The sequence below is a fragment of the Hyla sarda genome, chromosome 2 (assembly GCF_029499605.1).
Source record: "Hyla sarda isolate aHylSar1 chromosome 2, aHylSar1.hap1, whole genome shotgun sequence".
Classification (NCBI taxonomy): domain Eukaryota; kingdom Metazoa; phylum Chordata; class Amphibia; order Anura; family Hylidae; genus Hyla; species Hyla sarda.
In genome coordinates, this window is record NC_079190.1 from 95062031 (window position 1) to 95638746 (window position 576716).

The 576716-nt window shown below is 43.8% G+C and overlaps 2 protein-coding genes, 1 long non-coding RNA gene and 2 pseudogenes across 5 annotated transcripts; 4 read left to right on the forward strand and 1 right to left on the reverse strand.

Moving 5' to 3' along the window:
• Nucleotides 1-36844: 36844 nt before the first annotated feature.
• LOC130357384 (glycoprotein-N-acetylgalactosamine 3-beta-galactosyltransferase 1-like) lies at nt 36845-129376 on the forward strand. The gene is made up of 5 exons (XM_056560076.1): nt 36845-37838; nt 48523-48589; nt 126288-126446; nt 126957-127612; nt 129122-129376. Exons 3-5 carry the CDS (start codon nt 126302-126304, stop codon nt 129374-129376), a joined length of 1056 nt encoding a protein of 351 aa, XP_056416051.1. The 5' UTR covers nt 36845-37838; nt 48523-48589; nt 126288-126301.
• Nucleotides 98289-98396, forward strand: LOC130359381 (U5 spliceosomal RNA; annotated as a pseudogene).
• Nucleotides 129377-136722: 7346 nt separating the features above from the next.
• AGAP2 (ArfGAP with GTPase domain, ankyrin repeat and PH domain 2) lies at nt 136723-391168 on the reverse strand. 3 transcript variants are annotated; one of them, XM_056562601.1, is made up of 18 exons: nt 387510-391164; nt 285584-285642; nt 279558-279645; nt 236832-236917; nt 221917-222058; nt 220671-220805; nt 217695-217801; nt 217338-217490; nt 208282-208368; nt 201532-201636; nt 185840-186023; nt 153946-154089; nt 151818-151877; nt 149421-149569; nt 148536-148626; nt 146004-146226; nt 143548-143803; nt 136724-143403 (listed from the first exon to the last, which is right to left on the reverse strand). In XM_056562601.1, the coding sequence occupies exons 1-18, from the start codon at nt 390331-390333 to the stop codon at nt 143197-143199; spliced, it is 5100 nt and encodes a 1699-aa protein (XP_056418576.1). In that variant the 5' UTR covers nt 390334-391164; the 3' UTR covers nt 136724-143196. The 3 variants fall into 3 exon arrangements, with proteins under 3 accessions (XP_056418579.1, XP_056418576.1, XP_056418577.1); XM_056562604.1 differs by lacking the exon at nt 217338-217490 and having other exon boundaries at nt 136723-143403; nt 387510-391168; XM_056562602.1 differs by lacking the exon at nt 151818-151877 and having other exon boundaries at nt 387510-391165.
• LOC130358797 (uncharacterized) lies at nt 254721-259186 on the forward strand. Its single transcript, XR_008889651.1, has 3 exons — nt 254721-254837; nt 257803-257930; nt 259052-259186. It is a non-coding gene; the product is annotated as an uncharacterized LOC130358797 (long non-coding RNA).
• LOC130359977 (U2 spliceosomal RNA) lies at nt 361053-361172 on the forward strand (annotated as a pseudogene).
• Nucleotides 391169-576716: the final 185548 nt, after the last annotated feature.

The window sequence follows — 576716 nt, forward strand, 5'->3', positions numbered from 1 at the left end:
AGTCATGAAGAGTCACAGCGGGCTGTCCTCTTCCCCATGGATGCCCACATGCTGCGATGCCTCATGAGGGACCCCGGGATCATTGCCATTAAGGAGAGGGATGATTTTTGGTTGGCCACCCTTTTAGACCCCCGCTGCAAGGGGAGACTGGAGCAGTTCATGCCAGCTAGCCGGAGGCAGGACCGGAAGCATGAACTGCAGTCCTGTCTCATAAGCCGGTTGGAGCGGGCAACTCCCCGGCCTCCAGTTGTCCCCGCCCATCTCACCCAGCAGGTGGCTGGACCCAGCAGCACCAGCCGAGCAGGTGACCTTTTGGGTGAGATGAGGCTGTTCTACCAGCCTGTGCAACCCAGTAGCAGCAGCAGCAGTAGCAGTCACCACCAGCGGCGGCCCGCATGGTGGTAGACTACATGGGGTCTGTTGGTGCTTCCGACAGCATGATCTCCAACGACCCCATGGAGTACTGGGTTGCTAGGCTGGACATCTGCCGCGAGCTCGCTCAGTATGCGCTGGAGTTACTGTCCTGTCCCCCCTCCAGCGTACTTTCTGAGCGGACATTCAGCGCGGCAGGTGGGGTGGTCACAGACAAGCGGACCCGTCTGTCCACAGACTCTGTGGACAGACTCACATTCCTTAAAATAAATGAGTCCTGGATCGGCGGCGACTTCTTGGCCCCCGCCGTCGGTTCTGTGCGCTGAAGGGTCCCTTGTCAATCCCTCTGCTTAGCTCTCCCTCCAATAATACCGTTGTTTTTTAACTATGCATTTTATTTATTTATTTATCTATTTATTTATGTAGATATATATATTTATTTTTGTATTTATCTATGAATTTATTTATTTTTTGTAATCATGGATGAATTTCTTTATTATTAAATTTGTTGATAAATTTATTTCTGTTTTTAATCATTGATAAAATTATACATATGTTTATTGCTGAATTTATCAGTTTATTGATGAATTTATGTAAATATATCTGTATATATGATTTTATTTATTTATGTACCGTATTTTTCGCCTTATAAGACTGGGGGAAAAAGTCGGTGCGTCTTATACGGCGAATACACCCCTATCGCGGCGGTCCCTGCGGCCATCAACGGCCGGGACCCGCGGCTAATACAGGACATCACCAATCGCGGTAATGCCCTGTATTAACCCTTCAGATGCGGCGATCAAAGCTGACCGTCGCGTCTGAAAGGAAAGTGACACTAACCCGGCTGTTCAGTCGGGCTGTTCGGGACTGCCGCGATTTCACCGCGGCGGTCCCGAACAGCCCGACTGAATAGCCGGGTTAGTGCTTACAGGACACCGGGAGGGACCTTACCTGCCTCCTCGGTGTCTTCTCCGTTCAGGGATCCCCTGTATGGCCGGCGCTCTCCTTCCTCGTCATCACGTCGTCGCGTACTTGCGTCGGCGTGCGTAACGACGTGATGGCGGCGACGGAGAGCAAGGATACCCGGCCGGCAGCAGAGACGTTCCGAAGCGACGGGGACACGGCGACAGCGATGGAGCGACATCCAGGGCAGCGGTAACGGGTCAGGAGCGGCGGGGACACGTGAGTATTACCTCCTATGCAGTGGTCTTCAATCTGCGGACCTCCAGATGTTGCAAAACTACAACTCCCAGCATGCCCGGACAGCCAACGGCTGTTCGGGCATGCTGGGAGTTGTAGTTTTGCAACATCTGGAGGTTCACAGGTTGAAGACCACTATTGGGTTCAAAATCTTTATTTTTTTAGATTTTGCACCTATAAATTGGGTGCGTCTTATACGCCGGTGCGTCCTATAGGATGAAAAATACGGTATCTAGCGATGAATTTATTTAGTTTTTTGTAATCATGGATGAATGTCTTTATTTTAACATTTTTAGATGAATTTCTGTTTTTAATCATTAATTAATTTATTTATGTAATAGTTTATTGATGAATTTATTTAAATATATCTGTATGATGCATATGATTTTATTTATGTATCTATCGATTAATTTAGTTATCTTTTTATCAATAAAAAAAAAGAAACCACACGTTTTAACTTAATAACTTTATAAACAAAGTATAAAACATTAAAAAAAAAAAAAAAAGCCCTAAGGCAACTATTTAATTTTTTTTTTGAAGATCCTTAAGTTTCTTCATGCGAGCTTTTAGGTTCTTCCTCAATTTGAGTATTTCTGCCTCCATCTCCCTCTCCATCTTCTCCATCTCCTTACCCAAAGCTAACATAACTGTTAGGATTTAAAAAAAAGAAGATGAAGATATAATTGTGTAGAATATTTGTAAAGGCACTGCCAATACATAACATTAAAACATACTGAACTAACACTAAGTAACTAAGTAAGTTATTTATAGAGTTGAGCGAATCGAATTGGACAAATCAGAATTTGTTTGTAATTTACAGAGAAAGATCATTACTGCAGTGAATCAAATCACCTGAAGCCCACATCATTGCAGGCAGGCAGATAGACAGGGACAGTAGAGAGAGAGTACACTTTATGTTGTTACTGTACTGGCATATATTCCGTTGAAGCTAATAGTGGCCAGTTAGTTTGAGCACTAAAAGACCTATACACATGCTCTTAACGCCTAATTCAGGTGTAAACATCATGTGGCGTATTTTCCTATCCTAAGTGTAATATACACACAGAAAAAAAGAAAAACTGTGTGCAGCTCACAGCTACAGAGCTCATAGGCTAGATCGTATGTTCACCTATACTCCTAGGTGCTATTATACAGATTAGATAAATAAAACCAAAATTAGAAATGAACTCCAGGATCTCACCAGAAATACTGTTGAATGATTGTGGTATGATAATAAAATATATAACATATCTAAAAATATGAGGAACGGGTTGTGTATTATTACCCTGAAATACGTTTAGGTTGTGGACTTTTGAATACGAACTATTACTGCAAGAAATTTGCCATCTTTTGAAAAGCTATTCATCTGTTGCCCGGACAGAATAGCAACATCCCGTTCATGCACTTTCAATCGAACAGTCGGCCTTTGATGCCAACATCTCACCCCATGTGGACCTTCTCCTGGCGTCAGACGCCACTCCACTAGAGCTCCGGTATTGCTGATCGGAGCAACAAGTGTCTATTCTCTGCTAACCAAAATGGAGTGTGGCAGCGGTGCAGTGTAGACGGTGCATTATAATCCATCGTACGGCCCGTCGCAGAAAGGTGCCAGCCGTCCTGCTGTCAAAGCTGACCTTATAAAGGACGTCCACAATGTATTTGTTGAGATTATCAATAAGTACTTCTATATACCATTATTATTAGTCTCCCACCCTTGATCCAGCATATATATTTTATGCATATAATATACATTAGTATTGCAGTAATAGTGTGTATCTACAGTTTTTAATTTGTTATTCTAAATAAAAGTTATTCAAAATTTGAAACACGGCCTCCTCATATTTTTATATATTTTATATATTTTATTATCATACCACAATCATGCGACAGTAACTCCTTGAGGTCCTTGAGGTTTCTTTTTTTATTTTTATTTATCTAATCTAAGTGTAATATACGCACTTAACACTTTTACTTTTTTTTTCCGGTTAAACTCATAGGGTCCAGTTATTGTTAAAGGCCATAAATACCTCCAGGCTGTGTCATTCAGCCACTATATGATCTCATCATGCCTGCTGGCACATAAAATTAAACTGTTAATGTTCATCTATTTTAAAACTTCAATTTAAATTTTAAAAAATATCTTTAATCTTTTTAATTGTGAGGCCCTATGGTCTCGTCAGTCTAATGCCACCTCAAGCCGGAGTGCTTCTGCCACTATATGTTCTCCTGCTGCTGCTGACAACAGGCTGAGTGATTCTGCCACTATATGGTCTCCTGCTGCTGCCACCATGCTGATTGATTCTGCCACTATATGTTCTCCTGCTGCTGCTGACACCAGGCTGAGTGATTCAGCCAATATATGGTCTACTCGTGCTGCTGCCACCTCAATCCTGTGTCATTCTGCTACTATATGGTCTCCTCATGCTGCTGCCACCTCAATCCTGTGTCATTCTGCCACTATATGGTCTACTCATGATGCTGCCACCTAAAGCCTATGTCATTCAGGCAGTATATGGTCTACTCATTATGTTGCCACTTGAATCCTGTGTCATTCTGCCACTATATGGTCTACTCATGCTGCTGCCACCTGAAGCCTATGTCATTCAGCCAGTATATGGTCTACTCATGCTGCTGCCACCTCAATCCTGTGTCATTCTGCCACTATATGGTCTACTCATGCTGCTGCCACCTGAAGCCTATGTCATTCAACCAATATATGGTCTATTCATTATGCTGTCACCTCAATCCTGTGTCATTCTGCCACTATATGGTCTACTCATGCTTCTGCCACCTGAAGCCTATGTCATTCAGCCAGTATATGGTCTACTCATGCTGCTGCCACCTCAATCCTGTGTCATTCTGCCACTATATGGTCTACTCATGCTGCAGCCACCTGAAGCCGATGTCATTCAACCAATATATGGTCTACTCATTATGCTGCCACCTCAATGCTGTGTCATTCTGCCACTATATGGTCTACTCATGCTGCTGCCACCTGAAGCCTATGTCATTCAGCCAGTATATGGTCTACTCATGCTGCTGCCACCTCAATCCTGTGTCATTCTGCCACTATATGGTTATATGGTCTACTCATGATGCTGCCACCTGAAGCCTATGTCATTCAGCCAGTATATAGTCTACTCATGCTGCTGCCATCTCAATCCTGTGTCATTCTGCCACTATATGGTCTACTCATGCTGCTGCCACCTGAATCCTATGTCATTCAGCCAGTATATGGTCTACTCATTATGCTGCCACCTCAATCCTGTGTCATTCTACCACTATATGGTCTACTCATGCTGCTGCCACCTGAAGCCTATGTCATTCAGCCAGTATATGGTCTACTCATGCTGCTGCCACCTCAATCCTGTGTCATTCTGCCACTATATGGTCTACTCATGCTGCTGCCACCTGAAGCCTATGTCATTCAGCCAGTATATGGTCTACTCATGCTGCTGCCACCTCAATCCTGTGTCATTCAACCAGTATATGGTCTACTCATTATGCTGCCACCTCAATCCTGTGTCATTCTGCCACTATATGGTCTACTCATGCTGCTGCCACCTGAAGCCTATGTCATTCAGCCAGTATATGGTCTACTCATGCTGCTGCCACCTCAATCCTGTGTCATTCTGCCACTATATGGTCTACTCATGCTGCTGCCACCTGAAGCCTACGTCATTCAGCCAGTATATGGTCTACTCATTATGCTGCCACCTCAATCCTGTGTCATTCTGCCACTATATGGTCTACTCATGCTGCTGCCACCTGAAGCCTATGTCATTCAGCCAGTATATGGTCTACTCATGCTGCTGCCACCTGAAACCAATATCATTAAACCAGTATATGGTCTACTCATTATGCTGCCACCTCAATCCTGTGTCATTCTGCCACTATATGGTCTACTCATGCTGCTGCCACCTGAAGCCTATGTCATTCAGCCAGTATATGGTCTACTCATGCTGCTGCCACCTCAATCCTGTGCCATTCTGCCACTATATGGTCTACTCATGCTGCTGCCACCTGAAGCCTATGTCATTCAGCCAGTATATGGTCTATTTATGCTGCTGCCACCTGAAGCCTATGTCATTCAACCAGTATATGGTCTACTCATTATGAAGCCACCTCAATCCTGTATCATTCTGCCACTATATGGTCTACTCATGCTGCTGCCACCTGAAGCCTATGTCATTCTGCCACTATATGGTCTACTCATGCTGCTGCCACCTCAATCCTGTGTCATTCTGCCACTATATGGTCTACTCATGCTACTGCCACCTGAAGCCTATGTCATTCAACCAGTATATGGTCTACTCATGCTGCTGCCACCTCAATCCTGTGTCATTCTGCCACTATATGGTTATATGGTCTACTCATGCTGCTGCCACCTGAAGCCTATGTCATTCAGCCAGTATATAGTCTACTCATGCTGCTGCCACCTCAATCCTGTGTCATTCTGCCACTATATGGTCTACTCATGCTGCTGCCACCTGAAGCCTATGTCATTCAGCCAGTATATGGTCTACTCATATTGCTGCCACCTCAATCCTATGTCATTCTGCCACTATATGGTCTACTCATGCTGCTGCCACCTGAAGCCTATGTCATTCAGCCAGTATATGGTCTACTCATGCTGCTGCCACCTGAAGCCTATGTCAGTCAACCAGTATATGGTCTACTCATTATGCTGCCACCTCAATCCTGTGTCATTCTGCCACTATATGGTCTACTCATGCTGCTGCCACCTGAAGCCTATGTCAATCAGCCAGTATATGGTCTACTCATGCTGCTGCCACCTCAATCCTGTGTCATTCTGCCACTAAATGGTCTACTCATGCTGCTGCCACCTGAAGCCTATGTCAATCAGCCAGTATATGGTCTACTCATTATGCTGCCACCTCAATCCTGTGTCATTCTGCCACTATATGGTCTTCCCATGCTGCTGCCACCTTAAGCCTATGTCATTCAGCCAGTATATGGTCTATTCATGCTGCTGCCACCTGAAGCCTATGTCATTCAACCAGTATATGGTCTACTCATTATGAAGCCACCTCAATCCTGTATCATTCTGCCACTATATGGTCTACTCATGCTGCTGCCACCTCAATCCTTTGTCATTCTGCCACTATATGGTCTACTCATGCTACTGCCACCTGAAGCCTATGTCATTCAACCAGTATATGGTCTACTCATTATGCTGCCACCTCAATCCTGTGTCATTCTGCCACTATATGGTCTACTCATGCTGCTGCCACCTGAAGCCTATGTCATTCAACCATTATATGGTCTACTCATTATGCTGCCACCTCAATCCTGTGTCATTCTGCCACTATATGGTCTACTCATGCTGCTGCCACCTGAAGCCTATGTCATTCAACCATTATATGGTCTACTCATGCTGCTGCCACCTCAATCCTGTGTCATTCTGCCACTATATGGTCTTCTCATGCTGCTGCCACCTCAATCCTCTGTCTTCCTGCCACTATATGGTCTACTCATGATGCTGCCACCTGAAGCCTATGTCATTCAGCCAATATATGGTCTACTCATTATGTTACCACCTCAATCCTGTGTCATTCTGCCACTATATGGTCTACTCATGCTGCTGCCACCTGAAGCCTATGTCATTCAACCAGTATATGGTCTACTCATTATGCTGCCACCTCAATCCAGTATCATTCTGCCACTATATGGTCTACTCATGCTTCTGCCACCTGAAGCCTATGTCATTCAGCCAGTATATGGTCTACTCATTATGCTTCCACCTCAATCCTGTGTCATTCTGCCACTATATGGTCTACTCATGCTGCTGTCACCTGAAGCCTATGTCATTCAGCCAGTATATGGTCTACTCATTATGCTGCCACCTCAATCCTGTGTCATTCTGCCACTATATGGTCTACTCATGCTGTTGCCACTTGAAGCCTATGTCATTCATCCAGTATATGGTCTACTCATGCTGCTGCCACCTCAATCCTGTGTCATTCTGCCACTATATGGTCTACTCATGCTGCTGCCACCTGAAGCCTATGTCATTCAGCCAGTGTATGGTCTACTCATTATGCTGCCACCTCAATCCTGTGTCATTCAGCCACTATATAGTCTACTCATGCTGCTGCCACATCAAGCCTGATTAGGATCGAACTCAATTTTTCTGAATATTTTGCAAATGGGCTGAAATTTTTCTAAACTTTGTTTATCTCTAGACGTATTTACTTAGTTAGTGTTAGTTCTGTATACTGTAAGGTTATTTACTTGGTTAGTTTGTGATAGATATGTAAAGTATAATGTGATTTATTTCTGTTATTGTTGGTTTTTATGTAGATGAATTAGTGTCTATTGTATTATATTACTGTATTGTGTGGTTTTTCCCTTCATTGTTGGCCATTTTTACTTTACATCTTATGTATATAAAAAGTTATAATGTTGTGTACACATATTTACCCTCCTGGTTGGGGCTGTACACAACATCTTCCTCCTCATGAACTGTGTGTGTGGGGGGGGGGGGGGGGGGACGCAGCTCCTCCTCCACTTCAACTTCTTCCCCCACTTCGGTTGGTGGGGTTGCTGGTGGTGGTGACTGATGATGAGATGGACCAGCCACCTCACCATCATCATCATCACCACCCTCCTCTTCCTCCTGCCTGGCCGTCTCTTCCTCCTCCTCTTCCTCCTCCTCTTCATCCTCCTCGACCTCCTCCTCAACCTCCCTCCTCCTCCTCTTGGTGGTGGGAAGTGGAGCTCCTGTAATCAAACAATGTTGAGAATGTAGACAAACAACTCACAACTCATAACCAATGCAATTAGCCCCTTAATGACTCGGCCATATAAAGTTGTACAAATGTGTATAAAGTGTTGGTCATGTGACATACCCAGAGTTCCATGGGCACAGGTAACCCAGGCAACTAGCAAACAATGGGCTTTAGTCCAGCCCCCTAGTATATAAGGGGCTTTAGTGTCTCAGTTAGCTCTCTTGAGACCTGCACCTATAGAAAGCACAGTGTCCTGTACACTGCAAATTAATCTAATCTAGGCCAAAGCATTAAAAACCAGCAGCCACTTCTAAACCGTGAGTTACAAATATCTCTACAAATCAAGTGACTACTACTCAGCTAAAGAATATATTAGTAGCAGAGTGGCCTGCTGCATTTTACCAATAACTACAAGTCCCAGCAAGCCTGCGAGGTATCCTGTGTCCCGGTTGCCTCTGAGGAAACTGCATTATTATAAAGACTGTTTCCTGCATATTGCAAGTAAAAGTTCCAGTTACTTCAAAACCGTTGCTGTGGACATTCATTCATTGCATGCCGTTTTTGGGCTGGTTGTCGGCGGTCCCTATACAGAAAAAAAAAACAGCATAGCGTCACGAACACTAAAGGGTAAACAACATCTTGCCCCCCGTGGTTAATACCACTAGACCCTGCTACATCGACTGCAACACCCCGTGGTCACCACAATAACATTTGTGTAATGTAAGCATTGTACCTGGGTAACGCCGGTCACGGATCTTGCGGATTAATTCCATGTTTCTCCGCTTCATGTCCGACCATTTTTTGATTATGGAGAGCTCACTGTGATTCCCTCCAATTGCGGCCAGCTCCCCTTGGACCAGCCCAACTATCTCTTTCTTCTCTGCCTGCGTGCTGGTCTGATCATATCCTTGTTGGAGGAAACGCAGCAGGATGAAGATGCAAGTATATTAATTATCATACTCTAAAAGTATTTGTTAATCACAGCAATATGTCTGTGTCATGTATGTATGGACAGCATAGAAATATATCTCACATTTACATTGCACATGCATTTTCCTGCCTCACACTATATACCCCACACACGCACACAGACAGTCTATGGATTCGGGGTACTCAACTATTTTTAGTTATGGTCTGCATATTCAGATCTGCCATCCAGTAAAGTTCCAAGGTGAGTGCTAAGGCCTGGTTCACACTTAGTAGCGACCTCAGTGCCATGAAAAAACGAGCAAACGAGCAACTGAAGTGTGGACCTGAATACTGCCACACACTGTACCCCTGAATATAATACTGGCACACACTGTACCCCCGAATATAATACTGGCACACACTGTACCCCCGAATATAATACTACCACACACTGTACCCCTAAATATAATACTGTCAAACACTACACACCCTGAATATAATACTGCCGCACACTGGGCTCCTAATTGTACCTCTGTGCCCCAAGAATTATTGATGCCACTATGCCACCATAATTAATGATACCGCTGTGCCACCAGAATGAACTATGCCGCTGTGCCACCAGAATTAACTATGCCGCTGTGCCACCAGAATTAATATTGCTGCTGTGCCCCCAGAATGAATGATACCGCTGTGCCCCCAGAATTAATGATACCACTGTGCCACCAGAATTAACTATGCCGCTGTGTCCCCAGAATCAATGATACCGCTGTGCCACCAGAATGAACTATGCCACTGTGTCCCCAGAATCCATGATGCTGCTGTGTTCCCAGAATCAATGATGCTTCTGTGCCCCCAGAATTAAGTATGCCGCTGTGCCCCCAGAATTAATGATACCGCTGTGCCCCCAGAATTAATGATGCCACTGTGCTCCCAGAATTAATGATACCACTGTGCCCCCAGAATTAATGATGCCACTGTGCCCCCAGAATTAATGATGCCACTGTGCCACCAGAATTAACTATGCCGCTGTGTCCCCAGAATAAATTATGCTGCTGTGCCCCCAGAATAATGATACCGCTGTGCCCCCAGAATTAATGATACCGCTGTGCCACCAGAATTAACTATGCCACTGTGTCCCCAGAATCCATGATGCTGCTGTGTTCCCAGAATCAATGATGCTGCTGTGCCCCCAGAATTATGTATGCCGCTGTGCCCCCAGAATTAATGATACCGCTGTGCCCCCAGAATTAAGTATGCCGCTGTGCCCCCAGAATTAATTATGCCACTGTGCCCCCAGAATTAATGATGCCGCTGTGTCCCCAGAATCAATGATGCTGCTGTGCCCCCAGAATTAACTACTACTACTACTACTACTACTACTACTACTACTAAGTATTATCTACTACAACTGAAGTTGTATCAATTGCGAAATCATTTTCGCATGCATGTTGATTTTCGCATGGCGATTTTCGCATGCGCGAATACAGTTTAACAGTTGAAGTGAAGGGTAAATATGAATCATATACTTACACCAATGAGGATTTTTGTCTCCCTTCTAGTGTAGTTACTGCCGACCATGGTTACTGATGATAGGCCCTCTTCACTTCAGTATACCGCAGTTAGTAGTAAAATTTGCGGAAGTTCACGTGATATTTCGCATGCGAAAATGTTTGCGCATGTGCATAAACGCGAATATTTTTTTTAAATAGACAGCGAATATTGCGAATATGCGAAATTAGTGAATATATGATGAATATTCGCCCATATATTCGCAAAATTTCGCGAATTCGAATATGGCCTATGCCGCTCAACACTAGAGTTCAATAGAGAAAAATTTGAGGTTGATTTACACAAAGCCCTAAGAAAGATAAATCTCTAAAAATGTTTTGCTACTAAAAACACTAATAAAGATAAAAGCACAGCAGAGAAAAACAGTTTGGAGGGTGAAAATCCATGTACAGTATCACAATTGGGTTTCAGTGTAGCAAGAGAATTCTCTGAGGAAGATAGAGTGATTGCAGAAATGCTTATTGATCTTATGGATGAAAGAGAACATCCTAATAATGTTACTGCTACAATTGAACACCAAAGATGGTGGAAACAAATCCAGCTTCAACCCCAATATTATACCGGGGAGCAATCTGGATCTGTTTCGCAAAGCAGTCATCAAGGATGTCTCAGCACTCATATCCCCCTCCTCAAACTAATCTCACAGATAAGGAAAAAAGGACCCTCACTTGGCTTAGTGAGCAAAATCACCTACATATTACACGTGCTGACAAGGGAGGAGTGGTGGTTGTCTGGAGTAAGATAGCATATGATAAAGAAATTAATAGACATCTGTTTGATAGTTCTACATATATCTTATTAACCTCTTAACGGCGCAGGTCGTATATTTACGTCCTGCGCCGGCTCCCTCGATATGAAGTGAGATCGCGCCGCGATCCCGCATCATATCGCGTCGGTCCCGGCGCTCATCAATGGCCGGGACCTGCGGCTAATACCACACATCGCCGATCGCGGCGATGTGCGGTATTAACCCTTTAAAAGCGGCGGTCAAAGCTGACCGCCGCTTCTAAAGTGAAAGTGAAAGTGACCCGGCTGCTCAGTCGGGCTGTTCGGGACCACCGGGGTGAAATTGCGGCGTCCCGAACAGCTGACCGGACACCGGGAGGGCCTTTACCTGCATCCCCGGTGTCCGATCGGCGAATGACTGCTCCGTGCCTGAGATCCAGGCAGGAGCAGTCAAGCGCCGATAACACTGATCACAGGCGTGTTAATACACGCCTGTGATCTGTGTAAAAGATCAGTGTGTGCAGTGTTATAGGTCCCTATGGGACCTATAACACTGCAAAAAAAAGTTAAAAAAAAGTGTTAATAAAGGTCATTTAACCCCTTCCCTAATAAAAGTTTGAATCACCCCCCTTTTCCCATAAAAAAAACAAAACAGTGAAAAAAAAAGAAAATAAATAAACATATGTGGTATCGCTGCGTGCGTAAATGTCCGAACTATAAAAATATATCATTAATTAAACCGCACGGTCAATGGCGTACGCGCAAAAAAATTCCAAAGTCCAAAAAAGCGTATTTTGGTCACTTTTTATACCATTAAAAAATTAATAAAAAGTGATAAAAAAGTCAGATCAAAACAAAAATCATACCGATAAAAACTTCAGATCACGGCGCAAAAAATGAGTCCTCATACCGCCCTGTACGTGGAAAAATAAAAAAGTTATAGGGGTCAGAAGATGACATTTTTAAACGTATAAATTTTCCTGCATGTAGTTATGATTTTTTCCAGAAGTCCGACAAAATCAAACCTATATAAGTAGGGTATCATTTTAACCGTATGGACCTACAGAATAATGATAAGGTGTAATGTTTACCGAAATATGCACTGCGTAGAAACGGAAGCCCCCAAAAGTTACAAAATGGCGTTTTTTTTCCGATTTTGTCGCACAATGATTTTTTTTCCGTTTTGCCGTGCATTTTTGGGTAAAATGACTAATGTCACTGCAAAGTAGAATTGGCGATGCAAAAAATGAGCCATAATATGGATTTTTAGGTGGAAAATTGAAAGGGTTATGATTTTTAAAAGGTAAGGAGGAAAAAACGAAAGTGCAAAAACGGAAAAACCCTGAGTCCTTAAGGGGTTAAAAGAAAACCCTACTCGTAAAATTATTGACAACCTCCGCTACCTCCTTAGAAGACACGTTGAACTCTCAGTTATTTCTTTGAAAACAGCAGAAAAACTTATACCCATCAATCCTAAACCGGCCAAAATGTATATTTTGCCCAAAGTGCATAAAAGTATACATAATCCTACAGGTAGGCCAATTGTAGCAGGAATAGGAGCGCCCACCGAATACTTGTCTAGCTACCTTGAGTGGCTAATAGCCCCACTCTTGAAGGGCATACCAACTTTATTAAAAGATTCAGGGGAATTACTTACAGCCTTTGATAACTTTGCATGGCAGGATGGATATAAGTTGACAGCGATAGATATTGAAACTCTATATACCCGCATCCCCCACGGTGAGGGTATACAGGCTATGGGTATCTTCCTGTCCAGTGCAGACAAATCCGAAGCTTTTATTAATTTTTTTTGTGAAGCCATTCTTTTTGTTCTACAAAACAATACCTTTACATGCGAGGAAAAATGGTACAGGCAGGTCCATGGCACGGCCATGGGCTCTCCTGTATCATGTTCCTACGCAAATGTTTTTTTGGCAGTTATGGAACAAAGTTTGATTTTTTTCTTCCACTAACTCATTTATTCACAATTTAAAATTCTTTTTGCGTTATGTAGACGACGTTCTCATAGTTTGGGAGGGGACAGAAACCAAATTTTCTTCCTTCATAGAGTATCTTAACACACAGAACACTGTCAACATGCTATTCACCAGTACCTTTGGGGGAGAAAAATTGTAATTTCTCGATGTAAAATTATCCATAGAGAACGACTCCCTCATCACCACTGGCTATAGAAAACCTATAGCAAAAAATTCCATTCTGCATTACAATAGTTCCCATCCGGTCCATATTAAAAATAATATTCCATATAGCCAGCTATTACGCCTAAAGAGAATTAATAGTGATTGTAACAAATACAAAGAACAAACAGTAGAACTATTTGCTAGACTTAAATATAGAGGTTACCCCCAAGCAATTTTAGATAAAGCTCTAGCTAGAGCAGAACTGAAAACACGTAGAGATTTACTTGCTCCTAGAACTAAAAGAGCACTTATGTCACGACCACAGTGCTCTCTGCTGACCTCTGCTGTCCATTTTAGGAACTTTCCAGAGCAGCATATGTTTGCTATGATGATTTTCTGCTGCTCTGGACAGTTCCTAAAATGAACAGCAGAGGTCAGCAGAGAGCACCGTGGACGTGACATAAGAGAAATCCAAAAAGATAAACATTTCCTCTGTAGTATACTGCCCCTAAAAAGTACTGGAAGGATCAACCCCTTAAAGGGGTACTCCTGTGGAAAACTTTTTTTTTTTTTTTTTTAAATCAACTGGTGCCAGAAAGTTAAACAGATTTGTAAATCACTTCTATAAAATAAATCTTAATCCTCCCAGTACTTTTTAGGGGATGTATACTAAAGAGAAATCCCCCCAAAAAATGCATTTCCTCTGATGTCATGACCACAGTGCTCTCTGCTGTCCATTTTAGGAACTGTCCAGAGTAGCATATGTTTGCTATGGAGATTTTCTCCTTCTCTGGACAGTTCCTAAAATGGACAGCAGAGGTCAGCAGAGAGCACTGTGGTCATGACATCAGAGGAAATGCATTTCTTTTTTGGATTTCTCTTTAGTGTACAGCAAGAAAATGGGTCTGCTAATTTTTACGGGTCCAGCAGATGGGCTTAAATCATAATAGTGCTCCCAAGCATAAACAACAACAAAATAAGCCTATTCAGTAGTGCAAAATAAGGTGGGGAGGGCCTAAAATTTAACTTTTATTATATCTATTAAAATATTCTTAAATTAAACACCCAGTGTCAGTGTTATAAAGTTGAATTAAATATATCAACTGCAGTATACTCATAACACATAGACATCAATGTCCGGTGTCCATGCTGTTAATAAGATTTCTAGAGGATGCAGATTTAGTGATACAGAATCACAGACAGAACATCTTTCAATATTGTAACTCCCAGAATCACAGATAGAACATATTTCAATATTGCATAATTTCCAACGCGTTTCTAGCGCAATCATGCGCCGTCCTCAGGGGATTAAAGACAAAAAGCAAACTATCAGGTATCATTGGCAACCTGAGATAGATATGAACAATTGGTTCTCATATATGCATCAATCAGATCAGATAGTCCTCAATAGAGGATCACCTATACTGCAGTCCCTTAAAACGGAGCAGTTAGTCACCCTGCTCACTAAATTCGGGACTCAATTGCCGTGGAGCTCCAGGTACCTATGAAAACAAATAAAAGAGACATATATGGCCATGAGCGTTGATTCCTGCAAGTGAAAGCCTGTGTTCCCTCACTTAGTTGTTCTCACTCACGTATAAAGTGATGTATTCAGATACCTGCAAAAGATATACAGACAATGCCCCAATCACTCTTATGTCCTGTAAAAGAAATAAGGGGGAGCTAGGCTGTAAAAGATCTTTTACTCACGGTCCTGAAGTACGGCAAACGGTTCAGACGGAGCACATACCTGCAGTGGCAGGGAGCCGTCACTATCGTCTGCTGTGCGCTCAGTACATGTGTCTGCGGCGTCTGACGTTATATCCGGTCGCTGTCTGACAGCCTCAGGAGTGCCGCGCCCCCATCAGACGTCATCAGGAGGGGTGCGGTTAGATATCCCGACGCTGTCAGTGTATCAGTGAGTGGTCAATAGAGTCTGATGTTAGTTGCTATGGTTGCAATTACGTCACTGGTGTGTAAGTAATCGGGCAATGAATACTTGTAAGTTTCTAGCGCATCCACAGATACACCAATAGAAGGTAAAAGAAGTGGATGCGCCAGTGGCCACAGGACACCGGGTTCACAACTGGAAGGGGACGAATGCAGCAATATTTGCCAAATATAGCAATAATCAATAACACATAATAGACCAAAGTCTAATCTAGGTAACCCACAACTTAATTATAGCATGGACACATTTCCCAGCCATATAACAACCTGACTGTACACCAAGGTTATATGATAAAGAGCCAGGTTGTCTACCCCTATTACAGGGACATGTTTTTTAGAGTTAATAAATTTATATCAAACCTCAGACATATAGGGTGACCTGAAGAGCCAAGATCCAGGGTCCAACTAGGTGCCTCATGAATTTAAGAGGGGCACTATTTTAGTCAGATATGGTGTCGGGTCCCGGATCAGGCTCAAGGGGCAACCACATAACCGAGTTGTGGAAAAAATTCCTTTTAGAAATATAGAAAATTGTTTTTAAGAAAAAGGTTATAGTTGAATTAATCAATAGAATAAGGAGGGGGACGGGGCTCAAAAGGCATGAAACATCCTTATTTGTTGAACTAATTTGCAATGCGGTCACCAGGGTGGATCGGGGACATACCTATTTATTCCAGGAGAGGGAACAAAGGTGTGGGCCTAATGAACCTGGACCATCCCTATTGTTCTCATAGCCCTAATCCTAGGCAGGATGATCAGCCCTAAAAAGGGCGGTCCCGCTCTCGTGCCTCCTGATACCCTAGAGGCCCTACATTTAGGGATGGTGACTCTACAACCCCCACTAGCTGCCTGTCTGTCACCATTAGTGCGACCGCATTACAGAAAACAAGCACAGCTAAGTTGTTCGTTTAAGCCATTTGGAAAGGTTGTATTTTGTTGGTATATCCAACGACTCTCTTTTTGAAATAGGAAGCGGTCAATATCCCCACCACGCACTGAAGGAACCACTTTATCTGTGTCCATAAATTTGAGGCCAGAGGCATAACCTGCGTGTACTTGGTTGATATGCCTGGATACTGGAGTATCCCGGTTGTTTCGAACATCACCGAGGTGCTCCAGTATCCGTTTTTTGAAAATTCTCATTGTTTTGCCTATATATTTGAGACCACACTCGCATATTGCCATATAGATCACAAATTTAGTATTGCAATTGAAGAAATGGCGGATCTTACTTCCGTTTCCATCAGGGAGATGACATGTTTTCAATAAATGAGGACAGGCCTTGCAATGACCACACGAGTAGTTGCCTTTCATTTTGGATTTTCTGCCCAGCCAGGTTTCTCGAGATTTCATATGGGGTCCCAGATGACTTTGCATGAGCATATCTCCCAGGTTCCTCCCTCTTCTATATGTAATCAGTGGGAGCTCTGGTAAGGATTCACCAATATCTTGATCCATTTTTAGAATATTCCAATATTTTTGTAAGATCTCTCTAACTTGTATTGAGCAGTCATCAAAATTTGCAATTATGTGAGTAGGGTTTTCAGTAGTTACATGAGGTTTTGGGGTTAACAGCCTTTCTCCTGGGGTATCTAGGGCCTGTTTGTAAGCTGTTGTAAGTACGTGGTTAGGATAGCCCCTATCCTTAAATCGTGCCTTCAAAGTCCTCGCCTCCCTCACAAATTCTTCCTGTTTTGAACAGTTCCTCCTGAGGCGTAGGAACTGCCCCCGCGGAATCCCCCTTTTTAGGGGGCCTAGGTGGCAGCTCTCATACCTCAGGAGGCTGTTTGTTGCTGTCGGTTTCCTATGAATGGATGTACTCAAACTACCATCCAGATCCTTTCTGATGATGATATCAAGAAAGGCTAGTTAAGCTACATTCACCTCAAAAGTAAAATGAAGGCCTATCTCATTTTGGTTTAGAGCAGCCAAAAATTCCTCAAAATTTTCTTTCGATCCCTGCCACAAGACAAAAATGTCATTAATGAATCTGGCCCAGATTAGGTCCAGTTCACTGAAGTGTTCCCTCGTGTCACAGAAGACAATGGTGGCCTCCCACCAGCCCAGGAGTAGGTTTGCGTATGTGGGGGCGCAAGGGCTCCCCATGGCCGTACCCCTGAGTTGGTGGAAGATCTTGCCGTCAAAGAGAAAGTAGTTACGTGTTAGTATAAATTCAAGGAGTTGTAATTAGTGTTGCTCGCGAATATTCGCAATTCGAATATTATTCGCGAATATCGCATATTCGCGAATTCGCGAATTTCGCGAATATAGCGCTATATATTCGTAATTACGAATATTCTTTTTTTTTTTTTTTCACAGTACACATCACAGTGATCACCCCTCTCTGCTTCCAGCTTGTGTGGTGTAAAGAAGGCTGTAATACTACTGTGTGAGACTGGCGCGCGAAAATTCGCATATACGAAAATTAGCATATGCTAATTTTCGCATATGTGAATTTTCGCGTATGCTAATTTTGTATATGCTAATATTCACATATGTTAATTTTCGCATACGCGAATTTTCGCATATGCGAAAATAAAACGAGAATATAACGCATATGCGAATATATGACGAATATTCGTCCATATATTCGCGAATATTCGCGAATTCGAATATGGCCTATGCCGCTCAACACTAGTTGTAATATCAGTCTATTGTGACTCTGCATGTGAATTCTTCTAAATGACAGAAAATACTCTACCGCTCTAAGCCCCATCTCGTGGGGAATAGATGAGTAGAGTGCCTCTACGTCTATGCTGGTAAGTAATGTACTTTTATCCACCAGAACCCCCTCGATCTTTTGTAATAGGTCCATTGTGTCCCTCGTATAGGAGGGGAGAGACAGGACGAACTCTCTCAGAACCCTGTCTATATACACCCCAACATTTTGTCCAAGGCTGCCGATGCCTGACACAATGGGGCGGCCCTTGAGAGGTGCCGTCCCCTTGTGAATTTTTGGCAAGGCGTAAAATATTGCCACCACTGGTGCTTTTGGTAGCAAAAATTCACACTCAGCCTCACTCAGTAGTTTGTCCTTTTTAGCTTGCGTGACAAGAAGTAGCAATTCATTTTTATATTTATTAGTGGGGTCGCTTGGTAGGATCTCATAGGTAAATCTGTCATGTAAAAGTTGGTGACACATGTCAATATATTGTATACGATCGAGTAATACTATATTTCCCCCTTTATCAGCCGATTTTATAATTAACTTACTGTTATTTTGCAGTTGTTTTAGAGCCGATCTTTCCCTTCTAGAGAGATTTTGTCTCAAAAAGGGCTCAGGGGAAATGGATAAGGTTTTAATATCCTGTAAGGTTAATTCCAAAAAGACATCCAAACAAGATGTTTCTGAGACCGGTGGGAAAGATTTACTTTTAGGTCAAAGAGTGGTGAAGGGGCCCTCATCTCTAGGGCGTTCATTATCCACAAGAAGGGAAGTAAGATCCCTAACTGCTGGTAGGTCATTTAGCCCCAGACCAAGTTCTAGGCCCTTTCTTCTGTCACGTTGTTTGAAAATGTTTTGCCATTTTAACTTTCTAATGAATAAATGTAGGTCCTTAGTCCAGGTGAAGGCATCAAACATGGTCGTAGGGACATAAGATAAGCCCCAACCTAGGACACTAAGTTGTTCATCACTCAAAGAAAAAGATGACAGGTTCACCACTCTTAGAGACCCTTCCTCAGTGGCACGTACTACTTGTGTCGTGTTTCTTTCGGTCTTAACGGATACGGGTCTCTGTCCCCCAAAAAAGGAGAGGAGGACTGTGAGGTAGATGCACCAGGGGCCCATTCTGAGGTGTTCGGGTTGTTCCTAGTATAATCACCTCTGTTCCGGCCTGCTCCCCTGTTTCTTCTACCTCTATAGTTACCACGTCCTCTTCCACCTCTGTTGGGGGGGTCTTTCACTGTCTCCTACCTCAGTATCTGAGGAAGAGATCTCAGTTTCTGTGTCACGAGAGGGGTTATTGTTTCTTTCTAAGACAGAATATGCTCGATTTTCTCTAAAATCATGTAAATCTCTAATGAATTGGGTGTGCTTCCTTTCTTTCAGTTGATATTGGAAATGCTCAATTATCCCCTGAGTTTGGGTGTCTTTTGTAGTAAAATCTGGATCGTCCTTGAATTTTAATACTATCTCTTTTTGTTCTTTAAGTTTTTTTTCGGCTATTAATAAATTGGCCTTTTCTTCCTCCAATAAAATCTGTAAGAAGCGCAAAGAGGTGTTAGTAGCTTCCGTCTCCCAGTTTTTAAGAACTGTGGGGGTACGGAGTCTTGTTGCTGGTAATGTGGGGATCCTGAGGCCTCTGGGAACTATACTATGTTTGATATAGCTCTCAAAGGCCTGGGCCTTAGTATACAGCACCTTAAAAGTACTGGAAGGATTAAGATTTTTTAATAGAAGTGATTTACAAATCTGAAAAAAGGGGGTGTATGTGCAGCTCACAATTAATAATACACACCGAGGTCAAACTAAGGCATGTAACTATACCTTAATTGCTCAAAAAAAGGAAAAACCAATAGTAAAAAATTTGGCCGGACCTTCTAAGTGAGTAAGTATAATTATAGGTATTTAGATAAATAATTCTCTGGATCGTGCTTCAATAATAATAATATGAACAATTTATTAAAATAAGATAAATAGACTATGATTATTTACTTCTCACAGGGCCCATGTGAGAAGAACATATACAATAAAAACAAACATTCAATAATAATTGTGCATAAAATGAAATATGAATAACAAGGATTATGACAATATCACTGGCATAGGTTTAATTTCTAATGTGCAGCTGGTGTTCGTCCGCTGGTATGCAGGCACCGACTGTACAAAACAAGCAAAATGTAGCTGAAGGTGCCTAAGTAATCGTTTCCCTCTTTAAATGTTCAGAATATAATGTATCCTTATAATAATTAGACAATCTGCAACAGTTTCAAATTTATGTTACCGATCCTTACAGTGGCAACCTGGGTAAGAGGCGTTGTTACCGCAGTGTCTAATTGGTGTCGGTACACTGGGTCCTCTGCGCAACGTTCCAGGTGTTAACGGTGTGATCCAGCAAGGTCCTGGTAGAAGCGGTGGCGATCACCTCCGGCTGATGGCGCTGGTAGGCGCCGATGGTCACAGAACGCCGGGGGGACGCTGGCAGGCGCTGGAGATGGTAAGTCCTCACCGCTGACTGGATGGAGACGGGGACCGTGCGCTGGATACGAGGAGCTCACCTCGTGTTGCCGGCGTGTGACGTCAGCTACTGCTGGAGCCGGGTTCGTTGCACCAGAACTATTTTGCAACGTCTGGACCGGACAAATACCGGACTGGATGCCCTGATGACTACTGAGGAAAGGGTTACATTATATAACCCTGAAACGCATCTAGTCTTTTGTGCATTACCACTGGCATATATGCATTTATGAATTGTGCCTATCAACCACGGCTTGTTTATCTCTTATGAACTGCTAAAACCATCAGGGCATCCAGTCCGGTATTTTTATCTAAATACCCTTTAGCCCCTTAAGGACCCAGCCCAAATATACCTTAAGGACCCGGCCATTTTTTTTACATCTGACCACTGTCACTTCAAGCATTAATAACTCTAGGATGCTTTTACCTTTCATTCTGATTCCGAGATTGTTTTTTCATGACATATTCTACTTTATGTTAGTGGTAAAATTTTGTCGATACTTGTATCATTTCTTGGTGAAAAATTCCAAAATTTGATGAAAAAATTTAAAATTTAGCATTTTTTTTTTTACTTTGAAGCTCTCTGCTTATAAGGAAAATGAATATTCCAAATAAATTATATATTGATTCACATATACAATATGTCTACTTTATGTTTGCATCATAAAGTTGACATGTTTTTACTTTTGAAAGACATCAGAGGGCTTCAAAGTTCAGCAGCAATTTTCAGGGACCAGTTCTGTTGGATTTTGGATTTTTTCAGGGACCAGTTCTGTTTAGAAGTGGATTTGAGGGGCCTTCTTATTAGAAATACCCCATAAATGACACCATTATCAAAACTGCACCCCTCAAAGTATTCAAAATGACATTCAAAAGGTTTGTTAACCCTTTTGGTGTTTCACAGGAATAGCAGCAAGTTGAAGGAGAAAATTCAAAATCTTCATTTTTTACACTGGCATGTTCTTGTAAACCCAGTTTTTGCATTTTTACAAAGGGTAAAAAGAGAGACATTTTCTTAAAATGTGTAACCCAATTTCTCTCGAGTAAGGAAATACCTCATATGTGTATGTCAAGTGTTCGGCGGGCGTAGTAGAGGGCTCATAAGGGAAGGAGCGAGAGTGGGATTTTGGAGAATGAGTTTTTCTGAAATGGTTTTTGGGGGGCATGTCACATTTAGGAAGCCCCTATGGTGCCAGAACAGCAAAAAAAAAAAAACACATGTCATACCATTTTGGAAACTAGACCCCTTGAGGAAAGTAACAAGGAATAAAGTGAGCCTTAATACCCCACAGGGGTTTTACGACTTTTGCATACGTAAAAAAAATATATATATTTTTCACTAAAATGTGTGTTTCCCCTCAAATTTCACATTTTTGCAAGGGTTAATAGCAGAAAATACCCCCCAAAATGTGTAACCCCATCTCTTCTGAGTATGGAGGTACCCCATAAGTTGACCTGAAGTGCACTACGGGCAAACTACAATGCTCATAAGAGAAGGAGTCATATTTGGCTTTTTGAGAGCAAATTTTGCTCGGGGGGGCATGTTGCATTTAGGAAGCCCCTATGGTGTCAGAAAAGCAAAAAAAACCAAATGGCATACCATTTTGGAAACTAAACCCCTTGAGGAACGTAACAAGGAATAAAGTGAGCCTTAATACCCCACAGGGGTTTCACGACTTTTGCATATGTAAAAAAAATATATATTTTTTTTTCACTAAAATGTGTGTTTCCCCCCAAATTTCACATTTTTGCAAGGGTTAATAGCAGAAAATACCCCCCCAAAATTTGTAACCCCATCTCTTCCGAGTATGGAGGTACTCCATAAGTTGACCTGAAGTGCACTACGGGCGAGCTACAATGCTCAGAAGAGAAGGAGTCATAATTGGCTTTTTGAGAGCAAATTTTGCTCGGGGAGCATGTTGCATTTAGGAAGCCCCTATGGTGCCAGAACAGCAAAAAAAAAAAAAAAAAAAAACACGTGGCATACCATTTTGGAAACTAGACCCCTTGAGGAACGTAACAAGGAATAAAGTGAGCCTTAATACCCCACAGGGGTTTCACGACTTTTGCATATGTAAAAAAAATATACATTTTTTTTCACTAAAATGTGTGTTTCCCCCCAAATTTCACATTTTTGCAAGGGTTAATAGCAGAAAATACCCCCCAAAATTTGTAACCCCATCTCTTCTGAGTGTGAAGGTACCCCATAAGTGGACGTCAAATGCACTGCAGGAGCGCTACAATGCTCAGAAGAGAAGGAGTCACATTTGCTATTTTTGCTGAAATGGGGGGGGGGGGGGGCATGTCGCATTTACTGCCAGAAAAGCAAAAAAAAATTTAATTTGTAAATACATTTCTTTGGAGAAAGGACATACCTCGTATCTGGGCGTAAAACGGATCTCCGGGTGCACACTGGTCACGGAGGAAGAGGAGGGCAGTCAGGGGCCTTGAGCTTCTGCCTATGGAGCCAGAACAGTGGGACCCCCCCTCAAGGGGCATTATATGGGGTACACTAATAACTAACAAGGGGTACAGTGGGACATAAAAGGATAAAACAGGTTATGTTCCCGGAATGATGACCCAGAGCATAGCCAAAACTAAAAAATATGCCCATCCCAAACCCTATGCTCTGAATCATCATTCTGGGAATGTGATGTGTGTGGCCGTCCCTAACCTGTTGCCTCAAATGCGCACCCCCGCTCAGGTGGAGAGAGAGCGCTGCGCATTTGAGGCAACATAAAAAGTCCCCGATGATAGTGACTCAGTGACCCATGACCCAGAGAAAAAAATACCCCCAGAGGTCTTATCAGTTTTTTTTTTTTTTATGAGAGTTTTTTGGGCAATTTAGTGATTTTATGGGGTTAAAACTTGGAATCTACTCTGGACTTGGTACATTGGGGTCAAATTATGGAAAATTAAAATGAAAAGGGAAAATGTATTACTGCATGGAAGTGTGATACTCCCTTAAGCAGTTTTTAATGCAGAGGCCAGGATGATCAGGGCAAGTGTCACATTGATAGGTGGTGTCCTTCCGAATCCCCCTCCTGTTACATACTCTGCATTTTTTCTGGGATCGTCCCTTCTTTCCAGTGTGGGGGACCTCACCTGGAAAGTGTTGGCCTGGGACGATCCTGGCGCCTATAACTTCAGTTCCTTGGGAAGTCCGGCCTGCTCTTTCCCGGTCAGCAAAGATCCGGACCTTTAGGACTTCTTGGAACTGAAGGTATGTCCCTGTGTTGCCAGCGTTCTGGTACAATACAAAAGAGTTGTACATGGCAAACTGTACCAAGTAGACCGCAACTTTCTTGTACCATACACGTGTTTTCCGCATGGCGTTATATGGCTTCAGGATTTGATCAGAAAGATCAACTCCCCCCACATACCGATTGTAGTCCAGAATACAATCGGGCTTGAGGACCGTTGTTGTGGTACCTCGCACAGGGACAGGTGAGCTGCCGTTACCATGAATAGTGGTCAGCATAAGGACATCCCTCTTATCCTTATACTTGACCAGCAACAGGTTTTCATGGGTAAGGGCACGGGACTCACCCTTGGGCATAGGTGTCTGAACAGAATTTAGAGGGAGGCCTCTCTGAATCTTCAGCACGGTCCCACAAGTGGACGTCGATCTGGTGGCAAGGGATGTGAAGAGAGGGCTGCTGGTATAAAAGTTGTCTACGTACACGTGGTAACCCTTATCCAGCAATGGGTACATAAGGTCCCAAATGATTTTCCCGCTAACACCCAGAGTGGGGGAACAATCTGGGGGTTCAATACAGGAATCTAATCCCTCATACACCCTAAACTTGAGAGTGTACCCGGAGGTACTCTCACAAAGTTTATATAGCTTCACGCCATATCGCGCCCGCTTCGAGGGACTATACTGGCGGAAGATGAGTCTCCCCTTAAAACTGATGAGAGACTCATCTACAGAGAGCTCCCTAAGCGGTACATAGGCCTCCAAAAATTTGGCCCCAAAGTGATCGATGACCGGCCTCACTTTGTAAAGCCAGTCATAGGTGGGATCACTTCGGGGTGGACATGCCGCATTATCTGCATAATGCAGGCATTTCCAAATGGCCTCGAACCGCTTCCGTGCCATGGCCATACTGTACAGTGGGGTCTGGTATAGGACGTCCCCGCTCCAGTACTGCCTGACACTTGGCTTTTTGACCAGGCCTATGTGCAGCACGAAGCCCCAAAATGTCCTCATTTCGGCTGCACTGACGGCGTACCATTCATTGGACCTGGCCAAAAAAGAATCTGGGTGGTGGGCGATGTACTGCCTGGCGTACAGATTCGTCTGCTCCACCATGTGATTGACCAGGCTGTTACTGAAAAAATAACTGAAAAAGTCAAATTCAGTGAACCCAGCCGTGTCAATCCGGATTCCGGAATCGCCAACAAACTCCGGAATCCATGGCTGATAACCCTCTGGAGGTCTCCAGACAGGTTCGCCGGAAGGGAGCTCCGGTAAAATCGCCTAGGGGGTCGGACTCCTAGTACGAGCGGCATCACCACTCGCACTAGTGCCAGCCACTGGGGCACTTTCATGGGGGGTGCGTGTCCTCGCCTGGCGGCATCTCCGCCGCCGTGCAGGGGGCTCATCATCACTACTAGATGATGAGGAGGACGATGAAGAACACAGGAATGTTGGATCTTCATCGTCCTCACTGACAGATTCGGATTTGGAGGCAAGAAAAGTGTATGCCTCCGCTACCGAAAATGCCCGGCGAGCCATCGCCTCTTTCTACGGTGGCGGGGGGCGGTGGCGGGGGGCGGTGGCAGGGGGAGGGGGTGTGTGTGGGGGGTGGCGGGGATGTATGTAGTGTGTGTGCTTGGTGTATACTATATATAACGGTGTGTGATTAGAAATTACACACCGTTATATGAACAAAAATAAAAAGCTGCGGCCCAAAAAAAATGGGGGCCAAATGCAGCACCCTGAACCCCTAATAGGGCCCGGGTCAAGCTAAAAACTGGCTGAACTCCGCTAACGGGCAGAGCTGCAAGAAGATGCAGTTAACCCCTCCCCCGCCGGCTGCTATTGGCTGGACCATCGTCCAGCCAATAGCAGCGCTCCTGGGGGGGTGACGAAATCGCCACCTCCCCATAGATACAGTGGGTGATAGGGGGTGTATTGTACACCCCCGATCACCTTGTATCTTCGGGTTAGCGGGTCACACGTGACCCGTATGACCCGAATCGCGGCAGATCGTTAGTGTGAATTCACCAACAATCTGCCGCGATCGTCGACATGGGCATTTGCGCGGGATGCCTGCTAAACGCGGCGGGGACTGAAATTCCCACGGGCGTATGGATAAGTACCAGGACGTCAAGGCGTATCCATACGCCCTAGGTCCTTAAGTGGTTAAAGACCCAGCCAATTTTCACTGTAGGACCCGGCCATTTTTTGATCTGACCACTTTCACTTTAAGCATTAATAACTCTGGGATGCTTTTACCTTTCATTCTGATTCCGAGATTGCTTTTTCGTGACATATTCTACTTTATGTTAGTGGTAAAATTTTGTCGATACTATCATCGTTTCTTGGTGAAAAATTCCAAAATGTTATGAAAAAATTGAAAATGTTATATCTTTTTTACTTTGAAGCTCTCTGCTTATAAGGAAAATGAATATTCCAAATAAATTATATATTGATTCACATATACAACATGTCTACTCTATGATTAGATCATGAAGTTGACATTTCTTTTACTTTTGTAAGACATCAGAGGGCTTCAAAGTATAGCAGCAATTTTCCAATTTTTCACAACATTTTTAAAATCGAAATTTTTCAGGGACCAGTTCTGTTTTGAAGTGGATTTGAAGGGCCTTCTTATTAGACATACCCCACAAATGACCCCATTATAAAAACTGCACCCCTCAAAGTATTCAAAATGACATTCAAAAGGTTTGTTAACCCTTTAGGTGTTTCACAGGAATAGCAGCAAATTGATGGAGAAAATTCAAAATCTTCATGTTTTACACTGGCATGTTCTTGTAGATCCAGTTTTTGAATTTTTACAAGGGGTAAAAGGAGAGAAATCTTCCTAAAATGTGTAACCCAATTTCTCTCGAGTAAGGAAATACCTCATATGTGTATGTCAAGTGTTCGGCGGGTTCACTAGAGGGCTCATAAGGGAAGGAGCAACAGTGGGATTTTGGAGAGTGAGTTTTTCTGAAATGGTTTTTGTGGGGCATGTCGCATTTAAGAAGCCCCTATGGTGCCAAAAGAGCAAAAAAAAAAACCCACATGGCATACTATTTTGGAAACTACACCCCTCAAGTCACGTAACAAGGGGTCCAGTGAGCCTTAACACCCCACAGGTGTTTTACGACTTTTTGTTAAAGTTGGATGTGTAAATGATTTTTTTTTTCACTAAAATGCTAGTTTTCCCCCAAATTTTACATTTTTACAAGGGATAATAGGAAAAAATGCCCCCAAAATTTGTAACCCCATCTCTTCTGAGTATAGAAATACTAGACCTCCAGCTGTTGCAAACCTGCAAATACCAGCATGCCCAAACAGCTGTCTCTTCTGCCGCACGACATGCTGCCTGCGCCGATCACCGCAGCAGATCGGGTCCCACAGCCTCCACCGACGGGTAAGTGGATTTTCGGCGCCCGGTCCCCTTTGGTTCCCCGTTCTGCCCCGCCTATTGTGGGTGGGCAGAATGGGGAAAACGAAAGTTAACCCCGCCGCCCCCGATCTGCTATTGGTGGTCGCATCTAGACCACCAATATCAGGGATAGGAGGGGTGGCACCCCTGCCACCTCACTCCTATCCCTTCAAGGGTATCATGGGTGTCTTAGACAACCGCGATCCCCCTTATATTCCGGGTCACCATAGACCTGTATGACCCAGAATCGGCGCAAATTGCAAGTGTGAATTCACTTGGGATTTGCGCCAATCGCCGACATGGGGGGGGGTCTGATGACCTTCTGGGCATTTGCGCGGGGTGCCTACTGATCGATATCAGCAGTCACCCTGGTCCAGTCCCCGCCCGGCGCACGGCAGGGACCGAAATTCCCTCGGCCTCACAGGTATGCCCTGGGTCCTTAAGACCCAGGTACAGAAGGCGTATCCATACGCCCTGGGTCCTGTACAAGTTAAGATGTTTTAGTAGAAGTAAATTACAAATCTGTTTAACTTTTTGGCACCAGTTGATAAAAAAAAAAAAAATTATGTTTTCCATTGTAATACCCCTTTAAAGACATTTCTTTGAAATTTAAATTGAAGATTTTGAATAGATTAACAAATTTAATGTGCTAGCAGCATGAGGAGATCACATGGCGGTACAATGACAGAGCCTGGTAATTGTAATGAACAAACTTTAAATCCTTTTTTTGAGGACCCATTGGAGGGCAAGTCTGGTGTCAGCAGCCGTAGTATTTTCCAGCTCCAACAGCTAGAGGGAGGTTGTGTGTTACCAGAGCTCCAGACTTCCAGGAACTAGGCCAAAGCCAGCAGAGTTTCCAACTAGCATCTTCCCAGGAGTGTGGCAGCCTCTCTGGGAGAGCTTCCTGCATTGAATGCCTGGCCTCCACTCCCCGTTGTAGGCTGGCGGGTGTGGAGAGCAGCCTGCTACAGCCAACATTCCGGCCTGTGGGAGAAGGTCAAGCAGAGTCTGTAGCAATACAGGCTCTGCTTCCCAGGCAACGGCAAAGAAAAAGCAAAGCAAGAATACTGTCGCTGATGTGGAGATGTGGGGGAACAGAGGGCCCAGGGAATCAGCAGACACCTTCTGTTCCCGTATGTCAGTGAGGTTCAAGGAATTCGCACACCGGTCTCACACAGAGGTATTAGAGCCTTCTTTACACCACACAAGCTGGAAGCAGCGAGGGATAATCACTGTGATGGGTACTGTGAAAAAAAATAAAAACAAAAAAAACAAAAAAAAAAAACGAATATTCGTAATTACGAATATATAGTGCTATATTCGCGAATATTCGTGAATTCGCGAATATGCGATATTCGCGAATAACATTCGTATTGCGAGTATTCGCGAGCAACACTAGTAGCCAGGAGGATATCTCCAGAGTGAAATCCTTGCTGATGAAGTGTCAGTATGATAGGTACACATCTTTGGTTTTTGAGAGGGATTTTGGGAGATACCGCTCGCCCTACCCTTACAGAAACTGCAAGATGTCAGTGAGTAGTAAGTTCATTCCGGGACTGGTTGATAGTACAGGATCCTTGAATCGGTCCAGATCAGGGATCTTGGAGGTTGTCAGATCCTTCTACTCACACCTCTTAGGAAGGAAGGATCTAGATCGAGACAGGATGTCGGCTTTCCTGACTGAAACCGTTCCTGAGCCAGGGGTAGACCCCTCTCTTGGTGTTTTGGTTGAGGAAATCAGGGAAGAGGAAGTGTGGTGTCCCAGTACCGCATTTCATACGGTACTTATTTATCTATGGGTCCCCTTAGCCAGAGTCCCTAGGACTTAGTAATCTCTGTTAGTCAGTCCGCCCCTAGTCGCCTCTATTATAGTATATAGATTTCTAATTTGTCCATAGAATAATGTATATAGTATTATTTCTGTATATAAATGGTTAATTACCTGTTTCTATTATCGTTTCAGGACCTGCAGGTCATGTGACAAGGTGAACTCTATGGAACTTCTGCCAGTCGCTAAGCAACCTAAGAACTGTTATATGGGACTATTACTACGCATTGGATATTGCAAGCACTGCAGTAAAGTTATTCAAGTTCAAGTTAAATCTGCTTGTGGACCTTCAGTCATTTCATTGCACCTATCTTTTCTGGGAAGGGCAGCGATAGGCCGGAACATAGATTCAGCATACCAGCCCTCACCCTGGCGTCACGGGTGACAGGGTTAATATTAACCCTCATATATCAACACCATACCATCCCTACCATACACCCCCCAAGGGCTACCACAGAAGTGAGACTGGTGATCGAGGGACTTGCCCCTAAGAAGTTGCCAGGTCCGGATGGCTTAACATCTGAGTGGTACAGGACCTTTAAGGAGTCTTTAGCTCCCCTCTTGACCGAGGTCTTTACTGAGTGTCTTTCCTCGGGTACTCTGCCAAAGTCAATGAGGAGGTCACCCCTGATTCTTCTGTCAAAGGGTAAAGATCCGAGCCGTAGTGAGAACTGGAGGCCCATAGCTCTTCTCAATACGGATAGGAAGCTTCTGGCCAAAATATTGTTTAATCGGTTGGTCAAGTTTGCACCCCGGCTCCTTTCGGGGGCTCAGCACTGCTCCTTTCCAGGCTCCTTCCCTTAAGTGCTGTTCTCGGTGTCCCGGAAGCAGTGGAGCGGGGTATGGCTGGCCTTTGGAAGGGGTACTTGCTGTCCCTTGATCAGGCCAAAGCATATGATCGGGCGAACCATGAGTACCTCTGGTCTGTCCTTTGTGAATTGGCTTGTGACTTTATATGCAGGGGCAGAGAGTTTCCCACTTGTGAACGGGTGGTCTGACCGCTCTTTTGAGGTGGGGTCCGAAGTCCGTCAGGGTTGTCCTTTGAGCCCGCTTTTATACGTGTTCACGATCGATCCCTTCGTCCGGAGGGTAGATCGCGGTCCGTTGGTGGGAGTCAAGATGAGTTTGGCGGAGCCGGGTGTCGCCCAGAGAGTGGTGGCGTACGCTCATGATGTCACCATTTTCGTGTCCTCGAGAGAGGATGTCGATGTGGTGATGTCGGAGGTGGAGCGCAACTCGGGTCTAAGATCAACCGGGATAAGTGTAAAAGTCTCTGGCTGGGAGGAGGGAATCCCGTGGTTGATCTCCCGGACACGCTTCCAGAGCCCCAGGACTCGGCAAAAATTCTGGGCATTACTTTCGGCCAGGATGATTATCCCTCCAAAAACTGGGGTGATTTGATCAGGGAAAGGGTACACCTGATCAAATCATACCTGCTCCCTTTGTTCATCTATCTGGGCAGTGTATGTATTTTGCCAGAGGCTTACTACACTAGGATCTACAGCCTGTTTTTCCAACTGTTATGGGGGAACAGGATGAACCTAGTCAAGAGGGAGGTTACGTACCGCACGAGGAGACTAAGGGGTTTATGTATGATAAACCCTGTGGTGTTCTTAACTAGTGTTGAGCGGCATAGGCCATATTCGAATTCGCGAATATTCACGAATATATGGACGAATATTCGTCATATATTCGCGAATATTCGCATATTCGTTATATTCTCGTTTTATTTTCGCATATGCGAAAATTCGCGTATGCAAAAGTAACATATGTGAAAATTCGCATATGCGAACATTCGCATATGCGAATTTTCGCACGCCAGTCTCACACAGTAGTATTACAGCCTTCTTTACACCACACAAGCTGGAAGCAGAGAGGGGTGATCACTGTGATGTGTACTGTGAAGAAAAAAACAAAAAAAAACCGAATATTCGTAATTACGAATATATAGCGCTATATTCGCGAAATTCGCGAATTCGCGAATATGCGATATTCGCGAATAATATTCGAATTGCGAATATTCGTGAGCAACACTATTCTTAACGAACACCTTTTTGAAAGCTAACATCTCTAACCTCTGGTCAGAGAGGGCTCCTCCGTGGGTACTCTCCTGCAGGGAATGGTTTTGGCCTTTCTTCCAGGAATGGGAGACAGGAGGGCGAAGGACCTCCGTACGCCCCATGGGCATCTTCCGGCTTATTATACCCCGACTCTGAAGGCGTTATGTCGGTGGGGTGTGGGAGATCAGGACTCAGTCAAGGCAATTCCTTGACAAACGAGTTATGTTGACCCACTTCCAGAAGCCTCTGCCGCTCAGGGACTGCCCAGGTCAGGATCTAGAGCTGGGGTTGTATCTTTTAAACATGAAAAGGATCCCCCTGAAGTTTTGGGACTTGGTCTTGCGTTGCTTTCAGGGGAAACTATATGTGAGGGACAACTTGAAGTACAGGAACTCTGATGACCGGGATTGTCCCCGAGAAGAGTGTAGTGACACACTGGAAAGCATGGACCACTTCCTGCTTCATTGTCCCTTTAATATAGGGCAAATCCACATATGAGAGAGATGTATAGAAAAACGCAGCACTCACCGGGTTAGATGCAGATAAAATCAACTTCTTTAGTGAAGAGACAAACAGCGGCTTGCTTGTGCGGGGGAGCAGGTGAACAGGCGTGCAGGGGGGAAGGAGATAGGCGACGGACCGTGTCGTGCAAGTAGCACTTCGTCAGGCCATACGTCATGCCACTGAGGGGAGGGTTCTTATACCTGCAGCCGCAGGTGAGAACCATGGTAACATTCAAACAACCAATATTTGGCATGTTATATGAAAAACAGATAAAAACAATTATCAGTGTAGTTAAAACCAAACCCTTTTCAGCATATGTGAAGCACATATAAGTCAAAGCACAATATTAATGCTATTTTATAGAGATGAGCGAATCGAAGTTGACGAACCCGAATTCGTTATGAATTTCATGAAAAATTCGATTTGTAGCGAATACAAATATCGCCTCGATTCTATCGCACAAATCGCTTCATTAAACTCCATTTTACAGCGTTCCAGGCTATTGGAGACCTAAGATGGAGGATCCAAATGTGAGTACATGGGGCAGGGGATTATGGGAGGGCGGGGAACAGCGGCGGGAATGAAGGTAGGCGGGCTGACCCTGAATCACATGTGAGATGCAGCCTATCAGTGTTCACTGACCCCTGTGATGTCACAGCCCCTATATAATTGAAGATTTTCCTACCCTAGGTGACGGAAAATATAGATTTTATGAAAGACAGGAGGCGAGCATTATGCAAATTCCTTCTTTACTGTAACATATAGCAGTGAAACAGTTAACAGAAAAAACATTCAGGAAACAAAAAACTTTTATGTGCACAGATACATCCAAGGGTGCTGTGCAGGTATAGCCAATCAGGTGACACCCCAGGTAATAAAGGTGCCTTACAACAGATGAACTTCCTCTTTCTTTACAATAAAAGGCATGTAAAACTGAAAACTTGTAGTCTGATCATGCTGAATAAACGAGAAAGGAAGTCCAGGTAAAATCTGTATCTGGAAGTCTGTCGAAGATCTTTGTAGGTTGGCTTCAGTTAGCGATGCATCAGAAGAAAAACTTGATAGAAGAACGAAACGAAGACCCAATAAAGGGGAAAATATATCAGATGGGACCAAATTCCTGGCTGATCAATATGCTGAAAGATAGAATATACAAAATCAGAGGGTTGGGAGACATAGATAAAGAGGGAGGGATAATGCTCACCTCCTGTCATTCATAAAATCTATATTTTCCGTCACCTAGGGTAGGAAAATCTTCAATTTTATCTCAAGACAGAAGGCCTTCGCATTATGCAAGTTTAAAGCTACTAACCAGCATTAATCATCATCATAAGACATCAGATTAAATAATACATAGCGATATATGAGATTCAGGTCTGAAATAAAACGTTTTAAAAGTGGACTCTGAGGACCAATTTGCAGCTTTTAGTAAATCTGAAAGAGAACCTCCTGACTGTATGATTTTTGTTGAAACTGCACCTCTAGATGAATGGGCACCAAAAAGTGAAATATCTATATTCGCTAGGGACATGGATTGTCTAATCCATCTGGCTATGGTAGCTGAGGAAACTGGAAGGTGTGGCTTACAATAAGAAATTAAGAGTTGAGAATAAGATGAATTCCTGAGGGGTTCAGTTTTAGATTCATATGTTTTAAGACATTGAACCACACATAACTTATTGTTGTGAGGAAAGGCCGGATAAAAGACCTGATGAAGGTTAGTCTTAGTATGTCAGAACACAGAAAATAAAACTCCTTGAGGAGAATATTGTCTGCGAGACACGTCGAGAGCCTTCACATCAGAAACTCTTTTTATGGAAACAAGACAAAGCAGAGTGGCTAATTTGAAAGATAGGAATTTAAGGGACAAGGATTAATTGTCTTCCCAGGAATTAAATAAATCGAGAATAAGGTTAACATCCCAAGTAGAAGTATATTTAGGTTGTGGAGGACGTTGAAAAGGAATACCTTTGAGAAGTCTACATACAATAGGATTTTTCCCTATAGGAACAGAGTCTATATGAGAATGGTAACAAGAGATAGCTGAACGATATACGTTCAGAGTGCGATACGCTTTTTCAGAATCAAAGGAGGCTGATAAATAATTTAGTATGTAGGAAATAGGTGCGTGAACGGGATCCAGGTCCCGTTGATTGCACCAATCAGTCCAAAGCTTCCAGGCTGATCTGTAAGCAACTCTGGTGCCTGGAGCCCAAGCCTCTGCGAGGATATTCTTAGTTGACTGCGAAAATTCTGAGGTAAGATGGTCTGCCCCGAAATTAACCAGGCCACTAGATGAAGTTGGTTGGATAAGATTAATGGATGAGGGTTCCCCAGAGGATCCGATAGTAGATAATGCTGGTGTGGAAGGATCCTTGGTATGTCTATGGTCATTTCCAGAACATGAGGGAACCAAGATTGGGAAGTCCACCATGGGGTTATTAAGACTATGGTTGCCTTCTGTAAAGACACTTGAAGGAGAACTCTGGGGATGAGAGAAAAGGGGGGAAAAGCGTATAGAATCCCTGATGGCCATATCTGGAGTAGGGCATCTACTCCCAGGGCTTCCGGGTCTGGACGCCAACTGAAGAACAGTGGTAGTTGGTGATTGAGTCTGGATGCGAATAAGTCTAGATGGAGAGGACCCCAGAGAAGGTTTATCTGTTGGAAAATGTAAGAATCTAATTTCCAATCGCTGGAATCCTTGAGATATCTGGAATTCCAATCCGCTACTGTATTGGATAATCCAGGCAGATATTCTGCTTTCAATATGATGTTTCTGTCTAAGCAGAATTGCCACAAATCTTTTGCAATATTTGCAAGAATCTCTGATTTCGTTCCTCCAAGACGATTTATGTATTGGACAGCTGAAATATTGTTCATACGGAGGAGAATGCAACAATTCGAGGAATCTCCTGCAAAACTCCTGAGCGCAAAGAAACCCGCCAGAAGTTCTAAACAGTTGATGTGTAGAAGGGATTCTGAAGGGGACCATTTGCCCCCTGTGGAACTGGGGCCGCGACGGGCTCCCCAACCAAGAAGACTCGCGTCTGATTCCAGGATAATGTCCAGATTGGAATGAAAGATTGTCTTGCCATTTCATTCTTGAATGTGATGAATCCACCAAAGAAGCTCCTCCCTGGCTTCTAAAGATAGTGGAACTTCGTCTGAATAGTGTAGACCCTCTTTCAAGTGTCTGATTTTCAGAAGTTGTAAGGCTCTGTAATGTAGAGGGGCTGGAAATATGGCTTGAATAGAGGCTGATAGTAGGCCTACTATTCGAGCAATTGATCAAAGAGATATGAGACTCTTGTTGAGTAAGGATCGTATCTCCTTCCTGATAGTCTTCATCTTTTTGGAAGGGAGACTCAAAAGAGTTGTATATGTATTGACCAGGAAACCAAGGAATTCTAGTTCCTTGGTGGGAGAAAGGATGGATTTCTTGTAATTTATCAGGAAACCTAAATCTGTAAGGAGAGAAATGGTCCAATCTCAGTGGATTAAAAGTAGGGATTGAGATTTTGCCATAATGAGGATATTGTCTAGATAAATTATCAGACGGACTCCTCTGGCACGTAGAAGTGCTACCACTGGTTTCATCAATTTGGTGAAGCACCGTGGAGCTGATGATAGGCCGATTGGGAGGCAATTGAATTGCCATTTTGTGTTGTTCCATATGAACTGGAGGAAGGGTTGTGAAAAAGGATGGATAGGGACTGTCAGGTATGCATCTTTCAGGTCTATCTTTATAAGCCAGTCTTCTGGCAATAAGAGGTCCCTCAAAAGATGGATGCCTTCCATCTTGAAATGTTGATACCTGACGAAATTGTTCAATGACCTTAGGTTTATCACTGGTCTGTGGACTTGAGAGATTGCATTTTTGGCCCATAATTCTGCTATTTCTTTGTCTACTAGAACAGAATCCTCTTTTGAGAATTGGATTGGATGAGGCAGATGATCTTGATAAGTGGAGGAAAGAAATTCTATCAAGAAACCGTTCACAGTGTTCAGAATTCAGTGGTCGGACGATACCTTCTCCCAATTTTGGGAAAAATGAAGGAGACGTCTGCCCACTGGAGGCTGGAAAGAAAATGTCGGAAGAGAACTTACCTGCTGGTCTAGAACATGGGAAACCTCTTTGGCCTCTGGCTCTCCAAGGACGGCCTCGGTAAGGGAAGAAGGGGCTGGGTTGAGCCACTGGTGCTGTGAAAGTAGGTCTTTCTTGTATGAAGGATCCTCTAGATTGGGGTCTATAATGGGTGTTTCGGCCGGAGAAACGACCCCTACTTTTCCGGGCCCTAGTGAAAACCTTATTGGCGAACACCTTCTTTATGGAGGATTGCGACTTATCTAGACCCGAAAATAAACCTACATATTTTGAGATTTCTTTTATATTTTGGTCTCCAAAGAGGAGTCCCTCGGTAGGATTAGCGGGTTCAGTGTTGGCCAAATGGGCTAATTGAGGATCTAATTTCATTAAAACAGTCCTCCTTCTTTCCGAACTGAGGGACTGGTTGGCATTACCTAAAAGGCACATAAGTCTTTGTGCCCAACCCCTGACAGTGAGGGTATCCATGGGTTTGCCTGAGACATAAGCTTCTTCTGAGATTTGTAAAATTTTTGCAACAGGACCTAAGAGGTCTAACACTTTGTCCTGACACAGCTTGAAGCTGCGGTCGACACCTTTCTTGGGGTTTTTGCCTGTTTTAAGAAGGTATCTTACTAATATAGGGTCGAGTTCTGGGGTTTGGGCCGCATTTAGAGAAATTGTCGGTCTTGGGCATTCAGCTTTTAGTTTACTTCTGGCCTTGTTGTCTAGGGATTTATTGAGCCAAAAACCAATAAATTGTTCTAATTGGGTATTAGATGACCACTCCCCTGAACGTGGGTGTACTATTTGAGAGGGGTTAAATAAAGGGACACCTAGTTCGTCAAGAATGTCTGATCCCGAAGTAGAAGGGTCATCAATATCTATTTTTTCACCCTCAGTATTTTGTATATTAAAAGAAGGGTCATTATATTCCGAATGATTGGATTTATCATCATCATCATAATAGTCATCACCGTCTCCATTATCATTATCATTGTCATTGTTATCATATTCTGATACCTCATTATATATTTTTTGTTGTTGAGAGGTTTTCTTAACCCGAATATCTATTTGCTCCTCTCGGGTAGAGGGTCTGGGATGCATTGAATAAGCATCATTATCATGGCTGCTATGAGCAAGCAAAATATCATCATATGACTGACCTTCAAAATTAGAAAAGGGTTTTTTACTTTTATCATGAGGAAGGTCGTCCGTATTCAAATGTCTCTTTTTTGAGAGTCTCTTACTGGCAGACTGGTGGGACTTTTGAGCGACCATTTGAGCTACTGTCATAGCCATAGATTTAGACATGGACTCATGCATAGTGACCATAGCGCTATTCATGGCTGACTGGACTGACCTAGCTACTGACTGATCGACAATTTTTTGGATGTGGTCCTCAGACAAGGAGGAATTTTGTGCTTGGTCAGAAGACATTTTACTGTATAACTAAATATATATATATAGCGGAAGGGAAAATATTACTTTATATTTCAATTAAATTAATAATATGTAGATATAAAATATTAAGGGATATTGTAAGTAACTATTAATATGAATTATTAATGTGTAGCAAGGAAAATAAGGAGTCCTAAAAAGGACTTACTGAGTATACTAAGAAAGCAGGGAACGTTGACAGGGCTGAGGTAACGCTGCTGACAGGGCTGTGAGAGACTGCAGACTGTGAGAGTGGGAGGCGGGAACTGCCAGCTGATGACCAACTGGCTTATTCTCCTGATAACATGTAAGGGGGGAAGGGAGACAGGGAGACAGGGGAGCTCCCGTGCTTCCTAAGACTAGATTACAGCAAGCACAGTAGCTGCCCGAGAAAAAACAACAAACAGGGACAGGAATGTGTGAGTGAATGAACGGGAGGCAGCTGACATTCCTCCACAGAGACAGCAGGGACCAGAGGGGATGCTGCGAGCTATGTAGGTAATGTATACCACACGCGTACAATAGGCTGGTCGGAGGAAAGTTCAGGGTATAAGAGCTTATATGTAAGTAACAATTAAGCTAAACCTATATATATATTTATATATACATATATATATACTGCTGACTACACCATAAGAATAAAATACAATGGATGAAATACAGAGTATACTTATCTTTTAGGGAGCAGTAAAGAAAGAGGAAGTTCATCTGTTGTAAGGCACCTTTATTACCTGGGGTGTCACCTGATTGGCTATACCTGCACAGCACCCTTGGATGTATCTGTGAACATACAAGTTTTTTGTTTCCTGAATGTTTTTCTGTTAACTGTTTCACTGCTATATGTTACAGTAAAGAAGGAATTTGCATATTGCGAAGGCCTCCTGTCTTGAGATAAAATCGGCGGCCATCTTGCCTCTCTTCATTTCATCTATGCACTCAGATGGAGAGGACGGGACTGTGTGTGTGTGTGTGTGAATAGCTCATACCACAGCGTTACACTGCAACTGCTAGTCACATCAGCATTAGGGAAAGACAGGAGTGCAGAGTGCTGTACTGTTACACTGAGAAGGATCATTGATTGCTAAACCTCCTATTCACGTTATTGAGCATTGCAGCAGAGAGGGGCAGATAGCTGTCAGCTGCCTCATACAGATCTCCAAGCTGCCTGAACTTTTTGAAGCATCTTATCTCCTCATTTTTCAGCTCTATTGATTTTTTTTTGCTCCACAAATCTTCTGCTGCTCAGAATTGCAGAGTGCAATTTAGGGTTTAATCCCTGGATTTTTTTTTGTGGTGCTGCACTGTTGGGTCCTGCTGCTGTTCACAAATAAATCATATTAGTGTGGACTTTAATGCCTTTTTACCATTTTTCACCTGTTACTCTGTGTCTCTGTGCTAAATTCAGTGTTATACCACACGTTATACACCTGCCGGTGTATGAAAGAAAAAAAAAAGGTTTTCCTGCGTACAAATACGCTTAACAGTGGCCTTATCATTGCAAAGGGCCTACATACAAGCAAATAGCGTACCATATACCACCTTTTTTTCTGTCTCTGCGCTAAATTCAGTGTTATACCACACGTTATACACCTGCCGGTGTATTAAAGAAAAAAAAAGTTTTTCCTGCGTACAAATACGCTTAACAGTGCGCTCATCATTGCAAAGGGCATACATAGAACCAAGTAGTGTACAATTTACTACCTGTTATTCTGTCTCTGTGCTAAATTCAGTGCTATTCCACACATTAGTATAGACCTGCTGGTGAATAAAAAAAAAGAAAAAAGTGTTTTTTCTGCGTAGAAATACGCATACCAGTGCGCTCATCATTGCAAAGGGCATACATACAACAGAGGAGTGTACTATTTAGTAACTGTTATTCTGTCTAGGGCCTATATACTTTGAAAGGACAGCCGTAAGTAATCGCCTGCTGCTGTTCTATACCCTCATAAACGCACTAAGTATGTCAGGGAGGGAAGTGCCAGGACGTGCACAGAGAAGGGGCAGAGGCCTACATACGTCAGGCAGAGTTGGCAGCAGACTTGGGGCGAGTGGCAGCAGGAGTCGCAGCAATAGGCCTGAGCTCCCGTTAACACCCAGCGGTCGTGTGGTCGACCCATCTCTCCTCATCAATTGGTTTGCACACTCATCCCCATCATCACAAGCGACATCTGACAACCCCAGTCAAAAGTCGGTGGGTTCCTCAGACACAACACTCAGTTGGCATGGCCCGGGAGCAGTCCCCGTAATCCCATTGCCTTTGTCCTATGCTGTTCCCTATCCCAAAGGAGTATCTCATGCTTTGGGTTCAGCTCCACTATTTACTGAGGACGATCCAATAGAGGACAGTCAGCAGCTAATGGGCAGCCAAGAATGTGAGGAGACATGCGTCGCTTGCTCCGCTAGGCGGCCAAGTAGTGATGCGGAGAGTGACGTGGGAGGCGGTGTTTCAATTGTTCAGGATCCTGAGGCAGACACTGTTGTGGAACACGAGGAGGACATCAGTGATGTGCACACGTCTTTTGATGATGATGAAGCCGATCGCAATTGTGAGCCGGGTGCAGAAGCCGGGGTTTCATCATCATCATCATCATCAGGAGAAGAGATTTGTTCTTTGTCTATGAGGAAGCAAGGCGGTAACACGGTTGGCAATCAGCGTGGTGGTGGCAGTAATGGAAATTCAGGAGCCAAACGTGCCAGGGGGAGACCACCTGCTTTTCGGCAAGCTACCATTCAGGGAGGTAGTGGAACAGGGGTTCCTGGAGTGAAATAGTGCGGACTGCGGGTGGGAAAATCAGCTACTCTGCGGTGTGGTTGTTCTTCATAAAGAATCCGGAGGACCTTAGCGTAGTCACATGCAAAATCTGTCGGCAGAAAGTTAAGCGTGGCCAGGGTTCTAATCTCGGCACCACGGCCGTGCGTCAACACATGATTCACCACCATAAAGCGGCCTGGGATAACCGTGGCTCCGATGTAGTGGTCCAGCCTGCCGCATCACCCAGTGGCCATCCGCTCCCTCCGTCATCCAGCCAAGGCTCCATCACCTCAGCTGAAGAGAGCATTGTGTCAAACCCTCCTTCTTGCGCTCCTGCTTCTTCCACTCATAGTCAGCCATTCCGCCAACAATCGATCGGCGAAGCCATGTCCAAGAGACAACAGTATGCGCCCACTCATCCAACAGTGCAGAAGTTGAATTTGCTCCTGTCCAAGTTGCTGGTGTTGCAGTCCCTCCCTTTCCAACTGTTGGACTCTGCAGCTTTCAGGGAATTGATGGCTTGTGCCGAGCCGAAGTGGAGAGTCCCAAGCCGTCATTTCTTTGCGAAGAAGGCAGTACCAGCCCTGCATAAGTTTGTACAAGAGAAGGTGGGCCAGTCCTTGAGCCTGTCGGTGTGCTCAAAAGTGCACGGCAGTGCCGACGTGTGGAGTTGTAACTACGGGTAGGGACAATACATCTCTTTTACGGCCCACTGGGTAAATGTTGTTCCTGCACAGCCACAACAGCAACTTGGACAGGTCACACTGCTTCCTCCTCCACGCTCTCGCTCGCAGGCAGTTGATCATTTTACAGTGTGCGCCTCCTCCTCCCCCGTGTCCTCGGCCTCCACTGCACGTCCAAATCTCGGTGGCCCTTCATCGTACCACGTGTGTAGGGCACAGCGGTCAAGCCGTCCTTCACATGGTTTGCCTTGGCGAACGGAGTCACACAGGGGAGGAACTGCTGAAGTTCATTAGGGAAGAAATACGAGTATGGCTTACTCCACGAAATCTGAAAATGGGAACCATGGTGACCGACAATGGGAAGAACATTGTGGCCGCGCTGCGACAAGGAAGTGTGAACAATTCGCCCTGCATGGCACACGTGTTGAATCTGGTTGTCAAGAAGTTCATCAAGTCTTCTCCCCATTTGCAAGACGTCCTGACAATGGCAAGGAAACTGTGCATGCACTTCAGCCACTCGTACACAGCCACGCACACTTTGCTTGAGCTGCAGCGTCAGAACGGTATCCCACAACATAGTCTCATTTGTGACGTTGCCACACGTTGGAATTCCACCCTCCATATTTTGGACAGACTATACGAACAAAGAAAAGCCATCACGGATTTTTTGATGATACAAGCAGATAGGAGTACTCCCCTGTGTAACTTCAATGTGAACGAGTGGCAGCTCATACGTGACACCTGCCATTTGCTGAGGCCCTTTGAGGAAGCCACATTTTTTGTTAGTCGCTCAAATTTCGCCATGAACGACGTAATTCCACTCCTACATTTACTCAAAAAAATTATTGAAAACATGGCTGGTCATGGCAATGGAGACGTTGCGCCTACATCAGAAGGCTACATGAGTCCTGTGGTGGATGAATTGGAGGAGGATGATGAGGGGCAGAGCGGAGCACAGTTTACGGTGGATGAGATGGCCGGTGTTTCTGGTCATTGGATAGGAGAGGAGGAGCAGCCAGAGGAGCTGGAGGGTTATTATTAGGGAGGCAAGACAGAGGACCCAGACACACCGTGGCAGTATGCAGTGGAGATGGAGGCCGGTAGTCCCAGCGAGTCACTGTCACAAATGGCACGATGCATGCTGAGTTGCTTGCATAGTGACCCCCGAATTGTCAAAATTTGTCAGCGCGATCACTTCTGGATCTCCACCTTATTAGACCCTCGCTACCGGCCCAGAATGGGGGCCTTTTTTACACCCACTGAGAGGGAGGACAAACTGGCCTACTTCAGGGAGCTTCCAAGTAGTCGGTTGGCCACATGGTCCATCCACTCCCAGGTCTGACTTGGGGGGCCCTCTGCGCTCACCTTCCATTGCCTCGGCTGGTGGGGAGGAGAGGGGTGGCAGGAGCAGTACTGGCTCAATCAGCAGCAGCCTGAGTCTACAGTCGCTGATGAGTAGCTTCCTTCAGCCACATAGTGAAGCTACTCATCAGCAGCAGGTGGACATGGACCTGAACCAGCAGGTGGTGGCTTACCTCGACATGACCCTGCCAACAACCGTTGAAGATTCGCTGGACTTCTGGGCAGCCAAACTCGATTTATGGCCGCAACTAGCGGAGTTTGCCCAGGAAAAGTTGTCCTGCCCGGCCAGTAGTGTGCCATCAGAGTGGGTGTTTAGTGCAGCCGGGGCCATAGTCACCCCAAAGCGAACTCATCTGTCCACTAAAAATGTGGAGAGACTGACGTTTGTCAAGATGAATCAGGGATGGATCAGCCAGGATTTCCAGCCAACAATGACAGATGGGTCTGAGTAGATTGACATAATTTTCTCTATTGTGGATGGTTATGAAACCCTCTGGGGCAGACCTGGGCATTGTACGGCCCGCTTGCCACATACGGCCCTTTGATTGGCTCTGACCGGCCCGCGCTGAGTGGGGGACAACTATGCTGCCTAATCTGGGGGACAAATATGCTCCTAATCTGGGGGACATGTATGCTGCCTAATCTGGGTAACATCTATGCTGCCTAATCTGGGGGACAACTATGCTCCTAATATGGGGAAAACTGATGCTTCTGGCCTTGGGCCTATCATTTTTTTAAGTTTAGCAGTCGCTAAATACATGCTTAATGCAAATGTCAACAATGATCGTTAAATTCAACAATGATCGTTAAAGGGGTTATGAAACCCTCTTGGGTACTGCGAATGACTGCTCCAGACTCATTCTGTGTCTTTCACAAACTACTTGCCTCCCTGGTGCCTCTGGCCTTGGGCCTTAAATTTTTGGATGTTTAGCAGTAGCTAAATACATGCTTAATGCAAATTTCAACAATGATCGTTAAATTCTCGGCGCTCTGCCAGGGCCTTCTCCTACCCCGCCTGGGCCTATCCGAGGACCTCACTAACCATCTCACTAACTAATCCAATCGCTTATAGCGACGGGCGGTGTGTACAAAGGGCAGGGACTTAATCAACGCCAGCTTATGACCCTCACTTACTGGTAATTCCTCGTTTTAAGGTTAAATAATTGCAATCCCAGATCCCTATCACAAACTGGTTTCAGCGTGCAACACGCACCTGTCCTCGCAAAATAGAGATACACTAATCCGTTCAGTGGAGCGCTAGTGTGGCCCAGGACATCTGAGAGCATAACACACCTGTTATTGCTCGATCTCGCAATTGATCGGGAAAGGTAAGGGGTTATTAAAGCCTCTTGGGTACTGCTGAGGCCTACTACTGACTGCTCCTGGTGCAATGTATGGGGTAATTAAACACTCTTGGGTAGTGTTATTGTTGAATTTACTGATCATTTTATCAGTTATAAAATTGAATTTTGCATAATGCTAACCGTTACACAACGGAACGCTTGTTGCGTGTGATTTTTTTTATGAAAAAAAAAATATATATATATATATGGAGAGGGATTAACTCTGCTTAATCATTTTTGGCAATTAGAATCCTTTTGTGATCTGATCTTTTGGAGACAGATGCGCTTACACACATGTAATCATTTTTTTAACCAAATTTCAAACATTGTGTGGTTTATTATTTTTGAGAAGAATGTCTTTTGGTGGTCCACCGTCCTGCATTATAGAGTCTTCTGAACTGCTGTATATGCGCTTGTTTTTAAAAAACAGGTGTTTTGTCAGACAATTTCAATAACATTTTGCGTTTTTTAGGGGTGGATTGTGAAGCCTGGGTGTGTACTCGTGCATCAGCCAACTCCAGGCTGTGTCTTTCAGGCAATCTATGGGTTCCTGATGCCGCAAAGGTGGGGCCTGGGTCTGGGAATTTAAAATTTTTGGATTGCGGGTGCTACCAAAAAAGATGGACACACCCTAATCCATTCAGTGGAGCGCGCCTGTGGCCCCAGACATCTGAGGGCATAACACACCTGTTATTGCTCGATCTCAGGAGAAGGGGGTTCATCATCGGGAGAAGAGAGTTGCAGGTTGCCCTTGAGTCAGCAAGGCGGTAGCACGGTTGGCAGTCAGCGTGGTGTGGCAGTAGTGGAAATTCTGGAGCCAAACATGCCCGGGGGAGACCACCTGCTTCGTGGCAGCTTACCTTTCCGGGAGTTAGCGGGTTACCAGCATCGGTTGATGAAAAATAGAGACACGCTAATCCGTTCAGTGGAGCGCGCCTGCGGCCCCGGAAATCTGAGGGCATAACACACCTGGTATTGCTCGATCTCGCAATTGATCTTGCAAAGGTAGGGGGTTATTAAAACCTCTTGGGTACTGCTGAGGCCTACTCCTGACTGCTCCTGGTGTAATGTATGGGGTAATTAAACACTCTTGGGTAGTGTTTTTTTTTTATTTACTGATAATTTTATCGGTAATAAAATTGAATTTTCCAGAATGCTAATCGTTACACAACGGAACGCTTGTTGCGTGTGATTTTTTTAATGAAAAAAAAAATTATAATACGGACAGGGATTAACTCTGCTTCATCATTTTGGGTGAAAAAAGTCCTTTGGTGATCTGATCTTTTGGAGACAGATGCGCTTACACACATATTGAATTAGTTTTTGCAAAAAAATGTAAAACATTGTGTGGTTTATTATTTTTGAGAACAATGTCTTTGGGTGATCCACCGTCCTGCATTATACAGTCTTGTGAACTGTTGGATATGCGCTTGTTCTTACACAAAGGTATTTCTTTAAAACATTTCTAAAATGTTGTTGTTTTTTGGAGGGGATTGTGAAGCCCGGGTGTGTACTGGTGCATCAGCCAACTCCAGGCTGTGTCCTTCAGGCAATATATAGGTTCCTGATGCCGCAGAGGTGGGGCCTGGGTCTGGAAATTTCAAATTTTTGGATAGCGGGTGCTACCTATGAGAAATCTTTGTCAAAAATTCCATATATTGTGTTGCTTTTTTGGGGGGATTGTGAAGCTCTGGAGTGTAGTGTACTAGTGCATCAGCCAACTCCACGCTGTGCAATTCAGCCACTAAATGGTCTCCTCTTGCTGCCAACATGTCCACGCTGTGTCATTCAGCCACTATATGGTGTCCTCATGCTGCCAACACCTCCACGCTGTGCCATTCAGCCACTATATGGTGTCCTCATGCAGCCAACACCTCCACGCTGTGCCCATTCAGCCACTATATGGTGTCCTCATGCTGCCAACACCTCCATGCTTTGCCATTCAGCCACTATACGGTGTCCTCATGCTGCCAACACCTCCACGCTGTGCCATTCAGCCACTATATGGTGTCCTCATGCTGCCAACACCTCCACGCTGTGCCATTCAGCCACTATATGGTGTCCTCATGCTGCCAACACCTCCACGCTGTGCCATTCAGCCACTATATGGTGTCCTCATGCTGCCAACACCTCCACGCTGTGCCATTCAGCCACTATATGGTGTCCTCATGCTGCCAACACCTCCACACTGTGCCATTCAGCCACTATATGGTGTCCTCATGCTGCCAAAACCTCCACGCTGTGCCATTCAGCCACTATATGGTGTCCTCATGCTGCCAAAACCTCCACGCTGTGCCATTCAGCCACTATATGGTGTCCTCATGCTGCCAACACCTCCACGCTGTGCCATTCAGTCACTATATGGTGTCCTCATGCTGCCAACATCGCCACGCTGTGCCATTCAGTCACTATATGGTCTCCTGACACTGAATGCACCACCAGGCTCTGTCATTGTGCTGCTGTGCGGCAGTGATTCTAAGAGCGATGCCGGTAATCTGCATGCCATTCTGAATAACAGTATTATTTCACTAACCCAGCACACTCCATATGCGTTTTAGAACACAGCAAAGTGTTCTATACCCCTATAGAGGCTGTATGTAGGCTAGAAATAGCCTTTTTTAATATCGATTCACCGCAAACAAATTCGGATCGAAACAAACTTTTCGGGAAAATTCGGCGAATCGGCCGAATCGCATTTTTGAAAAGTTCGCTCATCTCTACTATTTTACAACAGAGCAGCAGACCCAATCTCGCTCCGTTGATTTAACCTTAGATTACCCAGGGCATCGGTGCAAATAATCCACCTCGCTTCCCTCTTGAGAAGCTCCTGACTTTTATCCCGTATTCCTGTAGTTCCTTCAAACCTCTCTATGCCTGCAAATTTCATAGCCTTTGCATCTCCTCCATGGTAGTCACGCATGTGAGTGATAAATCGTGTGGCACCCACTCCTGTGGTTAACAATCTGACATGTTCGCGTATTCTGTGGAAGAGAGGTCTAATGGTCTTACCAATATAGTATCTTCCACAGTCGCATTTCAGAGCGTAGACCACGTGCGTGGATCTACAAGTAATGCATTGATTAACTTTAACATCATATCCTCCCAATTTGTAAAACCTCTGTTTCAAGTTAAATTTAGAAAAGGAACAAGATTTACCCTGAAAGTTAACTAGGGGTCTGCCCTCCGATAACCAATCCTTCTTCTTATCAAGATGTCTTTTATTTATGTGTTTTAATATACCATATTTATTGGCGTATAACACGCACTTTTAAAACTTACATTTAAGGCAAAAAGTCTGCGTGTTATACGCCGATAAGTCTTCTGGTCACTGATTTAAAGCGGCCGCAGCAGCGTCTGCTTGTTAAGTATTAACAGCACGGCCACGGCCACTTGAAATCAGTGACCAGCGGCGTCTCCTCCCAGCTCTGTCACTTGTTTTCTCCCGCACTATCCACAGGTACTGGTGTGGTGGATAGTGCGGGAGATGCTGATTAAAATGAGCCCTACCTTGTCCGGATCTGCGCTACCTTTTAATCAGCGTCTCTCGCACAATCCACCAGTACCTGTGGATAGTGCGGGAGACAAGTGAGACAAGTGAGTTTTACAGCAGTTGGCTGTCCGGGCATGCTGGGAGTTGTAGTTTTGCAACATCTGGAGGTCCGCAGGTTGAAGACCATTGGATGCCATAGGAGGATGGGGGGGATGATGAGACAGGGGGAAATGATGAGGGGGCAAATGATGGGGGGATGAGACAGGGGGAAATGATGAGGGAGGGGGATGAGACGGGGAAATTATGAGGGGGGATGAGACAGGGGGAAATGATGAGGGGGGGGAATGATGGGGGAATGATGGGGGACATGATGAGACAGGGTGGGGGGATGATGAGGGGGGGAAATGATGGGGGACATGATGAGACAGGGTGGGGGGATGATGAGGGGGGGAATGATGGGGGACGTGATGAGACAGGGTGGGGGAATGATGAGGGGGGAATGATGGGGGACATGATGAGACAGGGTGGGGGGATGATGAGGGGGAATGATGGGGACATGATGAGACAGGGTGGGGGGATGATGAGGGGGAATGATGGGGACATGATGAGACAGGGTGGGGGGATGAGGAGGGGGAATGATGGGGGACATGATGAGACAGGGTGGGGGGGTGATGAGGGGGGATGATGGGGGACATGATGAGACAGAGTGGGGGGATGATGAGGGGGAATGATAGGGGACATGATGAGACAGGGTGGGGGGATGATGAGGGGAGAATGATGGGGGACATGATGAGACAGGGTGGGGGGGATGATGAGGGGGGAATGATGGGGGAGATGATGAGGGGGAATGATGGGGGACATGAGACAGGGTGGGGGGATGATGAGGGGAGAATGATGGGGGACATGATGAGACAGGGTGGGGGGATGATGAGGGGGGAATGATGGGGACATGATGAGACAGGGGGAAATGATGGTGGGGGAGGCACTAAATGCTTAATGTCTGTATGGCTAGTGGTGGTCTATGACAGGGGAAAATGATGAGACATGGGGATGATGAGACATGGGGGGATGATGAGACATGGGGGGGTGGCAATGAGAGGGGTAAATGTGCCACAGGGACTGATAAAAGGGAAGGAATAATGTGGCACTGGAGGGGACGGGACCAAACTGAGGTGCAGAAGAAAACGAAGTTCGGGGGATGATGTGGCATTTAGTCCAAGTCATTTATTTTACATTTTATTTTTTTTACTTAAATTTCCCTGTTAAAATGGGGGTGCATGTTATACGCCAGTGCGTGTTATACACCGATAAATACGGTAATCATGTACTGTCCTATTTTTCTGTATGTAATAATAGGAGGTTTTACCATATTTGCTGTGAGATCACTGTCCTGTTGTAATATATACCAGTGTTTATGAATTACTTTTTTAATTGTTTCATTCATGGGTGTATTGTTGAATGTAAATACAAATCTATTCTCTTTATCTTTCTGTTTTTTTATCCGTAGCGTATCTCTAGGGATCTCATTTATTCTGTCCCTTGCTTTTCTTAGGACCTCTGAGGGTTAACCCCGGGCCAACAACCTCATCTCCAAGTCATCCGCCTGCTGCTCAAAAATGGTAGGATTATTATTTATTCTTTTTAATCTTGTTAATTGGCTAAAGGGTATGGCATTTTTCGTATGTACAGGGTGAGAGGAATTGTAGTGAAGGATGGAATTCTTGGAGGTCGGTTTTCTAAAACCTGACGTGACAATTGTATTGTCTACTATGTCAATTTTGACATCCAAGAATTCCAAAGAGGTGTCACCAAAGATATAGGTAAAGGTCATGTTTTCTGTGTTGATGGTATTCAAATAACAAACAAACTTGGAGAATTTTTCCGTTCCATCCCATACGACAAAAATACGGAGGAAATTTTTTATATATTTTATGAAAGGGTTTCCAGTGGTAAAAATGTATTTTCTCTCGAAGATGGCCAGGAACAGGTTAGCGAACGAGCACGACACGGGTGTCCCCATTGCCGTGCACGTCCGCTGTCTGTACAATTGGCCATCATACTTACTATGTATTATTCTGCAAAATTAGGGATAAAGATTCAGTAATGAATTCCACAAAACTGGTTGACTTTCCTGAACCAGTCAGAAACTCTCGGACAGCCTCCACAACCGCATTCTTCGGGATGCGAGTGTAGAGGCTCTCTACATCGATCGATGCCAGTCGGTAACCATGTTGCCAAGTAAAATTACTAAGAGAGGAAATTAGATCTCCCGTGTCACACACATATTTTGGTGTATGCTTCAACAAAGGTGAAATCAGCCAGTCTATGTAACTGGACAGGTGCTCCATAGGAGCACCTATACCAGCTAATATCGGACGGCCAGGGGGGGGGGGCAAAATGTTTTTGTGGGTTTTGGGTAATATATACCATTTAGGGTCAGTGGGTCGTTCTGACCCGGAATGAGTCGTTCTGCTGTTTTAGTAGAAATAATGTTCTTTTCCGTGAATGTCCTTAAGTGTGTTCGGAGTTTATTCACTATTTTCTGGGTGGGATTGGATGTTAACTTTTCATACACCATGATGTTTCCTAATTGATTTGATACTTCACTGTCATGATCGCTTTTCTTCCATATTACCACCCCTCCCCCTTTATCAGGTTTGGACACCACGATGTCCTCTTTCTCTGCTAGCCAAGCTAGTGCTCCAATTTCTTCAGGGGTTAAATTAGATGGATATGTGGGGTATATAAGGGCTTTAGTGTCTTTACACACCGCTTTACAAAACAAATCAATTGCTCCACCAGGGGTATATTGGGGGTTGAATTTTGATGGATTACCTCCTGAAAAAAAGGTGGGGCTCATCTGTGTTGTCTATATCACTACTACCACCCTCTAACTCCATCAGATCGCGAATGACTTGTTCATCCTTAGTATCACCCTCTTTTGTAACTGAAAAACCCAAGGGTCCAATAATTACAGGTACCTCACCCTCTTTCTTCTGCTGTGTGGACACACTTTTATTAATATGTGTATTAGTGGCAAATCATTTTTTCAAAGGGATTTTTTTCTAATGGCACAGGATAAATCCTCCTCAAACCTGTCATATCGAAATGATTTGTTAATACCAAAGTTTAGACCCTTATTCAGAACTGATAAACAGGCATCCCTTAATGCATAGTCAGTTAAGTTCACAACTATGTTATTTTCCGTTATTTCCGTTTTATTTTTCTACACATCTCTCTCTTATGTGGATTTGCTTTGACTTTACATAGCACTATTGCACTAGGGACGCACCTGTGCGGCTTGTTATATGGTTTCCTTGTGCTTCTTTTCCATCAATGAAACACACGGAATACATCCTAGAGTGGTGCCGGTAGTAATCTCCATAGACTATGTTTTATATATAGTGGTTTACAATTGGTGGGCGCTTCCATGGGCTGGAGTCAACTTGCCGGCCTTGCTTTTTCTGAGTGGGCTTATGGGGCATTCAAAAACCTGGGTGGCCGAGATCAGGGCACTTTGTTTCTAGTCAGCTTAGTGGTTAGGTACTACACGTGGAATGCTCGGTGTGTAGTGTCTACTCAGCAGAAGGTCCTCTCCGAGGGGGAGGTGTGAAGGAATATCACTGGTGACCTTGGGAAGATCAGGTCTTTGGAGTATTGCAGTCTTGGTACCAGTAGGGCATCTCTAGGTTCTAGACCTTTTGGGTAGAGTACCTTTATTTTGGTTAGGGGCAATGTTATAGGGATAGAGATAGGGTGAGAGCAGGGTTAGTTTTAATGGAGGGATAGAATTAGGGACAATTGTAGGGGGAAATTAGGGGAAGAGTTTATATTTTATTTATCAGGTCTGCCATCCTTCTTCCTGGTGGTGGGCTAATTCATGCACACGCCAGCTTTTTGTTTTGTTTTAGGTTTACATGGTATGAAGGGCTTACAGGCAACAAAACATGGGCCTAAAGTGGGTTGTGTTTTTGTGTGTATAAGTTTGTGTTACGCCGAGCGCTCCGGGTCCCCGCTCCTCCCCGGAGCGCTCGCTTCACTCTCCCCGCGGCAGCGCTCCGGTCACGTCCTCTGACCCGGGGCGCTGCGATTCCGCTGCCAGCCGGGATGCGATTCGCGATGCGGGTAGCGCCCGCTCGCGATGCGCACCCCGGCTCCCCTACCTGACTCGCTCTCCGTCTGTTCTGTCCCGGCGCGCGCGGCCCCGCTCCCTAGGGCGCGCGCGCGCCGGGTCTCTGCGATTTAAAGGGCCACTGCGCCGCTGATTGGCGCAGTGGTTCCAATTAGTGTTTACACCTGTGCACTTCCCTATATCACCTCACTTCCCCTTCACTCCCTCGCCGGATCTTGTTGCCTTAGTGCCAGTGAAAGCGTTCCTTGTGTGTTCCTTGCCTGTGTTTCCAGACCTTCTGCCGTTGCCCCTGACTACGATCCTTGCTGCCTGCCCCGACCTTCTGCTACGTCCGACCTTGCTTTTGCCTACTCCCTTGTACCGCGCCTATCTTCAGCAGCCAGAGAGGTGAGCCGTTGCTAGTGGATACGACCTGGTCACTACCGCCGCAGCAAGACCATCCCGCTTTGCGGCGGGCTCTGGTGAAAACCAGTAGTGGCTTAGAACCGGTCCACTAGCACGGTCCACGCCAATCCCTCTCTGGCACAGAGGATCCACTACCTGCCAGCCGGCATCGTGACAGTAGATCCGGCCATGGATCCCGCTGAAGTTCCTCTGCCAGTTGTCGCTGACCTCACCACGGTGGTCGCCCAGCAGTCACAACAGATAGCGCAACAAGGCCAACAGCTGTCTCAACTGACCGTTATGCTACAACAGTTACTACCACAGCTTCAGCAGTCATCTCCTCCGCCAGCTCCTGCACCTCCTCCGCAGCGAGTGGCCGCTCCTGGGATACGCTTATCCTTGCCGGATAAATTTGATGGGGACTCTAAGTTTTGCCGTGGCTTTCTTTCCCAATGTTCCCTGCATCTGGAGATGATGTCGGACCTGTTTCCCACTGAAAGGTCTAAGGTGGCTTTCGTAGTCAGCCTTCTGTCCGGAAAAGCCCTGTCATGGGCCACACCGCTCTGGGACCGCAATGACCCCGTCACTGCCTCTGTACACTCCTTCTTCTCGGAAATCCGAAGTGTCTTTGAGGAACCTGCCCGAGCCTCTTCTGCTGAGACTGCCCTGTTGAACCTGGTCCAGGGTAATTCTTCCGTTGGCGAGTATGCCGTACAATTCCGTACTCTTGCTTCAGAATTGTCCTGGAATAATGAGGCCCTCTGCGCGACCTTCAAAAAAGGCCTATCCAGCAACATTAAAGATGTTCTGGCCGCACGAGAAATTCCTGCTAATCTACATGAACTTATTCACCTAGCCACTCGCATTGACATGCGTTTTTCCGAAAGGCGTCAGGAACTCCGCCAAGATATGGACTCTGTTCGCACGAGGCGTTTCTTCTCCTCGGCTCCTCTCTCCTCTGGTCCCCTGCAATCTGTTCCTGTGCCTCCCGCCGTGGAGGCTATGCAGGTCGACCGGTCTCGCCTGACACCTCAAGAGAGGACACGACGCCGTATGGAGAACCTCTGCCTGTACTGTGCTAGTACCGAACACTTCCTGAGAGATTGTCCTATCCGTCCTCCCCGCCTGGAAAGACGTACGCTGACTCCGCACAAAGGTGAGACAGTCCTTGATGTCTACTCAGCTTCTCCACGTCTTACTGTGCCTGTGCGGATGTCTGCCTCTGCCTTCTCCTTCTCTACAGTGGCCTTCTTGGACTCTGGATCTGCAGGAAATTTTATTTTGGCCTCTCTCGTCAACAGGTTCAACATCCCGGTGACCAGTCTCGCCAGACCCCTCTACATCAATTGTGTAAATAATGAAAGATTGGACTGTACCATACGTTTCCGCACGGAGCCCCTTCTTATGAGCATCGGATCTCATCATGAGAGGATTGAACTTTTGGTCCTCCCCAATTGCACCTCGGAAATTCTCCTTGGACTTCCCTGGCTTCAACTTCATTCCCCTACCCTGGATTGGTCCACTGGGGAGATCAAGAGTTGGGGGTCCTCTTGTTCCAAGAACTGTCTAAAACCGGTTCCCAGTAACCCTTGCCGTAACTCTGTGGTTCCTCCAGTAACCGGTCTCCCTAAGGCCTATATGGACTTCGCGGATGTGTTCTGCAAAAAACAAGCTGAGACTCTACCTCCTCACAGGCCTTATGATTGCCCTATCGACCTCCTCCCGGGCACTACTCCACCCCGGGGCAGAATTTATCCTCTCTCTGCCCCAGAGACTCTTGCCATGTCCGAATACGTCCAGGAGAATCTAAAAAAGGGCTTTATCCGTAAATCCTCCTCTCCTGCCGGAGCCGGATTTTTCTTTGTGTCCAAAAAGGATGGCTCCCTACGTCCTTGCATTGACTACCGCGGTCTTAATAAAATCACGGTTAAGAACCGCTACCCCTTACCCCTCATCTCTGAACTCTTTGATCGCCTCCAAGGTGCCCACATCTTCACTAAATTGGACTTAAGAGGCGCCTATAACCTCATCCGCATCAGAGAGGGGGACGAGTGGAAAACGGCATTTAACACCAGAGATGGACACTTTGAGTATCTGGTCATGCCCTTTGGACTGTGCAACGCCCCTGCCGTCTTCCAAGACTTTGTCAATGAAATTTTTCGTGATCTGTTATACTCCTGTGTTGTTGTATATCTGGACGATATCCTAATTTTTTCTGCCAATCTAGAAGAACACCGCCAGCATGTCCGTATGGTTCTTCAGAGACTTCGTGACAACCAACTCTATGCCAAAATTGAGAAATGTCTGTTTGAATGCCAATCTCTTCCTTTTCTAGGATATTTGGTCTCTGGCCAGGGACTACAGATGGATCCAGACAAACTCTCTGCCGTCTTAGATTGGCCACGCCCCTCCGGACTCCGTGCCATCCAACGCTTTTTGGGGTTCGCCAATTATTACAGGCAATTTATTCCACATTTTTCTACCATTGTGGCTCCTATCGTGGCTTTAACCAAAAAAAATGCTGATCCCAAGTCCTGGCCTCCTCAAGCAGAAGACGCCTTTAAACGACTCAAGTCTGCCTTTTCTTCGGCTCCCGTCCTCTCCAGACCTGACCCTTCCAAACCCTTCCTATTGGAGGTTGATGCCTCCTCAGTGGGAGCTGGAGCTGTTCTTCTACAAAAAAATTCTTCCGGGCATGCTGTCACTTGTGGTTTTTTCTCTAGGACCTTCTCTCCAGCGGAGAGGAACTACTCCATCGGGGATCGAGAGCTTCTAGCCATTAAATTAGCACTTGAGGAATGGAGGCATCTGCTGGAGGGATCAAGTTCTCCTGTTATTATCTACACCGACCACAAGAACCTCTCCTACCTCCAGTCTGCCCAACGGCTGAATCCTCGCCAGGCCCGGTGGTCTCTGTTCTTTGCCCGATTTAATTTTGAGATTCACTTTCGTCCTGCCGATAAGAACATTAGGGCCGATGCTCTCTCTCGTTCCTCGGATGCCTCAGAAGTTGAACTCTCTCCGCAACACATCATTCCACCTGACTGCCTGATCTCCACTTCTCCTGCCTCCATCAGGCAGACTCCTCCAGGAAAGACCTTTGTTTCTCCTCGCCAACGCCTCGGAATCCTCAAATGGGGTCACTCCTCCCATCTCGCAGGTCATGCGGGTATCAAGAAATCTGTGCAACTCATCTCCCGCTTCTATTGGTGGCCGACTCTGGAGACGGATGTTGTGGACTTTGTGCGAGCCTGCACTATCTGTGCCCGGGATAAGACTCCTCGCCAGAAGCCCGCTGGTTTTCTTCATCCTCTGCCTGTCCCCGAACAGCCTTGGTCTCTGATTGGTATGGATTTTATTACTGATTTACCCCCTTCCCGTGGCAACACTGTTATTTGGGTGGTCGTTGATCGATTCTCCAAAATGGCACATTTCATCCCTCTTCCTGGTCTTCCTTCTGCGCCTCAGTTGGCTAAACAATTTTTTGTACACATTTTTCGTCTTCACGGATTGCCTACGCAGATTGTCTCGGATAGAGGCGTCCAATTCGTGTCTAAATTCTGGAGGGCTCTCTGTAAACAACTCAAGATTAAATTAAATTTTTCTTCTGCATATCATCCCCAGTCCAATGGACAAGTAGAAAGGATTAACCAGATCTTGGGTGATTATTTGCGACATTTTGTTTCCTCCCGCCAGGATGACTGGGCAGATCTCCTCCCATGGGCCGAATTCTCGTATAACTTCAGGGTCTCTGAGTCTTCCTCCAAATCCCCATTTTTCGTGGTGTACGGCCGTCACCCTCTTCCCCCCCTCCCTACTCCCTTGCCCTCTGGTCTGCCCGCTGTGGATGAAATTTCTCGTGACCTTTCCATCATATGGAGAGAGACCCAAAATTCTCTCTTACAGGCTTCATCACGCATGAAGAAGTTCGCGGATAAGAAAAGAAGAGCTCCCCCCGTTTTTTCCCCTGGAGACAAGGTATGGCTCTCCGCTAAATATGTCCGCTTCCGTGTCCCTAGCTACAAGTTGGGACCACGCTATCTTGGTCCTTTCAAAATTTTGTGTCAAATTAATCCTGTCTCTTATAAACTTCTTCTTCCTCCCTCTCTTCGTATCCCTAATGCCTTTCACGTCTCTCTTCTCAAACCACTCATCCTCAACCGTTTTTCTCCCAAGTCTGTTCCTCCCACTCCTGTTTCCGGCTCCTCGGACATCTTCTCGGTCAAAGAAATTTTAGCTGCCAAAAAGGTCAGAGGGAAAAATTTTTTTTTAGTGGACTGGGAGGGTTGTGGTCCTGAAGAGAGATCCTGGGAACCTGAGGACAACATCCTAGACAAAAGTCTGCTCCTCAGGTTCTCAGGCTCTAAGAAGAGGGGGAGACCCAAGGGGGGGGGTACTGTTACGCCGAGCGCTCCGGGTCCCCGCTCCTCCCCGGAGCGCTCGCTTCACTCTCCCCGCGGCAGCGCTCCGGTCACGTCCTCTGACCCGGGGCGCTGCGATTCCGCTGCCAGCCGGGATGCGATTCGCGATGCGGGTAGCGCCCGCTCGCGATGCGCACCCCGGCTCCCCTACCTGACTCGCTCTCCGTCTGTTCTGTCCCGGCGCGCGCGGCCCCGCTCCCTAGGGCGCGCGCGCGCCGGGTCTCTGCGATTTAAAGGGCCACTGCGCCGCTGATTGGCGCAGTGGTTCCAATTAGTGTTTACACCTGTGCACTTCCCTATATCACCTCACTTCCCCTTCACTCCCTCGCCGGATCTTGTTGCCTTAGTGCCAGTGAAAGCGTTCCTTGTGTGTTCCTTGCCTGTGTTTCCAGACCTTCTGCCGTTGCCCCTGACTACGATCCTTGCTGCCTGCCCCGACCTTCTGCTACGTCCGACCTTGCTTTTGCCTACTCCCTTGTACCGCGCCTATCTTCAGCAGCCAGAGAGGTGAGCCGTTGCTAGTGGATACGACCTGGTCACTACCGCCGCAGCAAGACCATCCCGCTTTGCGGCGGGCTCTGGTGAAAACCAGTAGTGGCTTAGAACCGGTCCACTAGCACGGTCCACGCCAATCCCTCTCTGGCACAGAGGATCCACTACCTGCCAGCCGGCATCGTGACAGTTTGTGTATAAGTTGGTTGGGAGGAGTGCTAGGTGGGGTGGGTGTATTTGTGTGTGGTTTGGGGGACCTGACATGGATCAGGTATGGACTGGGCTTATGTGAACTGTATGGACACTTTGGACTCTGACCCATGTACAGGAGGTGTGGGGGGAGGGGACAGTTTTTGTGTAGGATTTTTCTATGTTTTTTTATAGTTTTGTAGGTTTCTGCTGTATATATTATTATTCTTTATTTATAATTACATTTATATTATATTTATGTTATATTGTAGAGGAAGGAAAAAAAATCATATGTATATTTTGTTTTGTATGTTAAACATTATAGTAGATAAGGCAGTCGGGCCAGATGTTATGTTAATATGTGTGTGTGTGTGTGCGGTGTCACAAATATTTTTATGATTATCTGTTATACTTTTGTTTCTCCAGGATCTGTTATGTTTTGGTTGGTACTTTCGTTACGTGTGTGTGGTTTCGTATGTTATTATGTTGTTATTTATTTGTTTATCTATTTATTTATTTTTCATCTTCTTTTTCCAAGTATGGATGGTATGAGTTATAGGTGGGTAGTACAAAATTTTATTTTAGTTACATAACAAATATAATTAAAAAAAAAAATAAATAAATAAAAAGAGGATAAATGGAAAAGAAAAAAAATCTAAAAAAAAAAAAAAAAAAAAGGAGAAAAAGTTTGTAGTGGTGTGTTGTGTTTTTGTTAGGTTTCTTTTATGTTTTCTATTTTTTTTGGGAAGTTTTTCAGTTAAAGCCGGTAGAGCTAACTTTTATGTTTATGTGGTAGCCCTTGGGGGGTGTATGGTAGTTGGGGTGTTGTTTCGGTAGATGAGGGGTTAAGGTTAACCCTATAGTTCGTGACGCCAGTCTGAGGGCTAGTATGCTGAGGTAATTCTCCGGCCTATCGCCGCCCTTCCCAGTAATGATAGGTGCATGCATAAAATGACTGAATGTCCACAAAGTAGTTGAACTTGAACTTGGATAACTTTACATAAATGCTTGCGGTACATCCAATGCACAATAACAGTCTCATTCAAACAGTCTCTATATAGTTCAGCGACTGACAGTTGTTGTGGACCTTGAATTGTGTTATAAGTCTCTGAATTTAGGGTAATTTTGAAGATCTGTCCAGATTTAGGGGATAGATAAGGTCCGGTGTTCTTGCAGAGTGCTTAGGGATTGATACACTCACGGTTTAAAAGAGATCAGCCGTCGCCGCAAGGCTAGGGCCTAAATTCACTGATGACAGCAGCGCAGATCCTTCCCTGTCAACAGCCCATGAGGAAAAGAGAGCAAACAATGGCCACTGCTCCCTTATATGGGCAGGGGCGGGGTTGTTCTGATTGGTCCGAATATCTGTCACTCACCATCACAAAGAATGATGCGTGCAATACGTCACAGGGACCTCCAAAGGTCCTCAAGCAAAAACCATAGAGTTCACCTGATCACGTGACCCGCAGGTCCTGCTACCCTCCGTACAGGTAATTAACTATTTATATACATTTATACAATCCTTTATATATTAATCCTAAATAATTATTAGATAACTAATACCTAGATGAGAGGTGACTAGGGGTGGACTAGACAATAAGGACCCGCACGTCCTAGGGACTCTGGCTATGGGGACCTATACACACAGGTACCGGATAGAATGCAGTACCGGGACACCACAAACCCCCTTACTTAAGATAAGTCGACCTCGACGCCTGTGCCCTAAGGCAGAGGGACTAGAACAGGATGATCTATAAATTTGCTATACATTCTAAGTAAACATTAAACACATTTACGTTCTCTGATACTCTTACTAGTATGTGGACTAGACAACAGAAATCTATCTAGAAATTGGTGCTATCTAGACATAAAGCAGCACATAGATTCCCCCATGTTAGGCAGCACATAGTTAGAGCTCCCCTTTAGGAAGCACATAAGATTCCCCCATATTAGGCAGCACATAGTTAGAGCCCCCCCTTGAGGCAGCACATAGTGGGATTTGAACCCAAGGCCCCAGCACTGCAAGGCAGCAGTGCTAACCTCTGAGCCACCATGCTACCCTTAGCATACATCTAATATCCACGGTTGCTAAAATGGACAGAGATGTCAGCAGAGAGTACCAGAAAAATTAGGCATGTACACATGAAAAATTTGGTATTGTTGCAGCCGCTTCTGTAGCAGCAGCCAGATAAATTGCAGCACCAGAAAAAGTGCAGCAGCAGAGGCCAGAAAAATTAGGAATGTACACCTGGCTGGAAAATTTGGTATTGCCGCAGCTGTCGCAGTGGCCATAAAAATTGCAGCACCATAACAAGTGCAGCAGCAGAGGCCAGAAAAATTAGGCATGTACACATGGATGAAAAATTGGGTATTGTCGCAGCTGCAGCTGTAGCAGCGGCCAGAAAAATCGCAGCACCATAACAAATGCAGCAGTAGAGTCCCGAAAAATTAGGCATGTACACCTGGCTGGAAAATGTGGTATTGTCGCAGCCCCTGCTGTAGCAGCGGCCAGAAAAATTTCTGTTTGTTTTGCAAGGCAGAAAGTGCCCTAACACATTGCAGATAAGTCACGCAAGTCATCCGGCATTCAGAGTTCAAATACAGCAGCGTGTGGACCATTTTTAGCCCAAGGCAGCTCATCTGATCAGGCCTTGTTCAGTCAAATGTATCGCCCAGTGTCAGTCCCTTCGGGATCCATCCCTCATTCATCTTAAGAAAGGTGAGGTAATCCAGACTTTTTTGACCAAGGCGACTCCTCTTCTCAGTGACAATACCTCCTGCTGCACTGAAGGTCCTTTCTGACAGGACACTTGAAGCGGGACAGGCCAGAAGTTCGAGCACAAATTGGGATAGCTCAGGCCACAGGTCAAGGGGTTCATCGCTCCTCAGAGTGTCGATATCTGCGGTTAAGGCCAGGTAGTGTGCTACCTGTCGGTCAAGTTGTTCTCTGATGGTGGACCCCGAAGGGCTGCAGCGATGCGTAGGACTTAAAAAGCTCTGCATGTCCTCCATTAACAGCATGTCTGTACAGCATCCTGTCCTTGCCGGCGTGTTCGTGGGAGGAGGATTACTTTCACCTCTTCCCCTGTTAGATCCCTGTTGTGCTGTGACGTGACCCTTATTACGCTGTGTACAGCATACTTCTTAATTTATTTTGGACCTGCTGAATCCTTTCCGCCTTGCTGTAATGCGGTAACATGTCAGGCACTTTGTTTATACCGGGGGTCTAGTAGCGTGGACACCCAGTACAGGTCGTTCTCCTTCATCCTTTTTATACGAGGGTCCCTCAACAGGCATGACAGCATGAAAGACCCCATTTGCACAAGGACAGATGCCGAGCTACTCATGTCCCGTTCCTCGTCCTCAGTGATGTCAGGGAAGGTATAATCTTCTTCCCCCCAGCCACGTACAACACCACGGGAATCAGATAGGTGACAAGGAGCACCCTGGGGTGCCTGCTGTGGTTGGTCTTCCTCTCTTGCTCTTCAAAGCCACATTCCTCCTCTGACTCCTCTTCCTCACAATCCTCTTCCAGTGTTGCCGCAGGTCCAGCAAGTGATGCTGATAAGGCTGTTTCTGGTGGTGATGGTGTCCACAACTCTTCCTCTTCACGCTCATCTACTGCCTGATCCAGCACTCTTCGCAGGGCACGCTCCAGGAAGAAAACAAACGGTATGATGTCGCTGATGGTGCCTTCGGTGCGACTGACCATGTTTGTCACCTCCTCAAAAGGACGCATGAGCCTACAGGCATTGCGCATGAGCCGCCAAAAAATTCCCAGCTCCGCAGATGATGTCCCAGCACCCCGGTCATACAAATATTCGTTGACGGCTTTTTCTTGTTGGAGCAGGTGGTCGAACATTAGGAGTGTTGAATTCCAATGTGTCGGGCTGTCGCAAATCAAGCGCCTCACTGGCATGTTGTTTCGCCGTTGGATATCTGACAAGTGCGCCATGGCCGTGTAGGAACGCCTGAAATGGCCACACACCTTCCTGGACTGCTTCAGGACATCCTGTAAGCAGGGCCGGACTGGCTTACCGGGATAGTGGGAATATTCCCGGTAGGCCGCTGCCCTGTTGGCCGGCAGTGGCCAGAGCGCAAGCTGCCTGAGTCCCAACAAGTCACTATGTCAGTCTGTCAGCAGTGTCAGGACCTGTTTTCTCAGCAGCTGCAGCATCACAAACAGGTCTGAGGCTCCTGACAGCTGATACAGTGAGCGGAGGTCCGGAGGTCTGGGGTACAGAGTCTGTAATGGGAGCTGTACAGACAGGACACTCACCTCTACTCTCTGCCTCCTCACTGCTCCTGGCCCCTCCTCCTGTCGGCACACAGTGAATGCAGCTGCTCGGGGGAAGATCTACTATACTGGGTGAGAGGAAAAGGGAACCTAATGTTATTACTATATAAGGCAAAAGGTGGGAGTCCTGTTCTGTGGTGTGCGTGGGGGTCTGGTAAGAGGGGGACCTTTGATGTGGGGGGGGGGCGCTGAAGAAGGGGACCTGTGATGTGGGGGGGGCTGCAAATGGGGGTGGGGGACCTGTGATGATAGGGGCTGTAAAGGGGGGGACCTGTGATGATAGGGGCTGTAAAGGGGGGGAACTGTGATGTTGGGGGGGCTGCAAAGGGGGACCTGTGATGTGGGGGGCTACAAAGAGGGGACCTGTGATGTGGGGGGCTGCAAATGGGGGACCAGTGATGATAGGGGCTGTAAAGGGGGGACCTGTGATGATAGGGGCTGTAAAGGGGGGGGCCTGTGATGATAGGGGCTGTAAAGGGGGGGAACTGTGATGTTGGGGGGCTGCAAAGGGGGACCTGTGATGTGGGGGGCTACAAAGGGGGGACCTGTGATGTGGGGGGGCTGCAAAGGGGGGGGACCAGTGATGATAGGGGCTGTAAAGGGGGGACCTGTGATGTGATGGGGCTACAAAGGGGGGGGGACCTGTGATAGGGGCTGTAAATGGGGGACCTGTGATGTGAGGGGCTAAAAAGGGGGGGACCTGTGATAGGGGCTGTAAAGGGGGGGACCTGTGATGATAGGGGCTGTAAAGGGGGGGACCTGTGATGATAGGGCTGTAAAGGGGGGGACCTGTGATGTGAGGGGCTGCAAATGGGGGGACCTGTGATAGGGGCTGTAAAGCGGGGGACCTGTGATCATAGGGGCTGTAAAGGGGGGATCTGTGATAGGGGCTGTAAAGGGGGGAACTGTGATGTTGGAGGGCTGCAAAGAGGGGACCTGTGATGTGGGGGGCTGCAAAGGGGGGGACCTGTGATAGGGGCCTTAAAGGGGGGACCTGTGATGATAGGGGCTGTAAAGGGGGGACCTGTGATGTGGGGGGGGCTGCAAAGGGGGGTCCTGTTGTGTGGGGGGCTGCAAAGGGGGGGACCTGTGGTGTGAGGGGGGGCTGCAAAGGGGGGACCTGTGGTGTGGGGGGCTGCAAAGTGGGGGGACCTGTGATGTGAGGGGCTGCAAAAGGGGGACCTGTGATGTGAAGGCTTGCAAGGGGGGAGGACTGATGTTGGGGGTCTGCAAAGGGGGGACCTGTGGTGTGGGGGGCTGCAAAGGGGGGAACTGTGATGTGAGGGGCTGCAAAGGGGGGACCTGTGATGTGGGGGGCTGCAGGGGGGGGCTGTAATGTTGGTGGGTGCTGGTGGAGAGGGGAGACCAGTTATGTGGGACCTGTGATATGGGGAGCTGGAAAGGGGATACCTGTGATGTTGGGGGCTGAAGAGGGGATGCCTTTGATGTAGGGGGCTGGAGACGGGGGGGGGACCTGTGATGTTGGGGGCTGGAGACGGGGGGGGGGCCTGTGATGAGGGGGGGGCCTGTAATGTGGGGTAGGGGGTAGGTTATGGGAAGAGGAGACCTTACTACTTTGTAAGGGAGGGGCACTTTGGTTTGCTCTTTTTTTTTTTTTTTTGCAATTTAAGTTGTTTATTCATTATTTTTAAATAACTATATTTTTTTAATATTTAACTACAGTTAAGGGGAACCTGTTATCAGTTTTATGTTGCCCAAACAGCAGGCAGCATAAAACTGGTGAAGGCACCACGATCCTAGGACACTGTGAATTACACTAACACACTCAGTCATTCACAGTAATCTTAGTTTCTAAATGCCACCAGACCCGGTAATTAGTCCTTAGGGTAGGTGACGCATCTTTCCCTATATCAGTGGTCTCCAAACTGTGGATCACGCTGTTGCTAAACTAAAACTCCCTGTAAAATGTCAACTCCCAGCATGCACAGAGCGTTGTTGGAACAGCTAACAGTCCACACTTTGGAGACCTAGGGGAGATTTATCAAAGCCTGTGCAAAGGAAATGTTGCCCAGTTGATTGGTGAGTGCTTCCAATAATTTTCTACTGTGAGACTGTTATGCTTACTGCTATAAACTATTGGGATTGAGTACCCCATCTGTATGCAGGAACCTGCAAAGTCGGGAAAAGATGTACTGTTGGACTTTGTAGTGCTGAGCACTGTATTTTCCAGTGTCTCCCTATACACTGCTAGAGACAAGAGAGACGTGTCAATCAAGCCGGCTGGGCAGGGAGCAGCCGCCAGGACCTGCTCCTGTGACTATTTACCAGTATTCTTGTAGCATTTTCAAACTATGTCTCTGTGTAATTTGTGTCCCGGAATCGCAATGCCTGCAGCAGTGTTATGCTGCCCGCGGTATTTTAACCCTATGTAATATCTACTACGGGAGGGGGAACAGTAAAAAAACAAAAACCCTTTCTAAAATTCCTTGCTTTCACACTGCCACTGAAATGACGGAATTCTGTTTCTGGTATCTGGCACTTTCGGTTAGGTGACGTGACATGGCCAGCCATCCAATCAGCGCCTGAGGCTGGACATTGCTTCGGCCCGTAATTGAATGAACAGTTGTGTGAGATCACATAACCTGACCTAGTAATGCTGGACACTGGGAACTGAGTTCCGTGATTCTGGCGGTAGCTCAAGTGCAAAAAAGAGAGGGTTGCTTTTATTTAGTTATTTATTTATTTATTTTACTGTTTTTCCCAAGTGGATTTTACATGGAGTTAAAGGGGTACTCCGGCGCTTAGACATGCCTGATCACGGAGGTCCCGCCGCTGGGGACCCCTGTGATATTGCACGCCGCACCCCGTTAAAATCAGTCCCCGGAGCGTGTTCGCTACGGGTCTGATTACTGTTGATCACGGGGCCGGAGTGTTGTGATGTCAAGGCTCCTCCCCACGTGATGTCACGCTCCGCCCCCCTCAATGCAAGCCTATGGGAGGGGGCGTGACAGCTGTCACGCCCCCTCCCATAGGCTTGCATTGAGGGGCGGAGCGTGACATCACATGGGGCGGAGGCGTGACGTCACACGGGGCAGAGGCGTGACGTCACACAGGGGCGGAGGCGTGATGTCACACGCCACCGACCCCGTGGTCGCCGGTAATCAGACCCGGAGCAAACATGCTCCGGGGACTGATTTTAACTGGGGTGCTGCGTGCAAGATCACAGGAGTCCCCAGCGGCGGGACCCCCGCGATGAGGCATCTTATCCCTTATCCTTTGGATAGGGGATAAGATGTCTAAGCGCCGGAGTACCCCTATAATACCACATTACTATCTTGTACATAGTTCTCTTATAGAGGCATGGCAAATCAGGTGCCAGGCTCCCCTGTCCCTTCCCTGCAGCCAGTGACTGCTACAGTGACACAATGCTGTGGGGCTGGTATGACAATTTTTCCAGGGCTGGTTTTTAGCCCCAGTCCGGCCCTGCCTGTAAGCCTGGGAACTTGAGCACAAAGCGTTGTACAATCAGATTACACACATGTGCCATGCACGGCACATGTGTCAACTTGCTCAACCTCAATGCCGCCAACAAATTTGTTCCATTGTCACAAACCACCTTGCCAATCTCCAGTTGGTGCGGAGTCAGCCACTGGTCCACCTGTGCGTTCAGGGCAGACAGGAGCGCTGGTGCGGTGTGACTCTCCGCTTTGAGGCAAGTCAACCCCAAGATGGCGTGACACTGCCATATCCGGGATGTGGAATAGTACCTGGGGAGCTGGGGGGGGTGCAGATGATGTGGAGCAAGACGCAGCAGTGGAAGAGGACTCGGCCGAGGATGTTATGGAAGAGGATGGAGTAGGAGTAAGAGGAGTAGAGGAGGTGGCAGCAGGCCTGCCTGCAAGTCGTTGCGGTGTCACCAACTCCTCTGCAGAGCCACGCATTCCATGCTTGGCAGCCGTCACCAGGTTTACCCAATGCGCAGTGTAGGTGATATACCTGCCCTGACCATGCTTTGCAGTCCAGGTATCAGTGGTCAGATGGACCCTTGCCCCTACACTGTGTGCCAGACATGCCATAATTTCCTTTTGCACAATGGAGTAAAGGTTGGGGATTGCCTTTGGTGCAAAAATTTTTTGTCCGGGTTACCTTCCACTGCGGTGTCCCAATGGCTTCAAATTTTTTAAAGGCCTCAGACTCCACCAGCTTGTATGGTAAAAGCTGGCGGGCTAACAGTTCCGACAAGCCAGCTGTCAGACGCCGAGCTAGGGGGGGACTTTAAGACATTGTCTTCTTGCGCTTAAACCTCTCCTTGACAGACACCTGACAGTGAGCAGATGAGCAGGAACTGCTCAAGGCGAGGGACGGAGAGGCGGATGGTTGAGAGGGGGCAAGGAGGGCAGCAGTGGTTGACCTGGCTAAAGATGCTGGACCAGGAGGAGGATGGCAGCTTTGACTTTGTGTGCTGCTTGTACTGACGTGTTGATCCCATAGGCGTTTGTGATGTGACATCATGTGCCTTCGCAAAGCAGTTGTGCCTAGGTGGGTGTTGGACTTCCTACGACTCAGTTTCTTCTGGCACAGGTTGCAAATGGCCTCGCTGTTGTCAGAGGTAGACACACACAAAAAAAAAAAAGCCACACTGCTGAGCTCTGCGATGACGGCATTCTAGTGGTGGCAACAGCATGCGTTGATTGGCGTCCCGTCTTGCTGACCCCGGGTGCCGATGCATGCTGTCTGACTGTGCCACTAGCTAGACTTGTGCACTAGAAAAATTTTCGTTTAATTTCGTTTCGTTTTTTCGTTTTGGAAAAAAATTTCGGTTCGGCAATATTTTCGGTTTAGATTTTTCGGATACATTCGGTATTCGGGTATTCGTGTTGTTTTTTTCGGATACATTCGGTATTCGGGTACATTCGGTAAATCTTTAGTCTTTTTTTGGACTTTAGCGATCCTAATAAATAATGGAGATACCTTTTTTATTAAAATTTCGCAGGGTATCATAAAAAAATCATAATAAAAAAGATACAGTGGTGATGAAAGAAATTGTATCTAACAAATGTATCTTTTTTATTATGAAATGTTTATTCATTTTTAAACAGGGATCAATTTATGTGAGCGGGTAAAGCACTAAAAATGTAGCCGACAATAATGAAAATGTAGTGTGTGCGTGTTTTTCACTTTTTTTTAAAACATTTTTTAGGTAGTACTACTACTCCCAGCATGGAACACACTCTTCCATGATGGGAGTAGTAGTTACCTGTACTAATTGACAGATTGCAGGGGTCCCTTGCGATCCTCTTGTATAATGTATAGGTGCGCCGGCTGCTCTTCTATGGTCCCCTGCACTCACGTATATGTACACATATTCATATTTCCTGCAGAGCTGTGATTGGCCAGATGGTTCCAGCCAATCACAGCTCTCTGTGAGAAATAGAAATATGTGTATATATACGGCTGTGCAGGGGACCATAGGAGAGCGGCCGCCGCATTTATACATTATACTGGAGGATCGCAGCGGGTGTCAGGAGTGATACCCGCAGTGATCTTTCCTTTACTACAAGTACTACCACTCCCAACATGGAGTACACTCTGCTCCATGCTGGGAGCTGTAGTACCTGCATTAATAGACAGATCGCAGCGGGTGTCAGAAGTTACACTCGCTGCCATATGTCTATTAATGCAGGTACTACAGCTCCCAGCATGGAGCAGAGTGTGCTCCATGTTGGGAGTATTAGTACCTGCAGTAAGGGACAGATCCCAGCGCATGTCACTTCTCCTGACAACCGCTGCGATCCTCCTGATGTGAATGTCGGGATCAGCTGTTCTCAGGGCTACAGAGCCAGGAGAACAGCTGACGCTGAGCTGTAGGTATACATCGTATATCTACTGCCCAGCAAGAACTTACAGTGAGCTTGCAATGTGTATACAGTATACACATTACTGGCTCACTTAACCCCTTGCTGAGCTGTGCGCTATGCGCAAGCCCAGCAAGGGAAGAGTTAACTTACACTGCTGGACAGTGTAGGTTAACCCTTTGGGCGGTATACACTTTATACAGCTATCTATAGATAGCTGTATACAGTGTATACAGAAGACGAAGTCCAGCTTACTTCCCTCGAGTCCCGGGCCGGGTTCGTGTAGCTCCGCCCCCTAGTGATGATGTCATTAGGGGGCGGAGCTACAGAAGGGAACAATGCTAGTTTATCTGAAGCTCTGTTCACATTGTACGTTTTGTATAATGTGAACAGACCATTCTGGCAGTGTCTACCCAGACAGGGAGACTCCAGCTGTTGCTAAACTACAACTCCCAGCATGCCCAGACAGCCAAAGGCTGTCTGGGCATGCTGGGAGTTGTAGTTTTGCACCAATTGGTGGCTCCCTGTTTGGGTAGACATTGCATCATGGGTGCTTTCCCCAGCGGACAGCGCCAAAAATGTCATAACCAATTTTTTGTGTTTTTTTTTCTTCTCGTTTCAGATCCGTGTATGCAGAGGATTACTGCGGATTCGATGGATTACGGCGGATTATTTTTTTTCCCTTTAATAAAATGGTTAACGAGGGCTGTGGGGGAGTGTTTTTTTAAATAAAATAATTTTTCCAATGTGTTGTGTTTTTTTTTTTTTTTTTTATTGAATTTTCAGGGTTAGTAACGGAAGCTGTCTTATTGACGGAATCCATTACTAGGCCAGGGCTTAGTGCTAGCCCCAAAAACAGCTAGCGCTAACCCCCAATTATTACCCCGGTACCCACCGCCACAGGGGTGCCGGGAAGAGCCGGTACCAACAGGCCCGGAGCGTCAAAAATGGCGCTCCTGGACCTAGGCGGTAACAGGCTGGCGTTATTTAGGCTGGGGAGGGCCAGTAACAATGGTCCTCACCCACCCTGGTAACGTCAGGCTGTTGCTGTAGGGTTCCCCGTATTTTCATTCTCAGCCAGATACCAACCAAACAGCAACAGCCTGACGTTACCAGGGTGGGCGAGGACCATTGTTACTGGCCCTCCCCAGCCTAAATAACGCCAGCCTGTTACCGCCTAGGCCCAGGAGCGCCATTTTGACGCTCCGGGCCTGTTGGTACCGGCTCTTCCCGGCACCCCTGTGGCGGTGGGTACCGGGGTAATAATTGGGGGTTAGCGCTAGCTGTTTTTGGGGCTAGCACTAAGCCCTGGCCTAGTAATGGATTCCGTCAATAAGACAGCGTCCACTACTAACCTTGAAAATTCAATAAAAAAAAAAAAACACAACACATTGGAAAAATTATTTTATTTAAAAAAACACTCCCCCACAGCCCTCGTTAACCATTTTATTAAAGGAAAAAATAAATAATCCGCCTTAATCCATCGAATCCGCAGTAATCCTCTGCATACACGGATCTGAAAGAGAAGAAAAATACACAAAAAATTGGTTATGACATTTTTGGCGCTGTCCGCTGGGGAGAGCACCCATGATGCAATGTCTACCCAAACAGGGAGCCACCAATTGGTGCAAAACTATAACTCCCAGCATGCCCAGACAGCCTTTGGCTGTCTGGGCATGCTGGGAGTTGTAGTTTAGCAACAGCTGGAGTCTCCCTGTCTGGGTAGACACTGCCAGAAGGGTCTGTTCACATTATACAAAACGTACAATGTGAACAGAGCTTCAGATTAATTAGCCTTGTTCCCTTCTGTAGCTCCGCCCCTAATGACATCACTAGGGGGCGGAGCTACACAAACCCCGCCCGGGACTCGAGGAAAGTAAGCTGGACTTCGTCTTCTGTATACACTGTATACAGCTATCTATAGATAGCTGTATATAGTGTATACCGCCCAAAGGGTTAACCTACACTGTCCAGCAGTGTAAGTTAACTCTTCCCTTGCTGGGCTTGCGCATAGCGCACAGCTCAGCAAGGGGTTAAGTGAGCCAGCAATGTGTATACTGTATACACATTGCAAGCTCACTGTAAGTTCTTGCTGGGCAGTAGATATACGATGTATACCTACGGCTCAGCGTCAGCTGTTCTCCTGGCTCTGTAGCCCTGAGAACAGTTGATCCCGACATTCACATCAGGAGGATCGCAGCGGTGTCAGGAGAAGTGACATCCGCTGGGATCTGTCCCTTACTGCAGGTACTAATACTCCCAACATGGAGCACACTCTGCTCCATGCTGGGAGCTGTAGTACCTGCATTAATAGACATATGGCAGCGAGTGTAACTTCTGACACCCGCTGCTATCTGTCTATTAATGCAGGTACTACAGCTCCCAGCATGGAGCAGAGTGTACTCCATGTTGGGAGTGGTAGTACTTGTAGTAAAGGAAAGATCACTGCGGGTATCACTCCTGACGCCCGCTGTGATCCTCCAGTATAATGTATGAATGTGGCGGCCGCTCTCCTATGGTCCCCTGCACGGCCGTATATATACACATATTTCTATTTCTCACAGAGAGCTGTGATTGGCTGGAACCATCTGGCCAATCACAGCTCTGCGGGAAATATGAATATGTGTACATATACGTGAGTGCAGGGGACCATAGAAGAGCAGCCGGCGCATCTATACATTATACAAGATGATCGCAAGGGACCCCTGCAATCTGTCAATTGGTACAGGTAACTACTACTCCCATCATGGAAGAGTGTGTTCCATGCTGGGAGTAGTAGTACTACCTAAAAAATGTTTTAAAAAAAAGTGAAAAACAAGCACACACTACATTTTCGTTATTGTCGGCTACATTTTTAGTGCTTTACCCGCTCACATAAATTGATCCCTGTTTAAAAATGAATAAACATTTCATAATAAAAAAGATACATTTCATTAGATACAATTTTTTCCATTACCACTGTATCTTTTTTATTATGATTTTTTTATGATACCCTACGAAATTTTTATAAAAATGGTATCTCCATAATTTTTTAGGATCGCTAAAGTCCAAAAAAAGAATAAAGATTTACCGAATGTGCCCGAATACCGAATGTATCCGAAAAATCAAACTATCTATATCCTTTTTATTATATTTGTTATCAGAATGAATTCTTCACGTTCGTTTACAGATAACGAATGCATTCGTTATTTACAGCATTATCGTCGGGAAATAACGAATGTATTCGTTACTTTGCTATTCGTATTATCGTGGCTATTCGGGAATGTTCAAAATATGTTTTCGTGCATTCGTATCGGTCCGAATGCACGAAAACGGTAAAATTCGTTAATTTAGACATTCGTGCCGAACCGAATTGCACATGTCTACCACTAGCTCCTTGCGACGACCTCCCCCTGCTTCCAACTCGTCTCCTCCTCCTCTCTGTCTCCCCATCTGAACTTTCCCCCTCTTCTTCTCTTCTAGCGGGCACCCATGTGGCATCCACGGACACATCGTCATCATCAACACCTTCACCGCTATCTGACACCTCAAGAAAGGAAGCAGCAGCGGGTACAACATCATCATCACACCGTACGTCCATGTGGGTAATGCTGCCTGACTGAGACATATCCCTGTTAACTACATTCTCTGGCAATAATGGTTGCGCATCACTCATGTCTTCAAACTGATGTGTAAATAACTCCTCTGACGGATCAAATAAAGCTGCTGTGGTGCTAGTGTTGGTGGCGGCAGGCGGGCAAGTGGTAGCATGCGCAAAGGTGCGCAAAGCTAAGCTAGAGGAGGAGAAGGATGGTGCGTCAAGATTCTGAGCGGAAGCTGTAGTAGATTGGGTGTCTTGTGATAGCCAGTCAACTAAGTCCTCAGAACTTCAGGGGTTCGGGGCAATGATAAAGTATAGGGGGCGAATCGAACTTCACATATGTTCGCCCGGCGATGCGAACGCGAATATGCTAAATTCGCCTGCGAACAATTTGCGACATCTCTACTGACATGTAGTTGCTAGCTCCTAAGACATTTCTTTTTGCCAACAATGAGTTACCTGTTAGTACATGAAAGGTTATACTGGCTAGCCGGAAGCTAGGTCACAGTAAGGTTGGCTGCTAGAGTCTATCGGCTACCCGCTACTTACCCCTAGAGTACTTTCAAAATAACCTAACTAGGTTACTTTAAGAAATACGTGTTTAATTCTATGTTCGCAAGAGCACCTACTGGCCAGGCAGAGCATCTCACACACGCAAAGAAGGAGAAGAAGAAGTGTAGCTAACAGTGGCATGAATTGGGTATCAATATGCTACAATTCCTAAGTGTTTTCTTGAGTGAGACATTTTGTTTTTTTGTATGTACTAGAGAAACTTGAGGTAGTACATTTAAGTTAGTAATCTAGGGTACTATGTGTGCAAGTACTATTTTAAGGGGAATCTTCCCTATTATATTTGTTGAGACAGGTGCTAGCGATTGGCGACAGCAATAATACTACCCACGGAGAAGCCGGGGTGTCACCTGTTGAGTTACCTACTAAACACCTTTAGCATTATATACATTTGTATGTACAATAATTATTTACGTTTTTAGTGTTGAGTGTACACGTGCAGCACGCCGACATTTTCTTTGCACAGCTCTGACTCACTTTTTATGTACATAGACATTAGACTATTTTTCTATGCACAACCCTTACCTATTTTTTTTATGTACTAAGACACGAGGATACCTTCCTGTGTAATAGAACCATATACATTTTTACTATACAGACTCACACAATTATCAACACTTCAACATGGTTCAGGCGCATTCACCTGATAAGTGCAACATTTAGCATAAGCGTTCTTATGAAGCTGCTGGTATATACATAAAATGGACGTGTAAGGATCAGCAGTCCACCTACACTAAGAGTTCATGGAAGGGAAAGGTAAACACGGCTTTAACCACAACTCAGCCGGGTACAGTCCTTAATGAATCTCCTACAGGCTAGGAGTCTCTTAACTTAATAATCAGGCACAAGCTTAGTGGTTACGTTGCTGAACTTTGAACTGGAACAATCTTAGCACAGTCCTGCTAGGCACAATTCTTGAACTTGGTTGCTGCAAAATAAAAGTGGTTAAAATAAGAAACAATAGGACATTACTTTAGAGTCTCTTTAGAGAATATTCGTCTTTACTCTTCTAGTGCCTCTCTGGGTTCCTCTGTATCTGCCAACATCAGGGGCAGGATTGGATTTGACATAGCTTTGCCACACCACATTGGTGAGGATGGAGTGGTGAAAAGCAGCAATAGCAGGGGACACAGGCTTTCTAGCCCGAATCAAAGTGGGACAATAGGGCTTGAGTACCATCTCCAAACTAGGATGGACCCATGACTCTTTCGTTGGTACCCTGGAAGCAGGCAAACTCTCCATGTCAGAAGAGGTCCTTGGTACATACGTTGGTACCTGTGCAGGAGGCAAACTCTCATTGCTCCGAGAGGGCCTAGGTACGGTCTTTGGTGCCCGCAATTTGGGCTTACTTTCCTGAACTTGAGCAGGACTTGACTCTCGACGATCTGTAGAAAATGAAGAACTTGGCTCTTTGCTGTACATAGAAGATGATGAACTTGACTCTTTGCTGTACATAGAAGATGATGAACTTGACTGTTGAAGCTCTTCCTCCTTGGGTACGCTGGTGTAGGCTTTAGGAGCAGACCTTTTCAGCCTCAAGTTGAAGGGATCGGACTCCCAATCTGTTGATGGGAAATATTTGAAGGGAAGCTGTGTTGGGGCTGTTGGTCTGGTGACCGCTGCAGCCCACTCTCCACGAAGGCTCCGGACAGGAGTTGTACTCCACAATTTTACCCACCTCCAAGGTGCAGAACCTCTTATGGAGATATGGCCTTTGCACTGCTCGCTGGTTTACGAGGATGGTCTGCCCAGTGTGGCAGTCAAGGAGTGTCCCATAATCTCTGACCTTGTCGAACCTGGCCACAGTCGCTCCTCTTCCCTCCAATGGCTCCTCCCCTTCTCGGGGGTGATCCCACTTACGTATGTACAATGCCTCCATTTCTTTGGTATTTTCTTGATACCGCACTTTTTCTTCATAAGGCAAATGCACGTGTCGGGCCTTTAGCTTTTCCATCAATTTGGCCAGCTCGGCTTCTTGACGGGCCCTTTCCCTTTCTGCAGTTGGGATTGGTGGGAGTGGCTTCCCAGGTAATGGTTGAAGTACTCAGTGCATGTACTCGATCAGCTCCGGGTCGTCTCTGAACACCCATTGCGGCAATTTTGGTGAGCACGGTCGTGCACTTGGCAAGCTTGATCGAGGTATGACCTCAGGGCTGGAGGAGGAAGAATAGGCCGCCTCTGGCGGGGTACTCACATCAGACTCCTCCGACGGGATCTCGGCCCACGAGCCCCAGGTTCTGTGGTGAGGGGACAATCTCACCGGTGATGCACCTCCAGGTGTCCCTGCACTCTCCGCTGGAGGTGTGTCTGGCCAATCGTCGTCATCATCAGGCAGTGGGGGAAGATTGCAGGCCCCCTCTTCGTCTAATGACAACCGCTGCAGACGGTCAGCAAGTTTTTGGAAAAGTCGGGCTGCGACTGCCACAACTTTCCGCTTTTCTGGTGCCATTTTGCTAACTTCACCACGTGGAACGCTGCTCTCCGCCATGTCTGTACTCTCCGCCTCTCCGTGCAGACTGAAGAGGTCACTGTGCGTGGTGTCTTTTATAGTGGGCTTCTCCAAAATTGCGCCCGGCAGGAAGGACGTTATCGGTGCAGCCCTGACTTCCCTCCAGAGACTACTCCTGTATCTCTGAGTTCCCTTTCGGCTGCGACACAGCAACTTGGTGGCCACGCCCGGGGGCAGGCGTGGCGCAGCGCGGGCTTTCTTCGCGCGCTTTTCCGGCAGCAGTTCGGCTCCGCCTGTGCCGACCGGACCAAAGGATCGCAGCATGAACTCATTGCGCAGTTTACACATTTCAGTTGTAGATAAATCTTTATAGCACATGAAAAAAGTTCATTTTCTGGGGGGGAGTACACTTTCACTTGTGGCAACTGGGCAACTGTATTAGGCACACACCCGAAAGGCTTTGTGGTAGCCCTTGGGGGGTGTATGGTAGTTGGGGTGTTGTTTCGGTAGATGAGGGGTTAAGGTTAACCCTATAGTTTGTGATGCCTGTCTGAGGGCTAGTATGCTGAGGTAATTCTCCGGCCTATCGCCGCCCTTCCCAGTAACGATAGGTGCATGCATAAAATGACTGAATGTCCACAAAGTAGTTGAACTTGAATAACTTTACTTAAATGCTTGCGGTACATCCAATGCTCAATAACAGTCTCATTCAAACAGTCTCTATATAGTTCAGCGACTGACAGTTGTTGCGGACTTTGAATTGTATTATAAATCTCTGAATTTAGGGTAATTTTGAAGATCCGTCCGGATTTAGGGGATAGATAAGGTCCGGTGATCTTGCAGAGTGCTTAGGGATTGATACACTCATGGTTTAGAAGAGATCAGCCGTCGCCGCAAGGCTAGGGCCTAAATTCACTGATGACAGCAGCGCAGATCCTTCCCTGTCAACAGCCCACGAGGAAAAGAGAGCTAACAATGGCCGCCGCTCCCTTATTTGGCAGGGGCGGGGTTGTTCTGATTGGTCCGAATATCTGTCACTCACCGTCAAAGAATTATGGGTGCAATACGTCACAGGGACCTCCAAAGGTCCTCAAGCAAAAACCATAGAGTTTACCTGATCACATGATCCGCAGGTCCTGCTACGCTCCGTACAGGTAATTAACTATTTATATACATTTATACAATCCTTTATATATAAATCCTAAATAATTACTAGATAACTAATACCTAGATGAGAGGTGACTAGAGGTGGACTAGACAATAAGGACCCGCATGTCCTAGGGACTCTGGCTATTGGGACCTATACACACAGGTACCGGATAGAATGCGATACCGGGACACCACATTTATATAAGCCAAGTTGGGCTATTTTTAAGTTCTTTTTCGGTATGTTTGTGTGTGTTGATTTGATAAATTGATAGTTTGGTTAGGAAAGTAGGATTAGTTTAGTATTTCAGTAAAGCTGGGCTGGCCGGTTAGGCAGGGTTTTTGTTCTTGTAATTATGCTATAGCTGGTTACGCTTCGTTTCGTTTTGTTTTCTGTATTGTATACGTTTTTGAATTTTTATAATAAAAAGAGTTCCAGCTCCAATAGTGTATAATTGCTGTAGTGTATAAGTTGCTGCAGTGAAAAAGCTTGTACTTGTATCTTAAAATCAAGCTGGCAATCCGCCCCGAGGCGAGCTACCCCCTGTCCCAACACCCAGCCTCTCAGTGCCCCCCCATGCTCATGATTGTGTGTCCCTGGTGCCCACAGCATTTACTTTGCACCTACACCACCAAGTATTGATATGATTCAAAAACCTCTAAAAGGTGGAAGGGAACAACGTATGGTCCTTTGTAACAGGTGGGGGTAAAAACTTCCCCTGTAAGGTCCTACTCTTGCCCTATTAATTCCCTTCTTTGCAAGTGGTACTCGCCCTAAAATGGGTGGCCCCACACAGGAACCTCTCCCTATTTCCACCTAAAAAACTCTGCCATTTCCCAGGATTTTTAGGTGGAAATAGGGAGAGGTTCCTGCGTGGGGCAGCCCTTTATAGAACGAGTAACACTTGCCTCCAAAGGGGGTAAAAACAGACCCGGTAAGGCCCTACTCTCGCCCTATTAATTCCCTTTTTGCTAAGGGTTTTTAGGAGGGAATAGGGAGAGGTTCCTGTGTGGGGCTGCACTTTTAAGGGCAAGTAACACTTCCCAAAAAGGGAATTAATAGGGCGAGAGTGGGGCCTTACAGGGGAAGTTTTACCCCCACCTGTTACAAAGGAACATACGTTGTTCCCTTCCACCTTTTTAGAGGTTTTTGCATCACATCAATACTTGATGGTTGTAGGTGGCACATGGTGTTTTTTGCACACCTTTCTTTTTTATTTAATTTCCAAAAATGTTGGGTCTGTTAGGGCTATGCTCTCTGTTCCTGGAAGTGCCGGGGTTTGCATTGCGGGACGTTCCCGCATGAGAACCCCGGACTGCCGCTTACCTTACGCACCATCCTCTTCTGTCCACGCTGGACCTTCTCCTCACGTGCCCCGCTCTGTTCCTCACCTCCTGCCTGTCCCTGCCGCGTGTCCCCGCCTCCTAGGGCGCATGCGCCTGATTTTATAATGTAAAGGGCCAGTGCACCAATAATTGGTGCTTGTCCCAAACAATCCTATTTAGTTTTGGCACTTCCTCCTGTTCCCTGCCGGATCTTTGTGCCCTAGTTGCCAAGAGAAAGCATATTTTTGTGTCTTGCCTTGCCATGTATCTGATCCCTTGCTACGTATACTGACCTTGCTCCTGTGCCGCCTGTCCTGACTACGTCTGTGCCTTATCCTTCCTGTGTCCCGTTATACCTCAGCTGCCTGTGGGGACGAGTCGTATAAGGGGTAGCGACCTGGGTTCCGCCTGCCACAGCAAGTCCATCCTGTTTTGAGGCGGGCTCTGGTGAAAACCAGTGGCACCTTAGACTCCCCTCCCTGATACGGCCCAAGCCATCTTCCTCAACAGGTCAATGGATCCACCTAACCACAGCTGTTACAGTAAGATCCGGCCATGGATCCACCAAGGTTCCTCGGCCCAGTATCTCTGATCTCTCTGCAATTGTCGCACAGCAGTCTGTGCAGATTGAGCAGCAAGCACAGCAGTTGTCTCATCTTACTGCACTGATGCAGCAGTTTCTCACCTCACAACAGCCACAATCGGCTTCAGCAGAACCTTCAGTGTCATCAGCTCCAGTGGCTTCCTCCAAGATTCGTTTCTTTGCCTTCCATGTATGAAGGAGACCCCAAGTTATGTAGAGGTTTTGTCACTCAGTGCTCTATGCATCTGGGACTCTTGGCTGACCAGTTCCCTACTGAACGTGCTAAAGTGGCGTGCGTCATCAGTCTTCTGTCTAGCAAAGCTCTAGCCTGGGCTACTCCTCTTTGGGATCATAATGATCCAGTGTCTGCTAACTTCCAGTCGTCCCTCGCAGAATTCCGCAATGTCTTTGAAGAACCGGCACTGGCTTCCTTTGCTGAGACAGCTCTGTTGAATCTCTGTCAAGGGAACTACTCTGTAGGGGATAATGCAGTACAATTCCTCATCCTGGCATCCGAATTGGCTTGGAATGATGAGGCCTTGTGCACTACCTTCAAAAAAGGACTTAATAGTAGAATCAAGGAGGCCCTTGCTGCACAAGACCTTCCGACTTCCCTGAGTGACCTAATCAACTTGGCCACTCAAATTGATGTTCGACTTTCTGAGAGACAGGAAGAGTTTAATCGCGAAAGAGAACCTGTCATAACACGTCGGTTCCCTCGCCTGGCACCAGTGTTCCAGTGTCCACTTAATTCTTCTCCAACGCCACCAGAGGAGGAGCCTATGCAGGTGGAACGGACTAGATTGTCTTCACAGGAGAGGTCTCGTCATCGTGAGGAGAATTTGTGTCTATACTGTGCCAGTTCGGAGCACTTCCTTAAAGCGTACCTGTCATAGTGCAAAAAAAAGGAAAAAAAGTGATATGTTACTCAGGACCCAATCCTGATCATGTGCATATCATTTTTATGTGTCTCGGACCTATATATCCAGAGATATAAGCATTTATCTGCTGGTGAGTTACTTTTTTTCATTGTGCTGGCTGGAGGGGGCGTGTCAGTCTGTCTCCCTCACAGGAGCAAGCCTGTGCAGTCAGCCTATCAGTACTCTCTACTCTGTAACCCTTTCCTCTCTGGTTTTATGCTGTGTCATGTGTCAGAGGAAGATACTTGGAGCTTGCCTGCAGTAATCAGAAGACATTATGGTGAATTCATCACAGGATAAAATGTATAAATATAAGAATAGATCTTTATAAAATTAGTGCAAGGATTTTTTAGATAAAAGTACAGCATTTTTATGAATACATGTTCTATCTGCTTTATCCTACTAGTAGAGCTGGATGCTAATCAGCATAGCTGTCACTATGTGCGTCATTCATCTTTCACAGACTCCTGAATGTCTGATCAACTTATTTGTCATTCAGGAGTCCGAGAAAGCTTTGACTATTTCAGCATGCTGGGAGTTGTAGTTTAGTAACAACTGAAGCTGCAATGTTTGTAAAACTGTGTTAGAGCAGTGTTGCCTCCAGCTGTTTTAAAACTACACCTCCCAGCATGTCCACACATCCTTTATCTGTAGTTTTGCATACACAATAGAAATCTCCTATACTCGATACCGGTATGCTTTACGGCCCGTATCCAGTATGCTGTAAAATCTAGACTAGTCTGCCTGGCTAAAAGACAGGCGACCCCTAGTGGTGGCTATTTCGAGCTTGAATTTCAGGTGAAAATTTAATATTTTTTTAACAGGTGTATATTGTGATATGTCATATTATAATGAGTCCTATAATATATGAAAAGTGTTTAATAGAGATGAGCGAACTTTTCAAAAATTCGATTCGGCCGATTCGCCAAATTTTCTGAAAAAGTTTGTTTCGATCCGAATTTATTCACGGTGAATCGATATTAAATAAGGCTATTTCTAGCCTACATACAGCCTCTATAGGGGTATAGAACACTTTGCTGTGTCCTAAAACGCATATGGAGTGTGCTGGGGTAGTGAAATAATGTTGTTATTTGTTAGTAGAATATGGCACTCCTGATCAACGTAGGTGCACAAGTAGGATCCCACTCCTTAAATTCATAGAACAATGAGACTTGGCACTCAAATATTGCAATTAAGATGATTTATTTCATATGCAATCCATAAGGTAAATAGATGACGTTTCGGTCAAACACTGACCTTCATCAGATCCAGGATTGCTGCGGAGAATGGAGACATCGGCCTGTAGCCGTGAGGTTGGATGCGACAGCCGTCGCTGTACGAGTTGACAACTCGTACAGCGACGGCTGTCGCATCCAACCTCATGGCTATAGGCCGATGTCTCCATTCTCCGCAGCAATCCTGGATCTGATGAAGGTCAGTGTTTGACCGAAACGTTATCTATTTACCTTATGGATTGCATATGAAATAAATCATCTTATTTGCAATATTTGAGTGCCAAGTCTCATTGTTCTATGAAATAATATTGTTATTCAGAATAGCATGCAGATTACCGGCATCGCTCTTAGAATCACTGCCGCACAGCAGCACAATGACAGAGCCTGGTAGTGGCATCAGTGTCAGGAGACCATATAGTGACTGAATGACATAGCGTGGAGGTGTTGGCAGCATGAGGACACCATTTAGTGGCAGAATGACACGGCATGGAGGTGTTGGCAGCATGAGGAGACCATATAGTGGCTGAATGGCACAGCGTGGAGGTATTGGCATCATGAGGACACCATATAGTGGCTGAATGGCACAGCGAGGAGGTGTTGGCAGCATGAGGACACCATATAGTGGGTGAATGACACAGCGTGGAGGTGTTGGCAGAATGAGGACACCATATAGTGGCAGAATGACACAGCGTGGAGGTGTTGGCAGCATGAGGACACCATATAATGGCTGAATGGCACAGCGTGGAGGTTTTGGCAGCATGAGGACACCATATAGTGGCTGAATGACACAGCGTGGACATGTTGGCAGCAAGAGGATACCATTTAGTGGCTGAATGGCACAGCATGGAGTTGGCTGATGCACTAGTACACTACACACCAGGGCTTCACAATCCCCCCCAAAAAAACAACACATTATGAGAAGTTTTTGACAAAGATTTCTCATAGGTAGCACCCGCTATCCAAAAATGTGAAATTCCCAGGTCCCACCTCTGCGGCATCAGTAACCCATATGTTGCCTGAAGGACACAGCTTGGAGTTGGCTGATGCACCAGTACACACCAGGGCTTCACAATCCCCCCCCCAAAAACAAGACATTGAGACATTTTTCACAAAGATTTCTCATAGGTAGCACCCGCTATCCAAAATTTTGAAATTCACAGACCCAGGCCCCACCTCTGCGGCATCAGTAACCCATATATTGGCTCAAGGACACAGCCTGGAGTTGGCTGATGCACCAGTACACACCAGTGCTTCACAATCCCCCCCAAAAAACAAGACCTTGAGAAATGTTTCACAAAGATTTCTCATAGGTTGCACCTGCTATCCCAAATTTTGAAATTCACAGACCCAGTCCCCACCTCTGCGGCATCAATAACCCATATATTGCATGAAGGACACAGCCTGGAGTTGGCTGATTCAAGAGTACACACCAAGACTACACAACTCCCCCCCAAGAACAACATAATGATAATTTTTTGAAAAAGATTAAGAATTTTTTTTTGATAAAAACAATCTCAAATGAACGAGTTGATGAGGCCCCAAAATTAAAGACGGTGGACCACCAAAAATCATAATTTTCACCAAAAAGGATGTAGAATTAATCCCTCTTTGTATTTTTTTTAGTAAAATTTTACGTAATAAATCACACGCAACAAGCGTTCCGTTGTGTAATGTTTATCCTTCTGGAAATTTCAAATTTATTACCCTGTTTCCCCAAATGTAGGACATCCTCGGAAGATAAAACTTACTGTACCATACCAGGACAAGCTGGCTTGCAATGGCATCTTGCACATTACCCTTTATTCTGAAACGCGCATCCCTGCAAAAAAGTTTCCAGAGAACGTTTGATGCCCGTCAGAAGATAGGCGTGACAGATGCCCGTCTGAAGCTAGGCATGAAGGATGCCCGCAAGAAAATTGTCGCCAAAGATGCACGTTTCAGAATAAAGGGTAAAGTGCTAGATGCCCGAGAGATGTTGAATTCTAAAAAGCAGCAGGTGGACGCCCGGGAAAATATCAGCCTGAAGAGAAGCGCATTGGCCATCACTATGAACTCCGCCATGGCTCAATGGTCCCCATCCATAAACATTACCAAGACCATCCAGATTTCACAGAAGAAAACCATTACCCCAGGTCTTAGTAACAGCGTTAAGGGAATGCAAATAAATGTTGTCAACCATCAACTGAATGGCACAGCGTGGAGGTGTTGGCAGCATGAGGACACCATATAGTGGCTGAATGGCACAGTGTGGAGGTGTTGGCAGCATGAGGATACCATATAGTGGCTGAATGGCACAGAGTGGAGTTGGCTGATGCACGAGTACACTACACACCAGGGCTTCACAATCCCCCCCAAAAAACAACACAAAATGAGAAATGTTTGACAAAGATTTCTCATAGGTAGCACCCGCTATCCAAAAATGTTAAATTCCCAGACCCAGGCCCCACCTCTGTAGCATTAGGAACCCATATATTGCCTGAAGGACACAGCCTGGAGTTGGCTGATGCACCAGTACACACAGGGCTTCACAATGCAGATTCCATGATTGCAAAAAACTCCGGATTACAGCCTATCATCCTCAAGGAAATGGCTATTGTTAGAGGGTCAAGCAGGTGTTCATTTATATGCTAAGGGAAGCATCTGTCTCCAAACATGAAGAGTGGCCCGACTCTTGCCTGAGCTGCTGGAAATCTACAACAACACTATCCACTGCTCCACAGGGTACACTCCTTTCTTCCTCATGATGGGACGACATGGCCAACTGCCAAAAAATAGGGCCTTTGGATTACAGGCACCTTTTTAATAACTCCCCTCAGGCCTCCCAAGACTGGGTCTCTGAACATCGCCGGAGGATTGAAGAAGCTAAAAAAATAGTTGAGAAGAAAATGAGCGTGGCTCAAGGATGGCAGCAAAGGGATTATAATCGGCATGCTTCAGCCCAACCCTTACAGCTTGGAGATCAAGTGTGGCTTAGGAAATTTCCCAGGACGCATAAACTAGATTCCCTCTGGGAGACAGAGCCCTATACCATCATTGCAGTGCCTTATCCTGACACAGATGTCTATGAGGTGCAGAAGGAGGGGTTTGAACCACAGGTGGTCCACAGAAATAGAATTAAGCTGTGTCTCAAGGAAGATTTACCAGTGCCGCCTCCTCCTACTCCCCCAGCTGCAAGACCGGTGAGAGAATATGTACCGGGAGAAGGGATTCATCCATCAATGGACATTCCAATGTTTCCCCCTCATCAGCCTGCAATGTTTTGTGGTGTACCGTGTCCAGCTCCAGTCCAACCATCTTTGATCTCCTCGTCCAGCGCTAGTCTATCTCCAGTAAAAAGCAACTCAGAACCTTATTCACCCCTTCCAATCGGTTCGCTCAGTCCAAACAGGGATCTAACTCCTGCTTCCAGCCCTCAAGCTGGTCCCTCAGGGACTGAAGTTTTCAGTGAGTTGTCGATCAACGAAGTTCCTGATAGCCAAGAGGTGGTGTTGCGTTGGTCTCAAAGGTCTACTCAGGGTAACCTACCCCTCAGATATAAAGACTGACTTCCAAATACTTTCATGTACACATAGGGGGGGATTCATCAATCTATATACAGTCATTTTAAGTGTATTTTCTTGCGCAAAAACTTGCGCAATAAAATTTTCTGATATTTAATTTTTTTTGGATGCACAAAAAGTCAAATTTTTTGGCGCAAATATACACCACCTCGGAGGACACGTACCAAAGTGTCTATTTTCACACAGTAAGGACTGCAACTCCCATCATGGACAGACCCTGCCTTATAGTCCAGGGGTTGAGGTGCAGATCGCAGCAGGTCATTATCCAGAGACCCGCTGCGATCCGCATTTCTTAACTGTAAAAGCTGGCAGGACAGGCGGCTACACTGCGCTGCCACCGGCTCTTGTATACACTGTCATAATTCATAATCCCCGCCACCAGGAGAGAGGAGTTCTGATTGGTCAATAGCTATTCACCAATCAGAGCTCCCCTCTCCCGGCGGGGATAATGAATTATAAGAACTGTACATAGGAGCATGCAGCGCAGTGTAGCTTCATGTACCGGCGGCTTGTATAGTTAATAAATGCGGACATTGGACATGATGCTGGAACATACACACACACATACATACATACATGCATACACACATTGGGGGATATTTATCAAAGGATTTAGACTGGTTTTTCCTGTCTACATTTGACGCACAGAAAGTCGCAGTCTAAATATGTGCGACTTTTCTGCGACTTCTGCCCTAGAGGATTTTTAGAACATTATATATTCTAGTCTATTTTAGACGGAAATGCATTGGAAAATGCATTGGTGCTGAATTTATCAAAAGCGACTTTTCAGCGACAAGTCACATCGGCTGAAAGTATGTCGAAATGTCAGACCATGTTGGAGCAGGTTTAAATACAGTCTAAAGCATAGAGCTCAAAGTCTTTGCACAGAATTTATCAAGAGCCTTGTGCCTTTTGATACATTAGGCGCACAATAGACTAGCCTAACCCTCTGTAGTTTGGTCTATTTTGATGCGGGACATAGATAGCTTTGATAAATATCCCCCATTGAGTTTTATATATATATATAGATTATATATATTGCATAGTGTAAATGTTGCTGCCAGGACCTTAGGTCACATGATTGATAGTTATGTTGTTCTGCTAAGGTTAAGGACCTTCCAGGTCATGTGCTCATGTCACGTGATGTACCATAATGCTTTGTATTAGGACTGACAGGTCTGGGGGACCAATAAGCTTGAAGCCTGCCCCTTTAGATATAAGGGCGCTGTTACCCAATGATCGCTCTCTTTCCTCTCTTGGGTTCCAGACTAGCAGAGAGAGAGAGAAGCTCTGTTTATACCTTCAAGACAAATCTAGGCCTGAAGCCTTATAACTTCAGCCGAATACCAAACCGTGAGTTCAATCTAACTCAATCCTAATCCTACGTGACTGCTGGTCCTAAACAATACCCCTAAATCCAGTGGAACAGCGTAAAGCAAATCCTTCAAGCTTATTCCCTACAAGGTCCCAACCAAACCTGTGAGGAGCCTAAAGTCCGGTCCTCTGTAAAGACTGTTACTACGTTTAACCTGCATAAAATCTGCAGTAAAGTTATCTTCAGTTTACTAAAACTCTGGTTGTGGACAATCCTTTATTCCTCCCTATCATTCCTGGGACGGGTGGCGGTAGGATATATATACAGAGAGGAATCCGCACCCTGGCATCACGACAGTTAAGGGTTAATCCAACACCCTTTCATCACTGCACAGCTACACCCTTCCTACCCTACACCCCCAAGCTACCACATACATTACTGACACTGAGTGAACCCAGCTTTACTGTGCTATGTTAACCTTTTCTGCCAAAAGTTGCAGTGCTAACTGTATTATATATTGTGCTATAATTCTACAGTGTTATAGTATTAACTGTTGCTGCTGTGCAGTTTAGAAACAGGGTGGGAGGAAACCTTACTTTGGATGCCATGTGGCTATAGGTCGCAGTTTGCAGGGGGAAGCCCACTGTCTGGCTTAATCAACTAATGCATTCCATATTGAGTCTCCATGTTTGCAAATAAACAGTTGTTTTCCTGACAGAGCAGTTTGTTTGCTGTAATTAAGGTGTATTGACACTGTGCTGAGCTGGAGGGGGAAAGGAAAGTGGCAAGTGACAAGACAGCATTCATGGCCTTTGTTACTAGCCACCACTGCCTGGGCCAGCAGAAAGACAGAGAGCCTGAACTGCAGTGGTGGAGCCTATAGTGACGACTGCAAATATATATGTGGTAGCCCTTGGGGGGTGTATGGTAGTGGTGGTATGGTATCGGTATATGAGGGGTTAATGTTAACCCTATAGTTCGTGATGCCAGGCTGAGGGCTGGGATGCTGAGACAATGCTCCGGCCTATCGCCGCCCTTCCCAGTAACGATAGGTGCATGAAATGACTGAAGGTCCACAAGGAGATTGAACTTGAACAACTTTACTTAAGTGCTTGCGATACATCCAAGGCACAGTGACAGTCTCGTACAAACAGTCCTTATATTGCTTAGTGACTGACAGTTGTTGCGGACTTTGAGCTATTTATACAGTCTCTGAATTTAGGGTAGATATTTGCAGATCCGTCCGGATTTAGGGGTATTATTAGGTCCGGTGATGCTGCAGAGTGTCTGGGAATTGATACACTCTATATTTTGAATGATCCGGCCGTTGCCGCAAGGCTCGGGCCTAACTCACTGCGTTAGCTGCGGTACAGGTCCTTCTAGTTTGGCAGCCCAGGAACAAGAGAGCGAAAACATGGCCGCCGCTCCCTTATATGGGCAGGGGGCGGGGCAAATCCGATTGGTCCGAACATCTGTCATTCACCATTACAGAGAGTAATGGGATTGCTTACGTCACAGGGCCTCCAAAGGTCCTTAAGCAGAATACCATAGAGTTTACCTAGTCACGTGACCCGCAGGTCCTGCAATGCTATGGAACAGGTAATTAACCATTTATTTACATATATATTACCCTATTTACCTTAACCTTAAATAAATTACTGGTCTATGAGCTGGAATAGAGGCGACAAGGGGTAAACTACATCACAGGGATCCCTACGTCCTAGGGACTCTGGCTATGGGGACCCACACATACATAGGTACCGTATAAGATGCGGTACCGGGGACACCACATGTACAATGTGTGTCTCATGTCCCTGCCTCAGAGGATGCAAAATGAGTTACTTTGTGCTACTACAGTGACTCCTGGATAGGGAGCCCTGAACAGGAAAGCATTGGATGGGAGGGGCACATGACAAGGGTGTCTGCGCAGCACCTAAGGGGTTAAGGGGCTGAGGGGGGAGGACCAGTCTGCGGAAAAGAAGCCACAAGGGAGCGTTGTACCTGTGGCTTGAAGCAGCTCCCTCATGGTGGCTATTGAAGAGATTCTCTCACGGATGCGGGAGGAGGCATTGCACCCGTGCCTCGGGTGGCTAGCGGACCAATTGCCGGATATCGTGGCTTCCCCGACGGTGGTGCCTGTGGCGGTGGGGCCGTCACCGGGGCAGAAGTCGCGGGTGAATGGGGCCGGTGGTGAGCGGTTGGGGAGGTCTGGGGGGTTGAGGTGCCGACAAGCTGGTGTGGCTGTGCGGGGGCCAGGGCGGGAGGCTTCCCCTGCCCTCCATTCCAGTAGGGAGCTTGTTGCTGATGCGGCCCGTCCCCAGGAGATGACATCAGGCGGAGGCGGGCCCGGCGGATTCAGATTGCGGCCGCAGCTGTTCCCATCTCCCAGAAGGGAGGACGGAGTGTGTCTGGCCCAGAGAGTGTTACCTGAGCTGTGCCTGTAAGCGGAGTTCCTGCTGCCTCTCCAAGGGGGGGGGGGGGGCAGCAGCTGTCTATGAGCCGGGATGATGACTTGCCAATATTGCGCGCGGGGGTGGGGCCTTAGCCCAAACTCCGATTCATGGGGCAGTGATGCGAAAGGGGAAAAGGGGATTTGGTTTCCATGGCAGAGGAAGGCCGTCCACTGTCAGGCATGTCAGTGAGGTCCATGTCGGTGGGGGTTCCGGGCCCTGACGTGCTGTTGTGACAGAGTGTGGGCCGTCCACCCAAATCCCACACACAATAAACTAAAATTTATATATGTAAGAAACACATAGTAAATATATACCACCACACAATAACTGGATAATACCGCCATACTGTACTGAATAAAACCACTAATCACAGATACGTTTACTATACAGGATCTGTATACTATATTAGTGTATACTAATAAGTGATTATATACAGGACCATATAGCGGTATATACCAGCTGTACACAGGATGTGTGTATACCATATAAGTGATTACAGTTACATTTTGGGACCTCTTTCCTTTTCTTCTCCATCCAGATAAGACCGCCAAGTGGATTTCTTAACATCTGCAGGTCAAACATGTCAGACTCTGCATTTTTCCAGTGCCCTCCCCTACTCTACACAGTCTTTCCATCTATAGGCCCACAAACTGTAATAATGCCCTCCTTGGTGTCCTGCACAGTAAAAGGGCAGGTATGTAGGTAGCCAGGTAAATAGGTAACTAGGTAGGTAGATCAGGAAGCCAGATATGTAGGTAGGTGACAAGCCAGGTAGGTAGAGGGCTAGCCAGGTAGTTAGGCAGCCATGTATGAAGGCCAGGTATGTACATAGTTAGGTAGCTGGGTATGTAGGTAGTTAAATATCCTGGTATGTAGGTAAGTAGTTAGGCATCCAGGTATAAAGTTAGGTAGCCCCCCCTTCCCTGTAGATATAGGCAGCAGAGTTAACCCCCCCCCTTCCATGTAGGTATAGGCAGCAGAGTTAACCCCCTTCCCCAAAGGTATAGACAGCAGAGTTAGCCCCCACCCTTCCCCATAGGTATAGGCAACAGAGTTAACCCCCCTTCCCAATAGGTATAGGAACAGAGTTAACCCCCCCTTTCTCCTTAGGTATAGGCAGCAGAGTCCCCCACCTCTTCCCCATAGGTATAGGCAGAGTTAGCCCCTCCCCCCTTTTCCCATAGGTGTAGGCAGAGTTTACCCCCGCCGTTTCCCATAGGTATAGGCAGAGTTACCCCACCTCTTCCCTATATGTATAGGCAGTTACCCCCCCCTTTCCCCATAGGTATAGGCAGTTACCCCCCCCCCTTTCCTCATAAGTATAGGCAGAGTTACCCCCTCCTCTTTCCCATAGGTATAGGCAGAGTAACCCCCCTCTTCCCCATAGGTATAGGCAGAGTTCTCCCCCCTTTCCCCATAGGTATATGCAGAGTTACCCCCTCCCCTTTTCCCCCATAAGCATGGAAGAGTTACCCACCCCCCTCTTCCCCACAGGTATAGGCAGAATTACCCCCCCTCTTCCCCATAGGTATAGGCAGAGTTCTCCCCCCTTTCCCCATAGGTATAGGCAGAGTAACCCCCCCCCCCCGTTCCCCATAGGTATAGGCAGAGTTACCCCCCTCTTTTCCCCCATAAGCATGGAAGAGTTACCCACCCCCCTCTTCCCCACAGGTATAGGCAGAATTACCCTCCCCTCCTCTTCCCCATAGGTATAGGCAGAGTTAGCCCCCCTTTCCCATAGGTATAGGCAGAGTTAGCCCCCCTCTTCCCCATATGTATAGGCAGAGTTACCCCCCTCCTCTTCCCCATAGGTATAGGCAGAGTTAAGAAATAAGTAATGATGCTCACCTGATGTCCCACGTAGCTATCTCCTCAGCAGCAAGGGCCGCGTCTTCTCCCCTCCACAGTAACCGATGAGTGATGTCAATGGCACCTGTGCTGCGTGGGGGCGGAGGTCACATCTCCTCTGTGTAAGCTGCAGATGCGGCTCAGAAAGAGGGTACGCCTTCTCCTGTATGTGCATGTATCGCACATACCGGAGAAGGCAGCACTGTCTGCTGGTGATCTGGGACGAGTGTCCCGGATCCTCAGTAGCGGCGGCAGTGGGCACTTAATCCAGCTGGGCCCTCGGATGACGTCCGATCGGACCGACTGGTCAGTCTACCCCTGCTGCAATGGTGGGGTGTCTCCCACCCTTCTGCTACGGTTTCTCCTGCTGCCGCTGTTGCTACTACAGTCTCGTCTGCTGCTGTTGCTGCTACGGGCAGGGAGGCCCCTGGCTCTGATCGGGATGTCCGGATTCCGGAGGTTCGCTGTGGAGTTTCTGCAAAAGTGACGGCCCCTGGTCGGACAGTGCCAGAGAGGATGGGTTAATCTACCACCTTCTCCTGCTCTTTGGGGGGGGGGGGGGGGATCTGGATAGTCTTTCTGGGTTGCAATTGTTTTTGCAGGGGATGCAGGCCCTCTTAGCAGGTGGGGGGCTGGGGGTTGGGGGGATCCCCGGTTCCAGTGTGGGGTTCACAGAGTGTAGGGGTTGAAGGGGTAGTGCGCAACTTGTCATCTGCTATGGCTCAGCCGAGGCTGGTGTTGGAGAAATTGTTTAAGGAGCTAGCGTTGGAATGGATGACTGGTCATTTTGATTCCCCTCCATTGCCTGATTTCCCCTTTAGGCCTTGTGCCAAATAAAGAGCCGAAAAAATATTGCCTCATTTATCACCTCTCCCATCCTGAGGGGGGGTCGGTGAATGATGGGATTGACCCAGCGTTATGCACCATGTTATATACCTAATTTGATAAGGCTTTGGTTTGGGTGAGGCCAAAGGGGCACCGGTACATCCGTACAGTTTTCCGTGTTGGTGTGAAGGTCAGTTTTTTGTGGATCTTTGTTTTTCCATGGGGTGTTCCATTTCTTGCGCCTATTTTGAACACTTCAGCACGTTCTTGGAATGAGTAGTGCGGCAGGAGGCGCAGACCGACTCGGTGCTGCACTATTTGGACGATTTTTTGTTCCTCGGTCCGGCTGGGTCGAGGCTGTGCGCAAGTAATGGAGCAGGTGGCAGGTTGGTTTGGGGTTTCTTTGGTGCCAGAAAAAACAGAGGGGCCAGTCGCGACAGTACAGTTTTTGGGGATCATCATTGATACAGTGGCCATGGAGTGTTGTCTGCCTGCCAACAAGCTGGAGGCTCTTAACCCCTTAAAGAAGAAGTATCATGGACCAAGTCACAATTTTTTTTTTATATCATGTGAAAGTGCATCAGCTCATCATTCTGACAATCTGCTCCTCATGTATCTCACCCTCTCCCTTCTCCTGCAATCCCCTCTGAAAGATCGGTACTTCCTGGTCCATGGAGGTCCCTGACTTCCTGTCTCCCATAATGCCTTTCAGTTCATCATAGAAGTAGCCCAGCCTAGACCAGTGCTTCCTAACCAGGGTGCCTCCAGCTGTTGTGAAACTACAACTCCCAGCATGCCTGGGAGTTTTAGTTTTGCAACAGCTGGAGGCACCCTGGTTGGGCTACACTGATCTAGACACTGATCACTTTCCTAACAGCAGGCTCAGTGTTTCCCCTCCCCCTGCTTCTATTCTCAGGACATCGTTCTTTCAGACTGACCTGCTGTCAGATTGTGATCAGTGCAGGGGAAAGCAGGGATCTCCCCCTCCCCCTCTGCTTCTTCTCGGGACATTGGGACATCGTTCTTGCTCTTATAAACACTGAGCTGGCTGTCAGATGCTTCCCTGCTGAGGAGATGAAGACACGTGCTCAGCTCACTGGGGCTTCTATGATTGGCTGAAGCTGCACATGGGAGGTTCCCTTGCCGTGCACAGAGCTGGCTAAGCTGCAGAACTATGGGAAATTGTGACATCACGGCCCCCAGCATAATGCAGCTCAATGGGGGGTCGCAAGTCATCAGAACAGGGAGCTGCTGAACTTCCTCTCTGAACAAAGAAGCTAAAAAAACAGGTTTTACTTACAAGATGGGTGAAGTCAGTGATTTACAAAGTGATATAACTTTTGCTTCTGCATTTAAAACACAATACTTTTTCTACATGGGACTTCTCCTTTAAGGACACATGACGTTCTCATACGTCTCCATTTCCGAGTCCTTAAGGACACATGACGTATGAGAACGTCATGTGTTTTACCGGCCCCCCGAAACCATCTGGAGCGGAGCCGGTCCCCGATGCCTGCTGAAATCGTTCAGCAGGCATCGGGGCATATCGCCCAGGGGGGTCATTATGACCCCCCCATGTCGGCGATGGCCGCAGATCGCTGGACAATTCAGTCCAGCGATCTGCGGCGGATTCCGGGTCAATCGGGTCTCCAGTGACCCGGTGACCCGGAATTATTGGCTGATCGGGGCCGTCAGAGACGGCCCCGATCAGCCAGAGCCAGCAGGGGTGAGGTGGCACTGGTGCCACCTCACGATCGCCCTGATTCGTCGGCCGGATTACCGGCCGACCAATCAGGGCGCCTGCTGCGGGTGTCACTCCCGCAACCCGCTCCGCCCCTCTTCCGGAGGACGTGAGCGGGTGCGGGACGTGCACCCCGGGTGCTGGGGACCCCGATCCCCGGCGCCCCTGTTGGGATCGGGGCCCCAGGAGCAGCGGCGGCGGCGGAGACGACGAGGGACTGACCTGTGCGGCGAGGATCGTTGGAGGTGAGTGACAGCCTCCTGCTGTTGCTTAGCAACAGCTCCCAGCATGCAAAAAGGGCATGCTGGGAGCTGTAGTTATGCAACAGCAGGAGGCAGACCACCACAACTCCCAGCATGCCCTTATGGGCATGCTGGGACTTGTAGTTTTGCAACAGCTGGAGGCACATTCTTTCTATGGAAAAGTGTACCTTCAGCTGTTGTGTAACTACAACTCCCAGCTTGCACAATCAGCTAAAGTGCATGCTGGGAGTTGTAGTGGTGCATCTGGTGGTTGCATAACTACAACTCCCAGCATGCCCGTTGGCTGTCGGTGACTGTTGAGAGTTGTAGTTTTGCAACAGCTGAAGGCACACTGAGTTAAGTAGTAAACCAGTGTGTCTCCAGCTGTTGCATAACTACAATCCCCAGCATCCCCAGCCAAAGTAGTATGCCTCCAGCTGTTGCATAACTACAACACCCAGCATGCCCTTCCGCTGTCCGTACATGCTGGGGGTTGTAGCTTTTGCAACAGCTGAAGGCACACTGGTTGCAAAACACTGAGTTTGTTACCAAACTCGGTGTTTCACAACCAGTGTGCCTCCAGCTGTTGCAAAACTACAACTCCCAGCATGCACTGATAGACCGTACATGCTGGGAGTTGTAGTTTTGCAACAGCTGGATGTTCCCCCCCCCCCCCCCCCCAATGTGAACCTACAGGGTACACTCACATGGGCGGAGGATTACAGTTAGTATCCGGCTGCAAGTTTGAGGTACGGCAAAATTTCTGCCGCAGCTCAAACTGCCAGCGAGAAACTACTGTGAACCCCCCGCCCGTGCGACTGTACCCTAAAAACACTACACTACACTAACACAAAATAAAATAAAAAGTAAAAAACACTACATATACACATACCCCTCCACAGCCCCCCTCCCCTCCCCAATAAAAATGAAAAACGTCTGGTACGCCACTGTTTCCAAAACGGAGCCTCCAGCGGTTGCAAAACTACAACTCCCAGCATGCACTGATAGACCGTACATGCTGGGAGTTGTAGTTTTGCAACAGCTGGATGTCCCCCCCCCCCCCCCCAATGTGAACGTACAGGGTACACTCACATGGGCGGAGGATTACAGTAAGTATCCGGCTGCAAGTTTGAGCTGCGTCAAATTTTCTGCCGTAGCTCAAACTGCCAGCGAGAAACTACTGTGAACCCCCCGCCCGTGCGACTGTACCCTAAAAACACTACACTAACACAAAATAAAATAAAAAGTAAAAAACACTACATATACACATACCCCTATACAACCCCCCTCCCCAATAAAAATGAAAAACGTCTGGTACGCCACTGTTTCCAAAACGGAGCCTCCAGCTGTTGCAAAACAACTACTCCCAGTATTGCCAGATAGCCGTTGACTGTCCAGGCATGCTGGGAGTTTTACAACAGCTGGAGGCACCCTGTTTGGGAATCACTGGTGTAGAATACCCCTATGTCCACCCCTATGCAAGTCCCTAATTTAGGCCTCAAATGCGTATGGCGCTCTCACTTTGGAGCCCTGTCGTATTTCAAGGCAACAGTTTAGGGCCACATATGGGGTATCGCCGTACTCAGGAGAAATTGGGCTTCAAATTTTGGGGGGTATTTTCTGCTATTACCCTTTTAAAAAATGTAAAATTTTTGGGAAAACAAGCATTTTAGGTAAAAAAAATATATATTTTTTTACATATGCAAAAGTCGTGAAACACCTGTAGGGTATTAAGGTTCAAATTACCCCTTGTTACGTTTCCCGAGGGGTCTAGTTTCCAAAATAGTATGCCATGTGTTTTTTTTTTGCTGTCCTGGCACCATAGGGGCTTCCTAAATGTGGCATGCCCCCAGAGCAAAATTCGCTTTCAAAAAGCCAAATGTGACTCCTTCTCTTCTGAGACCTGTAGTGCGCCAGCAGAGCACTTTTCACACCCATATGGGGTGTTTTCTGAATCGGGAGAAATTGGGCTTCAAATTTTGGGGGGTATTTTCTGCTATTACCCTTTTTAAAATTGTAAAAATTTTGGGAAACCAAGCATTTTAGGTAAAAAAAATATATATTTTTTTACATATGCAAAAGTCGTGAAACACCTGTAGGGTATTAAGGTTCACATTACCCCTTGTTACGTTCCCCGAGGGGTCTAGTTTCCAAAATGGTATGCCATGTGTTTTTTTTTTTGCTGTCCTGGCACCATAGGGGCTTCCTAAATGCGGCATGCCCCCAGAGCAAAATTCGCTTTCAAAAAGCCAAATGTGACTCCTTCTCTTCTGAGACCTGTAGTGCGCCAGCAGAGCACTTTTCACACCCATATGGGGTGTTTTCTGAATCGGGAGAAATTGGGCTTCAAATTTTGGGGGGTATTTTCTGCTATTACCCTTTTTAAAATTGTAAAAATTTTGGGAAACCAAGCATTTTAGGTAAAAAAAAATATATTTTTTTACATATGCAAAAGTCGTGAAACACCTGTAGGGTATTAAGGTTCACATTACCCCTTGTTACGTTCCCCGAGGGGTCTAGTTTCCAAAATGGTATGCCATGTGTTTTTTTTTTTGCTGTTCTGGCACCATAGGGACTTCCTAAATGCGGCATGCCCCCAGAGCAAAATTTGCTTTCAAAAAGCCAAATGTGACTCCTTCTCTTCTGAGACCTGTAGTGCACCAGCAGAGCACTTTTCACCCCCATGCGAGGTGTTTTCTGTATCGGGAGAATTGGGCTTCAAATTTTGGGGGGTATTTTCTGCTATTACCCTTTTTAAAAATGTAAAATTTTTGGGAAACCAAGCATTTTAGGTAAAAAAATATATATATTTTTTTTACATATGCAAAAGTCGGGAATCACCTGTAGGGTATTAAGGTTCACTTTACCCCTTGTTACGTTCCCTAAGGGGTCTAGTTTCCAAAATGGTATGCCATGTGTTTTTTTTTTGCTGTCCTGGCACCATAGGGGCTTCCTAAATGCGGCATGCCCCCCAAAAACCATTTGTCGCTCCTTCCCTTCTGAGCCCTCTACTGCGCCCGCCGAACAATTAACATAGACATATGAGGTATGTGCTTACTCGAGAGAAATTGGGTTTCAAATACAAGTAAAAATTTTTTCCTTTTTATCCCTTGCAAAAATTCAAAAATTGGGTCTACAAGAACATGCGAGTGTAAAAAATGAAGATTTTGAATTTTCTCCTTCACTTTGCTGCTATTCCTGTGAAACACCTAAAGGGTTAATACACTTACTGAATGTTTTTTTGAATACTTTAGGGGGTGTAGTTTTTATAATGGGGTCTTTTATGGGGTATTTCTAATATGAAGACCCTTCAAATCCACTTCAAAACTGAACTGGTCCCTGAAAAATAGTGAGTTTGAAAATTTTGTGAAAAATTTCAAAATTGCTACTGAACTTTGAAGCCCTATGGTATCTTCCAAAAGTAAAAACTCATAAATTTTATGATGCAAACATAAAGTAGACATATTGTATATGTGAACCCCCAAAAAATATATTTTGAATATCCATTTTCCTTACAAGCAGAGAGCTTCAAAGTTAGAAAAATGCAAAATTTTCATTTTTTTCATCAAATTTTGGGATTTTTCACCAAGAAAGGATGCAAGTTACCATAAAATTTTACCACTAAGTTAAAGTAGAATATGTCACGAAAAAACAATCTCGGAATCAGAATGATAACTAAAAGTATTCCAGAGTTATTAATGTTTAAAGTGACAGTGGTCAGAATTGCAAAAAACGCTCCGGTCCTTGAGGTATAAAATGGCCTGGTCCTTAAGGGGTTAAGAGTGAGGTGGAACGGGTGTGCAAGGTGCGCAAGCTGAGGCTACAGGAGGTCCAGTCGTTATTGGGCCATATTAACTTTGCTTGCCGGCTGCTCCTGGGGGGGGGGGGGGTTCAGCGGCTGCACCATTACGTGCGGTTGTTGGCTGAATTGTGGGAAGATTTTGGGGTTTTGGAAAGAGTTTTTGGTCTGCTACAATGAGTGTTCGGTGGTGTTTGAGCATCCGGTCGCCAGTGCTGATCTGGAGCTTTACACAGATGCAGCAAGAGGATTTGGTGTGTACTTTCGGGGACAGTGGTGTGCGGGGGCTTGGCCGGAGGAGTTGAGGGTGGCTGGTCTAGTCAGGAATTTGGAGTTTGTAGAGTTGTTCCCGATAGGGAAGGTACTCCAAAAAGGGTGCCCTGGGGTCCGGTGACCTATGGCCAGGGATAAAGTAGGAGGCCCCTTACAGGTGGATTGAGGATGTGGAGAGTGTGCGAGGTGCCTTCAGGTCTTTCCCCTTGCTGTTTTCTCAGGATGCTAGGTGATACCTGCTATGTTTATGTATGATGCTCATACGGTTATTTTTATGTTTAACAGCCTCTATTTTGAAATTATAGTGACTCTTTGGGAACAATTGAGGCCTTGTTAAAAATGAAAGAAGGGATCAGATTGGTTGCTATGGGCAACTGGTCAACTTTTCCTCTGCACACTTCTTGATAGATCTCCCACATAGGGGAACAATTATCAAGAACTGTGCAGAGGAAAAGTTGACCAGTTGCCCATAGCAGCCAATCAGTTCCCTTCTTTCATTTTTTAACAAGGCCTCAGAAAAATAAAAGAAGCAATCTGTTATGGACAACTGCTCTAATTTTCTTTGTACAGTTTTTGTTAAATCTCCTACTATCTATCCACTCCAACTGCTCTGAGAAATTCTGGTTGCTGAACAAATGTGACTACAAACTCCAGCAGACCCTACTACTCTGTCCTTTACTCATGGGATAGTCTTGCTGCTGCTGACCATACACTACCCCTCCTTCCCTCAACCCAATGAAACACTGAAACATGTTGGTGTATAATGGCCACAGCAGACCAACTTTTTTATTAACCCGTTAAGACTGCATGGGCCCACCTAACCTGTAAAGGGGGGTAAGAGGAGGAGGAAGCTTCACAGTGGCCGTTGAGGAAGAGGAAGGAAGTGGAATGAACATATAGGTTCGGGGGGCATACTATCCACCCCCACTCCTCCCACACACAAGCCACCCGGAACCGCCTACCAGCTCACACAGGTCGGGTATTAACCCGAAAAACCCCTAGATGCCCTGGCCCTGCAGTCAGCAATACCTGCGCCTATTCGGCCAGGTATTGCACAGATTGCATTAGGTGGGTCCTAACCTGTAAAGGGGGGGGGGGGGTAGGAGGAGGGGTGGGAGCAGGTCGACCCTCCCGTCATGCCCAATTACGACAAGCACAACCAGGTTTCTTTGCTGGACCGTAGGGGTCGGTCACAGCTTTTATTGAAGTATTAACCACAAATATTAACCACAAAAAAACTGTATAACTCTTGCTCGTTGTGATATTGGTATTAGGTTATTAGGTGCAGTATTGCAAGCCGTCATTCTGTCAGGCGGGCATGTCTGTCCTCATATCCTCCGTTTCTCAATCTCCACCACCACAGAAGGGGCTTGCTCCTCCCCATCTTGCAGCCCAATGAGGAAGATGTCCATCCCGATATCGTTGAGATGGGTATCATTCAGCGACATAAGGCGGCGATTGTCACCTTCCAACCACCCAGCCCTTAGAGCGAACAAATCGCGACATGCGCAAGTTGACCATCCTACGAGCATGCTCCACAGCATCCGCATTACGGGCGCTTTGCCAGGACACCCTTGGGACGATCCCCACCACCACTAATTCAGTGAAAAACCCAGCAATACGCTCCAAATTAGCTCGCATTAAGGCGATAAGCTCAACCATGGGAACAAAACAGATGTTGTTGCCGCATGCCTGCAGCAACAACACCACCGGGGAATGGACAGACCTACTGATGGATATAGCCTCAGACAGAACCCCAAGCTAGCGCAAACCTCTTATACTTCTCCAGTGCAGGTCAATGTTGCGAAAGCCAAGGGAATTGCCACCAGGACGACACTCAGCCCTCTGAGCCCCCAGATGGATATAAGAATTGCCCAGCAGGTACACCACAGGAGGACAAGAACCTGGAAAAGAAAGTGTCACAAAACTAACTCAGGACAAATGTATTCAGTATAACAAGCGGACTTCCACCTCCCGATTCTCTGAATCTCAGAAGGTGGAAGGCCCGCCCTAGCCGCCTCCATAGCTGCACCAATCCTGAAAGAATTCATACCGAATTCAGAAGAATGGGCACCAACTTCAACAAGACAAGACTTAAAAACCTGCTGAAACTGGAAACTGGTAAGAAGAGAGTTATCAGAATGAGCCAGAAATTTTTTTTCACCAACACTAACCTCCAAATAACTAGACACAGCCTGAACGGATGGACCAAACCACCCACTTCCTTCAACTGGAGCCAAGCCCACCCACACCCAGGGGATAGTCTTAGACCGACGCACCCAAACCTGAACAACCTCGGTAGCACAAATAACATCCTCCAAAAAAAAACACCCAAAACCCGCCCAGAAACCGGAACCAACTCACCGATTCTTAAAGATCCAAAAAATGCCAGGCAAAATGCAGCATCAAACAAACGGGCCTCAAACACAGAGGAACACAAAGGAACACAGGGAACCAGTAATGGACAAAAAAGAACCAAGAAGGTCACAAGTAATGGGGCGTCTACACTTTTGCCGAACATACCCATGCTGCCAGCCCTTCAGGGCCTGTTGAATACTAAGCCTCTTAGTCACATTAGGCCAGCCCCTAAGCTTAAAATGAAAACTAAGGCCAGCCAAATTCCACCGGGCCACCACAGCAGACAAACCCAGGCCCTGCAACCACAACGGATAAGAGACAGTTACCTCCAGCCATCAGGAGTGCATCATCAACATCAACAGCTCGGTCATCAACAAATCTCAGCCATTTGCCTTACCATGTCCGTTCCACGTCGCAGGTGCGACAGATGACGAGATTAGGGGCAACAGCAGTTGTTTACCACATCCCAGATCAAACAAGGGCACGGACAGCTCACCTCTGCAGCCTCTGGACACAGGGATCATAACTCCTGAATAGGAAAGCGAGAGAGAGCCTCAGCAACAACATTGTCAACACCTGGAACATGGTGGGCCCTAAACCAAGTATTGAACTCCAAACAATGAAGGACCAAATGATGAAGAAGAGCCAACATCAGCAGAGAGGAGGAAGTGAGATTGTTGATACAGTGGACCACACTGACGTTGTCGGTCCAAAAACAAACCTTACCGTTACCCAAACGTGAACCCCATAGCTCAACGGCCACCACAATGGGGAACAGCTCAAGCAACGTAAGGTTCCCACACTAACCTTTTTCCCTCCACTCAGAAACCCAAGCTTACGCACACCAGTCCGGACTCAAAATGGCTCCAAAACTGCAGGACCTGGATGCATCAGTGAACAGGGACAACTCACCATTGTTTGCCTCCCCAAACTGCCATAAAGTGTGCCTGCAAAGGGGATGTAAGGCAAATCCAGTGATCCGGATGCCACACCCCTTTTGTGGCCAGGGAAATCCGCCGGGAGAAGACCCTGCCCATAGGCATGACCCTACAGGCAAACATCAAAAATACAAGTAGAGATTGAAGACGTTTAAAGTAACCTTCTTAACCCCAAAAACCCTCAACCAGGTCCAGGAGCTTGGTAAGCTTGTCTGCCGGAATACGGAAAACCATACAAAAAGAATCAATCTCGATGCCCAAGAAGAAATTACTGTGGCGGGCCCCTCCATCTTCTCAGGAGACAAAGAAACACCAAACTGTTTCATAAAATAACAAATCGTGGAAAGAAGGAAGCCACATTGGTCAGAACCCTGTCCAAGTAATGAATAATGGACTAACAACCCACCTCAAAACAAACAACCCAATATACTCTGGTTTTCGAATAAATCTTTCGCCTTTTACTAAAGATTTCCATGGAGAGGAACAATTATGAGTTACTAATAAGTGAACAATTATGAGTTATCGGTGATAACTGGGCTAAAAAAAACTAAAAACGAACAAACCACTAGGGAAAGTGCTATATAACTCAAAGAAATGACAGGAAATCGAACAACCCATCGGCAAACAAGTGTCATAGTAAAAAAGGCCATTGACACGGCACCCCAGCAAATAATAGCATTCCTGGTGAACCGGGAGGAGGCGGAAGGCCGACTCAACATCAGTCTTAGCCATAAGGGCGCCCCTACTGGCCTGGCAGACCAAGTTAATCGCCCTATTGAATGAAACACAGGACACAGAGGTGTCCTCATTGGAGATGCCATAATTTACCAATGAACCGCGTGGATATGACAAATGGGGAATCAGACGGAACTTGCCAACCTCCCTCTTAGGTACAACACCCAACAGAGAAACATGCAAGTTCCGAAAAGGGGGGAATCAAAAGGACCTTCAAACCTACCCAAATCCGCTTCCTTCCGCACATTCTCCCGTAAAGCCTCTGGAAACTTGGATTTCAAATTAGGAGACAATTGGGGGAAGGAGAGGGCAAAAAGGGAATGAAAAAAACCATAACCAAAACCGTTCAACAACAACTCGGCTCCTCTATATTGATACCTGTCTAGCCACGGGGACATCTCATCCACGTCCACTGACGTCCATCCCCTCAGCCCAACCTGAAGGTCCAGGGGTCTGCTGCGGGACCCTGGAGCATCTAACGGCAGCATTTGTGCTTGTACTTTCACAAGCTGGGGGAGCCAGACTGAGACTGCCCCAGCAGAGCCAAACTGAGAGGAAGTGTCCCTGGACTGAAAAGGGGACGTCTTCTGCGCCATCATAAGGCGCAGCCACACATCAGTGGCCTTAACCCCCCCCAACTCACCTCAGGCTGAAGGGACAAAAGGCAACAAAATTATTTTGTCATGGCGCCACCAAGCACTACCCCTGTGGGACTTATGGGCACTAAAAATAGGGTTCATATAGACAAACAGTTCCAAGCAATGCTCAGGATGCTGCTGGCCCATAATGGAACCCAAAACCGCAAAAACCTGCAGCCAGTTATCCATGGTCTTGGCAAATCTGGGATTTCTGTCCGTAGGCTTGTCGGAAAAAGACCTACGTTCCTTGTCCACAGTATGTTGATCCACGGACAGCAAAGATCAATCTACTGGTTCCCCCAAATTTTGCGCTTGATCTCATCATCTACATGCGCACCCAGGGGGGATACCGCAGAAAAAAGTGTCCTTATATACACCCACCTGGGGAGGGGAAGGAAACCGCTTAACAGGGGGGGGGGGCGCTAACGGTAGAGGTGGAGGGTCCAGGCTCCAAGTAAGCCAACAAGGCCTTAAGGGCGGGTAACAACTCTCCCCACCCCTCGCCCAATCCCAAAGCCCCCACAAAATCAAACTTACCGGGCGCAACCTGCACAGACATGGAAGGCGAAGATACTTTAGCTGAAACACCCTCCTCAACGGCCGTTCCCAGTGAGGCCACCGCCAGAGGGGGCACCTCAACTGTGCCAGACCGACTGCCTGGGCTGGAGGACCGGCCAGCTGACCAAGAAGGCTCCCGCCTCACTCTGCTCCTCCAGGAAAGGCGATCTGAGCGGGAAGTCCAGGAACTGCTGCCCGAGGAAGAAGGGGACCTGGACCACCTGGAACTTCCCCGGTTAAGAACATCCCGATGTCCACGATGCCTCCTGCGTCAATAGTCCGAGTAAATGGATGAGCCACCACACCGACCGCGGCCCGAGCCCAGGAGGAGGACCAGAAACTAAACCAGTGATCACGGCCCCGGGACCTCCGTATGTGATGAACATCAGGGGGACAAGCTGCACCACACCGCTGCTCCACGGGGGGGGGAACAATCTAAGGAATCCATAAAAGGGAGGTCAGCAGCTGCAGCCCCAGGGGACTGCACTGGGACAACAGACCCCCTCAATCAATTCATATCGTCAGTTTGCTGTGATTCCAGGTCACCTGGAAAAAGAGGGGGATAGGTGCCATCCGAATCAGGACTCCTGCTGTAAGGGTGTTCCTAACGGCACCCGCTCCGCCCATACTCTGGAGGGTGAGAGCAGGTGCTGGGAGTATGTACATGAAGTGGGGGCCCCTGATCCCCGACATTGGCAGTGGGATCGGGGCCCCTGGAGCGGAGACAGCGGCGGCAGGCAGGATCAGGTGTGTGCAGCAGCAGCAGGAGGTAAGGCCGTGCTGGGAGTTGTTGTAGTTATGCAACAGCAGAAGGCACAACTACAACTCAAAGCATGCCCTTTCGTATTTTGTGCATGCTGGGGGTTGTAGTTATGCAACAACTGGAGGCACACTTTTTGAAAAAAAAAGTGTGCCTCCAGAAATTGCATAACTACAACCCCCAGCATGCACAAACTACCAAAGGGCATGCTGGGAGTTGCAGTAGTGTGCCTTCAGCTGTTGCATAACTACAAGTCCCAGCATGCCCTTCGGCTGTAAGTGCATGCTGAGAGTTGTAGTTTTGCAACAGCTGAAGGCACACTGGTTGCGAAACACACTTTGTTGCCTAACTCAGTGTATTGCAACCAGTGTGCTTCCACCTGTTGCAAACTACAACTCCCAGCATGCACTGATAGACGTATATGATTTATAAAGGACACTCCTTCAGTCATCATAAACACACCATCATCTGAGCATAAGTGGCTCCAGAGAAAGCACACGGGAGGGCACTGAGGAAGGAAGCTCAGGAGACCAGGCCAACCTGGAGGAGGCGTGGATGAAGACACTAGGACAACTGACCAGATGGAAGGAGGCGGCCATCTTAGACAAGGAAGCAAGATGAATCCATTATTTTGTATGGATTGACTAGACCTGAGATGGTGAGATGTGATTATCTGGACATTAACCTCTATCATTACTAAGAAAACTCCTACACAGTAAATAAACTAATCATTGTAATAAGATATAGTATACCTATGTATGTATAAGTGCCATATTTACTCATTAGTTAATAAATAATCCACTTTTTATGTAAAACCCTGGCATGATCATTTCTCCATCGTAGCTAAGATAAGTTTTATTGATTCTGACATTTCTAACAATGGATTTGTCCATTCTTGGAATCATGTGATTTGTAGTTTGTTAGAAGGGGACGGGGAGTGTATTTTGCATTCCATATTGATATGTCTATGATTAAATATTGCCCATCTTGATATCATGAGGTTCCTCTGGACAGAGCGATGTATAACCGTTTTCTTAAATGATATCCTAACCTAGAACTCATGTTGTTTTGTAACATAGTTGCTCACTACTCACATATATTGTTCTACTGATATGTAATCAATTAAACAGTTTATAAAGTTTACTAACATATCTAATTGATATTCATTTGAATATATCATTGTTTATTACTCCTTTATGTTTATAACCTTATAACCAATAAATCTGTATATTTTGATAATACCTGTGTATTATTGTATATTGCAAAACTGCATCCTTATTGTTAATGTCATCCCGTCATAAAAGAACTTGATATCTGAGGAAATAGTCGGACTCAGATGTGAATTGTATTGATTATTTTATTATAATTCGCCAGGTCATAATTTTGATAAATTTGGATAATTTTCCCAAAAATGTTTTTTTATAATTAATATTTTTATGATCATAATTAATAACTCAGTTATTACTGCACAACAATACATGCCATGAATGTTTACCCACTATACATGCTATGAATGTATACATAATATAAATGCTATGACTGTTTACACACAAAAAAAAAGCTATAACCGTATACACGCTATAAATGCTATGACTGTATACACACACTGTAAGTGCTATGGACGTATACACACTTTAAATGCTATGAATGTATATGTATTCGTGAAACCATGACATAAGCATGGTAAGTGTGTTTTGTAGAGACCGTGTGCATGGTATGTGAATTGAAGTAGCCGTGTGTGGTGTAGTAACGTATGCATGGAAAAAACGTAATGGTGAACATATATAGTGTAGCAAATGTAATTGAAAGGGGTAATGTCCCAGAGATAGAATGTTGCCCTGTAAGTATCAAGCGTGGCTGCCAGACGCCTGATCCGGTACCAGAGCTTTCCCCCCCGGCGGGCATCTGCACCGCAGGAGACTCTTACCAGCCCAATGTGGGACAAGTGACTGCCTCCAGAATGAGGAACAACGGGCCTGCAAGGAGTGGAGAAATATCTCCACACCCTGTTCCGGAGACTGCAAAATCAGCCAACAAGGCTGAGAGACGCTATGCATCTCTTAGACATCAGCCCACCAGTGGTGACTCTGCATCGGAGGTAAGCCACGATCTTACCACAGTGGGTGGCGGGCAGCCAAGCATCTCGTCGAGAGGTAGCCAAAGGGGCTACGGGAGATGTGAACAACGCGCCGCCTGACTTAGCTACAGGAACAGCGAGGCTCAGAGCTGGAAAGCGGGCGTCAGAGGTCCGAACATATATACTCATGCCCCCTCGCATAAAGTCATGTACCCCCCACTTAGAGATGGAGGAGTGTAGTATATTCATGCTCCTCACACAAATACAGCCTTAACAGGCTTAATACTTGTACATTATGATCAGATCACCCCTAACACGTCTTTTCTCCAAATTAAATAACCCCAAGCTTGATAACCTGTCTTGGTCCTGTAATCATCCCAGTTCATCCATGTCCTTCTCATAGAACGGTGCCCAAAATTGGACACAATACTCCATATGTGGTCTCGCTAATGATTTATACAGAGGCAAATACTATGTACATGTACGTGACCCAAGTGCATAACTAGAGATGAGCGAATCGAAGTTGATGAACCCGAATTCGTTACGAATTTCATGAAAAATGAATTGCTTCATTAAACTCCATTTTACAGCGTTCCAGGCTATTGGAGACCTAAGATGGCGGATCCCCATGTGAGTACATGGGGCAGGGGATTATGGGAGAGCGGGAAACAGCGGCGGGAATGAAGGTAGGCGGGCTGACCCTGAATCACATGTGAGATGCAGCCTATCAGTGTTCACTGACCCCTGTGATGTCACAACCCCATCTTGTCTCTCTTCATTTCATCTATGCACTCAGATGGAGAGGACGGGACTGTGTGTGTGTGAATAGCTCATACCACAGCGTTACACTGCAACTGCTAGTCACATCAGCATTAGGGAAAGACAGGAGTGCAGAGTGCTTTGCTGTTACTCTGAGAAGGATCATTGATAGCTAAACCTCCTATTCACGTTATTGAGCATTGCAGCAGAGAGTGGCAGATAGCTGTCAGCTGCCTCATACAGATCTCCAAGCTGCCTGAACTTTCTGAAGCATCTTATCTCCTCATTGTTCAGCCCAATTGAGTTTATTTTTTTTTGCTCCACAAAACTTCTGCTGCTCAGAATTGTGTGACAGAGTGCAGTGGTGTTGCGACCCGGGTGCGGGGGGTGCGGCCCGCACCGGGTGACACCAACCTAATGGGGTGACACCAAGACGCTCCACAGAATCACCCCCATCTGCCCGACCGGCCTCCCGTCCGTCAGCTCCCCCCCCCCCGGCGCTGTGTGTGCGGTGCGCCCGTCCGTCAACACCCCCCCCCCCCCCGCCTTCACCTGCACTGTGCGCCCGTCCGTCAGCACCCCCCCCCCGGCCTTCACCTGCACTGTGCGCCCGTCCGTCATCACCCCCCCCCCCCCTCGCCTTCACCAGCAACATGCCCGGCCTCCGCTCCCAAGTCTGCGCCGGCATGACGTCACACCGCATGGCCGCGCAGGAGGACGTCAGTTACATCACAGGGCGCCCGGTTAGAAGGAGCGCTGCGCTGGACGGATGAGTGTGTGTGTCTGTCTGTCTGTCTGTCTCTCTGTCTGTCTCTATCTCTGTCTGTGTGTGTGTATGTGACTGTGTGTGTTTGTGTGACTCTCTCTGTGTGTGACTGTGTGTGTGTGTGGGGGGGGGGGGGGGTTGAACCAGCGATTTAATGTGGGGAGACTTTGACCCATTGTGGGGAACCTGCGGCCTAATGTGGGGAAACTACTACCAAATGTGCGGAGTCTATGCTACCTAATGTGGGGAGACTGCTACCTAATGTGGGGAATCTGTGTTACCAAATGTGGGGAGTCTATGCTACCTTATGTGGGGAATCTGTGCTACCGAATGTGGGCAATCTATGCTACCTAATGTGGGGAAACTGCTACCTAATGTGGGGAATCTGTGCTACCTAATTTGGGGAAATTGCTACCTAATGTGGGGAATCTGTGCTACCTAATGTGGGGAAATTGCTAACTAATGTGGGGGAACTGCTGCCTACCTTATGCTCCCCCCCTGGCAGTAGCACCCTCATCATCCACCAGCAACCCCCCCCCCCCCCAGCAGTAGCACCTCCATCAGCAGATCCTGATGGTGGATGATGGCGGTGCTCCTGCCAGTAGGATGATCCTGCCGATGGATGATGGGGGTGATACTGCCAGGGGGGATGGCCAGTAGCACCCTAATCATCCTCCAGCAACACCCCCCCAGTAGTAGCACCCCCATCATCCACTAGCAACATCACCAATACCCCCCTCCAGTGGTAATAGCATCAGCTAACGGATGTTGAGGGGTGTTACTGCAGTTATGGTATTATATTCAGAGGGTGCACTGTATGGCAATGTTATATTCAGAGGGCGCAGTTTGTGGTAGTATTATTAGAGATGAGCGAACTTACAGTAAATTTGATTCGTCACAAACTTCTCGGCTCGGCAGTTGATAACTTATCCTGCGTTAATTAGTTAAGCCTTCAGGTGCTCCGGTGGGCTGGAAAAGGTGGATACATTCCTAGGAAAGAGTCTCCTAGGACTGTATCCACCTTTTCCAGCCCACCAGAGCACCTGAAAGCTGAACTAATTTATGCAGGAAAAGTTATCAACTGGCGAGCCGAGAAGTTCGTGACGAATCAAATTTACTGTAAGTTCGCTCATCTCTAAGTATTATATTCAGAGGGCGCAGTGGGTGGTAGTATTATATTCAGAGGGTACAGTGTGTGGCGGTATTATATTCAGGGGTACAATATGTGGAAGATTTATATTCAGAGGGTACAGTGTGTGGCAGATTTATATTCAGAGGGTACAGTATGTGTTGGTATTATATTCAGAATGTACAGATGTGTGGTAGTATTATATTCAGTGGGTACGGTGTATGGAAAGTTTATAATCAAAGAGTGTAGTGTATAGTAGTATTATATTTAGAGGATACAGTGTCTGGCAGGTTTATAATAATACTTGTTTTCATATAGAGGATGAGAATGCGCTGACATAGTGAGGAGACGTCTGGGCGTCACATTCTGCAGAGAGAAGTTTTAGCTGGACCCGGCGGTATGTACCATCTGAATTAGATAAGGGAAGACTATAGAGAAGACGTCACCTGTAATCACTGATATCATTGTGTATTCTCCTCACTATAGAGAAGACGTCACCTGTAGTCACTGATCTCATTGTGTATTCTCCTCACTATAGAGAAGACGTCACCTGTAGTCACTGATATCACTGTGTATTCTCCTCACTAGAGAGAAGATGTAACCTGTAATCACTGATATCATTGTGTATTCTCCTCACTATAGTGAAGACGTCACCTGTAGTCACTGATATTATTGTGTATTCTCCTCACTATAGAGAAGACGTCACCTGTAGTCACTGATATCATTGTGTATTCTCCTCACTATAGAGAATACGTCACCTATAATCACTGATATCATTGTGTATTCTCCTCAATATAGAGAAGACATCACCTGTTGTCACTGATATTATTGTGTATTCTCCTCACTGTAGAAAAGACGTCACCTGTAGTCACTGATATCATTGTGTATTCTCCTCACTATAGGGAAGAGGTCATCTGTAATCACTGATATCATTGTACATTCTCCTCTCTATGTCCTATCAGAGCTGTAGTCACTTGTAAGTTCTACAATTAGGTCAGTGAAACTACAACTCCCAACATAACCTCACCACTGCTCAAAGGGGTACTCTACTGGAAAAAAATTTTTTAATCAACTGGTGCTACAAAGTTAAACAGATTTGTAAATTACTTCTATTTAAAAATCTTAATCCTTCCAGTACTTATTAGCTGCTGTATAAGCGATTCACAGGAAGTTATTTTATTTTTTCATTTCTTTTCTGTCTGACCACAGTGCTCTGTGCTGACACCTCTGTTCATGTCAAGAACTGTCCATAGTAGGAGCAAATCCCCATAGCAAACCTATCCTGCTCTGGACAGTTCCTGACATTGACAGATGTGTCAGCAAATAGCACTGTGGTCAGACTGGAAAGAACTACACAACTTCTTGTGGAGCATACAGCAGCTTATAAGTACTTTAAGGATTAAGATTTTAAATAGAAGTAATTTAAAAATCTGTTTAACTTTCTGGCACCAGTTGATATAAAAGAAAATGTTTTCCAGTGGAATACCCCTTTAAGTAATTCTGGGAGCTGTATATTTAAATGGTGAAAACTTCTTTAACACTTTCCAATTCTGTGGCAACTGGTCTATCTGATTATTATACTGGAATTTCTCACAATGCACCACAACAGTGGTGTCTGTCACAACAGGCTAAAAACTTACTGGTGGGAGGGGGTAGGTATGGGGTGACACCATTTTCTACCGCACCGGGTGGTACCAACCCTAGCAATGCCACTGACAGAGTGCAATTTAGGGTTTAATCCCTGGATTTTTTTTTTTTTTTGGTGCTGCACTGTTGGGTCCTGCTGCTGTTCAGAAATACGTGATTGTTCTGTGGACTGTAGTTCATTTGTACCATTTTGTACCTGTTAATCTGTCAAGGGGCTACATACTGTCCAAGTCCAAACAATAGTATTCACTGGCTGTTTTTCTTTTTAACCCCTTAAGGACACATGACGTTCTCATACGTCTCCATTTCCGAGTCCTTAAGGACACATGACGTATGAGAACGTCATGTGTTTTACCGGCCCCCCGCAACCAAATGGAGCGGAGCCGGTCCCCGATGCCTGCTGAAATCGTTCAGCAGGCATCGGGGCATATTGCCCAGGGGGGTCATTATGACCCCCCATGTCGGCGATGGCCGCAGATCGCTGGACAATTCAGTCCAGCGATCTGCGGCGGATTCCGGGTCAATCGGGTCTCCAGTGACCCGGTGACCCGGAATTATTGGCTGATCGGGGCCGTCAGAGATGGCCCCGATCAGCGAGAGCCAGCAGGGGTGAGGTGGCACTGGTGCCACCTCACGATCGCCCTGATTCGTCGGCCGGATTACCGGCCGACCAATCAGGGCGCCTGCTGCGGGTGTCACTCCCGCAACCCGCTCCGCCCCTCTTCCGGAGGACGTGAGCGGGTGCGGGAAGTGCACCCCGGGTGCTGGGGACCCCGATCCCTGGCGCCCCTGTTGGGATCGGGGCCCCAGGAGCAGCTGCGGCGGCGGAGACGACGAGGGACTGACCTGTGCGGCGAGGATCGTTGGAGGTGAGTGACAGCCTCCTGCTGTTGCTTAGCAACAGCTCCCAGCATGCAAAAAGGGCATGCTGGGAGCTGTAGTTATGCAACAGCAGGAGGCAGACCACCACAACTCCCAGCATGCCCTTATGGGCATGCTGGGACTTGTAGTTTTGCAACAGCTGGAGGCACATTCTTTCTATGGAAAAGTGTACCTTCAGCTGTTGTATAACTACAACTCCCAGCTTGCACAATCAGCTAAAGTGCATGCTGGGAGTTGTAGTGGTGCATCTGGTGGTGCATCTGGTAACTACAACTCCCAGCATGCCCGTTGGCTGTCGGTGACTGCTGAGAGTTGTAGTTTTGCAACAGCTGAAGGCGCACTGAGTTAAGTAGTAAACCAGTGTGTCTCCAGCTGTTGCATAACTACAATCCCCAGCATCCCCAGCCAAAGTAGTATGCCTCCAGCTGTTGCATAACTACAACACCCAGCATGCCCTTCCGCTGTCCGTACATGCTGGGGGTTGTAGCTTTTGCAACAGCTGAAGGCACACTGGTTGCAAAACACTGAGTTTGTTACCAAACTCGGTGTTTCACAACCAGTGTGCCTCCAGCTGTTGCAAAACTACAACTCCCAGCATGCACTGATAGACCGTACATGCTGGGAGTTGTAGTTTTGCAACAGCTGGATGTCCCCCCCCCCCCCCCAATGTGAACGTACAGGGTACACTCACATGGGCGGAGGATTACAGTTAGTATCCGGCTGCAAGTTTGAGGTACGGCAAAATTTCTGCCGCAGCTCAAACTGCCAGCGAGAAACTACTGTGAACCCCCCGCCCGTGTGACTGTACCCTAAAAACACTACACTACACTACCACAAAATAAAATAAAAAGTAAAAAAACACTACATATACACATACCCCTATACAACCCCCCTCCCCAATAAAAATGAAAAACGTCTGGTACGCCACTGTTTCCAAAACGGAGCCTCCAGCTGTTGCAAAACAACTACTCCCAGTATTGCCAGATAGCCGTTGACTGTCCAGGCATGCTGGGAGTTTTACAACAGCTGGAGGCACCCTGTTTGGGAATCACTGGCGTAGAATACCCCTATGTCCACCCCTATGCAAGTCCCTAATTTAGGCCTCAAATGCGCATGGCGCTCTCACTTTGGAGCCCTGTCGTATTTCAAGGCAACAGTTTAGGGCCACATATGGGGTATCGCCGTACTCAGGAGAAATTGGGCTTCAAATTTTGGGGGGTATTTTCTGCTATTACCCTTTTAAAAAATGTAAAATTTTTGGGAAAACAAGCATTTTAGGTAAAAAAAATATATATTTTTTTACATATGCAAAAGTCGTGAAACACCTGTAGGGTATTAAGGTTCAAATTACCCCTTGTTACGTTCCCCGAGGGGTCTAGTTTCCAAAATAGTATGCCATGTGGTTTTTTTTTTGCTGTCCTGGAACCATAGGGGCTTCCTAAATGCGGCATGCCCCCAGAGCAAAATTCACTTTCAAAAAGCCAAATGTGACTCCTTCTCTTCTGAGACCTGTAGTGCACCAGCAGAGCACTTTTCACACCCATATGGGGTGTTTTATGAATCGGGAGAAATTGGGCTTCAAATTTTGGTGGGTATTTTCTGCTATTACCCTTTTTAAAATTGTAAAAATTTTGGGAAACCAAGCATTTTAGGTAAAAAAAATATATTTTTTTACATATGCAAAAGTCGTGAAACACCTGTAGGGTATTAAGGTTCACTTTACCCCTTGTTACGTTCCCTGAGGGGTCTAGTTTCCAAAATGGTATGCCATGTGTTTTTTTTTTGCTGTCCTGGCACCATAGGGGCTTCCTAAATGCGGCATGCCCCCCAAAAACCATTTGTCGCTCCTTCCCTTCTGAGCCCTCTACTGCGCCCGCCGAACAATTAACATAGACATATGAGGTATGTGCTTACTCGAGAGAAATTGGGTTTCAAATACAAGTAAAAAATTTTTCCTTTTTATCCCTTGCAAAAATTCAAAAATTGGGTCTACAAGAACATGCGAGTGTAAAAAATGAAGATTTTGAATTTTCTCCTTCACTTTGCTGCTATTCCTGTGAAACACCTAAAGGGTTAATACACTTACTGAATGTTTTTTTGAATACTTTAGGGGGTGTAGTTTTTATAATGGGGTCTTTTATGGGGTATTTCTAATATGAAGACCCTTCAAATCCACTTCAAAACTGAACTGGTCCCTGAAAAATAGTGAGTTTGAAAATTTTGTGAAAAATTTCAAAATTGCTACTGAACTTTGAAGCCCTATGGTGTCTTCCAAAAGTAAAAACTCATAAATTTTATGATGTAAACATAAAGTAGACATGTTGTATATGTGAACCCCAAAAAAATATATTTTGAATATCCATTTCCCTTACAAGCAGAGAGCTTCAAAGTTAGAAAAATGCAAAATTTTCATTTTTTTCATCAAATTTTGGGATTTTTCACCAAGAAAGGATGCAAGTTACCATAAAATTTTACCACTAAGTTAAAGTAGAATATGTCACGAAAAAACAATCTCGGAATCAGAATGATAACTAAAAGTATTCCAGAGTTATTAATGTTTAAAGTGACAGTGGTCAGAATTGCAAAAAACGCTCCGGTCCTTAAGGTATAAAATGGCCTGGTCCTTAAGGGGTTAGATAGTTTTTTCTGTGTATAGTTACGCATATATAACTGCCCTCATCAGTGCATACCGCATAGGTACATCCAAGTATTGTACCATTTATTACCTGTTAAGTTGTCAAGGTGCTCCATACCGTCAAAGTCCAAACAATAGCATTCACCGGCTGGTGTTTTACAAAAATACAGATTTTTTTCTGCTAATAGTTAGGCATATTACTGCCCTCATCAGTGCATACCGCATAGGTACATCCAAGTATTGTACCATTTAGTACCTGTTAAGCTGTCAAGGTGCTCCAAACCGTCAAAGTCCAAACAATAGTATCCACCGGCTTGTGTTTTACAAAAATACAGATTTTTTTCTGCGTATAGTTAGGCATATTACTGCCCTCATCAGTGCATACCGCATAGGTACATCCAAGTTTTGTACCATTTAGTACCTGTTAAGCTGTCAAGGTGCTCCATACCGTCAAAGTCCAAACAATAGCATTCACCGGCTGGTGTTTTACAAAAATACAGAGTTTTTTCTGCGTATAGTTACGTTTATTACCGCCCTCATCAGTGCAGAACGCACATCTGTCAATGGCCTACATACTGTTCAAGGACAGCCGTAAGTAATCACCTGCTGCTGTTCTAGACAAATACTGTTTAAAGAGTAGTGTAGCGTATTGTAATACCCTCATAAACGCACTAAGTATGTCAGGCAGAGAAGTGCCAGGACGTGCACAGAGGAGTGGCAGAGGCCTAAATACTTCAGGCAGAGTTGGCAGCAGACTTGGGGCGAGTGGCAGCAGGAGTCGTAGCGAGAGGACTGAGCTCCCGTTATTAGCCAGCGGTCGTGTCTCCACCAGCAACGCATCTGCCATCGTCAATTGGTTAACACGCTCATCCACATCATCACAAGTGACATCGGACACTCCCAGTCAGTGGGTTCCTCAGACACAACCCTCAGTTGGCATGGCCCGGGAGCAGTCCCTGTCCTCCCATTGCCTTTGTCCTATGCTGTTCCCTCTCCTAGAGAAGTATCTTATGCTGTGGGTTCAGCTCCACTATTTACTGAGGACGATATAATAGAGGACAGTCAGCAGCTACTGGACAGCCAAGAAGGGGAGGAGACATGCACCGCTTGCTCTGCTAGGCGGCCAAGTAGTGATGCGGAGAGTGACGTGGGAGGCGGTGTTGCAAGTGTTCAGGGTCCTGAAGCAGACACTGTTGGGGAACCCGAGGAGGACATCAGTGACGTGCACACAACTGTTGATGATGATGAAGCCAATCGCAATTGGGAGCCGGGTGCAGAAGGGGCTTCATCATCATCAGGAGAAGAGAGTTGCAGGTTGCACTTGAGGCAGCAAGGCGGTAGCACGGTTGGCAGTTAGCGTGGTGGCAGTAGTGGAAATTCAGGAGCCAAATGTTCCCAGGGGAGACCACCTGCTTTGCCGCAGCCTACCCTTCCGGGAGGTAGTGGAACAGGGGTTCCTGGAGACGGCGCCAGTAGTAGTCAATTAGTGCAGACGGCGGGTGGGAAAATCAGCTACTCGGTGGTGTGGAAATTTTTCATAAGGCATCCGGAGGAGGTTCACGTAGTCACATGCAAGATCTGTCGGCAGAAGGTAAAGCGTGGCCAGGGTCCCAATGTCGGCACCACGGCCCTGCGTCAACACATGCTTCGCATAAAGCGGCCTGGGAGAACCGTGGCTCCGATGTAGTGGTCCAGCCTGCTGCATCACCCAGTGGCCATCGGCTCCCTCCTTCATCCAGCCAAGGCTCCACCACCTCAGCCGAAGGGAGCTGTGTGTCAAACCCTCCTTCTGTCACTCCTGCTTCTCCCGCTTTTAGTCAGCCATTCCGCCAACAATCCATCGGTGAAGCTATGTCCAAGAGACAACAGTATGCGCCCACTCATCCAACGGCGCAGAAGTTGAATGTGCTCCTGTCCAAGTTTCTGGTGTTGCAGTCCCTCCCTTTTCAAGTGGTGGACTCTGCACCTTTCAGAGAATTGATGGCTTATGCCGAGCTGAGGTGGAGAGTCCCAAGCCGTCATTTCTTTGCAAAGAAGGCAGTACCAGCCCTGCATAAGTTTGTACAAGAGAAGGTGGGCCAGTCCTTGAGCCTGTCGGTGTGTTCAAAAGTGCACGGCAGCGCCGACGTGTGGAGCTGTAACTACGGGCAGGGACAATACATGTCTTTTATGGCCCACTGGGTAAATGTGGTTCCTGCACAGCCACAACAGCAACTTGGACAGGTCACACCGCTTCCTCCTCCACGCTCTCGCTCCCAGGCAGTTGGTCCTGTTACAGCGTGCAAAGCCGCCTCCTCATCCTCCACCGTGTCCTCGGCCTCCACTGCACATCCAAATCTCGGTGGCCCTTCATCGTAGCATGTGTGTAGGGCACGGCGGTGTCAAGCTGTTCTTCACATGTTTGCCTTGGCGAATGGAGTCACACAGGGGAGGAACTGCTAAAGTTCATTCGTAAAGAAATCCGAGTATGGCTTACTCCACGAAATCTGGAAATGGGAACCATGGGGACCGACAATGGGAAGAACATCGTGTCCGTGCTGCGACAAGGAAGCAAGGTGTGAAGCATGCGCCCTGCATGGCACATGTGTTGAATCTGGTTGTCAAGCACTTCCTCAAGTCTCCACCCCGTTTCAAAACATCCTGAAAATGGCAAGGAAATTGTGCATGCACTTCAGCCACTCGTACACCGCCAAGCACACCTTCCTTGAGCTGCAGCGTCAGAACGGTATCCCACAACATAGTCTTATTTTTGACGTTGCCACACGTTGGAATTCCACCCTCCATATGTTGGACAGACTATACGAACAAAGAAAAGCCATCTACGAGATTCTGCGTAGTCAGTAGGCTGATGCCTATTGGCCACATGGTCCATCCACTCGCAGGTCTGACTCGGGGGGCCCTCTGCGCTCACCTTCCACTGCCATGGCTGCTGGGGAGTGGAGGGGTGGCAGGAGCAGTACCAGCTCAATCAGCAGCAGCCTGAGTCTACAGTCGCTGATGAGTAGCTTTCTTCACCCGCATAGTGAAGCAACTCATCAGCAGCAGGTAGACATGGAGCAGGACCTGAACCAGCAGGTGGTGGCATACCTTGACATGGCCATGCCAACAACCATTGAAGATCCGCTGGACTTCTGGGCAGCCAAACTTGATTTATGGCCACAATTAGCAGAGTTTGCCCTGGAAAAGCTGTCCTGCCCGGCCAGTAGTGTGACATCAGAGCGGGTGTTTAGTGCGGCCGGGGCCATAGTCACCCCAAGGCGAACTCGTCTGTCCACTAAAAATGTGGAGAGACTGACGTTTGTCAAGATGAATCAGGGATGGATCAGCCAGGATTTCCAGCCACCAATACCAGATGCCTCTGAGTAGATTGACCATGCTGCTACACCAACATTTCCCAATTATGGTTGGTTATGAAACCCTCTTGGGTTATCAATTAGGGTTATGAAACCCTCTTTGGTACTGCGATTGCCTGCTCCTGGCTCATCCTGTGTCTTTCAGGAACTACTTGCCTCACTGATGCTTCTGGCCTTGGGCCTTTAATTTTTGCATGTTTAGCAGTAGCTAAATATATGCTTAATGCAAATGTCAACATTGATCTTTAAATGTAAGGGGTTATGAAACCCTCATGGGTACTGCGAATGCCTGCTCCATACTCATGCTGTGTCTTTCAGGAACTACTTGCCTCCCTGCCATTTGTCGCTCCTTCCCTTCTGAGCCCTCTACTGCGCCCGCCGAACAATTAACATAGACATATGAGGTATGTGCTTACTCGAGAGAAATTGGGTTTCAAATACAAGTAAAAAATTTTTCCTTTTTATCCCTTGCAAAAATTCAAAAATTGGGTCTACAAGAACATGCGAGTGTAAAAAATGAAGATTTTGAATTTTCTCCTTCACTTTGCTGCTATTCCTGTGAAACACCTAAAGGGTTAATACACTTACTGAATGTTTTTTTGAATACTTTAGGGGGTGTAGTTTTTATAATGGGGTCTTTTATGGGGTATTTCTAATATGAAGACCCTTCAAATCCACTTCAAAACTGAACTGGTCCCTGAAAAATAGTGAGTTTGAAAATTTTGTGAAAAATTTCAAAATTGCTACTGAACTTTGAAGCCCTATGGTGTCTTCCAAAAGTAAAAACTCATAAATTTTATGATGCAAACATAAAGTAGACATGTTGTATATGTGAACCCCAAAAAAATATATTTTGAATATCCATTTCCCTTACAAGCAGAGAGCTTCAAAGTTAGAAAAATGCAAAATTTTCATTTTTTTCATCAAATTTTGGGATTTTTCACCAAGAAAGGATGCAAGTTACCATAAAATTTTACCACTAAGTTAAAGTAGAATATGTCACGAAAAAACAATCTCGGAATCAGAATGATAACTAAAAGTATTCCAGAGTTATTAATGTTTAAAGTGACAGTGGTCAGAATTGCAAAAAACGCTCCGGTCCTTAAGGTATAAAATGGCCTGGTCCTTAAGGGGTTAGATAGTTTTTTCTGTGTATAGTTACGCATATATAACTGCCCTCATCAGTGCATACCGCATAGGTACATCCAAGTATTGTACCATTTATTACCTGTTAAGTTGTCAAGGTGCTCCATACCGTCAAAGTCCAAACAATAGCATTCACCGGCTGGTGTTTTACAAAAATACAGATTTTTTTCTGCTAATAGTTAGGCATATTACTGCCCTCATCAGTGCATACCGCATAGGTACATCCAAGTATTGTACCATTTAGTACCTGTTAAGCTGTCAAGGTGCTCCAAACCGTCAAAGTCCAAACAATAGTATCCACCGGCTTGTGTTTTACAAAAATACAGATTTTTTTCTGCGTATAGTTAGGCATATTACTGCCCTCATCAGTGCATACCGCATAGGTACATCCAAGTTTTGTACCATTTAGTACCTGTTAAGCTGTCAAGGTGCTCCATACCGTCAAAGTCCAAACAATAGCATTCACCGGCTGGTGTTTTACAAAAATACAGAGTTTTTTCTGCGTATAGTTACGTTTATTACCGCCCTCATCAGTGCAGAACGCACATCTGTCAATGGCCTACATACTGTTCAAGGACAGCCGTAAGTAATCACCTGCTGCTGTTCTAGACAAATACTGTTTAAAGAGTAGTGTAGCGTATTGTAATACCCTCATAAACGCACTAAGTATGTCTGGCAGAGAAGTGCCAGGACGTGCACAGAGGAGTGGCAGAGGCCTAAATACTTCAGGCAGAGTTGGCAGCAGACTTGGGGCGAGTGGCAGCAGGAGTCGTAGCGAGAGGACTGAGCTCCCGTTATTAGCCAGCGGTCGTGTCTCCACCAGCAACGCATCTGCCATCGTCAATTGGTTAACACGCTCATCCACATCATCACAAGTGACATCGGACACTCCCAGTCAGTGGGTTCCTCAGACACAACCCTCAGTTGGCATGGCCCGGGAGCAGTCCCTGTCCTCCCATTGCCTTTGTCCTATGCTGTTCCCTCTCCTAGAGAAGTATCTTATGCTGTGGGTTCAGCTCCACTATTTACTGAGGACGATATAATAGAGGACAGTCAGCAGCTACTGGACAGCCAAGAAGGGGAGGAGACATGCACCGCTTGCTCTGCTAGGCGGCCAAGTAGTGATGCGGAGAGTGACGTGGGAGGCGGTGTTGCAAGTGTTCAGGGTCCTGAAGCAGACACTGTTGGGGAACCCGAGGAGGACATCAGTGACGTGCACACAACTGTTGATGATGATGAAGCCAATCGCAATTGGGAGCCGGGTGCAGAAGGGGCTTCATCATCATCAGGAGAAGAGAGTTGCAGGTTGCACTTGAGGCAGCAAGGCGGTAGCACGGTTGGCAGTTAGCGTGGTGGCAGTAGTGGAAATTCAGGAGCCAAATGTTCCCAGGGGAGACCACCTGCTTTGCCGCAGCCTACCCTTCCGGGAGGTAGTGGAACAGGGGTTCCTGGAGACGGCGCCAGTAGTAGTCAATTAGTGCAGACGGCGGGTGGGAAAATCAGCTACTCGGTGGTGTGGAAATTTTTCATAAGGCATCCGGAGGAGGTTCACGTAGTCACATGCAAGATCTGTCGGCAGAAGGTAAAGCGTGGCCAGGGTCCCAATGTCGGCACCACGGCCCTGCGTCAACACATGCTTCGCATAAAGCGGCCTGGGAGAACCGTGGCTCCGATGTAGTGGTCCAGCCTGCTGCATCACCCAGTGGCCATCGGCTCCCTCCTTCATCCAGCCAAGGCTCCACCACCTCAGCCGAAGGGAGCTGTGTGTCAAACCCTCCTTCTGTCACTCCTGCTTCTCCCGCTTTTAGTCAGCCATTCCGCCAACAATCCATCGGTGAAGCTATGTCCAAGAGACAACAGTATGCGCCCACTCATCCAACGGCGCAGAAGTTGAATGTGCTCCTGTCCAAGTTTCTGGTGTTGCAGTCCCTCCCTTTTCAAGTGGTGGACTCTGCACCTTTCAGAGAATTGATGGCTTATGCCGAGCTGAGGTGGAGAGTCCCAAGCCGTCATTTCTTTGCAAAGAAGGCAGTACCAGCCCTGCATAAGTTTGTACAAGAGAAGGTGGGCCAGTCCTTGAGCCTGTCGGTGTGTTCAAAAGTGCACGGCAGCGCCGACGTGTGGAGCTGTAACTACGGGCAGGGACAATACATGTCTTTTATGGCCCACTGGGTAAATGTGGTTCCTGCACAGCCACAACAGCAACTTGGACAGGTCACACCGCTTCCTCCTCCACGCTCTCGCTCCCAGGCAGTTGGTCCTGTTACAGCGTGCAAAGCCGCCTCCTCATCCTCCACCGTGTCCTCGGCCTCCACTGCACATCCAAATCTCGGTGGCCCTTCATCGTAGCATGTGTGTAGGGCACGGCGGTGTCAAGCTGTTCTTCACATGTTTGCCTTGGCGAATGGAGTCACACAGGGGAGGAACTGCTAAAGTTCATTCGTAAAGAAATCCGAGTATGGCTTACTCCACGAAATCTGGAAATGGGAACCATGGGGACCGACAATGGGAAGAACATCGTGTCCGTGCTGCGACAAGGAAGCAAGGTGTGAAGCATGCGCCCTGCATGGCACATGTGTTGAATCTGGTTGTCAAGCACTTCCTCAAGTCTCCACCCCGTTTCAAAACATCCTGAAAATGGCAAGGAAATTGTGCATGCACTTCAGCCACTCGTACACCGCCAAGCACACCTTCCTTGAGCTGCAGCGTCAGAACGGTATCCCACAACATAGTCTTATTTTTGACGTTGCCACACGTTGGAATTCCACCCTCCATATGTTGGACAGACTATACGAACAAAGAAAAGCCATCTACGAGATTCTGCGTAGTCAGTAGGCTGATGCCTATTGGCCACATGGTCCATCCACTCGCAGGTCTGACTCGGGGGGCCCTCTGCGCTCACCTTCCACTGCCATGGCTGCTGGGGAGTGGAGGGGTGGCAGGAGCAGTACCAGCTCAATCAGCAGCAGCCTGAGTCTACAGTCGCTGATGAGTAGCTTTCTTCACCCGCATAGTGAAGCAACTCATCAGCAGCAGGTAGACATGGAGCAGGACCTGAACCAGCAGGTGGTGGCATACCTTGACATGGCCATGCCAACAACCATTGAAGATCCGCTGGACTTCTGGGCAGCCAAACTTGATTTATGGCCACAATTAGCAGAGTTTGCCCTGGAAAAGCTGTCCTGCCCGGCCAGTAGTGTGACATCAGAGCGGGTGTTTAGTGCGGCCGGGGCCATAGTCACCCCAAGGCGAACTCGTCTGTCCACTAAAAATGTGGAGAGACTGACGTTTGTCAAGATGAATCAGGGATGGATCAGCCAGGATTTCCAGCCACCAATACCAGATGCCTCTGAGTAGATTGACCATGCTGCTACACCAACATTTCCCAATTATGGTTGGTTATGAAACCCTCTTGGGTTATCAATTAGGGTTATGAAACCCTCTTTGGTACTGCGATTGCCTGCTCCTGGCTCATCCTGTGTCTTTCAGGAACTACTTGCCTCACTGATGCTTCTGGCCTTGGGCCTTTAATTTTTGCATGTTTAGCAGTAGCTAAATATATGCTTAATGCAAATGTCAACATTGATCTTTAAATGTAAGGGGTTATGAAACCCTCATGGGTACTGCGAATGCCTGCTCCATACTCATGCTGTGTCTTTCAGGAACTACTTGCCTCCCTGCCATTTGTCGCTCCTTCCCTTCTGAGCCCTCTACTGCGCCCGCCGAACAATTAACATAGACATATGAGGTATGTGCTTACTCGAGAGAAATTGGGTTTCAAATACAAGTAAAAAATTTTTCCTTTTTATCCCTTGCAAAAATTCAAAAATTGGGTCTACAAGAACATGCGAGTGTAAAAAATGAAGATTTTGAATTTTCTCCTTCACTTTGCTGCTATTCCTGTGAAACACCTAAAGGGTTAATACACTTACTGAATGTTTTTTTGAATACTTTAGGGGGTGTAGTTTTTATAATGGGGTCTTTTATGGGGTATTTCTAATATGAAGACCCTTCAAATCCACTTCAAAACTGAACTGGTCCCTGAAAAATAGTGAGTTTGAAAATTTTGTGAAAAATTTCAAAATTGCTACTGAACTTTGAAGCCCTATGGTGTCTTCCAAAAGTAAAAACTCATAAATTTTATGATGCAAACATAAAGTAGACATGTTGTATATGTGAACCCCAAAAAAATATATTTTGAATATCCATTTCCCTTACAAGCAGAGAGCTTCAAAGTTAGAAAAATGCAAAATTTTCATTTTTTTCATCAAATTTTGGGATTTTTCACCAAGAAAGGATGCAAGTTACCATAAAATTTTACCACTAAGTTAAAGTAGAATATGTCACGAAAAAACAATCTCGGAATCAGAATGATAACTAAAAGTATTCCAGAGTTATTAATGTTTAAAGTGACAGTGGTCAGAATTGCAAAAAACGCTCCGGTCCTTAAGGTATAAAATGGCCTGGTCCTTAAGGGGTTAGATAGTTTTTTCTGTGTATAGTTACGCATATATAACTGCCCTCATCAGTGCATACCGCATAGGTACATCCAAGTATTGTACCATTTATTACCTGTTAAGTTGTCAAGGTGCTCCATACCGTCAAAGTCCAAACAATAGCATTCACCGGCTGGTGTTTTACAAAAATACAGATTTTTTTCTGCTAATAGTTAGGCATATTACTGCCCTCATCAGTGCATACCGCATAGGTACATCCAAGTATTGTACCATTTAGTACCTGTTAAGCTGTCAAGGTGCTCCAAACCGTCAAAGTCCAAACAATAGTATCCACCGGCTTGTGTTTTACAAAAATACAGATTTTTTTCTGCGTATAGTTAGGCATATTACTGCCCTCATCAGTGCATACCGCATAGGTACATCCAAGTTTTGTACCATTTAGTACCTGTTAAGCTGTCAAGGTGCTCCATACCGTCAAAGTCCAAACAATAGCATTCACCGGCTGGTGTTTTACAAAAATACAGAGTTTTTTCTGCGTATAGTTACGTTTATTACCGCCCTCATCAGTGCAGAACGCACATCTGTCAATGGCCTACATACTGTTCAAGGACAGCCGTAAGTAATCACCTGCTGCTGTTCTAGACAAATACTGTTTAAAGAGTAGTGTAGCGTATTGTAATACCCTCATAAACGCACTAAGTATGTCAGGCAGAGAAGTGCCAGGACGTGCACAGAGGAGTGGCAGAGGCCTAAATACTTCAGGCAGAGTTGGCAGCAGACTTGGGGCGAGTGGCAGCAGGAGTCGTAGCGAGAGGACTGAGCTCCCGTTATTAGCCAGCGGTCGTGTCTCCACCAGCAACGCATCTGCCATCGTCAATTGGTTAACACGCTCATCCACATCATCACAAGTGACATCGGACACTCCCAGTCAGTGGGTTCCTCAGACACAACCCTCAGTTGGCATGGCCCGGGAGCAGTCCCTGTCCTCCCATTGCCTTTGTCCTATGCTGTTCCCTCTCCTAGAGAAGTATCTTATGCTGTGGGTTCAGCTCCACTATTTACTGAGGACGATATAATAGAGGACAGTCAGCAGCTACTGGACAGCCAAGAAGGGGAGGAGACATGCACCGCTTGCTCTGCTAGGCGGCCAAGTAGTGATGCGGAGAGTGACGTGGGAGGCGGTGTTGCAAGTGTTCAGGGTCCTGAAGCAGACACTGTTGGGGAACCCGAGGAGGACATCAGTGACGTGCACACAACTGTTGATGATGATGAAGCCAATCGCAATTGGGAGCCGGGTGCAGAAGGGGCTTCATCATCATCAGGAGAAGAGAGTTGCAGGTTGCACTTGAGGCAGCAAGGCGGTAGCACGGTTGGCAGTTAGCGTGGTGGCAGTAGTGGAAATTCAGGAGCCAAATGTTCCCGGGGGAGACCACCTGCTTTGCCGCAGCCTACCCTTCCGGGAGGTAGTGGAACAGGGGTTCCTGGAGACGGCGCCAGTAGTAGTCAATTAGTGCAGACGGCGGGTGGGAAAATCAGCTACTCGGTGGTGTGGAAATTTTTCATAAGGCATCCGAAGGAGGTTCACGTAGTCACATGCAAGATCTGTCGGCAGAAGGTAAAGCGTGGCCAGGGTCCCAATGTCGGCACCACGGCCCTGCGTCAACACATGCTTCGCATAAAGCGGCCTGGGAGAACCGTGGCTCCGATGTAGTGGTCCAGCCTGCTGCATCACCCAGTGGCCATCCGCTCCCTCCTTCATCCAGCCAAGGCTCCACCACCTCAGCCGAAGGGAGCTGTGTGTCAAACCCTCCTTCTGTCACTCCTGCTTCTCCCGCTTTTAGTCAGCCATTCCGCCAACAATCCATCGGTGAAGCTATGTCCAAGAGACAACAGTATGCGCCCACTCATCCAACGGCGCAGAAGTTGAATGTGCTCCTGTCCAAGTTTCTGGTGTTGCAGTCCCTCCCTTTTCAAGTGGTGGACTCTGCACCTTTCAGAGAATTGATGGCTTATGCCGAGCTGAGGTGGAGAGTCCCAAGCCGTCATTTCTTTGCAAAGAAGGCAGTACCAGCCCTGCATAAGTTTGTACAAGAGAAGGTGGGCCAGTCCTTGAGCCTGTCGGTGTGTTCAAAAGTGCACGGCAGCGCCGACGTGTGGAGCTGTAACTACGGGCAGGGACAATACATGTCTTTTATGGCCCACTGGGTAAATGTGGTTCCTGCACAGCCACAACAGCAACTTGGACAGGTCACACCGCTTCCTCCTCCACGCTCTCGCTCCCAGGCAGTTGGTCCTGTTACAGCGTGCAAAGCCGCCTCCTCATCCTCCACCGTGTCCTCGGCCTCCACTGCACATCCAAATCTCGGTGGCCCTTCATCGTAGCATGTGTGTAGGGCACGGCGGTGTCAAGCTGTTCTTCACATGTTTGCCTTGGCGAATGGAGTCACACAGGGGAGGAACTGCTAAAGTTCATTCGTAAAGAAATCCGAGTATGGCTTACTCCACGAAATCTGGAAATGGGAACCATGGGGACCGACAATGGGAAGAACATCGTGTCCGCGCTGCGACAAGGAAGCAAGGTGTGAAGCATGCGCCCTGCATGGCACATGTGTTGAATCTGGTTGTCAAGCACTTCCTCAAGTCTCCACCCCATTTCAAAACATCCTGAAAATGGCAAGGAAATTGTGCATGCACTTCAGCCACTCGTACACCGCCAAGCACACCTTCCTTGAGCTGCAGCGTCAGAACGGTATCCCACAACATAGTCTTATTTTTGACGTTGCCACACGTTGGAATTCCACCCTCCATATATTGGACAGACTATACGAACAAAGAAAAGCCATCTACGAGATTCTGCGTAGTCAGTAGGCTGATGCCTATTGGCCACATGGTCCATCCACTCGCAGGTCTGACTCGGGGGGCCCTCTGCGCTCACCTTCCACTGCCATGGCTGCTGGGGAGTGGAGGGGTGGCAGGAGCAGTACCAGCTCAATCAGCAGCAGCCTGAGTCTACAGTCGCTGATGAGTAGCTTTCTTCACCCGCATAGTGAAGCAACTCATCAGCAGCAGGTAGACATGGAGCAGGACCTGAACCAGCAGGTGGTGGCATACCTTGACATGGCCATGCCAACAACCATTGAAGATCCGCTGGACTTCTGGGCAGCCAAACTTGATTTATGGCCACAATTAGCAGAGTTTGCCCTGGAAAAGCTGTCCTGCCCGGCCAGTAGTGTGACATCAGAGCGGGTGTTTAGTGCGGCCGGGGCCATAGTCACCCCAAGGCGAACTCGTCTGTCCACTAAAAATGTGGAGAGACTGACGTTTGTCAAGATGAATCAGGGATGGATCAGCCAGGATTTCCAGCCACCAATACCAGATGCCTCTGAGTAGATTGACCATGCTGCTACACCAACATTTCCCAATTATGGTTGGTTATGAAACCCTCTTGGGTTATCAATTAGGGTTATGAAACCCTCTTTGGTACTGCGATTGCCTGCTCCTGGCTCATCCTGTGTCTTTCAGGAACTACTTGCCTCACTGATGCTTCTGGCCTTGGGCCTTTAATTTTTGCATGTTTAGCAGTAGCTAAATATATGCTTAATGCAAATGTCAACATTGATCTTTAAATGTAAGGGGTTATGAAACCCTCTTGGGTACTGCGAATGCCTGCTCCATACTCATGCTGTGTCTTTCAGGAACTACTTGCCTCCCTGCCCTCAGGTCTTGGGCCTTCAATTTTTGGATGTTTAGCAGTAGCTAAATACATGCTTAATGCAAATTTCAACATTGATCTTTAAATGTAAGGGGTTGGTTATGAAACCCTCTTGGGTACTGCTCCTGACTGCTCCTGACTCATTCTGTGTCTTTCAGGAAATAATTGTCTCCCTGATGCCTCAGGCCTTGGGCCTTCAATTTTTGGAAGTTTAGCAGTAGCTAATACATGCTTAATGCAAATTTCAACTATGATCTTTAAATTCTCGGTGCTCTGCTAGGGCCTTCTCCTACCCCGCCGGGGCCGATCCGAGGACCTCACTAAACCATCCAATCGGTAGTAGAGACATGCGGTGTGTACAAAGGGCAGGGACTTAATGAACCCGAGCTTATGACCCGCGCTTAGTTATGATTCTTCTTTCCTGGCAAATATTTGCAATCCCTGATTCCTATCGCGAACGGGGTTCAACGGGTTACCCGCACCTGTCGGTGAAAGATAGACACACGCTGGTCCGTTCAGAGTAGCGCGCGTGCAGCCCCAGACATCTGAGGGCATAACACACCTGTTATTGCTCGATCTCGCAAGTGATCGTGCAATGTAAGGGGTTGTTAAAGCCTCTTGGGTACTGCTGATGCCTACTCCTGACTGCTCCTGTGTCTTTCAGGAACTACTTGACTTCATGATGCTTCTGGGCTTGGGCCTTTAAGTTTAGGATTTTTGAAATACATACATACATGCTTAATTTCAATTCCAACATTTATGGTGCAATGTATGGGGTTATTGAACGGGTTCTCCGGTGCTTAAACATCTTATCCTCCATCCAAAGGATAGGGGATAAGATGCCTGATCGCGGGAGTCCCGCAGCTGGGACTATCACGCCCCCTCCCATAGGCGTGCATTGAGGGGTGGAGCGTGATGTCACACGGGGGCGGAGGCGTGACATCACATGCCGCCCGCCCTGCGGTCGACCATAATCAGACCCGGAGGGAACACGCTCAGGGCACTGATTATAAACGGGGTGCTGCGTGCATGATCCCGGGCGTCCCCAGCCGCGGTCAGGCATCTTATCCCCTATCCTTTATATAGGGGATAAGATGTTTAAGCACCGGAGTACCCCTTTAAACACTCTTGGGTAGTGTTTTTTTCAAATTTTCTGATAATTATCACAGTAATAAACTTGAATTTTCCACAATAATAACCATTACACTATTGAACGATTGTTGCGTAGAGGGATGAACTCTGCTTCTTTATTTCATAAAAAATTATTTTATAGAAGAATGTCTTTTGGTGGTCCACCGTCCTGCATTATAGAGTCTTCTGGACTCTTGGATATGCGTTTGTTCTTAAACAAAGGTACAAAAAAACAAAAATGGCTGGTCAGGGCTATGGCGATATTGCGCCTACATCTTGGCGCTGCTGGACTTGGTTCTGGGAATTTCCAATTTTCTCATGGGTAGCACCCGCTATCCAAAATCTTTTTAAAAAATTTCTAAAATTGTGGTGTTTTTTTGGGGGGATTGTGAAGCCCTGGTGTGAACTCATGCATCAGCCAACTCCAGGCTGTGTCATTCAGGCAATATATGGGTTACTGATGCCGCTCTGGGGCCTGGGTCTGGTAATTTCAAATTTCCTCATGGGTAGCACCCGCTATCCAAAATCTTTTTCAAAAATTTCTAAAATTGTGGTGTTTTTTGGGGGGGATTGTGAAGCCCTGGTGTGAACTCGTGCATCAGCCAACTCAAGGCTGTGTCATTCAGGCAATATAAGGGTTACTGATGCCGCTGTGGGGCCTGGGTCTGGTAATTTCAAATTTTCTCATAGGTAGCACCCGCTATCCAAAATCCTTTTCAAAAATTTCTAAAATTGTGATGTCTTTGGAGGGGAATTGTGAAGCCCTGCTGTGTACTCATGAATCAGCCAACTCCAGGCTGTGTCATTCAGGCAATATATGCTTTACTGATGTTGCTGTGGGGGCTTGTTGGATTTGGTCCTTCGTACCCACACGATGGGGTCCGGGACACTCAAAATTTGTTTTAATTTTCAAATAAAAAAATGATGGCGCTGCTGGGCCTGGTAATTTCAAATTTTCTCATGGGTAGCACCCGCTATCCAAAATCTTTTTCAAAAATTTCTAAAATTGTGGTGTTTTTTGGGAGTGATTGTGAAGCCCTGGTGTGTACTCGTGCATTAGCCAACTCCAGGCTGTGTCATTCAGGCAATATATGGGTTACTGATGCCGCTGTGGGGCCTGGGTCTGGGAATTTCAAATTTTCTCATAGGTAGCACCCGCTATCCAAAATCTTCGGTTTAAATTTCTTAATTCATCTTTTAATCTTAGGGATTGTGAAGGCCTAGTGCTTACTCATGCTGCTGGCAACTCCGGGCTGTGCCATTCATCCACTATATGGTCTCCTCATGCTGCCAACATGTACTCATGCTTCAGCCTCATCCAAGCTGTGTCATTCAGCCACTATATGGTGTCCTCATGCTGCCAACACCTCCACGCTGTGCCATTCAGCCACTATGTGGTCTCCTCATGCTGCCAACACCTCCACGCTGTGTCATTCAGCCACTATGTGGTGTCCTCATGCTTCAGCCTCATCCAAGCTGTGTCATTCAGCCACTAACTGGTCTCCTTATGCTGCCAACACCTCCACACTGTGCCATTCAGCCACTATATGGTCTCCTGACACTGATGCCACCACCAGGCTCTGTCATTGTGCTGCTGTGGGGCAGTGATTCTAAAAGCGATGCCGGTAATCTTCATGTTATTCTGAATAACAGTATTATTTCACTAACCCAGAACACTCCATATGCGTTTTAGAACACAGCAAAGTGTTCTATACCCCTATAGAGGCTGTATGTAGGCTAGAAATAGCCTTTTTTAATATAGATTCGCTGCGAAAAAATCCGGAACGAAACAAACTTTATCGGAAAATTTGGCGAATCGGCCGAATCGAATTTTTGAAAATTTTGCTCATCTCTATGCATAACCTTCATTTACCATGTCTGTGCCCAAGCCTCCAGCTTCCCCAGATCCCTCTGTGTTACTAATTGAAAAGTTCATTGTTTGTTAAATTGCTTGAGTGATCTGAAGACAAGTTAGTTATTTACCCTACATCATATTTCACAATTAAATAATTGTTCCTTTTTTTATATGATTTGTTTCAGAATGACGTTTCACCATGGCATTATATTGTACACGGATAAAATGGAAAAAATTTACATTTGGATTCCTTTCTGGATTTCTTGCCACATTCTTCCTTTTCAGAAATATGGGAGAAACCGAAAAGCCACTAAACAGGAAATGGAAGCTAATGCCAAAACCAGGTAAAACCCTTTGATTCAGGAAATGTACAGAAATATGTAGTTATTAACGAATTGTAGGGGACAATATGAAGGACGATACAAAGGGCAATTTATCTATTATTATTATTATTATTATTAATATTTTATTTTTTAAATGCAATTCAGAAGGGTTTTAATACAATTTAGTAACAATGATGATCTCTATTGAATATACAGGCAGCACCTGCTTCTCTGGCTACCGTAGTTAGCTTAATTTCGGAGTGCCCCTTTCCTACTCAATATCTATAGGTACTGTATATGGGCAGAAAGCACTTGCTTTATTTTGTCGAAAGTTCCAAACTAGAATTTTACATATACTTAATAGGATGTGTAAAAGGTGATAAAAAAAAGAAGAGACCCCTTAGCTGTATATAGGATTGCCTATTTTGTTAACATTACCATAGGCTATAGGAGGTAGGGGTGAAGCAGCTAAAATATTTCCACCTTTAAATGCTTCATTGTAATTCATTTTCTACATTTTGAACATTGTAGATGACAGTAGTATAAGCGAGGAACTAGAACACAAAGTCCGAGTGCTCTGCTGGATAATGACAGCCCCTAAGAACTTGAAGGCTAAAGCACTTCATGCAAAGTACACCTGGGCACGTCACTGCAATGTAACTTTGTTCATGAGTTCCATCACTAGTGAAGAGTTTCCGACCATTGGATTGGGTGCCAAGGAAGGCAGAAAACAGCTCTACTGGAAAACCATTCAAGCTTTCCATTATATATATGAGAATTACATGGATCAAGCTGACTGGTTCTTAAAAGCAGATGATGATACCTATGTAGTGATGGAGAACCTGCGTCTCATGCTTTCTAAATATACTTCTGATCAGCCTATTTATTTTGGCAAACGCTTCAAGCCATTTGTCAAGCAAGGATACATGAGTGGTGGAGCTGGGTATGTACTGAGCAAAGAATCACTTCAACGATTTGTGGAAGGATTTAAATCGGGTAACTGCAGTCACAGGTCTGAGGTGGAAGACCTTGAGCTTGGACAATGTATGGAAACAATGGGAGTTACGCCTGGTGACACTCGAGACAATGAAGAAAGGGAGACCTTTCACCCATTTACTCCAGAGTATCATTTGACAAGAAGTTTTTCAGCAATATATTTAGATTATTGCTTCTATCCTGCTGTTGAGGTAAGATGTTATATGTCATAAAAGCATTATGCAAAGTCAATCATTATTGTTTTTTTTTTTTTGTTTGTTTGTTTTTTTAAACTGATAGCACAGTGTACTATGTGCCCTAATAAGGCCATTATGGCTTGAGAAAGATACTAGTTAAAGTGCACCTAGGATTTATGGAAGACAATGTATACTTTTACTGGCTTTACCATGGCTAACACTAGACTACATCCGTTCTCTAACTAGAGGACAAAGCTAGACTGAGATGGAACATGATGTCTTTAGATCCCCCCCTATCCTGTGAATAGGGGTGGAGTAGGACAATACTTTGCATTAATTTGCTAAGGGATTGGATTGGACATTGCACAGATTACCAATGCTTACATAATGCAATAGATTTATGGGCAGAAAATGTTAATCCCTTACACCCCGTATAAGGCTCTATGCATGCATATAATACATAGAAACACAGAAAAGTCTCTAGTCCACCACCTTTTCCCTAGAGGGCCAGACCCAAACCAGTCAGAGTCTGGCTTTTGCCAGAGCAACATCTCCTAGGTCTGCTTCTGCTAGGCAGGCAGACACCTAATCTAGAGTGTCTCTCCTCAATAAAGTTACCTTCAGGTCTATTCTGTCCCATATCCTGTTCACGCTAAAGCCTGCATCAAGCAAAGTCATGTTCAAGTTGCAAGCAACATTTCACCTGGGGCTGATCAGGGTCATGTGTGCAGTTCTCATGGCATGATACAGAGTTTGGAGGCTTAACCCTAAAAAATCATCTCCAGTACCCACTGTGAGGGTACTGTTCAAGTTTTAACTTTAAAAGGAGTGCTGTTAAGGCAGGGAAAAAAGCTAAATAAGGACACCTTTGCAAACATTAATCTCTTCGGTGACCTACAGTTGAAGTTAGTGCTTTGTGGCCTAATACATCACATATGTTTTTAGGCCAGGTTGTTGTGCTGAAAAACCTATGAGTAAATGTACAATTATCTACACCACAGTAAGTCAACCTTTGAAGACCCTTCACAGTATAGAGGATTTAACTGGATTGTTACAGTATTTTATCTGTATTATATCTGCATTTACACTAGTAACCTCCCTTACATGTGCTAAAAGCACACCACAGACTTTCCAGTCAGCATTAAAGCAACTCTTAAAGGGACAGTGACTAAATCTTCACTCATCTGCCTAAAGTGAGTTTATTTTCCGAATGAACAAATGAAAAGATCTTGCCATACAACTGCAGTTTCACTATAAACCTGACAGGCTCTTAAAAAGGGGCATTGCTTCATACACTAAATCTATATTGGAGGCATAAACAAACACAGTTCACCATTTTTAATGCAAATTTAGATGCAGGTTGCACCTACAATGATATGGTGAACGTATCTGGAGTTTTCATTCCTTCACTTCACACCATGGAAAATTACTGGAATTTAAGAGTAACAAATGATAGACAAATAAGTTTTAATAAATAAAGTTTTGATCTAACACCTTGCCATTTTTAATTCTTGTGTTCACCAGGGTCCCCAGTGCTGCTCAGACCTGGCTATATCCTTTCACTATGTTGATGCAGAACTCATGCATACATTGGAGTATTTTACTTATCACCTGAGAGCGTATGGCTACCAGTATAGGTACCAGCCGCAACTGTTAAATCTTACCAACCATCCGCTCTTTCACAGTAACAGGAAAAGCGCACACAAAACATGGAAACCTAACATAAATGTGTCATCTGTCCATGAACTTTTGTCTAAAAAGTCACAGGCTCCAACCTAGTTATTTACTTTGTTGCCTAACTTCCAGCTTAGCATTTTTGTGTAACAATAACTGTATATTCGCAGTCAGGATATGGTCTGAGACTGACCATATAAACCAATATCATTGTCTACAAGTTATACAGATTACATACATCAAATAATCATTTAGTAGAAAAGTACAGCCTCCTCATAGACTATTACTGTAAATTTACATTTTGTATCCTCTACAAAGCATTTATTCCCATGGGGCTTGAAATATTGATGCACAATGTTCTAAAGTGCATTTTTAAATGTTCTACATCTTAAAGGGGTATTCCAGGAAAAAACTGTTTTATATATATCAACTGGCTCCAAAAAGTTCAACAGATTTGTAAATTACTTCTATTAAAAAAAAACTTCATCCTTTCAGTACTTATGAGCTTCTGAAGTTGAGTTGTTCTTTTCTGTCTGAAAAGTGCTCTCTGATGACACGTGTCTCGGGAACCACCCAGTTTAGAAGCAAATCCCCATAGCAAACCTATTCTACTCTGTGCAGTTCCCGAGACAAGCAGAGATGTCAGCAGAGAGCACTGTTGCCAGACAGAAAACAACAAATCCACTTCAGCAGCTGATAATTATTGAAAGGATTAAGATTTTTTAATAGAAGTAATTTACAAATCTGTTTAACTTTCTGGAGCCAGTTGATATATATATATATATATATATATATATATATATATATATATATAAAAAGTTTTTTCCAGGGTGATCCTAAAAATGTCGCCCTCTTTAATTATCATTCCAGTTGGACAGGTTTACTTTGGGCAATTAGATGGCTGGTGTGTGGTGTCCGGTGCAGAACACACCTGTCTGCCTGCTCCGGGCCCACTGCTCAGGGTTATATGTATTATGTTTTATAATTTATTGCACTTGGATATTCACTGTTAAATGTAATTGTATGGATTTTTGTCTTTCAAGAGTTAATCTTGTGTGTGCAGGAGTATGCTTAAGGGATCAAATGACTGCTTTAGCCAATCAGGGCCCCCTGCCCTGCTCCCTCAGGTCTGTCTAGACAGGTAGAAGCTAGTTAGTTCAGAGAGTGTTGTAGAGGAACGGAGCGAAAGTGGAGGTTAACGCCAGACCTCTGCTTTGGACCTGTACCTCATCACATGAGGACAGGCCTAAGGTGCCCAGTTGCTTCATCACCCTTCACCAGATGCTGCTGACCAGGTCGTTCATCAAGCAAGTCTTTCCAGTCAAGTTCAGACCCAAGTCCGTGGTGGGGAGAAGAGCCAGTGAGCCTACGGGCCCCATTTGCAAAAGAAGAGAATAACGAGAGTGAAAGCCTCAGGCATCTCTGGTCAATCTGTTCAGTTCAAGCTCAGACCTAACTACACTCAATTTAAGTTAAACAAGTTAGTCGAGGAGGACTACAAGGCCCATAGTGACTAGAAGCAACTGTGATCCCCAACAACATCCTTCAGCGAACATCGCATTAAAATTGAACTGTTCCTGTTTATCCTGCAAGTTCCTAAAATTAAAGTAAAAGAGGTTTCCCTAACCTGGCATTTGAGTTGATTATTGCCCAGTGCCTGGCACAGGCATCCACTTATCCTTGGTAGTGTGGTGGTTAGCACTCCTGATATCACAAACTCTAATCTAAGTCACAACATCCCATCAGTACATCTTACACGCCACCCTTAGTCACCACAGGTGTCCTGGGGAATGGTTGGATAGCCATCTGCAGTCAGGTTATCAGTGCTCGTAAGCCTGTGGTAGGCAGCTTTGAGAAAAACATAAATTGGCCAGATTGGCAACCAGATGTTTGTAGCTCAGAGGATCACTCCCATAGTTTTTTTTTTATTGTTATTACCGTATATACTCAAGTATAAGCCGACCCCAATGTAAGCCGAGGCCCCTAATTTCACCCCAAAATCCCAGGAAAAATTGACTCGAGTATAAGCCTAGGGTGGGAAATACATCATCCCCCCGTCATCATCCAGACCCCCGTCATTAACACCCTCATCATCATCACCCTGTCATCATCCCCCCTTCATCATCACCGCCTGTCATCATCCCCCCTTCATCATCACCGCCTGTTATCATCCCCCTTCATCATCCCCTTGTCATCATCCCACACCCCCCCTTCATCATCCCCTTGTCATCATCCCACACACCCCCTTCATCATCCCCTTGTCATCATCCCACACCCCCTCTTCATCATCCCCTTGTCATCATCCCACACACTCCTTCATCATCCCCTTGTAATCATCCCCTCCCCCCCTTCATCATCCCCTTGTCATCACCCCACACCCCCTCTTTATCATCCCCTTGTCATCATCCCACCCCCCCTTCATCATCCCCTTGTAATCATCCCCTCCCCCCCTTCATCATCCCCTTGTCATCATCCAACACCCCCCCTTCATCATCCCCTTGTCATCATCCCCACCCCCCTTCATCATCCCCTTGTCATCATCCCACACCCCGCCTTCATCATCCCCTTGTCATCATCCCACACCCCCCCTTCATCATCCCCTTGTCATCATCCCACACCCCCCCCCCCTTCATCATCCCCTTGTCATCATCCCACACACCCCCTTCATCATCCCCTTGTCATCATCCCACACACCCCTTCATCATACCCTTGTCATCATCCCACACCCCCCCTTCATCATCCCCCTTGTAATCATCCCCTCCCCCCTTCATCATCCCCTTGTCATCACCCCACACCCCCCTTCATCATCCCCTTGTCATCATCCCCACCCCCCTTCATCATCCCCTTGTCATCATCCCACAACCCCCCTTCATCATCCCCCTGTCATCATCCCACAACCCCCCTTCATCATCCCCCTGTCATCATCCCACCCCCCCTTCATCATCCCCTTGTCATAATCCCAACCCCTTCATCATCCCCTTGTCATCATCCCACACCCCCCTTCATCATCCCACACCCCCTCTTCATCATCCCCTCCCCCCCTTCATCACCCCTCGTCATCACCCCACACCCCCCCTTCATCATCCCCTTGTCATCATCCCCACCCCCCTTCATCATCCCCTTGTCATCATCCCACAACCCCCTTCATCATCCCCCTGTCATCATCCCACAACCCCCCTTCATCATCCCCCTGTCATCATCCCACCCCCCCTTCATCATCCCCTTGTCATAATCCCACCCCCCCCTTCATCATCCCCTTGTCATCATCCCACCCACCCCCTTCATCACCACATGTCATCAGCCCCCCCCCCCCCCCCCTTCATCATCACCGATTGTCAATGTCTGATACAGTGGTCTTCAACCTGCGGACCTCCAGATGTTTCAAAACTACAACTCCCAGCAAGCCCGGGCAGCCATTGGCTGTCCGGGCTTGCTGGGAGTTGTAGTTTTGAAACCTCTGGAGGTCCGCAGGTTGAAGACCACTGCGGCCTTTGACATCATCCCGCCCCCCCCCCCCCCCCTCACCCCCTTTAGTTTTGTACTCACCTCCGCTCGGCGGGACGTTAGGGTGCGCTGGTCCGGTGCTGCAGGACTGTCCGGTGGGGAGGTCGTCCGGTGGGATAGTGGTTCCGGGCCGCCATCTTCACCGTGGGGCATCTTCTCCGTGCTTCGGGCACGGAATAGAGGTGTTGCCTTGACGACGACGCAGAGGGACGTTGGTAATGAATGTCCCTCTGCGTTGTCGTCAAGGCAACATGACTATTCCGGGGCCGGGCCCGAAGCACGGAGAAGAGGCCCCTTCGGTGAAGATGGCAGCCCGGAACCACTATCCCACCGGACGACCTCCCCACCGGACAGTCCTGCAGCACCGGACCAGCGCACCCTAACGTCCCGCCGAGCGGAGGTGAGTACAAAACTAAAGGGGGTGAGAGGGGGGGGGGGCTGGATGATGTTGAAGGCCGCAGTGGTCTTCAACCTGTGGACCTCCAGAGGTTTCAAAACTAGAACTCCAAGCAAGCCCGGACAGCCGATGCCTGCCCGGGCTTGCTGGGAGTTGTAGTTTTGAAACATCTGGAGGTCCGCAGGTTGAAGACCACTGACGGCGGAGAGTTCACTCGAGTATAAGCCGTGCGGGGTGTTTTCAGCACGAAAAATTGTGCTGAAAAACTCGGCTTATACTCAAGTATATACGGTAACTGTGGGGGGATTTTCTATGACTGGCACAAAAACTGTGTCATGCCTGGGTTTATTACGAGACACTAACCTAGGAATAAATCAGGTACATCTGTGGTTGCCTGTGTGGCAGCCTTGGAAATCTATGTCAGCTATGAGCTGGCATTGATTTTCACTATAATTTACAACAGTTGTTGGCTCAGTTGGACCAGACCTCAATGATAACAATTATAACAATTATTTTAAAAAAATACTCCCATGAATACCACTAAAATCCATTATTCTAGAGTAGAACTCAAGATCATGCGGTCTGCATTAGAAAAACCGATTTACTCGTAGGTCTTGTTTGTTCACATTTGCGCAACATTGTAGAAAAAATGTAATCTAAGAAAGTGCAATAAACAGTTTGACACTTTATTTTATAAATCTTATATTACAGCATTTTTTTGTATTTGCAAAATAAACCTGGCAATAAAACACACACAACTTTTTAGTATTTTTTGTATTTGTTCATTTCAGGGAGCTTTTGGGGTAGGAAATTCTATATCCTGAAAAGCCAAAACTGCCTGTTAATCTTTAAGGGTACGTTCCCACACGGCGTATTTTGCTGCGTATTTGCTGCGTATTTGGTGCTGCGTAATTTCCTACCCATTGACTTCAACAGAGAAAATAAAATACGCAGCAGCAAATACGCAGCAAATACACCGTGTGGGAATGTACCCTTATGAAAGGAATATAACAGCAATACAAGTCACTTAGGAACATGGTATTTTTTTGTATAAACACTAAGAGGGGTGTATCAATTAGAGATGCATAGTTTGGGGTCACACCTGGGCCCTGAACATCAGGGTTATAGATAACACATAATTGGTTTGGGGCCCTGTTACGCTTCTGAACACTAATAGATTGAAGGTGAGGATGTTCCCCATAACAACCATTCAGTTTATTTCATTTTTTTTTCTTAAAGGGGTATTCCAGGAAAAAAACTTTTTTATATATATCAACTGGCTCCAGAAAGTTAAACAGATTTGTAAATTACTTCTATTAAAAAATCTTAACCCTTTCAGTACTTATGAGCTTCTGAAGTTAAGGTTGTTCTTTTCTGTCTAAATCCTCTCTGATGACACCTGTCTTGGGAAGCGCCCAGTTTAGAAGAGGTTTGCTATGGGGATTTGCTTCTAAACTGAGCGTTTCCCGAGACAGGTGTCATCAGAGAGGATTTAGACAGAAAAGAACAACCTTAAAGGGGTACTCCGGTGGTTATTTTTTTTTTGACTATATGGCATCTTCTTTGTAAGTTTAGTTTTTTTGCAATATACATGTGTTATATGTTTTGTCAGCATGTATGTGTTTTTCTTACCTGTTTGTTGGGCAGGAAGTTCTGTAGTTCAGAGGGTTTTCTTTTACTGTTGTCCACAGTTCTGAGTCTGTTGTGGACAAGATGTCACAGCTTTTTTTTCTTCTCTGTCATCCCCTTGTCATCATCCCACACACCCCCTTCATCATCCCCTTGTCATCATCCCACACCCCCTCTTCATCATCCCCTTGTCATCATCCCACACACCCCTTCATCATCCCCTTGTAATCATCCCCTCCCCCCCTTCATCATCCCCTTGTCATCACCCCACACCCCCTCTTTATCATCCCCTTGTCATCATCCCACCCCCCCTTCATCATCCCCTTGTAATCATCCCCTCCCATGCTGGGAGTTGTAGATTTGCAACAGCTGGAGGTACACTGGTTGGGAAACACTGTTCTAGCCTATTCAGCATACACATCATGTTACACCAGTGTTTCCCAACCAGTGTGCCTCCAGCTGTTGCAAAACTACAACTCCTAGCATGCCCAAAGGCTGTCAGGGCATGCTGGGAGTTGTAGTTTTGCAACACCTGGAGGCACCCTGGTTGGGAAAAACTGGTGTATGCCCTACAGAGGTGTGGTGAACTACAACCCCCAGGAGACTACAGAGGCAGCATGCTGGTGTTATACCACAAACTGAAGACTCCTGAATGACACATGCTGGGAGTTGTAGTCCCTTTTGTGTGTGTATGCCAGTATATCCCAACCAAGGCTGATTATATTAGTGTGCCGTGTATAAGGGGGCCGACCCAGGAAAATAGTAAGATGGGTAAAGGGCGGAACAAACAAACAAACAAAAAAAAAGGAGCCGCCCCAAACCAGCAAGGCATGTGGCATGCTGGGATTTGTAGTTTTCAACACAGCAAGAAACAGGAAATAGAAGCAAAGATAGGAAAACAAAGTGGGGGATAAAAAGACAACAAAGATAGGAAATAGAGTAGGCTAAACCACAAGAATAGAAATGAAACAAAACAAATAGGGTAAGTCAAAAAACGGAAAAACACGTTGACCACCGGAGTACCCCTTTAACTTCAGAAGCTCGTAAGTACTGAAAGGATTAAGATTTTTTAATAGAAGTAATTTACAAATCTGTTTAACTTTCTGGAGCCAGTTGATATATAAAAAAAAGTTTTTTCCTGGAATACCCCTTTAACTCACACTGGCAAAATGAATATGAGGATCTGGACACACATGAACCCTTAAATGGAAGGTTCGGATAAACAACCACTTTCTTTATTGCTCCAGTTAAAGTTTTTAAATATGACTTAAGTATTTACTACTATTTTATGTCTACTTAATTACATGACTTATTCATAGGAGAGAGTAAAGATGTAATAAGAGGTCAGGGCGAGTTCAATAGAGTGGGAGGCATTCTTTGCAGTGGGAGAGAGACACTTCACTTATAACTTAGAAGGGTTAACTACTTTAAGCAAAGGTGGCCCATTTGGGAGCATGTCTTTTAGCATAAAAAATGTACATACAAGTAAGAGTAAGAATTTCAACATGTAAGAACTTTTTTTTAAAAGGGTGATATGAAAATAGGGCTCACCCAGTCTTTAGGGGTACTCCATTGGAAAACTTTTTTTTTTTTTTACATCAACTGGTGCCAGAAAGATAAACAGATTTTTAAATGACTTCTATTTAAAAATCTTAACCCTCCCAGTACTTATCAGCTGCTATATGCTCCACAGGAAGTTCTTTTCTTTTGAATTTCCTTTCTGTCTGACCACAGTGCTCTCTGCTGACCCTTCTTTCCATTTTAGGAACCGTCCAGAGTAGGAGCAAATCCCCATAGCAAACCTATCCTGCTCTGGACAGTTCCTGACATGGACAGAGGATTCAGCAGAGAGCACTGTGGTTAGACAGAAAGGAAATTCTAAAAGAAAAGAACTTCCTCTGTAGTATACAGCAGCTGATAAGTACTGGAAGAATTAATATTTTTAAATAGAAGTAATTTACAAATCTGTTTAACTTTCTGGCACCAGTTGATTAAAAAAAAAGTTTTCCAGTGGAGTACCCCTTTAAGCCATGTACTATGTAAAATACCATGTGTATTATGTGTCTTTATCTGTTTAGGCCACTTATCTTGGTATCCTCTCCCCTTGTATGTTTATTGCTATTGTATGCCTATTTCCGTATTCCTTTCACAGAGACAACAGGTAGTGTTGGTTTAATCTACAGGCAGTTTAGCTTCCTATAATACATGTTCAGAACTGTGGAATGGATTGCAAGATCCACACAGCCACAGCTTCTACAAATGTCACAGGTACGATTGGAAAGTGAAGAAGCCAAAAAAGCAAACCGATAGAAATGTGCAATAATGATGACTCTTTCAGTAAGTTTTTTTTCCCTTTTGTTTTCCTTTTTTTATTTTTTTTTTATTTTATTTATTTTACATTTTGATGGCATAAACAGGCAGTAATTCATGTTTGGATGGTGGACATGGGGTAAGTCGACAAAAAGTCACAACACTTAGTAAAATAAATGTTTCATCTGTAACAATATGTATGAATATATAAGGCAGATCGATAAAACTATGTAGCTCTTTTTAGTAAAACAAATTGTGTGTTATTAGCCATTTTAGGGCTATTTTCTTGGTAAATTGGCACTGTACTTTCATTGTTTATATTGACACTATGACTATTGACTTAGTTTTAAAGTGAATATACACCGTTGAATACCATTTATTTTATTAAAATAGGTTCAAAATGATGTGAATGTTCTAATACAGTCTTTTTAGTGGCCAGAGCTCTATTTTCTGATACAGAGCTCCAAATCCCTTGTATTGACGATAAAAGCCAGTTCTTTGCTAACTGCTTACTGTTTTTACTGTTAAAGTGCCCATACAGATTAGAGTAAAGTCAGTCAAACCTAAGGTCTTGATAAGATTCGGCTGACTTCCTAAGGTGCATGGCGACCTCCCGACTCTCCACTTACAGCTGTACAGAATATTTGTGTGTATAGAAGGTCAGAAAAGATAGTAGTCTGGCTGGCAGTTCTGGAAAGTGCATGGCCACCTAAATGTAATGATTTCATTGAACTTAAATTTCATGGAGGTACAATAGACAATTTAAACCAGATTGATCAGTTGTCTGGAGAAATTTTACAACAAACCATTGTTTCAGTCAACCAGTGTCTCTGGAAAGAAGTTGAATGTGTTAGAAATATTTGTTAGCAAACATTGTTCAAGAAAGAGGTTTCATCCACACATGATCTTTCCAGAAGTAATGTTCTCAGAGCATTACCAGAAAGATCATTCATCCTTCGTCCAGTGAGGTTGAGGATGTATGGCCAGTATGAACATCTGTGACGGCCAATATGGACTGCAATGTGTCTGTGAAACCATCCTTCAGCAGACAATCATTCGTTCAGCATTTTGTCTAAAATCTTTTTTACATTTGTTGTTAGAAACAATCTATTATAATAAATTATAACAAACTGCCATTTGATGATAAACTATGGATAGTATACTGGTTTATATCCCCTAACATGTTCTTTACATTCCCTTTACAGTTGACCTAGAATGACTCTTGGCTATGGGTCAAAATTAAAGACATGGATCAAAGCATTTAGTAGGGGTTTTTTTTGCTTAAAATTGTCGCAAAATTGTCACACGTGCGTCTGCACTCTTTTTTTTCTGCGACTTTTTGCTTGTTCAGTGTCCTAAGCAAAAAATAAAAATCTTGCTTACCAAAGCAAAAAGTGATTTTTGACTTGCAGTGGTCAGAGATTTATCAAGTGCGAAAGTCGCAAAAAAGTCGCATTACATGAAAAAAGCTACAAAATTTACTCCAGCTCAGACATGGAGCAGAAAAAGCCACTACCAAAGCAAATAAAGAAAAATTGCTTAAGTGAAAGAAATTTATCAACAGGCTGAAAGCAGTTGATAAATAAGTTGCACATAAGAAAAAAAAATTGTAAGATAAAAAAAATAAAAAAAGGAATACATAAGCAAACATTGATAAATGTCCCCCATGGTCACTGTTCAAATAGAGTCAGTAAGGTTCCATTTTAGATTAACCTAATAATAAAAAATAAGAAACCCCCTGAATAAAAAGACATTACAATGTTTTGTAATGCCTAATTTCATTTGTTATGAATAATTTTACTTCATTTTAGATATCTTTCAGATTATGAGTTTATGAGATATAGTTCATGTTCTACATAGGGAAATCGTCCAAAAAAAGGGATAGATTTCCTGTTGAAACTTATTCTTCCAACATCCAAATAGTCACATCTTACTTTAAATTTAGTCACAGGAAGAAAATAATCTCATATGAACCCCACATATATATTTATGATCAATATAAGATAACATTTTAAATGAAGAAAGCACAATTAATAGTGAATGAGCTATTATCGTAGGTAAATGACAAAAATGTAAAAACACAATAGCAATGTTTAATATATTCTTCATCTCCACTTCTCAAACATTTACAACTGCCTTACACGGAACAATATATATGATTTGTAAAGATTGCATTGTTAAGCTGCCATACTGCACGCAAAATGTAAAAACACCCAACCAATACCCTATAGTTCTAATAAACCAATAAATTAAACAGATATCCCAGAAGATCACAAAAGATACCGTTAACCATGTGCACGGCAAAAACAAGTTCACGACTGTTCCTGGGAGTTAACTGTCTATTTTTAAATACTATATATTTTTTTCAAATTTTTTTTACATAGAAACAGGTTTGCAATAAAAAACAACACTCTTTACTCATACATTCGAGTGCAGAGCACCCATAGCTGTGAAGGCTTCAGGGTCGATTTAAAAATATATGTTCATTTTCACAGAATCGATCTCATTCCGGACAGGTCCGTAATTACATAAGAATGTCAATTTTGTAAGTGGCCTTTTTTTTTTTTTTTTAAAAAGAAGAAGAATTAGTGGAGACATTGCCATGTTGTCTTTTTTTTCTATAAGAACCATTACCATAATTTTTCTGCCTATTTTGTCCAGTATGCTTTCTTTTACAGCTGCACTTGTCTTGGGCACATAATGTCACTCTTCAACCACACAGCCCAGTGAACTAAACCTAAGAAGTGATGTACATGGTCTATGTGGAGACGTGCTAGTGTGGGACAATTCTGGAGAAAAATGCTGTAAAATTGAAAGAAAAAAAAGCAGTGGAAGTAGAAGAAAAATCCTTCTAATACTGTAGGCACAGCTTTTTGTTTTGAGGCTTTAGAAGAAACACAAAGCAATTAATCGATCTACTATTTAGAAAAAAATAGTAACATGCAAATATACTTGAATTTGTTCAAAATTTTTTTTTTTCTCTCTATTTCTTTAAACTTCCATTTAGATAGAATAATACATATACCTTATAAGTACTGTCAAGCTTCGGGGGGGGGGGGGGGGTTACTAAGACTGGTGCTTCATATGTCGATTTTAAGTAAAATCCCATTGCTGTTGGATTTGGCAGATTTATTAGGAGCCTCAAATCCAATAAATCAGCCTCTGATTGGTTCAGATACCAGTATATACTCTTTAGAGTCTAGAACATACAAAAGGAAGTTAGTGTCGATCTTCTATATTCTGGATACAGTCTTTCTATCTATACAATTTTATCTACCAGAGTATATAAAAGATGCTCATTAAAAAGAGAGGAAAATGGGCCTGTTCTATTTTTTTACTCCAGCTTTGTCCCATTAGCAAAGTTTGTAAAATGTTGTGTAAAAATAATATAATTTTTGAGATGCACATTTTTTAAAGCAAATGAGTATGAGTAGTGTGAGCAAGTGTTAAAAACTTTCAAACAATTTCAATTGTATCATCCTCACGGTCATGTGCATAGGACATTGCTGAAAATGTTCCTCTGTCTTTACCTTAATCCTCAAAGGGGTTATCTGGCAGTATACAATTGATGGGTCATCCTAAAGATAGGTCATCAACATTAGATCAGCATGGTCTGACTCCTGACTCCCCTGTCCATCAGTTGTTTAATCACTGCAACCTTTTTAATGTTCAGTAGTAGTATGGAGATTCCAAGAATTATCAGATGTAAACATTGAAGAGGATGCATCGCTTACACCAATGCCCATGGCCACTTCAGACAACTACTTGGTGGGGATATCGGGAATCGAATCCCTTGCCGATCTAATGGAGACGCCTGTCCTTAGGAAAGGCCATTAATTTTGTAAAGCAGGATAACCCCTTTAATGTTAGGAATATCCCACAGAAACTACATATACTGTATATCTATGTTAGTAAGAGTGATTTTTTTTTTTTAAATGCTCACATGTATTACACACCATTTTATTTAGATATTTTGGAAATTTACGTCTATTTTGTGTCATAGTTCATGTATCTCTATTAGATGTTGTTACCATCTCTTGTGATTTTATAGTCTTGTCACTAGGCCAAGGTTGTATGAGACTGACAGGAGGACTGGTAAGTGATGACTTAGAATGATGCTGTACTAGATTGCAGAAATAAGATCTAGGTTTAGCATATTTAACATTAATCTGAAATTTCTTAATCAGTATTTTCACTGTATGAGGCCTCATGCACATGGTCACAATATGCATCAATGTTGTACAAGGCTGTAATGTATTGCCTATAACTTGCTTGCTAGGGACCCAAGGGCACAGTTATATTAGGAACAAAAATAGCCTTTCCAGGCCCTGGTGCTTAAGTAAACCAAATGTTGTAAATGGTACATGGGCCTTGTTACACATTTTCTTTTGAGGGCTCTTGATCTTAAAGTTATACCTCTGATTATTTCTCTGTGTGACTGGGATTAATTTAGAAGGTATACATTGTTTTTTCACTTCATATAGAATCAATGAAAGAAAAAAATCATGGCAAGCTTGATCACATGCCCCATAAGATTACATACAGAATGACTCTATGTTCCACCCTGCAGGCTCTGTGTAAAGGTCTCTGCCATGTAGGCACATACTGGTTAAATAGTTAGGGGGCCTTTCATTAAAACAATATGTTGATTTGTGCAATATGTTGCCATGGCAATGCTAAAAGTATTCATTTCAAATTAAGAATCTATTACATGGCAGAATTATACAATTAAAGTCAGTCGCCAAGTTTGATTCTTGCGCTTTTATATAGTGTTTCAGAGTAAAGATTGAAGTGAATCTTACAGCTGGTTAACCCGCACTAAACCCAATACACAGGGTTATTGTGTGGGTGAACCGGATAAAAATGTTTTATTATTTACCCCTACAGGTGGTCCTGTTCCGTGCACAAAAGAGGCGGGAGCTGGCTCTCTGAGCTTCCCTTCCTCCTTGTTCAGTGCTCAGATAAATCCTCCCATCTCATTCATAACTCTTCACCTCCTAAAAACGTGGGACCATATGCCCATATGACCACTCTGCTATTCTAGCAGAGGGCATGCTCCCCTCCCTTGCCTCAAGACACATGTTGAGAAGGAGTGATGCCTGCGCTTTGCTAGAATAGCAGAGAGCTTACATGTTAATAGGCACTCACATCATAAGAAGGTGGGAGAGCTTATCTGATCATGGAGGAAGGAAGCAGGGAAGCTTGGAAAGCAGACTCCCACCTCCATTGCGCAAAGGACGGCATTAGGAGTCAAGCCTTGGGATGCAGAGCACCCATACCAGAAGCTACAAGTGTCAGCACAGTCTCACTGCTGGTTGTTTTTCAAGTGCTTTTTTGGTGAGATTCTACATCAATAAAGACATCAATACACAGCCATGTGGGGATGTAGAATCATGTTGTGTTTAGACAATGTAATTGTATGTCCATGAGTCCCATTACTACTGTGACCATTGGAGAGCAAACTAGATAGTTGCTCTGATAAGTGGGAAATCTTATCGCGTTTGGTCTTCGTTTATGACTTCAATGCCTATACACAGTATAACATTGTATTCTTTTCTGTATGATTCTTCTTTAAAAGTGCAGACCTTTAGGAACTAAAGAATGTACATACTGTATGTCCCTGGCTTATTTTTGGCCACACTTATTTATACAATCTTTGAGATAGCAATAATCTACAATGTATAAAATCCCTACCTTGACCACTGAATCTGGTTGTTACATTGGTGAATTGCAGATATGGTTAGTTGGAATTGCCTGCTGTAAACATTGACAGAAGGGAACTGTTCGGTTTTACTGTTCTTTCAGTGATGAAAGAATTAAGGCATTAAATACTACTATGCTGGATCACAGCAACAAGGGGGTGAAAGCTGAAAATGTTATAATGGGGATATATCATTGACATGGCTGTCGATAATCCAAATGCACCTTTCAAAATATACACACACCATCAGTATATACATTAGACTCTTGCTTTTTTATATGACAAATTACACATTAGCACGGAGGAGCAACCAGACAAGCTTCCACTGGCAACAGTCAATGATCTTACACCAGCTTTCTCATGCCAGTGAATGAGAACAGCTGGCTATACAAGGGCAGTCCGGGAATCAGTTCTTATAATGCTGGTACAACTGCTTTTTCTCCTTAGGATAGGGGTGCTCATAGAACTTGAGGGCTCATTTGGACACCCATGTTGAAGAAGGATGTCCACACACTCTTGACTTCCAGCTCTCCTAGCATAGAAGAGGGCAGTGTGACCATTAATGTCCTTGGCCTTCACGTCAACACCATACTGTAAGAGGAAAAAGATACTGTAAGAAAATGTAAAGCTTATGTGCCTAACTCAATAATACAGTACAGTAGTGTTGTAAACAATGAAAATATAGGGGTTATCTAAGTGAGCAATATGGAAGATGTCTGTAACATAATGTCTCACCCAGACAAGCAGTTGTGTGATGACCACATGTGATAGTTCACAGGCCAAATGAAGAGCAGTACGCCTGTCTCTGTCTCCCGTGGCACTGTTGATCTGCTCCTTGTTGATGTGGGCAAGGAGGAGTAAGACACTGGTAAGGTTTTTATCTTGAACTGCTTTGAAGAGCTGCTTCACCAATGTGATACCAGGGCTTTTTAATGGAGCCAAAAACAACCGCTGCTCGTACTTAGCTCTTATCCACGACTCTCTCTCCTCCCTGAATAATAAAATAAACCAAATAAAAATAGGATTTAAGAAAGCAACATAATATTCATAATCGATTTCATATGGATGTTTTTTTTTTGCTTTTGTTTTTAGAAAGAAGTAGTTTGTTATTTTATAAAGAGTTACAAGGTTTAAACCTACCCCATTTACAGTAGTCCTGAGTTTGGTAGGACAATTATGTATTCAGCACTTTCTCCCTATCAAATAATACAACTGCACATAAGCTACATATTAAGAAGGATTTATATTTTAACCACTGTCCAGATGTCCCTGGACAACTGCCTAGTCCTCACCATCACCACTAACTGGCCTCTGAGGGTGAAGGAGAGTATAATGGGGGCATAGATAAGCAAATGTTTTCACTGTATAAGGAGGTAAACCGTGAAAGTGTTTCTATATGTTATGGAATGTTTACATTTTATTATTCTTTGAGAAAAAAATTATTTTTGATGGTTGCCATCTTGACTTTTTTTGATTCCACTCAAGCTTTATGACTTGGTCTTGGTTTTTTCCGTTTTTGCATTTTCGTTTTTTGCTCCTTAACTTTAAAAAATCATAACTCTTTCAAATTTGCACCTAAAAATCCATATGATTGCTTATTTTTTGTGCCACCAATTCTACTTTGTAATGACGTCAGTCATTTTGCCTAAAAATCTACGGTGAAACGGAAAAAAAAATTATTGTGCGACAAAATTGAAAAGAAAACTTGTAACTTTGTAACTTTTGGGGGCTTCCGTTTCTACGTAGTACATTTTTCGGTAAAAATGACACCTTATCTTTATTCTGTAGGTCCAATCGATTAAAATGATACCCTACTTATATAGGTTTGATTTTGTCGTACTTCTGGAAAAAATCATAACTACATGCAGGGAAATTAATATGTTTAAAATTGTCAATTCTGACCCCTATAACTTTGTTATTTTTCCGTGTTTGGGGCGGTATGAGGGCTCATTTTTTGCGCTGTGATCTGAAGTTTTTAACGGTACCATTTTTGCATTGATAGGACTTATTGATCGCTTTTTATTCATTTTTAAATGATATAAAAAGTGACCAAAAATGTACTATTTTGGACTTTGGAATTTTTTTGCGCGTACGCCATTGACCGAGCGGTTTAATTAACGATATATTTTTATAATTCGGACATTTCCGCACTTGGTGATACCATATATGTTTATTTTTATTTTTATTTACACTGTTTTTTTTTATGGGAAAAGGGGGGTGATTCAAACTTTTAATAGGGGAAGGGTTAAATGATATTCACTCACTTTTTTTTTTCACTTTTTTTTTGTAGTGTTATAGCTCCCATAGGGACCTATAACATTGCACACACTGATCTTTATCATTGATCACTGATTTCTCATAGGAAACCAGTGATCGATGATTCTGCCGCTTGACTGCTCATGCCTGGATCTCTGGCACTGAGCAGTCATTCGGCGATCGGACAGCGAGGAGGCAGGTAGGGGCCCTCCCGCTGTCCTGTAAGCTGTTCGGGATGCCGCAATTTCGCCGCGGCTATCCCGAACAGCCCACTGAGTTAACCGGCAGCTTTTACTTTCGCTTTTAGCCACGCGGCACAGCTCTGAGCGCGCGGCTAAAGGGTTAATAGCGCGCGGCGCCGTGATCGGCGCTGCGCGCTATTAGCGGCGGGTCCCGGCTTCACTATGACGCCGGGCCCGCCGTGATATGATGCGGGGTTACCATGTAACTCCGCGTTATATCACGGGAGCAGGACCAAGGACGTACCAGTACCTTTACGTCCTTGGTCCTTAAGGGGTTAAAGGGAACCTGTTATCACTTTCATGCTGCCTGCACCACGAGTAATTGAGGTAGTCCCTATCAACATCTTTTGGCCTTGACCAATAAATCTCTCCTTATTTGGATATTGGGAGAGATCTAGCAATCAAGGCTAATGCGGCAGGGAGATTTCTGACCTGACAATGGCTCAGACCTGAGGTCAGGTCATACATTTATTACCTGCTCAAGAATACTTTCTTCTCCAGGAAACAGTTGGCCTACATCCCTGCACATTACAGATGTATATGCAATTTCCTTTTTCAACCCTAAGTTGTTATTACTAAATAAAATACTCCTATTAAACAAAACCCAAAATGCAGAGATGATGCTTGGTTTGACTTGCATGCATAATACTGTGTCTATGATATTGCAGCTATCACAGATCAGTAGTACTCTACCTTGGGGAGTCAGGGTTTGGCTTAGTGCGACCTTGAGTTGTCATCTCCCAGATGCTGTTGGCCATTTCATTGCCGATCGAGGTTAGAACAAGTGTAAGCTCAAGAGGCCAATCATCCAGATCCAGGGAGCGCACGCGAGATAGATGTGTACCAAGATTCCGGTGAATTCCTGAGCATTCAATACAGATAAGGGCTCCTAGGTTTAAGCTAGCCCATGTGGGATCTAGTGGATACAAACATTTCCATAATCAGCTATGTCACGTATACAATAATAATTTGTTCACTTCCATTGACCATATCAATAATTGTCACATTATGTGTGAAAAGGGAGACGAAAATTTGGTACATTTTTCATTTGAACTGGTGGTCAGGAGAAATATATTTCTATTTAGTTAGTTATATCTCATTTAAAAAATCACATGCGTTACCCATAACGACTGTGCTAACATCAATGAGAGGATATAGTGGTGTGTGGAGACTTTTTAGCCAATGCTCCATGAGGAAGGGCATACACATACTCCTTCATTCTCTCTGCTTTGAGAGCTAACAAACCAAATAACTATTCTGATCCTCCTGAACAAATAGTACACAAAGAGGAACAAATTGTACACAAAGATTAACACAATCATTAATTTCAATCCCCATTTGACGCCGTGAAAATGTTTTTTTTTATTTTTTTATTATTAGTTTACTGTAAGTACAAATGACAATTATTGTGTTCCAAACTATTAGGGGGCTTTTACACCACATTTTGTGTGTTTGTCATAAATCAGTTTATCTGTAGTACACAAATGTGTAGTAGACTAGGCTTTGGTGTCCCACAAATGCCAGTGTTAACCTGTATGTAGCATGTACTAGGGTAAAACAGACCAAATATAGTCACAAGCAGACTACATTTGGTCTATTAAAGGGGTACTCCCGTGGCAAACTTTTTTTTATAAAATCAACTGGTGCCAGAAAGTTAAACAGATTTGTAAATCACTTCTTTAAAAAAAAATCTTAATCCTTCCAGTACTTTTTAGGGGCTGTATACTAAAGAGAAATCCAAAAAAGAAATGCATTTCCTCTGATGTCATGACCACAGTGCTCTCTGCTGACCTCTGCTGTCCATTTTAGGGACTGTACAGAGCAGAATATGTTTGCTATGGGGATTTTCTCCTGCTCTGGACAGTTCCTAAAATGGACAGCAGAGCTCAGCAGAGAGCACTGTGGTCATGACATCAGAGGAAATGCATTTCTTTTTTGGATTTCTCTTTAAAATACAGACCCTAAGAAGTACTGCAAAGATTAAGATTTTTTAATAGAAGTGATTTACAAATCTGTTTAACTTTCTGGCACCAGTTGATTTAAAAAAAAAAAAAAAGGTTTCCACGGGAGTACCCCTTTAAAGCCTCATGCCACACAGTAGGCATACACACAGGTGACATACAAACAAAATGTGATGTGATGTTGCAAAGATAAAGTTAATGCAAAAACAAACTTAAAGGGGTATTCTGGTATCAGAAAACTATATTAAAAAACTATTATCACTCCATGATAAAAAAAAAAACTTACTAATATAGTGTTATCAAAAATTGTATTAGCTGCAGCATGTTTTGCTTGCTACAGCCCTAAAAGGAAGTTGTAGTATTTTCATTTTCAATGTGGTGTTGACTTGTGGTGTTGTGCTCCCTGGCTCCTCCCTGTCTCTTGAGATCATGCCTCATCCTCTGCTGTCTCAGGAGGCATGACTGGATCTTGTCTCTGAGGTCAAGCCCTGCCCCATGAGTGATGTCACTATCTCTAACTAGCCCCTACAGCCTACATCACAATCTTCCTTTAATATACACATATACATGAATATCTTTATTGGAACATTTAGGGAAGCATGAGGTGTGGTTACAGCATGCTGTTTTGTGTCAAACAATGCCACAGGAGGAGGAGCAGACAGCCAATGACTGCAGCAGGAGCTGCAGATTAACTGACTGCAAAGCAATAGTATGCTGTGTTCTAAAATGTTCAGCAAAAACTCTTAAAAGGGAACTGGCAGGAGTTCTGTAGGAGGGGAGTAGGCAGAGTGGAAGAGGTTTTAATGAAGAGCTGAGGGAAAGCAATGCATTCTGGAAATTGTAGCACTGATCAACTGATCAGCCAGGAAGTAGTGACTGGACATGGTGGGGATTACATACCCACAAAATAAATGGATCCATATCTTAGAACCGGGAAGACAAGTACGGAGTGAAAAATGCTTCTGTATTATAAATTTTTTTAAACTGAAATAAGTACCCTTCGAATTAATGCATTTCACTCTCCTGTCCTTCTATCTCATCCCAATTATTAGCATGTTGTTTGTATACATGTATAAATGTACAGTATGTATTAAGTATAAAATAACAGAGGTTTCCACTGAAGGATCCTCTAAGCTTAATCTAGGGGGGCACCATGTAAGCGAAAGCACAGTTGGTCTTTTTGCATCCTTAGTCGAGCACCTAACTGCAAGCCTTTCACTCATTAAAAGGGTTATTAACAGTAAATTAAAAAAAATCCACATACTTGGGGCATTACAGTCTACACAAAAGTTGTTTCCCTTAGAATTCCGGATAGCTTGAATAGCTACAGCTTCACTCTGGCTGTCCAAGCGGGCCTGAAATGACATACATGTAACAGATTCATTAGACATTTTTAGTTTTTAAATAGTTTTTCCAACTTGTAAAGTTATCATCCATAGGGGGCCTAAGTCTCCCATTAAAATGGAACACCGGGTCGGGCATGCATTACACTGTTCCTATTATTATGTATGGACACCAACATAGATAGCCAAGTACAGTATTTAGCCATTTCTGTGGCTCTCATAGAGAATAAATTGAGCCTTAGCATGTGGAACCCACCACTCCATTCTAACGGAGCAATACAATGAAAATTAGTTGTGGACTTTTTCTCTTTTAAAAATAATAAATGCTTTAGGGTAGGGTCACACGTGCTGTGCTTTGCTGCATATTGGCTGCTGCACATTTTCCTACCCATTAAAGTCAATGAGTAGCAAAAACGGCTGCATATTTTGCTGCCCATTGACTTTAATGGGAAGGAAAATATGCAGCAGCTAATTTGCAGCAAAATACGGCACATGTGACTCTACCCTTAGGGTATGTTCACACTACGGAATTCCCGCGGAATTCCGTGGTGTGAATTTAACATTTGTGTGAATGGGTCTCCGCGAGACCCGATAACACTGTGGAATTTCAGCCGCGGACAATTCCGCCGCTGAAATTGTTCCGCGCAAAGAAAGGATATGTTCATTCTTTGCACGGAAGTCCGCGAGTACTGCATAGCCATCAATGGTGACAGCGCAATGCCCTAAATCTGGAAATGATTGGATTATGTAATCTTTAGTGTAAAGTTGATACAAAGTTGCTACATGTCACACTGTGGCAGGCTTACCTTATTCTTGCTGCTTTCACAGCACTGAAGACTTGCAAGAATCTGGCTTTCTATAGCTTGTACCCAAGAATCCCTCTCCTCAAAACTGCCGGTCTCAAAATGCCATGTTTGACCGCTGCTGGATACAATGATGAATTCAAAGTTCTCCTCTTTTGGATGAAAATGAAACAATTAGGCAATACAATAAATGAATGCAGTCAAAAATTGGTACTTTTCCCTTATATCAATGTGGTAATTTTAGGGTAGGTTGCACATACATCATTTTAGGGATGACTGTATTGGCACATAAAAGGCCTGAAAGAAGTTCATAGCACTTAATTTTAGATCTGTAACAATTACAGACATACAATTAAGCTGAGAGGGAAGTAATAGATGTTTTCTCCCATTAATTTAATAGAATTTAATAGAAATACCGTAAATTTAATTAATAATACTGTTTCCAATAATGTAATATTTAATTACCATTCCACCATTTATTAAAGATACATAACTTTACAATTTACTAACTCCTGATAACAGCAGCTCATAGACTAAGTTCAGTTCCCACATTCACAAGTATATTGTTATATAATTCAGTCCGGTCAATCATTTATTAACCTCTTAAGGACGCAGGGCATACCTGCATGCTCTGCGACTGGTCCCGGTCTATAACGCGGGGTCACGCCGTGACCCTGTGTCATAGCGGGTCGGTCCCGGCGGCTAATGAAAGCCAGGACCTTAGGCTAATAGAGCACAGCTCCGATCATTGTGCCGCGTGCTATTAACCCTTTAGACGTGGCGTTGATCGCCGCATCTAAAGCAACAAAAATACACTCCTGGCAGCTTAGTCGGGCAGATCGGGACCATCGCTGTGAAATTGCAATGCCCTGATCAGCTAGAACATGAGTGGAGGGTCCGTTACCTGCCTCCGGCATGTCCAATAGGTGATTGATTACAACGCCGATAACACTGATCATTGCCATGTTAATGCATGGCAGTGATCTGAGTAGAAGATCAGTGTGTGCAGTGTTATAGCCCCTAAAGAGGGCTATAACACTGGAAAAAAAAAACTGTGAAAAAAGTTAATAAAGATCATTTAACCCCTTCCCTAATAAAAGTAAGAATACCCCCCTTTTCCCATTTAAAAAAAAATCGTGTAAATAAAAATAAACATATGTGGTATCGCCACGTGCAGAAATGTCTGAACTATAAAAATATATTGTTACTCCGCACGATCAATGGCGTATGCGCAAAAAAAGTTCCAATTCCGATCAAAAAGTCTGATCAATACAAAAATGGTACCACTGGAAGCTTCAGATCACGGCGCAAAAATGAGCCCCATACCGCCCCATACTTGGAAAAATAAAAAAGTTATAAGGGTCAAAAGATGACAATTTTAAACGTATTCATTTTCGAGCATGTAGTTATGATTTTTTCCAGAAATAAGACAAAATGAAACCTACATAAGTATGGTATCATTTTAATTGTATGGACCTAAATTGTATGGAATAAAGGAATCATGTGGAATAAAGAAAAGGTGTCATTTTTACAGAAAAATGCACTGCGTAGAAACGGAAGCCCCTAAAAGTTACAAAATGGCATTTTTTCTTCAGTTTTGTCGCACAATTAATTTTTTTTCCGCTTCGCTGTGAATTTTTTGGGTAAAATTACTAATGTCACTGCAAAGTAGAATTGGTTGTGCAAAACATAAGCCATGATATGGAACTTTAGGTGCAAAATTGAAAGGGTTATGATTTTTGAAAGTAGGGAGGAAAAAACGAAAGTATAAAAACCCTGAGTCCTTAAGGGGTTAAATAGGAGATGCAGTCAATGTGATTTTCTGATAGGTCTATGATCTCGGACCAGCACTGAATGATAGGGATTTGTAGGATGCTTATACCCCCTTGTTACAGCTCTGTTATTTGGAAACATGATACAATGTTCTAAGCTAAAGTCCATTCATTGCCTGAAATGAAAAAATGAAGATTGGCCTTAAAACAAATGAAGCTGATAAATATTTTTAATTCTAGATTAAAAAGTTACATTTACACATTGAGGTGCATATACTAAGTGGCTATAATTTACATTAATAGAGACATCCTTTAAACCACTAAATTTGCTTCATAGTCAGTTAGAATGTAGCTATTGTACATGTACAGCGGTCTGCGATAAGGGTATATATATATGTATTAGAATTAAAGGGGTACTCTAGAGTTATAGGGGATATGTTTCTGATTAGGGGACCCCCTTTATTTACAGAACGAGGCCTTTATCTACCTGTGCACGGAGCTTGGGATTGATACGTCCCCTCCATGCACTCTCATAGGGAGTGCCAGAGATAAACCAGTACAAAGCCTCTTCAACACACCACTTAACCCAGGATAAAGAAAATAGACGTAGCTATTATATGTCCTTTACCTGTTTTATAAATATTTCTTAAACTACCAAATGTTTTTAATTTCCACATTTTGCGCTTGGCTGGTGGATGGTTCCAGAGAGCGAAGCGGGAAGGACAAAGAGCAGAAGGGAAGAGAAAAAATGACAGAATTAAGGCATACAGGAAAGCAAGAAGTCAGACACTAGGTACGAGTTCTTATAAAGAGGAGCTAATAAAAAGAGTGTGGGAGAAAGCACAACAAGGCACTACTGGGTGAAGGACAAAAGCTTACATACAGAGGAGTTCAGTGTATTAAAGGGGTACTCCACAGGAAAACATTTTTTTTCTAAATCAACTGGTGCCAGAAAGTTAAACAGAATTGTAAATAACTTCTTTAATTTAAAAATCTAAATCCCTCCAGTACTTATCAGCTGTTATATGCTCCACATGAAATTCTTTTTGACTCTCCTTTCTGTCTGACCACAGTGCTCTCTGCTGACACCTCTGTCCATGTCAGTTACTGTGCAGAGCAGGAGCAAATCCCCATAGCAAACCTATCCTGCTCTGGAAAGTTCCTGACATGGACAGAGATGTCAGCAGAGAGCACTGTGGTCAGACAGAAAGGAAATTCAAAAAGAAAATAACTTCCTGTGGATCATACAGCAGCTGATAAGTACTGGAAGGATTAGGATTTCTTAATTGAAGTAATTTACAAATCTGGAGCAAAGTAGAAAAATGGTCAGCTCACCTGGCCACTGCACGGCAAAATGATCCTCCAAGGATATGAAGAAAGCAGGTAGATGCCAGCGATTAAGAAACTTCACCTTTATAAGAACCACGTTAAAATCATCGACATGGAGAGACTTCAATAAGACAAACGTTTAAAATTCCAGGAATCAGCACCAAGCATGCTTGGCGCTGATTCCTGGAATTTTAAATGTTTGTCTTATTGAAGTCTCTCCATGTCGATGATTTTAACGTGGTTCTAATAAAGGTGAAGTTTCTTAATCGCTGGCATCTACCTGCTTTCTTCATAATTTACAAATCTGTTTAACTTTCTGGCACCAGTTGATTTAAAAAAAAAATTCCAATGGAGTACCCCTTTAAAGGCAAGACATTTCAGGACTGTACAGCAGTCCAAGCAATTAAAAAAAAAAAAAAAAAAAAGCTGACGAAGCTAGATATACACACAAAAAAATGGAGGGAAAGTTGCATCAAAGGTTGTGAAAGGTAAAAGGGTAAACAAAAAGGTGACACAGGTCACAATTAAATATACAAATGATTATAAATATTACATTTTAAAGTAATTAAATACAAATAGGTTATAATAAAAAACAAAAAGGGAATAAATACATGTGTTCCAAACTCTTCATCAAGTTATGCAATAGGTCAACTATAGATGCCCATTTAGTAGGGATCTCTCAATGCATATGGAGTATATGCATATAAAAAAAGACTGCCAGAACTATATTAATACAAAGATACTAAAAACGGTTGGACGCGATATTAATGAAATAAAAAAAAAAAGTGACTGTGAGCTATGAGCAAAGGATAAAATTAATGGAGGCTGGGTTGCAGACACACTCCAAATCAGTTATACATGCCGACAAAGGATAAAATTAATATATTAGCACTAGAGATGAGAGAACTTACAGTAAATTCGATTCGTCACAAACTTTTCATTTGAGAGGTGGTATAAAAAAATTTAGGAAACTTAATATTAACACATTTAGGCTTCACAAGGAACACCTAGTGATTTATCTGAAGAGCAGTTCTGTGAAGAAGAGTTTACTAAAATATCTGTCACAGATTTTGCAACTATATCTAATGGAAATTTTCTATTGACATGTCTGTAAATAATGGACACAGTTACTATGTCTGCCAGAATTTTGGCCCCCCAAAGTTTGGTCCACAGCAAAAGAGACAGTTATTATGCTGAGTGCACCAAAACGAACAGCAAAATGCCCTTTCACTCAACGAGGGTGTGCGGCCTACCAGAAAAGGCATATGCTAAAGGGGGAGGGACCTAACACATGCCATGTGCCAAAATAATGCACCAAAATAATGCCATTATTTGACAGTTTTCTTAAGATATTTGAGAAACCATTAAATATCAGTGTTTTTCTGTAAAATGCTTTTTTTTGACACATAAGGCTATGCAGAACTCACCATCTGCTTGGCCTGCTGAGCCCTCTGTTTTTGAAGGAGTAATATTCTTCTTCTTTTTATTCTTCTTTTTATCGCTCATTGGAGATGGTGGTGGCTCCTTGTTGCTGGATGGGCTAGAAATCACATCCCCAGTAGAACTGCTCTCTGTTTTAAAATAAATATGGTTTTCTATTAATCTATACAGGTCTGAGGTCAAATGAACAGAGATAAAATCAATTCACTAGAAAGGTAAACGAGCTTCTAATATGTTTATGCAGTAATAGGAAAGTCATCAAGTGTATAGATTAATGCTTTAAGAATATTCCTGGCAACGGCTTCTACTTCCCTGCATATTACATTATAGTCCAACCAAGATAACAACCTACATTGGTGTAACTGATATTTGACACTTAGTTCCATAGGCGTTTACCAAAGTGAAGCACTAAGGAGAGCACTCTTATGAGAGCACACTGTTGTTAGGACTGACAATGGGCACTGTAACTGGCATTTTGAATTGTCACTTTCCAGCGTGCAGTGCAACTGCATTACTTTTTTGTTTGTGTTAACCCCTGTCTCCTCCTGTCATGTCATGCCTCTGCTGTATTCAGGGCTGCCCACAGTTCTAATGCATCAAAAAATAAATTAAAAAGGTGCATCTACTCCAAATCTGTCCTCCACATATCGCTGCTTATTGCTACCTACTTAAAGGTGTACTCCGGGTAACTAAACCCATAGCTCATCCTTTCCCTCTCACCAACCTATGTATTTGTCTAAATGTCCTTCATTAGATATATACAGAAGTTTCCCTCTTTCAGCTGTCACTTACAGGCAGGGAGTGAGAGAAAAATGTCATTCTCTGATCCACTTTGTCTTGGTGTAAACCCCTCACTGAGACTAGCCCCCACCCTTCAAGACCACACCACGTGATGATTTCTGTCTGGTCTAGAGCTCTGGTTTTACAGTCACACCTCCCCTCCCCCTCCTCTCCCTGTGTGAAGAGCTTGCCATGAGAGAAAAGTTCAGTGAAGATTCTAAGTCTCCTCAGCACTAATGCCCTTTTTATGCTATAGTTACATAGTTACATAGTTACATAGTTACATAGTAAGCCCCATTAACTCAAAAAATACCGTTAGCCCCAATAACTTAAATAACAACGTTAGACGCAATAACGCAAAAAATCCCATTAGCCCCAATAACTTAAATAATAACGTTAGACCCAATAACTCAAAAAATCCCATTAGCCCCAATAACTTAAATAGTACAATTAGCCCTTATAACTCAAAAAATGACATTAACCCCAATAACTCTGAAAATCCCATTAGTGAGACTATATGTGTAAAACTTAATGGAAATGTAAAGTGTATGTTCACAAATGCCAGAAGCCTAGCAAATAAAATGGGGGAGCTTGAGGCCTTGATACTGGAGGAACATATTGATATAGTTGGGGTCACTGAGACATGGCTGGACTCCTCGCATGACTGGGCTGTCAATCTGCAGGGGTTTACATTGTTTCGCAAGGATAGAATGAACAGAAAAGGTGGTGGAGTCTGTCTGTATGTAAGAAGTGGTATGAAAGTCAATGTGAACGATGCCATAGTGTGTGATGATTCTGAGGAGGTGGAATCACTGTGGGTAGAATTACAAAAGGAGGGAAATACTGAAAAAATACCGTATATACTCGAGTATAAGCCGACCCGAGTATAAGCCGAGACCCCCTAATTTCAACCCAAAATCCCAGGAAAAGTTATTGACTCGAGTATAAGCCTAGGGTGGGAAATACCTCATCCCCCCCTGTCATCATCCAGACCCGTCATTAACATCCTCATCATCCCCTTGTCATCATCCCACACATCCCCCTTCATCATCCCCTTGTCATCATCCCACACATCCCCTTATCATCCCACACATCCCCCCTTCATCATCCCCTTGTCATCATCCCACACATCCCCTTATCATCCCACACATCCCCCCTTCATCATCCCCTTGTCATCATCCCACACATCCCCCCTTCATCATCCCCTTGTCATCATCCCACACATCCCCTTATCCCACACATCCCCCCTTCATCATCCCCTTATCCCACACATCCCCCCTTCATCATCCCCTTGTCATCATCCCACACATCCCCCCTTCATCATCCCCTTGTCATCATCCCACACATCCCCTTATCATCCCACCCCCCCCCCCCTTCATCATCCCCACCCCCCTTCATCATCCCCCCCCCCCCCCTTCATCATCCTCTTCTCATCATTCGCCCTCAGTGGTCTTCAACCTGCGGACCTCCAGAGGTTTCAAAACTACAACTCCCAGCAAGCCCGGGCAGCCATCGGCTGTCCGGGCTTGCTGGGAGTTGTAGTTTTGAAACCTCCGGAGGTCCGCAGGTTGAAGACCACTGCGGCCTTCAACATCATCCAGCCCCCTCTCACCCCCTTTAGTTCTGAGTACTCACCTCCGCTCGGCGCTGGTCCGGTCCTGCAGGGCTGTCCGGTAAGGAGGTGGTCCGGGCTGCTATCTTCATCGGGGGCGCCTCTTCTCCGCGCTTCCGGCCCGGAATAGAGCCGTTGCCTTGACAACGACGCATCTGCGTCGTTGTCAAGGCAACGTGACTATTCTGAGGCCGGGCCCGAAGCGCTTAGAAGAGGCCTCCCCGGTGAAGATAGCAGCCCGGAACCACTATCCCACCGGACGACCTCCTCACCGGACAGCCCTGCAGGACCGGACCAGCGCCGAGCGGAGGTGAGTACTCAGAACTAAAGGGGGTGAGAGGGGGCTGGATGATGTTGAAGGCCGCAGTGGTCTTCAACCTGCGGACCTCCGGAGGTTTCAAAACTACAACTCCCAGCAAGCCCGGACAGCCGATGGCTGCCCTGGCTTGCTGGGAGTTGTAGTTTTGAAACCTCTGGAAGTCCGCAGGTTGAAGACCACTGCGGGTGGGGGAGTTCACTCGAGTATAAGCCGAGGGGGGTGTTTTCAGCACGAAAAATCGTGCTGAAAAACTCGGCTTATACTCGAGTATATACGGTAATATTTGGTGTAATCTACAGACCCCCTAATATCACTGAAGAGATAGAAGGTCAGCTGTATAAACAAATAGAGAGGGCCGCCCGGGCAGGTACAGTGGTAATAATGGGAGATTTTAACTATCCAGATATAGATTGGGGCCGGGGGTTGGCTAAAACTACAAAGGGGAGAAAATTCCTAAATTTATTGCAGGATAATTTTATGGGCCAGTTTGTGGAGGACCCAACAAGGAGTGATGCCTTGTTGGATCTGATCATTTCCAACAACGCAGAGCTGGTTGGTAATGTAACTGTGCGGGAAAACCTTGGGAATAGCGACCACAATATAGTTACTTTTGACTTAAAATGTAGAAAACAAAGACAGACGGGGAAAGCAAAAACATATAACTTTAAAAAGGCAAACTTCCCTGGGTTGAGGGCTGCACTACAGGACATAGACTGGGGGGAGATGTTGTCAAATACTGATACAGAAGGTAAATGGGACATCTTTAAATCAACTCTAAATAACTATACAGCTAAATATATACCAAAGGGGAACACATATAAACGATTAAAACTAAATCCTACATGGCTGACAAATGAGGTTAAAAGAGCAATAAACAACAAAAAAATTGCCTTCAAAAAATACAAATCTGATGGGTCAGATATAACATTTAAACAGTACAAGGAGCTTAATAAAATCTGTAAAAATGTAATAAAAACAGCAAAAATTCAAAATGAGAGACAGGTGGCCGAAGGAAGCAAAACTAATCCTAAATATTTTTTTAGATATATAAATACAAAAAAAAAACAAGGACAGAGCATGTAGGACCCCTTAATAATGATAATGGGGAGGTTGTCACGGGCGATCAAGAGAAGGCGGAGCTACTGAATGGGTTCTTTAGTTCTGTATATACTATGGAAGAAGGAGCTGACATTGGCCAGGTCAGTGCTGGTAACACATCATATAATGTATTGAACTGGCTTAATGTAGAGATGGTACAAGGTAAGTTAAGTAAAGTAAATGTAAGCAAATCTCCAGGGCCGGATGGACTACACCCAAGAGTTCTTAGAGAGGTAAGTTCAGTAATATCTGTACCCTTGTTCATGATATTTATAGATTCTCTGGTGTCTGGTATTGTGCCAAGGGACTGGCGCAAGGCTAATGTGGTACCAATCTTCAAGAAGGGCTCTAGGTCTTCGCCAGGCAATTATAGACCGGTAAGTCTAACGTGCATTGTGGGTAAATTGTTTGAAGGACTTATAAGGGATTACATACAGGAATACATAGGAGATAATTGTATTATAAGTGATAGCCAGCATGGGTTTACTAAGGATAGAAGTTGTCAAACCAATCTAATTTGCTTTTATGAAGAGGTGAGTAGAAGCCTTGACAGAGGAATGGCTGTGGATATAGTGTTTCTGGATTTTGCCAAAGCGTTTGATACTGTCCCTCACAGACATCTGACAGGTAAGTTAAGGTCCTTGGGCTTGGAAACTTTAGTTTGTAACTGGATTGAACACTGGCTCATGGATCGCACCCAGAGAGTGGTGGTAAATGATTCGTACTCTGATTGGTCCCCGGTTATTAGTGGTGTACCCCAAGGTTCAGTACTGGGCCCGCTGCTGTTTAATTTATTTATCAATGATATAGAGGATGGTATTAACAGCTCTGTTTCTATCTTTGCAGATGACACCAAGCTTTGTAGCACGGTACAGTCTATAGAGGATGTGCATAAGTTACAAGATGACTTGGATAGACTAAGTGTCTGGGCATCCACTTGGCAAATGAGGTTCAATGTGGATAAATGTAAAGTTATGCATCTGGGTACTAATAACCTGCATGCGTCGTATGTCTTAGGGGGGATTAAACTGGCAGAGTCACTGGTAGAGAAGGATCTGGGTGTACTTGTAGATCACAGACTACAAAATAGCATGCAATGTCAGGCTGCTGCTTCCAAAGCCAGCAGGATATTGTCATGTATCAAAAGAGGCATGGACTCAAGGGACAGGGACATAATACTCCCCCTTTATAAAGCATTGGTACGGCCTCACCTGGAATATGCTGTTCAGTTTTGGTCGCCTGTTCATAAAAGGGACACTGCAGAGTTGGAAAGGGTGCAGAGACGCGCGACTAAACTAATATGGGGCATGGAACATCTTAGCTATGAGGAGCGATTAAAGGAGTTACAATTGTTTAGTCTTGAGAAGAGACGTTTAAGGGGGGATATGATAAACGTATATAAGTATATTAATGGCCCATACAAAAAATATGGAGAAAAACTGTTCCAGGTTAAACCCCCCCAAAGGACGAGGGGGCACTCCCTCCGTCTGGAGAAGAAAAGGTTTAGTCTAAAGGGGCGGCACGCCTTCTTTACCGTGAGGACTGTGAATTTATGGAACGGTCTACCTCAGGAACTGGTCACAGCAGGAACAATTAACAGCTTTAAAACAGGGTTAGATACATTCCTGGAACAAAATAACATTAATGCTTATGCAGAATTATAAAACTACATCCCTTTCCCTTATCCCCTTACATCCTTCCCTTCAATCCCCTGGTTGGGCTTGATGGACGTATGTCTTTTTTCAACCATACTAACTATGTAACTATGCTATACAGTAGATCTAATCACTGATTGCTGCCATTCAGAGCATAGCATGATTTATTGCTGGAGATATTCTGAAAGAAAAGACCTGAACAGTGTGTTTACAGCATGCACACAGATAGTGAAAGCAGTTGGCTGGCAGCCATTACACAGAGTTTGGAGTTGACTCCTGGGGGTTGTAGTCTGTGCTGCAAACAAGGAAAAACATATTTAGGAGACATCAGGGGCCAAAGGAGCTGCCAAAACCACATGGATAACTACAGGGGACACAGAACAGGTATTGTGGTGGCCTTGGGGCATTTTTATTTTTATTAACTTCCCCGGAGCACCCCTTTAACCCCTTAATGACACAGGACATATATTTACATCCTGCGCCGGCTCCCGCAATATAGCGCGAGGTCACGCGATGACCCCACGTCATATAGGGTCGTTCCCGGTGGCTGTCAATGACCAGGACCCACAGCTAATACCAGACATTGATGATCACAGCGATGCCCGGTATTAACCCTTCAGACGCGGTAATCAAAGTTGATCGCTGCGTCCAAAGTAAAGAAAAAAAGCAGGTTGAAACCACGGTGTTCTGATCAGATGTACGGAGATCCAGCGCCAAAAACACTGATTGATGCTATGCTATGGCATAGCATTGATTAGTGCTGGCAATCGGTGTAATGCATGTTATAGTCCCCTATGGGGCTATAACATTGCAACAAAAGTGAAAAAGAAAGTTAATATAGATGCTTTAACCCCTTCCCTAATAAAAGTTTGAATCCCTCCCCTTTTCCCATTTCAAAAAAAAAAACCTGTAAAATAAAAATGAATATAAACATATGTGGTATCGCCGCGTGTGTAAATGTCCGAACTATAAAAAGATATCATTAATCAAACCGCTCAGTCAATGGTGTACACGTAAAAAAAATTCCAAGTCCAAAATAGCGTATTTTTGGTCGCTTTTTTTTTTTATTACGGTAATATAAACCAATCAACAAGTCCTATCAAAACAAAAATGGTACCGATAAAATCTTCAGATCACGGCGCAAAGAAATGAGACCTCATACATACCTTTATGCGGAAAAATAAAAAAGTTATAGGGGTCAGAAGAGGACATTCTTAAACGTATTAATTTTCGTGCATGTAGTTATGATTTTTTCCAAGAGTACGACAAAATCAAACCTGGATAAGTAGGGTATCATTTAAATTGTATGGAGAGCAAACAAAGGAATATGAGAGTGGCACCACAGTTTAACAATTTAGCTGACACCAAATAACAAATGTGAAAAGGATAAACGAATATTGTCATCAATCAAACGTAAGTAAATTCAAAGAAAAAAAGGCATTCCTGCACTCACCGCAATGGTACAAGATAACTGGCTCCTCTCACAGGTCCTTCATCAGGCTAGCAGACATGCTTAGCGTGGGGCGCTCAGAGGCGACTGCTGGCGGTTTCACGCATAGAGATAGAGATGTCTGCCAGTGAGAGGAGCCGATTATCTTGTACCATTGCGGTGAGTGCAGGAATGCCTTTTTTTCTTTGAATTTATTTACGTTTTATCGTATGGACTAGAGATGAGCGAACTTAGAGTAAATTTGATTCGTCATGAAATTCTCGGCTCAGCGGTTGCTGACTTTTCCTGCATAAATTAGTTCAGCTTTCAGGTGCTCCCGTGGGCTGGAAAAGGTGGATACAGTCCTAGGAGACTCTTTCTTAGGACTGTATCCACCTTTTCCAGCCCACCGGAGCACCGGAAAGCTGAACTAATTTATGCAGGAAAAGTCAGCAACCGCCGAGCTGAGAAGTTCGTGACGAATCGAATTTACTGTAAGTTCGCTCATCTCTAGTATGGACCTACAGAGTAAAGATAAGGTGTAATTTTTACAGAAAAATGCACTGCATAGAAACAGAAATCCCCAAAAGTGACATAATGGCGTTAAAAAAAAAAATTTCAATTTTTTTCGCATGATAATATTTTTTTTGGGCTTCTCCGTAGATTTTTGGGTAAAATGACTGATGTCATTACAAAGTAAAAATGGTGGCGCAAAAAAAGCCTTCATATGAATCTGTAGGTGCAAAATTTAAAGGATTATGATTTTTAAAAGGTGAGGAGCAAAAAACGAAGGTGCACAAACGGAAAAACCCTGAGTCCTTAAAGGGTTAAGGCTGCTCCATCCACTCCATCTTTTCCTGAGAAACAATGTTCCATAGTGTCCACAGCAAAGGTGTTCTGCTGAGTTTCCATTACTGTGTATGACCTCTACTAGACTTCACAACTCTGTTCTTCCTTGTGTATTACCGAGATTGTTCAGAAACCAGAAACAGGGATAAAGGGTAAAAAATAAATTGGAAATTGGACATTTGGGAAATGTTGTAGTGTGAACATGGCCTTAGAAGATATCTTCTACATGGGGTCAGATGAAGCTTATCTAGCGGGTTTTTGGGAGTGCCCCCTAGTGTCTCTGGGGTCCTTTACCCTAGCTACCTCACTATGCCCGACTGGTGGATCCTGAGCCTCCGTTAACTGGGAGCTGGGGTACATGTCTGTGGCAGTGACTCCACCCAGTGGAGCATCCGGGGTAGGGATGTGGGTTCCCACTGGGAACATACTTGGTACAATGAGACTTACACAGCCTAATGTGAACTAACTTTATATAGTAAGTAGCAAATGAACAAGATACATAGGATAATACAAAAGTGTAACACAGATAGGAATGCAATGTGGATTTTCCTCACCCACCCACTAGCACACCTGTGGCCCACCCCCTTATCTTTGCCCTAATGGCCGTTGGTGCACATAGGAGTGTTGGGGCCCTTATAAGTCCTGCTCCACAGCGTCACTGAAGCAGCCTGCGCTGTGTAATATCCGCCACTGGAACTCAGAGTCTTTACTTTGAGAAAAGAGACACATGCCCTGTAGTGGAACAGGGAAGAGGCTTTAGGCTTGCCCTCACAACACCATTAACTAGGTCAGTCAAGCAGCAGTCTCCTCTCACTGTATTCACCAGACGTCTGGACTCAGTGCTTGTCTCTGCCAGCAGGTCTCTCTCTCAGCTGGAGTGGTCCTGTGTGAAGAAAGTTCTCTCAGCTAGTTGCTGTCTCTGTGGTGCAGTCTCTCACAGCTAGAAGCACGTATTTTCTCTGACTAAGCTTGTGGTCGTCTGAGCAAAACCTCAGGGCACAGGACCTGTGTGATGTCACAATAATGTGACCAAAGTCTCCACCAATCAGCATCATCTCTCATGAAATGGCTGCTAATCATGTGATCACAACACAGTCTTTATTAACAGCATACTATTTCATTCATGGTTTCCTCTCCATCCACCATCTAATGTAGCCAACTCCACAGGTGTTACATGCTCCCCCTTCAAAAATACTTGCCTTCCACTGGCAAGTCCTAGCCAGGAAGCTAACAAAAAAAAAAGGTATAGCATATATACATCCTACATACAATACAACTAGCACAGTAACATCCTAGCTAGCTATTGATCTAGGGCAAAGAATGACGAACATTTACCAATTCAGCTAGTGCATGTAGGAAAGTGGTCATTTTAGATGCTGCCTGTGTCAGTGGGGCGTAACTGGGCTCTCCTATATTATCATAAACTAGGGCCCTAGGGGGTTGCCGCATTCTGGTGCTGTGTCTCAGTTCTCGCTGTGGGAGAGGGTCTTGGGACCGCAAATGTGGAACTTCGGCTCCTGCCCTCAAACTAGAGTCTCTAAGGAGAGTTCAAGGCACAAAATAGGAACTTTCTGGGTTCAACCTTGGAGAACTTCATGACCCAGGGGTGATTCCAGGACTTTGTGAAACCACAGGAGTTAAAGGAGGCGACTGCTGTGTTTCCTCAGCACAAGATGACCACAGCTGATCCTCTGTACTGGGGGTTCCCCTCTGCCCCATTTACAGTTCCTCCAGTTCCTCACTACACTCTTCCTCTTCATCAGCATACACACCTGGAAGCGGATGATTTCTATGCCAAGCCTTTATTCGGCCCTCCGGGCCCTTGATGTTGTACACTGGCAGTCCTTCCAGTTTAGACACAACTTCGAACAGGGTAACTTTCCATCTGTCAGCCAGTTTGTGTTTTCTAGGCACTCCTAAATTCCGGAAAAGAACTTTATCTCCTGCTCGAATCTCCTGATGTCTCACCTTAGCATCATACCATTTTTTCTTCTGTTCTTCCATTTTGCTGCAGCTTGGGTGGCCAACTCATAGGCCAGATGAAGGTTTTGTTTGAGGTTCCTCACATATTGAAAGTGTGAGGTTGAATCTGTCCCATCAGCAGACACTCCCAACCGGACATTTATCGGTAATCAGGCTTCTCTTCCAAACATAGATAGGGTGAAAACCCTGTAGAATCATGCCTTGTACAGTTGTATGCGTGGACCATGGCTTCCACATGCTTACTCCAAGATCGCTTCTCAACTTGCTTGAGAGACCCTAGCATGTCTAGGAGGGTCCAATTGAACCGTTCAGGCTGTGCATCATCCTCCGGATGAAATGGTGTGGTTCTGGACTTATGCACGTGTAACATGTGCAGCAGTTCCTTGATTAACTTGTTCTCAAAGTCTCTACCTTGATCAGAGTGTATCCGATTTGGTAGTCCATAGTCAATAAAATACTTCTGCCAAAGGATTTTGGCTACAGTCACAGCCTTTTGAGCTTTCATAGGGAAAGCTTGAGCATATCTTGTAAAGTGATCTGTTACCACCAGCACATTCCCAATCCCCACTGTATCATTTTCAATGCAGAGATAGTCCATGCACACAAGATCCAGGGGTCCCGTACTTTTCAGATGACCCATAGGGGCAGCTCTCACAGGCAGGGTCTTCCTCTGGATATACCTTCTGCAGGTCTTTAGATGTTGCTCGACATGTTCCTTCATGCGAGGCCAATAGAACTAATCTTGTACTAGGCCATAGGTCTTGTCCACCCGAGATGCCCTTGTTGATAGTGGAGGGTTCTCATGACCATGCCCCGGTATATGTGTGGTAGTACCAATTGTTTTTTGCCAGGGTGATCATGATACTTCACAATACTATAGAGGACTCCATTTTCCAGGCATAGTCGGCTCCATTCTCTTCGGTATTACTCTCTCTGACTCACAGGGAGAGAAATCAGAAATGTAGGATTCTTAGTCTTCATTGCCCTGAGAACTGTCCCAATATACCAGTCCTGTGCTTGAGCCTTCCTTTTGTCTTCTGTGGTTATGCTGGACCACTGTTGAAGCATGACTGGAGCTTGGAACACCTTGGGCACTGCTTCTGGGGAATGACTAATAGTGTTGCTCGCGAATATTCGCAATGCAAATTTTATTCGCGAATATCGCATGTTCGCAAGTTTGCGAATATTCGCGAATATAGCACTATATATTCGCAATTACGAATATTTTTTTTTTTTTTCCACAGTACACATCACAGTGATCATCCCTCTCTGCTTCCAGCTTGTGTAGTGTAAAGAAGGCTCTAATACTACTGTGAGAGACTGGCGTGGGAATTTTCAAATATGCAAATATTTGCATATGCACATTTTTGCATATGCGAATTTGCACATATGTACATTTTTGCATATGCGAATTTTCATATATGCGAATTTTCGCATATGCGAAAATAAAACACGAATATTACAAATATGCGAATTTAGCGAATATATAACGAATATTCGTCCATATATTCGCAAAATATCGCGAATTCGAATATGGCCTATGCCGCTCAACACTAATGACTAATAGAGTCCCTCTTAGCTCAGCAAATTCCTCTTGACTCTCAGTCACTACATACGTTTGACAAAAGGCTCCATCCTCCTGTCCAGGGATCTCTTCCCATTCCTCTTCTTCTTGGTGAGAAGGGAGTCCAGGTCTGCGGGAAAGGGCATCCGCACTAACATTCATGGGGCTGGGCTTGTATTTCAGGCTGAAACTGTAGATTGACAAGGCAGCCAACCATCTATGTCCTGTGGCATCCAGCTTGGCTGTAGTCTGAATGTAGGTGAGTGGATTGTTATCAGTCCTTACTTCAAATGTTGCTCCATACAAATAGTCATGCAGCTTATCCACGATGGCCCACTTGAGTGCCAGAAATTCCAACTTATGAGCTGGATATTTCTTCTCAGCACCCGTAAGACTTCTACTTATGTAAGCCATAGTGTTGAGCGGCATAGGCCAAATTCGAATTCGCGAATATTCGCGAATATATGGACGAATATTCGTCATATATTCGCGAATATTCGCATATTCGTTATATCCTCGTTTTATTTTCGCATATGCGAAAGTTCGCATACGCGAAAATTAACGTATGTGAAAATTTGCACATACAAAATTAGCACCCGCGAAAATTCGCATATGCGAAAATTATCATATGCGAAAATTAGCATATGCTAATTTTCGCATATGCGAACTTTCGCACGACAGTCTCACACAGTAGTTTTACAGCCTTCTTTACACCACACAAGCTGGAAGCAGAGAGGGATGATCACTGTGATGTGTACTGTGAAGAAAAAAAAAAAAAAAAAAACGAATATTCGTAATTACGAATATATAGCGCTATATTCGCGAAATTCGCGAATTCGCGAATATGCGATATTCGCGAATAATATTCGAATTGCGAATATTCGCGAGCAACACTAGTAAGCCACTGGTCTTAATCCTTCTGAATAACTTTGGTGCAATACACCCCCTAGGCCTTCCATACTGGCATCCACATGGAGGATATAGGGTTTTTCAGGGTCTTCATACTCCAAGACAGGAGCTTCTGTAAGTCTCTTTTTCAATGTCAGAAAAGCCTCTTCACATCCTGAAGTCCATTTCTCTCTAAAGGGATCTTTAAGACATGGTGCCTTAGCACCCCTTACGCCAGAGATAATCTTCAGCAGGTCATGTAACTCTCGAGCAATCTTCGAGTAGTCTTGCCCAAACCTGCGATAGTAATCACAGAAACCAAGGAAGGACCGCAATTCGCTGATGTTATTGGGTCTTGGCCAATTCAACACTGCTTCAATCTTGACTGGGTCTGTGGTTACTCCTTCAGCAGAGACTATGTGACCTACGTAAGTGACAGAGTTCTGGGCAAACCGACATTTGTCTACTGATAGCTTCAGGCCCTCTGCTTGAAATCGATCCAACACCTTCAAAAATCTCTGTTCGTGCTCCTCTGGTGTCTTCCCGAACACAATTAGGTCATCCAGATACACTAGACACTCTTTGGGATTCATATCCCCCACAGTTTTCTCCATCAGCCTCTGAAAGGTAGCAGGAGCTCTTGTGACTCCTTGTAGCTTTCGGGTAAACTGGAAGAACCCCAAGGGACAGATGAAAGCTGTCTTCTCCTGATCCTCCTTTTTCATGGGTACTTGATAATACCCAGATCTCAGGTCAAGCACACTGAATCACTGGCTGCCAGATAGGGCATTCAGCAGATCCTCTATTCGAGGCAAGGTTTACTGATCAGGCACAGTCCTCTTGTTCAAAGTACAATAGTCCACGCATAGCCGAACTGCACCATTCTTTTTTCTCACTACTACGATGGGTGAAGCATAGGGACCCCTGGACTCTGTGATGATGTCAGCTCCTTCCATCTGTTGGAGTATGTCCTGGACATCTTCCACATCTCAAGGGGGTATTCTTCTTGACCTTTCTCTGAAAGGAGTAGGATCAGAAAGTCTTATAGCATGGATGGCACTTTTAGAACACCCCATGCCCATTTCTGCTCTGGAGAAAACTCCCTCTCGAGTAGCTAGTTTAGAACAAAGGCTGTCTTTCCACTGTTGTGGTAGAGGAGAATCTTCCAAATAAAAATCTCCCAGTGCTTTCACATCCTTCTGTTCTGTACTCACAGACATGATGGACAAAACTTCATCTAATTGGTATATCACACCAATCTTCTGATGACGATCAATCCGGACTTCCGTGGGGGTTAAGTTCTGTACCATCACAGGAAAGATCCAGCACCAATTTTTGTGCCAATTTTTCAGATCAGTATGAGAGTTCACCCCTTTTTCTGATCCTCTTCAGTCACAGACTCGATAAGATATTGTCCACTTCCCCCCAACATTTCATGGTGCATTGAGGTTATGGCTCAAAAGGTTTTGGTCTCACCGGGCTTCACAAATACATGTTCTGTCCCTGAATAGTGGCACAACCCAGGTTTTGTTTCAAGGGCTAGTCGTTGGCACTCTTACCCTAGGATAGGGCTGACCTCTCCCACTTCTGTGAGGTAGGCCCTGAATACATCCTGTACCATCTTTGCATTAGTACCCAAGATTATTGACTTTCTTGGATTAAGGGCATATGGGGGCTTCTAGCTCTATAGGACAAATCATCCCGGTGTTTAACTGGGGAATAGTTATGGTCCCTTTTATGCATCCCTCCACGGGGTTAAGCTTGAGACCCCACGCCCCATAGCTGAAACTCTCCTGCAGGTTCCATAGGAATGTGTTTCAAATGACAGTAGTAGAAGTCTTTGTAGATGATGGTGACTTGAGACCCTGTATCTAGCAATGCTGAAGCATGAATTCCTTCCACTTGCATGTGTATCAAGGATGTAGGCCCAATCTTGGCCCCTACGGATAGACTATGTGTAGGTCTGTTCTTCCTTCACTTGTGAGACCTGGTCATTTGAGTCTCCTCGAGCTCAGTTGCCAACACTTCCACATCTACCTCCATGGAATTCGCAGTTCTGTATCCTTTATCTTTCCGTAGAGGAGGTGGACACATCTGGTCTTCCAATTTCCTGGCTGTATTTATTAATGTGGAATAGGGCAGAACTTTATCATCCAACTTTGCTCTAAGCAGAATCATAACTGGATTATTGGTCAAACCACCTCTCTTAATTTGCTTAGATAGCTGAGCGTCCAACTCAGAGGTGGTGACTACTCCTTTATAGAATAACTTTTTCAGCGATAGCTGTAAACGATTGATATAGTCAGTGGCTTTTTCATGTTCCTTCTGCTTAGTGGTTAGGAAATTAACCATCAGATAATTAAAATCTTCTGATATTCCATAAGCGTCCTGTAAAACTTGCAGATAGTCTTGCACAGTAGCTTGTCCATTTAATCCCTTGCACAGTCGTATCATGTCTATAGCTGTAAAACAAAGACTCTTCACCAACCGCTGTTTCTTTATGGTATCAGTACAAGACCATTCCTCCAACAATTGCATAGCGTTATCCTTCCAGACCTCAAAAGGCTCTTCTCCTGGATGGACAGGCTGATTCCCAGAAAACACCTTTAGTTTTCGGTAACTACGGGTGTGGTTTGCTGTCACTATGGCCTCTGAGAGCTTTTGCAGTATGTCAGATACATCACTACTTCCTGTAGACGTGCTACTCAATACAGGGTTGTCTTGTTTCTGTAATGCTGGAGATGGGGGATACTCTTTTTTAGGAGTAATCATTCTCTGTTCTCTAGTAGGGTGGGCAGTTTTTTAGGAATGGCTCTGGACTTTCCAGAGATAGGAGTCAGGGGCTTTTCTGCATCATAGTCCATTGGTCCTAACTCAAAGGGTTGTTGTGGTTAGACCCTTTCTTTCTTATCAGGGAGGGTGTACACTAAGGAGCATCCTTCATCTGTGACTCCATATAAATGAATGTTGATAGGCCTCTCATGGTCTCTCAGATCTGTATGGCAATATATTAACATGTAGGTTTGGCCATCAGGATCTTGCAGGATATCCCTGACAATCACCATTTCTATTCCCAGTTGGATTTCCATACACAAGATTACATGGCTCATCTCACAGAAGGGTGGTACTTGGCATGATACTATGGCTTGTTGTAATGGTACATTCCGTTGCTGGGCCCGTTCTTATTCTCACTGGCTGTACCCCAATTTACGATCTCAGCAGTGCCAAGTGTCTCTGGGGTCCCTTACCCTAGCTACCTCCCTATGCCCGACTGCCGGATCCTGAACCTCCGCTATCTTTGAGCTGGGGTACATGTCTGTGGCAGTGCCTCCACCCAGTGTAGCATCCGGAGTAGGGATGTGGGGTCCCACTGGGAACATACTTGGTAGAATGAGACTGACACAGCCTAATGTGAACTAACTTTATAAAGTAAGTAGCAAATGAACAACATACATAGGATAATACAATAGTGTAACAGATAGGAATGCAATGTGGATTTTCCTCACCCACCCACTAGCACACTTGTGCCCCACCCCCTTATCTTTGCCCTAATGGCCTTTGGTGCACATAGAAGTGTTGGGGCCCTTAAAAGTCCTACTCCGCAGCGTCACTGAAGCAGCCTGTGCTGTGTAATATCCACCAATGGAACTCAGAGTCTTTACTTTGAGTAAGGAGACAGAAGCCCTGTAGTGAAACAGGGAAGAGGCTTTAGGCATACCCTCACAACACCATTAACTAGGTCAGTCCAGCAGCAGTCTCCTCTCACTGTATTCACCAGATGTCTGGACTCAGTGCTTGTCTCTGCCAGCAAGTCTCTCAGCTGGCGTGGTCCTGTGTGAAGCAAGTTCTCTCAGCTAGGTGCTGTCTCTGTGGTGCAGTCTCTCATAGCTAGAAGCACGTCTTTTCTCTGGCTAAGCTTGTAGTCGTCTGAGTAAATCTTCAGGCCAGGGGACCTGTGTGATGTCACAATCATGTGACCGAAGTGTCCACCAATCAGCATCATCTCTCATGAAATGGCTGCTAATCATGTGATCACAGCTCCAGTCTTTTTTAAAGGGGTACTCCGGTGAAAAACTTTTTTTTTAAATCAACTGGTGCCAGAAAGTTATACAGATTTGTAAATTACTTCTATAAAAATTTTTTTAATCCTTCCTGTACTTATTAGCTGCTGAATACTACAGTGGAAATTCTTTTCCGTTTGAAACACAGAGCTGTCTGCTGACATCACGAGCACAGTGCTCTCTGCTGACATCTCTGTCCATTTTAGGAACTGTCCAGAGTAAAAGGAAATCCCCATAGCAAACATATGCTGTTCTGGACAGTTCCTAAAAGCACATCTTTTCTCTGGCTAAGCTTGTAGTCGTCTGAGCAAATCCTCAGGGCACAGGACCTGTGTGATGTCACAATCATGTGACCGAAGTCTCCACCAATCAGCATCATCTCTCATGAAATGGCTGCTAATCATGTGATCACAGCTCAAGTCCTTTTTAACAGCATACTATTTCATTTGTGGTCACCATCCACCATCTACTGAGCATTTCAGATAATGCAGCCAACTCCACAGGGGTTACATTTACAGTCATGGCCGTAAATGTTGGGACCCCTTAAATTTTTCAAGAAAATGAAGTATTTCTCACAGAAAAGGATTGCAGTAATACATGTTTTGCTATACACATATTTATTCCCTTTGTGTGTTTTGGAACTAAACCAAAAAAGGGAGGAAAAAAAGCAAATTGGACAAAATTATTGGCACCCTTTCAAAATTGTAAATTTAAAAGGAGAGAAGTTCACTTAGTCTTTGCATTGTGTGGGCAACAGAAACTAAAATTGTGGAAAAATATCAACAATCTCAAGGTCACAAGTCCATCTCCAGATATCTAGATTTGCCTTTGTCCACAGTGCGCAACATTATTAAGAAGTTTGCAACCCATGGCACTGTAGCTAATCTCCCTGGGCGTGGATGAAAGAGAAAAACTGATGAAAGGTGTCAATGCAGGATAGTCCGGATGGTGGATAAGCAGCCCCAAACAAGTTCCAATGATATTCAAGCTGTCCTACAGGCTCAGGGAGCATCAGTGTCAGCTCAAACTATCCCTCGACATTTAAATGAAATGAAACCCTATGGCAGGAGACCCAGGGGGACCCCACTGCTGAAACAGAGAAATAAAAAGGCAAGACTACATTTTGCCAAAATTAACTTGAGTAAGCCAAAATCCTTTTGAGAAAATGTCTTGTGGACAGATGAGACCAAGATAGAGCTTTTTGGTAAAGCACATCATTCTACTGTTTACCGAAAACGGAATGAGGCCTTCAAAGAAAAGAACACAGTACCTACAGTGAAATATGGTGGAGGTTCAATGATGTTTTGCGGTTGTTTTGCTGCCTCTGGCACTGGGTGCCTTGAATGTGTGCAAGGCATCATGAAATCTGAGGATTACCAACAGATTTTGGGTCACACTGTACAGCCCAGTGTCAGAAAGCTGGGTTTGCGTCCGAGATCTTGGGTCTTCCAGCAGGACAATGACCCCAAACATACGTCAAAAAGCACCCAGAAATGGATGGCAACAAAGCGCTGGAGAGTTCTGAAGTGGCCAGCTATGAGTCCAGATCTAAATCCCATTGAACACCTGTGGAGAGATCTTAAAATTGCTTATTGTCCCTTCCAATAAGAGAGAACTGGAGCAGTTTGCAAAGGGAGTGGACCAACATTTTGGCTGCGACTAATTTCAGTTATTTTTTCCAAAGGGTGTCCAACCAATTATTAAGTTAAGAGTGCCAATAATTTTGTCCAGCCCATTTTTGGAGTTTGGTGTGACATTATGTCCAATTTACTTATTTTCCTCCCTTTTTTTTTGGTTAGTTCCAATACACACAAAGGGAGTAAACAAATAGCAAAACGTGTTACTGCAATCCTTTTCTGTGAGAAATACTTTATTTTCTAGAAAAATTTCAGGGGTGCCAACATTTACGGCCATGAGTGTAAATAGTGTTAAATGATCCATAGAAGCACCATACAATGCCTTACAGGCTCTGTACATGTGCATGAGAACTTACACTTAAAGCAACAGTTAATTTCCCACCTGTTTATCCTCTGTCTTTTATTAAAGATTTGACACAATCCCAACATACAAAAAAGAGACGATAAGATTATAGTCAGAACAAGAGAGAACAAAGAAACTACTCAGCTGAGACCGAACATAACAATTAAATTCCGCCATAAGACGCAATTACCGTGACTGTTGTGAAAAGAGATAATTAAAACACGCATTCCGGCAGAGATGATAACCTTTCATACGCCGCTAATCCAGATGGGGCAGCCCTGCTAAAAAGGCTAGGCAAGATAAAGTAGTCATTTTAGGAGCTATTCACTCATAAATTATTGGACACATTAGGCGGCATTCATGCATTAACATACTTTAAGACACGTTTCCATTTGATTTTCAGATGGCAGCTGCCAATTGTATTCTCTTAAGAGTTCAGTCTAATGTGTAATAGCTTCCAAGCAACTGTTGATGCCACAAGGGTGAATGGCTTTGAGTGCTAGGTGGCAGTGTCTACTCATATTACAGTATACTATGCACAGTAAAGGCAAATGCAGGAGCACAGCTTTCTAACTTTTGTTGGAGATCAGGGGATATGCCAACATAAAAATTTACCCCCTATCCACAAGTTAGGGGATAACTATCCGATCACGAGGGTCCGACGGCTGGGATCCCTGCCAATCACAAAAGCAGGGGTCGCCGTGTGAATGGAGAAGCAGTGTGAATGCTCGTCTACTGCTCCATTCACTTTCTATAGGGCATCTTAAAGGGGTACTCCGTTCCCTTGCTTTCGGAGCTCTGCTCCCCAGCGTTCGGAAGTTATTGTGCCAAATGATGTGTGTGCAGGCTTCCGTGTTCAGAGCCATCCCTCGGGATGTCATGCCCGCCCCCTCGTGACATCATGCCCGCCCCCTCAATGAAAGTCTATGGGAAGGGGGTGTGACGGCCATCGCGCCCCCTTCCCATAGACTTTCGTTGAGGGGGCGGGCGTGACTTCACGAGGGGGCGGGCGTGATGTCACAAGGGGCGGCCCTGAACACGGAAGCCCACACAGCGTTCGGAAAAATAACTTCCGGACGCTGGGGAGCGGAGTTCCGAAAGCAAGGGAACGGAGTACCCCTTTAAGATAGCTATGTTCTCTAGGGTGGTGTTAGGGTTTCATATACATTGCTATCTCTGCAAAAGTGTTCACCCCAATGGTGTTTTTGTTATATTACAACCTTTAGATAGGATAGTTTTTTGTAGGTTTTGTACTGTGACACAAATATGAAAAGTAAAAAAAAAAAAAAAAACAGAAAACTTCAATGTGCAACAATTACAGGTGCTGGTCTCTTGGGGTATGTCTCTGTTATCCTAGCTCATCTAGACACTGGCATTTTTTGCACCTTCTTCAATTTAGGTCATTCCAAGTACAGGTCTAGCTGTATGTTTAGATCATAGACTGGCTGAAAGGTGAACCTCTGTCTTTTCTGGAAGAATGAAACATTTTTCCTGAAGAATTTCCCTGTACGTATTTACTTTCCTATAATCCTGACCACTTTCCTGCAAGCATCCCCTCAGCTGCTACTTCCATGCTTCCCTATGGTGATGGTGGTCTTTGAGTGATGGGAAATGTTCAGTTTGCGCTATACATATAATTTCCCATGATGGCCACAAATTTTAATTTTGGTTTCATCAAGTGGCGTATCTACCTTTTGGCGAACCCGGCCCCTGCTGGGGGCACACACCCTGGAGGGGTGCTGGCCGCCAAACATATCAGTCTGTCCTCCTACTACTGGCAGTTAATATGTGACAGGGCAGCGGGATCAGCAATTAGCAGCAGGTATGACATTAAAATTGAAGGTCGCGACTTGTCCCTGCCTGCGACCCTTTGACATCCCTGGAGAGGAATGATGAGACCAATGTGGGGTTTAATGTGGAGACGGAGGTTTGGGGGGTGCCCTGGGGGTGTGAGGAGACAGAGTATGGGTGGGGAGAATCTATGTATGATGTGCAGGGCCTTGTGACAAACCTAAAGTTTGCTATAAAGCATCCTCAACTCCAGTCTAGTGTCTATACAGCAGAATGGGCTGATGGCTCCACCCCGCACCAGGTCCTCATCTTCCTATAGCTGCTGCTTCTCATCCTTATAGCAGCCATCATCTCCCCAGGGTCACCTCAGATCCTGTGAGGCAATGTGACAGCTGGCAAGCAGCAGTATGTCAGGTAAATGTGTAATGAAGGGGATATGTCTGTAAGGTGTGGGGAAAGATAGGTGTAGTAGGCTGAGCATTAACGTGGGGTAGGAATGGGATAGGTGTTGGAGTCTATGTAGCTGACTATAAGAGTGAGGTAGGATAGGTGTAGTAGTCTAGGGATCGGCCGATATCGATTTTTAAGGCCGATACCGATAATCTGTGACCTTTCAGGCCGATAGCCGATAACTTATTTCGATATTACCCCCCCCCCCCCCCCCACCTGGCCCAGCAGAAGCCGCTACAGATCAATGATTTAAAGCGGGCGCTTTAAATCAACGAACTCCAGCGGCTTTTGCGGGGCCAGAGACCGCTGCCGCCGCCAGCTTCTCTCCTCCTGCCTGTCCTGGGGTCCTCCCTACTTCAACCACCGCTGCCCCATTGCCTCCCCCATTCCCGGTTTTATAATTACCTGTTCCCGGGGTCCGCGCTACTTCTAGTTCCGACGGTGTCCTGAGCTGTCACTGTGCGCACTGACAGTGACGTCGTGTTGAGGACGTCACTCGTCCTTGCACTGCTCAGTGCGCAGGACGCCGCAGGACGTTGCACGAGCCAGAAGTAGCGCGGACCCCGGGAACAGGTAATTATAAAATCGTGGATGGGATGAGGCAATGGGGCAGCGGCGGCGGTGGTGGCGGCGGTGGTCTCTGGCCGGGGAGGCTGGGTGGGGGGGCAGGGCATTATCGGCCTATCGGCAATGTAATTACTGATACCGATAATGTCCAAAATCGTGAATATCGGCCAATAATATCGGCCAAATCGATAATCGGTCAATCCCTATAGTAGTCTATGGCAAAGTATTAGAGTGAGGTAGGATAGGTGTAGTAGTCTATGGCAGATCACTAGAGTAAGGTAGGATAGGTGTAGTAGTCTATGGTTTATCATTACAATGGGGTAGGATAAGTGTAGTAGTCTATGGCTTCTATGGGGCTATATGGGACCTATACCTACAAGGGGGCTGCTAATATATATAGGGGCCTGCAAATTTATACATGGGGCTGTATATATATATATATATATATATATATATATAGGATCCAACAATAACGCAGCACTCCAAAGAACGGTGAAAAAAGTGTTGATTTATTCCTGTCACATCAGTACAAGCAACGTTTCTGCTCCTATGGAGCCATTTTCAAGCTTGAAAATGGCTCCATAGGAGCAGAAACGTTGCTTGTACTGATGTGACAGGAATAAATCAACACTTTTTTCACCGTTCTTTGGAGTGCTGCGTTATTGTTGGATCCTATTTAAACTGAGGACTTTTGGTCAAGAAGTTTTTTGGACGCTGGCACCCACACATTGAGGCTGAGTAGTGCTGCAATACTTTTATGGCTTTTATATATATATATATATATATATATATATATATATACACACACAGGAGACTGCTATTACCTACAGGGGGGCTGCTGATATATACAGCGGGGCTTTATCTATATACAGGGGGCTGCTGATATATAAGTGGGGGGTTTATATACAGGGGGCTGCTGATATATATGTTTTTTTTATCTATATACAGGGGGCTGCTGATATATACATCGGGGCTTTATCTATATACAGGGGGCTGCTGATATATACAGCGGGGCCTTATCTAAATACAGGGGGCTGCTGATATATATACAGGGGGCTGCTGATATATAAGTGGGGGGCTTTATATAAAGGGGGTTGCTGATATATATGGGGGGCTTTATCTATATACAGGGGGCTGCTGATATATACAGCAGGGCTTTATCTATATACAGGGGGGCTGCTGATATATACAGGGGGGCTTTACTTATATACAGGGGGGCTGCTGATATATACGTGGGGGGCTTTATCTATATACAGAGGGGCTGCTGATATATACGTGGGGGGCTTTACCTATATACAGGGGGCCTCTGATATATACACGGCGGGGCTTTATTTATTTGCAGGGGGCTGCTGATATATACATTGGGGGGCTTATCTATATACAGGGGGCTGCTGATATATATGTGGGGGACTTTATATACAGGGGGCTGCTGATATATACAGGGGGGCTTTATCTATATACAGGGGGGCTGCTGATATATACAGCGGGGCTTTATTTATTTACAGCGGGCTGCTGATATATATATATGTGGGGACCTTATCTACATACAGGGGGCTGCTGATATATACAGCGGGGCTTTATCTATATACAGGGGTCTGCTGATATATACCTTGGGGAGCATTACATACAGAGGGGCCTCTAATATATACAAGGGGGATGGTTTCATATTCTTTGACCAAAAATAATTCCCTACTGAAAGCACTACTAAGAATCTGACTCCTTTATTACCGGCTTTATTTATTTGTGGTGCAATAAGAAATTAGAAAATAAAATACAATTAGGGGTGGACCCTAGTGTGTTGGCTGTGTGTGTGTGTGTGTGTGTGTGGGGGGGGGCATGGGGTGTTGCTTTAAATGTATAAGGGGCCCAAAACATTTCTGATGCCAGCCCTGATGATGTGTGTGTGCATGAGATGGGCGTATGATAGATGTGTGTGTGGTAGATGTATGTATGTATGATGTGTTACAAGAAACAACCAGCAATGTCCATCTCACATGCAACTCCCACAGCACGCTATAGCAAAAGAAGAGATTTTCCAGCACAGAGCGTGCAGTCTTCAACAATTTATTCTTTAGAAACCGACATCGGGACAAGGAAAGTCATGTGACGTGTTTCAGGCGTCAGCATACACCTCTAGTCATGCACAGTACTCCATAGATAGGGTTTCATTTTATAGGGAAACATGTGACCACCCCGCATGACTTTCCTTGTCCTGATGTCTGTTTTTGTTCTGCATCCTACAATCTCTTCTTTTGTTATGTATGATGTGTGTATGATAGGTGTGTGTGTAATATAAATATGTGTAAGATAGATGTGTGTGTGTGCGTGTGTGTGTGGCAGTATTATATTCAGAGGGCACAGTATTTGGCAGGATTATAAGGGAAGATTCATAAAAACCTGTCCAGAGGAAAAGTTGCCCAGTTGCCCATAGCAACCAATTAGCTTCTTCTTTTATTTTTAACAAGGCCTCTGAAAAATGAAAGGATTTATCTGATTGTTTGCTATGGGCAACTGGACAACTTTTCCTCTCCCCCATAATAATTATCGAGGATGAGGATCTACTGACAAACTGAGGAACCAGAAGAAGTCCTGGTGCCTGGACCAGATGAGGAAGAAAAGGAAAGACAACAGAGAAGACAAACAAGGCTCAAATCTATATATATCAGAATGTTTTAACCCCTTAGCGACGCAGGACATATATTTACATCCTGCGCCGGCTCCTGCGATATGAAGCGGGATCGTCCCGCGATCCCGCATCATATCGCGTCGGTCCCGGTGCTCATCAACGGCCGGGACCCGCGGCTAATACCACACATCGCCGATCGCGGTGATGTGCGGTATTAACCCTTTAGAAGCGGCGGTCAAAGCTGACCGCCGCTTCTAAAGTGAAAGTGACCAGGCTGCTCAGTCGGGCTGTTCGGGACCGCCGTGGTGAAATCGCGGCATCCCGAACAGCTTGAAGGACACCGGGAGGGCCCTTACCTGCCCCCTCTGTGTCCGATCGGCGAATGACTGCTCCGTGCCTGAGATCAAGGCAGGAGCAGTCAAGCACCGATAACACTGATCACAGGCGTGATAATACACGCCTGTGATCTGTGTAGAAGATCAGTGTGTGCAGTGTTATAGGTCCCTATGGGACCTATGACACTGCAAAAAAAAAGGTAAAAAAAAAAGTGTTAATAAAGGTCATTTAACCCCTTCCCTAATAAAAGTTTGAATCACCCCCCTTTTCCCATAAAAAAAATAAAACAGTGTAAAAAAAAAAGAAAATAAACATATGTATTATTGCCGCGTGCGTAAATGTCAGAACTATAAAAATATATCATTAATTAAACCGCACGGTCAATGGCGTACGTGCAAAAAAATTCCAAAGTCCAAAAGAGCGCATTTTTGGTCATTTTTCATACCATTAAAAAATTAATAAAAAGTGATCAAAAAGTCCGATCAAAACAAAAATCATACCGATAAAAACTTCAGCTCACGGAGCAAAAAATGAGTCCTCATACCACCCTGTACGTGGAAAAATAAAAAAGTTATAGGGGTCAGAAGATGACATTTTTAAACGTATACATTTTCCTGCATGTAGTTATGATTTTTTCCAGAAGTGCGACAAAATCAAACCTATATAAGTAGGGTATCATTTTAACCGTATGGACCTACAGAATAATGATAAGGTGTAATTTTTACCGAAATATGCACTGCGTAGAAACGGAAGCCCCCAAAAGTTACAAAATGGCGTTTTTTCTTCGATTTTGTCGCGCAATGATTTTTTTTTCCGTTTCTCCGTGCATTTTTGGGTAAAATGACTAATGTCACTGCAAAGTAGAATTGGCAACGCAAAAAATAAGCCATAATATGGATTTTTAGGTGGAAAATTGAAAGGGTTATGATTTTTAAAAGGTAAGGAGGAAAAAACGAAAGTGCAAAAACAGAAAAACCCTGAGTCCTTAAGGGGTTATAGTCCACTTAGATATAGCAAAGATGATTGTGGACTTATAATAAGGTGATACTGACTAGCATCACCTTTTGGTGTGAGCGATGTCACGATTTATTACCCAACGCGTTTCAACCAATTTTTACTGGTATCCTCAGGGGATCAATTCATCACTTACAGATTGACACACCAAAATTCAGCTCATAAAGAGCAAGAGAATATAAATATAATACACAGGTATATCATCATGTGAGAGATTAAATTATGCATCACTACAGCTGTCTCTGATATTTAAAATGTCAAATCGTATGGTCAATAATAAAGGGGTGCATGCGGAGTGCTTATCCTCCTTGTAATCGCCCCCAATGCGGCTCCAGCAGTGATCTCCGGTACCTGAAATAGAAATAAATAGACAAAGCTATATACACTGAGGGGTATATGTGATGGTATCAGCACATGATGTTCAACTCGTGGCCTCAAGAAATCCACTTGTTACCTGTGACAAATAAGAGAAATGCCCTTTCACTATCTATCCCAGGTTACCTGTTAAGAGAAAACTCTGCACTCATGCCGTGATGCAGCTATTCATTGTTACGCCGCCGATCATTAATTCACCATGATCCGAGCGCTTATCTGCAGTGGAGGGGAGCTGTGTAGCAATACAGCTGCACAGCGCTCCGACTCGTGGTGCCGGCGTCTGACGTAATATCCTGTCACTGACACATGTAAACTACCTAGTGTTTATGGCTAAACAGAGAATTATCCTTTCCTCACAAACTATGTAGAGCTAATGTTCTATTATTGTAGAACAATGGGGGTTAAGACAAACTGGACAATATGAGTCCCAGAGGGAATGGGGAACAGAAATATCTCTCTAGGTGTCCTCAGACTATTAGAGGGGACAGTAATTTCGTTATCACTATGAGAGATCTTCGATTCCCAAAAATACTTTTTTTTTAAACCCTTCATTAAAGTTTTAATGAAAAAATCTCCGAGTGCAATCTTAAGTGATGGAGTAAATTTTGGTAGTGAAAAATTCCGTTCCGAAAAGAGTTCCTTAGCTTCTGTTAACCACTCTGCCAAATTCGGGGTTTAGAAAGAGTATATCCACCAGAAAGAGGTGGGGACTTTGACCGTATTCTACTTCAAAAAGGTATAGGTGGATTCATGAAATAGGAACTATGTCTCCAGTAGGACTTATTGATCAGATCAACATCGCCTGCTATATCTGAGTCACTCTAGTCCCGCTATATGAAATAGAGTGTCGTAAGAACAGACACCATTGGGCTCAGGATGCCCTGACTCCCCTGACTATTACGGTGGCCTTTTAGGTACTGGAGACCTTAGCAGGTTTTAGAGATAGATCCACCGTCTAGAGTAGTGTATTAATAGGCCAAGTAGGAGGTTCGTGAGTGGGTCTGTCCTTTTTAGGATGGGTACCCCCGCCTAGGTGTAGGGCTGAGAGTTAGTTTAGGGTAAGAGGAGGCCCTATTGGTCCCTGTTGTCCCTATCACCACATAAATGGGTAACCCCAGGGGAGTTAGGTCATACATGCCCCAAGGTGTTTGCTTTATTCTTATTTGTCTTACTTTAATCTGTATAATATATTCACAGGGTTGTTTCTAGTGTGTCTGGTCTCGGGTCTCCCATCTGGGGCAATACATAAAGAATAAAGTGAGTGCATCTTTTCATTAAAACTTTACAAAGGGTTTAAAAAAAAAAAAAAAAAAAAAAAAGTATTTTTGGGAATCGAAGATCTCTCATAGTGATAATGAAATTAGTGTCCCCTCTAATAGTCTGAGGACACCTAGAGAGATATTTCTGTTCCCCATTCCCTCTGGGACTCATATTGTCCAGTTTTTCTTAACCTCCATTGTTCTACAATAACAGAACATTACCTCTACATAGTTTGGGAGGAAATGATCTTTCCTCCCCCCACCCTTTTTTTTTGCCATCTATTGTTTATGTTGCCCCCCTTTTTATAACTAAGTGTATAAGGGTAGATAGTGTATCCTATTTAGTATATAAGACCTTAATATTTCTGTCTGCTTATATGCATTAACCTCTGGATCCTGCATAATACTGTAGGGGTTAATATTATTACAATAACAACCTATATGAGATCCAGTTATCCTGCAACCTAAACTGATTTGATATGTTGTCTACTCTGAAAAGTACTATTCGCTATAACACTCAGTATCAGACTATATCTAATTTAGCCATAAACACTAGGTAGTTTACATGTGCCAGTGAAAGATATTACGTCAGACGCCGGCACCACGAGTCGGAGCGCTGTGCAGCTGTATTACTACACAACTCCCGCCACTGCAGATAAGAGCTCAGATCATGGTGAATTGATGACCGGCGGCGTAACAGTGAGTAGCTGCATCACGGCATGAGTGCAGAGTTTTCTCTTAACAGGTAACCTGGGATAGATAGTGAAGGGACATTTCTCTAATTTGTTACAGGTAACAAGTGGATTTCCTGAGGCCATGAGTTGAACATCATGTGCTGATACCATCACATATACCCCTCAGTGTATATAGCTTTGTCTCTTTATTTCTATTTCAGGCACCGGAGATCACTGCTGGAGCCGCAATGGGGGCGATTACAAGGAGGATAAACACTCCGCATGCACCCCTTTATTATTGACCATACGATTTGACATTTTAAATATGAGAGATTAGTCAGTATCACCTTATTATAAGTCCACAATCATCTTTGCTATATCTAAGTGGACTTTAAAACATTCTGATATATATCAATTAAGCTGTGATTGAGAGTACTCAGTCTGTGTGTTTTTTTTTTGAGTTGGTGTTGGTTATTTTGAGCACTGGATTTATTTATGTTGATATTTTATCTAGTGATTAAAAGTAAAGTTTGTTTGTATCTAATGCTGGGAGATTATGGATCCCTTGTAGATCCAAGTAATTTAGCAAGTTCTTGTTTGTTTTACAACAGAGAAGATGTCACTCAGGTCACTGATATAATTGTGTATTCTCCTGACTGTCCTATTACTGCTGTAGTCACTGATATCATTGTGTATTCTCCTGACTGTCCTGTTACTGCTGTAGTCACTGATTTCATTGTGTATTCTCCTGACTGTCCTATTACTGCAGTAGTCACTGATATCATTGTGTATTCTCCTGACTGTCCTATTACTGCTGTAGTCACTGATTTCATTGTGTATTCTCCTGACTGACCTATTACTGCAGTAGTCACTGATATCATTGTGTATTCTCCTGACTGTCCTATTACTGCTGTAGTCACTGATATCATTGTGTATTCTCCTGACTGTCCTATTACTGCTGTAGTCACTGATATCATTGTGTATTCTGACTGTCCTGTTACCGCAGTAGTCACTGATATCATTGTGTATTCCCCTGACTATCCTATTACCGCTGTAGTCACTGATATCATTGTGTATTCTCCTGACTGTCCTGTTACTGCTGTAGTCACTGATATCATTGTGTATTCTACTGACTGTCCTGTTACCACTGTAGTCACTGATATCATTGTGTATTCTCCTGACTGTCCTATTACTGCTGTAGTCACTGATTTCATTGTGTATTCTCCTGACTGACCTATTACTGCAGTAGTCACTGATATCATTGTGTATTCTCCTGACTGTCCTATTACTGCTGTAGTCACTGATATCATTGTGTATTCTCCTGACTGTCCTATTACTGCTGTAGTCACTGATATCATTGTGTATTCTGACTGTCCTGTTACCGCAGTAGTCACTGATATCATTGTGTATTCCCCTGACTATCCTATTACCGCTGTAGTCACTGATATCATTGTGTATTCTCCTGACTGTCCTGTTACTGCTGTAGTCACTGATATCATTGTGTATTCTACTGACTGTCCTGTTACCACTGTAGTCACTGATATCATTGTGTATTCTCCTGACTGTCCTATTACCGCTGTAGTCACTGATATCATTGTGTATTCTCCTGACTGTCCTATTACTGCTGTAGTCACTGATATCATTGTGTATTCTCCTGACTGTCCTATTACTGCTGTAGTCACTGATATCATTGTGTATTCTCCTGACTGTCCTGTTACCGCAGTAGTCACTGATATCATTGTGTATTCCCCTGACTGTCCTATTACCGCTGTAGTCACTGATATCATTGTGTATTCTCCTGACTGTCCTATTACTGCTGTAGTCACTGACATCATTGTGTATTCTCCTGACTGTCCTGTTACCGCAGTAGTCACTGATATCAATGTGTATTCTCCTGACTGTCCTATTACCGCTGTAGTCACTGATATCATTGTGTATTCTCCTGACTGTCCTATTACTGCTGTAGTCACTGATATCATTGTGTATTCTACTGACTGTCCTGTTACTGCTGTAGTCACTGATATCATTGTGTATTCTCCTGACTCTCCTGTTATCGCTGTAGTCACTGATATCATTGTGTATTCTCTTGACTGTCCTATTACCGCTGTAGACACTGATATCATTGTGCATTCTACTGACTGTCCTCTTACTGCTGTAATCTCTGATATCATTGTGTATTCTCTTGACTGTCCTATTACCGCTGTAGTCACTTGTAAGTTCTGCAGGGATGATGAGTGAAACTGTGCCGCAATCTGTGGATCTCCAGCTGTTGCTCTCCAGACATGATGGGAGTTGTAGCTTTGCAACAGCTGGAGAGCCACTAGAACTGAGGTGATCGATGGAGGTCCCAGCAGGACCCCCACCAAAAAAATGGGCTGCTTAGTTTTGTTCCCAGTCCGGCCCTGGCACAGAGGAGGTTAAAAAGTTAATGTTTATTTAGTTAGTTTTATTAAGTATATAGAAAATTTAAGCCACATATTATCCTAATGCCAGCAGGTCGAAGCACAATCAGGATGTAATCCATACAGGATCTATACTGTCAGTATCTAATCCATATGGGGAGCACAGTATCTAATACATATGGATCCATGTGTGGATTAGATACTGTGCCCCTCCTGTTTGGTTTAGATGCTCTGTTACCCCCTCATATGGATTAGATACTGTGCACTTTTCATATGAATTAGATACTGTGCCCCCTATATGGATTAGAATGGGTTACTGCGTCCCCCATATGTATAAGAATGAAATACTATGCTCCCCTTATATGGATTAGATGCTGCGTCCCCCCCATTGTAATAGAATTAGATGCTATGCTCCCCCTATATGGATTAAACACTGTGCCCCACAAACTAAATAGAGGGCACGGTATCTAATCCATATCAAGGGTCACCGTATCTAATCCATATAGGGGGGCACGGTATTTAGTCCATATAGCGGGTTACAGTATTTAATCCATATATGGAGGCAGAGTATATAATCCATATGGCGGGGACAGTGTCATACCATGACAGTGTCTAATCATTTTATGGGGCATAGTATTTAATCCATGGAGGGGGGGGGTAGTATGATACCATTACATTATCGAATCCATTTAGGGGGCACAGTATCAAACCCATACGGGGGGGCACAGTATCTAATCCATTTGGGGGGGGGGGGGCAAAGTATCATGCCGTGACAGTATTTAATCCATGCAGTGGGGCACAGTGTTTAATCCATATGTATTTCGGGGGGGATGCCAAAATAGCATCTTGCCAGGGGCGCGAGGGGCACTAAGTACGCCTCTGGTCTCATCTGACCAACCAACCTTCTTCCATGTGGTTAGAGTCCACAAAGAAGCATGTGTCAGACTCCACTAATGGGATGTCTTCTAAGGGTGCATGCACACCACGTTTTTGATATACAGTTCCCGTATACGGCTTCAAGTTAAAAAACATATGGAACTATATAGAAAACTGTATGCATTGACTTAACATTGTAAACTGTATGTCAAACGCATCATCCGGTTTAGTCCGTTTTGCGTCTTATACAGTCTTGTCAGGTTTTTTACCCGTACCCAAAACTGTAGTCTACCACGTTTTTTGGTCGGGGTGAAAAACTGTATTAAACCGTATACGTTTTTTTAAACATGGGAGTCAATGGGAACCGTACAGAACCTTGTGGTTTTTGACTTTGCACAGTTTGTATTCTTGGAATTTCAATCATACAAGTGAAACTTTATTCAAAATAGAGTGAAAAGTAAAAAAATGTATATGGTTTTTTATTTAAAAAAACTGATGCAACCGGACATGATTTTTCAAACCGTATACGGTTTTCAACCGTATATGGGTTAAAATTTGTACACACATTTGAAACAGTTTAGTCAGGTTTTGAGGAATCAATTTTTCATCAAAAACCTGATACGGGAACTGTATTTCAAAAACGTGGTGTACACCCTAGAATAGGGACAGAAGTATTGCAGTGTAGTGTACAAGTGTTCAAGTCCCCTAAAGGGACTAAGATGAAAAGCAAGAAAATACAAAATGTGTTTTTGGAAAGAAAGAAGTTTTTTTTTTTTTAATTAAAAATGATCTTTTCCCATTTATCATATACAAAAAAACATAATTGAGGTCACTGCATCCAGACTAGTAAAATATCATGGTGTTAAAGAAACAAAATACAATGCCAGAATTGCTGTTTTTTGTCGACCTCACAAAAGATGTAGTAAAATGCCTTGTGCAGCTCAACTACTTAAAAAAAATAAAACAGTAAAAGTAAAATCTAGTACAGCATAACAACATTTTAAGGCCTAATTCACACGGCAGAATTTCACAGCAGAATCCGGGAGTAAAATTATGCTCAGAAATTCTGTTGCAGTCAATGGGATTGTGCTGCACCGTACAGATGGCAGAATTTCCATGGGAGACGTTTCCAGACATCGCAGTGGACTATATGCCACGATTATGATTATTTAAAAAAATAATTCTTGTTCCCTGTAGGCAGAGTAAGTGGGATCATCTCTTTAGCAAGCTAGTTTAAATGAGAACCATTACAGAAGAAAGGACAGAAACCGTTCATCTCTGTACATCACTCACTTGTTGTCGGAGGCTTGGTACTCGGTGCATCCATCACGGTTGGGCTGCTCACATCTTTTAATAAGCCATTGATGCTGGCCGATGGGCCACATGCAGAGATGGCTCTTGGTGGTCTCTTGCCTGGCACCTTTACTGTTGTTCTCAGCAGGTCCATCTCCTTCCCATGTGTACTATGCAAATAGTCCTTTAACATAAAAATATATAAATTGTCATTGATGGTTTACAAACACACCTTTAAATGGCAAACACCAAACATTGTAATATATAGAATAAATAAAACTATAAAGTTATACATGTCAGTTATTTGCACCATGAACAGGGTAAGGCTCACACATCGGAATGTCCGCACGTAAAATCTCTGTGCGGACATTCCGCAGACTGCGGGCGCTGGCATAACATGATGGCTATGCATTCCGGCTACGCATTCCACAGAAAAGAATGGACAGGTTCATTCTTTCTGAGGTCACTGAAATCAGAATGTCCATGCTAGAAACATCTGGTGCGGAAATTCCACCATGTGCTCACCGCAGCAGAATTGGCTGCTGCAGAATACCAATGCGGAGTTCCTCATGGAAATTCCGAGGTGTGAACATGGCCTAAGGCTATATTTACACGTCGGAATGTCTGCGCAGAAAATCTCCATGCACACCTTCTTCAGATATAATATGCTGGCGCGAGGACCGCACAGGAATACACCGTCTTATAGACGGCAATGCATTCCATGTGGAGTCCGCAATAAGAATGGACAGGTTCATTCTTTCTGGGGACATTGGAATCTGAATTTCAATTCCAGAATTCCAAGGTGTACACAGCGCAGCAGAATCACATTGAATTCAATGGGACTCTGCTGCTGCAAAATCTCCGTGCAGAATTCCACACGGAAATAGCCAGCATTTGGTACTACAGCTCTTGAAAGGTAGTATATGGAGAATTTATACACTTCCTTCATTCAACTGTGTTTAATTTTGTTAGGTCTCAAGAAAAGCATTAAGTTTAAGGCATTTATAGCTATATACATTGGTAAAATGTAAAAAAAAAAACAGTATGCAAAGATACAAGGAATATCACAGGTATAGATTGCATGTTGTGAATGAAGGCAGCAAACATTACATGCAAATTGTGGTTACATGCAAATCTTGAAGAACATACATTTTTGTGTTTTAACATACAAGTAGTGATTGTGTATGTGTGGGTGTTCATGCCCATGTAGTATACTCCACATTCATCAAAAGGGAACAAAAAAGAAAGATAGGTCTGGTTTAGGTCTAACTCTGTCTTCAAACCTGAAGCCAGATTTTGATGTGTGACAGAAAATGGACACAGAGAGGTGATAAAAATGCCATTTTTTTATATGTTGTACATGCATCCATAATTTGGGTCTGACATGTTTCCTCTTTTCAAATAACTGTTTCCTGTCAGATACTTTAAGTGACATCTTCAAATTGAGCTCAAAGTCTGCTACTGTAGATATCCATGCACTTGTAGAACACAAAGACATGGCGCTGATCCATTGCTTTTATTAGAAAAAAAAAAAAAGGAAGAGTTGATTTTTTTTTGGCACAACACTGCTTCTTTTTCTATTTACTGCACTGTGGGACTTCTCTGTATGCAGGTGACTTTACATGGGTGTATAGTGGCGGTGCATTTCTGCAGGCAGTGGTGGTGATGTCAAATTTCATGAGATCAAAATCATAGGTGAAGATGTAAGCTCTATAGCACTGGTATTCCTTTGTTATTAAGTGATTGCATGCTAATATTATATACCAGGGGTTCTCAACCCGTGGTACGCGTAACCCTAGGGGTTCACCACCAGTTGAGCGGGGGTATGCCAATGCGCTGACAAATACAGACCATGCATTGGCCAGTATTTGTCAGTGCATAGCGGAGAATGGCCGCGACAGCTCTCTGTACAATAGCGCGGCTGGAGCTGCGGCCACGGCTACTGTAAGGGAGCTGCTTGGTTACCGGGGAGATGTGTAACCTCCCCTGACGTTTAGCGGAGGTGCTGCACAGCGCAGGAGGATGTCACACGTCACACGTCAGTGTGGCCCTGCCAAAAGGGACACACTGTATGGAGGAACAGGCAACACGGGACTGCAGGAGGCCGGGTAAAGTAACAAAAAAGTGAAAAATAAGTGTATGGGATGGAGGAAAGGTTTTTGTATGTTGTAAACATATATACAGTGGGGCAAAAAAGTATTTAGTCAGTCACCAATTGTGCAAGTTCTCACACTTAAAAAGATGAGAGAGGCCTGTAATTCACATCATAGGTATACCTCAACTATAAGAGACATAATGAGGAAAAAAAAAAATCTAATTTTCAGATTTTTAAAGAATTCATTTGCAAATTATGGTGGAAAATAAGTATTTGATCACATACAAACAAGCAAAATGTCTGGCTCTCACAGATCTGTAACTTCTTCTTTAAGAGTCTCCTCTGTCCTCCACTCGTTACCTGTATTAATGGCACCTGTTTGAACTTGTCAGTATAAAAGACACCTGTCCACAACCTCAAACAGTCACACTCCAAACTCCACTGTGACCAAGACCAAAGAGCTGTCGAAGGACACCAGAAACAAAATTGTAGACCTGCACCAGGCTGTGAAGTCTGAATATGCAATAGGCAAGCAACTTGGTGCGAAGAAATCAACCGTGGAAGCAATTATTAGAAAATGGAAGACATACAAGACCACTGATAATCTCCCTCGATCTGGGGCTCCACACAAGATCTCACCACGTGGTGTCAAAATGATCACAAGAATGGTGAGCAAATATCCCAGAACCACATGGGGTGGACCTAGTGAATGACCCGCAGTGAGCTGTGACCAAAGTAACCAAGGCTACCATCAGAAACACACTATACTGCCAGGGACTCAAATCATGCAGTGCCAGATGTGTCCCCCTGCTTAAGCCAGTACATGTCCGGGCCTGTCTGAAGTTTGTTAGAGAGCATTTGGATGATCTAGAAAAGTATTGGGAGAATGTTATATGGTCAGATGAAACCAAAGAAGAACTTTCTGGTAAAAACTCAACTCGTCATGTTTGGAGAAGAAAGAATGCCGAGTTGCATCCGAAGAACACCATACCTACTGTGAAGCATGGGGTGGAAACATCATGCTTTGGGGCTGTTTTTCTGCTAAGGGACCAGGATGACTGATCCATGTAAAGGAAAGAATGAATGGGCCATGTATCGTGAGAGTTTGAGTGAAAACCTCCTTCCATCAGCAAGGGCATTGAAGATGAAACGTGGCTGGGTCTTTCAGAATGACAATGATCCCAAACACACCGCCCGGGCCACAAAGGAGTGGCTTCGTAAGAAGCATTTCAAGGTCCTGGGGTGGCATAACCAGTCTCCAGATCTCAACCCCATAGAAAACCTTTGGAGGGAGTTAAAAGTCCATGTTGCCCAGTGACAGCCCCAAAACATCACTGCTCTAGAGTAGCTCTGCATGGAGGAGTGGGCCAAAATACCACAAACGGTGTGTGAAAACCTTGTGAAGACTTACAGAAAACATTTTACCTCTGTCATTGCCAACAAAGGGTATATAACAAAGCATTGAGATGAACTTTTGTTATTGACCAAATACTTATTTTTCACCAAATTATAGGCCTCTCTCATCTTTTTAAGTGGGAGAACTTGCACAATTGGTGGCTGACTAAATACTTTTTTTGCCCCACTGTATGTGTGTATATATATATATATATATATATATATATATATATATATATATAATATTAGCCCAGGGGGTCAGGGAGTCAGGGGGGAGAAATAATAGCATAAGGGCATTAAGATGGAGGGGGGGGGATGATTATCCCCCCTCCATCTGATCCCCTTGTGACATTACCCCCCCCCCCCCCCTCTGATCCTCTTTTGGCACATCCAATAATAATAGCACAAGGGGATTAAGATGGAGGGGGAAATAATGGCACAAGGGGATTAATATAGAGATAAGGGGGATTAATGATTAACCCTCCCCCCTCCATCTTAATCTCTTGTGCCATTATTCCTCCCTCCCTCTGATCTTCTTGCGCCATCCCCCCCACCCCCCTCCATCTTAACCCCTTAATGACAATGGACGTAAATGTACGTCATGGTGATGTGGTACTTAACACACCATGACGTACATTTACGCGCCGACATGATCGCGAGCACAGGAACGGTGCTCGCGTCATGCCCGGCAGGTCCCGGCTGATGTCAGCAGCCAGGGACCCGCCGGTAATGGCGGACATCAGCGATTGCGCGGATGTCCGCTATTAACCACTCCGATGCCGTGATCAATACAGATCACGGCATCTGCGGTAGTTTGAATGGATGATCGGATCGCCCGCAGCGCTGCCGCGGCGATCCGATCATCCTGCATGGCGGCCGGATGTCCCCTCACCTTGCTCCGGCCGTCTCCCGGGGTCTTCTGCTCTGGTCTGAGATCGAGCAGACCAGAGCAGAAGATCACCTCTAATACTGAGCAGTGCTGTGTCCTATACTATATATATATATATTAGCAATCAACTGATTGCTATGAATAGTCCCCTATGGGGACATAAAAAGTGTAAAAAAAAGTAAAAATATGTAAAATAAAAAAGTAAAGAAATGTGAAAAATCCCTTCCCCCAATAAAAAGTAAAATGTTTGTTTTTCCCCATTTTACCCCCCAAAAAGCGTAAAAAAAATTATTAATACACATATTTGGTATCGCCGCATGTCTAAAAGTCTGAACTATTAAAATATATTGTTAATTATCCTGTACGGTGAACAGCGTAAACGTAAAAAAATAAAAAAGTCCAAAATTGCTGCTTTTTTGTCACGTTTTATTCCAAAAAATTTTTTATAAAAAATGAATAAAAAGTAAAACCTAAGCAAAAGGGTTACTGATTAAAACTACAGATCATGGATCAAAAAGTGAGCCCTCATACCGCCCCATATACGGAAAAATGAGAAAGTTATAGGTGGTCAAAATAGGGCAATTTCAAACATACTAATTTTGTTAAAATGGTTTGAGATTTTTTTTAAGCGGTACAATTATTGAAAAGCAAATAACATGGGCATCATTTTAATTGTAGTGACCCACAGAATAAAGAAAACATGTCATTTTTACCGGAAAGTGTACAGCGTGAAAACAAAACCTTCCAAAATGTGCTAAATTGCGTTTTTCTTTTCAATTTTCCCACATAAATAATATTTGTTTGGTTGCGCCATACATTTTATGGTAAAATAAGTGATGTCATTAGAAAGTAAAATTGGTGATGCAAAAAACAAGCCCTCATATGGGTCTGTGGATGGAAATATAAGAGAGTTATGATTATTAGAAGGCGAGGAGGAAAAAACGAAAATGCAAAAATAAAATTGGTCTGGTCCTTAAGGCCAAAATGGGCTTGGTCCTTAAGGGGTTAATCCCCTTGTGCCCAAGGCTGTCCAGGCATGCTGGGAGTTGTAGTTTTGCAACATCTGGAGGCACCCTGGTTGGGAAACTCTGGTCTACACTAAAGCTAGGTTCACACTGCAGAATCTCCGGGCAGAAAATTTCCGCTTGGAGATACAGAGTGCGGCCAGCGCCAACTGAATAGGTCGGCACTAGGACCGCGCGGACACTGCAGTCTTCCGACTGAAGAATGAGCAACGCCATGCTTCAGGCGGAAATTTTCAAGCGGATTTTCCGTTCACAAATTCTGAAGTGTGAATTTGTGAACGGAAACCCATACACTATACTATACATTTTAGAAAGCGGAATTTCTGCCTGCAATTTCAAAGCGGAATTGCAGGCAGAAATTCCGTTGCTTCACACTGGAATTTCTGGGCTGAATTTCTGCCGGAGATCGAGCTGGCGGCACTAGGACTGGGTGGACTACATTACCATCCCCATAGATGGCAATGCATTTCTGAGCAGATCTCCCAAAAAGATCCACCCAGAAATGCATTGCAGTCTATGGGGGGCAGCAATGCAGTCTGCTCTGTCCTAGAGCCGCCATCTCGATCTCTGGCAGATATTCTGCCCAGAAATTCCACAGTGTGAAACTAGCCTAAGAGTCTATTCACCAGGCAGAATTTCCGCTTGCGGAATTCCACCTGAAATTAAAGGGTTACTCCGATCCCCAGCATCTGGAACTCAATGTTCCGAACACTGGGTGCGGACTTCCGTGTTCTCGCCCGCCCCCCTCGTGACATTGAGTTCCGGACGTTGGGGAGTGGAGTAACCCTTTAAAGCCCATAGACTTCTATGGGATTCCGCACTCCCATCCACACTTCTGAATTTCTGCTACTGGAAATTCAGAAGTGTGAATGGGAGTGCGGAATCCCATAGAAGGCTATGGGCTTTAATCTGAGGTGGAATTCCACAAGTAGAAATTCTGCCATGTAAATAGACCCTAAGGCCATGTTCACATGAAGAAAAATTGTCTCAGGAGAGCATCATAGTGATACATTTTTTCTATTTAACTTATTTCAAGAAATTTTACTCGAGGGACGATCTGAAGCACATCAGCTCTAAAGTCCCCCAGTTCTTTTAATATATGTGCAGTTAAACTCCTCATAAAGCTTCTAGAGACTGGACAAGTGTCTGAGTCTTCATTACCCTGTAGGTCTGTGCGCTCTGTAGATCCTTCGGTGCCTGTATCTGAAGTGCAGTGTGCGCATATACATTCTTAGAAGAAAACAAATGACATGGCACCCAAACCTCTACTTCAAACTTGCTGCTTTATTGCCACTGGCAAGGCGTACAATGAGGATGCACTTCGTGTTTTTGTGTAGTGCATCCTCATTGTACGCCTTGTCAGTGGCAATACAGCAGAAAGTTTGAAGTAGAGGTTCGGGTGCCATGTCATTTGTTTTCTTCTAAGAATTTATATTCTACTTTATGTTAGTGGTAAATTTTTGTCAATACTTGCATCATTTCTTGGTGAAAAATTTCTAAATTTGATGAAAATTATTTATATATTGATTCACATATACAACATGTCTACTTTGTTTGCATCATAAAGTTGACATGTTTTTACTTATGGAAGACATCAGAGGGCTTCAAAGTTCAGTAGAAGTTTTCCAATTTTTCACAACATTTTCAAAATCTGAATTTTTCAGGCACCAGTTCAGTTTTGAAGTGGATTTGAAAGGCCTTCATATTAGAAATGCCCCATAAATGACCCCAGTATAAAAACTGCACCCCTCAAAGTATTCAAAATGACATTCAGTAAGTGTGTTAACCCTTTAGGTGTTTCACAGGAATAGCAGCAAAGTACAAAGCAGAAAATTCAAAATCTTCATTTTTTACACTCGCATGTTCTTATAGACCCAGTTTTTGACTTTTTACAAGGGGTAAAAGAGAAGTCTTCCTAAAATGTGTAACCCAATTTGTCTCGAGTAAGGAAATACCTCATATATATTTTGGAGAGTGAGTTTTTCTGAAATGGTTTTTGGGGGCATGACACATTTAGGAAGCCAGAGTTGCCAGAAAAGCATCAAAAAAAAAAAAGCCCCACATGTCATACTATTTTGGAAACTACACCCCTCAAGGAACACAACAAGGTGTACAGTGAGCCTTAACACCCCACAGGTGCTTGACAACTTTTCATTAAAGTTGGATGTGCAAAGGAATTTTTATTTATATTTTTCACAAAAATGCTGGTTCTCCCCCCAAATATTTACATTTTTACAAAGGGGTATTAGGAGAAAATGTCCCCCAAATTTTCTAACCCCATCTCTTCTGAGTATGGAAATACCCCATGTGTGGACATCAAGTGCACTGTGGGCGCACTACAATGCTCAGAAGTCACATTTGGCTTTTGGAAAGCAAATTCTGTGGGGTATGTCACATTTAGGAAGCCCCTATGGTGCCAGTACAGCAAAAAACAAAACAAAAAAACACATGGCATACTATTTTGGAAACTACACCCCTCAGGGAACGTAACAAGGGGTCCAGTGAGCCTCAACAACCCACAGGTGTTTGACGACTTTTCGTTAAAGTCGGATGTGTAGATGAAAAAAAAAATGTTTTCACAAAAATGCTGTTTTTTCCCCAAATTTTACATTTTTACAAGGGGTAATAGAAGTAAATGCCCCCCAAAATTTGTAACCCTATTTCTTCTGAGTATATAAATACCCCATGTGGGGATGTCAAGTGCTCTGCTGGCGCACTACAATGCTCAGAAGAGAAGGAGCGCCATTGAGCTTTTGGAGAGAGAATTTGGTTGGAATAGATGCCTGGGGCCTTGTGCATTTACAAAAACCCCCATGGTGCCAGAACTGTGGACCCCCCCCACATGTGACCCTATTTTGAAAACTACACCCCTCACAGAATTTAATAAGGGGTGCAGTGAGCATTTACACCCCACTGGCGTTTGACAGATCTTTGGAATAGTGGGCCATGCAAATGAAACATTTTATTTTTCATTTTCACGGACCACTGTTCCAAAAATCTGTCAGACACCTGTGGGGTGTAAATGCTCACTGCACCCCTTATTACATTACGTGAGGGGCGTAGTTTACAGTCATTCCACAGACAGCAGAGCACCTGCAGAACATGCCAGCACTTGGACCTCTTGGAAATGTGCACTCTCAATGAGGGCTATGCATTTCCTTGCAGTATCTGCAAAACATTGAACATGTTAAATGTTTTGTGTACGCCGGAATCAAGATTTCCGCGGCAGATGTTGGCACGGAAATTCTGCCCTGTAAACAGAGGAGCAGAATCCCATTGAAATCGATAGGACTCTGCTGCAATGGAATGTTTGGAAGATTCATGCGGAATTAATTAATGTGGAATAAATATAGCCTTAGGGGTAACAGGATCTTCTTTATCCTTACCTTTAATCGTTCTCCTCATATTGGGATGGTTTATTAAGAAAATATTGCTAGCTTCGGCAGAAGTTCTTTGATTTCCTTAAAGACAGTGTTTCCCAACCAGGGTTCCTCCAGCTTTTGCAAATCTACAACTCCCAGCATGCCAGGACACTGCTTTAAGAAATTACTGCATAGCTACAGAGAAAACTAGAAAGAACCTTCTATGCTGCAGTAAGGGCTTTAACCTCTAGAGGGCAACAATAGTCAGCAGTGATGTTCTCACAAAGGTTTTTATGCAGAACATTAAAAATGTGAGAGTATAATAGAGTTGTTCTCCTGGGGTCTTTTTTATTTGTGATAGTAGTGGACCTTGGCATATAACCTGCATCTTAGATATAATTAATATGGAACTAGCAGCTCAAAAAGATCAACACAGAGTTCTTTATGAGAGCAGATTAAGTTTCAAGATACCATTAACACCAATCAATCTTAACCCCTTAAGTACTCAGTTTTTCCATTTTTGCACTTTTGTTTTACCTTTTAAAAAAATCATAACCCTTTCAATTTTGCACCTAAAATTCCATATTATGGCTTATTTTTTGAGCCACCAATTCAGTGACAGTAATCATTTTACCCAAAAATTCCGAGCGAAACGGAAAAAAAATCATTGTGCGACAAAATTTAAGAAAAAATGTCCTTTTGAAACTTTTGGGGCTTCCGTTTCTACGCAATGCATTTTTTGGTAAAAATGATACATTTTCTTTATTCTGTAGATCCAAATGATTAAAATGATACCCTACTTATATAGGTTTGAGTTTGTCTTACTTCTGGAAAAAAATCATAACTACATGCACAAAAATGAATACATTTAAAATTTTCATATTTTGACCCCTATAAGGGCTCATTTTTTGTGCTGTGATCTGGATTTTTCAACAGTACAATTGTGGTATTGATCAGACTTTTTGATCGCTCTTTATTCATTTTGTCATGATATAAAATGTGACCAAAAAGACACTATTTTGGACTTTGGAATTTTTTTGCGCGTACGCCATTGAACGTGCAGTTTAATTAACAATATATTTTTATAGTTCTGATATTTCTGCACACAGTGATGCTACATATAATAATTTACATTTTTATTTACACAGGTTTTTTTTATGGAAAAATGTGGGTGGTTCTTACTTTATTAGGGAAGGGGTTAAATGATCTTTATTAACTTTTTTTTCACACTTTTTTTTTTTGCAATGTTATAGCCCCCTCTAGTGGCGATAACACTGCACACACTGATCTTCTACACAGATCACTGCCATGCATTAAAATGGCAATGATACGTGTTATCGGCAGTCGATTGCGCAGGCCTGGATTTCAGGCTTGGAGCAATCAATCGTCGATCCGATGCGCCCGACTGAGCTGCCGGGAGTGTATTTTTGTTACTTTAGACATGGCGATCAATTTTGAACGCTGCATCTAAAGGGTTAAAAGCACGCGGCACAAAGTCCGGGACTGAGGCCGGGCGCAGGGCGTACAGGTATGCCCTGTTTCCTTAAGGGGTTAAAGGGGTAATCCAGAGAAGAAAAAAATTTAATCAACTGATGCAAGAAAGTTATATAAATTTGTATATTACTTCTATTTAACCCTTGCAGTACTTATTAGCTGTTGTATACTACAGAGAGAGTTGTGTAATCCTTTCCATTCTGACCACTGTTCTCTCTGCTGACACCTCTGTCCATGTCAGGAACTGTCCAGAGTGGGAGCAAATCCCCATAGCAAACCTCTCCGGGTTTCCTATTGGCTTTCTTTGCAAATGGTTTGGCCTGAAGTGAAGAAGCCAAATTGCATTGCTATATAATATTAATATAAATAAAGAAGAGCTAAATTGTGAGTTTACTCTTTTACTTTCCCTACATTTTTTGGTGGCAAAGCAGAAAAAGTAATTTTGATATCAAATAACTTCCAAGGCCACCACTGGAATTCTATAGTGATTAAAGGAGATGTCCGGTACAGACTATTCCTATTCCATCCTGTCAGGGCTGCAAAAAAAGGAAAAACAAACTTTCACTTACCTACCTACGTTCCATCGGAGCTCCGCAACAGCTGATTGGTCAGCTGGGCTACGTCTGTCTTACCTTAGCCGGTACGTCACACAGCGCTTCAGCCTATCACCTGCGCCGTGATGTCCTGCCTCGGCCGGTGATAGGCTGAAGTGCCATGTGATGTACCGGGCTAAGGGAAATAGTAAGTAGACAGCCCGGCCGACCGATCAGCTGTTGCGGAGCACCGGGGGAACATAGGAAGGTAAGTGAAAGTTTGTTTTCTCTTTTTTTTTTTGGCATCCGGGCAGGATGGAATAGGACCAGACATCTTCTTTAATGCACCTCTTCTCCTTGGTGATAGGAAAAGCAGATTTGCCATTCTACTATATACAGTGATATGTCTTTGAAACTGGAATTTGATGCGAAATTTGCACATCTCAGAGTGAGAGACTAGAGCGAGAAGCAAGTTTGGTTTACTTGGCTTACTCAACTTTATCAAAAAGTTTGGTTTGCAGTGAATATGTTCTACACAAACCTGCAATGCAGTAAGGGATTCGGGGATTTTTTTTTTTTTATTTGACTACAGGGGCTGTAAAGTTAGTGTAGTTCTTAATATTGTGTCTGTACCTGTGTGTGATGGTTTTCTCACAGCTCTTCTGTGATTTTTGCCACAATGTTTATTTTTATCAGCACACAAAATGGTTTTCCCAGGTTGCAGTGTGGCCTGAGACATTACAGTCAGTTGTTCAGTAAAGTAAAATTAAAAAAAAGAATAAAGATGCCTCTTTTCCAAGAATGCTCTGCATTATCACAAAAAAGGTAGGTTTGTAATGACTTGTACAACAATATGATAATGTTATTTATCCGGCAGGTTAACGCTGTAAACAAAAACAACAAAAAAGCGCAAGAATGCTAATTTTGGTAAAAAAAAAATGTGGAAAAAAACCTTATCAAAAGGTAGCATGCATCGCAAAAATGGTACTTATAAAAAGTAAAGCTTATCCCGCAAAAAATGAGCCCTCACACAATGCATTTGGACGAAAATTAGACAAGTTATGGCTGTTGAAACATGACAACACAAAAAGAGAAAAAAAAGAGGATTTCATTGTGAAAAGGAAAAAGAACCTAAAAAGCTATACAAACTAGGTATCATCATAATCGTACCTAGCCACAGAATAAAGATAAAATAATATTTACACACAGTAAATGCCATAAAAAAAACTATTAAAAAAACGCCAGAAATCTGCATGCATCCAAATCTTTACCCCCAATATAAAGTACAATATGTCATGAAAAAACAATCTCAGAATGTCTTCCCTCAGTAGAAGCATGTTAAAGATATTACCACTGAAAGATTGAAGACACATGCCAGATAAAAAAAAACGGGGCCAGGTTATTAAGGTAAAAACAACATCCATAACCCCTTAAGGACTCAGGGTTTTTCCATTTTTGCACTTTCGTTTTTTCTCCTTACCTTTTAAAAATCATAACCCTCTCTATTTTCCACCTAAAAATCCATATTATGACTTATTTTTTGCGTCACCAATTCTACTTTGCAGTCACATTAGTCATTTTACCCAAAAATTCACGGCGAAACGGAAAAAAATATTATTGTGCGACAAAATCGAAGAAAAAACGCCATTTTGTAATTTTGGGGGCTTCCGTTTCTACGCAGTGCATATTTCGGTAAAAATGACACCTTATCATTATTCTGTAGGTCCATACGGTTAAAATGATATCCTACCTATATAGGTTTGATTTTGTCATACTTCTGGAAAAAATCATAACTACATGCAGGAAAAGTTATACGTTTAAAATGTCATCTTCTGACCCCTATAACTTTTTTATTTTTCCATGTACAGGGCAGTATGAGAGCTCATTTTTTGCGCCGTGATCTGAAGTTTTTAACGGTATGATTTTTGTTTTGATCGGACTTTTTGATCACTTTTTATTCATTTTTTAATGGTATAAAAAGTGACCAAAATACGCTTTTTTGGACTTTGGAATTTTTTGCGCGTACGCCATTGACCGTGCGGTTTAATTAACAATATATTTTTATAGTTTGGACATTTACGCACGCGGCGATACCACATATGTTTATTTTTATTTTTTATTTACACTGTTTAATTTTTTTAATGGGAAAAGGGGGGTGATTCAAACTTTTATTAGGGAAGGGGTTAAATGACCTTTATTAACACTTTTTTTTTATTTTTTTTTGCAGTGTTATAGGTCCCATAGGGACCTATAACACTGCACACACTGATCTCCTATGCTGATCACTGGCGTGTATTAACACGCCTGTGATCAGTGTTATCGGCGCTTGACTGCTCCTGCCTGGATCTCAGGCACGGAGCATTCATTCGTCGATCGGACACCGAGGAGGCAGGTAAGGGCCCTCCCGGTGTCCTGTAAGCTGTTCGGGACACCGCGATTTCACCGCGGCGGTCCCGAACAGCCCGACTGACTAGCCGGGATACTTTCACTTTCGCTTTAGAAGCGGCGGTCAGCTTTGACCGCCGCTTCTAAAGGGTTAATACCGCACATTGCCGCGATCGGCGATGTGTGGTATTAGCCGCGGGTCCTGGCCGTTGATGAGCGCCGGGACCGACGCAATGTTATGCGGGAGCTGGCGCAGGACGTCAATATATGTCCTGCGTCGTTAAGGGGTTAAAGGGGTAGTCCGGCCCTCAGACATCTTATCCTCTATCCAAAGGCTCCGTGTCTGATGACTCACGATCACGGGGCCGGAGTATTGTAACTTTGTGGCTCTGCCCCCTTGTGACGTCACGTCACATTGCACTAGTGGACTTTTTATGCCTTTTTTTTTTTTCCAAAGTAAGTTTTTATTGATTTTATGTCAAGAAAAAGCAATAACAACTTTAACAATATCATGCGAGGCCGTTAGGCGATGACAATCAATGAGTCAAATATAACAGTGCCAATGTCAAAAAAAAAAAAAACAGAACATTGAGAATGTGAGATAAATGTTTCCATGGACACGATGTTCCTCAGGGGAGTCACTACTACTCTCAGGGGTTCTATGGTGTCTTGACTAGTGGGCCCCAGGGGTCGTACTAAGTCTATCCAGTTGGAGGAAATTTGTAAGTATGTGAGCAACCTAGTCTATTGCATGGACCTGTATGGATTGGGTAAGGTCCAGCGGGAGACCGCACGGGTCCACGAGTGGTCTGTATACCCCAGGGAGCATACTCAGGTAGATCATGGGGGAGCGTGACCAAGAAAACACTTACCTTGGGCCTCGGTAAGGGAGGATACCTAACCACAATACTTTTTATGCCTTTTAACACTATAATAAAGGTGCATAAAGTATCCCTAGTTGTTGGCAGATGTAGGCTTGGCTGGTAGTAGCAGTACATCACTTTGGTGACGATTCATGTCAGGTTAGAATACCTGATGTAAAAAACTGTCATTATGTACTCCAATGTAAAGATGCTGTTGTCTTTGCAGAGGTAGCACTGGCAGAGGGATTGGAGCATTGACTTAGTTGGGAGCAGAGACTGGACCCCTGTTCAGCAGGTGTTTGCTGTTGGAAATCCATTGCAAGCTTAATGCATAGTTTGTCCCTATAAAAATCCAATTCTACCTCCTTCTTGAAAGTTAAAAAAATTCCTCTATTCTGGCTTTATACCGAGGGTCTAAAAGTGTGGCTATATAGTAGTCATCTCTTTTCTTAATGCGCACAAGACACCTGTCACTTTCAGCTGACAGTGGTGGACTAGTGATAGTTGTAGCCAGCAGACAGCAGGCAGTGGGGAACTAGTGATTGTTGTAGCCAGCAGACAGCAGGCAGTGGTGTACTAGTGATAGTTTTAGCCAGGCCTTGTAATGTGATTATGTAGAATCATAGGGGGAGACTCATCAAAACCTGTGTAGAGGAAAAGTTGGCCAGTTGCCCACAGCAACCAATCATATTGCTTCTTTTATTTTTCAGAGGCCTTTTCAAAAATGAAAAAAGCTATCTAATTGGTTGCTATGGGCAACTGGTCAACTTTATTTCTCCACAGATTTTAATGAATCTCCCCCATTATTCTCAAAGGACAACTGCAGTGGTACACATTTATATATGCCTGTTCCTCAAAAATAAACAAAATAAACTCATACATACCTTCCTACGAGCCCCCGTTGTTCCGGCACTGGCCTCACGGTCCGGCAGTGCTGACGTCATTCCACTTCCTGGGGACGGGGACGCCGCAGAGCTCTGGCCGGCTTCTTACATGACAGTGGGCTCAGCCTAACACCGACTGGGGTGGGACATCGCTACGGCTGGTGATACGCCGATGGCTCTGCAGCGTCCCCGTCCCCTGGAAGTGGAATGACGTCAGCACTGCCGGACCGTGAGGCCTGTGCCGGACCAATGGGGGCTCGTAGGAAGGTATGTATAAGTTTATTTTTGAGGCACGGTCATATATAAATGTGTACCACTGCAGTTGTCCTTTAAATATGTTAAAATGTCAAAGGAGAAAACTTTTACTGTTTCCCACAAACAAACTGTGTGCAAGTGCAGTGCATATCTAAGTATTCACGGAAGCTATTCTTTCAACCATTCCTATGGACACTTTTTTTTTTTTTTTACACTTTATAAGGGACTGATGTGTATATATTAGCGTATAGAAGAGTAGTTCGGCACTGCTGGCTTCTGTACCTGAAGGCGGGTAGACACTAAGTCGCTGTAGCGGAGTGAGGATACGGTGGTGCTCAGACTCACGTAGAATATACGTACCATCCGTCGTCTCCCCGAGAACTGTACTACGGCTGTGAGAAATGTGCAATAAAATCTGCTGAATTGGAAATCCGGTGAGTGCTGACTTTTCTTTGTTTCCTCATGCACTGATGATGTGTATATATGTTTACATTAAGAATTAAAGTACTCACATTAATGCTAGGATGATAGAGCAGCATCCCATTGCTTGTAAGAGTCACATACTTCTTCTTCCACTCTTTGTTCAAAGAATTGCCACTACGCTTCAGTAAAAAGCTCTGAAAACCAACAAGAGTAGTGTTAGCAGATCTTTTACTTTTTAACTACAAAACATACATGGCTTTACAGGGAATTTGACCTCTGAAAAATGACCTATTAATTAAATCAAATTTTTTTTTATCTTAATCATATTTTTTTCATTTTGCAGATTTTTCTTTCTTTCTAATTTTCCATTTTACTATCTATATTATAAAATGATCCTGAAATCTTGCAGTTTTTATCCTGGTCACTATGCCTAATGATACACTGCCACTTCCAGCAGTGTCCTCCTTATCATGACTGGCAGGATTACAGTGAAAGGTGACATCAGTGTATAGATAAGACAGCATCAGATCACTCACAATAGGTGATGATCAGTGCTCTCCTCCCTGCACAATGATGCCTGCATAGGTAAAAATGCTTCCATAGAGGTCAATGGATCCCCTACAGTTTCCTCCAAATCTGCAACTCTTTAAATCGTCCTTCAGATCCATTGACTACAGAGCACCATAAATAGTAATAGATTAGCTTACAGGCTGTGATGTTGCAATAACCGTCATGTCCTGACTTTCTGTGCGTCCTCTGTTATCTGATTTCCCTATCTCTTCATTGGTTTTTAGAAAGGGAACACATTTCCAATGCATCCTGTCCCTTCTGTGACAAAATCCCTCGCCTACACAACAACCCTGCGAGTCTGATTCTTTCTGCAGCTCTGCTACCACAACTACAATGACTTGCCGCACTCTTTGTGGAAGGATTCAATTGGAATGTGTGGGTTTTTCTTGCAGTATGCTCTTCCCACAAGAATCAGCAGGGAACTTCTGGATGAAAGAATAAAATATAGCTTTCTTCTGTGTCCTAGCATTCTCTTTCCATTTAATATTCTTTGCAGAAGGGAACTGCATCAATTAAGGTGTTCACTTGAGAGCGACTGTGTGGGTGTTTGTCATTCACTGCTGAATTGTGCCAGTACATTAGCTAATCAAATGGTAACAAATTATCATGTACCAGGAGGGACATTAATCCCAGCACAACGGGCATCATGCATTAACCCCTTACAGGATGCATTGTCTATAGGGGTGGGTTGCTAATATCTAATACATAACATATACAGTAATCATATACTGTAGATAATCTGAAACTAAATGTATCACATGTAACTACAAAGGTAATAATAATTAAAGGGTTTGTCTCATTTAGAAAAACTATGTTGAAATACCCTGTAAGGGAACTCAGCGTTAATGGGGGGGGGGGGGGGGGGGGGTTAATAAGGGGTCCCTCTTATGTGCCCTTATCTATTAATCACAGAAGAGAGTAATGGAGAGTGACCCCTTCTGTCTAAGGCACTTGGCATATCTATGAATTATGTGGGTGCCCATTCATTTAAAGTGTTAGTGCCATTTGTAAAAACTTTTTTATGTAAAAAGTTTAGATTGCACCAAGTATCACTCCATCAGTAATAGCCAATTTTAGTCATGTGTGCAGCAGCGCTCTTCACTCCCCAACTCATAAACTAATGTAGTGACAGAGTTTGATTTGATTGATAGCTGGGGAATTGAGTGTGACTCTGTCTCTGTTGGACTGGACCTGCCTATGTATAACATAGCTTTAATGTGGTATACAGCACGGAGCAGCATGGATTTTTTGGATGTTTTTTTTTATTTTTATGTTAAGTTAATGTGCAACTTGATTATACATCTTCCCTACGACATAGTTACTAAGCTACTAAGTAGGTTTTTCAAACAGTCATGGCTGTAAATGTTGGTACCCCTGACATTTTTCAAGAAAATTAAGTATTTCTCACAGAAAAGGATTGCAGTAATACATGTTTTGCTATACACATGTTTATTCCCTTTGTGTGTGTTAGAACTAAACCAGAAAAGGGAGGGAAAAAAGAAAATAGGACATAATGTCACACCAAACTCCAAAAATGGTCTGGACAAAATTGTTGGCACCCTTTCAAAATTGTAGATAAATAAGATTGTTTCAAGCATGTGATGCTCCTTTAAACTCACCTGGGGCAAGTAACAGGTGTGGGCAATGTAAAAATTACACCTGGAAGCAGATAAAAAGGAGAGAAGTTCACTTAGTCTTTGCATTGTGTGTCTGTGTGTTCCACACTAAGCATGGACAACAGAAAGAGGAGAAGAGAACTTTCTGAGGACTTGAGAACCAAAATTTTGGAAAAATATCAACAATCTCAAGGTTACAAGTCCATTTCCAGAAATCTAGATTTGCCTTTGTCCACAGTGCGCAACATTATCAAGAAGTTTGCAACCCATGGCACTGTAGCTAATCCCACTTGGCGTGGACAGAAAAGAATAATTGATGAAAGGTGTCAATGCAGGGTAGTCCAGATGGTGGATAAGCAGCCCCAAACAAGTTTCAAAGATATTCAAGCTGTCCTGCAGGCTCAGGGAGCATCAGTGTCAGCACAAACTATCAGTCGACATTTAAATGAAGTAAAACGCTATGGCAGGAGACCCAGGAGGACCCCACTGCTGACACAGAGACATAAAAAAGCAAGACTACATTTTGCCAAAATGAACTTGAGTAAGCCAAAATCCTTCTGGGAAAACATCTTGTGAACAGATGAGACCAAGATAGAGCTTTTTGGTAAAGCGCATCATTCTACTGTTTACGGAAAACGGAATGAGGCCTACAAAAAAAAAAAACATAGTACCTACAGTGAAATATGGTGGAGGTTCAATGATGTTTTGGGGTTGTTTTGCTGCCTCTGGCACTGGGTGCCTTGAATGTGTGTAAAGCATCATCAAATCTAAGGATTACCAATGGATTTTGGGTTGCACTGTACAGCCCAGTGTCAGAAAGCTGAGTTTGCATCCGAGATCTTTGGTCTTCCAGCAGGACAATGACCCCAAACATACGTCAAAAAGCACCCAGAAATGGATGGCAAAAAAGTGCTGGAGAGTTCTGAAGTGGCCAGCAATTAGTCCAGATCTAAATCTCATTGAACACATGTGGAGAGATCTTAAAATTGCTGTTTGGAAAAGGCGCCCTTCCAATAAGAGAAACCTGGAGCAGTTTGCAAAGGAAGAGTGGTCCAACATTCCGGCTGAGAGGTGTAAGAAGCTTATTGATGATTATAAGAAGCCACTGATTTCAGTTATTTTTTTCCAAAGCGTGTGCAACCAAATATTAAGTTAAGGGTGCCAATAATTTTGTCCAACCCATTTTTGGAGTTTGGTGTGACATTATGTCCAATTTGCTTTTATTCCTCAATTTTTTGGTTTAGTTCTGTCACGATTCGGCAGGCTGGATGTGGATCCTCTGTGTCAGCGAGGGATTGGCGTGGACTGTGTCGGTGGACCGGTTCTAGGTTGCTACTGGTCTTCACCAGAGCCCGCCGCAAAGCGGGATGGTCTTGCTGCGGCAGTAGCAACCAGGTCGTGTCCACCGGCAACGGCTCAACCTCGCTGACTGCTGAGAAGGCGTGGGACAGAAGGACTAGACAGAGGCAAGGTCAAACGTAGCAGAAGGTCAGGGCAGGCAGCAAGGATCGTAGTCAGGGGCAACGGCAAGAGGTCAGGAACACTGGTTTGGGATACACAGGGAACGCTTTCTCAAGGCACAATGGCAACAAGATCCGGCAAGGAAGGGAAGGGGAAGTGAGGTTATATAGACAGGGAGCAGGTGGAGGCTAATTAGACTGATTGGGCCAGGCACCAATCATTGGTGCACTGGCCCTTTAAATCTTAGAGAGCTGGCGCGCGCGCGCCCTAAGGAGCGGAGCCACGCGCGCCAGGACGTGACAGCCGGGGACTGGGACAGGTGAGTGACTTGGGATGCGATTCGCGAGCGGGCGCGTCCCGCTATGCGAATCGCATCCCCGCCGGCAGTGTCAGTGCAGCGCTCCCGGTTAGCGGGTCTGACCGGGGCGCTGGAGAGAGAGGAACGCCGCGAGCGCTCCGGGGAGGAGCAGGGACCCGGAGCGCTCGGCGTAACAAGTTCCAATACACACAAAGGGAATAAACTTGTGTATAGCAAAACATGTGTACTGCAATCCTTTTCTGTGAGAAATAATTCATTTTCTTTCTGTGAGAAAAATTTCAGGGGTGCCAACATTTACGGCCATGACTGTATGAAAAAAAAAAATTATATATATATATGTATATATCTATATATATAAAACCTACTTAGTAGCTCCGCATGAAGAAACTCACTACTATGTCGTAGTATATATATATATATATATATATATATAAATAAATATAAATATATATATATATATATATATATATATATATATTATTTATTTTTTTCCCCTAGGGGACTTTTATAAGCTAGTATTAGATTGCTTATACTAATCCATGTAATACTATTGTAGTCTGCTTGGGTATGATGCCACATTTTCATTGTATTGTAGTCTTCTTGGGTATGCAGGTGTGCACACCTAGATTTAGCGATATTTATTCAATTTTTCTCTGCAGATCCTTTCATGCTCTGTCAGGTTGGATTGAGATCATCAGTGAAAGCCATTTTCAATTCTCTACCGAGATGTTCGATAGGATTTAGGTCAGGGCTATGGCTGGGCTACGCTAAGACATTCAAATGTTGTTGTGGCTGTGTGCTTAGGATCATTATCTTGTTGGAAGGTGAACCTTTGACCCAGTCTGATATCCAGAGATCTCTGGATCAAGTACTTTGCTTTATTCAGCTTTACCTCAACCCTAACTAGTTTCCCTGTCCAAGCTACTTAAAAATACCCCACAGCATGATACTGCCATCACCATGCTTCACAGTAGGAATGGTATTGGGCAGGTGATGAGCAGTGTCTGGCTTCCTCCAGACATGACGCTTAAAACTGAGACCAGAAAGGTCAATCTTGGTTTCATCAGACTATATCTAAATGATCAGAGAATATTGTTTCTTACAGTCTAAGAGTCCTTTAGATGCTTTTTTGCAAACTCAAAGCAGCTTTCATGTGTCGTTTAGTAAAGACTTTTACTAAAGGCTTCTTTCTGGCCACAATCTGACCAACTGGTTTAGTGCTGCAGCAATGGTTGACCTCCTGAAAGTTATTTCCTATGTGTTCACGGGATCTTTAAAGGGATATTCCAGGAAAAAACTTTTTTTTTTATATCAACTGGCTCCAGAAAGTTAAACAGATTTGTAAATTTCTTCTATTAAAAAAAACCTTCCAATAATTATCAGCTGCTGAAGTTGAGTTGTTCTTTTCTGTCTGGCAACAGTGCTCTCTGCTGACATCTCTGCTTGTCTCGGGAACTGCACAGAGTAGAAGAGGTTTGCTATGGGATTTGCTTCTACTCTGGACAGTTCCCGAGACAGGTGTCCTCAGAAAGCACTTAGACAGAAAAGAACAACTCAACTTCAGCAGCTCATAAGTACTGAAAGGATTAAGATTTTTTAATAGAAGTAATTTACAAATCTGTTTAACTTTCTGAAGCCAGTTGATATATATATATATATATATATATATATATATATATATATATATATATATATAAAGTTTTTTTCCTGGATAACCCTTTAAATCTCAGTCAGAGTGACCTATGAGTTTTTGGTCACTTATTTTAACAAGGTTCTTCTTGCCCGATTTCTTAGTTTGGTGGGGCAACCAGCTCAAGGAAGAACCCTAGCTGCTCCAACCATCTTCCATTTATGAATTATCAAGATCACTGTGCTTTTGGGAAATTTTACTGCAGCAGAAATATTTTATTTTCCTACTCCAGATCTGTGCTTCTATGTAATCCTGTCTCTGAGCTCTACAGGCAGTTCTTTCAACTTTATGGCTTGGAATTTGCTCTGATCTGCATTGTCAGATGTGAGGTCTTAGGCTTCTTTCACGCTCCTGTTGCTCCCCTTCGAGAACGGCCGTCAAAGTCACTTTTTTTTTCTGACTTTAACGGCCGTTCTGTTAATGGGGAGCAATGGCAAACAACGGGTCCCAGGGGCTACCATTTACTATTATGGGGCCGCTGGGACCCGTTATGAAAAGTGGGAGAGAAAGACGGCACATGTTGTCATTTTTCTCCTGCTATTCTGCAGCGGTCGTTACACTGCGGGCACCAACAGCAGTGTGAAAGGGGCCTTATATAGACAGGGTTGTGTCTTTCCAAATCCTGTCCAATCATCTGAATTTAACCACAGGTGACTCCAATCAAGGTGTAGATCCTGAAAAGTGAGACCTATGATTGGAGGGTAAATTTATAAAAATGACCAATAAACCACCTAAGTGGACACTAATACCCTATTTTCCCAAACACTAACTTTGTATTGAAAGGTAAGCCAACATTTCTTATTGAAAAACCGCACACAATAAAAAATATTTGGTAGTGAGCCCCTGAATGCAATGTGTCAACTATTGTATGGGAATGGCTGCTGCCATTAGCCACTGTGACTGTGAACATTTGTGTCAGGACATATCTGCAGACTAGATCATTGCAGGTTACAGGGATACCACACTCCAATATATAAAATCCCTACACAGCCAAGATGTACCCAGCTATTTCTATTGGAGAAAAAAAAAGTTTTGTTTGTAAAAATGTACATATCCTTGAAGATTCTAATCTGCATCTCACACAGAGAGAAGCCATAAGTTGCCTAATTTGTAAGACAAGATACAGATATAAGGACAGAAATAAACTATACTTCTAATATTTTACATGTTTTACTTTATATACCTGTTTAATAGGCAGAGCTCGGCCGGTACCACTGACTTCCCCACGACTGTCAAAACTTCTCTTTTCCATGTCACTTCCTCTTCGGTGCTGCAATAAACAGGGTATTCAACTATTACTCTTTTCGCTGTTCGGCATGACATAAAAGAGATAAATAGCAGAGTACTCGGCTCAGGACCATTTTAGAGTTCATTCATTTGGGACTAGTTATAGTTCAGCAGTGACTGATTGGACAAGGCTACTTTTCAATCACATCATATATTCAATGTGCCCACCAGAGCGGTGGAGCTGAACCTTTACCTGTTATTGGACACATTATTCATATTCTGCTGCACAGACCATACTGGAAGAGCTCATAGAGGCTTTATAAAACAAGTTGTGGGAAAATTAGCTTTTCCGTTTCATGTTTTGTGAGTTGTAAACAATAATATTGCAGCTTTTACGAGTATAGTGACAGATGCACAAAAGGCATTTCTAAGAACGTTCTTATATAAATTAGTTGACATTTATTGTGCATACTTACAATCGATCCTTACTTAGTAACGCAGATAATGGACAGGACATGTACCCAGCACATTATATTGTAATCCAGGCCATCTAATCAGACATTTAGCTACATTAATTTAGGATCATAACCCAAATGAATTGGCTTTCCCCTTCAGCATAGAGCATTATTGTTAACTTCCTACAAAAAAGGGGCCTATATAACGTATATTTTATACCATTGTGCAATGTAAATATTAAACACCAAAAATACACACTATGTAAAAAGTATAATCAACAATACGCAAATATCTTTCTTAGAAAATCAACATTTAGAATTCATATCAAAAAAGAAAAACAATATGTAAAATGGTGGGAACTACATCTGGCACTGCTCTTGATGTACACAATAAATATGAAATCTACAAGTGGTTGCAAAACAACCAGCAGTATAAAGAAATAACAACAGAGTCAGTGGTAAATATAGGGAGGACTAATGTGCAATACAATCATGTGCCAAAGCAAGCTACAAGTAACCATAAATCAAACAAACCCAAACCTAACCCTACAGCAGTATACTTACACTGAGCAGTTCCTGGCCCCAACACCGTTTCACCAAACAGGCTTCGTCAGAGGGTGTGATGTAGCTAGGGAACATCTTTTGTGTATGCCAATATTCAGCCAATCAGTGAGTATAAAAGTAAGATCGGAGTCACTGATTGATCTTCCCTTTGAGGATCTACTGAAGAGTCCAAGGCATATAGGTTGTGTCGTCTAAACATTTTTTTTTAGGTGTACTGAGCCATCATAAACATAGCATAGCAGGGTGGATTCTGAGGTGTTAGGCTAGGTTTATACTACGGAATTTCAAGCAAAATTCTGCTCGGAAATTCTGGTGCAGCAGCATTACATTGTTTTCAATGCGATTCTGCTGAACAGTGCACACTGGTAAATTTCTACCATGGAAATTTTGATTCCAGACTCCAGCAATAGAATGAACCTGTTTACTCTCTTCTTGGATCCACATGGATATGCTTTGCCATCAATGGTGGCGGCAGATATGCAACTGTGCACAGAGTGTCCACTCTGAATTTTTTAATGCTGACTTAGTATAGAGACTCCTGTTACTTCACGAATAACATTGAGGTTTTCTAGGCAGAAAATATTTTTTTAAATGTCTCCAGGTACTGTAAAAACCAAAAATAAGCCAAAAATACTTACCTGCCCTGAATCCTTATCCCTGACTGTAATGGGAAGGTGCCCAGGGACTGGGTAACAACAAGAATGCAATGGTAGGGGATTGGGAAGGTTAACATGGCTTGTTTATCTTTTATTTATTTATTTTTTTTTTTTTTTTAATGCACCAGTCCTGTGGAACCCTATTCATATAAAATTCTTACATTTTATTTTGAAAAAGGGGTCTGTCTATCAAGTTCTCCAATTCTGTTAGAATATTTGATAAAATATCATCTGGACAAGGTGACTTGTATATTTTAATCTGTCAGATTTTCTGCAGCAGAATTCAAGTTGTTAAATCAATACAAACAAATACAGTGGGGCAAAAAGTATTGTCAGCCACCAATTGTGCAAGTTCTCCCACTTAAAAAGATGAGAGGCGCCTGTAATTTTCATCATAGATATACCTCAACTATGAGAGACATAATGAGAAATCACATTGGGGGAGATTTATCAAAACCTGTGCACAGAAAGAGTGGTGCAGTTGCCCATAGCAACCAATCATCTCGCTTCTTTCAATTTTTAAAGAGGCCTGTGAAAAATGAAAGAAGTGATCTGATTGGTTGCTATGGGCAACTGGAGAACTTTTCCTCTGGACAGGTTTTGATAAATCTCCCCCATTGTGATTAAAAAATGTATTTGCAAATTATGGTGAAAAATAAGTATTTGGTCAATAACAAAAGTTCATCTCAATGCTTTGTTATATACCTTTGTTGGCAATGACAGAGGTTAAACGTTTTCTGTAAATCTTCACAAGGTTTTCACGCACTGTTGCTGGTATTTTGGCCCATTTTTCCATGCAGATCTCCTCTAGAGCAGTAATGTTTTGGGACTGTCACTGAGCAACACAGACTTTCAACTCCCTCCAAAGGTTTTCTATGGGGTTGACATCTGGAGACTGGCTAGGCCACTCCAGGACCTTGAAATGCTTCTTACGAAGCCGCTCCTTCATTGCCTGGGTGGTCTGTTTGGTATCATTGTCATGCTGAAAGACCCAGCCACGTTTCATCTTCAATGCCCTTGCTAATGGAAGGAGGTTTTCACTAAAAATCTCACGATACATGGCCCCATTTATTCTTTCCTTTACACGGATAAGTTGTCCTGGTCTTTTTGCTGAAAAACAGCCCCAAAGTATGATTTTTCCACCCCCATGCTTCACAGTAGGTATGGTGTTCTTTGCATGCAACTCAGCATTCTTTCTCCTCGACGAGTTGAGTTTTTACCAAAAAGTTCCACCTTGGTTTCATCTGACCATATCACATTCTCCCAATACTCTTCTGGATCATCCAAATGCTCTCTAGCAAACTTTAGACAGGCCAGGACATGTACTGGCTTAAGCAGGGAACTGCATGATTTGAGTCCCTGGCGGCATAGTGTGTTACTGATGGTAGCCTTTGTTACTTTGGTCCCAGCTCTCTGCAGGTCATTCACTACGTCCCCCCGTGTGGTTCGGGATTTTTCTCACTGTTCTTGTGATAATTTTAAACCCAAGTGGTCAGATGTTGCGTGGAGCCCCAGATCGAGATCGAGGGAGATTATCAATGGTCTTGTTTGTCTTCCATTTTTTAATAATTGCTCCGACAGTTTATTTCTTCACACCAAGCTGCTTGCCTATTGCAGATTCAATTTTCTCAGCCTGGTGCAGGTCTACAATTTTGTTTCTGGTGTCCTTCGACAGCTCTTTGGTCTTGGCCATAGTGGAGTTTGGAGTGTGACTGTTTGAGGTTGTGGACCATTAATACAGGTAACGAGTGGAGGACAGAGAAGACTCTTAAAGAAGAAGTTAAAGGTCTCTGAGAGCCAGAAATCTTGCTTGTTTATAGGTGACCAAATACTTATTTTCCAAACATAATTTGCAAATAAATTCTTTAACAATCAGACAATTTGATTTTATGGATTTTTTTTTCTCATTATGTCTCTCATAGTTGAGGCATACATATGATGACAATTACAGGCCCCTCATCTTTTTAAGTGGGAGAACTTGCACAATTGGTGGCTGACTAAATACTTTTTTGCCCCACTGTAGGTGAACGCAGCTTCAAACCTGCAGCATAATCTGCACGTATGAATACACCCTTAAGGCTCCACTACATTTCTGCCTGGGTTAAACAGGTGACATTAAATGAACATTTTACCTTATCCCCAGGGCTGGTGCAAGGATTTTTGCCGCCCTAGGCAAAAGCTAATTTTGCCACCCCCTGGCTGCGCCCATTGTCTCTGCCCTTTGACCCACCACTTTTTCACCATATAAGTTCCAGCATGCTTTGACAGTTAGAGGCTGTCTGTTGCTGTCAAGGCATGCTGGGAGTTGTAGTTTTACAACAATCGCAGAGCCCCAGGTTGGAAAACTACAGTACATTGAAAACACCCTCCCAATGGATAAATGAAACAGGAGACAAAGGAGCAGTTTATCAGCTCGCACTACAGAGATAAGCCCCTGTACAGTTTTACATTATCAAATTCACTTATCTTCTAAGGCTGGGTGCACATATATCAGGCGTCCGGCATAGTTTCCCTCAGGCCTACACCGGAGGGAAACTGATGCTAGAACTTATCTCAGACTGTCGAGACCCAATTAGCTCCTAGCAGGCTATAATTACCCCTCCCCCTTACTACAATAAATAATTAAATAATAACTGACACAATAACAATTCAACTTTTCCGTGGGTGGGGATCGGCCACAGCTTTATTTATAAAATTACTTATATAAATAACAATTTAACTGTAACAAATACACCGATTGGCTTCTTGCCAACCCGAGAGGTGCTGCCACACTGTCCTGTGTGGAGGTCTACCCCGGGTTGACCCCGCTTTCACCGTCTTCTTACCGCCAAGCTGTGACTTACAATAAACAGACATACAAAAAAGGGAGGGAGGGTGGGCAAAACTCCGGGTCCTGGGCAGATTGAGGGGGGAAAGGAGGCACCACAGCTATAAATACCCAGGGGAGGGCCCCTGAAAGCCCGGGAAACTATTAAACCCCTGATTGGTGCACTCCTTCCCCCCCACCCATGGGACATACCACTATATTTACCGACAAGTTTTACAGGCGGGGAGGGGGCTAAAAGCCTGTATTATTTCTTAACCCCTTAACTGCTCACCAGTCAGGGGGCAAGCTAGTTATGCACAGCTTGCCCCTCCATTCATTTGAATAGGACAGTTCACATTCATCCAGCATCTCAATTTTGATGCCGCATGGTTGGACATGCCAGAGGGCACCGGACCGGGGAACACAGCTTGCTGTCCAGAAACAATGGACGCAGGATGCCATACAACTGATGACAAGTTGTCATCAGTTGAGTCGGATCTAGGCTGAGTTCACCTAGGTCGGATGCTGGACATATGTGAACCCATTCTTACAGTGAGTCACCCAGGATGAGCAGCCCATGGCATTGAAACTCTTCCCGCTAAGAATAATGAATACACTCCATGGGTCATGTGCAGTGTGTCTGGCTCACAGAGTGTAAGGGAGCTTTCACACAAGTACACAAATGTATTATGTTTCAAACTCAGTGGGGGAGATTTATCAAAGGATTTAGACTGGTTTTTCTTGTCTAAATTTGTCGCACAGAAAGTCGCAGTCTAAATATGTGCGACTTTTCTGCGACTTTTGCTCTAGAGGATTTTTAGAACATGATGCATGCTAGTCTATTTTAGACTGAAATGCATTGAAAAATGCATTGGTGCTGAATTTATCAAAAGCGACTTTTCGGCGACAAGTCGCATAGGCTGAAAGTACACCAAAATGTCAGACCATGCTGGAGCAGGTTTAAATATAGACTAAAGCATAGATCATGCAGTCTGTGCACAGAATTTATCAAGAGCTGTGCGCCATTTGATAAACTATGTGCACAATAGACCAGACTAACCCTCTGTAGTTTGGTCTATATTGATGCGGGACATAGACAACTTTGATAAATATCCCCCAGTGTGTTTCTTGCACCAAGTTTGAAACAAAATTCGCTCACATGAATGAGCCCTTATGCAGTAAGTAGTGTTGTATAGCACTGGTGTACTCCAATAATGGGAGCCCCTGCTCTGTACTAGCTGTGTCCTCAATTATTTTGGTGCTTTTTGGCTGAGCAGGAGGTATAAATTGTATAGAATTCTAGAAAATGAAGTATTTCTCACAGAGAATAAAAAAATAAATAAAAAAAATTGGACACGATGTCACACCAAATTGCAAAAATGGTGTGGACAAAATTTTTGGCACCCTTTCAAAATTGTGGAAAAATAAGATTGTTTCAAGCATGTGATGCTCCTTTAAACTCACCAGGGGCAAGTAACAGGTGTGGGCAATATAAAAATCACACCTGAAAGCAAATAAAAAGGAGATAAGTTCACTTAGTCTTTGCATTGTGTGTCTGTGTGCCACACTAAGCATGGACAACAGAAAGAGGAGAAGAGAACTGTCTGAGGACTTGAGAACCAAAATTGTGGAAAAATATCAACAATCTCAAGGTTACAAGTCCATCTCCAGAGATCTAGATTTGCCTTTGTCCACAGTGTGCAACATTATCAAGAAGTTTTCAACCCATGGCACTGTGGCTAATCTCCCTGGGCGTGAATGGAAGAGAAAACTTGATGAAAGGTGTCAACGCAGGATAGTCCGGATGGTGGATAAGCAGCCTCAAACAAGTTCCAAAGATATTCAAGCTGTCCTGCAGGCTCAGGGAGCATCAGTGGCAGCGCAAACTATCCATCGACATTTTAATGAAATGAAACACTATGGTTGGAGACCCAGGACTCTGCTGACACAGAGACAAAACTTGAGTAAGCCAAAATCCTTCTGGGAAAATGTCTTGTGGCCAGATGAGACCAAAATAGAGTTTGGTGTGACATTATGTAAAATTTGCTTTTTTTCATCCCTTTTTTGGTTTAGTTCCAATACACACAAAGGGAATGAACATGTGTATAGCAAAACATGTGTTACTGCAGTCCTTTTCTGTGAGATATACCTAATTATCTTGAAAAATTTCACGGGTGCCAACATTTACGGCCATGACTGTAGGTTTTTTCCTCCCCCCACCCCACCTAATAGTTAAATTGGTTTGAATTTTCACCTACAGACCCATATGGGGCTTTTTGTAGTTTTTTGTGCCACCAATTGTAATTTGTAATGACATCACTCATTTTAACAAAAAATCTACGGTGAAATCAATGTTATCTTTATTCTGTCGGTCCATACGATTACAATTCCCAACTTACATAGGTTTGATATTGTTGTACTACCCTTAAAAAATCTGGCGGAGATTTATCAAAAACTCTCCAGAGGAAAAGTTTCATTTTTCAAAAATGGAAGAAGAGTTCTGATTGGTTGCTATGGGCAACTCAGCAACTTTTCCTCTGGACGGGTTTTGATAAATCTCCTTCTATAATTTTTTGTACAATAATTGGTTTGCCTAAAACTGTTCTCTTCTAACCCCTATGCCAGCGTTTCCCAAGCAGAGTGCTTCCACTGCCCTATGCTATAATTCTCTTATTTTTCTGTGTACACGGCTGTATCAGGGCTCATTTTTGCACTGTGATCTGTAGTTTTTATCCTTGCCTCATTTTTTGCTTTAGATAACTTTTTATAATTTTTTTTCTGGTATATGAAGTGACCAATAACGCATACACTGAACAATCCTGTGCCATAGAACAGCATTAATCATTGTTATCGGCGCTTAGCTACCAGCATTTGGGTAAGAAGCGTGCTCAGCTGGAGCGGGACTAGGGCATACATGTACGCTGTATACATGGGGCGCATGCAGCTAGCCAACATGATGCAGCAAGCTGCGTGTAGTCCCAGGTGTATATGTGTGACTTTTGCAGAAGTTGCACACAATACATCCTGGTGTGAGAAATATGCCAAGAAAAACATACCAACTCTTTACCCACATAACACCTGCTTATTGGTGGTCATCTGCGCCATCAATAACACTATATAACATGTGACCATGCAAGTGCGCCATTACAGTGCCTATTGTGGCCTCAATACATTACATGACCCCTATATCTTCCATAATACGAGAACAATTGAACCCACATTTTCCAGAATAAGAGCCCCCCCCCCCCATATCCCTCAGCAAGTCTGGTCCGGTTTTCACCAGACAGAGGGGGCGCTCTGCTAGTACGTGCAGCATGCCTGGGTGGGGGGTGCTGTGCTGAGCCTGACTGTCTCTAGTCTGGCAGACTGGCTTCATCAGGGGGAATAGAACAGAAAAATATCTGAATCAATGTGGAGGCCGCTGGGGGCACAGTGTCTGCTGGGGCATGAGTCACCCCTGCTACATTTGTGAGATACCGTACCAGCAACAACTCCCCCCCACACCCCGGCTGGTGGGAGCAGGAGATCCAGTGCAGTGCAGCAGAGCGATCGCTAGTGCAGCAGGCTGTCACTGTGTCACTGACCGTGCAGAAGTTACACAGTGACAGCCAGCTTAGTCACCCAGCCTGGTTGATGATGTGGAGGATGTCCTGCTGGAGTCACTGTCCACGGATTCCAGCACACAGGTGTCGCTCACGGGGGTGAGTGAATGAAGCTTTAATTTGCTGACACCAGCGGCATTGCGCCCCCCTCGAAAGTGCGCTACTTCGCCTTTAGGAAGAATCGGCCCTGCTTATCCCTCTGTATTTTACCTGACATTTTGTTACCTAAAGTGGTTGTAAAACTAATAAACAAGTTATAGTCACCTACCTAAAATCCCCCACAGCTGTCATGCCAACTATGCTCCCAGTCGCCCACTATTGATTGTTTCCTGGTTTCTGTGACATGTCAATCCAACGGGGACCAGATGACACATCATGGGAACCATAAAAAAGTCACCAGTGGGGGACTGGAAACATCGGCATGGCAGCAGGGGGAAATAGAGTGAGTATATCTTGTTTATTGTCTATACATCTTATAGAAACTCCCCCCCCCCCCCCCCCCAGGACAACCCTTTTAATTTTTAATAAGGAGGTGAAACAAATGAGCAGGACAAAGCTGCTGTTCCATGCACCACCAGATCTAAAAGTGTGGCCAGTGTAGGGACGAGAGGCGCTGGGGTAGTGTTACAAAAATAGAAAATATTTCATATTTAAAGTCTTTAGTCTATTTTCTCAGTTCCTAGTTTAAACATTCCTTCAACCTTCTGCCCAACTTCTCCCCAAGCACAGCTGCACCCTCCCCATTTAGGTGCTACGAAGGAGACTGTAGCCAACAACAGAATCCAAAGCCCTCCTTCCTACACCAATTCTGGGCCATGGGTGCCATTTCTTATCTTGTACCAGAGAAGGGCAGCATTATTTTCTGTTGGCATAACCCATAAGTTGTGCTCCTACTGCTGAGATTATAAATTGTTATTGGTAATACTTACTGGAAATAGACTTGTGCGGCGTTTAGCTCCCCGGTGGAGTGACCCTGGTGTGCTGACTCCAAGTGACACCTCACTACGCAGCTCTCTGTGACTGATGTTTGGAGTAGATGGTAAGGAGGATGAGTAGTCATTGCCTGGCCCCCCATTGCTGGTCTAAAAAATATATTTATATATATATATATTACATTTTTTTTATTCATTTTTAAATGCATGTCATTTTTAGGAAGTCCTACACTAGATATATCTAGTGAGCAGCTGCAAAAATTCAGAAAGCAAAGCAGAGTTTATAGGTGATTCAGCAGAAAGTTCTCAATGGGAAATGGATTCCAATCATACATTATACACATTATATATTACCTGTACTGATAATGGAGTGGAGCCTCCAGAGTGACTGGGAGAACTGGGTAATGATTTGCATGACAGTAGTTGTTGCTGCCGCTTTAGAGCTAGTATCTTCTGGGCCACTAAAAAAGAACACGGAAATAAAATATAGAATAATATAGTTAGTCTTCTTTACATTTTACATCATATAAGGGAAAACTGTTGAAGTGAATCTCCACCTTTTACCCTAATGTTGTGGTTGTGTTGAGTAATTTCTTGATATAATTTTATTGTGGTGAGAGCTCTGTTTTTCGATACAAAGTTGAAAACTCATTATACAGACATATAGCCCATACATAACATACTAGCTGCCTGCAGCCAGCACTACAAGGAGCTGACTGCAAACAGATGTAGTGACCACCAACTTTACTGTTGGTGCGCTATGCTGTTGGCATGACATGCTACGTAACTGGCATAGTGCACCCTGGTCATTGCTCTTAAAGGGGTACTCGGGTGGAAAAACATTTTTTATTCTTTTTTAAATCAACTGGTACCAGAAAGTGAAACACATTTGTAAATTACTTCTATTTAAAAATCTTAATCCTTCCTGTATTTATTAGCTGCTGAATACTACAGAGGAAATTCTTTTCTTTTTGGAATGCTCTCTGATGACATCACGAACACACTGCTCTCTGCTGATGTTATAATAATAATATTAATAATAAGTCTTTATTTATTGTTGTCCTTAGTGGGATTTGAACCCAAGGCCCCCGCACTGCAAGGCAGCAGTGCTAACCACTAAGCCACCATGCTGACCTTAGCATACATCTGCTATGCACGGTTGCTAAAATGGACAGAGGTGTCAGCAGAGAGCACTGTGGTCGTGATGTCATCAGTGTTCCAAAAATAAAGGAATTTCCTCTAGCATTCAGCAGCTAATAAGTACTGGAAGGATTAAGATTGTTTAATAGAAGTAATTTACAAATATGTTTAACTTTCTGGCACCAGTTGATTTAAAAAAGAAAAAAAAAATGTTTTTCCACCGGAGTACCCCTTTAAGAACAGGCTGCCCATAGCACCTCTGGTGATTGAGCAGCAATGAATACAATACTGAATGCTTAGCTGATCGCTTCACATTCACTGGACCATGAGCAGGGTCAGCAAATGGACTGTACAACAAGGTGAGTAATGATACCTACAGTACTGTATGCATCGCCGCTTCTGTCACAACCGACAGCCTGCTGTCCTTCTAAGAAGAATGGCATTTCTGTGCACTGTGTTAATACAATATAGTGCCACTGATCATTTTGTCAGGCACCACATCTTGCCATCTATTCCTTCCTGCCCGGGCTTCAAAAAAAGAGAAAACAAACTTTCACTTACCTTCCTACGTTCCCCCGGAGCTCCGCAACAGCTGATCGGTTGGCTGGGCACTGGGCAGTCTACTTTCTACTTCCCTTAGCTCGGGATGTCACATGGCACTTCAGCCTATCACCGGCTGAGGCGGGACATGGCTGCGGCCGGTGATAGGCTGAAGCGCCCTGTGACGTCCTGGGCTAAATGAATTAGGAAGTAGACAGCCAGGCCGACCAATCAGCTGTTGCGGAGCTCCGGGGGAACGTGGGAAGTTAAGTAAAAGTTTATTTCCTCTTTTTTTGCAGCCCCGGCAGGATGGAATAGGAATCTCCTTTAAAGGGGTTCTCCGGTGCTTACACATCTTTTCCCCTATCCTTTGGATAAGATGCCTGATCACGGGAGTTCCGCCGCTGGGGAGTGATCTTGCACACGGCACCCCGTTTGTAATCAGTCCCCAGAGCGTATTCGCTCCGGGTCTGATTACATGCGACCACCGGGACGGCGGCGTGTGACGTCACGCATCCGCCCCAGCGTGATGTCACGCTCCGCCCCTCAATTCAAGGATACGGGAGGGGGAGTGACAGCTATCCCGAACACGCTCCGGGGGCTGATTACAAACGGGGTGCCGCATGCAAGATCACGGGGGTCCCCAGCGGCGGGACTCCTTCGATCAGGCATCTTATCCCCTATCCTTTGGATAGGGAATAAGATGTGTTAGCACCGGAGAACCCCTTTAATGATGTACAATTAAAGGGGTACTCTGGTGGAAATAATTTACAAATTTGTTTAACTTTCTGGCACCAATCAATTTAAAAAAAATAAATGTTTTCCACCAAAGTACCCCTTTTAGGTTGTGCATAACCCTGAAATGCGTCACATGACTCCACCTGTTTCCCAATGTCAGTTTTTACACAATAAAGTTTTGGAATCGCACCTTCTGCGCTGGACACTTTTAGTCTTTATTTAGATTGATAAGACGAAACGTGCAGTCCACTCACTTGAAACGATAAAGTCTCTTTTCTAACCCATAAATACATACGATTGAGTTCAGTGAACAAATTTTACATAATTTCCTAGAATGGAGATCATCAAAACAAACATTCTTTACGGACAATGAGTCAGCAAGGAAAACTGGGGGATTTCAGTCCTGAAATGTGCAGAATTGTGATTGAAGCTCTTGGCTATTAACGGGGTATTCCGACTTTATACATCGTATCCTCTATCCAAAGAATAGGGGATAAGATGTATGATCACAGAGGTCCTCCCAGCGGCGGGACCCCTACGATCATTCATCTTATCCCCTATCCTTTGGATAGGGGATAAGATGTAGAAAGCCGGAATACCCCTTTAAGTAGGGCACAACTCAGGATTAGTTAAAAAAAATATATTTGCAGTTGACTAAAATTGATTATTTTTATTTGAGTTATTCAGTTATAGCTCAGAACTAATATAAATACATTTTCAGCTTTTATTGTGAACTGTAAAATAATAATAGGGAAAGCTGCCATTACAATAAGGATAGGATTTTAGTCAGCTGGTAACCCTGTTTACCAGAATCGGTACTATGGGGAACTACACTTGTGATACTAAATGTAAACATCAACTCCTCCACATGCTATAATACCATCAGAGACGCTATAACATACAGGCCCTTACCTTCACTGAACACTCGATCCACATTTAACCCATAAGTGGCACAGGTTTCATAGTACATACATCGTTTCATGTCATTACATAGACCTCTGGCTCGCACGTCTTCGATAGCCCTAGGATTGCTCGAGCTAATTTTATCTGAAAGAAGAAGCGTTGCTGTAAGTCGAATACATAATATAGACATATGATATACGGTACATAAAATATAATATGTAACACAAAATAATATATCATAAAATACATATAAAATATATATTTGATATGGTTACATACATATACACTATGGGGGGGATTTATCAAAACCTGTCCAGAGGAAAAGTTGCTGAGTTGCCCATAGCAACCAATCAGATCGCTTCTTTCATTTTGCACAGATCTTTTCAAAAATGAAAGAAGTGATCTGATTGGTTGCTATGGGCAACTCAACAACTTTTCCTCTGGACAGGTTTTGATACATCTCCCCCCATAACTCTACACTGTACTATATATATATATATATATATAGGGTGCTGTTTCCTTGTGGAGGAAGATTTATGTGGATCCAGTATGGTACCCTGGGGGTTACGCTGTACCACACCTGAGCCGTCCTGTGCTGGAGTTTCCATAGTGACTAATATATATGTATATATATATATATATATATATATATATATAAATAAATATATATATATATATATATACATATATATATATAAATAAATATATACATATATATATATATATATATATATATATATAAATAAATATATACATATATATATATATATATATATATATATATATGTATAAATATATATCTGTTTCAGAACCTGTTTCTGAATCTGTTTCAGAACCAGTGGTGTATGAGATATATACGATTGGGTCCCTATAGCAAAACTTACAATGGGGCCCCACTTCATCACTAGCACACTAGTTATTTTAGTATTTTTTTTATTGAGTTCAGTTTCGATTGCCTTTTTAGACTTTTCATTTCCATCAGTGTTTCCCAAACAGTGTGCATCCAGCTGTTGCAAAACTACAATTCCCAGCATGCCCGGACAGCCTTTGGCTGTCCAGGCATGCTGGGAGTTGTAGTTTTGCAACAGCTGTAGGCACCCTGGTTTGAACATCCTGTTCTATAGCAACCCCTACAGTAATCCATAACTGCATTGAAGGGAAGATGAGTCCTATATCCGTGCCCACTACCCTGGTGGATATAAGTACAAAATAAAATTATATTACAAAAAAAAAAAAAGACAGTCGAAAAGCTTACCTTGTGTTCCCACCAAGGCCACAGCAATGTCGGTGACACTTCTATAGTTTGCCAACAGAGCATAGTACTGGAACATGTCTTGAAAACTCGCCTCATTCTCCAGGCTGAACACAAAGATGACGCCATCCACCCAGTTAGCAAACTAAAAAGCAGAGAAGTTAAATCAATAGGCAATCTGTCAGTGGGAATTACAGACACTGGTCTATGCCATTGCCCTGTCCCTAGAGATCTATCTACATAACCCCTCTGCCTGCCTCTAGGGGTAAAATGCTTTTAAAATCACTCTTTTTCTGAAGTCTGTTTGAAGTCCATTCAGATTCAGCTCTGTCCTCCATAATGTTGTAGTGTTAGGGAAAGACAAACTTAATAGGTAACAGCTTAACACTGTAACCCGAGTACCTTTATGGAAATGTAATAGGGGGTTATATTTCCTCATGGTTATTGTGTTCGTTCAAACCATATGTCACTATTATAAGAGAAAGAACAAGCATAATTACCTCTGTTAAGATACTGTAGTAAGGATAGATAGATAGATAGATAGATAGATACAAAACAAATAAAAACGGCACTACCAATATCCAGAGTAAAAAAGAAATTCGGGGTGCCCGCATATCTGGAACCTGGGTCCGCCGGTTCCTTAATTCAGACAAAGCAAATATGATGCAGCACTCCACAAGTAGCAAAGAAGGTGGTTTTTATTCCATCATGTGCATAGACAACGTTTCACCAGTCTCACTTGAAAAAGCCAGTGTGAGACTGGTGAAACGTTGTCTATGCACATGAAGGAATAAAAACCACCTTCTTTGCTACTTGTGGAGTGCTGCATCATATTTGCTTTGTCTAGATAGATAGATAGATAGATGCAAAAAAAAAAGGGTGGTTTTATTCCATTTTCAATTACAACATGCAACGTTTCAGCTGCCCATGCAGCCTATTTCAAGCATAAAGGAAATTACCCCATCAGTGCTATTTATGTGATATCACATACATAATAATTAAATGCAATAAATAGAAGTCATGTCATAATAACAAAGGTGTTACATGCTAATAATAGAGTCTGCGCAAATTTGAAAACACCTATAGATCCATACACAAGTGTTATACAGTGTACAGGTAATACATAGAGTACAATATACCATAAAACAATATTTTACATAATTATTTATTAAAAGTTCATTAGTGATCAGGTGCTGACTGTCACGATGCCGGCTGGCAGGTAGTGGATCCTCTGTGCCAGAGAGGGATTGGCGTGGACCGTGCTAGAGGATCGGTTCTAAGTCACTACTGGTTTTCACCAGAGCCCGCCGCAAAGCGGGATGGACTTGCTGCGGCGGTAGTGACCAGGTCGTATCCCCTAGCAACGGCTCAACCTCTCTGGCTGCTGAAGATAGGCGCGGTACAAGGGAGTAGACAGAAGCAAGGTCGGACGTAGCAGAAGGTCGGGGCAGGCAGCAAGGATCGTAGTCAGGGGCAACGGCAGAAGGTCTGGAATCACAGGCAAGGAACACACAAGGAACGCTTTCACTGGCACTAGGGCAACAAGATCCGGCGAGGGAGTGAAGGGGAAGTGAGGTGATATAGGGAAGTGCACAGGTGTAAACACTAATTGGAACCACTGCACCAATCAGCGGTGCAGTGGCCCTTTAAATCGCAAAGACCCGGCGCGCGCGCGCCCTAGGGAGCGGGGCCGCGCGCGCCGGGACAGAACTGACGGGGAGCGAGTAAGGTACGGGAGCCGGGGTGCGCATCGCGAGCGGGCGCTACCCGCATCGCGAATCGCATCCCGGCCGGAGGTGGTAACGCAGCGCCCCGGGTCCGTGGAACCGACCGGGGCGCTGCAGTGAGGGAAGTGTAGCGAGCGCTCCGGGGAGGAGCGGGGACCCGGAGCGCTCGGCGTAACAGTACCCCCCCCCTTGGGTCTCCCCCTCTTCTTGGGGCCTGAGAACCTGAGGATCAGACTTTTGTCCAGGATATTGTCCTCAGGTTCCCAGGACCTCTCTTCTGGACCACAACCCTCCCAATCCACTAAAAAAAAAGTTCTTCCCCTGACCTTTTTAGAGGCCAAAATCTCTTTGACAGAGAAGATGTCCGAGGAGCCGGAAACAGGAGTGGGAGGAACAGATTTAGGAGAAAAACGGTTGAGGATGAGAGGTTTAAGAAGAGAGACGTGAAAGGCATTAGGGATACGAAGAGAAGGAGGAAGAAGAAGTTTGTAAGAGACAGGATTAATTTGACACAAAACTTTAAAAGGACCAAGATAGCGTGGTCCCAACTTATAGCTCGGGACACGGAAACGGACATATTTAGCGGAGAGCCATACCTTGTCTCCAGGGGAAAAAATGGGAGGAGCTCTTCTTTTCTTATCTGCGAATCTCTTCATGCGAGAAGAAGCCTGTAAGAGAGAATTTTGGGTCTCTTTCCATATGGTGGAAAGATCACGAGAAATTTCATCCACAGCGGGCAGACCAGAGGGCAAGGGGGTAGGGAGGGGGGGAAGAGGGTGACGGCCGTACACCACGAAAAACGGAGATTTGGAGGAAGATTCAGAGATTCTGAAATTATACGAGAATTCGGCCCAAGGTAGAAGATCTGCCCAGTCATCCTGGCGGGAGGAAACAAAATGTCGTAAATAGTCACCCAAGATCTGGTTAATTCTCTCTACTTGTCCATTGGATTGAGGATGGTATGCAGAAGAAAAATTTAATTTAATCTTGAGTTGTTTACAGAGAGCCCTCCAGAATTTAGACACAAATTGGACGCCTCTATCCGAGACGATCTGTGTAGGCAACCCGTGAAGACGAAAAATGTGTACAAAAAATTGTTTAGCCAACTGAGGCGCTGAAGGAAGGCCAGGAAGAGGGATGAAATGTGCCATTTTGGAGAATCGATCAACGACCACCCAAATAACAGTGTTGCCATGGGATGGGGGTAAGTCAGTAATAAAATCCATACCAATCAGAGACCAAGGTTGTTCGGGGACAGGTAGAGGATGAAGAAAACCAGCGGGCTTCTGGCGAGGAGTCTTATCCCGGGCACAGATAGTGCAGGCTCGCACAAAGTCCACCACATCAGTCTCTAGAGTCGGCCACCAATAGAAGCGAGAGATGAGTTGCACAGATTTCTTGATGCCCGCATGACCTGCGAGATGGGAGGAGTGACCCCATTTGAGGATCCCAAGGCGTTGGCGTGGAGAAACAAAGGTCTTTCCTGGAGGAGTTTGCCTGATGGAGGCTGGAGAAGTGGAAATCAGGCAGTCAGGAGGAATGATGTGTTGAGGAGAGAGTTCAATTTCAGAGGCATCTGAGGAACGAGAGAGAGCATCGGCCCTAATGTTTTTATCAGCAGGCCGAAAGTGAATTTCAAAATTAAATCGGGCAAAGAACAGAGACCACCTGGCCTGACGAGGATTCAGCCGTTGGGCAGACTGGAGGTAGGAGAGGTTCTTGTGATCGGTGTAAATAATAACTGGAAATCTTGATCCCTCCAGCAGATGCCTCCATTCCTCAAGTGCTAATTTAATGGCTAGAAGCTCTCGATCCCCGATGGAGTAGTTCCTCTCCGCCGGAGAGAAGGTCCTGGAAAAAAAACCACAAGTAACAGCATGCCCGGAAGAGTTTTTTTGTAGAAGGACAGCTCCAGCTCCCACTGAGGAGGCATCAACCTCCAATAGGAAGGGTTTAGATGGGTCAGGTCTGGAGAGCACGGGAGCCGAAGAAAAGGCAGACTTGAGTCGTTTAAAGGCGTCTTCCGCTTGAGGAGGCCAGGACTTGGGATCGGCATTTTTTTTTGTTAAAGCCACAATAGGAGCCACAATGGTAGAAAAATGTGGAATAAATTGCCTGTAATAATTGGCGAACCCCAAAAAACGTTGGATGGCACGGAGTCCGGAGGGGCGTGGCCAATCTAAGACGGCAGAGAGTTTATCTGGGTCCATTTGTAGTCCCTGGCCAGAGACCAAGTATCCTAGAAAAGGAAGAGATTGGCATTCAAACAGACATTTCTCTATTTTGGCATAGAGTTGATTATCACGAAGTCTCTGAAGAACCATACGGACATGCTGGCGGTGTTCTTCTAGATTGGCAGAAAAAATCAGGATATCGTCCAGATATACAACAACACAGGAGTATAGTAGATCACGAAAAATTTCATTAACAAAGTCTTGGAAGACGGCAGGGGCGTTGCATAGACCAAAGGGCATGACCAGATACTCAAAGTGTCCATCTCTGGTGTTAAATGCCGTTTTCCATTCATCCCCCTCTCTGATGCGGATGAGATTATAAGCACCTCTTAAGTCCAGTTTGGTAAAAATATGGGCACCTTGGAGACGATCAAAGAGTTCAGAGATGAGGGGTAGGGGGTAGCGGTTCTTAACCGTGATTTTATTAAGACCGCGGTAGTCAATGCAAGGACGTAGAGAGCCATCTTTTTTGGACACAAAGAAAAATCCGGCTCCGGCAGGAGAGGAGGATTTACGGATAAAGCCCTTTTTTAAATTTTCTTGGACGTATTCAGACATGGCAAGAGTCTCTGGGACGGACAGAGGATAGATTCTGCCCCGGGGTGGAGTAGTGCCCGGGAGGAGGTCAATGGGACAATCATAAGGCCTGTGAGGAGGTAGAGTCTCAGCTTGTTTTTTGCAAAAAACGTCCGCAAAGTCCATATAGGCCTTAGGGAGACCGGTTACATGAGGAAGCACAGGGACACGGCAAGGTTTACTGGGAACCGGTTTTAAGCAGTCCTTGGAACAAGAGGGCCCCCAACTCTTGATCTCCCCAGTGGACCAATCCAGGATTGGGGAATGGAGTTGAAGCCAGGGAAGTCCAAGAAGGATTTCAGAAGTGCAATTGGGGAGGACCAACAGTTCAATCCTCTCGTGATGAGATCCGATGCACATTAGAAGGGGCTCCGTGCGGAAACGTATAGTACAGTCCAATCTTTCATTGTTTACACAATTGATGTAGAGGGGTCTGGCGAGACTGGTCACCGGGATGTTGAACTTGCTGACGAGAGAGGCTAAGATGAAATTTCCTGCAGATCCAGAGTCCAAGAAGGCCACAGCAGAGAAGGAGAAGGCAGAGGCAGACATCCGCACAGGCACAGTAAGACGTGGAGCAGCAGAGTAGACATCAAGGACTGTCTCACCTTTGTGCGGAGTCAGCGGACGTCTTTCCAGGCGGGGAGGACGGATAGGACAATCCTTCAGGAAGTGTTCGGTACTAGCACAGTACAGGCAGAGATTCTCCATGCGGCGTCGTGTCCTCTCTTGGGGTGTCAGGCGAGACCGGTCGACCTGCATAGCCTCCACGGCGGGAGGCACAGGAACAGATTGCAGGGGACCAGAGGAGAGAGGAGCCGGGGAGAAGAAACGCCTCGTGCGAACAGAGTCCATATCCTGGCGGAGCTCCTGACGCCGTTCGGAAAAACGCATGTCAATGCGAGTGGCAAGATGGATGAGTTCATGTAGGTTAGCAGGGATTTCTCGTGCGGCCAGAACATCTTTAATGTTGCTGGATAGGCCTTTTTTAAAGGTCGCGCAGAGTGCCTCATTATTCCAGGATAATTCTGAAGCAAGGGTACGGAACTGTACGGCATACTCGCCAACGGAAGAATTACCCTGGACCAGGTTCAACAGGGCAGTCTCAGCAGAAGAGGCTCGGGCAGGTTCCTCAAAGGCACTTCGAATTTCCGAGAAGAAGGAGTGTACAGAGGCAGTGACGGGGTCATTGCGGTCCCAGAGCGGTGTGGCCCAAGCCAGGGCTTTTCCAGACAGCAGGCTGACTACGAAAGCCACCTTAGACCTTTCAGTGGGGAACTGGTCCGACATCATCTCCAAGTGTAATGAACATTGGGAAAGAAAGCCACGGCAAAACTTAGAGTCCCCATCAAATTTATCCGGCAAGGATAGTCGTATTCCAGAAGCGGCCACTCGCTGCGGAGGAGGTACAGGAGCTGGCGGAGGAGATGATTGCTGGAGCTGTGGTAGTAACTGTTGTAGCATAACAGTCAGTTGAGACAGCTGTTGGCCTTGTTGCGCAATCTGTTGTGACTGCTGGGCGACCACCGTGGTGAGGTCAGCGACAACTGGCAGAGGAACTTCAGCGGGATCCATGGCCGGATCTACTGTCACGATGCCGGCTGGCAGGTAGTGGATCCTCTGTGCCAGAGAGGGATTGGCGTGGACCGTGCTAGAGGATCGGTTCTAAGTCACTACTGGTTTTCACCAGAGCCCGCCGCAAAGCGGGATGGACTTGCTGCGGCGGTAGTGACCAGGTCGTATCCCCTAGCAACGGCTCAACCTCTCTGGCTGCTGAAGATAGGCGCGGTACAAGGGAGTAGACAGAAGCAAGGTCGGACGTAGCAGAAGGTCGGGGCAGGCAGCAAGGATCGTAGTCAGGGGCAACGGCAGAAGGTCTGGAATCACAGGCAAGGAACACACAAGGAACGCTTTCACTGGCACTAGGGCAACAAGATCCGGCGAGGGAGTGAAGGGGAAGTGAGGTGATATAGGGAAGTGCACAGGTGTAAACACTAATTGGAACCACTGCACCAATCAGCGGTGCAGTGGCCCTTTAAATCGCAAAGACCCGGCGCGCGCGCGCCCTAGGGAGCGGGGCCGCGCGCGCCGGGACAGAACTGACGGGGAGCGAGTAAGGTACGGGAGCCGGGGTGCGCATCGCGAGCGGGCGCTACCCGCATCGCGAATCGCATCCCGGCCGGAGGTGGTAACGCAGCGCCCCGGGTCCGTGGAACCGACCGGGGCGCTGCAGTGAGGGAAGTGTAGCGAGCGCTCCGGGGAGGAGCGGGGACCCGGAGCGCTCGGCGTAACACTGACATTTTATCATTAGTGGGCAGGGTGCTTCCTAGTTTGCTATGCAATGTCCTCCATCATGTATACTGTTTGTTTACATTCTGTGGTTAGTGCCACCATCCCCGCCCTGCCCCCTAATGATAAAATGACAGCACCTAATCACTAATATTGCATTATTATGTAATATATTGTTTTATGGTATATTGTTCTCTATATATTACCTGTACACTGTATAACACTTGTGTATGTATCTATAGGTGTTTATGAATTTGCAGAGACTCTATTGTAAGCATGCAACACCTTTGTTATTATGATATTACTTCTATATATTGCATCTAATTATTATGTGTGTACGGTGTCCATTTTGGGACATCGTCAGTCATCAGCTGTGACTCCGTCCTTTGTCAGGTGAAGCAGCGTCCCGCCTTCTCCCTCGGGCCAATCTCCGTTAGGCATCAGACGCAACTCCCTCCTTTGTCATCCTAAAGTCTCTCATCCGAAACTCCGTCATCCCTCAAACGAAAAACTTTTCTGCCGTGTAGTAGAGCTGAGTCAGTGTCGGCTCTCTGCTATATGGGTTCTGCTGTACATGCTATTCAATGTTGGCTCTGCTATACAGACTCTGTAGCTCATGTAGTGTCTGTAGTATACACGTGCAAGTTTCACAGTTTCGATTCTGCTATACATGCTGTGCAGCGTCGGCTCTTCTATGCGACAGGAAGTTGCGTCTGAGAGGCATGACGGCGTTTTGGACGAGGGAGTTTCGGATGAGGGAGTTGTGGTCTAAGGATGACGGCGATTGGTCTGAGGGAGGAGGCGGGACGCCGTTTCACCTGACTGAGAACGGAGTTGCGGCTGACGACTGGCGGCGATTGGTCCGAGGGAGGAGGCGGGACGCCGTTTCACCTGACGGAGGACAGAGTTACGGCTGTTGATGTCAATGTCCTAAAATTGACACCGTATGTGTGTGATGTCACATAAATACCACTGATGGGGTATTTTCCTTTATGCTTGAAATAGGCTGCATGGGCAGCTGAAACGTTGCATGTTGTATTTGAAAATGGGATAAAACCACCTGTTTTTTGCATTTATCGGAGTGCTGCAGCCACCGTTCTTTTTGAATCTACATTTGGGCCTCTGACCATGGCCATTTGGACTGCAGGCACCGTGTTACATTTGAGACTTGATGTGCTGCATTTCTCACTGCTTGATAGATTGATAGATAGATATGAGAGATAGATAGATAGATACATATGAGATAGATGAATATGAGATAGATCATGCTCTGTTTTTCAAAATAAGTTGTCGGCAATGAGGAAGTCGTGTAGTTCTTTTCAGTCCTAACATGGACAGAAGTGGCAGCTAAGGGCTTGGTCAGAGTGGAAAGAACTGCAAACTTCCTCTGTAGTGTGTAACAGTTGATAAGTACTGGAAGGATTAAGATCATTAAATAAAAGTAATTTACAAATCTGTATAACTTTCTGGCACCAGTTGATTTGAATTTTTTCCCCCTCCAGAGTTCCCCTTTAGGAAACCACAGGGGGAAGATTTGTCTAGACACTAGCTTGTGTGTAGTGATCACATTGGGCGTGCATCTAGACCAGTGGTTCTTAACCTGGGTTCGATCGAACCTCAGGGTTTCGGTGAGTCCGTCTCACGGGTTCGGTGGAGGTCAAGACACACACCCGACTCCAGGCCTGTCGCAACAGGACAGGCAAACCAAGCTCTTGTGTGTTGTGTTTGCCCGTCCTGTAGCGACGGGCAATTCCCCCCATCACTATTAACTCCCTGTGGCCCCACGTTAAGTTTAAAACTCAGGGGCCGCCGGGAGATAGCGCACGCCGGGACGTTACTGACGTCCCGTGCGTGCGCCCATAGAAATGAAGGCGCCCATGACCGGAGGATTGAGAAAGAGGAAGACGTGCCCTGGCCAGCTTGGTAAGTGACCAGCGACACGTCATCTTCGGTGCTCCGACCACCGGTCCCGGGACCTACTGCTCTAGCCGGAATGGCGGTCGGAGCACTGAAGTGGGCAGTACACAGGCATACAGCCTCCAGCCATACACTGTATATGGCTGGAGGCTGTATGTCTGTGAGGGAACACTGCCTACATAATGGGGGGGGGGGGGAACACTGCCTGCCAAATGTAGGGGAACACTGCCTGCCTAATGTGGGGGAACACTGCCTGCCTAATGTGGGGGAACACTGCCTGCGCCTAATGTGTGGGGGACCCACAAGCTTTATTAAGGTAATTGTGCATAAACATATAATGAAGACTCACGTGGATTAAAAATTAAAAATTAAAGCGGAGCGGTAGCTTAGCATTTAAACTAGTATCTATATACTGTACATCAGGCCAGTGTACTCCAGCCTATTCTGATTGGCTATACTGAAGTGGAGATGCCCGGCGTGCCTGCAGTGCACGCTGAGCTATTTTCTGAGCTACCGCTTTGCTTTCTGTTAAAATTGAGTCCCTACTCTGCCCCCCTCGACATGTTTCGCTGCCTCTGCAGCTTTATCAAGAGGTAGCGGGCAGAGGCAGCGAAACATGTCGAAGGGGGCAGAGTAGGGACTCAATTTTAATAGAAAGCAAAGCGGTAGCTCAGAAAATAGCTCAGAGTGCACTGCAGGCACGCCGGGCATCTCCACTTCAGTATAGCCAATCAGAATAGGCTGGAGTACACTGGCCTGATGTACAGTATATAGATACTAGTTTAAATGCTAAGCTACCGCTCCGCTTTAATTTTTAATTTTTAATCCACGTGAGTCTTCATTATATGTTTATGCACAATTACCTTAATAAAGCTTGTGGGTTCACCATAAAGATAATATATATATGGGAAATTAGGGATTTTTTGGATTCCTATTCATAGGGATCTATAGGTTGATAAATTAATTTAACCCTCCATATATTGGTCCGATAAGTGAAGAGATAATGTGTGGGGGAACACTGCCTGTGCCTTATGTATGGGGGAACACTGCCTGCCTAATGTGGGGGAACACTGCCTGCCTAATGTGGGGGAACACTGCCTGCCTAATGTGGGGGAACACTGCCTGCGCCTAATGTGTGGGGGAACACTGCCTGCGCTTTATGTATGGGGGAACACTGCCTGCCTAATGTGGGGGAACACTGCCTGCCTAATGTGGGGGAACACTGCCTGCCTAATGTGGGGGAACACTGCCTGCCTAATGTGGGGGAACACTGCCTGCGCCTAATGTGTGGGGGACCCACAAGCTTTATTAAGGTAATTGTGCATAAACATATAATGAAGACTCACGTGGATTAAAAATTAAAAATTAAAGCGGAGCGGTAGCTTAGCATTTAAACTAGTATCTATATACTGTACATCAGGCCAGTGTACTCCAGCCTATTCTGATTGGCTATACTGAAGTGGAGATGCCCGGCGTGCCTGCAGTGCACGCTGAGCTATTTTCTGAGCTACCGCTTTGCTTTCTGTTAAAATTGAGTCCCTACTCTGCCCCCCTCGACATGTTTCGCTGCCTCTGCAGCTTTATCAAGAGGTAGCGGGCAGAGGCAGCGAAACATGTCGAAGGGGGCAGAGTAGGGACTCAATTTTAATAGAAAGCAAAGCGGTAGCTCAGAAAATAGCTCAGAGTGCACTGCAGGCACGCCGGGCATCTCCACTTCAGTATAGCCAATCAGAATAGGCTGGAGTACACTGGCCTGATGTACAGTATATAGATACTAGTTTAAATGCTAAGCTACCGCTCCGCTTTAATTTTTAATTTTTAATCCACGTGAGTCTTCATTATATGTTTATGCACAATTACCTTAATAAAGCTTGTGGGTTCACCATAAAGATAATATATATATGGGAAATTAGGGATTTTTTGGATTCCTATTCATAGGGATCTATAGGTTGATAAATTAATTTAACCCTCCATATATTGGTCCGATAAGTGAAGAGATAATGTGTGGGGGAACACTGCCTGTGCCTTATGTATGGGGGAACACTGCCTGCCTAATGTGGGGGAACACTGCCTGCCTAATGTGGGGGAACACTGCCTGCCTAATGTGGGGGAACACTGCCTGCGCCTAATGTGTGGGGGAACACTGCCTGCGCTTTATGTATGGGGGAACACTGCCTGCCTAATGTGGGGGAACACTGCCTGCCTAATGTGGGGGAACACTGCCTGCCTAATGTGGGGGAACACTGCCTGTGCCTAATGTGTGGGGGAACACTGCCTGCGCCTTATGTATGGGGGAACACTGCCTGCCTAATGTGGGGGAACACTGCCTGCCTAATGTGGGGGAACACTGCCTGCCTAATGTGGGGGAACACTGCCTGTGCCTAATGTGTGGGGGAACACTGCCTGCGCCTTATGTATGGGGGAACACTGCCTGCCTAATGTGGGGGAACACTGCCTGCCTAATGTGGGGAAACACTGCCTGCCTAATGTGGGGGAACACTGCCTGCACCTAATGTGTGGGGGACCACTGCCTGTGCCTAATGTGTGGGGGAACACTGCCTGCGCCTAATGTGTGGGGGAACACTGTCTGCGCCTAATGTGTCTTAATGGTTTTGTTCTTTAATGGTTTTGTTCATTTTGTGCACCGATGTATAAATATATACTTAAATATATACCTCCTATGTTTTGAATTTGAAAAAATCATATTTTATTTTTCCAATTAAGAAGGGTTCGGTGAATGCGCATATGAAACTGGTGGGGTTCAGTACCTCCAACAAGGTTAACAACCACTGACTTAGGCTGGGTCCACACTACGTTTTGTCCCATACGGGAGCGCATACGGCAGGGGGGAGCTAAAACCTCGCGCTCCCGTATGTGACCGTATGCGCTCCCGTATGTCATTCATTTCAATGAGCCGACCGGAGTGAAACGTTCGGTCCGGTCGGCTCATTTTTGCGCCGTATGCGCTTTTACAACCGGACCTAAAACCGTGGTTGACCACAGTTTTAGGTCCGGTTGTAAAAGCGCATACGGCGCAAAAATGAGCCGACCGGACCGAACGTTTCACTCCGGTCGGCTCATTGAAATGAATGGCATACGGGAGCGCATACAGTCACATACGGGAGCGCGAGCTTTTAGCTCCCCCCTGCCGTATGCGCTCCCGTATGGGACAAAACGTAGTGTGGACCCAGCCTTAGACTGACAGACATAAGCATTATATATCACCAATCTGCATAAGAGCGTATACACAGTTGTAACATGTAATGATGATGCCTACTGGTTAAAAGGCACATAGAGTTCTCTATTTAGCATAGCATATGCTTCTATACTAAGGGGACATTATTTGTGTGTAAGTTTGTATATGTATAGTGTTCCAGAACTTTTGGTTGAGTGTAGTACATCCTTAGTCAAACTGTATTATTGCTATGTCTTCTGATGACCAGTACTGTACTTCTGAACCATGTGCTAGGCAGGTGGTAAAGTGTTAATCCCACTTATATCACACACAACACATAGTATCAGCTATGAATGCTCTATTCTGCCATCTGCTGGTGTTGATAGGTAAAGGATTCCAGAACATTGTAGAAGTTTGCAGACGTTTGTAGTGAAAGGGAGGATACAGTATAGTTAATAATCTATAAATAGTCAGTTCTGCCGGAACACATAGGAGGAGATTTATCAAAACCTGTCCAGAGGAAAAGTTTCCCAGTTGCCCATAGCAACCAATCAGATCTCTTCTTTCATTTTTAACAACAAGGATGAGATGACCATAAAATCAGGAGTTTGTCCGGCGCAGAAAGGAACTGTCAGGATGCAGGATAAAAACAAAGGATTTATTGAATGCAACGCGTTTCACTGCACATGCGCAGCTTCTTCAGGCATGAAGAAGATGTGCATGCGCAGCGAAACGCGTTGTATTCAATAAATCCTTTGATTTTATCCTGCATCCTGACGGTTCCTTTCTGCGCCGGACAAACTCCTGATTTTATGGTCATCTCATCCTTGTTTCTACTCTACCTAGGAGGGCTCCAGTGAACCGATACATACACTTCACGCTAGACCTTGTTGTGTGTGGGCGCACAACCAACTTTGGTAAGCGGCTTGGGATTATCTCCCTTCCCCCCACTCACAAGATCTGCTGATCCCGCACATGAGGCGCCTTCTTCTCTCTCTCTCTAGATTCATTTTTAACAAGAACTCTCACAACCACAACTCTCAGCCTACAGGGGAAAGTATCACAAGGACCCAGTAGCTTTTGCCTGGTGCTTGAATTGGTCTCTGGATCAGTACTTATGGCATCATGTCTCTGTTCAGACCTGTGTCCTGTAATAGGAAACTACAGCTCAACTGCACTACAAATCTAGGTAAGTTTATAAACCAGGAGCTAACTAGTGTGACCATCCTTCAGAGTAGAATAGGACCAGGGGTAATGCTAAACTCTATACTACTCTCATACTCTACATGGATTAACTCTTCACGCTGGCAATCATGGGTAACTTACCTAAAGACTTAGAGAACTATCCAAACTTTTGCACTCCCATCCTGTGTAAGACGTTTTCTGGTTTAGTAAAGTTACCTATTTTCAATAAAAACTCATAAGTCTCAGTGTCTTGGCTTTCATCCACACCTCACTAATATCAAGGGCACCGCAAAATGCCATCAGTCAGCATACCATTACCAGGGTATGTCCTGGGGGACCAACACCAATGTGGCCCCCCTCTTCACTGCACCTGAGCTAATGAAAAATCCATTACAGTGACAAGGCTGCACTGCACCACAAGCTGTCATGGGCGCATATTCCCTGTTTTCCTGGCGCACACTCCTCTCTGGTAAGTCTTGTGTGTATGAGTGTGCTCTCATTTTTCCAATTTGAGAAATAAAAAGCTGCTCTGTGATTGGTTGCTATGGACAAATAAGATATAAGAAGTGCCCAACATTGTTTAGACAATGTTTAGCAAAAAGAAATATTACTATAAGACTATGGCAAAAAATCATTAAGACCAGCATTTCATGTGTCAGTCTTAAAGAAGTAGTCTCATGGATAAAAACTTATAAGATAGCCGAATGGCTCTCCCATAGAGATATATATAGGGGCATTAAGAACAGCATTTCATGTGTCAATCTTAAAGGATTAGTTTCATAGATAAAAACATATCCCCTATCTGCAGGATAAGGGATACATTTTAAATTGCCGGGGGTTAAAGTGCTGGGGCCCCTCGCAATCTCCTGTATGGAGCCCCGGCTATCTTTGGGCTCTCTATGAGAAAGCCCCAAGATAGCTGAACGTCTCTCTCACAGAGATATATGGAGGAGCTGGGGCTCTATACAGGAGATTTCAGGGGGGCCCCAGCGCTTGTATCGCCGTCAATCTAAAACGTATCCACTATCTGCATCAGATATCTCCTTTCATTTAAAATGTGCTGAAATATATACCCCAAATGTGTTTATTAATACATCTGTAGCATCTCAGATATGAAAGACACACATGTTGTGTATACTCTCTCTCTCGTTCCCAGCTTTTGGTTTAAATTATAGTAAAAGCCCCACCTACTTTTATAAATGGCGAGCTTGTGTTTCTAATTTTTTGTGATATTCTAGTTATATCACAATGTATCCTTACTCACTGACTTGCCAACTTATTTAATTGGGGGGCATTCATCATGGTGTTTAGAGCCTCTTTTTGTCTACTCTGGGTGCACAAAAATTCCCTTTTTTATGACTTTTGTGGGTAGGCATAAAGTTGCAATCAGTCTTAGCTAAGCAACTTTCAGTTTCCATTTTGCAGTGGTTGCAAATTCGTGATGTGCGAATGTCGCTTGAAGGCAAAAAAAAAACTTTAAGGGTGTGTTCACACGTACAGGATCCTTCGCAGATTTGATGCGCAGGATTTGTAACTGCAGATTAGAAGCTGTGCTCAGTCATTTAGTTATAACAATGAGATCTGCAGCAGAAAATCCTGTGCATCACATTTTATGAACGTACCCTTAAAAAGTCACCAAAAAGTCTCAACTGTGCTCCAAATTAATCAACCCCTTGTGTTAGTATGATATATGTCACGCAAAACTAAAGTAAAAAAATTACCTTAGAACTCTCTTACCAAAGACAGCAATGATAAATGCCCCCCATTGTACATAGGCTTGTACCCTAAAATGAAGTAGCTGTCACACTTACTTACCTTGGCATCTGGTGCTCCAGCTTCTTCTCTGATCAACAGAAGGTAGCTCTGGCCTTCCACACTCATCTCCTTCTTAAACTGATCACCTGGGGAAAGGACAAAGCAATATGGATTGTGAACTCCATTCAAAGAGACTGAGCATGAGATGCAACTTTGTTGACATTGACATTAGGAGCCTGCATCGGAAGATTTGTCTGCCATCACAATATTAGTCCTGTCCGCAGTGCCTATACTTCCATAAACCTGACCATTTGGATCTTTCAGAAAATAGATCTGTCACAAACAGAAGTTATACTTCTAGTGTTCTGTCCTTTTAAAGGGGTACTCCGCCTCTAGACATCTTATCCCCTATCCAACGGATCTCCCTGCTGCTCCCGGCATTCGTTTAGAGTGTTGAATGCAAAGTCGGATGAATGCAAAGTGTTGATGCAAGTCTATGGAAGAGGGTGTGACGGTGACTTCACGAGCCTCCACCCAGCATCGCCAGTCATCCAGCAGGGAGCGAAGTGCAGCTGACCGGATATCTGGGGTGCCACAGCCGAGATCGTGGGGGTTCCCAGCGGTGGGACCCCCACGATCAGACATCTTATCCCCTATCCTTTAGATAGGGGATAAGATGTCTAGGGGTGGAGTACTCCTTAACTCTTTGGGGACGGAGCCCATTATAACCCTAAGGACAGGCGCATTTTTTGCACATCTGACCACTGTCACTTTAAGCATTAATAACTCTGGGATGCTTTTACTTTTCATTCTGATTCCGAGACTGTTTTTTCGTGACATATTCTACTTCATGTTAGTGGTAAATTTTCATCGATACTTGAATCATTTCTTGGTGAAAAATTCCAAAATTTTATGAAAAAATAAAAAATTTAGCATTTTTCTACCTTTGAAGCTCTCTGCTTGTAAGGAAAACAGACATTCCAAATAAATTATATATTGATTCACATACATAACATGTCTACTTTATGTTTGCATCATAAAGTTGACATGTTTTTACTTTTGGAAGACATCAGAGGGCTTCAAAGTTCAGAAGCAATTTTCCAATTTTTCACAAAAGTTTCAAAATCGGAATTTTTCAGGGGCCAGTTCAGTTTTGAAGTGGATTTGAAGGGCCTTCATATTAGAAATACCCCATAAATTACCCCATTATAAAAACTGCACCCCTCAAAGTATTCAAAATGACGTTCAGTAAGTTTGTTAACCCTTTAGGTGTTTCACAGGAATAGCAGCAAAGTGAAGGAGAAAATTCAAAATCTTCATTTTCTACACTCTAATGTTCTTGTAGACCCAGTTTTTTAAATTTTACAAGGGGTAATAGGAGAAAAAGCCCCAAAAATTTGTAACCCAATTTCTCTCAAGTAAGGAAATACCTCATATGTGTATGTCAAGTGTTCGGCGGGCACAGTAGAGGGCTCAGAAGGGAAGGAGCGACAATGGGATTTTGGAGAGTGAATTTTGCTGAAATGGTTTTTGGGTGCATGTCACATTTAGGAAGCCCCTATGGTGCCAGAACAGCAAAAAAAAGAAAAGAAATGGCATACTATTTTGGAAACTACACCCCTCAAGGCACCTAACAAGGGGTCCGGTGAGCCTTAACACCCCACAGGTGTTTGACGACTTTTCGTTACATTCGGATGTGTAAATAAATAAAAAAGAATTTCACTAAAGTGCAGTTTTTTCCCCAAATTTACCATTTCTACAAAGAGTAATGGGAGAAAAATCCCCTGAAAATTTGTAACGCAATTTCTCCCGAGTACGGAGATACCCCATATGTGGCCCTAAACTGTTGCCTTGAAATACGACAGGGCTCTGAAGTGCGCATTTGAGGCCTGAATAAGGAATTTGCAATAGGGACGGACCCGGTTACAAGGATGGGGCTTGTCTTCTCCAAAACCCTACAGCAGTGTTTCCCAAACAGGGTGCCTCCAGCTGTTGCAAGACTCCCAGTCTGCCAGGACAGTCTATGGCTGTCCGGCAACACTGGGAGTTGTGGTTTTGCAACAGCTGGAGGCGCCGTTTAGGAAACACTGCCGTATGAGACGCTTTTCATTTTTATTGGGGGGGGGGGGGGCGACGTGTAAGGGGGTGTATGTGTATAGTGTTTTACTTTTTATTATTTGTTACTGTAGTGCTTTTAGGGTACATTCACACAGGCAGGGGTTCACAGTAAGTTTCCTTGAAGGAAACCCACTGTAAACCCGCCCGTGTGAATGTACCCTGTACATTCACATGGGGGGGGGGGGGCGCCCCAGGGGGGGAGGGGGCACCCCAAACCTTCAGCTGTGGCAAAATGACAACTCCCAGAATGCACTGACAGACCGTACATGCTGGGAGTTGTAGTTTTACAACAGCTGTAGGCACACTGGTGGGGAACCACTGAGTTTGAAAACAGACTCTAGCTCAGTGATTCCAACCCATGTGCCTCCAGCTGTTGCAAGACTTCAACTCCCAGCATGTACGGTCTGTCAGTGCACTCTGGGAGTTGTAGTTTTGCAACAGCTGGAAGCACAGGGGTTGGAATCACTGAGTTAGGAAACAGACTCTAGTTCAGTGTTTCCCAACCAGTGTGCCTACAGCTGTTGCAAAACTACAATTCCCAGCACGGCCAGACAGTCAGGGATGCTGGGCGTGTAGTTCTGCAATATCTGGCCCTTCAGATGTTGCAGAACTACAACTCCAAGCATGCCTGGACAGTCTGGGCATGGTAGGAGTTGTAGTTATGCAACAACTGGGGAAGAACAGTTGCCTCCAAACTGTAGCCCTCCAGATGTTGCAAAACTACAACTCCAAGCATGCCCAGACTGTCCAGGCATGCTGGGAGTTGTAGCTCTGCAACATCTGAAGGGCCAGATATTGCAGAACTACATGCCCAGCATCCCTGACTGTCTGGCCGTGCTGGGAATTGTAGTTTTGCAACATCTGGAGGGCTACAGTTTGGAGACCACCATATAGTGGTCTCCAAACTGTGCCACTTCAGATGTTGCAAAACTTCAACTCCCAGCATGCCCAGACAGTCAGTGCATGCTGAAAGTTGTAGTTTTGCAACATCTGGAGGACCACAGTTTAGAGACCACTACACAGTGGTCTCCAAACTGTGACCCTCCAGATGTTGCAAAACTACAACTCACAGCATGACCAGACAGCCTCACTTATTCACTGCAGCCTTCTCCGCCGCACTTTCCGGCCGCCACTCCTCCTGCTGCAGCCGCTGCTCCGTGGATGCCGCCGATGACGCAGATGCTGCCTCCGAAGGTCCGGGTAAGCCGGACCATGCTCCCCCCTCTCCGCCCATGTTCCCCCGCTCTGTACCGACTTCCGATCGGTGGTCAGAGCGGGGGAAATGAACTCTAACCCCCCCCCCCCCCCGCCCCCCTCCTGCCATTGGTGGTCAGCATTACCGACCAATGGCAGGGGATAGGAGGGGGTGGAAACACTGCCACCTCGCTCCTATCCTTTAGGCTGGTCGGAGCTGGCTCTGACAGCTTCGATCAGTCTCATTTTCCGGGCGATCGGGTCACCAGTGACCCGATTTGCCTGGATCGCGGCAAATCGCAGGTCTGAATTGACCTGCGATTTGCTGCGATCGCCGACATGGTGGGGGGGTCTCAGGACCCCCCTAGGCATTGCCACGGGATGCCTGCTGATAGATGTCAGCAGTCATCCCGGTCCGATCACCGCCCGGTGAGCGGCAGTGAGCGGAAATGCCGAGGGCGTATGGATATGCCCTCCGTCCTTAAGTGACGGGACGCGAGGGCGTATGCATACGCCCTTCGTCCCCAAGAGCTTGCTGGGTTCAGAACAAACATAGAAGTGAACAGATGCACAGACATTATAGTATTTGTGAGGCTCTATGCTATAGTTTAATCCTCGCTGACTCTCTTACACACTGCTTTAGTAATATATAGAAATACATTTTCCCATGTACTTTTGAGCATTTAAACAGCTTTTCAGATTAAATACTGAATACTGATAATATAAAATGATATATCCCTAAGCTCGGAGTCTTCTTTTCTGTACTGTGCTTCACTCATGTTGTCTAGGAGACCCAATAAACTGGTTTTAATTTAAAGTCCATAATGCAGTGGTTTGGACCCCCAGCTATTACTTTTCAGCCCCAAGGGATTTGGAACAACATGTGATGCTGTCAATTCTTTACTAATGTAATGAGTGACAGCAGCACAAACATATTAACAAATTTTGGCACCTAGCTCGGACAGAAATAGGAAATGCTGTTTTTGGCTGGAGTTATTTTTTGATGCTCTTTGAATGTTCTTAGCTACAAGTATGACAAACACCAGCAGTCATTCCCCACTGGTATACCGTCAGTCTCGACGCTCACCGCCACTAGGTTTCTGTCAATTCCCCACTCTCTCTTCTCGGCTGTGGCCATGCTGCCTCCTTTCCTGGTATGGCCCAGAGGGTGCACATGCATGCTTTTCTCTGCAATTTAAAGGGATTATTCCCTATAGAAGGTATTCGGTAAAGCTGAATAGTGTTGAGCGGCATAGGCCATATTCGAATTCGCGAATATATGGACGAATATTCGTCATATATTCGCGAATATTCGCATATTCGTCATATCCTCGTTTTATTTTCGCATATGCGAAAATTCGCGCATGCGGAAATTTACAGATGTGAAAATTAGCATATACAAAATTAGCATACGCGAAAATTCGCATATGCGTAAGTTTGCATATACAAATTTTCGCATATGCGAATTTTCACACGCCAGTCTCACACAGTAGTATTAGAGCCTTCTTTACACCACACAAGCTGGAAGCAGAGAGGGATGATCACTGTAATGTGTACTGTGAAGAAAAAAAAACAAAAAAAAAAACGAATATTCGTAATTACGAATATATAGCGCTATATTTGCAAAATTCGCGAATTCGCGAATGTGCGATATTCGCGAATAATATTCGAATTGCGAATATTCGCGAGCAACACTAAAGCTGAAGCTACCATATACACTCTCCTACGCTTGACCAAGGTGGATGACCGTGAATCTGTGCTGCCTTCCATGAATCTTCTGCCTGTTCCAGACTATGTTGTCTTTCCACTTTCCTACTACCAAGGCAAGGACCACAACTTGCCTTTGCCTGACCTTTTGGTGTGTCACACCTCTGTATTATGGTCTACTGGGCCAGCTGCTACCCACACCGGGGCCACTCTTGGGAAGTGACTTAGCGGGTACTTAAATTTCACTCCCAAGTTTGGTCCAAATTCAAATTGGTTGGGTAGTACAGTGGGTCCACACCTGTTGCTGCTATGATGATGGCTCCACATGAGAAAACAGTTATTATTATCATTATTATAATTACTTTCTTGGGCTATTCTCTACAGACAGCGGGAAAGCTCTCAGTGTATACGCTTCATGTACATAAAGGGGCCTAAATGTCAATAGAGGGCTTTGTGGCATACGCAAGGTCCATGTTTGCATATTTTTACTGTATAATAAAACATAGTGTGTACAGAATTCTACATACAGTTCAAAAGTGCACACCATACATTTTTGTGTGCCGTATACTACTCTCTATACAGTAGCATACACTGCAACCTTCCATTGACTGGCATATGACCATTTTATACCACCAACAGAACAGAACATTGTAATCAACTATAAAGCCTCTTCAGAAGCTTATAACATATTACTTCTAAATTATAGTAGATAATATAGTAGATAGGGATTTCTCTGAGGACCTACCCTGTCATAAAATCACACCAAATTTAGGAATATTTCAGGAAACAGCTCAGGTTAAAGGGTAACAATGTATTGTTATGAGGCGGCTGCAGAATGAATGCAGTTGTTTCTGATCAGTTTCCTCCAATCTTCTATCATTGTCAGTGTCTGTGGTGACTTCATTCCTTTTTGTCACTCTCCATCCATGACTGGTTACCGCCCAACTTCAGAGCACTTCCGAGTCTCCATGGATACTGGAACAAGAGACCGCGTCCACTATTCAGTAACCATGGAAACTGACAAGAACAGAGGGGGGAAAGGAAGGAAGCAATATGTGGATGAGTGCAGGCCGACAGATCTGGAGGCTTTGAACCAGGAGGGTTAGAATACATCTTATGGCCATTTACATTTCTTTAAGGTCCGAGTTTAAGAAATGACTTAACATTTCCATTTCACTACTTTTCTATACGACTCTATTCTTTTGAAGCTGTGGTCATTGTGTTTTACCCCAGAATCTCCCACCACTCTTTACCCCAACTTATACAAAACCATAGTCTGTTTAGTATGCTCAAAATACATATACGACACGTCTCCGTGATCAACATTAAAATACAAAGGCAAATATGATACTATTTGAATACTTCAAATATTTATCAGGGAATAGCACATATTTTACTGTACAATTCTATTTCATGTCAAATTCAGACAATAGCAATAAGCTACAGCCCTCTGTATATGAGCAGCATACAGACATGCCTTGCAGCAAACTAATACAAACTAATGGATATAGGTGTATAAAAAGACATATGTCTTCATTATATGGCTCAACAGGATTAGGTCCAACCTCGGACACAATGAATAACACTCTCATATGGAAGGTTTGAATGTAGCCCTGACCCAAAAAAAAATTACTACCCCCTACCCAAACTGTAGGTAGAAAAATATGTATGTACTCTGCTTAAATGCTGCCCCTCAAGTCAGGGAAAGTGCTGTCTTAAAGATCTCACAATCTTGTCTTGCTTACTGTTTACTAAGTAATAGAAACTCAAGCTTCTCCATTCCAATTCCTTATACCTTCAGCAAGGGTTATAATGTTTTTCTTTAGGGTAGGGTCCCACGTGCTGCATTTTGCTAAATTTTTGCCGCTATGTTTTTTCCTACCCATTCAGGTCACTGACCTGTGACCCTGCCCTTAAAAGAAATGTCACTATCTTACAAAACACTTAAAATTAAGACAAAAACTGTAAAGCAAAGTACTTTAAATGTAACCCAACTTTCCAAATTTTTATTCACATATTTTTTTTTTTTATATTATTTTCCCCAATCATAATCATAAATGTTTATAAATAACATAAAACTTAAACATCTGGCTTATATTGTAAAGATTTTTTTTTTTTTTTTTACCCCTGAAGAAGGCACAATTGGTACCAATACTTGTGGCACCTGCAAGGATCATACTATTTGCTATGTGAGTTCATCTGGTGATGTTGATATTTAGAATTTTCTAATTCTAACCTTTGATGTTATATTTCAAATTTTTCCACGTTGTTGCACATTGTATTTAGATATATTTTTATGCACTTATTCTATGGGTACCACTTTTCTACTTTTGTTTCCCTCTTCTACAATATACTGCTTATTAGTCTCCAGGGCCCCTCTTATCAGGGTCTGTCACTCCCAGATAGATGTAGCTGCACAACTGGGCAAATTTTTTTATATTTATGTAATTTCTTTGCTGTGCTTTTGTTACTAAAGTAATACGTTTATCTGGGTTTACCTGTATTTCTGTGGCATACACATAAATACATTTTTCTGGGATTTGACATAAATATGGTCTGTTTATGGTCTACTCGAACAGTGTTCTGCACAGATTTGATGCGCAGGATTTTCTCCTGCAGATTTTATTGTAAACTAAATTACTGAACACATGTTCACATGTTCAGTTTTTTGGGTGTACTCAATCTGTGGTTCGTCCTAGAATTCCAGTGCAATGTAGACCCCTAATGGTTACATCCAAATGTGGAAAAATGCTTAAAATGACGAATAAAATAGTGCTGGTTCTCATGGACTGTGAATAGGGGAATCGGTTCCCCTATTCACAGTCCTTGAGAACCAGCACTATCTTATTTGTCAAATTACTGAACACAGCTTCAAATCCTGCGCATCAAATCTGCGCATAATACTGTACGTGTGAATAGACCCTTATATCAATACTTATTTCTTTATTTGGGGCAGAACCAATCCTAATAGTTCCCTTTATAAGTCCCCCTCGTGTTGCTCTGACCCATTGAGGCATGGACTCCACAAGGTCTGGCACGAAGATATTTTCAGTAGATCCTTTAAATTCTGTAGATGGTGAGGTGCCACCTCCATGGATTGGCATTTTTCCCAACACATTTACAGATAAAGATCTAAGGAATTTGGATGCCAAGTCAACACCTTGTACTCTTCCACATGATTCTCATACCATTACTAAACTGCTGCAGGATACGTTATTCGGCTAAAAGAGTCCACTGCCATTAGGGAATGCCATAAAGAGGAAAACATAGTCTGCAAACATGTATATGTAGGTGGTATATGCATCCACATGAATGCCAGGACCAAATGTTTTCAAGTAGAATATTGCCGAGAGCATTACACTGCCTCCACCAGCTTACCTCATGGTCCATTCTAGTGCCATATCTTTCCCAGTCTAATTCTAGAATATTTTCTTTTTTACTTATTCAGTTGGAGAACCAAATGCAGAAACAGTGACCATGGTTCCTCAATACAATTATACATAAAATCAGTTTTAGTAAACTGAACCACTGTTCAGAAGTAGATAAATTATTTTCTGTTCCCAAGCTGTCCTATAAAAGCACCTTGTGCCGAACATGTCCAATAACAATGATGGACTGTTATTTGAAGATGATTAAGGTCACAGTCCATCTTCCATGGAAGAGTAGGAACTGGATTTCTGCCAATACATACCTCTTTTGTACTAGGGAAAGTTTTTACCAGTTTGTTTAACCAAAGGCGTTGTATACCCACACAAGGTGTAGGATAAATTCATGTATTTGCAGTTGTGCTCTAAAAATCGGTCTTTAAAAAATAGCATTAAATCAGTTACCCACAAACTGTTCCAATGTATTTTAGGCTTCACAACTGCAGAAGGCCTAGGAATATTTATTATTAAATGTCACTGATAAGATAAATAGATGTGTATCAAACATATAGTGGCATATATAGAAGACAGGAATTCTGATAGGGAAGATCAAACTTGGCTCCTCACATTGGTATAGGCTCTTGAACCATTTTTCACTTCATCTCCCCATGCCACTGCTGCCATAACTGCTCATAGGCAACATCTGGGTGCTGCCTTTGTAATGCTGGAATACAGTGCGTCCCACTGCTTACCTCTCCCTCTTCGCTGCAGGCTTCTCCTGCATTGTCACAGGCAGTGACGGTTCTAGGGCACTCCATGGGGGCTACGTGAGTGCATGGGCTTTGACTTTAAAGCGTTACTTTGGTAGAAAACAATTGTTTTTTCTAATCAACTGGTGCCAGAAAGTTGTACAGATTTGTAAATTACTTCTATTTAATCTTTCTAGTACTTATCAGCTGCTGTATACTACAGAGCAAGTTCTATCGTTCTTTTCTGTCTGACCACAGTGCTCTCTGCTGACACCTCTGTCTGTGTCAGGAACTGTTCAGAGCAGGAGATGTTTGCTATGGGGATTTGGACAGTTCCTAACATGGACAGAGGTGTCAGCAGAGAGCACTGTGGTCAGACAGAAAAGACCTATTCAACTTCCTCTGTAGCATACAGCAGCTGATAAGTTCTGGAAGGATTAAGATTTCTAAATAGATATAATTTACAAGTCTGTATAACTTTTTGGCACCAATTTATAAAAAAAAAAAAAAAAAATTCCACCGGAGTACCACTTTAACCCCTTAAGGACCAGGCCATTTTATACCTTAAGGACCGGAGCGTTTTTTGCAATTCTGACCACTGTCACTTTAAACATTAATAACTCTGGAATGCTTTTAGTTATCATTCTGATTCCGAGATTGTTTTTTCGTGACATATTCTACTTTAACTTAGTGGTAAAATTTTATGGTAACTTGCATCCTTTCTTGGTGAAAAATCCCAAAATTTGATGAAAAAAATGAAATTTTTGCATTTTTCTAACTTTGAAGCTCTCTGCTTGTAAGGAAAATGGATATTCAAAATATATTTTTTTGGGGTTCACATATACAATATGTCTACTTTATGTTTGCATCATAAAATTTATGAGTTTTTACTTTTGGAAGACACCATAGGGCTTCAAAGTTCAGTAGCAATTTTGAAATTTTTCACAAAATTTTCAAACTCACTATTTTTCAGGGACCAGTTCGGGTTTGAAGTGGATTTGAAGGGTCTTCATATTAGAAATACCCCATAAAAGACCCCATTATAAAAACTACACCCCCTAAAGTATTCAAAAAAACATTCAGTAAGTGTATTAACCCTTTAGGTGTTTCACAGGAATAGCAGCAAAGTGAAGGAGAAAATTCAAAATCTTCATTTTTTACACTCGCATGTTCTTGTAGACCCAATTTTTGAATTTTTGCAAGGGATAAAAAGGAAAAATTTTTTACTTGTATTTGAAACCCAATTTCTCGCGAGTAAGCACATACCTCATATGTCTATGTTAATTGTTCGGCGGGCGCAGTAGAGGGCTCAGAAGGGAAGGAGCGACAAATGGTTTTTGGGGGGCATGCCGCATTTAGGAAGCCCCTTTGGTGCCAGGACAGCAAAAAAAAAACACATGGCATACCATTTTGGAAACTAGACCCCTCAGGGAACGTAACAAGGGGTAAAGTGAACCTTAATACCCTACAGGTGATTCACGACTTTTGCATATGTAAAAAAAATATATATTTTTTTTACCTAAAATGCTTGGTTTCCCAAAAATTTTACATTTTTAAAAAGGGTAATAGCAGAAAATACCCCCCAAAATTTGAAGCCCAATTTCTCCCGATACAGAAAACACCTCGCATGGGGGTGAAAAGTGCTCTGCTGGTGCACTACAGGTCTCAGAAGAGAAGGAGTCACATTTGGCTTTTTGAAAGCAAATTTTGCTCTGGGGGCATGCCGCATTTAGGAAGCCCCTATGGTGCCAGAACAGCAAAAAAAAAACACATGGCATACCATTTTGGAAACTAGACCCCTCGGGGAACGTAACAAGGGGTAATGTGAACCTTAATACCCTACAGGTGTTTCACGACTTTTGCATATGTAAAAAAATATATTATTTTTTTACCTAAAATGCTTGGTTTCCCAAAATTTTTACAATTTTAAAAAGGGTAATAGCAGAAAATACCCCCCAAAATTTGAAGCCCAATTTCTCCCGATTCAGAAAACACCCCATATGGGTGTGAAAAGTGCTCTGCTGGCGCACTACAGGTCTCAGAAGAGAAGGAGTCACATTTGGCTTTTTGAAAGTGAATTTTGCTCTGGGGGCATGCCGCATTTAGGAAGCCCCTATGGTGCCAGGACAGCAAAAAAAAAACACATGGTATACCATTTTGGAAACTAGACCCCTCGGGGAACGTAACAAGGGGTAATGTGAACCTTAATACCCTACAGGTGTTTCACGACTTTTGCATATGTAAAAAAATATATATTTTTTTTACCTAAAATGCTTGGTTTCCCAAAATTTTTACAATTTTAAAAAGGGTAATAGCAGAAAATACCCCCCAAAATTTGAAGCCCAATTTCTCCCGATTCAGAAAACGCCCCATATGGGTGTGAAAAGTGCTCTGCTGGCGCACTACAGGTCTCAGAAGAGAAGGAGTCACATTTGGCTTTTTGAAAGTGAATTTTGCTCTGGGGGCATGCCGCATTTAGGAAGCCCCTATGGTGCCAGGACAGCAAAAAAAAAACACATGGCATACCATTTTGGAAACCAGACCCCTCGGGGAACGTAACAAGGGGTAATTTGAACCTTAATACCCTACAGGTGTTTCACGACTTTTGCATATGTAAAAAAATATATATTTTTTTTACCTAAAATGCTTGTTTTCCCAAAAATTTTACATTTTTTAAAAGGGTAATAGCAGAAAATACCCCCCAAAATTTGAAGCCCAATTTCTCCCGAGTACGGCGATACCCCATATGTGGCCCTAAACTGTTGCCTTGAAATACGACAGGGCTCCAAAGTGAGAGCGCCATGCGCATTTGAGGCCTAAATTAGGGACTTGCATAGGGGTGGACATAGGGGTATTCTACGCCAGTGATTCCCAAACAGGGTGCCTCCAGCTGTTGTAAAACTCCCAGCATGCCTGGACAGTCAACGGCTATCTGGCAATACTGGGAGTAGTTGTTTTGCAACAGCTGGAGGCTCCGTTTTGGAAACAGTGGCGTACCAGACGTTTTTCATTTTTATTGGGGAGGGGGGTTGTATAGGGGTATGTGTATATGTAGTGTTTTTTACTTTTTATTTTATTTTGTGGTAGTGTAGTGTAGTGTTTTTAGGGTACAGTCGCACAGGCGGGGGTTCACAGTAGTTTCTCGCTGGCAGTTTGAGCTACGGCAGAAAATTTGACGCAGCTCAAACTTGCAGCCGGATACTTACTGTAATCCTCCGCCCATGTGAGTGTACCCTGTACGTTCACATTGGGGGGGGGGAACATCCAGCTGTTGCAAAACTACAACTCCCAGCATGTACGGTCTATCAGTGCATGCTGGGAGTTGTAGTTTTGCAACCGCTGGAGGCTCCGTTCTGGAAACAGTGGCGTACCAGACGTTTTTCATTTTTATTGGGGAGGGGAGGGGGGCTGTGTAGGGGTATGTGTATATGTAGTGTTTTTTACTTTTTATTTTATTGTGTGTTAGTGTAGTGTTTTTAGGGTACAGTCACACGTGCGGGGGGTTCACAGTAGTTTCTCGCTGGCAGTTTGAGCTGCGGCAGAAATTTTGCCGTACCTCAAACTTGCAGCCGGATACTAACTGTAATCCTCCGCCCGTGTGAGTGTACCCTGTACGTTCACATTGGGGGGGGAACATCCAGCTGTTGCAAAACTACAACTCCCAGCATGTACGGTCCATCAGTGCATGCTGGGAGTTGTAGTTTTGCAACAGCTGGAGGCACACTGGTTGTGAAACACCGAGTTTGGTAACAAACTCAGTGTTTTGCAACCAGTGTGCCTTCAGCTGTTGCAAAAGCTACAACCCCCAGCATGTACGGACAGCGGAAGGGCATGCTGGGTGTTGTAGTTATGCAACAGCTGGAGGCATACTACTTTGGCTGGGGATGCTGGGGATTGTAGTTATGCAACAGCTGGAGACACACTGGTTTACTACTTAACTCAGTGTGCCTTCAGCTGTTGCAAAACTACAACTCTCAGCAGTCACCGACAGCCAACGGGCATGCTGGGAGTTGTAGTTATGCAACCACCAGATGCACCACTACAACTCCCAGCATGCACTTTAGCTGATTGTGCAAGCTGGGAGTTGTAGTTACACAACAGCTGAAGGTACACTTTTCCATAGAAAGAATGTGCCTCCAGCTGTTGCAAAACTACAAGTCCCAGCATGCCCATAAGGGCATGCTGGGAGTTGTGGTGGTCTGCCTCCTGCTGTTGCATAACTACAGCTCCCAGCATGCCCTTGTTGCATGCTGGGAGCTGTTGCTAAGCAACAGCAGGAGGCTGTCACTCACCTCCAACGATCCTCGCTGCACAGGTCAGTCCCGCCGCCGCCGCCGCTCCTGGGGCCCCGATCCCAACAGGGACGCCGGGGATCGGGGTCCCCAGCACCGGGGGTCGTCTTCCCGCACCCGCTCACGTCCTCCGGAAGAGGGGCGGAGCGGGTTGCGGGAGTGACACCCGCAGCAGGCGCCCTGATTGGTCGGCCGGTAATCCGGCCGACGAATCAGGGCGATCGTGAGGTGGCACCAGTGCCACCTCACCCCTGCTGGCTCTGGCTGATCGGGGCCGTCTCTGACGGCCCCGATCAGCCAATAATTCCGGGTCACCGGGTCACTGGAGACCCGATTGACCCGGAATCCGCCGCAGATCGCTGGACTGAATTGTCCAGCGATCTGCGGCCATCGCCGACATGGGGGGTCATAATGACCCCCCTGGGCGATATGCCCCGATGCCTGCTGAACGATTTCAGCAGGCATCGGGGACCGGCTCCGCTCCAGATGGTTGCGGGGGGCCGGTAAAACACATGACGTTCTCATACGTCATGTGTCCTTAAGGACTCGGAAATGGAGACGTATGAGAACGTCATGTGTCCTTAAGGGGTTAAGGATCCGTGCACGTCCCTGATTCCTGCCCTCCTCCAATCCCTGCCAGGCACTACTTATATAAGAGCACTTCATCCTTCCTGTAGTCCCTGAGCAATATTGTTCATCTTCACAGCAACGGTGTCTGTCTGTTCTCCTATGTTCCTGTGTTCCTGACCAAGCCTGTTACTTGACTTTGCCTTAGCCTGATCCATCTGTACCTATCTACTTCTTTAGTGCATAACCCAGATTGTTGACAATTTCTCTGTTTGCTGATCAAGTCTGCCCGACCTGGCTGCATCTTAGCTTTCCAGCTCTGCTGTTCAAACAGCTACAATGCAGCCATACACTAAGTCATCAGAATCTGTTGCTGCACTAATGCCATCTCTAGTGTTAGCTTGCCCCACCTGCCTGGCAAATTAAATACAACTAGACGCTTCATGCATTTCAAAAACTCAACCAATTGTCTTTGTTCAAAACATGACAAACTGGTCTATGGTAAAAAGAAAAAAAACACAAATATAGAAAGAAAAAAAAGTTAAAAAAAAATTAAGTCATAACTAACAAACCTTGCTAATATTTGTTATTTTCTCTTTGTATTATTGCTTAAAGTCATCAACTTACCGTCATTATTTTGTGTAATACAAAGGCAAAATTTACTTAGCTTTCTGTTTCAAGACACTAGCCACTTTCCAATAACAATGCTGAAACCACTATTGTATATGATATGCCTTAAAATAATTGAAAACAAATACAGACAGCAGAAGGTTTATATCATTGACATGTTTTTTGACACATTATTAACAATGTACAGTAGAACCACTCGCTTTAAGAAGACCTCCTCTTATCCAGATGCGGATTTCCTTGAGAAGGTCATCCCCCTCGAAGACCACTTTTTTGTTCAACTTGATTGGTCATCTTAAGGGTACATTCAGGGCCGGATTAAAGTAGGGGCGGATGGAGCGGCAGCTCCAGGCCCCTGCGTTAAAATAGGCCCGACGGCCTGCACAAACATCCCGCACAGACCGACCGGCGTTCGCGACAATCAAGCCTCAAACTCCCGAACGAGAGTTTGCGGTATGTGAAATTTGTATTGCCCGGGACTTGCAGTTCCGGGCGCCAGGCAGTTAACTTCTTCAGGCATTTAGCCCTGCTTCAGGCAAGCAGCGCAAAATACCGGAAGACTTTACTTACCCCGCCTTCCTCCTTCCGGTCTCCGGTTGGCCGGCCCGAGTCTGATGAGGGACGTCGCGCATGTGACGTCCCTCCGCAGACCCACGCAGGACGTCAGTGATGTCACTTGTAAGGCCCCCGGCGGAGAGGAGCAGCGCAGGACAGATAAGCGTGTCTATGTGTGTGAGTGTGTGTGCCTGTGTGTGTATATGTGTGTGTCTGTCTGTGTATGTCTTTGTGTGTACGTTTGTGTGTCTGTGTGTGTATATATGTGGGGGGATGACAATGCTACCTAATGTAAGGAGCCTGCTACTACCTAATGTGGGGAACCTGCTTCTACCTAATGTGGGGAACCTGCTTCTACCTAATGTAGGGAGCCTGCTACTACCTAATGTGGGGAGCCTGCTACTATCTAATGTGGGGAACCTGCTACTACCTAATGTGGGGAGCCTGCTACTACCTAATGTGGGGAACCTGCTACTACCTAATGTGGGGAGTCTGCACTACCTAATGTGGGGTACCTGCTACTACCTAATGTGGGGAACCTGCTACTACCTAATGTGGGGAGTCTGCACTACCTAATGTGGGGTACCTGCTACTACCTAATGTGGGGTACCTGCTACTACCTAATGTGGGGAACCTGCTACTACCTAATATGGGGAACCTGCTAATACCTAATGTGAGGAACCTGCTGCTACCTAATGTGGGGAACCTGCTGCTACCTAATGTGGGGAACCTGCTACTACTTAATGTGGGGAACCTGCTACTACCTAATGTGAGGAGTCTGCACTACCTAATGTGGGGAACCTGCTACTACCAAATGTGGGGAACCTGCCACTACCTAATGTGGGGAACCTGCTACTACCTAATGTGGGGAACCTGCCACTACCTAATGTGGGGAACCTGCCACTACCTAATGTGGGGAGCCTGCCACTACCTAATGTGGGGAGCCTGCCACTACCTAATGTGGGGAACCTGCCACTACCTAATGTGGGGTACCTGCCACTACCTAATGTGGGGAACATGATAACTACCTAATGTGGGGAACATGCTACCTACCTAATGTGGGGAAACCGCTACCTTTCTATGTGGGGAAACCACTACCTTCCTAATGTGGGGAAACCACTACCTTCCTAATGTGGGGAAACTGCTGCCTGCCAAATGCTCCCCCCAGAAGTAGCTCCCCCATTATCCATAAGCTCATGTTATTACCACACAGGGGTAGGGGGAATTGGGGGGGTGTTGCTGGTAGATGATGGTGGTGCTACTTCTGGTTGGGGTTGTTGCTGGTGGATGATGATGGGCGCATGATGGGGGCATTGTATATAAGGGGCATATGATGGGGATATTATATGTAAGGGGCGCATGCGACCCAGCCTCATCCAGCTGCTACCTCCAGTGGCCCCCAGATAATTTGAGTTTGAGACGCCTTGCTCTATCACCTCCGTGCTGCCAGTGGCAGATCCAGGGGGGGGGGGGGGGGGCGCAATGGGGCAATTGCCCCTGAGATTGTTGCCCCTCCTGTACTATAGCATGGTGGAGCAGGAGCTGTCAGCTGTCCCGCTCCACCACTCCCTCACATTTCTCACACGCTGCTGCATTCTTGCAGTGTGAGTCGCGGAGACGCCATCCATGGCAGGCCGGCACGATGACGTCACATCATCACGCTGGCGCCCGGAGATCACCTCTCCGCAGCTCTCACACTACAAGAATGGAGCAGCGTGTGAAAAATGTGATAGCCTGAGAGAGGTGCTCGGGCGCCGTATGGTACAGGGGAATTATTAAAACTTGGGGGGGGGGGGCGGTGTGCATGCACAGAAAAGGGCAAATTATAAGTGAGGGGCACATAACAGGGGGGCATTATATGTGAGGGGCACAGGACAGGGGGCATTATATGTGAGGGGCACAGGACAGGGGGCATTATATGTGAGGGGCACAGGACAGGGGGCATTATATGTGAGGGGCACAGGACGGGGTATTATATATGAGGGGCACAGGACATGGGGCATTATATGTGAGGGGCACAGAACAGGGGGTATTATATATGAGGGGTACATGACAGGGGGGCATTATATGTGAGGGGCACAGGACAGGGGGTATTATTTGTGAGGGGCACATGTCAGGGGGCATTATATGTGAAGGGCACATGACAGGGCCCCCCCTGTTATGTGCCCATAAAATGCACCTATAATGCCCCCCTGACATTTGCCTCTTACTTATAATGCCCCCCTGTCCTGTGCCCCTCACATATAATGCCCCATGTCCTGTGCCCCTCACATATAATGCCCCCTGATGGGGCAGGACATGGGGCATTATATGTGAGGGGAACATATATATACTTTGATAAAAATGCCCATTACAATCTTCAGCACCAGGCCCATGATGCTCTTAATCCGGCCCTGGGTACATGGGAGCAGCTTGAAATCCTGCACATCAAATCTATACAGGATCCTGTATGTGAAAACAAGCCCCTAAAATGTATTCTGGTTTCAGTGATTGAAGGATATTTTTTGTATTAGACATTAAAGAATTTTCAATATACTGAAATTTCTTAGGGTTTTCAGGATCTCTGCTTACGATTATTCAATAGCACAAAACACAGCTATGTACATCTTTGTGATCATTAGACCAGGACAGGTGTATCTACTGTAAGAAAACGATGAAGGCTTTCTTCTGCACCACAGCAAGCCAGAGATTTTACAAACTATGAGGAAATTATATAGAAACATTTTTTTTTTTTTTTTTGCAGTGGTTACAAAGGCCCAAAACTACTTTGGCCATGAAAAGGTTAAACAAGGATGCTGAAAAGTCTTTTTGCTGTACGTTTTCCCTGCTTCTCATGCAGGATCATCACTGCTGCCTCCACAGTTGATAATACGGGGGAAAGACAAGGGAAACGTAAGAATATGTTGTGCACGTAAAAATAAATTTTCTATAAAAAAATGTGTAGTTTGGGTGTTTGAAGAAGTCTACAATACATCCACATGAAGCGGCTATAACTCCTTGTGGCCAGTCAGAGGCTTTAGCACTAAGCAGAAGGGACAGCTCCTATTGGAGGCGTGAGGAAATCTGCCATTCTTTGTTTTATACTGCACTGTGGGTTCAAGCAGAGGGGGATTTAAGACAGGTCTAAGGAGAAACCCATATGTGTGTATGTTCCAGCATTACTTCCAAAAGGCAGAAGATATTTTGATGAAACTTGGTACAAATGATACTTATATGTCTAAACATTAAGTAGAATTAAATCATCCCTAATCCGTCAAGTTCCCCCCTTATGCGAGGGTCGGGGTTAGTATGAAGTTCGATGCAGGTCTATGGGACTTCTGGTACACCTTCTTATCATGTTACTTTTAAACATCCTGCCACTGGACCAATGTCATGGTAAAGTATGATTTAACTGTCTGGCAAGCATGTGCAGAGAATAGTTAGTGCAGAGGACCGGATATGTGGTAGGGATATGAGGATGGGATATGAGGACACATGTGAGGATAAATTGTGAGGACAGAATGCGTGGATGGGATATGAGGATAGGATATGAAGATAAGATATAAGAACGGGATATAAGGATGAAATATAAGGATGACAGGTCAAGATGGGATGGGCGGATGGGATATGAGGATGAGATATAAGGATGGGATATGAGGATGGGATATGAGGATGAGATATAAGGATAGGATATGAGGATGGGATATAAGGATAAGATATGAGGATGGGATATAAGGATGGGATATGAGGACAGTATATAAGGATGGGATATGAGGATGGGATATAAGGATGGGATATGAGGACAGCGTATAAGGATGGGATATGAGGACAGTATATAAGGATAGTGTTACGCTGAGCGCTCCGGGTCCCCGCTCCTCCCCGGAGCGCTCGCTACACTCTCGCTATTGCAGCGCTCCGGTCAGATCCACTGACCCGGTGCGCTGCGATCCTGCCTCCAGCCGGGATGCGATTCGCGATGCGGGTGGCGCCCGCTCGCGATGCGCACCCCGGCTCCCGTAGCTGACTCGCTCTCCGTCGGTCCTGTCCCGGCGCGCGCGGCCCCGCTCCCTAGGGCGCGCGCGCGCCGGGTCTCTGCGATTTAAAGGGCCACTGCGCCGCTGATTGGCGCAGTGGTTCTAATTAGTGTGTTCACCTGTGCACTCCCTATGTATACCTCACTTCCCCTGCACTCCCTCGCCGGATCTTGTTGCCATTGTGCCAGTGAAAGCGTTTCCTTGTGTGTTCCTAGCCTGTGTTCCAGACCTCCTGCCGTTGCCCCTGACTACGATCCTTGCTGCCTTCCCCGACCTTCTGCAACGTCCGACCTTGCTTCTGTCTACTCCCTTGTACCGCGCCTATCTTCAGCAGTCAGAGAGGTTGAGCCGTTGCTAGTGGATACGACCTGGTCACTACCGCCGCAGCAAGACCATCCCGCTTTGCGGCGGGCTCTGGTGAACACCAGTAGTGACTTAGAACCGGTCCACTAGCACGGTCCACGCCAATCCCTCTCTGGCACAGAGGATCCACCTCCTGCCAGCCGGCATCGGGACAGATAGGATATGAGGATGATATATAAGGATGGGATATGAGGACGGGACATAAGTATGGGATATGAGGACAGTTTATAAGGATGGGATATGAGGATGGGACATAAGGATGGGATATGAGGACAGTTTATAAGGATGGGATATGAGGATGGGACATAAGGATGGGATATGAGGACAGCAAATAACAATGGGATATGAGGGCAGTATATGAAGATGGAATATGAAATGCCTGATACTTATATAGTATATGTATATAAAGATGTACCTTTAGCCATAGTCATAACTTTATAACAGGTCCGCTAAATTAACATGCAGTTTATCACACTATTTACTGTATATTGTAGGGGAAACATTAAGCTACCTCCATCACCAATTTCAAGGTGAGACTGCAGCCTCTGCACCTCAAATGCTTCCATCTATGAAAGTGCACACAGTGATGATAACAAACACAGTAATGTCATAATACAGGGATAAAATAAAATAAAAACTATGATGTCACTATACAGGGATAAACTCAGTGATGTCACTGTGCATAGATAATAAACACAGTGATGTCACTATACAGAGATAGTAAACACAGTGATATCACTGTGCATAGATAATAAACAGTGATAGTAAACACAGTAATGTCACTATACAGAGATAGTAAACACAGTGATATCACTATACAGAGATAGTAAACACAGTGATGTCACTATACAGAGATAGTAAACACAGTGATGTCACTATACAGAGATATATATCGATATATATCGAATATTTAGAATATTTAGATTATAGCGATATATATACGTTATGACAAATATTAGTTTTTTTTTCTTTACTGTACACATCACAACAATGATCTGTACTGTGTAAAAAAAAAAAAAGTGATAATTCCTCCCTGCTTCCAGCTTGTGGTCCAAAGAAGTTTCCAATATTATTTACTGTGTGAGTCGGTGTGGAGCGCGAATATATCCTATATGCGAATATGCAAATATTCCCAAATATCGGCACTTCCAGAGGACACTGATCCCTCCCTTCTTTTAGGTGAAAGATATAATCGCGCATGCGCACTGCGTGAATTTCATTACGAATTTTCGCATTTTTTTGGTGCAAGTGTGATAGAGTGCACTCTTATGTTAGCAAAAAGAAAGGATGTTCAGGAAACAGACGAAACATATTCACTGATTGACTATGTTCAGTCTATTAAGGTGAATGGGCCTGAAACAGGTACAGGGTGATGTAGATCAGTATACCGTATTGCTGTTATTTCATCGTATACCAGTCAGATGCTATCTGAACATGATATGAAGGTTGCCTCACATTGTATTTTTGTGGTTTCCTTCCAGCTGGTGCAGATTTCAGCTACAAGATATGCTTGCTTGCAGGAAAAAGTTGTAGTACATTAGGCACCAGGTGCCAACTCCCTTTTACCAAACAATGCCTCCTCCGTCGTAAGGCCTGCCAACTTGGCAAGGTAGGTGTACATTGGTAAATCTATGCCAGGTGCAGAGTATGAGAAATTTTCCCCACTATTCTTTGTTACCCCAAGGTCAGTAGTGAAAGCCAAGTTATTGCTCTTAAAGGGGTATTCCGGGCAAAAACATTTTATCCCCTATCCAGCAGCCCGCTGCTGAGACCCCCCGCAATCTCCCTGCAGCACCCGCATTTTATGCGGGTGCTGAATCTCCAGTCTTGGAAACTTCCGGGTTTCCGAGACTGGGGACGTGACACCATGCCCCCTCCATTCATGTCTATGGGAGGGGGCATGACGGACGTCATGCCCCCTCCCATAGACATGAATGGAGGGGGCGTGGCGTGACGTCACATCCCAAGTCCCGGAAACCCGGAGGTTTCCAAAACTGGAGATTCAGCACCCGCATTCTATGGGAGATTGCGGGGGGTCTCAGCAGCGGGCCCCCCGCAATCAGATATCTTATCCCCTATCCTTTGGATAGGGGATAAAATGTTTTTGCCCGGAATACCCCTTTAAAGGGGTACTCCGCCCCTAGACATCTTATCCCCTATCCAAAGGATAGGGGATAAGATGTCAGATCGCCGCGGTCCCGCTGCTGGGGAGCCCTGGGATCCCCGCTGCGGCACCGCACTCTCATTACAGCACAGAGCGAGTTCGCTCTGCACGTAATGACGGGCAGTACAGGGGCCGGAGCATCGTGACATCACGGCCCGCCTCTTTCAATACAAGTCTATGGGAGGGGGCGCGGCGGTCGTCACGCCCCTCCCGTAGACTTGCATTAAGGGGACGGGCCGTGATGTCACGAGGGGCGGAGCCATGATGTCACACTGCTCCGTCCCCCGTATCGCCCGTCATTACGCACAGAGCTAACTCGCTCTGTGCTGTAATGAGAGCGCGGTGCTGCAGCGGGGATCCCAGGGCTCCCCAGCAGCAGGGCCGCGGCGATCTAACATCTTATCCCCTATCCTTTGGATAGGGGATAAGATGTCTAGGGGCGGAGTACCCCTTTAAGCACAAGTTCTCTTATGGGAAGATATAAGGCGCTATTTACATAGTTACTTTCTTACATCCTGAAATACTTTAACAAACATTAGATCTGTTCTCTTTTGTACAATACTCAGAATCAACAAGGACGGGATTAAAGTAATGAGGCGGCTGACTAGTTCTGTCTGATCTGAGTGTTCACTGAAGAACGGACTGCAAGGACAATGTTCAAAGGAGGCGAACAGCAATCCAGCATAAAACATAAAAAGCAGCTCTGTAGTCAATGGCTACCTCTCTGGAATCCTTACAATTAGCAGAATTATTTGGTATTACTGGAGGAATCACAAATGTCACCTATTTTGAAGTGTCAGACTGCAGGTTCACTGACATATACAGTATCTCGTGGCATATGTCAAAAGAAACTCTTTAGGCATTTGTTCGGCCTATGGAGGGGTCCAAAGACCGGTTCAGCATATGTGCTCAGAGGGTCTTCCAGTGCATAAGTGCTTTCAAACTTAGGGCTTGTTCACACAGGCAAAAACTGCACCAAAAATGCATCAAAAGCCACACCTACCTAAAAAAAAAAAATCCCTATTGATTTTAAATGAAATCCGTGACATACAAAAAGGTCCCATAGAAGAATACAGGAGTTAAATTACTCAGTGTTTGTGTGGAGCTGCATTACAACCACATGCCAGAATACTGTATATAGAACAACAGGTCATATCTAAAAGCAGGAGCCAGCTAAATATTCAAATATTAACTGATAATATAGATTATAGTTACATATGAGGTATTAAAGACCATCAATACAAATAATTCCAGTTAATACTATGTAAACCAAATAACTTCCATGTGTTATATATATCCCAATATTCAGCCTTCTGCAGGCAGTATATAGATCAGAACATAGCTGCACTGTCTGTACAGACCCGTATTACCTTCCCGAGGACTCATCTGATGTTTATTAATCACCTTCAAATCTTTCAATTAAGAATTTCACACAACTGTAATCACAAAGTCAATTAAACCTGCAGAGGAAAGTGCGTGAAGCTCCACTGGGACCTGCTCAGGGGCCACTACCAGCACTCTTATAATGGGAATCATTTGTTTCTTGGCCTATTTTGAATTTAGACAAAGGGACTACAGAAAAATCTAGAAAGTCATAAAACCATATGATGGTGGATATGTACAGGGTAAGATGCAGAGGGGACTCTGAGGGAACACAGATGTGTGTTCCTCAGAAATGATTAGTCTTTTCTCACCATCTTATTTTGGGGTAAATCTTCTGATGTATGTGCAGAATGTAAATCCCTACTGTAAATCATACAGATCCATAGCTCATCTATATACAATTAGGTATGGGGTTTTGTTTGTGTGTGTGTGTGAGGAAAGTTCAATAGGATAGCTTGGCAATTGGATGTTAAAGGGACACTATTTTGTCATCCATTGGGTCTACAGGCATCTATGGCTAAATACATGTGCTGCGGCCAAAGGAGTCTGCTCTGTCTTCTTTTTCTATTCTGGAGAGCCCCTCAAAGCCATCGTAAATGCTGAGTTAAGATGTATTAGCTTTCTTAAGAGACACAAGTCTCGTGTACTGTCCGTGCAGCAGACGTAGAAATTCACACTGTGGTGAGCCGGGTGAGGCAATGATGTAGCAGGGTCTGGTGGTATTAACCCTTGATTTGTCGTGATGCCAGGGTGAAGTTTGCTTAGTATAAGAGATCCTGCCGCCAACCGGCCCACAAACGGCAGGGATAATAAACGGAATGTCCACAGCAGATTTTATGAGATAACTGGCATTTTTAATGAACTTCTTATGCAAACAGTCTTTACAATTCTCAACAGATTCTCTTGAGATAACCGGGATGCAGGTTCCTCACAGGCTTTGCTGGAACTAACAGTCTTTAGCTTTAAGCAGGCCACTGTGCTACTAATTTTATGAGTTGAGTTGAATAGTAGTCACAAGGATTTAGGAAACAGAGCTTTACAATTCACGGTATTAGTGGCTGCTGGTTCTTTAGTCTTTGGCCTAGTTGCAATTGTGCTTGCTTTAGGTGCTGGTCCCAAGAGCAGGAGCAAGAGAGTGCAGGAACAAGAGAGTGCAGGAACAAGAGCAGGAGCAAGAGAGTGAACTTACAGACTACAGCCCCTTATATACTAGGGGGGCTGGACTAATCCCATTGGCTGCAAAGCCTGTAAATCCTGAACCCAGAGAACTCTGGGTACATCACATGACCCTGGAAGGTCCTAAATATCTGTACAATCATCATGATATATCACGTGACCTAGGTAGGTCCTATACATTTGTAAACTATACAGAAACACATTTATATGAGGCAACCAAGAGGCAAGCCCTGCAGGAGAGCCCTGTGGAATGGAGGGACTCTATCTGAGGGGACTTTAGACAGGGACAGGACAAGGCCCTGTACCAGGAAACCCCAACACCATCTCAGAAGGCAAAAAATTGCAATTTATTGTGCTAAACTGCAGCATTTGTATGACAGAAAACTGGTGTCAACCTTCAAAGGATAGGAGATAAGATGTCTGATTGCAGGGGTCCCGTCTCTAGGGCCCCCTGCAATCTGTCATTCAGCAACCATCTTTGTGAGCACTCCACAGCACTGGAGGCTCCAAGTGGTTAGCGTGACCGGAGTATTGTGACGTCTGACTCTGCCCCATGACTCTGCCTCGCCCCCTCAATGCAAGTTTATGGGAGGGAGCGTGACGGCCATAGACTTGCATTAAGGAGGGGGGCGTGACATCACATGGGGGCGGAGTTGTGATGTCACAATACTCCGTCCCCGTGGTCGTCATGCTACACACTCGGAGCCTCCAGTGCGAATGTGGTGGGTGCTGAATGACAGATTGCAGGGGTCCCCAGCGGCGGGACCCCGCGATCAGACATCTTACCTCCTATTCTTTGGATAGGGGATAAGATGTATTAGGGCCGTAGTACCCCTTTAATGAATTCATTAACTTTTCAGTCAAAGGTGCTAGTTTGCACTATTTTTTTAATTTATTTTTTTAAAGCAGAATGTAAAAAGTAAAATGGCTAGTGGATTCAGTTTTGATTAGCAGGACAATAGGTTGTGTGGTTAGATCACTTACAGATGTGTCCACCCTTCCCTTTACTTAAATGGGCACTGTCAGATATAAAAACTATGAGTAACATATAACAGTTTCGTTTTTTTGTGGGATCTGACAGGTATGCATTAAGTTTAGTTAGGGACTCCAGTTTCTCATGAAAGCAATTCAACACAATATCACAAGACTCTATGAGAACGCTTAAAGGCTTCATTTATATAACAATTACTGTTTGGGCAGGCACACTATACATCTCAAGATATGTTGAGTGTAGAGACTAGTTAAGAAAGGACACATTTAGAACATAGGCAGCCCACTAGATTTTGAAGAGGACCTGGTGTTATCTCTAAAATCATTAATATACTGGTATGTATTGATTGCTTAGGCTGCATTCACACCACGTTTGGCTGATACGGTCACCCGATCCGGCGGGGAAATTTAAAAAATTGCCGCTGTCGTATCCCCAGCACCGCATCCCATTAATTTAAATGCGCCGACCGGAGTGAGATAGTGTAACTGGTCGGCTAATTTTTGCACCGTATCATTTCCGTAGTCAGCAGGTTTTCACAAAACTATGTCAGAAGGGAGGGAGGGGAGAACATGTGCAGGGAATTAAGTTATTAAGGACAGGGGATAAGATGTCTGATCGCAGAGTCCAGCTGCTGGGACCCTAGCGATCTTCACTGCGGCACCGCAGTCATCAGGTCAGTGCATGGAACGAACAACCAAACCCCCTCAATGCAAGTCTATGGGAGGGGCATGGCGGCCGCCACACCCCCTCCCATAGACTTTCATTGAAGGGGCGTGGTTCCGACATCACGAGGTGGCGTGGCCGTGACGTCACGAGCCTCCAGTGTAGCAGTCTAAATGTACCCCTTTAAGACCAGTGGCTTACTTGGACTAAACCAATCTCAAGGATCCATAAACTGGGATATTCATAGCCAGACTATTTGACTCTAGTAAACAATGTCTTCCTTTTCCAGTATTTTCTGGTACAATATTTTTCATCAATGGTAATTGTTAATCATGCAATGTAATATCTCTGGTAGGTTCCATTTTTGATTATATATATGTAGTGGAAAGATATCCAGCTTTTGGGAGACTCATATTTAAAGGGATTATCCAAGATTAGAAAAATGCTGCTTCTTTTTTGCAAAAACAGCACTACTCCAGTCAACAGGTCGTGTCTGGTATTGCAGCTCAGCTCAAGTGAAGTGTATGGAACTGAGGTGCAGTACTACACACAACCTGTGTACAGGAGCGGTGCTGCTTGTGCTAAAACAAAGCAGTGATTTCCTAATCCTAGAAAACCCCTTTAATAAATGTGTCTTGGCTTTTTGTTAAAATGAGACATAAAGTTTATTGAAGAGACACCATGTCTCCAAGAGCAGTACATGGGCATACAATTAATGCTGTCAAGTAGCGTCTTGTCATAATTATCCTGTAATGAGACGAGAGTGTGAAGACATGGTGACAATGAAAAGATGGAGCCGACAGCTTAATAGTCAAGGACTGAGATCGTGACTTACACCATGGACTAATAGGCAGCTCATAAAGAAGAATTTTAATTGTAATTATCAGGGAGCCTTCTCCCCCATAGGATCACCGTTTGCAGATTTTATTAGATTCATTTTCAAGGGCAGTAAAGTAGGGCAGCATTTATTTCAATAGAAGGTGCAGTATACTGTACTGTAGGTGTGCAATGAAATAAATGATAAGAATGGTCATAGTAGTAAGGTCATTTATGGGATCTAAATAGCATATAATTTATTACTAGTTATGTAATTACATTTTTTTTTATCTTTCCAGATCTAAGTGTTGAAACTCCAACCGATCGCTATAAAGAGTGTCTATATGAGCTAGACAGTCCCATAGACTTGCAATATGAGACCATATCGGTCAAGTGACAGAGCTGAGAGTGAACGCGGTAAGGGCGCACTTCTTTTTACTGTATGTATATCTCTATGACACATCAAAATACTGACAGTGCCCATTTAATGCACTTACTGTAGGCAGGAACATGCACAGACATTTTGGAGGGAAGGGGCTTAAGTATTAAAAAAAAAACTGTATACAGTATATTATCCCTGTACTGTGACATCACTGTGTATATTAACCCTGTACTGTGACATCACTGTGTATATTAACCCTGTACTATACATGGATAATGTGCACAGTGACAAAACAGTACAGGGTTAATATGCATAGTGAAATCACAGTATAGTGTTAAAGGAGAAGTCTTGTTGTAAAAAACGTATCCCCTATCTGCAGGATAGGAGATAAGTTTTAGATCCGACTGCTGAGGCCCACCATGATCTCCTGTACCAAGCCCCAACTCTCCCCAGGAGCGGCGAGTCAGTGTGTTATTTTTGTAATAACACACTATACCAGGGCTGGTGCAAGGGTTTTTGGCGAATGCTAATTTTGCTGCCCCCTTAACCCCGCCCATTGTGTCTGCCCCTTTGACACACCCCACCTTACTACTGGGGTGACACACTATAACAAACCTCCTCCTCATTTAATCACCTTACTACTGGGGTGACACACTATAACAAACCTCCTCCTCATTTAATCACCTTAATACTGGGGTGACACACTGTAATAACCCTCCTCCTCATGTAATTATCCTACTACTGGGGTGATACACTGTAACAAACCTCCTCATGTAATCTTACTACTGGGGTGACACACTGTAACAAACCCCTCCATATATAATCTCTTTACTACTGGGGTGACACACTGTAAGAAACCTCCTCCTCATGTAATCTCCTTAATACTGGGGTGACACACTGTAACAAACCACCTCCTCATGTAATCTCCTTACTACTGGGGTGACACACTAACAAACCTCCTCCTCATGTAATCTCCTTACTACTGGGGTGACACACTGTAACAAATCTCCTCCTCATGTAATCTCCTTACTACTGGGATGACACACTGTAACAAAATTTCTCCTCATGTAATCACCTTACTACAGGGGTGACACACTGTAACAAACCTCCTCCACATGTAATCTCCTTACTACTGTGGTGACACACTGTAACATAATTCCTCCTCATGTAAACTCCTTACTACTGGGATAACACACTGTAACAAATCTCCTCATATAATTACATGTAAAACTCTCTCCTCATATAATCTCTTTACTACTGGGGTGACACACTGTAACAAACCTCCTCCTCATGTAATCTCCCTACTACTGGGGTGACACTCCTGCAGAAACACGTGGGAACTGAGTTCCTGCCCTTTTTCCACAGCAGGAATACCATTCCCATTAGCAGGACCAGCCATTGTGTGGAAATCTTGGGTGAATCCCCACACTGACCCCTGATGCTGATTATTATGGTATGGGGGGAGTTGTGGTGGGTACGTGCGCTCTGTCAGGACGCTGGATGAACCTGACCTGGGTGATCGCGTCTGTGTTCCTCAGAGAGGAGGAGCGCTCCTCTGATAGGCTGAAGAATGCTAGTTATTATGGTGCCAGGGAAGTGGTGCTGACTGTGAGCGCGTGGTTCGGATGCTGGCTGGCTGAGTTTCTTTCCCTGGGCAGAGCAATGCCCCCCACAAGAGAGCGCTCTAGGCGGCTGCTTTTTTGCCTATAGGCAGAGCTGGCCCTGACTGTAACAGCCTTATATGAATGTATGTTTAGACTATAAGGCAGTATTTTCCTACCAGGGTGCCTCCTGCTGTTTCAAAACTACAACTCCCAGCATTTCCAGACAACCAGAAGCTGTCCAGGCATGCAATACCTGTCAATACCTGACCCTTTTCTAAGAGCCTTGAAACATGAGTGGGGATTTGATAGTCAAACCTGAATCTCTCAGTTACTCATCTGTAGACAGATGTTTTGGAGACATTGGCTATATTCACACATGCTATATGTCCTGCATTTTTTTTTTACTGTGGTTTACCGTGGTTTTTCAATGTGGCAAAACTGCAGCAAAATAAAAAAAAAACACTTCAAAAGCATCATGTATAATTACAGGGTACAATGGTATATTGTGAAGAAGAAAGAGCATATACCAATTGCTGTAATTCCTCATTGGAACCAAAATATTACTATTGATTCCAGAATACAGCCTAATGGAATAGAAGACTAAAGAAACCTGACAGTGTAGAGGCTAAGAACAGAAAGAGAACAGCTAATACTCCAATATGTCAGATCAATGATACCAGCTAATAACTATTTATTCTCATTACAAAAATCCTATATTCCCTACACAGTCACCATGCATTCTATTGTAAACATGCTGAGATAGTATACAAAGAGACATCTGACAATGCCTACTGTATGTGAATAATGTGCGACTCGCCGCTTCAGCCTACATTCCAAAAGGAGACTTGGGACCCTCCAAGGTTCGCGAAAGGATCCCAGCAGTTGGATTCCCTGTGATCTAACATTTTTCCCCTATCCAGTGGTGAGTAATGTGTATATGTATTTAATTTGTATATTTGTATGTAGGGTACATACATGTGTGGCAGCCACAGGGAACTGGACAGACTGTGGTATGTGACTCGGGGTGGTTAGATGTATCACTTCGTGTCGCCAGGACACTGTTAACCTACACGGTAAGAGGATACGACAACTTCTCCTGGGCCAGGCACGGGATAATAAATACACCAATGTCGGGTTACGGATAACTGATTCTTTACTGATGATCGAGGTAGCAGGTCTTTTACAACACAAAAGTTTGTGCAATGAGATGGGCAGAGTGGAACCCGAGGAATCTATCGCCTTCCTGGGAGTTGTAGTGGCCGTTGAATGCAGCCTGAAGATTAGTGAAAGCACACACTGACTGAAAGCTCTAACTTGACTTACTGAAGTAGATATTTTCCCAACTGAGGTTTTGCTTACCGCCAGGTTTTGACAATTCCCCTGCGCACTGGGGTCTTTTCCTGACATTTCGCGTGGCTGTGCAATTTAGTAGACTTCTTCTCCCTAAGGGTATGTTCACACTATGGATTATGAACGGAATCTGGCGGCGGCCGCCGCAATACTTTGGAGGTAGGACCGCGCGGCACTCCGCCGCCATCATTGACGGCTATGCAGTGTTCGCGGACTTCCGCGCAAAGAACGAACATGTTCGCCGCTGAAATTCCGCAGTGTGAACGGGTCTCGCGGAAACCCATTCACACTGATGTTTATGTTCACAGCAGGCAATTCCGTTCACGGAATTCCACTCACGGAATTCCGCGGGAATTATGTAGTGTGAACAAACCCTTAGGCTTCTCCTCAGCTTGACAGCTGGAACACACTCTCCTCTCACTCTGAACACACTGCACTCCACTCTCCACTAAAGTCTCCTCCCCCCTACACTACATTAAGGGCTAGGTTTAAGGGTCTCCCATTGGGCAGTTAGGGTGTCCTGGTCACTCTTCCTCAATCTTTAAAGGGTACAGTGCTCAAGAAAATACACTCCACACAATATAATAAAGTGAAACAGTACAGTATTGGGCCCAGTAAACAGACAGACAGGGTGTCCGAGACAATCTCTAGCCCAATGGACAGGCTTTGATGCTGGGACACCACACATGTATGTACAGTATGTATGTGAATTGTTATAAAGCGCATGCATAGTGAAGTGTTAGCAGTACAATGGGATTGTAAATTTAGCAACACTCAGTGGGGGAGATTTATCAAAACCTGTGCAGAGGAAGAGTGGTGCAGTTGCCCATAGCAACCAATCAGATTGCTTCTTTCATTTTCCACAGGCCTCTAAAGAGGCCTGTGGAAAATGAAAGAAGCAATCTGATTGGTTGCTATGGGCAACTGCACCACTCTTCCTCTGCACTGGTTTTGATGAACCTCCCCAACTATTTATGTGTATAGGTTAGGATTTTTTATGCATAAAAGATAGTTGCACTATTTTGTGGAATTATTTATACTATTTATGTGTATAGGTTAGTGATGCTAGTAAGTGTATTAGGCTGGGTCCACACTACGTTTTGTCCCATACGGGAGCGCATACGGCAGGAGGGAGCTAAAAGCTTGCGCTCCCGTATGTGACCGCATGTGCTCCCGTATGCCATTCACTTCAATGAGCCGACCGGAGTGAAACGTTCGGTCCGGTCGGCTCATTTTTGCGCCGTATGCGCTTTTACAACCGGACCTAAAACTGTGGTCAACCAGGCTGGGTCCACACTACGTCCACACATCCTTGGTAAAATGAGGGTGCGTGTTATAGGCCGGTGCGTGGTATACCCCGATAAATACGGTATGTAAGGATTTTTTGAAAATGTCGGAGTCACGCCCCCTTTTCGGTGACCATGCTCTCTTTTCCGGTGGTCACATCCCCTTTCTCCTTTCGCCACACTTCTTTTTTGGTTTTCTGAGCAAAATGGGTAGTTGGTTGGGTTTTTACATATTTTGGCGCAAATTTTGTTGCAGACACAATTTTTGGTGCAATGCGCCAAATTCTTGTGTACAACCTGACAAAACAGGTTGGGTTTATAATAGTAAATTAGGGCCTTTGTGTGTGAGACAGATAAATGGGTGCCAGGTGTTTGGGAACAAAGACATTCATACCACACCACCAGTTTTTGTCTCTTCTACCTTGGCCATATTTGCTTATGTGCTGTTGCTAAAAATGTCTGCACCTGGATGATTTTCACTTAAAGGGGTACCCCACTGACCAGCGTTAGGAACATTTAGTTAAGCATAACCGGCATATGAAGCTAAGGGATCAAAATACAATTCAATATATTATGTGATCTTTGTACTTGGCGCTATAATGACATAATATGCTAGACAATGTACACATTTTATATTGTTATGCACAAATAATTAGATTAATAATTTTTGGGGTTAAATATTATTGATTTAGCCAAATACCTTTGAACAGAACATAAAAATACATAAATGTGTTTCTACTTGTTCTACTAGTAGATGTTGTATATTTATATAATATTTTGCAGAAATTGACATTAAAGCGTACCCGCCAGATCCAAGAATTTTTTTTATATATCACTCAGTACCTAATCCTGTCCGTGTACATCTAATTTTTATGTGTCTAGCACCTTTATTTTTTTTTTTTATTACACTTTAAATTTAGCTCAATAGTCTGAATTCCTATCAAAGGGAGGGGGCAGGGCCTCACTGTGCCGGTCTCCGCCCCCTCCCTCAGTATGCAGTCTGCTCACATCTCCCCTAGCATTAGCAAAACTACAAATCCCAGCTTGTCCTCACTGACAGTAGCGGGACACAAGCTGACAGTGGGAGGATTTTTCCCTGTGCTCACAGCTGTCAATCAAGGAAGTGTGTCCATGACATAGGTGATGATGCATGGACACAGCAGGACTAGTATGTGTCCAAGCAGGCAGGGGGGGGGGGGGGGGGGCAGTTGTTTGACTGGCTTCTTCTGTATCAAATACTGAAAATGTTCTAATGAAAGCAATTGCAAAACCTAGTGGTTAAACATGCTTTACAACATATCAAAAGTTTTTGTATCTGACAGTGCCCATTTAAGTATAAAGGGCTAAAGCTATGGAGAAAAAAAACATTTTGGCATGAAAAGTTTCCACTAATTATTCAAAGGATTTTACATCCAAGGTATACACTATGCACGTCAGTTTTGTTTTGTTTTGTTTTGTTGGAAACAAGTTTTATTAAGTCAATTATTGAAAAATAAATTTACATTTTTGGTAAGCTTAGACTTAGACTACATTTTTCTTCATAGGGTTGTACTAGCTGACTACACCGTGCACTCACATTTAACCCCTACAGGACACAAAATGTACATCAATCACTGCACCCTGGTAATAAGCGCACAGCAAAGTACATGTACATTGCGGCAGGTTTGCAATCTATAAAAAGAGAGCTTGAACTGCGCTCGATTCATAAACTGCGGGTCCCAGGTGCTATCATTAGCCAGGGACTCGCCACTTAAAGTGGACATCAGTGATCACGCTGATTTCCGCCACCAACCCCTTTGAGACTCTGATCAATACTAATATCTATATTTCTCATGTCTTTGCCTTCAGACTCGTTTTATACACATTTTTTTCCCATCTGAATGTTCAGAGAGTTACAATTTGGCGCCTAACTCAAAAGAAAAAAAGAAAAATCTTTAAAAAAAAATGGCATAAAAAATCCCCAAAGTGTCATGAGAAATATCTAAAGCGGCGCAAAAATAAACTCTTCCATATCTTCAATGCAGCACAATGGACCTTTGAAAATGTGAAGTGAAAACAAAATATGCAACTGGTATTGCTGTAACACAAATTACAGTAGTTTTTTTTTTTATATGTCCCCCAATATTTATTTTTAAAGAGTACCTATCGTGAGCTTGGTAAATGTTTGAATTCTCCTAGTTCACTCCCCCCCATCATGACAAACCACCCCCTGTCATTATGTTTATTTTTTTAGTTTTCTACCTTGATATTGTCCTGTATCTTCTGCTCAATCTCACTGAGCTCCACAGACTGGGAAGGGGTGTTACCTAGTATGTGTGACATCATCTGACGCCCTGCTGGGAAGAGCTTCCTTCCTTACTCTGCTACACATAGCCGAGAGCAGTTCAGTGTGAGATTGGGTGAGGCTGGAGGCAATCTGCTAGTAGCACTGCAGGCAGGATCAGAAGGATGACCCCTGATGGGGAGACTTTTACAGGTTAATTTAAAGGGGTACTCCTCTGGAATTTTTTTATTTTTTTTTTATCAATTGGTGCCAGAAAGTTAAACAGATTTGTACATTTCTTCCATTTAAAAAACTCAATCCTTCCAGTACTTATCAGCTGCTATATTCTCCACTGGAAGTTCCTTTATTTTTGAATTTCCTTTCTGTCTGACCACAGTGCTCTCTGCTGACTAGTGTTGAGCGGCATAGGCCATATTCGAATTCGCGAATATTTGCGAATATATGGACGAATATTCGTCATATTCGCGAATATTCGCATATTCGTAACATTCTCGTTTTATTTTCGCATATGCGAATATTCGCGTGTGCGAAAATTAACATATGCGAAATTCGCATATACGAAAATTAGCATAAGTGAAAATTTGCATATGCGAAACTTAGCATATGCAACTTTTCGCATATGCGAAAATTCGCACACCGGTCTCACACAGTAGTATTAGAGCCTTCTTACACCACATAAGCTGGAAGCAGAGAGGGAGGATCACTGTGATGTGTACTGTGAAAAAAATTAAAAAAATAATAAAAAAACGAATATTCGTAATTACGAATATATAGCGCTATATTCGCGAATATTCACGAATTCGCGAATATGCGATATTCGCGAATAAAATTCGAATTGCGAATATTTGCGAGCAACACTACTGCTGACACCATTTTAGGAACTGTCTAGAGTACAAGCAAATTCCCATAGCAAACCTGTCCTGTTCTGGACAGTTCCTAAGATCAACAAAGGTGTCAGCAGAGAACACGGTGGTCAGAAAGGAAATTCATAAAGAAAAGAACTTCATGTGGAGCATATAGCAGCTGATAAGTACTGGAAGGATTAAGATTTTAAAATGGAAGTAATTTACAAATCTGTTTAACTTTCTGGCACCAGTTAATTTAAAAATAATGTTTTCGGGTGGAGTACCCCTTTAACACATAAAGTGTTTTTTTTTTTTTATCAAGAAGTATATTAGAAAAGTAATTTAAATAGGCTAATCTATAACATATTAATCTTTATTGCTAACGACAGGTACCATTTTAACAACATAAAGGTTATTCTGTGTGTGGTTGTTCAGAGGCAGTTCACAGTTGCAATTATTGAGGAGCAAATAGAATGCAATAAACATGTAAAGCTCCTATATATTCCTCAGCAAAAGTATAGAATTTCTCATGCCGGGAGCCTACATAGAAGTAATTAATTTACTTTTTATTTTTTTATTTTTTTTTAAATGAATTCCTTCGTTTCTAATGTTCTGAGTAAGAAAGGTTCCTTTATGACTTTGCGAAAGCAATTTTTTTTCATGCTGACAAAACACAATGCTTTTTGCTAGTTTAAGCAACAGAACACAAAGAACCCAGCAGAGTGTGTGAGTGGGTGGCTTATATGGAAACTGGGAACTAGATAATACAAGTTTTTGCTCATCGAAAAAAGGTGGCTTATGCAGCATAGGTTTATATGTACAGCATAGTTTGTCATATTAACACTTTCACCCTAACCGGTGTTCTGTAACCTAGGTTCGGAACCTGGGCCGCTACTAGAACCCAGAGCCAGTTCTGCCTATAGGCAAAATAGGCAGCCGCCTAGAGCACCCTCTAGATAGAGGCGCTGCTCTACACGATACAAGAAAGTTAGTAGCCAGATAGCATCCAAAGCCCCACTCACCCGAAGCACCCGCCCAGCCAGCACCACCGTGTCACCCCAGTAGTAAAGTAATTAAATAAGGAGGAGGTTTGTTGCAGTATGTCACCCCAGTAGTAAGAAGATTACATAAGGATTGGGTTTGTTACAGTGTGTCACCCAAGTAAGATGATTACTTGATGAGGTGGTTTGTTACAATGTGTCACCCCAGTAGTAAGGAGATTACATAAGGAGTGGGTTTGTTACAGTGTGTCACCCTAGTAAGATGATTACATGATGAGGTGGTTTGTTACAGCGTGTCACCCCAGTAGTAAGGTGATTACATGAGGAAGAGGTTTGTTACAGTGTGTCACCCCAGTAGTAAGGAGATTACATGAGGAAGAAGTTTGCTACAGTGTGTCACCCTAGTAGTAAGGAGATTAAATGAGGAGGAGGTTCATTACAGTGTGTCACCCCAGTAGTAAGGACATTACATGAGGAAGAGGTTTGCTACAGTGTGTCACCCCAGTAGTAAGGAGATTACATGAGGAGGAGGTTCATTACAGTGTGTCACCCCAGTAGTAAGGAGATTACATGAGGAGGAGGTTTGCTACAGTGTGTCACCCTAGTAAGATGATTACATGAGGAGGAGGTTTGTTACAGCGTGTCACCCCAGTAGTAAGGAGATTACATGAGGAGGGGGTTTGTTACAGTGTGTCACCCTAGTAAGATGATTACATGAGGAGGGGGTTTGTTACAAAGTCTCACCCCAGTAGTAAGGTGAAGATTGAAGGACGGAGCCAATGGGAAGGGTCAAGGGGGGGGGGGGGGGGGCAAAATTAGCTTTCGCCTAGGTTGGCAAAAATCCTTGCACCAGCCCTGCTAAAACCCTGGTGGTTCTTGTCATTCTGTTGGGCAGGTTTTTCCTCACAGTGTGACTCCAGCTGTTGCAAAACTACAACTTCCAGCATGCCCGGACAGCCAACGGCTGCCCGGGCATGCTGGGAGTTGTAGTTTTGCAACAGCTGGGGAAACACAGTTTGGAAAACACTGGCCTAGTGGCCACTCATCCTGTGCTAATGCTAGGCAGCACAGTGCATGATGAAAGCATTGGGGGGACTTTAATGTAGGGGTGCTTGACGTTATGAAACATTGTCTAAAATTGGCAGAAATGGCATGAAGATTGCTAGTATAAAAACATTCCTTAAATAATAATGGAACATATATTACGCATACAGAGGAGCCATGTGCAGGTATGTATGGTGGCACACTGAGTCCCCATGGCTCTGTAGTACAGAGCAGTTGGCGCTCTGTGTTCCGCCATATGGTACCACCTTACTGTACCATATGGAAGGGATAATATTCCTTTGAATCACATACCAACTAATGCCACATAAACACAACAATACAAAAACCTCTGTATGCTTTCAAATAAAACTGGAGGTAAACAGAGGCCCCAGTATGATCAGAAGACTACAATAAGAACCATATTATGGCTCTATAAGTGATAGGCCTGTGTATAATTCTGTAGTCAAACACATATTTAAAGGGGTACTCCAGTTGAAAACAACTTTTTAATCAACTGGTGCCAGAAAGTTAAACAGATTTGTAAATTACTTCTATTTAAAAATCTTAATCCTTCCAGTACTTATCAGCTGCTATATGTTCCACAGGAAGTTCTTTTCTTTTTGAATTTCTTTCCTGTTTGACCACAGTGCTTTCTGCTGACACCTCTGTCCATGTCAGGAACTGTCCAGAGCAGGATCAAATCCCCAAAGCAAACCTCTCGTGCTCTGGACAGTTCCTGACATGGACAAAGGTGTCAGCAGAGAGCGCTGTGGTCAGACTGAAAAGAAATTCAAAAAGTAAAGAACTTCCCCTTGGGTATACAGCAGCTGATAAGTACTGGAAGGGTTAAGATTTTAAAATAGAAGTAATTTACAAATCTTTTTAACTGTCTGGCACCAGTTGATTTAACCTCTTAAGGACGCAGGGCGTATGGATACGCCCTGCATCCCGAGTTCTTAAGGACGCAGGGCGTATCCATACGCCCGTGGGAATTCCGGCCCCCACCGCTAGCCGGTTGGGGACCGGAGCCGGATGCCTGCTGAAATCGTTCAGCAGGCATCCCGGCATATCGCCCAGGGGGGTCATTATGCCCCCCCATGTCGGCGATTGCCGCAGATCACTGGACAATTCAGTCCAGCAATCTGCGGCGATTCCGGGTCAATCGGGTCTCCAGTGACCCGGTGACCCGGAATTACTGGCTGTTCGGGGCCGTCTCTGACGGCCCCGAACAGCCAGAGCCTGCAGGGGTGAGGTGGCACTGGTGCCACCTCACGATCGCCCTGATTCGTCGGCCGGATTACCGGCCGACCAATCAGGGCGCCTGCTGCGGGTGTCACTCCCGCACCCGCTCCGCCCCTCTTCCGGAGGGTGTGAGCGGGTGCGGGAAGACGACCCCGGGTGCTGGGGACCCCGATCCCCGGCGTCCATGTTGGGATCGGGGCCCCAGGAGCGACGGCGGCGGCGAGGGACAGCCTGCGATGGAGCAGCAGCAGGAGGTGAGTTACAGCCTCCTGCTGTTGCTTAGCAACAGCTCCCAGCATGCAAAAAGGGCATGCTGGGAGCTGTAGTTATGCAACAGCAGGAGGCAGACCACCACAACTCCCAGCATTCCCTTATGGGCATGCTGGGACTTATGGTTTTGCAACAGCTGGAGGCACATTTTTTCTATGGAAAAGTGTACCTTCAGCTGTTGTATAACTACAACTCCCAGCTTGCACAAACAGCTAAAGTGCATGCTGGGAGTTGTAGTGGTGCATCTGCTGGTTGCATAACTACAACTCCCAGCATGCCCGATGGCTGTCGGTGACTGCTGAGAGTTGTAGTTTTGCAACAGCTGAAGGCACACTGGTTGTGAAACTTAGAGTTTTTTTTTTTTACCTAACTCAGTGTTTCACGACCGGTGTGCCTCCAGCTGTTGCAAACTACAACTCCCAGCAGTCACCTTACACCATGCACCGTACATGCTGGGAGTTGTAGTTTTGCAACAGCTGGAGGCACACTGGTTTTGAAACACTGAGTAAGGTCACAAACTCCGTGATACATAACCAGTGTGCCTACAGCTGTTGCAAAACTAAAACGCTCAGCATGTACAGTCTGTCAGCGCATGCTGGGAGTTGTAGTTTTGCAACAGCTGGATGTCCCCCCCAATGTGAATGTACAGGGTACACTCACATGGGCGGAGGCTTACAGTAAGTATCGGGCTGCAAGTTTGTGCTGCAGCAAATTTTCTGCAACAGCTCAAACTGCCAGCGAGAAACTACTGTGAACCCCCGCCCGTGTGACTGTACCCTAAAAACACTACACTACACTACCACAAAAAATAAAATAAAAAGTAAAAAACACTACATATACACATACCCCTATACAACCCCCCTCCCCTCCCCAATAAAAATGAAAAACGTCTGGTACGCCACAGTTTCCAAAACGGAGCCTCCAGCTGTTGCAAAACAACAACTCTCAGTATTGTCGGACAGCCGTTGACTGTCCAGGCATGCTGGGAGTTTTGCAACAGCTGGAGGCACCCTGTTTGGGAATCACTGGCGTAGAATACCCCTATGTCCACCCCTATGCAATCCCTAATTTAGGCCTCAAATGCGCATGGCGCTCTCACTTTGGAGCCCTGTCGTATTTCAAGGCAACAGTTAAGGGTCACATATGGGGTATCGCCGTACTCGGAAGAAATTGGGCTTCAAATTTTGGGGGGTATTTTCTGCTTTTACCCTTTTTAAAAATGTAAAGTTTTTGGGAAAATTTTTTTTACTTTTTTTACATATGCAATAGTCGTGAAACGCCTGTGGGGTATTAAGGTTCACTTAACCCCTTGTTACATTCCCCGAGGGCTCTAGTTTCCAAAATGGTATGCCATGTGGGGTTATTTTGCGGTCCTGGCACCATAGGGGCTTCCTAAATGCGGCATGCCCCCAGAGCAAAATTTGCTTTCAAAAAGCCAAATGTGACTCCTTCTCTTCTGAGACCTGTAGTGCGCCAGCAGAGCACTTTTCACCCCCATATGGGGTGTTTTCTGAATCGGGAGAAATTGGGCTTCAAATTTTGGGGGGTATTTTATGCTTTAACCCTTTGTATAAATGTAAATTTTTGGGGAAACCAAGCATTTTAGGTAAATTTTTTTATTTTTTTTTACATATGCAAAAGTCGTGAAACACCTGTAGGGTATTAAGGTTCACTTTACCACTTGTTACGTTCCCCGAGGGGTCTAGTTTCCAAAATGGTATGCCATGTGTTTTTTTTTTTTGCTGTCCTGGCACCATAGGGGCTTCCTAAATGCGGCATGCCCCCAGAGCAAAATTTCCTTCAAAAAAGCCAAATGTGACTCCTTCTCTTCTGAGACCTGTAGTGCGCCAGCAGAGCACTTTTCACCCCCATATGGGGTGTTTTCTGAATCGGGAGAAATTGGGCTTCAAATTTTGGGGGGTATTTTCTGCTATTACCCTTTTTAAAAATGTAAAACTTTAGGGAAACCAAGCATTTTAGGGAATTTTTTTTTTTTTTTTTTATATATGCAAAAGTCGTGAATCACCTGTGGGGTATTAAGGTTCACATTACCCCTTGTTACGTTCCCCGAGGGGTCTAGTTTCCAAAATGGTATGCCATGTGTTTTTTTTTTGCTGTTCTGGCACCATAGGGGCTTCCTAAAGGTGACATGCCCCCCAAAAACCATTTGACGCTCCTTCCCTTCTGAGCCCTCTACTGCGCCCGCCGAACACTTTACATAGACATATGAGGTATGTGCTTACTCGAGAGAAATTGGGTTTCAAATACAAGTAAAAATTTTCTCCTTTTTACCCCTTGAAAAAATTCAAAAATTGGGTCTACAAGAACATGCGAGTGTAAAAAATGAAGATTGTGAATTTTCTCCTTCACTTTGCTGCTATTCCTGTGAAACCCGTAAAGGGTTAAAACGCTTACTGAATGTCATTTTGAATACTTTCGGGGGCTCAGTTTTTATAATGGGGTCATTTATGGGGTATTTCTAATATGAAGACCCTTCAAATCCACTTCAAACCTGAACTGGTCCCTGAAAAAAAGCGAGTTTCAACATTTTGTGAAAAATTGGAAAATTGCTGCGGAACTTTGAAGCCCTCTGGTGTCTTCCAAAAGTAAAAACTCATCAATTTTATGATGCAAATATAAAGTAGACATATTGTATATGTGAATAAAAAAAAAAATTCTTTGGAATATCCATTTTCCTTACAAGCAGAGAGCTTCAAAGTTAGAAAAATGCAAAATTTTCAAATTTTTCATCAAATTTTGGGATTTTTCACCAAGAAAGGATGCAAGTTACCAAAAAATTTTACCAATACGTTAAAGTAGAATATGTCACGAAAAAACAATCTCGGAATCAGAATGATAACTAAAAGCATTCCAGAGTTATTAATGTTTAAAGTGACAGTGGTCAGATTTGCAAAAAATGGCCGAGTCCTTAAGGTGAAAAAGGGCTCAGTCCTTAAGGGGTTAAAAAAGTACTACAACATATCTCTAATATACTTTAATTAAAAAAAAAGTGTTTTTAAAACAGTTTAAAATCACTTTTAAATTCGGCCACTAGGGGTCGCCCTCCTAGTGGCCGAATGCATTGGGCAGTGACGTCACTAATGAATTTCGACTCGTTGAAGCCTGGCAATGAGTCGGAATTCATTCACTGCGGTGCTCACGGGAGCAAGCGCTTTGAATGAAGAGGACGCGCGCAGGCTCCCTGGCAGGCCCTGGCGACAGGTAAGATTATCTATGTTGTGTCTGTTACTGAATGTTTTTACGGGGGGAGGGGAGGGGGGGTAGTGGGTTTTGCGGCGCAGCGGGGCCAAGGGGGTTGCGGGCTGCGCCGCGGGAGCGGGATGGGCCATCACGGTGTGCCTCCAGTTGTTTCCCCACTACAACTCCCAGCATGCCCTGACAGCCGATAGAGGTCAGGGCAAGCTGGGAGTTGTAGTGGGGAAACAGCTGGAGGGACACTGAGTAGGTGAACTAAGGGGGGGGGAGGGAGTTGAGCGGCGCGACGGGGCCGGGGGGGGGGGGGGGTTGCGGGATGTGCGGCCATCACGGTGTGCCTCCAGTTGTTTCCCCACTACAACTCCCAGCATGCCCTGACAGCCAGTAGATGTCATGGCATGCTGGGAGTTGTTGTGGCGAAACAGCTGGAGACACCCTGTTAGGAGAACTAAGGGCGGAAGTGCGGAAGTTGGCCCCCAGCAGGCATCAGTGACGTGGTGCCTGCTGGGGAAGTCTGCCTGGTAGCGAGCACACAAACTAAATGCCATTTTTAAAATAGTAAAAAATAAAAATAAAGGCAGGGAGGGTGTTAGGGATAGAAGGGCAATAGGCAGGGACAGAAAAAAAAAAACATGATGGTGGGAGCTACCCTTTAACTATTCATCCTTATACTAGTGTTACGTTCTGCCTGGCATTCAAAAAACCACCGGCCCGGCTTTTCCACATTTTCAGCTTTTGTATGAACTGTACACTTGAAGTTACTGTTCATGGTACACACCGAGAAGGTGATATAAACATGTACCGTATTTTTCGCCGTATAAGACGCACATTTTGGTGCGTCTTATACGGCAAATACACATTAAAACCCTGTCCTATCGCGACGGTCCTTGCGGCCATCAACGGCCGGGACCCACGGCTAATACAGGACATCACCGATCACGGTGATGCCCTGTATTAACCCTTCAGACGCGGCAATCAAAGCTGACCGCCGCTTCTGAAGCGAAAGTGACACTAACTGGCTGCTCAGTCGGGCTGTTCGGGACCGCCACGGTGAAATCGCGGCGTCCCGAACAGCTTACAGGACACCTTACAGCTTACAGGGACCTTACCTGCCTCCTCGGTGTCTGCTCCGTGCCTGGATCCCCTGCATGGCCGGCGCTCTCCTTCGTCGTCATCACGTAGTGACGTGATGGCGGCGACGGAGGGCGAGGATACCGGGCAGCAGAGACGTTCTGGAGCGACAGGGACACCCCGGGGACGCGGCGACAGCGATGGAGGGCGACATCCAGGGCAGCAGTGACGGGTCCGGAGTGGCGGGGACACGTGAGTATTACCCGTCCTATACTGGTTCAGAATCTTTTTTTTTTTCTAGATTTTCATCCTTTAATTGGGTGCGTCTTATATGCCGGAGCATCTTATATGGCGAAAAATATGGTAAGTTACATATAGGATATATAATTGACCAAAAAGTATACAGGCAGTAGCTATACTAAATGTATGTAACACAAGTTCAACTTACTTTCTGGTGTTTCAATTGCCAGATAGGATCCTGTAACAAATCGGTGAACAAGGGCAGATTTACCACTTTTAATGTTACCCACAACACCCTATAAGAGAAAAGAAAAAGGGTTAAAGACAAACTGTACTACATATGTATGATGTCATCAAAGTGGATGTGTTTGTTTGAAATTCTTTAACCGGGTATAATCAACCATCTTTATATAAAGATTATAAGAAATGTGGGTATTTCCTGGAGACCCTAAAATGATCACATAGGTATAATATGGTTTTTTAAGCAGGAAATACTACAAAACAACATGCAACAATTTCTATCTAAATATATGTTGAGCACTAAATTGTGCTGTTTGGTGGATCTTTTTTAAAAGGGTTGTTCAGTGGAAACATAATTTAAGTGAACTTACTATTGTCCCCAGACTGCCTACAAAAATAATAAAACTTAAACTGCCAGAGATTGGCAGAGCAGCGCTTTGACGTCACGTCTACACCGGACTGCCCAGAGATGGGACGCCATGATTCCAGACATACGAGGGAGCAGCAGAAGGGGAGTTTTTGGAGTCCCAGCACCAGTGGCTGTCCCGTGGTTTTGGACTGTGTCGGGCAGCTTGGCAGTGCAGGATGTTGGGCCCACTAAAGTTCTGTTGTCAGATTAATTATGTCTGTACTGTAATATCAGAATAATATATTTTTCTAAATTAATTTAATTATTGTTCTATGTATATATGTTTTCCATGTAATTGTGCCTTTAAGTGTGTCCCCCATGAAACCCTGCAGTGAACCCCATGTGACCCTGCCTGCCAATGAAACCCCAACGTTTCCCCTGTATAGTGAGGTGCAGGGGAGGAGTAAGTCTAGTTCCAGCAAGACTCCTGAGCAACAGCTTAGCTCAGGTGTGCTGTGTGTCATGTGCTCTGAGGAGAGGCTTACTTCAAATCTAATTTCTCAACTGGTCATCCTGCAAGTGTTACTCGCAACAAGGAAATTCATGTAGAACAGTCACCAGTACCTTGCCAGGACCCTAGCAACCAGAATTTAATCTACAGTGTCAAGTCAGTATAATTCTGTCTGGTGAAAGCACCACAAGTCTCAGCAAGGCAACAGGGCCCCCAAGGGGTTACGCTGCACTCTCACACCTAGGCTAGCTGTATCTATAATACCATTTGCACCAGCTCAGTAAAGACAGTTATCCGTAACCTGATGTTGGTGTGTTCATTTACTCCCCGTGTCTGGCCCAGGAGAAGCTGTCTCCAACCTCAGACTGTGTATAGGATAATGGCCCCCTGGTGTCACACATCCAAAGGATAGGGCATAAGATGCCTGATCGCGGGAGTCCCGCCACTGGAGACCCCCGGGATCATGCACGCGGCACCCCGTTTGTAATCAGTTCCTGGAACGTGTTCGCTTGCATTGAGGGGCGGAGCGTGATGTCACACGGGGACGGAGGCGTGACGTCACACGCCACCGGCCCGGTGGTCACCTGTAATCAGTCCCGGAGCAAACATGCTCTGGGGACTGATTACAAAGGGGGTTCCTCGTGCATGATCCCGGGGGTCCCCAGCGGCGGGACTCCCGCGATCAGGCATCTTATCCCCTATCCTTTGGATAGGGGAAAAGATGTGTAAGCACCGGAGAACCCCTTTAAAGGAGAACTATGGCAAAATATAGGGGATAAGTAGCTGATCACGGAGGATGGGACCTGGTACTCAGTGAGGAGTGTGCGATGCAAGGGGCATGCTCTCCATTCATTTTCATTGGAGCACCAAAGAGACCCGAGAACACCACTTGGGCATCATTGGTGCTTCCATAGAATTAAATAGAGGGCATGCAGTCTACCGGTAGATGACAGGTGCACTTCAGTGAGAGAGCCAGGGTCCCGTTCTGTATCTCTGTAACCTGAAGAAGTAGTTTTTAATACTTTACAAAGTTGAGAACACCACAAAATGTACATTTTCCTGAACCAAAAGGAGTCCAGTTCTGGTTTCTATAAAACAATCACTTTAAAAGAAGGTTGTCTAGACTTTTATCTATTTCAACTGCAACCACTATGATGCTTGTGCTTCAGCAGGTGACCTGTTTCCCTGTGGCAGCTGCATACCTCACTGCATTCTATTCTACATAATTGTTGTGTCTTTGGCTGGGTTTACTATAGGTATTTTGGTTGGAATTTGTAATCAGAACCAGGGGTGGAACCAACACAGGGAAAAACTAGAGTGGAAAGGTTTGCACATTTTGTTCTTTATATGTAGAGGGGAATAGTAGAAATCTGGCATGTCAGTGGCTGTCTGTGACTCTCTGACTGAAATCTACACCAGCTAGGAGATGCTTAGCAGACATATGTTTTGGTAAATCTGGCATTCACTGGAGGCCATGTTCATTCCCATGAAGGACCACCCAGTTTATGCTAAACCTAGCCCACTTGGAAACAGCAGCGTTAAGTTGTAAAAAGTCCCACATTTTGGTCCAAGACAGAACACTGGCATATGTGCTCGATAAATTCCCCCCATTGTCACTACTCACTGTACTATGGATCGGTAGACCATGGGACATTTTTACCAACAGTTCTCTGGTAAAAACATAGATAAAGCCCACCCCTTGTATCTCATTCCTGGGGGGGATTTATCAAATATTTATGCCTGCTTAAAAAAAACCATGAAAAATATGTGCAAATGTTTTGGGCAAACCCTGGATTGCCAAAAACTTGCAACTTGGGGGAGGAGGTGGTGGTTTACGACACCAGTGCCATCTTTTGAAAAGGAGGTGGGGCTTAGTGGAAATGGGAAGTTGCCCCATGTACTCACTGAATTTACTAGAATTCACACTGGTGGGATTTCTGAGACTTCTCTTAATAATTCTGGTGACTCCTTTCAATAAATCTGGTGCTATTGATAGGTATTACCAAGTAATATCATATAAACATATTAAAGTGTCTACAGTACAAATTATTGTAATTTTATTATCTCCTTCATCCTTACAATATCTCATAACCACCATCTTGTAATAATCTGTAATCTTTAGACATACAATACTTACATAATAATTGGTTACACTATCAAGATCTATTTTTGCAGATGTGATTCATTTCCCTTCCCGAATAATATTATGCAGTACAACGTATGCAGTCCTCAGCATTTGTGTTACCTAATCTTAGCTCTACAATATCAAATTCTGATATATATATATATATATATATATATATATATATATATATATATATATATAAAACCATTTATTTAATACTTCCTGCAAAAAATGAAGAAGCGTTCAGGATCCTCCCTGCAGATGGTACTAGTCACATCACAATAGCTGTTATTATCTTCAAATGAACAATAATGTGCTTTCAGGTCCTTACGTCTAAACAGTAGATTATGTCAATTAGTAATATTGCTTGTGATCAAGCAGCAGAACATAGCAATTTCTAAAGTAAGGATACCGATTAGTCATTGACGTATCATGACCTGGCCAAGATCAGAAAAAATTCCATATTCTGTACAGTATGCAGTATCTATGAACCTAATAATTTAGCCTGGGGTACATATACATTTTTAATGTAATATTCACAAATATCAGCAAAAACACAACTTTATGAGTGGGGAATGTGGATGACAACCATAGCTTCGAGCTGTAATTGCCCGGACTAGTTTATGAGTTCAGCACAACATTTGGTCTAATGCACATAGAAATAGCAGTGTGAAGAATGCTGCATAGTGGTAAACTCCGCACTGTAGGACCTTCAGAAAAAATCTCTGTGTACCTCCTGTAAAATCAAAGATAAAAGAGGTAATTACGCACAGATTCCGCATGTGGATTCTGCCTCAAATGAAAGGGGTATTCCAGGAAAAACTTTTTTTTATATATATATATATATCAACTGGCTCCAGAAAGTTAAACAGATTTGTAAATTATTTCTATAAAAAAAATCTTACTCCTTCCAATAATTATTAGCTGCTGAAGTTGAGTTGTTCTTTTCTGTCTGGCAACAGTGCTCTCTGCTGACATCTCTGCTTGTCTCGGGGACTGCAAAGTGTAGAATAGGTTTGCTATAGGATTTGCTTCTACTCTGGACAGTTCCTGAGACAGGTGTCATCAGAGAGCACTTAGACAGAAAAGAACAACTCAACTTTAGCAGCTCATAAGTACTGAAAGGATTAAGATTTTTTTAATAGAAGTAATTTACAAATCTGTTTATCTCTCTGGAGCCAGTTGGTATATAAAAAAAAAATGATTTTTTTCCTGGATAACCCCTTTAACCTGTTAAGGACCTAGGGCATACCTGTACACCCTGAGTCCGCTCCCGATCTATAACGCGGGGCCACCCGTGGCTAATAGCGCGCGGCATTGATCGTGCTGCCGCGCGCTATTAACCCTTTAGACGCGGCGTTCAAAGTTGAACGCCGCGTCTAAAATGAAAGTGAAACCATGCCGGTTAGCTCAGGGAGCTGTTCGGGATAGCCACGGTGAAATTGCGGCATCCCGAACAGCTTACAGGACAGCAGGAGGGTCCCTACCTGCCTCCTCGCTGTCCGATCGCCGAATGACTGCTCAGTGCCTGAGATCCAGGCATGAGCAGTCAAGCGGCAGAATCATCGATCACTGGTTTCTTATGAGAAACCAGTGATCAATGTGAAAGATCAGTGTGTGCAGTGTTATAGGTCCCTATGGGAGCTATAACACTGCAAAAAAAAAGTGAATAAAAATCATTTAACCCCTCCCCTATTAAAAGTTTGAATCACCCCCCTTTTCCCCATAAAAAAAACTGTGTAAATAAGAATAAAAATAAACATATATGGTATCACCGTGTGTGGAAATGTCCGAATTATAAAAATATATTGTTAATTAAACCGTTCGGTCAATGGCGTACGCGCAAAAAAATTGTCCAAAATAGTGCATTTTTGGTCACTTTTTATATCATGAAAAAATGAATAAAAAGTGATCAATAAGTCCTATCAATGCAAAAATGGTACGGCTAAAAACTTCAGATCACGGCACAAAAAATGAGACCTCATACCGCCCCATACGCGGAAAAATAAAAAAGTTATAGGGGTCAGAAGATGACAATTTAAAACGTATACATTTTCCTGCATGTAGTTTTGATTTTTTCCAGAAGTGCGACAAAATCAAACCTATATAAGTAGGGTATCATTTTAACCATATAGACCTACAGAATAAAAAGGTGTCCTTTTTACTGTGCAGAAACGGAAGCCCCCAAAAGTTACAAAATGGCGTTTTTTTTTCAATTTTGTCTCACATTGATTTTTTTTTCCGTTTCGCCGTAGATTTTTGGGTAAAATGACTGATATCACTACAAACTAGAATTGGTGGTGCAAAAAATAAGCCATCATATGGATTTTTAGGTGAAAGATTGAAAGAGTTATGATTTTTTAAAGGTAAGGAGGAAAAAATGAAAATGCAAAAATGGAAAAACCCGGGTCCTTAAGGGGTTAAAGCACAATAGACTTCTATGGGATTCACATTCCCACTTCTAAATTTTAGCATGCGGATTTCCGCTCAAAATCCACCCAAGCCAGAAACCACCCAAATGAATGCAGAAGCAGAATTGGTGCGGATGTGCGGAAATTCTGCAGTGTGAATAAACCCTTATGCTGCCAATCCCCTGCTGCTCCCACTCCAACAACTACTGGGCCCCATCACTGATCTCCACTTCCTGTTCCTGTCTTGACACACAGGAAGTGACCCACCTTCATCCGTGATTGACTGAGCAGGCATTTCCTGTTTGTCAAAAGAGATCAGCAGGAACCTGATAAGCACAGATAAGGCATAATGCAGAAGATTGATGAGCTGAGTAATGCTTATTTTTCATTAAAACTAGTCTGCCACTTTAAAAAAAAAATATTTGCCCATTGGAAAGCCCAATGTATATCAGAGCTTTACAAACATTGTCATCTGTGATCACACAGATAGGATATACATGGTATATACTAAGCACTCTTCTTAAGTTTACTTCCACTTTCATATTACAAAACACAGGAGCAGTGCAGTTTAGGTAGATTAAACATACAAAACACTCACCACTCTTATTTCAGGTGTTGTGCGACTGAGAGTCCATTCTTGGCTGTTCATGACACATTCTGCAAAAAAAAAAAAAAAAAAAAGTGTTAATAGTTTATAATTTATGTTGTACCACAAATACAATGAAGACTGTTGTTTCCTTAGCATTGCTACTAAGTAAGTCAATTCAGATAAACAGACAAAAATGTAGTAAATTTAAGAAATACTACATCAATCAAAAAGGTATTCCAATATTTAAAAAAATGTTGCTGGAGGAGCGGTAAAAGTAAGTCATACTTACCTACCTCAGTCCCTTGTAGCTCCCATTCCAGCATTCCATTTTTTATAAGCAGGTCCTGCCTGCTCAGCCAATCACTGTCTAAGACGGTGTACCACTGTGGTCTGTGATTGGTTGACGGGCAGGTCCTGTTGACACAACTAGTCTCGGAAGCAGAAACAATCGGTGACAATGGGGGTTCTTGGCAGCTGCAAACAACCGAGCTAGGCCAATATGAACACTTGTATTTTTCTTTTGCTACACACCCAGCAAAAGATCAAAACCATTTTAATTTTGAAAAAATCCATTTAAGACAGAAAGACTATTGTGTCTTATTAGAAATACATTTTTTCATCCCAAAGCAGTGAGAGCTCATCCGATTTTCCCAGAATAGACATTGTGACACCTAAATTAGTTGTTTCTTAAAGGGGTACTCTGGTGGAAAACTAATTATTTATTTATTTTTTTTTATTTTATTTTTTCAAATCAACTGGTGCCAGGAAGTTAAACATATTTGTAAATTACTTCTTTTTAAAAATCTTAATCCTTACAGTACTTATCAGCTGTTGTATACTACAGAGGAAGTTCCTTTCTTTTTGAATTTCCTTTTTGTCTGACCACAGTGCTCTCTGAGGCAGAATAGGAGCAAATCCCCATAGCAAATCTCTCCTGCTCTGGACAGTTCCTGATATGGACAGAGGTGTCAGCAGAGAGCACTGTTGTCAGTGGAAAGAATTCCAGAAAGAAATACAACTTCCTTTGTATTATACAGCAGCTGATAAGTACTGGAAGGATTATTATTTTTAAAATAAAATTAATTTACAAATCTGTTTAACTTTCTGGCACCAGCTGATTTGAAAATATTTGTTTTTCCACCGGAGTACCCCTTTAAGTGGTGGTGGTCTGGCAGGTAACAACCTCTACCTCTTCATTTTTATAACAACAAACTCTTATGAGGGAGATGCCAATTACCCCACGGCATCCAGGCACCTCTTTAACTTGTTCAATAAATCAACCTTCAAAACATAGTTCTACCTAAGAGCAACAATTGAGGTTTTGAAGACAACACTTTTTCCTGCCCTGATGACTAGGCCAGTATGTTAGCTTGTACCAGTAATAATCCTAAAAAACTCCTAAACACAACAAGAAATCAACTTTTCTATATCAAATGTGATTTGGCAGGATTTTTTAAAACAATCCAGTCTGTCAATTCTCTAAACAGGTAATGTTGTCTGTTGAAATACCTCACATGTATGATCTAAGGCTTTATTATCATCCTACACATTTCAAGTAATAATAGCGATATAATAAAAAAAAGCCAGCAATGGGCTATTTAGTTTTTAATAAAGTTCTATTCTATTTTACAGTATATTTTGCCAGAAGATATCCTCTACTTAAAGTGCCTGCCCTCTTTGTGCTCATCCATCACATGACTTACTAAAAAGGCAAAGAATAAAAGGACTTTTACTTTTCCATGTAGTTATTATCACAGGGGTCAGATTATACACTGCTCAAAAAAATTAAGGGAACACTAAGGTAACACATCCTAGATCTGAATGAATGAACTAATCATATAAAATACTTCCGTTTATACATAGTTGAATGTGCTGACAACAAAATCACACAAAAATTATCAAATTTATCAACCCATGGAGGTATGGATATGGAGTCACACTCAAAATCTAAGTGGAAAACCACACTACAGGCTGATCCCACTTTATGTAATGTCCTTAAAACAAGTCAAAATGAGGCTCAGTAGTGTGTGTGGCCTCCACGTGCCCGTATGACCTCCCTACAATGCCTGGGCATGCTCCTGACAGTCTGGACAGTCTGTGGTGCAACGTGGCTATGGTAGATGGAACAAGACATGATGTCCCAGATGTGCTCAATCGGATTCAGGTCTGGGGAACAGGCGGGCCAGTCCATAGCATCAATGCCTTCCTCTTGCAGGAACGGCTGACACACTCCAGCCACATGAGGTCTAGCAGTGTCTTGCATTAGAAGGAACCCAGGGCTAACCGCACCAGCATATGGTCTCACAAGGGGTCTGAGGATCTCATATTGGTACCTAATGGCAGTCAGGCTATCTCTGGCAAGCACATGGAGGGCTGTGCAGCCCCCAAAGAAATGCCACCTCACACCATTACTGCTGCACTACCTGAGCCACTTGTGTGGGTTGTAGACCCCGCATCATGCTACCACTAGAGTGAAAGCACTGCCAGCATTCAAAAGTGACCAAAACATCAGCCAGGAAGCATAGGAACTGAGAAGTGGTGTGTGGTCACTACCTGCACAACCACTCCTTTATTGGGGGTGTCTTGCTAATTGCCTATAATTTATAGTTGTCTGTTCCATTTGCACAACAGTATGTGAAATTGATTGTCAATCAGTGTTGCTTCCTGAGTGGACAGTATAATTTCACAGAAGTGTGATTGACGTGGAGTGACATTGTGTTGTTTAAGCGTTACCTTTATATTTCTTGAGCAGTGTAGTAACCTCATATGGTGGCCCAGTACAGGAGTTGTACCCCTGTTCCCTTGATGCCCAGTCAGGCAAACTCCATTTGGTGACCCCTGCCCTCCGTACCCCCCCCCCACACACACACACACACCTGTGCCTTGTGTATAAATCCTAAGTGTCTATGTTATCCAGTGTATTGTACATAAAATATGATATACCTTTAATTGTTGTTGTCATGTGATTGTAACCAGGGAAGGTACCAGCGACCATGTGACCTACAAGGTTACCTATGGCACCCCTCCTGAGTTTCCCCCATGTAAGCCCTAGGTGGAGCTTCCTCAGTTTCTCTTATGCACTTTAGTAATGAGTTGCAGTGAGGTCAAGTCTGGAGAGAGTGTCTGGTGTCCTAAAGAGGCCTAAAGTCTACCACGTAGCCATGGATCCACAAGTCCACTACCCCCCAGGTCCAAGTCAAAGCCTGGTAAGCTACAAGTCAGTCCAAGTCACTATGTCTCAAGTCAGCATGGCCCTGCATCAAATTGTCCAAGTCCACTATAAGTCCCAGCAAGCCCTGTGGTCTCTGAAGTCACTTGTCACCTCCATAGACCTAGCCATGCTGTTTAGACTGTTACACCTGTCTGACTCAGTAAAGCTGCCGTTGTTCCATAACTTGGTGTCGGAGTCATTATTTGCCCCCGTGCCTAGTCCCGTTTCCAGCGGTATACCTTTGGGTAGTGTAGAGGATAAACCACGCCCTGGCGTCACGAACACAAAGGGTTAATGCCATCTGCCCCTAGGGTAATTCCATCTGCCCTCATCACACCCTCACCACACTCATAAAGAGACAGATACGGGAGATAAAAGATCTATCTGCAGTAAGTACCCCTGAGTGATTTGTAGTCTTTATTAAATCCTACAGAATATGCAAAGCTACAGGAAAGATGCTCTAACAGCAACTAAAAGACATCGGCATGGTCATGAACCACTCTGTGTCATCAGGAGAAAATGACATCCAATGTGCGCAGGGGACACATGGAACAGTCTCCGAGGATGGGCCCACTCTGTGTGTGGTGAGTGCTGGCTGCTATCAGTTGCTGGTATTCACTGTCAGCAGCCAACATCAAAGTTCATCTCCATTCCCATCATTTAACTACCTAGATCCTGCAGTTGATAGGGTAAGTGAAATTATGCTTGGAAATTTCATAGTCTGATCCTAGCCTTAAAGGCAATAAAGTAAAAACTAAAACAAAAAATGATATTTGACTGTTTCCTTAACCTCTTAAGGACTCAGGGTTTTTCAGTTTTTGCACTTTCGTTTTTTCCTCCTTACCTTTTAAAAATCATAACCCTTTAAATTTTCCACCTAAAAATCCATATTATGGCTTATATTTTCCATAGCCAATTCTACTTTGCAGTGACATTGGTCATTTTACCCAAAAATGCACGGCGAAACGGTAAAAAAAATCATTGTGCGACAAAATCGAAGAAAAAACACCATTTTGTAAATTTGGGGGCTTCCGTTTCTACGCAGTGCATATTTCGGTAAAAATTACACCTTATAATTATTCTGTAGGTCCATACGGTTAAAATGATCTCCTACTTATATAGGTTTGATTTTGTCGCACTTCTGGAAAAAATCATAACAACATGCAGGAAAATTTATACGTTTAAAAATGTCATCTTCTGACCCCTATAACTTTTTTATTTTTCCAAGTACAGGGCGGTATGAGGACTAATTTTTTGCGCGGTGATCTGAAGTTTTTATCGGTAGGATTTTTGTTTTGATCGGACTTTTTGATCACTTTTTATTCATTTTTTAATGGTATAAAAAGTGACCAAAAATGCCCTTTTTTTGACTTTGGAATTTTTTTGCGCGTACGCCATTGACCGTGCAGTTTAATTAATTATATATTTTTATAGTTTGGACATTTACGCACGCGGCGATACCACATATGTTTATTTTTTTTTTTTTTTTACACAGTTTTATTTTTTTTTATGGGAAAAGGGGGGTGATTCAAACTTTTATTAGGGAAGGGGTTAAATGACCTTTATTAACACTTTTTTTTACTTTTTTTTTGCAGTGTTATAGGTCCCATGGGGACCTATAACACTGCACACACTGATCTCTCATCCTGATCACAGGCGTGTATTAACACGCCTGTGATCAGTGTTATCGGCGCTTGACTGCTCCTGCCTAGATCTCAGGCACGTAGCAGTCATTCGCCGATCGAACACCGAGAAGGCAGGTAAGGGCCCTCCCGGTGTCCTGCAAGCTGTTCGGGACGCCGCGATTTCACCGCGGCGGTCCCGGACAGCCCGACTGAGCAGCAGGGTCACTTTCACTTTCACTTTAGAAGCGGCGGTCAGCTTTGACCGCCGCTTCTAAAGGGTTAATACCGCACATCGCCGCGATCGGCGATGTGTGGTATTAGCCGCAGGTCCAGGCCGTTGATGAGCGCCGGGACCGACGCCATATGATGCGGGATCGCGGCGCGATCCCGCTTCATATCGCGGGAGCCGGCGCAGGACGTAAATATATGTCCTGCGTCGTTAAGGGATTAAAGAGGTACTCCATTGCTAGACATCTTACCCCCTATCCAAAGGATCTCTGTGCAGACACCAGGCGTTCTGAACATTATGTACATCACGCCATGGCCCCTCGTGATGTCACATCACGCCCCTTCCATTCATGTCTATGCAAGGGGCGTGACCCCCACGATCAGACATCTTATCCCCTATTCTTTGGATAGGGGATAAGATGTCTAGCAACGGAGTACCCCTTTAAGTACACAAGGTACAAAAATCCCTGCACAATTCTCAAACTCGAAAGCTACAAAAACATCTATGTAAAAACAAATGTTTTCACCTCTTAGACGGATTTCTTACAGATGTCATATCATTCATTCACAAAAATGCCATGGTCACTCCTATGAAGCAACTCACAGAAAAAAGTGAGCACCAATATAAAATAACAATGGGGTGCTATAACTTACTGTATTGTACTGTTCCAGTTACCATTCCTAAGAAATTGTAATGTGGCTGTGAGAGAAATTTCAACTTACTACACAAATATGTTTGGGGTAATGTGAGTTTACTTACAAAGCAATTTTTGTCTATCGAACTATATTAATAGCATGCACTGAGGTAATTTAAGGGTTAACATTTACATACTGTTGTATCAGATGAATGGTGCTTTGGTCACATGATGCTCCCAAACTAATGGATGTCGTAAGAGTCCCCAGTCAAGCCTCCTCTCTAGGTATTGACCAGACCATCTTCCCTTAGCTCTGTTCCTGCTAGGCATACTTACACCTAGTCTAAAGTGTTAATTCTAGGTGGAATCCTATCTAATACAAAACCTTCTACAAAGAGGAGTTTCAATTTAATCAGAGGAGAATAATGCTGGATAAGGGTCACTCTGCATTCACTAATCTCTTCCATGTCCTACAGTCTGAATAAGTGTTGGGTCGCTATTATGTCATTGAAATGTTCCTGTGTATGTCCCTTCAGGTATTGAGCTCCAACAAAAGTTCATGAGTATTGATAGAAGTATTGCACAACAGTAAGCCAACCTGTGTAGATCATCATCAGTAGAGAACAAGCTCATTGGACTGTGTATTATCTGAATCCTGTCTACATCTGCACCTGAATAAGGCTGGGTTCACACTACGGTTTGTCATTACGGTTCCCGTATACGGCTGGGAGGAGGGGTGGGCGGGGCTTATTCGGCTGCTTTTTCAGCCGTATGAGGTTTCCCGACCGCAGGCAAAAATGTGGTCGACCACGTTTTTGCCTGCGGTCGGGAAACCGCATATGGCCGAAAAAGCAGCCGACCGGAGGCTGCGGTTCACTCCGGTCGGCTCATAGACATACATTAACTACGGTTCCCTATACGGCTGAGTGCGAGCGCCGTGATTAAGCCCCGCCCACCCCTTCTCCCAGCCGTATACGGGAACCGTAATTACAAACCGGTTGTGTGAACCCAGCCTTAGTCACTACACTTACACAAGATTGGAGCACACTAGAGATTTCCCTAGCAGTATATCTTCTGCAAAAGCAACCTTCAAAAGGGAAAGTGACCAAATATTCAATCATTTGCACCAAAGACTGTAATGCTCTACACTGTGCTAAAGTCACTCTATTGTATTGGATTTGCACAGAAAGCATTTGTTGCGTCATGTAATCTTAGTGTCCTGAAGTCTCATCCCTGCACATTGTACTACAGGAACAGCTCAACTGACAAAAGGATTGTTGGGGTCATAGAGGACCACCTGGTTAGTGACACCACCCTGTCATGTGACATTTCCTCAATACTACTACTCCAAACTACCCTGCGGCAGAATGCTCATCGTCTCCATACTATGCAAAACAAAGGACATATTGACAAGCAAAACAATAAAAAAGAATAAATGGGCAACACCCAGAATTCCAAAAAAATGTAATAAATTAAGTTTATTCAGTCAAATACAAGACACAACATAACAAATATAACATCAAACACTTATGGCAAATATAGAGTGTCAATATTGTGCAAAATAGCAAGATAAAAAAAATGTGTAGAAACACAATAAGGGTTGTAACATTCATTGCATTTAGAACGTTTTCAGACTCTTTTTTACTTATTCACATTTCGTTATGTTGCGGTCTTGTGCTAAAGTATAAAATTAAAGTTCACGTTTTTCCCCACCATTCTGCACTCCGTACTCCATAATGACAAAATGTGAACAAAGTGAAAGAGTCGGAAGACTTTGTGAATGCATTGTAAGTGCTTAATGGGGTTATCCAGGAAAAACCTTTTTTTTATATATCAACTGGCTCGAGAAAGTTAAACAGATTTGTAAATTACTTCTATTAAAAAATCTTAATCCTTTCAGTACTTATGAGCTTCTGAAGTTTAGGTTGTTCTTTTCTGTCTAAGTAATCTCTGATGACACGTGTCTCGGGAACCGCCCAGTTTAGAAGAGGTTTGCTATGGGAATTTGCTTCTAAACTGGGCGTTTCCCGAGACACGTGTCATCAGAGATTACTTAGACAGAAAAGAACAACCTTAACTTCAGAAGCTCATAAGTACTGAAAGGATTAAGATTTTTTAATAGAAGTAATTTACAAATCTGTTTAACTTTCTGGAACCAGTTGATATATAAAAAAAAGTTTTTTCCTGGAATACCCCTTTAAAGCAGCACAAAAAAACTATTTACAAACAAAACATTGCTTAAAAACTATGAAAAAAAGGAAAAAGACTAAATACATTGGATTTTCCAATTGATCTTTAAAGGGGTACTCCGGTGGAAATTTTTTTTTTTTTTAATCAACTGGTGCAAGAAAGTTAAACAGATTAGAAAATGACTTCTATTAAAAAAAATCTTTACCCTTCCAGTACTTTTTAGCAGCTGAATACTACAGAGGAAATTGTATACTTTTTGAATTTCTTTTTTTTCTTGTCCACAGTGTTCTCTTCTGACACCTGCTGCCCATATTAGGAACTGTCCAGAGCAGGAGAAAATCCTCAATGCAAACCTATGCTGCTCTGGACAGTTCCTGATACGGGCAGCAGGTGTCAGCAGAGAGCACTGTGGACAAGACAAAAAAGAAATTCAAAAAGATTTTTAGATAGAAGTAATTTACAAATCTGTTTAACTTTCTGGCACCAGTTGATTTAAAAAAAGTTTTCCAGGGGAGTACCCCTTTAAACCTACCCATATGATAGTGCCTGCTATGAAGCCCTACACATATCTCTGTCTCCATAGTTTTCTCACCAGACAAGACATCTTATATATTCACAATTGGACCACAGTTTTGCCCATTCAAGTCAATGTACGCAGCAGCAACACTACAGCATCCTTTTTTGACAAGTTGGTGACATATAGCCTTACCGAAGCAACACTAAATGGTGTGAATGGAGCCTCAGTGATGTCTCTGGAGGGGCCAAACATAATATATGCAAAATTGTGATATATTTCTACTGTGTACCTTTGCATACATACAGCACCGTGTTGCATTTAGAATTTTACACTTGAAGGTGTCAGTTTGAATAGCAGACAGATGGATGAGCATAAAAACGAAAACTTGCTAATGAATGGAATGAAATAGCTACCATATATACTCGAAGCCAAGTTTTTCAGCATGATTTTTCATGCTGAAAACGCCCCCCTCAGCTTATACTCGAATGAACAAAAAAGAAAAAAAATTGCTTCAGGCCGGGCCGTCAATCTCGGCCCATCTACGCTGCAGGGACCATCCGCATTCCAATTTGGAGGGTGGTCCGGGCCGTCCATCTTCACCGGGAGGCCTTCTTCTCCATCCCGGGCCGGCCCCAGACTAGTGACACTGCATTGACACCACCGCGCAGGGACTGCGTGGCCGTGTAAATGCAGTGTTACTAGTCCAGGGCCAGCCTGGAGAAGAGAAGAGGGCCTCCTGGTAAAGATGGATGGCCCGGACCTGCTCACCCTCCCCACCGGTATGTGGACGGTCCCTGCAGCTACTAGGTAACAGGACCGAGAGAACTGGGGAGGTGAGTAGACAATGAGGGGGGCTGTATGATGATGAGGGGGCAGTCTGGATATTGACAGGGGGTGATGATGATATGGGGAGGTCTGGATGATGACAGGGGAGTGTTTGACAGGGGGTAATGATGACAGGGGTGATGACGATGGGGGTCTGGATTATGATGGGGGGGGGTGATGTATTTCCCACCCTAGGCTTATACTCGAGTCAATAAGTTTTCCCAGGTTTTTGGGGTGAAATTAGGGGCCTTGGCTTATATTTGGGTCGGCTTATACTCGAGTATATACGGTAAAAGAAACACAGCCGCACATTCTCAGCATAAATTCAAACACTAACAGGTTGCTAGTATACATTTTGATCAAAAAGATTCAAAATGTATACTAACAACCTGTTAGTTTTTTTTAATTATGCTGAGAAGCCAGTAGATCAAAATACAAATGGTGAATGTGCGGCTATGTTTCTCTTTGTGTTGTACATTTGTAGTCTCTCCCTTTTTCCATGGCCAGCACTCCACTCTACCTATTCGGCCCAGGCATTTTTAAATAGCAAGAGACTGCATAAGGGTTTCCTCCCACCATTCTCCCAGCCCTCTGGTAGGTTTCACCCTGGTGTGGTTCTCTGTGGGGGCTATTGTTTCTGTGATGCTTTGTCTGTGGGGTGGTGCGCCCCTGTTACGCCGAGCGCTCCAGGTCCCCGCTCCTCCCCGGAGCGCTCGCTACACTCTCCTCACTGCAGCGCTCCGGTCAGATCCACTGACCCGGGGCGCTGCGATTCCGCTTCCAGCCGGGATGCGATTCGCGATGCGGGTAGCGCCCGCTCGCGATGCGCACCCCGGCTCCCGTACCTGACTCGCTCTCCGTCGGTCCTGTCCCGGCGCGCGCGGCCCCGCTCCCTAGGGCGCGCGCGCGCCGGGTCCTTGCGATTTAAAGGGCCACTGCGCCGCTGATTGGCGCAGTGATTCCAATTAGTGTGTTCACCTGTGCACTTCCCTATATCACCTCACTTCCCCTGCACTCCCTTGCCGGATCTTGTTGCCATCGTGCCAGTGAAAGCGTTTCCTTGTGTGTTCCTAGCCTGTGTTCCAGACCTCCTGCCGTTGCCCCTGACTACGATCCTTGCTGCCTGCCCCGACCTTCTGCTACGTCCGACCTTGCTTCTGTCTACTCCCTTGTACCGCGCCTATCTTCAGCAGCCAGAGAGGTTGAGCCGTTGCTAGTGGATACGACCTGGTCACTACCGCCGCAGCAAGACCATCCCGCTTTGCGGCGGGCTCTGGTGAAAACCAGTAGTGACTTAGAACCGATCCACTAGCACGGTCCACGCCAATCCCTCTCTGGCACAGAGGATCCACTACCTGCCAGCCGGCATCGTGACAGTAGATCCGGCCATGGATCCCGCTGAAGTTCCTCTGCCAGTTGTCGCTGACCTCACCACGGTGGTCGCCCAGCAGTCACAACAGATAGCGCAACAAGGCCAACAGCTGTCTCAACTGACCGTGATGCTACAGCAGCTACTACCACAGCTTCAGCAATCATCTCCTCCGCCAGCTCCTGCACCTCCTCCGCAGCGAGTGGCCGCTTCTGGTCTTCAACTATCCTTGCCGGATAAATTTGATGGGGACTCTAAGTTTTGCCGTGGCTTTCTTTCCCAATGCTCCCTGCACTTGGAGATGATGTCGGACCAGTTTCCCACTGAAAGGTCTAAGGTGGCTTTCGTAGTCAGCCTTCTGTCTGGAAAAGCCCTGTCTTGGGCCACACCGCTCTGGGACCGCAATGACCCCGTCACTGCCTCTGTACACTCCTTCTTCTCGGAAATTCGAAGTGTCTTTGAGGAACCTGCCCGAGCCTCTTCTGCTGAGACTGCCCTGTTGAACCTGGTCCAGGGTAATTCTTCCGTTGGCGAGTATGCCGTACAATTCCGTACTCTTGCTTCAGAATTATCCTGGAATAATGAGGCCCTCTGCGCGACCTTTAAAAAAGGCCTATCCAGCAACATTAAAGATGTTCTGGCCGCACGAGAAATTCCTGCTAACCTACATGAACTCATTCACCTAGCCACTCGCATTGACATGCGTTTTTCCGAAAGGCGTCAGGAGCTCCGCCAGGATATGGACTCTGTTCGCACGAGGCGTTTTTTCTCCCCGGCTCCTCTCTCCTCTGGTCCCCTGCAATCTGTTCCTGTGCCTCCCGCCGTGGAGGCTATGCAGGTCGACCGGTCTCGCCTGACACCTCAAGAGAGGACACGACGCCGCATGGAGAATCTCTGCCTGTACTGTGCCAGTACTGAACACTTCCTCCCCGCCTGGAAAGACGTACGCTGACTCCGCACAAAGGTGAGACAGTCCTTGATGTCTACTCTGCTTCTCCACGTCTTACTGTGCCTGTGCGGATATCTGCCTCTGCCTTCTCCTTCTCTACTATGGCCTTCTTGGATTCCGGATCTGCAGGAAATTTTATTTTGGCCTCTCTCGTCAACAGGTTCAACATCCCGGTGACCAGTCTCGCCAGACCCCTCTACATCAATTGTGTAAATAATGAAAGATTGGACTGTACCATACGTTTCCGCACGGAGCCCCTTCTAATGTGCATCGGATCTCATCACGAGAACATTGAACTTTTGGTCCTCCCCAATTGCACTTCCGAAATTCTCCTTGGACTTCCCTGGCTTCAACTTCATTCTCCAACCCTGGATTGGTCCACTGGGGAGATCAAGAGTTGGGGGTCCTCTTGTTCCAAGGACTGCCTAAAACCGGTTCCCAGTAACCCTTGCCGTGACTCTGTGGTTCCTCCTGTAACCGGTCTCCCTAAGGCCTATATGGACTTTGCGGATGTTTTTTGCAAAAAACAAGCTGAGACTCTACCTCCCCACAGGCCTTATGATTGTCCTATTGACCTCCTCCCGGGCACTACTCCACCCCGGGGCAGAATTTATCCTCTATCCGCCCCAGAGACTCTTGCCATGTCTGAATACGTCCAGGAAAATTTAAAAAAGGGCTTTATCCGTAAATCCTCCTCTCCTGCCGGAGCCGGATTTTTCTTTGTGTCCAAAAAAGATGGCTCTCTACGTCCTTGCATTGACTACCGCGGTCTTAATAAAATCACGGTAAAAAACCGCTACCCCCTACCCCTCATCTCTGAACTCTTTGATCGCCTCCAAGGTGCCCACATCTTTACCAAACTGGACTTAAGAGGTGCTTATAATCTCATCCGCATCAGAGAGGGGGATGAATGGAAAACGGCATTTAATACTAGAGATGGACACTTTGAGTATTTGGTCATGCCCTTCGGCCTGTGTAACGCCCCTGCCGTCTTCCAAGACTTTGTTAATGAAATTTTTCGTGATCTCTTATACTCCTGTGTTGTTGTATACCTGGACGATATTCTGATTTTTTCTGCCAATCTAGAAGAACACCGCCAGCATGTCCGTATGGTTCTTCAGAGACTTCGTGACAATCAACTCTATGCCAAAATAGAGAAATGTCTGTTTGAATGCCAATCTCTTCCTTTCTTAGGATACTTGGTCTCTGGCCAGGGACTACAAATGGATCCAGACAAACTCTCTGCCGTTCTAGATTGGCCACGCCCCTCAGGACTCCATGCTATCCAACGTTTTTTGGGGTTCGCCAATTATTACAGGCAATTTATTCCACATTTTTCTACCGTTGTGGCTCCTATCGTGGCTTTAACCAAAAAAAATGCCGATCCCAAGTCTTGGCCTCCTCAAGCGGAAGACGCCTTTAAACGGCTCAAGTCTGCCTTTTCTTCGGCTCCTGTGCTCTCCAGACCTGACCCATCTAAACCCTTTCTATTGGAGGTTGATGCCTCCTCAGTGGGAGCTGGAGCTGTCCTTCTACAAAAAAATTCTTCCGGGCATGCTGTTACTTGTGGTTTTTTTTCTAGGACCTTCTCTCCGACTGAGAGGAACTACTCCATCGGGGATCGAGAGCTTCTAGCCATTAAATTAGCACTTGAGGAATGGAGGCATCTGCTGGAGGGATCAAGATTTCCAGTTATTATTTACACCGATCACAAGAACCTCTCCTACCTCCAGTCTGCCCAACGGCTGAATCCTCGCCAGGCCAGGTGGTCTCTGTTCTTTGCCCGATTTAATTTTGAAATTCACTTTCGGCCTGCCGATAAGAACATTAGGGCCGATGCTCTCTCTCGTTCCTCGGATGCTTCTGAAGTTGAACTTGCTCCGCAACACATCATTCCTCCTGACTGCCTGATTTCCACTTCTCCAGCCTCCATCAGGCAAACTCCTCCAGGAAAGACCTTCGTTTCTCCACGCCAACGCCTCGGAATCCTCAAATGGGGTCACTCCTCCCATCTCGCAGGTCACGCAGGCATCAAGAAATCTGTACAACTCATCTCTCGCTTCTATTGGTGGCCGACTCTGGAGACGGATGTTGTGGACTTTGTGCGAGCCTGCACTATCTGTGCCCGGGATAAGACTCCTCGCCAGAAGCCCGCTGGTTTTCTTCATCCTCTGCCTGTCCCCGAACAGCCTTGGTCTCTGATTGGTATGGATTTTATTACTGACTTACCCCCTTCCCGTGGCAACACTGTTATTTGGGTGGTCGGTGATCGATTCTCCAAAATGGCACATTTCATCCCTCTTCCTGGTCTTCCTTCAGCGCCTCAGTTGGCTAAACAATTTTTTGTACACATTTTTCGTCTTCACGGGTTGCCTACGCAGATCGTCTCGGATAGAGGCGTCCAATTCGTGTCTAAATTCTGGAGGGCTCTCTGTAAACAACTCAAGATTAAATTAAACTTTTCTTCTGCATATCATCCTCAATCCAATGGACAAGTAGAAAGAATTAACCAGGTCTTGGGTGATTATTTACGACATTTTGTTTCCTCCCGCCAGGATGACTGGGCAGATCTTCTACCATGGGCCGAATTCTCGTATAACTTCAGAGTCTCTGAATCTTCCTCCAAATCCCCATTTTTCGTGGTGTACGGCCGTCACCCTCTTCCCCCCCTCCCTACCCCCTTGCCCTCTGGTCTGCCCGCTGTGGATGAAATTTCTCGTGATCTTTCCATCATATGGAGAGAGACCCAAAATTCTCTCTTACAGGCTTCATCACGCATGAAGAGGTTCGCGGATAAGAAAAGAAGAGCTCCTCCCACTTTTTCTCCTGGAGACAAGGTATGGCTCTCCGCTAAATATGTCCGCTTCCGTGTCCCTAGCTACAAGTTGGGACCACGCTATCTTGGTCCTTTCAAAATTTTGTGCCAGATTAATCCTGTCTCCTACAAACTTCTTCTTCCTCCTTCTCTTCGTATTCCTAATGCCTTTCACGTTTCTCTTCTTAAACCACTTATCATCAACCGTTTCTCTCCCAAATCTGTTCCCCCCACTCCTGTTTCCGGCTCCTCGGACATCTTCTCCGTCAAAGAGATTCTGGCATCTAAAAAGGTCAGAGGGAAAAATTTTTTTTTAGTTGATTGGGAGGGTTGTGGTCCAGAAGAGAGATCCTGGGAACCTGAGGACAATATCCTAGACAAAAGTCTGCTCCTCAGGTTCTCAGGCTCTAAGAAGAGGGGGAGACCCAAGGGGGGGGGTACTGTTACGCCGAGCGCTCCGGGTCCCCGCTCCTCCCCGGAGCGCTCTCTACACTCTCCTCACTGCAGCGCTCCGGTCAGATCCACTGACCCGGGGCGCTGCGATTCCGCTTCCAGCCGGGATGCGATTCGCGATGCGGGTAGCGCCCGCTCGCGATGCGCACCCCGGCTCCCGTACCTGACTCGCTCTCCGTCGGTCCTGTCCCCGCGCGCGCGGCCCCGCTCCCTAGGGCGCGCGCGCGCCGGGTCCTTGCGATTTAAAGGGCCACTGCGCCGCTGATTGGCGCAGTGATTCCAATTAGTGTGTTCACCTGTGCACTTCCCTATATCACCTCACTTCCCCTGCACTCCCTTGCCGGATCTTGTTGCCATCGTGCCAGTGAAAGCGTTTCCTTGTGTGTTCCTAGCCTGTGTTCCAGACCTCCTGCCGTTGCCCCTGACTACGATCCTTGCTTCCTGCCCCGACCTTCTGCTACGTCCGACCTTGCTTCTGTCTACTCCCTTGTACCGCGCCTATCTTCAGCAGCCAGAGAGGTTGAGCCGTTGCTAGTGGATACGACCTGGTCACTACCGCCGCAGCAAGACCATCCCGCTTTGCGGCGGGCTCTGGTGAAAACCAGTAGTGACTTAGAACCGATCCACTAGCACGGTCCACGCCAATCCCTCTCTGGCACAGAGGATCCACTACCTGCCAGCCGGCATCGTCACAGCCCCAAAGCCAGGGCCTTGGTCGGGCAGCAGTGGGGCTGCCTAGCCACTGGGTCATTCCCCCTATGGGCTTGTTGTCTCGGAGGCGGTGGTCGCCACTCGGAGCTACGCCAGTGATAGGTTAGGGACCCACTCTAACTAGGTTGCCTTGACGTGGCGAGAGGGCTTGTACTTTTTGATCAAAATGTATACTAACAAACTGTTAGTTTTTTAAATTATGCTGATAAGCAAGTAGATCAAAATACAAATGGTGGATGTGCGGCTATGTTTCTCTATTTGTGTTGTATGTGTATATATATATATATATATATATATATATATTAATGTTTAATGATAATCTTTGAAATTCCCATTTAGAACCAATGAAATAATTATATGTATAGAAATTATGATTTAATATAGAGAACGTGGCTCTTCTCTCCCTGATACCTTGCTGATCCTTCTTTATGAAAGATAGCAGACAATATAGGCAGATAAAATACGTGTCTACTGACCCTGAAGGCAAAAGAATAATGGCTTTTTCCTTTGAAAGAGGGGAAGGAATTGGTCCATAAACACGAGTCTGTTTGACACATGCATGGATGGCTGTGTGGGCAGTCCTGTGCTTACAGCCAAGAATAACTCCAAAATCTGGAAAGCGAAGACAGCGCTGGTAGGGGAGGATTTAATATACTTCCTTTCAAAACCCACAGAAGACAGTGTTGGGGCCAGTAGCAATTACGTTAACTGTTTCTGGTGTATAGTTTATTAACGTTTATTTCCGCACATAAATTCTAATTTCAAATGTCTTCTTATCCTGCCTTGTCACTGCGCTGGTTCCGTCACAATAGTCTAACATCGTTTCAGAAAGGTTGCCAAAAAAAAAACAAACTGTCTGCATACCGCCTCTCTTCATCACTTACTGGGGACAAAGGAGTGGACATAGGGATCTGTTCACCCATAGGGTAGTGTTTCACGTCACACAGTACAGGTTCTAGACTACTGCTGGTTAAGAACTGCTGACAGCAAGAGATATATTTCTTATGAGAAACGAATTCCTAACAAACAAGATGTGCTTTAACTGCAGATTGTCAGCTTTAATTTGATTAATTGGTATTTACATCCAAATCAGGTGAACGGTATAGGAATTGCAACAGTTTGCATATGTGCCTCCCACTTGTTAAGGGACCAAAAGTAATGGGACAGAATAATAATAATAATAAATCAAACTTTCACTTTTTAATACTTGGTTGCAAATCCTTTACAGTCAATTACAGCCTGAAGTCCGGAACGCATTGACATCAGCAGACATTGCTGGGTTTAATCCCTGGTGATGCACTGCCGCCTCTACTGCAACCATCTTCCCTTCCTGCTTGTTCTTGGGGCATTTTCCCTTCAGTTTTGTCTTCAGCAAGTTAAATGCATGCTCAATCTGATTCAGGTGGGGTGATTGACTTGGCCATTGCATAACATTCCACTTATTTGCCTTAAAAAACTCTTTGGTGCTTCTGCAGTATGCTTTGGGTCATTGTCCATCTGAACTGTGAAGCGACATCCAATGAGTTCTGAAGCATTTTGCTGAATATGAGCAGATGATATTGCCCAAAACACTTCAGAAGTCATCCAGCTGCTTTTATCAGAAGTCATCAATAAATAGAAGAGAAGCAGTTCCATTGGCAGCCATACATGCCCATGCCATGACACTACCACGACCATGCTTCACTGATGAGGTGTATGCTTAGGATCATGTTCCTTTCCTTCTCAATTCTCTTCTCTTCCCATCACTCTAGTACAAGTTGATCTTGGTCTCATCTGTCCATAGGATGTTCCAGATCCGTGAAGGCTTTTTTAGATGTTGTTTCGCAAACTCTAATCTGGCCGTCCTGTTTTTTAGGCTCCCCAATGGTTTCCATCTTGTGGTGAACCCTCTGTATTCACTCTGGTGAAGTCTTCTCTTGATTGTTGACTTTGACACACATACACCTACCTCCTGGAGAGTGTTCTTGATCTGGCCAACTGGTGAGAAGGGGTTTTCTTCACCAGGGAAATAATTCTTCAGTCATCCTCCACAGTTGTTTCCCTTTGTCTTTTGGTGTTGCTGAGCTCACCGGTGCATTCCTTCTTTTTAAGAATGTTCCAAACTATTGTTTTGGCCATGCCTAATGTTTTGGCTATCTCTCTGATGGGTTTGTTTTGTTTTTTCAGCCTAATGATGGCTTGCTTCACTGATAGTGACAGCTCTTTGGATCTCATCTTGAGAGTTGACAGCAAAATATTCCAAAAGCAAATAGCACACTTGAAATGAACTCTGGACCTTTTATTTGCTCATTGTAATTCAGATAATGAGGGAATAACACACCTGGACATGGAACAGCTGAGAAGCCAATTGTCCCATTACTTTTTGTCCCTTAGCAAGTGGGAGGCACATATGCAAACTGTTGTAATTCCTACACCGTTCACCTGATTTGGATGTAAATACCCTCAAATTAAAGCTGACAGTCTAGAGTTAAAGCACATCGTGTTCGTTTCTTTTCAAATCCATTGTAGTGGTGTATAGAGCCAAAAATGTTAGAATTGTGTTGATGTCCCAATATTTATGGACCTGACTGTATTTTTGCACTCTCTGTCTAGTCTAAGTTTTAGACCACTATTTTCTTTGTTTTAAGTAAAAATGAGAGTCAAAAAGTGTGGATTTTGTTGCATGTAGGCCACACCATTTCACTGAAGGCCACACCCACTGTCCCCAATGCCACACTCCCTCTTTATTGTACAGTTACATGGGGTGCACAATAAGGAGAAGTTTTGCACCATGGGCATCACCAGCCTACAGAATTATATACACAACCAATGTAGAAAGAGCCCCTGCTGAAGCCCCATTGGCTCCAGTTGAGTCCTGGTGATACTAAGGGTAAGATCACACTCAGCAGGTTTCCTACAGTATGTTGCAGATATTTCTGCAACACATCCTCGGCCGCATAGAAACATATTCGTACAGATGAAGATGCAGCTCTTCAGTTTTTTCTATATGATCTACTTTATCACCCTCTGTGGAAGAACAGCAGAATTTTCCAATAATAAAGATGACAATGTAAGAATCCTTACAATGAATCAGTTTGCCTAACCTTCTGTTTATGAGGCTTCAAGGCAACGCTATGCTTTCTTAGTAAGAGGCTTAGAGTTTTGATTCATAATGTTCGGATAATCCATATGCATTTTTTTCCTTCTTTAAGCATTTCAAGACTTATATTGGTTAAAATATAAATATACAAGGATGAAAACTAAAACATGAAGTCAATATATCAAATTTTTCAATTTTTTTTTAATTCTAGAAAAGCATGTAAGGCAAAACTGATCTGGCATATGAAGGATGCATCTGCACAGATGGAGCAGCGTTTATTGACATAAGCTTATCCATAAGGATGTATCACGCATAATGATCGCTATATATGTTTGCCACATCTATAGATGAACAGGTTCTTACTCCCTTTCCTTATAGTTCATTGCGTGAGGACACAGTATTATTTAAAAAAATGTGATCCGTGTTACAAACTATGGTCCCTCTCCGACTAGAAAGAAAATACATGCTGTTTTATGTGAAAAAAATTCACTTTTGTCCATGGGCCTGCCTGATTTTACAGCTCCATTCCATTTTCTTGAATGTAGAAGAGCCGCAAGACCCATGGACACAAGCAACCGAGATGCAGGTGCAAGGTGGGCAAAAAGAACACCAACATGTAGGTTTACCAAAATCTGTACAATTTTCACTGCACTTTAGCTGCCAAATTAAAGGGGTACTCCACTGGAAAACATTTTCTTTTAAATCAACTGATGCCAGAAAGTTAAACAGATTTGTAAATTACTTCTATTAAAAAATCCCAATCCTTCTAGTACTTTTTAGTACTACAGAGGAAGTTCTTTTCTTTTTGAATTTCCTTTCTGTCTGACAACATGCTCTCTGCTGACATCTTTGTCCGCAGGAACTGCCCAGAGCAAGAGAGGTTTGCTATGGGGATTTGCTCCTACTCTGGACAATTCCTAAAATGGACACAGGTGTCAACAGAGAGCATGTTGTCAGATAGAAAGGAAATTCAAAAAGAAAAGAACTTCCTCTGTAGTATATAGAAGCTGATTAGTACTGAAAGGATTGAGATTTTTTAATAGAAGTAATTTACAAGTCTATTTAACTTTCTGGCACCATGTGATTTAAAAGAAAATGTTTTCTAGTGGAGTACCCCTTTAAGTATACAAAAAGGGAACACCTGCTGAAATTCAGGAGGTAGTCCAATATCAGGTAAGAAAATGGTGAAGAAGAAGCATGTAGAATTTCTTACCTCTCTAGCCTAGTTCTGAAATCACCAAAAATCTATTTATTTTGTGGTTATGTAATCCTCTCTCCTACCATGTCCTATCACTACATGATGGTTGAGCAGTTGCTCCGTACTACAATTCCCACAATGCATTGCTTCCCCTCGACTCTTCATCAAGTTGTGATTCACAAGAAGTGAATAAATACTGGCGCAACAATAATGATAAAACTTACTGTTTTTTTTTTTTTTATTAATAATTGAGAGAAACATCTAATGTTGAACAATTAGAAGTGAAAAATGTCTCCCACAGGATCACTGGGGTACAGCGTATGGTAAAAAGGTCCCTGAAGTACTCTACATCTATATTTACATTCATATTCTATTATCATTGTTTTACATTGGTATTTATTTTTTGGCTTTACCATATGCTGTACCCCAGTGATCCTGTGGAAATTATTTTTCGCTTCTAATTGTTCAATAGTAGACGTTCCTCTCAATTATTAATAAAAAAAAACAGTACGTTTTATCATTATTATTGCGCCAATATTCATTGCCTTTTTATATTTATTTATTTATATATGGGTGGCAGGGACCCATAATATATCAGGCAGCAACACAGATCCTTCTGGAAACTTCCTCCACCCACTCCATAAGAGCGCTAGTGATCACATAAAAATCTTCATCACAGCCCTCTCACCCTGCCTACTCCTCTCCAACAGCACTCCTGCCAGTTTCCCACCCAGAACTGTTGCAGAACATTTTAATACACAGCACACAGCAGAATTTTGCTTTGCTTTTGCAGTCATTAAATCTGTAGCACCTGCTGCACTCATTTCTGGTCTGCTCCTCTGCCTGCAGCATTGCTTATGGGGCAGGCTAGTGCTCAGAGACAAGATTCAGCCAAGCTCCTGAGACAGCAAAGAATGATGCTTTATGTTGATAGAGAGGAACCGGGAGCTGAAGACAATATCACACTGAAAATAAAAGAACTACACAACTTCGTGTAAGCAGTAGATTACGTCAAAGCACACTGAAGCTTTTACAATTACAATTATAATAACATTATAGTAAGTAATATATCTTGGGGTGTATTTTCTGATACTGGAATACCCCTTTAAACAGAAGGGAATGAATATTATCAGACAGGGTAAAAACTGTTCAGATTTCTATGAGCCATTAGATGTTTAATATTTTAATATTGAAGACACATTAAAAAGAAATCATGAAGATTATCCTCATAAAATATTCCAGCTGCATGGAGTGACCTGAACATCTTCTATAATATGAATTTATCTTCCTTAATGTCCATGATGATAGAGTCATTTAGAATTCTCAGTGTCACAGTTACACACTAAATGTTTCGCTTAATAAAGTTTATGGTACTGAATTACATAAGATTGGGTCATTATCAAATGGTCCTATTAAATAAAGGGTATTGAATATTCAAGACAATGCCGCATGACAAAAATGCTGTACATAAAATTGTCATAAAAGTGTCAAGCAGTAAATAAAATATACGGACTGATCATTGGTAAATTATACTACTGAATGACAGTGAAAAAAGAAATACAAACCCAATGGCCACAGCTATGTGTGCTTTGTAAAACCAACATTAATGAGCTCATTGCAACAATGTATTGATTTAATTTTATTTTGGTCATGTGGCAAAAAAGCACTCCTACAAAACTTGCATTAGTAGCAGGCTTTTTAAAAATCATTTAAAAAAATCCTAATATACATTTACTGAATGTTATACTCATTTTGATACATTCTCATTCAAGGATCTGTGTACATGAAAAATTATATTAAGAAATATGTAAAATCTACTAAAAAATATCATTGCTGTCTCTATAAATTGTTGATCAAGCTATAATGCTGCAGCGTGTCAAGTTATACTTATAACACACAATACGGTATTTGGTCAGAGGCATAACTAAAAGTTTCTGGGCCCTAATTTAAAATCTTTAAAAGGACCCCCATCTACAGGACCCCCCCATCAAGCCTCTCAGTACAGTGTATAGCACACGACAGCATGGGAAGCTCCTGCTACAAGTTCAATCAACACATTATTTAGGCCTAGTCCTAAATTTGTGTGCAGGAGAGAAGAGAGAGGTGTAGCTTGAGGGAGTATGTTGAACAATGATCCCTCAGATTTATACGTGGACCCAAGTAGGCTTTTAGTCATGCCTAGTTCAGTGTGGCTACCATGTCACCGTCTTTACAGAACTGCACCCACAGTTTGGAATTGTAGTACCCTGAGACAAGCAATATGCATTTCTGCTTCTAATCCATGGCAGGAGACAAACACATGTATCTTCCTCCCACTACACCATGGGACAAACTGATTTTGAAAGGGATACTCCGCCTCTAGACATCTTATCCCCTATCCAAAGAATAGGGGTAAGATGTCTGATCACAGGGGTCACCCGCATGTGACCCCCACGATCTCCCTGGTGCACCTGGTATTCCTATAGAGTGTTGGGTGCAGCACTGGAGGCTCGTGATGTCACGGCCGCGCTCCGCTTGTGATGTCATGGCCACACCCCTCAATGCAAGTCTATGGCGTGGCGTGACCATGACATCACAAGCCTCTCCCCACATCGCCAGTCATGTGGCACGGAGAAAAGTTCGCTCCATGCACCGGATGTCTGAGGTGCCGCAGCCCAGATCGCGGGTGTCCCCAGTGACGGGATAAGACATCTTATCACCTATCCTTTTACTTCTACAGCATTGCAATACTCCAAAGAGTTGTAAAGTGAATACATTTACATTGGCTTCAACCTTCAACAGCGATACTACCAGGCTTTATAGTTCCTAAGTAGGAGCACGTCAAGGCAAAGGTCATATGAGGATGCCAATCCAGCATTGAAATGTGTAAATAATAGATAATTCTACTTACATGGATTCCTCCGGGGTTGTCAGTATCACTATTGGTTTTCCCTTTTTACAAAGTGTCTTCCATGTTTGGGCTCACAATTATTAAAAAGCTAGTACAAAACTATGAAAACCCAAAACTTCTGGGCTGCTTAGCAGCACCTATGTCCTTGATACACCAGTCTATGGAGCATGGCACTAACCCTTCATAAAACCTATTACGTGCCATTTATAATCGTCATATTTTCTCATGTGGCCGAGGGGCTTTTGCTTACCCCATAAGTACTAGGGGCCTGGGTACCCCCACCACTATTGCCTTATTTTATGTATGTATATTGGAACCATTTGGACACTATAGCATATACTGGGGATTCCTATTGTTGAATTACTTCGATGATTTGTGTCTTGAGTATCTATGACTAATATCAGGGACTTCATATGTCTTAGGCTGGGTTTACATAAATGCGTAGTTTGGCATATTTTCCCACTGTAGAAATTGGGAAATTGATGCTAAAACTGATCCCATTTGATTGTGACAGTTCACTTTCATCTTGCATCTCAGTTTGGACGCGGAATGATTGGACTCGCCGGACCGGCACCGGGAAGGGGAATGCATTGTGCTTCGGCATTCAGAAATAATGGATGCCAGATGTAAAACAACTAATGACAACTGATGCTCATTTTCATCAGTTCTGACAAAGGTTGTGTAAAAATGTAGACTGGTTTTACGTATGCTGGGGGAGATTTATCAAAACCTGTCCAGAGGAAAAGTTGCTGAGTTGCCTATAGCAACCAATCAGAACGTTTCTTTCATTTCTCAGAGGCCTTTTCAAAAATGAAAGAAGCGATCTGATTGGTTGCTTTGGGCAACTCAGCAACTTTCCCCTGGACAGGTTTTGATAAATCTCCCCTATGACCAGAGAATGTGAACCTAGCCGTAGAGTGCATAGGAACTAAGCTGTGGTTGTGCAGGTTTGCATATAATGTCATTGTTATCAGAATAGTTAATTCGATCCTCCAGGTTTGCAGTAAATCAAAATAATTAGCCTTTTGCAAAATCAATGGAGAAAAGAATTTGCTAATGTGTATTTGTCCATTTGAAATGATCCATGTAATTATTCAGCCGCTCTGTGTGTCTACGTATGTGACTCGGTGCTACAGCCATGAGATAGTCTTTGTCTCGCTTTGTAACAGGTGCAAAATACAATTTATTTTTGGCACCTCCACTCCTTTACTGTGTTTTGCGGAGACATTGAGAGTGGTTGCCTGGCAACAAGAGGATCATGGCATTGACACAGGGACATAAGAACAAGCCTCTCCTTGCACCTCAGGTAATTCAGGCCGGGTACAATAATGTAGTCAAATACAATTAGCAGCACATCTTGTACCTAACCTTCCTCATTGTCCCATTATCCCTACTTTTATTTTACAGATACATTTTCATACAAAATTAATAAACAACTGTAGTTATAACTACGATTATGTAATCTATGTAAACTGTTGTTTGTCGCTACCTAGGCTTACATGGGCACTGTCAAAATTAGAAACTTTTTATATGCTGTACATTTTGGTTAAAGGGGTACTCCGGTCCTGAGACATCTTATCCCCTATTCAAAGGATTGGTGATAAGTTGTCTCACCGCGGGGGTTCTGCCGCTGGGGACCCCCGCAATCTTGTATTCGCCACCCACCTGTTTGAGCTGCACGCCGCGGTGCCAGCTCAAAAACAGCCAGGTGGCAACCACTGGGCCGGAGTATCGTGAAGTCCCGACTCCGCCCCCTGTGTGACGTCACCCCCCGCCCCCGCTATGCAAGTCTATGGGAGGGGGCGTGACGGCCACCACGCCCCCTTCCATAGACTTGCATAGCAGGGGCAGGGGGGTGATGTCGCATGGGGGGCAAAGTCGTGACGTCACGATACTCCAGCCCTGTGGTCGCCACCTGGCTGTTTGTGATCTGGCACCGCGGCGTGCAGCTCAAACAGGTGGGTGGCGAATACAAGGGCCACAGCCGGAGTGATGGGACCCAGTAGGTATAACTCCCCGCCCAGGAGACTACTTACGGAGCAGCCAGGGGGGACTTTATAACTTTATATCCTCACCATCCCTGGTAGCAAAAACCTCCCCGGGATGGGGAGGATAAAGAATTTACCATATTTATCATGTTGCTAAGCTTTATTTATGGTAAAATCTGCTGCTTGGTTTCCTTTAAGTTGTCATAGGGTCACATGTAGCATATTAGTAGCATATTTAACACTGCAGAAAATCTGTTCTGCAGCGGGAAATATGCTGCGGATTCTGCTACAAGCAAACACATAGGGCTCCCAACACAGCCCTGTGTGTGCAGTTTGGATGCTAGTCTGTGCATTACAGTCACATCGGCGTACTTGGTCCACCTCTAAACCTTACTGAACACAGGGCTGTGGCTGGGTAGCCCTGTGTGTCTGCACATAGCATAATCCACAGCGTATTTCCCGCTGTACAGGAGATATCCCACAGCCTGAAATATGCTGCGGATGTGCATGTACTACTTGTTATACTAACCCCTATAAGGGTATTTTTCTTCTGAACCATTACTGGAGGACGGTAGGATTAACTGGATAAACATATGTCTTTGGTCAGCCATACAAACTATGTTACTATGTTCTGTGTACATTTCACCAGAACATGTTGGCACTATACAAATAACGGACAATTATCAAACCATATAGACTAAACATTTACAAAAATCGTAATTCCAGAAAACTCAAAATTATCTGTTTTTCTGCTTTAAATCTTTACTCAAGAATAATATGTGACTTTTTGTCATAAACATAATCATTGTTCTGTTCGTGGTGACTAAAATAGGAACGAGAATGCAACTAGAAACATTTTGATACTGCAACATCTGTTCATGTAAAAAAAATAAAAAGTGAGTAACAAAGAAAATCAGACTGCTTTGTCATTTGCGGTTTCTCTGTATTTAATCAATTAAAAATTGTCATAATTTATTGGGCTGTAAGACAATTCATTTATATTACAATTGCTGGCTTGTATGCGTCTACAGTGTATAACCTATTTGGGTCTGAGGACCATGTGCTACTTAAAAGGGACCTCAGTAAATTGTCTTCATCAGACCAAATGGATATGCCCGGACCTGGGACTGCCCGCACGCTGCACCGCATCGCTAAACTGTCCTGGACATCAGCATCCTTTCTTTAAGGGACCTCATACTCCTTACATGGACCTTAGAAGCACGGCAATGCAGTAAAGGGAAGCCTAATTTTGGCACCTGGAGAGACTACACATTATCCTATGGACAATATTCATGTACACCCACTATCAGAGGTGACATATCGTGCATCACAAATGGATTGATAATCTATCAGAGCCTCTGTTATATTTGAGAATGTCGGTGGCTTTACCTGGAACTATCACCTAGGTCCATATTTATCATTGGGCATTATATACAAGAATCTTCTACATTGATACCTCCTTAAATAATCTGAGTAAGAAAGCGGTTGCAGATGTCAATACCTCCTCTGCTCATCTGCACCCACATGCACCACTCCCTGATGAGTTGTGCCACCCTGTAATTGGCAACAACGAAACGTGTTGGATATTGATGCAATTGTTGTTAGATTGTTTGCAAGTATTACTAAATTGTGTTACCTGTATACTGCAACATATCTATCTTCACCAGTGGATTTGAGGTTTATTAACTACATACCACTGCTGACCTTAAACCCTCCTGTCTTGTTCTTACATTAGGGTAAGATAGAAGGTACCGGTTGCAGGCTGGCCGTCGCAAGGAGGGCCTCCTTGCAGTAATAGGTAGGGGGCCTTGTGCGTTAGCAGGGTCAGCATAGACCGGGTCATAGTGGTAGGCCAATATCTGTGACCATTTGTAACTACACTTGTTATGTACTAATATTTTATGTTTGTTTGAATAAAAGCTATATTTTATTATCTGTGTATTCCTAATTTCAGACCAAATGGAGACATCTTGGCACTGCCAGTTTTACCTGTCTATAAGGAGAAAGTGCTACATAGCAATTGCCAGTGTAATATACTTACCTCTCCATGCTCCACCGGCAGCCCTATCTCCCCTGTAGTGTAGTACCAACAGCATCACTCCATTAGGCTGGTTAGCCTATTAGGCAGTACAGAAGCCAGAACTATCAGGCTTGACGACAGCATCCCACGCTGTCCGACAGCACTAGATTTAAACAGACGGAAGAAGTTCACCTTTTATTTTGTCTTCTTTAGCCTTACACGCGTTGTTACTACCAGGATATTGCTGTGCTCTTAAACCTTTGTTTGTTACCTAGATTTCACCTTCTGCCTTGTGAATTGGACCTTAATGGACCTTAAGGTCCTGGACCTTGACCCTTGGATCTGTTTCTGATCATCCCTTCAAATGCTAATTTGGACCTTGACACCCTGGTACTAACCCTGTTCAGTTGCCCGTGAGTTCACTGTCCTTACTATTCCCTTCTCCTTGTACTTAAAAGGGAAGGGACCATCAACCAGATCAGGACTGCTATCTAGGGCGTATCTGCTAAGTAGGCCGAGACAGGGGTAGGGGTGAAGATGAGTCGTTGACATTGTTGGACTCTAGTTTCTAGTCATAGGCTACAAGGCAAAGAAATTGTCCAAACAGAACAGCCACAATCTATATGCCCTATTGAAGCATATGGATATCAGAGAGAGGGAAGCAATGAGTGCCTTACTATACTATTCTTTCTGGACCAGAAGACCTAAAGATAGTCATGATAACCAGGAATTTGACCTCAAGTGATCAGCATAGCATTGTGGGAGCTGCTAGGTGAAAGAGAGTTGTCCTTATGTAACAACTACTTAAAGGTTATGTTCAAATGAGTCAGATTTATTGCAGAGATTTAAGTATCTGAACATTCATTCAATACATCTGAATATGATTGTTTTTGCAGCATGTACGGTATATGTTCTGCATTTTTTCTCCTACATGTGAACATATCCTTACATATATTATATAATTTTTATGTCTAAGTGAGTCATTATTCTGTCCATAAATGTCTTCACATTTATTAACATATTTTACCTGAATTACTGCCCTTAGGAACAAGCCCATTTTGGCCTTAAGGACCGGGAAAATTTTCATTTTTGCATTTTCGTTTATTCCTCCTCTCATTTTATAATCCATAACTCTTATTTTTTTTAACCTACAGACCCATATGAGGACTTGTTTTTTGCGTGAACAATTGCACTTTGTATTGACATCTTTCATTTTACCATACAATGCATGGCACAACCAAAAAAAATCTTATTTGCGGGTGAAGATTTTTAAGAAAACTGCAATTTTTGAACTTTTGGGGGGTTTGGTTTTTACGCAGTGCACTTTATGGTAAAAATGATACATTATCTTTTTTCTTTAGGTTAATGCAATACCCAATTTATATAGTTTTTCTTTCAATGTACTATTTTAAAAAAAAATGCCAACTTTTTTTTAACAAAATCGGTATGCATAAAATTGGTATTTTCTGACCCCTATTACTTTTACATTTTTCCGTATACAGGGATGTATGAGGGCTAATTTTTTTGTGCAGTTTTTATCGGTACCAATTTTGTTTTGATGAGACTTTTTGATCGCTTTTTATTATTTGTTTTTCCAATAAATGATGTGATTAAAAATCAGTGTTTTTGGTGTTTGGTATTTTTTTTTTTTACGTTTACGCCATTTCATAAACATAATTTAAAAAATGTGGACATTTACACACACGACGCTATCAAATATGTAATTTTTTTAATTGTTTTTGTAAAATGGCAAAATAAGAGGGATTTAGATTTTTTTATAAGGGGAGGGGGTTTATATAATTTTGGAAACTTTTTTCATTTGTTTATATTACACTTTTTAAGTCCCCATAGCAGACTTTTATATGCAATCACTAGATTGCACTTGCCAATGGCATATCATTACAAAGTAAGATTGTGAATCCACAGATATAAGCCAGGCTACATCATTAAATTGGTGATCAGGAGACAGGTAAGGGGACTCTCCTCTGCCATTTTGGCTCGTGGAACCCCCTGCGATCACTTCGCGGAGGTTCCGTGAGCTCCACTGACTTGCCGGCATCTTCCACTTTCACTTTACATACCGTGATTAGCATTGATCATGGCATCTAAAGGGTTAGATGCCAGGCAACATCAGGATCGCTGCTGCCCGGCATTAGCAGTGAGTGTGAGGCTACTGATAGTAGTGGAAACTCAATGTTCTTAAGCGAGAGCAGGTCCTGCCCTCATTTCAAAGCTGCTTAAGGATTCAGGGAGTACAGGTACGCCCTTGGTCTTTAAGTATCAGAATGCAAGACCTATATGGCCTTCGTCCTTAACAGGTAAAATATGGTCGGTGTTTCATGTAAAGTGTATAGCAAAAGAATAACGAAAACTGTTGGCAAAAAGGAATATATTCTCTCTGTTCACTAAATTGCAGATAGATTGCTTATACACAAGGAGGATTCTTAGAGAACTAATCACTAGGCTTAAACATGGCAACCATAACCAGAAAATGTACAGTACATGCTATCATATGTTAAAAAATCAAACATCCTATTAAAAAAAGAAATGTTCCATTTCTAGCTAGTGTTCAGCTCCCCCAACTATTGAACCCTTCAGACAGCTTTAGGCTTATCCCAGTATGTAGACTACCATAAAATACCCATTGCAGTAGTTTACTATGAGCTTTAGGTTAATCCAGTGCTCATGGTGAGGTTATAGAGACCTCATTTCAGTTGGACAGTGTTGGATTCCTGCATCTTTTGTATGTTTGTAAGTGGGTTAATGCTGCACAAAGCTTCCCCAGTTTATACTCAGACTGAAAGGACTGAAAAGGCTTAGGGGGAACTATTTCACAGCTGACCGAGCTGTAAGTCAGTACCAGCACACTATCCATACTATGAATTCATGTCCTCACTCTTGCTGTATTTTTGCCTTAGTACATTGCAATCTTTGGCATATCGCCGGAGGTGTGTCATAACAAATTAGGAATCCCTCTGTAGACACAGCAGGCCCGTCTATACTATTTATAATTACCAGTTGAAAAAAATGGCAAAAAACAAATAATAAGTATATATGTTGTACATATTCTTGAAGATTATAATTCTGGTCTATATGGCTTTCTCAGATGACTTAAAATATAAGAAAATAGGGAAAACAGTGTAATATTTTTTTTTATAATATTACATTCTTTAAAAAAAAACAAAAACAAAAAAAAAAACGTTTTATTCTGAATTGCTATGTATTGTATATAGTGCTAAATATTTTACAGTAAATGCCTGTTAATACGTCAGATTAAATATGCATTATGATGGCAACAGAAGCTGTGCAGGAAGCCAGACCCTCACCCCATTTTTATTAATAAACTGCAAACAGTGATAGATAGATAATAGATAGAGATAGATTAGATATGAGATACAGTAGATAGATAGATTGAGATAGATTTGATATGAGATAGATAGATAGATAGTAATCGGTAGAAAAACTGGCTTTATTCATAACAAACAGGCAACGGTTAGGCTGCGCAATTACAGCCTTTCTCAAGCAATTACCAAATGGTGTGGTATACATGTGAACAAAAGCTTGTAACAGAGACAGTGATTGGTTGATTAGCAATGGGTAACATCAGTGCATTAAACATGTGATCATACAAAGTATCCAATAGAAGCAGTGAAATAACTGTACATGATGCCATAATACATAATATTTATTCAGTGCATGTTAAAAACTTACAACAGAGGCAGAGCAGGGAGAAATGCGGACACAGATGCCAGCGGACACCATGACAGGAAGCCGGTGCTTGCGAGCATGAAAGAACTTCGGAGCACTGAGGGAGCCAAAACAACTGAGGCAGGAAGCATGACTGCGCATGCGTAGTAAGAGATTCGGCTGCCGTGGCCATATTAAGCGAGGGCAGAAGATTGGGCAAACACATGTAGAATATTGTTAGTTAAGGGCGAAGCCCATATAGGAGAAAAGGTCCCTCCATGCATACAGGGGCATGAGTGGATCACCCAGGGGATCAGGGCAACCCCAGGGATCACAAAAAGCGGTCACCAAGAATGCAAGGCAGAGGCAGCAGAAAGTCCTATCATGGATCACCCACAGACACCGATAGATATAGCTTATGTAAGAACCCGAAGGGTTAATCTGCCCTGAGAGCTTTTGTTTATTTTAGTTGCTAGGACTACGCCTCTGTGCTTCTGGGTGTGATTCAGTTGAAGCCTATCAGAGTCCTCCTGCTGGATGCACAGGTGTATTTAAGGAAGCCTTTTCCATTCAGACTTTGCCTGTGAAAGTTCTTGTAACTGATGTTCTTGTAACCTCTGTATTTATATTGTTTATTCTGGTTTTGTGACTCTTGGCTCAACTTTTGACTACCCTTTGACACTCTGTTATTCTACCTCGTTCCTTCCTGGCTTGGACTCGGCTTGTTGACTGCGTATTTGTGTTTGCGGGTTTAGGTTTATTTCTGTTAGTTTGTGTGCCTCCAGCTGTCCCCGACCTTTGTCAGTTTTTTGTATCTTATTATTTTGACTACTGACTCCCATCACTTATATAGGAAGGGACCGGCACGGTGGTTGTGGACCCGCTTCCTAGGGCGGGTACGCAAGTAGGCAGGAAAAGAGGGAGTGGGCGAGTTCAGGGCTGCACTCTATCCCTGCCCTACATGACAGAATAGATATGAGATAGATAGATAGATAATAGATAGATAGAGATAGATTAGATATGAGATAGATAGATAGATAATAGATAGATTGATAGATATAGATTAAATACAATGTACAGTAATTATACAGGCATCTGCTACATATCTCTAACTTTGAGACCTGAAATGTCATTGGATTTGGTATGGTCAGTTTTTTACTTTACCAGTCTGTATAGTTGTAACTCCTGCCCAGTACACTTTTAAGATGGAAGCATGTTGTCTCCAGAATCAACTTTGCTTCGTTCTACAAGGCAATGACAGCAAAGCAATTTCACAGTCATTTCCTTAGCATCACTGCTGGAGACTGCCACTAGATTGCAGGTCACTTCAGCAATAAGGTATCCTCGTTCTTTTAAAAAAAAAAATACATCAACTGAAATGCCTTGCAATAAATGTATTATTTTTTTGAAAAACCTTCTAAATTAAAGGGATATTCTAGTATGAAAAAAATTGTACTTAAATGAAACTATTAACCCAATATATATATATATATATATATATATATATATATATATATATATATCTTATTATCACAGATTGTATTGGCTTTAACATCTTTTGCTTGTAATACCACTGATAGGAAGTTGTGCATTCTTTCGTTTTTCAGTGCGGTGTTGTCTCCAGCTTCCTGGCTGTTCCCTCTTTCCTGAGAAGACACATCATCATCTGCTGACTGAGGAGGTATGACTAGATCTTGTCTCTAATCTTTAGCCCCACCGCATGAGTGATTTCACCACCTCTGACCAGCCCTTACAACCTACATCACCATTTCCCTGATATATATATATATATATATATATATATATATATATATATTAATTGGGACATTTAGGTAGAGTATGGTGTGTTTATATCATGCTACCTTGTGCTGAACAATGCCACAGGCAGAAAGGGAAAAGACTGCAGAAGGGTGCTGCTATCTCTCGAATTGAGTGGATTGAAATGTTCTGCAACAGCTCTAGGTTCTCCGGCCTCCCAGGAATGCTGTGGGAGGGGAATTTGCAGGGCATAAGGACTGAAGAGCTAAGGGAAAGAAATTAATTCTGGAGGTTGCAGAACTGAGCAACCTATCAAACAGAAAATAGTGAGAGGACATGGTAGCGGTGATATACCACACAAAACAAATAGATTTTTGGGGATTTCAGAACTGGGACAGACCAGCAATCAATATGTAAGAAAGCAGGTAAAATGGTGGATGGGAGGTATGTATCACTTCTTGCCTCGGTAACTTAAAACTGGAGTCTGGGACCAGGGTTTGGGAGTGTTTGAAGGTTCTGGAAATAGAGTCACTCCAATACTTCCGTAATGGTGTGTGTTGGAGTCCTGAACCTGATCTTACAGGTGTGTGAGCACTGCCAGAGAGCAGCAGAGAGGAGTTGTTTTGAAGCAGATCGCATTGTCTGTGGTATGTTGAATACTTATACACTGTGCCAAAAAAGACTGACTTTGAGACTGAATGTGTTGAAAACTCGAAGTTTTGGATGAAAAGCTCAGATGTACATGTAAAGGATGTTTAGGTGCATACGAAAGCCTAATGGACTCTGCCACATGTGAAGACACTAGTAATATAAACCATGGTAGGTGGGAGCCTTGGTACAGATTTTGCATTGGGGCCCTGGAGTTCCAAGTCATGGCAGATATACAGTATAAAGTATACACAGCAACTAAAGTCTGAGTTCTCTAACATTACACAGCAGACCTACAGAGCTGTCACTTTACATATACCCTGCCCACTCTAATTGGAGTATGTCATTAACATGTTACCCGTCCGGACGCCCACTAATAAAATCTGCATTGTACTGTAAAGTGTTGCCATACAAAAGACAATGAATCATCTTTGAAGGATACTAAACCCATAACAGTGGAATCACATTTTATTATTGTATATACAGGGTGGGCCATTTCTATGGACACACCTTAATAAAATGGAAATGGTTGGTGATATTAACTTCCTATTTGTGGCACATTAGTATATGTGAGGGGGGAAACTTTTCAAGATGGGTGGTGACCATGGCGGACATTTTAAAGTTGGCCATTTTGAATCTAACTTTTGTTTTTTTCAATAGGAAGAGGGTCATGTGACACATCAAATTTATTGGAAATTTCACAAGAAAAACAATAATGTGCTTGGTTTTAACGTAACTTTATTCTTTCATGCGTTATTTACAAGTTTCTCTTTGTTTACAGCCATTGACATGTTGCCGAGGTTAACACGTGAGGAGCGGATAGATATTGTGTTGAAGTCTGGTGAACGCAGTAACCGGGTCATTGCAGCAGATTTCAATGCAAAACACCCTTCGAGACCACCCATCTCCCAAGCTACAGTTAGCAAACTGCTTGCTAAGTTCCATGAAACTGGTTCAGTGTTGGATTTGCCAAAATGTGGACTCATGAAATCTGTCACTAATGAAGAAACATCAATGGCTGTCCTACCTTCATTCAGCAAGAGCCCACAGCGTAGCACCCGCCGCATGTCACTGGAGAGTGGCATTAGTCGAACATCCCTTCGGCGGATATTAGCTACTCACAAATGACACCCTTACAAACTCCAGCTACTGCAGCATCTCAACGAGGATGATCGGCGCACTGAATTTGCAGAATGGGCAAAACAAAAATTGGAACAGGACCCTCAGTTTACGCAGAAGATTTTGTTCAGTGATGAGGCAAACTTTTATGTGAATGGTGAAGTTAACAAACAAAACCACCGCTATTGGTCTGACACTAACCCACATTGGATAGATCCCTCCAAGACTGTTGGAACACAAAAATTGAGGGTATGGTGTGGTATATGGGGTACAAAGATAGTGGGACTATTCTTCATCAATGGAAACCTCAAGGCCACTGGATATGGGAAATTGCTACATGATGATGTGTTTCCCTCTTTATGCACTGAAGCTGGCACGTTCCCTGAGTTTTTCCAGCAAGATGGTGACCACCACATTATGGGTGTCAGGTCCGAGCATTCCTAGATGAACGGTTTCCTGGAAAGTGGATTGGTCGTCATGGGCCAGTTGAATGGCCCCAAGGTCTCCCGATCTGACCCCCTTAGACTTTTATCTTCGGGGTCATCTGAAGGCAATTAATTGTCTATGCTGTGAAGATACGAGATGTGCAGCACCTGAAACTACGGATACTGGAAGCCTGTGCTAGCATTTCTCCTGCGGTGTTGCGATCAGTGCGTGAAGAGTGGGAGAAGATGGTTGCATTGACAATCCAACACAATGGGCAGCACATTGAACACATTTTATAAGTGGTCAGAAACTTGTAAATAACTCATGAAAGAATAAAGTTACGGTAAAACCAAGCACATCATTGTTTTTCTTGTAAAATTCCCAATAAGTTTCATGTGTCACATGACCCTCTTCCTATTGAAAAAACTAAAGTTGGATTCAAAATGGCCGACTTCAAAATGGCCTCCATGGTCACCACCCATCTTGAAATGTTTCCCCCCTCACATATACTAATGTGCCACAAACAGGAAGTTAATATCACCAACCATTCCCATTTTATTAAGGTGTACCATAGAAATGGCCCACCCTGTAGAATATCTCAGTAAAGAGACGTGTAAATGCCCCTAAAAGGGAATTTTAATTCACCTGCACAATAGTTGTTTTCAATTAACTAATAGTTATTGGATAATACAGAGGGCACACTTTCCATTGATATAAAAAGCATACCAACAATAATGTCACCAATGTAATAACAATATGCTAATAATAATAATACTTTATATATATAGTTTTATATATAAAGGTAAATCGCAACCCTGTTCCCACCATATTTTCCAAGATCTACCGTATATACTCGAGTAGAAGCAGAGTTTTTCAGCACGATTTTTCGTGCTGAAAATGCCCCCCTCGGCTTATACTCGAGTGAACTCTACGCCTGTCAATCCCTTCTCAGTGGTCTTCAACCTGCGGACCTTCAGATGTTGCAAAACTACAACTCCCAGCAAGCCAATGGCATGCTGGGTGTTGTAGTTTTGAAACCTCTGGAGGTCTGCAGGTTGAAGACCACTGCGGCCTTAGTCATCATCCAGCCCCCCCCTTTTGTTTTGTACTCACCTCCCCTCGGCGTGAAGTTAGGGTGAGCTGATCCGGGCCATCTATGCTACAGGGTCCGTCCGGACGGGATGATTAATCGTTGCGGGCTGTCCATTTTCACCGCAGGGCCCTCTTCTCCGCTCCGGGCCCCAGACTAGTGACGTTGCCTAGATGACAATGCAAAGGGACATTGCACATGAACGTCCCTGTGCGTCGTCATCAAGGTAGCATCACTAGTCTGGGGCAGGCCCGAAGCACGGAGAAGAGGGCCCCCCGGTGAAAATTGACAGCCCGCAACGACTAACTATCCCCACCGGACGGTCCCTGCAGCATAGATGGCCCAAACCAGCTCACCCTAACTTCCCGCCGAGGGGAGGTGAGTACAAAACAAAAGGGGGGGGGGCTTAATGATGACTAAGGCCGCAGTGGTCTTCAACCTGCGGATCTCCAGAGGTTTCAAAACTACAACTCCCAGCATGCCCGGACAGCCGATGGCTGTCCGGGCATGCTGGGAGTTGTAGTTTTGCAACATCTGGAGGTCCGCAGGTTGAAGACCACTGATGAAGGGATTGACAAGCGGTGATGATGAAGGGGGGAATGATGACGAAGGCCGCAGTGGTCTTCAACCTGCGGACCTCCAGAGGTTTCAAAACTACAACTCCCAGCATGCCTGGACAGCCGCTGGCTGTCCGGGCATGCTGGGAGTTGTCGTTTTGCAACATTTGGAGGTCCGCAGGTTGAATACCACTGATGAAGGGATTGACAGGCGGTGATGATGAAGGGGGGGGATGATGACGGGGGTCTGGATGATTACATGGGGGATGATGTATTTCCCACCTTAGGCTTATAGCTGAGTCAATAACTTTTCCTGGGTTTTGGGGGTGAAATTAGGGGCCTCGGCTTATATTCGAGTCGGCTTATACTCGAGTATATACGGTAAATTGAGTTTCTCTGATATGAAGCTCTAGATCCCCTGACTCACATAAAGGAAAATTGTATAACTCTCCATTGTACAATGAATAACCTGTACTTTTAGGATAAGATCACACATGCTGTATTTTGCTGCATATATTGGTGCTGCACATTTTTATAGCTGCAGAGTTCAATGGAAACGAAATGACACAGCTTCAAAACTGCAGCTTCAAATCCTACTCAAAATATGTGCAGGATACTGTGCATGTGAATACACCCTCAAACAGGTACTCTGTCACGCCCCTTCAATAGACACGAATGGAGGGGGCGTGGCATCACAAGGAGGTGTGGTGTGATGTCACGACCTCTGCCGTGGAAACCTAGTGTTCTAAACAATGCGTTTAGAACGCCGAGCACTGCACAGAGATTGCAGGGGGTGCCAGCCGCAGAACCCCGAGATCAGACATTCTATCCTCTATCCTTTCAATAGGCGATAAGATATCTAGGGTACCCCTTTAAGAACTGTTATGACAAAGCACTATGGGGGAGATTTATCAAAACTTGTGCAGAGCAAGAGTGGTGCAGTTACCCATGGCAACCAATCAGATTGCTTCTTTCATTTTGCAGAGGCCTTATTAAAAAAGGAAAGAAGCAAGCTGATTGGTTGCTATGGGCAACTGTACAACTTTTCCTGTGGACAGGTTTTGATAAATCCCCCCCCCCCCCTATATATATATTCCTTAACAATGTGATGTTGGAAGTAATATATTGTACAGTATAATGCCTAGAGTAGGTCCTGAGGGGGCATTGACTGACTCACTGTGTCGTGCATCAGCCGCTCAGACCTTGAGCATTGTATTAGTTCTGAACAGACTGTTCCTTGGGAGTAAAAAAAAACAAAAACATAACCTTCAATCATATGCAGAAAATCCTTCTATTTACTATAGGAAAAATAGGAGGAAGCAACCTGTTTGATTATTGCATTTAGATGATTCATAAATGAAATATTTTATTTATACTATTTTGTAGTGCCCTGATTTAAGCACTGTTTAATTTAAGGGATATTGGAATTTTACCATTTGTTTGACTATTTGCACTTCCCTGAATGTCAGATGGGGGGCAATGTTATATCACAGGGGGTGTGAATATGATGCTGAAGGGGTAAGAATAAAGTTTCCGCCTATCTGACTATTTAGAGTAAATAGTCAATCAAATAAATATATCCCTATATCTCAGGAATGGTGGGGGGGGGGGGTAGGTCAACAAAAATGAAGCACAACCATATGAAATATAAAAAATGTTGGAATCACAGCATCAGAAGCTATAAAACCACCACAGGTCCCCTTTATATCTTAAGTTTGTATTGAAGTTTGTAGTTTAAAAGTCTCCCCCGTTGGTCCTGTAAGTAGTCCTCTGGGCGGGAGTTATACTTACCTCGTCCCGTCTACTCGGCGGTAATCACGCCCCCCCCCCCCCCCCCCCCCCAGCATGATTGATAGCTCTGGCATGGCTCTGTCTGCTTAGGGAGCAGAGCAGTGATTCGGGCTGTCAATCATGGTGAGGGGGCGTGATTACAGTCGATAAGACCGGATTAGATAAGTATGGTTCCTCGCCCAGCGGACTACTTTAGGGGAGACTTTTAAACTTCATATCCTCACCATCCCTGCGGACAGGAATGTCTCCCGGGGATGGTGAGGATGAAGATTTTACCATATATCGCATTGCTTTAAAAAGCATTTGAAAAACCTGGTGCTGGGATTTTTACAATTCCCTTCACATACAGTGATCCCTCAACTTGCAATGGCCTCAACATACAATAGTTTCAACATACAATGGTCTTTTCTGGACAGGGTTTTTGCCAGTAAAATGCCCATTCTGATTGGTCAGATCTTTCAGCCATTGACACGTTTCACAGATCTGGACTGTCTGTACATTGTATGTTGAGTCTGGTTACAAGTTACAATGTTCCAGAAAAGACCATTGTATGATGAAAATATTGTATGTTGAGGCCATTGTAAGTTGAGGGATCACTGTATATCTAAGTGAAGATATTTAGAATAGAATTCACTAAGAAACAGTAAGCTTGTGACCTAAAGCTGCTTCCACGGTGCAGTCGTGGGCTTCACTGTTCCCTGACCACGTTTTGCTCCCTGAAGAAATAGCACCCTGACACTTGGAATCTAGCGAGAATAAGGGTGAGCGCTGCTGTACTGAAGCATTAATGTATAAACAAGGTCTTTTCTATTTTACCCTGGAGCTTTGTTTTCAATCTAGCTGTCCTTCTATGTAAATCTGTCTCGACTATTCTCTTGCTGTCAGGATGAATGACACTTAGGCTGATAGACTGCTATAGACAAAAAAGAATTATTACAGAAACACCAGCGAAGATAAAATCTGTTTGTCACAGCTGACAAATGCATAGGATTTCATAAAGGAGCCTATTTGTAATTCCAGAAGATACTCATGTAGTCAAGTAACATTAGGCTTTTGGTGTAAATTTGGGGCAATCATCAAAGAAATATAAAGAAATATAAGATAAATGCATTGATCAGTGATTCCCAACCAGTCTCTCCAGTAGTTGCAAATCTCCAACTCCCAGCATGCCATGACAGCAGGGGCGGATCCAGAGTCTAGTCTCGGGAGGGGCACTATTAAAGTATTTTGTGTTGGTGGACAGAAAATAAGGTGCTGCTTAAAGAACTTACAATATAATTAAATGTATCATACAGTCCTAACCTTGTTTAAAGGGGTACTCCAGAAAGTTAAACAGATTTGTAAATTACTTTTATAAAAAAATCTTAAAGGGGTACTCCGCCCCTACACATCTTATCCCCTATCCAAAGGATAGGGGATAAGATGTCAGATCGCCGCGGTCCCACTGCTGGGGAGCCCCGGGATCCCTGCTGCGGCACCGCACTATCATTACAGCACAGAGCGAGTTCGCTCTGTGCGTAATGACGGGCGATACAGGGGACGGAGCAGAGTGACGTCATGGCTCCGCCCCGCCACGCCCCCTCCCATAGACTTGTATTGAGGGGGGGCGGGCCGTGACATCACGAGGGGTGGACGTAACGATGCTCCGGCCCCTGTATTGCCCGTCATTACGTGCAGAGCGAACTCGCTCTGTGCTGTAATGATAGTGCGGTGCCGCAGCAGGGATCCCAGGGCTCCCCAGCAGTGGGACCGCGGCGATCTGACATCTTATCCCCTATCCTTTGCATAGGGGATAAGATGTCTAGGGGCAGAGTACCCCTTTAATCCTTCCAGTACTTATTACCTGCTGAATACTACAGAGGAAATTATTCTCTTTTTGGAACACAGAGCTCTATGCTGACATCATGACCACAGTGCTCTCTGCTGACACCTCTGTCCATTTTAAGAACTGTCCAGAGTAGAAATAATTTAATAGAAGTCATTTACAAATCTGTTTATCTTTCTGGCACCAGTTGATTTAAAAAAAAAAAAAAAAAAGTTTGCCACCGAAGTACCCCTTTAACCCCTTAAGGACCAGGCCATTTTACACCTTAGGACCAGAGCGTTTTTTGAACATCTGACCACTGTGACTTTAAACATTAATAACTTTGGAATGCTTTTACCTCTCATTCTGATTCCGAGATTGTTTTTTTGTGACATATTCTACTTTATGTTATTGGTAAAATTTTGTCGATACTTGCATCGTTTCTTTGTGAAAAATTCCAAAATTTAATGAAAAAATTGAAAATTTAGCATTTTTCGAACTTTGAAGCTCTCTGCTTGTAAGGAAAATGGATATTCCAAATAATTTTTTTTAATTCACATATACAATATGTCCACTTTATGTTGGCATCATAAAATGTACGTGTTTTTACTTTTGGAAGACACCAGAGGGCTTCAAAGTTCACCATCAATTTTCCAATTTTTCACAAAATTTCCAAAATCACAATTTTTCAGGGACCAGTTCAGGTTTGAAGTGGATTTGAAGGGTCTTCATATTAGAAATACCCCACAAATGACCCCATTATAAAAACTGCAGCCCCCAAAGTATTCAAAATGACATTCAGTCAGCATTTTAACCCTTTAGGTGTTTCACAGGAATAGCAGCAAAGTGAAGGAGAAAATTCCCAATCTTCATTTTTTACACTCGCATGTTCTTGTAGACCCAATTTTTGAATTTTTACAAGGTGTAAAAGGAGAAAATGTATACTTATATTTGTATCCCAATTTCTCTCGAGTAAGCACATATCTCATATGTCTATGTAAAGTGTTCGGCGGGCGCAGTAGAGGGCTCAGAAGCGAAGGAGCGACAAGGGGATTTTGGAGAGTACGTTTTTCTGAAATGGTTTTTGGGGGGCATGTTGCATTTAGGAAGCTCCTATGGTGCCAGAACAGGAAAAAAAAAACACATGGCATACCATTTTGGAAACTAGACCCCTTGAGGAACGTAACAAGGAATAAAGTGAGCCTTAATACCCCACATGTGTTTCATGACTTTTGCATATGTAAAAAAATGTAAAAAAAAATTCACTAAAATGTGTGTTTCCCCCCAAATTTCACATTTATGCAAGGGTTAATAGCAAAAAATACCCCCCAAAATTTGTAACCCCATCTCTTCTGAGTATGGAGGTACCCCATAAGTTGACCTGAAGTGCACTATGGGCGAACTACAATGCTCAGAAGAGAAGGAGTCATATTTGGCTTTTTGAGAGCAAATTTTGCTCAGGGGCATGTCGCATTTAGGAAGCCCCTATGGTGCCAGGACAGCAAAAAATACCCACATGGCAAACCATTTTGGAAACTAGAACCCTTGAGGAACGTAACAAGGAATAAAGTGAGCCTTAATACCCGACAGGTGTTTCACGACTTTTGCATATGTAAAAAATGTTTACAAAAATTTCACTAAAATGTGTGTTTCCCCCCAAATTTCACATTTATGCAAGGGTTAATAGCAGAAAATACCCCCCCCAAAATTTGTAACCCCATCTCTTCTGAGTATGGAGGTACCCCATAAGTTGACCTGAAGTGCACTATGGGCGAACTACAATGCTCAGAAGAGAAGGAGTCATATTTGGCTTTTTTAGAGCAAATTTTGCTGGGGGGGCATGTCACATTTAGGAAGCCCCTATGGTGCCAGGACAGCAAAATAACCCCCACATGGCATACCATTTTGGAAACTAGACCCCTTGAGGAACGTCACAAGGGGTACAGTGAGCATTTACCCCCCACTGGTGTCTGTCAGATCTTTGGAATAGTGGGCTGTACAAAATTTTTTATTTGCACAGCCCACTGTTCCAAAGATCTGTCAGACACCAGTGGGGTGTAAATTCTCACTGCACCCCTCATTACATTCCGTGAGGGGTGTAGTTTCTGAAATGGGGTCACATGTGGTTTTTTTTTTTTTTTGCGTTTGTCAAAACCGCTGTAACAATCAGCCACCCCTGTGCAAATCACCTCAAATGTACATGGCGCACTCTCCCTTCTGGGCCTTGTTGTGCGCCCCCAGAGCACTTTGCGCCCACATATGGGGTATCTCCGTAGTTGGGAGAAATTGCATTACAAATTTTGGGGGGCTTTTTTCCCTTTTACCTCTTGTCAAAATGAAAAGTATGGGGCAACACCAGCAAGTTAGTGTAAAAAATTTATTTTTTTACACTAACATGCTGGTGTAGACCCCAACTTCACCTTTTCATAAGGGGTGAAAGGAGAAAAAGCCCCCCAAAATTTGTTAGGCTATTTCTCCCGAGTACGGCGATACCCCATATGTGGCCCTAAACTGTTGCCTTGAAATACGACAGGGCTCCAAATTGAGAACGCCATGTGCATTTGAGGCCTGAATTAGGGATTTGCATAGGGGTATTCTACGCCAGTGATTCCCAAACAGGGTGCCTCCAGCTGTTGCAAAACTCCCAGCATGCCTGGACAGTCAACGGCTGTCCGGCAATACTGGGAGTTGTTGTTTTGCAACAGCTGGAGGCTCCATTTTGAAAACAGTGGCGTACCAGACGTTTTTCATTTTTATTGGGGAGGGGGGCTGTGTAGGGGAATGTGTATATGTAGTGTTTTTTACTTTTTATTTTATTTTGTAGTAGTGTAGTGTAGTGTTTTTAGGGTACAGTCACACGGGCGGGGGATTACAGCGAGTTTCCCGCTGCGAGTTTGAGCTGCCGGGCAAAATTTGCCGCATTGCAAACTTGCAGCCTGATACTCACTGCAAGCCCCCTGCCCATGTGAATGTACCCTGTACATTCACAGGGGGGGAACCTCCAGCTGTCGCAAAACTACAACTCATGCACAGTCTCAGTGCATGCTGGTAGTTATAGTTTTGCAACAGCTGGAGGCACACGGGTTGGGAAACACTGAGTTAGGAAACAGACAATGTTTCCCAACCAGTGTGCCTCCTGTTGTTGCAAAACTACAACTCCCAGCATTCTCAGGCATGCTGGAAGTAGTATTCAGCAACATCTTTAGAGCCAGATGTTGCCGAACTACAACTCCCAGCATGCTTGGAGTTGTAGTTTTGCAACATCTGGAGGACTACAGTTTGCAGACCACTAATACAGTGGTTCCCAATCTGTGCCCTTCCAGATGTTGCAAAACTACAACTCCCAGTATGCCCAAACTGTCCAGGCATGCTGGGAGTTGTAGTTCTGCAACATCTGAAGGGCCAGATGTTACAGAACTACAACTCCCAGCATGCCTGGACAGTAAGGGCATGCTGAGGATGTGTAGTTTTGCAACATCTGGAAGGGCACAGTGGTCTCCAAACTGTGGACCTCCAGATGTTGCAAAACTACAACTCCCAGCATGCCCAGACAACAAGGGCTGTCTGGGCATGCTGGGAGTTGTAGTATACAGGGTCCCAATACAGCAATGCATGTCGCTTTACGGCGACGTGCATTGCTGTAAAGGGCCCGACCGCGGCTGAAGATCTACTCACCTGTCGCCGCCGCCGCCGTCTTCATCGCCGGGATCCGGGTCTTCAGGGACGAGGTAAGTACCGGGGCCGGTCCCCCGCACTCCCCCGTCCCCCGCCGCTTCCTCCGGTCTTCCTCCCATCCTCTCCGGACTTTCAGGGGCCGGGCAGGACGGGAGGAAGTAACCGCCCCCCCTCCTGCGATTGGTCGGTTAACTAACCGACAGATCGCAGGGTATAGGAGGTGGTGGCAGGCTTGCCACCTCACTCCTATACTCCAGCATTGTCCTGGCTGTCTGTGACAGCCGGCATCATGCAAAATTACCGGGCGATCGGGTCCCAGAGACCCGATCAGCCCGGTATTGCCGCAGATCGCAAGGGCGATTTCCCTTGCGATTTGCCCCCCTCGGCGTTTGCCCTGGATGCCTGCTGAAGGATTTCAGCAGGCATCCAGTTCTGATCTCTGCCCGGCGAGCGGCAGGGACCGGAAAAGGCCATGACGTCGAGGGACGTCATTGGTCCTTAAGGCCCAGGGTGAGAGGTTAAGACTCACTGGCCATGTTCACACGCCAGAATTTCCAATGCGGAATTTGGCATGGAAATTCTGTTTTCTGTATCCACAGAAAGAATGAACATGTTCATTCATTCTGCGGACACCATGCGGACATTCTGTAGTGTGAACATGGCCTTACATTACAAAGAGGTATGAATGAACAAGGAAAAAAAAACGGTGCTGGTAGCGCAAATCACTGCAGGAGCTGTTTCAGGTAGATATACTTCTTTATTAAGCCGTGCAACAACGCAATTCGAGGCCACAATGCCTCTTCATCAGGAAAAATGGCCATTTTTGTTGCACGGCTTAATAAAGAAGTATACCTACCTGAAACAGCTCCTGCAGTGGTTTGCGCTACCAGCACCGTTTTTTTTTCCTTGTTCATTCATCCTGATATCTATCGGTCGGAGTTCCTCCATACCGACGCCGGGGAAGCAGCACCACCAGTACCTTGGTCTTGAGTGACCCATGCGCATATAGTTGTTGTGGCTCTCTCACAACAACACTAGGTGAGCAGTGTTCCTTTGAGTGTATTCTATTCAACGACCCTGCTCCCAATACCTGTAACGATACCGCCCTATGGGAAGCTCTGCCTCTCTTTTATTCTAGATATATTTACATTACAAAGAGATAGGATATGTTTAAACAGATATATCAATATTACAAAGATAAGACATTTTAAGCAGTTTACATATAATATGTTAGAATGTTTACATAAACAGGACTACACATAGGACACAGGGTGACACATTTAGACTGGAAGAAAGGAGATATTGTCTAAGGCAAATGAAAGTTTTTTTTTACACTAAGAACAATAAGGATGTGGAATCCTCTGCCTGCAGATGTGGTTTTATTAAAGTCTGTACAGACATTTAAACAGCAACTGGATGAATACTTGCAAAAACAACTTTAAGGGATATAGGCCCTGATTTTTTGTTGTAATGCCCGTGGTGTAGCATGTTGCAGAAAATGATTTCCAGTATAATAATCAAATATACCAATTGCCACAGAATTTAAAACTACAGCTCCCATAAAGACTTAAAGGGGTACTCCCGTGGAAAACGTATTATATTTTTTTTTTAAATCAACTGGTGCCAGAAAGTTAAACCGATTTGTAAATCACTTCTATTAAAAAATCTCAATCCTTCCAGTAATTTTTAGGGGCTGTATACTAAAGAGAAAGAAAAAAAAATGCATTTCCTCTGATGTCATGACCACAGTGCTCTCTGCTGACCTCTGCTGTCCATTTTAGGAACTGTCCAGAGTAGCATATGTTTGCTATGGGGATTTTCTCCTGCTCTGGACAGTTCCTGAAATGGACAGCAGAGGTCAGCAGAGAGCACTGTTATCATGACATCAGAGGATATGCATTTCTTTGGATTTCTCTTTAGTATACAGCCCCTAAAAAATACTGGAAGGATTAAGATTTTTTTAATAGAAGTGATTTACAAATCTGTTTAACTTTCTGGCACCAGTTGATTTAAAAAAAAAAGTTTTCCATGGGAGCACCCCTTTAAGCAGTTGTGAGTGTCATGATGCCGGCTGGCAGGAGGTGGATCCTCTGTGCCAGAGAGGGATTGGCGTGGACCGTGTTAGTGGACCGGTTCTAAGTCACTACTGGTGTTCACCAGAGCCCGCCGCAAAGCGGGATGGTCTTGCTGCGGCGGTAGTAACCAGGTCGTATCCACTAGCAACGGCTCAACCTCTCTGACTGCTGAAGATAGGCGCGGTACAAGGGAGTAGACAAAAGCAAGGTCGGACGTAGCAGAAGGTCGGGGCAGGCAGCAAGGATCGTAGTCAGGGGCAACGGCAGGAGGTCTGGAATACAGGCTAGGAACACACAAGGGAACGCTTTCACTAGGCACAAGGGCAACAAGATCCGGCGAGGGAGTGCAGGGGAAGTGAGGTATACATAGGGAGTGCACAGGTGAACACACTAATTGGAACCACTGCGCCAATCAGTGGCGCAGTGGCCCTTTAAATCGCAGAGACCCGGCGCGCGCGCGCCCTAGGGAGCGGGGCCGCGCGCGCCGGGACAGGACCGAGGGAGAGCGAGTCAGGTACGGAAGCCGGGGTGCGCATCGCGAGCGGGCGCCACCCGCATCGCGAATCGCATCCCGGCTGGAGGCGGTATCGCAGCGCACCCGGTCAGTGGATCTGACCGGGGCGCTGCCGTAGCGAGGATGTTGCGAGCGCTCCTGGGAGGAGCGGGGACCCGGAGCGCTCGGCGTAACAGTACCCCCCCCCTTGGGTCTCCCCCTCTTCTTGGACCCTGAGAACCTGAGGACCAGACTTTTATCTAGGATATTGTCCTCAGGTTCCCAGGATCTCTCTTCAGGGCCACAGCCCTCCCAGTCAACCAAAAAAAAGGTTTTTCCTCTGACCTTTTTGGAGGCCAGTATGTCCTTTACAGGAAAGATGTCCGAAGAACCGGAGACAGAAGTGGGAGAAATAAGTTTAGGAGAGAAACGGTTGATGATGAGTGGTTTAAGAAGAGAGACATGAAAGGCATTAGGAATACGAAGAGAAGGAGGAAGAAGAAGTTTGTAAGAGACAGGATTAATTTGGCACAAGATTTTGAAAGGACCAAGATAGCGTGGTCCCAATTTGTAACTGGGAACACGGAAGCGGACATATTTAGCGGAGAGCCATACCTTGTCTCCGGGAGAAAAAATGGGGGGAGCTCTTCTTTTCTTATCGGCAAACTTTTTCTTGCGCGATGAAGCCTGTAAGAGAGAATTTTGGGTCTCTTTCCATATGGTGGAAAGATCACGAGTTATTTCATCCACCGCGGGCAAACCAGAGGGCAAGGGAGTAGGGAGGGGGGAAGAGGGTGACGGCCGTACACCACGAAAAATGGGGATTTGGAAGAAGATTCAGAGACTCTGAAGTTGTACGAGAATTCGGCCCATGGTAGAAGATCTGCCCAGTCATCCTGGCGGGAGGAAACAAAATGCCGTAAATAATCACCCAGGACCTGGTTAATTCTTTCTACTTGCCCATTGGATTGAGGATGATAAGCAGAAGAAAAGTTTAATTTAATCTTGAGTTGTTTACAGAGGGCCCTCCAGAATTTTGACACGAATTGGACGCCTCTATCCGAGATGATCTGCGTGGGCAACCCGTGAAGACGAAAAATGTGTACAAAAAATTGTTTTGCCAACTGAGGCGCTGAAGGAAGTCCAGGAAGAGGAATAAAATGTGCCATCTTAGAAAATCGATCAACGACCACCCAAACAACAGTGTTGCCACGGGATGGGGGTAAGTCTGTAATAAAGTCCATACCAATCAGAGACCAAGGCTGTTCGGGGACAGGCAGAGGATGAAGGAGACCAGCAGGCTTCTGGCGAGGAGTCTTATCCCGGGCACAGATAGTGCAGGCCCGCACAAAATCAACAACATCCGTCTCCAGAGTCGGCCACCAATAGAAACGAGAGATGAGTTGCAAGGATTTCTTGATGCCCGCATGGCCTGCGAGATGGGAGGAGTGACCCCATTTGAGGATTCCGAGGCGTTGGCGTGGAGAGACGAAGGTCTTCCCTGGAGGAGTTTGCCTGATGGAGGCTGGAGAGGTGGAGATCAGGCAGTCAGGAGGAATGATGTGTTGCGGAGAGAGCTCTACTTCCGAGGCATCCGAGGAACGAGAGAGAGCATCGGCCCTAATGTTCTTGTCGGCAGGGCGAAAGTGAATTTCAAAATTAAACCGGGCAAAGAACAGAGACCACCTGGCCTGGCGAGGGTTCAGCCGTTGGGAAGACTGGAGATAGGAGAGATTCTTGTGATCGGTGTAAATAATAACTGGAAATTTTGATCCCTCCAGCAGATGCCTCCATTCCTCAAGTGCTAATTTAATGGCCAGTAGCTCTCGATCCCCGATGGAGTAGTTCCTCTCCGCCGGAGAGAAGGTCCTAGAAAAAAAACCACAAGTAACAGCATGCCCAGAAGAATTTTTTTGTAGAAGAACCGCTCCAGCTCCTACTGAGGAGGCATCAACCTCCAATAGGAAGGGTTTAGATGGGTCAGGTCTGGAGAGCACGGGAGCAGAAGAAAAGGCAGACTTGAGCCATTTAAAGGCGTCTTCCGCTTGAGGAGGCCATGACTTAGGATTGGCATTCTTCTTGGTTAAAGCCACGATAGGAGCCACAATGGTGGAAAAATGTGGAATAAATTGTCTGTAATAATTGGCGAACCCCAAAAAACGTTGGATAGCACGGAGTCCGGAGGGGCGTGGCCAATCTAAGACGGCAGAGAGTTTGTCTGGGTCCATTTGTAGTCCCTGGCCAGAGACCAAGTATCCTAGGAAAGGAAGAGATTGACATTCAAACAGACATTTCTCCATTTTGGCATAAAGTTGATTGTCTCGAAGTCTCTGAAGAACCATGCGGACATGCTGGCGGTGTTCTTCTAGGTTGGCAGAAAAAATCTGAATATCGTCGAGATACACAACAACACAGGAATATAAGAGATCACGAAAAATTTCATTAACAAAGTCTTGGAAGATGGCAGGGGCGTTGCACAGGCCAAAGAGCATGACCAGATACTCAAAGTGTCCATCTCTAGTGTTAAATGCCGGCTGGCAGGAGGTGGATCCTCTGTGCCAGAGAGGGATTGGCGTGGACCGTGCTAGTGGACCGGTTCTAAGTCACTACTGGTGTTCACCAGAGCCCGCCGCAAAGCGGGATGGTCTTGCTGCGGCGGTAGTAACCAGGTCGTATCCACTAGCAACGGCTCAATCTCTCTGACTGCTGAAGATAGGCGCGGTACAAGGGAGTAGACAAAAGCAAGGTCGGACGTAGCAGAAGGTCGGGGCAGGCAGCAAGGATCGTAGTCAGGGGCAACGGCAGGAGGTCTGGAACACAGGCTAGGAACACACAAGGGAACGCTTTCACTAGGCACAAGGGCAACAAGATCCGGCGAGGGAGTGCAGGGGAAGTGAGGTATACATAGGGAGTGCACAGGTGAACACACTAATTGGAACCACTGCGCCAATCAGTGGCGCAGTGGCCCTTTAAATCGCAGAGACCCGGCGCGCGCGCGCCCTAGGGAGCGGGGCCGCGCGCGCCGGGACAGGACCGAGGGAGAGCGAGTCAGGTACGGAAGCCGGGGTGCGCATCGCGAGCGGGCGCCACCCGCATCGCGAATCGCATCCCGGCTGGAGGCGGTATCGCAGCGCACCCGGTCAGTGGATCTGACCGGGGCGCTGCCGTAGCGAGGATGTTGCGAGCGCTCCGGGGAGGAGCGGGGACCCGGAGCGCTCGGCGTAACAGTGAGGTTATTCTGGAAGTTGTCATTTTACCCATCATTGCTGCAAAACTTACACGTGACTCCAGCTCTAATGGGACATAGTGAGGACAATAAACAATGATTTCAGTGACTACAGGTGACGTCTTCTCTATAGTGAGGATAATACACAATGATATCAGTGACTACAGGTGATGTCTTCTCTATAGTAAGGAGAATACACAATATCAGTGACTACAGGTGACGTCTTCTCTATAGGGAGGACAATACACAATGATATCAGTGATTACAGGTGACATCTTCTCTACAGTGAGGACAATACACAATGATATCAGTGACTATAGGTGACATCTCTATAGCGAGGAGAATACACAATGATATCAGTGACTACAGGTGATGTCTTCTCTATAGTGAGGAGAATACACAATGATATCAGTGACTACAGGTGACGTCTTCTCTATAGTGAGGAGAATACACAATGATATCAGTGACTACAGGTGACGTCTTCTCTATAGTGAGGAGAATACACAATGATATCAGTGACAACAGGTGACGTCTTCTCTATAGTGAGGAGAATACACAATATCAGTGATTATAGGGGACGTCTTCTCTATAGTTAGGAGAATACACAATGATATCAGTGACCTGAGTGACGTCTTCTCTATAGTGAGGAGAATACACAATGATATCAGTGACTACAGATGACGTCTTCTCTATAGTGAGGGGAATACACAATGATATCAGTGATTACAGGTGACGTCTTCTCTATAGTGAGGACAATACACAATGATATCAATGATTACAGGTGATGTCTTCTCTACAGTGAGGAGAATACACAATGATATCAGTGACTACAGGTGACGTCTTCTCTATAGTGAGGAGAATACACAATGATATCAGTGACTACAGGTGATGTCTTCTCTATAGTGAGGAGAATACACAATGATATCAATGACTACAGGTGACATCTTCTCTATAGTGAGGAGAATACACAATGATATCAGTGACTACAGGTGATGTCTTCTCTATGGTGAGGAGAATACACAATGATATCAGTGATTACATGTGATGTCTTCTCTGTAGTGAGGAGAAGACACAATTATATCAGTGATTACAGGTGACATCTTCTCTATAGTGAGGAGAATACACAATGATATCAGTGACTACAGGTGATGTCTTTTCTATAGTGAGGAGAATTCACAATGATATCAGTGACTATAGGTGACGTCTTCTCTATAGTCTTTCCTTATCTAATTTAGATGTACATACCGCCGGGTCCCGCTAATTGTTCTCTGCAGTACTTGACTCGCTATGTCAGCGGATTCTGATGTGAAAACAATAAATATTAAAATGCTGCCAAACACTGTATCCTTTGAATATAGTACTGCCAGACACTGTATTCTGTGAATATAATGCTGGCACAAACCCTCTGAATATAATACTGACACACTGTACACACTCTGAAAATACTACAATGCACTGTACCCTCTGAATATAAAACAGCCACACACCGTACCCTCTGAATAAAATACTACTACACACTGAACCCTCTGAATATACAGTCATGGCCGTAAATGTTGGCACCCCTGACATATTTCAAGAAAATTTGGTATTTCTCACAGAAAAAGATTGCAGTAACACATGTTTTGCTCTACACATGTTTATTCCCTTTGTGTGTATTGGAACTAAACCAAAAAAGAGAGAGGAAAAAAAGCAAATTGGACATAATGTCACACCAAATTCTATTTTGGTCTCATCTGGCCACAAGACCCAAAAGGATTTTGGCTTACTCAAGTTCATTTTGTCTCTGTGTCAGCAGTGGGGTCCTCCTGGGTCTCCTGCCATAGTGTTTCATTTAATTTAAATGTCGATGAATAGTTTGCGCTGACACTGATGCTCCCTGAGCCTGAAGGACAGCTTGAATATCTTTGGAACTTGTTTGGGGCTGCTTATCCACCATCCGGACTATCCTGCGTTGAAACCTTTCATCAAGTTGTCTCTTCCGTTCATGCCCAGGGAGATTAGCTACAGTGCCATGGGTTGCAAACTTCTTGATAATGGTGTGCACTGTGGACAAAGGCAAATCTAGATCTCTGTAGATGGACTTATAACCTTGAGATTGTTGATATTTTTCCACAATTTCCGTTCTCAAGTCCTCAGACAGTTCTCTTCTTCTTTTCTGTTGTCCATGCTTAGTGTGGCACACACAGACACACAATGCAAAGACTAAGTGAACTTCTCTCCTTTTTATCTGCTTTCAGCTGTTATTTTTATATTGCCAACACCTGTTACTTGCCCCAGGTGAGTTTAAAGGAGCATCACATGCTTGAAACTATTTATTTTTTCCACAATTTTGAAAGGGTGCCAATAATTTTGTCCAGCCCATTTTTGGAGTTTGGTGTGACATTATGTCCAATTTGCTTTTTTTCCTCCCTTTTTTGGTTTAGTTCCAATACAAACAAAGGGAATAAACATATGTATGTATACGTGTTACTGCAATCCTTTTCTGTGAGAAATACTTCATTTTCTTGAAAAATTTCAGGGGTTCCAACATTTACGGCCATGACTGCATCCTTATAATATACACTACATCTCTGGAATACAAAACACTGTGTGCCCCTGATAAATAATAATAATGCCCCATCCTGTGGCCCCACATATAATAATTATGACAAGTCCTGTTCCCCCTACATAATAATAATGCCCTCTGTCCTGTGCCCCTCACATATAATGGCCCCCTTTCATGTACCCCTCACATATAATGCCCCCTGTCTTGTGCACCTGACTTATAATTCCCCCCCTGTTATGTACCCCTCATTTAAAATGTGCCTTTTTCTGTGCATCCCCCCCAAGTTTTAGTTTTAATAAATACCATGTACAGAACCATACAGCGCCCGAGCAGTTCTCTCTAGCTGTCACCCTTCTCACACGCTGCTCCACTCTTGCAAAGTGTGAGCCACGGGGACGTGATCTCTCGGGATGTGATCTAATGTCACATCATTGTGCCATCCCGCAGTGGATGGTGTCCCTGCGGCTCACGCACTGCAAGAAAGGAGCAGCGTGTGAGAAAAGTGAGGGAATGGTGGAGCAGTAGCTGACAGCTCCCATTCCACCATGCTATAGTACAGGGGGGTCAGTAATCTTGGGGGGGGGGGGGGGATTGCCCTGTTGTTCCCCCCCCCCCCTGGATCTGCCACTGCCAGACAGCCAAAGGCATGCTGAGAGCTGGAGGCACCCTGGTTGGGAAACACTCGTATAGGTGGTAACAGGCATAATAATCCTTCTGCCTATCTGACCACAAAAGTGGTTGAAGCACCATCTATGATTCATGATTGCTTCATGTCAAAACGTAATATATCACAATACTTGTTGGAAACAGAGGCATAACTTAACCCCTTAACGACCACGGACGCTAATGTACGTCCTGGTTTGGCGGTACTTCACGCACCAGGACATACATTTATGTCCTGTGTATGACCGCGAGCATCGGACCTGCCGGTAATGGGCGAGATCCGCGATCGCGCGGATGTCCACCATTAACCCCTCAGATGCTATGATCTGTACAGATCACGGCATCTGCGGCAATGGGCATGATAAAATAGATGATCGGATCGCCCGCAGCGCTGCCGCGGCAATCCGATCATCTAAAATGGCGGACGGAGGTCCCCTCACCTGCCACCGTCTGTCTCCCGGCTTCTCATGCTCTGGTCTGAGAAAGACCAGATGATTGCTATAGATAGTCCCCTATGGGGACATAAACAGTGTAAAAAAAAAGGTTGAAAAATTTAAAAATAAAAAGTAAAAAAAGGGAAAAATCCCCTCCCCCAATAAAAATGAAAATTGTCAGTTTTCCCATTTTACCCCCAAAAAGCATAAAGTTTTTTTTAATAAACATATTTGGTATCGCCACATGCGTAAATGTCCAAACTATCAAAATATAATGTTAATGATCCCGTACGGGAAACGGCATAAACGTAAAAAATGTTAAAAAGTCCAAAAATTATGCTTTTTTTTTGTCACATTTTATAAAAAAAATAAATGTATAAAAAATTAGTTTTATATATGCAAATGTGGTATTAATAAAAAGTACAGATGACGGCGCAAAAAATGAGTCCTGATACCGCCCTATATACGGAAAAATGAAAAAGTTATAGGTGGTCAAAATAGGGCAATTTTAGATTACTGATTTTGGACAAAAAGTTTTAGATTTTTTTTAAGCGGTACAAAAATATAAATGTATCTAGCCATGGGTATCATTTTAATCGTATTGACCCACAGAATAAAGAACACATGTCATTTTTACCGTAACTTGTACAGTGTAAAAACCAAACCCTCCAAAATGTGCAAAATTGTGGTTTTCATAAAAATTTCCTCCCTAAAAAAAATGTTCGGGGGGTTCGCTGTACATTTCATGGTAAAATGAGAGGTTTCATTACAAAGTACAATGGATTTTAGAAGGCGAGGAGGAAAAAATGAAAATGCTCAAATAAAATTTGCCTGGTCCTTAAAGGGGTACTCCGGCGCTTAGACATCTTATACCCTATCCAAGGGATAGGGGATAAGATGCCTGATCGCGGGGGTCCCGCCGCTGGGGACCCCTGTGATCTTGCATGCAGCACCCCAGTTAAAATCAGTCCCCGGAGCATGTTCGCTCCGGGTCTGATTACCGGCGGCCATGGATGCATGACAATGAATACCTCTGCATCAATGGCTGCTATGGGGATAAAAGGAGAGAAAGTCATGGTGTGGCCTCCATCCTCCCCTGACCTCAATCTCATTGAGAACCTTTGGAGCATCCTCAAGCAAAAGATCTATGAGGGTGGGAGGCAGTTTTACATTTAGCAGCTCTGGGAGGCTATTCTGACATATTGCAAACAAATTCAAGCAGAAACTCACAAGTTCAATGTATGCCAAACTTGTGAAGCTGCTATGAAATAAGGGGTCCTATGTTAAAATGTAACGTGACCTGTTAAAATGTTTAAAAAGTTAAAATGTTGTTAAAAGTTTAATTGAAATAGCTTTTGATTTCAGTAAATATGCTGCAAACACAACAAAGGACAATTTTCAGTTCTCTACAACCTATGAAGTGTTTTTAAACTTACTGTGTGTAATAGTTTGGAACAGTTCATTGTAAGTTTAAAAAAAATACTGTTATCATTAGGAGGTTTGTTCAATAAAATGTAAATTTTACTCTTAATAGTTGATAACATGAGAATAATGATGACTGTTATTTACATAAATGATTTAGGTAAATGAGAAAAATATAATTTGCATTATAATTTGGAGCAGGGTGTATAAGAGAATGTGTAATATTTCTTATAAGACAAAAATGCTTCTTCTCATATCAAAAATGCTTCTTTCTTCTGATATATGCTGTTGAAATCATCTCTGAAAGCCAGCTCAGCTTTGTCCTGTGTCTGCAAGACAAAGCAAATTTGAGTGTATAGAGGGGGTGCTCTGCTTACCAGTTCTGGGAGAACTGCAGACTAGAGATGTTGCCTGCAGAGCAGAAAAATATGATTTTCAAGTTATGCAATTTCCAGAATTAGGGCTGCTTCTCATGTACACACACAGGGCAGCTTATCATAAAAAAGTCACCTGCAATGTTAGGGACTTTTTAAACGGGTATTCTGGGATTTTTGGTTCCTTGAATGTAAGTCAGAGGCAGCAAAGTTAGTTACTAACATCACTTACATGTTTTGTGGCTGGTATCAAATCTCTTTGCTTTTCTTTTGCCCGTAAGTTCGTTTTCTGCCGCCTACAAAATGAGTGTTGTCTCGGACCTTTCCCAGCTTGCTCTGAGGCCCGAGACAATACATGAAAAGTCAGGTGATGACATCTGTGCACATGTGCGTGCATTCATCATCACATAGATCCACAGCTTGTGTGTCAGGTTGTGCTGTGCTGCAATTGGTGGGGTGATGAAAAAGTAGGAGGTAAATAAGTCACCTCCCACCTTGAAACAAAGGATCCTGGGGATTGTAGTCTGAGGGAGTCCACACAAACAGCATTGAAGACCCTGGGCCATGCTACTCGAAGATGTACAAAAAATCTTTTTTTTTTTTTAAAGAAATAAAGCCACCAAATGCATGGAGAACGGAATGCCTTTCATGGGGACACTAGCCCCTGTCGGCAGGATACCATCTGTAAATGAAGTGACAGATGGACTTTAAGATCCCAACTAAAGTGTAAAGAAATTGTAAGTAGTGTAAATGGAGCACACTTAACACACCCTCCCTAAGCTGCTTTTATACAGATCTCAAAGAGGCTATCACATGGCTTTCTTTTCATTGACACAAGTGGGATCCAAAGTGTGATACAAAGGAGAAAGATCCTCAACTAAACTGAAGTGCTAATGTACTTTAGACTTTCCAGATAGCAGCTCAGCCAGTCTCCCAAGACAAGTCACATGAAAAGAGTGCGAGTAATACGAAAGCCTCAGAAAGTAAAGAGCCGGGCATACATGATGGCAGAGGAACACAACATGACCCTCACAGTGTAATACTGTGAAGATTCTGTAAGGCATGACAAGTATTCTGAGAGCTCTGCAGAATGCGCTTAGATTGGAGGCACTGGAGAAAAAAATAGGCTGGAAAGGACAGGGTGAAGATGTGCGCAAAGAAGCTGCCATGGATATGGTAAAGAGGATTACTGTAAGCCACTCATATAAGTGTAATGATTGCAATAAGCATAGAAACTCTTATAGGGGGGGATCAAAGAAAATGCCCTGGGAACCTCAGTGATGAAACTGTCCTGGATTTTACATATTAAAGCACTTTCTTACATATAGATAAATTTAAAGGTATACCCCTCCCCATACCACCACATCAATATCATGCAGTATATTGTGCAGATGCAAATATGTAGCTTTTTTTAAATGCATAAATAACTTGATCCTTGATTACATGATGTTGACTTATAATCCTATGATGTTGACTTTGTCTCCTTAAAGGGGTACTTCGCTGCTGAGCGTTTGGAGCAAAATGTTATGAATGCTTAGAGCTGCCGCCGGGAGCTAGTGACGTCATAGCCCTGCCCCCTCATGACATCACGCCCTGCCCCCTCAATGCAAGTCTACAAGAGGGGGCATGACGGCTCTAAGAAAAACAAATAATTTTTTTTCCCGTTTTTTAGCTTAGCATGAAATGGACAAACAACTATAAATGTTAGATAGATCTTGCTCTACCTTTTGCCAACAAACTATTCATCAATTATTAAAGAGTACCTGTCATCAAACCATTTTTCTAAACTGACTCAGATTATACTTCATAATTACTCCTAACACCCCTCCTTCCATTCAAATTTTTTTTCCAAGTTATAAAAAGCTCTATATCATACGTTTCCCCTTGCTCTTATTGTGTGAGCTCCCGGCAGGAGAAAGTGGGCGTTCCCCAGCAGATGCAACATCACTGAAGCCTGGGAGAGCTGTGCCTCGCCATGTCCCGCACGCACTTCCTGAGTTTGGTCTCCTGCCAGGCCGGGAGGAGACCAAACTAACTGTTTGACTTGCGCAGGGAACAGAACAGAGCCACCTAGTGGCCGTTTTATTCAATCACGTTAAAAACATTTAAAAGGTTGAGAATTTTAACAGCAAGTAAATAGCAAAGTGACTTATAACTACATAAGAAACAATATATTAAAAGTTTAGTTTGGTGACAGGTACTCTTTAATAATAAAAATGGAGTATGACAAAACAGTGCAGTAGATAAATCATTAATCAGTTCTATTAAGGACTCCACAAAAGGCACTGCAAGCTACTTATTTAAGCAGGAAATTAAACCTCAGCATTGCTTCCAACAGCTCCTAGGTGTAAATGAATTGGGCCAGCGAAGTGATTACACGGGGAGAACACCTACTAGAGCTCATTGTATCTGATTAGAAGCCCCGCTGGCACATGTGATTCAGTGACCTAGAAGGGAACTATTATAAGTGGAGCCAAAGGAGATCCCACTGATCACTCACATGTTGCCATTCTACACGTAAATATGATATGACAGAGCACACAAAATCCTAATTACAATATAGTTTGCCTTTAGGCATGCACATCAAATGATACAGCCATAAAACAAAATACAAAAAAAAAAAAAAAAATGCTTGCCTGCTCATTTATAGCTCGATCACAACAATAGTGTAATTAAATATTACACAAATTTCTAATAACAGTAAGTGAGTCTGAAGGCTACCAACTCCCAAGGAAGCTCAAATATACCATGTGAGAGAAGGATAGCTTACAAGCAAGCAAAAAACAATCATGTCCAGATTTACTACATCTACCTAAGTCTGGTTCACCCTCAGTTATACAAAAAATGCAATATAAGGGAAGCAATTAAACAAGTACCACAAATAAGGACCAAGAACAAGAAACAAGAGGGAAAGGTTGGGGGTAAAGACATAGGTACGCCCACCTTAGTTGCCTGAGATGTGGACGAACCAGCTATTAAGGCAGGAGAGGAGCATTTGTTGCTTTCAAATAACCTATTGTGTGTCCAATGGGCCCCAGATGGCTACAAAATTGTCAACCTTTTTATTTAGCAGTTTACTCCATGGTATGCACATCCTTCACTTAAGTCAGTGGTCTCAAACTGTGGCCTTCCACATATTGCAAAACTTCAACTCCCAGCATGGATAGCCATAGTTAGAGACCACTTACTTAAGTGTATATGTCTGTTAAAGGGGTACTCCAGTGGAAAGCATTTTTAAATCAACTGGTGCCAGAAAGGTAAACAGATTTGTAAATTACTTCTATTGAAAAATCTTAACCTTTCCAGTACTTATCAGCTGCTATATGCTCCACAGGAAGTTCTTTTTTTATAGATTTTTTTTCTCTGCTGACACCTCTGTCCATGTCATGAACTGTCCAGAGCAGGATAGGTTTGCTATGGGGATTTGCTCTTGCTCTGAACAGTTCCTGACATGAACAGAGGTGTCAGTAGAGAGCATTGTGGCCAGAGAGAAAGGAAATTCATAAAGAAAAGAACTTCCACTGGAGCATACAGCAGCTGATAAGTACAGGAAGGGTTTGTAATTTTTCAATAGAAGTAATTTACAGATCTGTTTATGGAGTTTCTCTCTCTCTCTCTCTCTCTCTCTCTCTCTCTCTCTCTCTCTCTCTCTACAGGAGACGGTTTCGCTGACTGCTACATGTATGGCCATTTTACTATAAATTTTATCAAGGGTTGCACCTAATAATCTTTAAAAAAATTGTCATTATTCATTGCTCAGAATGAGAAAAGGCCAAAAAAGCTCTTATCAGCTGTCCGGGTCCTGCTTTATTCTTGCACATTTTATGGATTATGTACTGTGGATTATATCATTCTTTGGTTCTTAAAAAAGGATCACTGTAAATGTAAATCCTGTCCTCTGATGTGACCAGATGAAAATCTTTCCTCAATGACGGGGCCATTCATTAACTAATCTTTAATCCAAACACCGTACTGTAGTTAGGTTAGATTTGTAAATGTGACGTCTGGAAATAGACCACAGCGTGTGAGGCCAAATACCATGTTCATGTTTGAAAAAAGACAAGAAAGATACAAAAATAGTTTTTCTTAAATATTTATATGGTAAATGTATCTTCTAATCAAAGGATAGGGGATAAGTGTCTGATCGTGGGGGGGGGGGGGGGGGTTTGGTCCAACAGTTAGGACCCCCGCTATCTCCTCGTGCACGGATCTGGGCTCGGCACACGCTCTCTCTATGCATCTCTATGGGAGAGCCAAATCGCTGTACTTGTGTAACTATGGCTCTCCCATAGAGATGCATGGAGGGGGCGTCTTGACCACCTCTTCGTGCAGTGGACGACACAGCTGCATGCATTGGGAGAGCCAAGGTGCCAGGCAGCAGTCAGACCTCCCACGAATAAACACTTCTCCTATATCCTTCAGATAGGGAATACATTTTCCTAAACTGGACTACTCCTTCAAGGCATGTGGAAAGTAGGGCTGGGTTCATACTGAGGAATTTACAAGCGTAATTCCGTTTAGAATAATGTCTGGAAATTCTGGTGCTTCAGGATCCTAATGCTAATAAATCCTATATACACACTAGAACACCAATTTTATACAAAAATGGTAAACTTTATTGAGAACATCATTTAATAAAAACAGTTAAAAGGGACAGTATAGCCAGACAAAAAGGAGTTGGTAAGGCAGGTAGTATATTGTTGGTTAGTATAAATGCAAAAATGCAAAACATGACATAGTTATTCCTAACTACAGAGTAGGGCCACCAGTATAACAACAATTATAAGTTACACATAATAGTCATGTAAAAAATTGCACCAAAAAACAAAGCTAACCTAAATAAGGAGGTCACTGCATAAATAGCCTCCAGCGAGTGGTCAGGAGAAAGGGGAAAGGCAGGTAATGGTGTGCAATTAGAGCACAGAATATCAGCATTACCATAAGGCTTCCCCACTCACAAAGCACAGGCTGGGAGACATAGACAGTGTACCTACCTACACAACACCAGTACCCCAACGTCATTTCGCCGTTTGGCTTCCTAATGCTGTTAATAGGATTTCACTGCACAGTGCACACTTTGAAATATAAATGGAAATTCTGACACCAAATGAATTAAGCCCCGCCCACCCCTCCTCCCAGCCGTATATGGGAACTGTAAATACAAACCGTAGTGTGAACCCAGCCTTAGTATAATCCCTGTCTAAGAGTATAAAGAATGCAATCAACAGCGTCACCTTCAGGCTGCAGCATAGAAAAATAACATCAATAGCACCACCTTCAGGTTGTAGTAGGAATAGCAATAAAATGTTGTCAAGATTACAACCTTTAGGCTAGGTTCACATAGTATATTTTTAGACGTATGTCATCGTTGTAATTCATGGTTGTCTGTGCACACAATATGGAACAAAACAAACATATTCTTTATAGTAGTGTAAGTAAGTGTCCGCTTTTCTACATACTGTGTGTGCAAACAATCAATTTCCCATAACCTTACATAGTGCACATTAATGGCAAATTAACAGACGCAATTTGAACCTAGCCTTAGAATAGAAATACAATTGCCAGTACCACCTTCCTGATGTTATTAACATTTTGTTTTAGCTGGAAGGAAGGCCTGACGAAACCTCCCACCTAGTTTCCCATATTAGTGTGCCGGGATATGTAAATGTCTGGAAAGGCTCTGCATTTTTATTTTCCTGACGCTGACATCCACAGCAGCTTGCCTGCTAAAGATATGTTAATATGGGTTACTATAAGTAAATAGGTAATTATCACCTTCTTGTCTTTTTTGCATCTTCCCGTTTTTTCCTTTCATGTTACAATAAATGGAAATGATTGCTGGATAAAATGTTCAGCAATCTTGTGTTATTATCTGGGTTGGCACTCACTGCTACTGTTCTCCGGCAGGGTGATGTGGATGGCTGATCACACATATTTACAATGTAAATCTGTTAGTGCAGCAGTTCTGCCGGGTCTTATGGGGAGAAAAAATGTAATGTAATCAGAACACTGGTTTTTATCCAATTCCTAGAAAAATTTCATTTCTACAGAAAAAACTCTCACATGCAGGTAAACATAGAAACACAGAATGTGTCGGCAGATAAGAACCATTTGGCCCATCTAGTCTCCCCAATAATCTGAATACTATGAATAGTCCCTGGCCCTATCTTATATGAAGGATAGCCTTATGCCTATCCCATGCATGTTTAAACTCCTTCACTGTATTTGCAGCGACCACTTCTGCAGAAAGGCTATTCCATGCATCCACTACTCTCTCAGTAAAGTAATACTTCCTGATATTACTGCATAAACCTTTGCCCCTCTAATTTATAACTATGTCCTCTTGTGGTAGTTTTTCTTCTTTTAAATATGCTCTCCTCCTTTACTGTGTTGATTCCCTTTATGTATTTAAAAGTCTCTATCATATCCCCTCTGTCTCTTCTTTCTTCTATACATGTTAAGGTCCTTTAACCTTTCTTGGTAAGTTTTATCCTGCAATCCATGTACTAGTTTAATAGCTCTTCTTTGAACTCTCTCTAGAGTATCTATATCCTTCTGGAGATACGGCCTCCAGTACTGCGCACAATACTCCATGTGAGGTCTCACCAGTGTTCTGTACAGCGGCATGAGCACTTCTCTCTCTTTCTACTGCTTATACCTCTCCCTATACATCCAAGCATTCTGCTAGCGTTTCCTGCTGCTCTATTACATTGTCTTCCTACCTTTAAGTCTTCTGAAATAATTACTCCTAAATCCCTCTCCTCAGATACTGAGGGGGGGACACGTGGGTACTATATTACACATACAAAGTGCACACATTACTGTATTAATGTTAGAGAACACACTCTATCTATTCCGGCCCACCATCAGCTATTCATGGGGTGAAGATCTATTCCTTTTATTAATACTGTAATAACTGATTTGTCACTAAGTAACATGGATAAATAATCGGAAGCCTACATGGCGGTAAACAGACCTCATATGTACCGTATTTTTCGCCGTATAACACGCACTTTTTCTTCCCCAAAACTGGGGGGGAAAAGTTGGTGTGTCTTATATGGCGAATACACACACCTATCGGGTCGGTCCCTGCGGCCATCAACGGCCAGGACCCGCGGCTAATTCAGGACATCACCGATCGCGGTGATGCCCTGTATTAACCCTTCAGACGCGGCGATCAAAGCTGACCGCAGCATCTGAAGCCAGATTGAGACTAACCCGGCTGCTCAGTCGGGCTGTTCAGGACCGCCGCGGTGAAATTGCGGCGTCCCAAACAGCTTACAGGACCGCATCACATCGCGTCGGTCCCGGCGCTCATCAACAGCCGGGACCCGCGGCTAATACCACACATCGCTGATCACGGCGATGTGTGGTATTAACCCTTTAGAAGCGGCGGTCAAAGCTGACAGCCGCTTCTAAAGCGAAAGTGAAAGTATCCCGGCTAGTCAGTCGGGCTGTTCGGGACCGCCGCGGTGAAATCGCGGCGTCCCGAACAGCTTGCAGGACACCGGGAGGGCCCTTACTTGCCTCCTTGGTGTCCGATCGACAAATGACTGCTCCGTGCCTGAAATCCAGGCAGGAGCAGTCAAGCGCCGATAACACTGATCACAGGCGTGTTAATACACGCCAGTTATCAGCATGAGAGATCAGTGTATGCAGTGTTATAGGTCCCTATGGGACCTATAACACTGCAAAAAAAAGTTAAAAAAAAGTGTTAATAAAGATCATTTAACCTCTTCCCTAATAAAAGTTTGAATCACCCCCCTTTTCCCATAAAAAAAATAAAACTGTGTAAATTAAAATAAAAATAAACATATGTGGTATCGCCGCGTGCGTAAATGTCCGAACTATAAAAATATATCATTAATTAAACCGCACGGTCAATGGCGTACGCGCAAAAAAATTCCAAATTCCAAAAAAGCGTATTTTGGTCACTTTTTATACCATTTAAAAATGAATAAAAAGTGATCAAAAAGTCCGATCAAAACAAAAATCATACTGATAAAAACTTCAGATCACGGCGCAAAAAATTAGCCCCATACCACCCTGTACGTCGAAAAATAAAAAGGTTATAGGGGTCAGAAGAGTTATGATTTTTTCCAGAAGTACGACAAAATCAAACCTATATAAGTAGGGTATCATTTTAACCGTATGGACCTACAGAATAATGATAAGGTGTCATTTTTACCGAAATATGCACTGCGTAGAAACGGAAGCCCCCAAAAGTTACAAAATGGCGTTTTTTCTTCAATTTTGTCGCACAATGATTTTTTTCTCCGTGAATTTTTGGGTAAAATGACTAATGTCACTGCAAATTAGGATTGGTGATGCAAAAAATAAGCCATAATATGGATTTTTAGGTGGAAAATTGAAAGGGTTATGATTTTTAAAAGGTAAGGAGGAAAAAACGAAAGTGCAAAAACGGAAAAACCCTGAGTCCCTAAGGGGTTAAGGACCAGGGGTTTTCCCGTTTTTGCATTTTCGTTTTTTGCTCCTTGCCTTTAAAAAAATCATAACTCTTTCAATTTTGCACCTAAAAATCCATATGATTGCTCATTTTTTGTGCCACCAATTCTACTTTGTAATGACGTCAGTCATTTTGCCCAAAAATCTACGGTGAAATGGAAAAAAAATCATTGTGCGACAAAATTGAAAAAAAAAACGCCATTTTGTAAATTTTGGGGGCTTCCGTTTCTACGTAGTACATTTTTCAGTAAAAATGACACCTTATCTTTATTCTGTAGGTCCATACGATTAAAATGATACCCTACTTATATAGGTTGGATTTTGTCGTACTTCTGGAAAAAATCATAACTACATGCAGGAAAATTAATACGTTTAAAATTGTCATCTTCTGACCCCTATAACTTTTTTATTTTTCCGTGTATGGGGCGGTATGAGGGTATGATCTGAAGTTTTTAACGGTACCCTTTTTGCATCGATAGGACTTATTGATCGCTTTTTATTCATTTTTAAATGATATAAAAAGTGACCAAAAATGCACTATTTTGGACTTTGGAATTTTTTTGCGTGCACGCCATTGACCGAGCGGTTTAATTAATGATATATTTTTTATAATTCGGACATTATATGATTATATTTATTTTTATTTTTATTTACACTGTGTTTTTTTTTATGGGAAAAGGGGGTGATTCAAACTTTTAATAGGGGAGGGGTTAAATGATATTCATTCACTTTTTTTTTTCCACTTTTTTTTTGCAGTGTTATAGCTCCCATAGGGACCTATAACACTGCACACACTGATCTTTATCATTGATCACTGGTTTCTCATAGGAAACCAGTGATCGATGATTCTGCCGCATGACTGCTCATGCCTGGATCTGAGCAGTCATTCGGCGATCGGACAGCGATCCTGTAAGCTGTCCTGTAAGCTGTTGGGGATGCCGCGATTTCGCTGCGGCTATCCCGAACAGCCCACTGAGTTAACCGGCATGGTTTCACTTTCGCTTTTAGCCGCTCAGCTCTGAGTACGCGGCTAAAGGGTTAATAGCGCGCGGCGGGCCCGTTGTGATATGATGCGGGGTTACCGTGTAACCCCGCGTTATATCACGGGAGCAGGACCAAGGACGTACCGGTACGTCCTTAGTCCTTAAGGGGTTAAAACGGATACATTTTATAGTGTGAAAGCAGCCTTACACAGCATCAGCCACAATGAAGAAGGGTCAATGGTGTCACAATAACAAGCACTGAGCTTGGTGATCGGTGCTTGTTTACTGAGCCTTTACAAGACTCAATCTATTGTGCGGCCCTAAACCTTATTGTCTGTCGCACATTCACTGTGTAACAATGGTTTTATTGGCCACACAAAAGTTCCAATCTGCCAACTAGCCAGTGTTTTCTTGTTCGTTGACTGATCGCTGACCCTGTAACATGGGCCAATTTTCGTGAACCAGTGTTCCTTGGAATGCTCATTCCGATAATTGGCATGAGTAAAAGTACCTTTAACTATTGAATTGAGCAACCTAGACAGTCAAAATCAAGCATGTCAATAGTCACTGGTAGACAAAAAAAGAAGAAGCAAAGAAGCTTTGTTTGTATGTCTGAACAAGCTCATTGATCAGCACTGATAGTAGGACATTGGGGCAGTTATCGTACTGAATGTGTACTAGTTATATAATATAATTCATTTAAATATAAAACATACTAAAACAACTTTGTATCTGACTCTAAATCTGCATAGGGTTACACGTGCCGTATTTATGTTTTTGCAGCTGCGTATTTTCCTACCCATTGAAGTCAATGGGTAGCCAAATGTGCAGATGATTTTGCTACCCATTGACTTCAATGGGTAGGAAAATATGCAGCAGCAAATACACAGCAAAATACAGCATGTGTGACTCTACCCTTAAAGGTCCCAATACATCCTCCTGAAAGCTGGAACAGACATAAAATAGAAAAATATCTCTACAAGCCCCTTTAGTCCCATTGCCTCTCCAGTGTTCTGCTCATTTACATTGTTCACACTGAACTACAATATAAATCACTGACCTTAGTGGTCATGTGCTGTACATACAAGCAGTGACCACTGGGGCCAGTGATTGGCTGCAGAGTCATGTAAACAATGTACATGATATTTTTTGCTGTATACCCAGCAGCGGACCACAGTGGCTCTAAGTTCTATTCATGAATGTTTCTTCCTCATACAGAAAATTCCTCTCAACAATCATCCAACTTGTCTTTTGCACCTGAGAACTAGATTTCAATAGACACCAATTCTTGCGGACAATGCACTTTTAGTTTCTTAATATACATTTCTTTTTTTTATTACCATTCTGGTACTTCCCTGGAATACTCATGCCATTTGAAGACTTGGCTGTAAAATATAGAAAGGGTTTTTAGAATAGAGGAAAATTTTTACTTGACATAAAATCTATTAAATGAACTTGTGATGTTCATAGTTTTCATAGAGGACAATTATCTTAAACACTGTTGGATGTCCTGGAATATGAACTCAGACCCTATTCCCAGGAGTAACCAGAATCATTCGGTGTCTTAAGGACAGTTTCCTGGGGATTTCATGGTTGGGGGCTATCCAGGAGGCCTTGTGCCTTACTAACTGCTATAAAGATATTTTGTGGTTTTCCAGGAAACTCCTAATTATAAATTCGGAAAGGCTGCCAGTCCAGTACTGTCATAGGAGGGTCCGCAAGCTACTTAAAGACTTTTTCTCATGAACAATCCGGACACCGAGGAAGAAGAGGATTAGCATCCCTTTCCTTTCCCTTTTCCCATCTTGTGATCTCCTCTCCCTTTTTCCCAACCCCCATTCCCTATCATTGTCAAATTTGTCAGCAATGCTTTTTCTTTTACTTTGATTTAAAATGTATGCAGGAATGTTAGTGGAGCATGTGGTATGATGTATAGTATTGGGAGGCCCATGATGAAGGTTGTACTGCCGTAGTATGTACCCTAATTGTACACATTTTTTGTTTGTTGCTTACTAGCATGCGCTGAGCCCCAGTGCATTGTATATTTATGACGTAATTTATGAAGTCATCAAAAACCACTGGTTACTTGCACAACCACATCAAATTGTCTTAAATTGGTGATTTGCACAGGGATAGCGGATTTTACAGCGGTTCTGACATAAACGCAAAAAAAGAAATACCCACGTGTGACCCCATTTTGGAAACTACACCCCTCACGGAACGCAACAAGGGGTATAGTGAGCCTTGACACCCCACAGGTGTTTGACAAATTTTCACAAGGGAAAATAGCCCCCAAAAATTTGTAACCCCATTTCTTCTGAGTAAGAACATACCCCATATGTGGATTGTGGATGTAAAGTGCTCTGTGGGCGAACTACAATGCTCAGAAGAGAAGGAGCGCCATTGGGCTTTTGGAGAGAAGATTTGTCCAGAATTGAAGGTCACCTGTGTTTACAAAAGCCCCCATAGTGCCAGAACAGTGGACCTCCCCACATGTGACCCCATTTTGGAAACTACACCCCTCACAGAATTTAATAAGGGGTGCAGTGAGCATGTACAGATCTTTGTAACAGTGGGCTGTGCAAATGAAAAATCACATTTTTTTTATTTTCACAGACCACTATTCCAAAAATCTGTCAGAGACCTGTGGGGCATAAATGTGAAAATTTTGGAAACTACACTCCTTACAGAATTTAATAAGGGGTTCACTGAGCATTTACATCCCACAGGTGTCCGACAGATTTTTGGAACAGTGGTCCGTGAAAATGAAAAATGTAATTTTTCAATTGCACAGCCCACTGTTCCAAAGATCTGTCAAACGCCAGTGGGTGTAAATGCTAACTGCACCCCTTATTAAATTCTGTAAGGGGTGTAGTTTCCAAAATGGTGTCACATGTGGGGGGTTCCAGTGTTCTGGCACCACGGGGGACTTCCATTCCAAACAAATTCTCTCTCCAAAAGCTCAATGGGGCTGCTTCTCTTCTGAGCATTGTAGGTTGCCAGCAGAGCACTTGACGTCCACACATGGGGTATTTCCATACTCAGAAGAAATGGGGTTACAAATCTTGGGGGGGCATTTTCTCCCCCCTTGTAAAAATTACCCCTTGTAAAAAATGTACAATTTGGGGAAAAAACAGCATTTTTGTGAAAATATTTTTTTTCATTTAACAAAAAGTCGCCAAACAACTGTGGGGTGTTAAGGCTCACTGTACCCTTTGTTATGTTCCTTGAGGGGTGTAGTTTCCAAAATAGTATGCCACGTGTTTTTTATTTTTTTTTTATTTTTTGCTGTTCTGGCAACATGGTGCTTCCTAAATGCAACATGCCCCCCCCCCCCCCCCCCCCCCCCAAAAAACCATTTCAGCAAAATTTTCTTTCCAAAAGCCAAATGTGACTTTCCAAAAGCCAAATTGTAGTCCGCCTGCAGAGCATTTTACGTCCTAACATGGGGTATTTTCATACTCAGAAGAGATGGGGTTACAAATTTTGTGGGGCATTTTCTCCCATTACCCTTTGTAAAAATGGTAAATTTGGGGGGAAAAAAATGCACTTTAGTGAAAAAATTTTTTTTTCATTTACACATCCGACTTTAACGAAAAGTTGTCAAACACCTGTGGGGTGTTAAGGCTCACTGGACCCCTAGTTACGTGCCTTGAGGGGTGTGGTTTCCAAAATTGTATGCCATTTGTGTTTTTTTGCTGTTCTGGCACAATAGGGGCTTCCTAAATGTGACATGCCCCCCAAAAACAATTTCGGCAACATTCACTCTCCAAATTCCCATTATCGCTCCTTCCTTCTGAGCCCTCTACTTCGCCCGCTGAACACTTGACATACACATATGAGGTATTTCCTTACTCGAGAGAAATTGGGTTCCAAATTTTGGGGATCTTTTTCCCTTATTACCCCTTATAAAAATTCAAAAACTGGGTCTACAAGAACATAAGAGTGTAAAATATTAAGATTTTTAATTTTCTCCTTCATTTTGTGGCTATTCCTGTTAAACACCTAAACACTCGCTCTGTGCAGTAATGATACCACGGTGCCGCAGCGGCAATACCGGGGGTCCCCAGCAGCGAGACCCTGGCGATCTGACATCTTATCCCCTATCCTTTGGATAGGGGATAAGATGTCTAGGTGCGGAGTACCCCTTTAAGCTAACAATCGAGTTTACAAGTTTTTATAGCCTTAACTGAATGGCAGCAGTTTTTCCAATGGTTTACAGCTTCAGTCTTGAACTATTGACCCTCCATTCCCTTCACTTATACAAGTGTCTCTAGTCCTGCAAAAAACATATTTCCTTAACCCCTTATCAGTGAGAGGCTAGGTTACCCATGGGTTCCCTGTAACAGCAGAACACAACACTATGGAAAGTATAAGTATTGCGGCTCCTACTTGTGTGTTGCGTGCCATATAGTGAAGCACATGAAAATCATGCTTCTTCACGGTCACTTAACGTGTTCGTTTTGCGGTTACGTGAGGCACTGCATGCATTGGTCTTTATTCTTAAAGTAGAGAAGTCATTAATTATAACTTTTTGTGAATTGGGACATTTAAACTTGCTTTTTTTTTTTTTTATTCCAATCTAAATTTAGTAGGAGTCGGAGTCGGTGCATTGTTTGCCGACTCCGACTCCTGGTACCCATCCGACTCCGACTCCACAGCCCTGGTTATTAATGCTTAAAGTGACAGTGGTCAGATGTGCAAAAAATGCTCTGGTCCTTAAAGGGGTACTCCGGTGAAAACCTTTTTTCTTTTAAATCAACTGGTGGCAGAAAGTTAAACATATTTGTAAATTACTTCTATTAAAAAATCTTAATCCTTCCAGTACTTATTAGCTGCTGAATGCTACAGAGAAAATTCCTTTCTTTTTGGAACACTGATGACATCACGAACACAGTGCTCTCTGCTGACATCGCTGTCCATTTTAGCATCCATGCATAGCAGATGCATAGCAGATGCATGCTAAAGGCAGCATGGTGGCTCAGTGGTTAGCACTGCTGCCTTGCAGTGCTGGGGACTTGGGTTCAAATCCCATTAAGGACAACAATAAATAAAGCATTATTATTATTATAATAATAACGTCAGCAGAGAGAAATGTGGTTGTGATGTCATCAGAGAGCATTCCAGAAAGAAAAGAATTTCCTCTGTAGTATTCAGCAGCTAATAAGTACAGGAAGGATTAAGATTTTTTAATAGAAGTAATTTACAAATATGTTTAACTTTCTGCCACCAGTTAATTTAAAAGAAAAAAGGTTTTCACCGGAGTACCCCTTTAAGGTGAAAATGGTCTTTGTCCTTAAGGGGTTAAAGCAGAAGGGCATAAACAACACTAAAAGCCGACAAATGTACTAAAACCAAGCAGGCTAAAATCTATATCATGAACAGGAATAATAACCATGGTAAAAACTCAGAATATAAACAGACAACCATAGCAAATGTGCATAATAAAACAGTCATAGTCAGAGTAACTGTTCAGACACAACCTAGACAGATACCAAAAAAGAAAAATACAAAAACGGACATTACATCACCATTGAGTAACTGAGGATCCAACTTCAAACCCTCGATCTACAGAAGGACCAGACAATAAAGACTGGTTACTTTTCTTTTTAAAGGGGTGCTCCAGGGAAGTTAAGAAAAATAAAAATGCCCCAAAGCAACCAAAATACCTGTTCTGTGTCCCCTGTGGTTATCCATGTGATTTTGCAAGCTCCTGTGGCCCCTGTTGTCTCCTGAATATTCTTTTTTCTTCCTTGCAGCCCAGGCTACAACTCCCAGCAGTCGGTGCAGCTTTGTGTAATGGCTGCCAGACAATAGTTTTTGCTATCTGTGTGCTTGCTGTGTTATTGTAAACACACTGTACATATCTTTTCTTTCAAACTATCTTTCCCCCCAGCAGAAAAGCATGCTATTCTCTGAATGACAGCAGTCAGTGATAAGATCTACAGCAGGAAAAGAACAGCGTGTACTGAGGAGACTTCCCTGCCAGCATGATCAAACAGGGAGGGGGAGAGGACGTATGGCTGTGAAGCCAGAAATCACGTGGTGTTTGTCCTCCAGGAGGGTGGGGGCTTGTCTCATTGAGGGGTTTTCACAAAGACAAGGAGGATTTGAGAATTATGTCTTTCTCTCACTCCCTGCATATAAGTGACAGCTGAAAGGGAAACTGCTCTATATAGCTAATTAATGATATTTAGACAAATAAAGAGGTTGGTGAGAGGGAAAGGATGGGCTATGGGTTTAGTACCCTGGAGTACCCCTTCAATGGTTCAGCAGAAAAAAAACACCAACCAGAGGCCCCACAATGTTTTACTCAATCAATCCCCATTGAATCTATAGTATTGGCTACATGGATTGTACCCTAACAGAAAAGAGAGTTATAATATATTACATTATTACCGGTGTTTAATATGATGTGCTCCTAAGCCTTTTTATATATTGTTCAACGGTGTACTTTATATATATCAATCGATGTACTTTATATATCAATGCATTTATCGTCTCATATATGTACTTTATGAAGTACTTAATATATCAATGCATTTATTTCCTCATATTTGTAAACATAAAGTTTCTAAGAGATACCTTTAGTCAACAGGAATATATTAAGTTAGAGACAGAGCTTTGAAGAAGCTGATAGAAAAGCTTTTTACCCATGGAGCAGAAGACAGAAGAGGGGTTAAGTGGTTGGGGACTTCATTCCCTTTAATGGAGCTCCTTATCCTTTAAGTAGATAAGCAGCCCCTGTTGAAAGAAATGCATTGCTATGGTGAGATTTTAGCTCTAAAACCACTTTGTCATTCAGCATCCAGGCACTCAAAAGGGGAGAACTCTCTACAGTGCCACGAACTGGACGTAGCTTCTCTTCAAATTAATGTTTGACCCTTTAACCCCTTAAGGACCCAGCCATTTTACACCTTAGGACCCGGCCATTTTTTGAACATCTGACCACTGTCACTTTAAACATTAATAACTCTGGAATGCTTTTAGTTATCATTCTGATTCCGAGATTGTTTTTTCGTGACATATTCTACTTTAACATAGTGGTAAAAATTTGTGGTAACTTGCATCCTTTCTTGGTGAAAAATCCCCAAATTTGATGAAAAATTTGAAAATTTAGCATTTTTCTAACTTTGAAGCTCTCTGCTTGTAAGGAAAATGGATATTCCAAATATTTATTTTATTTTATTCACATATACAATATGTCTACTTTATGTTTGCATCATAAAATTGACATGTTTTTACTTTTGGAAGACACCAGAGGGCTTCAAAGTTCAGCAGCAATTTTCCAATTTTTCACAAAATTTTCAAACTCACTATTTTTCAGGGACCAGTTCAGGTTTGAAGTGGATTTGAAGGGTCTTCATATTAGAAATACCCCACAAATGACCCCATTATAAAAATCGCACCCCCCAAAGTATTCAAAATGACATTCAGTCAGCGTTTTAACCCTTTAGGTGTTTCACAGGAATAGCAGCAAAGTGAAGGAGAAAATTCACAATCTTCATTTTTTACACTTGCATTTTCTTGTAGACCCAATTTTTGAATTTTTACAAGGGGTAAAAGGAGAAAATTTATACTTGTATTTGTAGCCCAATTTCTCTCGAGTAAGCACATACCTCATATGTCTATGCAAAGTGTTCGGCGGGCGCAGTAGAGGGCTCAGAAGGGAAGGAGCGACAAGGGGATTTTGGAGAGTACGTTTTTCAGAAATGGTTTTTGGGGGGCATGTTGCATTTAGGAAGCCCCTATGGTGCCAGAACAGCAAAAAAAAAAACACATGCCATACCATTTTGGAAACTAGACCCCATGAGGAACGTAACAAGGAATTAAGTGAGCCTTAATACCCCACATGTGTTTCACGACTTTTGCATATGTAAAAAAAAAAAAAAAAAAATGTCACTAAAATGTGTGTTTCCCCCCAAATTTCACATTTTTGCAAGGGTTAATAGCAGAAAATACCCCCCAAAATTTGTAACCCCATCTCTTCTGAGTATGGAGGTACCCCATAAGTGGACCTGAAGTGCACTACGGGCAAACTACAATGCTCAGAAGAGAAGGAGTCATATTTGGCTTTTTGAGAGCAAATTTTGCTCGGGGGGCATGTCGCATTTAGGAAGCCCCTATGGTGCCAGGACAGCAAAATAACCCCCACATGGCATGCCATTTTGGAAACTAGACCCCTTGAGGAACGTAACAAGGGGTACAGTAAGCATTTACCCCCCACTGGTGTCTGTCAGATCTTTGGAACAGTGGGCTGTACAAAATATTTTATTTGCACAGCCCATTGTTCCAAAGATCCGTCAGACACCTGTGGGGTGTAAATTCTCACTGCACCCCTCATTACATTCCGTGAGGGGTGTAGTTTCCGAAATGGGGTCACATGTGTTTTTTTTTTCTTATTTGCGTTTGTCAAAACCGCTGTAACAATCAGCCACCCCTGTGCAAATCACCTCAAATGTACATGGCGCACTCTCCCTTCTGGGCCTTGTTGTGCGCCCCCAGAACACTTTACGCCCACATATGGGGTATCTCCGTAGTCGGGAGAAATTGCATTACAAATTTTGGGGGGCTTTTTTCCCCTTTACCTCTTGTCAAAATGAAAAGTATGGGGCAACACCAGCATGTTAGTGTAAACATTTTTTTTTTTTTACACCAACATGCTGGTGTAGACCCCAACTTCCCCTTTTCATAAGGGGTGAAAGGAGAAAAAGCCCCCCAAAATTTGTTAGGCAATTTCTGCCGAGTACGGTGATACCCCATATGTGACCCTAAACTGTTGCCTTGAAATACGACAGGGCTCCGAAGTGAGAGAGCACCATGCGCATTTGAGGCCTGAATTAGGGATTTGCATAGGGGTGGACATAGGGGTATTCTACGCCAGCGATTCCCAAACAGGGTGCCTCCAGCTGTTGCAAAACTCCCAGCATGCCTGGACAGTAAACGGCTGTCCGGCAATACTGGGAGTTGTTGTTTTGCAACCGCTGGAGGCTCCATTTTGGAAACAGTGGCATACCAGACGCTTTCATTTTTATTGGGGAGGGGAGGGGGGCTGTGTAGGGGTATGTGTATATGTAGTGTTTTTTACTTTTTATTTTATTTTGTGTTAGTGTAGTGTAGTGTAGTGTTTTTAGGGTACAGTCACACGGGCCAGGGATTACAGCGAGTTTCCCGCTACGAGTTTGAGCTGCTGCGCAAAATTTGCTGCATCGCAAACTTGCAGCCTGATACTCACTGTAAGCCCCCTGCCCATGTGAATGTACCCTGTACATTCACAGGGGGGCGGGGGGGGGGGGGAACCTCCAGCTGTTGCAAAACTACAACTCCCAGCATGCACAGTCTATCAGTGCATGCTGGCAGTTATAGTTTTGCAACAGCTGGAGGCACACGGGTTGGGAAACACTGAGTTAGGAAACAGACAATGTTTCCCAACCAGTGTGCCTCCAGTTGTTGCAAAACCACAACTCCCAGCATGCCCAGGCAGCCGAAGGGCATATTGGGAGTAGTGGTTACGTAAGAGCTGGAGGAGAACAGTTTGGGGACCACTGTGTAGTGGTGTCCAAGCTGCAGCCCTCCAGATGTTGCAAAACTACAACTCCCAGTATGCCAAAACTGTCCAGGCATGCTGGGAGTTGTAGTTCTGCAACATCTGAAGGGCCAGATGTTACAGAACTACAACTCCCAGCATGCCTGTACAGTAAGGGCATGCTGAGGATGTGTAGTTTTGCAACATCTGGAAGGGCACAGTGGTCTCCAAACTGTGGACCTCCAGATGTTGCAAAACTGCAACTCCCAGCATGCCCAGACGCCAAGAGCTGTCTGGGCATGCTGGGAGTTGTAGTTTACAGGGTCCCATTACAGCAATGCATGTCGCTTTACGGCGACGTGCATTGCTGTAAAGGGCCCGACCGCGGCTGAAGATCTACTCACCTGTCGCCGCCGCCGCCGTCTTCATCGCTGGGATCCGGGTCTTCAGGGACGAGGTAAGTACCGGGGCCGGTCCCCAGCACTCCCCCGTCCCCCGCCGTGTCCTCCGGTCTTCCTCCCGTCCTCTCCGGACTTCAAGGGGCCGGGCAGGACGGGAGGAAGTAACCGCCCCCCCTCCTGCGATTGGTCGGTTAACTAACCGACAGATCGCAGGGTATAGGAGGAGGTTTGCCACCTCGCTCCTATACGTTAGCATGGTCCTGGCTGTCTGTGACAGCCGGGATCATGCGAAATTACCGGGTGGTCGGGTCCCAGAGACCCGATCAGCCCGGTATCGCCGCAGATCGCAAGGGCGATTTCCCTTGTGATTTGCGGCGATCGCCGACATGGGGGGCCTACATGGCCCCCCTCGGCGTTTGCCCTGGATGCCTGCTGAAGCATTTCAGCAGGCATCCGCTTCCGATCTCTGCCCGGGGCGCGGCAGAGACCGGAGAAACACCAGGACGTACTAGTACGTCCTGGGTCCTTAAAGCCCAGGGTGCCAGGACGTTCTAGTACGTCCTGGGTCCTTAAGGGGTTAAGGGCCTTAAAACCTCATTAGGGATTATACGCACAGGCAGAATGTCTCCCAGAAGAGAAAGTTACCTGTAGACAGGGTGGGATGGCTAAGTGAGAGACCCTCAGTTAAACATAGTAAGCAAGGACCCAGGTCTGTATGCGGTACAGGGACCATAAAACAGCAGTTAGGCAACTTTCTGGGAGAGATTGTTAAGAACATTTAAAGGGGTACTCCGCCCCTAGACATCTTATCCCCTATCCAAAGGATAGGGGATAAGATGTCAGATTGCCGTGGTCCCGCTGCTGGGGACCCCCGGGATCGCCACTGTGGCACCCCGCTATCATTACAGCACAGAGCGAGTTCGGTCTGTGCGTAATGACGGGCGATACAGGGGACGGAACAGCGTGAAGTCATGGCTCCGCCGCGTGTGACATCACGGCCCGTCCCCTTAATGCAAGTCGCCACGCCCCTTCCGATAGACTTGTATTGAAAGGGGCAGGCTGTGACATCATGAGGGGCGGAGCGATGACATAACGATGCTCCGGCCCCTGTATTGCCCGTCATTACGTGCAGAGCGAACTCGCTCTGTGCTGTAATGACAGCGGGGTGCCTCAGCGGCGATCCCAGGGCTCCCCAGTAGTGGGACCCTGGTGATCTGACATCTTATGCCCTATCCTTTGGATAGGGGATAAGATGTCTGGGGGCAGAGTACCCCTTTAAGGGTCAAACATTGATTTGGAGGGAAGCTTCTTCCAGGAGATGGCACTGTAGAGCATGTTTTTCCCTTCTGGTGGAGAGCTTATTTGCATACTTTTCTTTTCTTATGGAGCATTGCATGGTTTGTAACACTCTGTACTACAACCTGGGACTGTTTTTTTTAATCCCTAAAGTTTCTATCCTCGTGAATGCCATATCTGCACTCTCAGGTACTATAGGTAAGTCATGCAGTACAGTACTGGCCATTATGTATATACAAGGCACTATGGATGTGAGTCAGACAGTATATGGTGACATCCTCAAGTATTGTCTAGGAGTAAGCACAGTACACATGGCATTGCTTCTCGACCTTTTGGCTAAGATCAAGTGTAGTATCTGTCCTTATCAGTGATCCTAGTTGAGCCACTAAGAAGAGATGGATTTCTACATGAAAGGACAGGTGTACAAGGACGTTTCGGGGCTGGTGCCACAGTTTGACGGCTCCCCCAATGAGATGAGTGGTGGCCCTGAGGTGTCTAAACTCACTGGGGTGGTCCAACGGTGTCTAAACTCACTGGGAGTGTGGACACTGGCACCATTTAAATCACACATTTGGCACGCACCCTTTCAATTCTGACCTTTTGGCTAGAATCGGGGACATTTTTATAGATCCGGCCGGATTACCAGGCAGTAATTACATTGTCCTCATCTTGTTATGTATGTATGCCTTTTTCACTGTGACAATTTATGCGTGTTGTGTGTCACTAGGATTTGCCGGGTGTGTTGCCTTTTTGGGTGTCCCCCCTGCCAGTCTAGGGGTGGAGTGCATGGCAACCCCAGGTGTCCGTGCTTCAGCAGAGACACCAACTTGTATATAGCTCCTTGGTTGACACCCAGGCAAGTGCCTATTGGCTTGAAGACGAAAGGCAGGTTTGTTGGGAGGAAGGCCTCCCTATTTTCTGAGAAAAGCTTGCAATAGACAAAATCTTAGTGCATGTTTGTTTTCTCTTGCATTGTGGTAATTGAACACGTTCCTCTGCTCTTTAAAACACATGACACGCCGTGTTCTTGGCAAAGGGCACTGGTGAGCAGTATATGGAGTACAGTCAAGTAGCATATGGTTCATCTCTAAGGCGGCTGTGTAACAAAGCTCGTGTTTGAATTGACTAAAGTCGGAAATCCTACCTTTATGGTGGACCTGAGTGGCGCATGGGTGCAGCACTGTTACCGGTCACCATACCACTGTACCCAGTGCACCACCAGGATGACATGCACTTAAAGGGTAGCTCCCACCATCCTATTTTTTTTTGCTAGCCCATCCCCCCCCCCACCGCTGCGGCACTAGCCCGTTCCCTCCTCCCCCCCAAACCCCCCCACCGCCCCGCGTACCCCGCTCCCTCATTACACTTGCAGTTACTGCAGAGTCCGGCAGCCGGCGTACAGGGACTGTGGTGGAAAGGAGGCGGCGGCGGCGATGTGCGGGAGGAGTGGCCTCCCAGCCAGTGGCCGGGGAGCCAATGCGCTCGCTCCTGCCTGTCTAATTGACAGGCAGGGAGCAAGTGCAGCCTAACTGAAAAAGGACTGATTGCCACTCCAAAATCAGTCCTTTTTCAGTGGCCGGTTTTTAAATGTAAATTAAACCTTTTTCATGAAAAAAATAAAAAAGTATATTAGAGGTATGTTGTAGTACATAAGTACTACAACATATCAAAAAATAAAGTTGGTGACAGTGCCAATTTAAGGAGTGTACATGCACTAAGGAATGGGGTGAGTGTGAGTGATGTGGTTTATTGGCAGTGACATTTTTTTTTTTACAACCCCTTCCCCAAAGACATTAGTTTAAACATAGGCTCCTAAACATACATTGTTTTTCTTAGAATAGATGTCTATGGGAGAAAAAATTTAAAAAAACCCACCCAAGACACATTCCCACCCACACTCACTCCACTCAGGTAGCTCTGCCTGCCTTAGGTATGGTTATACAAACTATCCTACAGTAAGTGCTAGCTGAATATAAGGTCAGCATGAATTATAACAAGTCAGGCAGCCAGAAATCTATAAAAGAAAGAGAAGCCGATAAGAAGTGAAGAGACTGCAACAAAATCAAAGACCGAGAATAAAGCAACAAAATAAAGAATCCGAAAGCCATTGTCGAAACAATGATACTGTACTGCAGATCTAAAGGATAGTTATGTAATAGCATGTGAAAGGTAGGCTGAATAGTTTGCTATATATATATAACAGAAGAAATATAGCAAAATCATAAAGGGAAAATATCTCCAGTAGATAAGAGAATAACAGATTCACTTATGAAGTTTAGTTGATGTTATGATTCGGCAGGCTGGAGGTGGATCCTCTGTGTCAGCGTGAACCGTGTCGGTGGACCGGTTCTAAGTTGCTACTGGTTTTCACCAGAGCCCGCCGCAAAGCGGGATGGTCTTGCAGTGGCGGTAGCAACCAGGTCGTATCCACCGGCAACGGCTCGACCTCTCTGACTGCTGAGATAGGCATGGTACAAGGGATAAGGCAAGAGCAAGGTCGAACGTAGCAGAAGGTCAGGGCAGGCAGGAGGATCATAGTCAGGGGCAACGGCAGGAGGTCTGGAACACAGGCTAGGAACACTCAAGGAACGGCTTTCTCTGGCACAAGGGCAACAAGATCCGGCAAGGAAGTGCAGGGGAAGTGAGGTAATATAGCCAGAGAGCAGGTGGAAGCTATTTAGGCTGTTTGGGCTATGCACCAATCATTGGTGCACTGGCCCTTTAAATCTAAAGAGCTGGCGCGCACGCTCCCTAAGGAGCGGAGCCGCGCGCGCCAGGACGTGACAGCCGGGGACCGGGACAGGTGAGTGACTTGGGATGCGATTCGCGAGCGGGCGCGTCCCGCTATGCGAATCGCATCCCCGCCGGCAATGTCAGTGCAGCGCTCCCGGTCAGCGGGTCTGACCGGGGCGCTGCAGAGAGAGGGATGCCGCGAGCGCTCCGGGGAGGAGCAGGGACCCGGAGCGCTCGGCGTAACAGTTGAGAATAGTTATAACAATATATTAAATTGCAGAAGAAAATCACTAGTGAGGTTTTTACAATAAAATACTTGGTATTTTGTACTCTTTTTTTGTGAGTCCTAATTACAAATTGTGCTTGCTTTCCCTTGTGCAACCTCTACAATGTGCTGTCTGAGCTCTATTTTCTCTCTGTCCTCGTACACAACCTATAGGATTGTCTTCAGCAGACTGCCTTGTCTCTGCTCTCCTCTCTTTCTCCAGCCTGTGTAACCTGTCTTACAAAGTTTCCCTGATGTCTACTATCTAAATTGCTATGCAGCCATCCCCCAGTTGTTATCCCCAACACTGATAGAGCAGGAAGCCTGTCAGACTCTAATAGGCTTAGCTTTTCCTAAGTAACAGTTAAATAGTAGGAAATGTGTAAAGAAGACTATTTAGGAAGTTGCCTCATTTTGCATTCAGGAAACAAATTACCAATAAAAATGAGAAAAAAGGTGTCCATAGCCTTTTATCCCTATAGTAAAATCTCTAAAAATGAGTGTCACTTTCAAGATTGCATCATTGTTCAGCTGTTTCTCACATCACTACACTAAGTCAATGAACACACACAATTATTTTTTTTGCCAAAAAAAACAGTTCCAAGAAAAGTGTGTATTAGTATTTTTTGTTTCATTTATAAAAGTCTATGAGAGGAAAAAGGCCACAATTTTTGGGAAAAAATAAAAAATAAAACAATATACCTCAGTGCCTGCATTGAGCCTAAAAACGCTTCTAAGGCTGCCCTCACACACATTTTTCTGGAAAACTACCACTGTCGTTTTTGGAACAACACTGAGAGTGGATTTTAAAGGAATTAAAAATATAGGGAAAAACTTATGCTTCTTTTTGCTGTATCCATTTCTGGCTTTGGCACGAAAACTGCTGTGTGTGATGACAGCCGTAAAGTGTATCTGTCATTAATGAAAACTTTTTATATTACATAGATAACATTATATGTATATTTGTAATATACATCGGTTAAAAAATTTGTACATTTTTGTCCCTACAGCTATTGTCTCTATGTGGAGACCAAATACAGAAAGTGTGGGTGGACAAGCAGGGCTCTTAGCACTGAGGACAAGCAGGGCTCTGTACACTGAGGACAAGCAGGGCTCTGTACACTGAGGACAAGCAGGGCTCTGTGCACTGAGGACAAGCAGGGTTCTGTACACTGAGGACAAGCAGGGCTCTGTACACTGGGGACAAGCAGGGCTCTGTACACTGAGGACAAGCAGGGCTCTGTACACTGAGGACAAGCAGAGCTCTGTACACTGAGGACAAGCAGGGCTCTGTGCATTGAGGACAAGCAGGGCTCTGTACACTGAGGACAAGCAGGGCTCTGTACACTCAGGACAAGCAGGGATCTGTGCAGTGAGGACAAGCAGGGCTCTGTGCACTGAGGACAAGCAGGGCTCTGTACACTGAGGACAAGCAGGGCTATGTACACTGAGTACCAGCAGGGCTCTTTACACTGAGGACAAGCAGGGTGCTGTACACTGAGGACAAACAGGGCTCTGTACACTGAGGACAAGCAGGGCTCTGTACACTGAGGACAAGCAGGGCTCTGTGCATTGAAGACAAGCAGGGCTCTGTATACTGAGGACAAGCAGGGTTCTGTACACTGAGGATTAGCAGGGCTCTGTACACTGAGGACAAGCAGGGCTCGGTGCACTGAGTACAAGCAGGGCTCTGTGCACTGAGGACAAGCAGGGCTCTGTACACTGAGGACAAGCAGGGCTCTGTGCACTGAGGACAAGCAGGGCTCTGTGCACTTATTACAAGCAGGGCTCTGTACACTGAGGAAAAGCAGGGCCAGCCCAGAGCTAGGCACAGCCACAGCAACCAGATAAACGAACACTCTCAGGGGTGTTTAACCCTTCGGGTTCTTACACCCTCGCTTCCTGTATTTGGACTCCTCATAAAGACACACCGGCAATAGCTGCAGGGACAGTATTTTTTCACCCAAAAATATTTTAAAAAAATGTTAATCAATGTATATTACAAATATACATATAATAGTATTATCAAAAGTTTTTGATAACGACAGGTACACTTTATGGGTGAAAAAACACCATGTAAGTATGAAATTTCATACTGACTCCCAGCTAACACCCTGCCGTAGCATTTTCAGCAGCCAAAAGAAAATACCATGCAGCAAGCATTACAAACTTTAGATACAAAACATAAGTTTGCACTCACTATGATGTTTTGGAAACTTCACTTTCTCCACCAAACTAGTCCAAAGGACATTTAAAGTTTTGCATCTAGTCGGCCACATGTAATTATGGATGGCATAGAATGTAAGCAACATCCTGGTTGAGCAAATACATTGAGTCTTATAGCAACTAGAATAGAAGCCAGTTCAATTAGTAAATTTAACGATTGGTTGACTTTAAATGGACTAAAAACAAGTAATCGGGTTAACACTCAAACATTCCACCCACTCAACTGTCATGGTTTCTGCCTTGGAGAAACCATTTAACAACACATTTTAGTTTGTGATTCATTGGTCTGCGAGAGCCACAAAAGCAAATATGAGTTAAAGGAACTGCCCCGATGTGCTTTAAAACAACATGTTTAGGAAGAATGCAATAGTGGTTGAGGAAAGGGTATAATTTTGTACATGGTGTCAGTAGTTAATTGTCACCCTTGATGCCACCCACTTGGCCAAAGTATATCATTTAACTCACTGCTCCACGAGTAAAGTGAACTAGTTTCCTTATTTGTTGCGCACAGAGCCTCCCTGATGTCCTCACGTTGTCAGATGTGTGGCAGTTGTGGGCTGCACTGCATCTGAGTCATGTAATCTGTTTATACACGGCCCAGGAGAACACAGGCAGGTTCACAAAGACCCGTAATAGGTTCCTGTCATCCCGTGCAATGCATAGTCTACTCCTGTGTTATTACTTATTTAGATTATATATATATATATATATATATATATATATATATATAAATGTCACGTTGAGAGGAATGAGCAAAGTTATCAAGGGGTCTTCTACTGTCTTACCACCAATGATGTATTTTTTTCATAAAAGAAGGATCATGTTCCTAATAGTCACTTAGAGCTACATAAAGCACCTTGGCTTGTCTGATACAATTAGAATCATCCACCTGAAGTACAAGCAGCAAATTTAACCTTTTCATCGAACTGAAATAGTTCAGTGTAGCATTTGCCTGGCCAACTAGCAAACCAGAGACAACTCTGGTGGACCCACGGTTATTGCTCATGCAACTTAAACGAGCAGTGATTTCCCTGATCTTGAGGATCCTAGCACTTGACCGCCCCCCCCCCCCCCCTTCCTCCATGAATGATCAGTTTTAAAAGTGAAGAACAGCTCAGATGAAGGTGTAGAAAAACGAGAATAAAGCACGGGTTTCAAGCAATGCATCATCTTTTTTCTAATCTGTTTCTATTTTCTGATTATATTTTTAGGTATGGACACATGCACAATGAACAGGAGCAGACTATAATCCTTGCATGAGAAAGGTTTCTAAGCATGCTCCATGATCTGTGCAGAGGTCATTCTACAGTGGGGGACTAAGCTGCTATTATCTTTTTCTAAGATGTCACTTTTAACGCCAATACCGTACAGATCACTTTCAACACTTTCCAGCAACCTGTTCCTTGGAAGAACAGGAAGCCTTTGCTCAGTTTTAGGCCTACTGGTTAGAATTAAATTTGCAATATTTTATGAATATTTTGTAATATAGATAGTGAATTAGAATAAAGAAATCACCAAAAAACATCAACAAAAAATCTTAAATAATATCTTAAACATAAAAGCTTGATTTAAACAATAGGTCATTTTCTGATGGGACAGTCTCTGACTTCTACTGTATTTGAAGTTACTATACATATAGTAACATTTTTGTTACATGAAAGCTTTTAGTTAACTAATCTGTTTTCATTCACACTGTGCCCACAAGTCATTCTGTTAGATCAGCCAATAATAATGTTAATTAATTCAAGCATCTATTTGAGAATACATGAGAGAAATTTATCTAAAAAGTTTTTAACAATAGTAATAGTGGATATGGGCACTTCCTCAGATTTAGCGCTGGTATATTTCTCTTCATCTTTAGTTCACGAAATTTACTTTATAAAAGGTGTCTGGGTATAAGAAAACCATTAGCTAAAAGCTGCTTCCTGAATTCTATGAGAGTGTTGTGGGCATGCTCTGAGACATGTCCAGAGCCAGAGGTCACTCTGTGAGAAGGAGTTGAGATACATGAGAGTGTTGTGGGCATGCTCTGAGACATATCCAGAGGTCACACTGTGAGAAGGAGTTGAGCTACACTAGAGTGTTGTGGGCATGCTCTGAGACATATCCAGAGGTCACTCTGTGAGAAGGAGTTGAGCTACATGAGAGTGTTGTGGGCATGCTCTGAGACATATCCAGAGGTCACACTGTGAGAAGGAGTTGAGCTACACTAGAGTGTTGTGGGCATGCTCTGAGACATATCCAGAGGTCACTCTGTGAAAAGGAGTTGAGCTACATGAGAGTGTTGTGGGCATGCTCTGAGACATGTCCAGAGCATGTGGTCACTCTGTGAGAAGGAGTTGAGCTACATGAGAGTGTTGTGGGCATGCTCTGAGACATATCCAGAGGTCACTCTGTGAGAAGGAGTTGAGCTACATGAGAGTGTTGTGGGCATGCTCTGAGACATGTCCAGAGGTCATCCTGTGAAAAGTAGTTAAGCTATGTTATTTTGGATATAGTATTTGAGAAGACAGTTGTGCTTTACTAGTAGCCAACACCAGCATGACAGCATAAATTAATATACAAAATTTATTAAATAATTAATACCCATGCTAAACACTTGGGACCTGCATTGCTTAAAGGGAACATATTAGGAGAATTTAAGCTCCAAAACTGCCAACAATCTGCTATCCATATAGGTTTCATGTTGACCATGATGCCCTTGAATGTTCTGGCCTATCCTGTATTATGTAGTTTAGAAAACTAGAAAAACTTGTGTACTATATTCAAATTACCCGTAAAGCAGCAGGAATGGTGCTACTCCTCTGAAGGGTCACACTGGCTGGCTCCCCTTTAGGCTTCACTCATGTCCCTCAATATATATCAGTGCCACCAGGTACAACCTGTTTGCAAATTTATTTATTTTTTATTTTTTTACATTATGCTGCATTAGCTAAAATAAATACAGTAGGAAGACTATTGTCATTATCAGCCAATTACTGTACTGGATAACAGTTTGGTGGAAGTTTGGGGGTCTAAGTTCCCCTGGTTTCCTTTAGCTATAAATTATAGCATGGAGATATTTGTTGTAATATATAGTGAATTATTTCAATTACACCAGGGAACAATTATTATTTAGGTTTGTATAACTAAGATTTAGGAATACCCAATATTGCTCCAAGACAAATTCAAGCACATTCCAATGATTCTAACATGTTTTAATATTACCAGAAAGAGGGTAAGATAACACTGTGTTTCTCTTTATGGCGGTGTAGGAATAGCATTATACATGATGCAGGATGAAATGTTGTAATTTCTGGCAGGCAGCATTCAACGACTGGACCAACAAAGGGCTCTTCACTATGTCTATAACAAGCAGACTGAAAAGGCCAAAGCAGAGAGGCGAAATGACACATACAAAACCCTTGAAGGTTATGGTTTACTTCCTTGAGCACCTCACCTCTTATTATTTGCCAGTGCCTGACAAGGGTTATTTTCATTGATCAGAAACTGACTTTTAATGTTTAGCTGCGGTTATAAGGAAGGTAAATCATAACTCCAGGTTAGAGAAAAGTATACATTTTCAGGGACAAAGGAAAAATCTAATTCAATATATGCCTCAACAATATATGCTTCTCTGTATGTATACATGGACTTGTAGTTTAGCTCAATCACCCACCTGCTCTGCCATTGCTGCTGCTAGGTTTCCATTGAAAAGAATGGTCATTTCCATAACTCCCTCAGACTTTGAATAGACAGCACAAAGACTAGACCGCAACTCTATTCAAACACCTTCTTGTCAAGGTTGGTGCCCATACACCTTCAATATCATTCCCTTTCTCCCCATACACATGAATGTTCGGCTTGCCTGGTAGATTCTTATGGCAGCAGCCTATCTCCTGGAGACCAAAAGGGTCAAGCAGTTGAAATCCAACATGCCCAAACTTTCTCTCCCCCAAAATCATTTGTCAGAGGTGAAGAGACCTCCATACACATTACACAATCAGAAATGGCATGTTCATACAACTTTTTCATTAATGTATATGGGGCCTTTTCTTTAAGGGGTACTCTGGTGCTGAGTATTCCTGCTCCATCCTGCCCGGGCTGGAAAAAAAAAATGAAAAAAAAAAACCCCATCTCTCACCTTCCTGGGTTCCCGCGGAGCGCCACTACAGCTGATTGGTCCTCCGATCCATCTTCTTCATACTTCCGTATGAACGAAGCGTCACATGGTGCTCAGCCTATTTTGGGCCGAGGCAGAACATCCTGGCGGCCGGCAATAGGCTGAGCGCCATGTGACGCTTCGTTACACACGAAAGTATGAAGAAGATGGACCGGAGGACCAATCAGCTGTAGTGGCGCTCCGCGGGAACCCAGGAAGGTGAATGATGGTTTATTTTCATTTTTTTTGCAGCCTGGGCAGGACGGAGCAGGAGTACTCTGCACCAGAGTACTCCTTTAACCAAGATCCTGAGGACCACCACTGGGTGTAGGGTATTTTTTGCACACATGTATTCAGCAAATCTATAAATGAGCTGCAAGTGTATAAGTCAAAGTATATAACACATCCATAAGGTCATAAAGATGCAATTGGTATTAGTATTATTTTGTGACTACATGGATAATTATTCTTTAGTTAGCACCTTTTTGAAACAGTTATTCACAAGACCATTCAGCACTTTCCTTGTTTCGATAGCATTTGGCAGTAGCAAACTGGTGTGTCCCTGCTCTCAGTACCAAGCTTCCCCTCACAATGGCATCGATTGTTAATTCTCCTTGACATAAAAGACACACTTTTGAGATAGATGGTTGTGTTTTTCCATGTAACCATCAAGAGTATGTATACTTCCCAGTACATATGTTCACGTTACTAGTAATACTAGAAGTTAAGCACCATTAATTTGCTGGTCTTTCTCAAATAAAAATTGATTTATTACATAGCTATATCTAACACACACCTACTAGGTTTTTGGGGTCCAAGCATAGTCAGTTCTAAAGTTTACAAACATATACACCGATCAGTCATAACACCAAAACCATTATTATGTGGTAATGACACCTGCCAAATGTGGGATACATTATTTGCCTTACCATAGTTCATAAATTGCTTGGGAATGGTTTGAGGAACATGACAAAGTTTCTAAGGTATTGAGTTACTAATAAGAGATGAGAGTGCGATAGGGGATAAGATGTCTAGGGGCGGAGTACCCCTATAATGCTTTGGTTGATCAATGTACAGTAGAGTTGGTCAGTACAAATTTTTTTTTTCCAATTTTCTACCATTTGTCTTGAACCAGCCAGAATTACTCAATGCACACAAACCACTATATATCCATGCACTATACCAATGAAGTACAGTCAGAGGGTACATCCAGGAGAAAAATATAGTCATTTCTACCAACTCTGTCTCCAATTTTTTCCCCAAACTGACCTTGTCTCCAACTTCACAGCTCTGAGGGCAAAAGCCAATAACTGGATATTAATGACGATATTGGCCATATTACAGTGCGAACCACATAGTTTGGTCATTTCCCAAAGTGTCGATTCAGTAGCATTAGCATACTAGTGCCCATACAATTATTCAAGTTAAAGCAGCTCCTAATTTAGTTATTATCCATATCATCGAAGAGTCAGAAGATGAAGAGATTATAGTGGTTATTAGAACTATTGGTGGCATTTATCATTGTGGGTGTAAGTGAAGTATTTTTTTCCACCTGTTTTTTTTTTTTTTTTAAGTGTTGGTAATGTGTAGGAGCACTAAATTTATTAAATGGCCGCAGGGCTTTTAATAAATTTTGTGGAGTTACACATTTTCTGAAATTTCACTCTTCACATAAAGCAAAGCCTGGGCAGGTGTATATTTGCAACTTATTGGTAGCTTTGCGCCAAATTTGTGACTTTTCTAAAACGTCACAAATTTGGCATTTTTGCAGTGCTGCGCCAAATGTGAGACTAATATACACACAAAACCAGCTCAAAACACAATGATAAATGCCCCTATATGTGTAATCTCCATTATTCACCGTTTTCTTTTTTCATGATCAATATTCAATGTTTTTTCCACCATAAAATAACAGACTCTCTGTTGTAATAGAAAATGGCTATGGGTGATATTGGCCACCACTTTTGTCTGTGCTGAGGAGATGAGTGCAGTGGACTGCAAGCTGTGACCAGTCAACAGCAGTTTATTCCTTCTTCTACATTTTTTTTTTTTTGTTCATGTGAGCATTTCTGTTTGTAGAATAATTTACTATATGGCCATGGACAGCTGCTGCAGGCAACCAAAATCTGAAATATAAAAGAACAGCTGTTTGCAGCCTTAGTTGTTATTCTGTCATGGTCAACTTTGAGTCTGCAGCTCTAATTTTGCATTACAGAAGTGGCAAGAAAATTCGAAGAAGAAACACAGATTGCTAGTAGTACCCTGCATATCTTATTTCAGCTGTAAAGGAATCCTCTACCTATAGTTTTTTGCTGCACAGATGGATAAAAACTGATATTTCACGTAAGCAGCCATTGCAGCCTAAGGAAAAGTTGATTTTATTCGACAAGATTATAGGTCTAAAATCTTGAAAAATGTCCATCTCCATGATCTCTTTGGTTCTCAGAAATATTTACGTGAATGTGAACAGTATTACCCGATGTATGAGCTTTAGGTTTGCTGGCTTAAAGGGGTACTCTGCCCCTAGACATCTTATCCCCTATCCAAGGGATAGGGGATAAGATGTCTGATCGTGGGGTTCCGGCCACTGGGGACCCCCGCGATCTCTCCTGCAGCACCCCCGTTTCTCTGCTGTACAGAGCGAGAATAGCTCTGTGGCTGATGATGGGCAATGTAGGGGACAGAGAATCGTGATGTCACGGCTCTCCCCCCTCGTGATGTCACAACTCGCCCCCTCAATGCACGTCTATGGGAGGGGCGTTACAGCCGCCATGCCACGCCCCCTCTCATAGACTTGCATTGAGGGGGTGGGGCGTGACATCATCATCATCTGTACAGCTGAGAAATAGGGGTCTTGCAGGATAGAATGTGGGGGTCACCAGCGGTCACCTATCATTTGGAAAGGGATAAGATGTCTAGGGGAAAAGTACCCCTTTAAAGGCCCTTACCCACAGGCCCATTATCAGCTAAATAAGCAATTGCCCATTTAAAAAGGCCAGCAATCAGGTGACAAACGAGAAAACACTCACTTGTTTGTTGATTGGACCTTTTATGTGGCCAATAAAGTCAACATTATGAAGTATACATTGCCCAGGGTAAATAAGCAATGTACGGCTAACATTAATACATTTAACCTCATAAGGACCAAGGGCGTATAGGTACACCCTTGGTCCCCGGTACAAAGTTGATCGCAGTGTCTAAATGCGGGATTTAACATTGCCAGTTAGCTCAGGGTAACATTACACTCCACAAATAAATTTTTATTTTTTCGTCGTAGATCAGTGTTTCTCAAGCGTGGTCCTCAAGTACCCCCAACAGGTCATGTTTTCAGGATTTCCTTAGTCTTTCACAGGGGGTATAATTATGGTCAGTGAATCAGGCATCATCATATATCACCAGTAAAAGACTAAGGAAATCCTGAAAGGACCGCGTTTGAAACACTGCTGTAGATTTTGTTATGACATTTTTGATGTCATTACAAAGTATAATTGGTGATGCAAAAAACAAGCCCTTATTTGAGTCTGTAGGAGGAAAATTAAAAGCGTTATGATTTTTAGATGGGGAGGAGGAAAAAACTGAAAGTGCAAAAATTAAAATTGGCCTGGTCCTTAAAGCAGATATCCAGTGCTAAAAAACGTATCCCCTATCCTAAGGATAGGGGATGAGTTTCAGATCACGGGGGGTCCGAACGCTTGGGCTCCTTGCGATCTCCTGTACGGGTTCCGGCAGCCGGCGGGAAGGGGGCGTGTCAACCACCGCACAAAGTGGCGGCTGACACGCCCCGTCAATACAACTCTATGGCAGAGCCGGAACGCTGCCTTCGGCAATCTCCGACTCTGCCATAGCAATGTATTGAGGGGGCGTGTCAGCTGCCGCTTCATGCGGTGTTCGTCACTCGCTATCTGGCCAGCGAGCTGGGGCTCCATACAGGAGATCGCGGGGGGCCCCAGCAGTTGGACCCCCCCGGGATCTGAAACGTATCCCCTATCCTAAGGACAAAAAAGAGATCTGCTCTTTCATCTGCTGATTGGTTCGTTCTAAATCATCAAAATATCAGAATGGGATCACAGCGAATGTTCAACCCTCAAGTAGTTTAAAGGTTCTATGCTCTGTAGTGCACTGTACTGGGGCCCGATAAGATAGAGTGCTAATCAGCCAATCACTGTCTGAGGCAGGACACTGCTATGGCCAGTGACTGGCTGGGAAACATTGTGATGTATTTAGCCCCAGCTCTGTCAATGGGATAATCACTCGTTGGGCCTTAAAAGGGTTGTCCAGGGAAAAAACTTTTTCTAAAAGCATGGCCAGGCAACCAGATTAAACAACAAAATAAATAACTATAATTAATTCCCTCAGTTTTTCTTTAGCCTCCAGTGGCACTGCTGGAAGGATTGTGATGTATTGGGCCCCAGCACCAGGTAGTGGAGCATGGCGAAGGGAGAATGGAGGCTAAGGGGACACCAAAGGAGGTAAGTATAGTTTTTTTTTTATTATTAAAAAAGGGTAGCCTGACCATGTTTTTAGAAAAACACTTTTTGTCAAACAACTCTTTTAAAGGGGTTATCCAGGAATAGAAAATCAGAGCTGATTTCATTTAAAAACACCTCCACGTCTGTCCCCAGATTATGTGTGGTATTACAACTTGGCTCCATTCACTTTACTTTCACCATACCCAACCTGGAGACAGACGGGGAGCATTTTTTGAAAGAAATTAACTCTGTCTTTCTAGTCCTGGATTACATCTTTAAAAGGTCTTTGTGCAAATACACGTTCTACGCAGGTAGCCATTCGCATAACCCTGACGCTTTAGCTCCACAATAGATAGCAGGCACTTTTCATGAAACAACTTTTGCTATGTGCAAGTTTATCAAACAAAATAGGTCAAAGAGAGCCAAGACAAGGGTGTACAAGGGTGCCAATGTACATGAATTATTTATGTGGCCTAAACCAATCTGGTATGATATCCTTGCTTTGTTTCATCTACTTGTTAATTTCAGTGAGGCATGATAACTATGAATAAACAGCAGAAGCTAATGATGACCTTGTAATGTTACATTGCCTTAGGTATTGCCAGGAGTAAGAACACGTAACTCTTACAGAATGGCACATAAACAGCCAGTTCATAGCTCTGAATGATGCCCATCGTACCATACACCACTCCTCATTACACAACTGTAGTAGATCTTAGGAATAGCTGCATCCATTTCATATAATAAAGGAATCAAGTCATTTAAAGGGACAATCCATCCTTTATTTTTCTCCTTGGTTGCAAAGTAAACGTGAAAATGTTCCAATTATGCATAAGCACATTTAGTCGGACGTAATGAGTTTGCTTGCACAGTCGGCAGTCACTGATGGTCCTCAGGGGTCCTTCTGCTAACTTGCCTCTAATCTTTATTATTCAGATAGAAACATAAAACCTTATATAAACACAAGGCATATGTTTAGAAGTGAAAATACGAGTTTTCTACAATGAACATCAACAACAAATATTATTACCCTCTCGAGTAAGACGCCATTTGCACAATTCTCATATGCAGTATGCTCTCTTGAGGAATCTAATCTGTTGGCAGATGGCATAGAGAAACAGCTGTTTCCACACTACTTTACACTTGGAGGTAATATCCCTCAATTGAATCTGGTTTTAGCGGATCTCTCAGATTAACAATATCCTTTCACTAAACATCACATCCTTTTAAAGGGCTTTTAGGAGTTTAGTCTTTATTAAGATCTGTGTAAGACTAAGGCACTAACTAAGGTCCCTGCTGATCCATGTGACGTGTTGAATGACTGATTGGTCCACAGTCATGTGATAGCAATAAATTCTAGTGATTTGCAGATATGGGCACAGAACACAAGGCTATGGGCAGATTGCCAGATGCTACAGGGATGTGCTGCATTGTTTAGTATACATGCTCACCTTTTAACACCTTCATATTTAGTTTCAGGAGACTGCTCAGGATAAGCTATGTGCATGAGGAGTAGCACTATGTCTGGCTATAACATAGCTTATTTCAGGAGCAGGAGGTAGTGCTCAGATATCTATGTGTAGCACACCCCCAGAAGCAGCATGGAGGACATTATAAAGCAGGGCTCAAGCAGGCTAGGCTCACTACTTCTCCCCCTCTACTCTTAATTAGCTTCTATAGGCAACATGTAACCTAATCCCTTACGGAGCTGATAGCTGATCTTGTCTCTCAAGACTGGATTTGAAGTGAAATGAGAGGGAATGATCAGTCCAGCTAGGAGAGAGATGAAGTGGCTCAGAAGTGGATACAATATTACAATGTTTCTTATGTTCACAGTCCCTACTTATTTAGCACTTATACAGTACATCGTAAGCTATCATTAGAAAATAATGTAGAGCTTCTTGTGTTTGCCTTGTGCTTACCTGTTTAGCAGATGTGGTAGGCATAAGATTTCAGCTATGTTTGAAAAAATCACATAAAAAAATAGAGGCAGCAGTATAGAGATGGAGCTGACTGAGGATGGGAGGGGTCTATGAGCTGCAAGAGGGATCTGGTAGGTGATAATGTTATGATTATTTAAAGAAAGTCAATTGACCTTGGACTGAACTCGTGTACCTCTGCCACTCCCAGAGAAAGCATGGAGCATGTACTTGGAAAGCATGGAGCATGGACCTTGCGCTACATGAAATGGGGAGATTCAGAGCCCTATTCTGGAGATCACAGGGGTCCTAGAGGTTGGATCAGACACTTATCACAGGATAGGCAATAAGTTGTTAAACGCTGGAGTACCTCTTTCCGGGGCTCCCACAGAGCTGTAGGGGCTACCTCCATTGTACATGTGCAATGTTTAGTCCTAGTGACGTTCCTTATACTATTTCTCATAAAATGATAATGTGGATTAATGTCGATGCCTCCTTCTTCCTTGTGTGATTCCTGTTAATAATATCCAGTATTTTCTACAGTTGCAATATCATAAAATGGGCAATGTTGGTTTAACAGGTGCAAATGAACAGCATTATAAGCTAAGAAATCAATAGTAACATAAAATGTCATCTTCAAAATGCATGTTAAATGTTCCCTGTAATTGGGCAATGTTCATAAAAATAAACCATGGAAAAAGAATAAAACCAACACACTATTTAATCCCTCAACTGCATCTCTTCACAGCATGCAACCACACAAAACATAAGCAGAAAGCAGCACAATGCTCAATTGACTGCTGGGAACTGTGAGAGACAAGACTAGAGGATTAAATAATGGCCTGTTATTTACAGTCCCTCTAACATGCCAAATGTACCAACAGTAAATGAATATAAAGATATATATATATCTACTGCTCAAAAAAAATAAAGGGAACACTAAGATAACACATCCTAGATCTGAATGAATGAACTAATCGTGTGAAATACTTTTGTCTTTACATAGTTGAATGTGCTGACAATAAAACCACACAAAAATTATCAATGGAAATCAAATTTATCAACCCATGGAGGTCTGGATATGGAGTCACACTCAAAATCAAAACCACACTACAGGCTGATCCAACTTTGATGTAATGTCTTAAAACAAGTCAAAATGAGGCTCAATAGCGTGTGTGGCCTCCATGTGCCCGTAAGACCTCCCTACAACCCCTGGGCATGCTCCTGATGAGGTGGCAGATGGTCTCTGGAGGGATGTCTTCCCAGACCTGGACTAAAGCATCCGCCAACTCCTGGACAGTCTGTGGTGTAACGTGGCATTGGCGGATGGAGCGAGACATGATGTCCCAGATGTGCTCAATCGGATTCAGGTCTGGGGAAAGGGCAGGCCAGTCCATAGCATCAATGCCTTCCTCTTGCAGGAATTGCTGACACACTCCAGCCACATGAGGTTTAGCATTGTCTTGCATTAGGAGGAACCTAGGGCCAACCGCACCAGAATATGGTCTCACAAGGGGTCTGAGGATCTCATCTCAGTACCTAATGGCAGTCAGGCTACCTCTGGCAAGCACATGGAGGGCTGTGCAGCCCCCCAAAGAAATGCCACCCCACACCATTACTGACCCACTGCCAATCCGGTCATGCTGGAGGATGTTGCAGGCAGCAGAACGTTCTCTATGGCGTCTCCATACTCTGTCACGTCTGTCACGTGTGCTCAGCATGAACCTGCTTTCATCTGTGAAGAGGACAGGGCGCCAGTGATGAATTTACCAATCTTGGTGTTTTCTGGCAAATGCCCAACGTCCTGCACGGTGTTGGGCTGTAAGAACAACCCCCACCTGTGGACGTCGGGCCCTCATATTACCCTCATGGAGTCTGTTTCTGACCGTTTGAGTGGACACATGCACATTTGTGGCCTGGTGGAGGTCATTTTGCAGGGCTCTGGCAGTGTTTCTCCTGCTCCTCCTTGCACAAAGGCTGAGGTAGCGGTCCTGCTGCTGGGTTGTTGCCCTCCTACAGCCTCCTCCATGTCTCCTGATGTACTGGCCTGTCTCCTGATATCGCCTCCATGCTCTGGACACTACACTGACAGACACAGCAAACCTTCTTGCCACAGCTCGCATTGATGTGCCATCCTGGATGAGCTGCACTACCTGAGTCACTTGTGTGGGTTGTAGACTCAGTCTCATGCTACCGCTAGAGTGAAAGCACCGCCAGCATTAAAAAGTGACCAAAACATCAGCCAGGAAGCATATGAACTGAGAAGTGGTCTGTGGTCACCACCTGCAGAACCACTCCTTTATTGGATGGTGTCTTGCTAATTTTCTATAATTTCCACCTGTTGTCTGTTCCATTTGCACAACAGCATGTGAAATTGATTGTCAATCAGTGTTTCTTCCTGAGTGGACCGTGTGATTTCACAGAAGTGTGATTGACTTGGAGTTACATTGTGTTGTTTAATTCTTCCCTTTATTTTTTTGAGCAGTGTAAATATATATACTGCCCCACGCTCCTTTTGTCTATCATGCCGGATTAGCAGCACGAGATGGGAGCCGTTCTACCAGAATCTTCACGGTGAGTGCAGGACACCTGTTTTCTTTGTTCTATACGTTAAACATATATACGGTATGTAGCTAATGCTACTATGGAAGCTACAAAGAGTTTCTTTTTTGGCAAAAATATGGCTCAAAAACCTAGAAAGATAATAAGACATATTTAATAAAAAAAAATTTCAAGGTCCCGCTCCCCTGCAGTTCCATTACAGATGAACTTATTGTAGGTCTTCCCAGCATCCCACGCACCCCCTCCCACCATCACCGATCAACTTTACGCTGGAGAACTATCAGCACAAAACACCTGCAAAGCCATTTAAAAGAGCGCAGAATCCTCTAGTGTAAATTAATCCTCTGAAATGTTCCCTATAGCACCCTTTAATCTACAGCCACAGGGAAGAGAAAATTCAACATAACTTTCACAGGATAACTGCTCCCAAAGGGAATAATTCCCCAAATGCTTAGCTAGATTATCCCAGATTTACCTGGTTTCTATCCCACTTATTTTTTTTTGTATCAATGAGTTGTGATATTCTTCATACACAATCGTATAGATCATTTCTTATAATGCATATAATAGCTACTGCAGAACCTCTTTTTGATAATGAAGAAATATATGTTAGGCTGGGTTCACACCACGTCTTGTTAAATACGGTTCCCGTATACGGCTGGGAGGAGGGGGGGCGGGGCTTAATCGCGGCGCCCGCACTCAGCCGTATTCGGGAACCGTATTTAATGTATGTCTATGAGCCGACCGGAGTGAACCGCAGCCTCCGGTCGGCTTCGTTTTCAGCCGTATGCGGTTTCCCGACCGTAGGAAAAAACGCGGTCGACCACGTTTTGCCTGCGGTAGGGAAACCGCATACGGCTGAAAACGAAGCCGACCGGAGGCTGCGGTTCACTCCGGTCGGCTCATAGACATATATTAAATACGGTTCCCGAATATAGCTGAGTGCGGGCGCCGCGATTAAGCCCAGCCCCCTCCTCCCAGCCGTATACGGGAACCGTATTTAACAAAACGTGGTGAGAACCCAGCCTTAGTCGTTGATTGCATACTGTGAATCCATGTCTTCCCTATTTGATAATGGAAGTGTGCATTTACTAGGGAGGGTAATATGGCATCAGTCACAATGCTGCCCCATACAATGCCACCTGCAATGAGTTCGGAGTGTGTTGCTCATTACGGCACTCATGACAATGCTAGCCTCAACAACTTCTCATAACAGGAAGCCATCTGTATTCATCATGCTTATTTTAACATGTAGCCAACTAAGGAGAGGTCTACATTGTAATTTCAGGGTAAGAACACATGTGGCAGGTTTGCTGAGGATTTTCTGCAAGGAATTTCCACGCAGAAAAACTGCAACATCTGCAGTAGCAGCAGAGTGGATAAGATTCCGAAATCTCAACAATGAGCTTGAAAGCTGTGAAAACATTCCCCTAAAATGTGGATTTTAAATCCACTGTCGATTCATTCCGTAGGTGTTATGGATGTTACTGCAATTATGCTGCTTATCCATCCAAAACCCACATTGATGGAACTAAAATAGTTTGACTTTTATAGCTTAAAAATATTAGCATATTCATTCCCAAATCTACAGCGGCAAAATCCATACAATTTGTTGTGAACTTTCCACTGTAGAAAAATAACAGCATTTCCACAGCATGGCGATAAAGTCTAATATCCATTAGTCCTACAAGCACTAAACATGGCAACTTTTTGAATTGTTATATAATTATTTGACAACGTACTATCCCCATAAATCTAGTTTTCATAACCTGTCATATTATAATTTCCAGAAAAACATTTATTGAGTCAGACATCACAAAATCTTGTGACGGAGAGTTCCATAGTCTCACTGCTCTTACAGTAAAGAATCTCTGTCTGTGATGATGTTGAAATCTTCTTTCCTCTAGACGTAGAGGATGCCCCCTTGTTACCGACCTAGATATAAAAAGATCACTAGAAAGATCTCTGTACTGTCCATTCATATATTTGTACATTGTGATCAGATCACCCCTAAGACGTCTTTTCTCTAAACTAAATAACCCAGAGTTTAATAACCTGTCCTTTGTTTTCCTAATGTTTTATTATTTAGCACATAAATGTACATCTTATTTTTATGGCCCAAGTACATATTGAATGAGAACATTGGTATGACAGTCATACTGACATGGGGTGCACGTGTGTTTTGTCATAGCTAAGAGCACTTGAAATTACACTGCAGTATTTCCCAAAAAGTTTAAAAGAACAGGCACAGAAAGGCTTAAGTATAAAATATACTGTATAATGGTGAAAGTAATAGGTTTCAAATAAACTAAATGGGAAGCAGACTATTTAGATTAATACATTCTATCAGAGGAAATGCAAGAATTATGGTCCTGTCCTCATATCTCGTCCTCATATCCTATCCTCATATCCCAACTAGGGATGAGCGAATCAAATCTGACGAATCCAAATTTGTTACGAATTTCAGGAAAAATTGGCTGAATCTGAATATCGCCGCAATTCAATCACACTAATCACTTCATTAAACTCTATTTAGTGCGGTCTAGGCTCCAGCGCATCTACAATGGCGGAGTAGGGGTGTGTAGCAGCAGGAGTCTCAGAGAGAGGTCTGAACTCCCGATGTCAGCTAGCAGTCGTGTCTCGAGCAGCAACCCAGCAGCCGTGATTGATTGGTTCACTCAGTCATCCACTTCATTCCAAGTGACATCCGACACGCCCAATCAACAGTCGATGGGTTCCTCAGACTCTCAGTTGGCATGGCTCTCATGCTGCTGTTGCTGCCATCTCCAGGCTCTGTCATTGTGCCACCATGTGGTCTCCTCATGCTGATGCTGCCACCTTCAGGCTCTCTCATTGTGCCTCCATACGGTCTCCTCATGCTGATGCTACCACCTCCAAGCTCAAATCATTGTCCTGCCATGGATACTGCAAAAGATAATTAAGGTGCTGGTCCTCAGTTACGGAAATTCCGCATTAGACCACAAGTATTGAGTATATGCATTGGCTAAAACTTAACTTTTCTTAGGATAAAATATATGGACCCAAAATCTTTTGAAAATCTAACAAATGGAAAGGTATTCAAAAAAACACCATGTGCCACCTACACTACCAAGTATTCATGCGATGCAAAGACCTCTAAAAGGTGGAAGGGAACAACGTATGGTTCATTGTAACTGGTGGGGGTAAAAACTCCCCCTGTAAGGCCCTACTCTCGCACTATTAATTCCCTTCTTGGCAAGTGTTACTCGTCCAAAAAAAGGGCAGCCCCACATAGGAACCTCTCCCTATTTCCAAATAAAAACCCTGTGAAATGGCAGTGCTTTTTAGGTGGAAATAGGGAGAGGTTCCTGTATGGGGCCACCCTTTTTAGGGCGAGTAAAACTTGCCAATAAGGGAATTAATAGTGCGAGAGTAGGGCCTTACAGAGGGAGTTTTTACCCCCACCGGTTACAATGGACCATACGTTGTTCCCTTCTACCTTTTAGAGGTCTTTGCATCACATCAATACTTGGTGTAGGTGGCACATGATATTTTTTGCATACCTTTCCTTTTGTTAAATAAATAAAAAATTTGGGTACATATATTTGAACCTAAGAATATTATAAAAAGTTACGTTTTACATAATGCATATCCTTAATACTTACTTGAGCACACTAACACTTTTACAAAAGAGATAGTTTTCTTCTGTCTACCTGCCTCAGCTACTATTCTGATCCCGCCACCCACCTGATGCAACACATCTGATGCCAACTTCCTTCTTTCACCCGCCTTCGTCACCGGGTACTGGTATTGCCACCCACCACCCCACTCTGTCACCGGGTCACTTTCTGGACTTCTTATTCTGCTGATGCCACCTCCATGCTGTCTAATTCTGCCACCATATGTTCTCCTAATGCTGATGCCAGCTTCAGGCTGTCTCATTCTGCCACCATATGTTCTCCTCATGCTGATGCCAGCTCCAGGCTGTCTCATTCTGCCACCATATGTTCTCCTCATGCTGATGCCAGCTCCAGGCTGTCTCATTCTGCCACCATATGCTCTCCTCATGTTGATGCCAGCTCCAGGCCGTCTCATTCTGCCACCATATTTTCTCCTCATGCTTATGCCAGCTCCAGGCTGTCTCATTGTGCCACCATATATTCTCCTCATGCTTCCGTCACCTCCAGGCTGTGTCATTCAGCCACTATATGGTCTCCTCATGCTGCCGCCACCTCCAGGCTGTGTCATTCAGTCAGATTATGGTCTCCTCATGCTGCTACCACCTCCAGGCTGTGTCACTGTGCCTTCATGTGGTCTCTTCATGCTGCTGGCACATTCAATAAAACTGTTTAGGTTCATTTATTTTAAATCTTCAATTTAAATGTTAAAAAATATCTTTAATCTTTTCAATTGTGAGGCCCTATGGTCTCGTCAGGCTGGGTCATTCAGTCACTATATGGTCTCATCATGCTGCCCCACCTTCACGCTCAGTCTTTTAGGCACTATATGGTCTCCTCATGCTGCCACCACCTCCATGCTGTGTCATTCAGCCACTCTATGGTCTCCTCATGCTGCTGCCACCTCCATACTAAGTCGATCAGTCACTATATGGCCTCCTCATGCTGCCACCACCTCCATGCTGTGTCATTCAGCCACTATATGGTCTCCTCATGATGCTGCCGCCACCTCCAGGCTGTGTCCTTCTGCCGCCATATGGTCTCCTCATACTGATGCCACCTCCAGGCTCTGTCATTGTGCCGCTCTGCAACAGTGATTCTAATAGCGACGCCTGGAATCTGCATGTCATACTGAATAATAGTATTATTTCACTAACACAGCACACTCCCTATGCGTGTTACGACAAGGAAAAGTGTTCTACACCTCTATTGAGGCTCTCTGTAGCCCAGAAATAGTCGTTTTTAATAGTGATTCGCTGCAAATAAATTTGGACCGAACCGAAAACTTTTTGGATAATTCGATGAATTGGCCGAATCAAATTTTAAAAAAATTTGCTCATCTCTAATCCCAACCTTGATATACAATCCTCATTTACAGCCCTCATATTCCGATTTTATATACCATTCTCGTATCCCAGCCTCATATCCCATCCTCATATCCCAACCACATATCTTGGCCTCATATCCCAACCTCATATCATGTCCTGATATGCAGTCTTTACATCCTGTCTTCATATCCCGTCCTCTTATCCCAACCTTGATATCCAATCCTCATTTTCAGTCCTCATATAAGGTTCAGGATAATATATCATGTATTCAGGGCTCAAGTCCTGCTGGAAGGTGTGGGAACTGAGTTCCCACACTTTTTTCTCCCAGGTCTTGACCCCTGCATGTATTCACGTATAACTCTCTTTATTCTGGGTTAAATAGTAGTCAGGTAGACGGTCCTCTCAAAAGGCATACTGAGTAGGCCCACCCACTTGACTTATCGGACCAAATTTGTATAAATAAATGATAAGTTATTCAGAAACCTTTACCACAAAACTATATATCAATCTGTTCAGTTCCTCTTTTAAGATGATGATAAATTATTTTTCATATTTTGAGGCATTGGTTGGGCTTAGTGGTGTTTAGCTTAGGTATGGCATTTTTTCCCCCTATAGGCCTCTTTTCATGGTTTGAAAAGTGGCAGAAAAAAAACACGTAAAAGTATGCAATGCAAAAAAATTCCTTTTTAGATCGCTGGTGATTAATGCTATGGTAATATTACGGTTACTGCCACTAAAGGTGGTAGCAACCATACTCTAGGTATGGCATTTTTTTTCCCCAAAAAGTTGTTTCTTTTATTAATCGGAAGATGGCAGAAAAAAAATGTATAAATAAAATGTAACGAATTGAAAAAAAAAACTCCAAAAATGCTTTAAAAAAAAATGCTATAAAATAACACTACAGAGTTATAAGCAAAAAAAAAAGCACCAGACAAAAAAGCTTTATAGATGCTCTTTATTTAAAGGGGTACTCCGGTGCTTAGACATCTTATCCTCTATCCAAAGGATAGGGGATAAGATGCCTGATCGCAGGGGTCCTGCCACTGGGGATCCCCATGATCTTGCACGCCGCACCCCGTTTATAATCAGTCCCCGGAGCATGTTCGCTCTGGGTCTGATTACTGTCGACCACGCTGTCACGCCCCCCTCCCATAGGCTTGCATTGAGGGGCGGAGCGTGACATCACACGGGGGCGGAGGCGTGACGTCACACGCCGCCGGCCCTGTGGTTACCGGTAATCAGACGCGGAGCGAACACACTCCGGGGACTGATTATAAGCAGGGTGCGGCGTGCAAGATCATGGGGGTCCCTGGCGACAGGACCCCCGCGATCAGGCATCTAATCCCCTATACTTTGAATAGAGGATAAGATGTCTAAGCCCTGGAGTACCCCTTTAAGTTGCCTGCTTGTCGCATTCCTTTTTATATTGCTGTGGATTACTATGCTATGCTATGTGAATAGTAAAATATATAAAATACTAAAATAACCTGAATGTTGATCCCCTGTAATATAGAATAGGTGATGTCATGCTGTAAGCCCAGAGTTCTGCAGCTAGATGGAAAAACCCTGATAAGTCTCTGCCTCTTGCCGTCTGTGCCGTTTCCCTGTTCTTGCCCATACTGATTGTTTTCCGGAGCTCTGAGCTGAGATGTCATCGTGTTTGCTGAGATATATTTCCACTGACTTGGATTCATTACAACCCCAGCAATACATTTTCAATTATTCAGTGATGACAGATCTTCAGAAGAGGGTAAGATTGTAATGTTAATCATATAGTACACGAAGATTTCACATACATACTAAAGTGCCATCTGAATGAACAACATGCAGCAAGGTCAAAAGCATCAGCATCAAAGGCACAATAGGAGTCATGAGCCATAGCGAAACAAAAAGAAAAATTATCAATCATTATGTAGGATGGCTTAGTTATAATAATAGCTTGGCGAGGGCTCACTTGCATTTTTAGAATTAGGATTTAGCTTCATTTGAAAAAAAAAAGAGTTTTTTTGTCATTTTTTTTTCCACATGTCATCATATGGCAATCTGTTTGGAGCCATATTACGGCATTAATATCCATCAGAAGCAGTGTTTCAAGGGGAAAACAGCTCGGCCATACTGCATCTCATGTAGAACGCCAGTGTTCATGCAGGATCCAACACTGGACGTAGGGCCTGACTAAAGTCTACAGGAGTCATATTATGGCTCTGTACCATTGTTGTGAGGGCTCTAATACTCTTATACTCTTGTGTGCATAAAAAGTGCAAGGATTGTGACTAGAGATGAGCGAACTTACAGTAAATTCGATTCGTCACAAACTTCTCGGCTCGGCAGTTGATGACTTTTCCTGCATAAATTAGTTCAGTTCCGGTGATCCAGTGGGCTGGAAAAGGTGGATACAGTCCTAGGAGACTCTTTCCTAGGAATGTATCCACCTTTTCCAGCCCACCGGAGCACCTGAAGGCTGAACTAATTTACGCAGGAAAAGTCATCAACTGCCGAGCCGAGAAGTTCGCGACGAATCGAATTTACTGTAAGTTCGCTCATCTCTAATTGTGACATATGCATGAATAGAGAAGTTGCCTATAAATGAGAATTCGGTATCTGCTCTCTCTTCCAACATCTGAAAATGCAATTGTTTAAATTGTTTTACTTGAAAGGCAACCGATTAAATGCTGCACTTATCTTAAAGGGAACCTGTCTTCATTGCTGCCATATTAATGAGTCATCAGGGTGGTCCCCAGCAGCTTCCCCAGCCTTGATTGATAGATGTCTCCTTATTTGAGTATAAGTAGAGATCTATAAATTAAGGGCAGCCGTAGAGGCAGAAGCCAACGGGGACCACCCCGGTTACTCATGGTTCAAGCAGCATAAAAGTAATAACATGTTCCCTTAGGGTGCGTTCACACGCTCTTTGTTTTTGCGGGTTTCCCACTGCGTATTTGAAAGGGGCGGGCTCTTCTTGGCTGTCCATAGCAGATTTTCCACGGCGGAATTTACGCTGCGGAAAATCCGCCGCAGTCCCTACTGACTTCAATGGGGCTTGCGGCGGATTTTCCACAGCGTAAATTCCTGCTGCGGATAGCCGAGTAGAGCCTGCACCCTTTCAAATACGCAGCGGAAAACCCACAAAAACAGAGAGCGTGTGAACGCACCCTAAAATGACATAATCACATAGTTGCAGTTACATTGGTTGCTAAGTAAATGACAGCACTGAATTACCACTAGCTTATTCTGAAAGAAACATAATGGGCCTGATATATAAATCAGCCTGAAACTATAATTGTCTGGTTTTTGCCAAAGCTACCAATCACAGCTCAACTTTCACTTTACAAGGATTCAAAAGCTGAGCCATGATTAGTTGCTCTGGGAAAAATCAGACAATTAGGGTTTCAGGCTGATTGTTAAAGCTGCCCCAATGTCACTATAAATGTAAAAAAAAAACATCTATAGAGAATATCATACTTTTACACTTACTTTGAGCAAAATCCCTCTCATCTCCAGGACTTATTTCGGTTGGTGAGACAGAAGAGGCCACAGTAGATTTAGTGAAGATTCCACTAATAAACTTTAACATTTTCCTATCCCTAGCTGCTGAAGACCTGGCCTTGTCCCCAGTAGGAGATGATCCCTCACGGCCTTTCTTAAACTCTTCAGGTAGGTCAAAGTCACTGTTGTCCACAGTCTTGCTTTTACCCCCCTTTCTAAAACCTTTGGGATCACATGAGGAAGGAGACAGCAGACTTTTTCCTCCTGCAGAAGGTTTTGGAGTCTCAGCTCTAGGGCTGCTCTTGGTGGAGGATTTTGAACGACTTTTGCCGCCTTCATTTTCAGGCCATGATAGTCGATTTGAACCACTTTTTTGACTCTGTTTGTCACGGTTGTCTTGACTTTTAGAAGCCTTACTAAGTTTCAGTAGTCGACTACCTTTTTCCTTACATGGTGTAAGGAGAACAGGAGGGATTTTCCCTTGATCTACAAGACTAGGTAGACCAGAGACACTTATACTAGACATGTATGGAGGTCTTGTCTTGGTCTCTACTTGTAATGTGTTTTTCTGTGATTCGCCAGCCTTATCTGGGCTTACAGAAAGAGATACAATTACTGGCGCTTCACGATATGGTGTTCCTGGCTGACATGGTACAGGGAGCAATGGGCTGGCCGGAGAGCTAAAAGAGTATCTAGGACCAGAAAAAAATGTAGGACTTGACTGCTGTCGAGGACTGTTGCAGAGTCGATTGGGAGAGTTTTGTAGATAATAATCCGAGGTGACGCTAGTACTGATCCACATAGCATCCTGTCTATGGAAGAGTCTTTCCAGCCGTTTGGTCTTTCCAGGGTCATCACTGTCTGGTGTTAGGTCATCTATTTCAAATGGTAAAGTGGTTTCTACATCTTTACATGGTACAAAAGACAGCAAAAGAGAAGGCTCGGGAATCTTTTCTCTGGGAGATGTTAACTCGCCCAAGTCAGTTTTCTTTTCTATTAAAGTAACAGGCCTATCCGTGGTTGCCTTTGGACCAGGAGATTTGGCGGTCCCAGGAACTGGTGCCCTAGCTCCTGGGTATGTTCCCATGCCAGTCACTGGTGCTTTTATTCCAGTGGAGGTTTTAGTCCGAGGAGTAGGAGCTAGTGCAGCATCACCTGTTGAAATTGTTGGCTTGGCGCTTATGCTTGGGCCTTTAATCGCTGAAACTGGTGGTGCCCCAGATGGTAAAGTTTTAGATGTACTAACTGGTGGTTTTGTTCCAGGATATGTAACAGTTTCTCCAGTCTTAGTTTTCTCAATTACTGTTCCTGCAGGTGGCGCTTTGTATGCTATGTGTTCCTCAGTTGTCACCACTACAGATGCAGCCCTAACCCCCCTAGCTGCACTTCTAGCAGCAATTATTTTAGCCTCACTAGGTTTTGCTGCGATCACTGGCGCTCCTGCAGAACGAGATGCAGAAAACAATGCTGATGCAGTGCGAGCAGCACTTATTGGGGGAGCGGTAATCCGGGGTACGCTGGATGGCACTGGGCATGGTTTGTCCACAGGTTCTACTTCTTTGTTGGGATTTTCTCCAGATACTGGAGTAGAACGGGTATGCGATGGTGAATCTGAACATACAGCTGGTAACTGCTTTATTGCCTTTAAACTCCGACGGGCGAATCTGGATTCTGCGACTGAAGCTTGAGAACTGACCCCTTCAGTAATTTTGGAACCATGAACAGGAACTGAAGAACTGGACACTATGTCCCTGGAAACATCCGTATCAAGTGCAGGCCGCCTGATAAGGGAACCTCTGATTACTCGCACTCCACCAAATGGGAAATCCTTTTCACTGAAAGGCACTGGAGCGCTTGCAGTTCTTGCATCCTTTATTCCTCCTGGTGGCCCTGAAGCACTTGATGTTTTTGTGTTTGGAGCAGATGAGTCTCCAGTGCTAGATACACCTATCTGTTTATCTCCATGTGCAGAATTGACATAACTAGATGTTTCAGACTTCTTAGTTTCCGGTTTCTGGCTTGAAGAAGTTGTTGTGTTTGATGAGGCAGAGTCCTTTACAGATGTTGTTGGTAAAGAAGTACTAGATGTCACTGTACCATTTTCTTCTTGTTTTGGGGCAATTATAGCGTCTTTTCCTACCCAAGATTTTGTTAAAGCTTCTGATGACCCTTTATCTGTAGGTGATGGAGTGGATATTGTGGATGTACACGTACCTCCTGCTCCAGACAAAAGTTCAGCAGTGTTTGATGTTTCAGAGAACCTTACTTTTTCTGTAGTTCCATTTGCAGATTTTTGGCAGATTTCAGCTGCTCCCACTGTTGAAAAAGTACTTGTTATGTTACTTACTGGTGTTAAAGCTGACAAGCTGGATATTGTGGTGTCCTTCTGCTTTTCCACTGGTGTTGAACTGATGGGTATTGTACATTTTTCTTGATCTGGGACAGAGGCTTCCGAATGTTTTGCTTTCAATGAAACTGGCAAAGGTGCATCATTGGTATCCTGCACCCCCTTTGAATCAACACTTGTCCCAGTATCATTCACTAGTGCACTTGTTTCAGTGATAGACTTTTCTTTTCCTTCACTCACCCCGGAACCAGGAGCGGGCCCTGCCCAAGCCCAGACATCAGGAAAATCTCTATCCAGTGAGAGGCAATGGGCCAGTCCAGGTGTACTGCCAAGAGAAGGGGTGTCATGTTTCCGGAATACTTCCGAGCTGTCAGCCTTTTTTTCGTCTCCCACAGCCTCTAGTTTGACTAGGGTCAAAGAGATGTGGTAGGTGGTCCTGCGCTGGAGGGTGGCTCCTCTGCTCATGGGTCCCCTGAGTGAGCAGCTTGCAAGGATAGCAAGGGCTGCAGAGTAGTCCGCCTGATCAACCACACTGCTGGTCTGCAATCAGCTCAGCACATCCATCATCTGATGTACCACCTCCTCTCCACACAGGTGTCCCTGCAGCATAGATCCGATCTCCAGACAGAAATTACACGCCCAGGAATGTCAGTCAATAGCTATCTGCAAATAATGCACAATAACAGAGGGAGAGAGCGACCCTTCAGAGGTAAGACCTCATTGTTTAGAAGCATCACTGCACTGGCTCAGTACTGCAGAAGGCACTGATGTCCCCGCTGATAGTTCCTTGGAAATTCAGCTCCATTGTCTGCCAGGTGCAAAGAGAGGTGAGCAGGTGACAGCATAATCTTGTGTTTTCTCAGGCTGCTTGTAGATTCTTCATTGCAGTAGAGGCAGCAGCATCAGCATCAGCAGACTCCTAGATTCCATGCAGGTTTCACAGTGACTAAAGACAGGCTTGTCACTGATTTCCATTCACAGAGACCCAGAAGCTATTCTGCTGCCTTCTCGCCAGTGTCAGGGCTGCACTTTACCGAGCACTTCAATTTTGCATCACATAGGGAGAGTTTGCAAAGGAGGGGGCTAGGAAATGGTGTAATCGCAGAATAATATGCCATCCAAGCGTGTTCTGAAGACTAGCAGGACTCACTATTCATGGTATAGGAATAGGAGGAGCCGTTATCACTGTTCTACACCCACACCACAACCTGGCAGCTCAGTGCTGAATGTTAAAGGGTGAATGTGACATGCAACTAGGAAAAAGATTTATGCTCATGTATGAAATGCATTCAATGTCTATCTGCAGCCGGAGATGTTTCACTGCTTCTTTGTCTGGATCACTGGTTAGAACATACTGTATATTCAGGCATATAATAAAAATGAAAGAGCTTTACATGACAACCTGTGGCTTTTCAGTAGTGTTGGAGTGCAGTTCATGGGGTTCACCTGTGCTATTGGTTCCCACTTTACAACTACAAGCAAATATTATAGTACTTAAACCCGTTTGCCAATTTCTGGCCACTGAATTCTCCATTTACTTTAACAAAAAGTGACCGCATTTGCACGTGGCTAAGTCTCCAATTTAGTACATGGGAAAGGTATATGGCAGGACTTGTTGGACAGGGGTCAGTGGACCTGTGTTCCCCCCCGTGAGTGGATTCCAAAGGTGAGATTTATTGGATATCATATGAAGAGTAAGGTTGGGTTCACACTGCAGAATTTCTGGGCATAATTTCTACCGGATATCGAGCCGGCGGCGCTGGGACCGAGCAGACTGCATTGCTGCCCCCATAGACTGCAATGCATTTCTGGGTAGATCTTTTGGGAGATCTGCTCAGAAATGCATTGCCATCTATGGGGACGACATTGTAGTCCGAGAAGTCCTAGTGCCGCAGGCTCGATCTCCTGCAGAAATTCTGTCCAGAATTCCACAGTGAGAACGTAGCCCATGGTCTATTCACACGGCAGAATTTCAGCTTGCGGAATTCCCCCTCAAATTAAAGCCCATAGACTTCTATAGGATCCCGCACTCCCATTCACACTTCTGAATTTCCGCTGTGAATGGGAGTGCGGAATCCCATGGAAGTCTATGGGCTTTAATTTGAGGGGGAATTCCGCAAGCAGAAATTCTGCCGTGTATATAGACCTAAGTTAATTAAATTGATATATGTAACTATCGGGTTTACATCGTGAATTGAACTATCTGCTTACATATGTGATATCCAGTAGGAGGCAATGAAGAAGATAATGCTCCCTAACTTCATATAACAAAAATTTGCATGAAAGAACATAATTACCTTTTTTGGTCACAATTATTTCTCCCTCAGTGATAGACGTGTCACCATGGTAATAATTTCCATGAAGCTCTGCCTTTTTTAAAGGAAATTTTTTACAATATGGCAAAATAATTTGAGAAAATAAAAATATTTAACCTTGCACTTATGAATGTATCTATCAGTTCTAGGACATAAGCAATGATGCAGATCTTATATTTCATGAATTAGAGTAAAATCATTTAAGTGTAAGTGCACCACCGTAATGTCCACTAAAAAAATTAGATAGTAATGTAAAAAAAATGCAAAAAAAAGTTTTTAAAAATTGTGAGGAATCATAACTGCAAAATAAATAAAGCATATAAATAATAAGAACAATCACAAGAAAGTGGAGTATAATTAAGGGCCATACTTATTATAAAAAGTATTCACCTATGAACAGGGAATAACTAGCGGATCAGTGGGGGTCCAACAGCTGGGACTCAATCCCAGGAAAGCGGGACGAATGCCCTCTGAATGAATGGAGTAGCAGACTGGCAGTGTTCAAAAGTGGCCAGTACTTAATGCCCTCTTTATAAGACATTTAAACATTGCCTTTTGTAACTGTTATTGATGTATGAAATAGCACAGAAGTCTGCACTATTGCCTCCAGCAAAAAAAATGTAAACCCTGATTTTAAAAAATGTGGCATTATTTTGGGATAGGGCTTAGGGGGAAGGGACTGAGCCTACCATGACCTGATAGATATATCATAAGGTATGCCAGAAATTGCAGCAGTTATGTCAGAAATCTACACAAGTTCCTAGCCTGGCACATGGAATGGGGGCAAGATGCAAAAAATTTATTACACAACTTGTGTCCTTAAGACATCAGGGAGAAGAGGGAGAATAGCGGGAGAAAGCAACATCTTTTTCTCCCACTACTCCTGTCAAAAAAACAACGGCGCCCTACGGACCCTATAATAGTAAATGGGATCTGTCAGGACCCGTTGCTGTCCGTTGTGCCCTGTCCAGATAATGGACATTAAAGGCACACACAAAAAAAAAATGCCAATTAACTGCTTGATGGGGCTTTGGCACTTCTACAAGTATGGTAGCCTCTTCAGTGTTTACTTCTCATTGTCCATTCCAAACTATTAATAGCAGTGATACAAGGTACATTATTTAGCATTGTCCCATTCAAGTACTGTAGTGCCTTAACACAGCTGATAAGCAGGGGTGTTGGGAGTTTAACCCTAGCCAATCTAATACTAAATGTCTATTCTGAGGATGGGGATACATTTTTCTTAATCTGGATAACCCCTTTAACCTTACATTGCAGGGAAAGAATACCATAAGTAACCACTTCTATATTTAGAATTTCAGAATTTTCGGTCCGAGTGCACAGGACTGTTAGTTTCTATAACGCTTTGGTTGTGATCAAATATCTTTCTAGTATATCCTGAAGTCAAAACACAACATGTGACAACAAGGAAGGAGTTAAAATGTGTGTCTCCTGAAAATTAATGAAAATTGAGGAAGTGATGCTAAAACCTGACAGACTTTTCTGTTTTCTTAATTTTACCTCTTTATTCAGTCGTCATGACAACCAGAGTACCGAAAATGTTGCAAAACTGCAGGAATAATTAAACGTAGTGGTGTTGCACACTCTAATGGAGGAGATATGTAGCAGGTCTTCTGAAACGGGACTAAGAAGTCGTACTGTGTAGGGAGGATGCTTCATAGATGGGATGAGAACCCAGAGAATCCGTTCTTAGTGTAATTATGGATTGTGTCATCTATTTCCTCTATTCACCAGAACAAAATAATTTCTAGCAGTGAGCAGACTCCTGGATAATGGGAACCCCCTTTCTGGAAACAGGAGGCTTCACAGAGCATTATATTTCCACATTAAAAATATTTTAAAATCAATATATTTGAGGATTTTGCCAGAGGCTGGTTGTGATGGTCATATTGTCAGTGGATGCTGATGGCGGTGCTATTGTCATAGAGCTTCATGCAGCTTATAAGGAGGGTAAAAGCGCATTATGCTCACAAAACCAATCATGCAAGGAGCAGGACACTTTTAGCATTGCTTTCTTATAGGGTACTATTATACTATTATGAATGATATATGTGTGTGTGTGTGTGTGTGTGTATATATATATATATATATATATATATATATAACTGTTGGCATGTCATTCAGGCATAAATGCTGAAATGGCCTCTGTCTGATACAAAAACTTTTCATATGTTGTACATCTTGGCAAAACATTAATTTTGCTAATATACTTTACTCAACTTTACTCAACAAGTGAGGGTGGGCTAGCACTCCTATGTGCAGTCTGATAGAACAGGAGAGAGCACAGAAGAGTGCTATCAGACAAGAGAGAGGACAGAGGAGTCCTATCAGACAGGAGAGAGCACAGAGGAGTCCTATCAGACAGGAGAGCGCACAGAGGAGTCTTATCAGATGGGAGAGAGCACAGAATGGTGCTGTCAGACAGGAGAGAGCACATAGGAGTACTATCAGACAGGAGAGAGCACAGTGGAGTACTATCAGACAGGAGAGAGCACAGAGGAGTACTATCAGACAGGAGAGAGCACAGTGGAGTATTATCAGACAGGAGAGCACAGAGGAGTCCCATAAGACAGGTAAGCGCACAGAGGAGTCTTATCAGAAGGGAGAGAGCACAGAATAGTGCTATCTGACAGGAGAGAGTATAGAGGAGTACTATCAGACAGGAGAGAGCACAGTGGAGTACTATCAGACAGGAGAGAGCACAGAGGAGTACTATCAGACAGGAGAGAGCACAGTGGAGTACTATCAGACAGGACAGAGCACAGAGGAGTGCTATCAGACAAGAGATAGCGCATAGGAGTCCTATCAGACAGGAGAGAGCACAGAGGAGTCCTATCAGACAGGAGAGCACAGAACAGTGCTGTCAGACAGGAGAGAGCACAGAGGAGTACTATCAGACAGGAGAGAGCACAGTGGAGTACTATCAGACAGGAGAGAGCACAGAGGAGTACTATCAGACAGGAGAGAGCACAGTGGAGTACTATCAGACAGGAGAGCACAGAGGAGTCCAATCAGACAGGTAAGCACACAGAGGTGTCTTATCAGACGGGAGAGAGCACAGAATAGTGCTATCAGACAGGAGAGAGCATGGAGGAGTACTATCAGACAAGAGAGAGCACAGAAGAGTGCTATCAGACAGCAGAGAGTACAGAGGAGTACTACCAGACATGAGAGAGCACAGAGGAGTCCCATCAGACAGGAGAGGGCACACAGGAGTACTATCACACAGGAGAGAACACAGAGGAGTCCTATCAGACAAGAGAGAGCACAGAGGAGTCCAATCAGACAGGAGAAAGCACAGAGGAGTCCTATCAGACAGGAGAGAGTACAGAGGAGTACTATCTGCCAGGAGAGAGCACAGAGGAGTCCTATCAGACAGGAGAGAGCACAGAGGAGTTCTATCAGACAGGGAAGGGCACACAGGAGTGCTGTTAGACAGGAGAGAGCATAGAGGAGTACTATCAGACAGGAGAGAGCACAGAGGAGTGCTATCAGACAGGAGAGAGCACAGTGGAGTACTATCAGACAGGAACGAGCACAGAGGAGTACTATCAGAAAAGAGAGAACAAAGGGGAGTACTATTAGACAGGAGAGAGCACAATGGAGTACTATCAGACAGGAGATCACAGAGGAGTCCAATCAGACAGGTAAGCACACAGAGGAGTCTTATCCGACGGGAGAGAGCACGGAATAGTGCTATCAGACAGGAGAGACCATAGAGGAGTACTATCAGACAGGAGAGAGCACAGTGGAGTACTATCAGACAGGAGAGAGCACAGAGGAGTCCTATCAGACAGGAGAGCGCACAGAACAGTGCTGTCAGACAGGAGAGCACAGAGGAATACCATCAGACAGGAGAGAGCACAGTGGAGTACTATCAGACAGGAGAGAGCACAGAGGAGTACTATCAGACAGGAGAGAGCACAGTGGAGTACTATCAGACAGGAGAGAGCACAGAGGAGTCCTATAAGACAGGAGAGCGTACAGAGGAGTCTTATCAGACGGGATAGAGCACAGAATAGTGCTGTCAGACAGGAGAGAGTACAGAGGAGTACTATCAGAGAATAGAGGGCACAGTGGGGTACCATCAGACAGGAGAGAGCACAGAGGAGTACTATCAGACAGGAGAGAGCACAGTGGAGTGTTATCAGACAGGAGAGCACAGAGGAGTCCCATCAGACAGGAGAGAGTACAGAGGAGTACTATCAGACAGGAGAGAGCACAGAGGAGTCCCATCAGACAGGTAAGCACACAGAGGAGTCTTATCCGACGGGAGAGAGCACGGAATAGTGCTATCAGACAGGAGAGACCATAGAGGAGTACTATCAGACAGGAGAGAGCACAGTGGAGTACTATCAGACAGGAGAGAGCACAGAGGAGTCCTATCAGACAGGAGAGCGCACAGAACAGTGCTGTCAGACAGGAGAGCACAGAGGAATACTATCAGACAGGAGAGAGCACAGTGGAGTACTATCAGACAGGAGAGAGCACAGAGGAGTACTATCAGACAGGAGAGAGCACAGTGGAGTACTATCAGACAGGAGAGAGCACAGAGGAGTCCTATAAGACAGGAGAGCGTACAGAGGAGTCTTATCAGACGGGATAGAGCACAGAATAGTGCTGTCAGACAGGAGAGAGTACAGAGGAGTACTATCAGAGAATAGAGGGCACAGTGGGGTACCATCAGACAGGAGAGAGCACAGAGGAGTACTATCAGACAGGAGAGAGCACAGTGGAGTGTTATCAGACAGGAGAGCACAGAGGAGTCCCATCAGACAGGAGAGAGTACAGAGGAATCCTATCAGACAAGAGAGAGCACAGAGGAGTCCAATCAGACAGGAGAGAGCACAGTGGTGTACTATCAGACAGGAGAGAGCACAGAGAAGTACTATCAGACAGGAGAGAGCACAGAGGAGACCTGTCAGACAGGAGAGAGCTTAGTGGTGTACTATCAGACAGGAGAGAGCACAGAGAAGTACTATCAGACAGGAGAGAGCACAGAGGAGAACTATCAGACAAGAGAGAGCACAGAGGAGTCCAATCAGACAGGAGAGAGCACAGAGAAGTCCTATCAGACAGGAGAGCGCACAGAACAGTGCTGTCAGACAGGAGAGAGCACAGAGGAGTACCATCAGACAGGAGAGAGCACAGTGGAGTACTATCAGACAGGAGAGAGCACAGATGAGTACTATCAGACAGGAGAGAGCACAGAGGAGTCCTATCAGACAGGAGAGAAGGCACAGAGGAGTCTTATCAGACGGGAGAGAGCACAGAATAGTGCTGTCAGACAGGAGAGAGCACAGAGGAGTACTATCAGACAGGAGAGAGCACAGTGGAGTATTATCAGACAGGAGAGCACAGAGGAGTCCCATAAGACAGGTAAGCGCACAGAGGAGTCTTATCAGAAGGGAGAGAGCACAGAATAGTGCTATCTGACAGGAGAGAGTATAGAGGAGTACTATCAGACAGGAGAGAGCACAGTGGAGTACTATCAGACAGGAGAGAGCACAGAGGAGTACTATCAGACAGGAGAGAGCACAGTGGAGTACTATCAGACAGGACAGAGCACATAGGAGTGCTATCAGACAAGAGATAACACATGGGAGTCCTATCAGACAGGAGAGAGCACAGAGGAGTCCTATCAGACAGGAGAGCACAGAACAGTGCTGTCAGACAGGAGAGAGCAGAGAGGAGTACTATCAGACAGGAGAGAGCACAGTGGAGTACTATCAGACAGGAGAGAGCACAGAGGAGTACTATCAGACAGGAGAGAGCACAGTGGAGTACTATCAGACAGGAGAGCACAGAGGAGTCCAATCAGACAGGTAAGCACACAGATGTGTCTTATCAGACGGGAGAGAGCACAGAATAGTGCTATCAGACAGGAGAGAGCATAGAGGAGTACTATCAGACAGGAGAGAGCACAGAGGAGTACTATCAGACAAGAGAGAGCACAGAAGAGTGCTATCAGACAGCAGAGAGTACAGAGGAGTACTACCAGACAGGAGAGAGCACAGAGGAGTCCCATCAGACAGGAGAGGGCACACAGGAGTACTATCACACAGGAGAGAACACAGAGGAGTCCTATCAGACAAGAGAGAGCACAGAGGAGTCCAATCAGACAGGAGAAAGCACAGAGGAGTCCTATCAGACAGGAGAGAGTACAGAGGAGTACTATCTGCCAGGAGAGAGCACAGAGGAGTCCAATCGGACAGGAGAGAGCACAGAGGAGTCCTATCAGACAGGAGAGAGCACAGAGGAGTTTTATCAGACAAGGAAGGGCACACAGGAGGAGTCCTATCAGACAGGATAGAGCACAGAACAGTGCTGTCAGACAGGAGAGAGCACAGAGGAGTACCATCAGACAGGAGAGAGCACAGTGGAGTACTATCAGACAGGAGAGAGCACAGATGAGTATTATCAGACAGGAGAGAGCACAGAGGAGTCCTATCAGACAAGAGATAGCACATAGGAGTCCTATCATACAGGAGAGAGCACAGAGGAGTCCTATCAGACAGGAGAGCACAGAAAGGAGAGGGCACACAGGAGTACTATTAGACAGGAGAGAGCATAAAGGAGTACTATCAGACAGGAGAGAGCACAGTGGAGTACTATCAGACAGGAGAGAGCACAGAGGAGTCTTATCAGACGGGAGAGAGCACGGAAAAGTGCTATCAGACAGGAGAGAGCACAGAGGAGTACTATCAGACAGGAGAGGGCACACAGGAGTACTATCACACAGGAGAGAACACAGAGGAGTCCTATCAGACAAGAGAGAGCACAGAGGAGTACTATCAGACAGGAGAAAGCACAGAGGAGTCCTATCAGACAGGAGAGAGCACAGAGGAGTACTATCTGCCAGGAGAGAGCACAGAGGAGTCCAATCGGACAGGAGAGAGCACAGATGAGTCCTATCAGACAGGAGAGAGCACAGAGAAGTTCTATCAGACAGGGAAGGGCACACAGGAGTGCTGTTAGACAGGAGAGAGCAAAGAGGAGTACTATCAGACAGGAGAGAGCACAGAGGAGTGCTATCAGACAGGAGAGAGCACAGTGGAGTACTATCAGACAGGAGAGAGCACAGAGGAGTACTATCAGAAAAGAGAGAACAAAGGGGAGTACTATCCGACAGGAGAGAGCACAATGGAGTACTATCAGACAGGAGATCACAGAGGAGTCCCATCAGACAGGAGAGAGAGCACAGTGGAGTACTATCAGACAGGAGAGAGCACAGAGGAGTGCTATCAGACAAGAGAGAGCACAGAGGAGTCCCATCAGACAGGAGAGAGCACAGTGGAGTACTATCAGACAGGAGAGAGCACAGAGGAGTGCTATCAGACAAGAGAGAGCACAGAGGAGTACTATCAGACAGGAGAGAGCACAGAGGAGTACTATCAGAAAAGAGAGAACAAAGGGGAGTACTATCCGACAGGAGAGAGCACAATGGAGTACTATCAGACAGGAGATCACAGAGGAGTCCCATCAGACAGGAGAGAGCACAGTGGAGTACTATCAGACAGGAGAGAGCACAGAGGAGTGCTATCAGACAAGAGAGAGCACAGAGGAGTCCTATCAGACAGGAGAGAGCACAGAGGAGTCCTATCAGACAGGAGAGCGCACAGAACAGTGCTCTCAGACAGGAGAGAGCACAGAAGAATACTATCAGACAGGAGAGAGCACAGAGGAATCCTATCAGACAAGAGAGAGCACAGAGGACTCCAATCAGACAGGAGAAAGCACAGAGGAGTCCTATCAGACAGGAAAGAGCACAGAGGAGTCGTATCAGAAAGGAGAGAGCACAGAGGAGTTCTATCAGAAAGGAGAGGGCACACAGGAGTACTATTAGACAGGAGAGAGCATAGAGGAGTACTATCAGACAGGAGAGAGCACAGTGGAGTACTATCAGACAGGAGAGAGCACAGAGGAGTCCTATCAAACAGGAGAGCGCACAGAGGAGTCTTATCAGACGGGAGAGAGCACAGAAAAGTGCTATCAGACAGGAGAGAGCACAGAGGAGTACTATCAGACAGGAGAGAGCACAGTAGAGTACTATCAGACAGGAGAGAGCACAGAGGAGTACTATCAGACAGGAGAGAGCACAGTGGAGTACTATCAGACAGGAGAGCACAGAGGAGTCCCATCAGACAGGAGAGAGTACATAGGAGTACTATCAGACAAGAGAGAGAGCACAGAAGAGTGCTATCAGACAGGAGAGATTACAGAGGAGTACTATTAGACAGGAGAGAGCACAGAGGAGTCCCATCAGACAGGAGAGCACAGAGGAGTCCTATCAGACAGGAGAGGGCACACAGGAGTACTATCACACAGGAGAGAACACAGAGGAATCCTATCAGACAAGAGAGAGCACAGAGGAGTCCAATCAGACAGGAGAAAGCACAGAGGAGTCCTATCAGACAGGAGAGAGCACAGAGGAGTACTATCAGACAGGAGAGAGCATAGAGGAGTACTATCAGACAGGAGTGAGCACAGAGGAGTGCTATCAGACAGGAGAGAGCACAGAGGAGTACTACCAGACAGGAGAGGGCACACAGGAGTACTATCAGACAGGAGAGAACACAGAGGACTCCTATCAGACAGAAGAGAGCACAGAAGAGTGCTATCAGACAGGAGAGAGCACAGAAGAGAGCTATCGGACAGGAGAGAGCACAGAGGAGTTCTATTGTTAAGGATGGGTTAAGGTGCGGCCTTAAACTATGAGTGACTACCGCTGAACTATTTTGCTGAGTGTTGACGTAAGCAAATTCACACCAGAGCAGGTTGGTATGAATTCCCTCCTCGGTACTGACTTCAGGGAGTTCTGTTTATCATTATTATGAGTATAGATATAGCGATCAATATATCAGAATATTATAGACCCAACACTATCAGACAGGAGAGAGCACAGAGGAGTCCTATCAGATAGGAGAGAACACAGAAGAGCCCTATCGGACAGGAGAGAGCACAGAGGAGTCCTATCAGACAGGAGAGAACACAGAAAAGTCCTATCAGACAGGAGAGAGCACCGAGGAGTGCTATCAGAGAGGAGAGAGCACAGAGCAGTGCTATCGGACAGGAGAGAGCACAGAGGAGTGCTATCAGACAGGAGAGAGCACAGAGGAGTCCTATCAGACAGGAGAGAACATAGAAAAGTCCTATCAGACAGGAGAGAGCACCGAGGAGTACTATCAGACAGTGCTAGCCCATTCTCACTTACTGAACTTTGTCCATGCCTGTGCTTCATTTTGGATAAAGCCATAATTTCCATAAAAAGGATATACAATTTTCTTATGAAGTATAATAGAAAGGTTAATGTTTTGCCAAGATGTACGACATATAAAATGTTTTTGTATCTGACAGTGCCCATTTAAGTTTGCCAGTGAGATGGCCAAAGGCCTTGTTAAGGGGGGTGCAAAAGGAGCTGAAGCCCTGAATCTTGCACCCATACTCCTGGGTCAGGCTGACTCACTAATGGGGATACAGGTGAAAGCAGCCTGTTAGTGTTATCCACAGGATCTGACAAAAGACTGTGACCTCTGCCCCCACACAGTGCAGGTGTGATTACGTCACTCATCGGTGCCTGCACTGTGAAGAAAGAATGGCATGACCAGAGTGTTTAGCGGAAGAGAGATTGCTGCTTGCAACATGTGCATCTGTGTGGGTTTTTTCTATTATGACATCTGGCTACTGCAGGGGCTAACTGACAAGCTACCTACTTACCTACTTGGCTACCTACCATGCTAGTTACCCAACTATCTACCTACCTACTGGACTACCCACCTACCTAGCTTACTACCTATCTGGCTTCCTAGCTAGCTATCTCTCTACCTGACTACCTACCGACTTACCTACCTGGTTTCCTAGTTAGCCAACTACCTACCTACCAACTTGGCTACCTAGGCAGTTACCTAGCTAGCTACCTATCTGGCTACCTATCTACCTAGCTACATATCTACCTGGCTTCCTAGCTAGTAAGCTAACTACCTGGTTAACAAGCAGCTTACATACCTGGGTACCTACCGAGCTAGCTACCTATCTACCTGGCTACATATGTACCTGGCTTCCTAGCTAGCTAGGTACCTGACTACCTAGCTAGCTACCTACCTAAATAGCTAATTAGCTTGCCACCTATCTAATTTGCTACATATCTACCTGGCCTCTTAGCTAGCTACCTACCTGGCTACACACATACCTACCTACCAACTTCTTTATCTACTGGGGGTCAATCTGGGGGTATTTACATAAGAGGGGGCTACATAATAAGGGAACTATCTAACTACTGTGGGACATACCTAGCTAATGAGAGAACTACATGCCTACTGTGAGGGACACCAAGAGGGGCATTATTACAGTTTAGGGGCCTGAAGATCGGGAGATTATGTAGAGGTGGGGAAGGCATTGGAAAAATGCGGAGCCTAAGATTTGGCTAGAAGAAGTCAACATGGCTGTCTGTGCCAGACCAAAAAGAAAAGAAAAGAGGACAGCTGTTATCAGAGAAGACGACACCTGTGAGTCACTAGATGTAACTGTAATCACTTATATGGCATACACATCCTGTGTACAGCTGACATATACCTTAATATGGTCAATGTATGTGGGAATATTGGTCTTTTGTATAGTTGATTTTATTAATTTACAATATTGAGGTATTCTTCAGTCATAATTATTGGTGGTCATGGTGTGACAGTATTATTTGCCCTTACTGGTAATACACAAAACTAGCAACCATGCTAATCATTTTTGGTAAATTTTTAGTATCCAGCAGATTTCCAAGCAAAATAATTAACAAAGTCCAGCATACACTTCATGTGTTCACATTTATTCAAGCAGCATCATATTACAATAGCAATGTTTTAACCCTCCCTGTGTACATGATTCTTGATAAAGATTTTTTGCTTGGATGTAATGCCGACTTGTCGATCGGGGTCTCAGTCCTGAGACCAACATTGATCTCTTGATATAGCTGGATGAAGCGCATGACAAGAGCGAGCTCATTTCAGTAGATGGGCTTCATTATAGTCTATGGAGTGCCCCTCACCCTCACCTGCAATATGATGATATAAAAACCAAGCCAGGGAGTCAAGGGTGTTTCTTCCATGAGCTTCACTGATCAATACTTTTGACATATCTGCATAACATTTTAACAGTTTTTATTTAATGCTAGTAATGTTTTACTATAAGTATAACATGTATACTTTTTTACTGATTTATTTATTTGAGCTAATTCATTGCCACAAGGGTTAAGGGAGATAAATCATCTACAAAAACGTATCCTCTATCCACAGAATAGGAGATATGTATTAGTTCACAGGGGGTCCGATCGCTGTAACCTCCACAATTTCCTGTATGGGGCCCCAGCTCTCTCAGGGAACGGGGCGTGTCGACCCCTGCACGAAGCAGTGGCCGACACGCCCCCTCCATATATTTCTATGGGAGAGGCATTTAGATATCTCCGGCTCTCCCATAGAGATATATGGAAGGAGCGTGTCGGCCACCATTTCGTGCTGGGTTCGACATGCATGTACAGGAGATCACAGGAGGTCCTATTCGTCGGACCCCCTTTGATCTAAAACTTATGCTCTATCTTGCGGATAGGGGATACATTTTTTGTAAATGATACTTCCCCTTTAATTGCTTATGGACCCTGAGTGGTGAAAAATTTGTTGGAATAACAGCAAATATTGTAAACAATTAAATATGATGTGTACATATTCTATCTAGATAGAAATCGAGCCCTCGAGTTATTTCCTCTGCTGGGCACAATATACCCCAATCTGAATCTGAAAAACACTCCCAGCAGCTAAGCGGAGCTGATCGGGACCATCGTGGTGAAATCGAGATGTCCCAATCAGCTGAGAGGACGGCAAGAGGGCCCTTACCTGCCTCCTCACTCTGCGATCGGTTCTCCAAGGCTCCAGGCAGCCTCTACAGGCTGGAGCAATAGAGTACCGATAGCACTGCACTGATCAATGCTATGCTGTGGCATAGCATTGTTCAGTGTATATAATCTGAAGATTGCATGTTGTAGTCCCCTATGAGAACTGAAAAACAATGTAAAAAAATATTTAAAAAAATCTTAATAAATGTGAATTAACCATTCCAATTTTGGACTTTTGTATATATTTTTTTACGTTTACGCCATTGGCCTTGCGGTTTTATTAACATTATATTTTTATAGTTCAGACATTTATGCACGCGGTGTTACCCCATATGTTTAATTTTATTTTTGTTTGCATTTTTTTTTTTTAAATGGGTAAAGGGGTTTGAATCACAACAATGATAACAATGACAAATGATAAATGTCTACCTAGATGCTTTTCAGTGCCAAGCATGCTAGAGTTGCACGTTTTACGCAATGGCCACTCCACCCCAGACCACACATAGCTAGCCGCACCATGCCAATTTTAAAGTGCCCACCAGATGTATCATGCGCAAATTTGAGTGACTATTTATCAGGCCAGGTCTAATTTTCATACCTGCTGCACAAATCTGTTCTCCAGTGAGCAACCTAGAGTCACACCTAACATTATCCAGCATGTATTCAAAGGAACTTTCATCGACTGGACAAGACGTGTAAAAATATTCCCCAAAACCTCCCTGATCACACATGAACCCCTAAGTATTAAAAAGCGTTAACTTGATTGAACATCCTTGTAGCCAGATATCTTATATCATTTCCTATTTGTACTAGATTGAATTTTTCCTGTGGTTCAGCCCAAATTTTGAACCAAAACAGTTGCTTCTCTAAACCCTAAACCCACATAATCTCCTTATGCCTGTTCTATCTTCCAGAGGAAAAGTTACAGACTATGCCACCTGCTGGCTGACGTAGGGAAGTTACCTTTTTTATAACCTGGTTATCTTACAACAGTTCTACCCTGTTTGCCACTTCGGATTCAGGGCGCTGCAGGTCAAACAGACTCCCATACTGTTATCTTGTTGTAGAAGAGATACTTAAAAGCTTGTATTGATAAATATTTGATATATTAATTTACTATATGGAAAGAGGGAAGGGGACAATGCAAGGCAAATTATGTTAGGTGACAACATCATGTTGCATTAGGTTAGTCTAAAAACAATGACTGACAAAGAACAGCTGAGGAGCTTTTGGCAAAGTAAAGGAAACCGGCCTGACACATGTTCAGAGTATGAGGATGCAGCAATGACATTTCACACTACTGTTTCAATGTGACAATACACAACGTGTAATCCAACAACTAAATGGTTATTTAATTGTTTTCTTTTTAGACCTTTTTAATCTGGCAGGTTTAACATTGAAACATCAAAGTTAGACAATATGTCCTGAAGAAGCTTCCTCTCTACCTGTCACTGGTATAATAGTTTCTCTTGTCTGCCCTTTCTCCCTTCTCTCTCATTGTCTTTTCTTTTCCCTTTTTAAGAATAACAATTAAATGGTCACTAACCTTTCAATAAATGTTGTCTAAATCAATAGTACAAGAGTACAAGTGAATAAAAAAAAAAAGAAAGAAAAACTTTGAAGTATATTTTATTATAGACCAATGCAAATTATTCCACCCATCTGGATTCTGGATGGTTTCCATTTAACATAAAACCTTTTATAAAAGCTTGAACCTAGGGAAATAATTTTCTCATATAGACATGTAGTGTTCAATTTTAGGATAATGTCAGCAATTGGAGGTGCAACCCGTGTTTTCCATCAGCAAGCGTAACCTTAACTATTATGAAAATAAGGCAAGTTATCACCCTAAGAGGTGGAGGGACAGCGTCCATATCTAGAAACAATAAGGCCATACTAGCGGTAACATTCACATGAAGCTTGAGAACTCCACGTAAAAGGTGAATGCATGCATCCCAGAAAGGGGGTACAACTGGGCATTGCCACAAAATATGAAATAGAGTACCCTTATGACCACAATTGCACCAGCAATCCTGAGAGGATCCTGGATACATGATCACCAAGTGGTCTGGAGTGAAGTACCATCGGAGTGTGGGATTCAAAGAAACGACTTATGTACAATTTGAAAACTCTTTTATAAAAAAAAAAAAAAAAAATGATAAGACCTCTGAGGGTATTTTTTGCAAAAATGGGTCATGGGTCATTGAGTCACTATCATCGGGGACTTTTTATGTTGCCTCACCTGAGCGGGGTGCGCATTTGAGGCAACAGGTTAGGGACGGCCACACACATCACATTCCCAGAATGATGATTCAGAGCCTAGGTTTTGGGGTGGGCATATTTTTTAGTTTTGGCTATGCTCTGGGTCATCATTCTGGGAACATAATTTATAATTTTATGTCCCACTGTACCCCCCTTTAGTTACTTAGTGTACCCAAGTTATTTACCCCATGTAATGCCCTTTGAGGGGGGGGGGGGTCCCGCTGTTCTGGCTCCACAGGCAGCAATGCAAAGCTCAAGGACCCTGACTGATCTCCTGCACCTCTGAGACCGGTGTGCACGCTGTTTACGCCAAGAAATGAGGTATGTCCTTACTCCAAAGAAATATATTTACAAATTTACAGTAACATTTTCTCCTGTTACCACTTGTGAAAATAAAAAAATTGGGGTAATCCCAGCAAACCCCAGTATAAAAAAAATCTAATTTTTCATTTTCACATACCACTTAATGAACATTTATTAAACACCTGTGGGGTGTTAAGGCTCACTGTACCCCTTGCTATGTTCCCTGAGGGGTGATGTTTCCAAAATGGTATGCCATGTGTTTTTTTTTTTTTAACATAGGGGCTTCCTAAATGCGACATGCCCCCCCATTTCAGCAAAATTTGCAAATGTGACTCCTTCTCTTCTGAGCATTGTAGTACACTAGCAGAGCACTTGACGTTCACACATGGGGTATTTCCATACTCAGAAAAGATGGGGTTACACATTTTGGGGGGAATTTCTTCAATTAACCCTTGTAAAAATTAAAAATTTGGGGAAAAAGCAGCATTTTAGTGAAAAATAAAAGAAAAAATTATTTACACATCCAAAGTTGTCAAACACCTGTGGGGTGTTAAGGCTCACTGTACCCCTTGTTACATGCCTTGAGGGGTGTAGTTTAAAAATAGCATGCCATGTAGAGTTTTTTTTGCTGTTCTGGCACCATAGCGGCTTCTTAAATGGGACATGCCCCCCAAAAACCATTTCAGCAAAATTTGCTTTTCAAAAGCCAAATGTGACTCCTTCTCTTCTGAGCATTGTAGTGCGCCAGTAGAGCACTTGACGTCCACACATGGGGTATTTCCATACTCAGAAGAGATGAGGTTGCAAATTTTGGGAGGCATTTTGTCCTATTATCCCTTGTAAAAATTTTACATTTTAGGGAAAACCAGCATTTTAGTGAAAAAAAATAAAGATAATTTACACATCCAACTTTAACAAAAAGTCGTCAAACACCTGTGGGGTGTTAAGGCTCACTGGACCCCTTGTTACGTGCCTTGAGGGGAGTAGTTTCCAAAATAGTATGCCATGTAGGTTTTTTTTTTTTTTTTTTTGCTGTCCTGCCACCATAGGGGCTTCTTAAATGGGACATGCCCCCCAAAAACCATTTCAGCAAAATTTGCTTTTCAAAAGCAAAATGTGACTCCTTCTCTTCTGAGCATTGTAGTGCACCATCAGAGCACTTGGCGTCCACACATGGGGTATTTCCATACTCAGAAGAGATGGGGTTACAAATTTTGGGAGGCATTTTGTCCTATTATCCCTTGTAAAAAAAAATTATTTGAGGGAAAACCAGCATTTTGGTGAAAAAAAAATTAAAAAATCATTTACACATCCAACTTTAACGAAAAGTCGTCAAACATCTGTGGGGTGTTAAGCTCACTGGACCCCTTGTTACATGCATTGAGGGGTGTAGTTTCCAAAATAGTATGCCATGTGTTTTTTTTTGTTTTTTTTTCTGTCCTGGCACCATAGGGGCTTCTTAAATGGGAAATGCCCCCAAAAACCATTTCAGCTAAATTTGCTTTTCAAAAGCCAAATGTGACTCCTTCTCTTCTGAGCATTGTAGTGCGCCAGCAGTGCACTTGACGTCCACACATGGGGTATTTCCATATTCAGAAAAGATGGGGTTCCAAATTTAGGGGGGGCATTTTGTCCTATTATCCCTTGTGAAAAAAAATATTTGAGGGAAAACCAGCATTTTGGTGAAAAAAATAAAAAAATCATTTACACATCCAACTTCATTGAAAAGTCGTTAAACACCTGTGGAATGTTAAGGCTCACTGGACCCCTTGTTACGTCCCTTGAGGGGTGTAGTTTCCAAAATAGTATGCTATGTGTTTTTTTTTTGCTGTCCTGGCACCATAGGGGCTTCCTAAATGTGACATGCCCCCCAAAAACCATTTCAGAAAAACTCACTCTCCAAAATCCCACTGTTGCTCCTTCCCTTCTGAGCTCTCTACTGCGCCGCCGAACACTTGACATACACGTATGAGATATTTTCTTACTCGAGAGAAATTGGGTTACACATTTTAGGAAGGTTTCTCTCCTTTTACCCCTTGTAAAAATTCAAAAACTGGGTCTACAAGAACATGCCAGTTAAAAAATGACTATTTTGAATTTTCTCCTTCAAATTGCTGCTATTCCTGTGAAACACCTAAAGGGTTAACAAACCTTTTGAATGTCATTTTTAATACTTTGAGGGGTGCTGTTTTTATAATGGGGTCATTTATGGGGTATTTCTAATATGAAGACCCTTCAAATCCACTTCAAAACAGAACTGGTCCCTGAAAAATTTCGATTTTGAAAATTTTGTGAAAAATTGGAAAATTGCTGCTATACTTTGAAGCCCTCTGATGTCTTCCAAAAGTAAAAACATGTCAACTTTATGATGGAAACATAAAGTAGAGACATTTTATATATTTGAATCAATATATAATTTATTTGGAATATTCATTTTCCTTATAAGCAGAGAGCTTCAAAGTTAACAAAAAAAATGCAACATTTTGAATTTTTTCCTCAAATTTTTAAATTTTTCACCAAGAAATGATGCAAGTATCGACAAAATGTTACCACTAACATAAAGTAGAATATGGTATGAAAAAACTAACTCAGAATCAGAATGAAAGGTAAAAGCATCCCAGAGTAATTAATGTTTGAAGTGAAAGTGGTCAGATGTGCAAAAAACGCTCTGGTCCTACAGTGAAAATTGGCCTGGTCCTTAAGGGGTTAAATAGTCAGGAAGATGCAGTTTTAAGGCCTGCATTTTTGCTGCATTTAGGAGGTAATAGAAAAGTACACCAAACTGACTTATAATCTGCATAGCAGCAGGGACCGACTCCACGGGATCTGTTAGGGATTAGATCACATCATCCGCATAAAGTGAGATGACGTGATCCTTGTAGCCAACAGTTATTCCTGAAATCTGGGGACTAGATCTCAGCGACTGGGCAAGGGACTCCATACAAAGGATGAAAATCAAGGGGGTAAGCGGGCACCTCTGCCTTGTGCTGTTAGTAATGTTAAACTCTGCTGATAAGGTACCGTTAATGAATACCCTGGCAGAATGTGAGGTACATAGCGACATAATCGCTCGCAAAATTTCTCCCGGCGAAACAAACACCTTCTTGGCGTCTAGTGCCAGCAACAAAGCAGGGGTGCCACGCTCCTCGAAATGATGGAGCAGATTAAGCAACCTGCGGGTATTGTCCGAGGCTTGACGGCCAGGAACAAACCCAGCTTGGTTGGGGGCTATTAGACAAAGAAGGACTGAGGATGTTCGGCTGGCAATTAGTTTTGCAAAGATTTTTAGGTCTTGATTGAGGAGGGAGATGAGTTTGAAGTTTTGAGGGACATCTGGAAATTTGCCCGGTTTCGGTAAAATGACTACTATGTTTCTTTGTCAATAGCGTGCTGACAGAAATTGTGAAGATGGGGTAAGAGTATGTCACTTAAAGGGCTTCTGTAGTCCTCATGGGTAAGGTCAGGTCCTGCAGTTGGGTGTCAGTTAAAGAGGGAAGTTGAAGAGAGGCAAGAAAGCTATTAATAGAGGAGTGCAAATCTCGGAGTCTCATTCCAAATTATATAATGAAGCATAAAAGTTTTGAAACCTGTTCGCTATAGTGTCTGGTGTATATAATCTAGCTCCTGAGGGTGGATGGATTAAATGAGCAATGCAGGACTTAGTATGAGCCGCTTTAAGGCGACCAGCTAGTAGTTTTCCTGATTTGTTATTCTGGGAGTAGTATCTAGCGTTAGTTTTCCGTAGGTGTTTTTCATAGTCAAATAAAAGGAGGCCCCTGAGTTCTTAGCGGAGAGTCAAGAGTTGTGCAGCTAATAAGGGGGAAGGGGAAATTTGGTTTTGCATGTCAAAAGATCTAACCCTAGTTGTAAGATCATTCAGGGCCGCAAGTCGCTGTTTTTTACATATAGCACCAAACTTGATAAACGAACACCATATATATATATGCTTAATGACTGTTCCATAGAGTCGCATAGTCAGGTCAGAGTTAAAGGGAAAAAATCAGTTATGTCTGACTGATGATCCACCCAAGAGATAGTCTCTATAGATGATCCCGCTAATTGTGAAAGAAGAGTACTGTCCACCAGAAATAGGTCCAAGCATGAATATGTATTGTGGGTTAAGGAGTAATGGGTATATGTTCTTTCAGTAGGGTGCTGCACCCTCTAGGTATCATACAATTCAGCTTTCCACAGTATGGAGGCAAGATAAGGATTAAAGAACAATTAACGGATCAGACCTCAAGGGAAGCATCGCTAAATAGATAGTTGATATGTTGTAATTGTAATGCAATATAATGATATATAATATAATAATACAACTGAGGGATATGGCTGGTAAAATTGGTGTTTTATTAACTAATAATGCAACATACTGTTACGCCGAGCGCTCCGGGTCCCTGCTCCTCCCCGGAGCGCTCACGGCGTCTCTCTCCCTGCAGCGCCCCGGTCGGTCCCGCTGACCGGGAGCGCTGCACTGACATGGCCGTCGGGGATGCGATTCGCACAGCGGGACGCACCCGCTCGCGAATCGCATCCCAAGTCACTTACCCGTCCCGGTCCCCTGCTGTCATGTGCTGGCGCGTGCGGCTCCGCTCTCTAGGGCGCGCGCGCGCCGGCTCTCTGAGACTTAAAGGGCCAGTGCACCAATGATTGGTGCCTGGCCCAATTAGCTTAATTGGCTTCCATCTGCTCCCAGGCTATATCTGCTCACTGCCCCTGCACTCCCTTGCCGGATCTTGTTGCCTTGTGCCAGTGAAAGCGTTTAGTGTTGTCCAAAGCCTGTGTTACCTGAACTCCTGCTATCCATCTTGACTACGAACCTTGCCGCCTGCCCCGACCTTCTGCTACGTCTGACCTTGCCTCTGCCTAGTCCTTCTGTCCCACGCCTTCTCAGCAGTCAGCGAGGTTGAGCCGTTGCTAGTGGATACGACCTGGTTGCTACTGCCGCAGCAAGACCATCCCGCTTTGCGGCGGGCTCTGGTGAACACCAGTAGCCTCTTAGAACCGGTCCACCAGCACGGTCCACGCCAATCCCTCGCTGACACAGAGGATCCACTACCTGTAGCCGAATCGTGACACATACAATATTGGATGTACCCAAGTTCCCAAGTAGGGCCCTTGCTATGGGAGTGGTAGACAAGATGTTTATGTGGCAATAAAGTATGTGTACATATAATACATACAGTGAAATACAAGAAATATATAAAAATATCCAAATAATAAGTAGATTATACTTATTGTATGTGGTGTGTTAAAAATAAAAATAAAATACAAATAAAATAAAAATAAGATAAAAATATTAGTGAAAATAAAAATAAATTAAATAAAATAAAGATTAAAATAAAATAAAAATAGAAATAATAAAATAAAGATAAAAATAAAAATACAAATAGAAATTAGTACCTGGTGATAAGTACATGTAATAGAGTAAACTGGCAAAAATACAGGTAGAGAAAAATACATAAATATATAAATGAAAAAAATTGCTTAAGAAATCCAAAAATTTCAATCTCTGAATTAAGGCCTCTGGGTTCTAACGATTCAAATGCGTATATTTTTTTTTGTTTCAGCTCTGGACATCTTGGAAACAAAATCTCCCCTCCTCCAATCTTTCTTAATGTGTTGTATGCCAAAAGTGTTTAATCCTGATGGATTCCATAATACCTCCGATTTGGAAAATTATGTACACAAAAGCTCTGAATCTGGGCCTCACAATTGCACTGACAGTACAAAATTCACATAAATCTAAAAATGACACCTGGCTAAATACTAAAGGTTTTCATCGGTGCGGGATATGCCTGAATTGCAAAATAACACATTTTGCCAAAACAACAACAGTAGCACATTCAACAGCTAACAACTTCAAGTGGGAGATCAATGATCTCATCACCTGCAACACCCAACAGGTTATATACATCCTACAGTACGAATGCAACCGACAGTATATTGGATGCACAAAAAGACCACTCAAAACAAGACAATCTGAACATGTATACAATATCAAAAAAGGTAACGACAAACACCCGCTCTCTGCCCACTTTGCCAAATACCATCAAAAAGACCCATCAGGAATTTTTTTTCGCATACAACACATTAAGAAAGAGTGGAGGGGGGGGGGGGTTGAGAGATTTTGTGTCCAAGATGCCCAGAGCTGTAACCAAAAAAATGTACAAATTTGAATCAGAAATGGAAATTTTTGGAATCTCAGCTGGAGAGACCGACTCCGGTATCCCCCTCAGCTTCCCATTATTTTGCCAGCTGCAATCCTCCAGATCAGCGACTTTAGCTTTCAACATGGAGATATTGTCTTCTGCATCATGATGGGAGTTGATTTGTTCATTGTGAGATGCCGCAAATTACCCAAACTTAGTGTCGATGTGGTGAACTCTGTCTCTTAGCTCTGCAACTTCAAATCTCAAGGGGTTAACCGCTGCCAGCAAGTCTGTCATAAAGGTTTCATGCTGCACTAACAGCATATTTTTTATGGCGGTATCTGTTAAGGCAACCCCCTGCAGAGCAAGTGCATTAATAGCAGCGCTGCCTTCTAGAGCAGGAGGAGGACATTCGGCCCAGTCACCCACCTCTTCATGTGCCGGGGAAGTAGAAAGAGTCTGCCGCTGTGATGCAGGGCTTCCCAATGCCACACTGTGGGAAGCAGAGGCTGGGCGGGCCTGTGAAGGCAGGGCGGCCACCAGTAAGTTCAGGGCCTCTGTGCTTGAGGATAGCGAAGATGCTGGGGCCGAGGTTAGAGGTGTTTCATCCCTGGATAATAGCGAGTGGTGGAGCTCCGGGTCTGAGGTGGAGTGCCTAAGGGGTGCTAAAGACGAAGTCCGTGCAGGCAACATGCGTGCGTGCTCGGCGCTATCTTTGGGCCACTCCTTTCACTCCGTCCAAGCTAGCGAGCCCTGCTTGGACGCCCTTTTTCTTCCGCACAGGCATGTTCACAGATGTTTGCCCGATTGGTGGGTACCAAAATTAGAACGGTACGTGCTTGTTTAACCGCTTGTCTGAGCTAGTTAATCTGGAGCTCAGCTACTCAGCGTCTATGCAGTCCGGCAGCCAGGCCATGCCCCTGAGATACCAGTCTTTCAAGTCTACCAAATAAAGGTACCACCTTTGCAGGCAGTATGTGCTACCACACCGTGAAACTCTGATCCTTTAGGAACAAGTAATCCCTATTATTAAAATACTCTTACAATCTGAAGCTATTCTTGAAATCTATTTTACAGAATGCTGTGTGAAACCAAGTGCCTTTCACTGCTTATTTATTTATTGCATATGTCTCTCATCACTCCTAAACACAAAGAGAATAGTATCAAGTCAAAAAGTCACTCTTTGATCCACAGATCTGAAGTGTTTCCTCCAGCTTTTTTGCCAATGATAAACACATGAATATCTAAAATTAGTGCAGTACAAAACATAAGGGAATAAAGTAAAAAAAAAGACTACAATGTGATTTTTAAAAAAGGCTTGTGCACCACCCTTCTAATGTTAAACAAAATGAATGTAGTCAAGTAAGAGAAGCAGAAATGGCTACAACAACATAAGGTGACACAATTCTGTTAACAAGACATAAAAGTTTGGTTCAATGGCTTTGCAGCATCCCAGTACCCGGTCTACACACTGGCAGTAGATACAGTATGAGTACTGTGAGAAAGAACATGTCTAACATGTATTACATTCCTTTTTGCCGGGGTTGTTTTACTTAAATTTTAGACGCCCCAATCAACTTTGTGTTACGCCGAGCGCTCCGGGTCCCCGCTCCTCCCCGGAGCGCTCGCTTCACTCTCCCCGCGGCAGCGCTCCGGTCACGTCCTCTGACCCGGGGCGCTGCGATTCCGCTGCCAGCCGGGATGCGATTCGCGATGCGGGTAGCGCCCGCTCGCGATGCGCACCCCGGCTCCCCTACCTGACTCGCTCTCCGTCTGTTCTGTCCCGGCGCGCGCGGCCCCGCTCCCTAGGGCGCGCGCGCGCCGGGTCTCTGCGATTTAAAGGGCCACTGCGCCGCTGATTGGCGCAGTGGTTCCAATTAGTGTGTTCACCTGTGCACTTCCCTATATCACCTCACTTCCCCTGCACTCCCTTGCCGGATCTTGTTGCCTCAGTGCCTAGTGAAAGCGTTCCCTTGTCTGTTCCTAGCCCGTGTTCCTGACCTCCTGCCGTTGCCCCTGACTACGATCCTTGCTGCCTGCCTCGACCTTCTGCTACGTCCGACCTTGCTTCTGCCTACTCCCTTGTACCTCGCCTATCTTCAGTATCTTCAGCAGTCAGAGAGCTGAGCCGTTGCTAGTGGATACGACCTGGTCACTACCGCCGCAGCAAGACCATCCCGCTTTGCGGCGGGCTCTGGTGAAAACCTGTAGTGGCTTAGAACCGGTCCACTAGCGCGGTCCTCGCCAATCCCTCTCTGGCACAGAGGATCCACCTCCTGCCAGCCGGCATCGTGACAGTAGATCCGGCCATGGATCCCGCTGTAGATCCTACACTGGTCGCCCAGCTAGCCTTAAAGATCGCCCAACGAGATCAACAGCTGACATACTTGACCTCCGAGGCACTGCGTATTCAGTCACAGATACAGCAGCTGCAGATACAGCAACAGCTACAGCTGCAACTACCATCTCCTCTGCCGGCTCCTGCAACTCCTCCGCAGCAACCGGCCGTTCCTAACCCCTGCTTGTCCCTGCCGGACAAATTTGGCGTAAAGATCGCCCAACGAGATCAACAGCTGGCATACTTGATCTCCGAGACACAGCGTCTTCAGTCACAGTTACAGCAGCTGCTGCCGCAGATACAGCAACTTCAGTCACAGCAGCTACTGCCGCAGGTACAGCAACTTCAGTCACAGCTACAGCTGCAACAACCATCTCCTCCGCCGGCTCCTGCAACTCCTCCGCAGCAACCGGCCGTTCCTAACCCCTGCTTGTCCCTGCCGGACAAGTTTGATGGGGACCGCAATGATTCTGCCACAGCCACAGTCCAGTCCTTCTTCGCTGAGGTCCGTGGTGTCTTCGAGGAGCCTGCCCGAGCTTCTTCTGCCGAGATTGCCCTGCTGAACCTGGAACAGGGTGTTTCTTCCATTGGCGAGTACGCCATTCAGTTCCGTGCTCTTGCTTACGAGTTGTCCTGGAATAGTGAGGTTCTCTGCGCGACCTTTAAAAAAGGCCTATCCAGCAACATTAAAGATGTTCTGGCCGCACGAGAGACTCCTGCTGACCTACATGAACTCATTCATCTTGCCACTCGCATTGACATGCGTTCTTCCGGATGGCGTCTGGAGCTCCGCCTGGATATGGACTTTGTTCGCACGAAGCGTTTTTTCTCCCCGGCTCCTCTCTCCTCTGGTCCTCTGCAATCCGTTCCTGTGCTTCCCGCCGCGGAGGCTATGCAAGTTGACCGGTCTCGCTTGACACCTCAAGAGAGGACACGACGCCGCATGGAGAATCTTTGCCTGTACTATGCCGGTACCGAACACTTCCTGAAGGATTGTCCTATCCGTCCTCCCCGCCTGGAAAGACGTACGCTGACTCCGCACAAAGGGGAGACAGTTCTTGATGTCTACTCTGCTTCTCCACGCCTTACTGTGCCTGTGCGGATATCTGCCTCTACCTTCTCCTTCTCTACTATGGTCTCCTTGGATTCCGGATCTGCAGGAAAAATTTTTTTGGCCTCTCTTATCAACAGGTTCTACGTCCCTGTGACCAGTCTCGCCAGACCCCTCTACATCTTTTGTATTAACAATAAAAGATTGGACTGTCTCATGCGTTTCCGCACAGAACCCCTCCTAATGTGCATCGGACCTCATCACGGAAAAATTGACTTTTTTTTCCTCAGGTTCTTTGGCCCCAAGAAGAGGGGGAGACCCAAGGGGGGGGGGTACTGTTACGCCGAGCGCTCCGGGTCCCCGCTCCTCCCCGGAGCGCTCGCTTCACTCTCCCCGCGGCAGCGCTCCGGTCACGTCCTCTGACCCGGGGCGCTGCGATTCCGCTGCCAGCCGGGATGCGATTCGCGATGCGGGTAGCGCCCGCTCGCGATGCGCACCCCGGCTCCCCTACCTGACTCGCTCTCCGTCTGTTCTGTCCCGGCGCGCGCGGCCCCGCTCCCTAGGGCGCGCGCGCGCCGGGTCTCTGCGATTTAAAGGGCCACTGCGCCGCTGATTGGCGCAGTGGTTCCAATTAGTGTGTTCACCTGTGCACTTCCCTATATCACCTCACTTCCCCTGCACTCCCTTGCCGGATCTTGTTGCCTCAGTGCCTAGTGAAAGCGTTCCCTTGTCTGTTCCTAGCCCGTGTTCCTGACCTCCTGCCGTTGCCCCTGACTACGATCCTTGCTGCCTGCCTCGACCTTCTGCTACGTCCGACCTTGCTTCTGCCTACTCCCTTGTACCTCGCCTATCTTCAGTATCTTCAGCAGTCAGAGAGGTGAGCCGTTGCTAGTGGATACGACCTGGTCACTACCGCCGCAGCAAGACCATCCCGCTTTGCGGCGGGCTCTGGTGAAAACCTGTAGTGGCTTAGAACCGGTCCACTAGCGCGGTCCTCGCCAATCCCTCTCTGGCACAGAGGATCCACCTCCTGCCAGCCGGCATCGTGACACTTTGATTGCGGCATCTAAGGGGTTGATGCCATGCATCACCACGATTGGTGATGTCCGGCATTAGACATGGGTCCCAGCGGTAGGGCATGCGTACAGACACACCCTGTTCCTTAAGGAGCAGGGTGTGCCTGTACGCACGCCCTGCCACTGGGACCCATGTCTAATACCAGACATCTGCGTCTACATTTTAAGTAAAACAATCCCGGCAGCTGAGCTGATCAGGACCACCACAGTAAAACCACGGTGTCCCGATGTGCTGAGAGGATGGCGGAAGGGCCCTTACCTGCCTCCTTGCCGTCCAATCAATTATCTAATGCTCCAGCCAGCCACGGCAGGTTGTAGCAGCAGAGCACCGATAACACTGATTAATGCTATGCCATGACATAGCATTGTACAGTGTATGCCATCCAAGGATTGCATGTAATAGTTCCCTATGGGGAAAAAAAAGTGTATAAAAAAGTTAAAAGGGTATATATTCTCTGTCCTGCCACCTCTGGTGGATAATGTGGAAGCATTTGAGAAGTAGGTCACATGATCCACCACAAACAGACTTCTGCTAGAAGCTACTAGAAAGTTGTGTTTGAGGCGTCTCCAGGTCCAACCCTCTCTCCCCAAGGGTTTGGAATAATTTAGGTAGTCTGACCCTGGCCAGAGAAGTGAGAGGTTGTGTCTACCAGCTCTGCTGTGCGGTGGAGAATTTACATCCGCAGCATGTCAATTTATCTTGCAGAACCAGTTTTTTTGCAAATGCATTGCTGTCTATGAGACAGGGGCATTCTTGAGGGTCCTAGCATCAGCCAGAACTTTCGAATGTTTGGAATGACAGCCTGTATTTTCCAGGCAGGCATTCTGCACATTTTTGGTCATGTAAATATGGCCTTCGGGTCTTTTTACACAGGTGGATTTATTTGTGAGATAGCATTTTTTTTCCCGCATCGAGCTTGAATCTGGACAGGCTCTCCATGGCTAATTTTCAGAAATGGAATTTCATCTGTGGAAGATCCGCAGCAGATTACATGGACTTCAGTAGGGTTTGATGCAGATTTTTGGCAGTGGAAATTCCGTTGCCAAAAATCTGCCAAGGAGAGCCCACCCAGATTCAAACTCGCATTGGGAAACAGATCTCACAATTTAAGCCACCCATGTGAATGGAACCTTAAATTGTGCAGTGTGGATTTTAAAAACTGTCATTTTTGTACCTTACAATTACAACTCAAAAAACAGTGTGTAAATATAGCCTAAGACTTTCCACATAATTGGTAGAAATGAAAGGCTTTGTTCAAGGACATACAAAGGTCTCAGGAATATGTGCTTCATTGTGGAAGAGCCTGTGTTAGAATAACTAAAGGAATCTCTGTATTCCTGGTTATAAATCCACAATATAGAGAGATTAAACCCTTAGCACCTCTTAGTTATTTCTGCTACTGAATATCTGACCTAAGAGGCTAAGACTAGAAGTACGTATCACTGATTTTAATGGATCTTTGCTTTGAGTGTCGGATGGGATCTCCAGCAATAAACATTTTTAAAGCAAAGTCAAAGGGTTGTACACTCTCTATAGAGTCCTGTCATGATGGATATCTGTGGAGACTCAAGAGTACATTCCTCATCAATGTGATCGTCATGTATGTATCTGTGACATATTGGAGAAATATTTGACTGGATATCCCCTTTAATTATGGTGGCCTATGTACTGAATAGAGTGAACAAACTGAAGAGAAGATGAACTTGGCCATTAGGGATATGAATTATATCCGCATTTGTTTAAAATAACTGATCCACTTAAGGGGTACTCCCATGGAAAACTTTTATTTTTTATTTTTTTAATCAACTGGTTCCAGAAAGTTAAACAGATTTGTAAATCACTTCTCTTGAAAAATCTTAATCCTTCCGTACTTTTTAGGGGCTGTATACTAAAGAGAAATCTTAAAAAGAAATGCATTTCCTCTGATGTCATGACCACAGTGCTCTCTGCTGACCTCTGCTGTCCATTTTAGGAACTGTCCAGAACAGCATATGTTTGTTATGGGGATTTTCTCCTGCTCTGGACAGTTCCTAAAATGGACAGCAGAGGTCAGCAGAGAGCACTGTGGTCATGACATCAGAGGAAATGCATTTCTTTTTTGGATTTCTCTTTAGTTTACAGCCCCTAAAAAGTACTGAAAGGATTAAGATTTTTTAATAGAAGTGATTTACAAATCTCTTTAACTTTATGCCACCAGTTGATTAAAAAAAAAAAAAAAAGTTTTCCATGGGAGTACCCCTTTAACCCCTTAAGGACGCAGGACGTAAATGTACGTCCTGGTGAGGTGATACTTAACGCACCAGGACGTACATTTACGTCCTAAGCATAACCGCGGGCATCGGAGCGATGCCCGTGTCATGCGCGGCTGATCCCGGCTGCTGATCGCAGCCAGGGACCCGCCGGCAATGGCCGACGCCCGCGATCTCGCGGGCGTCCGCCATTAACCCCTCAGGTGCCGGGATCAATACAGATCCCGGCATCTGCGGCAGTTCGCCATTTAAATGAACGATCGGATCGCCCGCAGCGCTGCTGCGGGGATCCGATCATTCATAACGCCGCACGGAGGTCCCCTCTCCTTCCTCCGTGCGGCTCCCGGCGTCTCCTGCTCTGGTCTGTGATCGAGCAGACCAGAGCAGGAGATGACCGATAATACTGATCTGTTCTATGTCCTATACATAGAACAGATCAGTATTAGCAATCATGGTATTGCTATGAATAGTCCCCTATGGGGACTATTCAAGTGTAAAAAAAAAAGTAAAAAAATGTAAAAGTAAAAGTAAAAAAAAAGTGAAAAATCCCCTCCCCCAATAAAAAGTAAAACGTCCGTTTTTTCCTATTTTACCCCCAAAAAGCGTAAAAAACATTTTTTATAGACATATTTGGTATCGCCGCGTGCGTAAATGTTCGAACTATTAAAATAAAATGTTAATGATCCCGTACGGTGAACGGCGTGAACGAAAAAAAATAGAAAAAGTCCAAAATTCCTACTTTTTTAATACATTTTATAAAAAAAAAAATTATAAAAAATGTATTAAAAGTTTTTTATATGCAAATGTGGTATAAAAAAAAAGTACAGATCATGGCGCAAAAAATGAGCCCCCATACCGCCACTTATACGGAAAAATAAAAAAGTTAGAGGTCATCAAAATAAAGGGATTATAAACGTACAAATTTGGTTAAAAAGTTTGTGATTTTTTTTAAGCGCAACAATAATATAAAAGTATATAATAATGGGTATCATTTTAATCGTATTGACCCTCAGAATAAAGAACACATGTCATTTTTACCATAAATTGTACGGCGTGAAAACAAAACCTTCCAAAATTAGCAAAATTGCGTTTTTCGTTTTAATTTCCCCACAAAAATAGTGTTTTTTGGTTGCGCCATACATTTTATGATATAATGAGGTATGTCATTACAAAGGACAACTGGTCGCGCAAAAAACAAGCCCTAATACTAGTCTGTGGATGAAAATATAAAAGAATTATGGTTTTTAGAAGGCGAGGAGGAAAAAATGAAAACGTAAAAATTAAATTGTCTGAGTCCTTAAGGCCAAAATGGGCTGAGTCCTTAAGGGGTTAAAGGGGTTATCCAGCATGAGGTGACTTTAGTAATTAGGTGTTGTACAATAATGGACATGCTTACTGAGGATCTGTGGTTGCGTAGGTGGCTAATGGCCGTGTCCTGTGGAAACTGGCTATTTCCTGTTTCTGTGGCCTCCCTTACACTACAATTGCCAGGATCCTTTGTTTTAAGGTGGAAAGTGACTTATCTCCCTCCAACACATCGGTCACTCAATCCCCTGCAGCGCAACACAACCTGACTGACACACAAGCTGTGGTTCTGTGTGATAATGAATGAACACACATGCGCGCCGGTAATGTCATCAGGGGGCTGGCTTCACACACAACAGACAAACCAGCACCGCCCCCTTTCAGCACTTGTGATGTATTGTTCCGGGCCGCACAGCAAGCTGGGAAAGGTCCTAGACAACATGCTAAAAATGAACTTCCTGGGAAAATAAAGACAAAAAAATTGATACCAGCTATCAATCACAGGTAAGTGAAGTATATTAGTAACTAGACTAAGTTTACTGTCCGTCTTACATTCAAAAAACCAACAATCCTGGAATAACCCTTTAAGTGTTTCTACCAGCTCTGAGCCATAAAGGGATTGTCCAGCGTTATAAATATTTTTAATGTGCTTGGGGGAAAGTAAAAACAAAAAGAAAGTAAACTCACATGCCCCGAACCTCATAGTTGCTTTCTGCTTCCTGATGAGGTGTCACCTGCTTAGAAAGTTGCCCGATCAGCCAGTCACTGACTGAGGCATGAAACTGCTGCAGCCAATGATTGGCTAATTTGGGCAGTTCCTGTTGGGAGGGGAGCACACATCAGCAGAAAGCAACTAAGAGGACCAGGGACCGGCAGCTGCAGGAGAAATTCTTTTTATTTTAACCCATATACACAGCCACATATAACATACATATATATATATATATATATATATATACCGTATTTATCGGCGTATAACACGCACTTTTTAGGCTAAAATTTTTTGCCTAAAGTCTGTGTGCATGTTATACGCCGATACACCCCCAGGAAAGGCAGGGGGAGAGAGGCCGTCGCTGCCCACTTCTCTCCCCCTGCCTTTCCTGGGGTCTAGAGCGCTGCTGTCGGCCCTTCTCACCCCCTGGTTATCCGCCGATAGCCAGGGGGAGAGAAGCGGCGCCGACAGCCAGGGGGAGAGAAGGGGCAGCGGCACCCATTGCCGGCGCCGCTGCCCCGTTGCCTCCCCCCATCCCCGGTGGCATAATTACCTGAGTCGGGTCCGCGCTGCTCCAGGCCTCCGGCGTGCGTGCCCGACGTCGTTGCTATGCGATGAACGGCGCGGCGCATGACATCAGTGCGCCGCGCCGTGCATAGCAACGACGCTGGGGACCCACGACGGAGGCCTGGAGCAGCGCGGACCCGACTCAGGTAATTATGCCACCGGGGATGGGGGGAGGCAACGGGGCAGCGGCGCCGGCAATGGGTGCCGCTGCCCCTTCTCTCCCCCTGGCTGTCGGCGCCACTTCTCTCCCCCTGGCTATCGGCGCCGGCACCGATAGTCAGGGGGACAGAACGGGCAGCGGCGCCGATAACCAGGGGGTGAGAAGGGCCGACAGCAGCGCTTTAGACCCCAGGAAAGGCAGGGGGAGAGAAGCGGGCAGTGACGGCCTCTCTCCCCCTGCCTTTTCTGGGGGTATATCGGGGTATACACGCGCACAAACGCACCCTCATTTTACCATGGATATTTGGGTAAAAAACTTTTTTTACCCAAATATCCTTGGTAAAATGAGGGTGGGTGTTATAGGCCGGTGTGTGGTATACCCCGATAAATACGGTATATATATATATATATATATATATATATATATATATATATTGAGAGAGAGAGAGAATGAAAGTGTATCCCACAAAGAGATTGTACAGTACATTATAGACTTCAATGTTCACATAACGTACATATTATATATAAGAAGAAAATGAACTCACATCATGATATTTAAACATGATTTACAATTTGATGTGTTTAAAAGCATTTTGATTATAAGTTTCGTAGCAATTTTTAAAATGAAAAAGCAAGCAGAACGTTCATTTTCTATGACAGCAGGTGCTCGCATACAAAACTTTAAAAGCTGGAGTGGTCAGACTCTCTGTGAGGCTTTTGTAAGCTCTGACTAGTTAGCATGGAAAGATTTGTGCATAGAACATACTCATATTCAGCAAAAACTGCAGATCCTTCAGTGCAAAAAAATTACATAATCAAATACAGTGCCAGTTTAGGTGTCCTTTTACATTGCCAACCACAGGATCCTAAATATATTTAATATATTTATTAATGACCTTGTAGAGAGGTTGAATAGCAAAGTAACAATTTTTGCAGATGATACTAAACTCTGTAAAGCGGTAAACACAATAGAGGACAGTGCACTGTTATAAATGGATCTGGATAGGTTGGAGGTTTGGGCTGGGAAGTGGCAGATGAGATGAAACGCTAATAAATGTAAGGTAATGCACATGGGGAAGAAAAATCCGGGCTGGGATTATGTATTAAATGGGAGAACACTTGGGACGACTGACATGGAAAAGGACTTGAGAGTCTTAGTTAACAGTAAATTTAGCTGTAATGACTAATGTCGGGCAGCTGTGGCCAAGGCAAATAAAATCATGGGGTGCATCAATAGGGGCATAGATGCCCACGACAAGGAAATAATTCTACCGCTGTACAAATCACTAGTCAGACCACACAGAGAATACTGTGTACAGTACTGGACACCAGTGTAAAAGAAAGATATATTGGAGCTGAAGAGGGTTCAAAGATGGGCAACCAGAGAAATACGGGGAATGGGAGGACTACAGTACCCAGAAAGATTAGAAGAATTGGGCTTATTTAGTTTAGAAAAAAGAAGGCTTAGGGGAGACCGAATATCTATGTATAAATATATCAGCGGACAGTACAGAGATCTCTTCCATTATCTATTTATACCCAGGACTGTACTGTACTGTTTTTACTGTAAGAGCAGTGAGACTACGGAACTCTCTGCCAGAGGAGGTGGTAATGGGGAACTCTGTAAAAGAACTTAAAAGGGGTCTGGATGCATTTTTGGAGAGAAATAACATCACCGGTTATGTATACTAGATTTATAGGGACAGAACGTTGATCCAGGGATTTATTTTGATGCCATATTTGGAGTCGGGAAGGAATTTTTACCTCTAGTATGAGTTTTTTTTATATATTTTTTGCCTTCCTCTGGATCAACTCAGTAGGGACTCATTAGGGTTATAAGTTGAACTTGATGGACTTTTTCAACCTTATGAACTATGTTACTAAAACAATATGAGCCACAGTGCCCTAGGGCTAGGTTTCTACTTTTTTTTTTTTTTTTTTGCAAAAACACCCCAGAAATTGGATACTTAGATTTTTGGTGAAAAAAACACTGCAGCTAAGTGTTAGTCGAAAGTCAATAGGGATTTATGAAATGCCACATACATTGGTTGTTTTTTCTATAGTTTTTTTTTCACTCATCTTTGTAATTTTTCAGCGTTTTTTTTTTTTTTTTTTTTTTTTATATATCTCTGATAGAAGTCTATGGGAGAAAAAAAATGCCAGAAAATAGCTATGTGGGTTTAGCATTTGTGTTTTTTCTGGTGTTCTTTGCTCCCATATCTTCAATAGAAATATTTAAGTTACATGATAAAAGAATCAAGAGAAAAAAAAATTTAATCCAAAATTTTTTTTTACAAAATTTCACAAGAATTGTATCTTGGGAGAGCAAAATGACAACAGTTTTTTTATGGAAGCTTAGCCTAAAGGATATCCGGGCAAAATATCCTATTATATAGACAGTTCCCTACAACATTACATTTTCATTGACAGTCCAAGTATGTGCTTTCTTTACCCAGGTGCTACAAAAAAAAAGTGCATCGTGCCACACAAAAATTAGCTCAAGCAAGTCCATTGCAAGTCGTCTCCAAAAGTAGAAAATGTCTGCTGTCATGAAGCTCCAGACAGGAATTCAAAAAAATGCTACATATCTGCTCTAGCCAAAAGAGCCAGGAAGATATACAGTAATTGTGGATGCTCTAAACTTTTATACTTACTGTGAGACCTTTATATCTTCATCTCACTAACATCCCCAACTAATCCTAATCTTACTGTTATCGCTCTTTCCCCCACTGAACACTCCCATCTCCAGCAGCCAGGCCCACATTTGGGTCCACCTGCTATACCGATGCCTTAAAGGGATACTCCGGTGGTTAACGTGTTTTTCGGTTTTTGACTTACCCTATTTGTTTTGTTTCATTTCTATTCTTGTTGTTTAGCCTACTCTATTTCCATTCTTTGTTGTCTTTTTATCCCCCACTTTGTTTTCCTATCTTTGCTTCTATTTCCTGTTTCTTGCTGTGCTGAAAACTACAAATCCCAGCATGCCACATGCCTTGCTGGTTTGCGGCTGCTCCTTTTTTTTTTTTTTTGTTCCGCCCTTTACCCATCCTACTATTTTCCCGGGTCGGCCCCCTTATACACAGCACACTAATATAATCAGCCTTGGTTGGGATACACTGTCATACACACACAAATGGGACTACAACTCCCAGCATGTGTCATTCAGGAGTCTTTAGTCTGTGGTATAACAACAGCATGCTGCCTCTGTAGTCTCCTGGGGGTTGTAGTTCACCACACCTCTGTAGGGCATATACCAGTGTTTCCCAACCAGGGTGTCTCCAGGTGTTGCAAAACTACAACTCCCAGCATGCCCTGACAGCCTTTGGGCATGCTAGGAGTTGTTGTTTTGCAACAGCTGGAGGCACACTGGTTGGGAAACACTGGTGTAACATGATGTGTATGCTGAATAGGCTAGAACAGTGTTTCCCAACCAGTGTACCTCCAGCTGTTGCAAATCTATAACTCCCAGCATGCCCAAAGTCTGTCAGGGCATGCTGGGAGTTGTAGTTTTGCAACAGCTGGAGGCACACTGGTTTGTAAACACTAGCATACACACAACAGGGACTACAACTCCCAGCATGTGTCATTCAGGAGTCCCCCCCCCCCCCCTCCCCCTTCACATATAGGGGAGATTTATCAAAACCTATGGAGAGGAAAACTTGCCCAGGTGCCCATAGCAACCAATCAGCTTACCGCTTTCATTTTTATGAAGGCCTGTGAAAAATGAAAGAAGCAATCTGATTGGTTGCTATGGGCAACTGGGCAAGTTTTCCTCTGCACAGGTTTTGATAAATCTCCCCCATAGAGATCATTCTCAGTATGAGATTTATTCCCCTGCAGTCCATACATCCCCAGCCCGTGCACCTTCTCATCCTCCCCTTCAGATAACACTTATCTTCTCTGTGAGGTCCTTCTCCTGTGCAGACCTGTGTCCTTAGAATACAGAGCTGGGGGAGGGGAGGAGCTGAGTACTCAGCTGGATGAGATGAGGGGGAGTGGCTTATTCCTCTCATGCAGACAGAGAAGAAGACAACAGACTCAGAACTGTGGACAACAGTAAAAGAAAACTCTCTGAACTACAGAACTTCCTGCCAAAACATATAACACATGTATATTGCAAAAAAACTAAACTTACAAAGAAGATGCCATATAGTCAAAAAAATTAACCACCGGAGTACCCCTTTAATCCTGTGCCAGTCACTGCACTTTTTGCCTTTGTAACATAGAATACAAGTTAAACTTGTCTGCAAGACAATATGGCAGCCTTATTATTTATCAAAGTACAAAGTAAAGCCATTAAACAGCCTTGTGTATGAGGCCTCACAGTTAAAGGGGTTATCCAGGGACCTTAAAAAATAAAAATTCAAAATCTTCATTTTTTACACTCGCATGTTCTTCTAGACCCAATTTTTGAATATTTGCAAGGGGTAAAAAGGAGAAAATTTTTACTTGTATTTGAAACCCAATTTCTTTTGAGTAAGGACATACCTTATATGTCTATGTTAACTGTTCGGCGGGCGCAGTAGAGGGCTCAGAAGGGAAGGAGCGACAAATGTTTTTGGGGGGCATGTCACCTTTAGGAAGCCCCTATGGTGTTAGAGCAGCAAAAAAAAGCACATGGCATGCCATTTTGGAAGCCAGACCCCTCGGGGAACATAATAAGGGGTAAAGTGAACCTTAATACCCCACAGGTGATTCACGACTTTTGCATATGTAAAAAAATATATATATTTTTACATAAAATTCTTTGTTTCCCAAAAATTTAACATTTTTAAATAGGGTAATAGCAGAAAATACCCAACACAATTTGAAGCCCAATTTCTCCCGATTCAGAAAACACCCCATATGGAGGTGAAATGTACTCTGCTGGCGCACTACAGGTCTCAGAAGAGAAGGAGTCACATTTGGCGTTTTGGAAGCAAATTTTGCTCTGGGGGCATGCTGCATTTAGGAAGCCCCTATGGTGCCAGGACAGCAAAAAAAAAAAAAACACATGGCATACCATTTTGGAAACTAGACCCCTGGGGAATGTAACAAGGGGTAATGGGAACCTTAATACCCCACAGGTGTTTCACAACTTTTGCATATGTAAAAAAAAAAAAATCTTTTTTTACCTAAAATGCTTGGTTTTCCAAAAATGTAACATTTTTAAAAAGGGTAATAGCAGAAAATACCCCCCAAAATTTGTAACACAATTTCTTCCGATTCAGAAAACACCCCATGTGGGGGTAAAAAGTGCTCTGCTGGCGCACTACAGGTCTCAGAAGAGAAGGAGTCACATTTGGCGTTTTGGAAGCAAATTTTGCTTTGGGGGCATGCCGCATTTAGGAAGCCCCTATGGTGCCAGGATAGCAAAAAAAAAAAACACATGGCATACCATTTTGGAAACTAGACCCCTCGGGGAACGTAACAAGGGGTAGTGTGAACCTTAATACCCCACAGGTGTTTCACAACTTTTGCATATGTAAAAAAAAAAAAAAAATTTACCTAAAATGCTTGGTTTCCCAAAAATTTTAAATTTTTAACCCCTTAACGACGCAGGACATATATTTACGTCCTGCACCGGCTCCCGCGATATGAAGAGGGATCGCGCCGCGATCCCGCATCATATCGCGTCGGTCCCGGCGCTAATCAACGGCCGGGACCCGCGGCTAATACCACACATCGCCGATCGCGGCGATGTGCGGTATTAACCCTTTAGAAGCGGCGGTCAAAGCTGACCGCCGCTTCTAAAGTGAAACTGAAAGTATCCCGGCTGCTCAGTCGGGCTGTTCGGGACCGCCGCGGTGAAATCGTGGCGTCCCGAACAGCTGATCGGACACCGGGAGGGCTCTTACCTGCCTCCTCGGTGTCCGATCGACGAATGACTGCTCCGTGCCTGAGATCCAGGCAGGAGCAGTCAAGCGCCGATAATGCTGATCACAGGCGTGTTAATACACGCCTGTGACCAGGATGAGCGATCAGTGTGTGCAGTGTTATAGGTCCCTATGGGACCTATAACACTGCAAAAGAAAAGTAAAAAAAAAAAAGTGTTAATAAAGGTCATTTAACCCCTTCCCTAATAAAAGTTTGAATCACCCCCCTTTTCCCATAAAAAAAATAAAACAGTGTAAAAAAATAAATAAATAAACATATGTGGTATCACCGCTTGCATAAATGTCCGAACTATAAAAATATATAATTAATTAAGCCGTACGGTCAATGGCGTACGCGCAAAAAAGTCCAAAAAAGCGTATTTTGGTCACATTTTATAACATAAAAAAATGAATAAAAAGTGATCAAAAAGTCCGATCAAAACAAAAATCATACCAATAAAAACTTCAGATCACGGCGCAAAAAATAAGTTCTCATACCGCCCCGTATGTGGAAAAATAAAAAAGTTATAGGGGTCAGAAGATGACATTTTTAAACGTATAAATTTTCCTGCATGTAGTTATGATTTTTTCCAGAAGTGCGACAAAATCAAACCTATATAAGTAGGGTATCATTTTAACCGTATGGACCTACAGAATAATGATAAGGTGTAATTTTTACCGAAATATGCACTGCGTAGAAACGGAAGCCCCCAAAAGTTACAAAATGGCTTTTTTTTTCGATTTTGTCGCACAATTATTTTTTTTTCCGTTTCGCCATGCATTTTTGGGTAAAATGACTAATGTCACTGCAAAGTAGAATTGGCGACGCAAACAATAAGCCATAATATGTATTTTTAGGTGGAAAATTGAAAGGGTTATGATTTTTAAAAGGTAAGGAGGAAAAAACGAAAGTGCAAAAATGGAAAAACCCTGAGTCCTTAAGGGGTTAAAAAGGGTAATAGCAGAAAATACCCCCCAAAATTTGTAACACAATTTCTCCCGAGTACGGCGATACCCCATATGTGACCCTAAACTGTTGCCTTGAAATACGACAGGGCTCCAAAGTGAGAGCGCCATGCGCATTTGAGGCCTAAGTTAGGGACTTGCATAGAGGTGGACATAGGGGTATTCTACGCCAGTGATTCCCAAACAGGGTGCCTCCAGCTGTTGTAAAACTCCCAGCATGCTTGGACAGCCAGTGGCTGTCTGGCAATACTGGGAGTAGTTGTTTTGCAACAGCTGGAGGCTCCGTTTTGGAAACAGTGGCGTACCAGACGTTTGTCATTTTCATTGGGGAGGGGAGGGGGGCTGTGTAGGGGTATGTGTATATGTAGTGTTTTTTACTTTTTCTTTTATTGTGTGTTAGTGTAGTATAGTGTTTTTAGGGTACAGTCGCACGGGCGCTGGTTCAAAGTAGTTTCTCGCTGGCAACTTGAGCTGCGGCAGAAAAATTGCCGCAGCTCAAACTTGCAGCCGGATACTTACTGTAAACCTCCGCCCATGTAAGTGTACCCTGTACATTCACATGGGGGGGGGGGGGGACATCCAGCTGTTGCAAAACTACAACTCCCAGCATGTACGGTCTATCAGTGCATGCTGGGAGTTGTAGTTTTGCAACAGCTGGAGGCACACTGGTTGTGAAACACCGAGTTTGGTAACTCCCAGCATGCACTGATAGACCGTACATTCTGGGAGTTGTAGCTTTGCAACAGCTGGAGGCATACTACTTTGGCTGGGGATGCTGGGGATTGTAGTTTTGCAACAGCTGGAGATACACTGGTTTGCTACTTAACTCAGTGTTTCACAACCAGTGTGCCTTCAGCTGTTGCAAAACTACAACTCTCTGGCTCCTCCCACATTGCACCTGGCACCCATTTTTGTACCTATTTAAAGTGCAAATGCACCCATTGTCTTTATACTGATCTGAAGAAGGGGATGGCTCTTCCGAAATGGGTAATCCTTTCTTTATTGTTTTTAATTGTTATTAATAAACCTTCGAGTGCTTTGTACACCTACATCTCTGGCTTTGGTTTGCTACATTCATCTTTGGAACCAGCAGCGCCACCTCAAAGTTTTTTGCTCAACTCCCAGAGGTTACCTCTCCTGCAAACTCAGGCTTAGCAACGGTTCCAACTTCTTTGTAATCCCGCATGTGGTTTGATCCGCAAGTTTTAACTTGCTCCAAGGTGAGCAGCCACTACCTAGGGGTTTTACATGCCCCACATCCTCTCTTTCTAAACTACCGATACGGTATTACATGAGGCGCTCCCTCTGGTCTCTTGTTTTTTCCTTCACTTACAGAAGCCCTTAAATGAGTCTGTAGGTGCAAAATTGAAAGCGATATGATTTTTAGAAGGGCAGTCGAAAAAAACTAAAGTGCAAATATGTAAATTGGCATGATCCATAAGGCCAAAATGGTATGAGTCCCTAAGAAGTTAAACCTTTCTGGAGACACTGGTTAGACAAGTTAGCACAGCCACTTAAATTAAAATGTTACCTTAACGTTTTTCTAAATAAATTCTTATGTGTTGTCCGGGTAAGCAGAGGTTAACAGCAAGCAAGGATTTAATGAAATTTTTCCAGTTGCTAAAGCTTAAAGCAATAACATCAGCAGGAGGCAGATCACACGAATGACAGCGGCCAGCAGAGCGGAATCTTTTCTAGAAAAGCTGTATTTGTAATGTCCCACATTGGCTAAAACTCTAGGTAGTGAATAAACACTGAGGTCTTCATGTATTTTATTATCTGTTATTATGAAACCTATGCATTATACTTTTTCCAGTGAAGCGAATGGTGACACAAGGGTTAACGCACTATACACAACTGCGGCAGAACTTACGCAAAAGAGTAACTCTCCTTTGAGGGCTAAAGAACATGCCAGGTACATGTGAGAAAAGGTCTATAAAAACCTTGATCCCTTTTCCTGAGCTTGAGTACGAGGAGTAGAGATGGAGGAAGACAGAGCCAAAAAGTCAAGGGAGAATTCAGGAGAAGTTTTCATGGGCCTAATTGCACACAGAGAAAATCAGACGCCACTTGCCTAGACGTCATGATCCTGTTAAAAAGACCAATTACAAATCCAAGGATACCCATCTGGATTTACCGGCAAAGGCCAAGTGCATTGATGTTTGATCTTGTGCCACAGTATCCTGAAGTACCTCAGCCACATCTCTGAGAAGACCAAGTTCAGTCAGTACAATATTGCACTTTTGCTAGAGAGATCCACTTAAGTCATAGTCATGTTTCAAGAGTAAAGGAAGTTAGGAAGTTACTTTAAGTACCTATAAGAAGTCCAGGGATAGACCATACCACTGGTGGTGGTTGGCAGGGGAATGGTGATATACCCTAAAAACATAGTCCAAAAAGGTAAAGGTGTTACCTCTAGAAATTTTATTCTGATGCCAAACAGTCCATTACAGCTGTCATAGGTAAGCAAGGCTGTCTAGTTATGAAAGAGTTTATCACCTGCTTCTCTATTGTTCAAGCCAAACTTAAAGAGGTATTCTCGTTATGAAAGCGGATTGGTGGGGAAATTTAATGAATGGAGCGGTGGTGTACATCTGCAGACAGTGCTCCATTTATTCTCTATGGGGCTTACAAACATTGCTAAGCACTGAACTCAACAATGTTGGGCACCCTTGTAGAGAATAGGGCACTGGCTACAGTATGCACTGCTGCTCCATTCATTTAGAGGTCATTTGTCCTCTTTTTTCAGGATCAGTTGGGGTCACAGAGGTTGGACCCCCTACAATCCATTAATTAACCCCCATCTTGTGGATTGAAGAAAACTTTTTACAAGAATAACCCTAAAACATTTAGGAGTTAGGGAAAATTGCGTGTCAAACCCTGTGAAACTGTAATACAGGATATGTTTGTTAACTAATGTATCTCAAAATGTATGTAAGCATAAATAGAAAAAAAACTGTAGAAGTGTACAGACATAATTACTTGAACTAAATATGTTATATTGGTTTTAAATGTTTTATAGGCCATAATATGTTTAATGCCAAAATTAATACATTAAATCCCACCCTCATCTCTTTGTGAGACCTGAATAAGTGGTCCATATCTGAACCTTTGGTATATTTAGTTTAATTTTTTTTTTTTTTTTGCATAGTTACTTTCATTACCATACCTGTTTGTTCTTTATACCTATTGTCCCGTTTATTCAGTCCCCAGATAACACTTTTAGGAAAATGTGTTGGGACATTGTGTGTCCCAACACAAAGAATCACAGCAGATAGATAAAAGCAACCTGAAAACCTAAATGGTAAAGGTATCAAGTCAATCAAAATTGTAATGTACAAACGTAATATTCTTAAAACATAAGATTCAGTGTTCAATTAAAATATAATGGCTAAAGTTTACAATAGGATCGAAAACAAAGCACCAAAGTAGTAGTACAAACAGAGGGGATCAGTGAAAATTGTCAATACACAATACCCCCCAAAACACCCAATGCGTTTCTGTAACAATATCTCTCCTGATTTCCTCAGGGGGAAACCACTGGGGGGGGGGGGGGGAACAAATCAGTACAATAAGTGGTAGCAATGTCCCACCACAAGGTAGCAAGAGTGAGTAAGAGCCGGCTGTCTGCAAATACAGTTAATAAGTAACAACAATTTATTGGCCAACATTATGTCCATAAATATGTGCAGATGCCCCACCAAAATGATGCACAGTGCAGCAGCTGGTAAGGGTAAATAAAAGGTAAGTATCCGACATCCCCACCTCCATAGCTGATACTTGTGTAATGAGGGTCAGCTGAACAATGTGGGGCCGCAATATTTCATGTAGGACGGCATTAGGGTTATCAATTTTGCTCCAAAACATCTTGGGTGCTTATTGTTATTATGAATGTTGAAGGACCTGGTATATAATTATTATGTGTGCTGTTTTTTTGTACACATTCCCATTTGAGGACATTTTAAGTATATTTTAATGGGCATCTAAAAAACATAGAGTTTTATCTGGGGAGCTTTAGTTTTGTGATTACTAACTTCTCAATGCTAGATAATGGAGGAAGCGACTCAGGAGATGTGACAAATACCCTATGACTAATCTAGCAGGTAATTAAAAGCTTTAAGGAAACGCAATGATTCATTTGCTGTATTTGAAAGAAAGTCACCTTGCAAAATTCGGACTTAGATATGCCATAGAATACACAGTGATTAGCAGGAGCTCATTATAGCTTTAGTGCCTATACCCTCAGTTCATGGAATAAATATGTGTCACATAATTATATTTTAATTCTGCCGCAGAAAGAATAATAAAGCCCATCTATCCTGAGAGGTGGTCCTTCCTCAGTAAATCTGTGACCTCATGCCAATGGGTTCAATTCCTCAACAAAGGTCTGATCATCCTTTCATGTTTCCGAAAAAGATGAATGGAGCTTGGGATAAACGGGCAATAATTATTGTAATGACGGATAATTTCTGCCTGTGAAATGCTTTCATTTTGCTTTCTTCTTAGCCCCATTGTTCATAAGAGTTATTGAACAAATAAATTAATACATTTTCTTTTTGTGAAAATCCGGTATGAGCTCCATGTTTTGTTTCACTTGCATTTTGTTGCAGCTTTATAGGCAAGGGAAAATTCAGATCTCCGATGTTCTTACTGTACATTGTATGGGCGATTAGAAACGGCATGAAAGCAGATTGGGAAATTGTAGATTAAGTGGCTATTGTTTCCATTTGTTATATTTAGTTAAGCCGCTACAAGAGAATAGATATTTGCATTACTTTCCCACCAAAAAAAAACAAAGACCACTGCGATGACAGTAATAAAACACTAGTGAGATACCCCAAAAAGAATGTTCTTAATATATTGGTGCTATAAAACTGTCATATAATGCATCCACCACATGGCGGCATTCAGAAGAAGAGTTTCTTCTTACAAATTGAGCCCAACACATACCCCAAATGTTCCACACATCTATTTACAATCATGTTGACACACTGTTTATGGCTCATATTTTAGGCAGATTTAAATAGTCATTGTTAAATGGAGATTTAAAACAAATACCAATTTAAAACAGTTTTTTTTTTTTACAGAAGTAAAAATAGGTAGCAATTGTACCCACTCCTTGGTGTTTGAGGGCACCCATATGCCCTTTCTGCCACATTACAAAACACCAGTACTATAAATGTGAGTTGTTGGGTTTTCAAGAGCTCAAATTTTGGCCCACATTTTTGGCCTAAAATTAAGAAAACTAATAAATGGTCTAAACCTGAGCTAGACTGTGTAAAGATGTGCCAGATTTTCAAAAAGCCTGAGCCGCTGTTAAAATCTGGCACACTCTTAGGCCATGTATACATGGCGGAATGTCTGTGTGATATTCCGCAGAACAATTTTGCACGGACATTCCGCTGCAGCGGATTTAATTTCAATAAGATTCTTCTGCACTGTTCACATGGCAGAATTTCCACACCAGATGTTTCTGCTGCAGAAAAATCAGTTTTCCGGCAAAAAGACATCTCTATTCTTTCTACGGTTTCCGCAAGGAAAGGCTTGTCGTCTATGAGACAGCACATTTTCACACGGTCTGCTATGCTGTCGATGGAATGTCCATATGGAAATTTTCAGTTCAACTGTGTGAGCATAGCCTTAGACTATCTAGTCTGTTTCCATTGTCTAAGAGCCTGACACTTTTTTTTATCTACATATATAAATAAAAAGGATAGGGGATAAGATGCCTGATCGCTGGGGTCCCGCCACTGGGGACCCCCATGATCTTGCACGTCGCACACCAGTTATCAGTGCTCCGGGTCTGATTAAAATTTTAGTAATATTTATTCCTCTCTTGTACCTTATTCCTGAGTGCATTCCGGATTGCACAACGATGTTCGGCAATCCGGAATTTTACATTTCACATAGTCTGGCCGACGTACACTCTTCCACACGGACACTTAAGCAGGTACACTACCTGTTTAGTGTCACAACTATGCCATCCTCTAATAGGAATTTTCGTCCCGTGTGGAGGGTGCAGTATGTGGTCACTTTTGATAATACTGGAACAATTTGAACATGAGAGACAAGCAAAAGTCCCCATCTTTTTTGACTAAATAAACGCTTGTTTGGATTTTTTCTTTTTCTTCAAATCGGCTCTAATCAAACAGTTAGCTAAAGATTTGCCTTTTCTACACACGAATCCGGGAATGTTGCCAAACATCTTACCGAATTTTACATCTGCTCTCAGTAATCCCCAGTATTTCTTTATGGTATTTTTAATTAATTGGGCATGTGTATCATAGGTACCTATGTACACCAAATCTTCTTTATTTTTATGATTTTTCTTTTTCTTTCTGCGTATATCATCCCTAGGAATTCTCTGAACCTCCTCTCCTACTTTTCTCACCTCTTTCTCTTGGTAACCTCTTTCTGTAAATTTTTGAACTAGCTTCTCTTTATTCTTCTCATATTCTTCATCTGTACTGCTTATTGAAATTTGCATGTAAGATTTTAATCCGATTTTTCTTGCTTTTAGAGTTGAACTCTCACGAGAATGAATTGCTTATTTAATATGGTGGAGGGTGCACGGTAGGGATTCTTGAAAAAGGAGGAGGAGCCTCCGAAACGTCGTGAAAGTGTCGGCGCAAGCTTCACCTGTTCCCCTTCGTGAGAGGAAGGAGTATGAGCCGAAAGGAACCCACAATGGGATGAATGAATCCTGAAGCTTTTCCTAGTGTCTAGCACGTCCGATAGTTTGGTTCACCTGGGTGATTATTTAACTTTTTGACATATTTTCTATTGTCATTTTTTGATACTAAGATATTACTAAAGAAGCATTACCAAAATCTGAATGAACTGTGTTGCGTTTTCTCTCGCATGGATCAATAAAAATAACACCTTATCTTTATTCTGTGGGTCCATATGGTTAAAATGATATCCTTCTTATATAGGTTGGATATTGTCATACTTCGGAAAAAAATCATAACTACATGCAGGAAAATGTATATGCTAAAAATTCTCATCTTCTAACCCCTATAACTTTTTTATTTTTCCACGTACGTGCCGGTATGAGGACTCATTTTTTGCGCCGTGTTCTGAAGTTTTTTTTCATCGGCACCATGTTTGTATTGATCAGACTTTTTGATCGCTTTTTATTCATTTTTTCCTGATATAAAAAGTGACCAGAAATATGCTATTTTGGACTTTGGAATTTTTTTGCGCGTACACCATTGACAATTCAAACTTTTATTAGGGAAGGGGTTAAATTACCTTTGTTAACTTTTTTTTCCACTTTTTTTTTTTGCAGTGTTATAGCTCCCACACTGATGCTGATCCCTGCAAAGCCATAGCTTTGCATGGATCAGCGAGATAGGGGCTCGATTGCTCAAGCCTGTAGCTCAGGCTTGGAGCAATCAAACCCCGATCGGACGCGGCGGTGACAGGTAAGGGGACCTCCGCTCCCGTCCTAGCTGATCGCGATGTCACGATCAGCCCGACTGAGCTGCCGGGAAGTGTTTACTTTCACTTTCAGACGCGGTGGTCAACTTTCATTGCCGCGTCTGAAGTGTTAATAGCGCGCGGCACAACGAAACAACAACATTTAAATGTAAAAATAATATATTTTTTTTTATTTATTTTGTTAAACTTTTTATTTATGTCCTTAACAAGTGACAGCTCGTGATGTCCCCTCCCATAGACTTGCATTGAGGGCGGAGTGTGATGTCACACGGGGGCGGAGTCGTGACATCACGATCTTCCATACTGTGGTCGAGATGGACTCCAGCGGTTCCGGACGCCGCTAAAGGTGGGTGCCGTATGGTAGATCCCGGGGGTCCCCAGCAGCGGGACCCCGGCGATCTAACATTTTATCCCCTATCCTTTGGATAGGGGATAAGATGTCTAGGGGCAGAGTACCCCTTTAAGGTGTATCCATATAAATGGCCCACCCTGTAGAAAATTGAACCCCACAAAGAAACCTACACTCCACTCTTAGTAAATAAGGGCCATTGTGCACATCCATTATTAACAGTAACATACAGGATGCAGTACATTATGATCCGCATCTGTCCTTGGTAACTCAGTGCGCTAATGTCAGTGATGCCAATAATCACATCTCATTCATCATCTTATCAAGCTAAAGAATACACGCGTGTTAAGACAACATACTAATTGTATGTGTGGGCAATTTAAAAAATTGTAATGGAGGAAGAAGGCTGATAAAAACATTTTTCAGCGTAAAATGGATAAACAGTGATATATAGAGTGCAGTCTTGGGAAGATATCTAGGAATATGTATTACAGAAATGTGGTGAACTCCAAAGCAACCAATTGTATATGTATCTTTAATTACGACCAATACAATGACTGAACTTGAATTGGTTCTATATTTTCCATTGTATCCATATACATCAGTTATACTTTAACCCCTTAAGGACCGGGGTTTTTTCCGTTTTTGCATTTTCGTTTTTTGCTCCTTGCCTTTAAAAAATCATAACTCTTTCAAATTTGCACCTAAAAATCCATATGATGGCTTATTTTTTGCGCCACCAATTCTACTTTGTAATGACATCAGTCATTTTGCCCAAAAATCTATGGTGAAGCGGGAAAAAAAATCATTGTGCAACAAAATTGAAAAAAAAACGCTGTTTTGTAACTTTTGGGGGCTTCCGTTTCTACGTAGTACATTTTTCGGTAAAAATGACACCTGATATTTATTCTGTAGGTTCATACAATTAAAATGATACCCTACTTATATAGGTTTGATTTTGTCTGACTTCTGGAAAAAATCATAACTACATGCAGGAAAATGAATACGTTTAAAATTGTCATCTTCTGACCCCTATAACTTTTTTATTTTTCCGTGTATGGGGCGGTATGAAGGCTCATTTTTTGCGCCGTGATCTGAAGTTTTTAACGGTACCATTTTTGCATTGATATGACTTATTGATCATTTTTAAATGATATAAAAAGTGACCAAAAATGCACTATTTTGGACTTTGGAATTTTTTTGCGCGCACGCCATTGACCGAGCGGTTTAATTAATGATATATTTTTATAATTCGGACATTTACACACGCGGTGATACCATATATGTTTATTTTTATTTTTATTTACACTGTGTTTTTTTTATTATTGGAAAAGGGGGGTGATTCAAACTTTTAATAGGGGAGGAGTTAAATGATCTTTATTCACTTTTTTTTTCACTTTTTTTTTGCAGTGTTATAGCTCCCATAGGGACCTATAACACTGCACACACTGATCTTCTATGTTGATCACTGGTTTCTCATAAGAAACCAGTGATCAACGATTCTGCCGCATGACTGCTCATGCCTGGATCTCAGGCACTGAGCAGTTATTCGGCGATCGGACAGCGAGGAGGCAGGAAGGGGCCCTCCCGCTGTCCTGTCAGCTGTTCGGGATGCCGCGATTAGCCGCGGCTATCCCGAACAGCCCGACTGAGCTAGCCGGGAACTTTCACTTTCATTTTTAGCCGCGTGGCTCAGCTCTGAGCGCGCGGCTAAAGGGTTAATAGTGCGCGGCGCCGCGATCGGCGCTGCGCGCTATTAGAGGCGGGTCCCGGCTTCACTATGACGCCGGGCCCGCCGTGATATGACGCGGGGTTACTGTGTAACCCCGCGTTATATCAGAAGAGCAGGACCAAGGACGTACCGGTACGTCCTTGGTCCTTAAGGGGTTAAATATAATGGCCAAATGGATATACAGACCTATGATCTTATCTTATTATATATATCATATTCAGTAGTGTGCAAAGGTTTTAGACAGGTATGAAAAAAAGGCTGATGAGTATGAATGTTTTCAAATTAGAAATCTAAATTAAATCAATAATTGGTGTGACCACCTTTTGTCTTCAAAACACCATGAATTCTACTAGATACACTTGTACATAGAGTTTGAAGGAACCCGGTATGAGGTTGGAGAAACCTCTCAGAGAGCTAACCACAGATCTTCTGTTGATGTAGCCTTGCTCCACTTCTTCAGTCTCTATATGTAGTGCCAGAGAGATAATAATGTTGAGATCATGGCTGTATGGGGGCGATATCCATCACTTCCAGGACTCCTTGTTCTTCTTGATACTGAAGATAGTTCTTAATGACATTGCCTGTATGTTTGGGGTTTACTGACCTATAGAATATATATTGTGATGCAATCAGATGACTCCCTGATGGGACATCTTTCTTTGCAGCATTTTCTCTAACACCTGCCTAAAGTCTTTGCACATAGCACTATATAGATCAGGTGTCTCAAACTCGCGGCTCGTGGGTCATTTTGCGGCCCGATGCCAGTGGCGTAGGGCCCCCCCCCCGTACTCTAGCATGGTGGAGCAGAAGCTGGAAGCTCCCGCTCATCCATTCACTAACCTTCCTGACACGCTGTGAGTACACAGCATGTGAGCCGTGGGGATGCGATCCACAGCAGCCTGGCGCGATGACGTCACATAATCACGCCGATGCCTAGAGATCCCGTTCCCGTGCCTCGCATACTGTAAGTAAGACGATTATGCTCAGGGCCCAGGGAGCACTATATCACACAGGATGATGGGGGGGGGGGGGGGGTTAAAAACTTGGGGAGGGGGGCAGAGAAAAGGGAATATTTAATGTGAGGGGCAAAGCACAGGGGGCATTATATGTGAAGAGCACATGACAGGTGGGACCCCCTGTGCTGTGCTCCTCACATATATTGCCCCCTGTCCCGTGTCCCTCACATACAATGCCCCCTGAGGGGACAAGATAGGGGGCATTATATGTGAGGGGCACAGGAAAGGGGGCATTATATGTGAGGGGCACAGTACAGGGGTCATTATATGTGAGGTGCGCATGATGGGGGCATTATATGTGAGGGGCTCATGATAGTGGCATTATATATGAGGGGTGCATGATGAGGGAATTATATGTGATGGGCACAGCACAGAGGGCATTATACAAGAGACGTGCATGATGAGGGCATTATATGTGAGACGTGCATGATGAGGGCATTATATGTGAGGGGCGCATGATGGGGGGCATTATATGTGAGGGGCGCATGATGGGGGCATTACATGTTAGGGCGCATGATGGGGGCATTACAGTGGGGATCAAAAGTTTGGGGACCCCAGGTAAAAATTTGTATTAATGTGCAAAAAGAAGCCAAACAAAAAAAAAGAAAAAATCTCCAAAAGGCATCAAATTACAGATTAGACGTTCTTATAATATGCCAACAAAAGTTAGATTTTTTTTGCATCATTTACAATTTCAAAATAACAGAAAACAAAAAAATGGAATCTGCAAAAGTTTGGGCACCCTGCAGAATTTATAGCATGCACTGCCCCCTTTGCAAAGCTGAGACCTGCCAGTGTCATGGATTGTTCTCAATCATCATATGGGAAGACCAGGTGATGTCAATCTCAAAGGTTTTAAATGCCCAGACTCATCTGACCTTGCCCCAACAATCAGCACCAGGGGTTCTTCTAAGCAGTTGTCTAGAAAACTGAAACTGAAAATAATTGACGCTCACAAATCTGGAGAAGGCTATAAGAAGATAGCAAAATGTTTTCAGATATCAATATCCTCTGTTTGGAATGTTATTAAGAAATTGCAGTCATCGGGAACAGTAGAAGTTAAAGCAAAATCTAGAATACCAAGAAAATATCAGACAGAACAGCTCACAGAATTGTAAGAAAAACTATTCAAAACCCACATTTTGACTGCACAATCCCTCCAGAAAGATCTAGCAGACACTGGAGTTGTGGTACACTATTCCACTATAAAGAGATACTTGTACAAAGATGGTCTTCATGGAAGAGTCATCAGAAGAAAACCTCTTATACATCCTCACCATAAAAATCAGCATTTGAACTTTGCAAATGAACATATAGACAAGCCTGATGCATTTTGGAAACAAGTTCTGTGGGCCGATGAGGTTAAAATTTAACTTTTTGGCCGGAATGAGCAAAGGTACGTTTGGAGAAGAAGGGGAACAGAATTTAATGAAAAGAACCTCTGTCCAACTGTTAAGCATGGGGGTGGATCAATCATGCTTTGGGGTTGTATTGCAGCCAGTGGCACAGGGAACATCTCACGAGTAGAAGGAAAAATGGGTTCAATAAAATGTCAGAAATTTTTGGATGCTAACTTGATGCCATCTGTGAAAATGCTGAAGTTAAACAGAGGAGGGCTTCTACAAATGGATAATGATCTTAAACACACCTCGAAATCGAAGGGGGATTACATCAAGAGGCGTAAACTGAAGGTTTTGCCATGGCCTTCACAATCTCCTGACCTCTATGGATAGACCTTAACAGAGCAGTGTGACAGACAGCCCAGAAATCTCCAAGAACTTTAAGACTTTTGTAAGGAAGAATGGGCAAAGCTGTGATACTTGCCAAAGGGGGCAGTACAAGATATTAACTCTGCAGGGTGCCCATACTTTTGCAGATGCCATTTTTTTTATTTCAGTTTTTTTGAAAGTGTAAATGATGGAAATAAAATCTAACTTTTGTTGACATATTATAATGTCTTATCTGTAATTTGATGTCTTTTGGAGACTTTTCCATCTTTCCTTGGCTTCTTTATGCACATTATTACAAATTTTTACCTGGGGTGCCCAAACTTTTGATCCCCATTGTATATGTGACAGGCGCATGATGGAAGCATTATATGTGAGGGGCGCATGATCAGGGCATTATATGTGAGGGGCTCATGATCAGGGCATTATATGTGAGGGGGCGCATGCGGCCCAGCCTCTACCTCCAGTGGCGCCCAGATAATTTGAGTTTGAGACCCCTGATGTAGATGAAATTACTACCAAAAAACAAACAAAAAAAAACATTTTTCTCTCATACATGTGGTCTACAACCAAAAACCAACCATAATATGGAATTGCAACCCTGCTTTAACACAAGCTAACCCTAAGGGCTGGGTAACACAGAGCATATTTGATGCTGCGGCAAAGTGTCTACAGCAACAAATCCGCCTCTACGAGTGAACACACAGCACTACCCAGCCACAGCAGGGGGCTCACTCTTGCAACTGCTGTCGGCGCATCCTGCAATGAGTAAAAGTGATCACATTATGAAAAAGTGTGAGGCCGACACCTATTATGTGTTACTTGAAATGTGCCTATGATCATTCATGTTATTGAGTATTTGATGTGGTTGCAAAATATATTTGCACAAAATGTTCATTATGAGTTCATTATCTGTATCTGAAGGGAACCTTACAACATGTTTATGTACATTATTGGCATAATAACTTTCCTATTATAAATTAGCAGGTTTTCACTCTGTGAATCCCAGTTCAGACCTAGAGAGCAGCTGTAGCTTTGGGTACTGAATAATTCTGGACATCTATTGGCAGGCGTAGTTGAAGCACCCTGTCTTCTCGTTTCCTGAAATCTAGTGAGCCAGAACGGGGAATCATTTCCATAGCAATTCGCCCACACACACTCAGATTGAAAATATCATTTTGTGTAAGGATTTTATTGTTTCTAAAAGCAAATAAAGTATATAATTTAGGAAAATGCCAAAAATACAAATGTGCCCAACATCACAGGTAAAGAGATCTAAGCTACACCTGCTTCATTCTCAACAACAATCTCTTGAATTTGATAGCACCAGAAATAAATAGATGATAAACTCTGCTCTGCTACATACAGTATATATCCAGAGTTAAGCTGCCTCTATCAAGTCAAAGTGTTTCACGTGGATCTCAAAATTTAAGAGTCAAGATGTCATAAGTCACATGGTCTCCAGGAGGCATGGCTATGCTGCAGTCGAGGGGGAAAGCATCATTTTAGTACATCCCTTCCTCCCTACCTTCCACCAACCCACTGCAGCATAGCCACACACCCCTAGAGACCATGTGACTTATAACAAATTGTCTCTGGCCACATGGAATGCTGGGTAAGGTCAGAGACAAAAGTAAAATAAAAAGACTAGAGATGAGCAAACTTACAGTAAATTCGATTCGTCACAAACTTCTCAGCTCGGCAGTTGATGACTTATCTTGCATAAAATAGTTCGGCTTTCAGGTGCTCCGGTGGGCTGGACAAGGTGGATACAGTCCTAGGAAAGAGTCTCCTAGGACTGTATACACCTTTTCCAGCCCACAGGAGCACCTGAAAGCTGAACTAATTTATGCAGGATAAGACATCAACTGCCGAGCCGAGAAGTTTGTGACAAATCGAATTTACTGTAAGTTCGCTCTTCTCTAAAAAAGACAAAAGCACTTCCAGTTGTGGGTCATGTGCATGAAAGCAGGACAAATCAGGACAAAAGTGTATTACACAGTATTATAACTTGGCATTATGGGCTCAAAGGTTAAAGAAAAAAATTCATGGAAAACCCCTTTAACCTTTTTTCCTCCTTCCTTATAACTCTCTTATATTTCCATCCACAGACCAATATGAGGGCTTGTTTTTTGCATCACCAATTGTACTTTGTAATTACATCCCTTATTTTACCATTAAATGTACGGCGCAACCAAACAAATATTATTTATGTGGGAAAACTGAAAAGAAAACCACAATTTAGCAAATTTTGGAAGGTTTTGTTTTCACGCTGTACACTTTCCAGTAAAAATGACATGTTTTCTTTATTCTGTGGGTCAATACAATTAAAATGATACCCAAGATATATGCTTTTCTATAATTGTACCGCTTAAAAAAAATCTCAAATGATTTTAACAAAATTAGTATGTTTGAAATTGCCCTTTTTTGACCACCTATAACTTTCAAATTTTTTGATATATGGGGCGATATGAGGGCTCATTTTTTTGCGCCATGGTCTGTAGTTTTTATCAGTACCACTTTTGTTTAGGTTTTACTTTTAAAAAAAATTTTATACATTTTTTGGGGAATAAGATGTGACAAAAAAGCAGCAGTTTTGGTCTTTTTAATTTTTTTTTACGTTTACGCTGTTCACCATACAGGATAATTAACAATATATTTTAATAGTTCAGACTTTTATGCACTCGGTAATACCAAATATGTGTATTAATCTTTTTGTTTAACGCTTTTTGGGGGGTAAAATAGGAAAAACAGATGTATTACTTTTTTATTGGGGGAGGGGATTTTTCAAATTTTTTTGACTTTTACTTTTTTTTTTTAGTTGATTGTTAATAGTGTTCAGTGCTATCGGTGATCTTCTGCTCTGGTCTGCTCGATCTCAGACCACAGAAGAAGACCCCGGGAGACAGCCGGAGCCAGGTGAGGGGACCTCCGGCCACCATGTTGGATGATCGGATCCCCGCAGTAGTGCTGCGGGTGATCCGATCATCCATTCAAAGTATCGCACTGCCGCAGATGCTGTGATCTGTATTGATCACGGCATCTGAGGGGTTAATGGTGGACATCCGCGCGATCGCGGATGTCCGCCATTACTGGCGGGTCCCTGGCTGCTGATAGCAGCCGGGACCTGCCACGCATGTAACGAGCACCGCTCTGGTGCTCGCGATCATGGCGGCGCGTAAATGTATGTCGTGGTGCGTTAAGTGCCACGTCACCATGACGTACATTTACGTCCATTGTCGTTGAGGGGTTAAACAACACTGACTTTGATAACACCTTATATACTGATATCATTTGGTTTATAATTTCAATTTATATTAACCACTTAATGACCACTGACACATCTTTTTATGGTGGTTATTAAAAATACTTATTCTAGCCCACTACAAGAAGCTTTACTGGCTCTCCAGAGCAAAGCATGCGGGAGATTGGCCATCAGTATGATAGTCAGGCTCCTGTTGTAACTACCTGGAGTAAAAAAAAAAATATATACTCTGCTCCGCGTAGATAAACCCTTCAAATGCCAAGGTCAGGTCATGACTGCGGCATGTAATGAGTGTGGCCAACCTGCAGTAGCAATACCCGGCCCCTGCGATCTTCAGCCCACTTCTATGGCGGCTGAGAGTCTTGTGAAGGCTGCCAGATTTGCCATGAATGTCTGTGTACCTGACCGTGCTGTGCCGCATGGCTGAGTACAAAAGGAAAATGTCAGGATTGAGGTATTTTGTTAATAAGCATGCCAGAAGAAAGGGATAAAACCAGGTGAAGTGAATGACAATGATTATTAGTTCATGATAAAGTTACATGTCAAGAGATATATTAGGCAGCACATAAACAGTTGATTCTTCAATTTGACAAAGTATATTTGGAGAAAAAAAAAAAGAAACATGGACATGTGTGAAGATCTGAGTGAATTTGATAGCTAGAGGTCAAAGCCTTGCCAAAAACGGTCCAGATTTTCCATTGTTTACCACTATTTTCCAATAATAATGTACACGGTCTTTATGATATTTATGCATTGTAGAGCAGATAATGGTGACATTTTGTTGGTACTGTTATCCAGACTTCTTTTTAGTGTATTTTTAATTATAAGGTCAGCCATATACTAAATTTTTTTTCTGGCCAAGAGATGTGACAATAACACCTTAAAGCCCCATAATGTATTATTATGATGTCATATTGTAGTTAAAAAAATAATATGAAGTGGGCTCAAAGGACTGGGTAACTGCAGATAACACTACCCATCAGCAGCCAGAATTTGAGATAACCTTTATCCTGACCTTTTTACCGCCTAGATGCCGTGGTCACTAGCGACCATAACATATCACTCAATCACAAGGTTATATTGAGTTGGAGGCCATGATTTTACTACTGTTACACGCTACCATAGGTGAGATGTAATAAATAGAGAATAAGCTAAATAATATTAAACTGTAATACATTAAAAGTGCATTATGCTGTAATAGCAATCAAAAGATCACATGTGCCATAGGGGGACTAAAAGTGTAATAGGGTGGAGATAAAAAAAAAATAAACATATTGACAGACATTTATCAAGTGATTTAGTTATATTTTTTTTAACTAAAAATGTCGCAAAAATGTCGCACCTGTGACTACTCGATTTTTCGTGCGACATTTTGACTGGAAAGCGAGAAAAGCAAGTTTTCCAAAACTTAACTACGAAGTAATAATTTTAAAATGGACTACTGGTACTACCAAAGTAAAAAAGAAAAAATTGCTTGCGTGAAAGAAAATTATCAACAGGCTGAAACCAGTTGATAAATAAGTCACACATAATGGGTTCTTTAGCTCTGTATATACTAAGGAAGAAGGAGCTGACATTGGACAGGTCAGTTCTGGTAACACATCATGTAATGTACTGAATAGGCTTAATGTAGAGATGGTACAATGTAAGTTAAGTAAAGTAAATGTAAGCAAATCTTACATTTAGTTTTTATTATGGACTACACCCAAGAGTTCTTAGAGAGGTAAGTTCAGTAATATCTGTACCCTTGTTCATGATATTTAGAGATTCTCTGGTGTCTGGTATTGTGCCAAGGGACTGGCGCAAGGCGAATGTGGTACCAATCTTCAAGAAGGGCTCTAGGTCTTCGCCAGGCAATTATAGACCGGTAAGTCTAACGTGCATTGTGGGTAAATTGTTTGAAGGACTTATACGGGATTACATACAGGAATACATAGGGGATAATAGTATTATAAGTGATAGCCAGCATGGGTTTACTAAGGATAGAAGTTGTCAAACCAATCTAATTTGCTTTTATGAAGAGGTGAGTAGAAGCCTTGACAGAGGAATGGCTGTGGATATAGTGTTTCTGGATTTTGCTAAAGCGTTTGATACTCTCCCCCATAGACGTCTGACAGATAAGTTAAAGTCTTTGTGTTTGGAAACTTTAGTTTGTAACTGAATTGAACACTGGCTCATGGATCGTACCCAGAGAGTGGTGGTCAATGATTCGTACGCTGATTGGTCCCCAGTTATTAGAGGTGTACCCCAAGGTTCAGTACTGGGCCCGCTGTTGTTTAATTTATTTATCAATGAGATAGAGAATGGTATTAACAGCTCTGTTTCTGTCTTTGCAGATGACACCAAGCTTTGTAGCATGGTACAGTCTATAGAGGATGTGTATAGGTTACAAGATGACATGGATAGACTAAGTGTCTGGGCATCCACTTGGCAAATGAGGTTCAATGTGGATAAATGTAAAGTTATGCATCTGGGTACTAATAACATGCATGCATCGTATGTCTTAGGGGGAATTAAACTGGCAGAGTCACTGGTAGATAAGGATCTGGGTGTACTTGTGGATCACAGACTTCAGAATAGCATGCAATGTCAGGCTGCTGCTTCCAAAGCCAGCAGGATATTGTCATGTATAAAAAGAGGCATGGACTCAAGGGACAGGGGCATAATACTCCCCCTTTATAAAGCATTGGTATGGCCTCAACTGGAATATGCTGTTCAGTTTTGGTCGCCTGTCCATAAAAGGGACACTGCGGATCTGGAAAGGGTGCAGAGAAGTACGACTAAACTAATATGGGGCATGGAAAATCTTAGCTATGAGGAGTGATTAAAGGTGTTACAATTGTTTAGTCTTGAGAAGAGACGTTTAAGGGGGGATATGATAAACGTATATAAGTATATAAATGGCCCATACAAAAAATATGGAGAAAAACTGTTCCAGGTTAAACCCCCCCAAAGGACGAGGGGGCACTCCCTCCGTCTGGAGAAGGAAAGGTTTAGTCTAAAGGGGCGACACGCCTTCTTTACCATAAGAACTGTGAATTTATGGAACAGTCTACCTCAGGAACTGGTCACAGCATTCCTGGAACAAAATAACATTAATGCTTATGCAGAATTATAAAACTACATCCCTTTCCCTTATCCCCTTACACCCATCCCTTCAATTCCCTGGTTGGACTTGATGGACGTATGTCTTTTTTCAACCATACTAACTATGTAACTATGTAACTATATATAAGCAAAAAAAAAGTAAAGAAAAAAGTACTAAAAAAAAGAATGCATAAGCAAACATTGATAAATGTCCCTCATTGTAATTAGTATTGCCGCATGCATAAATGTCCAAGCTATTAATATACTTTTATCTTGTATGGTGAATGGGGGTGCACGATGGCAAAGAAGAAATAAAAAAAATGATTAAAGGCTTTTTCTTAAAATTGTATTAATCAACTGTTTTGAAAATACTGCCCTTCCCAACCATGGCCTGATATGTCGTCCAAGTGAAAGCTTGCAGGTTTTCATTACAAATTGTCCTTGGTCTAGTAGTATTCCATATGGCAACATGGTCAGGAAATTCTTCTGCTCAGATATTCTGTGTACAAATTTACAATGAATTATTGCTTTCATAAATTGTCAAGTACAATGGTCTGACAGCAGGAGGTGGGAGTCAGCACCATATTTATAATATACCGGAATAATCCAATAAATTATCGCAAGAAATCCTAGGTAACTGCACTTAAACTTCTTTGCACCTATATATATATTGTTCTAGTTTATTCACAAAATGCAGATATTGTCATGCAACAACTTTATTTTGTGAATTATAATAACTTAATAAATAGCAATAGATACAATACTATAGGAAAACCACAGCTGACAATACTGTGAGACAAGTGGTGTGAAATCTCAATCTCAGCTCTTCTGCATTTAAGCAACTGCAAATAATAATGTGCAAGTACAAGAGAAACAGTGAAAGAAATGGTAGTGTACTAGTGACAAGCAACAACCAAGGAAAGAGCAATAAAAGCATGAGTCATTAGCTACCTGGCTACCTACCTAGCTGTCTACTTACCTATCTAATAGAAAAGATCGCAGCACATGTAAATTTCCATAAGGTGCAATATTTATTGTCTCCTCACAACATAAGGTGCGACGTTTCGGAAACCTCTCGTCTCCTTTCTCAAGCATAGTGAGTGAATAAACTAAGGGGTTTAAATAGCCCCAATACAGTGTAAAATCCAATTTTTCAATCAAATACAAATTTCCTAACATAAACACATCAAAATATATCACTAATACACACAGATACTCATTATGCAAAAACATATATAAAGTGCAATTATATAAGAGGAATACTCCATAAAAGTGCTAGTGCATGGTGCATGATTAAAAACAATGTTAATTGATGCTATAATTATAAAAGACAGGGGCGGACACTCACCACTGTACCCATATTGTAAACTCTAGGAAACCCCATTAGCGTGGGTGAATAATACTACGCCTACGTCAGGAGGAGGAAGGATCGCTACAACCAATCAAGGTATCGCATCTCTGTAACCATGGAACTGACGTCACATTTTCACTTTTACCCGACGCCTGCGTAGTATTATTCACCCACGCTAACGTGGTTTCCTAGAGTTTACAATACGGGTACAGTGGTGAGTGTCCGCCCCCGTCTTTTATAATTATAGCATCAATTAACATTGTTTTTAATCATGCACCATGCACTAGCACTTTTATGGAGTATTCCTCTTATATAATTCCACTTTATATATGTTTTTGCACAATGAGTATCTGTGTGTATTAGTGATATATTTTGATGTGTTTATATTATGAAATTTTTATTTGATTGAAAAATTGGATTGTACACTGTATTGGGGCTATTTAAACCCCCTTAGTTTATTCACTCACTATGCTTGAGAAAGCAGACGAGAGGTTTCCGAAACGTCGCACCTTATATTGTGAGGACACAATAAATATTGCACCTTATGGAAATTTATGTGTGCTGCGATCTTTTCTATTGGATTTAAGTTGGATTCCCTGACCAGGAACCCGATGGTGGCGTGCACCATACACATTGTTCCATTGGGTGGATGTGCTGCTTATTAGGATTTCTGGTACTTACCTATCTATCTATCTGCCAACTGACGTATTTACGTGCTCGGTACCTACATACCTACCTAAGAATTTATTTACCTATTCGGGTGGTCTACCTACCTAAAAAGGGAACTATCTATCTACTGTAGGACATACCTAACTCATAGGTGAATCTGTGTAGGAAAAAGAAAAGAGAGACTGATACCGGTGGCTAGTGCATTACCCTTGGCAATAGGAGCAGTAAAGTCCAGGGCTTGACCCAGGAATCATATAGATGGCCGCTCACCTGGAAGAAGATGAGTGAAAGCCTTTCACCCCAGTGATAATGGGGTACTGGGTAGAGGGATAGTCGCTGCTAGCCTTCTGGGTTGCAGGACCAGCTGCACAGATGTCCTGGGTACGGATGAGGAGGAACTTGAAAAATAACCCTTTTGTAGATGGCGCTGGAGCTCCCTCAGAATAAAGAGGATGGACTGGATGTAGTTCAAAAGATTCACAGTGGAATCATATTTATTGAATATAGAAAATAAAAAACATAAGATGACGCGTTTCGGGAGGTACAAGATCCAATAAATATGGTTCCACTGTGAACCTTTTGAACTACATCCAGTCCATCCTCTTTATTCTGAGGGAGCCGCTGCGCCATCTACAAAAGGTTATTTTTCAAGTTCCTCCTAACTCATAGGTGAACTATCTGTCTACTGTGGAACATCTACCTACTTAAAGGGCTTATCCAGTGATGTTAATTGTTTTGTTTCTTTTAGTTTTTTTCCCATTTTGCAAGGGCTGCCTTAAAGGGGTACTCCGGTGAAAAACTTTTTTTTTTTTTTTTTTACATCAACTGGTGCCAGAAAGTTAAACAGATTTGTAAATTAGTCTTCAAAAATATATGAATATATATCACTAGCGCTGGAATGGTTTGATTCCGGCAGCCACAGTATCGCTTAGAGGGTCCTGGTGGCTCCTCATAAAGGTACAAAGTGAGTAATAATATGTGGTTTTAGTGATACGGCGCACAGAACACAAAATGGTAGCAAGGACTTACTGAATATAAGGTAATCTGCCGTATCCTGGATGTGGAGGAGGTAGTATACACTGGTTGAGAAAAGTTGAATGCTGAGAACTGGTCTCTACTAGAAAGGTAGATAGACAGGTGTATATAAGGTGTTTACCGGCATACCTCAAGGATACCACCCACATACTACAGATACTTCAGGAGGTGGATTGGAAACTGGAATACATCCTGGGGACATTAGATGTCACCTCTTTATACATGATCATAGAACACCAAAAGGGACGGATGGCAACAGAGTATTTTATGAAGAAAGACACTACCCTGCCTCAAGAACAGATTGATTTTATTGGAGAGTGCATTTCGTTTATCCTAAGTCATAATTATTTTTTATATGGTAATGATTTTTATTTACAGACTTGGGGCACCGCCATGGGGACCAAATTTGTGCCAGGCTATTCTAACCTGTACATGGGGTACTGGGAGGAGGCCACTATCCTCCCAGGTGCCGGCCTGGCAGCAGATCTGGTCCTATGGTGGCGTTTTATGGATGATATTATTTTTATCTGGAAGGGGTCTGGGGAAATGTTACAAGAATTTTTATTAATTTAAATAAAAATGATTTTTATCTTACTTTTACCCCTACTATTAGCCACACAGAAATTATTTTTTTAGATCTCACTATATTTATTAAAGATAATCAATTATTGACCAAAACTTACAGGAAGGCCACGGACAGTAATAGTTACATTAACCTTGACAGCTGTCACCTATCTGGCTCAAGAACATCCCTCGTAGCCAGTTCATTTGCCTTAGGAGAAACCGCACTGAAGTGGAGGAGTACAATAGGGAAGCTGTGGATCTACAGAATAAATTCAAGGTTTTAACAAGGAAACTCTGGAAATAATTGCGGAAGAAGTGAAGAAAGTAGAACGGAGGGACCTACGCTGTAAAAAGCCAAAACAGATGGAGGATAAGGATGATGGAACCATTAAAGTCCCCATTATCACTACGTACAATAATCAGAGTAATGTGTTAAAAAATAATAATACGGAAACATTGGGACATCTTAAAAGGAGACCGAACGGTGGGACAACTTCTAGAAAAAGAACCGACCTTTATATTCAGGAAAACAGCGAATATTGGTAACAAAATAGCACCCATTATAAAGAACTGTAATAAAGATGATTGCCAAATATTTTACCAACCACCAGGTTTTTACCCTTGCCGCTCTTGCAAATGTTGCAAAAAAATGGGGAAAACAACTCTCCATCTGTTGGTAGAGAGTTGGGATGGTAATTTTAAACAAAAAATCAAAACACACATCAACTGCAAATTGAAAAATATTATTTATGGCATACTATGCCCGTGTGGTAAAACATATGTGGGTAGGATAAACGTCTCCTATCCACCAGGATATGAGAACATGTATATAATATTGAAAGGAAGTATGTAGGACATCCATTATCCAAACACTATCTAGAGTAACATGATGCCTCCTTTAAGAACTCCAACTTTTTTGGTATTGAATTAGTTAAAAGACATTGGAGGGGGGGGGGAGATCATTTGGCAGCTCTGGATCTTTCATTTGAATTCAATGACACCGTTTGGCCTGAATACTGATTTGGAACTATTTGCTTTTTTACAGCTGTGAAATCCTTGATATGGAACTCTATGCATTTTTTAATCGGTTGTTCCTATGTAATATTTTGTGTTTAGTGCATTTTTGTAACTGTTCATGTTTTCACTACTGTTCAGACAGCTTGATGTGTAACATGCGTCTTTGATGCGTTTTTTGCACCACTGTTTCCTATCCACTGCTATCATGAACCTCTTAATGTTATATCTGGAGAATAAATAGTGGGAGCTTTTTTGATTAACAACATATCTTTCCATCATGGATCTGCCTGGAATCTGGGATTTTGTGTGGTCCCAATGTTCCCAAGTAATATTGGGAACATCTGCGGATTAGTGGAATTTGTCCACATGCCGGATCATTGGAGAGCAGAGAGTATAAAGAAGTATTGCCTGGGGGTACCACCTATCCCTGAGGAAGGATAGCATACTATCCGAAATGCATAGGATCTAATCTGGCCCCTGTGCCCTACGACACTAGTGACGTCACTTAGTAGTGCCCAGGCAATACCGCAACTCGTTTGCTGTTCAGCGTGCGCCGCACCGGTGAGACGTTTCCGGCCGGAACGATCCTCCCGGCGTGTGCAACCGCTACCATCTCCGGACTGAATTATCTCCATCACGGACTACTCCTGTTCATTGCGAACACCGGACCATGATACCATTCGGAGGAGTCCATATACTGAGCGCTGTCTGTCCTAGCAAACCCACGAACCAGTACAAGCAGACAGCTGAACTTCACCGCACGATACCATTTGGAGGAGCCCACATACTGAGCGCTGTCCGTCCTTGCAAACCGATAGACCAGTACAAGCAGACAGCTGAACTTCACCACAGGACACATGCATAGTAGCCCGAAGTAAGTGACACTTTGTGTCTTTTTGAATATCTGTATCCGTATATATAACACAGTTACTCACGTTTGATACTAAAAGTGCCTGTATACACCTATATATACCTGTCTATCTACCTTTCTAGTAGAGACCAGTTCTCAGCATTCAACTTTTCTCAACCAGTGTATACTACTTCCTCCACATCCAGGATACGGCAGATAACCTTATATTCAGTAAGTCCTTGCTACCATTTTGTGTTCTGTGCGCCGTATCGCTAAAACCACATATTAGATTTGTAAATGACTTCTATTAAAAAGATTTTAATCCTTCCTGTACTTATTAGCTGCTGAATACTACAGCGGAAATTCTTTTCTTTTTGAAACACAGAGCTGTCTGCTGACATTATGAGCACAGTGCTCTCTGCTGACATCTCTGTCCATTTTAGGAACTGTCCAGAACAGCATATGTTTGCTATGGGGATTTCCTTTTACTCTGGACAGTTCCTAAAATGGACAGAAATGTCAGCAGAGAATACTGTGCTCATGATGTCAGCAAACAGCTCTGTGTTTCAAACAGAAAAGAATTTCCACTGTAGTATTCAGCAGCTAATAAGTACAGGAAGGATTAAGATTTTTTTTATAGAAGTAATTTACAAATCTGTTTAACTTTCTGGCACCAGTTGATTTAAAAAAAAAAAAAGTTTTTCACCGGAGAACCCCTTTAATAAAAATAATAAGCTTACCTTCCCCTGCTCCCCCTGTACCACTGGAATCTGTCTCCCGTCCACCGGCACCAGTCTTCCCGACCCACCTAGGCCAGTGATAGCCTGAGCAGCAGTGTGACGTAACAGGCCTGGAAACCAGAAAGAAGGCACTATTTCTCAGACTATTATTGGCTGAGGTGGGACATCACTGCGGTTGGTGATTAGCTGAGCGCAGTGTGACATGTCGGGCTCCAAAAGCTGGCAGAAGTTTGAGGAGGCAGAAGGTAAGTTAAAGTTTATTATTTTTACTGCGGCAGCCCCGGCAGAATTCCAAAATGAATAAATAAAAATTGCTGGACAACCCTTTAATAGGGGACCTGCTAACCTATCCCCTTTTACTGTGATGGGCAGCAAAGAGTGCATTATTACAGTTTAGGGTCCTATAGATGTTTATCCTACAGATGCTGAAGAGGTGAGTTATGGCTGGAAGAAGTCATCATGATGGTCAGAGCTTGATGGAGAAGAAAAGGAAAGAGGACGACTCTGATCAGCTAGTGAGTCACTTGATGAAACTGTATGTAGATTACAGCGTGACAAGACTTTTTTGATGAAACTGTATGTTTATTAATGCGTGACATTACTTTTTTTGGTGTGGAGGGAGGCAGCACTGTTTGGGGGTTAGGGGGAGACGGAGATGTGGGGGACGTGCGGGGGGCGGGGGGGGGTAAGCGCTCATACATTACCTCACCAGGGACACAAGGGGCACTAGGTATGCTTCTGTGTATAATGTCCTTCAAGCTGCTGCTGCTTCTGAGGGTATGCTATACAGACATAGGGGGGGGCAGAATTTCCATTTGAGTGTATGCAGTATATAGGAGTCATCAGTGGCTAGGCTCCACCCCAAACTCAGGTACCAAATGCAAAGCAGAAATCTGGTAAATAAAATCTCATATACCAGTTAAACAATGCCCAAAAATAGTGGAACTCTTCATGTACACACACAAGCCAGCTTATCCTGAAAAGTCACCTTAAATGACAGGTACGCTTTATAGTTAAAGAACGCACTGAACAAAACTTTTAAAATTGTCGTTGACAGAATTGACCGATATTTCATTACAATTGTTTAGCCATTATTGAAGATGTACTGAAGTCTCTGAGACAAAATTGTGGAGGATTTAGACAAATACATATAATTATCTACTGTATATTTTATACATCTATTTTTTTGAATAAGAACAATTATAAATGTCCATTCAGGTTGCAGCGTGCAGTCAGGAAAAACTGCTTTTTCCAAAGCCTTATAATTTCTGCAAAATTAAAATAAATACCTGAAAATTACACAGAAAACACAATATAATTATGTGAGAGTGCACATTACTGTTACGGAGCTGGATGTGGATCCTCTAACCTGTGTGGCTGATGACTCGGACCATATTGGGGAGCGGAGTCTAAGGTGCCGCTGGTCTTCACCAGAGCTCGCTGCAAGGCAGGATGGGCTTGCTGCGGCAGGCGACACCCAGGTCGCTACCCCCGACACGGCTCGACCACACAGGTAGCTGGGCAAGGCAAGGCACCGAAGTATAAGGCAGTAGCGTAGTCAAACGTAGCAGAAGGTCAAGGCAGGCGGCAAAGGTGCAAAGTCAAATAACATAGCGGGAAAGTTTGGATACGCGGGTAAGGCTAACAGACTATATGGAATGCTTAATCTCAGGCAAAGGGCACTGAAGATCCGGCAGGAAATGTGGGAGGTGCAGGGACTTTATAATGTAGTGTCAGGTACAATAACTAATTATGGGCACAATGGCCCTTTAAATATCAGAGCTACGGCGCGCGCGCCATAGGAGAGGGGGTCACGTTCGCGCCCAAGCTGAGACACAGAGGAGGTGGAGCGAATCCCAGCCCTGCCGGCAGACAGGCTCACTGCTGGAGCTCGCGGCCAGAGTGCAGAGTGTGACAATTACATTAAAGTGAAGATCTACTCCAAAAAAAACAAGAGCAGCCTGTATATAGATTCAGTGAGCTCTAGTGGTCTAGGTGGTATTGCTGAAAAAATAAAAACTATTGGAGAGATTTTCAAAAACTTGCTTATTCTGAAAAAGTGTAAACTTAGAATAGGTATTCTAAAATAGTGCCAGATTTTCAACAGTAACTTAGGTTTTTATTTTTATTTTTTATAACTGTAGTATTTATTAGAAACATTTTAAATAGGCGTTTTAAAAACCTGATACATCTTACATTGTGTACTCTACGTCAGCACCACCTATTAGCTGGCTTAGTTAAAGTCCAAAATATATTGGCGCATACTATCACTATTTGGTGCATTTGAAGCCCCACCCTTTATAAAGGCCATGCCCCCCTTTAAAAAAAAATTGGTGTGTGTGGCATAAACAGGGTGAAAATTATATCTTAATGATTTGAAAATGGGGCGAAAGTGATGCCCTCTTAATTTTCATGAAATGTGTTGCAATTTGCACTCATATAAGACTATGTGGTGTGTTGTATGTGTGACTGTGGTGATTTTGTGTTGTATGTGTGACTATGTGATGATTGTGTGTTGTATGTGATATATGTATGTGTTACATGTGTTGTATGTATGGGATACTAGTCTGTGTACAGTGATTTTTATTCAGTATCAGTTTGGTAGTAGTATCCAGTCCCTATGTGATGGTAATTGTAGTGCTCATGGTTTGGTGCAATTATTTATCCCGTGTGTATTGGTGTTGCTTGCGATATTGGTCTTTGTATAGTGGTTCTTATTTCCAAACAGTATGATGGTATTATTCACTGCAGTAGTAATATGTTGTCCTGGGAAGGAGGTATTATTGTATGTTTCTAAACCGTAACCTGTGATAAAATCTAGCATGCTTCCCTAGTGAGTGGCAATTTATACACTGTATGCCTCGCCACCTACTTAATGGGGCAGTAGCTTTCTGGGAGGTATAGCTAAATGTCCTGCTAATACATGGGCCAACTGAGTGGAACATACAGCAGTGCCAGCTGCTTATCTATACATCTGATAGCTTACTGGGGGCTACTGGGCTGTGCTGGGCAGTCTGGTACCATTATGATGATGATTTTTTTTTTTTTTTTTTGGCCCCTGTCCCCCAAAATGTCTGTGCCCATCCCTTAGTGATAGTTGTAGTAGCCAGTGGACAGCAGGGGAGGTAGACTAGCGTTTGTTGTAGCCAGCGGACAAAAGGCAGTGGTGGACTAGTAATACTGCTAGTCAGGCTTTCTGATGTAATTGTGTAGAGCCGTAATTCCTAAACTTGGACCCGGGTGATACCTTACTTGATTTTTGCAAAGACGGCACTGTTCTCTGTTCACTCGCCTAGTCCCATCTTCTCCGTAATTGACAGCCCAGACACAGTTTGCTTCATGGCTCTGCTTAGGGAGAAGAGCAACAATGTAGGCCGTGCCCAGGCTGTCAATCAGGCTGAGGGGGCATAATCACAGCAGGAGAAAACAGGACTAGGTAAGTATAGCTCCCACCCAGGGGACTACTTATGGGGCCGGTGGAAAAGATTTTCTAAAATCATATCCTCACCATCCCTGTGGGCAAAACATCTCACGGGTTCGTGAAGAAGAAGATTTTACCATATATAATACGTTGCCACACATAATATATGGTACAATCAGATGTCAGGTAAGGTAAGCACTTTTGCCACTGGTTGTTTTATAATATATTTGCAGCAATTTTTTGGTGGTGCCCACCTTTTTCTATTTATTGCTGATTATACAGTAATGGTGTAATACAAAAAGAATAGATGTATCCATATTTAATTTTAAAAAAAATTTAAAATCTGAATTCACATGTAAAAAAGGGTTAATTCTCTAGCAGTCATGTTTTATTTGTATAGATCTCCTTCAAATACTGTTGAAATGTCAGTCGTTCTATAACAAGTGATAGAAGTTGACCTTGATCTGAGATGACAGCTCCACTGTTCAGTAGAGTTAGTAGAGCTTTGCTTGCAGTATAGCGATTGACTCAAGGAATGTTTACTCATCCGATCCTGCTGCTTATGTGTGACGAACCCAGCACAAAGTAATAAAGACATAAATATACATTATTTCAAGGTTAATATCTGCAAATTGAAGACTATGCTTAACCTCTAGTTTAATGTAATCAATGGTAAATTTAGTCGTGCTTCACGCACTAAGGATGGATTATCATTTTTGCTAAAATTATAAAACTAACCTGTCCTAATAATTTTGGCTTCTTATATATCATGTAAATCCCCCCCAAAAATCTTATTTAATATAGATGCATATAAATCCTATATAAAGAAAAACTCTTAAAGAATAAAAAGTCATATTATTGCCAAATAATGTACCGTATTTATCGGGGTATACCACGCACCGGCCTATAACACGCACCCTCATTTTACCAAGGATATTTGGGTAAAAAAAAGTGTTTTACCCAAATATCCATGGTAAAATGAGGGTGCGTGTGTGCGCGTGTATACCCCCGATACACCCCCAGGAAAGGCAGGGGGAGAGAGGCCGTCGCTGCCCGCTTCTCTCCCCCTGCCTTTCCTGGGGTCTAGAGCCCTGCTGCCGGCCCTTCTCTCCCCCTGGCTATCGGCGCCGGGGTCGGGTACGCGCTGCTGCAGGCCTCCGGCGTGCGTCCCCTGCGTCGTTGCTATGCACAGCGCGGCGCACTGACGTCATGCGCCGTGCCGTGCAGCGGATAGCAACGACGCAGGGGACGCACGCCGGAGGCCTGCAGCAGCACAGACCCGACCCCGGCAACAGGTAATTATGCCACCGGGGATGGGGGGAGGCAACGGGGCAGCGGCGCCGGCAATGGGTGCCGCTTCCCCTTCTCTCCCCCTGGCTGTCGGCGCTGCTTCTCTCCCCCTGGCTATCGACGCCGGCAATGGGGCGCCGGCACCGATAGTCAGAGGGACAGAACGGGCAGCGGCCCCGATAGCCAGGGGGAGAGAAGGGCCAGCAGCAGGGCTCTAGACCCCAGGAAAGGCAAGGGGAGAGAAGCAGGCAGCGACGGCCTCTCTCCCCCTGCCTTTCCTGGGGGTGTATCGGCGTATAACACGCACATAGACTTTAGGCTAAAAATTTTAGCCTAAAAAAACGTATTATACGCCGATAAATACGGTATTTCATAATTTTTTTGCCTTATCTGAAAATTTTGATTCAGTATTGTTATAGCTTTACAACACAACTTCATGAAAATATTTCTGGAAAATTGATCCATGTACAGTGTATAGTGAATGAGTTGTTCATCCAGTTTTCCATCTAATTATTGTATCTTCGGTATCTTCTGCTTTGGGTCTGACTTGGAGCATGGGTGGAGCTTACTAATGTCACTGATGCTGTTTGCTAGCAGCGGGACCCAGCAGAGAAGAATAGCAGCGGTGACAACACTAAGCTCTGCCCATGCTCCAAAGTCAGAATGGAAGATACCGAAGAGGATAGCCGGAGAACCACAGTATAGAACAGGACCAGGTAAGTATCATTGTCATCAGTGTCACCTACATTACCCGTCTGTACTGACAGGTTATTGCAAGTGACACTGATGACAGATTTCCTTTAAGATGTTGGTCGAGCTTATGGACCTTTTTGTGCCCCCAGAGCTTCTTTTCTTTGCTTTTTTATTTTAGAATAAAGCTATTCTGGAATATCACTGTTCTCTCCTAGATTGCAGTTGAAGCCTACATTGGTCATGATGACAATGGAGCTATCAGCCACTTGGTAGTCAGCATAGGAAAGACAACAATTGCCAACTAAACAGAATTACAGATGATAAGTGGAGTAAGGATGATACTTGGAACACTTAATAGAATTGAAAAGAGAAAACACTGCAGGGAAAGAGTGCACACTATTCTCTCCCACTCGCCCTACCCCTGCCTACTTACGTACCCGCCCTAAGTGACAGGTCTGTCACCACGGTGACAGTCCCTCCCTAGACAAGTGATGGGAGTCACTGTCAAAATAATAAACTACAATAATACAGAAACAGGTCAGGATACAGTAGGAAGCAGACAGAGTAACAAAACTAACACACACAAAAAGTCCACTATCCGTGTCAAAACCAAGAGTTGTCAAAGTACAAAAATGCTAATACCAGAGATGAGTCAGAGAGTGAAGCCAAAGGGTCAAAATGCCAGATATAAGAGATACAGTATAAAACTAGCTGGGAGTGAACAGAGCTCTTTAGCAGGCAAGGATTGGGAGTAGACTACCAGCTTAAAGGGGTTCTCCACCATAAGGTGATTTTAGTATGTACCTGGCAGACAGTAATGGACATGCATAGGAAGGATCCACTCTTGTCTTGGGGCTAAATGGCTATGTTGTGAGATTACCACAACACTGTGGCTAGCTTTTTGTGCACTGGTATTTCCTGTTTGAGTTTTCTTCTTTTGCCTACAAATCTCATAATTCCATTTTCCTCTCTCCCACACATCAGCCACCCCACCCATTGAGACATAAATGAGCTGCATCCATTCAAAAGACCTGTGGTTTTCAATCAGGGTGCCTACAGCTGTTGCATTAGTTGCAGATTGATCTCTCTCCCACCAAGCAATCACTCCACCCATTGAAGCAGAAAGGCTCTCTGTCATCAGCTGACTAGTGAGGCCAGGTCTCGGCTGCATTGCAACCTGGGAAAAATCTGAGACAACAGTCATTTTTGTATGCTGTTAAAAATAAATATTGAGGTGAAAATCAGTTAAGAATTGTGAGAAAACGGTCCCACACAGGTACAGACACTATATTATGAACTACACTAACTTTACAGCCCCTGTAGCATAGTCAAATAAAAAAAAATCCTGAAATACCCCTTTAAATAGACCCAGACCAGGTGCTCTCATCAAGGTCAGCTGACCAGTCTGAGCAGACAGGCGTAACCATAGCAGCAAAACAAAAAAAAAGCTCTCAGTGAAAAACCACCCTTTGGATCCTTACAGTACCCCCCCTCCTTTTAAGAGGGGCCACTGGACCCTAAAGCAAACTCGAGTATAAAGGTCTCGAGTTGGATACAGATGGACCATCAATGTCCTCATCTGGATCCTCATCCTCCAAATCACACCACTCATTGGTGTCCTCACAGTCATCCTCCAGATCCTCATTACTACCCTCTGACCGCAAATCAACTGGAGTGCTCACCTCACTCTTATTGCCCATGATGTAACAAGACGCCGATTCAGCCAGAGGCTGATGCAAAACAGGCAACATAATACTCATTGATGTAAAATCAGATTGTACATTAGTAGGAACAGTGCCCCCCAGAAGAACTCCGAAAGGCATGACATACCTGTGCACCCAAGTGGCCTCCACTATTGCCACTTGGACGCGGACACAGGAGGCGATAAAATTAGTGTCTTCTCCACAGTAAAAACACAGGCCATAGAGTTGATGAAACCTCCTGCATTCTTCCAGGTTATGAATGGACCCTATCTGCATTGGTTCATCCTCAGGCACAGATTTAGAGACAGGAGAGGAATCAAGCAGGACAGGAGAGATAGAGGATGAGGAACATTCCAGTTTGCCTTCTCGCAAACGTCTATCCAAACGCAAAGCTAATGTCATGGCTTGGTCAAGGGTGTCAGGAGAGGGATATGTTACAAGCATGTCCTTTAAAGGGGTACTCCGGTGGTTAATTTTTTAAACTATATGGTATCTTCTTTGTAAGTTTTGTTTTTTTGCAATATACATGTGTTATATGTTTTGGCAGCATGTATGTGTTTTTCTCACCTGTTTGTTGGGCAGGAAGTTCTGTAGTTCAGAGGGTTTTCTTTTACTGTTGTCCACAGTTCTGAGTCTGTTGTGGACAAGATGTCACAGCTTTTATTTTAATTTTATTTTTTCTCTGTCTGCATGAGAGGAATAAGCCACGCCCCCTCATCTCATCCAGCTGAGTACACAGCTCCTCACCTCCCCTCCCCCTGCTCTGTATTCTAAGGATGCAGGTCTGCACAGGAGAAGGACCTCACAGAGAAGATAAGTGTTATCTGAAAGGGAGGATGAGAAGGTGCACGGGCTGGGGATGTATGGACTGCAGGGAAATAAATCTCATACTGGGAATGATCTCTATATGTGAAGGGGGAGGGGGGACTCCTGAATGACACCTGCTGTAAGTTGTAGTCCCTGTTGTGTGTGTGTGTGTGTGTGTGTGTGTGTGTGCTAGTGTTTAAAAACCAGTGTGCCTCCAGCTGTTGCAAAACTACAACTCCCAGCATGCCCTTACAGACTTTGGGCATGCTGGGAGTTGTAGATTTGCAACAGCTGGAGGCACACTGGTTGGGAAACACTGCTCTAGCCTATTCAGCATACACATCATGTTACACCAGTGTTTCCCAACCAGTGTGCCTCCAGCTGTTGCAAAACTACAACTCCTAGCATGCCCAAAGGCTGTCAGGGCATGCTGGGAGTTGTAGTTTTGCAACACCTGGAGGCACCCTGGTTGGGAAACACTGGTGTATACCCTACAGAGGTGTGGTGAACTACAACCCCCAGGAGACTACAGAGGCAGCATGCTGGTGTTATACCACAGACTGAAGACTCCTGAATGACACAAGCTGGGAGTTGTAATCTCTTTTGTGTGTGTATGCCAGTATATCCCAACAAAGGCTGATTATATTCGGGTACGTTCACACTGACAAATATCTGAGCGGAATTTGCGCTGAACAAATCCGCTCAGAAATGACAGTTTTTTTTCTGTTCGTATGCGGCGCGGAATCTGCGCGGAATTCGCGCGGAATTCCGCGCTGATTCCGCACAGAAATCAGTGCAGAGTTCAGCATAGCATAGAAGACATTGTAATTTTTTTTTTTGGCACAAATTTCACGTGAATTTCACGCAATTTGCACGGGAATTTCACGGCAAGTCTGCGCGAATTCCGCGCGGAAGTGTGGCGGCCTGAAGATAAATTTACATTGACTTCTATGGAGTCACGACACGAATTCCGCATGAAGAACGAACATGTTCATACTTCAAGCGGAACGGAATTCAGTAGAGCAGAATTTTCATTACATGCTATGGGTTTTTCACTGCTGAATGATTTGGAGAGGAATAAGCGAGCAGAATTACTCGCGGAAATTCCTCTCCAAACCCTCAGTGTGAACATACCCTTAGTGTGCTGTGTACAAGGGGGTTGACCTGGGAAAATAGTAGGGTGGGTAAAGGGCGGAACAAACAAACAACAAAAAAAGGAGCCGCCCCAAACCAACAAGGCATGTGGCATGCCGGGATTTGTAGTTTTCAGCACAGCAAGAAACAGGAAATAGAAGCAAAGATAGGAAAACAAAGTGGGGGGATAAAAAGACAACAAAAAACGGAAATAGAGTAGGCTAAACAACAAGAATAGAAATGAAACAAAACAAATAGGGTAAGTCAAAAACGGAAAAACACGTTGACCACCGGAGTACCCCTTTAAGGTGTCAGATAACCGTATTCTGAACTGAAAAATCAAAGCTGGAGTATTCCAGTTGGAGGACATGCACAACTTTCTAAAATCTGCACAGTACTCCTCTACTAGTCTGTGACCTTGCTTTAATGTGACTTTAATTTGACTCTCAGCATACGCAGCACGGTCCGGCTATGCATACAAGAGACCCAATCCTGCAAATAAGGCATCCACTGAGGAGAACTCCCGAGCATCGGGACCAAGGGAAAATACCCATTCCTGGGTACTCCCTTGCAAAAGAGACATAATAATACCCACTCTCTGGGCCTCAGTAACAGATATATAAGGCCTTAACCTGAAGTACAATTTGCAGCTCTCACAAAAGGTTTTGAACATTTTGCGGTTACCAGAAAATCAGTCTGGGAGACTAACTTGTGGCTCCACAGGAGCTGAAGCAGGAACAGATGACACCTGAGTTCAGGCAGACTCCAGCTCCTGAATTCTCAAGCTCTGATCTAACTGCTCCTAATCTTGCAACCTCTGAGCCAAGGTCTGGACTACTGCTAATTGAGACTGAGAAGACTCATATTGCTGAAGTCTTTCAGCTAAGTCATGGACAAGCTGAGTAAAGCCCTGCATTTGCTCCAATAAAGTAGACATTGCTTCCATAATGCAGGGACAAAGCAAATGCAGGTATATTGGCCTACTAAAATGTCATACCTGGGCAGGGAAAGAGTGCACTCTATTCTCGCCCACTCCCCCTATTCCTGCCCTAGGTGACGGGTCCATAACTATGGTGACAGTCCCTCCCTAGACAAGTGATGGGAGTCACTGTAAAAAAAAAAAAAAACTACAATAATACAAGCACAGGTCAGGGTAAAGTAGGAAGCAGACAGAATAACAGAAGCAAAACTAACACACACACACACAAAAAGTCAAAGTCCAGTATCTGCATCAAAACCAAGAGTTGTCAAAGCACAAAAATGCTAATACCAGATACAGTATAAAGCTAGCTAGGAATAAACAGAGCTCTTTAGCAGGCAAGGATTGGGAGTAGAATTCCAGCTTAAATAGACCTAGACCAGGTGCTCTCATCAAGGTCAGCTGACCAGTCTCAGCAGACAGGCATAACCATAGCAACAAGACCAAACAAAAGCTCTCAGTGCAAATTAACCCTTCGGGTCCTTAAAATCACATTAACTGTGTTCTACATTAGGGACAGATACTCTTTGATGAAGGTTTATTGCCTATTGGACCACTGAACATTGTTGATCAGAATAAAGTCACTTCAAAATCATCAGTTATCTTTTACTAGTAAATGAACTAGAGAAAAAAAATCTGCTGCCACCTGCATCAGGAAAAGTCTGCTGCCTGTCTGCATTAGGAACTTTCCAGAGCAGGATAAGTTTGCTACGGGGATTTTCTCCTACTCTGGACAGTTCCTGACATGGGCAAAGGTGGCAGCAGGGAACACTGTGGTAAGACTGGAAAGAACTACACAGCTAGCTGATAGGTACTACACAGTAGCTGATAGGTACTAGAAGGCTTAAAGGGGTATGAAGGATACTCACGATCTGCAGTCTGGCACCAATGCGTTCTAAACATTTATGTTCAGAGCACCGGCTGTGCATAGCTGCAGGCAGCCATCACACCCCCTCCATTAATGTCTATGGAAGGTGGCGTGATGGCTGTGATCGCACGTAATCCAGCATGGAGCAGAGTTAGCTCTATGCATGTGGAACATGGGGTGCCGGGCTGGAGATTGTTCCAGCAGCCACATAAATCTAGGCCATAGGCTTAAGGAATAGTTTCCACAACCAATTTGACACACAACAACATAAAGGCATCTGATAGATCCATACTAAAACCATATGATGTGGACAGTACTTACTTTACCTACCAAATGCAATTTAATGAGTCATCATTAGAATAAAAAATATATGGTTTACTTCCTCTATCAAAGCATGAACTTGGGAACATGCAGAATGTATCATGATTTGGCCTTGTGGTTACAGGAACTGGATTCAAAACAACAAAGCTGTTAACCAACCTTTGAACCAAGGCTAGATGCATTGTCTACTATTAGGGTATGTTCACATTGAATAATTAGGACAGAATTCTGTGTGCTGAATTACGTGTCAGAATTCCACAGTGTGAACTCCTAACATTTGTGTGAATGGGTATTCTGCAGACCCGTCCACACTCTGGAATTGATCAGCGCAAAGAATGAACATAGAAAAAGGTCTCATTGCCAAGGTGTCACACAAGACATATCTCATGATGGGTAAAAGCTAAGAGCTGCCTCAACCTAATTGTTGCAAAACATAGCAATGGTGTTGGTTACAGGCATATTTCTAAGCTTCCGAACATCCTTTGAGCACTGTTGGGGCGATGATATAGAAGTGGAAATAATTTCACCATAAATTTTCTTTGACTAGATGTCCGTCACCATATTTCTAACTAAGGAGTAGAAAAAATAACCAAAAGAGTTGTCCAAGAGCCAAGGACCACTTGTTGAGACCTTCAAATAGACTTGGAATTAGCAGGTACTGTTGTCTTAAAGGAGAACTCCGGAATATAAAAATTGTCGCCCATACTGCCGGCAGTAAAAAAGAAAGATGTGCATACCTTCCTCCACTCCCCTGGAGCCTTCGGTAATCGGCTCCGGCCTACGCCGTGATCCACTTCCTGGTTGCCGGTGGTCGGAGAGTCTTACTGCGCTCAGCCAATCACCAGCCGCAGCAAAGTCCCGACCCGACTAAGTGTGACGTTTTCGGCCCCGGCCACAGGTGCCGGTGTAGTAAAGAAATTTGTGTCCTGAAGCGTTCTCACACTTCGCTGCGCTGCGGCTGGTGATTGGCTGAGCGCAGTATGATTCATCCGACCACCGGCAACCAGGAAGTGGATCTCGGCGGAGACCGGAGCCGGTTACCGGAGGCCCCGGGGGAGCGTAGGAAGGTATGTACATCTTTATTTTTTTTACTGCCCACACTATGGGCGACAATTTTTATATTCCGGAGTTCTCCTTTAAAGAAACACTATTTGGTGGCCAGATAGATAGATAGGCTGGAGGAGGTAAAGATGTTAAATAGGTATTTTTTTTCTTCTCTTTGTTGACTAAAACAAGAACAAAGTAGTGTAATGGCAGTTCTAAAGCCAGTCTTTCCCATGTATTATAACTTCTTAGTGATACTTGGAGCCCAGGCACAAAAATGATGAAATTATTGTATCTGAATGATCCAAGACCTTAGGTAGCTGTTACCTATGTAAGTCAGAAAACTGAAAAATCTTGCTTTTTTTTTACTGTAACTGATGTACTAAGCATTGTGTGTGACTCATTCTAAGTGCACTGTACCCAGATGCCATGGAAACGGGTCTATTTTTGATAGGAGCATATGTATAAGTGAACAGAGCGCTGCAATAGCTATGATACATTTTTGAAAGAATATGTTGGGTTCTAATGTTTGTTTAAATAATTCCTTATAAGGTATGAACCTCACCGCTTCAGTTTCATTCACAATGATGTATGACGTTTTTTTTACTTAAAAGGGTATTCGGGGCTTTTTAAAATAATAATCGTTTAGCTGTAATATTTCTCTATAATAGAACATGTAAAGGGCACGCTGCTGGTCCCCAGAGGATTAGCTGATCACTCGGTGCCCTGCTGCCGAGGCACAAATGATCAGCTATAATCTTTGTTGGAACAAATTAGCAATTCTTAAGAAAATAGGGTTCAGAATGACCAACACAGAGGAAATCTGCAATGGAAAAATACTATGCTCGGGGTGTACTAGTTTTAAAGGGGTTCTGCAATCATGGTACTGATACTGCATAGAGCTGTCAAATTTGATTCTCAATAAATCACCAAGATTGACACTGGTTCTAGCAAAATTATATGTACTAAAAAAGTTTTTTTTTTTAATGGTTTCTACATGTGGAAGTGGTACAGTTTCCTGCCATATCATCACTGACAGATATAACTGAGCCTTACTGTATACATAGTAATTACCATCTCTGTCTGATAATGACTGGCATCCTGAACGCGGCCAGCCATCAGGAGGGTCATCTTGTCCTCAGTGACTCCGCGTAAAGCAATGTGCTTGTTCATGGATGAAGTAGCCATACTGGTGACCTCATAGTACATTCTACATTGTAAATCTGGTAGGCAAGTATAAGGATTAGAGATGAGTGAATCGAATCGGACGAAGTCGAATTAGTTCCGAATTTCATGAAAAATTCGATTCAGACTGAATCCGGACTTCAACTCGATTCAAAATAACAAATTTAGATACATAAATACATAGATACAAGTGGCTTTCTCCTGCGCTCGCATTTCTGCAATAGATAGGATGATCACAGCAGGTGTCGGGAGTGACACCTGCTGTGATCTGTCCTTAACTGCAGGTACTACTGCTCACAACATGGGGCACATTCTGCAGGTAAGGAAAGACCACAGCAGGTGCCACTTCTGACACCCAATGCGATCATCCTGTATAATGTATAGATGCGGGCGGGCGGCCGCTCTTCTCTGGTCCCACTGTAGTATGAGCATATGCCGTATATACATCAGATTTCCCACAGAGAGCTGTGATTGGCTGAAACCATCTAGCTGATCACAGCTCTCTGCGGGAAATATGAATAAGTGATGTGAATTCTAATCACATCACTGGCCGGCCAGAGTATAGTGCAGTGATGCGAGCGCAGGAGAAAGCCATTCCATCTCTGTAATAGAAAGGACGATTACATCCGGTGTCAGGAGTGACACCTGCTGTGATCTGTTTGTACAGGTACTAGAGCTCTCATTATGGAATAAGTGAAACACACACTTTATTAAACACAATATTAAAATACATTACTAATTTAAAAAAAATTAATTATAAAAAATATATTATTTTTACATTTAAATGGCCCCTTTCTAAATTTTTATTATTGACATTGGCTAACCCTCAACATTGATGTTAAAATTGAGACATTAGCCAGTATATCCTTATATGTAGGACATACCTGAGCCCGCACACCAATGCCAAGGTTTCTCAAATGGTACGGGACCTAGCACTAACCTACCTGTGCCTGATAAGCAAAACCAGGGGCCAGTGGGCAATTACGGCAGCATTAGGTCCGACTCACAGCTTGCTCCCAGTTACCTCCAGTGTGAACTGGGCACACATACAATGGGAGGAGGGAGACAGGCTATAAGCCCCACCCAAGTGGCTGAGTATGTATGCCAGCCTCACAGGTGAACCTAAATGCAGCCTAGAGTGGTAACAAAGGTGCATAAAATGTGGAGTTTTACATCTTCAAGTATGAGACTTAAATTATGAAAAAGAGAGATGTTCTCAACTGGCAGGCAGGAGGTGCTCAACTCCACATGCGGTTGTGCATATATACTGGGGGAGCAGATCCTACCCTTGTAGTCTGTTGCTAAGGGTGATCCCCAGCATAAAAATGCATACGGTGGGGGACGCCTGCAACAGACTACAAGTGCCACATTAACATCCTACACCAGATAAGCGGTTAGGATGTGTAACAATTAGAGTCATAATATATAGGGATTAGGTACACTACTGTGTAATCTCCACATTTTATGCGCCTTTGCTACCACTCTAGGCTGCATTCAGGTTCACCTGTGAGGCCAGCATACATACTCAGCCGCTTGGGTGAGGCTCATAGCCTGTCTCCCTCCTCCCATTGTATGTGTGCCCAGTTCACACTGGACGTAAAAGGGAGCAAGCTGTAATTGCCGTAATTGCCCACTGGCCCCTGGTTTTGCTTATCAGGCACAGGTAGGTTAGTGCTAGGTCCCGTACCATTTGAGAAACCTTGGCATTGGTGTGCGGGCTCAGGTATGTCCTTCATATAAGGATATACTGGCTAATGTCTCAATTTTAACATCAGTGTTGAGAGATAGCCAATGTCATTGTTACATCCACCACAGTAGTGTACCTAATCCCTATATATTATTACTAATTGTTACACAGCCGCACCGCTTATCTGGAGTAGGATGTTAATGTGGCACTTGTAGTCTGTTGCAGGCATCCCCCACCGTATGCGTTTTTATGCTGGGGATCACCCTTAGCAACAAACTACAAGGGTAGGATCTGCTCCCCCAGTATATATGCACAACCGCATGTGGGGTTGAGCACCTCTTGCCTGCCAGTTGAGACCATCTCTATTTTTCGTTATTTAAATTTTTATTATTGTCAGCTACATTTTTAGGTCCCTGCCCGCCCACATAAATTGATCCCTGTTTAAAAATTAGCAAGAACATTTTTTTTGTCTTTCAATTTTCATGAGCGGGCAGGGACCAGAAAATATACATAATTTTACTGAGAAAACCCTAAAAAGAGGTGGGGCCCCCCTTTCCCCAATGGCCACACCCTTTTTTAGGGTTTTCTCAGTTAGTCGCTGTTACGCCGATCGCTCCGGGTCCCTGCTCCTCCCCGGAGCGCTCCTGGAGTTCCCCTCTCTGCAGCGCCCCGGTCAGACCCGCTGACCGGGAGCGCTGCACTGACACTGCCGACGGGGATGCGATTTGCATAGCGGGACGCGCCCGCTCGCGGATCGCATCCCAATCCACTTACTTGTCCCGGTCCCTGGCTGTCACGTCCTGGCACGCGCGCGCCAGCTCTCTAAGATTTAAAGGGCCAGTGCACCAATGATTGGTGCCTGGCCCAAATCAGTCTAATTAGCTTCCACCTGCTCCTTGCTCATATAACCTCACTTCCCCTTCCCAGCATTGCCGGATCTTGTTGCCCTTGTGCCTTGAGAAAGCGTTTCCAGTGTTTGCCATACCAGTGTTTCCAGACATTCTGCTATCACCATTGACTACGAACCTTGCCGCCTGCCCTGACCTTCTGCTACGTCTGACCTCGCCTCTGTCTAGTCCTTCTGTCCCACGCCTTCTCAGCAGTCAGCGAGGTTGAGCCGTTGCCGGTGGATACGACCTGGTTGCTACCGCCGCAGCAAGACCATCCCGCGGGCTCTGGTGAATACCAGTAGCAACCTAGAACCGGTCCACCGGTACGGTCCACGCCAATCCCTCGCTGACACAAAGGATCCACATCCAGCCTGCTGAATCCTAACAGTCGCGTTGTTTCCAATTTTGGTGCAAATTCTGCCACAGACAGAATTTCTGGCACAATGCGCCAGAATATGGCATACAACCTGACAGTACATGTCGGGTTTACAATTTCGGCCATTTTTATAATAGTCAGTAAAAACCTTTTTAACCGTTTGTGCTTCATATGATGTGTTGCTGTTTTTAGAAAAAATTCTCAGTTTCCATTCCTGGATAACCCCTTTAATTTCACCCAGACTAGATCCCCAAATTTTTTTTTGACCCCAGATAAGACCCTTTATAAATTAATACCCCAGACTAAAAATTTACATTGCTACAGACCTTCCTACTAGTCCTCTTTTAGACACCAGACTAAACCAGAGGTCACAATTCTAAATCAATTTTAAAACCCAGTCCAAACCTCAAAATTACTTCACACCCCAGGCTTCAAAATGTATTTAAAACCCCAGGACACCTACAAATAACTCGACCCCAGACCACACCCCTAAATACATTTCAGACCCTGGACTAGACTCTAAAATTAATGTTAGACTTCAGTATCCCTGTATTAATGGAGACCTTGCAATCAGACTCCTTTATATACAGTATGTATTTCTCCTGGCTCCCTAGTCACTCTAGGTGCAGCAGCACACAGAGCCCTGATACTGGCAATATTGGGGCCGTGCATACACCACTATGGGAAAATCCAAAGCTACAGAGGAGTCAGGAACAGGAAAAGTCAGCATTACCAGCAGTTATTTCCTCTACATCCCTGGACAGTGACAAGGAGATACATTCACGTTTAAGTCCACATTGTATAGGTTGTTATGGGCATCCCCACTATTTTGTTGTTCGCTACTTTTCATAAATGTGATGTTGATGTTATTGTCACGCACAGGGAGCACGCAAACAATATACACCCCTATTTTATGTAACCACAGTGCAAACTAAAGAAAACCTTGTTGCTATTTACGTGCTTTGTTAGAAATACATTCTCCATACAGGAAGTTATAATAACCAATGTGGTAAGCTGTAAAGACATGAAACAGCTTTACTGATTCATCTATATCAGCACAAACTATCTGATTTTAGCTGCAGTAAGGACATGACAAAATAAGAGAATAGACCATAACTAGAATCAGATCAGCCTTCCGTACACCAAGTATTAAACAGATATTTTTCCGTAATCTACAGAGACAGTCACATGGGTGGGTCACTGTTTAGTGTTAGGTTGGGGTTCCTTGGGCTAACCAAAGGAAATGATATTAAGGGTCCACCCTGTTTCTATACAGACCCTGTGCACATCTACTTAGTAAATGTTTTAGTTGTCATTGTACAGATAAATGATTGTTCCAAAGTTACCGTATATACTCGAGTATAAAATGACCCGAATATAAGCCGAGGCCCATAATTTCACCCCAAAAACCCAGGAAAAGTTATTGACTCGACTATAAGCCTAGGGTGGGAATACATCATCCCCCCCTGTCATCATCCAGACCCCCGCCATGAACACCCCCTCATCATCACCCTGCCATTATCACCCCCGTCATAATCACCCTGTAATTTTAACCCCCGTCATCATCACCCCCCTCATCATCCCCCCCCCCCCCCTTCATAATCACTGCCTGTCAATCCAGTGGTCTTCAACCTGGGACCTCCATATGTTGCAAAACTACAACTCCCAGCATGCCCAGACAGCCATCGACTGTCAGGGCATGCTGGGAGTTGTAGTTTTGAAACATCTGGAGGTCCGCAGGTTGAAGACCACTGCGGCCTTCGTCATCACCCAGACCCCCCTTTAGTTTTCTACTCACCTCCCCTCGGTGGGAAGGAAGGGTGAGCTGGTCCGGGCCATCTATGCTGCAGGGACCATCCGGTGGAGAGGGTTAGTCATTCCAGGATGTCCATTTTCCCCGGGAGGCCCTCTTCTCCGCTCCGGGCCTGGCCCCGGACTAGTGACGTTGCCTTGACGATGACGCACAGGGACGTCCGTGCACAGCAGACGTACTTGCACCTGAACGTCCCTGTGCGTCATCGTCAAGGCAACGTCGCTAGTCCGGGGCCAGGCCCGGAGCGGAGAAGAGGGCCTCCAGGTGAAGATGGACAGCCCGGAACGACTAACCCTCCCCATCGGACGGTCCCTGCAGCATAGATGGCCCGGACCAGCTCACCCTTCCTTCCCACCGAGGGGAGGTGAATAGAAAACTAAAGGGGGGGGGGGGGGGTCTGGATGATGACGAAGGCCGCAGTGGTCTTCAACCTGCGGACCTCCAGATGTTTCAAAACTACAACTCCCAACATGCCCGGACAGTCGATGGCTGTCCGGGCATGCTGGGAGTTGTAGTTTTGCAACATCTGGAGGTCCGAAGGTTGAAGACCACTGAGAAGGGATTGACAGGTGGAGAGTTCACTTGAGTATAAGCCGAGGGGGGCGTTTTCAGCACGAAAAATCGTGCTGAAAAACTCGGCTTATACTCGAGTATATACGGTAGTTTCCCAAAGGATTTTCTTCTAGTGGATCCATAGGGTCCGTTGTTGTGCCAGAGCCTGGCCTACTAGAGGACAACTCAGTACTCTGGTGGACCTTGCGGCTGTAATATGAACATAAAAATGTGTCTGTATTACCTAAGGCTTTCTACCTAGTATTTTGGTTTTCATTTTAGAGCTTGTTTTGGTCAGTATTTTTAGTTCATACCAGAAATGACACTGACACAGAACTAAACTATAATGGAAATATTTGCATCTGTTTCTGTGTTTTTGTCCCACTTCTAATTTTTGTAAAAAAAATACTGACCAAAATTAGCGTGTTAATGTGTGAACCCAGCCTAACAATTGTATTTTTTGTGTCTCTTTATGTTTTGTTTAGCCTGAAGACGGGTTCTTGGAAGCCTGAAATTGTTTCTGACACTGTGCTATTTTACTGTACATGACTGACATTAGAAAATATAGCTGAGAGCATAAAAAAAAATACTTACATATGCTATGCCAACTTCTCTAAATAACATGTAGGAATATTTTGTGGCTTAAAGGAATACTCCCCTGGAAAACTTTTTTTTTTTAAATCAACTGGTGCGAAAATGTAAACAGATTTGTTAATTACTTCTATTTAAAATCTTAATCCTTACATTACTTATCAGCTACTGTATGCTCCACAGGAAGTTCTTTTCTTTTTGAATTTCTTTGTTGTCTGACCACAGTGCTCTCTGCTGACACCTCTGTCCAGAGCAGGATAGGATTGCTACAGGGATTTGATCAAGCTCTGGACAGTTCCTGACATGAACAGAATTTTTAAAATAGGCATAATTTACAAATCTGTTTAACTTTTTGGCACCAGTTGATTTAAAAAAAAAAAATGTTTCCAGGGGAGTTACCCTTTTAAGCCACAAAATATTACTACATGTTATTAAGAGAAGTTGGCATAGCTTATGTAAGTATTTTTTTTAATGCTATATATTTTTTCCACCGGAGTACCACTTTAAACGTGGACCACTACAGCCTGGCACCCTCTAAAAAGTAACATTGGGGGTATGCTGCCTGCTCTACTATACCCAATCTAACTGTAGTCAGGACTGCCTCATCAGGACAGATTTTTACCTAATAATGAATGAAGATTCATAATAAATGAAAGGAAGATAAGACATCCATAAAGGAAGTATGTTAAGTGTATAACTTTTTGTTATACAACAATTAAAATGTTTTTGTTTATTTTGGAATACACTCCTTTAAGTACAAACAACATGTCAGTTCCAACTAATTCATTGTCTGTATTCATGAATTCTAACTATTTCTGTATTATCATCCAGTGTTTCCTTTATGTGCATCTTTTTATTTCTACGTACATGATTTCAGTGCTTGACAATTACAACTTTAGCTTTACTCCTTAAAACTACTAGCATCTGTTCTATAGAAATACAGTGTGCAGCTGGGAATGTGCAGATGTTACATTGAAGGCCAGCTGGGACTTTTAGTTCTTCAAATCGGCAAAACTGGTGTCACAGCAGTGACTTCTAGTCCTGAGACATGGTCCTGGTATATTCACACTGAGTAATTCTAGAGGAATTCAAGCAGAAAAATTTCCGGCCGGAAAAAAATGAAAATTAAAATGAGCTAATGACATATTTCAGTGGGCTGTAATTTCTAGCTTTTCTGTGGGAATTCCGTGCAAATTCAGCGCAAAAAGATTTTGAGCAAATTTTTTTTTACTATTGACTTCAATGGACTTCTGGTCACGTATTGCGCAAGAAGAATGAACATGTTCTCTCTTCTAGCGGAACGGAAGTGTGAACAGTGCAGAGTAAAATACATTGAAGTCAATGGCAAAAACAGATTTTTTTGTGAGCAGAGAATTCAAGAGGAATTACTAGAGTAAATTCCTCTTGAATTACTCAGTGTGAACGGACCCTTAGAGATTTCAAGTGGGTTGCACTGATGATGTTATGAATCTTAGACCCCTAAATTACACCTAGTATATAGAGAAGACATATATCATTGATGTCTTTGGAAATTATATATATATATATATATATATATATATATATATATATACTATATATATATTTTTTTTTTTCTTTTGCTTTGGTTTTGCTTATGTGTGACATATTTATTATACTATCAAGGGGTGGGGGGGTGATACATTTGGCTCACATAAGAGGAAAAAACAATAAATCACTTTAGAACACTATTTTGTATGTTTCCCCCTCTCCTCTGTGACTTTTCTGTGCACATTTTGTGCACCTGGCATTAACAAAACAAAAAAAAATCTAAAAATGCAATGATAAATGTCCCCCATAGTGTCTGGTGAATGACAATAGGGAGCCCGAAACCAGCTGTAACAAATCAAAAAAAACAGTTCATTACTATGGTAGAAAATAGACAACTTCCCAGTAGATTCTTAACCTCTTCCAGCAAATGGACGTGTATTTATGTCCACTACGGGCTCCCGCAGCGCGCATCATACCTGGGGGGTCCCGGTTGGCATCAGCAACCAGGACCCACAGCTAATACCAGACATCGCCGTTCGGGCTGATGTCCAGAATTAACCCTCTAGATGCCGTGATCAAAGTTGATAACGGCATCTAAAACGGAAGATTGCCATTACCGGTTAGCTTAGTGGGCTGTTCGGGACTGCCGCGGTAAAATTGTGACATCCTGACCAGCTGAGAGGACAGCGGGAGGGTGCTTACCTTCCTTCCTGCTGTCCGATCATCGCTCCATTGCTCCAAGCCTGAGATCCAGGCTTGAGTAATCAAGCACAGATAACACTGATCAATACTATGCTATGGTATAGCATTGATCAGTGTACCCAATCAAAGTATTGCATGTAATAGTCCCCCATGGGGACAAAAAAAAGTGTAAAAAGGTAAAAATAAAAAGTTATTAAATGTGATTTAACCCCTTCAGTAATAAAACTTTGACTCACCCTCATTTTCCCATTTAAAAAAATATACATGTAAAAAAAATAAACATATCTGGTATCGCCACATGCGTAAATGTCCGAACTATAAAAATATAATGTTAATTAAACCACACGGTCAATAGCGTACACCTAAAAAAATTCAGTTCAAAATTGCGTATTTGTGATCACTTTGTATACCCTAAAATAAAAAGCAATCAAAAAAGTCTCCTAAAAACAAATCTGTTTCCGATAAAAACTTAAGATCACGACACAAAAAATTAGCCCCATACCACCCCGTATACGGAAAAAAAAGTTTTAGGGGTCTGTAGATGACAATTTTAAATATACTAATTTTGGTGCATGTAGTTAGAATTTTTTTAAGAAGTTAAATAAAGCACAACCTATATAAATTAGGTATTCTTGTAACCATATGGGCCTACAGAATAAAGATAAGGTGTAATTTTTACTGAAAATTGCACTGCGTAGAATCGGCAGCCCCCAAAGATTAGAATACATTGTTTGTTTTTTTCAATTTTGCTCCACAAATATTTTTTTTTCTGGTTTCCCCATATATGTTGTGGTGAAATGATTAATGGTATTACAGAGTAAAATTGGTGGCGCAAAAAATAAGCCCTCAAATGGGTCCGTAGGTGGAAAATTGAAAGTGTTATGATTTTTAGAAGATAAGGAGGAAAAAACAGAAGTGCAAAAATTAAAAATGGCCGAGAGGGAAGGGGTTAAAGACTCTGGATCACAGTAGAGGTTCCCCTATGAGCTCACTGGCAGAAAACCTATGTGGAGGGGGACGACACAGTACTAAACACTTCACTAAGGTAATCTAGAACAGCCCCCAGTGGGTGACTTTAGGAAGTTGAACATACATACGGAAGACGAGTGTGCATTTTACTTTAGCAGGATTGAGGTCTATGGGAAGACATGACATATCATAAAGCCCTAGGCTCAGAAGGTACCAGAAGGGCAAAGGGGCTCTTGTCATGCTTCTCCCCCTGACATGAGATTAAATTCTTCTCTGAGGTTGGGAAGGAAATTCGCTATGCATTTCCAGTATAGGCAGTAGGACTTCCCGGGAGAGGTGTATTCACAGGAGTCTCCAAGCTTCATTTAGTGCTACTGACTGTCCAACTTTTATAAGCGAAACACATTTTTAAATCTAAACACCTACTCAAAGGCCAATAAAGGCTAGGTGCCCACTTTACAGTAAGTAAACACATATAGAAAGGACCTCACAGAAGAAGTCATATGAGGAACAGATAGGTTGTCTTGGTAGAATAGTAGAGATGAGAGAACTTTTGAAAAATTTGATTTGACCGATTTGCCGAATTTTCCGATAGAATTTGGTTCGATATGAAATTATTTGCGGCAAATTTATATTAAAAAGGGCTATTTCTGGCCTACAGAGGGTGACTGGCTGCTGATAGGGTGCATCCTGCATGTGATTCAGTAGGGGTGTAAGAAAAAAATCGATTCACTCGATTATCGCGATTTTTCATTTGGCGATACTGAATCGATTCAAAATATTTTTACTCTACGGCCCACGGCTGATTTCAGTAGCCAGGGGCCGCCGCTAATATCCAGCATGCGGTGCTCAGCAGTCTGTATGGAGCAGGCTCTGGACTCCTGCCCGCTCCATACTCTGCAGCCCCCAAACCAGGTGGAACCTGAGGACTGAACTCCCTTTTTTACCTAAACTCATCTGAATTTTTCTAGGCACTTGGGTATCTAGTGCCCCTCAGTTAACCTCGATTCTCCTGTCAGTTTGTGTTGTTGAGCTGCACACCTTTTTTTGCTAGGATTTAGACAACAAAGGTAGAATGTCTTCCTCTGTAAAGACACATGCATCAAACACTTCATTAGTCTTCTTCCCTAATTGAGGTCCTTTTCCTTCTTATTCTTCTGTAAAAACTAAACAGAAGTATTAATTAAGGCAGTCCGCTAGTCCTTTATTTTCTTTATTTCCTTTGTTTTTAATTTAGTTATTCCCTGTTTTAATTTCCTTTTTTCATTTATATATCTGAAGAAGGTCTTATCCCATTTTTTCACAGACTGAGCTAGTTTTTCTTCTGCCTGTGCTTTAGAAGTTCTTATAACTTGCTTGGCCTCTTTCTGCCTAATCTTGTAGATTTCCCTATCTGCCTTGCTCTGTTTTCTTTAAAAAAAAAAAAAAGTATAATTACTAAATGCTATCTTTTTGTTTTTTATGATTTTGGCCACTTCTGCTGAGTACCACAGTAGTCTCTTCCTTTTTCTGCTTTTACTGACAAGTCTAATGCAGTTATTTGTTGCCTTCAATAATGTGTCTTTTCAGTAGTCCCGTTTCTCCTGGACTCCATGTAATCCGATCCAGTCTGATAGGGACTCATTTATGACTAATCTAATATTTTAAAAGTCGTTTTTTCTAAAATCTAAAACTTTTGTTTTTGTGTGGTGTGACTCCGTCACTGTTCTTATATTAAACCACACTGACTGGTGATGACTAGATCCCAAGCTTTCACCTACAGAAATGTCATATACCAAATCCCCATTTGTGAATACCAAATCTAAAATGGCCTCCTTCCGTGATGGCTCTTCAACTACTTGTTGTAGAGATAATCCCAGCAGGGAATTTAGAATATCTGTACTCCTGGCAGAACTAGCTTTTTAGGTTTTCCAGTTTACATCCGGAAGATTGAAGTCTCCCATGATGATAACTTGCCCTTTCATTGTCATTTTAGCTATTTCCTCTACTAGTAGATCATCTAATTCTTTACCTTGGCCAGGCGGTCTATATATCACACCTACACGAGTTACTGTCTGACTTCCAAACTGCAACGTAACCCAAACTGACTCTATGTTGGCCTCACTAACTTGTATTAGGTTAGATTTGATGCTATCTTTCAAATACAGGTCCACCACTCCCCTTTTCATGCCTTTTCTTTCTCTTCTGTATAAAGAGTTCCCTGGTATGATTATGTCCCAGTCATTACTCTCATTAAACCATGTCTCAGCAACAGCCACTAAATCTACATTCTCAGATGCCATTATTGACCCAAGTTCATTGATTTTATTACCTAAACTGGGAGCATTTGTAGACAAGACTCTAGTCATTTCTTAACCTATGTGCTACTGACATATTCTGGCATTATTTTTGGGGGCAATTGGCCTCTTTTGCCCTCCCCTTTCTAGTTTAAATACTCCTTAGCAATTCTTGGAAATTCTTGCAATTCTTGGAAAAAAAGGTAGTATAAATGCACAACATAATATACAAAGCTCCTTGATAGTGTTATAGTTATACCTAAACATATAACCATACATCATGTGAGAAAGTTAATGAACAATGCGCAATATAAGAAACGCCATATCAACCAAGAGCACACCACAATACATGTTTTTCTTCTTTTCCATGTAATTAGGATTTAACATGTTCATAATATCAATTATATGATATTCACGGCGTATAGTCATCCCTTGCACTATGCACTATGGGACCAACACCAGTTGGTATTATAGGATCTGTTATGCATGCATTATATGTGTCTTTTGTGTTATTTTAAGATTTGATGTATTGTACTAAAGATACCATTCCTTGTGTCAAGACCAAGAATAGGAAGTGCCAGGCAGTGGGACCAAATTCCATCAAAATGGAGGTGAAACAAGATCCAAACCGGAGCCCATTTTAATTTAAAAAACAGCTCATGGCTAATTCCTTTAAGAATGGGAGTGAGACTCTTCATTGGCAAAATTAAAATGGTTTTCTTAGGACCACAACTTAGGACCACAAATTTAATGTGGATAAGTGCAAGATAATGCACCTGGGGCGTAAAAACCCTCAGGCAGAATATAGATTATTTGACACAGCCCTGACCTCAGTATCTGAGGAAAGGGATTTAGGAGTAATTATTTCAGAAGACTTAAAGGTAGGAAGACAATGTAATAGAGCAGCAGGAAACGCTAGCAGAATGCTTGGATGTATAGGGAGAGGTATAAGCAGTAGAAAGAGAGAAGTGCTCATGCCGCTGTACAGAACACTGGTGAGACCTCATTTGGAGTATTGTGCGCAGTACTGGAGGCCGTATCTCCAAAAGGATATAGATACTCTAGAGAGAGTTCAAAGAAGAGCTACTAAACTAGTACATGGATTGCAGGATAAAACTTACCAGGAAAGGTCAAAGGACCTTAACATGTATAGTTTGGAAGAAAGAAGAGACAGAGGGGATATGATAGAGACTTTTAAATACATAAAGGGAATCAACATGGTAAAGGAGGAGAGCATATTTAAAGAAGAAAAACTACCACAAGAGGACATAGTTTTAAATTAGAGGGGCAAAGGTTTAAAAGCAATATCAGGAAGTATTACTTTATTGAGAGAGTAGTGGATGCATGGAATAGCCTTCCTGCAGAAGTGGTCGCTGCAAATATAGTGAAGGAGTTTATACATGCATGGGATAAGCATAAGGCTATCCTTCATATAAGATAGGCCCAGGGACTATTCATAGTATTCAGATTATTGGGCAGACTAGATGGGCCAAATGGTTCTTATCTGCCGAAACATTCTATGTTTCTATGTTACCTTGCTAAGAGAAACCGCAGCTGGAGACTGACATATCCTGTGTAATTGGATGTAAAAAAGGACATTCTGAAGGTTATATGTCAATAGTGTGTATTGGTTATAAGTACAATGCTTCTGAATAAAGTAAAGTCTAATAAGTTGCTTATCTGTATCCTCTACCTGACCCTAGAGCATGGATGCATTTTTATACACCACTAGTTCAACTTCGAACATAACTGTGTAGAAAAAGTAATTACAGCGCAAGAAAACACTATAGATTGGAGAATAATACATATAGAGAGGAGGCAGTCAATACATTGTTCTCTAAGTCACCGTTTTCAGCGGTTTAATGTTCCCTCCATAGTTAGATTATCATTTGAATTATATCCATATATATGTGCTAGGTCGGCTTTATAGAATTAGAGATAACAGTCTATTAGTATGTTTCCCTTGATAGCAACTCAACTCCAGCAGTGCCGGTGTGTTCAGTGAGTCAGAGGTGCGGGGGCTAGCTTAGAGCAACACAATGCGAGCAGAAGCCACAATCAGCCATGTCTGCGCTGTGTAATTATGAGACTGACTGACAGGAAAGAAAGTGTGGAGGTGGCAGTGGAAGAAATCCGAGAAGGAACACATTTAAGACAATATTCAAAATTCTTAGAGACATTTTATTGTGACAGTGTCAGTGCACATCAATGTACATCAGACTCAGTCAGGTCAGCATGCACATATTTATACATTACCAATATGCCATTAACTCGAAGGTTAAAAACAGGTTGTAGTTTACATTGATGGACAATAGAATATCGGGGTTCTCTTCAGAGGTTAATTTAAACTGGGAAATGGGTAATTAGAACAATTTGGTGGAAAGATGACAGGTCTGAGAAGGAGCTCAGGAGAACATCCTGCAAACTACAGAGTTCCTGGTATCACTTGTTATTGAGAAAACCTAACAGCTTATATAAGGTATTATTTTAAACCACAAAAGGTCAGTGGAATACTTAACAATTCAAGTTTTGAGTACACAACTTTGCCTAAAGTAGAGATATTTCTTAAAGAGGTAAAATTTGGAATTGGTCTTCTAGGGGAATATGTCATCAAAAGATGGCCAAATGTTTATAGCATACCTGTACTTTCAATAAGTTTTAAAAACCTGCATGGTTTTTCTAGAATACCCCTTTTGAGTGTTGTCAAGGAGATTTTAGTGCCCTCCCTGCTGTTGTTGAGCCCATTGAGAGTCCCATCTATGGTGCACAGTTATTTTTCATTTTCTCAATTTTAGTGGGAAGGACCGAAGCTGGAATGTTTGCCAGTTGTACACACACAGGTGCTTCCTTTCCCGTACTTGTATGGCCAATCACAGCACAAAGTGACAGAGTGCTGATGAAAGTGCTTTGAACTGAACAGGCTGGCACTGTGCTAAGGGATCATTTACACAGTATAGTACTATAAATGGCATATAGAAGGAAATACATAACAGCAATGCAGCAAGAAAGAGGTTACACTAAACACTGAACTACTGGTGATGATAATGATGAGGATATTAATGTTAAAAAGCCTGCAGAATGCTGAATTAAGGGAGGTGGTATTACATTCAGAAAGGAGCACTGAGTACATACAGTGGTAGGAACATAAGTATTTAAACAAGAGAGAGCTATACTGCACTTTAAATGATGTCAGAGATAAGAGGGTCCCTTGATTTACTTTTAAGTCACAGCATAGACCCTTTAGAGGAGGTAGACAGGTTCACAGATGGCAGGTACTGTCACGATTCGGCTGGCAGGAGGTGGATCCTCTGTGCCAGAGAGGGATTGGCGTGGACCGTGCTAGTGGACCGGTTCTAAGTTGCTACTGGTATTCACCAGAGCCCGCCGCAAAGCGGGATGGTCTTGCAGCGGCGGTAGCAACCAGGTCGTATCCACTAGCAACGGCTCAACCTCTCTGACTGCTGAAGATAGGCGCGGTACAAGGGAGTAGACAAGAGCAAGGTCGGACGTAGCAGAAGGTCGGGGCAGGCAGCAAGGATCGTAGTCAGGGGCAACGGCAGGAGGTCTGGAACACAGGCTAGGAACACACAAGGAAACGCTTTCACTGGCACAATGGCAACAAGATCCGGCGAGGGAGTGCAGGGGAAGTGAGGTATAAATAGGGAGTGCACAGGTGAACACACTAATTAAGCCAACTGCGCCAATCAGTGGCGCAGTGGCCCTTTAAATCGCAGAGACCCGGCGCGCGCGCGCCCTAAGGAGCGGGGCCGCGCGCGCCGGGACAGGACCGACGGAGAGCGAGTCAGGTACGGGAGCCGGGGTGCGCATCGCGAGCGGGCGCCACTCGCATCGCGAATCGCATCCCGGCTGGGAGAGGTATCGCAGTGCACCCGGTCAGCAGATCTGACCGGGGCGCTGCAATTGCGAGGATGTTGCGAGCGCTCCGGGGAGGAGCGGGGACCCGGAGCGCTCGGCGTAACAGTACCCCCCCCTTGGGTCTCCCCCTCTTCTTGGAGCCTGAGAACCTGAGGACCAGACTTTTGTCTAGGATGTTGTCCTCAGGTTCCCAGGATCTCTCTTCTGGACCACAGCCCTCCCAATCTACCAAGAAAAATCTTTTTCCTTTGACCGTCTTGGAGGCCAATATCTCCTTCACGGAGAAGATGTCAGAAGAACCGGAAACAGGAGTGGGAGAAACAAGTTTGGGAGAGAAACGGTTGATGATGAGTGGTTTAAGGAGAGAGACATGGAAGGCATTGGGAATACGAAGAGAAGGAGGAAGAAGAAGTTTGTAAGAGACAGGATTAATCTGGCACAAGACTTTGAAAGGACCAAGATAGCGTCGTCCCAGTTTGTAACTGGGGACACGAAAGCGGACATATTTAGCGGAGAGCCATACCTTGTCTCCGGGAGCAAAAATGGGGGGAGTTCTTCTTTTCTTATCGGCAAACCTTTTCATGCGAGATGAAGCCTGTAAAAGAGAATTTTGGGTCTCTTTCCATATGGTGGAAAGATCACGAGTCACTTCATCCACAGCGGACAAACCAGGGGGCAAGGGAGTAGGGAGGGGGGGAAGAGGGTGAAGGCCGTACACCACGAAAAATGGAGATTTAGCAGAAGATTCAGAGACTCTGAAGTTGTATGAGAATTCGGCCCATGGTAGAAGATCTGCCCAGTCATCCTGGCGGGAGGAAACAAAATGCCGTAAATAGTCACCCAGGACCTGGTTAATTCTTTCTACTTGCCCATTGGATTGAGGATGATAAGCAGAAGAGAAGTTTAATTTAATCTTGAGTTGTTTGCAGAGAGCCCTCCAGAATTTAGACACGAATTGGACGCCTCTATCCGAGACGATCTGCGTGGGCAAACCGTGAAGACGAAAAATGTGTACAAAAAATTGTTTTGCCAACTGAGGCGCTGAAGGAAGACCAGGAAGAGGAATAAAATGTGCCATCTTGGAAAATCGATCAACGACCACCCAAACAACAGTGTTGCCACGGGATGGGGGTAGGTCTGTAATAAAGTCCATACCAATCAGAGACCAAGGCTGTTCGCGGACAGGCAGAGGATGAAGGATACCAGCAGGCTTCTGGCGAGGAGTCTTATCCCGGGCACAGACAGTACAGGCCCGCACAAAATCAACAACATCCGTCTCCAGAGTCGGCCACCAATAGAAACAAGAGATGAGTTGCAAGGACTTTTTGATGCCCGCATGGCCTGCGAGGTGGGAGGAGTGACCCCATTTGAGAATCCCGAGACGTTGGCGTGGAGAAACGAAGGTCTTCCCTGGAGGGGTTTGCCTGATGGAGGCTGGAGAAGTGGAGATCAGACAGTCAGGAGGAATGATGTGTTGCGGAGAAACCTCTACTTCCGAGGCATCCGAGGAACGAGAGAGAGCATCGGCCCTAATGTTCTTGTCGGCAGGGCGAAAATGAATTTCAAAGTTAAAACGGGCAAAGAACAACGACCACCTGGCCTGGCGAGGGTTCAGCCGTTGGGCAGACTGGAGATAGGAGAGATTCTTGTGATCGGTGAAAATGATAACTGGAAATTTTGATCCCTCCAGCAGATGCCTCCATTCCTCAAGTGCCAATTTAATGGCCAGTAGTTCTCGATCCCCGATGGAGTAGTTTCTCTCCGCCGGAGAGAAGGTCCTAGAAAAAAAACCACAAGTAACAGCATGCCCGGAAGAATTTTTTTGTAGAAGGACCGCTCCAGCTCCCACTGAGGAAGCATCTACCTCCAATAGGAAGGGTTTAGATGGGTCAGGTCTGGAGAGCACGGGAGCAGAAGAAAAGGCAGACTTGAGCCGTTTAAATGCGTCTTCCGCTTGGGGAGACCAGGACTTGGGATTGGCATTCTTCTTGGTTAAAGCCACGATAGGAGCCACAATAGTGGAAAAGTGTGGAATAAATTGTCTGTAATAATTGGCGAACCCCAAAAAACGTTGGATAGCACGGAGTCCGGAGGGGCGTGGCCAATCTAAGACGGCAGAGAGTTTATCCGGGTCCATTTGTAAACCCTGACCAGAGACCAAGTATCCTAGGAAAGGAAGAGATTGACATTCAAACAGACATTTCTCCATTTTGGCATAAAGTTGATTGTCTCGAAGTCTCTGAAGAACCATGCGGACATGCTGGCAGTGTTCTTCTAAGTTGGCAGAAAAAATCAGAATATCGTCCAGATACACAACAACACAGGAATACAAGAGATCACGAAAAATTTCATTAACAAAGTCTTGGAAGACGGCAGGGGCGTTGCACAGGCCAAAGGGCATGACCAGATACTCAAAGTGTCCATCTCTGGTGTTAAATGCAGTTTTCCATTCGTCCCCCTCCCTGATGCGGATGAGATTATAAGCACCTCTTAAGTCCAGTTTGGTAAAGATGTGGGCACCTTGAAGACGATCAAAGAGTTCTGAGATAAGAGGTAGGGGGTAGCGTTTTTTTACCGTGATTTTATTAAGTCCGCGGTAATCAATGCAAGGACGTAGGGAGCCATCTTTTTTGGACACAAAAAAAAATCCAGCTCCGGCAGGAGAGGAGGATTTGCGGATAAACCCCTTTTTTAAATTTTCCTGGATGTATTCAGACATAGCAAGAGTCTCTGGGGCGGACAGAGGATAAATTCTGCCCCGAGGTGGAGTAGTGCCCGGGAGGAGGTCAATAGGACAGTCATAAGGCCTGTGAGGAGGTAAAGTCTCAGCTTGCTTTTTGCAAAACACGTCAGCATAGTCCATATAAGCCTTAGGGAGACCGGTTACAGGGGGAACCACAGGGTCACGGCAGGGAGTGCTGGGAACCGGTTTAAGACAGTCCTTGAAACAAGAAGTACCCCAGCTCTTGATCTCTCCTGTGGACCAATCAAGGGTTGGGGAATGGCGTTGAAGCCACGGTAATCCAAGGAGAATTTCCGAAGTGCAATTGGAGAGGACCAAAAACTCAATTTTTTCGTGATGAGGTCCGATGCACATTAGGAGGGGTTCCGTGCGGTAACGCACGGTACAGTCCAATCTTTCATTGTTAACACAATTGATGTAGAGGGGTCTGGCGAGACTGGTCACCGGGATGTTGAACCTGTTGATGAGAGAGGCCAAAATAAAATTCCCTGCAGATCCGGAATCCAAGAAGGCCATAGTAGAGAAGGAGAAGGTAGAGGCAGATATCCGCACAGGCACAGTAAGGCGTGGAGAAGCAGAGTTGACATCAAGAACTGTCTCACCTTTGTGCGGAGTCAGCGTACGTCTTTCCAGGCGGGGAGGACGGATAGGACAATCCTTCAGGAAGTGTTCGGTACCGGCACAGTACAGGCAAAGATTCTCCATGCGGCGTCGTGTCCTCTCTTGAGGTGTCAAGCGAGACCGGTCAACTTGCATAGCCTCCACGGCGGGAGGCACAGGAACGGATTGCAGAGGACCAGAGGAGAGAGGAGCCGGGGAGAAAAAACGCCTCGTGCGAACAAAGTCCATATCCTGGCGGAGCTCCTGACGCCTTTCGGAAAAACGCATGTCAATGCGAGTGGCTAGATGAATAAGTTCATGCAGGTTAGCAGGAATTTCTCGTGCGGCCAGAACATCTTTAATGTTGCTGGATAGGCCTTTTTTAAAGGTCGCGCAGAGGGCCTCATTATTCCAGGATAATTCAGAAGCAAGAGTACGGAATTGGATGGCGTACTCGCCAACGGAAGAATTACCCTGGACCAGGTTCAGCAGGGCAGTCTCAGCAGAAGAGGCTCGGGCAGGTTCCTCAAAGACACTTCGAATTTCCGAGAAGAAGGAGTGTACAGAGGCAGTGACGGGGTCATTGCGGTCCCAGAGCGGTGTGGCCCATGACAGAGCTTTCCCAGACAGAAGGCTGACTATGAAAGCCACCTTAGACCTTTCAGTAGGAAACTGGTCCGACATCATCTCCAAGTGCAGGGAACATTGGGAAAGAAAGCCACGGCAAAACTTAGAGTCCCCATCAAATTTATCCGGCAAGGATAGTCGTAGGCCGGAAGCGGCCACTCGCTGCGGAGGAGGTGCAGGAGCTGGCGGAGGAGATGATTGCTGAAGCTGTGGTAGTAGCTGCTGTAGCATCACGGTCAGTTGAGACAGCTGGTGGCCTTGTTGCGCTATCTGTTGCGACTGCTGGGCGACCACCGTGGTGAGGTCGGCGACAACTGGCAGTGGAACTTCAGCGGGATCCATGGCCGGATCTACTGTCACGATTCGGCTGGCAGGAGGTGGATCCTCTGTGGCGTGGACCGTGGATTGGCGTGGACCGTGCTAGTGGACCGGTTCTAAGTTGCTACTGGTATTCACCAGAGCCCGCCGCAAAGCGGGATGGTCTTGCAGCGGCGGTAGCAACCAGGTCGTATCCACTAGCAACGGCTCAACCTCTCTGACTGCTGAAGATAGGCGCGGTACAAGGGAGTAGACAAGAGCAAGGTCGGACGTAGCAGAAGGTCGGGGCAGGCAGCAAGGATCGTAGTCAGGGGCAACGGCAGGAGGTCTGGAACACAGGCTAGGAACACACAAGGAAACGCTTTCACTGGCACAATGGCAACAAGATCCGGCGAGGGAGTGCAGGGGAAGTGAGGTATAAATAGGGAGTGCACAGGTGAACACACTAATTAAGCCAACTGCGCCAATCAGTGGCGCAGTGGCCCTTTAAATCGCAGAGACCCGGCGCGCGCGCGCCCTAAGGAGCGGGGCCGCGCGCGCCGGGACAGGACCGACGGAGAGCGAGTCAGGTACGGGAGCCGGGGTGCGCATCGCGAGCGGGCGCCACTCGCATCGCGAATCGCATCCCGGCTGGGAGAGGTATCGCAGTGCACCCGGTCAGCAGATCTGACCGGGGCGCTGCAATTGCGAGGATGTTGCGAGCGCTCCGGGGAGGAGCGGGGACCCGGAGCGCTCGGCGTAACAGTACCCCCCCCTTGGGTCTCCCCCTCTTCTTGGAGCCTGAGAACCTGAGGACCAGACTTTTGTCTAGGATGTTGTCCTCAGGTTCCCAGGATCTCTCTTCTGGACCACAGCCCTCCCAATCTACCAAGAAAAATCTTTTTCCTTTGACCGTCTTGGAGGCCAATATCTCCTTCACGGAGAAGATGTCAGAAGAACCGGAAACAGGAGTGGGAGAAACAAGTTTGGGAGAGAAACGGTTGATGATGAGTGGTTTAAGGAGAGAGACATGGAAGGCATTGGGAATACGAAGAGAAGGAGGAAGAAGAAGTTTGTAAGAGACAGGATTAATCTGGCACAAGACTTTGAAAGGACCAAGATAGCGTCGTCCCAGTTTGTAACTGGGGACACGAAAGCGGACATATTTAGCGGAGAGCCATACCTTGTCTCCGGGAGCAAAAATGGGGGGAGTTCTTCTTTTCTTATCGGCAAACCTTTTCATGCGAGATGAAGCCTGTAAAAGAGAATTTTGGGTCTCTTTCCATATGGTGGAAAGATCACGAGTCACTTCATCCACAGCGGACAAACCAGGGGGCAAGGGAGTAGGGAGGGGGGGAAGAGGGTGAAGGCCGTACACCACGAAAAATGGAGATTTAGCAGAAGATTCAGAGACTCTGAAGTTGTATGAGAATTCGGCCCATGGTAGAAGATCTGCCCAGTCATCCTGGCGGGAGGAAACAAAATGCCGTAAATAGTCACCCAGGACCTGGTTAATTCTTTCTACTTGCCCATTGGATTGAGGATGATAAGCAGAAGAGAAGTTTAATTTAATCTTGAGTTGTTTGCAGAGAGCCCTCCAGAATTTAGACACGAATTGGACGCCTCTATCCGAGACGATCTGCGTGGGCAAACCGTGAAGACGAAAAATGTGTACAAAAAATTGTTTTGCCAACTGAGGCGCTGAAGGAAGACCAGGAAGAGGAATAAAATGTGCCATCTTGGAAAATCGATCAACGACCACCCAAACAACAGTGTTGCCACGGGATGGGGGTAGGTCTGTAATAAAGTCCATACCAATCAGAGACCAAGGCTGTTCGCGGACAGGCAGAGGATGAAGGATACCAGCAGGCTTCTGGCGAGGAGTCTTATCCCGGGCACAGACAGTACAGGCCCGCACAAAATCAACAACATCCGTCTCCAGAGTCGGCCACCAATAGAAACGAGAGATGAGTTGCAAGGACTTTTTGATGCCCGCATGGCCTGCGAGGTGGGAGGAGTGACCCCATTTGAGAATCCCGAGACGTTGGCGTGGAGAAACGAAGGTCTTCCCTGGAGGGGTTTGCCTGATGGAGGCTGGAGAAGTGGAGATCAGACAGTCAGGAGGAATGATGTGTTGCGGAGAAACCTCTACTTCCGAGGCATCCGAGGAACGAGAGAGAGCATCGGCCCTAATGTTCTTGTCGGCAGGGCGAAAATGAATTTCAAAGTTAAAACGGGCAAAGAACAACGACCACCTGGCCTGGCGAGGGTTCAGCCGTTGGGCAGACTGGAGATAGGAGAGATTCTTGTGATCGGTGAAAATGATAACTGGAAATTTTGATCCCTCCAGCAGATGCCTCCATTCCTCAAGTGCCAATTTAATGGCCAGTAGTTCTCGATCCCCGATGGAGTAGTTTCTCTCCGCCGGAGAGAAGGTCCTAGAAAAAAAACCACAAGTAACAGCATGCCCGGAAGAATTTTTTTGTAGAAGGACCGCTCCAGCTCCCACTGAGGAAGCATCTACCTCCAATAGGAAGGGTTTAGATGGGTCAGGTCTGGAGAGCACGGGAGCAGAAGAAAAGGCAGACTTGAGCCGTTTAAATGCGTCTTCCGCTTGGGGAGACCAGGACTTGGGATTGGCATTCTTCTTGGTTAAAGCCACGATAGGAGCCACAATAGTGGAAAAGTGTGGAATAAATTGTCTGTAATAATTGGCGAACCCCAAAAAACGTTGGATAGCACGGAGTCCGGAGGGGCGTGGCCAATCTAAGACGGCAGAGAGTTTATCCGGGTCCATTTGTAAACCCTGACCAGAGACCAAGTATCCTAGGAAAGGAAGAGATTGACATTCAAACAGACATTTCTCCATTTTGGCATAAAGTTGATTGTCTCGAAGTCTCTGAAGAACCATGCGGACATGCTGGCAGTGTTCTTCTAAGTTGGCAGAAAAAATCAGAATATCGTCCAGATACACAACAACACAGGAATACAAGAGATCACGAAAAATTTCATTAACAAAGTCTTGGAAGACGGCAGGGGCGTTGCACAGGCCAAAGGGCATGACCAGATACTCAAAGTGTCCATCTCTGGTGTTAAATGCAGTTTTCCATTCGTCCCCCTCCCTGATGCGGATGAGATTATAAGCACCTCTTAAGTCCAGTTTGGTAAAGATGTGGGCACCTTGAAGACGATCAAAGAGTTCTGAGATAAGAGGTAGGGGGTAGCGTTTTTTTACCGTGATTTTATTAAGTCCGCGGTAATCAATGCAAGGACGTAGGGAGCCATCTTTTTTGGACACAAAAAAAAATCCAGCTCCGGCAGGAGAGGAGGATTTGCGGATAAACCCCTTTTTTAAATTTTCCTGGATGTATTCAGACATAGCAAGAGTCTCTGGGGCGGACAGAGGATAAATTCTGCCCCGAGGTGGAGTAGTGCCCGGGAGGAGGTCAATAGGACAGTCATAAGGCCTGTGAGGAGGTAAAGTCTCAGCTTGCTTTTTGCAAAACACGTCAGCATAGTCCATATAAGCCTTAGGGAGACCGGTTACAGGGGGAACCACAGGGTCACGGCAGGGAGTGCTGGGAACCGGTTTAAGACAGTCCTTGAAACAAGAAGTACCCCAGCTCTTGATCTCTCCTGTGGACCAATCAAGGGTTGGGGAATGGCGTTGAAGCCACGGTAATCCAAGGAGAATTTCCGAAGTGCAATTGGAGAGGACCAAAAACTCAATTTTTTCGTGATGAGGTCCGATGCACATTAGGAGGGGTTCCGTGCGGTAACGCACGGTACAGTCCAATCTTTCATTGTTAACACAATTGATGTAGAGGGGTCTGGCGAGACTGGTCACCGGGATGTTGAACCTGTTGATGAGAGAGGCCAAAATAAAATTCCCTGCAGATCCGGAATCCAAGAAGGCCATAGTAGAGAAGGAGAAGGTAGAGGCAGATATCCGCACAGGCACAGTAAGGCGTGGAGAAGCAGAGTTGACATCAAGAACTGTCTCACCTTTGTGCGGAGTCAGCGTACGTCTTTCCAGGCGGGGAGGACGGATAGGACAATCCTTCAGGAAGTGTTCGGTACCGGCACAGTACAGGCAAAGATTCTCCATGCGGCGTCGTGTCCTCTCTTGAGGTGTCAAGCGAGACCGGTCAACTTGCATAGCCTCCACGGCGGGAGGCACAGGAACGGATTGCAGAGGACCAGAGGAGAGAGGAGCCGGGGAGAAAAAACGCCTCGTGCGAACAAAGTCCATATCCTGGCGGAGCTCCTGACGCCTTTCGGAAAAACGCATGTCAATGCGAGTGGCTAGATGAATAAGTTCATGCAGGTTAGCAGGAATTTCTCGTGCGGCCAGAACATCTTTAATGTTGCTGGATAGGCCTTTTTTAAAGGTCGCGCAGAGGGCCTCATTATTCCAGGATAATTCAGAAGCAAGAGTACGGAATTGGATGGCGTACTCGCCAACGGAAGAATTACCCTGGACCAGGTTCAGCAGGGCAGTCTCAGCAGAAGAGGCTCGGGCAGGTTCCTCAAAGACACTTCGAATTTCCGAGAAGAAGGAGTGTACAGAGGCAGTGACGGGGTCATTGCGGTCCCAGAGCGGTGTGGCCCATGACAGAGCTTTCCCAGACAGAAGGCTGACTATGAAAGCCACCTTATACCTTTCAGTAGGAAACTGGTCCGACATCATCTCCAAGTGCAGGGAACATTGTGAAAGAAAGCCACGGCAAAACTTAGAGTGCCCATCAAATTTATCCGGCAAGGATAGTCGTAGGCCGGAAGCGGCCACTCGCTGCGGAGGAGGTGCAGGAGCTGGCGGAGGAGATGATTGCTGAAGCTGTGGTAGTAGCTGCTGTAGCATCACGGTCAGTTGAGACAGCTGGTGGCCTTGTTGCGCTATCTGTTGCGACTGCTGGGCGACCACCGTGGTGAGGTCGGCGACAACTGGCAGTGGAACTTCAGCGGGATCCATGGCCGGATCTACTGTCACGATTCGGCTGGCAGGAGGTGGATCCTCTGTGGCGTGGACCGTGGATTGGCGTGGACCGTGCTAGTGGACCGGTTCTAAGTTGCTACTGGTATTCACCAGAGCCCGCCGCAAAGCGGGATGGTCTTGCAGCGGCGGTAGCAACCAGGTCGTATCCACTAGCAACGGCTCAACCTCTCTGACTGCTGAAGATAGGCGCGGTACAAGGGAGTAGACAAGAGCAAGGTCGGACGTAGCAGAAGGTCGGGGCAGGCAGCAAGGATCGTAGTCAGGGGCAACGGCAGGAGGTCTGGAACACAGGCTAGGAACACACAAGGAAACGCTTTCACTGGCACAATGGCAACAAGATCCGGCGAGGGAGTGCAGGGAAAGTGAGGTATAAATAGGGAGTGCACAGGTGAACACACTAATTAAGCCAACTGCGCCAATCAGTGGCGCAGTGGCCCTTTAAATCGCAGAGACCCGGCGCGCGCGCGCCCTAAGGAGCGGGGCCGCGCGCGCCCGGACAGGACCGACGGAGAGCGAGTCAGGTACGGGAGCCGGGGTGCGCATCGCGAGCGGGCGCCACTCGCATCGCGAATCGCATCCCGGCTGGGAGAGGTATCGCAGCGCACCCGGTAAGCAGATCTGACCGGGGCGCTGCAATTGCGAGGATGTTGCGAGCGCTCCGGGGAGGAGCGGGGACCCGGAGCGCTCGGCGTAACAGGTACATAGCTGAGGCTCTCTCCTTTTCTCCTGTGCATAAAACTAGATAAGCCATTCCCACACTTCCTTTGTTTCATCCTGGTGTCTCTGCTGCTAGAGACCGAATTCCCCTAACAATAGGTAGTGGGCTGCAGTTTGCAAGGTAGTAGGACAACTAGTGGCCAAGACTTTAGGGCTTCTTTTCTGGGGTAAGGAGTCATTTGGTACAAATATGTTAGGAATAACATATGCCATCAAACGGTAAAAGTTGTTTGAAACAACAGTTCCCATTTAAAGACGATTTTTACATTTAAAACATTTTAAAACAATGTTTTTTGTGATTTCTATTCCAATTTTTAATGTCATTTTCTATATTTAATGCCTTATTGGGCTGGCACCTGTGCAGAGATTTCTTCTAACAGAAAAGATAACACTGATATGCAATAACCAAGGATCCAGCGTTCACAGTAGGTGATTTGTAACTTTTGGTGGCTTCCGATTCTACGCAGAGCACTTTTTTTTGTAAAAATTACACCTTATCCTAATTCTCTAGGTCCATACGAATAAAATTATATAGGTTTGATTTTGTTTTACTTCTGTTAAACAATGATAACTTACCATTTTTGTTTTGATGAGACTTTTTGATCAGATTTTATAAAAAAAATTTTTGGGTATACAAAGTGACCAAAAATACACAATTTTGGACTTTGGTATTTTTTTACGTATATGCCATTGACCGTGCAGTTTAATTAACATTATATTTTTAATGTTCGGGCATTTACGCATGCGGCGATACCACATGTTTCTTTATTATGTTTATATATTTTTTATATGAAATTTGGGAAAAGGGGGGTGATTTAAATTTTTAATAAGGAAGGGGTTAATGTGTGTTTTTGAACATTTATTAAACTTTTTTTTTTTTTTTTACACTTTATTAGTCCTCTTAGGGGACTTTTTGGAGGAATCATTAGAGTCCTCATACAGATCAAGAGAGTTCCATCGAACTCTATTGGTCTGTGGGCTCTGGACTCGAGGTATAAAGCCTGGTCCTGCCAGGCTTTATCAATCCAAGAGCCGGGACCAGTACAGAAGGAGACGTAAGCCCTCCGGCTACCTCCCCACTGGACCACCAGGGAGTCTTTAAATGTGCCTTTAGATGTCACTGTCAGTTTTGACAGCTGCGATCTAAAGGGTTAATAGCCGGCCGGGGCTACAAGAATCAGCTGGGGGCCGGCCGGCATGGCACGGGCTTGAGTCAGGAGCCAGTGCCATACATGGTTAATAGCTCAAGGACATGTATACACGTTTTTGGTCTTTAACCAATTAAAATGTAATGTTTATGTAAACATACCAAACATCAGAATTGCTGATTTTTAATCAATTCATATACCAGAAAAAAATTTGTGAAAAGTAATAAAAAAAGCCCCATCTAAAAACAACTGTAATAACTACAACTCACAGAACAAAAAGTGAGCCCTCATACAACCCCGTATATGGAAAAATAAAAGTTATAGGAATCAAAATAGGACATATTTAACCCCTTAAGGACACATGACGTACTGGAACGTCATGTGTCCACTCCCGATCTATAACGCGGGGCCACGGCGTGGCCCCGCGTCATAGCGGTTCGGGCCCGGCCTCTAACAACGGCCGGGACCCGTGGCTAATAGCGCGCGGCATTGATCGCTGTGCCGCGTGCTATTAACCCTTTAGACGCGGCGTTCAAAGTTGAACGCCGCGTCTAAAGTGAAATCGAAAGCATGCCGGCTAGCTCAGTGGGCTGTTCGGGATAGCCGCGGTGAAATCGCGGCATCCCGAACAGCTGACAGGACAGCGGGAGGGCCCCTACCTGCCTCCTCGCTGTCCGATCGCCGAATGACAGCTCAGTGCCTGAGATCCAGGCATGAGCAGTCATCCGGCAGAATCATCGATCACTGGTTTCTTATGAGAAACCAGTGATCAATGTAAAAGATCAGTGTGTGCAGTGTGATAGGTCCCTATGGGACCTATAACACTGCAAAAAAAAAGTGCAAAAAAAAAGTGAATAAACATCATTTAACCCCTTCCCTATTAAAAGTTTGAATCACCCCCCTTTTCCCATAAAAGAAAAAACACAGTGTAAATAAAAATAAAAATAAACATAAATGGTATCGCCGCGTGCGGAAATGTCCGAATTATAAAAATATATCGTTAATTAAACCGCACGGTCAATGGCGTGCGCGCAAAAAAATTCCAAAGTCCAAAATAGTGCATTTTTGGTCACTTTTTATATCATGAAAAAATGAATAAAAAGCGATCAATAAGTCCTATCAATGCAAAAATGGTACCGTTAAAAACTTCAGATCACGGCGCAAAAAATGAGCCCTCATACCGCCCCATACACGGAAAAATAAAAAAGTTATAGGGGTCAGAAGATGACAATTTTAAACGTATAAATTTTTCTGCATGAAGTTATGATTTTTTCCAGAAGTGCGACAAATTCAAACCTGTATAAGTAGGGTATCATTTTAATCATATGGACCTACAGAATAAAGGTAAGGTGTCATTTTTACCGAAAAATGTACTACGTAGAAACGGAAGCCCCCAAAAGTTACAAAATGGCGTTTTTTTTTTCAATTTTGTCTCACAATGATTTTTTTTCCCGTTTCACCGTAGATTTTTGGGCACAATGACTGACGTCATTACAAAGTAGAATTGGTAATGCAAAAAATAAGCCATCATATGGATTTTTAGGTGCAAAATTGAAAGAGTTATGATTTTTTAAAGGCAAGGAGCAAAAAACGAAAATGCAAAAACGGAAAAAACCCCGGTCCTTAAGGGGTTAAGCACTCTTTACATGTCATTGTAATTTTATTGACCTACTGAATTAGAGTAACATGTCATTTTAACCGTAAAGTGCATTGCATAGAAACAACATTTTTGTTTGTTTTTTTCAATTTTGCCACAATTTTTTTTCCCTTTCACCCTTTTTTTCTAAAATGGGGGATGTTGTTACAAAGTAAAATTAGTCCCTTATAAAACAAGCCCTCATATGAGTCTGTAGGTGGAAAATTAAGATAACTATTGCTATAAAAAGGCAAGGAGAGAAAAAATGAAAACGTGAAAGTGAAAAACCGCCGTGTTCTTATTGTGTTTAAAGACTGCCTATTTAAGAGATGCTATTCTATTGTGGGGGTGCAGAGGAAGGAGTCTATCCTTAATCCTGTTGTCCTTTCTGCCACATCATAAAAAAACACCAGTACTATAAATGGCACATTGCACACAGATTTTGTTTACTGGAGCCCAGGAGGTGCATTTTACACGTCCGCTCTATGCTATCATGTTATGGGAACTACTAATTTTATAGGCACTGGGGGAGATTCTAAAAAAACAACCCCACATTTTCTCCCCACATTTTCAAAGGTCTTTTGTGCTGCTTTGAAAATATTAAAATATGTGAAAATTCATTTTCTCGCCACTCTTGCGCCCAATTTTTTTTCTGCAGCCATATTGGATTTTTTTTGTGCCAAAATTGCCGTGTTTGGTGCCAGAATTACATCTCAGAAAATTCTGGTGGAAACATACATTTACGTACATTTACGTCCTATACATAACCGCGACCCCCCTGTAACCGCGACCCCCCTGTAATGGCGGACATCCGCGATCGCGCAGATGTTCACCATTAACCCTTCAGATGCCGTGATCAATACAGATCACGGCATCTGCAGCATTGCGGTCAGTAAAATGGATGATCGGATCGCCCACAGCGCTGCCGCGGCGATCCGATCATCCAGCACGGCAGACGGAGGTCCCCTCACCTGCCTCCGCTACCTTCCATGGGTCTTCTGCTCTGGTCTGAGATCGAGCAGACCAGAGCAGGAGATAGCCGATAACACTGATCAGTGCTATGTCCTAAGCATAGGACTGAACAATATTAGCAATCGAATGATTGCAATAAATAGTCCCCTATGGGGACTTTTAAAGTGTAAAAATAAAAGTTAAAAAAAGTTTTACAAAAAATTACAAAAAAATTTAAAAACACCCTCCCCCAATAAAAACGTAAATTGTCCCATTTTCCCTATTTGACCCCCAAAAAGGGTAAAAAAATATTTTATATACATATTTGGTATCGCGGCATGCGTAAATATCAGAACTATTAAAATAAAATGTTAATGATCCAGTACAGTGAATGGCATAAACGTTAAAAAAAGTCCAAAATAGCTGCTTTTTTTATAACATTTTCTTAAAAATTTATTTATAAAAAATGTATTGAAAGTTTTATATACGCAAATATGGTATCAATAAAAAGAACAGATCACGGCACAAAAATGTGCCTTCATACCGCCGCTTATACGGAAAAATGAAAAAGTTATAGGTCTTCAAATTAGTGGGATTTTAAACATACTAATTTGGTTAAAAAGTTAGCGATTTTTTTTAAGCGCAACAGTAATAGAAAAGTATGTTATTATGGGTATCATTTTAATCATATTGACCCAAAGAATAAAGAACACATGTCATTTTCACTGCAAATTTTACAGCGTGAAAACGAAACCTTCCAAAATTTGCAAAATTGCGGTTTTCTTTTTAATTCCCCACACAAATTTAAAGTATTTTTTTGGGTTGTGCCATACATTTTATGGTAAAGTGAGCGATGGCATGACAATGGACAACTGGCCGTGCAAAAAAACAGCTATGATTTTTTTGAAGGTGAGGAGGAAAAAACAAAAACACTAAAATAAAATTGTCTGAGTCCTTAAGGCGGAAATGGGCTGAGTCCTTAAGGGGTTAAATAACACCTTCCCAAAAAAAAAAAAAAAAAACAATAAAACTACAACTATTTCTGTGAATCTCAAAAAGCTGGTGTGAAATTTTTGATGTAAACTGGACTCTCACCCCTTTGAAAATATCATGTAAAGCAGACAATATACGTGGACACGCCCACTTTTACAAAACTGGCGTGAACAGTGTAAACTACAGCACAAAGCGCTTTGAAAATGTGGCCGATGCTTTTGGCACCAAAATTTTGGTGCAAAATAGATTTTTTGGGCACAAATTTCTTTGAAAATCTCCCCCACTATCTTTAGTAATATGACAGTTAGGTAAAATGGCTTGAACCTGGGATTATAATTGTAACTATCATCATCTTAGAATTCACATTCAATGCTGCTCATGTGTTGACACTTGTGTCTTGAGTCATTGACATGTCACACACTATAATTCATGTTAGAATTTTTTTTAATTAATTTTTGTTTCTCGATGACTTCACTAAAAATGTTGAATTTCTTTAGTTTAGCTAACGTAACTACAAAATATATCAGTCCATAGTTTATCAATAGTGTTGCTCGCGAATATTCGCAATGCGAATTTTATTCGCGAATATCACATATTCGCAAATATTCGTGAATATAGCACTATATATATTCGTAATTACATCACAGTGATCACCCCTCTCTGCTTCCAGCTTGTGTGGTGTACAGAAGGCTCTAATACTACAGTGTGAGACTGGCGTGCGAATTTTCGCATATGATAAAATTTGCATATGCTAATTTTCGCATATGCGAATGTTCGCATATGCTAATTTTTGCTTGCACGAATTTTTGCAAATGCGGAGATAAAACGCAAATATTATGAATATGCGAATTTAGCGAATATATGACGAATATTCGTCCATATATCCGCGAAATATCGCGAATTCGAATATGGCCTATGCCGCTCAACACTATTTATCAATACTTGAAGGAACAAAACTTTTGGTAAGAATTAGGTTTGGATAACAACATTAATCTTCTTGTTGAAATCTATTCTAACAGATTGCATCTCAGTACTGTTCTCACCTAATGTTCTTCTACCGCGCACATGTAAGCACACCTACCTTTATTAAACTCATGGCCTCTAAATATGGTACATTCACTGGAATATCAATAGCAAATGATGCTGACAGGATGTGGGTGTCTTAAAAGGAAGATATATGGAAATCTGTCATTTTAAGAATCAGAAAATAGGAGGAGGCTAACCCAACAAAAAAAATTGTGTGACACAATATTCACTAGAATATTCACTATGCTCAATGCAACGTAATGGATACATTGACTGCTATATAAGAAGGTCGAAACTGAACTGGAGCCGGTGCAGAGAAGGGTGTCTGAGATATAGAGAACGGATGGATTGCAGAACGAAGACCGATGGTCAAACTTGGGTTATTTAGTAAGGAAAAAAGATGGCTAAGAGGCAGTCTGATCACAATATACAAATACAGTAAATAAATTGGCAGGACAGAGATTCTTCTACTGATCTTTCTATTGAGGCCGGTAACCATGACAAGGGGGCATCCTCTATATCTGAAAGAAAAAAAGATTCCCCATTATCACAGACAGAGATTCTTTACTGTAAGAGCAGTGAGACTACTGTATAGAACTGTCTGCCATGTGATGTTATTACATAATGTTCAAGAGTTGCCTAGATGCCTTTCTGATCCAGAAAGGCATTTTTCCTAGTATGGGGCAATTGCCATCCTGTTGTTCTGGTATTCTTTTTCCCTTTTCTTCTTTTGCCCTTTCTCTGGATCAACACACTAGATTTGAACATAATGCACTTATCAATTATATAACTACTGTTTGTAAGAAATTTTTATATTAACTTCTTTTCATTACAGATTACCTTTTGCTGTCATCTCAAACATATTTTTCAGCAGCTAAGCCCAGCCTTAACCACTTTTGAGTTTATAAAAAAAAATCATGATTTTACAACATTACAAACAACCATCAGCTTAGAGACAGACATGGCCCTTCTGGCCTCCTTCTCCATGTAGAATGAAAGTCAGGTGCATCTACTTCCAAAAAGAGACATATATGGCGTCAATATCCCCAACGACAGTCAAGACGGCTCTGCAGCATCAAGTTTGCATTCCAGGTGCGTTCAGTAAAGCGGGGAAGGCTTCTACAAGTGACATGACCACAGAGCAGTGACATTTTCTAACTGGCTGATCCAAGTAGGAGAAATGGAGAAGAGGGAACTCCAGCTCCACTGTGGAGCTGAAGTTCCCTCTTCCCCATTTCTCCTACTTGGATCAGCTGGTTCACCGAGGATATGGCTCGGCTTTCCCCTCTCGTGCTCCCTGCAGATGTATCTCCTTGACCTAATGGCACCCATGGTGAGCTGGAGTCTCTCTTTTTTTGTCATACTATTTTCTAACTGGCCCACTATTAGGTAAGGGCTTACAAAACATTTTTACCCCCACCATTTTGATTACCCCCACCACTTTTACCCCCACCATTTTGATGCCTTGATATTAAACATAATATAACTTATTATTTAATTCATTATTTACAGACTCGCACTTCCAATGATAGTAGCATAGCATCAGAAACCACAAACAGATACAAGTTTTTTTAGGCATTTGGTTTGATATGGCACATTTTGAATTGCAGCTCTTGCAGACCCCTTTTATCCTGTCACAGCTCTGAAGAAGACGAAAACAGTTGCATGAACAACCTGCGGCCTTAGTGTTAATATGGTTGTTCTATCTGTGAATGAAATATTAATCTGTGATATGTTATAGCTTACAGTGATGCCTCTATAAGAATAATCAACAGAACGTCACATCGTATCACCACAAAGTTATGGCAGGGAGCCGCAACCATACAACTCTGCCTTAAACAAATGCTCCTAACACAACTCATAAAACAGTACTAGCGTTATTACTTTTATAACATTCCTTAGTTCCTCCATAACCTTGCTAGTACCTTATAACAGAGTCAGCTACAAAGAGCAAGTTTTTCCACAATATACCGTATTTTTCCCCGTATAAGACGCACTTTTTCTTTCCCAAAACTGGGGGGAAAAAGTGGGTGCGTCTTATACGGCGAATACACCCCTATCGCGGTGGTCCCTGCGGCCATCAACGGCCGGGACCCGTGGCTAATACAGGACATCACCGATCGCGGTAATGCCCTGTATTAACCCTTCAGATGCGGCGATCAAAGCTGACCGCCACGTCTGAAGGGAAAGTGACACTAACCCGGCTGTTCAGTCGGGCTGTTCGGGACCGTCGCGATTTCACCGTGGCGGTCCCGAACAGCCCGACTGAATAGCCGGGTTAGTGCTTACAGGACACCGGGAGGGACCTTACCTGCCTCCTCTGTGTCTTCTCCGTTCAGGGATCCCCTGTATGGCCAGCGCTCTCCTTCCTCGTCATCACGTCGTTGCGTACGTGCGTCGGCGTGCGTAGCGACGTGATGACGGCGACGGAGAGCGAGGATACCCGGCCGGCAGCAGAGACGTTCCAGAGCGACGGGGACACGGCGACAGCGATGGAGCGACATCCAGGGCAGCGGTGACGGGTCCGGAGCGGCGGGGACACGTGAGTATTACCTCCTATGCAGTGGTCTTCAATCTGCAGACCTCCAGATGTTGCAAAACTACAACTCCCAGCATGCCCGGACAGCCAACTCCCAGCATGCCCGGACAGCCAACTGGAGGTCCGCAGGTTGAAGACCACTATTGGGTTCAAAATCTTTAATTTTTTAGATTTTGCACCTAAAAATAGGGTGCGTCTTATAGGGCGAAAAATACTGTAACTGTATATAGATCATTTTAACATGTATGTAAGAACTATACACGGAAAAACATAAACAGTATATTCAGAACAGGGGTAAGTAATAGGCAAAAGGAGATTTTTCGAATACACTTTTTATATCTAAATACATATGGCATATCCCAGTGTGTGGTTGGAAAATTAATAGTTGCTCATGTGTTGGAATCAGAGCCATCTAGTGGTGAGATACGTGTAAATGTAACCTCAAAATGTTCAAAATTATACATCAAAAAATTGGTAAGATGGTTCCCAGAGAGAATGCTTCACTTTTCTGTTTACTGATCATTACATACAACCTAAAGCCATTACATTGTAATAGAACTGTTCTTTATTCTGTGAGTTTTACATAGACACATTTGCTGCATGCTGTATTTGGGATGAGGGCCCTTGTGCACACATGCATTAGCTGAACAATTTGGGGTACCGGGTAATATATCCACATACAGGGTAAGATTCTCACTGCAGAACAGGTCATCAGGATCCACATAAGATTTTTTTGGGATAAAATCCATGACAGAAATCGGACAAATCTATAGAGTTTGCTGAGGGCTTCAAAATCGCAGCTTCTCTTTAAAGGGGTATTCCAGGCAAAAACTTTTTTTTATATATATCAACTGGCTCCGGAAAGTTAAACAGATTTGTAAATTACTTCTATTAAAAAAATCTTAATCCTTCCAATAGTTATTAGCTTCTGAAGTTTTCTGTCTAACTGCTCAATGATGATGTCACGTCACGGGAGCTGTGCATGATGGGAAAATATCCCTTGCATGATGAGAGAATATCCCCATAGGAGCTGGACAGCTCCCGGGACGTGAGTCATCAGAAAGCAGTTAGACAGAAAACAGCAACTCAACTTCAGAAGCTAATTACTATTGGAAGGATTAAGATTTTTTAATAGAAGTAATTTACAAATCTGTTTAACTTTCCAGAGCCAGTTGATATATAAAAAAAAGTTTTTGCCTGGAATACCCCTTTAAAACATCAATTAACTCTGGGTACATTTATATTGCCTTGGTGTATACTGCCAAAAAAGGATGCAACTGTATACAGATCTGCAGCAGGTTTGTTGCTGCAAAGTTGGCTGCTCATTGACTTCAATGGGCTGAAAAATCTGCTAAAGCAAATCTGCATCAGAAAATAGGCACGTGTGAACGCACCCTTAGGGTAGGGTCAGACGTAACGAATCTGCAGGGTATTTTATCATGACGATCCATAGTGTGCCTCCAGCTGTTGGCACCCCGCCCCATGGCCTGTTTGCAGCGGCAATCTGCCCTTCCGAGCGGCCACACATGGGGCCTGCAAGTCGCCGAGTGCATTTGCAGTGTACTCAGACATCGTGGAGCAGCTGCAATGTCTGAGTACACTGCGCATGTGCACAGTAACTCACAGGCCCGTGTGGCTGCTCGGGCCCGCAGATTGTCGCTGCGAGCAGGCCAGCGGGCGGGGCAAGATGGGGGGTGGTAACAGCTGGAGGCACACTATGGGTCGGGTCACCGGCAGATTTGCAGCATAAAATACGCTAAGGATCCGTAATGTGTGATCCTACCCTTAGACTGAGATTAGAGATGAGCGAACTTACAGTAAATTCGATTCGTCACGAACTTCTCGGCTCGGCACATGATGACTTTTCCTGCATAAATTAGTTCAGCTTTCAGGTGCTCCGGTGGGCTGGAAAAGGTGGATACAGTCCTAGGAGACTCTTTCCTAGGAATGTATCAACCTTTTCCAGCCCACCTGAAGGCTGAACTAATTTATGCAGGAAAAGTCATCAAGTGCCGAGCCGAGAAGTTTGTGACGAATCGAATTTACTGTAAGTTCGCTCATCTCTAACTGAGATATCAAATATGTTATAGAGTCAGCATACCCAGTCTCATGCAAACAGCTGACAAATCCACTTTTTGCCTTTTTTTCATCACATGTATTCAAACATACACAGTGCAAACATATGCACACTTACACTTGGATATCTATGTATTTGACCAAAACTGTAAATAAACCTTTTACTCTAACAAATACTTTGCCGTGTTTCTGTGTGCCTTTTATTTTGATTTTAAGTTGATTGGCTAAGGGGCCATCAATATTGACACGAGCAGGGATGGTAGGGGACAGAGCGTTCAGTAGGGTGAGTCAGGCCCTGTTCTGGAGAGAGGGGATACGTTTTTAATAGCTGGATAACCCCTTTAACTACTCCCCATGTGGTTCCCACGCCTGGCACAGTGCACGTAAAGCTGTAGTGGAAATGGTAAAATGCAGGACACAACAGCTGGATCCATTTTTACAACCCTGATAAATTGATCCTGGCTTCTGTAGAGGCCAATAAGAATCAGAACCAGAACATTAGAAACAGTTTCTTCTCACCAGCACTGGTCACATGGGGGGAGATTTATCAAAACCTGTCCAGAGGAAAAGTTGCTGAGTTGCCCATAGCAACCAATCAGATCACTTCTTTCATTTTGCAGAGGCCTTGTTAAAAACGAAAGAAGCGATCTGATTGGTTGCTATGGGCAACTTTTTTTACTATGAACGGGTTTTGATAAATCTCCCCAATGAGGTAAACATCCTTAGAGGGAATAAAAAAACATCAAAAATACTATAACATGTATGTAAAAGAAACATCTATACCAGTGTTTCCCAACCAGGTTGCCTCCAGATGTTGCAAAACTACAACTCCCAGCATGCCTGGACAGCCAAAGGCTGTCCAGGCATGCTGGCAGTGGTAGTTTTGCAATATCTGGAGGCACCCTGGTTGGGAAACACTGATCTAGACACTGAAATATTGGGGGAATTCACAGCGACATTACATACATCATTACTAATATTAAATGTGCTGGAGTTAAATGCGCTTAATTTCTTAATCTGATAAAAATGTTGCGAATCTGTGCCTATCCATGCATATTGATGCTGGCTACAAGCTGGCATAAATATCTTAAATATCTAGTATAATTTATGTCTGTTTCTGATGACTACAATAGCACATCTGGCGGGAAGCCAAGCCTAAAATGCCAGTCAAATGGTAGCGTGAGGGGCGGCAGATCATATTAGTAAGCAGTGTTGCCGTGCTTGAGCAGCTCAGCCACACCTTCTGGACTCTTGTGGTTGTAGATAAAAGTTTATCTACTGTGATATAACTATAAGGGATGAGTGAATCGAATCTGAAGAATCTGAATTCGTTACAAGTTTCATGAAAAATTTCATTCGCAACAAATGCAAATATCGCCGCGATTCGATTACATGAATCACATGTAGCATGCAGCTAGGGTTGCCACCCTGCCGGTATTTTACCGGCACAGCCAGTATTTTCATTCTTATTCGGGGCTGTGCCGGTAAGTTTGGATGAAAAATACCGGCCATGCAATGGCCGGTATTTTTCATTCACTGACAGGGGGCGGACTGAGCAGCATCCCCAGACAAAAGAGCGCTTCTTTCATGACCTGCAGGCTGCCGCACTCCAGTTTCAGCCCCTGACACAAAATCCTATCCCCCAGCCCCAGGAAGCTGCCTCTTTAAGACCTGCAATGCTTTTTGGGAACAGAAGTGCCGTGCGCACGTCTGCTTCCTCCCCCGACGTGTCCCTGCCTTGAGTCTTCTGAGGATTCAAGGGAAATAAATTCCTCCCCAACCCATTCCTGGACCTGGAGCCCCTCGGGGAGAGGAGAAAGTGAAGACAAGAGACTGGTGAGACCTCTCTGCAAAACTGTGTATTTAATGCAGTGTTTCCCAACAAGGGTGCCTCCAGCTGTTGCAAAACTATTGTTCCCAGCATGCCCAGACAGCATTTGGCCTGAGCCTGTGTATCTAAATCCATTATGTGCAATACTGTATGCTGAGCCTGTGTATCTAAATCCATTATGTGCGATACTGTCTGCTGAGCCTGTGTATCTAAATCCATTATGTGCGATACTGTCTGCTGAGCCTGTGTATCTAATCCTGTCAGTGGGATACTATCTGCTGAGCCTATGCATCTAAATCTGTCATGTGTGAAACTGTCTGATTAGCCTGTTTATCTGACGTTGCGCAGGGGGACATCACTCGTCATCAGAGAGAGCCAGCATTGCCGCCGCGCACCACCACCACCGCTGCCGCCGCTGGCATAATAGGGTTTTGGGAGGTATTCTCTAAATGTTATTTTTTGTGCGATGTAGGAAATTCCCCCCCCGCATATATATTGAATCCCTCCCATCCCCTGTGCCATTTCTTTACCCCCCTCCCATCCCCCATGCCATTTCTTAAACCCCCCTCCCATCCCCCGTGCCATTTCTTAAACCCCTCATCCCCTGTGCAATCAGGCCCCTCCCCTTTTGTAGCTCTACCTCCACATAGCCACACCTATGACCAGTATTTTTCTGAGGGAAAGGAGTCAATCCTATATGCAGCTTATCAGCAGCCAGCCAGCCCTGTGATGTCACAGCCCTATATAATCGGCAGCCATCTTCCGGCCACTGACTCCAGTGTTCTGTTGCAGAGAGAGGGACAGACAGCAGTGTGTGTTTCACTGAAAAGCATTTTTACAGCAGCAATTCACCTCAAGCCCAAATCCAGCCTTGAAACACTGATAGGGAAGGGAGTGAGCTTGAGAGAGAGAGTGCAATTTTGGGTGTAGTACGCAGTACTGGTGTGTACAGCAACTGAAAAGCTAATAGTAGCCTGCCAGTTAGGGTGAGCAGAGCAATAAAAGCATATTGTACTCTATTAAGTGTAACCTGTGCGTACATCTAAGTGGTGTACCATTTTGTTCCTGTTTAAGTCTTAACGGCCTAGATACTGTGAAAGGCTAGCCAAAAGTACACATCTACTTTTAAGTGTAGTGGAGCGAATTGTACTGCCCTCATATACACACTAAGTATGTCAGGCAGAGAAGTGTCAGGACAAGCACAGAGGAGTGGAAGAGGCCTAAATTCATCAGGTAGAGGTTGCAGCAGACTAGAGGTGAGTGGCAGCAGGAGTCGCAGCGAGAGGGTTGAGCTCCCGGTATCAGCTAGCAGTCGTGTCTCGACCAGCAACCCATCTGCCATCATCGATTGGTTAACACAGTCATCCACTTCATCACAAGTGACATCTGACACCCCCAGTCAACAGTCGGTGGGTAACTCAGATATAACCCTCAGTTGGCATGGCCCGGGAGCAGTCCCTGTCCTCACATTGCCTCTGTCCTATGCTGTTCCCTCCCCCACAGAAGTATCTTATGCTGTGGGTTCAGCTCCACTATTTAGTGAGGACAATCTAGAGAACAGTCAGCAGCTACTGCCCAGCCAAGAAGTGGAGGAAACATCCGCTGCTTCCTCTGCTAGGCAGGCAAGTAGTGATGAGGAGAGTGGCGTGGGAGGTGGTGTTGCGAGCGTTCAGGATCCTGAAGCAGTAACTGTTGATGAACCTGAGGAGGACATCCGTGACATGCAGACACAACTCGATGATGAAACCGATCGCACTTGAGAGCCGGGTGCAGGAGGGGCTTCATCATCATCAGGAGAAGAGGGTTGTAGGTTGCCTGTGAGGCAGCAACTGAGCCAGCAAGGTGGTAGCATGGTTGGCAGTCAGCATGGTGGCAGAAGTGGAAAGTATGGAGCCAAATGTGCCCGGGGTAGACCACCTGCTTCGCGGCAGCCTACCTTCCTGAGAGGTAGTGGAACAGGGGTTCCTGAAGTCGGCGGTAGTAGCAGTCAATCGGTGAAGACTGTTGGTAGGAAAATCAGCTACTTGGCGGTTTGGCAGTTTTTCATCAAGCATCCAAAGGATGTTAACTTGGCCACATGAAAGATGTGTTGGCAGAAGAAGAAGAGTGGCCAGGGTCCATATGTTGGCATAACGGCCCTGCATCAACATATGCAGCAACACCATAAAGCGGCCTGGGAGAACCGTTGCTCCGATGTGGTGGTCCAGCCTGCTGCATCACCCAGTGGCACGCCGCTCCCTGTTTCAGCCAGCAAAGACTCCACCACCTCAGCCGAAGGGAGCTGTGCATCATACCCATCTTCTGTCGCTCCAGATGCTCCTGCTCCTCCTACTTCAAGTCAGTCATTCCGCCATAAATCCATTGGCGAAGCCATGTCCAAGAGACAACAGTATGCGCCCACTCCTCCAATGGTGCAGAAGCTGAATGTGCTCCTGTCGAAGTTGCTGGTGCTGAAGTCCCTCCCTTTTCAAGTGGTGGACTCTGGTGGACTCTGCACCTTTCAACTGATGGCTTGTGCCGAGCCGAGATGGAGAGTCCCAAGCTGTCATTTCTTTGCAAAGAAGACAGTACCAGCCCTGCACAATTTTGTGGAACAGAAGGTGGGCCAGTCCTTGAGCCTGTCGGTGTGTACCTAAGTGCATGGCAGTGCCAACGTGTGGAGCTGTAACTGCGGTCAGGGACAATACATGTCCTTTATGGCCCACTGGGTAAATGTGGTTCCTGCACTGCCACAACAGCAACTTGGAAAGGTCACACCGCTTCCGCCTCCACGCTCTCAGGCCGTTGGTTCTGTGACAGTGTGCGACTCCGCCTCCTCATCCTCCACTGTGTCCTCAGCCTCCACTGCATGGACAAGTCTCAGTGCCCCTCCAGCATACCATGTGTGCAGGGCACGGCAGTGTCACGCTGTTCTTAACATGGTTTGCCTTGGCAAACGGAGTTACACTGGGAAGGAACTGCCAAAAGTGATTCATCAAGAAATCAAATCATGGCTTACTCCATGAAAACTGGAAATGGGAACCATGGTGACCGATAACGGGAAGAGTATGAGGCATGTACCCTGCATGGCACACATATTCAATATGGTTGTCAAGCAGTTCCTGAAGTGTTACCCCATCTGCAAGACATCCTAACAATGGGAAGGAAACTTTGCATGCACTTCAGCCACTCATACACCGCAAAACACACCCTCCTTGAGCTGCAGCGTCAGAACAGTATCCCCCAACATAGTCTGATTTGCGATGTTTCCACACATTGGAATTCCACCCTCCATATTTTGGACCGACTATACGAACAGAGAAAAGCCCTCACCGATTTCTTGAGGATCCAAGCGGATAGGGGGACTACCCTGTGTAACTTCAATGTCACCCAGTGGCAACTCATAATTGACACCTGCCATTTGCTCAGGCCCTTTGAAGAAGCCACATTATTAGTCAGGATTATGGGAAGAACGTCGTTTCACTGCTTCATCTACTACAACATGTGTTGGAAACAATAGCTGGTCAGGGCACTGGAGATGTGGCGCCTACATCTCATGGTCACATAAGCCCTGGGGTGGGCTGAACTGGAGGAGGAGGGGGACAGTGGAGCACAGTTTAGGTTTTGCGAGATGGGCTGTTTTTCCAGTCATCTGACAGGAGAGGAGGAGCAGGAGCAGCTAGAGGAGCTAGAGGGTTATGAGGAAGGCGAGACAGAGGACCCAGACACACCGTGGCAGTATGCAGTGGAGATGGAGGCAGGGGGTCCTCCGAGTCACTTGCACAAATGGCACGATGCAGGCCTACTTGCTTGCGTAGTGACCACCAAATTGTTACCATTCGGCAGCGGGATGACTTCTGACTCTTCACCATATTGGACCCTTGCTACCGGCACAAAACGGGGGGCCTTTTTTACACCCACTGAGAGGGAGGACAAACTGACCTACTAAAACGACATCCTACGTAGTCAAAATAGGAAGAAAGGCAAAGAAAGCGACACTCACCAAACGGGTGTTCTTTATTCACATAGTGGTGACAGGATATGGGCTGCAAGCAGGGGAGGCGTCGTGGTGGAGGACAACTTGTTCCTGTTAACCCCATCCTCCACCACGGCTTGCCTGCTTGCCTTTGCCCTCTATCGAGCTGAGCACCACCATCGCAGGCTTCGAGTCAAGTGTGTCCCGCAGTGCATGTCTGACTGTTCCTCAGCGCTTAGTCTCGTATGTGCTGGCATCTCCTTTCTACTACATACAGTTGATCCTACGTCAGTTGGCCGATGCCTATCTGCGCCATTGTCCATCCTCTCGCTGTGTCATTCAGCCATTATATGGTCTCATGCTGCCGCCACCTCCACGCTGGGTCATTCAGCCACTATATGGTCTCCTCATGCTGCCGCCAACTCCAGGCTGCGTCATTCAGCCAATATATGGTCTCCCCCTGCTGCTGCCACCTCCACGCTGGGTCATTCAGCCACTATATGGTCTCCTCAAGCTGCTGCCACCTCCACACTGTGTCATTAAGCCAATATATGGTCTCCTTATGCTGCCATCACCTCCACACTGTGTCATTCAGCCACAATATGGTCTCCTCATACTGATGCCACCTCCAGACTGTGTGCTTCAGTCACTATATGTCTCCTCATGCTGCTGCCACCTCCACACTGTGTCATTAAGCCACTATATGGTCTCCTTATGCTGCCATCACCTCCACACTGTGTCATTCAGCCACAATATGGTCTCCTCATACTGATGCCACCTCCAGTCTCTGTTATTGTGCCGCTCTGCGACAGTGATTCTAATAGCAATGCCTCTGATCCGCATGTCATACTAAATAACAGTATTATTTTACTAACCCAGCACACACCCTATGCATGTTACAGCAAGGCAAAGTGTTCTACACCCCTATTGAGGCTCTCTGTAGGCCAGAAATAGCTGTTTTTAATAGCAATTGGACGCAAATAAATTTGCACCGAAACAAATTTTTTGGGGAAAATTGGGCGAATCGGCCGAATCTAATTTCTCAAAAATTCGCTCATCTCTAATAACTATGTTTAAAGAAGATCCGTGGACCTTTATGTAGTTTTGGATGTCTTAATTCCAACCCTGTTTCTATTTTGTTGCTACTCTCCTCATTTGGTTAACTACATGTAGCTTTCTCTTAACAGTCAGGTTTGTGGTAGCTCAATTTAAAAAGGTGAGAATGCAAGGCTCAGGGGTGTAAATATGATGCTGTGGGGGTGTGAATATGAGGCTAAAGGGTGAAAACATGAGGCTAAGAGGACATGGATCTGGCTCAGGGGGTTTAAATATGAGGCTCAGAGGGTGGGAATATGAGGGAATACACAGCGGTATTCTGTGTGCGGAATCCCGCGAGTGAAATTCCGCACAGTGAACGTTAGCATCTGTGTGAATGGGTCTTCCGCAAGACCCGTTCACACTGTGGAATTTCAGCGGCGGACAATTCCGCCACTGAAATTGTTCTGCACAGAGAAAGAACATGTTCATTTTTTGCGCAGAAGTCTGCGAGCACTGCATAGCTGTCAATGGTGGCGGCGCAGTGCCGCACGGTCCTACCGCCGCCGCTGGCTGCCAGGCTGAATCTTTGCTCGCTGAATTCCGCGAGAGGAGATTCAGCTACAAATCCGTGTGAACATACCCTTATTCTTCTCATACTCACTTTGCTCACTTGAAATTCTCCGTGCTCTAACAAATTGATTATTTGGCAGCCCTTTAAAGAGTACTCTCGTGGGAAACTTTTTTTTTTTTAAATCAACTGGTGCCAGAAAGCTAAACAGATTTGTAAATTACTTCTATTAAAAAAATCTTAATCCTTCCAGTACCTCAGCTGCTGTATACTACAGAGGGTACTACAGAGGGAGTTCTTTTCTTTTGGAATTTCTTTTTTGTCTGACCACAGTGCTCTCTGCTTACACCTCTGTCCATGACAGGAACACACAAGGTCTCTAGACACAGTATTCAATAACTTTAACAATAGTATGGCACAAATCACAGGCACGAGGTGTATCATAAACCCCTCTGAAGCCGAAGAGAGGAACGCATGCAGAGTCCACAGAGACTTCTCAGTCAGACACTACCACACGGTTGGAAAGAGAAAAAGACACAGTAAAAAGAAGAAGGGGACGACCGGTCAAGCAGATGACTAGTTATTAATATTTCTGATCGGACATTATCCGGAACAGAAAGATGTGTGTTAAATAAAGGATTAGGGTTTGTCACACTATAAAAGAACTCTAAGTTCGATCAGAATATTGACTTTTACCGTTTTTGTAGGAATGTCCGGCTCAGAATGTATTTGTTTGATAACAACATGTTGGGACGCTGTAATGAATTAGACAAAATACCTGCTGCTCTACGTAGGTCGTCCTCTTTTGACCCCAATATTCAGTTGTCTTCTTTGGATGCCTTTATACAGGTCGTAACAAAAGAAATTGAAGAAAAATGGGATAAGAGTGGTTTTGCTAACAATATGACACAGGCTGAACATAGTGCTCTCGGTTCTATCTGCAATGACCCCTCCTTGGTGGGGAAAAGGGCGGATAAAGGAGGGGCCATTGTGGTGATGAACCAAGAGTACTATGTGAATGAGGCCCTAAGCCAGCATTCTAGTGACACAGTGTATCAAAAATTTAAATATTATCCTACATGGATCTTTAAGTAATAGATCGATAGCTTTGTATTGCAGAGCATCGAAGAAGGAATCATTTCAGAAAAATTAGGTAAAACCCTCATTTCAGAAAATCCCAGAGTCCCAGTTTTTTTATACGCTGCCTTAAGTCCACAAGGAGCGAAAGCGGCCTCCAGATCGGCCGATCGTGTCTGGATCGGCTTCCCTGTTGCAACCGCTCTCGATCCTTGTGGATAGTTACTTACAAACTGAGATTAAAAATATAGACAGATGTCTGTATGATACCAACGCTCGACGTGCAGAGTTTATATACCAACATACCACAAAAATGAAGAAATGCAGTGTGTAAAGGAACTTCTTTCTAGAAATCAAAGGATTGACAATCGTAAATTACTTTTTCTTATGACCTTGCTCGTCTTAGCATTAACAAAAAACTACTTTAGATTTGACAAAGATTTTTTTCTCCAAATAGATGGAGTTTCAATGGAGTCGGGAGTAGCCCCCAGTCTGGCCAATGCATTTGTGGCGAATTTTGAGATGATTCATGTTTTCAGTACTTGAGCTGGAAGTTTCGTCCTTGTGGCTTCGCTACATTGGCAACATTTCATGCTCTGGAAGCAGGATGAGGTATCATTGTTGACATTTGTGGAGAAACTTAATCAATGCCACAATTCTATTACATTTACACTAACGTATAGCCCTTGATGTAGAGGTTCAAAAAACACAGGGAGGTTTTTCCACTACACTTTACAGTAAGCCAACGCATAAGAATAGCATGTTGCACCAGACTATTTATCATGCCCCTATGGTATTTAAAGGGGTACTCCTGTGGAAAACTTTTTTATTTATTCATTTTAAATCAACTCGTGCCAGAAGAGCTATGTTGCTCCTGATTAATCTCTCCCCCCAGAGATTTTCCCCTTTAAACACAAACATGGGGGGTTCTATAAACAAATTATCATATTTTTTGGTCTGCTGCTAATTTCCAATATTTTTTAATAGTCTGTTGGACCATTCTAGATCTTTTATCATAACAGCTACATGTACATGATCCACTCATTTTTTTTTGTAGTTTTTCTGATAGATCTCTGTTTATTCATCCTGTAAATTTCTCTTGCAGTTTGTCCTACCTCTTTACCTATTCTCATCACTTCTTCCTCTTGTAACCTTTTTCCACACATTTATTAATGATTTTATTCTAAGGGTATGCTCCCACTGCAGAATTTTCTACGGAATTCTGTGTGCAGAATCCTACGAGTGAAATTCCGCACAGTAAACATTAGCATCTGTGTGAATGGGTCTTCCGCAAGACCCGTTCACACTGCGGAATTTCAGCGGCGGACAATTCCGCCACTGAAATTGTTCAGCGCAAAGAAAGAACATGTTCATTTTTTGCGCAGAAGTCTGCGAGCACTGCATAGCTTTCAATGGTGACGGGCAGTGCCGCGCCGTCCTACCGCCGCCGCTGGCTGCCAGGCTGAATCTCTGCTCGCTGAATTCCGCAAGCGGAGATTCAGCTACAAATCCGTAGTGTGAACATACCCTTATTCTTCTCATACTCACTTTGCTCACTTGAAATTCTCTGTGCTTTCACTAATTGATTCTTTGCCAGCCCTTTAAAAGGGTACTCCTGTGGGAAACTCTTTTTTTTACACTTTTAAATCAACTGGTGTCAGAAAGTTAAACAGATTTTTAAATAACTTCTATTAAAAAATCTTAATCCTTCCAGTACGGTTTAGGGGCTATATACTACAGAGGAAATTCTTTTCCTTTTGGATTTCTTTTATGTCATGACCACAGTGCTCTCTGCTGACCTCTGCTGTCCATTTTAGGAACTGTCCAGAGCAGCATATGTTTGCTATGGAGATTTTCTCCTGTTCTGGACAGTTCCTAAAAAGAACAGCAGAGGTCAGCAGAGAGCACTGTGGTCGTGACATAAGAGAAATACAAAAAGAAAAGCATTTCCTCTGTAGTATACAACCCCTAAAAACTACTGGAAGGATTAAGACTTTTTAATACAAGAAATTTACAAATCTGTTTAACTTTCTGGCACCAGTTGATTTAAAAAAAAAAAGTTTCCCACGGGAGTACCCCTTTAAAGGACTGCCAAAGAATCAATTTGTGAGAGCACGTAGAATTTCTAGTGAGCAAAGTGAGTATGAGAAAAATAAGAATAAAATCCTTAATAAATATGTGGGAAAAGGTTACAAGAGGAAGAAGGGATGAGAATAGGTAAAGAGGTAGGACAAACTTCAAGAGAAATTTACAGGAAGAATAAACAGAGATCTATCAGAAAAAAAAAACAAAAAAAATGAGTGGATCATGTACATTAGCCGTTATGGTAAATAAAAATATGGTAATTTGTTTATAGAACCCCCCATGTTTGTTTTTAAAAAGAGAAAATCTCTGGGGAAGAGATTAATCAGGAGCAAAATAGCTCGTAAAAAAAACTAGTAAACAAACATTTTTGGCGGTACCTTTCCATGATTGGCATGTTCCCAATGTAGTAGCATCGTAAAAGGTGATAGTATTCATCACCCGATGAAAGGACATAAGACACATATTAAGGGTTTCCACACCTGCCTCAGTGCTAATGTCATTTACCTGCTGAAATGCGCAAGTGAATGTCGGGAAAACGGCACGTCAAATAAAAATTCGTATAGGTGAACACAAATCCGTGATCCGCAGGTATTTACAAAGTGACACTGTGGCGGACGTGGAAACGCAATATGGAGAGAAGAGTGTTGCAAGACACTTCAGGAGTTGCAGACATGCAGTATAAGATCTCCGCTGGCAGGAAACGTTGAACGTAGAGCGAAAAAAAAAGACAATAAATACAAAAAAAAAAAACACTGTTGCAACGTGAGACGTTTTGGATCATGGAGTTAGAATCAATGGAACTGAAAGGTTTGAATGAAACATGTAGCTCTAAAGTGTTTCTCTGAAAATTTGTTGTGGTTGGTAGGTGTATTAGTGCATCTAAAGAAAAGTGAATTGTATTCCTAGCGCCTTAAAGGTTATGAAAAAGTGACGCATTATATCTACCACCTGACCTGTCCATCTGACCTGATTAAGATCTGACATCATACATTGAAATGTACAACTTTTCACTCTGCGAAGTTGCTCACAAGATGAACAAGGAATAAAAAATGAAATTAAAGGGGTATTCCAGGCCAAAACTTTTTTTTTGTATATCAACTGGCTGCGGAAAGTTAAACAGATTTGTAAATTACTTCTATTAAAAAATCTTAATCCTTCCAATAGTTATTAGCTTCTGAAGTTGAGTTGTTGTTTTCTGTCTAACTCCTTTGTGATGACTCACGTCCCGGGAGCTGTGCAGTTCCTATGGGGATATTCTCCCATCATGCACAGCTCCCGGGACATGACATCATCATTGAGCAGTTAGACAGAAAACTTCAGAAGCTAATAACTATTGGAAGGATTAAGATTTTTTAATAGAAGTAATTTACAAATCTGTTTAACTTTCCGGAGCCAGTTGATATATAAAAAAAAGTTTTTGCCTGGAATACCCTTTAAGGAATGAAGCAAGCCCTCGGGTCCGTGAGTTATTTTATTGTCAAGATGTTCATGCACCTAGCGCAAGCCACGACGTCCAGGTACGCTCTTTACAAGTTGTTACAGTTCCTGACAGGGACAAAGGTGTCAGCAGAGAGCACTGTGGTCAGACAGAAAAGAAATTCAAAAAGAAAAGAACTTCCTCTGGAGTATACAGCAGCTGATAAGTACTGGAAGGATTAAGATTTTTAAATAGGATGTAATTTACAAATCTGTTTAACTTTCTCGTACCAGTTGATTAAAAAAAAAATGTTTTCCATCGGAGTACCCCTTTAAATGAAAATAATCTGGTAGGTTTCCTTTATATTAAACAGATCTATTACAGGTATATGCATGCCTTTTTGCCACAAACCCAAAGTATACTGCCAATGTACTGCTCGACCGCAGTCATAACAAACACCTCCTCTATTTAGAACCTTACATTTGACATCAACTTCTATCTACAGCCTTTTGCCCCATTGGGAATACCTCATGAGGCCAATGAGAATTTCAACAACAATGGAAAGGTTCAACACTGGACATGCTTGTGTTAAAGGGGTTATCCAGGAAAAACCTTTTTTTTTTTTTATATATATCAACTGGCTCCAGAAAGTTAAACAGATTTGTAAATGACTTCTATTAAAAAAATCTTAATCCTTTCAGTACTTATGAGCTTCTGAAGTTAAGGTTGTTCTTTTCTGTCTAAGTGCTCTCTGATGACACCTGTCTCGGGAACCGCCCAGTTTAGAAGAGGTTTGCTATGGGGATTTGCTTCTAAACTGGGTGGTTCCCGAGACATGTGTCATCAGAGAGCTTTTAGACAGAAAAGAACAACCTTAACTTCAGAAGCTCATAAGTACTGAAAGGATTAAGATTTTTTAATAGAAGTAATTTACAAATCTGTTTATCTTTCTGGAGCCAGTTGATATATATAAAAAAAAAGTTTTTTCCTGGATAACCCCTTTAAAGGAACAAAATGTGTACTTGTCACCTCACAGACACACCATACAGCCTACTTATGTTCTTACTCTAAGGTACTGTTCAGTAAGCGATCCTCAGCTCAGTACCATCTAGCCACAAGATCAAAACATGGTATTTTGTCCTACATTGTACAAAGATGGAAAAAGAGACTTGATAACAGAAGATGTAAGAAGTAGATGTTATGGGCACATTGCGCCTCGCAGAGGAAACGCCATCTGTGCCGCCCCTAATTAGTCATCTATAAAAACACATTTCATTAAGACAGCAGCATTACACAATGTACTCGCATAAAATAACACAGCATGAAGCTAAGATGCCTCTCAGAGAAAAATAGCTGTAATGCCATGTGAAATCCATTACGTTCTTGCACAGGCGTTTTCGATTAAAGGAAACCAATAATTAAAAAAAAAAAAGAAATACATAATTGCATATTCATACACTTACTAAGTGCAGGAGCAACAGGTTGTCTTTTTTGTTTGCTGAATTTTTCTTTGAACTTTCTTTAAAAATGTTTTATACAGTTTAGCGGCTTATTTTTTGCCATTATTCCCTGGATCTTTTCCCAGGATAATTTATTACAAACTTGCAGTGAGCAAATATGTATGAAAGACAATACAAATCTATAGATGAAAAGATAAATACATAACAAAGTACCTATTTATACAGTTTATATATTTAGCCATGTATTTCGTATGAATAAGTGATGATGGTACAGTACTATTGTGGCTCATAGAAAGAAGATGTTAATATAATCAGAGAGTCATCGAATATGTAAAAGTTTCTACAAAATGTAAAGGCGGGCAGTGTAACGGTCTATACACACGGAAGAATTTCCGTTTGCGGAATTCCGCATCAAATTAAAGCCTATAGACCTCAATGGGATTCCGCACTCCCATTCACACTTCTGAATTTCCGCTTGCGGAAATTCAGAAGTGTGAATGGGAGTGCGGAATCCCATAGAAGTCTATGAGCTTTAATTTGACGTGGAATTCCGCAAGCGGAAATTCTGCCGTATGAATAGACCCTAATTTTGCTGGTAAAAACTGCAAAAACGGTCTTTATCAAATGGTCTAAATCAGTGCTTGTTACCAAATTGTTGGCGGGTGCAGCAGGAGATGCTGTTTTGATACAGAATGGATTATATTCCACACAAGTACTTTCGAACACTTCAGCAATCTCTGGTTTAGTAATTCCTTTTTGTGATTAATTTAATGTTTTTTTTGGGGGGGTTAGGCTAAGTTTCCACTTGTTTCACTTGTTCCTGGTAGTTTTTGGAATACTGCCACTGCAGTTTTTGAGCCAAAGTCAGAAGTGGATCCATAAGGGAGGAGAAGTGTAAGTCCTTCCTTTATATGTCCTATTCCCTTTGAATACATTTCTGGCTTTAGCTCAAAAACTGCAGTGGCAGATATCCAAAAACTGCCAGAAAAAAAAAAACTAGTGGAAACTTAGCCTTAGAATATAGATTTTAACTTACAAAAGAGCAAAGTGGTAATGTTTGTACTTCAGGAGAGCATCATAAAGGTTTGCTGAGGCTTATAGGCCATGTAAATTCCACTGCACACCCCTTGTGAAGAAAGTAGCTGGAGATGACTCTTGTGTTGTGATGGACTCACACCCTCAGATGGTATTGTGCTAAGAGAGCAAAGTCTCTAGATGCATAAAAAATGTGTATATTTATGGGTGAAAATGTGCTGTCCCTACAACTATTGCCTGTGAGGAGTCGAAATACAGGAAGTGAGGGCAGGACAAGCAGGGCTCTGTGCAGGCTCCTGGCTTGTCAATCATCCTCATGTGGGAGCCTGTAGCATTTCATAGAGCCTCAGTGCACAGAGCCCTGGTTGTCCTACCCTCACCTCCTGTATTTCCTCAGTGTCCTCAGTGTACAGAGCTCTGCTTGTCCTCAGTGTACAGAGCCTTGCTTGTCCTCAGTGTACAGAGCCATGCTTGTCCTCAGTGCCCAGAGCCCTGCTTGTCTTCAGTATACAGAACCCTGCTTGTCCTCAGTGTACAGAGCCCTGCTTGTCCTCAGTGCCCAGAGCCCTGCTTGTCCTCACTGTACAGAGCCCTGCTTGTCCTCACTGTACAGAGCCCTGCTTGTACTCACTGTACAGAGCCCTGCTTGTCCTCAGTGTACAGAGCCCTTCTTGCCCTCAGTGTACAAAGCCCTGCTTGTCCTCAGTGTACAGATCCCTGCTTGTCCTCAGTGCACAGAGCCCTGCTTGTCCTCAGTGCTAAGAGCCCTGCTTGTCCTCGGTGTACAGAGCCCCGCTTGTTCTCGGTGTACAGAGCCCTGCTTGTCCTCACTGCACAGAGCTCTGCTTGTCCTCAGTGTACAGAGCCCTGCTTGTCCTCAGTGTACAGAGCCCTGCTTGTCCTCAGTGTACAGAGCCCTGCTTGTTCTCAGTGTACAGAGCCCTGCTTGTCCTCAGTGTACAGAACCCTGCTTGTCCTCAGTGTACAGAGCCCTGCTTGTCCTCAGTGCCCAGAGCCCTGCTTGTCCTCACTGTACAGAGCCCTGCTTGTCCCCACTGTACAGTGCCCTGCTTGTCCTCAGTGTACAGAGCCCTGCTTGTCCTCAGTGTACAGAGCCCTGCTTGCCCTCAGTGCACAGAGCCCTGCTTGTCCTCAGTGCACAGAGCCCTGCTTGTCCTCAGTGTACAGAGCCCTGCATGTCCTCAGTGTACAGAGCCCTGCATGTCCTCAGTGTACAGAGCCCTGCTTGTCCTCAGTGTACAGAGCCCTGCTTGTCCTCAGTGCACAGAGCCCTGCTTGTCCTCAGTGCACAGAGCCCTGCTTGTCCTCACTGCACAGAGCCCCGCTTGTCCTCAGTGTACAGAGCCCCGCTTGTCCTCAGTGTACAGAGCCCTGCTTGTCCTCAGTGTACAGAGCCCTGCTTGTCCTCAGTGTACAAAGCCCTGCTTGTCCTCAGTGCTAGGAGCCCTGCTTGTCCTCAGTGTACAGAGCCCTGCTTGTCCTCAGTGTACAGAGCCCTGCTTGTCCTCAGTGCACAGAGCCCTGCTTGTCCTCAGTGCACAGAGCCCTGCTTGTCCTCAGTGTGCAGAGCCCCACTTGTCCACCCTCACTTCCTGTATTAGGACTCCTCATAGAGACACACAGGCAATAGCTGCAGGGACAAAAATATACATATTTTTTAACCAATTTATATTACAAATATACATATAATGGCATTATCTACGTTAAATAAAAAGTTTTTGTTGATGACAGGTACACTTTAAACTACCCCTCTTTCTTGTTTGCTAATTTGGTTGTAAAAATGCATCGACAGCTCCTGTAATTCATCTAATTGTATGGCCTGGTCAAGTATGTAATGTATGCTGTACTCCGAACTGTAAATCATTACATAACAACAGCCTTTTCACATCAGGATTCCATAGGACTCTGACAAGGGGCCCCTGCACTGTGCATGCCAAGCAGTGCAAAGAAGATTGGCAGTGATGGCTAGGCCCTAAATCTAGGGGAGCCACAGGTACCTCTGAAACATTAGACCTGGTCCTGACATGTTGCATACTGTGGTGTCCCAGCACCAATGGCTGTCCTGTGGCTTCGGACTGCTTTGGGCAGCCTTGGAGCACAAGTGTTGGACCAATTGAGAAACTGATGGTTGTATTTATTTTATGCACTTTATCGAGAAGTCATATATTTTTCTAATTAATTAGTGATTTTTAAGTAAAATAATAATAATACAAAATAATAATAACAATAATAATTGGTAAGGGTCACAGATTTAGATATTTTCCTCATGGTTGCCCAATATTAAAAAGGTTGTGAAAAACCTTCATACACTGCTCATGTACAGTTAGGAGAGAGTTATCACTGTAATCCCAATCCTGAATACCCATAAACACTAAAAGCAAGTGCATTGTCTTTGATAGGAGCTCCATGTAATAACCTATAATACATTTTATGGGAGGTGGTGAACAGTGCTGCATGCTGTACATAAACTTGCCTCCATTTGATCTCATCCTTGTGGTGAATGGGTATCTATATAATTATCACAAAGTGGTTACGGATCATTTCAAAGGAACATTATAAAGTCTTTCCTGCCTGTACATGCCTGCTTTGTGCTCTACGAACACCTACAGCACTCTAGTACAGGTAAATGGGTCATCATATTGCGGCGGTGCGCAGTGCAGCGTCAAGTGCGGTGGAGTAAGAAGCGTATGGCTGCATTATGGTGAATAACTTTGTTCGCCATTCATTCTCACTTCTCACAGTAGATGACATGCTGTTCTGTGCATTATCTAAATGTGGATTAATAGATAATCCTTAGTAATCTCACTAGTGTATGTATTATGTTTCGCTAATGATTAAATCCCTGCAGAATTACAAACATACTGTCATTCTTCCTACTACACTTTATAAGTAGTAATAAATTCTACTTCTGCATAGCCAATATACTGCATGACAGGAGTCTCTAAACTGTGAACCTCCAGCTGTTGCAAAACTAAAACTTCAAGCATGCTGGGAGTGATAGTTTTGCAACAGCTGGAGGTCCACAGTATTCCCATTTAGTATTCTTTAGTTGCTTTCTCCTGAGCAATGGGCTTCCAGTCATCTGTTGGGATGGAAACTGCGACACAAGTCCATTCAAGTGGGGCTGTGCTCAGAGGTGTACCTGTAGCCCCAATGCAAAATTTGCAACAGGGCCCCATGTGCGATTTACAATACTGGCCTCTTATGGGGCGGATGTGTCTTGTGGGCCGGTGTGATCCCCTCCGATAAGAAAAAGATAGGGGCATAACTAACAGATATGCCATTACTTTCTATGATAGCTTAACCCCTTAAAAGGAATTCTATGCTCCCAAAAGTTTACTTACAAAACACTATATAAAAGGAAAAGCAATTGGCTATGTTCACACAGTGGAGCGTTCGCCCAGAAAATGTGTAGGCAGACATTCCACATGTAGGTGCCAGCGGAACATTCTGGCGCAAGGACTGCTCGGAAATGCTCCGACTCTACAGAGGACAATGCATTTCCAAGCAGGTATAAGAATAGGAATTTCCGCAGCAGAATTTCTGAAGCAGAATCCCATTATTTTCAATGGGATTCTGATGCACTATGCACATGGCTGGATTTACGCAGTGGAGACATCTGCTGCAATGGAATTTTTAAGCTGAACTTTTTCACCGGATTGAACCCAAAAATTCAGTCGTGTAAACATAGCCTTAGGCTGCTTAGTGGACACGGCCAGTGTCGCGTCAATGATAATTACAGGCTGGAGCAGGACTTGACGCTTTAATCAGTCGCAACTACAGGTGTAGTCTGCCATAATCAGTCCATAGCCAGCATTAGGCAGCTTTCACACTATAAAAAGTACCCGTTATATAACACCTGTTATAAAATAGCGGGCGATCGCGGGGTTAAATCGCCATTAGAAAATCCCTAACATACATTAGAAAATCCCATTATAGTCTATGAGATTTTTCTAATAGCCGTTTTAACCTGTTATCGCCCGTTATTCATAACGGCGTTATTTTGTGACGGGCGATTGAACGGAAGAAATAGTGCATGCACTATTTCTCCTATTACTATCTCCCATCATAAATTAATGGCAGTTATTAATAACGGGCGATAACAGGTTAAAAAGGCTATTAGAAAAATCTCGTAGACTATAATGGGATTTTCTAATGTATGTTAGGGATTTTGTAATGGCGGTTTAACCCCGCGGTCGCCCGCTATTTTATAACGGGTGTTATATAATGGGTACTTTTCATAGTGTGAAAGCAGCCTTAGCTGCAGCAACTAGCGCTGCCAATTTATCGATAATTGCCAGCTGCACCTAAGAGGTAAAAGTCCTCGTCCAGCCTGAAATTATCATGAATGCAGTGCTAGCCTTGGTCGCGAGTGCAAGAGCAGCCTTAAAATTGCCCTCATCAACCATTCAGGTCACTGCTTTTCTAAAAATGTCAAGCTTTCATGCTTAAAGGGGTATCCAAAGGATAGGGGATGAGATGTCTGATCGTGGGGGTCCCGCTGCTGGGACCCCCACAATCTCTATGCAGCACCCAACCTTCATTTCAATGCTGGGTGCAGGCGGTAGGGGGTTGTGACGTCACAGCCATTCCTCCCGTGACATCACGCCACACCCCCTCAATGCAAGTCTATGGGAGGGGGCATGGCAGATGTGAAGTCACGAGGGGTGTGGCAGTGATGTCACGACCTCTGCCCACCCGCACCCAGCGTTCTGAACAAAATGTTCCGAGCGCTGGGGCAGCATAGTACTCCATTAAGGCTTGGCATGGACTGTCTTCCAAAATTAATACTTTAATGTTCACTCGTGTAATTCATGTCTATTTTATTTTTACAAAATGTGTCTGTAAAATGGCTGAATATTTGCGTCCATATTTGCAAAATGACTGTGCTCTCTGTAAGTCTATGGGAAAGTGGTTTGCGCACACAATATATAAAAAAGGTTATATTTTTTCATGTCACTTATTGATGTGGATGGAAAGAATATGACCATTTATAAATATACAACCACTTTCCCATAGACTTACATAGAGCACATTCATTTAGCAAAAATGGATGCAAATATTCATCAGCGATTTGACACATTTAAAAAGAAATAAAACACGCATGAAAATACAGAGTGTGAACATAGCCTTATTTGCAACAATCTCCTGCATCGTATAAAATGCGTCATAGGGTCAGAAATGCCAGCAGCTAAAAAATGTTGTGAAGATGTAAAATAAGTTCCGGCCATCAGAAACCTGTAAAGAAAAAGCTGAATTAAGAGCAGTGGGTGCTGAGTAGTGATGAGCGGCATTGCCAATATTCGAATTCATGATATTATATCATGAATATATAGACAACTATTCGTCCTATACTCGCGAATTTCGCGTATTCCTTATATTCGCATATGTGAATATTCAAGTATTCGAGGAAGAGAACAGTGAGGGGGCGGGCAACTTTACTATTGGTTGCTAGGGATGTTGTTGATTACCTCTGACAAGTGTATTTGCATCATTCTAATTGGCCCACAAGTGAAAAGGAGGAATATGCGAATACAGTGGTCCCTCAACTTACAATGGTAATCCGTTCCAAATGGACCATCGTTTGTTGAAACCATCGTATGTTGAGGGATCCGTGCACTTTAAAATACAGGACAGTGGTCTACAACCTGCGGACCTCCAGATGTTGCAAAACTACAACACCCAGCATGCCCGGACAGCCAACGGCTGTCCGGGCATGCTGGGAGTTGTAGTTTTGCAACATCTGGAGGTCCGCAGGTTGAAGACCACTGGTATTGGAGGTTGTACTTACCTGTCCCCGCCACTCCAGACCGTCACCGCTCGTCACCGCTGCCCTGGATGTTGCCTTCCATCACTGTCGCCGCGTCCCCGGGGTGTCTCCAAGGCTCCGGCAAGGTCTCTGCTTCCCCGGCATCCTCGCTCCCCGTCGCCGCCATCACGTCACTATGCACACCACTCCTATTGGATGACAGGACGGCGTGCGCAGCGACGTGATGATGACAATGGAGAGCGCCGACGATGCAGGGGATCCCGAAAAGGACAGTCCGGAGCCCCGAGGACAGGTAAGTGATCATCAGCGGACCACACGGGGCACTGTAAACGGCTATGCACTGTAAACGGCTGCCTTCAACATGCGATGGCCTCTCAGAGGCCATCGTACGTTGAAATGATCGAATGTTGGGGCCATCGTAGGTCGGGGGGGTCAATGTATTCACACATGCGAATATGCGGAAAAAAGTGAATATTCGTAATTTCGAATATATAGCGAATATATTCGCAATATTCATGAATTCGTGAATTTGCGATATTCGCGATAAAACTTCGAAATGAGAATATTCACGCCCAACACTAGTGCCGAGGTAAAAGTCACTGCTGGGCCCTGGTGCATGAAAAACCACATAAGAAGATACCGGGGGAGATCTTAACCTGTGCTGAGGAAAAGCTGACTAGTTGCCCATAGCAACCAATCAGATCGCTTCTTTAACATTTCAGAGGCCTTTTCAAAAAATATAAGAATCGATCTGATTGGTTGCTAATGGCAACTGGTCAACTCTTCCTCTGCACAGGTTTTGATGAATCTCCCCCACCTTTCTTATAAACAGCATATGGTAAAGTGCAGCCCTGTTACAAGTTTTATGTTGTGTCCCAGGAGCCTTATTTTTCACCTTTTAATCTGCAGTGACTATAAAACATTGCCGAGCCAATGTAAATTTCCAGGTTTTGGCTTCGGCTCAACATCTGCACACACTATAAAAACCATTTACAAGATTAAAGAGGTCAGCGAAGAATAACTATCAATATTAGATCCGCAGGGGTCCAACTCCTGTACCCCTAGAGATCAGCTGTTTGAAGAACTTGTATTTGTGGAGGCAGTGCAAGGTATTGCATTACAGTTAGGGTTGCCATCTTTCTTGCTAAAAAAAAACTTCCGACCATGCTAATTTGCATAGTTAATTATATATGCGTAACATCATAGGATATACATATGCGGGGAAATTTTGTCCTATTCTGACTTCTGTAACTTTTTTATTTCTCCTTATATGGGCCTATATGAGGGCTATTTTTTTGTGCCCCGATCTGTAGTTTTTAACAGTACCATTTTTGTTTTGATCGCTTTTTTTAACCCCTTAACGACGCCGGAAGTAAATGTACGTCCTGGTGAGCTGGTACTTAACGCACCAGGACGTACATTTATGTTCTATGCATAACCGCAAGCATCGGAGCGATGCTCAAGTCATGCGCAGCAGGTCCCGGCTGCTGATAGCAGCCAGGGACCCGCCGATAATGGCCGACATCCGCGATCGCACAGATGTCCGCCATTAACCCCTCAGATGCCGTGATCAATACAGATCACGGCATCTGCAGCATCATGGTAACTAAAATGCATGATTGGATCGCCCGCAGCGCTGCCGCGGCGATCCGGTCATCCAGAACGGCAGATGGAAGGTCCTCTCACCTGCCTCCGCTGCCTTCCACGGGTCTTCTGCTCTGATCGAGCAGAACAGAGCAGAAGATGACCAATAATACTGATCAGTGCTATGTCCTATGCATAGGACTGAACAGTATTAGTACTCAAATTATAGCTATAAATAGTCCCCCATGGGGACTATTAAGGTGTAAAAATAAAAGTAAAAAAAAGTAAAAAAATTAAAGTAAAAAAATTTGAAAAACACCCTCCCCCAATAAAATCGTAAATTGTCCCATTTTCACTATTTCACCCCCAAAAGGTGTAAAAAAAAATATTTCATATACATATTTGGTATCACTGTGTGCGTAAATATCTGAACTATTAAAATAAAATATCAATGATACCGTACGGTGAACGGCGTGAACATAAAGAAAAAAAGTCCAAAATAGCAGCTTTTTTATAACATTTTATATTAAAAAATTTATAAAAAACGGAATAAAAGTTTTACATAAGCAAATATGGTATCAATAAAAAATACAAATCACAGCGCAAAAAATGAGCCCTCATATCATCGCTTATACAGACAAACGAAAAAGTTATAGGTCTTCAAAATAGGCGAATTTTAAACGTACTAATTTGGTTAAAAAGTTAGCATTTTTTAAGCGCAATAGTATTAGAAAAATATGTTATCATGGGTATCATTTTAATTGTATTGACCCAAAGAATAAAGAACACATGTCATTTTTACCGTAAATTGTACGGCGTGAAAACGAAAGCTTCCAAAATTTGCTAAATTGCTGTTCTCTTTTTAATTTCCCCACACAAATAGTATTTTTTTTGTTGTGCCATACATTTTATGGTAAAGTGAGTGATATCATTACAACAGACAACTGGTCATGCAAAAAACAAGCCCTCATACTAGTCTGTGGATGAAAATATAAAAGAGTTATGATTTTTAGAAGGCGAGGAGGAAAAAAACAAAACGTAAAAATAAAATTGTCTGAGTCCTTAAGGCCCAAATGGGCTGCGTCCTTAAGGGGTTAAGGCCCAAATGGGCTGAGTCCTTAAGGGGTGAATAAATTCATGAGTTGCAGTTAGTTACTAACTAGAACTCCCAGCATGCCCTGATACAACCTGTGGCTCAGTAGCTGCCCTAAACGAAAACTACAACTCCCAGCATGTTGGACTATATAGTAGCATATAGTATAGGTCAGTGTTTCCCAACCAGGGGTGCCTCCAGCTGTTGCAAAACTACAACTCCCATCAATGGCTGTCCGGGCATGCTGGGAGTTGTGGTTTTCCAAAAGCTGGAGGCGCGCTGGTTTGGAAACACTGGTATAGTATATGGTGCAACCTTCCGGGAGTTGGAGCATCGGTTGGATAAATACCGGCCATTGCATTGCTGGTATTTTTAATATAAAAATACCATCAGGGTGACCAAAATACCGTCTGTGTCGGTAAAATCACAGTCGGGGACATTTATCATTGTTGCTTTGGTAAGCAAGTTCTGTAGGCATTTGTTTTTGCTTTTGGTTTTGCTTATGTGTGACATATTTATCAAACTATCACAGGGGGTTGATAAATTTGTCTCACATAAACAAAAAACAATAAATCGCTTTTGAATACCATTTTATTTTAGCACACATTAGCAAAAACCAATAAATGACTTCAGAACATCTCTTTGCAGCTTTGAAAAAAATGTGATTTGTGTGTTTATTACATTTTTTTTCCCACTTTTTTTCCCCCAAGGGTATGTTTACACTGTGGAATCTCCGCTCGTTGAATTCAGTGAGCGGAGATTCTGTCTGGCACTGGAGATGCCGCGCGGCACTGCGCCGTCACCATTGAAGTCTATGAACTGCTAGCGGACTTCCGAGCAAAAGAATGAACATGTTATTTCTTTGCGTGGAACAATTTTTAGCGGCAATTCAGCTGTGTGAACGGGTTTCGCGGAAGACCCATTCACACTGATGGCAGCGTTCACTGCGCATAATTCCACTCATGTGTGAACATACCCTAAATGTACTAACCAATTTTACTTTTATTTTTTATTTCTCATTACAGATCCGTGTATCCTGTTGATTACTTTAGATTCGAAGGAGTACGGTGACCAGCGTTTTTTGTTTTTGTTTAATGTTAATAAAATGGTTAACGAGGGCTTGCGGGGGAGTGTTTTTTTTGGAATAATTTTTTTTAAATGTGTTGTGTTTTTTTTCTATTTACTTGACAAGTTTAGTAGTGGAAGCCGTCTTGTAGACAGAATCCATTACTAAGCCGGGCTTTGCATGAGCCACAAAAACAGCTAGCGCTAACCCCCGATTATTACCCAGTACCCACCACCACAGGGGTGCAGGAAAGAGCCTCTACCAACAGGCCCGGACCGTCAAAAATGGTGCTCCTGGGCCTATGTGGTAACAGGCTGGCGTTATTTAGGCTGGGGAAGGCCAGAAACAATGGTCCTAGACCACCCTGGTAACATCAGGCTGTTGCTGCTTGGTTGGTATTTGGCTGAGAATAAAGATAGGGTGAAACCAATTAAATATAAAAAAAAAAAAGCATAAGGTTCCCTCTATTTTTATTCTCAGCCAAATACCAACCAAGCAGCAACAGCCTGACGTTACCAGCGTGGGCGAGGACCATTGTTTCTGGCCTTCCCCAGCCTAAATAACGCCAGCCTGTTACCGCCTAGGCCCAGGAGCGCCATTTCTGACGCTCCGGGCCTGTTGGTACTTACTCTTCCTGACACCCCTGTGGCGGTGGGTACCTAGGTAATAATTGGGGGTTAGTGCTAGCTGTTTTTGTGGCTAACGCTAAGCCCCGGCTTAGTAATGGATTCAGTCTAAAAAATAAAAAAAACACAACACTTTAAAAAAAAAATTATTCCAAAAAAACACTCCCCACAAGCCCTCTTTTTAACCATTTTATTAACATTAAAAAAAGAAGAAAATGCTGGTCATCGACATAGTCCACCGAATCTGAAGGAGTCCACAGGATACACGGATCTGAAATAAAACACGAAAAATAGGTTAATACATTTATTGTCACCCGCTTGCACATCTCCCGCGCCACATGAGTGCAACTCCCAGCATGCCCTTACAGTAAGGTCATGATGGGAGTTTTAGTTGTGCGGCAGGGAAGGTAACAAGCTTGTCACTTGCCCGCACTGCACAACTACAACTCCCAGCATACCCCTACTGTAAGGGCATGGTGGGAGTTGTAGTCGTACAGTGCGGCGGGTGACAAGCAATCCAGGGAAGCGGCCGGAATGCACTCCGGGCAGCTGCTGAGTGATGCCTGCCCGGGCTCCTTTGTACAGTTGTAATATCATATTTCCCGATGGAGCCGTGATCTGCTGCCAGCTGAAAACATAAAAATTTGCTCTCAAAAGCCGTTTTGTAAGCCAGCTCCGAGCTACCTTACCTTTACAGAGTTTTTGAGGGGTTGCAACTTTTTTTGTGACATTTGTGGATAAATCCCTGATCACTGAAAAGTGAAAAATGAAATTCACTGTGGTTAGCTCTTTTGTAGCTTTCTGCTTACAGCCAAAAGTCTCACAAAAATTTGCTTAGGTGCACATGAGACTTTCTGTGCGACTTTTGTAAGCAAAAAATGAGCTCTAAATCCCTTGATAAATGTCCCCCAGTGTTGTCACATTCAAGCTCAATAGACAATACTGCAATACCCGCAGATAGGCCACTAACACTAGTTTTTTTATTGGCTGCATAGACTCTATACTACCTTGCCATGTAAATGGTGGAACGTAAACTCTAAGGAGGAGAAGGAACATATTTCATTGTGGATCTATAGAAATATCCAACTTCACGATGATCTGGTTCTTGATGCAATGCTTACCCCAAGGTTAAATAAAAAACGCATTCACCATCATCACTCTATACAAATGGTTTTCAGAGAAGCAAGACTAATATTTCCCAATCCCTCAATCCTGGCAGGAGCGCAGTCAGCATTTTGTGAAGTTTAAGTACTCGGCTCTGATTTAAATAAAGGTCATTTTTATCAGCAGAGAAACATAAGGCTCTTAGTCACCACCGCAGGAAGGAATCCACCAGCCTGAAGTTCCCATCAATTTCACTAACTTTAATAAATCCCAGAACCTGCAGTTACAATGTACTTTCTATAAAAAAATATGACGCATTTTCTATTAAGGTGCAGCCGCAGTAATAACACAAATTAATGTACACAAATAACACCTATGACTTTACTTCTCCATTCTAAAAGGTCATCACTTCTACCTGTGTGGTTTCCCAGCACCAATGGCTGTCCTGTGGGCTTCAGACCCCCTAAAAGGCTGGTTGTTATAATTATTCTGTTCACGCACTTTATCACAAGTTTTAATATATTTTTCATAAGTACTGTGCTATCTGTTATTTATATATGTGTTATAGCTTCCAATGTGACCTCGTATGCCCAATGGGAACCCCTAAATTGTTAGCTATATAGAGTAGTGGGGGGAGGAGTTACCCCAGTTTCTGCTGAGCACATGTGGAAAAGGTGGGAGCTGTATATGGAGAAGCTCTGAGGGAAGTCCAGAACAAATTTAATCTCAAGTCTTATCCAGTCATTCTGCAAGGATCCCCCACATAGAGGAAATTCAAGCCTTGGCGGAGAAAGTGACAGGACCTTGTCAGAACCCAAGGGACCTGGAACAATCTTCAGTCTTCAGTTATCCATAACCTGACGTTGGTGTGTTCCTTTACTCCCCATGTCTGGCCCAGGAGAAGCTGTCTCCAACCTCGGACTGTGTATAGGATAACGGTGCCCTGGCATCACAAAGTAATTAGGTATTCCAAGCACCCTCATGTAACCACACCTGTTTTGACTACTAAAATACTGGCCCAGTATTGGGAAAGTTTTTAGACCCTTTCACGACCATTACATTTTGTTATGTTGTGGCCTTGTGCTAAAATTAAAAAAAATTACGTTTTCCCATATCATTCTTCGCTCAATACCCCATAATGTGAAAACAGAATTTGATATTGTTGCTAATTTATTAAAAGGGATAAACTAAAATTTGGCATGGACATAAGTATTCAAACCCTTTGCTAAGACACCTGGAATTTTGCTGTGGGGCCTCCCATTACTCTTGGTCATCTTTGAGATGTTTCTACACCTTTGTTGGAGTCACCTGTGATAAATTCAGCTGATGGTACAGGATTTGTAAAGACACAGCCCTGTCTATATAAGGTCTAACAGCTGACAATGTATATCAGAGAAAATAACAAGCCATGAGTGGGAAAGAACTGCCTGTAGAGTCCTGACAGATCAGAAGTGTTGTGAATGTTTAGGTACACTTTAATAAACACCTGATTCAGAATGCTCTGGACCTCAGTCTAGGCCGAAGGTTCACATTTCAACATGACAATGAGCCTAAGCACACTGCAAAGACAACACAGGAGCTTAAGGACAACTCTGTTAATGTCCCTGAGTGTCAGAGCCCTGACTTGAATCCAACCAAATATCTCTGAAGGGAGACCTAAAAATGGCTGTCCATCCACGGTCCACATCCAACCTGACAGTGCTAGATAGGATCTTTAGAGAAGAATGTCAGAAAATATCCAAATTCAGGTCAGAAAACTTTGTGGCCTCATCCCCAAGAAGACTGGAGGCTGTAACTGCTGCAAAAGGGGCTTCAACAAAGGACATTGTAAAGAGTCTGAATACTTATGTCACGGCAATATTTTTGTTTTTTTTTGTTTTTAATTAATTAGCAAAGATTTCTAACATTTTGTTTCCCCATTCTCAATATGGGGTATTGGGTGCAGCATGAGGGCGAAACATTGATTGTTTAAAAAAAAAATTAGCACAAGGCTACAACATAACAAAATGTGAAAAAAGTGAAAAGTGTGAAATATTTGCATTGCGTTGTACTTCTTGCTATTTATTTCTCTTCCATAATCTCCCTTTCTATCAATGAACACATATCCTTAAAGGAGAACTCCGGAATATAAAAATTGTCCCCCATACTGCCAGCAGTAAAAAAATAAAGATGTACATACCTTCCTCCGCTCCCCCGGGGGCCTCCGGTAACCGGCTCCAGTCTCCGCCGAGATCCGCTTCCTGGTTGCCGGTGGTCGGAGAGTCTTACTGCGCTCAGCTGCGCTCAGCCAATCACCAGCCGCAGCGATGTCCAACTCGGCCGGCGATAGGCTGGGCGGCAGTGTGAGAACGCTTCAAGACATACAATTCTTCACTACACCGGCACCTGCTGCCGGGGCCAAAAACGTCACGCTGCCGCTCAGCCTATCGCCGGCCGAGTCGGGACTTCACTGCGGCTGGTGATTGGCTGAGCGCAGTAAGACTCTCCGACCACCGGCAACCAGGAAGAGGATCATGGCGGAGACCGGAGTCGGTTACCGGAGGCCCCAGGGAAGCGGAGGAAGGTATGTACATCTTTATTTTTTTACTGCTGTCAGGATGGGGGACAATTTTCATATCCGGAGTTCTCCTTTAAACAGGCCATACATTTTACATAACCTGTGCTCACCCCTTGGCCACCAATCCAGTGCTAATACTGCTCCAGTGTCCCCCACCAGAAGTGCTGCAGCTACTTTGTGTCCATTTTGTATGTGATACTACAGCCAATCCTTGGCCTCAGTGGTCCCGGCCTGCAAGCCGCAGGGATACCTGAGCAGCACAGAGCAGGAGTGGTGGCAAACTGAGCATGAGTGCAGTTTTTGTTTTTTACTTTTCACCTGAAATCTACCTGTAGGCAATTTGTTAAAAGTCCTGGTAAACCACTTTAACTTAGCCTTGTATATTAGGCCTTTGTCCATACCTTATGAATCTTGCACCTTGTCTGTTCGCAGTGGTATCTGTAAGCATCATGTAACTGCACAATTATGGTATACATAATATACACAAAAAAGCTCAACAGCACTAAAGTTAAGTGGTTTGCCACAAAAATCTCGTTCTTGTATTAAAGGGGTATTCCAGGAAAAAACTTTTTATATATATATATATATATATATATATATATATATATATCAACTGGCTCCAGAGAGTTAAACAGATTTGTTAATGACTTCTATTAAAAATGTTTAATCCTTTCAATAATTATTAGCTGCTGAAGTTGAGTTGTTGTTTTCTGTCTGGCAACAGTGCTCTCTGCTGACATCTCTGCTTGTCTCGGGAACTGAACAGAGTAGAATAGGTTTGCTATGGGGATTTGCTTCTAAACTGGGTGGTTCTCGAGACACGTGTCATCAGAGAGCACTTAGACAGAAAAGAACAACTCAACTTCAGCAGCTCATAAGTACTGAAATAGAAGTAATTTACAAATCTGCTTAACTTTCTGGAGCCAGTTGATATATAAAAAAAAGTTTTTTCCTGGATAGCCCCTTTAAAACTATTTTTGTTTTACGGTACCCTTGGATAGCTGGATTCTTTTTCTGCAAAAGCCGTTAAACAGGTATAGTATGTTGTAGGAAATGAAGGATGCCTTCAGCAAGTTAGTGATCCCATTGGCCGGCTATATCCAATTAAAAAAAGGAAAATCCAGGTATCCATGTAGCAAACAATGTTCACTTTTATTAACAAACTAAACAAAACAACAAACATCCCATACAGAAAACTGCTAAATTTCGTCCCACCATGGATCTATTTCAAGCGTTTTCTTGATTGGGATGCCAATATAATTTTATGTATTTTTTTATACTACATGGATTCAATATGAATTATATGCAGGACATGGCATGCTGGTACATAAGAGATGGATGTACAGCAACAGATGGGACAATTCATCATAAAGCTGGATAACATTTCCCTCCCAATATCTTTACAATGTCTATTCATAACTTCACACTGCCGCTGTGCCCCGTCCTTAAACGCCCGTTAGGCTCTCTTTCTTTTTTCAGCCTTTTAAGGGGTACTCCGCCCCTAGACATCTTATCCCCTATCCAAATGACAGGGGATAAGAAGTCTGATCGACGGGGGTTCCGCCGCTAGGGACCCCTGCGATCTCCCTGCTGCACTCAGTGTTTGTTTAGAGCGTCGGGTGCAGCGCCGAAGCACCCGCTCATGACATCAAGGCCCTGCCCCCTTAATGCAAGTCTATGGGAGGGGGCGTGACATCCGTCACGCCCCCTCCCATAGACTTGCATTGAGGGGGCATGGCTGTGATGTCACAAGCAGGGTGTGGCCGTGACATCACAAGCCTCCGCCCCGCATCACCAGTCATCCGGCATGGAGCGAAGTTCACTCCATGCACCGGATGTCTGGGGTGGCAGCGGAACCCCCTTTGGATAAGGGATAAGATGTCTAGGGGCGGAGTACCCCTTGAACAACGGTTATCGGGACGGGGCACAACAGGCAATAACGGGTCCCGATGAATCCCATTTACTATAATGGGATCCTTCAGACGCCGTTATTTTGTAGTGGGTGTAGCGGGGAAAAAAGATGGCACATGCAGTAATTTTGCTCCCCCGACAGCCGTCACATTACCGTGTCTTAATGTCAGTGTGAAAGAAGCCTTATAAAATATATGCATCTGCTTTGTCACCATCCATTTGTTTTTTTAAAAGATCACAGGAAAACATCAGCCATGTCACTAAATGTGAATATTTAGTGGTAATGTGCACATTTCATAGGTTGAAGATTTTATTCTTTTGAATTCCATTATTACTGAAGGCATTAAATAAAGGTAAAGTAACATATATAGTATCATCCAATTACTATGATATCATTTTCTCCCTTTATCCTGTTAGTTTCATATAGTAATCTGGAGGGATTAAGAAAGATTTATACTATATATCCTTCCTTAGAGGCATTTCTTTTCCCTCCACTTCTACATCGCTGTGAACAATAGGCCTGAGAAAAGAAGCAGGTTTAGGCCGCTTTGTCATCTGCTGGTGTAAACGCTTTCGGCTACAGAGACCCCCACTGGCCCACCCACTATCCTATCAGATGTAATGAAGGTTCACAATCTTTCATGTGGAATTTCCAAGTATTTGCTGTTTGTTCTTTTTGATGTATTAACTAATAAAACTTAAAGAGGTACTCCGCCCCTAGACATCTTATCCCCCATCCAAAGGATAGGGGATAAGATGTCAGATCGCGGGGGTCCCGCCGCTGGGGACCCCCAAGATCTTGGCTGCAGGACCCACCTGTTGCGGCTTCTGGAAACGCTGGAGGCTTCGGCTCCCGACCACGGTGACGTGAGACCGTGACGTCACGACTCCACCTCTGTGTGATGTCACGCCCCGCCCCTCATTGCAAGTCTATGGGAGGAGGCGTGACAGCTGTCACGCCCCCTCCCATAGGCTTGCATTGAGGGGACGGAGTGTGAAGTCACACGGGGGCGGAGTCGTGACGTCACAATGCTCCTGCCCCGTGATCGACAGTAATCAGACCCAGAGCAAACATGCTCTGGGGACTGATTTTAATGGGGGGCGGCGTGTAAGATCACGGGGGTCCCCAGTGGCGGGACCCCCGCGATCAGGCATCTTATCCCCTATCCTTTGGATAGGGGATATGATGTCTAAGCACCGAGTGCCTCTTTAATCAATTACTATTCAATATACTTTACACTTTGAAGGTCTGTGTTCCATCTATTCATGCCTCCCTAAGTTCTAGACACCACAGTGGAAATAGATGGAGCCCATTATATGTTAATGGGGTCTGTTGGACATTGGATGTTAAATGCTGTTGTCCAGCAGATCTGGTACCCCTTCAAAGTTGTTCCTCTGATCAGAACAATGGAACTGATGATATACATCAACTGACGTACACCATTGATGGGTACCAGATTAATCTATACTTTGATGGTATACCAGATCAATCTAAACCATCGATGGGGTGCCAGATTAATCTATACTTTGATGGGGTATCGGATAAATCTAAACCATTGATGGGGTGCCAACACAATTGAATTGATGAAGGGAAATCTAACTGGAGCTGTACAGTGCAATTATCAGAGCAATGTCTTATAAGGCTCCATTCACATCTCATTATTGTGCTGTATACCAACAAAAAAAGATATGCTATGGCGCACTCATAGTGGACCTACTAAATGTAATGGGCCAAATATAGTTTACCAGTGATCATGCTTTATTTATTTCCAGAATAGGGTTTGTTTAAGGATCATATGAGTTCAAGTCAATGCTTTTGTGTCCCTCTATAAAAAAGTAAACATTAGGGAAATGGACCAAACAAAGTCACTACTGCATGTGGTGCATTAAACTCTATGGACTTGCTGCAAGTATGCCAAACTATACATCAGTATATGTCACAGAGACATGAATAGAACCCCACGATCATTAGAAGGAGCCAGCAGAAGAGGACAGCTATGTTCTTTACTCCCCGATTCATTGTGACCTTCCTCCACTTGCAGGAGATGGCTCTTATACACTTATAATGGAGCATGTCTCCTGTAAATAGGTGGAGGACGCATAGCTGTGTGATTCCCCTGGCTCCTTTTAATAATTGCTGAGTCTAAACACCTAGACCCCAACTGAACAAAACTTTTCACATGTCTCTATGACATGTCAAAAATGTTATTAAATAACAGGGACATCGAAAAATCAAACACTTTAATTCTTAAAAAACCGTAGGCCCAACAGTTCCTGAGTCTGATACATTTTAAGCAGAAAGCTATTAGTTGTAGCCAAAGAGCTTCCTGCTTGAAACGTGTCAGACTCGGGAACTGCCAGGCCTTCAAGATTATACAGAGATTGAATGTAACTGATGCCAGTGTATACCTTACATATACAGCAAAAACAAGAAGTAATTCTTACAGCCATGTAGTAGTTAATGTCATACAACAGTTCCTAAGTATAAAGGTGGCTACATAAACCCATATAAGTCACCTCCTTCAAATATTCTGCAAATTATGAACACTATAGAAACAGTATAATAACCAATAAACATTGAAAGGCTAAAGATAGTATTGTTCTACCGAAACGCCATGTTTTTGGTATTTAATAAAAGCTTTCTGTAGCTGTTTGTGTACTGAAGAGACAAAAAGAACAGAGGAGCCCGATTCTAGTGCATTATCATAAACATTATAGGCAGAGTTTTCAACACATATGTGCTGACCAGAGTTGGCTATGCTCAGAGCATAACATCTGCAGCAGCGCATCAGTAGTGGGTCAGCGGCCCAGGAGCACCCGAACATCCAAGGAGGTCGGCAGGCAGTAGTGAAATCAATCATTAAAAAAAGATCAAAGCGCCTGTCTTTGGAGAATGTTTTAAATCGTTGACTTCACTTCTGTAGCTTTTTAGCATTTTTTTCAAGAAGGGGTCTATCCCATTTTTCTATGGCATGTTTAGGGCCAGAAGGTTGAGGCCTAACACTGCAAGCATCACAACAATAATGGGGATTGTTTGACTCAATAGAGGGGACGCTCTTCCACACAGTTTCCTTTGGGTTGAAAGGGTGAAACTATTAGCAGTATATTACGCCCTCTAACAGGTTATGGAGAGTGTATCAGTGACTATATAACACCTATCTGGGCATGGCCACCCTGAAGCGCAAATACACAGGACCACATTAAATAGATAGTTAAAATAAATAAGTACTTTTTTTTTTTTATGGGCATTTTAATGGGGCGCGCATACCATGTGTTACTGAACCTCTGGGGTAGTTTTAACCTCTTCATGACAAGATGACTTTTACAACTTAATGTCCACAAACTGCATACAAATACCTGTGCAGTGTGAGTTTAAAGGGATTGTTTAGAATTAAAAAATATATGGCTGCTTTCTTTCAAAAACAGTGCCCCACTTGTCCAGTGGTTATGTGTGGTAATGCAGCTTAAATTCTTTCACTAAATGGAATTGACACAACCTATAGACAGGGGGGCACTGTAAAAGAAAGCAGACATGTTTCCTGTTCATCAGAAAATGGCTAATGCACAGACCTTCGCTGCGCATGGTACAGCAACCATACCGCCCAGCGTGGTGCGCATTTCTCCATGCTGGAGCTGTGATTGTAGTTTTGGATTTTTGCTTTTAACAATGGAGGCAGCACAGCAGCCATATGTATTGTATACACTTAGATCATTGTACATAAAACCAATGCAAAGGTACAAAACCACTTTTATCTATCTAAGCCCACACTATGGGTATACCACTGTATACACTGGTATACTCTTTTGACAGTATCCTATACCAGTGCCAGGGACCAGAAACATGATATAGCCGAAGATGTATATAGTCTAGCAGTGGTCTCCATTCATATCATCCCTGGTATTGATGGTGCATTATTTTCTCAGTAACTTCAACAGTGCAGATGCAATATAAATCCATATGTTTAAAGGTGTATTCCAGGAAAACAAAATTTCATATATATATATATATATATATATATATATATATATATATATATATCAACTGGCTCCAGAAAGTTAAACAGATTTGTAAATTACTTCTATTAAAAAAATCTTAATCCTTTCAGCACTTATGAGCTGCTGAAGTTGAGTTTTTCTTTTCTGTCTAAGTGCTCTCTGATGACACCTGTCTCGGGAACTGTCCAGAATAGAAGCAAATCCCCATAGCAAAAACCTATTCCACTCTGTGCAGTTCCCGAGACAAGCAGAGATATCAGCAAAGAGCACTGTTGCCAGACAGAAAACTACAACTCAACTTCAGCAGCTGATGATTATTGGAAGGATTAAGATTTTCTAATAGAAGTAATTTACAAATCTGTTTAACTTTCTGGAGCCAGTTGAGATATATATATATATATATATATATATATATATATATACACATAGTTGACACCTGCATTACATAGTTGACACCTGCATTAACTTTAAAGGGGTACTCCGGTGAAAACCTTTTTTCTTTTAAATCAACTGTTGGCAGAAAGTTAAACATATTTGTAAATTACTTCTATTAAAAAATCTTAATCCTTCCTGTACTTATTAGCTGCTGATTACTACAGAGGAAATTCTTTTTTTTTATTCTCTCTGATGACATCATGACCACAGTTCTCTCTGCTGACGTTATTATAATAATAATAAGGCTTTATTTATTGTTGTCCTTAGTGGGATTTGAACCCAAGTCCCCATCACTGCAAGGCAGCAGTGCTAACCACTGAGCCACCATGCTGCCCTTAGCATACATCTGCTATGCATGGTTGCTAAAATGGACAGAGATGTCAGCAGAGAGCACTGTGCTCATGAGGTCATCAGTGTTCCAAAAAGAAAGGAATTTCCTCTGTAGCATTCAGCAGCTAATAAGTACTGGGAGGATTAAGATTTTTTAATAGAAGTAATTTACAAATATGTTTAACTTTCTGCCACCAGTTGATTTAAAAGAAAAAAGGTTTTCACCGGAGTACCCCTTTAATATATATAGATAGCATCCTTTATGCCTGTACCACAAATATGCAAATACATCCAGCATATACAGCAATGATAAAACAAGTCTCTGCTGTGTAACTGCTTGCTGTCAAAGTAGTAAGCAGTCTACTTACCTCGTAAGCTGCTCAGAGACATCAACAAGTTGGCTTTCAGCTGCTGATCACTCACATTTTCCACCAGTTTTCTGAGCTTTTTGATCTGGGCTTTGGTCACATTATGTCTCTTTACCTCCCCACGAATAGCCACTGAGTTCTGGTGCTTTGGAGTACTTGTCCTAAAACTCCCCTGTGTCCCATCTCTGTTTCTTCCAAGCTCAGCACTCATCCCCTGTTATGTTCCCACTACATGTGCACACGAAGAACACCTTTAAGATAAGTCCATTCGTCTTTTTCTTGCAAGGGTCCTTCTCTTTAACCCTCGTGTCAGATGCCCAGCTCCTTTACGGTGAGCTCCTTTACGGTGAGTTCAGTGCTGTCCCTCGCCTTCTCTCACTATGTCAGTCGCTGCATCTCCTCTTCTCACGTGTGCACTTCCTGGACTGACAGGAAAGTTTCAGATGTGCTTCAATGCTGAAAGTGTCCCTCCCAGACATTACACTCACAGCCTAAATATGAATGATGGGTTTAACTCTATTTGTTGCCCTGAAGGCCTGAACGTAAAGTCCGAAAGAGAGTCAAGTTCTTGTTTATGAGGAAAGATTCATCTAATAGGTATTAAATAAAGAATAAAGACAGAGGAAGCTCTAACGTATATCCGAAACTGAGCTGCAAGATAGCATGCAGGAAGTAGATAACCACGAACCAAACCTAGCAACGAATCCTATTGTACAATGAGGTCTGCTACCACATCATCTCTTGTTACACTTTTACACAAGGCCTAGACAGCAGCGTACACTTTGCTTGACAAAAGATGGATTGTTAAATATGTAAAGTACTTCATGATTTATTCAGAACTACAGTTCATAAAATTAAAAAGAAAAAAAGTTTTTTTTACAAAGACATCCAACCTAACAGGTAGGTGCATGAGGAGTGGGAAAGTAATAGGATTGCGGCCAGACTCTTATGCCTGCAGGGCCTCTCTGTCTATATGTTAACCACAGACGTAGGTGATAATTACACTAGAAAGAACTAAACAAATCAATACGGCATTATTATAGGATGTTTTTATACAGGGCAGAACATGACATCATCAGTGGTAAGAAGATTGGACCTAGTATAGCGGTGGTATTGGGTCTCCTATTGACTTTAGTTTGGTATCTATAGCATACAAGATGGCAGTGTCTTGAGAGTTGGGCTAGAGCTACACTGCGACTTTGGCTATAACTCGGTTCACATTGCCAAAAATTGCAGTGTTGCACTGTATAGATTGTGGTGCAGTGCGTTGCGTTGAGTCAGAAAATAACTAAACAATTGCAAGAAAGCTATCCATGATGGATTTGTTGTAAATGTCAGGTTATTTCCGTGACCCCACTCACTGACCTTAGCTGTGACATGGAACGATCTAATGCAACATGGAATTTTTTGGCCGTGTGGCTGGTCTTGCAGGCAAAAATTTTTCAAAAATTTACAGTTGATAAATCGCCAACCACTGCAAAAAGCGATCATGCCACACTACATTCAATTTGTGCAAAAATGTTGCTACTTCTCCCTGCTGCCTGAGGAAGGACATCACTGCGGCCGGTGATAAGCTGAGCGCAATATGACTCAACACCCGCCAGGAAGAAGACAGGCACTGGAGGACCAGGACACCAATATCGGCGCAACGGTGGAACATCAGCAGGTGAGTCAAAGTTTGTTTTCTTTTGCTTTTTACAGCCCGGCACAGGGGAAGAATAAAAATTTGCACTACAGTACTCCTTAAGGGTGCATTCACACGCTCTTTGTTTTTGCAGGTTTTCCGCTGCATATTTGAAAGGGTGCGGGCTCTTATCCGCAGCAGATTTTCCACTGAGGAATTTACGCTGCGGAAAATCCGCCACAAGCCCCATTGAAGTCAGTAGGGACTGCGGCGGATTTTCCGCAGCATAAATTCCGCCACAGAAAATCTGCTATGGACAGCAGAGAAGAGCCCGCCCCTTTCAAATACGCAGCGGAAAACCCACAAAAACAAAGAGCGTGTGAACGCACCCTTAAGATGGATTCTTAAAGGAGAAGTCTCATGCCTGAAATTACAGAAAAATGTATCCCCTATCTGCAGGGGGTCCGACCGCTTCGATCTCCTGTACAGGGATCTCTCTATGGCAGAGCCAAAGAATGCCGAACCACTCACCCATAGAGATATATGGAGGGATATGTGGCGGCCCCCACATCGGGCAGGGCTCTGGTGAAGGAGATCGTGGAGGGCTTCAGTGGTCAGAACCCCCGCAATCTAAAACTTATCCCCTATTCGCAGGATAGGAGATACATTTTTCTGTAATTTCAGGCATGAGACTTCACCTTTGAGGAAGAAAACATTAGCCCAGCACTGCAAACCTTTTCACTTCCAAGTATACCGGGTGCACAGCTTGCAAAAATCTATATACAACTAAGAGATGATGCTTTCCAACAAATATAGAAAGGAGAAAAATATTATCTTCAAAAAATACTTGCAGACAACCTAGAATTCATTACATATACCAGTAGGTTCCTGCTTATTGGCATTTCTTGTAGCCATAGCAACTACTATAGGCCCAGGAGACTTACCGTATTTTTCGCCCTATAGGACGCACCGGTGCATAGGTGCAAAATCTAAAAAAATAAAGATTTTGAACCCAATAGTGGTCTTCAACCTGCAGACCTCCAGATGTTGCAAAACTACAACTCCCAGCATGCCTGGACAGCCGTTGGCTGTCCGGGCATGCTGGGAGTTGTAGTTTTGCAACATCTGGAGGTCCGCAGATTGAAGACCACTGCATAGGAGGTAATACTCACGTGTCCCTGCTGCTGCGGACCCGTCACCGCTGCCCTGGATGTCACTCCATCGCTGTCGCCGTGTCCCCGTCGCTCCGGAACGTCTCTGCTGCCGGCCGGGTATCTTTGCTCTCCGTCGCCGCCATCACGTTGTTACGCACGCCGACGCACGTACGTGACGACTTGATGACGAGGAAGGAGAGCGCAGGCCATACTGGGGATCCCAGAACGGAGAAGACAACGAGGAGGCAGGTAAGGTCCCTCCCGGTGTCCTGTAAGCACTAACCCGGCTATTCAGTCGGGCTGTTCGGGACCGCCGTGGTGAAATCGCGGCGGTCCCGAACAGCCCGACTGAACAGCCGGGTTAGTGTCACTTTCCCTTCAGACGCGGCGGTCAGCTTTGATCGCCCCATCTGAAGGGTTAATACAGGGCATCTCCGCGATCGGTGATGTCCTGTATTAGCCCGGTCGTTGATGGCCGCAGGGACCGCCGCGATAGGGGTGTATTCGCCATATAAGACGCACAGACTTTTTCCCCCCAGTTTTGTCTACTCAGATAAGGGCCCCTAAGTCTACTTTTTGCAGGGAGAAAAGTAAGTGGTGGTTTTTCCGCTATCTAGCAATGTTCTCCATCTGTTAATTGCTGCTCATGGATATGTAGTTATGGCACAGTTTACATTACGGTAATTACCTGTCAACAAAGCAAAGGGCAGGATATTTCTGACTATTGCTCTGACTACAGAGATCTAGGTATGCTCTTCTGCCATTTCGCATCCCATATGACACTTTCTGGCCTAATGAGACTGGGTTTATTCAGCGTAAAAATTTCAGCGCGTATTGCATTGTGTGCGCTGATATTTCCGCATAATAATAGGACCGCAATTTATTTTGCAGCAGCAGTTTACAGAACTTGGCTGAGACACATCCAGGTAAAAAATAAAATATGAACTTTCTGATTGTGAACTCATCCTAAGTCAACCATGTGAACACTTTAAAGGGGTATTCCAGGAAAAAACTTATCAACTGGCTCCAGAAATTTAAACAGATTTGTAAATTACTTCTATAAAAAATTCTTAATCCTTCCAATAATTATCAGCTGCTGAAGTTGAGTTGTTCTTTTCTGTCTGGCAACAGTGCTCTCTGCTGACATCTCTGCTTGTCTCGTGAACTGTAGGAATAAAACCCTCCAATAAAACAGCCTTTTTTAAATATAGGCAGTTTTGTTATATCTTTATTACATCGGAGGAGGCGCCGGATCTCATCCCAATTTTTCTCCCTATTCCTATACGTTAGAACCGGACTTGCCAGTCACGGTTAGGGATGCAGAGGCAGCCACCTACCTAACGCCACCGTACGCTTGGATCTCGGACCAGGGATACCAACGGCTTCTTGCTATCTGAAGGCTTACGAAGGTGTTGTGCCCGCAGCACAACTAACCACGGTAAGGTGCATCTAACTCGCACGTACCCGTTTCTGCCTCAAACAGTATCACACTAGGAGCGCGCCTCTCCTTTTTCCTTTTATTTTCTGTCTCGTGAACTGCACAGAGTAGAAGAGGTTTGCTATGGGGATTTGCTTCTACTCTGGACAGTTCCAGAGACAGGTGTCATCAGAGAGCACAGAAAAGAGCAACTCAACTTCAGCAGCTCATTAGTACTGAAAGGAATAAGATTTTTTAATAGAAGTAATTTACAAATCTGTTTAACTTTCTGGAGCCAGTTGATATATATATATATATATATATATATATATATATATATATATATATATATATATATATATAAAAGTTTTTTGCAGGATAACCCCTTTAATAAGATACAAGATTATTCAAGTAGGATGTTGCAAAAGTAAAGGCCACAGTTAAAGTAACATTAGTGGTAAATGGAAAGTCATTGAAAACCAAAGAAAACTGGCTTAGTTACCCATAGCAACCAATCACAAACCTTCGTTTTCCAGAGCAAAATCTGAAATATACTAACATAATGTAACATAAGGTGGGGACTTTGAAGCTGGAAAATGCTTTTTGCATGTTGGAATTCGCAAGAACGTGGTCTGTTGTGACAGTACAGGGAAACTTTCAGAATAATTTAGTAAATGTGCTTCTCATAGATGATATGTTCACATGTACGCAGCTTTGATGCGCAGGATTTGATGCGCAGGATTTTCTGCTGCAGATTTCATTGTAAACCAAATGACTGAGTGCATCTTCTAATCTGCAGTTACAAATCCTGCGCTTCAAATCTGCCCAAAATCCTGTATGTGTGAACGCATCCAGAAACTGCATTTCATGTTGGGTGAAGCAATATAAAACCACTGGTTGTTTTTGCAATTGGAAAAGTCTGAACTGCGCAAAGACTTCAGAAGGGACATTGAACAGGATTCATGCCGTGTACATGTGTAGTCCTAGAAAGTCAACCAGACAGACTAGTATGGAACCAAAGGTGCCACAAACCACGGAATGGTGTAACATTTAAATGACCGATTGGAAGAGGAAAAATTTGCTGACCGGCTGGTGCTGAGCGATGATGCGACTTATCAGTCAGAAGGTTTATCGGGGATACTGTTACTGGCTGCTATTACCTTGTCATGATAAGGGAATGGCTTATGCCACATTTAGAGGGAGATCTGCCAAATGTAGTCTGTCAGCAGGATTGTGCACCTCCACATCTCCATTTGGATGTTTGCCAATAATTGAATGAAACTACTGGAATTTTGAATCTGTTTCAAGATTCACCATGTACTGGTCTCTACAATTGCAAGATCTAACACCCTGTGACTTTTTTCTGTGGGGCTACATCAATACAGGATCTAAACAACCCGAGAAGTCAAGATCCAAGGATATGCTGGCTGCATCTGGATAGAATTGGACTACTGCCTGGACATCTGCTGTTTTTATGTTAATAAATTTGTGTTATCTTCTCTGGGGTATGAATACCTAGGCTATCATTTTGCACCATCCTTTTTTAAAGGGTACCTCTCATCAAAAAAACTTTTGATATACTATAGATTAATGTATGCAGAATAACTTTACAATTGCATGTTATTAAAAAATATGCTTCTTTCTATTTCATTTTCCACTTTGAAGAAATGACCACTAGGGGTCTCCCTACCAGTCCCGGCAGCAAGCATTTCAGACTCATGCTGGAGTCCTAAACACTACGAGCTGCCAGTCTGCTTTGTTCACAAAGGAGAACACACAGAGCTGCCAGCCTGCTTTGTTCACAGCCTGTTTGGCTGTGAACAAAGCAGACTGGCAGCTCTGAGTGTTTAGGACTCCAGCATGAGTCAGAAATGCTTGCTGACAGGACTGATCGGGAAAAATACAATAGAAAGAAGCATATTTTTCATTAACATGCTATTGGAAAGTTATTCAACATTCATTAATCTAAAATATATCAAAAGTTTATTTGATGGGAGGTACCCTTTAATCACCCTTTAGGATTGAAAATAGTATCAGTTTTACTGAGTAATTGAATGAAGTATAGTATCAGAGTTATGATATTAAATATAGTCAGTGTTATAGCACTGAATATGTGTTATGTTCGCACAATGGATTAAAATTTTTTTAATTGAAAAAATCCATTGTATTATTCATGATAAAAACCCAAGGCATACCATCAGAGTGCGGACACAGATCTGCAATTTGTTTTGTTGATGGTTTTGGACCCAAATTCAGGTTACCCACTGAGAAACACATGCTGATTCTTAGTCAAAGATATGACTTGTCCCTTTTTTTTTTTGCAGCATATTTTTTAAATCAGTGTCAACTACAGCTTGGATTCCTATTGAAAACAATGGACGTTTAATCCGCACAGTATTCATATGGATTTCAATGTAACATCTGCATAAATGCCTTATATTATGGAATATTGTATCACTACAAGATCAGTCTCAGATTCCAAAAATAGATAGTCTTTAAAAATCCTGGTCTGGGCATAAAGGCGTCCACATTTCTGTGCCAGGCCCGGCCTTTTCTGCCTTATTTACAGCAATTGTCCCTTCTAATGAGAAATTTGCTCTAAATATACTAACAAAGAGAATGGCACGCAGAGCCTTTAGATAAAGAGCTTTTATACACGGTCCTTTATATTCTAAGCAGCAAAAATAGAGATAAGTAGGCGGACATGAATGCTCTACTTTTGCTTCTGTCACGACACATGTGCGCAGGTGTCCTGAGGTAAAGGAAGATTCCAGCGAGCAGACACCGCACAGTAATAAATAGAGTGTTTGTTCCAGGCAGCCTCACAATGCAGTGTAACAGGTGCTCCCTGCCTTGTACAGACACAATCCTAGTAGCCAAGCAGGTTTACGCATCTCAGGAACTCCAAGCAGCTCCACCCATTCTACATGCAGTGTCAATTGTCTGTAGAATTATTCCAGAACAAAGTCAATGAAAAACAACGCCTCCAGCATGTGACAAGCCTGAGGTAACGCTCACTGGACAGCAGCATTAACTCCTTCATTGTCAGGAAAAAAGGATCATTTTATAAATTGCCTAATTCGATCCAAAGGATTTCTCTCTACATAAACCTTCCATCTGTTCTTACTGTAGAGGAGCCCCGTAGAGTCTCTCTTTTTCCCCCCAAATCTCTCTGACCATCTTTTTTACCTGTAAATAAAGCTTTATCAATAAATAACTGTTAAATCTGCCTTAAAGGGGTACACCGGGCCTGAGACATGTTATCCCCACAATATTGTATTCGCCACCCACCTGTTTGAGCTGCACGCCGCGGTGGCGACCACGGGGCCGGAGTATCGTGACATCACGACTCCACCCCCGTGTGACATCACCCTCCGCTACCGCCCCGTGTGACTTCACCCCCCGCCCCCGCTATGCAAGTCTATGGGAGGGGGCGTGACAGCCGCTACGCCCCCTCCCATAGATTTGCATAGCGGGGGTGACGTCACACGGGGCGGAGTCGTGACTTTACAATACTCCGGCCCCGTGGTTGCCACCCGGCTGTTTGTAAGCTGGCACCGCGACGTGCAGCTAAAACAGGTGGGTGGCGAATACAAGATTGCGGGGGTCCCCAGTGGCGGGACCCCTGCGGTGAGACAACTTATCACCTATCCTTTGGATAGGGGATAAGATGTCTCAGGGCTGGATTACCCCTTTAAAGGGCACTTCTGATGATGGTTCCGACGAATGACTTCTGTTCAAAATTCACGGCAACATTTCCCTGAGAAGACCTCTGTCTGGAGATGGATTTGACGGAAGTCCCATAGACTCGGGACAAGTCTCGGGCTCAGAAGTTGTCCTGAATTATATCCAAAAATTGTCTGCTAACAAAATTCATTAAAAAAAAATCTGATTCATGTATCAGATACACCAGGCCATGTAACTTGGCAATGGTCATTTTACTGTACGATGCCCCTTCAGCTTTAAATTATGTCTTCCTGTCTGTATGTTTTTTCTTATATCACATCAGTCTAGTCCAAAGTTATGGCTAGGCTTTACTTAGGTAACATATCAATTTGCTACAAAATGCAGAGGGGATCAATCATGCCCACATCCCACCAAGCACTTAGGGCATATACCCCACCTGATCTCCATCACCATCTCCTGGCCTAGTCTCGTAACAGATGTAAATGGCCATATACAGTAGACAGGCCACAGAAAGTCATTCCCACATGGGCAGGAGGGCTCCACCCAGAAGCCAGAAGATACAGAAGCTTACAGCTTTGGGTTAAGTAAAAGTGGCTTTTGAAGTAGATGATGGATTTTTTTGCTCTTTTTAAGCTTTTTGTTGGCTCTCGATATTAATTTTTACTTACATCCAGTAACTAAAAACCTGCACCAACTTTGTACTTACAGCTGAAAATTCACTAGTAGGGTACGTTCACACTACAGAATTCCCACGGAATTCCACGGGCGGAATTACGCAAGCGGAATTACACGGTGTGAACTTAACATTAGTGTTCCGCGCTAAGAAAGAACATGTTCATTCTTTGTGTGGATTCCGCGAGCACTGCATAGCTGTCAATGGTGACGTCTCAGTGCCCCACGGCCCTAGCACCAAAGCATTTTTGGCGGCGGCCGCCAGACGGGGTCTCCGCTTGCTGAATTCAGTGAGCGGGGATTCCGCAGTGTGAACGCACCCGTAAGAGGAACAGCCATGAGAAACAGACTTTGGGTACAAGTGGCTGCTTCATTTGAAAACAGTTTCCCTTTTGTTTTCTTCCAAGATGTCCAGCAACTGGTTTCAATGTTACTGAGCTCCATTATGAATTGTTTCCTGTTTCAAAGGGTTAAAGGGTTTATTTGGAGTGCACTTTATGGTAAAAATGATATGCCATCTTTATTCTGTGGGCAATGTGATACCCATGCTTACATGCTTTTCTATTATTGTACCGCTTTTAAAAAAAAGTCAAGCATTTTTTTTATTGTATTCTGACCCCTATAATATGCAGGTTTTTAAATTTCTTTTTATTTAAAAAATAGAAAGAGGTAATGATTTAAATCTTTATTATGGGAGGGGCTTATGTGTGTTTAAAAAAAGAACAAAAAAAAAAAACATTTTTTACTTTCACCTTTTTAGGTCCCCAATAGGGAACTTTTACATGTAATCTTCAGATTGCTTACACTGAGTAATGCTGCGCTGTAGCATAGCATTACTCAGTGCTATTGGTGATCTGCTAGTAGAGCCTGGCTCAGCAGCCACTATCAGTAAATTGGAGCTGGGACCCACACGGAGCAGGTGAGAAGACCTCTGATCGGGGAGCAAACTGATTGGACCTCCGCATACATGTTGAGGGATAGCCAATCAGTTTAGGGGGACAGTGATTGCGGCTTAAGGGGTTAATGAAGGAGAACAGCAAGAACACAGTTCTCTGTCATTGACTGTAAGTGCGCGGCTGCTCCTTCACTCGCTTCATGGTTGTTATGCTGCTCAGGATGTAAGTGTACTTCCTGGTGCATTAAGTACCAGGGCACCAAACCAAGATGTATATTTACCTCCAATGGGGGAGATGTATTAAAACCTGTGCAGAGGATAAGTTGACCAGTTGCCCATAGCAACAGATCGCTTCTTTATTTTTTTAAAAGGCCTCTGAAAAATGAAAAAAGTGATCTGATTGGTTGCTCCATTTTTCCTCTGCACAGTTCTTTATATATCTCCCCCCAATGTTCTTAAGGGGTTATCATTCTGATAATACACTGAAACAAAACCTTCTTATGTCCCTATCAACATGATAAGACACTGTAACAAACCTCCTTATGTAATCTCCTTACTACTGGGGTGGCACACTGTAACAAACCTCCTCCTCATGTAATCTCCTTACTACTGGGATGACACACTGTAACAAACCTACTCCTCATGTAATCTCCTTACTACTGGGGTGACACACTGTAACAAACCTACTCCTCATGTAATCTCCTTACTACTGGGGTGACACACTGTAACAAACCTCCTCCTCATGTAATAACCTTACTACTGGGGTGACACACTGTAACAAACCTCCTCCTCATGTAATCACCTTACTACTGGGGTGACAGACTGTAAAAAACCTCCTCATGTAATCTTCTTAATACTGCGATGACACACTGTAACCAACCTCCTCCTCATGTAATCTTCTTAATACAGCGATGACACACTGTAACAAGCCTCCTTCTCATGTAATCTTCTTACTACTGGGGTGACACACTGTAACAAACCTCCTCCTCATGTAATCTCCTTATTACTGGGGTGACACACTGTAACAAACCTCCTCCTCATGTAATCAACTTACTACTGGAGTGACACACTGTAACAAACCCCCTCCTTATGTAATCTCCTTACTACTGGGGTGAGACACTGTAACAAACCTCCTCTTCCTTATGTAATCACCTTACTACTGGGGTAACACACTATAACAAACCTCCTCATGTAATCTCCTTACTACTGGGGTGACACACTGTAAAAAAAAACTCCTCCTCATGTAATCTCCTTACTACTGGGGTGACATACTATAACAAACTCCTCCTCATGTAATCTCCTTACTACTGGGGTGGCACACTGTAACAAACCTCCTCCTCATGTAATCTCCTCTTTACTGGGGTGACACACTGTAACAAACCTCATCCTCATGTAATCCTTACTACTGGGGTGACACAGTGTACCAAACCCCCTCCTCATGTAATCTCCTTACTACTGGGGTGACACACTGTAACAAACCTCCTCCTCATGTAATCTCCTCATTACTGGGGTGACACACTGTAACAAACCTCCTCCTCAGGTAATCTCCTCACTACTAGGGTGAGACACTGTAACAAACTTCCTCATGTAATCTCATTACTACTTGGGTGACACATTATAACAAACCTCCTCCTCATGTAATCTACTTACTACTGGGGTGACACACTGTAACAAACCTCCTCCTCATGTAATTACCTTACTACTGGGGTGACACACTGTAACAAACCTCCTTCTCATCTAATCACCTTACTACTGGGGTGACACACTATAACAAACCTCCTCTTCGTGTAATCTCCTTACTACTCGAGTGACACATTGTAACAAACCTCCTCCTCATGTAATCTCCTTACTACTAGGGGGACACACTGTAACAAACCTCATCCTCATGTAATCTCCTTACTACTGGGGGGACACACTGTAACAAACCTCCTCCATATTAAATCTCCTTACTACTGGGGTGACACACTATAACAAACCTCCTCCTCATGTAATCTCCTTACTACTGGTGTGACACACTGTAACAAACCTCCTCCTCATGTAATCTCCTTACTACAGGGTGACACACTATAACAAACCTCCTTCTCATCTAATCACCTTACTACTGGGGTGACACACTGTAACAAACCTCATCCTCATGTAATCTCCTTACTACTCAGGTGACACACTGTAACAAACCTCCTCCTCATGTAATCTCCTTACTACTGGGGTGACACACTATAACAAACCTCCTTCTCATCTAATCACCTTACTACTGGGGTGACACACTGTAACAAACCTCCTCCTCATGTAATCTCCTTACTACTGGTGTGACACACTGTAACAAACCTCCTCCCCATGTAATCTCCTTACTACAGGGTGACACACTATAACAAACCTCCTTTTCATCTAATCACCTTACTACTGGGGTGACACACTGTAACAAACCTCATCCTCATGTAATCTCCTTACTACTCAGGTTACATAGTTACATAGTTAGTACGGTCGAAAAAAGACATATGTCCATCAAGTTCAACCAGGGAATTAAGGGGTAGGGGTGTGGCGCGATATTGGGGAAGGGATGAGATTTTATATTTCTTCATAAGCATTAATGTTATTTTGTTCCAGGAATGTATCTAATCCTGTTTTAAAGCTGTTAATTGTTCCTGCTGTGACCAGTTCCTGAGGTAGACCGTTCCATAAATTCACAGTCCTCACGGTAAAGAAGGCATGTCGCCCCTTCAGACTAAACTTTTTCTTCTCCAGACGGAGGGAGTGCCCCCTCGTCCTTTGGGGGGGTTTAACCTGGAACAGTTTTTCTCCATATTTTTTGTATGGGCCATTAATATACTTACATACGTTTATCATATCCCCCCTTAAACGTCTCTTCTCAAGACTAAACAATTGTAACTCCTTTAATCGCTCCTCATAGCTAAGATGTTCCATGCCCCATATTAGTTTAGTCGCACGTCTCTGCACCCTTTCCAACAGGTGACACACTGTAACAAATCTCCTCCTCATGTAATCTCCTTACTACTGGGGTGACACACTATAACAAACCTCCTTCTCATCCAATCACCTTACTACTGGGGTGACACACTGTAACAAACCTCATCCTCATGTAATCTCCTTACTACTCGGGTGACACACTGTAACAAACCTCCTCCTCATGTAATCTCCTTACTACTGGGGTGACATACTGTAACAAACCTCATCCTCATGTAATCAATCTGCTTACTACTGGGGTGACACACTGTAACAAACCTCCTCCACATTAAATCTCCTTACTACTGGGGTGACACACTGTAACAAACCTTGTCATGTAATCTCCTTACTACTGGGGTGAAACACTATAACAAACCTCCTCCTCATGTAATTTCCTTACTACTGGGGTGACAGACTATAACAAACCTCCTCCTCATGTAATTTCCTTACTACTGGGGTGACACACTGTAACAAACCTCCTCCTCATGTAATCTCCTTACTACTGGGGTCACACACTATAGCAAACCTCCTTATGGAATTTCCTTACTACTCTGGTGACATGCTGTAACAAATCTCCTTCCATGTAATTACCTTACTGGAGTGACATGTGACCTCTCCTTCAGCTCAGCCCCGCCTCCTCCACAGCATCACACAGATCCTTCAGCCACCCTCTCCTCCACTGCTAAGCTCCGCCCCCAACATGTGATAGTGACATCATCACAGGTCCTACATCTCCAGCATCTGGCCCATGGAGGAGATGAAGCGAGGGTAAGAACAGAGGTCGGTCCTGCAGGACTAATGTAACAGGAACGGCGTTCCTTCTCTGGAAAAAGCAAAGGAACGCCGTTCCTGTGTGTTCCTGCAGGACTCGAGCCCTGATAAGATGTCTAAAGGTGGAGTACCACTGATGCAGCAAGTCTACCTGTGGAGTGGAGTACCACTGATGCAGTTAAGTCTACCACTGATGCAGCAATTTTTGCTCTTGGCCACAGAGGCAGGGGAGGGAATTGCAGGCAGCAAGAGAATAAAGCTCTGTCCACAGCCTACCCCTGAAAGGGCCACTGGAAGGTGCACGACATATGCTTGCTAGGAATGGTTTCTGTCAGTGTTCATAATTATACAGCATATATCATATACATCAATAGTAATGGGATATGGGGGTGAAAAGGAGACAGAGAATATGGCGCACTGATAGTGTAGTAAGTTTTTGATGGTAGGTGTGTAAAAAGCAGAAATATCGCTCACCTTATTATGTTGTGCAAATGGCAGGCACAGTAGTGCCTGAGTAGTGCTTCCGATCCAGGAGCCGCCGATCGTCAGTACTGCTGGACGCGGTCAGGATCGTAGCTGGAGGCAGGTTGCGGGACACCCTGGCGGGGGTGATCCCAACATTCTGACTTGTAGGATCGGCGCTTCACCAGGGTGTTGAAGAAGTTGACGCAGGCAGATTACTGTGAAAAACTTTTATTTACCAGAGTATATATCATACAGAGGCAAATTGGTTTACACAGATAGCTGAGTTGTCAGGACAACGCGTTTCGAGAGGGGATTCTTCTCTTTGTCAGGTCCACTGTCTTATTGTGAAGGCTTCAGCATAACCAATAAAGGTATGCAACAAATGTCAAAGCAGAAGACTGTATTAGCAAGGAGGATAATCCATATAGGGTGCCAGACCATACCTACCTAACCCTAACGATCGTTTCACTACAGACAAGCTTCCTCAGGGGGCATACTACGTCCTTCATACCTATCTTCTGTTTGTGTTCTGGTGTTTTTAACATTCTGTTTAATTTTACCTTTGTATTTGTCTCAATAAAGATATATTTGCATTTATGTGATTTGTCTAGTGCACTTGTTTTTTGGTACTATGTTTGGTGTTGCACTGCTTAGTACTACTCTAGTGTCCTTGTGCTACCGATACTTCAGAGGGTGTACTATAGTGCTTATCCTGAAAAGTAAATACACAAAAACAAAGAGATTTTGAAACTTTCAAATTCTATAATAAAAAATAATTTTGAAATTGGATATAACAGCCACCCCATGAGTGCCTTTATATGGTTCTATATGTTGGGCCAAGGTGAAAAAGTGCATCATAAAACCAAAAGTGCTGTTATGGAACGTGCTACAGTTTCAGATGTAGTTTAACGTGCCAAATCATAACCGCATCTGCAAGAAGAACGCATTGAGTCCTGCTGCACTTTGCTGCAGGGAGAATCAGCATGTAAAAATACCTGGGAAGTTAATCCAAAACGTGTGTTCTACACGTATAAAATGTAGATAATGAAAAGAATTTTCCTTTCATAAAATAAGAGCAAACACCATACAGTATGTATATTCCTCATCACCATAGTTTATATTAAAAGTGTAAGGCTGCTTTCACACTATAAAGTTCACCCGTTAATAAACAGTCGTTATAATGTATTGTTAATGGATGTTTAATAATGGGTGAAGTAACGGATGGTAACGGCTGAATAATGTCTGTCCACATAACGGGCATATTCATCCGTTAAGACCCGTTATAACATCCGTCATGTACTGACGATTTAACACCTCTGCCTACAGACTCCCACAGCCAGGACTACTACTACTTCCATCATGGAACAGACTTGTTTCCATGATGGGAGTAGTAGTTCCCCGGCTGCAGGAGTCTGCTGGTGGCTGGGGAGGTTACATTAGTGTTTGTACTACTACCCCCATCATGGAACAGAGTCTGTTCCATGATGGGGGTTGTAGTACAGGGGCTGTGGGATTGATCGCACCAGGTCTCACTTCTGATACCCGGTCCGATCAGAAGTTATTAAGCAGGGGAGTGGGCGGCATGGTCAGCAACCCTGCATTGTACACAATGTATTTTTTCTTTCATTTTTAAATTCCCCTTGGGAGCCCTGAATGGCCAGTGCTGAAGAGCCAATCAGGGCTCCTGTGGGGTTTTTAAAATGGACAATGTGAGGGGACATATGTATATTAAAAGAGTTGTGGGGGGGGGCATAGAGCGCTATATATCTAGCCCCAAGCGCATTAATAAAAATATGACCCCCGCCAGCGCATTTATATGTATACATCTATACCCCATGCCAGCACATTTATATGTATATATCTATACCCCCCGCCAGCACATAATGTGACCCCTCGGGCGCATTTCTCTTAATTTTCCATTGCAGCGCTATATGTGAATGGTATATCTATCAGAACACATCCAGCAGCCGCCGGCCAGATGATCCTGATAGATATACTATTCATTCATAGCGCAGTGGCTGCATATGTATATAGAAGCGCTGTGGGGGGCAAATAACGCTATATGTCTTCACCCCCAGCACTTCTATATACATATGCAGCCGCCGGTGCTATGAATGAATAGTATATATGTCAGGATCATCTGGCTGGCAGCTGCTGGATGCGTTCCGATAGATATACCATTCACATATAGTGCTGCAATGGAAAATGAAGACAAATGAGCCGGCGGGGTCACATTATGCGCTGGCGGGGGGTATAGATGTATACATATAAATGCGCTGGTGGGGGTATAGATGTATACATAAATATGCGCTGGCAGGGGTATAGATGTATACATATAAATGTGCTGGCAGGGGGTATAGATGTATACATATAAATGCGCTGGTGGGGGTATAGATGTATACATATAAATGCGCTGGCAGGGGTCATATTTTTATTAATGCGCTGGCGGGGTCATATTTTTATAAATGCGTCGGCTGGAGGCATATTATAAATGCGCTGTGGGGCTAGATATATACCGCTCTTTGCCCTCCCTGCTGCGCTATATATCTTGCCCCCCACAACACTTTTAATATACATATGTCCCCTCACATTGTCCATTTTAAAAACCATGCTGGGATCCCTGAATGGCTCCTCAGTACCGGCCATTCAGGGATCCCAGCGGGGAATTTCAAAATGAAATTAAAAAATACATTGTGATTGCAGGGTTGCGGAGCATGCCGCCCGCTCCCCTGCTTAAAGGGGTATTCCAGTGAAAACCTTTTTTCTTTTAAATCAACTGGTGCCAGGAAGTTAAACATATTTGCAAATTACTTCTATTAAAAAATCTTAATCCTTCCAGTACTTATTAGCTGCTAAATGCTACAGAGGGAATTCCTTTCTTTTTGGAACACTGATGACATCACAAGCACAGTGCTCTCTGCTGACATCTCTGTCCATTTTAGCAACCGTGCATAGCAGATGTATGCTAAGGGCAGCACGGTGGCTTAGTGGCTAGCACTCCCACTAAGGACAACAATAAATAAAGACTTATTGTTATTCAGCAAAGAGCACTGTGCTCGTGATGTCATCAGAGAGCATTGCAAAAAGAAAAGAATTTCCTCTGTAGTATTCAGCAGCTAATAAGTACAGGAAGGATTAAGACTTTTTAATAGACGTAATTTACAAATCTGTTTAAATTTCTGGAGCCAGTTGATTTAAAAGAAAAAAGGTTTTCACCGGAGTACCCCTTTAATAACTTCTGATCGCATCAGGTGTCAGAAGTGAGACCAGTGCGATTAATCCCTCAGCCCCTGTACTACCTACAACCCCCATCATGGAACAGAGTCTGTTCCATGATGGGGGTAGTAGTACAAACACTAGTGTAACCTCCCCAGCCACCGGCAGACTCCTGCAGTGGGGAATTACTACTCCCATTATGGAAACAAGTCTGTTCCATGATGGGAGTAGTAGTAGACCCTCAGCACTGCAGGAGTCTGCTGATGTCACCTCTCCTGAGCATGCAAAGTAACAATAACGTCCGTTATAATAACGGGCATTAACGGGTGTATTTACTAACTTCCCTCGGCCATAGACTTCAATGTTAAAAATAACGTCTGTTAATTTACCCATTTCTTGTGACAGGCAAAAAATGAATGCATGTCCCGTTATTTCTCCCGTCACCACTAACATCCATTAGTCATGAAGGACTATAATTGAATGGGGTTGTTTAACGGGCGTTAATAATTATTTTTCAAACGTACGTGTATTAACGGGTGAACTTCATAGTGTGAAAGCATCATAAGAGGGGCAGCAGCAGAGAATTCCTTTGCACTGACATTACCCACTTGACAACTGTAAATAGGAGTTGTGCAGTCTTATAAATATTAATCTATGTTTCTTGAAAGCATCTACTACACTTTTTTTTTGTCTGTGTACACAGACAAGAGAGTTCGGTGGATTGGCACTATCAGTACACCTGAATATGAGAATGTATAGCACAATGAATGTGAATGGCACTATTAGGAACGTTGCTAGGGTTGGTGTCACGGATGCCATCAGTGGCAATTATACTTACCTAATCCACATTCCCACAAGCAGTTCTTTCCCTCTTTTAATTCCTGGAGCGTGTGCGCCGCAGGGGCGGGATCTGTGGGCCGGCCTGCCAAGGGATTACATCCCAGCGGCTCACACAATGAAGACATGAAGTGTTTGCACCAGGGGCATGGCTAGGGACCTAAAACATCCGGAGCATGCTCTACTGTGTCCCATCATGGTCAACAAGAAGTACAACACAAGTCAACATACTGTACTGTGTGTATTACACCTGTACTGTGACATCACTGTGTATTATCCCTGTACTGTGACATCACTGTGTGTATTACACCTATACTGTGACATCACTGTGTTAATTATACCTGTACTGTGACATCACTGTGTTAATTATACCTGTACTGTGACATCACTGTGTATATTATCCCTGTACTGTGACATCACTGTGTTAATTATACCTGTACTGTGACATCACTGTGTTTGCAATAACTGTACTGTGACATCACTGTGTATATTATCCCTGTACTGTGACATCACTGTGTATATTATCCCTGTACTGTGACATCACTGTGTGTATAATCCCTGTACTGTGACATCACTGTGTATTACCCATGTACTGTGACATCACTGTGTACATTATCCCTGTACTGTGACATCACTGTGTATATTATCCCTTTACTGTGAAATCACTGTGTTTATTATACCTGTGCTGTGACATCACTGTGTATATTATCCCTGTATTGTGACATCACTGTGTATATTATCCCTGTACTGTGACATCACTGTGTTTATTATACCTGTGCTGTGACATCACTGTGTATTATCCCTGTATTGTGACATCACTGTGTATATTATCCCTGTACTGTGACATCACTGTGTGTATTACACCTGTAATGTGACATCACTGTGTATTATCCCTGTACTGTGACATCACTGTGTATATTATCCCTTTACTGTGACATCACTGTGTTTATTATACCTGTGCTGTGACATCACTGTGTGTATTACACCTGTACTGTGACATCACTGTGTATATTATCCCTGTACTGTGACATCACTGTGTGTATTACACCTGTACTGTGACATCACTGTGTTAATTATACCTGTACTGTGACATCACTGTGTATATTATCCCTGTACTGTGACATCACTGTGTTAATTATACCTGTACTGTGACATCACTGTGTTTGCAATAACTGTACTGTGACATCACTGTGTATACTATCCCTGTACTGTGACATCACTGTGTATATTATCCCTGTACTGTGACATCACTGTGTACATTATCCCTGTACTGTGACATCACTGTGTATATTATCCCTTTACTGTGAAATCACTGTGTTTATTATACCTGTGCTGTGACATCACTGTGTATATTATCCCTGTATTGTGACATCACTGTGTATATTATCCCTGTACTGTGACATCACTGTGTTTATTATACCTGTGCTGTGACATCACTGTGTATTATCCCTGTATTGTGACATCACTGTGTATATTATCCCTGTACTGTGACATCACTGTGTGTATTACACCTGTAATGTGACATCACTGTGTATTATCCCTGTACTGTGACATCACTGTGTATATTATCCCTTTACTGTGACATCACTGTGTTTATTATACCTGTGCTGTGACATCACTGTGTGTATTACACCTGTACTGTGACATCACTGTGTATATTATCCCTGTACTGTGACATCACTGTGTGTATTACACCTGTACTGTGACATCACTGTGTTAATTATACCTGTACTGTGACATCACTGTGTATATTATCCCTGTACTGTGACATCACTGTGTTAATTATACCTGTACTGTGACATCACTGTGTTTGCAATAACTGTACTGTGACATCACTGTGTATACTATCCCTGTACTGTGACATCACTGTGTATATTATCCCTGTACTGTGACATCACTGTGTGTATAATCCCTGTACTGTGACATCACTGTGTATATTATCCCTTTACTGTGAAATCACTGTGTTTATTATACCTGTGCTGTGACATCACTGTGTATTATCCCTGTATTGTGACATCACTGTGTATATTATCCCTGTACTGTGACATCACTGTGTATATTATCCCTTTACTGTGAAATCACTGTGTTTATTATACCTGTGCTGTGACATCACTGTGTGTATTACACCTGTACTGTGACATCACTGTGTATATTATCCCTGTACTGTGACATCACTGTGTGTATTACACCTGTACTGTGACATCACTGTGTTAATTATACCTGTACTGTGACATCACTGTGTGTATTACACCTGTACTGTGACATCACTGTGTGTATAATCCCTGTACTGTGACATCACTGTGTATTATCCCTGTACTGTGACATCACTGTGTATATTATCCCTGCACTGTGACATCACTGTGTATATTATCCCTTTACTGTGAAATCACTGTGTTTATTATACCTGTGCTGTGACATCACTGTGTATTATCCCTGTATTGTGACATCACTGTGTATATTATCCCTGTACTGTGACATCACTGTGTATATTATCCCTTTACTGTGACATCACTGTGTTTATTATACCTGTGCTGTGACATCACTGTGCTTATTATCCCTGTACTGTGACATCACTGTGTATTATCCTTGTACTGTGACATCACTATGTGTATTATTCCTGTACTGTGATATCACTCTGTGTATTTTTCCTGTACTGTGACATCACTGTGCTTATTATCCCTGTACTGTGACATCACTTTGTTTATTACTGTCAGGATCCGGGTACTGAGAGGATACTGGAGGTGGATCCCCTGTGTCAGTGGGGTGATGACGTGGGCCGTACCAGGGGAACGGAGTCTAAGGGGTTACTGGTATTCACCAGAGCCCGCCGCAAAGCGGGATGGACTTGCTGCGGCAGGTAACCCCCAGGTCGTTCCACGCGATAGCAACTCAACCCCGACTGACTGCTGAGATAGGCGCGGTACAAGGGATTAGGCAAGAGCAAGGTCAGACGTAGCAGAAGGTCAGGGCAGGCAGCAAGGATCGTAGTCAGGGGCAACGGCAGGAGGTCTGGAACACTGGCTTGGGACATACAAGGAACGCTTTCACTGACACAATGGCAACAAGATCCGGCAATACAGGGAAGGGGAAGTGAGGTAATATAGACCAGTGCACAGGTGAAGTTACTAATTTGGGCCAGACGCCAATCAGCGGCGCACTGGCCCTTTGAATCGCAGAGAGCCGGCACGCGCGCACCCTAGGGAGCGGGGCCGTGCGCGCCGGGACTGGACAGACGGAGGACAGGTCCGGTAAGCAGGCTGGGATGCGAACCGCGAGCGGGCGCGTCCCGCATCGTGGGTCGCATCCCTGCTAGAGACACTATCGCAGCGCTCCCGGTCAGCGGATCTGACCGGGGCGCTGTGAGCAGGTAAACGCTGCGGGGAGGAGCGGGGTCCCGGAGCGCTCGGCGTAACAGTACCCCCCCCCCCCTTGGGTCTCCCCCTCTTTTTGGAACCCGAGAATTTGTGAATGAGGTCTTTGTCGAGGATGTTATCCTCGGGCTCCCATGACCTCTCCTCAGGACCGCAATTCTCCCAATCTACGAGAATTTTTTTTTTACCTCTGACCGTCTTAGACGCAAGAATTTCTTTAACAGAGAAGACATCGGAGGAGCCGGAGACAGGAGCTGGAGCGACAACCTTGGGAGAGAAGCGGTTAAGGACAAGCGGTTTGAGGAAAGAAACATGAAAAGCGTTAGGAATATGGAGAGAAGGGGGAAGAAGGAGTTAGTAGGAGACAGGATTGATTTGGCACTTGATTTTAAAGGGACCAAGATAACGTGGTCCCAGTTTATAACTGGGGACACGGAAGCGGATATACTTGGCGGAGAGCCACACATTGTCTCCAGGAGCAAAGACAGGAGGAGTCCTTCTCTTTTTGTCGGCATGCTTCTTCATCCGGGATGAGGCCAGTAGAAGGGATTTTAGAGTTTCCTTCCAGATGGTGGAGAAGTCCCGGGTAACTTTGTCAACAGCAGGCAAACCAGAAGGAGTGGGAGTGGGGAGGGGGGGAAGAGGGTGACGGCCGTACACCACAAAGAACGGGGATTTGGCGGAGGATACAGAGTCCTTGAAATTGTACGAGAATTCAGCCCAGGGTAGAAGATCGGCCCAATCATCCTGGCGGGAGGAAACAAAATGTTGCAAATAGCCACCAAGGATCTGATTAACTCTCTCTACTTGCCCATTGGATTGGGGATGATAGGAGGACGAGAAATTTAATTTGATTTTTAGTTGATTACAGAGAGCTCTCCAAAATTTCGATACAAATTGAACGCCTCTATCCGAGACGATATGCGTGGGAAGCCCGTGAAGGCGAAAAATGTGCACAAAAAATTGCTTCGCCAACTGTGGCGCAGAAGGAAGGCCTGGAAGTAAAATAAAATGTGCCATCTTGGAGAAACAATCAACGACCACCCAGATGACTGTGTTGCCATGGGATAAAGGCAGGTCCGTTATAAAATCCATGGCAATCTGAGACCATGGTAGCTCAGGAACAGGCAGAGGATGAAGGAGACCGGCAGGCTTCTGGCGAGGAGTCTTGTCTCGGGCACAAACTGTACAGGCTCGAACGAAATCAGCAACATCTGCCTCCAGGGTAGGCCACCAATATAAACGAGAGATGAGTTGCATGGACTTCTTGACGCCAGCATGGCCGGCGAGGTGTGAGGAGTGTCCCCACCTGAGGATCTTGAGGCACTGGCGTGGAGGGACGAAAGTCTTTCCAGGAGGTGTTTGTCTGATAGAAGCTGGAGAAGAGGAGATCAGACACTCTGGAGGAACAATGTGTTGCAGGGGGGCTTCCGATTCGGAAGCATCAGAGGAACGAGAAAGGGCGTCAGCCCTGATGTTTTTGTCAGCAGGGCGAAAATGAATCTCAAAGTTAAAACGGGCAAAAAACAACGACCACCTAGCCTGGCGTGGGTTCAGCCGTTGGGCAGACTGGAGATACGAGAGATTCTTGTGATCCATGTAGATGACAATCGGGTATTTGGAACCCTCCAGCTGGTGCCTCCATTCTTCGAGGGCTAGTTTAATGGCCAGAAGTTCACGATCACCAATGGAGTAATTTTTCTCCACCGGAGAGAAGGTTTTAGAAAAGAAACCACAAGTAATGTTATGTCCAGTAGAGTTTTTTTGTAGGAGTACAGCTCCGGCTCCCACCGAGGAGGCGTCCACCTCCAGCAAGAAGGGTGTTGATGGATCAGGTCTGGAGAGTACGGGAGCAGAAGCAAAGGCAGTTTTGAGACGATTGAATGCCACATCCGCTTGGGGAGGCCAGGACTTAGGGTTGGCGTTCTTCTTGGTTAGGGCCACAATCGGAGCCACAATGGTGGAAAAATGCTAAATTAACTGTCGGTAGTAATTGGCAAACCCCAAGAAGCGTTGGATAGCTCGGAGTCCGGAGGGGCGTGGCCAATCTAAAACGGTTGACAGTTTGTCTGGGTCCATTTGAAGTCCCTGGCCAGAGACTAAATAACCTAGAAAGGGAAGAGATTGGCATTCAAAGAGACATTTCTCTATCTTGGCAAATAATTGATTGTCACGGAGTCTCTGGAGCACTAGACGGATGACGGTGTTCTTCCAGGCTAGAAGAAAAAATCAAAATGTCGTCCAGGTAAACCACAACACAGGTATATAACAGATCCCAAAATATTTCATTCACGAAGTCCTGGAAGACAGCGAGGGCGTTGCAGAGCACAAAGGGCATAACCAGATATTCCAAATGTCCGTCTCTGGTATTAAATGCGGTCTTCCACTCATCCCCTTTGCGAATGAGATTATATGTGCCTCTTAAGTCCAATTTGGTGAAGATGTTAGCGCCACGTAGGCGGTCAAAGAGTTCCGAGATAAGCGGCAGGGGATAGCGGTTTTTTATAGTGATCTTATTTAAACCGCAGTAATCGATGCACGGCCGTAAGGAACCGTCTTTTTTGGAGACAAAGAAGAACCCCGCTCCGGCAGGGGATGAAGACTTGCGGATGAATCCCCTCTTTAAATTTTCTTGGATGTAGTCCGACATGGCTTGAGTCTCAGGAGCAGACAGAGGATAGATCCTGCCCCGGGGTGGAGTAGTACCAGGAAGGAGATCAATAGGGAAGTCATAAGGCCTGTGAGGAGGCAAAGTCTCTGCTTGTTTTTTGCAAAAAACATTGGCATAGTCCTGATAGGCCTTGGGGAGACCTGGTATAGGAGGAGCCACAGGGGTTTGACTGACGGGACTGGGAGCAGACGTGAGGCATTTTTTGTGGCAAGAAGCACCCCAGCTCTTGATCTCCCCGGTGGTCCAGTCAAGGGTAGGAGAATGGCGTTGGAGCCAAGGCAAGCCGAGGAGAATTTCAGAAGTGCAGTTAGAGAGGACCAGAAATTCAATTTTTTTCGTGATGAGGTCCAATGCACATTATCAGGGGTTCTGTGCGGTAACGCACAGTACAGTCCAATTTTTCTCCATTAACTGAAGCGATATAGATAGGTCTGGCGAGACTGGTCACTGGGATGTTGAACCTGTTAACGAAAGAGGCCAAAATAAAATTTCCTGCAGAGCCTGAATCCAAGAAGGCCACAGCTGAGAAGGAGGAGTTAGCAGAAGAAGAAATCCGCACAGGCACAGTAAGACGTGGAGAAGCAGAGTTCACACCTAGAGCTGTCTCACCTTTGTGCAGAATCGGAGTGCGTCTTTCCTGACGCGGAGGAGGGATAGGACAATCCTTCAGGAAGTGTTCGGTACTGGCACAGTACAGGCATAGGTTCTCATTGCGGCGGCGTGTCCTCTCTTGTAGGGTCAGACGAGACCGGTCTACTTGCATAGCCTCCACGGCAGAAGGCACAGATTGCAGTGGACCTGAGAAGAGAGGAGCCGGGGAGAGAAATCGCCTGGTGCGAACAAAGTCCATATCCTGGCGTCTTTCGGAAAAACGCATGTCAATGCGGGTGGCCAAATGGATAAGCTCATGCAGGTTGGCAGGAATTTCTCGTGCGGCCAGCACATCCTTGATGTTACTGGATAGGCCTTTTTTGAAGGTCGCGCAGAGGGCCTCATTGTTCCAAGATAATTCAGAGGCGAGGATACGAAATTGGATGGCGTATTCGCCTACAGAAGAATTTCCTTGGCAGTTTCGGCAGAAGAGGCTCGGGCTGGTTCCTCGAAGACACTACGAACCTCAGCGAAGAAGGACTGAACAGTGGCAGTGACAGGATCATTGCGGTCCCAGAGCGGTGTGGCCCATGACAAGGCCTTCCCAGACAGGAGACTAACCACGAAAGCCACCTTTGACCGTTCAGTGGGAAATTGGTCCGACATCATCTCCAAATGCAGGGAACATTGCGAGAGAAAACCACGGCATAGTTTAGAGTCCCCATCAAATTTGTCCGGCAGGGACAAGCGGAGGCTGGAAGCGGCCACTCGCTGCAGAGGAAGTGCAGGAGCTGGCAGAGGAAATGGTTGCTGTAGCTGTGGTAAAAGCTGTTGTAGCATAACAGTCAGTTGAGACAGCTGATGACCTTGTTGCGCTATCTGTTGCGACTACTGGGTGACCACCGTGGTAAGGTCAGCGACAACTGGCAGCGGGACCTCAGCGGGATCCATGGCCGTCTCTACTGTCAGGATCTGGGTACTGAGAGGATACTGGTGGTGGATCCTCTGTGTCAGTGGGGTAATGACGTGGGCCGTATCAGGGGAACGGAGTCTAAGGGGTTACTGGTATTCACCAGAGCCCGCCGCAAAGCGGGATGGACTTGCTGCGGCAGGTAACCCCCAGGCCGTTCCACCCGATAGCGACTTAACCCCGACTGACTGCTGAGATAGGCGCAGTACAAGGGATTAGGCAAGAGCAAGGTCGGACGAAGCAGAAGGTCAGGGCAGGCAGCAAGGATCGTAGTCAGGGGCAACGGCAGGAGGCCTGGAACACTGGCTTGGGACATACAAGGAACGCTTTCTCTGGCACAATGGCAACAAGATCCGGCAATACAGGGAAGGGGAAGTGAGGTAACATAGACCAGTGCACAGATGAAGTTACTAAATTGGGCCAGGCGCCAATCAGTGGCGCACTGGCCCTTTAAATCGCAGAGAGCCGGCGCGCACCCTAGGGAGCGGGGCCGCGTGCGCCGGGACTGGACAGACGGAGGACAGGTCCGGTAAGCAGGCTGGGATGCTAAGGGATGGGATGGCCATGACTAAGAGCAACTGCTCGAAACGCGTCGGCGTTTCACCCCTCTTTTGTTTTTAAGTGACATGTCACTTGCCACTCAGTGGCGAATTTCCATGTTTTAATAGTTGCCATTAAAGGTTAAGTTTTATTGGATACTTCTACCCAGGAGCCGGACCCTGTCTACTAATCTTTTTCTCAGTTCTACGGGGAGTGGAGGCTCATATGGACTTTGGTGAGCTGATCTATTTCTTTGTGTGTCTCTATTATCCCTGTACTGTGACATTACTGTGTTTGTTATCCCTGTACTGTGACCTCATCGTGTTTATTTTAACTGTACTGTGACCTCATCGTGTTTATTATAACTGTACTGTGACATAACTATGTGTAATATCCCTGTACTGTGACATCACTGTGTATTATCCCTGTACTGTGACATCACTGTGTATTATCCCTTTACTGTGACATCACTGTGTGTATCATCCCTGTACTGTGACATTACTGTGTATATTTTCCCTGTACAGTGACATAACTATGTGTATTATCCCTGTACTCTGACATCACTGTGTGTATTATCCCTGTACTGTGACATCACTGTGTGTATTATCCCAGTACTGTGACATCACTGTGTAAATTTTCCTTTTATGTGACGTCACTGTGTGTATTATCCCTGTAATGTACAGGGTTAAAATACACAGTGACGTCACAGTATAGGGATAATACACCCAGTGGTATCACAGTACAGGGATAATACACACAGTGATGTCAGAGTAAAAGGAAAATACACAGTGATGTCACAGTACAGGGATATTATACACAGTGATGTCACAGTACAGAGATAATATACACAGTGATGTCACAGTTCAGGGATAATATACAGTGATGTCACAGTACAGGGATAATATACACAGTGATGTCACAGTACAGGGATAATACACACAGTGGAGTCACAGTACAGGGATAATACACACAGTGATGTCACAGTACAGGGATTATACATACAGTGATGTCACAATAGAGGGAAAATACACACAGTGATATCGCAGTACAGTGATAATACATAAGGATATCACAGTACAGGGATAATACACCCAGTGATGTCACAGTACAAAGATAACATACACAGTGACATCACAGTACAGGGATAATACACACAGTGATGTCACAGTACAGGGATAATACACGCAGTGATGTCACAGTACAGGAATAATACACACAGTGATGTCACAGTACAGGGATAATACACACAGTGATGTCACAGTACAAGGTTAATATACAGTTACAACACAACATTGGATTCCACTGCACAGTGAACACTACAAAATGTCAGCTTTTCATCACTGAAATTAACCCAGAATACGGGGCCAAATGCATTGTGGGCTATAGGAAGTTGCAATGTCCATGTGGTTCTAGTGCCGACTGATTCAATGATGTCAACAGAAACTCTGCTTATAGTTTATCTGGACAGAGATTCCGCAGTGTGCATAGACCCTAAGGCTGCATTCAAACAGTGTGACATAAAAAACAGCAGTAAAATAAGTATAACAGCAGACATTTTTTCTGTTCTTTTATCTAATAATAAAAAAGCAGCCATCATTGTTCACATTATATGAAAAAAACAGCTGTAATTCCAACTTTGGAAGATGGATTCCTCTTTAGAGATACAGGGGTATATATAATATTGAAGCAGATATGGACTTGCACACATGAACTGGATGAGCAGCAGTTATATATGAGGAATATGTGCATCACCAAAATATAATGAAGATTATGAAGATATTCTTTCTACTTCAAAGGAGAACTGGCATTTAAAAGCTCCATTAAGTAGGCAGCACACCCTTGACAGTAAGTCAGTTTTATAATAGCTGTCATGTGTAATTTACAAAACCAAAGTCACCTGATAGGTACAGTCTGTGTCACCTACACTATGAAGCATCTGTGCATACCAGTCCACCATATTGTAGGAAGATTAACTTTCCAGTTGAGGTTATTTGAGTTCCTATATAGGAAAATACCCCCAAGAAATTATTTTTTTTACATAAATCATATGTCCTTTTAATGATTAGTGGGGATGTATGAAGCAGGCTTAAAAGCTAAGGCCAATTCATGCACAGAAAGTGTTGGCTGCTAGTTAAAGGTGTTCTTCAGTGAAAACCTTTTTTCTTTTAAATCAACTGGGGCCAAAAAGTTAAACATATTTCTAAATTACTTCTATTAAAAAATCTTAATCCTTCCAGTACTTATTAGCTGCTGAATGCTACAGAGGAAATTCCTTTCTTTTTGGAACACTGATGACATCACGAGCACAGTGCTCTCTGCTGTCATCTCTGTCCATTTTAGCAACCGTGCATAGCAGATGTATGCTAAGGGCAACATGGTGGCTTAGTGGCTAGCACTGCTGCCTTGCAGTGCTGGGGCCTTGGGTTCAAATCCCACTAAGGACAACAATAAATAAAGATTTATTATTATTATTATTATTATAACGTCAGCAAAGAGCACTGTGCTCGTGATGTCATCAGAGAGCATTCCAAAAAGAAAAGAATTTCCTCTGTAGTATTCAGCAGCTAATAAGTACAGGAAGGATTAAGATTTTTTTAATAGAAGTAATTTATAAATCTGTATAAATTTCTGGAGCCAGTTGATTTAAAAGAAAAAAAGGTTTTCACCGGAGTACCCCTTTAAAGCTGACAATTATTGGAGATAACTCTGATCCCGGCCATTTTATCCTGTTGAATCTAGATGGTTAGGTGCCGACTGCTCCACCTGTCCAGCCCCTATTTGCAGTGTACTGAACAAACAAATGATTTGTGTGAAAAAAAAATTTAAAACACTTAAAAAAAATCCCCAAACTCCCATAATAAATATTTCTCAACATCTCCCTTTCCAATTAAAAAAATAATAAATATATACAACAAGGGAATAGGTCTGGCACCACTACTGTTAGTGCATATAGAGAGCAGTAGTATAGTTCAGCTAGTGTAGGTGTCTGTCCGATTAAAGGTTGCTACGGGTGATGGCGGTGCTCATATCAGGAAAGGTTTAGTGGTGGAGCATACTCCTGACAAGTAGAAAATATTGATAAAGCACTCACCGCAGCCAGCGATACAGCAACACAGTTCAGATTTATTCCAAGCTTGGATCGGTACAAACAATGCGGACAGACACACAGACGCACAGCTCTTTGTTGTGGCTTTTAATGGCTACTTCAAATGGAAAGTAGCAGACTTACCTGTGATATTGTTCTACTAATAGAGGATAAATTGAATTTAATTGATTTTATCAACTACTTCCACTGTTGCTATAACAAAAACGAATGTCTTTTATATATATATATATATATATATATATATATATATATATTTTAAAAAAAACACTATAGTAAAACAAAACTTTTGGTAAACTATGCAATAGAGAAAAATATTCACCTTGAAATGCATTATGCTAACCCATGTAAATGACACGTAGTCCTGAAAGGGTTAATGCACATATTTGTTAAAGCTATAATCAGTTTGACGTAAAATGTTAGCAGGTAAACCCCACAGCAAGGATTTTGAGATGGTAGATCACAATCTCTGATTAGACCTACAAATTGGGCTGTCTGGTGAAACTGGTTCTACTGGTTACATTGCTGCGACGCTTTCCCGTCATCATTGACCATATGTAAAGGATTATATAACCTTGGAGAGTTGCATAATATATGGCACATCCCTGATCTATATACTTCATTGATATTAACTCTTCTGCTTACCAAAGAAATATTTAATTTGATGTCACATGCAGTTCTAGTTTAATATCCCCCCATTGTATTTCAGGGTCTATACAGATGCTGCAGATATGTTACCAAAATTTCTGTCACTGAAAATCAGTTCCATTCATCTAAATGGGGTAGTTTCAGTGGCAAGCACATGAATTTCTGAAAACCCAATCTAAATGAATGAGACAGTCACGGAAACAAATCTGTCGCGTGTTATTCTATCTTAGGGGGGTGTCACACATGCCATTTGATGCTTTTTGTTTAGTCAGAAGCCAAAGTCCTTGGTAATCCACTGGTGGTAAAGGCTTCAAACACTGCATGTGTCAAACCACTCTAAGGATCTGCAGCAAAATACACAGCAAAATATGCATGTGTGCACCCTTAGGCTAGGTTTCCACTTGGTTTTTTTTCTGGCAGTTTTTGGAAAACTGCCACTGTAGTTTTTGAGCCAAAGTAAGAAGTGGATCCATAAGGGAAGAGAAGTGTAAGTCCTTCCTTTATATGTCTTATTCCTTTTGACTACACTTCTGGCCTTGGCTCAAAAACTGCAGTGACAGATATCCAAAAACTGCCAGAAAAAAAACCAAGTGGAAACCTAGCCTTATGCTAAGTTTCCACTTTTTTTCTGGCAGTTTTTGGATATCTGCCTCTGCAGTTTTTGAGCCAAAGTCAGAAGTGGATCCATAAGGGAGGAGAAGTATAAGCCCTTCCTTTATATGTCCTATTCCTTTTGAATACATTTCTGGCTTTGGCTCAAAAACTGCAGTGGTAGTATTCCAAAAACTGCCAGAAAAAAAAACAAGTGGAAACAGCCTGGAAATAATCAACTGTGTGTAACTCACATCTAAAATTTCACATGTAGATTATGTTACTACCCATTGAAGTCAATCAGTAGTAACAGAGATTTATGCTGAGGAAATTCTGCTTGGAAAATTCTGCAACGGAAAATCAGCAAGCATAATTATAGCTGCTGCAAATAATTTACATGTGAACATACCCTTAAAGGAGTTATCTAGCTTTGGAAAAAACATAGCTGTTTTCTTCCAGAAACCGCGCCATTTTTGTCATTATTTTGTAATACCACACACAACCTAAGGATGCTATTTTTGGAAGAAAATAACTATGTTTTCTTTAAATCCTGATTACCCCTTTAAGGCCTTTTTGCACAGGCCAATTATCTGGGGAATACTGTAAGTGTCCCAAGAAAAGCTCATTTCTCATAATCGGCCGAACCGGCCAGTGATCAGCAGAAGATCAAGTAAACTGATGGTTTGTCAGATCGATAGTTAGAGCTACCAACACACACCCCTGAAGAGTCTGCCATGAGTGCTCCTTTCTACACTTGTACAGCCTGTGTGATCTTTTCCCTGCTGTTGTGCTCTCCCCCAATCTACATTAGAGGCAGAAGAGGCAGAAAAAAGCCGGTCTGGCGAGGACTCGAGCAGCACAGGACAATAAAATCATTTTATTGGTATAATGGGGACAATGCGTTTCGGCATGAACTCATGCCTACCTCAGGTCCACTTACAGTGCCCAAGGGAATGCTTGTTGTGGTACTGTAGCGCTTGGTAGAGGTCCTGTGTGCATCTGTGCTGCCTCTGGTCTGAGTTCAGAATTTAATGAAAAGAACCTCTGTCCAACTGTTAAGTGAGGGTGGATCAATCATGCTTTGGGGTTGTATTGCAGCCAGTGGCACAGGGAACATCTCACGAGTAGAAGGAAAAATGGATTCAATAAAATTTCAGAAAATTTTGGATGCTAATTTGATGCCATCTGTGAAAAAGCTGAAGATAAAGAGAGGATGGCTTCTACAAATGGATAATGTTCCTAAACACACCTCGAAATCCACGGGGGATTACATCAAGAGGCGTAAACTGAGGGTTTTGCCATGGCCTTCACAATCTCCTGACCTCAACATAATTGAAAATCTATGGATAGACCTTAAAAGAGCAGTGCGTGACAGACAGCCCAGAAATCTCAAAGAACTGGAAGACTTTTGTAAGAAAGAATGGGCAAAGATACCTCAAACAAGAATTGAAAGACTCTTGGCTGGCTAAAAAAAAAGTGTTTACAAGCTGCTATACTTGCCAAAGGGGGCAGTACAAGATATTAACTCTGCAGGGTGCCCAAACTTTTGCAGACACCATTTTTTTGTTTTCTGTTATTTTGAAAGTGTAAATGATGGAAATAAAATCTAACTTTTGTTGAAATATTATAAGAATATCTAATCTGTAATTTAACCCCTTAAGGACACATGACGTACTGGAACGTCATGTGTCCGCTCCTGATCTATAACGCGGGGCCACGGCGTAGCCCCACGTCATAGCGGGTCGGGCCCGGCCTCTAACAACGTCCGGGACCCGTGGCTAATAGCGCGGCATTGATCGCGGTGCCGCGCTCTATTAACTCTTTAGGCGCGGCGTTCAAAGTTGAACGCCGCGTCTAAAGTGAAAGTATGCCGGTTAGGTTAGTGGGCTGTTCGGGATAGCTGTGGCGAAATCGCGGCATCCCGAACAGCTTACAGGACAGCAGGAGGGTCCCTACCTGCCTCCTCGCTGTCCGATCGCCGAATGACTGCTCAGTGCCTGAGATCCAGGCATGAGCAGTCAAGCGGCAGAATCAGCGATCACTGGTTTCCTATGAGAAACCAGTGATCAATGTAAAAGATCAGTGTGTGCAGTGTTATAGGTCCCTATGGGAGCTATAACACTGCAAAAAAAGTGAAAAAAAAAAAGTGAATAAAGATCATTTAACCCCTTCCTATTAAAAGTTTGAATCACCCCCCTTTTCCCATGAAAAAAAAAACACAGTGTAAATAAAAATAAACATATATGGTATCGCTGCATGCGGAAATGTCTGAATTATAAAAATATATCGTTCTTTAAACCGCACAGTCAGTCCAAAATAGTGCATTTTTGGTCACTTTTTATATCATGAAAAAATGAATAAAAAGCGATCAAAAAGTCTGATCAATACAAAAATGGTACCGCTAAAAACTTCAGATCACGTCACAAAAAATGAGCCATCATACCGCCCCATATGTGCAAAAATAAAAAAGTTATAGGGGTCAGAAGATGACAATTTTAAAAGTATTAATTTTCCTGCATGTAGTTATGATTTTTTCCAGAAGTACAACAAAATCAAAGCTATATAAGTAGGGTATCATTTTAATCCTATGGACCTACAGAATAAACATAAGGTGTCATTTTTACCGAAAAATGTACTACGTAGAAACGGAAGCCCCCAAAAGTTACAAAACAGTGGGGGTTTTTTCAATTTTGTCTCACAATGATTTTTTTTTCTGTTTCGCCATAGATTTTGGGGCAAAATGACTGACGTCATTGCAAAGTAGAATTGGTGGCTCAAAAAATAAGCCATCATATGGATTTTTAGGTGCAAAATTGAAAGAATTATGATTTTTTAAAGGCAAGGAGGAAAAAATGAAAATACACAAATGGAAAAACCATCGGTCCTTAAGGGTTAATGCCTTTTGGAGATTTTTCCATCTTTCCTTGGCTTCTTTATGCACACAATACAAATTTTTACCTGGGGTGCCCAAACTTTTGATCCCCACTGTATGTGATTGAAGTATGTTTGGGCATCCTGCATCAACCATAGCCTGGGACAGTGTAAAGAGTCCAGATGCAATAAGTGATGCTTTAAATCAGTGCTTCCCGCATTATCTAGACAAAGGATTAAGTTGTCTTGTAAGCAATATCATAGTATAACAGATTTATTGATATATACTAAAATTACACATTTTGAAAGCACTGCAGCTTTTTTCCTTAGATCTATACATAATGATTGTGTCTGTATCATTTAACCCTTTAAGAGAACCAAGCCCATTTTCCCCTTAAAGGGTTATTCCAGAAAGTTAAACAGATTTGTAAATTACTTCTATTAAAAAATCTTAATCCTTCCAATAGTTATCAGCTGCTGAAGTTGAGTTGTTGTTGTTTTCTGTCTGGCAACAGTGCTCTCTGCTGACATCTCAGCTTGGCTTGGGAACTGCACAGAGTAGAAACGGTTTGCTATGGGGATTTGCTTCTACTCTGGACAGTTCCCGAGACAGGTGTCATCAGAGAGAACTTAGACAGAAAAGAACAATTCAACTTCAGCAGCTCATAAGTACTGAAAGGATTGAGATTTTTTTTTAATAGCAGTAATTTACAAATCTGTTTTAACTTTCTGGAGCCAGTTGATGTATAAAAAAAGTTTTTTCCTGGATAACCCCTTTAACCCCTTAAGGACTCAGGGTTTTTCCGTTTTTGCACTTTAGTTTTTTCCTCCTTACCTTTTAAAAATCATAACCCTTTCAATTTTCCACCTAAAAATCCATATTATGGCTTATTTTTTGCTTCACCAATTCTACTTTGCAGTGACATTAATCATTTTACCCAAAAATGCACGGCGAAACGGAAAACAAAATCATTGTGCTACAAAATCGAAGAAAACATGCCATTTTGTAAATTTTGGGGGCTTCCGTTTCTACGCAGTGCATATTTCGGTAAAAATTACACCTTATCATCATTCTGTAGGTCCATACGGTTAAAATGATACCCTACTTATATAGGTTTGATTTTGTCGCACTTCTGGAAAAAATCATAACTACATGCAGGAAAATGTATACGTTTAAAAATGTCATTTCTGACCCCTATAACTTTTTAATTTTTCCATGTACAGGGCGGTATGAGGACTCATTTTTTGCGCCGTGATCTGAAGTTTTTATCGGTATGATTTTTGTTTTGATCGGACTTTTTGATCACTTTTTATTCATTTTTTAATGGTATAAAAAGTGACCAAAAATGCGCTTTTTTTGCGCGTACGCCATTGACCGTATGGTTTAATTAATGATATATTTTTATAGTTCGAACATTTACGCACGCGGCGATACCACATATGTTTATTTTAATTTTTTTTTACACTGTTTTATTTTTTTAATGGGAAAAGGGGGGTGATTCAAACTTTTATTAGGGAAGGGTTAAATGACCTTTATTAACACTTTTTTTTAAAAAAATGTTTGCAGTGTTATAGGTCCCATAGGGACCTATAACACTGCACACACTGATCTCCTATGCTGACCACTGGCGTGTATTAACATGCCTGTGATAAGTGTTATCGGCGCTTGACTGCTCATGCCTGGATCTCAGGCACGGAGCAGTCATTCGCCAATCGGACACCGGACTACCGGTGTCCTGTCAGCTGTTCGGGATGCCCCGATTTCACCGCGGCGGTCCCGAACAGCCCGACTGAGCAGCCGGGTCACTTTCACTTTTGAAGCGGCGGTCAGCTTTGACCGCCGCTTCGAAAGGGTTAATTTAGGTGTTTCACAGGAATAGCAGCAAAGTGAAGGAGAGAATTCAAAATCCTCATTTTTTACACTCGCATGTTCTTGTAGACTAAGTTTTGAAATTTTTACAAGGGGTAATAGAAGAAAAAGCCCCCCAAAATCTGTAAACCAATTTCTCTCGAGTAAGGAAATACCTCATATGTGTATGTCAAGTGTTCGGCAGGCGCAGAAGAGGGCTCAGAAGGGAAGGAGCGACAATGGGATTTTGGAGAGTGAATTTTGCTGAAATGGTTTTTGGGAGGCATGTCGCATTTAGGAAGCCCCCATGATGCCAGAACAGCAAAAAGAAAAACCCACATGGAATACTATTTTGGAAACTACACCCCACAAGGCATGTAACAAGGGGTCCAGTGAGTCTTAATACCCCACAGGTGTTTGACGACTTTTTATTAAAGTCGTATGTGTAAATGAAAAAACATTTTCTTTTACTAAAGAGCAGATTTTTCCCCAAATTTATCATTTTTACAAAGGGTAATGGGAGAAAATGCCAACCAAAATTGGTAACCCCGTCTCTTCTGAGTATGGAAATACCCCATGTTAGGATGTAAAATGCTCTGCGGGCGAACTACAATGCTCAGAAGAGAAGGAGTCACATTTGGTTTTTGGAAAGCAAATTTTGCTGAAATGTTTTTTGTGGGGCATGTCGCATTTAGGAAGCCCCTTTTGTGCCAGAAAAGCAAAAAGAAAAACCCCACATGGCATACTATTTTGGAAACAACACCCCTCAAGGAACGTAACAAGGGGTACAGTGAGCCTTAACACCCCACAGGTGTTTGACGACTTTTTGTTAAAGTCAGATGTGTAAATGGAAAAATGCCCCCACACTACAATGGCTCACTACAATGCTCAGAAGAGGAGGAGCGCCATTGAGGTTTTGGTGAGAGAATTTGTTTGAAATGGAAGTCTGGGGCCATGAGCATTTACAAAGCCCCCCGTGGTGCCAGAACAGTGGACCCCCCCCCCCATATGTGACCCCATTTTGGAAACTACACCCTACAAATCCAGCCTAGAAACACTGATAGGGAAGGGAGTGAGACTGAGAGAGAAAGTCCAATTTTGGGTGTAGTACACGGCTACTGTGTGCTGCAGCACTGGTGTGTACTGCTGGTTTTGTAGACAAATACTGTTTTAAGCATACTGGAACGCATTGTCCTCCCCTCATAAGTGCATACCACATATGTACATCAAAGTGGTGTACCATTTTGTTCCTGTTAAAGTCTTAAGGGCCTAGATACTGTGAAAGGCCAGGCAAAAGTACACAGCTGCTGGTATTGTCTTCCCCTCATGTGTGCATTGTCTTCCCCTCATGAGTGCATTCCACATACGTAAATCTAAGTGGTGTACTATTTTGCTCCTCTTAGGCGCAGTGGCGGTCTCTGACATGGCGCAGACAGGTCTGTTGCCTCAGCCCCTGCTACTACCATTTCTGGGAGTCCAGCAAAGCAACGCCAGCACCTTTAGGATGCGAAGGAGGACAAGGATGAACATGGGTTGAGTCCTGCTTGCATCCCTCTCATTGCTGACTATTTAGCTAGTCACCCTATTAGTGATGGCCCTGTGACTGAGCTTAAAAAAAAATATGCTAGTGGTCCTGCAGCAGTAAATCCACATGGATGTGGCTAATATGCTCCAGCACGTGAAAACAGACCTCACAGAAGTAAAACATGCTGAAACAAAGATGGGCGAATATGTCATTTCCTACAATGCTTTAATTGATTCCACTATGAATTAGAACCTGAGGTTAATGCCCTGCGGGCCAAGATGGCAGACCTAGAGGATAGGTCCCGCAGTAACAATGTTAAATTTAGGGGAATTCCAGAATATATACATTGCTCTTAAGCAATTTCTGCAAGATTTCATTAAACTGGTACTGCCTAATTGTACCCCACTAGATCTCCCTATTGACAGATCACACAGAGTGCCAAAGCTGAGTCACCTAACTGAGGACATTCCCCGAGATGTCTTGGCCAGACTACATTACTTTCATTTTAAGGATGAACTTATGACCACTAGTGATGTTGTGAACATAAAATTTTCCGTTCGCGAACGGCGAACGCGAATTTCCGCAAATGTTCGCAGGTGAATTTTAACTCTTTCTGGCCACAATAGTGATGGAAAAGTTGTTTCAAGGGGACTAACACCTGGACTGTGGCGTGCCGGAGGGGGATCCATGGCAAAACTCCCATGGAAAATTACATAGTTGATGCAGAGTCTGTTTTTAATCCATAAAGGGCATAAATCACCTAACATTCCTAAATTGTTTGGAATAACGTGCTTTAAAACATCAGGTATTATGTTGTATCGATCAGGTAGTGTAGGTCTCCAGGGCAACCCCCGCTCCTCTAGCTGCTGGGACGGTGGGGCTCTCGTGCTGAGGAAGTGTCCTGGCTGCAGGACTTGCTGGAGCCTGACCGGTGCTGACAGTTGGTCCTGCTGCTGCTCCATTAACCCCCTCTCTTCTGGCCTGTGCTGAGACTTCAGCTCAAAATGTCCGCAGTGGAGGAGAGTGTCTCCCCTGGTTACGTAGTCAGCCTGGATATCTATAAGGCTTTTGATTCCGTTGAGTGGCACTATATTTGGTGCCTGATGCGTATCCTCCGCTTCGGACCTGTTTTTTGGCCTCTGAACACTGGCCATTATTCTAGGGCCAAAGGGAGTCACAGCACCACGACGGCCCCTGCTGGGTGGCCTGCCTGTCATTTTTTTTTCAATTAGAGGTACTATGCGTGCAAGCTACTGTGACAACAGATATGAGTGGCACTGTGCACTGGCAGAAGTTGGCAGAGTAGACGCTGTAGGCCTGACACACACGCTTGCAGACAACTAACTGCTATTCAATCTATTACAGTCAAAACATTTTTTTTTCTTGTTAAAGGGTAGCTCCCACTATCCTATTTTTTTTTTTGCTAGCCCGTTTCCCCCCCCCCCCCCACTATGGCACTAGCCCGTTCCCTCCTACCCCCCCCCCCCCCCGCCCCACATACCCCGTTCCCTCATTATACTTGCAGTTACTGCAGAGTCCGGCAGCGGGCGTTCAGGGACAGCGGCGGCAACGAGGCGGCGGCGATGTGCGGGAGGAGTGGCCTCCCAGCCAGTAGCCGGGGAGCCAGTGCGCTCGCTCCCGCCTGTCTGATTGACAGGCAGGGAGGGAGTGCAGTCTAACTGAAAAAGGACTGATTGCCACTCCAAAATCAGTCTTTTTTCAGTGGCCGGTTTTTAAATGTAAATTAAACCTTTTTAATGAAAAAAATAATAATAAAAGTATATTAGAGATATGTTGTAGTACATGAGTACTACAGCATATCAAAAAATAAAGTTAGTGACAGTGCCCATTTAAATTTACACTACTGTTACACCAAATATGACTTGCACTAGTGTGACACAGAGCCCTCCAGGCCCCAAAACTCCCAAGTGTTTTGTAAACTGACAGATTTTATTTCACAGCCAAAAAAGGTTTTTTTTTTTTCAAATTTACACTACTGTTACCC

Excerpts from the sequence above, each read along its gene's own strand:
- AGAP2 (XM_056562601.1), bottom strand. The coding sequence starts at position 390,333 with ATGAGCAGAGGAGCCACCCTCCAGCGCAGGACCACCTACCACATCTCT. Across the intron at positions 236,918-279,557 it reads GGCAATTGAAACACCAGAAA|GTGATCAGTTTAAGAAGGAG; the intron begins GTAAGTTGAACT and ends TCCTTTCCCCAG. Across the intron at positions 201,637-208,281 it reads GAGCTCTGCCTATTAAACAG|AGCTTTTTACTGAAGCGTAG; the intron begins GTATATAAAGTA and ends GTTGGTTTTCAG.
- LOC130357384 (XM_056560076.1), top strand. The coding sequence starts at position 126,302 with ATGGCATTATATTGTACACGGATAAAATGGAAAAAATTTACATTTGGA. Across the intron at positions 126,447-126,956 it reads GAAGCTAATGCCAAAACCAG|ATGACAGTAGTATAAGCGAG; the intron begins GTAAAACCCTTT and ends TGAACATTGTAG. Across the intron at positions 127,613-129,121 it reads GCTTCTATCCTGCTGTTGAG|GGTCCCCAGTGCTGCTCAGA; the intron begins GTAAGATGTTAT and ends TGTGTTCACCAG.